The 531,342-nt window shown below is 41.7% G+C and overlaps 13 protein-coding genes and 5 long non-coding RNA genes across 38 annotated transcripts; 7 read left to right on the plus strand and 11 right to left on the minus strand.

The window, feature by feature from the left end:
* Positions 1-8,744: 8,744 nt before the first annotated feature.
* Positions 8,745-45,483, plus strand: CRADD (CARD and death domain containing adaptor protein). The gene is made up of 3 exons (XM_082241045.1): positions 8,745-9,275; positions 11,164-11,462; positions 42,238-45,483. Exons 2-3 carry the CDS (start codon positions 11,165-11,167, stop codon positions 42,537-42,539), a joined length of 600 nt encoding a protein of 199 aa, XP_082097171.1. The 5' UTR covers positions 8,745-9,275; position 11,164; the 3' UTR covers positions 42,540-45,483.
* Positions 45,484-84,068: 38,585 nt separating this feature from the next.
* On the plus strand, positions 84,069-150,982 carry PLXNC1 (plexin C1). Its single transcript, XM_082241062.1, has 31 exons — positions 84,069-85,143; positions 97,207-97,335; positions 98,579-98,713; positions 101,478-101,578; positions 102,646-102,760; positions 114,169-114,316; positions 116,628-116,703; positions 118,850-118,937; positions 119,048-119,110; positions 123,399-123,535; positions 124,060-124,239; positions 126,138-126,225; positions 129,343-129,543; positions 129,669-129,860; positions 132,088-132,181; positions 132,644-132,745; positions 133,694-133,797; positions 134,858-134,905; positions 136,110-136,234; positions 137,635-137,833; positions 138,528-138,674; positions 139,768-139,945; positions 140,557-140,660; positions 143,052-143,103; positions 144,094-144,137; positions 144,232-144,339; positions 144,787-144,950; positions 145,178-145,325; positions 146,922-147,062; positions 147,533-147,607; positions 149,195-150,982. The coding sequence occupies exons 1-31, from the start codon at positions 84,166-84,168 to the stop codon at positions 149,327-149,329; spliced, it is 4,599 nt and encodes a 1,532-aa protein (XP_082097188.1). The 5' UTR covers positions 84,069-84,165; the 3' UTR covers positions 149,330-150,982.
* Positions 148,629-149,188, minus strand: LOC309542325. The gene is made up of 2 exons (XR_014224202.1): positions 148,956-149,188; positions 148,629-148,872 (listed from the first exon to the last, which is right to left on the minus strand). It is a non-coding gene; the product is annotated as an uncharacterized lncRNA (long non-coding RNA).
* A 2,518-nt stretch (positions 150,983-153,500) lies between the features above and the next one.
* CEP83 (centrosomal protein 83) lies at positions 153,501-178,111 on the minus strand. 8 transcript variants are annotated; one of them, XM_082240983.1, is made up of 17 exons: positions 177,486-178,108; positions 177,015-177,061; positions 175,451-175,709; positions 173,684-173,834; positions 170,586-170,678; positions 168,442-168,573; positions 167,452-167,703; positions 165,426-165,557; positions 160,541-160,655; positions 159,490-159,634; positions 158,925-159,074; positions 157,468-157,543; positions 156,320-156,477; positions 155,184-155,313; positions 154,219-154,322; positions 153,853-154,030; positions 153,501-153,710 (listed from the first exon to the last, which is right to left on the minus strand). In XM_082240983.1, exons 3-17 carry the CDS (start codon positions 175,597-175,599, stop codon positions 153,519-153,521), a joined length of 2,157 nt encoding a protein of 718 aa, XP_082097109.1. In that variant the 5' UTR covers positions 175,600-175,709; positions 177,015-177,061; positions 177,486-178,108; the 3' UTR covers positions 153,501-153,518. The 8 variants fall into 8 exon arrangements, with proteins under 8 accessions (XP_082097109.1, XP_082097107.1, XP_082097108.1 ...); XM_082240981.1 differs by having other exon boundaries at positions 177,002-177,061; XM_082240982.1 differs by lacking the exon at positions 177,486-178,108 and adding an exon at positions 177,369-177,458 and having other exon boundaries at positions 177,002-177,061.
* Positions 178,112-180,689: 2,578 nt separating this feature from the next.
* TMCC3 (transmembrane and coiled-coil domain family 3) lies at positions 180,690-285,346 on the minus strand. Of its 3 annotated transcripts, none has more exons than XM_082241003.1 (4): positions 285,152-285,346; positions 190,326-191,242; positions 189,608-189,743; positions 180,690-188,422 (listed from the first exon to the last, which is right to left on the minus strand). In XM_082241003.1, the coding sequence occupies exons 1-4, from the start codon at positions 285,296-285,298 to the stop codon at positions 188,120-188,122; spliced, it is 1,503 nt and encodes a 500-aa protein (XP_082097129.1). In that variant the 5' UTR covers positions 285,299-285,346; the 3' UTR covers positions 180,690-188,119. The 3 variants fall into 3 exon arrangements, with proteins under 3 accessions (XP_082097129.1, XP_082097131.1, XP_082097130.1); XM_082241005.1 differs by lacking the exon at positions 285,152-285,346 and adding an exon at positions 252,834-253,060; XM_082241004.1 differs by lacking the exon at positions 285,152-285,346 and adding an exon at positions 227,309-227,478.
* Positions 232,988-236,681, plus strand: LOC309542320. The gene is made up of 2 exons (XR_014224197.1): positions 232,988-233,833; positions 236,208-236,681. It is a non-coding gene; the product is annotated as an uncharacterized lncRNA (long non-coding RNA).
* A 2,508-nt stretch (positions 285,347-287,854) lies between the features above and the next one.
* On the plus strand, positions 287,855-301,017 carry LOC309542246. Of its 2 annotated transcripts, XR_014224153.1 has the most exons (4): positions 287,855-288,124; positions 293,845-293,943; positions 297,702-297,786; positions 299,696-301,017. It is a non-coding gene; the product is annotated as an uncharacterized lncRNA (long non-coding RNA). The 2 variants fall into 2 exon arrangements; XR_014224154.1 differs by lacking the exon at positions 299,696-301,017 and having other exon boundaries at positions 287,861-288,124; positions 297,702-297,814.
* Positions 300,989-308,944, minus strand: NDUFA12 (NADH:ubiquinone oxidoreductase subunit A12). The gene is made up of 4 exons (XM_082240904.1): positions 308,786-308,944; positions 306,565-306,647; positions 305,443-305,530; positions 300,989-301,262 (listed from the first exon to the last, which is right to left on the minus strand). Exons 1-4 carry the CDS (start codon positions 308,872-308,874, stop codon positions 301,082-301,084), a joined length of 441 nt encoding a protein of 146 aa, XP_082097030.1. The 5' UTR covers positions 308,875-308,944; the 3' UTR covers positions 300,989-301,081.
* Positions 308,945-311,873: 2,929 nt separating this feature from the next.
* Positions 311,874-333,402, minus strand: NR2C1 (nuclear receptor subfamily 2 group C member 1). Of its 6 annotated transcripts, none has more exons than XM_082240995.1 (16): positions 333,203-333,402; positions 328,658-328,713; positions 326,092-326,167; positions 325,297-325,404; positions 323,958-324,188; positions 323,126-323,207; positions 322,571-322,750; positions 320,525-320,690; positions 320,352-320,442; positions 319,025-319,209; positions 317,940-318,105; positions 317,118-317,239; positions 316,184-316,323; positions 315,861-315,998; positions 314,682-314,787; positions 311,874-314,119 (listed from the first exon to the last, which is right to left on the minus strand). In XM_082240995.1, the coding sequence occupies exons 3-16, from the start codon at positions 326,143-326,145 to the stop codon at positions 313,945-313,947; spliced, it is 1,944 nt and encodes a 647-aa protein (XP_082097121.1). In that variant the 5' UTR covers positions 326,146-326,167; positions 328,658-328,713; positions 333,203-333,402; the 3' UTR covers positions 311,874-313,944. The 6 variants fall into 6 exon arrangements, with proteins under 6 accessions (XP_082097121.1, XP_082097126.1, XP_082097123.1 ...); XM_082241000.1 differs by having other exon boundaries at positions 320,525-320,672; positions 333,203-333,397; XM_082240997.1 differs by lacking the exon at positions 333,203-333,402 and adding an exon at positions 332,836-332,949.
* Positions 333,403-337,445: 4,043 nt separating this feature from the next.
* On the minus strand, positions 337,446-390,437 carry FGD6 (FYVE, RhoGEF and PH domain containing 6). Its single transcript, XM_082240884.1, has 21 exons — positions 390,156-390,437; positions 376,005-378,423; positions 368,260-368,419; positions 366,665-366,732; positions 366,536-366,566; positions 362,857-363,008; positions 361,471-361,627; positions 359,432-359,519; positions 356,194-356,244; positions 354,949-355,007; positions 354,017-354,088; positions 352,858-352,926; positions 351,747-351,830; positions 350,557-350,636; positions 349,553-349,655; positions 348,221-348,367; positions 347,384-347,486; positions 346,597-346,727; positions 341,972-342,100; positions 341,374-341,522; positions 337,446-340,645 (listed from the first exon to the last, which is right to left on the minus strand). Exons 1-21 carry the CDS (start codon positions 390,166-390,168, stop codon positions 340,609-340,611), a joined length of 4,302 nt encoding a protein of 1,433 aa, XP_082097010.1. The 5' UTR covers positions 390,169-390,437; the 3' UTR covers positions 337,446-340,608.
* On the plus strand, positions 356,669-382,650 carry LOC309542235 (uncharacterized protein). 2 transcript variants are annotated; one of them, XM_082240889.1, is made up of 5 exons: positions 356,669-356,882; positions 359,193-359,369; positions 359,681-359,748; positions 367,279-367,351; positions 382,542-382,650. In XM_082240889.1, the coding sequence occupies exons 2-5, from the start codon at positions 359,243-359,245 to the stop codon at positions 382,598-382,600; spliced, it is 327 nt and encodes a 108-aa protein (XP_082097015.1). In that variant the 5' UTR covers positions 356,669-356,882; positions 359,193-359,242; the 3' UTR covers positions 382,601-382,650. The 2 variants fall into 2 exon arrangements, with proteins under 2 accessions (XP_082097015.1, XP_082097014.1); XM_082240888.1 differs by having other exon boundaries at positions 356,669-359,369.
* A 131-nt stretch (positions 390,438-390,568) lies between the features above and the next one.
* On the plus strand, positions 390,569-424,449 carry VEZT (vezatin, adherens junctions transmembrane protein). 2 transcript variants are annotated; one of them, XM_082240890.1, is made up of 12 exons: positions 390,569-390,729; positions 402,879-403,013; positions 407,754-407,843; positions 409,191-409,366; positions 410,908-411,183; positions 413,986-414,135; positions 415,235-415,382; positions 416,492-416,823; positions 418,845-419,038; positions 419,598-419,698; positions 420,522-420,729; positions 421,761-424,449. In XM_082240890.1, exons 1-12 carry the CDS (start codon positions 390,694-390,696, stop codon positions 422,327-422,329), a joined length of 2,415 nt encoding a protein of 804 aa, XP_082097016.1. In that variant the 5' UTR covers positions 390,569-390,693; the 3' UTR covers positions 422,330-424,449. The 2 variants fall into 2 exon arrangements, with proteins under 2 accessions (XP_082097016.1, XP_082097017.1); XM_082240891.1 differs by having other exon boundaries at positions 413,998-414,135.
* Positions 423,972-442,374, minus strand: LOC309542234 (uncharacterized protein C3orf20-like). Of its 3 annotated transcripts, none has more exons than XM_082240886.1 (11): positions 442,217-442,374; positions 440,781-440,876; positions 439,445-439,546; positions 438,147-438,282; positions 436,740-436,944; positions 435,766-435,864; positions 434,224-434,509; positions 433,071-433,187; positions 428,747-428,889; positions 424,772-424,864; positions 423,972-424,333 (listed from the first exon to the last, which is right to left on the minus strand). In XM_082240886.1, the coding sequence occupies exons 1-11, from the start codon at positions 442,322-442,324 to the stop codon at positions 424,255-424,257; spliced, it is 1,464 nt and encodes a 487-aa protein (XP_082097012.1). In that variant the 5' UTR covers positions 442,325-442,374; the 3' UTR covers positions 423,972-424,254. The 3 variants fall into 3 exon arrangements, with proteins under 3 accessions (XP_082097012.1, XP_082097011.1, XP_082097013.1); XM_082240885.1 differs by having other exon boundaries at positions 440,745-440,876; positions 442,217-442,373; XM_082240887.1 differs by lacking the exon at positions 440,781-440,876 and having other exon boundaries at positions 442,217-442,373.
* On the minus strand, positions 429,892-430,928 carry LOC309542237. The gene is made up of 2 exons (XR_014224152.1): positions 430,302-430,928; positions 429,892-430,016 (listed from the first exon to the last, which is right to left on the minus strand). It is a non-coding gene; the product is annotated as an uncharacterized lncRNA (long non-coding RNA).
* Positions 442,375-442,641: 267 nt separating the features above from the next.
* Positions 442,642-457,518, minus strand: LOC309542177 (uncharacterized protein). 2 transcript variants are annotated; one of them, XM_082240805.1, is made up of 8 exons: positions 457,361-457,518; positions 452,163-452,229; positions 451,977-452,077; positions 450,923-451,488; positions 449,523-449,603; positions 448,759-448,858; positions 446,235-446,465; positions 442,642-443,487 (listed from the first exon to the last, which is right to left on the minus strand). In XM_082240805.1, the coding sequence occupies exons 2-8, from the start codon at positions 452,205-452,207 to the stop codon at positions 443,334-443,336; spliced, it is 1,278 nt and encodes a 425-aa protein (XP_082096931.1). In that variant the 5' UTR covers positions 452,208-452,229; positions 457,361-457,518; the 3' UTR covers positions 442,642-443,333. The 2 variants fall into 2 exon arrangements, with proteins under 2 accessions (XP_082096931.1, XP_082096930.1); XM_082240804.1 differs by lacking the exon at positions 457,361-457,518 and adding an exon at positions 455,208-456,001.
* Positions 457,519-457,809: 291 nt separating this feature from the next.
* On the plus strand, positions 457,810-472,509 carry METAP2 (methionyl aminopeptidase 2). The gene is made up of 11 exons (XM_082240790.1): positions 457,810-458,003; positions 458,946-459,047; positions 462,844-462,909; positions 463,762-463,864; positions 467,476-467,637; positions 468,084-468,265; positions 468,347-468,441; positions 468,542-468,638; positions 469,595-469,698; positions 470,867-470,982; positions 472,181-472,509. Exons 1-11 carry the CDS (start codon positions 457,841-457,843, stop codon positions 472,431-472,433), a joined length of 1,443 nt encoding a protein of 480 aa, XP_082096916.1. The 5' UTR covers positions 457,810-457,840; the 3' UTR covers positions 472,434-472,509.
* A 3,843-nt stretch (positions 472,510-476,352) lies between these two features.
* USP44 (ubiquitin specific peptidase 44) lies at positions 476,353-488,805 on the minus strand. Its single transcript, XM_082240776.1, has 6 exons — positions 488,675-488,805; positions 482,590-484,089; positions 480,250-480,448; positions 479,311-479,419; positions 477,764-477,969; positions 476,353-477,242 (listed from the first exon to the last, which is right to left on the minus strand). The coding sequence occupies exons 2-6, from the start codon at positions 484,012-484,014 to the stop codon at positions 477,043-477,045; spliced, it is 2,139 nt and encodes a 712-aa protein (XP_082096902.1). The 5' UTR covers positions 484,015-484,089; positions 488,675-488,805; the 3' UTR covers positions 476,353-477,042.
* A 14,271-nt stretch (positions 488,806-503,076) lies between these two features.
* On the minus strand, positions 503,077-506,960 carry LOC309542187. Its single transcript, XR_014224134.1, has 3 exons — positions 506,856-506,960; positions 505,544-505,597; positions 503,077-503,396 (listed from the first exon to the last, which is right to left on the minus strand). It is a non-coding gene; the product is annotated as an uncharacterized lncRNA (long non-coding RNA).
* Positions 506,961-531,342: the final 24,382 nt, after the last annotated feature.

The raw sequence follows: 531,342 nt of genomic DNA on the forward strand, positions 1-531,342 counted from the left end.
AAAATCCTACTCCTTTATATTGGGGCAGTCCTGCATCTAAAAGTCAGGTCTACCAACCTATATTTTGTTTGGCTCTGCCACATTTGACTGGTTTTCTCTTTTGAGAACCAACGGGAGCATTCTTCCTGTACTACCAACAACAACAAACTAATTCAAGCGTTCTGTTAGTGGTGTGGCTGTCTTTGAAAAATCACTTCTGTACGAAGGGTGGGATTTGTGTGATTCATCACTAGTGATGTCATAGGCGTTACCTAACGCATGTCCCTGAGACTTGTGCAACCGCATTGCAAATAGCAATCTCGATCGATACAGTACCTTGTGGAAGATTCACATTTCCCACTGACAAAATACTGTAGTTTGAGAGCTGAGAAGGTGCAAGTGTCTTCTCGCCAAAAGGGCTAAGGGGAGAGCAAACATCTGGATCCCATGCAGCAAATGACTTCCTAACTGCATTTATGGCACTCCAAACTTTTCAAAATTTCTGTAGGAGAACCTAGACACTGGGACATAAATTTCCAGATGAAAATAAACAACTGGCATGGAAGTTCTTGGTGGGGTGGCAGTTCTATAAGGAATGGGTTAACTGTCTGATTTTAAGATGAGCTTGAGGCTGCCTAAGATGCCGTCTTCTTACAGCATTAATTGCAGCCTGTTCATTCAGTTAATAACTTGTTCATTTTAGTTTATGGCTGAAAATTGGGACATTGTAGAACATAGTAGATATTTTACAGCATTGAACATAGTAGATATTTTACAGCATTATAACACCAGAGTTTTGCTCATATTTACCCCCCCCCCCCAAATGTTGATCTAGCAATGCTTTCTGATTATGAATAACTTATGAAAAACCTTCTGATCAGCCCTACTCATTTTTGCTCGGAAATAAGTGTTCTTGGGTTGCAGCCAAGTCTCATTTGGACTGTTCATGGAATAGAGTTCTAAGCAGACGTGATTAGGATCAGGTTGTAAGACAGCTAATCACATTGAACCAGAATTAATGGACTTTGCTTACTTGTACATAGCTACAATGATCTCCCTTCAACGTATGGGGACTGTACTACATTGAATAATCTAATTAAAAGGGAACCTTATTTCAAATAAAGCTGAATTGAAAAAGCAAACCCTTCACTCTCTTTTACAAGGACCCAGTGGATCATTTTTATATTAGGGTAGTATACCAAGGTTTTTGTTAGTGTGAAAGAGAACTCCTTTTTTGTTTTAGATCCACTTACTGCCTATAATAGGCCTCCCTTGAATGAGACTTTATATAAGCCTAGACTGCGGCCTTGCAGTTGTGGTTTCCATGCCTGATCATGGATAGCAGCAATTATAACTTCATTCTACAATGTAGAATTTTTTAATTCTTATTTCCTCGAAATGCAAGAAAGTTTGTGTGATCTAAAGATTGTGTTTTCAAGGCTGTAGCTGTTAGATTTCAGATTGTATTAAATAAAGTAAACAATTGCAGAGGCTGCATGTCCTTAATGTGTTTGGGTTATTCGGAAAGTATCTTGTACAGTGCTTAAAAAAACATTCCTTGCCTTCCTTCATCTCCATTGAGAAATATGTGACAAAGAGAAATCTCATTTTATCACATTTTGTACACATTTATTCAAAAATTAGGTACCTAACATGTGATTGGTGGTGTTCGTTCTAGTGTACTTTCTGTGCTCCACAGTTTTTGTCTAGTGTATTCCCACAACAACATTAAAGTTTAAAAGCACCGAATGTGTTACTGAATTCCCGCAAGTCAAATACTACTACATATATACTACATATACAACTACATGTAGCATTCATAATTTGGCACCTATGAGGTTAAATAGAAGGGTTAAGACAGGTCTTGCTGGATCAGACCAAAGATCCATGTACTTCAGCATATTATTTCCCTCTAGTAGCCTGTCAGCTGCCTTTGAGAAGTCCACAAGTAAGGAAATAGATTTTCCTCACAGTGGTGACCTAGCATCTGGTATTCAGTGGTGTTTTGATGGTGAACCAGAAGGCTCCACCCATCTATCATGCTGGATAGTGATTTGTAAACCAACGCTCTTGTCTATTAGAGCTGTCTGAGGTAGTGGTCAGCACTGGAGCTTACAGCTGAATTCCATGAATTCATTATGTGTTGTGTGAAGAACGAATTGCTTTTGCCTGTCTTGTCAGTCTACTTGTTAGCCTGCACTTTGAACGTTGGTTTTATGAACAAAGGGGGAAATGTTTCTATCTGCTTATTTTATACTAGGCATATTAGCTGCATACGACATTGTACCGTAAAATCCTATGCAAGTTTACTCAGAAGTTCAATGGTACCCAACATTGCTTTAGGACTGAAGTTGGGGGCTCCTTGTATCTGTATTCTGCTTTCCCCCCTTTCTAGCTGAAGTTTAAATATGTCATGATGAGAAGAAGCAACAAAAACTCCGATCGCCTGAAGATTTCTCAGCCCTGCAACAGATAGTAAGACAAACTTTATTTTTATTTTTTTACCACTGCCCTCCAAAGCTTTGGTTAATCTGCAAGAGTTAGAGTAAGACCACACATTTACTGACTACACAAGCAGTCTTGGTCTTCCTTGGGTATATATTTGTGGGGATAAATGTAGGTGATCCACAGAGATAATGAACATGGCTGGCAGCAGTTTATGTGATTTGGCCAAATCTGTGCTCACTTGGTTTATACAATCCTTTGTTTTGGGCAACTTTGTCAAGCAGAACCTTCTGTCTCTTGAATCAAGTAATGAGGGACTTGCTATGTGAGATCATCCCAGAGTCCTCAGGAACAAATTGCATGTTAACATGGTGACCTGCCACATCAAGGGACTAATGTGCTTCCTCCAACCCAGCTGCTATCGGAACTATATCCCTGTATCCACTACATGGTTCAAAAGGACTGGGGGAGGGGGACCACTCACTTTTCACAGGGTGCTGAATATACAGGAGAGCAAGATGTTTTGTGTCTATTCTGGCTGAACCTAAGGAAAGTGTAAAGGTCCTGTCTCTTGGTAGGGGGCCTTAATGGAGCTGGTAAATGTTAAAGCCTGATGATTGATGGTGCCGACACAAATGCATGCGTAGAGAGTGCCAGTACCATTTGTTAGTGCAAGAAGTTTTGCTAATGTAACCTGGTTCTTGGATATGTGAAAAAGAGTAAATAACAAGGGTCTAGATGGGGAACCTTTAGCCCTGTAGCTGTTATTGGACACTCATCAGTGCCAGCCTGCATAGCCAATAGTGAGGGATGATGGGAATTATAGTACAACAGCACCTAGTGGTTAACTACCCCTAATCTAGACAAAGAATTATCAGTTTAAGAAGAAGAAGTGCAACCACTAAAATTGGAAGAGGTTGAGCATGTAATTTTTGTTTCAAACTTTAAAAAAACCAAAAAACTTGACTTTTGAGTTGGAGAGTTTTCTTTTAAAAAAAAGTTTGTGTCTTTAGGGCTATGCAGATACATCTATCAATCTAGAATCACAGCCTGATTTGCATATTTTGGGGAAACGCTTCTGTCATAAGCAAGTGTGATGATGTGTAAGCACTCAGTTCATTGGAAACATTGGCTATAAGTCATTTTTTTTCGTTCTTTTACACACACACACACACATTGCCCCTGTGCTGTCTTGTGTGTTCAGAATAAATGCACTGGTTGGTGCTCATTGACTTCACTGTCCTAAGCAGAGTGGGGATCCTGTGGCTCTCCAGATGCTTCTTGGAGTCCCAACATCTGGATCCCTTCTCATCTCTGCCTTGAAGCTAGCAGCCATGGAAGCAGCACCTTACAGCCACAGGCCCCACATCAACCCTGCTCCTACTCCCAAGCAGATGAAAGGAACCTAGAAGAGGAGAAGCGGAAGGACCATGCTACGATTCACAACAAAACGTCTCTCTCACTGTTCCTTCTCACAAACTGGGATAGGAGGTCTTCCATTCTTTTAGCATTGGTAACTCCAAACCATATCTACGTATGTGTTTTTTTTTTGTTGTTGTTGCTGGTTCAGCTTAGCAAAGGGAAGGGAAGAAACTAGTTTTCACCTTACCCATAAGAGGCACAAGAGACTGCTATAAGAGACTAGGCAAGTTAGATATGTTTCTAATGAACAAATTCAGAGACATTTCACATTGTTTGCCTCCAAACTGCTGCTGCTCAATAGCCAACTGAAAACCAACTTAGCCCTAACAGATTAAATTTGGTGGCACAAGTTTATTTGGTTTTGTTTTCTTAAAAGAAGGGCAGCAACACATTACATGCATGCTTCCTTATTTTATAAAATTAAACACTTTACTGTTTCTTAAACCAGGGATGGGGAAGCGGGTGCCCAGGGACCAAATGTGGCGCTGCAGGCCTCTATGTCTGGACCTCAAGGCCACAGCTCCCCCTGGCCCAATTTGCATCAAGTGTTTTTGCCTGCTTGGAATGTGTCCTTAAGTTCTGATAATGCCTTTTGCTTGACTATGTGGAAGGTCGAGAGAGGTGTGTGAAAGCATATTGTAGCACCACCCCAATTTCTGAGCGGTGTAAGATTCTAGGGATTCCAGGCACTTACCCTGGGTTTCGTGTTTCCTTTTGGAAATGAAAGACTGTGGTGTCTTTAGGATAGATGGCTTATTTACACATATATACACCCTGAGCCTACGATGAAGGGGTTCACAGTATCAACACCCCAAAGAGGTCTTGCTTCTCCCAAAGCCACAGCTGTGGATTCAAACAGAAATAAACCATTGTGCTCTGACTACAGCTTTATGCCATTAACCACCTTGCTGGAATCCAGGGATTCGATGTCTGGCTTGATTAAATTCTAGCACTTACTGGGTCCAGGAATTTAAGGGAATCTGGCACCCCAAAACTCATAACTATATATAGGAAGTAGCCTGCTGTACAAAGAGAAATTTGACATTTCTTTTTGCTCCATTCACTTTTTACTCTCTGCCTGCCCACTATTGGCATGTGGTCCCAGATGGTTGCCCAGAAAGTAATGCAGCCGTCAGGCTGAAAAAAGATTCCACATTCCCGTCTTAAATTAACCATGCAATTTATTTATTTATTTGATGCGTCGAACCTCTTGCTATTTTTAGTGGAATTTGAAGACATCGGCGTTCATTCTCTGGCATTAGTCATCTGTGTTCAAAAGATAACAGCATTTTGAGAATACATTATTACTTTGTCTCCAGTTTTGGCTGGCAAATCCTGTGCTCCGATCCCAAATGTGCAATATACAATTATAGAATTTATTCCAACACAATGTGTTTGGAATCAAAAGTTTATTTTCCCAAGGTCATAAGACTTATCCAATAGATATCCTATTTTGTTACCTGCTATATAAAAACAGCACTGATCAGCTTGTTCATGTACATATATTGAAGTAATACAGGTGGTACTTAAAGCATGTTTAATGAACTTTTAAAAAATGGATAATTATTTTAACATGTATACACTTTTTGTGTACGATTTTCTTTATCAAAACTACCATATCATACACACTGATCTGAAGCTTAGGGATTCACTGAGTCCTAAACTGCTTAGGAAGTCAATGGCTAAATCAGAATTTGTTGTGATGTCTAATTTCATTCCTTTCTCCACCAGTTTATGAAAATCCTGTATATTGTCAGTTGGTCACCCCATTTCTGAACAGCTGTGGTGAACATTATGTACTTCCTTCTTGGCAGGCTATCAAGCTCTGGGTCATTCAGATGTTAAGAAGAAGTACAATGTATTTGGTTTGGAATCAAAGCTGTTTGTGCTGACATCTACCTACCCTGTTCACAATATTCACCCAAGCCTGGTCAAATGAGAACATGGTAACTACTTTTGGCTAAAAACCTCAGGGGACTCGGCTCCCAATTAAGTTTTTTTTGGAAACAATAAATGGATTTCCATGAGGAGTCTTGGGAGCCATTATTTAACTCACCAGATCCTTTTGTTTCCCAGTAATTACTACATATTTGTTTTTAATCATATTTCAGGATACAACTTGAGAGTTTTTAAGAATGATAGGTGGCCAACAAACACTGAGTCCTTAAACGGGGCTTGGCATGAAAGGCAAATCTCAGGTTTAAATGAGGTGGCTTGGCACCAAACGGCGTTGAAGAAAACAGCGTGACTCGATCCACACCAATACATCCAACACACATTTAAAGCACATGACTTCTCCTCAAAGAAGCCTGGGAAAACTGCAGCTCTGAGGGGGGAAACTACAGTTCCCATGATTCTTTGGGGGGAAATCACATGCTCTGAATGCACTTTAAATGTATTGTGTGGATTTGCTATTTGATAATACAAAATTAGGAATTCTATAGCATGAAAACATTTTTGATCATTTCTGCAGTGTTCAAAATGCATGGGAAGCACTGTGGGTTTAAGGGGTTGCAACCTTTGCAAACCAGAACAACTGTCACAGGCACCACACACCACCAATAATTGGGCTTGAAAGAAGTGGTTTTGTGGGGTTCTTTTAGAAGAGGGCAAAACATATGCAGGAAGGTGGACATATTTAGTGATCTACGTATAATGGAAAGACAGTAGTTTTGTTCCAAGCCTTGATACAGTTCCTAGATACAGTACCCTAGTTCAAACTAAGCAAGTAAGCATGATCAGGTAGAGCAAGTAATACTGTACCTGCTATGACTCACACGCAGGCAACATTTGACATTTTTGACATTTGGTACATTAAGCACGGAAGCAAACACTGACATCCATTATGAAAAGAAATTGCCTTTAATAGCGTTCAACGTACTGTGAGTCACAGATCTGTCATTTATTAAATACAACAATTTCAAATAGAAGGGTGAAGTAAATGGTGAGGGAGAGATGTTAATAATTTTTGTGACCTATTTTTGAGAACCAGAAACTGGCAAGTTAGAGATTGCTGGTATGGTGATGCACATGGTATGTAAGCTGGACAGATTCTGGTTCATCGCCTCATTGGGACCACTGTGTTCAGTTGACTAAGTGGTTAGATGAGTCAGTTTTGACTGATTAAAAATGTATTCCCAATGAAAAAAGACAATATTTAAAAAAGAAAGATATAAATGCTTACAAAAACCACACCATACTCAAAAAGGCACTTTCCCTTTCTAAAGCCTCTACAGAGTTACTGGAGATGGTGAAAGGTTAGATGATATTTGCAGCAGGAGCTTCATAATAACTTCTTTTTTAAAGAGCTTGAAAGCAAAGCTAGAAGGGTGGAGAACGGCCAAACTGCATGCCTAATTAGGTCCGCCAGGCCTCCCCATTTTGGCCAAGCCATGCCCCACAGCCCTAAACCTGACATCGTTTATGACACCAGGTGTAGATTAAGTAGAAAGCTGGTAGAAGCCAAAAAAGCATTTATGCCTGCAAAGCATAGTGCCTAGGGTTTTGAAAGACCCAACAATCAGATCACACCTTCAGGCAGGGACAGGATAAGGTCCCAGTAAGGCGTGGCTTCCGATTGGCTGCAGGAGCTTCCTGCACTCAACTGGAAGCCGTGTCGGATATTCAGCTTCCAAAAAACGTTTGCAAACTGGAACACTGCGGTGTTCGGGAGCTGATTTGTTCGGGAGCCAAGCTGTTTGACAACCAAAGTACCACTGTACAAGCTTTCTTCTGAAATATTATTATTATTATTACTCCTCCACCCATCTGGCTGGATTGCCCCAGCCACTCCAGATGGCTTCCAACACATCTAAAAACATAATAATGGAAAGAAGTACATTTACTGCTACTCCCAGTCTTTTGGTTTGTTTTTTTTAAGATATTTTATTAAATTTTCACAGTAAAAGACAGAAAAAGTACAAAGTCACACGAAACAAAAAAACAATACGATACAAAAATACAGACATAAAACATACAGCATAGTTAAACCAAACTTCCATAACCCTCTTTCTTGACCCCCTCACATCTCCCTTTCCTGTGTTCCCATTTATCAAATCATGTTCAGCAATGCTTCACCTTCTCTCAGAATTTGTTTTAAATTAAACATTTCAGCTATTATGTCTCCAATTTTACCCTTTGTTATCAAATATTTAAGTATTTAAATTTGACATAATATTATTCAAATTTCATCTTTGTTCTTATAGTTCAATTATTTTCATATTTCTTTCAACTGGGTTACTAATGCCATGTTGTCTTTATATCCTGCATCATTCTAACATTCATGCATTTTACAATACTTTTGCAAATAGTCCTTAAATTTTTTCCAGTCCTCTTCCACTGTCTCTTCTCCCAGGTCTTGGATTCTGCCAGTCATTTCTGCCAATTCTATGTAGTCAATCAGTTGTATCTGCCATTCTTCCAAAGTGGGCAAATCTTCTGTCTTCCAGTACTTTGCGATGAGTATTTTTGCTGCTGTTGTCGCATATGCTACTCCCAGTCTTTTGAACAAGTATCCATACTGTGATGTTGATTGTGACATTGCATTTCACCAAGATAACCCTAAGAAGTTGACAGAATTGCTGTGACTTGTCTGTTCCAGGCCTGCATCTGATAATACCAGGTGGATTATGAGGACGCCTTGCCTCCAAACACAAGGAGGCAATAACATCACTACATTACAGCCTATGCTATTTTCAGCCTCAGTTTCAGCACCAGACCACAATGGTGATAAAACCATTGGTCCACATTGCAGGAGTGTTGCAAACCACAAAGGCTGCGTTTCACCAGCTAATTTTGAGAAGCTGACAGCTGTGACTACTAGTCTCAGCCGCATCTGCTCTGTGGAGATTCATGATCCAGGGTGAGTTTCTTTCACTCACAAACATGAAGTGTGTTGATAACAACACGACTGTGTGCTCAGCCTTAGACGCGCTTCCACCTCAAACGTGCCAGATGAACAGCAGGCTGAGCGAGCTTGGACTCTTTCTGCAAATCTTGTGTTTGTGTGTTTTTAAATAAAAGCACTGAAATGACTCTCCACTGCACCGCACGCTCACACGAAATAAAAACCCAGTTTGAAGAACCGCGAACTCCTGCCTGCGCTGCCACCTCCTTCTTCCCCTCAGGTGGGCGAGGACGGGGAGAGAACAGGCTTCTGCTGCTCCTCAGTAACAGTTTATGCCAAAAGCCTTGACATGAGCCATTATTTCCTACTGGAAACTGTCACGTTTAGGGAAATGGCGTCAAAACTAACCAGGAACTTCCGTCTCCAGACGATGCATTTTATCCTCCGTTTTATGTTTTGCCCTTAAGAAACATGGGCGGACAGCACTTCCTGTTTGGATATTTTGCTCTCAAGAAAGTTAGTGCTTGGAGACCGAGCTGGGAATGCCTGAGCTTGATGATCAATAATCCCTGCGCTTAAATTTGTAAGTATTTTCACCGAAAACATACACCGCTTCCTCTCTCAAGTGGTCCGTCTATACAAAATTTCTCGGCTTTTTCTGCAAAGCTTCTCCTGCGAGCTTCTGCCCTCGTTTCGTTTCGTCTTTACGTATTCCTTTACACGCTTCCGGACATTTCTTCGCTTTTTTCTTTTTTTTTTCTTTTTTGAGGGGTTTAATTAAAAACCCGTTATAGACATGTAGGTATGGCTCCCCACTGTGCATAGATCTTTATTTTTGGTTCTACAATTTGTGTTGCAGTTGTGGTGTATCTATTTTGTATCTAGAAAATATGGTGAATCCTGAAACCTTAAGAGCAATGAACAATCTATTGTCGCCTGCCCTGCTCTTATTTAGTTAAAGGGGGTATGATAAGGCTTGCTGCCTCCAACGATTCTGCTACAGTCTGGCAGGTATCTAAGAAAAAAACAGATTCTTCGTTTCTAGATGGGGCCCCAGGGCATGGTGTGAATGTACTTGGCTGAAATTAAGGAAATCAAGGTTTGCAGGTTCCTGTCAGGGAACCCCATACATACTTTCTTAACAGGAAGAAATGTAGAATATAAACAGAAGATGAGACACCTGTAATTTCCCCCGACTCTTTTATACTTTTCCCTCTGTTTTAATGTTGCTGCTGTGTCTTCCTGGATTTCAGCTTTGAACAGTTTTTTTTAAAAAAAATATTGTTTTACTGGTTGATTTTAGTTGTTGTTTGAAAGCTGCCCTGGGAGATGCTGACTCAAATGCTTTTCTCTGACATCTTCCGACTCAAACTGGACATGCCTCCAAGGCTGTTAACGCCACACAACGCAGCAGGCAATAGTATATATGCTAATATAAATAAAGCATAACAAAAATGATAATATAAGTGAAAGCAGGGATAAAAATCAGCTCTGTTGACCAGAAGCATGTTAAATTAGAACAGTTTTCACAGTGTGTCAAAGCATCATTACTGACCTACAGCAGAGAATTCCAAAGTTTTGATGCCACCGTGGAAAAGGCTGTGGCCTGTGTACCCAACCGACTGAGCCTTTGCTACTGATAGGATATGTAGCAAGCATTCGCTGAAGATTTTGGATGACAGAATCAAATGGGGAGAAAGTGTTCCAAGGACCCTAGTCCCAAATCATAAGGGTTATAAAGGTGATCACTTGTGCGCTCAATTTTCCTTTGAGACAAACCAGAAACTGGCGAGGCTAGGCCAGCTGTAAAGTCACATGGTCTAAAACCAAACAAACCCCAACCCCTGTCAAAACTCTTGCTGACACCTTTTGCACCACTTTTTGAAGGCAGCCCCATGTTACAATGTGGATGCGATTCTCTTTTCTTGGAGATAGGTTACTGTACCAAAGGGAGTGTCCACCCTATGTTAAAGTGTCGGTGATCTTTGGGTGGGAACCAGTCCTAAATGTAAGTACATCTGATTGTCTGCTTCGTGCAAGATGCCCTGATAACTTAAATCAACAAAAGATGCAGCTTTTCATCAGTTTGATGCTCACATACTTGTACTCTTCATTTACTGAAACTGATCCAGCTAAAGTACTCTCAGGCTTTTAAAAAAGGTTCCGACCTCGTCTGGGCATAAAAGGTGCATTTGGAAATCAAAGAACCTGTGGTGGAGTCCACTTCACGAAATAAAAACTTGCAATGCTCAGAAGGCACCCTCCCTAAATAAAACCCCTACACAATCCCTGTAAGTGTAACACAGGCAAATAATAGTAATAATCTAGCACCCAAAAACCTGCCCCTACCTTGGAAAGCATTTCTGGAAAAAAAGAAAAAATTGGAAGGAGAAAGAACATTGGTTGGTGCTGCAGTCCCCAAAGGTGCAACATATATAGCATTTAAGTTCTCTCTGTTTATTTTCCTGCAGGATGGATGCCAGAGACAAGCAGGTTCTGCGCTCGTTACGCCTGGAGCTTTGTGCAGAACTGCTGGTGGAGGGCCTTGTCATTCAGTACCTTTACCAAGAAGGCATCCTGACAGAAAGCCACGTGCAAGAAATAAGGTCCCAAGTCACCAACCACAGGAAAACCATGATGCTCCTTGACATCTTACCTACAAGAGGGCCCAAGGCTTTTGAGACTTTTCTAGATTCCTTACAGGAGTTTCCATGGGTGAGAGACAAGCTTGAGGCAAAGCGCAATGAAGTTATGCTAGTGGCACTTGATGGTAAGATTTCAAAACTATTACTGTATTGGGTTCATTCTTCCTTTGATCAAAGAGCTGCAACGGTAGAATTTACAGTTGGGAGGAGTGGACTCGGCTTCTGCACCTCTAATAGATGTGCAGAAGAGGGATTTTTAGAAAGTGCAGCTTGCCACGCAAAGAACACAGGAGCTCTGCCTTCTCTTTCCATTTGGCACTGCAATCCTACATGTCTCTACTTGGAAGTAAATCCGCTTGAGTTCGACAGGACTTGCTTCCAGATAAATGCATATAGGACTATAACCTTAGTCTGTTAGCTGGTTGTTTTCTACATTGTTGTTTTGTTGTCATCTTCTAATTTTTAAAATCTTAACTGGACTTTTTATTGTGTTGCAGTGTGTTTTTGCTTTTCTGACTTTTCATTTTATTTTATGAGCTACAGTTGAAAGACTGGGCAAGAAGTCATCTTATAAAAATAAATATTCAGCCATGTGAGCGCTTCATCCCCTTGGTGAGATCTAGGCTCTTGTCAGCCTAAGTAATTTGTTTGTGATGTGGAGTTAGCTGTTGCAAAATGTGATCCAAAGTTTAGAGTTTTGAGTAGTCAACTTGCTTCAAAACAGATGTCCAGACTGGTGTGTGTGTGTGTGTGTGTGTGTGTGTGTGTGTGTGTAAAATCCATAATCTATTTAAAGGGTTCATTTTTACCTTATAGGAAATTGTATGTGCTTAACTCTCTAAGTAACTTGAGTAACTCTCTAAGTAACTGCCACCCCAGTTAGGCAACCCAGGGCATAGAGGATAATCTTGCCTTCAGTCTAGTCTATGCAATTTTCTTATGTTGCAAGAGTTGTGGGGTGATGCTTTGAGGAAGTGGCAGCCAAGCAGCTCCAGTAATGCAAATGGGCCTAGAAGCTATTGGCAGTACAGTGATAACTTCTGAAGATAGCAAGACAAATGTATGTTTAAAAATATTGAGGTAGGGGAGTAGATACTATACCCTTTAGATCAGTATTTCCTTTAGATCAGTATTTCCCAAAGTGTGGTACGCATACCCCGGGGATTGCACAAAAGGATTTCAAAGGGTGTATGGTATCTGTTAGATAAAATGGTATCATAATCATGTACCCCTATTGAGAGTTTATTCTTACTGGTGTACACCGACCAACAGATTATCTTCATCTGAGCCCTTCTCAGAAGATAATTTGGTGGTCAGGGCACACCAGTAAGAATAAACACTCAAAAAGGGTACATGATTATTGTAAGTTTGGGAAACATTGCTCTAGACAAACAAGGCTAAAAAGAGATTTAAGGCAGACTTGTGTACATTGTCATTCTAGATTATGTATTACATTTCTATCACACCTTTCCTCAAAGGAACTCAAGATGGTCCTGCCCAATCCCATTTTATCATCACAACAACCCCATGAGACAGAGACAGGGATTGGCCCCGTGAACTTCATGGCTGAGTGGGGATTTGAACCTTGGTCTTAGTCTAGCCAGGGGTGTAGCTAGTTGCTCCAGCACCCGGAATGGCGGGGGTGAGGCGAGCCACCCACTGGGGCGCCATGGCAATCCACACACCGGGGGGCGCCGCAGTGATCCGCCCAGGGGAGCGGCGTGGCAAGCTGCCCATGGAGTCCACCTGCCCACTGAGTCCTCCTGAAACGGCAGCGTGGGGCCCCGAGCCACTCCCAGGAGAGACGTGTGGCTCGGGCATGCTGCAGGCCAGGCCCCGCGGTAAGTGCTGCTCCCCCCCCGCAATGTGCCATTTTGTCACCCCCCTCATGGATGACACCCAGGGCGGACTGCACCCCCCACCCCTTCCTACACCCCTGAGTCTAGCCCTCTCACAGCTACACCAAACTACAGTGGAACTGATTTTACAGTTGAATTATTGTCTCTATTTGCTTGCAAACTAAAAGGCATCTGTATGAATGAGAGTCATTATAAACTTTTCCTCCTGAAAGATGACTAATTCTCATACGGTAAAATAAAGGGAGAATGGAAAGGGACAACAATAGGGTAGCACTGTATAATAGGGATGAGACTGTACAGTGATGGGTTGCTAAACTTGGAATATGTGGGTTTACATCAGATATGTTGTATTCCTTTTTGCAGAGGAAGAATGAGACATGGGGAAAGGGTTCTGAAGTTTTGCTTACAAAACTGGTAATTTTCAGACAACTGCTCATTTCTTATTATCTGATTTATATACACACATCCTTGAAGATGCCCTTGGCTTAGAGTCTTGGGATCTCTCAACTTTAGGTTTTATCTTGGGCTAAGTGATCCAATGGCCTCAGACTCATCACGCTAGTACTATTACTGTGGATTGATGAGCTTGGATGTTCATGGTTACTATGTTTTTGATTCCTGTTGAAGGAGAAAGGGCAACTTATATGTGGATAAATGTTTATGTTGTTTTAAGGAGGATAGTTACATTTCAGTAAGAGTTCAGGAAGGCCTTTTGTGATAGAGGACAGTGTCCCGTCAACAGCACTGAAATAAGATTTAGGGGCCAGTCCATTTGTCTTGTTTCGGTGCAATTGGGGTGGCCGAAGGGGCAAGCAGCAAAATGTCTTTGGCCAGCTCCACTGGCAGTTTTCTAGCATGGATGTTAAATCAATACAGTACTCCATATTTTGGGATAGATATATGAACAAGGATGACATAATCCTTAAGAAGTTTCTGTTACACAATCCTTGAGGATACGAAGATTGTAACCTTGAATTACTTTCAAGTGATGCTTATGGGAACATTAATATTAATATTAATAATAATAATAATAATAATTTGATTATTTCACTTAGAATAATTTATTTCCCCTCTGTCTCTGTTGATGTGACTCTTTATAATTGTAAAATATGGTTAACAAAGTTTCCAGCTAGGTTTGAAGTGTTCTCAGGCCTGGCTAAGAGTTGGGAGTGGGTGGTTGTGAATAGGCTGGGGCAAATAATACTACAATCCCACAGCCTCTTCCTGGTCCCATAGCCATAGTTAGTGCCCATGCCTGTGTTATTCTTGCACAGTTGTACATTTTTTTTTTTTTTAAGAGTGGGAAAAGCCTGGTTTGTTTATATTATTTTCTTTTTCCACTACGTGGGACACCTTGTGTTTGTGGACAGAAAGTTAAATACGTTATTCAGTAACTAATCTACTTCTAATGATTTGTACAATCCCTGTTACAACCCAGGGTTAGCCAGCTGGCAGCACAGAGTGGGAATTTACTACCAACGCAGTTTAATCTGGCCTCTGGTAACCCCTATGTATATTAAAGAGATTGTCCAGTTTCACCAAGGTGGAAAAGAACCTCATCAAAATATATGTACATTTTAATATGTTACATCTTTTTTTACTGATGTTATATGTGCAATGTGCAGGGAGCCCAGTGCAGCATGGATTCCTCTCTTGAGCTCGGCAGGAGTCAGCCATTGAATCGCGCCATCCTGGGCTCCCCGTTTGGCCTCCTCCCAATGATGCGACGTTACACGTGTGTCACGTGTATGGCATCACATACTCCCGACCCATGTCCAATGCATGATGTCACACAAAGATGATGCATACTGCCGCCCCACCCAAATCTTGTACTCAAGACAGCCCCTCTGCTTCCACCTAAATCTCCTTCCTGGACATGTTTTCCCAGCCACCTTAAATTTCATCATGGAGGGGCCCCCCTGTGTTCTCTGTGCTCTTTGCTCTGCTACATGCAAAGCTCATCCACTACCACACCTGCAGATGGAAAGCAGAACTAGAGCTGTGTGCCATCAGCATATTGCTAACAATGTACTCCAAAATTCTGGGTAATCCCACATAGTGGTTTCATGTAGATGCAGAATCTTGAGGAACTGCTCATTGAAGTCTCCACAAGGTGGAAGAGCATGCCCCAAGCATCACTCTCAAAGGGCAGAACTGGAAAAAAGCAAATGGGGGGGGGCTGCTTAACAACCATCCAGTGTCCTTTCTCTCTCTCTCTCCCCATCAAGCTTTCATGGTGTAATATGCATTTAGCAGTTGTTGTGCAAGCTTCCGGTGAAGCTCAACTCTTGACTTCCGTTTTTTATTTTTGTAATAATTAAGAAATAATACTTCCTGAGTACCCCAGAGCAGGAAAAAACCTTAGAAAGTAAGGTACATGGTATAATTTCAAATATAAAATAGTTTTTACTTAAATCTCTTTACAAAATTACAGTGTGAATTTTGTAAAGTACTATGGAACGCTCCTTACCTGAGTCTTCATGTATCTGAAAGTTCTTGTCTAGATTCAAATCATTCATGTTCCACAGACAGCATTCCTGTTATAATGTACCTTTTGATTATTTATTTGACTTGGATGACCTCCCCAGGCTATTTAGCTAATAACCCCACCTTTTCTGGACTGCAATGTGCAATCTGCTTGTTAGCTTCAGTTAGTAACAAAGCTTGGGCAACTCTTTGTGGATCTTGTATTTTTAAGTATACTGGTAGAGTTACCAGGGTCTGTTCCTATATGTAGGATTTGGAAGAAATAGCTTTCTATCGCAGTCATGGGAGCCAACTCCTAGAGGCTGTGGGGGCTTCGGCTCCCACAATAAAATATTTGAGGGGGCTGGGCCCCCACAGAGTTGATGGGCATTCCCATTCAAATGGTGTGTGCGCACTGCGTCATGTGATTGATTAGGCACGGCGGGGCTTACCTGGGCCACCACAATATTCTATTCAAGTTGGCACCCCTGATCTCAGTTGTTCCCCAGCAACTGGTATTCAGAGGTATGCCTCCACAGTTGGGGTCCAGTTTTGCTATAGTGGCTGTTAGTACTACTAACAACTACTTGTGTAGTTCCCCTCCAAAGCCACCTATTAGAACATATGGTTTGGCTGTCTTGGTTTCTTGATGTATTTTTGCATTTAATGAAAGGTGTGACTCGGTTGGGTGTTGCAGCCTTCTTTTGAGGTTCTGAACAGTCAACAAATGCACGTACGCAGTGTTTTCTATTTTAATTATATTCCTGGAAAAACTCAAGCAGACTGCTGTGTGGTGTTTACAGCGAGAGAGAAATGCTGTATGAAGAACATTATTCCATCCCAAAAGTTTGAAAAGGAAGGAAAGATTCTGATTTTGTGCCTTGCACAGAGTTAGTATAATCAGATTCTGTGAGGGGTTCTCAAATGTTGTTGGGCCTGTTTGTTGAAGTGGGACAGATATGGGATTGTTTTATTCAACAGTGTGACATGATTTGTAATTTTATTTTATTTTCTTATGTATTTGTATGTGTTTGTATGTTATGTAGTGACCAGGGATCATTTTCTGATGAAGAGCAAGGTATAAATTTGCAACACCCATGTATAGGATCAAGGCATTCTTTAAGAACAACCACATGTAAATTGTATTACATAAGTACAGTCATACCTCGGCTCCCAAATGCCTTGGGAGTCAAACATTCCGGCTCTTGAACGATCGAAGACCAGAAATGAGTGTTCCGATTATTGAACATCTTTTTGGAAGGCGAGCATCTGGCGCACCATGCGCCTGCACAATCTGAAACCAATCAGAAACTGTGCCTTGGTTTCCTAACATTTCGGAAGTGGAACGGACTTCCAGAACAGATTCCATTCGACTTCCGAGGTATGACTGTAATTGTGCTCTACTTTATCAGGTTATAGAAGACATAATGTTGCAAAATAATATGTATATTGTTTCTATAACTTGTAATCTACAAACCGTTTCATACAACTGCATTAAAAACCAGCTTAGTTCCATTACAGTTACAAGAATTCGGAGCGAAGACTGAGAGGTGAGATGATAGCCATCTTCAGATATCAGATGGGCTGTCACATGGGTGATGGAGCAAGCTGGTTTTCTGCAGTTCTAGCGGCTAGGACCTGAACCAATGGATTCCAGTCACAAGCAGTGAGATTCCGACTAAACATTAGGAAGAACTCTCTGTTGGTTAGAACTATTTGACAGTGGAACAGAGTAGCTCGGAAAGTGGTGGACTCTCCTATATTGGAGGTTTTTAAACAGAGGTTTGTTGGCTACCTGTCAGGGTGTTTTTTTATCAGTGATTCCTGCATTACAGGGGGGTTGGACTAGATGACATTTTGTGTTGCTTCCAGCTGTACAGTTCTATGATTTTAACTTAGCTGGTTTGAAATTAAATGCAGTTAAAGTACTTGGCTTTAAGCTGATGTTTGTGAGATCAGGTGGTGCCATGTTTATATGGGCAATTGTAAAGGAGATTTCTCCCCCCCCCCTTTTAAGGTATGTGTGATTGTTCAAACAAGAAGTAGCAAAAGGAAGTGGGATAGCTGTGCAAATCTTGATTTCAGACTACCTGCATTTGTGCCGTGCTACACAGTAGGATTTTGATTACAACAAAATTATCTCTAGGGTTGGATGAGAAGGCCCCAAAACTATTTCAATCGTGCTTATGCCATCATAGATGTATTTACCTTGTGAATAATAATAATTTCTGCCAAATCAACCTCACAGCAGGATTACTTCCTTAGAGAATATTTCCAGTGTGGGAATCATGACAAAGAAATATAACCGTCTAAAAGCCTCTGCATAATATTTATGATTATCAGGAAAAGCCCTGGTTGTTGGCACGAAAGTGGAGTTCTTTCTAGGAACAGCAGACCGTTACATGATGTGTGTTTCTATAATGCGGAAAATGTGTGCTATGGAATTCTGTTTTCTAGGATTGCTTTCTTAGTTAACTTCTTTCCAGAATCTTTTCCTTTTCTCCTTTCTGAGTTCCACCTCTAAACCCCATTTATATAGACAAAGGTTGGATGCTGAGAAATAGCACATAGTCCCTGTACATAGGAATCTCAGCATTGGTAAAAGGTTCTAACCCACCCTCCTTTCTGACATAAAAGGTTTTTGGGGAATGTGGATGTTAACCGATGAGCATTCAATCTTGTGAATCCTTTGTTGCAGTTAGTAGTGAAGTTAGGATGCAGTTTTCCTGCCTATTTGTTAATTGTGAATAAAAGTATTGTGGTGTTTGCTAATTTTATTTATATGTAAATATTCCTCCCATCAGTTTGCCCTACTTTATCATTTTCAAAAGTTCTCTTTATGCATTTTTCTTTTTTGGGGGTGGGGGGAGAGGGACTGGGATTTCTGTTAAATTAAAGTTACCAAAATAAGAATTGGAAGTTTAGTAACTGTGAATGCACATTTGTTTCCCACTTCATATTTTATTTTTTTGCTTTTGCCAGTGGCATATAATTAGATTGTGATTCTAAGACAGCAGTCCTATGTGCATTTACAAGGATCACAGTGAACAAATAAGACTTGCTTCCAACTAGACATGCGTAGGATTGCCATGCATGAAAATGATCAGAAATAATTAAAAGCACATTTTCTTCGAACTGTTTCCCAACCAAAGTTAAAAATATGGTCAAGTTCTCTTGAGTTCAGGGGTGATTTAAGTACATACAGAGTTAAGGATTCTATCAGGCTTCTCCAGATATGAAAGATCTCAATAATTTTAGACCAGTGGCAAATCTCTGCTTCCTGAGCAGTCCTCAAGAGAGTGCCCTGCACAATGGCTTGTGTCGGGAGAGAGTCAGGGGAGTGTGACTCTGTTGATTTTCCTTTAGCTTTTTTTGACCCTGTCCCAGCTTGCAATGCTTCTTCTTCTTCTTGGGTGGCCTTCTCCAGAAAGTGGTGCTTTTGGGGAGCGGGGGCAGGATAAGTGCTTAGAGTCGAGATTTGTAGTCTAGTACCATCTGCAGTGCCCCATTCCTGCTCTCAAAGCACGCTTCCTGGTTTGGTCATATGGAGGTGATTCTTAGCCTCTGAGGCTATCGGAAGAGTGTCTGTTTACAGTTGTAGAAAAAGCAGCTGTATTTGTATTTGCTTTTCAGTTTATACAGCCAGCAGCATAAGAGATGAGTTCTCCGGCTGTTAAGCCAAATAAAAGGAAAGAGCTAATGGTATCTACGAACGCAGGGGAGGAGTAGTGGGTGGTGGTGTTTATAACAGAGTGAGTGTAATGAGGGGAGTATATTTCCTAATAACAAGCATAAACCATCACACGCAACGTGCCTCCACTAGCCCTGAACTCTGATCTGAGTGGCCTTCCTGGATCACTGATGACGTAGAAATGCCTCTACAGTTGTTGGAGTCACTAGATGTTGGCTCAGTTCTTCAAGTTTTAATCTGAAGTTTTGTTGTTGTTGGCCAGTTGATTGCAAACACAAATGTGAGTTTCTATTTCTGTTAATAAGATATTTTATCTTATTTGGGAACCTTTGCTCAAAACATTATTTAGTACATGTTTGTTTCCTTTTCTACCTCCTCCACATTGGATATCTATATCTCAGAATAGACTGTATAACATGTATCTTTCTATTAAAAGCATGTTTTCTTAACGTAACCATTTCCGTTCCCTTAATTTCTTGTTCGTTTTTCACTGCTATGGTTGGACATGAGGTAATAAGCTCATACCCAAATCTGATTTGACTTTACTCGTACAATCATCTCTGATCCTTTTGGGATGGACAGCAGAGAATGGAAAGGATCTAGTTCCTTGTTCTTTTTCTTTCCTCAGATTCATCCATAGAGCAGTTGAATCTGCAGCACACAGATAATATCCCTCGCTTCCAAGAAAAAGAAATCCATTTATGGCAGGCACCTGTTCCAATAGAATTATTAAAGTAGCAGATGAGACTGGAAAGTTTTGACATAGATTTCAAGGGTTTTTTTATTACTACGTAGCTTACAGACAAGTTCTTGGTGCTAAATTATTCAACAAGTCAAAGTGACCCAGTGGATTTCCTTCCCATCACTGCTTCTATTATTTAGCCTTTCCCTAATGCCAGAGATGCTAGACTATAACTGTCTGGTTTGACTTTCATGTGCCTGACCTGAATACTTTCCTTCATTGTGATCAGTATTTATTTCCTGGCTATTTTTCTATTACCTGTTGGCCCGTCTCTACCAGCTGATGAACTTTATTGAAGGAGTGGTATATAAATGCCAGAAGTAAATACCAGGTGGCTGCACCTCACATTCTGAGAGGTGCATCTAAGTTCTTTGCAATACTGGGGTGCAGTTCATAGGTTGCATGTGGCTGCACACGATTCTCCATGGTGATGCAAGAAATCTTGTGAACCTTCCGAACTAGAAGTCCCTTCATGGGTGCCACTAAAATAATGACCACTCCTTGGATTGTTTGTGCAGGTGGCAATCTATAGAACTGCAGAGCAAGGGTGCCACCTCATGGGGGCCAAGCTGTTTCCTCCTCCCCAATATCTTTTGTGAGGGGGCCGGCTCCTCCTCCTCCTCCTGCCGTGGAAGGAGGCCCATTTTGGGGGGAGGAGCAACCGGGGCCATTGAAGCAGTGCCATGCTTGGCTCTATGCCCGGCCTCCTCCTGAAGATGCGACGTCATGCGCATGACATCACACACACGTCGTGCATCACACGGGCCCCCTAAATCTTTGGCACAAGTTGCTGCCTCTGCTGCAAAGTTTGAATATTACTGCAAGAAATATGATACAATATGGGTTTTGATCAAGAATGAGCAACTCCCACTCCCATCATCTTAAGCCAGGGTGGCCAATGGCCAGAGATGATGGGAGCTGTAGTCCAAAAAAGCCTTAAGGGCCACATGACTTATTTAGAGCAAACAATGTGTTAAGTACAATATTATTAAAATGAAGGGATGCTTCGTACTTCAAAGCTTATTCTTCATTCTGGAGCGTTATGCATCTCTCTCTCTCTTTCCCCATATCTCAAATGTCTCAGCATACATGCCTACAGAAAAAGTCCTAGTTTGTGTGGCACCCACTGTGCCAATATGAAGTTTGAATTGTTTTTTGTTTAACTCGGAAAGGGCTGTGCCTGAAACTGTACATATGAAACTGTGAGGCAATATTTGTTTTGCAGCTGCCTTTACTTTCCTCTTGATAGAGGATTCATGTTTCCCCTTGTGCTGTCAGTCTTCTGATCTTTCTGAATAATAGCAACAGTTATGAAAATTTGCCTTGTAGATTAAGTGTAAAATATGTCACAGATCTGAATTAACAAGCAGCAAAAAGTCGATGTCCTCTCAGAAGAGTGCTCTTTTTCATAACTCAGGCAGCCTGGAATTTATGGGGAGCAAAGAGGGAAGAGGGAGGGAAATTAAGGATGAGTGAAGACAGAAAACACACCTTGCCTTCTCAGCACCCTGAGACCTTCCTCTGCTGTGCTGCAAAGTGCTAAAGGACTGCTAGCCTTAAACAATTTTCATGTTTTTAATACTTGTGAATTTTGGAAGCGAAAGCTCCAGAGGTCAAACATCAGTAAAGGTAAGGGTAAAGGGACCCCTGACCATTAGGTCCAGTCGTGACCGGCTCTGGGGTTGCGGCGCTCATCTCACTTTATTGGCCGAGGGAGCCGGCGTACAGCTTCTGGGTCATGTGGCTAGCATGACTAAGCCGCTTCTGGCGAACCAGAGCAGCGCACGGAAATGCCGTTTACCTTCCTGCCTGAGTGGTACCTATTTATCTACTTGCACTGGCGTGCTTTCGAACTGCTAGGTTGGCAGGAGCTGGGACAGAGCAACGGGAGCTTACCCCGTCACAGGGATTCGAATCGCCGACCTTCTGATCAGCAAGTCCTAGGCTCTGTGGTTTAACCCACAGCGTTTCTAGGGAAATAAAACCCTTTCATGCTGAATCACAGAACTGTACTGTTATGGTTTATAGCTTCATATATTGCTATTAACTGTGAATAGTTGAGTTCTTCGTGTTTTGCAATGAAGGCATACAGTCTTATTGCAGTATTTCATTTTAATAGCAGCCTTTCCTCTCTAGATCGAAGCGTTATATTCCTCTGTTTGATGAAATTTGGCTTCAGTTTTGCAGAGGTTTCTTTCTTCACAGCACTTTATTTTCATTGTTAAATTTCTGCTTTTGATTGCAATTTTTTGTGTCTTTAAAGCATTATATATCTCATAAGTAAAGCATAATATTTTGCGAAAAACTATTTGAAATTTAGAGTACTTCACTGTAGCTAGGCATAATGTTTTTAATCCCTATATACTCCAAAGCAAGTGGAACGTCTCTCTGGCCTGAGGCATCCTGTGGCAAAAGCTCTCTTAAGGATTTGATAATTGCCCAGTTTGTGCTCTCATCATAACATACTGAAGCCCAACAAGTGGCACCAGCTCCACACCAAATCATATTTCACTTGTGTTAAAAGTAAGGCAAGTTTTTATTAGGTTCCTGAGGTGAGAAAATGCCTTCATTTATATGTGTGCTCAGACAGAAGAACATATGCCGCATCTTTTGCATCACATCATTTTTATTCTTCCTCAGTTCTTTTGATACTGCAAATTAATATATAATCGCTTTCATCCAAGTGACAATGTGCAGGGACGTCTTCTTCCGAGAATAACCTGCCCCCTCACTAGTCTGGCACAACTTTTTCTCTGTCAAAAAGAACATTCTTCAAAATAGCTTAAAAGGAGAGGGGTAGTGAGTGAAGAGCTTGGAGACTTGAGGCTTATCCATACTTCTGCTTGTGCCGTGTCCAGAAGCACAGTCTGAATGGTTTTCTGCTTGACCTGGGCTTTCTAGGCACAGGTCTGAGCGGATTCCCCCTTGCCCTGCTCCTTTCCAAGGAAAACCCACTCTTTAGAGATAGAACGGAACAAATGGCAATCCAAGGGAAACCCAAATTGTCGTTGGCTCCGCTTGAGTGCTAAAGAGTGCTTTTCCATGAATAGGAAAACAGAAAGACAAGAGGAAGTATGAATAAGCCCTTACTTCCCAGAGCGCAATTGCAATGCAATTGGCAGATTAACTATATCAAATATTTGATGTTTTAGATATTCCTCTGAGTTCTTTAGTGCCATCCTCCTGAAAAAGAGAGCCATTAATACTGGAAACTTCCATAAACCAATACTAACTCCTTTGTGGGAGCAATTGTGCTGTCACAACTGATGGGAGTTGTGTTTTGATTCTAGACTTTGATTTCAGCATTGCTTAAAATAATGTTTTAAGGCAGTACAAGATTTCTCCTCTTTTGTTTTTTCTGTGCTGAATTTTTAAAGAATGCATTTGCTCTGGATGTTTCTTTGAATTGCTTCCAGAACATAAACACAAGGCACGGCTTAGTACCTAACCTTTCTGGAATGTATTTTACATTACGAAGCTAGGAGTGCCTTTCATTATGGGTTTCCAATTAAATTATTCCCTGGTTGTGTCTAAGATAGTGAAATGGCTGTTGCCTTTCTGACTCCGGTCATCTTACCTCAAAAAGGATGTAACACAGCAATTCAGAAAAGGGCAACAAAAATGACCAAGAGGATGAATCAGCTCCCCTATGAAGGAAGATTACAACTGTTGGGATTTTTTTTGTTTAGAGAAAAGGCAAGTAAGAGGCAAAATTATGAATTTTCTGTAGAAAGTGGATAGAAATAGACTTTTTTCTCCCTCCCTCCTTCTCATAACACTAGATTCAAGGCAGATAAAAGAAAGTACTTCTTTCCACAGCACATTGTTAAACTACAGAACTCACTGCCACAAGAGGCTATGTTCTCTGTTGGCTATGTTCTCCCTCCACTGTCGGAGGCAGTGATACTTCCAGTTTCTGGAAACTGCAGGAGTGGTGAGTGCTGTTGTGCTATGGTCTTGCTTGTGGGCTTCCCATAGGCTTTTTCAGAAAAATGGAGGACCCAAAAAAGCCAGTTTGTCTGGCCTCCAAAACCTCATTCGATGGTGGCGGTGGCAAAAAGAAATAAATCTAAAGTATTGATTGAGCTGCCAGTCCAGTGCCCTGATGGGGATTCAACCCAAGCTGTCTCCAGTCAACAGATTCATAATTTAATGGCTGGGGAGGGGATGATAAGCTCTCCGAGATCAGCTAAGGAGGGAGACTGTGTGCTTGCAAGTGTAGGACGCCCCTCCCCAAACTGCTAGCATGTAGCTCTCCAGGGTAGATGCCCAAGCCAATGGCAAATTCCTCAGCCCAGAAATGGTTAGCCATTCCTACGATAGACAACTTAAGGTCACATGAACAACTCCCACTAAAATTTGCCGCGGGGAATACAGGTATGCTGTTATTAAAGGGCAAGTCATCCTAACCTTAAGCAAGGCATTGTTTACCAGCAAGGAAGACTGTTATGTTAGGTGTGCTTACTAGAGAGAGCAAGACCCACTGAACAAAGTGGGATCATTTCTGAGAAAATGTGTGTAAGTTTGGGCTGTTGTTCTATTTCTACTGTAACTGTTAGTTAATTAGTATCAATGAAGACTTCTGCAATTTTGCTCTTGCGATCAACTCAAATGGTAGCAGCATAGCCTTGAAGAGACAGTTTTGTTAATGTGCAATCAGTTTTAGCGTAAAGCCTTGCAGTTGTCCCAAAGCATTTCCTTGTATTGAAGAGTTAGTTAAGTATAAAGCTGTCAAGTTCAAGGGGGCAGGAGCTGTCTTAATGAAGAACAGCTTCAAAGGCTTTCAGTAAAGATAAAATTCCAGGAAAGGTGCAACATGTTTCCCTACTAAGAATTTTCTGTTTTGCATTTTCTAAGAAATCTTGATGTCATCAGGAATGGTGAAGTTCCTCTCTCCCTTTTTGGAACAGTTGCATGTAAGAACAAGTGAAAGATTTGGATGTAGTCCAAGACTCATGGAAGTCAATGGCAAAATTCTTGTTAGGGTGTGTGCATGTGGTACTTGCTGTCATCCTTGAGCTGGTTTAATTAAGAACAAGTACCTATTTATTTCTTTGCTTCTAGGTTGAGGCTTTTTGGGATGTCGGGCACACCTCAAAACTACATCAGACAGTAACGACCTCCACACTGATCTAGGTAGTCGGAATGACAAACCAGGAACTGTGAGGATCAGTGCAAGTAGCATAGTTCAAAACAGTGATCTTTGGCACACGAGCACCACACTAAAGTTGTACCTCTGCCATGGATGGTGCTATATACTGAATGTAAATACCCCACTGTAGTGGTGTCTGTCTGACAGCAAAATACTGTCTTACTAAGAGTTCAAGTGAAATGCTTCATTTGAAAATGTTGAATCTTTTAGTATTTAGAGGTGAAGGATCAAGGCAGCAAAAATGAAAAAAAAAAATTGCTAAATGTGGGAAAATATGGGTTTTAATTATAGAGATAATAATCTTTTGAAGTACTGTTTCAAAACATCTTTGGCCGTGTGTCAGCAATCCAAAGCCAAAACATGTGTAATTGAGTCTTGTTCATATTTCTCTCCTGATAGGCATGCTTCTTTCATTTCTGTTCCATCCGTACTATTTACATTTTAGATTGCAAGCCCCTCAGTAGCAGAAACCAATGGGTTGTTTTTGTTTTTGTTTTGCTATATCACTCTTCAAAGTGGTGCTGCATAAATATCCTCTGCCATGTTTACTATCGAACCTCATAACATACTAACACAGAATCACAGAATTGGAAACTGACCCTGAGAATCACCTAGTCTAATCCCCTGCAATGCAAAAATATGCAGCTATCCCTTATGTCTTCCTTATTCCAGCCATTTTTCTAACTGTCAAATATTGGAAGGTGGGCAAATACAGGCTTTCAGAATCAGGGTAAACATGGATTTTAAAAAGAACACCTTCATGCTTGTTTAATGAAAAATAAAATTCTTCTGCAGCTACTGAACTGCTCGCGTAATCCGATGTGTTCAACAGCGAGAGATTTCCAAGAAGGCAGGAAACTGTAAAAGGGCAAGGCTTTCCAAGCTCTCCTGTTTGGTTTACAAAACCCTTGTGTTTTTAATGCTAGAACTCCCTCCACCCCCCTCCTCTTTCTCAGAATCTCATCTCTAGGAAATCCAGAGTGCTGCATAACTGTGAAGCACTTAGATTTGCAACAGACGACTCAAAGTCTCATGCTTGAAATAATCTGCTTTTCAAAACTCAAACAAACCCACCAAACAACCCTCTTACGTGTATATAGCCCTTCTTGCTCCCTCACCCCCCACCCCGGCTTGCTTTGTAGAGTGACTTGATAAAGGCAAGCTTTGGATAAAGGCGAAATAAAACACTGGTTAGAAAAGGATTGTGATCCTGGCATTGTGGGAATTATCTGAAATTTCTTAAACAAACTAAAATCTAGACAGGTGTGAAGCTTTCGGTGACACCTTGAATCTGATCTCAGGCTATAAAGTGGAGTGTAGTATTAACACACTAATAAACTTACCCACATCCTCCTCCTCTCTTTCCGCTGCCAATCGATTGTCCTGCTTTGCAGATCTTGCTATCACCTACTTGTAATTATGGACAGTGGTGAGTGGTTTGTTCTGGCTGGTATTTGGTTTGCAAATAATATTAAGCCACGGTTTGGTGCTATGGAACTGCCCTTTAGTTCAACAATTTTGGTTGTGGGTCTTTCATGGAGGGAAACGTATAACCTGCCAGGTTATTCTTCCAAATCCAAAATTTGCCCTTATCTCTGTTTTTTGATTCTGATCAATGGGATTTGGGTCAAAAGAACTAATAACTTATCTGATAACTTTGGCAAGGTGCACAATAGCCAAATTCAGGAGAACTTTGGATGCTGACCTTACGGCTGTTTGATATCAACAGCTCTTAAGGCAAGTTGACTAACCAACTTCAAGGCTGTAGGAAAATCCAAGACATGGGCAAATTCTATGCTGTTTTGTCAAGTTTTATTGCATAAGCAGCAACTAAGGAACACTGGTACGGACCTCTGGGTTCTCATGGAAGCCTTTGGGAGGACACTTTTCAAAGATAGATATGATGAGTGTAACTACTTCAGGAGAACTATGCGATGCACTCCCCATTTCAATAATTATGTGTTGTGCTGCATTGTTTGGTATTTGAAAAATGAATAAAAGTAAGTTGCATTAAAAAGCTGCTTGTAGAACTAGCACAAATCAGCTTTATTGTGGTGACAGAGAATTTTATATTTAATGGTCTCCAGAGATTATGCATTGTAAGACAACGTGAATCACTATGGGTTTATATGTATATTGGTCAAAATTTAGTTTGGTCTTGGAAATGTGCAGTCTTCGATCCTCTGTGGCGAATTATTGCCGTGTTAAAACAGCTGTAAAATACAGTATTTCAAACAGAAAGAATTAATAGTAAAAATTAATAATCTGTGTAGGCCAGTAACTTTAAAGTCTCAACCAGGAGGTTTCTCTGCTTATAGATTATTTTTCTGATTAGCTTTTTCCTTTATTAAAATTTTCATTGGATGTTTTGTCAGTAAAATTTGTACACTCCGATTTTAGTATTATTTGTATTATTTAGAGTGTTGCATTTGTTTTTAGTACTATAGGTCCCATATTACATAAAATCTGTTAAACTGACATGAAAGTGGAGCAAGAAAATTATTTGCTGCTTGACAGACATGCATGTATTTGTTAAGCCTGCCTCAACTTGTCGGAAGAAGCTGCTTAATAGTTGTAACTATAGTGGTTGTATAACTATAGTAGTTGTATTAAGTTTGCTTATTTGTGTTTGCAGCCCAATCCTGTACACATTTATTCAGCAGAAAGTTCCTCTGAATTTAAAACAGCTTACTTGTAAGTAGAGGGACGCGGGTGGCGCTGTGGGTTAAACCACAGAGCCTAGGACTTGCTGATCATAAGGTCGGCGGTTCGAATCCCCGCGACGGGGTGAGCTCCCATTGCTGGGTCCCTGCTCCTGCCCACCTAGCAGTTCGAAAGCACGTCAAAGTGCAAGTAGATAAATAGGTACCGCTCCAGTGGGAAGGTAAACGGCGTTTCCGTGCGCTGCTCTGGTTTGCCAGAAGCGGCTTAGTCATGCTGGCCACATGACTCGGAAGCTGTACGCCGGCTCCCTCGGCCAGTAAAGCGAGATGAGTGCCGCAACCCCAGAGTCGGTCACGACTGGACCTAATGGTCAGGAGTCGCTTTACCTTTACTTGTAAGTAGTGTGCAGAACAATTGCCTTCATTTTATTGGTCAACACAAACTCTACAAAGTTGAGGCATAAAATAATATAAAAGATCTTGGTATTGGTTGCTAGAACAGCTCTTGTTTGGTACAATAGCTGTACTAAACTTCTCTCAAGTGTTTCTTACTCTCAGGGATACCACGGTCCTTTTATTTGTTTTTGCTTTGCAAAATCCTTCCTTTCCTATGGAACATCCTGTGGAATGCAGGCTATGTTTCTGTGAATTAGCTTACAACAGTACCAAATTGCTGATGATGAGGAACGTAGTCTTAGGTCATGTAGTGCAGACTTTTATTTTCATTTTTGCATTCTTCATTTTTGCATGATCCAGGCTTTCACCAGCAGTTTTATAGTACATGTGTTGGAGGAGATCATGCACTCAACGCAGGCAATTTGGAGCTTATTAAGAACAGCATGGCCTTCGAGGCAGTGGAGGGACTGAATTGGTATCCTAAAGCTGCTTGAAACCCCTTCATTTCTTTTTCTATATCGCCTTTCCTACATGATTGCTCTTTCTACCTCTTTAGCCAGTGGCAGTAAATTGGACAAAGTACATTGCTACTGTATATATTTTTGTTGCTTATGTTGTGCCTCTGTCATGTACAGTTGCACCTCGTTTTGCGGCCGGGATCTGTTCCGGAGCCCCAGCCACTAGCTGAAAATAATGCAGGGCAAAGCGCCAATCTGCGCATGCGCATGGAGCGGTTTGTGCTTCTGCGCATGCGCTTCTGCACGATTTAGCACTTCTGCACGAGCGGCAAACCCGAAAGTAACCCATTCCGGTACTTCCGGGTTTGCTGCTGACATCTGCCGGAATGGACGCTAGACAAGGCCAACATTCGCAGAGGTATTAAAGGTAAAGGTATCCCTGCCCATACGGGCCAGTCGTGTCCGACTCTGGGGTTGCGTCCTCATCTCGCTCTAGAGGCTGTGAGCCGGCGCCGTCCGAGGACACTTCCGGGTCACGTGGCCAGCGTGACGAAGCTGCAGCTGGCGAGCCAGCACCAGCGCAGCACACGGAAACGCTGTTTATCTTCCCACCATAAAGCGGTACCTATTTATCTACTTGCACTTAAGGGTGCTTTCGAACTGCTAGGTGGGCTAAAGCTGGGACCGAACGACGGGAGCTCACCCCGCCGCAGGGATTCGAACCGCCGACCATACGATCGGCAAGTCCTAGGCACTGAGGTTTTACCCACAGCGCCACCCGCGTCCCCTCACAGAGGTATTACTGTACTGCATTTACAGTACTGTACTGTATTGAAATAAGTCTTATTTTTATAATGTGTACACTTGCACCCCATACAGCAGGGCATTGATAATTCTAACAATGATTTAAATAATGTCGTGCCCCTTCTTTCCCACAAGCATGCTGTTCCTTGCACACACCTGCATGTAGCTTCTTGTCTCCTATTGGACAGTGATACACACTGGGCAAGTGTGTAAACGTAAGACTTTTCTGTAGAAGGAAGCAACTACAGGAGGCCCATGAAGGACTTGTGTATCTATTTTTCTTGCTTTCCTTACTATTCTCTCTGAGGTACCTGTGATGTGGCAATTGCTCCCCCATGCATCACAATGGGTTTTTCACCAGCAACTGATAAAACATCTCACTGTTCACACACCTGTCTCTGTGTCTGAATAATGGAGTCATATTTCTGTCTTGAAAGGCTTGCATTTATAGGCCATAATTTATCTCATTTGTGTGGTCAGGGTGTATCAGCTGTGGAGTCGAGAGTTTCTTAAACTCTATTATTCACTTTGTGGATCTGCAGTTTCTTTTCATGCTTGTGTTTTGAGTCCCTGTGGGAACCCCATCCATGTGCTGGTTAATTATTTATAAGTGGTCAATACTATACTAGGTTTACAGTAGGTTTGTTTTGGACTGTGGTTTGCATTCCCTAGTATTGTTTTGCTTGAGAGCCAGAGCTCCATGAGAGTATTTTCATAGAAGGAACCTGTTTTCATGTGATCAGTGGGTGGGAAGATATGAACCCGATACACCAGCACTGCATAAACAAAACGGTTGACAAGCCAGATATCCTGAAATGGAACATGGCCTCTGAGATTGCAAGGATCAGTCTGAAAGAAAGTTGTTTGTTTTTTGAAAAAAAAAATAAAACCTAAGATTTTCAAGGATGCTGAACTGTACTCTCAGTATCAATGTTTGCCACAGCCTCTGGGTACCTAAAATGCATAAACTAGATTAACTGTGGCGGGGGGCGGGGGGCGGGGTGTCCTGAGGCACCAGTGCAGCCGTCAGAAAGTCTTATGAAAGTTCTCAGCAAATATTTCCTCAAAAATCCACAATGCCCATAGCATTTTTGTTCCGGTCTGGTTTTTTTTGCCCTTTTATGTGTGGCAGCCACTTTGTGTTGCCATTTTTTGACTGGCGCCCATCAAAATTCTAAATGTGCCCATTGCCCCCCTAGAAGGTTGCCAGCCCCTGGTATAGAGTAAAATGATTTTTTCTTGAATCCTTCTCTCGTGTTGCTATGTCCATTAAGACCTCTTAAGTGCACTGGGACCAGTTTACCTACAAGATCACCTTCCTTCATATGTGCCCACTCAACTGATTTGGTCAGTGGAATTGGCACAACTACAGGTGCCACACAACACCTGTTCTCCATTTGTAAGAACTCAATCGTTTCGTGTGGCAGCCCCTGCACTGTGGAACTCCCTGCCTCTTGAGAACAAGCAGGCGACATCACTTATACACTTTTCAGCTCCTGCTTATAAACATTCCTGTTTAGACAAACCTACCCAGATACTTACAAAGCTGAGGTAATATAAATCTGTTTTGACATTTTAACTTTTGTATGTTTCAAAGTAGGGTTGCAATTCTATTTTTTCTTGATTTCATTGATTTATGTTTTTATAAACCGCTTTGTCATCTCAATCAGCCTCTGCTTTTAGTTACTACTTTAGCTACTCCTAGGATTCAGTTTTGTAACAAGGCTGGTGCTGACCTCAAAGGTTTATCACTGCACAGTGCTACCTTGGTTCTCAAACTTAATCCGTTCCAGAAGTCAGTTCCAAAACCAAACGTTCTAAAACCAAGGCATGCTTACCCATAGAAAGTAATGCAAATGGATTAATCCGTTCCAGACTTCTAAAAACAACCCCTAAAACAGCAATTTAACCTGAATTTTACTATCTAACTAGACCATTGATCCATAAAATGAAAGCAATAATCAATGTACTGTACTGTAAAATAAATAAGACAGTATTCTAGATGATAAAAATAAAAATTAATTTTTTTCCTTACCTGCACTGATGATAGTCATTGGGGGGCTTTTATCCATTTCCGCAGTCACACAATCAATCAGTAGCTGAACTGGGTTCCATGCAGTCACAAAAACAAATTAACAAAAAAAGCCTCAAAAACAAAAATGCAAAATAAATAGCAAAAACAAAAGCACCAAATATAATCCGTTCCAGAAGCCCATTTGACTTCCGAAATGTTCGAAAACCCTAGGGGCAGCTTCTGATTTCTGCAGGTGCCCCGGAAACAATAGCCGACAGTCATATCAGATGTTCAGCTTCCAAAAATCGTTTGAAAACCAGAACACTTATTTCCAGGTTTTCAGCATTTGAGAACCAAGGTGCCACTGTATCTGCCTACAGAATAAGCATACAAATAATAAATAATAATAAATAATAATAAATTTTATTATTGTTATTATTTTATTATTATTATTATTATTATTTAATAATATTAATTATTATTATTATTATTATTATTATTATTATTATTATTATTAAACAAAGATTCCAGAACCAGTAAACATTTTTGGAAGGGGTGCTCCGTGGACAAGGAATTGCTATAATACTCCTGTGACACATTATCTCCCCCTTGATATGCTGCATGAATTCAGGGAAATCATTGTATTTATTTACTCTCTTATGTTGCCTGGCCTTTGGAGTTTAATTTATGTCTCTTTTCAGGACTCTCCTTTTGATTTTTGATGTTGTTTTTACCCTTGACCTGGAAGTGAATCCCACTTTGATCTTGTGGCATTCTTACCAGCACCCACCATTCCGTAACCTGGCAGAATATTTCACAAGATCCCTATCTGCAGGCCCATCGGAGTGTCCACATCAACTGTTTGCAAATCGCTACAATATAGGCTCAAGTTGAAAACCCATGATTAGTAAGCTGTCTATAGCTTCCAGGTAAGTCTCGTGTGTTTATTCCCTAAACATCCTTTTGGAGCGAAAGGTGGAACAGAAATCTATCAGCCAAGTAGATTAAAAGGGAAGGAAACAGCAAAAGTAATTGAACTTGTCTTGATTGAGAAGCTCCAAATGACTAGGAATATAATTAGCTGTGAGAGTGGAATCGTCTTTCAACTGAACTTTCGTTTCAGAGGCCAGGTGTGCTGAGCGTAGTTAGATGGTTTTACACTGACTTGATTTCAGTTCTGAAAGAAAGACAGAGGTTCCTTTCAGTGCTAGCTCCAGGTTTTGGCTGTTCTTTGGGCTTGCTACTTTATTTTTAAATTTTTTATTGGGTTACAGACGCTTCAGGTTACAGACTCCGCTAACCCGGAAATAGTACCTCGGGTTAAGAACTTTGCTTCAGGATGAGAACAAAAATTGTGGGGGGGGGAGTGGCACGGTGGCAATGGGAGGCCCCATTAGCTAAAGTGGTACCTCAGGTTAAGAACAGTTTCAGGTTAAGAACAGACCTTCAGAACAAATTAAGTTTTTAACCCAAGGTACCACTGTATTATTCTATCCCACCTTTCCTCCAACTAGATTAAGGTATCATACATGGGTTTCCCCCCTGCTCTTTATATCCTGTGAATGTGAGGTTAGGCTGAGAAATGGTGACTGGCCCGAGGTCACCCCGTGTCTTGCATGGCTGGGTGGGGATTTGAACCCTGGTTTCTCAGATCCTTGTCGAACACACCAACCAGTACACCACACTGGCTCTGAGAATCTGAGCATCATTCCTCCTTAAATAGGTCTACTAACCTTTCTACTACGGTGGTACTTCTGGTTACAAACGCTTCTGGTTACGAGCTCCGCTAACCCGGAAGTAGCTGCTCCTGGTGGCAAACTTTGCTCCAGGGTGCAAACAGAAATTATGCGCCAGAGGCGCACACGCAGCGGGAGGCCCCATTAGCGAAAGAGAGCCTCAGGATACGAACGGTTTCAGCTTAAGAATGGACTACCAGAACGAGTTAAGTTCTAAAGCAGAGGCACCACTCTATAGCCACTGCCCCTTCATGCGGTCTCTTCCTCTGAGCCCAGCCTGTATTTGCATGGAGAGAGCGAGATAAGCAGTGGTTGCTTCTTCTCCTTGTTCCCATTGACAGGACTTCATAGGTCTCCAGGGTCCCCCAGCCGGAGGGTGGGTCTTTGCAAGAGCCGACCCTTGACCTTGGCCTCATTGCAAACTTATCCAGGCAACAGCCAGTTTGACAGATATTTGGAACATGTTGTAGTAGAGGGATATCTGTATATATGCCCTGCTGATGAGCTTCCCAGGGACATCTGCCTTGCCACTCATGGATTGGAAAGCTGAACTAGATGTATGCTAAGCTAGATGTTCTGATGAGTGTTTTTCTGTAACAAAGCAGCATTGGAACTAAAAATAACTAACTGTTTTACTGTAATCTCTGAGCTTAACTGCATTATATAACCGCCTCTCGTAAATGGCAATTATTTTTATGATTGTAAGAGCAAACAGCTGTAGCAGAAATCCCAGATCCATGACTTCAGTTGTTGTGATGCTGCCTGTGCAAATTTTCTTCTTTAGAAATTGCCGTAATGAGAATTTTGCCTAGTCTAGTTGATTGTTTTGCAAGCATCCTGTAGATGATACTTGACAGGCTTTGCGAAGAGAGAAAAAGGAGTGAGATTACCATGAGAGCTCCACTGTTTACCATAAAGACTGCGTTCAGACTATCATATTTCAGTTTAAGCCAATATTTGAACAAGCCTTATGATCCCAAAGTCAGCCACTTTGATCCTCCCTTCGCAAAAGCCATGAAACAAACCAGCTAAACTTAATTTCTCCTTATTTATAAACCGTGAAGCTATGGTTAACAACTTCAGAACAGCTTGAAAGCATGGTTTCATAATGTGGCTTGTTTGGAAACCTTGATGTAACAGAAAACTATGGTTAACTGAAGACTTCTCGGTTTGTTTGCCTTCCTACACAAAGGGGGAAGTGAAATGGCTGCATTTAGGGTCCCAAGGCTTGTTCCTGCTTCTTGAAGACGTTGGCTACATGGGCGTAGGTTTTTTCTTCGGTTAAGAGTCTCCTGAGATAAATCCTGAAAGGCCAGGATGGGGTTTTCTCCATATCGGGAGGTTGGTTGAGTTTCTGAGGTTGTTCCATAATTCTTCTTTCTTTTTGTAGCAGGCGGAGCACATGATTATGTCTCATGGAGGGGCGTTGGCTTTTGGCATGGGTCTTAGAGCTCTGTGTGCCCTTTCCAGATCGTCTACTTTGATTTTCAGGTTTGGAATTGTGGTTTTTAGCCAGCATACGATGAGATCAGCTGGGTTTTTGTCCTCCATTTTCTCAGGAAAATTGCAGAGGAGGATATTGCAGCGTCTATTGTGATCTTCAGGGTCTGCTAGTTTAATTCTCGCTTTCATGCTTTCTCTTTCTTGGCAGCTATCCATATCAGCTAATTTATTTTTCAGACATGTGTTTTCCTCTTGGAGTTGCTTTATTTGTTTTAGTTGCATCTGGTTTTCCTTTTCTAGAGTGGTGATGGTAATTTTGACTCACAGGCAGTTTTAATTTCACTGTGGGGACCACGGGACCTGGATGTCGGGTCCATGGGTTAGGGCTAAGGCAGCGGTCTTCAGTGGTTCAGGCCTCTTGCATGGATGCCATTACAGTTCTTCAAAGAAAATAATAATAATAATAATAATAATAATAATAATAATAATAATAATAATAATAAATAAATAAATAAATTCCAGCAGGGGAGGGCCTGCGCCGCCCAGGCTGGTCTCCGGTGTGCGGTTCCTCCCGGGCCCCGGCCTGCTCTTTCCACTAGCCGCCAGGGGGGTAGGCTCGGGGTCGGGCCTGGGCTAGGCTGAGTGATTCCTTGCAGTATTATATTCAAATATATAAAAGGATGTCACATAGAGGAGGGAGCAAGGTTGTTTTCTGCTGCTCCAGAGAAGCGGACACGGAGCAATGGATCCAAACTACAAGAAAGAAGATTCCACCTAAACATTAGGAAGAACTTCCTGACAGTAAGAGCTGTTCGACAGTGGAATTTGCTGCCAAGGAGTGTGGTGGAGTCTCCTACTTTGGAGGTCTTTAAGCAGAGGCTTGACAACCATATATCAGGAGTGCTCTGATGGTGTTTCCTGCTTGGCAGGGGGTTGGACTCGATGGCCCTTGTGGTCTCTTCCAACTCTATGATTCTATTCTATGATTCTATCCCTGGCCCTCCCGGTACCCTCCTTCCTCTCTTCCTTGGCAATGGTGGCGGCAGTGGTTGTGGCAGCAGTGGCGGTAAGTTGGTGCTCAGCTGGGGGTAGGGGGGTGGCTCTGCCTTGCCTCCTGTTTTCCTTGTTTCTTGTGTTTGGCTCCGGAGGCCTCCAGGCCCCGGAGCTCCGCTAGGTTGTCAGTGGGGTGCTCTTGGTCCCAGCAGGATTGAAGTGGTTGTGGGGGGGCTGGAGGCCCTGTGTGGCCTCCTCAGTTGTCGTGCTGGACACCCCTGATTCCCCCCAATCATGGCAGCAGCAGTGCAGGGACTAACCAGGTAGTGCAGTTTGTGCTAGCTGTCCTCAGGAGCTCTGTGCAGCCGTGTCCCTGCTAATATAGTATTTTCAGCTTCTTGCCTTACCCCTCTGCTTGAATAAAATCTCTAGTTAGATAAATAGGGAAGCATCTACCATCCCTGTCCTTTTAGGAGTTCTTGGTTTCCATGAAGTTGAGTGCATCAGCGCCTTTGGTTATGTGTTTCCTGTTGTGGCTGTTGAAATATTCAAATTGTACTGAAAATGTGACTGTTTTTACCTGTGTTGGCTTGATGAAACAAGCATCTGTTTCAAAGAGGACAAATTGGAGAATAGTTGTTTTAAAGGCAATTTCAGTATGAATCTGCAAATCTTTACCAGTGTGTTACACAGATTTCAGCCTTGTGCCTTTGTTTGTGCTGCCAAGGGCACCTAGCATTATATCACCTCATGTCCTAATCTTTCAGCTGTTGTTTACAGCCATACTTTCTCATGGGGTTGACTTGGGGGCACAAAATGTAACCTGTTCTTTGTATTAAAACTGTAACATGGGTGACTTAAAAAATGATGCTCCTTGCCACATTTGCCAGTCGGTATATACTTACTCTTGTAAGTCATATTATGTGATCAACTCCTAAAGCACCCCTAATATGGACCCCCTGTTCTTCCTCTCTGCATTTGTTACAAAGCTGGTTTTGCAGTTTTAGCATTTCATACTCCCAGCGGCAGCCACTCTAACATTCAGGACAGATTTATCACTTAATTCAGTGGGTGATTTTGAATTTCTTGCTGAGGGAGATGAATGCATTTAACCTTTCATGGCCGCACATATCTATTGCATATCGGACTTGCGGGCTGTTGAATTCTATCCTCCCTTGGAGGAGTTTATCTCCTTTGTTAGAGAAAAAACTGCATCAGTGACCTTACAGTTGTGTTATAAAAATAGAATTAAGTAGACTTTAGCAAATGTGAAGAGAATTATTTTATTTGCATTAGTTATTATTTCTGCTGGGACTGTGGACATGACCATGGAACAATCTTTTGTTTACCTCTCTCTTAAGGCATTGCAGTGTAAAATTATAGATACAGTGGTACCTTGGTTCTTAAACTTAATCCGTTCCGGAAGTCAGTTCCAAAACCAAAGCGTTCCAAAACCAAGGCGTGCTTTCACATAGAAAGCAATGCAGAGTGGATTAATCCGTTCCAGACTTTTAAAAACAACCCCTAAAACAGCAATTTAACATGAATGTTACTATCTAACGAGACCATTGATCCATAAAATGAAAGCAATAAACAATATACTGCAGTCACACAAGCAATCAATCTGTAGCTGAACTGGGTTCCACACAGTCACACACAAAAAGAGCCGCAAAAACAAAAACGCAAAATAAATAGCAAAAACAGACAGACCTCAGCGTAGCACTCAAATCAGAAGCATAACACTCAAAACGGAGCACATTCAGCTTCCGGAAAAAGTTTGCAAACCAGAACACTTACTTCCAGGTTTGCAGTGTTTGGGTTCCAAGATGTTTGAGTACCAAGGCGTTTGAGAACCAAGGTAGCCCTCTCTCTCTCTCTCTCTCATATCTCACTTTACTGAATATATATATAACATAGAACATGAGAAGAGCCTGCTGAACCAGGCCAGGGGTCCAGCATCCTATTCTCACATTGGCCACCCAGATGCCTTTGGGATACTCACAAGCAGGACCTGAGAGCAACAGCACACTGCCCACCTGAAATTCTCAGCAACTGGTATTCAAATGCATACTGCCTCTGTTCCTAGAGGTAGCATATAGCTATGATGACTAGTAGACTTATCCTCCTCTAATTCCATTTTAAGTAGTAGCCACGGATAGCCTTATTCACCACCGATTTGTCTAATCCTCTTTTAAAGCCAAAATCCATTTGTTATGTACAGAATGATTAGATACGTGTATTTACCACTCTTGAAATATGCCTTGTATTTTTTACACATCTCCACGTAACATTTTTCTAAATTAATTGCCCTTGTATTATTATCTTCATTGTTCCTGAACAAATCACAAAGCACTTCGTTTGCCTAGTTCCCACGATTTTAAAGTGGCACTCGCCATATGGAACTGTAGAAGAAGCAGCTACGGTGATGCCGTAGCAGAGTGTGGAATTCCTATCTGGAGGAGTTTATAATCTAATAAAAAGGCTTGAGCAAAACCAGCGCTGAACAGTGCTTTCCTGGAAACAAAGCAAGTGGCGAGCGGTTGCTATAGCTGCAGTGCTTCGAGGAACATATGGCCTTTTAGGAATCACTGGAGACCTTCCCGCTGTGCTCCATTAACAAATCGTTGCTTCAGTACAAGCATAACCTCTGCAGTGACCTGCTTATTCGCGTATGTTCGCTGTGCATGGAAATCCTGTCTTGATCACAAACAGGGAACTGGAAGAAAATGCTGAGAGATGGGCAAAAGCATTTCCCCCAATCAGAAATAGCTTAACTAAATTTATCGCACTGTTTCCTCTCTCTCAGCTCTGTTCCCATCAATATTCCTTAATGCAGGGCAAACATTTTGGAGCTCCTTAAGATCATTTAGTTCCCATCATACAGCCCTCTGAAAAACCACTTCTCTATTACGCCAGTTTCTAACAGGGCACATTCACTGCTACTTCCATGCCAAGCTACTTCTTGTCTGAATGGTAAAGCCAGGTATAGCTGGGCACTGTTTACCAGTAGCAGGCAGTGTGGTGGGTTGGCAGCACACACCTCTGACCTCCTGTTGCCCGTGTCACTGCAACAGACTGAGATGGAGAAGGGGAAGCAGTGAAGAGGTGGTGAGGATGACATGGTGCAAATGCAACAGTGGAGCCAATCCCCTCTTCATCCCAATGTGCAGCAGCAACGCAGAAGGTCAGATGGCCACCATTGGCACACCTACTGGCCACTACTAGTGTTTATTCTGCCGCAAGTACTTCTACCTTATTTCTTTTCTCAGGCTAGAAGGCCTGGTCAACTGAACCTTCAGTGCTTTAGTTTGTTTATTTCAATATGACATCACCTTGCCAACAAAGGTCCATATAGTTAAAGCTATGGTTTTCCCAGTAGTGATGTATGGAAGTGAGAGCTGGACCATCAAGAAGGCTGATCGCCGAAGAATGGATGCTTTTGAATTATGGTGCTGGAGGAGACTCTTGAGAGTCCCATGGACTGCAAGAAGATCAAACCTCTCCATTCTGAAGGAAATCAGCCCTGAGTGCTCACTGGAAGGACAGATCCTGAAGCTGAGACTCCAATACTTTGGCCACCTCATGCGAAGAGAAGACTCTCTGGAAAAGACCCTGATGTTGGGAAAGATGGAGGGCACAAGGAGAAGGGGACGACAGAGGACGAGATGGTTGGACAGTGTTCTCAAAGCTACCAGCATGAGTCTGACCAAACTGCGGGAGGCAGTGGAAGACAGGAGTGCCTGGCGTGCTCTGGTCCATGGAGTCATGAAGAGTCAGACACAACTAAACGACTAAACAACAAAGGATGTCTCACTGTTGCCACAAAGTGTGCACCAGGTTTTGGGTGTCAGTGAGGTTAGAACCCAAAAACCAACCTCTCAAATTTGCAGCTGTAGCAGGAAGAGAATTCATACAACCATTTCTCATCTATCTGATGATGATAACTCCTGTATGTAGAACGACCTCTTTCTTGCATCAGCAGAGTGCTTTAGGATCTTTGCCTCTGACTCGAAGCTGTCATAGCCAAAGCCACTCATCTGAATCCAGAACTCCAAGGTCCAAGCCAAGTACTCTTATTTATGCTAGCTGGGTCTCATGGGAGTTGTAATGTAAAACATCTGGAGGGAAACAGGTTGGGGAAGGCTATGGTAGGCTATGGTAGGGCACCACAATTCAAGAAGGACACTGACAAACTGGAACGTGTCCAGAGGAGGGCAACCAAAATGGTCAAAGGCCTGGAAACGATGCCTTATGAGGAACGGCTAAGGGAGCTGGGCATGTTTAGCCTGGAGAAGAGGAGGTTAAGGGGTGATATGATAGCCATGTTCAAATATATAAAAGGATGTCACATAGAGGAGGGAGAAAGGTTGTTTTCTGCTGCTCCAGAGAAGCGGACACGGAGCAATGGATCCAAACTACAAGAAAGAAGATTCCACCTAAACATTAGGAAGAACTTCCTGACAGTAAGAGCTGTTCGACAGTGGAATTTGCTGCCAAGGAGTGTGGTGGAGTCTCCTACTTTGGAGGTCTTTAAGCAGAGGCTTGACAACCATATATCAGGAGTGCTCTGATGGTGTTTCCTGCTTGGCAGGGGGTTGGACTCGATGGCCCTTGTGGTCTCTTCCAACTCTATGATTCTATGATTCTATGTTCTTTGGAATCTGAACATCCAATGGGGCTTCCACGGCTTCAGATTGGCTGCAGGAGCTTCCTGCAGCCAATCAGAAGTCGCGCTTTGGTTTCTGAACATTTTGGAAGTCGAACGGATTCCATTCGAATGCCAAGGTATGATTGTACTGGCATATGTTATAAAATTTAATCACACTGGGGTAAAGCAATCTTTCTCTATCTTTCCACCTATCAACTGTAGCTTATTTGTTAATGTCTGAAAGAGAGCTGTTTCCTAAACTGTTCTCTCTATCATTGTGCCAGAAAGGTCTTTCCAGTATACAGTTATATTACGTCTTGCTGCTTGTAATAAATGGCTTATTAATTATTTATTATATAAATCAAGATTGTTGCATTGAAATATATTTAATAAAGCTAACTCTGGTTTGACTTCCAATTGTTGTTTTGTTATTTTATTCATTTCTTGGAATACTGAATTCCAGAAAGGCTGCAGACCAGTCTCCCCCAGTCTGGACGACAACTCTCACCATCCCTGACCATTGGCTATGTAGTGCATAATTAATATAGAATTTGTTCCCACAAGTTGGGGTGCTGGTTTCTAACCTACATGTCTTTTTAAAAAGATCAGCACCACTCTACATGCATTTTGCTATTAATGGTATGAGATAAAATGTCTAATGGAACCTTCATGCTCAAGAGGGATTGAGGCTTTTTCAGAGGCAGGTGGCTGCAGATGCAAACAAGATGATGGATTAGATAGATCTTTTTGGTCCAGTTTAGATTGTCTTAAAAGTCTAACATGTACACATTTCAAAGGAATAAGCTCTTGCTTCAAAAGTGAACATACTGGATGTTAAAAATAAGTGTTCTACTTTTTTGCAATAGTAAATAGCCCATTAAGGGGCCCATTACTGCTGGCTGCTTCCTTTTGAACTAGATGACATCATGCAAAAATCTCAACATCTCTTTGTGGTGGATATAACAGATAAAACCCTTGCCACAAGCAATATTTCACTATCACATGCAGATGTGCAAGTGTGTGTGTGTGTGTGTGTGTGTGTGTGTGTGAGAGAGAGAGAGAGAGAGAGAGAGAGAGAGAGAGATGGAGGAATAATAATCACAACTATCTTAAAGCAGTTTATTCTTACTCCCTTCAAGATACCACCAGAATGGCAATTTAGCATTTTGCTAGTGTTCTTTAAGTAGTCAATCATTACTATAACTGAGAAAGCCAAACAATTTATTTTTCCATGGTAAGTATTGTATAGCTAAGCTCTTTTCATTTTTACTTGACTGGAAATATAATGAAGCTGTCAGGCAGACAAAAGAAAATCTATATAGGAAGGGAACACAATACTGTAGAAGGCCTGAGAGGTGTGATATTACGTCCAATTCAGAAACTACAGCTTCTTGTACTGGTTGCAATCATCACACTGTATGAAGCAGGCATTACCACACAGCTGTTCAGTGAAGTCACTCCCCAAACCCCTATGGGACGAAAAATACAGTAGATGGATCAAGCTAACCACATCTCTCAAATGCTACTTCTCTACAGGCTCTAGCAGTTGAAAATGTGAAATTGCTATGTGCTTCCTTGGGTATTCATCAGCACTGGTACATTTGCATATTTTGGAAACTTTGGGTTGTGGGGACACGTACCGGACTCTATTTTGGACCCATGGACTCCTGAAGTGCAGATACATAAACAGATATTTGGACTCTATTACTAAATGAAATTTATTTATGATCCCTATCTAATGATTGTTGCTTACTAGCTGATTGTTCCCCAGTAACAATGTGGCATTAAAAGTGGTAACTATTTTTCATAGTGATGTACATTTTCTTTTCTTTTAGATGATGAGATACCTGGAATTCCTCGAGACGCTTTGAAGAGTCCACCAACAGATCAGCAGATCAACAAGCTTGCTAGGAGACTTGGACCTGAATGGGAGTGCATCGTATTGTCCCTGGGATTGACGCAAAATGACATTTATCGTTGTAAAGTCAATCACTCCTACAATATCCAGTCACAGATTGTGAGCGCATTCATTTTATGGAGGCAGCGTTTTGGGAACAAAGCTACCATGGAGAGCCTGTGTAGTGGTTTGAAATCAGGAGAAGTGGATTCTTCTGTGATCCAGCAGATGTTCCAGTGACCCCCTAGTGTGACTGGAGGCTCAAAAGCCCCCTGTGTATGAAACTGAATCCAACATGTTCACAGAACTGCAAACCGGAAAACATTTGGTGTGCTTCAGTCCCTTTTGAAATGGATATAAGCATGCAGTTGAAGTAGCCACTCATGACGTAGCACTACAGGTAGGAAGAAGCTGCTGCCATTGAACAGCAATTGGAGTAGAGGAGCTCCCACAGCCTTTGATCTGTTTTCATCAGCAGCATCAGTGGCCAGGGATGATTTAGTCCAGCAACCTATGTGTGGGAAACCCAGCCAGATAGGCAGGGTATAAATAAATTATTATTATTATTATTATTATTATTATTATTATTATTAGGGACGCGGGTGGTGCTGTCGGTTAAACCACAGAGCCTAGGGCTTGCTGATCAGAAGGTCGGTGGTTCGAATCCCCGCAACAGGGTGAGCTCCTGTTTCTCGGTCCCTGCTCCTGCCCACCTAGCAGTTCAAGTGCAAGTAGATAAATAGGTACCGCTCCGGCGGGAAGGTAAATGGCGTTCCCATGCACTGCTCTGGCTTGCCAGAAGCGGCTTAGTTGTGCTGGCCACATGACCCGGAAGCTGTACGCCGGCTCCCTCGGCCAGTAAAGTGAGATGAGCACCGCAACCCCAGAGTTGGCCACGACTGGACCTAATGGTCGGGGTCCATCATTATTATTATTATTATTATTATTATTATTATTATTATTATTATTAATTGAGAGCCCCAAGTTCCCATCCTTGCATTAGGAAATGCAAAGTGACAGAGGCAGCAGCTAGAGGCAGCGCTTCATGAAGTGCTCCCAACCAGTGAGCTGTCATGCACCTGTGTAGTGCCAAGTCTAAGCACTCCCTGCCTTGTTTCCAGCCTCACATCTCCTGTCAGTGACGTCCTGGAGGCTCCTCTTCCACACAGCTGACACCCAGCGGCTGCAACCATTGTACAGTGATACCTCAGGTTACAGACGCTTCAGGTTACACACTTCGCTAACCCAGAAATAGTACCTCAGGTTAAGAACTTTGCTTCAAGATGAGAACAGAAATCGTGCTCCGGCTGCACAGCAGCAGTGGGAGGCCCCATTAGCTAAAGTGGTACCTCAGGTTAAGAACAGTTTCAGGTTAAGAATGGACCTCCGGAACGAATTAAGTTCTTAACTAGAGGCACCACTGTACTAACAGCTGCAGCTGTCAACCTTTTGTTTAGAAAGTAGAAGGGCTAACAGAAATAAGCATCCACCTATAGGAGCTTATGTGCCAAAAGCTACTACAGTGGTACCTCGGTTTTCGAACATCTCCGTTGACGAACATTTCAGTTTTCGAACGCCGTAAACCCGGAAGTAAATGCTTCAGTTTTTGAACACGCCTCAGAAGTTGAATATGCCACGCATCTTCCACTGAGTGCAAGATCCTGAGGCCTAGCTGTCGGCTATTGGGTCTTTGGTTTTCGAACGTTTCAGAACTCGAACAGTTTTCTGGAATGGATTACATTCGAAAACTGAGGTACCACTGTATACATTACTTAGCCTTTTTCAGGCATTCAATTTACTGATGTAAATACAATCACATGAGGAAAGAGAGTAGGGGCACATTTTGCCTTCCAACGTAATGCCTTCCCCCTTTTTTATGGCTGTCTACTATAAGGATGAAGGTCTGAAGTGGTATACAAGTACAGAAGCCTTGCCACTTAAGAACTTCACATTTGAACTCAAGGAGGGCTATAAAGAAGGGGGAAACAATACCTCAGAGAGAGCAGGATTTGCCAGCATGCCTCTAATGCCCCATCCATGGTTGTCTTCAGATAAGTAATCTGAACCTGTGAGACATTAGGAGAAATGTCCTAGGGTCTGAGCTAGATCATCAATGGGAAAACCTGCTGGCAGGTACTAGGGGTGTGCTAAATGTAAATAGCCGTGTCTTAGGACAGAGACTTGATATCCACTCACATTTGCTGAAGGTCACTTCAAACCCTGTGAAGATTAACACAGGTAAAGAGATCTCTGTTTTGGAAGCAGTCACACAGCTTCTTCTGGAATAGAATTTAGTTCCATCCAGTCAAGAAGACAGCTTCCTGTTGATTCATATTGTCAGTATAATAGAATCTGAGTTATATCCCTGTAACAACACTCTGTGGCAAGTTGTCAGTAGATATCAAGTCTCTGTCCTAAGACACAGCCATTTACATTTAATGGTCCATAAAACTGAATGAAATGAATGGAATGAAACAGCTCTCCAACTTGAAAGGGCCATGCAGTAGGAAGGGCAACTGGAATTGTTGCTTCTCAGGTGACTGTGTTGGAGAGCTGTTTCATTCCATTCATTCCATTCAGTTTTATGGACCACTTTTCTGCTTTAATATCTACAAAAGCTTAAAATGAAATCCTAAAATCCTACTGCAGTGGTACCTCAGGTTACGTTACCTTCAAGTAACGTAATTTTGAGTTATGAATGCGGCAAACCCGGAAGTGTATACTTCCATGTTTTGCCGCACGTGCACAGAAGCGGTGCCTCCAGATACGGACTTTTCGGGGTACATATGGACCCCCGGGATGTATTAAGTTTGTATCTGGAGGGTCCACTGTATTACATTTATAAAGAGAGCAGCAATATAGAATGGCCAATATTTTTGAAATGTTTTGGACTTGTTGAGGCTCAAAATATCCATTAAAAGGCATGGTTGAAAATAATGGTTTTAGTCTGGTGCCTGATTAGTTCTAATGTGGGTGTTTCTCTGTGTGGTTGAAGGTAGTTTCTCAAATTCTAAGCGCCCAGATGTGCCCAGTTCTTGTATAATGTGTTGGGGGGGGGAGCGGGTTTTGGTTTGTGGTTTCTTGGTATTGTTTTTAACATGTTCTTTGTGTTTTTATATTGTGAACTGCCCTGAGATCTACAGATGAAGAGTGGTATATTAAATAAATGAAATGAACGTTGCTATGTTCTGTATTTACTTGAATGTTATGAGCACCTACCTTTTTTGGCCGAATTCTGTTGCGAAAATTAGGGTGTGCATTAGATTTGATGGTACATTAGATTCGAGTAAATACAGTAGTTCAGTTCCATACACAGATGGAGGAGGTTAACTGGAAAATGTTCTAATGTCCTAGAGCCAGCGGTGGAGAACCTTTGTGGCTCTGGAGGCCAGATCTTTACCTGGCTTCATCTTGCAGGCCAATTTTGACAGGTGGGTGGGGCAACCCACATGTCAATCAAATAATGCCACATGACTTGACAGGTGGGTTGCCCCACCTGTCAAAATCCCTTTCAGTCCCTGTTATAGCATTTAAGCAGGGGAGAGTGAGGACTGTACGTTCTCTCTGCAGCAGTTTCTCCCACCATTTTAAAGATCACTGCTAGAGCAATCTTTGAAAGGGTGGGAGAAACCTGCTTTGAGTCAGTCCCCACTCTCCCATCTGAGGGCAGAGGAATGGGGACTGAGCAGTGAGGCAAGCACATGTTTCTTCATTGCAGTGTGATGGAGCAGCCTCTCTCAGAGCGGAAGCCTAAAACAGACACCAGCAGCTTTAGGCACCCTATTCTGTCATATAGCAATGAAGAGGAAAACCAGGTCTGCTTTCAGGTTTGCTGTACATGCAGCAAGGAAAGCAGACCTGCTCTTTTTTTGGAAAGCCTGTCCCATGCTAATCCTTTTCAGAGGTTGAATGGATCAGCATGAGGTAGGTTTTCCGAGAAGGTTTTGCTTTTCAGTTGATGTCACCAGTGACACCAGCTGATTGATCATTTGGAGGGAATGGCCTTGCAGGCAAAACTGGACCCCCTGATGGGCCCATATTGGCCATGGGCCAGAGGTTTCCCACCCCTCTCCTAGGGTGTGATCTAATTTTGCATGCTTGCTTTGTCTGTCTCTACTAAAGAAAGCTACAGAAACTGCTAAGCTTGTCCAATACTTTATTTGCAGTTGGTCGCCATTCAGTGTTGCTAATAAACTTAAGAAATGTAAAGTTTTCTGTGAAAAACTGAAGATATGGAAAGTGTTCTTCCCCTACATCACAGGCTTTCTATTGTGATAAATAAATCCAGCAATAAAAAATATTATTAGATTGGAAATGCTAGATTTCCATAGAAATGCCTAAACATTTTCTGTAGATTAAAAAAAATGCTGCAAAAAAGTTTGACTAAATATTTTCAGTAGAAATATTTTGCAGCCTTGCAGTTGACTCTGTGGGTTATGTCTGTCAGCCCAATTTCCTGCCCGCAGTTCCAAGAAACACACCATCAAGTATTTATTTTTGATTCTCTATAAAGCAGTGCAGCACCACTTGAAGTCATTTATGCTCCAGTCAAATTTTAATTTTATCTTGATGATAATTATGTAAGAGTATCTGCTTCCCAAATGTGTAATCAGTAAGCCAGTTTGGCCTTGGGGTCTTGTTTCTCATCTGTCAATCTTGTTTGAACACCATGGGAATGTATATTTGAGCTGTCAACAAATGAAGTGTAATCTGGTAGGGGTGCTATTCTGTAAGTACCAAAGAAATGATGTAGTACAGTGGACACTCGGGTTGCGAACGTGATCCGTGCGGGAAACTCGTTTGCAACCTGCAGCATCCGCAACCCGCAGCGCCACGTCTGCGCACGCACAGGTTGCACATCGACGTTTCTGTGCATGCGCAAAGCACGATTTAGCACTTCTGCACATGTGCAAGCATCGAAACCTGGAAGTAACCCGTTCTGGTACTTCTGGGTTCAGCATGGTGCGCAACCCAAAATCGCACAACCCATAGCATCTGTAACCTGAGGTATGACTGTATAGTGGTAAAGTGTGAATTACCAGTGGAGTTTGAATCTCAGCTGAGCTCTAGAATGGCCTTGTCTAGCCACTATCTCTCAGCCTGGGCTCCCCCCCCCCCCTTGGTACTATGAAGTACTAGCTTACCTTACAACTGGGGACTGAGACCAGTGTACTGGACTAACCTTTTGGGAAACACTTCCACTTCATATATAGGTGCGCAGGACAGAGAGTGCAGGGCTGGGGTGGCACAGAAAATACGTGCCTACCCTCTGATCTGGCCCCATCCACCATTGGCTGTGGCCCCTCAGTTGACCCTGTGTAGGTCAGCTTCATAGGAAAAGGTTTTTCCAGCCTTCCTTACAACACTGTTCTAAACTGTGGTGGCTAACCTGTGGCTCTCCAGATATTGCTGGTCCCCAATTCCCATTAACTCTTGCCATTGGCCATGGTAGCTGGGGTTGGTGGGAGCTGGCCAACAACATCTGCGGAAGCCACAGCTCAGCCATCCCTCTAAGCGATTTTCCTTAACAGTAGTAGAAACAACTTGCATTAACCACTACACTGAGGGTTTCCACAGTTAAATTCACAGGAAACTAGTGCTAATCCGCCCAGGAACCTCACCAAAATGCTGGAGAGGATGCATCTCTACAGACACATACTTCCACATGTGGTGGGAATGCCACCAAATCCAACTATTCTGGACAACAATCATACAAGAAATATGCAAAATAACTAAGCAAGTATTAGAAGTCACCCCAAAACTGGCCCTACTAAACATTTTCCAAGAGAGTAATGCCCACTCACATCATAAAGAGCTCATAACCCACCTACTCTCAGCAGCCAGAAATATCATAGCCAGACACTGGAGAGACCTGTCAGGAGTAAGCATGGACCAATGGTTTCAAATAGTATGGGAAACAGCCTTATTAGAAAAACTAACCAATAAACTGAAACTGATAAGGGGACAAATAGAAGACGCCTTCACCCCGCTATGGCTCCCCATTATCACATGCACAGCCTAACAAGACGACAAGAATCCACCAGCAGCATACAAATCAATATGGCTAACCTGAATCAAAAACACCCACCCACCCCACTCACTCATGAAAACAGTTCACTACAGCCAATCACAAACAAACAACCGTACCCTAGGCCAACCCCAACCTCTCTCACCACCAAAGGAATACAAGCAAATAGTAAAGAGAACCCACACAAGCGACACTGACACAAAACCCCACACATACACGAAGTAGAATAGAAGCATTGCCCACCAACCCCAACCACCATGCCCCCTTCCACCTCTTTCCCCCCTTTCTTCCTAAGGTAACACTAATGTCTCAACAAATGAAACTGATCTGTAGAAAATGTAGCTTAAAAAAGAGTCATTGCACATACTTTTGTAAACCAAGAAATCTTTAATAGAAAATACGTTATTAAAAATATTCACATGGGATTTGAACACAGTCAGAGGATTTCTGGATCATTGGAAAAATAGTTTTCTTCTGGCCTGGAAGAAAAGGAACAGAAGGTTTAAAAAAAAACAGAAAAGAAAAAAGGTACAAATAATATGATTTGCAATTCTGACAGGCATGCAGGTCTGACACCCTTCCTTGCCCAGGACTTAACGGACTCACAACCTGTTTAGAGCAGCCTGCAAATTATTGCTCTCAGGCTTTACAACACTCTTCTGCTACTGTTCTCTCATCACAGTTGAAAGGATTATGCTAAAAGGAAACCAGGACGATATGGATGCAGCAAACTCTGTAACTCTAGCAACAGTTGCTAAAGCACACTGCTTTCATGCTTTGCATGTTAATTACGCTTGAGCAGAGTCAGGTTTCGTACCCATGGGTCCATTATAACCTGGTTTCTTGAAGCACAAGACTAGTCTCCCTTGGAAGAATTGTTCTGGGAGGAAGTTTAGAACTTTGAGAGACATTTTCAGTTGAAATGAGACTTGCCAGGACATTCCTAGATAGTCTAATTTTAAAAAGGTGAATCAGGTCATACAGTCCTGAGACTAAGTCTCATGGAATTCGGTGGGCTCACTTCCGGATAGACATGCATAGAATTGTACACTTATGTACTCACAAGCCAAGAGGGCAGCACCAGTTCAAATAGCAAAGAAAAAACTTGCTCAGGTAGAGTACTGGTAGGTGTGCAAAAATCAATCACTCAATCTTTATTACAGTGCATAGACCCAACAAATCATTACAAAGCAACGCACAATTCAGACAGCCTATCTCTAGGTTAAACAAGCATTTTGTTCAGACTTAAAGATAGGGATCATTGGTTCTTGCAACCACCGATAAAAACTTTGCCACTGCTAATGTTCTAGCATTTATCTGGTCTTCCAATAGGAAGCTGACATAGTGAGCCTCTGATTTTCCCGGGAAAGGTACCAGCAAGGGTAATATCAGTTCTGCCCTAGCTTGCTCATATTTTGCACAGTGCAGCAAAATATGTTTTATAGAATCAATGTCTTGAGCACATGAGCAGAGTCTGTCCTGGTAGGGAACTCCTCTCAACCTGCCATCCAACACTGCAGAAGGAAAGACGTTTAGACTGGCTTTGGTGAATAACCTTCAGTAATTTGGTACTGTCAGGTTTTTAATGTAAGGTGTTAACTTAAAGACGTGCCCATATTGTACTCCTATTGCCAGCGGACTACAGACTGCGTGTGATCGAGATTGCAAGTCACTCTGTGTATTACCCCATAATCTTTGCTTTAGCGTCTTTAGGGCGCCTTCATAACCCAGGTAATAAAGTTGGGGGGGGGTGACAGACGAATAGAGGTGGCTTTTCTAGCCATGGTTTTCTGCCATTTGCTGACAAACTCCTCATTGGTCAGGTTTGGTACAAACCCTTCCCTAGATCAAATACTGGAATCCTGTTTTAGGGCAGCCCACCATGCTTTAGTTGAAATTGGACATTCACCAGCTTCTAACAGAAGTATGGAGCTGAGGACACAGTTGGGTACCTGCAGCAGAGATCATAGAAATTTTGCCTGAAAGCCATCTAGCTTAGGCAGGTCCCCATTATGCCAGACATTTGCAGCATACAGGAGTTGGGAAACGGATTTTGTGTTGAAAACCCTTAAGGCTGCTGGAACATATTTGCCGCCCTTTGTGAAAAAGAATCTGAGTAGGGCTAGCTTTGTGATCTCCACCTTTTGAAGGGAGGTTTTCCAGTGGTGCTTCCAAGATCCTATATGATGGAATATGAGCCCCAGATAACTGAATCTGTTGTATTGAATCATGTATTTAATCTGTTCAAGGTTATGGCCATCCAGCACCCATTTAGACCGGGATAAGCTTCTTTCAAATACTAAAATTTAAGATTTTTCATAATTAATGGATAAACCATTTCCAAAACAGTAATCAGAAAATTTCCTTAGCAGATATTTCAAACCCGGTCTGGAATGTGAGATGATGGCCGCGTCATCCGCATATAACAAGGGGCCCCTTCTCATTCCTATTTTTGGAAGGTGTCCATCTGGGTCCATTAAGCTCTCTTCTAGCAAAAATATAGATGTGTATTCTTCACAGTGATCTGGTTCGCACATCACAGGATCTTCTTGGTAGCATTCCCACACATATGGAATGTCCTCCATGGTAAGGTGCATTTGTCTAAACCCTAAAATGCTTCTCTTTGCATTTCAAAGTTTAAGAAGACTTTATGTATGACCAAGCAAATTGTGTTTCCATCTTTACGTTTAATAGCTTTGTAGAGGTGTCAAATGGGACACGGGTGGCACTGTGGTCTAAGCCACTGAGCCTAGGGCTTGCTGATCGGAAGGTTGGCAGTTCAAATCCCCGCGACGGAGTGAGCTCCTGTTGCTCGGTCCCAGCTCCTACCAACCTAGCAGTTCGAAAGCACATCAAAGTGCAAGTAGATAAATAGGTACTGCTCCAGCGGGAAGGTAAACAGTGTTTCTGTGCGCTGCTCTGATTTCGCCAGAAGCGGCTTAGTCATGCTAGCCTCATGACCCAGAAAAACTGCCAACAAACATCGGCTCCCTCGGCCAGTAAAGCGAGATGAGCACCGCAACCCCAGAGTCGTTTGCGACTGGACTTAACTGTCAGGGGTCCTTTACCTTTTTAGAGTTGTCAAATTGCACAAGACCCTTTATAATGCTCCGTCTCTCCCATACTAAGATGAAGCATTTCAAAAATCCTTTTAAACATTGCTTTTAGGCTTTTGCTCTTAAATGAGGGGAAGCACAGGAAACACAGTCGGTTCATCTCTGGGTTGCATAATGTTACCACAGCATATCTGTTACATTTCTGGTTTATTTTCCCTTTCAAGATATAGCATAATTATTTCTTCTTTTTGTGGCAAACCAGCCTTAGTGACTGAAAGTTACAGAAACGATGAGTGTAGCTCTTTCGTTTTCTCTCTACCCATAAACCTGTTTCAAACATAATTTGTCATGCTGATTCAACATCCTTTTTCTCTGTGTTGAGATTTTCTGCATGCTGGGGTTTTTTACTGCCGGTTACTGCCTTGGAGATCCCATTGGTTGTACCAAGTGAGGAATATAGATATTTCAATAAACAAATATATGGCTGGCACTATGCATCTTTATTATGGTAACATATAACCACCTTTCCTTTCCTTTTTTTTACACTGCCAGGGTAGAATAATAGAATCATAGAGCTGGAATGGATCTAGTCAATCCCCCAAACACATCATCCTAGGATTAATAGTCTCATGCTCTACCAACTGAGCTGTAAGTTAGGCGCTGTCAGCAATATGGTCTCTGAAGCAACGTGGATGAAACACACTACTGCCCACCTCCAGAATCCCTGGACCAAGTTTGGTGACAATATCTCAAGAGGTGGCCAAGTCTATAGAGTACAAGCAGAACACTGAAAGAATTTAAACAAGTCTTCTCTTAAATTAACATTAGCTTTTCATTTTCTCAGTACTGTTTTGATAACTTCCTCAAAAAATGCCATTGCAATATAACAGGGAAGCAACTGTGCTGGCAGTGTCAGGCATCTGTTCCCTCTTGTTTGTATTCTTAGAATGTCAGGCCGTTGCATGAATATTTTGGTGCACTGTGTGCGTCAGTGTTTGTTTCTTTGGGCACTGCATGCAACGAGCACTGGAATCCCACCCACCAGCTGCACAAACCAAACAGAGATGCAGATAAAGCCTAAATAAGAAGGCTCTTTCCAAACTGCTTCAAGATGCCAGCTGATGCAGTATATAATGCACCAACACTGGTGGTTAAACATCAGGTGATGCTAAGACAGAAGGAAAGGAAAGGGAGGAAACGTACAAGGAATTATCGACCCAGCCTTGTATATTCAACTTTATTCTGGTCAACTGCAAAACAGCAACAAATTTTCACAAGTCACAACCAGCATATACCCAACCACATCAATGCTAATAGTAGCAACGGTGTTAGTGTCTGCTGGAAATTTTCTCCTTGCTTTTTGTTATTCTCCCAGTCTAAATTATACTTTTAACATAAGCAACAATACAAATCCTTGCCCTAAGGTGCTTACCATTTACATTTTGTCAGTAAAGGGACAACAATGGGAGAAAAGATGCTTATGAACAAAGCCATTGCAAGTGGTGTTATTGTTGTTGTTTAGTCATTTAGTCATGTCCGAAACTTCGTGACCCCATGGACCAGAGCACACCAGGCACTCCACTGCCTCCTAGAGTTTCGTCAAACTCATGTTGGTAGCTTCGAGAACACTGTGCAACCCTCTCTTCCTCTGTCGTGCCCTTCTCCTTGTGCCTTCAATCTTTCTCAACATCAGGTTCTTTTCCAGGAAGTCTTCTCTTCTCATGAGGTGGCCAAAGTATTGGAGCCTAAGCTTTAGGATCTGTCCTTCCACTGAGCACTCAGGGCTGATTGCCTTGAGAATGGATAGGTTTGATCTTCTTGCAGTCCATGGGATTCTCAAGAGTCTCCTCCAGCATCATAATTCAAAAGCATCAATTCTTCAGCAATCAGGCTTCTTTATGGCCCAGCTCTCACTTCCATATATCACTACTGGGAAACCATTGCAAGTACTTGGCCTTTAAATCAGACCTTGATTTAAAAGGGTGGAGAACCTCCAGTCCATGCAGTTTTGTTCCTGCACTAGTCTCAGTTTGGCCCATGAGGCTGTTTTCTCTGAACTATGCCTACCTGCCCCCATACCTGAAGTCGCAGAGCCAGTGTGGTGTAGTGGTTAAGAGCGGTAGATTCATAATCCGGGGAACCGGGTTCACGTCTCTGCTCCTCCACCTGCAGCTGCTGGGTGACCTTGGGCCAGTCACACTTCTTTGAAGTCTCTCAGCCCCACTCACCTCACAGAGTGTTTGTTATGGGGGAGGAAGGGAAAGGAGAATGTTAGCCTCTTTGAGAATCCTTCGGGTAGTGATAAAGCGGGATATCAGATCCAAACTCTTCTTCCTCTTCCTCACAAGAGATGTCAGGGGCAGGTAGAGACACAGCTAGATCAGCAGTGTAACATGGCAGGCAGCCCACAGGCAGCTCAGCTGTAAGACCAATCATTGCAGAGGACAAGGCGAAAGTGGGCAGCGAATTAAACCCTGCCACAGCTGCTCCACAACCAAGTTCCCCACACTTTGTAATAGTTTGTCAGTCCCCTGTTGTTGTTTTCACTGCGCTAATTGTTTACTGTTTATCCTGTTTGAAGGATTTGGCTGTTCTGGTTGAATTTTCTAATGATGCAGCCTTGCGCCCTGGAATCCATTGAAATGAAGGGTGAGTTATAAATACATCTAACATAACAAAGAGCCAGTTGAGTCTCTTAGGAGCAGAACACATGTGCTGTTTAATACATGAATGCATTTAACATGCCTCTCCCCCATACCTGTAATAATAACAGCCATGGAGGGTCAGTACCACAGCCCACAGGGAGGGGGAGTTTGCCCTTTCCTCCATGGGATGCGTCCTGGGAGACAGGGGCAATTGGCAGCCCCCAGCTGGCTACAGCTGGCAGCCGGGCAAACTCTGGTTCTTGGAACAGCATCAAAACTGCGACTCAAGCCTCAGAAACCTTTAGAGACTGAGCACGCAAGCCAGCAGAGATAAGAACCCTTTGCAATGGAAGAGTGGACAGAGGCATATGTAAGCATATTTACAAGCATTTTATTCAGCATCAGGACAAAGGAAAAACATGTCTGCTCCCCTTAGTGTCCAAGCAGCAGAAAGAACAACGAAAGTTCCCAGCAAGTTGTGCTGGAATGTAAACAGACATGTGACATGCAACAGCTCCACACATCTGTTTAGGTGGAACGGAACATCAATATCCTAACAACATTCCCCCCATCAATCCCCCCCTAAAGCTCCTATTGAGCTCACATCATAAAACCACACATAGGTACTCTTGACCCATGCTAACAAATACAGTTTTACCCATGTGACCCCTAGGGTACCATTTTTTAAATCTGTAATTAATGTATTCTCTCATAGAATCGTATAATTGGAAGGGACCCTGAGGATCTAGTCCAACCCCCTGCAAGGCAGGAATATGCAGTTGTCCTTTACAAGGATCAAACCTGCAACCTTGGCATCATCAGCACCACACTCTAACCAAATGAGCTGTCCAAGCTTGATCAACCTCACTCAGTGGAGGTAGGTCCATTAGAGTAGATGCCTACTTTCACCAGTCCAGGGGGTTGAGCTCCTTGTGTTGCCCTGGTAGAACTCAGCAGAGGGAAACTAGAATTAGTTGGCTCTGGCTCCACCTTCTGTTGGTCTCCCTGACTTCCACCCCACCAGTTCCAACAAGCATCAGCTGCAACTGATGCCACTTTTAAAATCACTAGTACTTTTTAAATTTCACTCTTTAGAAGACTTTTGCAAAATCAAAACATTTAGTCAATAGTATTATTTGGTGTGCATGGAGGGTGCATTTCTGCAAATCTGGATGCAGAGAGAGCATGGAAGGCCGTTTTGTTTTGTTTCTTCAGCTCTTTGATAATTCCCATGTCATTTAGTGCTGCTTGCATAAGAGACATTCCTGCTGTATACAACACAGGATATAATAATTCTGACTTATAATAATGCTGGTGGTTGTAAGGAATACAAGAAGATAATTTACGTGAAACACTCTGAACACTTGAAGGTGCTATGCAAATGTTAAAATAATGACGATGGTGTTACTGTTTCGCAAATGCAAGCCATCATTCAGAGTGCAATCCTATGCATGAAAAGTAATCTGTCTCACAGATGTGACCAACTAAGATACAAAGCATATTTATCTACTTATTCATTCTGATATACAAGCTGTTGCCTTTAATGGCAGAAAAAAATCCTCTCATGGTTTCTGAGAAATTACACCTATATCTATCCATCATCTATCTATCTATCTATCTATCTATCTATCTATCTATCTATCTATCATCTCCTTCAGAATCAGTGTGAAGAATGTCAGAAGTATATGCTCGAACATAACATTTACAGTCCTTTGGGAGCGGAGGAGACAGTGACACATGCATTCCACATGGGAAGGAACAGAGAACCTGCCACTAGTTAATAAACTGAATCATCATTGTTGCTCTGAAGTATTATCGTTTATGAGTGCTTGCAGTTTTCTTTCTTTCTTTCGTCTTTCTTTCTTCACAGTAATTTACACTCTAGCAACTAACCTTAACGTTGTTGATAGAACCTAACTGCAGATTGATGTGTTTATGAGGTATTATTCACCTAAATGTCTGAGTATTGATGGCAGCAATGCAGTTGTAGTTCTGCTGCCAGAAGGGAAATAGGACTTAAGAAATGCTGATTGGCACAGGCCAAATTCTGCTGGTCGTCATTTGTTGTGATATTTGTTGTGAGGTTGTGATATGGCAGAATCTAAGGAAATGAGCTGTACTGGAGGTTGTGCATATTGTACAGAACAAGGAACAAGATCTGTTCAGCTCTATCAGTCAACACTCTTTTCCAGAAGATGACCTATTGAACATTTCCAGGAATAGCCCTGCCAAGCTTCTCAACTGCTTTCTTGGCAATGCACTCAAGAAAAATGGCTTCAGGCCAACAGAGATGTACAGAAATCCTGGACTGGATCGAGCCGAGCACTATACTTAGATGGAGAGAAGTCTGCCTTTGATAGCTGCTGTTTCAGGATTCAGAAATTTCATACTTCCATGTATATTTGCTGTGCTGCAATTATTTATTGTTTATTATCGAGGGGGGGTTGTCATGTGGAGAGGACAAAAGAAGGAAACGTTTCCTTTACCAAGGTCTGGAGGACGAGGGTGCTGCTTTCTCATTCTAAATGAATTTAGAGAAGTAGGGTATTTTAGAAAAGGTAGTAGATTTTAGTTAAACTATTTTTGCAGTGCAATCTGATGCATTCAGCTGAGTTCAATGCAAATGATTTTGAGGTAACTGAGTCTAGGCTGCCTTTCTGTGGAATTCTTAGAGCTGCTTAGAGCAGAACACCACACACACACACACACACACAATATAGAATTAAAGCAGAACACTAAACAGAAAACTTGCTAAACAGATGGCTGCATCATGCCCAAATGTACATATTCACATACAGTACTTGCAAATACAGTAATACATGCTCACAATAACTCAGACACTTAAAAACAGAATTTTAAATATGAAATGTTAAGAGAGGTTCAGTCAGCAGGGTTGCAAATGATCAATGCATTGGATACAAACATCAGGTTCTGTTAAACTCCTCACTACGATTTAGTATCACTGTCATTGTGTGGTCTGGGCTGAGACCAAACGTACAACCTTACCATCTGAGGAAACTAAGCTTGGTGGAAGTAATTAGAAACCAATTAATTGCTGGCATTGGACAGCAGACATTTATTTGGCAGTAGATGGCAGATAAATGTCCCTGCAGCTCACTATCAGCTCCTCCTCAGTTCACTATCATCTTCCTACTCCACCCATATTTTTTTTAATTGATTTGGTTTCTCTTCAGAAAAATAATGTAGTTGGCAAGTGTAGACACCTGCAGATTTGGTGGGTGCAGATTTGGTGGGTGCTTTGGTGTGCTTGTGAGTTTTGTAGACTTTTGGAGAAGATGGCAGCTTTACAAACATATTCAGCTGACGTAAACAGGAAAGTCCTTGTGGAATTTTTCATTGTGCTTTTGAGCTTCTTGCCCATTAAAAAAAAAAAATCACTACCTGAGAATCTGAAGACAGATACGTACAATGCACACAAAAAAGAACTTAATAAATATGTCAAGCTGATCAGATTTGAACGATGGGTTTGACACCTTTTGTTGACTGCTAGCTTTTCTGCTGCAGGTTCTTAGGATGTCTGCTTAGATAGGTGGCATCTACAGCCTACAGCATGAACCCTGCAGCTCTGGTTGGGTGCCGGCACCTGGATAAGTGTAAGCCAGAAAAAAGCGGGGGGGGGGACTTTGTTGGACTTCATTCAGGGAATGAATGAACTAAAGGCACATTAAATAAAAATTATTTGTCTGCTGGCTCTCACCCTTAGCAAGGGATGCAAGCCCATGATCTCACAAGATTTGCAATCTCCAACAAAGACTTATTCCAGTCTTAATTGAATAATTGAAAAGTCACGTGGACATGTTTTTCATATAATATTACTTCCCAGTAAGCATTCCAAAGTTGGAGGAAGATGCTCAGATATTTGGAAGGGTAGGGTTGTGAGCTTTCCATTTCCCAGAGGCTTATCATTGAGCGTTTCGGGTTTCATTTATCAAAATAATTTTACACCAACAGACAACAGACAATATGGAGCTGGTGAGTATTTTTAACAGTGGTCTTTTAATAGAAAATCTGGCTCCTGTTACAGACAAATGATAACTGGATAGGAGTTTATCACAGCAATTATTCATTTTCTACACCTGAATTTTTCATTCAACATTTTTTTTTAAGCCATAATATGAGTTTTAAATAAAAACTACACCGACTTCCAGAACAATTATACCATCATGGATGGCCATCTGTTATGGATGCTCTAGCTGATATTCCTGCGTTGCAGGGGGTTGGACTAGATGACCCTCACGGCTTTTGAAATATTTCACAAGCAGCTGCCTGGATGAGTGGTAAAAGTGGTGGTTTTCAGATTGCATATGGAACAGGAGAGCAGCATGTTGAACAACCAAATAGGCAAAACACTTCAGGCTTTGGACTTATTTTATAATGCACTCCATCTCTTTGAATCTTTTTACCTCTTTCTCCCATCTTGCTTTTCACATGTAACTGGCAGCCCCGATCAAATAATACCTAGTACATTTGACACTGGGGCAGTCTCTTACTGACAGTGCTGTGCAAATGGCTCTCCTGATCATAACATTGCAGCCATCTCTGTCCTTGGCTCTCGCTTGATTCAAGTTCCTATTATATATTCATGATAAAATATTGTTACCAGAAGTGCACTTAGTAAATTTAGACTCTTGGGGAGGGGAGGGTGGAATAATCTGTATCACTTCAAATGGCCTTAAGTGTTGCCTGCCTCCTGAACACACAGTAATGTGTATGTGCATTTGACTTCTTCCAAAAAAAGAAGCCAGTCCTGTTGCGTTTGGGTTCTCTCCTGCTCCTTCTTCTGCATGGGACCCTGGACTTCTGACCCAAAGGCCTGCCCTGATTGTTACACTCTCTCCACTTCTCAAATAGCCTGACACATTATAAGGCAGCTTCACTTGTTCATCAATGTGTGCAGGCGGTTCCCACACGCGACTATGCTCCATGCCATAGGGCAAATGGGTGGGGCTTCTCCCTCTTCACCTCCCTGCCATGTAGGAGAACAATATTCTCGAATTTGATGTGGGACAATGGATTTGGTTGTCTGGAGGAGTGTTTAAGCTAGCTCTCCACTTATGTTTGTTCAGCTTGTATATTTATAGCTAAATCAAATATTATTAAACACCGTTAGTCTCCAGTGACTTATTCCAAAGGAAGCGAAACCTACGGTAGTTGAGCACTGCTCACCTGGAACTTCCGCGTTGTTTTGAGCAATATAACAATATCCACATCATTGCTTTGCTTTATGAACACCAGTTCCTTTTGAAATAGAAGTATCACAAGTATGTTGCTGGCATTTTTGTGTGTGCGCAGTTTGCATTGCAAAGCTTTTTAAATTTTATTTAAAGATGCCCATGTTTTAGTGTGATAAACATAGTAATAAATGATCTTATTGATCTGAAAAAGAATAGTAGGCATCAGTTCTGAGTTAGATCAAATCTCTTAGAAAACAGTTTTCAGTTGGCACACAGTAAGTGAATTATTTGTGCTATTTACAGCAATAGTGCTTCTAGGCATGTTCCACTGCTGGAATTTAAAACCGTGTATTTTTAGACAAGCTTTCAACAGAACTTCCCTTCCACTATTTATTTTGCTGTCTTTGTCTTTAAAGAGCAAGTGTAGCCAGTAGTGCTGTTAGATAATTTTCTGGAGATAACGGACGGGGGTGTGGGTGTCTTTAGATGGTTATGTGTATGACTTACTTCAAAACATGGTAGCCAGCCTTGCTGCATTTGGTCAGGGGGAATCTGCTTATTCTGCCCTAACGTTCTAACCTAAATGCACCACTCAATTGAGTCATACAGTGAGCGCACAGCGTGTTGGGGCAGGGGCACAGAAAGATACTATACCGGAACAGAAGAGTCACTCTGTACTGCAGTTCTGATTCTTTCCTATCAGAGTGTGTGTGTGTGTGTGTGTGTGTGTGTGTGTGTGTGACCCCCCGATACATGCCACTCCAATCTCTGACCAGCAGGAGATTTCAGGGGTTCCAGTGCTAGTCCAGAGTTCAGTTTCCTTGGAACAAAGGTCATTGGAGACCGTGGCATCTTTAAGATATATGGTTTTCTTTTCACATATATCCAACCTGAGCATGGATTGTGGATGTGACTTAATATGGTCTCTATTTTTGGAAAAGAATAAGAAGAACTTCTTTGCCTACACTCATGGGCTACACAAATTTGCAAAAGCCAGATCTGATGGGAAATTTCTATGCCACAGATGACTTAAAATGCTAATGTTAAAGAACCTTGTACTAGAACACAAGGCCAGCCCACAGGAGCCAGCTATGTTTTTAAATTGAGTTTCTAGCATATTTTATAATTAGAAAAGCCCTAAGGATAAAATAAATTTAGCTGTAATTATTTCTTTATTGGTATTTTACCAGATGGCTGCTATTATGGCTTCATAAGCAAAAGACTAGCAGCATTATACTTGGCCTACATATCCTGAATTAATTTAGTTGCAAACTCAAATGTCCTCAGGTGGTAAAAATTACAAGGCTTCGCCTACAAGGCTGTGCCCACTTCCCTAGGAGTAAGCCCTGCTGAAGGCACTGGGACTTACTTCTGAGGGGACATGTGTGGGTTTGCGCTGTATAACTATGATACTGCTGCCAACTGTTGTTTAACAGATCTACCGTATTTTTCGCTCTATAGGATGCACCCAACCATAGGACGCACCTTGTTTTAGAGGGGGAGAACAAGAAAAAAAAAATCTCCCCCTCTCTGCTCAGCACCCCTTCAGTGAAGCGGCGGGAGAAACGGCGCCCCTTCCATTTCTCTTCCCGCTTCGCTGAAGGGGCGCTGCGCAGCGCGAGTTCCCGCTGCGCTCCAAAGGCTTCAGGGATAACTGACCCCTCTCGCTCTCCAGGCTTCAGCGAAAGCAACGCGAAGCCTCTGGAGCATGGAGGGAGTGCTCCCTCTGCGTTTCGGAGGCTTCGCGTTGCTATCGCTGAAGCCAAGGAGCCTACACTCGCTCCATAGGATGCAAACACATTTCCCCTTAATTTTTGGAGGGGGGAAAGTGCATTCTATAGAGCAAAAAATACGGTAACTAGCAACAACACATGTTTGGTGAGATGCATTGAAAAGTATGGGAGGAACACATTACTGTTGGGAAGACTATGAAAACTCCACAAGCAAATCAGGTTGAATGCTTGTTGTTGTATAACCTCTCTGCAAGCAGAACAAATGCTCAATAAAGACCAGACATGAAATCTAACCTCCACCTAAGCTTTGTGCAAGCAACTCAGAACGAAGGCTGAATAAATAGGTCATTGAAGGAGCCCTTAGTGCAAAGGGGGAATAATGCACAGTGCTTGCTGGATGGCATAGAGCTGCTTATTTGAATGTCTTGTCAGCATGATGTGAAAAGAATTGAATACACAAAGCGAAAGCAATCAGAGTTTACATCTTAATCTTTTGCTTGGCTTCCCAAATATTCTTCAAACTGCCTCTGCTGGATGCGTAAGTACAGAGAGGAATGTCTAAAAATAACTCTTTGTGTTCAACATGTCAGCCAGAGGTTACCTTGTGTGTTTCTTAGACAAGGAAGAAAGCAAAACAAAGGCATTGGGCTGTCATGTGTGGACTTACATTTCTTTTAATATGAGTGAAAACCTCATGTGGCATAACACTGAAGTATTTGGGTAATTTTGAAACATTTAATCATTTCTGTTTATTCTTTGGATTGCTACTTCCTATAGGCAAAATGGACCATCTGTGTGCATTAGGCTTTGAAAGGAATGTATTTCAGTTATCAAAATGCATATTAAGTCGTATAGATGAACACGTGTTTACTGCTTTTATCAAATGTGAGCTTTCTGATTTCTCGTATGCAATGCTGTGTGATCTGAACATTTGCCAGTAAACTGAAGCTCAGTCAAGACAAAATGGAGGTTCTTTTGGTGGGTGGTTAAGTTGTTCAGATGAGTAGGGTTCACCGAGTTCTGAATGGGGCTGGACTCCCCTGAAGAACAAGTTTGCAGTCTGAGAATGCTCAGTAATCCATCTTTGCAACACCTCTTCATGGCATGGTGCAACTTCTACCACCTTAGGCTGGCAAACCAATGATGACTGTACCTGGACAGAGATTGCTGGGCCTCAAGGATCCATGCCCTGGAAACCACCTTATTAGAATACGGTGGTGCAATAAATACCAAGTTGCCTTTGGAAAGGGTTCAGAAACTGTAACTTGCTGTGGAATGTTCTCCTTGGGGAGGTACTTCTCCAGGTTTTTAGATCCTCCTCCCTGATGTTCTGCCCCATGAAATCACAGATTGCCCTGGGCCAATCCAACCTGATTTGCCGCAATCCATGGTTGTGTATACCCTTCTCACCTAAGGCCCTCCAAATATACCGCATTTTGCTCAGGACTTGGCCAAATCCAGTGCACAGCCATAGTTCGTACAGCAAAGGCAAGTTATCTTGCTCTTTTTTCCCCTATCTTTCCATGTCTGTTTCTCCTAAAACAGTATCTATGCCAATTACTATAAAGATATAATTTGGCACAATTAGCTACTGACTGAAACAGGAGTCTCGTAATTCTGAGAGGCTTCCCAAATTGTGTTATTTGGAGCAAGTTCAAGCAATTTGCTGCTCTTTGGGATGAAAAGCTTTTTCATCCACTCGACATGGATGCTCTCCAAGAGGGCTCCATTCCAGTTAAATGCAAAAGATGCAAAAATCTCCACAGATCAGTAGGATCTTTAGTAGCAATAAGGTATCCAGATTCACTGCATGGCTTGCATTTGGTAAAACCTCACATAGTTTTGAAAACATTTCACTGATGAAGGGGTATAGCTCAGCAGCAGAACACATGCTATACAGAAGGTCCCAAATTCAATCTCTTTCAGATTCAGGTAGAGCTGGGGAAGATCCCCATCAGGAAACCCTGAAGACCTGTTGCCAGTCATTGTAGACCAGAGGCCAGCAAATTTTTTTCAAAGGGCTGGTCCACTGTCCCTCAGACCCTGTGGGGGCCCCGGACTATATTTTGAAAAATATAAATACCCTGCAGGCCGGTCCCGCAGCTGCCTCTGGACCTGGACGAGGAACACCCTCTGCACACGCTCAGGAGCATGTCTCAGCGCTGCCCACACACCGGCGTTGTTGACAAGCAGCAGCTGCTCCATCGGCCCATCCCCATGGAGGCCAGGTCGGCAGGCAGGCTGCACAAGTGGAGTGCCGGGCAGGTGGCGCGCAGCTCGCCCTCCAGCTGCTCCAGCGCGGCCGCCAAACGCACCAGCAGCAGCAGCACCAGGCCAGGCACCAGGCGTGGGAAGAGCAGGCGTGCCAAGCTCTGGCTGAAGTCCTGCGATGTGCCCATCATGATGTCCATGGTGCAGCCCAGACTGGCCTCTCCATCCATGGCTGCGCTGGGTTTACCTCAGCCATGGGCGGCAAGGCTTCGGATTGGCTGCAGGAACTTCCTGCAGCCAATCCAAAGCTGCACAAGCGTCGCCACCTGCCCAGAGCCATCTGTGGCTTCAGATTGGCTGCAGGAGCTTCCTGCAGCCAATCTGAAGTCGCGCCAGCATCGCCGTCGGCCCAAAGGCATCCGCACTTCAGATTGGCTGCTGGAGCTTCCTGCAGCCAATCCGAAGCCGCGTCAGCGTTGCTGCCCGCCCAGAGCCGTGCCAGCGTCGTGGAAGTCAGTCCCCGTGCAGCAAGGCATGTGCAGCACATAGGGACTGACCGAGCGGTCGGCAGGGTCCGCAAGCTGGATTTATGAGCCTGCACATCTGGCCCCTGGGCCTTAGTTTGCTGACCCCTGTTGTAGACAATACTGAGCTAGATGAGCAAATGACCTGGCTCAAAGAAAACAGGTTCCTCTGTTCCCATGAGCCTGCATATTCATTGCCCATTGGTTAATCATGCAGGTGGCGCTGTGGTCTAAAGCACTGAGCCTCTTGGGGTTGCTGATCGGAAGGTCAGCAGTTCGAATCCCCACAACAGGGTGAGCTCCTGTTGCTCTGTCCTAGCTCCTGCCAACCTAGCAGTTTGACAGCACGCCAGTGCAAGTAGATAAATAGGTACCGCTGCAGCAGGAAGGTAAATGGTGTTTCCGTGCATTGTGTTCTGTCATGGTGTTCCGTTGTGCCAGAAGCAGTTTAGTCATGCTAACCACATGACCCGGAAAGCTGTCTGTGGACAAACGTCGGCTCCCTCGGCCTGAAAGTGAGATGAGCACCACAATCCCATAGTCGCCTTTGACTGGACCTAACCATCCAGGGGTCCTTTACCTTTACCTTTTTCATGCATTAAATGATATGGGAATGGCGGCTGAATAAAATGCCTTCAGAATCCCACAGGCCTCTTATTGGCCACTGTGAGAACAGGATATGAGACTAGATGGGTCGCTCGCCTGATCCAGCGGGCTTTTCTTATGTCCTTATGAACTGGGATGGCTCAGTTTGGACAATTAGGAATGACAACCCTCCGCTGAGAGGGAGGGCATTCTATACATGCTCAAAAGCACTCTGTCCGGTGTTGGGAAGGTTGAGTCCTTCAAGGGACAAGAACATGAAATCAAGAAACAAAGTTGCTCAGAGACAGGTTCTTCAGAACCCTGGACAGGTCCCAGGGATCAGGCAGCTTGTTCCACCAAGTGCATAATGTTAAGTTCTCATTTGGGCCTGATTGCCCCTTGCAGACTCCGCCTCCTCGCTGCGAAATGGAATGCCTTACAGGGCCATTGCCTGTAATAACTCCATATTACAGCGCTGACTTTTACTGGGCACGCTCCCTGTAGTAGCAAGCAGGCTCAGTGGAGGGTGAGAATGCTGGGAGTGAGGACCCCACCCCTGCACCCTGATAGTTTCCAGCTTCAGGACTGCAGTGTCTGGGGATTCTGGCTTACGGCTCTCTGGTTCAAAGGCTCTAGCATTTCCTGCTTGCTGGGCTTCAGAGCCTTGACAGTGCCCTGATTCAGCACCTCTTCACTATGTGCTACTAGCCTACTTAAGTTGACTGGCTCTCTTTGAGTCCAACGTCCAGGAAACTGCTGGCCATCTGGGGTTGCTTCTATGTTTTATACAGTATATTTTTCTGGAATTGCCATCTTTTGTTCATTCCAAGCTGAGACCAGACAGGCCAGTGTTGGGGTTTGCTCTAGCTATAGATTTCATGCACCGAACAGAAGGTTGGGCTAGGTGGCCTGCAAGACTTCTTGCAACTCTATGGTTGTTTGTTTCCCTTTTACAGAGCATCCAGATGGCACTGGCTGCTTGGTGCTTCCCCCCCCTCCTGTGTATTTCCAGACCTGCTATGTGGCAAATGTTTTTGAAATAAAATGCACTTGCAGCTCCAGCCTATGCAGGCTGGAGTGAGAAAGCTGTATTAAGGCTTTCAGGGTACTTTATATTAAACACTTCCTCTTTATAGTTTCAGCCCATTTTTATTGCTTCCTGTTGATCGGGGCTGGAGGATTAGCATGTAATTGCCCCTTCAATAGCGCTTCTGAATTGTTCCAGAGTCCACTTTTGTCTCCATGTGGAAAATTTAATTACTGATTTCTATGGGGCTCCTCTTGCTTTGGGGACGGGAGAATGAATCCAGATCAGAATACACAACCAGATTACAAACAGAATGGGAAGATTTCCAGTGCCAAGGGAATACCCATTAAATACAGTACTGAGGCTTTTAAATCTGGGCCATGTTATTGTCTGCTGCCTCTGAGCAATGAGGATTTTGTTGTCCTAGACACACACACACACACACACACACACACACACACACACACCAGCTCCAGTATATTTGCTAGAATTGCCCTGCAGTGTTCAGGCCAATACTACTCTTCAAAGGAACTCAGCATAAAATATGCAATATCAAAAGAAGCAAGATTTCAACTGTGTTGAGATAGACGGATGGGAAAACTGAATTCAGAATTGAAATTGCTTTGTAAATCAATGTGTGTGTGTGAATGTATTATCCAGCTGTAAAATAGTTCATTGGCTAAACTACAAAAAAATCAGTCTATTAAAAAAAACACCCAAGCCATTCCCTCTATACTAAAAACAGTTAATGGTCCTTACATAGCTGGAATGACATAATCCATTCATAATAGGAAGGCATCAAGGGAAACTTAAAGTTTGCAGAAGTACAAATTCTGCAAGTGGGAGGGGTGACCCTTAGGGGAGGACCTCCTCCCAAAAGAGCCCTATGAGGACTAAATATGTCCACAGACTGCTGTGTCCACAGAATACTAACTGTCTGTTGTGCAGAGACGGGAGATGACAGAAAACTGGGGTGGGTTGAGGGGGAATGGAATGGGGTGACTAGCATCCTGAACAGTAGCACTCCATACTGCAAGATTTTGTTGCAGATCCCACTTATTTATCTGCCCTTGTATTAATATAGGAAAATAAATAAATCTGAGGTAGGCACATGTCTACCTGAATTGTCATGGTATGAAAACTTTAATAGCTTGAGTGGCTTCCATACAGAAAATTAGTTCAAACCATGGTGCCACAATATATATTTAAAATGAGGGTTCTTTGCTGGTTGAATTTGATGCATAATTTTCTTTTTTCCTTTTTCCAACGTAATTGTAGTCCCTCATAGAATCATAGAGTTGGAAGAGACCACAAGGGCCATCGAGTCCAACCTCCTGCCAAGCAGGAAACAGTACTCAAATTTGATTAATCCACTGATCTTTATGTGACTGCTTTGGGCACTTTCAATTATTTGTCCTGTATACAATTGCTTAAGTAGGTCCTTGTGCAGAAATCCAAGGTCATTAGCTTCAAAACTATGATGAAGCATAGATTTGGTAATTAAAATACTTATTTTACTAAACAACTGCATGTTGGCACAGAGGGTTTCTCACTGCACTCTTGGCAAAAGCACCATGTATAATTAATGAACAGTATACTTATTATTTTGTGTAACACCGGCTTGAGTCCAGAAGCTAAGATGCAGTCGGATCTTCAGTTTCCAGGAATTTTGCTGTGGGGTTTCGTGTTTCTATAGAGACAGTATTCGTGTTGCTTCACAAAAATAGGCCTGAAAATTTGTAACATCTTTCATTTTCTGTAATAGGCGTTACTCTCTAGATAAACTGCAGAAGGCATCATAAATTGCTTCTTTCCATGATACAATTTATGTGAAATACTAACCATTTATTTGGGTCAGCTGTAAAACTTGCACACTTTAATTGGTCTCTCTGTAGCAAAAGCTACTTGGAGGTTGTTTGACTGCATTAGTGCCTATGGTGGAATATTTTGTTTGCATTGATTTGAATTAGACTTTGAAGCTAAAACACAGGCTCTAAACATGGTATCAACATGCAATGAAATTGCTTTGAATTTGAGAAGAAAAGCCTTGTACAATAGTTATTTGAGCAAAGGGAGACGCTGCCAAGCCTAGCAACTTCTTTGGCGTCTGTGACTGAATACACACTATTGTTCAAATTGTATGTTGACCATTTCTAGGTATTTTGAGAGTTCTAACCAGAACTCTGATTCTTGTTTATAAGTTTCAGTGCCAGAAACAGCTAAAACAGTGCTTCCACTTAGTGTTAAGATATAACATGAGGTTCATGCCCAAATGGGGACGCGGGTGGCACTGTGGGTTAAACCACAGAGCCTAGGGCTTGCCGATCAGAAGGTCGGCGGTTCGAATCCCTGTGACGGGGTGGCCTCCCGTTGCTCGGTCCCTGCTCCTGCCAACCTAGCAGTGTGAAAGCACATCAAAGTACAAGTAGATAAATAGGTACCACTCTGGCGGGAAGGTAAACAACGTTTCCGTGTGCTGCTCTGGTTCGCCAGAAGTGGCTTAGTCATGCTGGCCACATGACCCTGAAGCTGTACGCTGGCTCCCTCAGCCAATAAAGCAAGATGAGCGCTGCAACCCATGACTGGACCTAATGGTCAGGGGTCCCTTTACCTTTACATGCCCAAATACAGAGTGACGCCATATAACATACGTGACCATAAGCCATTTCCACCAACCATCGGCTGTGACCAGGGAGCTTCAAGGTATTCTTTTGGCCATTGCACACCCTTCCTCTCACTTCTCAAAGTCAAGGTCCATAGCACCTCAAAACTAATCAAAGGTGTTTTGTTTCTTACCTAAAGCAAAACAAACCCCTACACAGGACTCTCCTCCTCTCTGGCACTAAAGATTAATAATAAATTACTGGTAGATAGATGAACAATTTGCTGCCATTTAATGACAGCTAATTCACTTGGCCTAATAGTAGGACTGGTTTTATTGGCTTCTTTGGCAATGGGATGTTTGATACACTGCAGGTGTAAAAGGTCACAATGTCTTGCCTCTGGCAACTCTCTTGAGGTACAAATGTATCTTGTAGTTCTAATAGAGCTCTTGTAGAGTTTTGGGTTCTCCATGGGAAGAAGGAGGAAATCTGGTTATAAAGGAAGAGTTCATTGTGAATTTCCATTTCATTATACATTATACATTATAAATGAAGTCTGGAGTATTCCAGGTAAGACAGAAAGGGAGGCTTAAACTGGACACTTTTGAGCAGGAAGGAGAGGAGGAAAAACTATGCAGACCATTTTAAATAAGCGCTTGTCTGTGAACCTCTTTTCAGCATATTTTAGAAACAGCAAAACCACATTGTACATATTTTAGGACCTTGTAATCATCTGACGAGACAGAGCTTTAAAGTGTTCTTGCTTTGCTCATTTGAACAGCACTTTGTGAGATGGATACATTCCCAAATTTGTGTACCTTTGTCCGGCTTTCTACTAGCTTAAAGTTGCCAAATCTCATTATTTTGAACAGGTCCAGCTATTTCATAGACTTCTTAGAACTGAAAAGAGAGGACATTCACTGGAATCTAGTGGCTTTAGGTTTTTGTTTTTGAAAAAGAATATTACAGTATGTGAACCTGAAATAATATTTAAGCGTCTGAAGGCAAGCACAAAAATTGAAAAATAATACAATTTTAAATCATAAACTGACTCAGTCATGCTTTTTTGAATCTGAGTTTAAGAACAAGACACAGATATGTTTTCTTAGTTAAGACCAATTAATTTCAACAAGTTTGCCCTCCTCTATTCTTTCCTAACATCAGCAGAAATATATTTCCCTACATGCTTTCATAAATTGTCCTGAAACTTTCCTGATAATTTTAACTAAGATGGGGGGGGGGGGAGGCCTGAAGTTGAAAGGGGAGAATTACAGTGTGAAAGAAACCCCAGATTGGCCACCTGTCACCTTCTTTGTTGATAGAATATTTAGCTTTTCAAAGTGGTGGTTGCTCTTCAAGAATATAGACTGCCTGCAGAATAGCCTGTTTATCTAAATTGTATGACAACTGACTTCCTTCTTAAGTTTCCCCTAAAAATCCAGAGCAGCCTAGAATGCATACTGAGTGTACAAAAGGTTTATATGTGATGAGAGCACTGCATGAAACTCCGAAATGACATCTGGGGAAAAAACACCAGTCCTCCATTCAGTAAAAAGAAGTTTGCATTGACACATAGCATTTCCCAAGTAGTTTATTACTTACCTGGGCTAATTCTATCCCCCCCCCCCATTTACTTGCTTATTTATTTAGTATTATAAAGGATGGTGTCCTATGCTTACCAGATGAGGGGCCTCAAGGAGACATGGAGAACGAGTTTGCTGGTGGGACACAGCTTATGCCCCAGGCATGCCAGTATAATGTTCCGCTTACACAGCTATTCTGCCAGTGGAGCAGGGGGAATGGGATGCCTTGAGGGCATCCAGACGCTCTCAAAGTATGGGCATATAAAGTCCCTTCATTGCTCCAGCATGAATTGGTGTGACCTGCAATTCCAGATCCACTTACCTGGGAGTAAGCCCCACTGAATTCAATGGGACTTAGTTCTAAGGAGACATGGTTAGGGTTGCACTTTCCCATTCAAGTCTGTGGGAGAGCGGGAAAACTGCCACTCCTTGTCAATGCTGAAACAGCAGATACGTCCCCATGGGCCAGATGGGGAGGCCTGGCAGGCCAAGATTGGCCCCCCAGAGCAGACGTTCCCCACCCCTGATCGAGAGATTCTAAAATTTACCTCAGGAGCTGAAGGCCTCTTGCCTTGCCTCAGGGAACAGTATGACCCTGTATGTCAGTGGCTGAAAGCAGCCTTGAACACATAGTGCAAATTTATGTTAACATAATTCAAAATAAACACCACAAACATAGGGAATAATGTCCCTCTAGGGAATGAGATTGTACTGAAATCAAGTGCAGAGGCAGAAACAGCCACTAAAGTACTGCTGTCAGTTGGCAACTTTGCTGTTGAGAATAACTGGGAAATTTGTTAGCCCTGTGATGCAATATGATATTCATTAGTATGAAATCCCCTTTTTTGAAAGGAGGACTTCTGTGACGTTTGTCTTCCATGCAAATGATAGATGGGTAAAAAAATCAAAAAAATCATTAGGGTGTTGTTACAGCTAAGTGTAAATTCTTGTGGACATTGCAACCTCCCACATTGCACATGGTCTTGCTTTGGTGGCATGTGAGTTTTCACATTACATTAGTCACAGGTCATACACCAGAAAACCATTTTTTTAATGGCGTTTCCAATAAATATTACCATAAGACGGACATTTGCCCATGAGACTTCAGCTCTTTACATATATTGCCACAGATTGCAGGGTGAGGGGATAATTTGTACCGATGGAGAAAATGCCCGAGTTGCAGATAAATTCTTACAGTTGCAAGACTGCTGCATTGGTCACATCTTACAAAAGCACAATAAAAAATACAGCATTTAAACTACCTACGGCATACTTCTTGATTTTTTTTAGAGGGGAAAACAAGGCAGTTAACAAACAGTTTAATGTTAATTTGTTGTTGTTTAGTTGTTTAGTCGTGTCCAACTCTTCGTGACCCCATGGACCAGAGCACGCCAGGCACTTCTGTCTTCAGTGTTAATTAGAATTATATAAAACACAATTTTTTTTGTAAAGCTTACAAATGCTACACTGGTCACTATGGAATTACCCCTTTGCACTAGTTTCCACACACACTCACACCCCTCTATTATCGTCTAACTAGGCAAGTAGGAGCCATAAGCAGGACCTTCTAGTAAAGGGTACATAATAATTTAACAAAAACAGCAACAACCAACCAACAACAGTGTGTTGCACCCAGGCAAAAGAGCTCAGGTCATGAAGCATGGCCAGTGAGGGGTGTGGCCAAGGGTGTGTTTCAAGGGCCACACAGAGAGGTCTGAAGGGCCACACCTGGTCTCTGGACCTTAGGTTCTCTACCCTGCTATATAGTGTTGGTAAAAGTCTAATCTAACAGTATTCCCAAATGCACAATTTATTACTGTTCACTGAAATAGTCATGGCTAAAACTAGAAGAATATTATAGGGGTTCAAGAAAAAGAAAAAAGAAAAGCTATTCCATGGAATTACCTTCTCCCCATACTATATATACCGTAATGGAAAAGGGGAACTGGCTAATTTATGCATCTGCCGATTTTGACATTGTCTTTGCCCTAAGACAATGTAGGATTCATTCACGACCACATGCAGACCAGGCTAGCTTTGCATACAGCCACACACCACCTTAAATGTGGGTGTGATGTGAAAAAGTGGCAACATCTGCCTGTGGTGAGTGAGTCATGTTATCTGCTCACCACATGGAGGGAAAATGCACAAAGAAAAAACAAAGAAGAGCAGAAAGCCTCAAGCTAATACGTACCTCAGAAAGATGTATTCCTGTAATACACATGCAGTTTGATTTAAGACAATCTTCTACGGAGGCATAAATAAATTCTCAAGCAATGTTCTCAAAATCCTTTATTCAAGTAGTCGTTTCCACATCATGTGAAAAGTACGCTTCCGTGACAGGGAAAACAACCAATAGACTCTGTAATACCATAATGCTACTTCATTTTAAACATCTACCAGGCCAGGATTAATTATGCTCAGCACGCTCACCATGGAAGGACATTTGTGCGCTTGAAAATGTGTAGATTTTTAATAAGAGAAATTAGGCTGTAAAAGATGTTGTTGTTAGTACAGCAGATGTGTTGGCTGCCTCGAAAACAGCAGCTTCAAATCTCCTGCTCTCTGATAACATCTAGGAATACTCAACACATGACATAATATTCAGCTCCTGTTAAGATTCCCTGCCTCCACACATGGCAGTCAGTGAGGGGAAGAACATAGAAATCACAGAGTGATGATGTCACATAATATATTGAATTATCCCTAGAGCAGGGACAAAGAACCTGTGGCTCCCTGGATGTTGATGGACTCCAAGTCCCATCAGCTCCAGCCTGCATGGCCAATGGTCTGGGATGATGGGAGTCAGAGTTCATCAATATCTGGATAGTCATTGCTGCTCTAGAGGCTCCGGGAGGGAGAGGAGAAGATACATACCTCCTCTTTTTGTAGCATCAGAACTGGTTAATGTCTTGCAGTTTCTTTCACTTCATAGATAGACAGATGTATTTCCTCAATTCGCAAGTGAGACACTTTGCATTAACAAACAGTAAGTTCATAGCCTAACTAAGAACTGCTGAACTTTTGTCTGGGGTGAACATTAATCCCTTCTTGCAGGAACCTGCCAGAGTGTTTTGTCTTCAGGCAGTTTACAAAAAAGATGAGTCACAGAAGTTCATCCTGGTTAAAACACTGCAGACTAATGCCTCCCTTACACATTTAGCTGGATGAGGTACTAGGTAAGCATTAAATGGAAAAGTTCGGACTTGATAGAATGGATCATACCACTTTAGGCAGCATATTAGTATTTTATTATTTCTAGTATTCTTGTAGGGACATGGGTGGCGCTGTGGGTGAAACCACAGAGCCTAGGACTTGCTGAACAGAAGGTCGTGGTTCGAATCCCCGTGATGGGGTGAGCTCCCGTCGCTCAGTCCCTGCTCCTGCCAACCTAGCAGTTCGAAAGCACGCCAAAGTGCAAGTAGATAAATAGGTACCGCTCCGATGAAAAGCTAAACAGTGTTTCCGTGTGCTGCTCTGGTTCACCAGAAGCGGCTTAGTCATGCTTGCCACATGACCCGGAAGCTGTACGCCGGCTCCCTCGGCCAATAAAGCGAGATGAGCGCACAACCCCAGAGTCGTTCACGACTGGACCTAATGGTCAGGGGTCCCTTTACCTTTACCTTAGTATTCTTGTATTCTCCCTTGTGTCAAAATGCAAGCTGAGCTAAAAAAACTTTCTCACTGATATATGAGGGTTAAAAAAACCCACTGCAGGGCTGTTGTTTTTTGTTTTGTATTTGTATGTTTAGGAGCATTAAACCATAAGAAACAACAGGATAGGTATGAACTGTGGCTAATAGAGAGCCAGTGTGGTGTAGTGGTTAAGAGCGGTAGTCACGTAATCTGGGTAACCGGGTTCGCGTCTCCGCTCCTCCACATACAGCTGCTGGGTGACCTTGGGCCAGTCACACTTCTTTGAAGTCTCTCAGCCCCACTCACCTCACAGAGTGCTTGTTGTGGGGGAGGAAGGGAAAGGAGATTGTTAGCCGCTTTGAGACTCCTGAAGGGGAGTGAAAGGCGGGATATCAAATCCAAACTCTTCTTCTTCTTCTTCTAATATTCTGTGTACACTGCTTTCCAAACCAGTGGTGAGAGTGCAGTGGATTCAGAGTAAATGTGAGTGTGTAATCAGCCTCTATTTTACATTGTTATAGGAGATATCAGAGTTTAATTCTCCTCCTGTTTCTTTTTTGATAAACAAAATGTCTATAAAGTCATACTCCCAAACTTATGAACTGTGATTTTGCTAAATTACATACACAATCAAACACAGCTAAAGTTCTACTACACTTGCAGTGTAATCCTATACAGAAGTGAATTTTACTATGTTCAATGTGGCATGGGCTGCATATAACCCATACATTTAAGGTATTTGGCTTCCCCCAAAGAATTCTGGGAACTGTTGTTTTTTACCACCACAGAGCTACGATTCCCAACATCCTTTGTTGTTGTTGTTTAGTCGTTTAGTTGTGTCCGACTCTTCGTGACCCCCATGGACCAGAGCACGCCAGGCACTACTTTTGGAATCAACATTTGGAGGGCTATCATCTCCAGTCAGCATGGGACCATGGGATTTGTAGTCCAACAACATCTGAGATGCAATAGGTTCCCCATCTCTGAATTATTACCTTAACCTGGGATGCAATTAAGGAAAAGGGAATCAACTGCCCATGGGCATGTAAAGTGGGGTTGAAAAAGAAATAAGCAATTGTGACTTGTGGGTCAATCCTAAATGTGTTTACTCAGAATTAAGTCCAAGTTGGTTCAATGACACTTACTTCCTTGTAAATGTATTTAGGATTTCAGCCAAGTGTTGCCATCCTGTCTATGTTTACTAAGCAGTGAGGTGGCAACCTTAAACCTACACCTTTGAGAGAAACATCCAGTAAACTCAGTGGAACTTACTTCTGAGTAGACATGCCTAGAATTGTGTTGTGAGTCCCGTTATATTCAGTGGAGCTTACCTGAGATAACTGTACATAGGACTGCAGCCTTAGCCTTAAGCTTGTTAATATTGTAGATGGCTTTCTAAACCCTAGAAAGCCTTCCCTGATTTACAGTAAAACTGAAATCCAATGTATGCTAATTCAAAAATACATTTCATTTTACTCTTTAAAAAAAATCACTTGCTTTAATTAATAATTTGTACATTACCACAGTACTTAAAATTCGCATTTAAAAGGTCTTTATTTTAAGTTAATGTGTTTAAGGTCACAATCCAAGAATACGTATTGTGAGGCTGCAGTAAAGAAAACAGATTTCCAAAAACTGAGTAATTAGTGGCACCCAGTGGTCAAAGTTGGTATTTGCAGATGAAGATTCATGCCTCATGGGTCTCAATCCCCTCCTGCTTGAATTAAAGAGATAGGTAGAATGGATCAAGAGAAAGCCAGGGGGAAGAATAAATGGAAACAAGTATATCTCTGACAAAAAATTATATATATTCCACCTTTCTCCCAGAACTGGGACTCAAGGCAGCTCACAAAAATTAAAACAAACACGAATAAAACACAAAAAGCTTTAAAAAACACATATAGAAGATAATAGTTTAGAAGTAATTAAACTATAATAAAATTAAAATTATATAAAAACAAATTATTAAAATATGGGTAGGAAAAAGAGAAAAACACTATTAAAACCCCTTTGCTTAAAAGCAGTCAGTTCCCAAATGCATATTAAAATAAACCAGTCTTTAGAACTTGGCTCCTTCATGAAGTAAATCTGTGCTGCAGTTTATTCTTTGGCAAACTACCTGATATTTACCAGATTGTGCAAAGCTGAAGTGCATACATTCAGGGCACAATCTTGATTGATATGAATATATTGTTAGACGTGATACTCATGCTAACATTTCTATTTCTCGTGAACCACTTTGTGGATGGCAGAAAAGTAGCTTCTAAGGAAACTTGAGCTGGCTTGACATTCCAATCCCTCAAGTGTTTGGAACGCTCATTGATTTCAGGAAGAGAGCATTGGCCTGTGTTTAATCCATTAGATATAATGCTTACCATTGTGACATCACCGGAGTTTGCGAGTGATTGACATTAGATGGAGAGCACCTTTTTTTGTTTGTTTTAAAGAAGAAAAATAAAATCCTTGAAGTTGGAAAGCTGAGCGAAATGTGATCGCTCTCTTTGGCCTGACTTTCGTTTATCATTAGCTTAACGGATAGTTTTCACCAAGAACATCCACAGATATTCCGAGGTATAATCCAGATATATGGGTCCCAAGAGATTATTTGCTGTAGGCACATTGTCCATTATATGAAGTGTATGCTATTGGATTTGGATGGCATTACATTAGCCCAATAAAAGCTCAGTGGAGAGGCTCAGAAGGGCAAAGATTTCTCGTGGGACTGTGAGAATGCAGTGAAGGCAATGCTCTTGTTTTATCTCTCACTCGATAAGTGAGTAGCTTGAGCTGATTTGATTAGCACAAAATAATTGTGCAAGACTTGCATTTCTGGAGAGGAAATTCAGACAAGTCTTCCTTTGCACAACTGTGCTTAGACGCAACAACCTGAACCTTCAGATCAAGCGTGGTGTAGGAGACAGAATGTTCAACTTTGACTGGAAAATTCTGGATTTACGGAGCTCAGTGTATGGCCTTGGAGCAGCAAGCATCTTTTAGCCTTCTACTTTATGGGGATATTGTCAAGATAAATTGGATTAACCCCATCTACACCATCCTGATCTTGAAGAAACAACTGGACTCTATTTTACACTCGATTTCCCCCCTAAACAATCAGAGTTGTTGTTGTTGTTTATTCTCTTTTAGATGTCCAACTCACTGACTACCTGGCTAGCAAAGTTGGGTACCTCATTTGTTGACATTTTTATTTTATTTTATTTCCTACCACACATGAGAGAAGGGGCGAGGGAAGCAGCGGTTTTAAAAAAAATGGTTTTCCAGATAAAACATTCCTTCCAAACACACAAATGGTAGGTGGGTGGTGGTGGTCATTTTTTCTAAAATACTAATAACACCAACTGCCCGGTCTGGTGGGATACTATACAAGGACTTAGAACAAAGGGGAACGAGTGCTACACCGTTACCAGTTAACCAAAGTTATCATCTGACAGCTATGAAGAATGAAACTTGTTCACTGTAAGTGGCAGTGATTTATTTCATAGAGGTACAATGGTACCTTGGGTTACATACGCTTCAGGTTACAGACTCCGCTAACCCAGAAATAGTACCTCGGGTTAAGAACTTTGCTTCAGGATGAGAACAGAAATCGTGCTCTGGTGGCGCAGCAGCAGGAGGAGGCCCCATTAGCTAAAGTGGTGCTTCAGGTTAAGAACAGTTTCAGGTTAAGTACGGACCTCCGGAACGAATTAAGTACTTGACCCGAGGTACCAGTGTAGTATGCTTTGACTTGCTATCTAATTTGAGCAAACCGAAGAGAACTGGTGTACTCAAAAGGCACCAGAACTTAGTTCAGCAGTTGCCTGGAGAAAAACGTTTATGCTATTTTTGTCTCTCTCTATTAACTTTCTACAACCCCTTTTTTTTTTAGTGCTGCTACAGAAATACATGAAGTCAGGAAGTGCATCTGGTATTCCCCGGAGGGTGGCTCAAGTCCTGAGATTATCTTATCTCACCCCCATAAATCTCATGTGCACATACATATGCACATAAATGCATGCCTCAGCTGCTGCAGTCATCTGTACACTTACTTGGAAGTAAGGTCCTTTGAACTTAGTGGAATTTGCTGCAGGATCAAGAAGATTAAGATTGCTGTACTATGCTGTGAGTGTGGAAGCTGAGGTGCCTTGCTTTACCAGTTCAGTTTATCCAACAGTATGAATGAAAATGGTATAACAATATAGTTCATTTGTAGGCATCTGAAGAGAGTGATTTTCAAAGCACCATGTTCCATATCTACAGACACAGGACTGCACTGATTAGTCTGATTATTCTCTCATTCTGTGGATTTGCAAAGTGTGCAGTAAACAATCAGGAACAGAAACTGCTGACACTGAAAAACCTTTTTTGTTGTTGTTGTTTAAGTTTCCACTAGTCAGTTCTTCCAAGTTAGGCAGTTGCCTGGCAGCTGATTCTGGGTTGTCATGAAAGGCCAGCAAATGGCCATTTAACACAGTTGCTGTGGGGTTTTTTTCTGCTAAGTCAAACTGTTTGTCGGATTTTCTAACTTTGGTGATAAAATAACGTGTCTGGTCCTGGGTATTATGCACGAAAACATGGGCTCAGCAAAGGTCACCCCTTCCATTTTATCTTGGGCACCACCATGTACCAAGGTAGCAAAATGTCTTGGGTTGGCCCTTATACCTGTGACTTATACTCATCAATATTGTATGTTGTATTTTATCTATTTTGTAAATTGCCTTGGGATCTTGACAAATGAAGATTTGTTTAAAAGTGCAAAAAATGGGGGGGGGGGAAATGTAGTAAGACATTGAATTTAGATATTTAGTTGAAATATGGTGGAACTTTTATTAGCCTTCTATCAATAGCTGCTGAAAATTTGTCTTTCCAAATATCATATTGTGACTCTGCAAGCATCACCTTCCCACAGCCCAGTATCCTAGCCTCTGTTTTCCTTGTCCCTCCCTCAGTCTTTTTAGTTCATTTACATGTGACATTGTGTATTTAGCACCTCTGTGCTTCTTTCACACACATCTTTTGCCAGTAAACCAAGCTGCACTATGAGTATGAAAGGAAAGCAATACCAATCTCAACTAAACAGCTTGTCAACTATTCTCCAAGATGTTCAGTTGTGAGGAACTGGTTTAAGCCCGCTGAACTTTTGCATCAAAATGTTGAGATAGTCCCTGATTTTATATAAACATAACCAGCAGAGAAATCAGTACAGTGGTACCTCGGGTTAAGTACTTAATTCGTTCCGGAGGACCGTACTTAACCTGAAACTGTTCTTAACCTGAAGCACCACTTTAGCTAATGGGGCCTCCTGCTGCTGTTGCGCCGCCGGAGCACGATTTCTGTTCTCATCCTGAAGCAAAGTTCTTAACCTGAAGCACTATTTCTGGATTAGCGGAGTCTGTAACCTGAAGCGTATGTAACCTGAAGCATATGTAACCCGAGGTACCACTGTACAGAACTGCATTGTATACTGAGATAAGAAGGAAGAATGTGCCTATAAAGTATGAAATATGGGGCAAGTCACAGGTTAAAACAGCTATGCCAGATAAATTCCCATGTTAGAATTAAATATAGGAAACAGATAGTAGCTTGTCATGCTAAGAAAAACACACACACCCATGTGGGGTTTCTCTGGGTTTGCCATCTGGCAACCCAGATATTCCTTGTAGTGGAGTATCTGTATTATTCTATATTCAAGGTCTGGGAATGACAATTAAAAAATTCCAGCAAGGCTTATAAAGATCTTATGTGCTGAAAACATACATACTTTTTAAATGTTAAATTTTTAAAAAAAATCACATAGAGGTTTTGGTTCATTGTTATCTTTCTCTGAAGCTATTTGTGATGATGCAAAGAGATGGCGATTATTATTGTTTAGATTTGTTAGTTGCTCTTTAGCCAAAGCTTTGCAAGTGGCTTGCAGTACAGTTAAAACCACAAAACAAAGGGAGGGGAACCCATAACAACCACAGGAAGCTTTGTCCGCACACTAATAACAAACAATATAATCTTAGTCTGCCAACAGCCAGCCTGATGAGGGTAGGGAGGAAAGCTATCAGCAAAGGCTCCAGGTAGAGAGTTTGCCAGGGACAGCGTTCCACAGATGATAAAATTTATTTTCTCTTTATTGTAATAAAATATTGCTATATTTCCTCTTTTGTACAAGTTTCTTTTAATAGTTTTTTTATATATCTTTTGTCTCCTTCAATTGTTTTCTTGTTTCATTTGAATTTTTGGAATACTTTGTTAGTCTTATTTGTTATACTTTTTATTAAAATAATAATTTTTAAAAGAAATGTAATGTAGAAAACTAGCCTGCTGATCTTTGCATAAATATATAAGTAGCTCTTTCCACATTGACAATATGTTATTATTTGAAGCTTAATGTTCATGTATATTAAGAGCACAGTCTTGTATCCCAGCAATCCACAATTTCAAGTAGCATGCCCTTGCCTTAAAAAAAACAACAACACAACACCACCCTTTGCCAACATTTCTGGCATGAAAGAACAACAAATGATGTGTTTCCAAAATTACAGCCCATGCAATGCTCCACTGTACATACTTGTTTTTGTGAATGAGTGTTTGGCAAGCAATATGAAGATGAGCCATCTCGTTTGCAGAATGGGATATAACAATGAAATTCCCATGGCTGAGGACAGAAAAGTGCTGGCAAAATTCTTCTGAAGCCATAAAACCAACATAATTGTTCTGGTAGTACCTGATGGAGTGGAGAAGAGGAAGCAGTCAGGGCAGTGGATCATAGATCATAGAATAATTGTGGAGCTGGAAGAGACCCTGAGGATCATCTAGTCCAATCCCTGCAATGTAGGAATATGATTGAGAATAGTAACATTTTTCTGTTTGAATAGGCAAAGTGTTGAAATTTATACTACGGGACCCAAGTCACTGAGAATTTCTGCACGAGCCACAGAATTTCTGCAAAATAACCTCTTGGTGGGTTGTGTCCTGCTTTTGCTATTTGCCATCTTGTTGCTTCCGGATAGAATGTCTTGCTAACAATGTTGCATTACATATTGTCATTATCCAATTTCACATCCAATGGAAGATACTTTTTATTTAAAAAAAAAATTTAATGGATTTTTTTCTCTCTCATCACATCACAAATATACTTATATCCATAATATACAATTTGCATGACATCTCCCCCTCCCTCCCTTTGGACTTCCCTCCACTTCCATTTCTGATTTTTTTATCCTCATTATTATATTCTGCTATTTTCTACGCGGGTGGCGCTGTAGGTAAAACCTCAGTGCCTAGGGCTTGCCGATCGCATGGTCGGTGGTTCGAATCCCCGTGGCGGGGTGAGCTCCCATCTTTCGGTCCCAGCTCCTGCCCACCTAGCAGTTCGAAAGCACCCTTAAGTGCAAGTAGATAAATAGGTACCACTTTATAGCGGGAAGGTAAACGGCGTTTCCGTGTGCTGTGCTGGTGCCGGCTTGCCAGAGCAGCTTCGTCACGCTGGCCATGTGACCCTGGCCTCTTAAGTGAGATGAGTGCACAACCCTAGAGTTGGCCCGTACGGGCAGGGGTACCTTTACCTTTACCTTTATTTTCTACAATATATCATATTTTCCCCTTGTTACAATATTTGTTCCCGATCCATAAAATTGTGAATGTTTATTTAAATCCTGCCACTGAGTCGATATTCTTTCTTTGTTTCTGCAAGTATAATATAAAAGGTTCCCACTCTTTTTCAAAGTTACATCCAGCGGAAGATACTGATCTGCTCCAGGAAAATATTTAATACAACTTAGTTGCTCTTTTATTTTCCGCTAAGTGGAGAATTTTACTCTTCTTGCTGAGTGTGCAGCATTTTGTTCTACTTTGCTGCTTGCTTACAGGAAAGAGAACTACCATGCACCATATTTAAAGCAGCCTAGCAAATCTCTCTATTTTAAGTGAGAGGCAATATTTACATTTTTGTTTTGAGGAAGAGGGATGCACGCTACTGTGATTCTGCAGAAAGGTGAGATAAATTGGGGAAATTTCTTTTCTCTCTCTGATTATTTACACTGCACTGCTATGCACATTGAAATAATATCCGCTGAATTCAATAGGATTTATTAACAGGAAAGTGCCATATATCCTGGCTTTGCCAATCTGGTGCCGTCCAGATGTTCTGGACTACAACTCCCATCAGCCCCAGCTTGCATAAAAGAAGTTTTATGGGGCTTACTTCAAAGTATACCATTGTTATGGATGGGCAATACTGCTTCCCTCCAATATTTTTTATGTACAGTAGAATATAGCGGTGACAGTTTTTACTGTACAGAATACAAACAGTTGGTTTAGGAATTTGATCAATACCTCCCTGTCCACTCACATTCCACATTGATCTCCTTGAAGAAAGGGCAGGGTATGTGATAGCATATTTTTAAAAAATGATAAGATGCTAGAGAATATCAGCTATAACCCAATTGTTGTGTGTGTTGCAAATTAACCAGCTGGCAGCATTTAGAAAATAAATACCTTCTGCTCTGACAGGTGATGATCACACTTCCTTGGATGAAAAGGGTGCCTAGATTAATCCTCACTCCCAGAAGTATTTGATGCTGTCAAAGCTGACAGTACTAACCATTTGGGGGCTAGTTCACATTTCAAACAGAGATCTCAGGATTCCCTAGAACCATTTAAAAAACCACAGTCATGCATTTGCGTCAGCAAAATATAGAGTCTTAATAGATTCACCACAAACGCTTTGCACTTCAACGAATTTAACAGATGTCACCCAGAAAGGGAGAAGGAATGTAGTAGCTGCCGAAGCCCCCATGCCTGGAGAGAGTCCATTGGCACCCCTGAGAGGTTTACCTTGCCACATACAGACACCTATCTCCTCTGACCACACACAATGTGAAATGGGCATCATGCAAGGTTTTTTGTTGTTTTTTTTAATGAAAATGGCATCAGGTGGCAGGGAAGCTGGTAATTAAGGAGGCTGGCCTGTTATCTTCATTGCATATCTTTAGGCATTACGTGAAAACGTTTCTCTTCAACCAGACCTTTGGCTGATTAACATTCTGTGTCCTCTTAAATGTGTTTGTGGGAGGGGAGCTATTAATTTGTTTTTGTTTCTAATTATATGTATTTTTTGCTTCTCCTTTTCTCTTTGTATGTTGTGAACCATCCTGTGACCTTTGGTTAAAGGGCAGCATACAAATTTAATAATTAGCAATGATCAGGACCAGAGCTGGCTTGGAAGGGAAATTTAACCTTCTTCCTGCCCCTGCTTTTGGTCCTAAGAAAAACCACGCTTCTGAAACTACAGTTTACTTGAAGGGGAGAAGAACGTCCTCTTGGCATCTTGCTGGCCCAGAGAGAGCAGGCAGTCCTGGGCAGCTGTCTGGTGCTCAGCTGCAAGAACAAGTGAGTGGTGGTTGCCAGGGACAGTCACCTCCGCTGCCTCAGATTGCTCAAGCCGCCTCTCCCCCTGGGAGATGTGCCACCCACAGAGGAAACGCAGGCCAGTGGCAAGTAAGAGGAAGTTGCTCCTGCCTGCTTCCCTCCATCTTTGGGTGGTGCAGGGGGGAGGACTGGCCAACACAGAGACAGGACGTGAGATGCCACCTTCTCATGCTTGCTTTCTCCCTCCGAATGTTGCCACGTGGAGGGGCTGATTCCCGCTGCTGTGCCAGCCAGTGTGTGGTCAGAGGGAGCCTCTCCCCTTGCTCACTTGTGCTCTCCCTTGGAGTAGTGCAGCTATTAAGATTGGGCCCACTGTGCTGCTAAGGAGGAGAAGGTAAATAAGTGTGTAGGGCAGGTGTTATGTACTGAGTTGAATAGGATCCAAAATGCAGCAGTCTGATTGGTCCTAGAACAATAGGATCCAAAATGCAGCAGTCTGATTGGTCCTAGAACAATGCAGCAGTATGAAGGGTCCACAGGAGCAACCCAATCCAGCTCCAGGTGGAAGTGAATCCGCAACCTGACGGCCTACAGGAGAATCCCGGAATTAGCCAATCACGTGTGGCCCATTGGGTAAATAATGTATATAAAGCAGATACTTTGGGGGAACTTTCATTCTTTGCCACTATGAGCTGAATAAAGAGAATGAAATCCACACTTGACTCCAAGTATATTTCAGCAGGCAACTCCCCCCCCCCCAACTATATATGTTCCTGGGCAACCTTATGGGGGACCACAGTGATGGGTAGAGCCGATGAAGAACAAATATTGTTAACTGCATCTTTACACAATTCACATACACACACCGTGGGAAGCATGATCACGGCTCAATGACTTATTCTAGCCAGGCAAGCACACTCAAGGAAGGCATAAAGCAAGGCCGGCAAGGGGCGTGGCCTACAAATAGGGGGCGTGGCCTAGGATGTATGGTCAAAGCAGGCTCTAGGATAGGGTCACGGGGGTGGAGAAGTGAATTCTTTTCTCGCATTTCGGCCCAATCCTCCCTACGACCCCCTCCCTCTTGTCGTCTGCGCATGCTCTCCCGCTCTCTCCGAACAGGGTCTCGTGATGGGAGGGGCGAGGAGGATAGGACAAGCAGCTGGCGGAGGGCGCGAGGAAGAGGGCGTGGCGCACCATAACCAAACCCAAGCAACCCCTCCCCGCAATAATTTGGAACCGGCCATGGAGCTAAGACACCGTCCTGAATCGCCTTGCTCCCCTATGGACCTCACCAACGTCTAAACAAGGCGTGGGGGGGAGCGCTTGTGGGGTGGGGAGACGGGGGACTGGCGGGAAGCAGCAGGCCGGCCAGTTTCCAACACGTGCAGCGCCCCAGCCGCACGCGCCTCCAGGGGGCGGGGCGAGACATTGCCGAGGGTGGGCGGTGAGGGGCAGGCGGGAAAGCTCGCACGCGCGAGCCGAGTGGTGCTTCCCAGCGACGTGGAAAAAGGAACTTCTGCGCGCAAGTCTTCTGGGTGGCACCGAGGAAACCACAGAGAGTGGGGGTGGGAGGGGAAGGAGAGGGGGAGGTTCCTGCCCTCAGCGCGCAGCCATGGGGCAGCTGTCGGCACGCTGCCTGCAGAGCCGCCTTAGGTAGCCGGAGCGCGGCGTGTGTGTGTGGCCATGGCCGGCTGGTGGCGAAGGCTGAGGGGGCGCCTGGGCGGCGGCCTTGCCTGCTGCTGCCTGCTGCTGCTTTCTGCCTCTGCTCTGGCCTGGGCGGCCGGGGAGGAGGAGGCGGCGGCGGCGCGCGCGCAGACCTTCCCTCAGCCGCTCTCCAACCTGGCGGCGAGCGCGCGGCGCTTGCTGGTGGCCAGCGGCAATCGCTGGTACGAAGTGGAGCCCTCGCTGGCCTGGGCGAAGGAGCACCGCAGCAGCCCGGCGCTCGACTCGGGGACGACGGTCAACAAGCTCCTGCTGCCCTTCGGCGACGACCGCCTCCTCACCTGTTGGACGCATCCGCAGGGCTCCTGCTACGAGGAGCGCCTCGGCGCCGACGCCAACGCCACCGTTTTCGGGCGAGAGGTGGTGACCTGCTTGCGGAATGGCTCCGCCGCCGGGTGGATCTTTGCCCGCGGCTCCGAGTGGCGGCTGGTGGTGGCCACGTCTCGCCGACGGAACGATCCCAGCGACTTGGATCCAGAGTGCCTCGCAGAGGGCGACTCCAGAGTGGCCGTCGCTCTCCAAGAGCGCCAGAAAGCGGTCCCGGAGGACCACCGGCTGCTGGTGGACGACGGCTGCTACTTGCACTTCGCGGACGCGTTCCTGTGGAGCGGGCAGTTCTTCTTTCCTTACTATCACTACAGCCTCAGCCCGGAGCCCAAGATGCTCGTGGTCAACCAGATGCCGGCCAACCGGTTCTTCGGCCACGGCCAGGCCATCTTGCGCTGCGGCGGCGGCGGCTTCACCCGGAGGATCCTCTCTTCCAACTACGTCCAGGAGCGCGGGCTCTGGGTCGGCGTCTTCGGCTCGGCCGAGGGTCCGGCCACTCCGACCTCCACGGCCCTTTGCATCTTCAACCTCAGCCAGGTGTCGAGCGTTTCGGAGGGATGCGCCTTTGGCGATTCGAACACCATCTGCGTACGCGAGCCTGCGGAGACATGTGTGAGTAGTTTTGGTTATAGGTTGAGCGTTGCCCTGCGGAATCGGAGACCAGAGGGCCGGCTCTAACAGCGCACCGTCGTTGTTGCCGGCTGGTCTGATGCTCAAGGTAGACCGTTTTAAAGATGTGAAATAACTTTGCGGTCTTATTTGCGCTTGCAACAGCCCCATAAGGTCGGTCGCGTTTTCTAGCCCACTGGGTGAGTTAATAGCAGCTGAGACACAGTGAGTTTTCTAGGTCAATATTAAAACACATTGGGGGCATTACTCGCCCGGGTTCCTAACTATTCTTTTCTTTTTCTTACGTGGCTTAATGTCACAAAGAGGCAGTCCGCAACAGGATTTCGCTTTCGTTTTTCTTATCAAATTATCTCCCCACCCAAAAGGCAAATCTGCATTAACTGGGGAGGGAAACTACAGGCTGGCATGTACAGCTGTGATGTTGTGTAGATGCTGCAAAAATAGGGTTGCCATATTTCAAAGACTAAAATTCCTGACACCTGCAAAATTGTTGAGCAGTTTTTTAGGACACCACCAAAATTGTTGACCTTTTTTAAGGAAACCACCAAAATGCAAAAATCATCTGCATTGATCCCACAATAAAATACCCTAAGCATCTTGGAAGTACCACCATATAAACACCTATGTTTTCTGTTCCCTCTCCCATCCCCTAATCTAGATATGAAGGGAGCAGTAAAAAAACAAAAACAAAATCTTGCATGTACCCTGTGACTCTTAAGAATATTCCTGTCTTCACTGTCAATATTTGTAACTCAAGGTACATAGAAAAAAATACTAAATAGTACAGGGCAGAACAGGAAAGAGGGTAAGCTTTCTGTGTAGGTTTAACCATAAGTTTGAAGTTGTCCATATTAATGAATGCTACTGCTGCTGTTGTTGTTATTCCAATTTATTACCTGCCCTTCACCCTAAGGTTCAAGGGCAGGTTGCAACAATTAAAATGCAGCATTAATATTAAAACACAATATAAAATTGTTTTTCAACAACTTAAGATTACTAAAACAAGTTAGGTCTTAAAAATAGACATTTCACATGTCAAAAGCCAGGGTGAACAGGTGTATCTTCCACATTTGCCGAAAGTTGTATGATGGTGTGAAACAGCTGTCATCAGGTTTTGCTGAAATAGAAAGACTGGTAGAAAAAGAAAAAGATTATACCAAGCACCCAGAAATTCCAATATTTGGAGAGCTTTTAAAAAGAGTTAGACAAATTAATGAAAGTAAAGTAAAAGCTTCCCTGGAAAAGACCCTGATGTTGGGAAAGATGGAGGGCACAAGGAGAAGGGGACGACAGAGGATGAGATGGTTGGACAGTGTTCTCGAAGCTACCAGCATGAGTTTGACCAAACTGTGGGAGGCAGTGGAAGACAGGAGTGCCTGGCGTGCTCTGGTCCATGGGGTCACGAAGAGTCGGACACGACTAAAGGACTAAACAACAACAACAAAGTAAAAGCTACAGTGGTACCTCAGGTTACATACGCTTCAGGTTACAGACTCCGCTAACCCAGAAATAGTACCTCGGGTTAAGAACTTTGCTTCAGGATGAAAACAGAAATCGTGCTCTGGCGGCGCTGTGGCAGCGGGAGGCCCCATTAGCTAAAGTGGTGCTTCAAGTTAAGAACAGTTTCAGGTTAAGAACGGACGTCCGGACCGAAATAAGTACTTAACCCGAGGTACCACTGTACTGGCCATGATCGCTATTCTACACCTCCAAGGTTGAAGGTTGTACAAGGGGAGAGTACTCTTGCACTTGGGGACGCGGGTGGCGCTGTGGGTAAAAGCCTCAGCGCCTAGGGCTTGCCGATCGAAAGGTCGGCGGTTCGAATCCCCGCGGCGGGGTGCGCTCCCGCTGCTCGGTCCCAGCGCCTGCCAACCTAGCAGTTCGAAAGCACCCCCGGGTGCAAGTAGATAAATAGGTACCGCTTACCAGCGGGAAGGTAAACGGCGTTCCGTGTGCTGCGCTGGCTCGCCAGATGCAGCTTTGTCACGCTGGCCACGTGACCCGGAAGTGTCTCCGGACAGCGCTGGCCCCCGGCCTCTTGAGTGAGATGGGCGCACAAACCCCAGAGTCTGTCAAGACTGGCCCGTTCGGGCAGGGGTACCTTTACCTTTACCTTTACTCTTGCACTTAGATCCTACTTGTGGGCTTTTCACAGGCATCTGGTTGGCCATTGTGAGAACAGGATTCTGGACTAGATGGGCCATTGGTGGGACCCAGCAGGCTCTAATTTAGAAGGAACTTTCACAGGGAATACTACACAAAAGTTTACTTATGGGTGGAAGACAGCCTCACAACTGATAATGGGTAGCTAACTTAAGGAAGCATGGTGAACGTACTGCATGAGGGTTGTGGGGTGAGACCTATGACAGGGGATGCATTTCTCCGGATATGTTGAACCCAACAACAACAATTGCCCTTCACTGGAAAGTCCAAGGGAAGGTTAAAACAACAGCAAGTACAGTGGTACCTCGGGTTAAGAACTTAATTCATTCTGGAGGTCCGTTCTTAACCTGAAACTGTTCTTAACCTGAAGCACCACTTTAGCAAATGGGGGCCTCCCGCTGCCACCGTGCCGCCGGAGCACGATTTCTGTTCTCATCCTGAAGCAAAGTTCTTAACCCGAGGTAATATTTCTGGGTTAGCGGAGTCTGTAACCTGAAGTGTCTGTAACCTGAAGTGTCTGTAACCCGAGGTACCACTGTACAGTTAAAAACAAAGTAATCACCTGCAAGTGCTGAAAGGCTGAGCAGATGTAACTCTATAGAAGTAGTTCAGCCAACATGAATTACTGTCAAGCCCCCTTTGGTTTCAGAGAGATGCTTCACTTTCCCACTGCAACCAGCGCACTTACTGTTGGATGAGTTGGCAAAAAAACCTGATGTCCTGCTAGCTGAGCATATATAAAAGAAGATCTCACGATGTTGCTCAACATAGGAAGCAGAAAGTTGGGTTTGCAGTGGCAAGACACAGTTACTCAACAGCTTTGCAAAGAAAGACTTTTCTATTTGAAATGGCAAGTCAGCTCACCACATGCATGTGACCAAATTTTTTAAAAAAATGCTTCTTGTACATTAAGTGCATCCTTTATTAAGCATTGACATATAAATCTCTGCAACCACTCCTGGGGGGGGGAAACAACAGTTTGCTGTAGTGTTGTCCATTATCTAAAGCAGCTTGCAAGGCAAAACAGCATTTTGTTGGTGCTGGTATCATAAGGAAATAAGAAGAGTCTTCTGGATCAGTGGCCTATCTGGTCCAGACCCTGTTCTCACCAGATGCCTATGGAAAGTCCATAAAGCAGGATCCAAGTGCAAGAGCACTGTCCCTTCACATGGCCTCCACCCAGAGCATGGTCATCAAGGCTAGTAGCCTTTGCTTTACCTCCATTCATTTGTCCAATCCTTTTAAAAAGTTGTCCAAGTTGGTTGCCTCCTGTGGGAGTGAATTTCATAGTTTAATGATATGCTCTGTGAAGCAACTTTTTTCCCTATCTCTAATCTTCTAACATTCACTTATCCACAATCTCTAGTTCTTTGAGAGAGGGAGTAAACCTTTTCCTGTATGCACTTGAAGTCACACAATGGTGAAAATTCATCACTTGGATGAGGGTTTCCCAAACTTGGGTCGCCAGCTGTTTTTGGACTACAACTCCCATTAGCCCTAGCTAGCAGAACCCGTGGTCAGGGATGATGGGAATTGTAGTCCAAAACAAACTGGAGAACCAAGTTTGAGAAACCCTGATTTAGATTATGGTTGGAGAACCTGTGATGACCCTAGATGTTGTTGCTGGTTCAGCATTCTGGATACATTAGTATGAAAAACAAGAAGAAAATAGATTGCCAACATAGTAAAAAAATAGAAATACACTGAGTATGCACAGAATCACATTTTAAACCAGAGCTGTGGAACGTTTTTGGCTATGTGGACCTTATTTGGCAAGTGGGCAGGACATCACATAGTTAGGACTTGAAAACACCTTGCATAGCCAGCCCAGTAGTCTTGGCTCTACCACTCACCAACTGATGGGAGTTAGTCAAAGCTTGCTATAGGGTACATGATGGAGTTCCCTGCAGTGAATCCCCTTCCAGACGTGTTCCAGCAGACTTCAAAGAACATATATTTAAATGAATGATAATAAAATGAGCACCTGTAACCCAACCAGCCACCCTGGCTATAAAACTGTTTTAATAAATAGGAAAACAAGTTGTTTGTTTTTACCGTTGTAACAATTTTCTTCTCAAAATGTGTCTTCTGTATCATGAAAAGTACATAAAATCATCATCATTATGTCTCTCAGGCCTTTACTAGTCTGGCCGCTGTAACCTGTGGATGGGCCCCCCAACGTGGTGCCCTTGTGAACCCTGCTTGGTTCCCACCAAGGTATTTGGGATTGCTGCCTTGGATGTGTACCATGAGACTGAATGTTGTAGAATGGGAAATCACACTTGGTGGATATTTTGTGCCTTGTCTAGATATTTTTGTTTTCAGATTGCAGTGGTACCTTGGAAGTCGAACGGAATCCGTTCCGGAAGTCTGTTCAACTTGAAAAACGTTAAGAAACCGAGGCATGGCTTCCTGTTGGCTGCAGGAACCTCCTGCAGCCATTTGGAAGCCGCATCGGACGTTTGGGTTCCAAAGAACGTTCACAAAGCAGAACACTCACTTCCGGGTTTGCGGCAGTCGGGACCCAAAAAATTAGACTTGTAAGGCGTTTGAGATCCAATGTATGACTGTACTTCTAACCCCCAGTTAAAGGACCTGTACAACTATTCAGAAACTTAGATTGGCACACTGGTTGTTTAAATACTTTATTTTTATATACCAGACATGTTCAACTGGTCAACCGCAATGTACAGGTAGATCACCGGGGTGACCCTGGTCGACCACGGAAATGTTTTGGCCCTACGCCCCAGGCACTACGTCCCTCCACCACCTCCTCCACAGCAAGGAAAGTTGGGGCAGGTGGGAAGCACAAGTATTGTCGCCTGACCCTTGTTTGCTGGAAGCGTCAAGTGACTATCCTCCCCCAAAAAAGCTCAATAACACTTGCCAACCCTCCCAAAAAGCTCAACTCTTGACAGTCCTCCCCCCAAAAAGCTTGATAACTCTGACAATGGACAGTCCTCCCCAAAAAAAGCTTGATAACTCTGACAATGGGTAGATCACTGCCAGTTTTTTTTAATAGTGGGAGTAGATCACAGTCTTTAGGGAGTTGGACGTGCCTGTTATATATCGTTAAATCATAAAGAATATATCACAGCAGTTTACAACAATATGAAGACATAAAATGAAACAAAAAAATAATAAAAAGTTGAAAACAAGCTGGAAGCAAAAGGAAATTAAAAACATGTTTGCTTCTGGTATTTTAGCACTTATTGTTACGGCTGTTCAAGTTGCCATGGTGACTATGAGGTAGAGCTCCACAATTGTCGTCCTCTCACACTCTCGCCACTGGTGAGTGTTCCTCATTATGTGGTGAGCATACCTTTCCTGGCTTCTCTGTAAACTGGAAAAAAGGGAAAGGGTTCTGCCAAAAATAGAAGTTGTGCAAGGATGTTCTATCTTCTGCAAAAGTCTACTTAGAAATTAAACAATAACCTTTTGTCCCTAGTAGTCTAGTTCACATTTGCATAGGACTAGGGGATGCTGAGGGACCTTTGTTTCACATCCATGAAGGCAAGAAGCAGCATGGTGGAGAAGGAAAACCTAAGAGAGGAACTTTCACCATATCTTGCTTTCTCCTAAACCCCACCTGAGGTAAAACAACACCCCCTTCTTCCACAAATCTTCTGTAGGTGCTAGAGGACTGATATGGGAAGAGGTGAGTTTTGTTTCTTTTCTAGCATGGCATTTGTAGAAATCAGAAGTCTCTTGCACTGATTCTGCTTTGGGAAAAACTCCATAAAGTGTATCCCATTGTTCTACACCTTATATGTTACCCGTAAATGTAAAAGGACCCCTGGCCGTTAGGTCCAGTTGCGGACGACTCTGGGGTTGTGGCGCTCATCTCGCTTTATTGGCTGAGAGAGCCTGCGTACAGCTTCCGGGTCATGTGGCCAGCATGACTAAGTCACTTCTGGCGAACCAGAGCAGCGCTTTTGTCTTGTGGACGGTAAATTTAGTTTTCATTGTTGTTGCTGCTGCTGTTGCTGTTGTTTTTGGCCTAGTCAAGAGTTATGTGAAAAGAACAAAACACAGTAATATACCCCTCAAAAATAATTTATTGGACTGCCTTATGCAGACTACATGAATATAAAGGGCATGCCTCTAATCTGACAGGAATGTTAGCTTTTATAGTTAATGAATTTCTTTTTAACATACTGTGTGTTTGATTTAGCTATTTTCAAAATGGGGTGCATTTTAAGCATAGCTTTCTTTTAAATAGGAATTAAGTCACAGAAGTCCTATAAGCCTTCAGATAAATAAGTCTGATGAAAGATTAGCATAGTGAGCCATCTGGCCTGGCCAGGTGTTTTGTGTATACATACATTCAGAGAATGAGAGAGATATTTGGCTACAGAAAGAGAGGCAATACAGTGAGTGATGCTGGAAGGAGGGATGATCTCTCTATCACAATCTGGTCTTACGACAGAGTTGTGTTAAGGTTAACACGTTCCCATCAACACGTTTCTCGTGAATTCTGTGTGGCCCAATTCAGAGTACTATAAAACCTTACATGGCTCTGGACTTCAATACCTTAAGGAACGCCTTTCCCCCATACAAAGCAACCTGAACTCTACACTTGTAATTGGAGGCTCTTTTCTATGTCCCTACTCCCAGAGAGGTTTGGAAGGTAGCAGCAAGAGAACAGGCATTTTCTGTGGTGGCTCCCTGATTGTAGAATACTCTCCCCAGAGAGGCTTACCTGGCCCTATCATTACATGTCTTTACCCAGGCCTATGGCTATTAAATAATCTATGGCCTGTATAGGTGTGGGGAACAGGACTGTTATTAGGATGGTTATTTTATTATAAGGCTGTTTGTCAGTATGCTTTTTACTATATTTTTATTATATATTTTTTATCATTGATGCTCTGTATTGTGTTTTTAATGTAGTACACCACCCTGGGATCTTTTGATAAAGGGCGGTTTATCAATTGAATTACAGTGGTACCTCGGGTTACATACGCTTCAGGTTACAGACTCCGCTAACCCAGAAATAGTGCTTCAGGTTAAGAACTTTGCTTCAGGATGAGAACAGAAATCATGCTCTGGCGGCGCGGCAGCAGCGGGAGGCCCCATTAGCTAAAGTGGTGCTTCAGGTTAAGAACACTTTCAGGTTAAGTACGGACCTCTGGAATGAATTAAGTACTTAACCCGAGGTACCACTGTAATAGTATTAGTAGTAGTATTGCAAGACCAAATCAGATCTGTGTCAAAACTTCAGATGCCTTAATAGTATGCCATAGGCTTGGAGCATCCTGTTGTGTCTTCTTGTGCCATTTAATACTTGCACAAATTGTCTGTTAGCTTCAGTGGAGTAAGTGCTAGCTAAAACAAATACACATTTTATAAAGAAGGATAAAGTTTGCACACTGTTGGAGGGCTTTGGGGGATGGAAGGACTACAGTATGATTGTGTCTTGCACAGGGGTTACATTCTGGGGGTGATGCATATAAGCAAAAACACATATACCGGTACTGGAACCACCCCTTTGGAAACCCCCCCCCCCAACCATCCTTATCTTACAAGAAAGGCAGAGAACTTTTAAGCTCTCAAGACCTGCTTACTAAGGACTGGGATGCTCTTGTGAGATCTCACAGGGCCATCCAAGTTTCCATAAGATATTGTGAGAGCATCCTAGAGCCTGGTACCAGCAAGTCTGAGCACTTAAAAGCTCTTTCCACACTGGGAAAACCCAGTGCAGAAGGAGCTTTTAAGCTCTCCGCCTTGCGTGCAATTGATCTGCAAGATTTCATACATTCAGCTTTCAACTGAGTAAGGTTGAAATTGCTCGGGTTAGTTGTGCATAGGATGCGATTGTCAGTGCCTTCCTGCATAACTTCAATTGGACAACATTAGCAGAGAACAGCTATGGAACTTCCCCAGCCTTGTTTTTTCCAGAAGATAGTGGACTCGTTACCTCCATCCTGCATCCTTGCTTGCATGACTGATGGTTAGTGATGATGGGAGTCATAGAAGAACAACATTTGGAGAGCATCATGTTGGTTACTCATTTGGGGTGAAGATCATCCCCACTGAGTGCCTTCTAGCAGCTTCAGCTGGTAGCCCAACGATGACCCTTTGTGGACAGGGATAATTTGGCCACAGTAATCTATGAATGCTCTCACAGCCTCAATACAGTGGTACCTCAGGTTACATACGCTTCAGGTTACATATGCTTCAGGTTACAGACTCCGCTAACCCAGAAATAGTACCTCGGGTTAAGAACTTTGCTTCAGGATGAGAACAGAAATTGTGCAGCAGCGGTGCAGCGGCAGCAGGAGCCCCCATTAGCTAAAGTTGTACCTCAGGTTAAGAACAGTTTGAGGTTAAGAACAGACCTCCAGAACGAATTAAGTTCTTAATCTGAGGTACCACTGTATTGGATTACTACAGTGCAATTTATGTGGAGCTTTCTTTTGGAGATGGCTTGCAAACTGCAGCTGGTGCAGAATGCAGCCACAGGGAGTGCCTCTGGACCATTCAATCTTCATTTGAGGCACTTCTCCTGTTTTCCCCTCTGAAGAAGGAAGGTTAGGGGGGTGGGTTCTTTTCTGTGGGTATTTTTTTGTATGGGTTATTGAAATGGTTTTATTGAACACATTGTTTTTGTTTTGTGGAATTCTTGTTGGTTCTTAATCTTTGTAAGTTGTCTCTGTAGTAAATGAGAAATAAGTCAAATAAATTACAATAATACAAAGCAGTAATTGTATTAAGCTGGCTGTGGGTGGTGAGAATTTTAGTCCAACCACATCTGGGGATTAGGTTGAAGAAAACACTGCTTTAAAGCATACCTCTTTTAACTAAGTGTGACATTTGTCATGCAGTTTAGTCCCATTGACACCAGTGGGACTTTTCTTCTTACTGCAACACACACACACCTCCAATTCCAACCTGGGTTGTAGTGAGGACAAGGAATTAAAGTTCTGCCCTGGATTGTTTCTGTATTTAAACTTTAATGTATTAATGATATAAATTGCTTAATGCTTTATATCTCTCGTACACCACCTTGGGATGCCACATTAAAGGTGATCAAAAATACCTAATTAAAATAAGAACCCCTCTCCATGGCTGTGGTGGCTGGGGCTGATGGGAATCACAGTCCAAAAAAGCATGCAGTTGGGAAGGCTGGATAAATAAAAGACAGCTGTGCAGAGCCAAATTATCTCACCAGTGTCAATGCCCTGCGTCTGCCATCACTATGTGTAGTTTAGGCCATAGATGCTTAGGTTGCTTGGATGTTAATTTCTGTCAACAAGTGTTGCTGATGGTGTAGTCCACGCTTCCTCAGCCCTCCAGATGTTTTTTGAGACTACAGTTCCCATCATCCCTGACCACTAGTCCTGCTAGCTAGGGATCATGGGAGTTGTAGGACAAAAACATTTGAAGGGCCGAGTTTGAGGAAGCCTGGTGTAGTCACACTCTTCCCTCCCCACCTTTTGTAGATATGCCGTATATAATGGACCACATTGTCTTCTCCTGCTTTATGGAAAAACAAAGGAATATTGAAGCACTTCCTCTTTGGATAAGACAGCAAAACTTTTTCTTTCTTTCTTGGTGTTACAACGTTGTTTTCCTGTCTTGTTTAAAAGTGGTTGTGAAACTTTGTACAGGGGTGAGAGCTGACAAACCACATATGTTGATCACTCAGCATTCAATGCCCCTAACACTTTAGACCACAAACAGCATTGGCAGATGCTGCAATAGCAGCATATATTTTCTCGAAGTACAGCACAACTTCATGCACACATGTAATTAATGCCTGGAGCTTCAATAATATGGGAGATTGAGTGGCAAAACATCAAATTATATTTTGTGTTAAATCTACGTATAAGAGTTTTTTCTTCAGCATCCAAAACACAAACATACCCATGAACCTAAATAAAACAGTGTTTTATGTACTCACAAACATGATAATCCATCATACATCTTTTTGTAAATATTGTATAAATGGATCATGATGTTTGTGTGTATAGTATAGCATCATTTGATATATATTAGGGTTTTGTGTTTGTGTTGTTTTGAGTTGAGCCACTTTAAAAGAAATTGAGTATATATGACAGAGGGGAAAGTCGACTGAATTCAATTTCCTGTACTCCCTCTTTACTGTTAGGTGGAATTTAAAAACATTTCTGTTCACCCAGGCATTTGATTGCTGAAATATATTGTTCCTGACAAGCTTGAAATTATTTACCTGTAAGGATATTTGATCGTTTCTGAATGTTTTCCGTTTTGCTGTATGCTGCACTTTGGCTCCTTTGGAAAGTAGGAATGTGATTGAAATTTAATTAATAAATAATTATTAAACAACCCTTTTTTCCTAAAGGGTCCCCTTTGAAAAACATGTGGTCCCCTTGATTTGCATAAACTCTCTTGGATTGAAGATTATACTGTCTTCAGATGGTTAACTCTTGTAGGTTCCTTTGCTCTTCCAGTCACATGAGCAGGCACACAAGCCAGCAAGCCTAGTTAACCACAGCTTCGTGTTACATTCAGTTTGAACCAGGGAACTATGGTTAATGGCTCCCAACATTTGCTTCCAAATCCTGGCTTGTTTGAAAGCTGTTAATCATAGTTATCAGTTTCGACATAAAAGGAAGCTATGATTAACTGTGACTTCCTGGCCTGTTTATCAGCTGGTGCTAAAGGAGGTGTGAAATGGGAGAAAACGGATGCATGAGAGAGCCTTAAGTTCCTGCATATCATAGCTTCTAAAGCAAAGATCATGATGTCTGAATGGGGCCCATCATGCCCAATTAAATAATTGCTTATTGTTGCAAATTTTTTTATATCCTTTTAAAAATATCGAATTGCAGCGCAGTTTTTCATTTCTTTGGTTTTTGCCCTTTACATTTTCCTGATTTTATAGTTCAGGTCCCCACCTAATTGTTTATATGTGTTTGCAATGATTAACTGATTTAATTAAACTGGTCTCCACCCGCATCGCTCAGCGATGAGGTCCAGCACTGAGGGCCTTCTGGTGGTTCACTCACTGCGAGAAGCCACGTTACAGGGAACCAGGCAGAGGGCCTTCTCGGTATTGGCACCCGCCCTGTGGAACACCCTCCCATCAGATGTCAAGGAAATTAACAACGGCCTGACTTTCAGAATACATCTGAAGGCAGCCCTGTTCAGGGAAGTTGTTAATGGCTGGTGTTTTAATGTATTTTTAATATTTTGTTGGAAGCCACCCTGAGTAGCTGGGGAAACCCAGCCAGATGGGCAGGGTATGTATGTATGTATGTATGTATGTATGTATGTATGTATGTATGTATAAATAAATAAATAAAATTATTTATTCCTCCTTGTGTTACACTCTTTCCTGTAGCTTCCAACATGTAATCTTTAGCTAGGTTCCCAGTAAATATCGACTAAAGAACATGCTGCTGTAGTTGTACAGTTAAGGAACAGCTAAACTCATGACTGATGAGAAGTTTGCCAGAAGGCATAGCTGTTATCTGTATGAATGCTTCCAGTGTTCAAGTAATACATGCTGTTTGTTTCCTGGTTTTTCTCTGGTCTCCTGATTCATACTCTGCTTTAAAACATGACATTTACACCTAAGATATTATTATTTCTCATCCTGATAGGAGAAAATTGGAAGCTTCCAAACTTCACTTTAGGGCCGTGAGTCACGTGAGTTCAGGAGAAGGCTAGAGTCATTCTCGTAATACTAAACTGGTCTAGCATTGTATCTATACCAACCCATAAGCTGCCAAAGTTTTGCAATAATATTGTGTGGAGCCCTGCCTTAAGTGCAGCGCTGACTCCCATAAAGAAGCTTTCAGCAGCAAGTTAGAGTTAAGGTAGCTTGAAAATAATAAGTTCATATTTGATAAAATGATGGATACTCATATTTTGCTTCTGTATTTGATTTTTCAGAACAAGATAGCTTGGCCAATCAACAATGCAACTTTGCTGAGCCACTCTGATTTGGTGTCAGTTTATGCCACTGTGGTTTTGAACAAGATTGTTTTGTTTTTGGGAACAAGAAATGGACAGTTGCTGAAAGTACGTGGCTTATGGTTTGTTTCATGGTTTAACTGATGAATCATTGTTGTTGCATTAGTTGATAGAAGCTTCTTGGCATTTTGCATGTAAAAGTGCTAAATAGTTGCTATACTGGCAAATACAGTCCCACCTTGGTTTTTGAACAGCTTAGTTCTCGAATGTTTTGACTCCTGAACATTGTAAACCCGAAAGTGAGTGTTCCAGTTTGCAAACTATTTTTGGAAGCCAAACTTCCAATGGGGCTTCCACAGCTTCTGACTGGCTGCAGGAGCTTCCTGCAGCCAATCAGAAGCTGTGCTTTGGTTTCCCAACGTTTTGGAAGTTGAACGGACTTCCGGAACAGATTCTGTTCGACTTCCAAGGTACGACTGTAACTTCTCTTCTTGTATAATATTTGAAAGATGATTCCTTTCCCCCCAAGTCCAGTGGCTTTCTACGTAATTAAACAATGCCTTCTCCCCAACAAAAATATACGTTGGCCTTTATTCAACATTTCGTTGGATTGGTTTTCAGTGAGATAACTTAAATAATGTAATTTCAAAATAAGTTTTTAGGCTGTTTACTTTGTCTAGCTTTTTGAAAAGCTTTTATTGCTGTCATCTTACACTGTTTTATTGTATGTATTTATTGATTGCTTATTAGCTCAAATAGGGCTAATATAGCTATACAAAGCAGCTGAGGAATCAAACATGTGAGGAGAAATGGAGGCGTGCAGTCCAGACATTCTGCTTCCAACACATTACCTGTACACAGTCGAGACCACTCCATGAGTTTGAGGATGAATGGGAAGATCTTCTATTCATGGAGGCTGCCTGCATGGTTTTAAAACCCTGTGCAATCAACATTTTAAATGTTGTATTTGTAAAGAATAGCTGACCAAATCGAAAACATACAAATCCTGATCATTAGTCACTGAACGTGCATTCAAAATAGGTCCTTGTATCTTTCTTGAGATAATAGTAAAAGAACACGTTCTCTTTCCAGGTCAGAGTATTTGTTAGATTATCCATGCAGTTTGCTTCTTATCTTTGAGGTTACCTTTGAGGTTCTCCTTGCACAGTGGGACTTCTGCTTCCACCTCCACCACCCAAACATGTCGCTCCCCCCCTCCCCCCCCCAAAAAAATCTGTTCCAAATAGCTGATGAGGAGGAGGAATAGAGGAACCATAGTGTATTCAAATAGGGCAGATAAATTTGCTGATGATAACATGATAGTGGTTCTTTTTGTTTCCTGTGCTTTTAGGTTATTCTTGATGAAAACATGAAAGCAAATTGCCCAGACATTTTATATGAAATTGAAGAAGAAACACCAATTTTTCACAAACTTGAACTTGACCCTGTGAATAAAAATTACATCTATCTACCATCTGGTAACAAGGTGAGCTAAGAGCAGCAGTCAGCACAAATAGTACTTCTGAAGTTGGCTTTCAGTCATCTGGCAAAGTCCTTGTTAACTGAAGTCCAGCCACCTACTTTACTTTTGGGTTGTAGAACAGGACCCTGAATATGAGTAGGTGTGATTTCTAGTCAACAGAGATTCTAAACTATGCAACTGACTTGATTAGTTCTGTGTAACTTTAGAGATTAGCTATCGCATCATTTTCTTAGTGTTTGCAGTTGCGTAACTGACTTACATTGTCTTACGTGAGTGCAGAGATTTTTCAGAACTTAGCTGATGGAAACAAGAGAAAACTTGTTGATGGCATCAAAGTGCACACCTTCATATGATCTCTCTCTCAGCACCTCTCATTTATCCATTGAATTCAGGAAGCATCGGTAAGCCCTTGTGAGGAATGTTTGGATGGATGATGAATAATCACTGCACATGTGATTTCCTTCTTATAAGAGAACTCCTTTCAGTCTTTATTCAGATTAAGGCATTAATGCATACATGGCTCACTCTTGCATGTGCTTGTTCGGGCACCTTTATCCACACAGGTGCTTTCAACCTTACGGCTCCAAAAACCATCTCCTTTCTTGTGCACATTAGTGGGTGGTACTCAATAGGATGTATGTAGGTGTACTATGTAGTGTTGTCTCTTTCCCTCAAGTATTATTACTTCCCTGAGGTCCATTGTGGATATGTGTGCAGTTATTTGCTTGCCTGTGATGCACCTTTTTTTTAAAGATACAAATCTGGAATAAGTTTTTTCAGAATTGCGCAAAAGTACAGAACTGTGCAAAAGTAATTTTTAAATAAATACTCCAAGCCAGATAAGATTAGGAATCATTCATATGAAAGACTCCTACTTCCTTTCCTACCTTTTCCTTTGCCATCTACATGCAAGGGCAATTTATACACAGTGGTACCTCGGGTTACATACGCTTCAGGTTACAGACAAAATAAAAAAAATCTTTCCAGTAGCACCTTAAAGACCAACTAAGTTAGTTCTTGGTATGAGCTTTCGTGTGCATGCACACTTCTTCAGATACACACGAAAGCTCATACCAAGAACTAACTTAGTTGGTCTTTAAGGTGCTACTGGAAGGAATTTTTTTATTTTGACTATGGCAGACCAACACGGCTACCTATCTGCTTCAGGTTACAGACTCCGCTAACCCAGAAATAGTGCTTCAGGTTAAGAACTTTGCTTCAGGATGAGAACAGAAAGTGTGCTCTGGTGGCGCGGCAGCAGCAGGAGGCCCCATTAGCTAAAGTGGTGCTTCAGGTTAAGAACAGTTTCAGGTTAAGTACAGACCTCCAGAACGAATTAAGTACTTAACCCGAGGTACCACTGTATCTGTATTTTAACATAGCTGCTCTGTGAAAAACAGCTGGGTTAAAAATATAAATGCCATGTCTTTGGGGCTGATGGAAACAAAATGGAAGAAGTAAACATGGCAATAGAAACCATCCAGTGAAATGTCACCACATGTTAAAAGCAATGACGCTTCCCACATGATAAGCCACAGAGGATCCACATTTTTGTATTGCATTTTCTTCTCCTATTGGATTATCCACAGATTGGCAAATATTATGTCACCACCAGCTCTCTCCTCATAGTCAAGAAGAGTGATTGGTTGTAGAGAAGGTTTCTTCATGAGCAAAGGACTACTCAGGTGTAGCACCCTCCTTGGGAGAATGATTCTGCAGAGATGTCTTGAGAGGCTGCAGCTGTGCCTAGGGTGGGATTCTGGTGCCTCTGGTTTAAGAGCCTCAGTGCAAGGCTGAGAGAACTGCTGGAACAATGGCTTACTAACCAACACTGTTTCTTGCACCTGATCCTGACCGTCTGCTTACCTGGACCTTGGGTTGCCCCTCAACTCTGTTAAAATCACTGCTTGCCTGGAATTGGACCTTGGATTGGCTCTGGAATTTGCAGCTCTGGGTCTGCAATAGCCATAGTTATCTGGAAGGTTACTTGCAGCCTGGGACCCAGCTAGAACAAGACAGAAAATAAACTTAATTTAGCAATGGGAGGTGCAGGCTGCCACCTGGATGAGGAGGATGCTGTGTGTACACTGCAAAAGTGAGAGACAGAGAGAAGCAGCTTCAGATCCACATTAAACTCCGGAGTGGAAGAGCCCACAATGGCATTGCCAAGAACACACTTTAGCATCAAAGATTTGCAGCAGGATTTAATAGGATTAATAGTGGAGTGCAGTTGCCCGTAGCAATCTCCAGCCAGGCAGAAATGGTTATGAGAGACCACACTCCTTCCAGACCAAAAACCACGTTAACAGGTGTGCAGAAAGTTGGTGGTTTTAAAGTGCTGAAGGGCAACCACACATTCAGCAGCCTTTCCTAGAAGCGGAAGTTTAGAGACAAAGGCTGTAACAGGCAGGGAATCTGCATGCAAATTATTTTTGAAGTCATATGCCACCCTGTTTGCTCTGAATTTAAGTACAAGTGAGCACAGCTGGCAAAGGTCTTGTCACAGGTCCAGTTTGCAAATGATCTCTTCCTATACACCCCCAAATTATCAAAGTGGTGTGATGGATCCATAGAAGGTTAACTTGAAGTGACATGAACAGCAGAAGGTTGTTGCAATATTGTAAGAAACTACTTTGAATTCCCTTTTTTCTTTAAGTTACTGATTTGCTTTTCTTTCTATTTCCTGGCTTTATGGAAATTATTTTACGTTTTTGAAAATGTTTACTAGAAACATGCAAGAGTGATTTTTTCTCCCTTTCTATTTTAGATCTGGAGAACAAAGGTTGCCAATTGTAGCAAGTATATTTCCTGTAAAGAATGTTTAACTGCCATGGACCCCCACTGTGGATGGTGTTATTCATATAACAAGTATGTATTTTTGCTTCGTAGGCTCATATGAATAAATGCTTCGTTATTGGTATTTTTTAATTCTTGATACCTTGAGGCTGTATCCACAGTTGTTTTTACAAAGCCATCTTGGGTCAGTTTTAAGTCTGCAGTGACTCTTCCTATAACGACACTTACTAATAATATTAATGTAAAGGCAACTCAAGTTTCACTCTTAACATTCCCAGGATGTTTGTGTTAGTATTCTAACTGGGCTAAGACAGAATCCTGGTGCCAAATAACTTTAAAATTCTAAAACAACAAGAAGACCATAACAATTATTTATTTGCTTTAAAATTATCTTTTTATAAAGTTTGAGCAAAAAAGAGTGATAAGACACAATAGTGACAAGCCAGTAGCCAAGCAGTAAATAAGAAATTAGTGTTTTAGCAATTAAAGCTAGCATGCAGTAAGACTCTTCTTAAAAGGACATCTATAATTGTGGTTATAATTATAGTTAGCAGGAAGGAGTTATTTGGATAGTTGCGTTAAATTCGCATACCCTATTTTTAATTTGAAATTTGAGAAAGACCATAATGATATATTCTCATAAGATTGAAAAAGTCATAGAGTGGTCCCAATGAAAATAATGTAAATAAATGTTCTTTAACACCGACTCTCCAAAACTCATATCTACTCTTGGATATGTGGCTTTGAGGGACAATGGCATCACAAGCCATGAGAAAGAATCAATGGGTGTGACTGGTTTTTTATGGTTTTAAAGACAGAAATGAAGCAACAATAAAGTGAGAAAATCTGATTAGGTTAATCAGTTCTATCTCCTGGAAATTTGCATAGTTAGCCAACAGGGTGGAACAAATTGATTGAAAGGAAATGATGGAACAGATGTTCATTGTTTGATGTATCTTTTTTAAAGCTAAATATCTGGAACATGATTTCTCAGCCTATTAAGAGCTGAGAAGGCACTTTAGAAATGTCCAGTCAAGGTGGCCACAGTTTGGCTAGGAGATACAAATAATGCAGATTTTTATATATAATTGAAAAACATTTCTCTATTTCTCTCATGCATATATTTGGATTTTCTTCAGCTGCACTTTAAAAGGCGAATGCCCGGTTCCAAATAACATAATGAACTGGATAAGCATTCCATATGGAACAGATAAATGCCTGAAAATCTACACATCTAAGCATTACAGAGGTGAGGTATGTTAAACATCATTTTCATTTCATTTATAGTATAACTGCGCTACTTAATACATCGTTTTTACAAATGAGAGAATTTAACTTGGCAGTGCTGAGCTCTCTCAGTACTCTGGTCTGACTGAAACATAATAGCTCAATGCTATGCTGCTTATAATAATAATAAATAATAATAAATTTTATTTATATCCCGCCCTCCCCAGCCGAAGCCGGGCTCAGGGCGGCTAACAACAATAAAACAGTACAAAAGTACAACATAAACAACATTCTAAAATCATTCATTATAAAAATTAATTAATTCAAGCCACTAGCAACCATTGGGCCAGAGCTCTGCGAAGATTGCCGAGGGAGGGAGTCAGGCTGTGCCCTGGCCAAAGGCCTGGTGGAACAGCTCTGTCTTGCAGGCCCTGCGGAAGGATGTCAAGTCCCGCAGGGCCCTGGTCTCTTGTGACAGAGTGTTCCACCAGATCGGAGCCACAGCCGAAAAAGCCCTGGCTCTAGTTGAGGCCAGCCTAACTTCTCTGTGGCCTGGGACCTTCAAGATGTTTTTATTTGAAGACCGTAGGTTTCTCTGTGGGGCATACCAGGAGAGGCGGTCCCGTAGGTACGAGGGTCCTAGGCCATACAGGGCTTTAAAGGTTAAAACCAGCACCTTAAACCTGATCCTGTACTCCACCGGGAGCCAGTGCAGCTGGTATAGCACCGGGTGAATGTGATCTCGCAGCGAAGACCTCGTAAGGAGTCTCGCTGCAGCATTCTGCACCCGCTGGAGTTTCTGGGTCAGTCTCAAGGGCAGCCCCACGTAGAGCGAGTTACAATAATCCAGTCTGGAGGTGACCGTCGCATGGATCACAGTGGCTAGGTCAGGGCGAGAGAGGTAAGGAGCCAACTGCTTAGCTTGGCGGAGATGGAAAAATGCCGCCTTTGTTATAGCTGCAATCTGCGCCTCCATGGAAAGGGAGGTGTCGAAGATTACACCCAAACTCTTAACGGACGGTGCTGGCACTAATTGCGCCCCCGCAAGAGATGGGAGTTGCCCCCCCAATCCCATATCGCCCCGTCCCAGCCACAGGACCTCTGTCTTCGAAGGATTTAGCTTCAACCGGCTCCCACGTAACCATCCAGCCACAGCTTCCAAACATCTGGTCAGTGTGTCTGGGGCCGAGTCAGGATGGCCATCCATCAACAGATAGAGTTGGGTGTCATCGGCATACTGATGACAACCCAGCCCAAAACTCCGAACAAGCTGGGCGAGGGGGCGCATAAAGATGTTGAAAAGCATCGGGGAGAGTATCGCACCCTGAGGTACTCCACACACCAAGGAGTGGCGCGATGACAATTCCCCCCCAAGCGCCACCCTCTGTCCCCGACCAGAGAGAAACGAGCGCAGCCATTGAAGGACTGTGCCCTGGATCCCCACGTCGGCAAGGCGGTGGTCCAGAAGTTCGTGATCGACCATGTCGAAAGCTGCTGATAGATCTAGAAGAATCAGCAGCCCCGACCCGCCTCGATCCAGCTGTCTACGAAGGTCATCTGTTAGGGCGACCAGAGCCGTCTCGGTCCCATGACCAGCGCGGAAGCCGGACTGGAATGGATCCAGAGCCGATGTTTCATCCAGAAACCCACCAAGCTGTTCAGCAACCGCTCTCTCAAATCACCTTACCCAGGAACGGAAGATTCGAAACCGGGCGGTAATTGGATAGATCTAAAGGATCTAATGATGTTTTCTTTAAGAGCGGGCGCACCACTGCCTCCTTCAGTTCCCCTGGGAATGTCCCCGTGCCAAGGGACAAATTGATGATATCCCCCAGGAGGGCCCGCACCTCGTCTGGACACGCTCTAATCAGCCAAGACGGGCACGGATCGAGAGGACAGGTGGTGGGCTTTCCAGCTCGGAGGAGTCTGTCCACATTGGCTGGGGATATCTGGTCGAAGTGGTCCAATACTGGACCCGAGGACAGTCGAGGGGCCTCCAGTTCCTTTATTGTATCCAAATTGGCAGGGAGGTCATGGCGGAGCGACAAGACCTTCTCCGCAAAAAAGCTCGCAAATGCCTCACAGCCGTGTGTCAATTTGTTATTTAAATTTGGCTGTCCCTCAAGGGACGTTAAAGACCTGATTATACTAAATAATTGCGCTGGGCGAGAGCTAGCGGATGCAATGGAGGCCGAGAAGTATGACTTCTTAGCAGCCTTCACCGCCATCTCGTAGGTTTTCATAAAAGCCCTATAAGATGTTCTTGAGGCTCCGTCACGGGCACCCCGCCATACTCGCTCTAGCCGTCTGAGGTCCCGCTTCATTTTCCGGAGCTCCTCGGTAAACCAGGGAGCCCGGTTTCTGCGGGGTCGCAGAGGGCGCTTAGGTGCGATCTCATCGATGGCTGCCAGGAGCTGGGCATTCCAGCCCTCAACAAGCTCAGTCAATGAGTCGCCAGGGGGAGCAAGGTCCCGCAAGGCTTGGCGGAATCTCTCAGGGTCCATCAGCCTCTGCGGGCGAGCCCAAATTGGCTCGCCACCTAAGCAGGGTGGGGGTGGAAAGTCTATCCTGGCTTTCAGAGCGTAGTGATCAGACCATGGCACCTTCGTCAAAGGAGACATGATGACATCTATACCGACGCCAAAGATCAAATCCAGCGTGTGGCCTGCTTGATGTGTGGGGCCCGAAACAAACTGGGAGAGCCCTAGTGTCGCCATGGAAGACACCAGGTCCAGAGCCTGTGAGGAGGGAGTGGCATCAGCATGGATGTTGAAGTCCCCCAATACCAATAGGTTAGGGAACTCCAAGGCCCAGCCGGCCACCGCCTCCAATAGGCCTGACAGGGTGGCTGCTGGTGCGCTAGGTGGCCGGTACACCAGCCAGACAGCCAAACTCTCCTCGGAGCCCCACACTAGGCCAACACATTCGATGCCGGGGATCGATGGCGATGGTAGAGCCCTGAAAGGACAATCTTCCCGGATTAATATCATGGAACTTTGAATTGTCAGGCATAGCCCTACTGGCTTTAGCCCAAACGTAGCAGAGTTTTCCTGCACAGCGAAAAAGCTAGTCGTGGTGGAAATGACTAGTCAGCTAGTTTCAGAATAACTATTTACAGGATTTATTAAAAGGAAAAATAAAACCAGCAGAGTTTCTGCATACAAAACAAAGCAAATAAATCCTTTCTTTCTCTCTCTCTCTCTCATAACCATACACAGCACTTTTACTCCTAACACACCACACCCCAAACTGTGCTAGCATTTCTAGATAACAGAGTTGAGTGCTGGTCGTTAACCAATCAGAGTAAGTAGTTTCTAGGTCAAGCAGACCTTGGCTTTCTGCCAAGAGTAAATTGACACTGCCTTGAGTTAATTGTTTGAAGCCAGAATCTGCAAGTTTCCACAAAATCAATTAACAGAACTGAACACCCCCTCACAGATTCTGCTGGACAATTAACATCAAATAACACCTATGTAGGGGATTATTTTTCCAGCAAACCTAAACCCTTGCACATTTGCTTGTTCTTTATCTTTGCCAATGGTTTAGTTAATACATCTGCTACATTTTTTTCACTTGATACATAAGTACAGGTGATTATATTGTCTTGTACACAGCAACGTACATTTTGGTATTTTACAGAGATATGTTTGGAACGTGATTTGAAACCCTCTGTTTTACTTAAGGTTATACAAGCCTGATTATCAATGTAAACTTGTACTGGTTCTCCACAATTTACATTTAAATCTGCTAACAAATGCTTGAAATAAATCACCTCGTTGCACAATTCACTCAATGCGGCATACTCAGATTCCGTTGATGACACACTTACAACGTCTTGCTTGCGTGACCGCCAGCTGATTAAAGCTCCACCGACCATTATGACTAGTCCTGTGACAGATTTTCTATCTGGCAAATTTCCCCAGTCACTATCACAGTAGCAACTCAACATTTCGTCCTCGGAAGAATTTAATTGCAACATATAGCCAATTGTCTGTTTGAGATATCTCAGAACTTGTTTTACCCCTTTCCAGGCATTTAGTGTGGGTTTTGAGACCAATCTACTTAATATGCCTACTGCGTAGCTAATATCAGGTCTGGACCACTGTGCTAGATACAATAAACTTCCAATTACAGAGTGATAGACATCAGGATGTTCAAATTCAGAACTCTCATCTATATGAAGTGTTTTTATGAAACCTGGATCCATAGGCACCGCTGCCCCTTTGCAATCCTGCATCCTGTATGTAGTCAGTAGTTGTTTAACTTTGTTCTGCTGACTAATTAGGCAGCTGCCATCTTGGGCCCAGCACACTTCCAACCCTAGATATGTCCTAACCGGGCCTAAGTCTTTCACTTTGAACTTACTGGACAATTGCTTGGCAAACCTTTTAGTTTGTTTATCTGTTTTACAGGCATACAATACATCATCTACATAAATCAGACAAAACTCTTGATCACTGCCTGTACCACGTACATAAACACAATTGTCAGCTGTACTCTGCTTGAAACCAAATGACACTAAGGCCTCATGGAAACATTTGTTCCAAGATCTTGCAGCCTGTTTGAGACCATATAAAGCTTTGTTTAATTTCAACACTCTATTGGAACCTGTCTCATAACCAGGCGGTTCGGCTAGATACAGGTCTTCTGATATTGATGCATGTAAATATGCAGTCTGGATATCAAAATGGTTTAACAGGAGTTTTCTCTTTGCTCCAAGCGTTAAAATCAGCCTTACACTGTCCCCCTTAGCAGTAGGGGAAAAAGTTTCGTCATAATCTTTTCCAGGCCTCTGAGAATATCCTTGAGCCACTAAACGAGCTTTGTATTTGTACTCTCCTGTCACCAGAGGTTTAAGTTTGTACACCCACCTGCAGCCTACAATCTTTGCCCCCTCAGGCGCTGCTACTGGTGTAAAGACCTTGTGCTCATTCAGAGAAGACATCTCTTCCTCCATTGCCTGTTTCCAGAGCTCTGCCTCCTCTTTTGGTAACTTTAACACCTCCTGAAAACTCTTGGGCTCTGCAATTACACTAAACACATTTGCAGTATCTGGGGAAAAACGCACCGGAGGCACTCCTTTGTTATGTCTTTTAGACCTTCTAGGAGAAAATTTTTCTTCTGACCCACTTTCCTCCTCAGAACTACGACCTCTCTTTTGTTGCTTAGCAACTGGTCTCTGGCTAATTCCACTTTCTTGAGAGCTCTTATCTGAACTTTCCTCCCCCTCAGACTCTGATTCTCTGTGTCTACCTTCAGAGTCAAGGAGCTCCTGGGAAGGTTCAAACCAAACCTCAGTATTGGCATGTAGTCTCTCCCAGCCACTATGTTCACAAAAACTGGCATTCCTGGAGATCACAATGCCATTTGTCCCTTCAGCAAAGCGGAAACCTTTTCCCAGCTCCTGGTAACCCACAAACACTAACTGTTTGGTCTTAGGATCTCCCTTCTTTCTCATTTGTTTTGGAATTATAACCCAGGCTTTTGATCCAAACACATGCAAATGGTCAATTTTGGGTTTTTTCTGAAACAATTTAAAGTACGGGGTTGTACCTATTGTTTGATGAAAGAGCCTATTTTGGAGATAACACGCGGTGAGCATGCTCTCCCCCCAATAAGACATGGGCAAATCAGCATCATCAAGCATGGCAAACATCATACCTTGTAAAGATCTATTTTTTCGCTCTGCAACGCCATTCTCCTCTGGGGAAAAAACGTTCGTTTTTCTATGCCCAATGCCACGCTTTTGTAACCAATCTCTGAAGGCATTTGACATAAATTCGCCACCTCTGTCCGTCTGAATCCTTTTGAGTTTAATGGACAGAAATCTTTCCACAGATGCCACCCAGCCTTTAAACTTAGTGAACACATCACCCTTATTCTTCATGGGAAAAACCCAAGAGTAGCGTGTGGCGTCATCCACAATTGTTAGTGAAAAGCGCGCTCCACCCCTGCTTACAGCAAATGGACCAATTACGTCCATGTGAACCAGCTGTAGCGGTGACTCACTAACTCTGTCACTTCTGGGGTAAGAGACTCTGTGGGTTTTAACCTTTTTACAAACATTACAATCAAGGTACTTGTTACAACTCTTTAAATTACCCCCATCAGCCAATTCAGACATTTTTAGTACACTTTTCCAGCAAGCATGCCCCATTTTCCTATGCAATAAGTGCACACAGTTGTCATGTATAGCTTTGTTATTCACTGCAGGCTGAGATTTACTGACTACTGCTGCAACTTGAGATCCTGCTTTAAGCCAAAACAAACCTCCCTCTGACTTAGCAGTGCCTAAAATCTCACCAGCCTTCTTAATAATGCAACTGTCTCCTTCAAAATACACTTTAAACCCAGCTTTTAGCAAACAATCTACAGACATCAGATTGCTCCTTAATGAAGGCACACAAAGTACATTTTGCAGGCATTCACGAAGACAAGGAACAAAAACTGCACCCCCCGAAATCACTTCGGAAGTACTTCCGTCTGCTAGAGCCACCTGGCTGCGCTGTGCTGAGTTCTTGGAAACAAACAATTCATCTGAATTTACGATGTGGCGAGACGCTCCCGAATCGACCACCCAGACCGCTTGTTTCTCATCAGCAATCTTGACCTTGGCAGTCACCAGCTGAGCCGACTGTTTTTGTTTGAAGAATTTCTTTTTACGCTGCTGCTGCTGCTGATCTCGTCTCTGCTCCTGCACCGGCAACTGAGACTTGACCAACTCTGGACATTGTCGTTTTAGATGCGCTGAAGACCCACATCGGAAACAACGCCTAACAGCAAACGCTGACTCCTCACCAGTATGCTGCTTTTGCTTCACCTCTGGCACGGCATGAGAACTCCTTCCAAACCGCCCGCCAGTAGAAGTCTCTGCAGCCAACGACCTTTCTTGCCTCTTCTGCCATTCTTCAATCAAACGCCCAGTAACGTAACTGACTGATAAATCACGCTCCTGTATGCCTTCTAGAGACAAAACTAAATTATCCCAGCTTTCCGGGAGAGAACTCAAAATAATAGCCACCTTCTCCTGCTGGTCTAATGCACAGTCTCTTTCCTGTAGCGCAGCAAACTTTAACTGTAAACTGTGTAGGTGTTCCTGCATTGTAACCCCAGGCTGTAACATTGCCTTGTACAATGCCCTGCGAATGAACAGCTTGGAAACCGCTGTCTCACGCACATGGAGTTCTTTAAGTGCTTGCCACACACCTCTAGCTGTCTTGATTCCCCTCACATACGGCAACTGGGAATCTTCCAGCCCCAAGACAATTGTGGCCCTTGCTCTTTGGTCTTTATCGAGGTCTTCATCATCAGGCTTCGTAGGAAACTTACTCACCACTTGCCAGAGACGATCCCTCTGCAGCACTGCCTGCATGCGTTCCGACCACAGCAAGTAATTGGAGTCATTCAGACGCTCAAAAGCCATCTGAACTGGTTGTGAGGCCATCTTGAGAGCGATGTCCCTGGAACCCGGAACCAGCTACTCACGACCACCGAGAGAGAAAACAGGAACCACAGCACCCAGCACTCACACGCTGCAACTGTTGTCCTTGTGTCCACTGCGTCACCAGCTCACAACAGTCAGGAACCAGCCAGTGTCCATCTGCTGCACCGACAGGAACAACAACTTCTGGGACTACTGGAACCAACACCGTTGATGCTGACACCACCACAACTCAGGCTGGCAGCACAATGCCCATAACCTCATGGAACTTTGAATTGTCAGGCATAGCCCTACTGGCTTTAGCCCAAACGTAGCAGAGTTTTCCTGCACAGCGAAAAAGCTAGTCGTGGTGGAAATGACTAGTCAGCTAGTTTCAGAATAACTATTTACAGGATTTATTAAAAGGAAAAATAAAACCAGCAGAGTTTCTGCATACAAAACAAAGCAAATAAATCCTTTCTTTCTCTCTCTCTCTCTCTCTCATAACCATACACAGCACTTTTACTCCTAACACACCACACCCCAAACTGTGCTAGCATTTCTAGATAACAGAGTTGAGTGCTGGTCGTTAACCAATCAGAGTAAGTAGTTTCTAGGTCAAGCAGACCTTGGCTTTCTGCCAAGAGTAAATTGACACTGCCTTGAGTTAATTGTTTGAAGCCAGAATCTGCAAGTTTCCACAAAATCAATTAACAGAACTGAACATAATAATGCCACCCCTCCCCCCCGGCCCACAGTCCGCGACTGGTGGAGGACAGAGAAACCCGGGGGCGCCATCTCTCGTAAGGTAACTGTTGCCCCTTTGCGCACCCAGGTCTCCGTCACACAAGCCAGGTCGACCCCCTGCGAGATAAAGAAATCTCGCAGGGTGGCGGTTTTATTGCCTATAGACCTGGCATTACACAGCACCAGTGACGGAGGTGAGTAATCCTTGCTCACCCTACCCTCGTCCCTCGGGATGGGGCGCAGATTGGAAAGGGTACGAGCGTATCCATATCTCGATCCCCTTCGCCTGTAACATCTGCCCCCACCGCCATACCTCCCTCGCCCCTCCACGGTAGCAATCCCAGGCCTCATAGTGGCCTCCATTGATGGCAATTAATATTATTCTTTCGCAGCCTAGAACAATAAAACCTTAAAACAATAAAAACAAAAAACAAAAACAACCCAGAAAACAATAAAACAATACAAACAAAAACTGCAAAAATTACAAATTCATCAAAATCTAACAAATTCCCCAGCCCACCCAAACATCCATCCCACCCCCATATATAGAATCGAAAGGGAAAGGGAAATATTAAAAAACAAAAACAAAACAAAACATGTTAAAAAGAGCTCTGCACTCCTCCGGGTCCTCCTGGGCAGTAGCAGCATCAATGGCAACAACCATCCTTATACCTTTTTCCTGGTGTAACAATGGGGTTCTTTGTGGGCAAACCTGGGTAAACAAAGCCCTATTTATTTTTATGTACACAAAAGCATGTATCTGGCCCAGGCTTCCATGTCTGACATTCTCTGCAAACCATCTCTATATACAAGCAGTTCATCTTACTTAATGAATCCAATGTATTTGGCATACTGGCAGAATCCCAGCCTCCCATACTTGCAGATCACACTGTGTCAGTTTGCATGCACCCAGCAGGATTGGGACCCCTAACCCAACTTCCTTGGGTGGCTCCAGTTGTTTCATGCCTTGCACAAAAGGAAAGGCTAAGCTGTGAAGGTGCAGGTGAATCCTTGTTAGAGCAATGGTGATGTCTTCTGATGCTCCCCGCTTTCTGCTTGGAATGGTTTTAGATCATGTTGCTATAATGTGAAGAGGTTAATGGTTCCCTCATGCTGGATATGGATTCCTGTAATCATGCTCTACCTCTGAGGGGTGGCACTGATGTGGAAAGAATACATACTTTAAAACAAGTTTTGTTAATCTCTTGAAGTTCTCTCACATGTCTGGGTGGACAGTCTGCCTGAATCATTGATCACTGCAGTGTGTAGGGAAAGTAGAGAGAAGCCAGGTTCACCCAGTGGGACAAAAAGAAACACACGCTATTCTGGCTTCTGTTGGTAGTATTATTCTCCCATAACGTTGGCTCTTCAGCATCCTTGTGGGTGACAAAGTGAGAGCCAGCCTTGAGCATGATGCTGTTTTCCCTCCTGCCTCTGAAACTATTTCTCTCTTCTCTTTCTGTTGTTAGTCATCATTTAGACATACTGATACAGTGGTACCCCGCAAGACGAATGCCTCGCAAGACGGAAAACCCGCAAGACGAAAGGGTTTTCTGTTTTGGAGGCGCTTCGCAAGACGAATTTCCCTATGGGCTTGCATCGCAAGACGAAAGCCCATAGGGAAATGCTGGGGGTCGGGAGCAAAGACTTTCGCCCACAGCCGGCCTTCAGAAGAGGACCTCTTCTGAAGGCCGGCGGGGGGCAAAAGTCTTTGCTCCCCCCGCCTGCCTTCCCCCCCGCCTGCCCCGGGCGATCTTAAAATGCTGGCGGGCGGGAGCGAAGCGTTCGCTGCCGACCCCCAGCATTTTAAAATCTCCAAGGGACAGCAGAGAAGTCTCTGTCCCGGGGAGATTTTAAAATGCTGGCGGGCGGGAGCGAAGCGTTCGCTGCCGACCCCCAGCATTTTAAAATCTCCAAGGGACAGCAGAGAAGTCTCTGTCCCGGGGAGATTTTAAAATGCTGGGGGTCGAGAGCGAAGCGTTAGCTGCCGACCCCCAGCATTTTAAAATCTCCCCCTGTCCCGGAGAGGTTTTAAAATGCTGGGGGTCGGGAGCGAATCGCTGCCGACCCCCAGCATTTTAAAATCTCCCCGTGTCCCGGGAAGGTTTTAAAATGCTGTTCCGAAGGGGGGGCGGGGACACCTGCCCCAGCCGCCCCACTTCGGAAAGCTGTTCCGAAGTGGGGCGGGGGGTGGGGACGCCTGCCCCAGCCGCCCCACTTCGGAAAGCTGTTCCGAAGTGGGGCGGGGGGGCGGGGACGCCTGCCCCAGCCGCCCCACTTCGGAAAGCTGTTCCGAAGTGGGGCGGGGACACCTGCCCTAGCCGCCCCACTTTGGAAAGCTGTTCCGAAGTGGGGAGGGGGGGCGGGGACACCTGCCCCAGCCGCCCCACTTCGGAAAGCTGTTCCGAAGTGGGGAGGGGGGGCGGGGACACCTTCTGAATGCGGGCAGGGGGCGAAAGTCTTTGTCCCCCCTGCCTGCCTTCCCAGGGGCTTTTAAATCGCCCCGGACAGCGGAGAAGTCCTCCGCTGTCCGGGGCGATTTTAAAATGCCGCCCGCCAGCATTTTAAGATCGCCCCAGACAGCGGAGAAGTCCTCTGCTGTCCCAGGGTTTTTTAAAATGCTGGGAGTGGGAAGAAAAGCCCTTGTCCCCCACCCCCAGCCTTCAGAAGAGGTCCGGGGACAGACTGTCCCCGGACCTGGTCTGAAGGCGGTTTCCCTAGGAACGCATTAATTGATTTTCAATGCATTCCTATGGGAAACCGTGCATCGCAAGACGAAAAAACCGCAAGACGAAGAGACTTGCGGAACGAATTAATTTCGTCTTGCGAGGCACCACTGTATAGTTTATGGTTAATGCAAACTAGGAATCTTCCTGACCATATATTGAAGCTAAGGTTTGAAGCAGATTTACAAACACTGGCTGGTATGAATTCTGGTTTGCATAAAACATGGTCTACATGTGTAACAAAGCATCATCATTCTAGGGAGAGAAGGAAGTGGGAAAATTGTTCTGTATAAATCTCATGGCTTCCCAGTAGGAATCATTGGGTGCGGTGAATGGAGTTGTGCAGATCGCAGCAGCTCCTGCTATTCAGCCAATTAAAAGTTGGCGGTATATTTTCAATTGTTTCTTGCCATTCACTTTTTATCTAATCTTTAAGTAGCCTAGCAACATTTACCCTGAGAGTTTAACTCTGATTCTCTTGGAAGTTCCTCCAGACTATCATCTAAGAGGTTAAGAGGTTATCAATTTTCTCATTCCTTTAGATTTCTGTAACTGCAGTTGGAAATTCTGAAGGGCCATTCACTTGCAAAGTGATAGATGTGAATACCAAAAAAATTCTTTGTGAGAATGTGAAGGAAGACGTCATGAACTGCTCTTGTCACCTTAAGGCGGCTGATCTAGTTGGAAAAGGCAAGTTTTCTTCATATTATGTGGCCTGATTTTTCATTACTGTGCTTGGGCGGAGGGAGGATAAAGCCATGTTGGTTCTGAAAGAGGAAGCTTTGAAAGTGTGTTATGGATTGCTGTGGTTGGATGTTGGAAAAAGGAAGAGAGGTTGGCTGTTGTTTGTGGTTGGTGTAAGCCTGGCTACTTTTATCATGTCACACTTGTCAGTCTTTTCTTGCGTGTGCAAGATTGGGGAAGATGGTCTTAATTGTCTGGCACCAAGATGAAAGCCACTTCCTGAAAACAGCCCTGAATCTCAAATCTTGTGTTGACAAGATTAGAGCATTTGTGTGTACGCATTCAACTATTTAAACTACATTAGGAAAAAGTTGCTATAGAAGACTGAAGACTAATTGTCATGCAAGAGAAACGTGACCCATGTTATCAGCTCTTTGGAAACTCCACTGAAAAGAGCAGCATAAACAGAATAAATAATTAAGTAATACAATTATCTGTGGCATAACCTCTTCATTTATGTGGGCTCTATGCATGGGTATCTGCAGGAAGATAAAGGGGATAGCCTGTTCACCCAATGAGCCTTAATCGACATATTCCTGGCTTTCATTTTTAAAAAGTAAAAACGTAGTAAGTTTCTGGCGTTTTAGAATTTGACGGACAAGTTAGACTGTGCAGGCACTATTCTCCTCATTTGTTTGTGAAAACCTTACCTGCTCCTTCAGACATTCTTTATATGATTTGGCATTCCTTTATGACATATTCAGCAGAAAAAAATATTTTCAAGATGTCCCTTGTCACTAGCATGGCAAATGTGGAACTATAGTTGATGATCTGATGAAGTTGATAGCCTTTAATTGGACTTTGTTATTTTAACTTATGTCCAACTACTCAGTCCACATGCCTATTTTATACAGTGGTACCTCGGTTTACATACGCTTCAGGTTACAGACTCCGCTAACCCAGAAATAGTGCTTCAGGATGAGAACAGAAATCGGGCTCCGGCGGCATAGCAGCAGCAGGAGGCCCCATTAGCTAAAGTGGTGCTTCAGGATTAGAACAGTTTCAGGTTAAGTCCGGACGTCCGGAACGAATTAAGTACTTAACCCAAGGTACCACTGTAGTTTTGTTTTTCATGTTTTAATTTTCATCTGGTGTTATAGTTGTTCTCTCTATTTTATACACATTATAAAATGAAATAATAATCACAAACTTTACAAAGAAGAAAAAAGAAATACTAGCCAATCAGTGGCGGAGCTTCATGCTCCAGCACTGGGGGGCGGAGAGCAGGCAGGGGCGTGGCACGCGTCCTGGGGGCGTGGCGCACCGCTTACAGGGGCGTGGTGCCCAGCGTGGGGGGGGGGGCAGCCGCAATGGCACACTACTGGGATCGCGCTGCTGGGGGCAGTGTGCTCCCCCCGCACTCCTCTTCCTCCGCTAGTGTAGCCAATGAAATTTAAGGAAGGAGACCTAACCAATGATTCAAAGGGAAGGCAAGAGAAGGCAGAACTCTTGATTTATTGTTAAGCTTCTTCTGTTGGTCTTCCCTGGTAAATAAGTGATTGCTGCTCCATAGAAAACAATTTGGTTATACAAGATTTTAAGGTAGCTGTGATTTGGGACAAGTGTGCCAGCCCAAGAACAAAAGATAACAGCAAAGAAGGAGTTCATTATTTTTCTATCACAGATATAATAATAAAATAACATTTTATATGAAGTGAGTTTGTAAATATTTTAAAAATTACTCTGCTAATGCCAGCGCTGATAAAGTCAATCAATGTTAATAGCTATATTGCAGGGGGCAGGACTATGGTTGAGATATGGTTGAGATACACCAGCCCTACAAAGCAGCCCAGACTTGTTACACCCATTTTGTTGAAAGGAGGGAGGAGGCTGTGTTTTTTAAGTTGTGAGTGGACTGTGAAACTGATTGTAGGAGGAGTACAATTAAAAGCTAGAGGAGGTGAAGGCAGCTAGGCATAGAACTAAGACTTTCAGCAGTGAGTGGAAGGAAGTTCCCTGGATGCCATGTATACTCATTGAGAAACAACAGGGGGGTAGACCTGACATATAGGTTGCTCAGGGACCAGATCTAACTAGGCCTTGCCATTGCAGAGTCACCAGCACTGCCAGAAATTGTTGACCTGTTCTCTGATGCTAGTTATGTTTGTCTATTTATTTGGAGTATTTTCTTTTCCCTCCTTGGAAAAATTCCTGGAGACTCCCTTCTATCTACTTTTAAATCAATTGTACCTAAATAACTCATTATATATATGCTTGTACCCAATATATCAAAATGTTTTCCTTTTTCATTTTCCAGTTGCTCAAGTACTCCTCATCTCTGGTTCACAGACTTTATCAGAAATATTTAAATATGACTGCTCATTAGAGAAAACGTAAGAGATGTTTACATGTCTTTTTTGTGGCTTGTGGAACAGCTTCGTTAGGGTGCTTTCGCATTAGATGTTTCCTCTTGAATTGTCACTCTTCGTTCTTTGTACTGTTACAAGATATCTACACAGTGTCATCATAAATGTGTTATCTTGTATTCTCCCCATGGTACTTTCACCTCTTTTGAAACTTTTTTGGGGATAATCACTTTTTTTGGGAAGGAACAGAACATAGTGCAATATCTGTAGATGCAGTGCTAAGTTGAAATGCTCTTCTGTCTTTTTGAAGGAATATGGTTGTAGATCAGTGATAGAGTACACCCTTTGCATGCAGAAGCTCTCAGCTTCAGTCCCTTATATCTCTAGGTAGGGCTTGGAAAAATCCTTTTTGAAACCCTGGAAACCCATTGCCAATCAGTGTAGGACCAACCTTCCCTGCCAGATGTTTTGGTCTACATCTTGCGTGATGACCACAGGCCATATTGAGTGTGGCAGCTGGAGCTGAACATCTGCACAGCACCAGATTGGAGAAGACAGGTGCAAACAATGTCGGTGGTGATCATTCAGGCAGCTGAGCCTATTCCCAGGTCTCTACTTTTCAGTACATAGACCGTGCCATTTTTAGTAATGTTATTTTTTTTTTAAAGTCAGAATAACATCTTCACCCATATTTTAAATCTATATTTGTGTAATTATACTATGTAATTAAACTACGTAGTGCAAAATGTTAAATAAATTAACACTGCTTTTCTGGTTGGCGCCATTGCAGTTAGCTTAAAAATTATTAGCACAGTAGCAGCTAAGGAAGGGGGAGCTCTTTTTGGTAAACATGAAAACCTCTGTGTGTGTGTGTGTGTGTTTTGAAAATAAACATCCTGATAAAAGGTTATGCCACCTACCCATCTACATAGCTGTATATGACACACCAAAGTATGGATTATGTATAACAAGATGTACATTTTTTGTAAAGTGTGAGACTACCTGAAGAGTCTTGCCATTCTGCATGTAGAGTAGAGGAAGTGCAATCTTTATATAACACTTGTCTGTCTGGAAGCAACCTTAGCAATGAATAAGCCTTATGGGTAGGCTTGTTGTTTCGCTTGGAGCTATTATTAGCATATAGATTTATAACCGTACTTGGCCCATGATACATTCTTTTGCTGAAGCATCACTTTAGATCTCGGCTCTGTTTCCCTGAACTCATAGCACTCATAGCCAACCTCCAGATAGTGATGAAAAAGAGCCATTGTGGATTCTGTTGTGCATTAACTCTATCTAAGCTACTGTGTGCGTCACACAGAAGCGTATTTTCCAGAATTGAGAAGTTGGTGAGTAGGGGGGCAAGGCAGGTCCAACATGAAGGCTCATGTTTCTAATTAATTAGTGCAATAAGGCTTGCCACTCATGACTCCTTTTGTGTTAACCAAAGGGTTGTTGGAACAGCTCCACAACAACCTCTAGCCCCAAGGCAAAACCCTTTCAACGGATTTACAGTTTTAAGTGAGATCATAGGGATGATGGAAGTTTAAATAGCAAGGAGGAGTCGACAGTGTGATTTTTTGTGTGTGTGTGCTACCACCTTAGCATAACATATGACCTTTACTTCAGATGGTATGAGCCATCTACTTTTGCCAGCAGTTGAAGCAACACTATAGAAATGAACCACTTCACTTGCCAGGTTCAGAAGCAGCATGGCACTGAAATCAGTCACTCAAAATCAACAGCAAAGGAGGACTGTTGCCTCTATGCAATGATTTTGGGCTTTCCAGGGGCATTTGGTTGGTCACTTTGGGAGGCAGAATGCAATGGTTTTTTAATCTAATCCAGCAGGGGTATCATTATGGAGCCTTGCTTTCCCATGCCTAATATGACAAAGGTGCCCTTGAAGTTCTCCCGCTGATCCAAATTGACTTTACGTGTTACAATTAAATTTCCAAGTTTTCAGCAGGCAGTGTAATATCTGAATTGTAGAGGACCAGTGTTCTGAGTTACTGAGGCCACTATATGAAAAGCCTTAGCTTGAGTAGAGCTAAATAAATATTTATGACATGTAAGCCCCCTGAGTAAGACCTAGAATTATATACTGACACACCTTCTCTGCTGGATCTCACCAGTCCCTGCAGTTGTGTAAACTATTATTTTATATTTCTAGATGTTCAGAATGTTTGTCTCGTGCTGGTTGCACCTGGTCTACTGGAGAGAACAAATGTGTTTCCTCTACCATGACTTGTACACAAAAGGTAATTTTTCTGGCTTGTATTGAATTTAAATCGCTATATGGAAAGCTTTTTATTTGATGAATGGTGTTTTTTAAAAAAATATTCTAAGGAAGTGCTTTCAATTTTTTCAGGTTGACTGTGATTCAATTACTACCAGTGCTTCAGATGGGAAAGATATTTCACAGAGACCAGAGGTCAGCAGATATTCTGAAACTGATAAGTTATAGCACAATTGATTGGGGGGGGGGGTTCACTCATGTCTTAACACCATCTCCGCCTTTTCCTATAATGTATCCAGCTCACTGTCAAATCATATGCTGTTTTCACTGATGGCAATACCTCTTGCACTACTACCAAGTGTGAAGGAGGCAGAAGACTAAAAGGACATGGTGGAAAATAAGGGGAAACATTGCAGGGTGATGGTTGGCAATTGGACACACTAATTCCCCCTTCAGTACAGGACCTTTATGAGCTCCTGTAGACCTTTCCCAAGTCCAGGCTCAGGAGAATTCCACTGGCTTCTCTAGTCTCTCTTGCTTATGCTATGAAATGCTTTGCATAACTCATAAGACTAGTAGCAGTAGCAACAATGCTAGTAAAATACAATGGGATGTTTGTGTTGCCTTCACTTTCCACTGCTGAAATATAGATAGTTGAGATTTGTGTGTGTGTTTCACATTTTCTGCTTTTACCCTTTGTACTCATGGGAATTTGTGCTATAATGAATAACAATGCTGTGTTTGGGTCAGATACCATGACAGTATAAGAAATCAGTAGTTGTCATTTACAGTGGTACCTCGCAAGACGAATGCCTCGCAAGACAAAAAACTCGCTAGACGAAAGGTTTTTCCGTTTTCGATTTGCCTCGCAAGACGAATTTCCCTATGGGCTTGCTTTGCAAGACGAAAATGTCTCGCGACTTTGTTTCCTTTGTCTAAAAACAAAGACATGTTTTGTTTATAAAGTTAATTTATTTTCCCTTCAATTTTTGAACTGCTCTTTACAGTATGTGTGACTTTAAAAAGCAGTTAATAAACTGTTGTTGTACCAAATTTGGCTTTGTTTGGACTTTTTTTGACCATAGGAACGCATTAATTGATTTTCAATGCATTCCTATGGGATTTCGTGATTCGCAAGACGAAAAATTCGCTAGACGACAAAACTTGCGGAACGAATTAATTTCGTCTTGCGGGGCACCACTGTAATATAATTAGTGGAAGGATTTCATTTCACAGAGTTACCCTCTGGGTTGAATTCTAATCCTGTTGGATCACTTTTCTCCAAATCTAGCTAGCAAATGGCTTGATCAAGCTTAAAAAACAACAATACAGAGCTGAATACAGTACATACATACTGCTGCAATTATCTGCTGTATGTGTTTTCCTCTTCAGTGATTTGGGATGATATATACTTAGAAACAAAAAACAGTCAAAATGTAGTTTTGATTTTCTGTGTAACTGTGTTTTCCGTTAAACTTTATTGGATAGCACAGGTGTTGCCCAAAGAGCACACTGTTGTTTGAGGGAAGAACTACATTGCAATATGCTAGTGAGTTGACTATATTATTAGTACTGAATAGTATAAATTAAGTTCTGCAATTCTTGGTTTGGGTATTTTTAGGCAATCACCACAGTTTCAATCTGACTTAAACATGTTATTATTGAAAGTGTCTATTTCCTTGTTCTCTTCTACCCACCACCAAATCAGATTTCTTTCCTGTGCTAAACTGATAAGCCATTATGCATTAGATGGTGCTGAAACTGTAGAAGCAAATGTTGTGTTGGGTGGAGTGAATTAAAACTGAACTGCTTCTTTTAAGAAATGGGGGGAACTGGAGGGTTTAATTGAACTAATCTCTGAGCTGGATGGTAAGATTTCCACGACAGAAACAAGGAAGGGGAGCTGTTGGGTATGGGAGACTCATTGCAAATGGTTTCCCTCCCTAGTTTGCTGGCAGAAGACTTGTCAACTCCTTGCCTCACCCCCCTTGGTATTCCCATAGTACTTCAGGTTTCTAGTGAATACGGTGGCAAATGCAGACGGTTTTTCTAAGTGTTGCTGCCTGACCAGGCATGGCAGCAGCTAGCCAGCAAGGCACTGCCCATCAAGTAGGGGTCTCTGATTGGCCCATTTGAAGCTAGCTTTCCAGAGGGAAGTCCCACGCTGTGATCCTGCTGGCCAGGGGAATTCACAAATGGCCAGCAATCACCTGTGATCTGGTTGTTGGGGATGGTGGCAGAGAGTAAGGGGCCACAACTGCCACCTACCCAGGGAAAGGGCTGAGCAGCCGTTTACTACCATACCACTTCATTTTAAGTATGATTCAGTATCTTTAGTTCTCTTTTTATACCAAAATAACAGTGAGGTCAATGAAAATGTATCTAATCTTAATCCATAAATATCATTTTTTTTGCTTAACATTATCACATTATTAGTATCCAAAGAACTTCCTGAAGTTTTCCCATAGGCTTGTGCATTCCCAGTAAAATTGTAAAAGTAAAACTTCAGATAGCACTTTTCTTCCCTCTGCTGTTTAGAGCACTGTGAATTCTCAGTTTCAAACCTAAATTGTTTTGTGGAATTAGGTGGGACTTGCAGTTCAGGAAACAGAAGTCCAAAGCCATCTGTGTTCATATACGAGTATAGTCTCCTGCCTAGAGGGGCTTACAAAAGAATATTGTGATATTTAGTTTGCTGTTTTGCTAATTGTTATGGAAACCGAACATATTCAGCAGTTTTAATGTTTGCGAGAGATGCATATCAATAGACACATATCAGATTGGACTTCCTGTTGGTAGCTTTAGCTTTTCAGCAGCAAATGCAATTTAGCAGCTAACATCAAGGTTAGCTGCTGTTGCTGAGTCCTTTTGAAATATAGATGAAATATTTGGATTAAAAGACTCATGAAGGAAGAAACAAAGAACCAAACTAATAATTTATAAACTTTTTGTGTCGTTCAAAAGAGGGCTCATGCAACTTAGAAACATTAATTATAGATACAGCTATGAAGGATTGTTACATTGTATCCAAGTATACCATTAAATTTGTGCAATGATTTGTGCAGTGCCTATATTATTCTCATGGTGATTTTATTGCAATGCTATTTTGTGGGTATGAATGATTTTGTGTTCTCATGGAAATCTGTCTTTTAGGATTTCCCACTCTGTTTAATGGAGGAATCAGCCTCCGTTTTATTTCTTGGGGTTCTTGAGGGTTTTTTTTTAGTGTATGTGTGCGTTCGCCCTGGGTGAATGGCAGTACTTTTGAAACTCTGTGGAATATATGTTCACAGACAGATATAGATGTGAATGTGTTTTAATAAACATTTCCAAATTATTGTTGTTCTTTGGATTTTTAGCACCAACACATAAGTAATGCTAGCTATATGCAACCCAAAGCATGCCAGTCATACACGGTCCTCTTCTTCTCTCTGGAATAAGTTCTCCTGCCCATTTTTTGCTTGCCTTAGGTGTATTTTATCATTACACCTACATTGTCACTATCCGGGTTATTCAGATTCATGGGAACTGTGGTTGGCATTAACTATGGCACATATGTGACACTAAACCTTATAAAGGCTGACAAGGGATGAGAGGGGAAATTCATGGGTTACCAAGACTAGCTCTTTGACCAGTTTGTAGGGGCAATAATTTATTTTAGCTAGCTTATACACCAGTTTATATTTCACCAAAAAAAATCTTAAGCAGTTTACAAATTCCAACCAAAAGCAATCAGTTTAAAAAAATACAAATTCCATATTCAAAACAATACTACCAATACCATAAAAACAATCCCACGTTTTAATTAGCACAATTAAATGTAAACATAAATAAGAACCATAAAAGCAAATCATATACAAAAACATCCAAGTGCAGCATTATGACATATGATCATTAAAAGATCTCAAGTAATATTATAAAAATCACATAATACAATCACTGAAAATCATTAACCTACATATTCACACTGCCCAAAACTAATATAAACATGTAGTGCCCATATGTGCAATCACCCAACAGACTTCTTGTACCCAGTGGTGGAGCTTCATGCTGGGGCTGGCGCGTGTCCTGGGAGCGGGGCATGCTGCCTGCAGGGGTGTGGCGCCCAGCGCGGGTGGGGGGGATAGCTGTGATGGCACTCCACCGGGATCGTGCTGCTGGGGGCGGTGCACTCCCTCCACACTCCTCTTCCTCCGCCAGTGCTTGTACCCATCATTTCATCCCATCCATTCCTTCCTATCTCTCATCAGGGCCAATATACTGTAGACTTATGTCTCCACCAAGCCATAGGCACTTGTGGATTTGGTTATGCCCTTCTATCTTTTGTTTTTATATTCCATCCTGAAAAATATGAAAACCAATGGAAATTATGGAGCATGGAACAACACTTAATATCTACCCATTAACAAGAAAGGTACAAGTTAAACATGTTTATAAGTGCATGACTGGATACTGAAATCTTGTTTCACTTTGTTTCCAACAGCCCATGCACATTACATCCATTGAACCAATGTGGATATCAACATTAGGCAGCAGTGAAGTACTAGTCAGAGGAGAAAACTTTTCAAATGCAGATGTTGTGATGGAAATGATTGGAACCAGTAGCTGCAAATCAGAGGAGTGAGTAAAAATACAATCAATTATTTTATCTTTGAAATTAACACACCACCTGTACCACATAGACCTTTATCCTGGAAATGTTTGGACTGGTGATTAAACTATATAATCAAGATGGAGCCTTTTAACTGTGTGATTTAGACTTGCTTATTCATACTGCACTAATGTGCTCTTTTGTCACATTAGTTCCAAAAGTGAAACTTTAGTAATCACTGTAATAATCCCAGTTGTTTTAGGTTGTCCTCCTATTCCTTGGTAGATATTCTAATTTCTATTTCCCCTCACTAGGTTACTTTTATTCTTATTTTTAAATTTTCCACATCTGTGAGTGGAATTAAAAGCAATGTTCATTCATAAGATGCTTTCTTCCTCTTCTAAATCACATTACAATATGAATTTTGATTGAATCCTTGGGCTCCATATGTTGTAAATTTTGAGTTCCAATGAGAGTTGTCTTGCAAACTGCTTTAAAATTAAACAGCATTTGGGTTTGGGGAGAATTTGAGAGATGTTGTTCTTCTTTTCAGAATATTTGTCACTAAAGTGTTAAATCGCACACACATGAAATTCTGTTTACCACCAAGTCGCAAAGAAGCCAAGAGCATATGTATAAAGAAAATTGGCTTTCCGTGTTCACTCCCTGTGACACTGTCTTACGTCTCTCTCCCTGCATGTACTGGGATATTTCCAAATGTCACCTGGAAGAGGTAATCTTAAATTATTTTACTTCTTATAAAAAGTAGTACACTGAATATGAATGTGAAATAGTTAACTTACTATCATAACAGACCTTATTGTCACTTGTAGATCCTTCAGTTTTATAGGGTGTGTCTGGGCTATGAGATCAGATGTTCATGGTGCCATACCAATACATCCATCAGCTCAGCATTCATTCATTTACATTTGTATACCGCCCTGTACTCATAGGTCTCTGGGTGGTTCACAACATAAAATTACAATTTAAAAAATACAAAATACATAAAAACATAAAATAAAAACAAAGACAACCCATTAATCCCCCCTTCCACAACACATTTTAAAAGGGCATTAGATGTCAGACAGCCAAAGGCCAAGTTAAAGAGCCCAGCTGCACCCTTATCTAGACAGGGACGGCCTAACTGCTCTGTTAACCTCTAGGTTAGATTACTGCAATGCATTATAGGTAGGGCTGCCTCTGTCGTTTGGAAAATTCAGCTAGTACAGAATTCAGCTCACTAAATAGGTTAGTCACTGAGGCAAGACAGTTTGAGCACATTACATCAATCCTGGTCCCACTGCACTGGCTACCATTTAGTTTCTGGGCCCAAGTCAAAGTGCTGGTGCTAGCTATAAACCCTTAAATAGCTCAGGACCGCAATACCTCGAGGACCGCAGCTTCCAGCCATCACCCCTCTATTACTGTCCATTCTGGGTCGCCCAACCACTGTTACAGTGTCCATTCTCTTGGCAGATCAAGATGAGCAGGTAACTGCAAAAGTTACAAGGCATTTAGAATAAGATCCGTTATTTGGCTATTGATCCAAACCCCCCAAATGTGTTTTATGTAATTAACTGTTTACCTTTATCCTTTGTATACTGCATTTTGTTTTACTGCTATAGCTGGTGGCTGATGCAAATAAAGATTCATTCATTCATTCATTCATTCATCCCAGCCATCACCACTCCCATGAGTGACTCCCATACCATTTCAGAACCACTGCTGAAGAAGTCAGTCCACTAGGGAAAGGGAAGACAGCTGGTAGTCGTTATGCTAAGAGTCCATTCAAAGTATTGTAAGAGCTAAACATTCTTATATATGCAGTGTGTGTATTGGAAGCCTAAGTAGAACAATGAAAACCAATGGTCTATAGTTGTTAGCTTTAAAACCTACTGAAATACCTGACTAGATCCTACTGGAGATTGTGTTGCTTACATGTCATGCTAGGCAGACTCTGATCAATTAAAACTCCTAAAAGAGGTGAACAATCACAATCAGTATGGATAGGAAGTTTGTCAAAAGAAGGCAGTGTACTGTAGGATCATACTGTCATACGCATGACACACAAATACTCATTCCTTAAGCCAGGCTTAAGATTGACATTTGTGTTTGTGAATAAATTTGCTTTGCAGTCATATACTGAGAATGCTGTAGTAGTTTTTGATTTATTGTGGGGTAACTGTGGGGGTAAACAGCGTTTCCGTGCGCTGCTCTGGTTCGCCAGAAGTGGCTTAGTCATGCTGGCCACATGACCTGGAAGCTGTCTGCAGACAAACGCTGGCTCCCCCAGCCAATAAAGAGAGATGAGCGCTGCAACCCCAGAGTCGGTCACAACTGGACCTAATGGTCAGGGGTCCCTTTACCTTTACTGCGGGAGGCAGTGAAAGGCAGGAGTGCCTGGCATGCTCCTGGTCCATGGGGTCACGAAGAGTTGGACACAGCTAAACAACAACAAAATGTCTTCTGAGCTGCAGACTTGATTATTATTTTTATTTGAAGGAGACCCAAAAATTGTAGTTTTTGATTTACTGGGAGGTAAAATGTTTTCTGAGCTGCAAACTTGTTTTTTTAAAAATTTTTGAAGTAGACCCAAGTTCCAAGCTTATTTCCTTTCCCATTTTTTTGCAGTGGAGGTCGCAACATGACTATACGTGGGAGACATCTAAATGTCACAGAAATGGTTTCTGTTTTAGATGGAGGGGGACAAAACTTGGCAGTAAGTGAAATCCCCTCCCCTCCCCCCAAAAAATGTTGGCTATATTTACATTACAGTGGTACCTCGGGTTACATACGCTTCAGGTTACATACGCTTCAGGTTACAGACTCTGCTAACCCAGAAATAGTGCTTCAGGTTAAGAACTTTGCTTCAGGATAAGAACAGAAATCGGGCTCCGGCGGCACGGTTGCAGCCAGAGGCCCCATTAGCTAAAGTGGTGCTTCAGGTTAAGAACAGTTTCACGTTAAGAACGGACCTCCGGAACGAATTAAGTATGTAACCTGAGGTACCACTGTAATTATAAGTGCCACAATTCTGCAAACTGTCATAAAAGGGAAATGAGTGCCTTCCTGAAAAGTGTCATGATGTTTGGGTCCAGTATCATTAGTATTCTTTTTCAGTAGATAATATTGCTGAAACCTGCTTCCCTTTCCCACCCCCCTCCCTTTGGGGCTTCCAATGAAGGATAAAGGCTCTCTTATTTTGGAGAGTCTTTGGGTTTTTGCCAATTTGATTACCTTTTTTTTTTTTTGCTGCTATTATCATTTGAACTTATATAGCTTTGCTGATCAATAAATATTTCCTGGGCTGCTTACAAACAAACAAAGCACCGTGATGAAAGTACACTGTTATAATGATTAACTGCAACAACAACAACAACAAGAAAACAATAAAAGGCAGCAAATAAAAAATCGTTACAGGGGAGAGCACGTGTAAAATGGCATGGATTTATAACGCAATTAAAAAGACGTGAGTGAATAAAAAAATCCTGCTGCCAAGAATGCTATAGAGAAGGCTCCAGGAGAGCAGTTGCGCCACAATTTCACCTGAATTCCTTCACAGCTTCAGTTTTACCTCAACTTTCAAATGACTGGCTTCCTAGTGTGTATATCTAGCTCCCATTATAAAGCCCTCTCATGCTTGCTAGTGTTCAGCTAAATGGGGAGTGTAATGAACATTAGCAAGTCAGTGGAAATATTAGGTTCAACTGGAGCTTCCAGGGAATACTAGCGTGCTCAAATCACACACCCCCCCAGTGCATTATTTTAATGTACATGATTTTTGCTGCATGAGGCATAGTGGATGGGAAGAAACAAAGCTGTGGAAGAAGAGCAAACAATCCATGTTCTGATTCTGAAATTACAGAAATTATTCCAGATAGTGCATGACCATTCTTGTCCATAGCCAATTACAGTGGTACCTCGGGTTAAGAACTTAATTTGCTCTGGAGGTCTGTTCGTAACCTGAAACTGTTCTTAACCTGAGACACCGCTTTAGCTAATGGGGCCTCCCGCTGCTGCTGCGCCGCCAGCGCGCAATTTCTGTGCTCATCCTGAAGCAAAGTTCTTAACCCAAGGTACTATTTCTGGGTTAGCGGAGACTGTAACCTGAAGCGTCTGTAACCTGAAGCGTCTGTAATCCAAGGTACCACTGTATATTAATATACAGTAATATATTGCAATATTAATATCATTAGAGACTGAACAGGGGAAATGTGTCTACCCCTGTCTACCCCTGTGTAGCATTACAGGCTTGCCCCATTTATCAAGCATAGGATTCCTTTTCAGGTAGTAAAAAAAATGCAAGGCTGTACACAATCTGTATCAAATATCCCAGTTCTGCAGAAAGGAATTCAGTTGTTCAAATAAAAAAAAATAGAATTGTCATACAGTTGGTTAGCTAAAATGCTTTATTCTGAACTTAACCTGTGAGAGGAAGTTTGTTTGGGGACCCATGCCTGCACATGTGTAAAAGCTAAAAAAACAGACACACATATAATTGTTGGGATTTTATACTAAATACCAGATTTTTACACGAGTGTATTATCACCAAAGTTTATGGGTCTTAGTCCAATTCTCTAGTGGATTGTGATGTGATTGGCATTTATAGCTTTAAATGCAAGTAAGCTGCAGCTTTTAGACTGCTTACTCTGCAGAAATAAATGAGCTTATTGTAGGAGTAAGCATTTTAAGGACTGTACTCCACCATAAGGTTTGAATTCAGACTGGAGTTCCAGTCGTGCTGAAGGAAGCCAGTTCTTCCTCCCTGTCCCAGTTCTGAAAACCATCTCCAGAGTGTTGGGTGACTGTCCAGAACAGCATGAGAAATGGGGAAGGGCGGGGGTGGGGGGAATCGATGAAAACAGCTGACCTATGTTCCGTTGGAGAGGCTCCATTGGATCTCAGTTGCTTCTGTGAATGGAAAGAGCCCTTCCGTTCACACAAGTGACCCCCTGAGTCCAGCACAAAGTGTCTTAACGTAGGCTTGCCATATGTCAGAAAAATTCTAGACACGTGCTGGTTTCTGGGTGTAAAAATGGTGTCAGGAGGGAGTTTTGCCGAATTGGCAAAATATCAAGGGAATATGGCAATGGAATGGGGGGGGAATCAGCGTAAACAGCTCCAAAAGCTTAAAATCACTATTTTGGGGGGAGGTTTCCCCCAAAAAGCTCAACAAAAAATGGCTACCCTACTTAAGGAATATTGTGTACAGTGGTACCTCGGTTTACAACCATAATCCGTTCCGGAGGTCCGTTTGTAAACCCAAACAGGTTGTAACCCAAGGCGCGTTTTCACCAATGGGGCCTCCAAAAAAAATTGTTCGTAATCCAAAAAAAATGGGTTGTAATCCAAAAAAAGGTTGCAAACCAAGACATGCACTTCTGGGTTTGATGTGTTTGTAATCCAAAATGTATGCAAACCAAGGTACCACTTTATATGAAAATATTAAGTTAAATTCCATGGAATTCTGTGATGTAAGCATCATAACTGTGCATAGAATTGCAGCCAACTTATTGGCTACAATTTAACAATGTGTACTACACAGTGGTACCTCGAGTTAAGAGCTTAATTCATTCTGGAGGTCCGTTCTTAACTGAAACTGTTCTTAACCTGAGGTACCCCTTTAGCTAATTGGGGCCTCCCGCAGCTGCCGCCACCGCACCACCGCACGAATTCTGTTCTCATCCTGAAGCAAAGTTCTTAACACGAGGTACTATTTCTGGGTCAGCAGAGTCTGTAACTTGAAGCGTCTATAACCCGAGTTACCACTGTATACAATTTGGCAGTGCTTTATAGTTTTCTCATTTCCCCCCTTTACCCCTTTTTCTTTTTCTAGAAATTTACATGCCGCAGTGACAGATCTGAGTGTAATTTTACAACACCAGCTGTTAATACTGAGAAAAGTAGTGTAAAGGTTGTTCTAAAAGTTGAAAAGAAAAATATACCTTGCATTGAATTTCGATATGAACCTGACCCTGAATTTATTCACTATGAACTGACAACTGATATGCATCCTGCCTTGGAGTTAAAAATACATGTAAGATGCTGGTTTGGGTTTTATAAAGAAAAAACACAAATCTTCTATTTTAAACATTCATATGCTAAATTCTTTGAATTTGGTGCATATTTCACGCTTCATAGTATTTTCTTATCTCTTTCCAGAAAAAAAATGATGGGTTAAATATTTCTAAACGTGAGATTGCCGTTTTTATGTCCTGCATGGCTGCTGAGAAATTGCTAAACATAACTTTCACTGTTCAAAATATTTCGCAAACTGAAAGTCGCAGCACTATTTACTCCAGAGCCCAACAGACATCCGATGACAAGATCGATACATCCAGTGTGAAGGTTTATGTGAGTAAAAGTTTATGAACTCTATATTTTTTCTTATTACATGTGAATATACTATTTAATCTAACATAAAACAAAGAAGAAAATACTGCCATGGGATTAAATGAACAAAGAAACATAATAAAAAAATTCCTTCCAGTAGCACCTTAAAGACCAACTAAGTTAGTTCTTGGTATGAGCTTTCGTGTGCATGCACACTTCTTCAGATACACTGAAACAGAAGTTGCCAGATCCTTCTATATAGTGAGAAGGTGGGGAGGGGTATTACTCAGAAGGGTGGTGGGAATGGGAGATTGGCAGATAGCTGAGATGAGCCTGTTGATGACTCTTAAAGACTGTAATAGGTCTTACAGGAAAAGGCAAGGGGTGAGAAGGTGAGAAATGGCTTAGTCATGTATAATGAGGTAAGAATCCAATGTCTTTGTTCAGACCAGGTCTCTCCATGGTTTTAAAACATAAGTACTTTATAGTCTTCACCAAAATTTTCAATTCTTTAATTAATATATTATTCTCAGTGTGACATTCACAGTTACCAGATAGCAGTTAGCAAAGATAAGGACAATACCTTAATTTCATTTCTTGCTTGATTGATTAAGAGAGTATCGGCACAAAGCTATGAGCGTGCACTAGCCATAAGGTCCATGGGTCAGTCAGACAGAACATCCTCCAGAGGATGTCTTGCAAAGCAAAGGTCTTATGACTACCAATGTGAGCACCCTACATCCTCCGCCCGAAATTATTGAGCACCTGGGCGACTCTCTGTGTAAAAATACCATCAGAATAAAGGGCAGCCAGTTGCCACAAAAAAGGTAAACTCCAAACATTCTTCGGAAAACAACTGACAAAGATTAGACTTCGGTAAAGCCAAGTCCAGCTTTAGCTTTCTAACATGGAATATCGCAGGCTGGCCTAAAAAGGCATCTGACCTGTCCTTTGTTAAGTTCACCCAAGGTTATGACATATTTTTACAGGAGACTTGGAGTACAAGCGAAATGGATGTTAATGGCTGCCTCTCAGGATCACTAAGCAACGGGGGGGGGGGGAGTCAAAGGTGGTCTGGGTATTTTAGTTTCAACAAGGCTGAGGGCTACCCTAGTAAGATTGGAGCCCCTGAACCATCTGGCCATAGCCCTGTTAGTGAGATGTAGTTTCTATAGCCTGTTACTGATTAACGTATATCCATGGGCTTGAAGGTCAACTATCACCACATTGGAAGAGGTACATTCTCTCCCGGCACTTGCTTGTAATGTCTGAGCCCTGTATTGCATACATTTTCTCTCTCTTCCAAATAAGCTTCCCAATAAGTAGATTAGTTTGCTTTGATTCTCTTACTTTGGTAATATTTGTGACACCAACGTAAATTTCTTAAGAATTCATCAATCCAAACTGAGACTTAAACTAACCTGGGTGGGAGGTGTTTATGACCTCCAAAAGTTCCCCCATGAGGGAATGCATTTGGGCTAGAGTCCCCCCACCCTGCTGTATCAAGGGTGTGTGTGTGTGTGTGTGTGTGTGTGCCCAGTTTTTGAGAATGCAATATAAAATCAATTAAACTGAGAACAAAGGGGATAAAAACTGTATGAAAACAGGTACGCTTGGGCATTATATTTTTCTATATTAATACTTGTATGATAAATAATGCAGTGCAAAATATAGGTAACCAGATGCCAGGCACAAATACTGATGTGTTATACTCCTTCAACATGATCTTACAGTAACTATAATTTAGAAACAGAAGTGCTGGTAGAAAACCGTATGATTTGATTTTACATTAAAAAATCCCAAATATATAGCTCCAAAATTAATATGGGGCAAATATTTGTGCATCTTAGTTTTCCCTGAGTCTTTTGTGGGGAGTAGATTGGTAACGTTGAGCATTATTTTTGTGTTCTCCTGTTTTCCCTTGTGTTGTACAATTGATTTAATCTTGGGTTAGATAGCACTGTTGAGTTTCCTTCTTTCCTGCATCGCTTCTATATATAGCAGCTCAGTCATTGTTATTTCAGTCATGCTTGGAGCTGCAGCTCCCTGTGCGAACGGAGTGCTAGAAGGAGAGGTAACAGTGTCTATGGTTTCGTCTATTGATTTCAACACATAGTATTAGCTTAGCTGCAGTGCGCTGTTTTTTCCAGCCACGGAAGAAGGAAAACAACCCAGCGAGGAGGGTCAAGAACTACGTATCAATATAGGTCTTTCTTACATATTCATTTCCCCCTCCCCAATCCACTAGGTGAAGCTGGGAAACTTTATGCAAGAAGTTCCAAAAGAAGCACACAACTATTCATATTTGACCCTTCTTTTGTTAATCCCCGTAGTCATTGCTGGTAAGTAGCACTATTCATGTGTCGTTTTCCATCTGTTAAAAACCAGTAAGCGTATGCAATGGTGGTCAGTGGGGTGGTTTGTTAAGTGAAAGACCCAGCAGCCCTGACACAGCATTCTGTGGTGGATGAGACTTTCTGCCTTTGTTTTGTGGTGGACGAGGAGGCGGAGGGAGGGAGGGGGGTTTAGTAGCCAACACATGCAAGCTTACAGTTCTTGCATAGCTGGTCATTCCCTAATAACATCAGCAACCGGTACCCACACTGGGGCAACCAACTTCTTTGTAACAATGTGTTGTATGGTGGTGGTCACTACTACCTTTTGGTGACTATTCTGAGACACAGCTGTTTTCAAAGCACTGCAGATTCCCGTTTTTGCCCTTTGTTTTGATAAAAAGAATGCAAATTAGTATATTTGATGGTTCTTATTTCTGCTTTTTATTGCGTATCGACTTTTTCCCCCAGTTGCAATTTTCGTGACCCAAAGAAAATCCAAGCAGCTGAACCGTAAACTGAGTGAACACCTGGAGCTTTTGGAATGTGAACTCCGCAAAGAAATACGTGAAGGTGTGGGTTTTAATTTTTTTTAGAGCTCTTTTGTGGATGAGGCGCCTTGTGGTCTATCAAGTGCATGTATTCCTTCAAGTAGGTCACCATTCTGTGATTTCCCATAGTCATAACACACAGAATTCCTTCTTCAGTTAATATTAGCAGTTCTGAGATAGCATGAGGTTATATCAGGGATGGCCTGTGTGGTGCGGCAGATGGTAGTAATTGGCTGCCATCATTCTCTAGAAGCCAAGTGGAAGAGAGATCAGCTGCTTTCAAGCGGAATATAATGCAGTGATGTTGGAAGCAGAAAGTGGCTGGGTCAGCACCATGTGTGCAGGTATTGATTAGCCAGTGGCATCTAGTATGGGCACAAACTGACATAACTAAGAGTGTTGTCTCTCTCCCTCCACTGCCGCCCCACAACTGCCCCTGGTAAGAATCTAGGCCCCAATTTTACCTCTGTGCAGCTGCCATTTACTACTGCCAGCGCCCCTTCTTTGTACCGCTACATTATGTTCAACAGTGCAGGTAAATGGGATATTTATTTAAGTGCCTTTAGTGGCATTTGCCCAGTATTGTGGAATGCTCTGCCCATAGATTCAGCAGGCACCTTTTGTTCCACCTCTTAAAACTTTCCGGTTCCATCAGGTTTATGCAAGCAGCTAAGAATACATCTTTCCATAGCAGTTAGCTAATTTCTGCTTTTAACATTCTTATATGACTTTTACTGTAATATTTTATATATAATTGTTGTAAACTGCTCTGCTATTTTTATGAATAAATAACTATTAAAAATCATATGCGATCAACATTTCCCATTGCATTAAAAATGAGTACAGAGATAAATGTATGCTGTGAAAACTGTCTCATGATAGCTACTTTCCAATATTGCTTTGAAAGCTGTAATTAAGATAATGTTATATTACAAAAGCCAGCACTCCAGGGGATCTTTGTTTCTTGCAGGCTTCGTAGAGCTGCAGATGGAAAAATTGGATGTGGTTGATAGTTTTGGAACGATCCCCTTCCTTGACTACAAACACTTTCTTATTCGAACTTCCTTCCCGGAGGTAAACGACTGCTTATATATTTGTTATAAACTTTTTGCAGTAATTGAAATCGCCCAAGTTGTAAACGTGTCATGGCTTTGCATACCGTTAAATGACCTTTATAATAAAAGGGCAGCGCTTATACAGAATAAACCTTGCTGATTTTAAGATTTGGGGTTTGGTTATGTTTTTGTTGCTGTTGAGCTTTCGTGGGATTTTTGAGGTTGAACTCAGCTAACTCAGTGTGCTAGTGGAAGCCAGCACAAAGACTCGCACTACTGCAATGGGACTTTCCTCTCTTCGCCCCATGTGCCCCTGCACCTTCCCAAAATCCACTCTGAAGAGTTAGGAGAACCCCAGAACAGTTCACAGGAGCAGAGGGGTGATGCCATTCATCAAAGTATTTTCAGGGCATGTTGTTTTGCTGCCAGGTCACCTCAGGTGCTGTGACATTCTCCTAAAAAGTTCACTGAAGTTGTAAAAGGTAAAGGTAAAGGTACCCCTGCCCGTACGGGCCAGTCTTGCCAGACTCTAGGGTTGTGCGCCCATCTCACTCAAGAGGCCGGGGGCCAGCGCTGTCCGAAGACACTTCCGGGTCACGTGGCCAGCGTGACATCGCTGCTCTGGCGAACCAGAGCCGCACACGGAAACGCCGTTTACCTTCCCGCTTGTAAGCGGTCCCTATTTATCTACTTGCACCCGGGGGTGCTTTCGAACTGCTAGGTTGGCAGGCGCTGGGACCGAACGACGGGAGCGCACCCCGCCGCAGGGATTCGAACCGCTGACCTTTCGATCGGCAAGCCCTAGGCGCTGAGGCTTTTACCCACAGCGCCACCTGCGTCCCTCACTGAAGTTGACTTCAACCCAAAAAATTATTACGTGAATCCAGTTTGCTTATAAAAATATGGGGCAGTTTATGCAAAGGTCTCCCTGTGAAAAATCATTTGGTTATTGTGTGCATGCAGCTTCATCATATGGGCCAATCCAAACCACTGCTTTTTATTTGAATGCTTTATCTATTTTGCAATCTTTTGTTTTGCAATCTTCTGTCAACATCATAGTCGTCAATCTGTTATTTTAGGCCGGAGGCACGTCGTTTATCTTGATTGAAGACTCCAGTGAACCCCTTGTAAGTGTTTTACATATAATTTTAGTTCTCTTACAAAGGAGGCAACTGGTTTAACAGAAATGAAAACTGGGTAGTATGATTCTTTTAGTGTTTCTAGCGAATTTCTGTTGTCATTTTATGCTGTATCTTGCTTTGAATTCCTATACAGAGAATGCAACAGATAACTTTTATAAATAAATAAAAAACCAAAACTAAATGCTGTAACTAATTTCCATACAGAGATGTGCACAGTTCACAGGATGTGTGTATTATGTTCATTACCATGGCAGGTGGCAAGCTGTATTTCACTGGCAGCCTTGTGCCCAGCATTGCTCGGGAATTGTAAGAATCTGTCAACCTGGGGAACGCTACCCCTTCCCAGATCCATTCTCAAATACGTTCACAGGCAGAACTAATGTTTAATTAGGGTTTTAAACCACTAATTAAACATGTATCCAGGAGACGGGTGGGGAAAGTTGTCCTTGTGCCTTTCCTCCTACGAAGACCAGGAGTGCCTTTCCCCTAGGATTGCACTCTCAGAGGGCAGTCTGGGGACAGAAGAGCCAGGTTGAAAGGAAGGTTTTCCCACACCTCTTACCTGTCTGTCCCCTGACAGTCACAGATCAGATCACTCTGAGTCGCCCAACTCATAGTGATCCATGTCTGTCTGAACCCGAGTTGATGCTCAGGTCCCTCCAAATAGGCCCAATTTGCCTCGGGACAAAACTGAATCCACTGCACAGCCTTCATAGCTATCTGCTCTCTGAGCTGCTATTGATAGGGATGCCTATAAATCCTTAATATAAGAGAGCTGCTTGATAGGGATACCTATAAATCCTTGCTGTACGGGAGTTAATGAAGTTTGAAATCCTTACGCTCTTCTTTTTCAGAGAACAAAGAATACAGTGAATCTTAAAAACCTGCTAACAGGGATGGTGAAGCTGTGGCCCTCCAGATGTTGTTGGACTACAATTCCATCTCCCTGAGCACTGACCATGCCCATTGGAGCTGATGGGAGTTGGCATCCAACATCCTTTGGAGACAACCCATCCCTGTCCTAGCAGTTCCTAACAGTGGTTGGTTAAAATAATATTACCTTGCCTGCCTGAACATCTTTTTCTTTTGTATTCAACTTTTTTTTTGTATTTGATGCTTGCAGCTATAATTTAAAATAAAATGAACATATTAAAAACAAAGAAACAGACATACAATTCATGTATTTCAGAGCAGAAATCCTGAGCAGAAGGATGAAAGCATTACAGCATTGTACGCCTTAATTTGTAACAAGCATTTTCTTGTTACTCTGATTCATACGCTTGAAAAACAGAAAACCTTCTCTGTAAAAGACAGGTATGCTACAGAACTTAGATTCTTCAAGTTGTAGAAACATGAAAGAACAACCTGCACATATAGAAATGTTGTGTTTCTGTTGACTTTGATCCCTCACACTGCTCCAATAAATCTCATTAGTCAAATTTCTGGAAAGAAAATGTAGGTGGTAAGCAATGAAGTTTTGGCTCAGAGTACTTATTGAAATTAATGGAGCTGCCTTAGTCATGTTCATTAGTTCAATGAATCTACTCTGAATAAAACTTGGTTGAATACAACCTGTATCTGATTCTTACAGAGGTACTTTCACTGTTATGTCTGTGTAATTACCTTGAAATAGAAAGAAACATATTGGAATCTTGCTAAGAGTTCAGTAACTTAGAATATTGAAACAGAATATGCAGATCAAATTGCACTAAGGCACTCTTCTGTAGAATGAAATTAACATATTCATTGGTGTTATTCTGTTTTGTGAATACTAATAGACATTCTGGGCTTTATTGGATTAAACGACTTGGAAGATTGACTGGATGGAATAGCTAGAAACCAAAACTGGGGACAGCTAGGACAATGCTAATACAAAGGGGCACCCAGTAAGATAATTAACTCACTTCTCTCCAACCCTTGCAGTTGTGGGGTTGGGGTGTTTTGAGGGTTGAAGTGGCAGGCCAAGTTAAGGATTCGTCTCCACTGAAGAGAAATTCCAGGTATTGAAGATAACTGGAGGTTACTTTTTTTAGCTGCATAATTTACACAAGTTACTTATTCATCTCATAGGAGCTTCCAGCAATCATTTTCCTTCACTTGAAATAATACAAAAAGTTGGCAGCACAGTGTTCAATGGTCTAGACCAGCCTTTCCCAACCTTGGGTCTGGAGATACTGTTGAAATACAGCTCCCATCATCCCTAGCTGGCAGGACCAGTGGTCAGGGATGATGGGAGTTGTAGTCCAATAATATCTGCAGACCCAAGATTGGGGAAGGCTGGTCTAGAAAATAACTACAGTGTTCCTGCCATGTGTCCATTTCTTTGGTTACCTGTAGAGTAATGGGCAGAGTTTAAAACTGGCATTTTGGTTCTTAGGTCTATGGACAGTACAAGTCTTGGTTTAATTTGAGACCTACTCCTGGAGCTTTGTCATGTGGACCATTTATACTCACTGCCTTATGTTAACAAGCGATCGTGCATTTTGTATCCTCCATTTTATTGTTCTCCAGGTTTTCTTAGTAGTTTTATTTTATTTTATTTTGGAAGTGCTGGTATTTCCTTCAACTTTATGTGACAGCTGCCAGGATGCGTGTGGCAGCATATAAATCGAGTTAGTATATGTTAGGTAATGATGTAGGCAGAATTACATATTAGCTTATATTCAAGTTCTTCCTCTTTTTGTCGTTAAATTTATTATTCTCTTTATAAACAGATGCTTGTTTGCATCTTTCTTGACGATCGCACTACAAACAAACCTAGTCTACTTAACCCATATTCTAGAGGTCTTGACAAGGGATTTGATGGAACAGTCTAGCAATATACAACCGAAGCTGCTGCTAAGGCGTACAGAGTCGGTGGTAGAAAAACTGCTGACAAACTGGATGTCTGTTTGCCTCTCCGGTTTTCTTCGGGCAAGTATTGTATCTTTTCATTATACTTGCTTGTTTTCATGCAGAAGGAACCACTTGTGATGTGCATGTACAGCAGCTTTCTTGCCTAGCAGTTTGTTCAGTACTTAGTAATATGCATGCGCTCGAAGAGTCCCCTTCAGTTCAGTGGAATACGTTTGCATGAACAGGTTTTATTTTGAATCATTAAATGAATGGGAACCCCACATTTGAGCACTCATAAATATTTGGGGTAAAAGATGAGGAGTAGGAAAATGAGCTGTTTAGAGAAGGAAGAAGCCTTTCCAGGTTCATCTGTGGCATCTACCATTTCAAACATTGCTTCATATTTTTTTAGAGAAGCCACATGTACATAGGCAAAAATGTGAAACATACAGGTAGAACATATTTTGTGACAATTGCACATGTATGTTTTCCACTAAATGTATGCATAACTGCATCCTGCAGCTGGCTGCCGCTTCCCATTACACATACATTATATGTAGATGTGAAGAAATAGATGAGCATGCAATCTATATGTGGGGTCATTTCTTTCCCTACATGGAAATGCATATTATTTGCAGCAGACTTTAAGCAGGGCAGTTTTTCTGGTTGTTTCCCCCCTGTTTAACAAATAAGTTGTAATGCATAGAGAAATGCAAAGAAAAGAAGGTATAACTATAAGTTAAATAACATTGTGTTTCATTATGCTTCTTAGGAGACATTTGGCGATCCATTCTATATGCTTGTGACAACCCTAAATCAAAGGATAAACAGGGGCCCTGTGGATGTAATAACCTGCAAGGCCTTAAACACACTAAATGAAGACTGGTTACTGTGGCAAGTAACTGAATTCAATACAGTGGTATGTCTTGTTAATTGTGTGTCCAGCAAATGAAACCAACAAGTCTTGTATGGTAGAAACTATATGGCTAAGCAGGGGTGGAATTCTAGATCAAGAAGTGGTCTCACATATGTAGTCTACGGTCGAATTGTGGTTCTTCATAGACTGACATTCATAACAGATTCTAGTGTTATGAGAGGGAGAGAAAAAATGCCAGATTGCTTTCTCCACACCATCTATAATTCGTGAGATAGGTCACTTAGTTTTTAGAGATGGATTATCTTGAGGCTGAGAGATACTGGCTGCAGTTAACAAGCTTCAAGCTAATACACTCTCACATCAACTTTCCCAGTATGGTTGCAAGATCAGAAGCACTTCTGTTTCCAAGTAGCCAAAGTTTATCTTACTATTTGAACCATGACAAACTGGAGCTTAATCTATAGTTTGTCCAAACAACCAAAGATAAAATTGTGATTTCTGATCCTATATTATTTGGATAGGCCATACCTAAAAACACCAGTTCGAATAAATAAAATACTGTTTAAATTATTTATCTGGAAGCAGATACTTACAATTTCATGCCTGCATCAGAAGAGATAAGAGGCAGTTATTTCATACATGAAAACTATGCTTTAGCATTATGACTAGATCAGGTTACTGACTTGCCCGAGTCCACTCAGCTTGCTTTTGGGTATGAGATTGAACTCTGCTGTGGCCCAAACTTAGCACACTAGCTCAGTTGGGACTGAGTAACTGTGAAGTGTGAAAACATGTTTTTGAAAGATCTATATTAATTGCCTCTGACATAATACAAGATTTGCTAAGACAGATGATAATGATTTGCATATAAGTGGTTTACATATGACTGCTTGAACACTAAGATAATCTTTGGAGGCCCTGCTCCAAGCGAAGTGAGTCAGGTGGCTGTCAAGGAGGGTGCTTTTTCAGTGGTGGCACCTTGGCTATGAAATGGGCTCTTCAGAAAGACTTCCTTGGCACCAGCTAGAAGGTCTTTTCAGTGGCAGGTGGTTATCTTTTTATTCACCAAGGGTTTTTATGTGCTTTAAATCTGGGTTGTAAATTACATTGTGTTTAAACATTTGTTCTCTTTCAGGAATTAAATGTTGTCTTTGAAAATATCCCACAAAGTGAGTGTGAAGGCACTTTTCAGACAATTCAAGTTAACGTCCTGGATTGTGACACCATAGGGCAAGCCAAAGAGAAGATCTTGCAAGTCTTTCTGAACAAGAATGGCTCTCTTTATGATCTTCAGCTCAACGAAATGGCCTTGGGTAAGGCACTGCCACTGCCCTATTTTTGTTATAAATTTATAATCTCACATTTATTTTCCTTTGTTTACTCTGAGAACAGAATTTAATAATGGGCTTTTGAAAAACCACAAATGAAGATGTCTCTGCTGTTAACAGATGAGACCCACAAATTACTATGAATTCATTAAAACCAATCTGTTTTAACTAAATAAATTCTGTCATTTGTGGATTACAGTTAGCTTATGTAATATGTAGCAACCTATTGAGTACTGGGCAAATTAAATGCTTGACAAGCACAGTATCACAGTCTCTGTTGCTGCAGTATTAGCTGAAGCAGAATGATCCATTGGGAATAACCAGTACAGCACTGGTAGTAGTGATCCACCTCAATAGCTGCTCACAAAACCCTATTGTGATACAGAAGCTGATGTGGCCATGAAGGAATGAAATATGGTTTCAAATGGTTCACAAACCCAGCATCATCAATGCAAGTTCTTTTAGCATCTTGACCTCTTATGAGAATTTTAACAGACTGGCAAAATATGATAGGGTTGCCTCGCAAGCCACTGGTGGCATCTCAGAATCAAAGCACAGAATATGTTTGAATTGCAACTGTTTTAATTGTTTGGCAGCTCTTCAGTCAGGCGCACAAACAACCGAACTTTTGGACATAGATAGTTCCTCTGAGATTCTGGAAAATGGAATTACCAAGCTGAACACCATACGACATTATGCGGTAAGAACAAAAATCCTTAATAATTTGAAGATCTCTCTTCTGTAAGGACAATCTGGGATAGCCCAGTCGGTAGAGCATGAGACTCTTGATCTCTAGGTCATGGGTTCAAGCCCCATGTTGGACAAAAGATCCCCACATTGCAGGGAATTGGATTAGATAACCCTTGTTGTCCCTTCCAACTCTAAAATTCTATGCTCTTCCACGATCTTCTCAAATACTGTATCCAATAGTTGTCATATGGTCTAGCTGAAAGACTGGACCAAGATTCTCTTGCCAATGCCATCACATACTTGATGTGGGTCTATAGGAAGTCACTTAAGCTGCAGCTCTGTACATTCTTTCCTGGGAGCAAATCCCATAGTACTTGTGAGAAGACACAGGATCACACTGCTACATTTCCATGCACATTTGGTTGAAAAAGCATTAGTACTGAGTGTTTATAATCAGTAAATTCAAAATGAGAAAAAAGGAAACTTTTGCATGCCAAACATAAATGTCATCAATATAATGACCAGTCGAAAGTTAAGCCTTTTAAACTTGTTCCTAAACAGTTTCCAGCATAATCAAAGGGACTTAATTGGTCACAATCAAGTTACTGAAATGGTTTCAATTGTATGTGCAGCACAAGTCAGAGCCCCACCAAGTTCAGCATTCTTAGTTATAGCTGCTCTTAGTTGGATTGGGTCACTAGAATTAACTGAGTCTGAGGCAGAACTTTGTGTTACCGTGTTCTTTCCTACTGTGGTTTGGGGAAGGAGATCAGTGCTGGAACATCTGATTAGCATGCAGAAGGCACCAAGTTCAATCCCTGGCCTCTCCAGGTAGGGCTGGGAGACTTCCCTGCCTGAAACTCTGGAAAGCCACTACCAATCAGTGTAGACAGTACTGAGCTAGATGGACCATTGGTCTGCTTCCTATGAGTTGCATCTACTCATTGCCTTTCCAGGTGTCTTGCCAAGTAGACAAAATGACAAAATTTCTCCTATGTTCCCTTTAATTTGTTTGCTTGTGTAATCCGAGATGTTTTCAAAGCCTTACTGAAGTCCTGGAATAGTATATTCCCTTTTACCCTTTGTCAATGACGTTTAGCACTTCATCACAGAGGGAAGTGAAATTTGTTGCCATGCTTTCCCCCCATAAATCCAGTTAAATTCATCTCAAGTACTCACCCACAAAATACACAACATATATTCTTGTACTTAAATTTTTATTTACCCTTTTGTTAGCCCTGTGCCCCTTGAGAGATTAGATTTTATTTGGAGCTATCTTTGCTTTGTTTTTGCTATCTTCATTTTGCCTCTGCTTGGGTGTGCTACGTGTTCTTTTATTTGTATTTGGGGAAAGCCCTATAGCTCAGTAGTAAAGATTATGCTGTGCATGTGTAAGGTTCCAGTTTTAATCACGACCATCCACAGTTAAAAAGATTTCAGTCACAGCTGCCTGTGATTTGGAAGAGACACTGCCATTTGGCCTTGGTAATATTTGGCTGGATGGATAAATAATCTGATAGTAAACGAGAAAAACAAACCCAGTTTTTCCTGTTCTTCGTCTTTCAGTTTTTGTAAATTTCCTGTTTCAGGTCATCAAACATTTCATCAGTTGAACAAAAATCTATTTTTCTTGCACTTCCTAAAACTTGGTGTAACTGCAGGATTCTATTGGTAAAGGATAAGCTTTACACTGGGCCAGCTGCTGCAGTTTCACTTTTCCCCATTTTTGGAAGGCATCCTATTCTGTGCAAGTCATTTCAGTAACTGAGTAGCAATAGGGAAGCACTGTGTTTTCAAACACACAGCATTCAACTGCTGAGCACTGCAGCTATCAGCTGGATTACTTTTGGACCCATTATATAGATAACAGTCTGGCTCACCAGAATGTTTATGGTTTTAACAGCCTTTGAGCACTGTTTTGGTTGGAACTCTTAATCCAGCCATTCCAAGGTTTTTTGTCCCACTTGATTAATGGGAAAACCTGGACTGCATGCTTCAGCACATAGCTCATGCATAGTGGAATGTGACCAGTTTATGCCTTAGCAGGACATGTGAACAGTCATTATGATACATGTGCTTTCAGATAAGCATGTCACATTACATTTTAAAAAAAAAAAAGGTACTGCACCCATCTCAAAATATAAGGGCCCTTTAGGAACGTCAGCCTTTATAGCATGGCTGGCTGGCTGCATCAGAATAGAAAAAACCCTATGGCTACTCTAACTTTGCACTTAGGAAGCCTCAGAGTGGGGAAATGAACACAGAACTTAATGCATTCTTTGACCTGTGCTGGCTGGGAAGAAAGTAACAAGTCACATGCAGTGGATCATGTGAACTTTGAGGAATCGTGTAGTTTTAGAAAAAAATGCATATTACAAAAGCTGTTTTATTTCCTTTTCAGATTTCAGATGGAGCAACTATTAAAATCTTTAAGAAAAAAACGGATCTATCAGGTACTGAAACCAATACAAGCCTGATATATATAATTGTGATGGCAGGATGGGGGACCCTTCCATAGGTTGTTAGACTGCAATGTCCACCAGCTACAGCCAGAAAGGCCCAATGGTCAGGGATGGCAGAAGTTGTAGTCCAGCAACATATGAACAGCCACAGGTTTCCCGCCCCCACTGTAATGGGTTTTATAGAGCTATGAGTATATAGCAGACCATTTGAACCATAGTTCTGAAGCAGCCATTTATGTGAAGGGTCCAGTTTTATGATCTATAAAAAGATTAAGTTGACGAAATTCACAAGGATGGGGAACCTGTGGCCTTCCAGATGTTATTGGGGCACAACTCCCCCCCATCTTGAAACATTGGCCATGCTGGCTGAGACTGATTTCAACTTAATGGGCCACAGGCTCCCCATTTTGGAATAAGCTCCAATTAGTCTAAAAGAGCATTAAGCATACAGCCGGATGCTTCAGGGAAGCTTATATGTAGGCCATAAAGATATTACCCTTTTTTGTATGTTTGCAGAGAATACGGAAAGTCCATTTAAGGCCAAAGTAGACAAGGCACAAGAGAAATTTGTAATTTTACACATTGTGAAATCAGCCTCATAGTTCGGATTGATGCAGGGTTGGTTTCACGAAGGCAACAGAATGCTACAGCAGATGTTTCATTCTGCTTTTCTTCCTGCTCCCAGAGGGCTGGGATGATATTTTGTGACAGAAGCTGGCAAAAGGGAGCAGTAAAGCCAATGATACAGATAATTTATTTGGCCTGTCTTCTTACTGCACAGAGTGGTGGGAATTACATTGTGTAGTTATTACATTTATATCCCGCCCCTCCTCCCAAAGGAGCACAGGGTGGCAATTACACAACCTCAGGGTCCTGCACAGGAATATAATTAAACATGGATTACCTGGATGTCCTTTCTTGGCAACTGCTTAATCCCTTTCACTGTGTGCATTTCATTCATTCTCTCTTTCCCCCTTTAAGCATGTTTCTCAGATGGGGAATACCCGAACGACTATTGCCATCTGGTAAGTCAGCAGTATCTGACAACTAGATATTTTTGTTATATATTATTGCCTCCCTTAACCACTGCATGCACATTTGTGTATACCTTTCTTACAGATATTACCAGATTCCGAAGCAGCCAAAGATACACAGGGTGCAAAACACAAAGGAAAACAAAAATTTAAAGTGAAGGAAATGTATCTTACTAAACTTCTTTCTACAAAGGTAAGTGCTGAATTTTATTTAAGGCTAGGCCAGAAAAGATAAGATTAAGAAGCTTCACAAAGAGGCAGCAATTAACTGATGTGACTTAAAAACACAGAATGAGATTGTAGAACCTATAGAGACCACCTATAGGTCTTTTTTTCTTCTTGGCACATGCAGCTCAACTGGGCTTCCCCACTCATTTACATGAAAAGAGAATTATTGCGTACAGATGCATTCAGAGCTGCCCCTCCCATTGAGATGGATCTGAACTATAAGAGAACACTGAGAAATGGCTTTTATACATTGTGATGGTGCCAGTCTTGAATGGGTGACTGAAGAGTGTTCAGCTCCATTCTTGTTGCACAAATTGTCCTTGATAGATGGAGCTCGTTGTTTTGTTAATTTACATCTCAGAAACTCCTTTGTCTAAGCAATAAAACCATTGCCTTTTTATTTCTTTCAAAGGTTGCAGTTCACTCAGTTGTTGAAGAGCTGTTTAGGAGCATTTGGACTTTACCAAACAATAAAGCCCCGGTTGCTGTCAAGTATTTTTTTGACTTCTTGGATGCTCAGGCTGAAAATAAGAAAATTACAGACCCTGATGTGGTCCATATATGGAAAACTAACAGGTATATATTTACGAATGTGCTTCATGTAAAACTCAAACATAATAATGCATGAACTGGCAGCATGTTCAGCAGTGAAGGGCACATTGGGACTATACTATCAACTGAGGACATGATTATTTATTAGGCTGCCAGCTTGCATGAAGCACTGATGTTAAATTACTTTTAGTGGGATTAATAAACTTTTCCTGAAACAGTATTAATTTGAAGTTTGCCTTTTCTCTTGCCAGTCTTCCTCTTCGCTTCTGGGTGAATATACTGAAGAACCCTCAATTTGTCTTTGATATTAAAAAGACTCCACATCTTGATGGCTGTTTGTCAGTAATTGCACAAGCGTTTATGGATGCCTTTTCTCTATCAGAGCAACAACTGGGAAAGGTAGTATCTCGATTTCATATTTTACACACCCTTTCCTTAGGCGATACCTTCCAATCCAATTTTTCCACAGTACTGTCCCTCCTGAAGGCAATCATTTTACTCCAGACCATTCTTCTGTAATTCAACATTCACTCCACTTCACATGCATGCCCTGAACTTGCAAGAACTTCAGTGTGCAGGTTTTCACATTCAGAGTGCTTTGTAGGATTAGATCCATGCACACTAAAGGGAGTTACATTGTTAATGAGCCCCTATCTGGCATCTGGAGTTGTGTGTATCACAATCCTTGCTGCATCAGGTTCACTTAATAGACGAAGCTGTGGGAGATCAAGTAGTTTACATTTAACACACACACAAACACACCCGATAATGGAACCAACTGTCTGATTTGCATACAGGAAACATATTTCCTATTTTAAAGTTTTTTTAGGTTAGTGCACAAAAAAAGTCAAAATGGAAATTTCAGAAGTGCTAGATTTATCTTTCAGGCTTCCACAACACTGCTCATGAAAAAGCAACTGCTGTGCTCTGTTATATTTTAATGCTTAACCCCGTTTAAAGTTTAAAATTTAATCCAAAGATGCAGCTCCCTTTGCAGCTGAACAAGTGGCTGTGGTTGAAACTTGAAAGCTACCCAGAGGCTTCCCTTTGACTTGTAATGAACTGGTGCAATAAAGTGGTTTCTTGAATGACACATTTCTGTGACACCCTGAAAACCCAGCAATACTGTTTTCCTGTAGCGTTTCTTTTTCTTTTGGTTGCCGTACCAAAAGTGGGTCAGAAGTTATGTAACCTACAAGGCTGAATAGAGACCACTACCAGCCATGAATTGTGGCTTATTAAGTGCTTGATAAACCTCCTGTTCTTTGCTGCCCGCCTGGGACTATAAGAAAAGGAGGCTTGTCACAGGCATGGCGTCTCACTGTATATGGCTAATGCAGTTTTAATTTGGAAGCCTTTTTTAGCACCCTCCTAATTCAACACCTGCAATATTAAAAAAGAAAATGACAACAGAGAACAAAACATGAGGCATAGTCTTCATTACTCTACATGCACCTATCTATGCACTGTGAGTAACCTTCTTTCAAGGGACCCAGCTGTCTGACCGAGCTGGTGATAAATGGGAAGTTGCCATTCTTGATGTTCACCCCACAGATGGTTGTCTTTTCAGTGCCAGACCTTTTTATTCTCCCCGGCCTTTAATATCCTTCTTGCTTAGCCAAGGGGCCATCACCAAATCATACTGTAATAAAAAGGTACACCACCAAAAATGTAACTAAAACAAACTATCACAATCCATTGCAGCATTCAGAAACCATTTTTGTTAATAAAATGATAATAACTGTAACACTATAATTCTAACCCTCACTACCAAAAAGGGGCCTTTAAAATCTGAACTGCTGTACAGTTTTAATGCTGTAAACCTGCCATTTTATTCTGTGCTTTAATTGTTTGACATTGCAAGGCAGCCTGACATTATTTATATTGAAAGATAGTGTATAGAAATTAACTGAATTTTCACAGGAATCCCAAAAAAATTGCAGCATAGCTGTGACCATTTATAACAATAGTTGTCTTTTGTTTTCTTTTTTAAAGGAAGCACCAACAAACAAACTTCTCTATGCGAAAGATATTCCACTTTACAAAGAAGAGGTTAAAGCTTTCTATAAAGCAATTAGGGATTTACCTTCATTGTCCACTTCGGAGCTAGAAGAATTTTTAACTCAGGAATCTAAGGTATCATTTCATTGTTTCTGCCCACCTATTCAGATGGTATGACGGCATGCTGTGCCTTGGCTGTAAAGCAAGAACTGGCCTCTTGAATGAGAAACATCCCAATGGTGCCCTGCAGACACTAGTAATGTTTCTCCCTCACCTTGCATATTTATTAACCCAGTTCCTAGAGCAAAGATTGTGGCCACTGTGTTTCTCCCACAATGCTACTGAGGCATTAAGCCACACTTTGGCACAGTGTTGATGTCCAAACCTGTAGATAATACCATGAGCCTAAATTGGGACATAACATCTGAGCAGTAGCAGGCCCAGTAAAGTATCACAGTGGCTGTGATCTTCACTCCAGAAAGCCATACATCTGCTTGCTTGCACGCAGCCATGGTTTGGCTCAATGTTGTTTGCAAGCCATGTCATTATTAACTATTTCATATGCTGTTAGCATTGTTTCACCAGTTTTCCTTTCCCCCTCACAGAAACATGAAAATGAATTTAATGAGTCTGCAGCCTTGACTAAAATTTACCACTACATAGCAAGATATTACGATGATGTAAGTTCCTCTTTTTTTCACTCCCTCTCTTTCTCTAGTTACCAAAATGTCTAGTAGTATGCCCTTTATCTATACTACACTGTGCCTGGGGCTGCAAAACGTCTGAGTGGTTGACTGAGGAAGTCTGTAAACATTCAGACCACTTTATGAGCAATGTAGAGTGCACATGTACTTTTTGATCAGGAGCTAAATATACAGCTTGGTTCATGTACATGAGCAGGCCTCAGGTTTGACACAAAAGGAAATTAATCAGTATACAAGAGGAGAAAGTGTTCACATTGAAGATGGAATAGAAAACTATGTATTGCACTTCCCCTACAAAACAGAACTGCAAAACTTGATCAAACCATGCAGGGAAAATATAAACAATAATTTGGAAGTAGCAACAATGTATTGCCACAAAAGAAGTGGGGTGAAGTAGAAAGCTTACAGGACCACATATTAACCAAGCCACAGTTTGACATTACATCCTAATAAGCCATATAAGAGAGTCCGATTTAGGGGAGTACAGCTAGTTCAGTCACACTGGGCATGGAGCTTCAAGGTCACTAAAACTATGTAGAATGGAAGGAAGGAGGTGATTGGCATTGCACAGGTTGTTGCTGAAATTTGAGACCCCAAGGACTGCCACTGCATGTAAGGCATGTCTTTTTACTATGTAAAGGTTACTTGAATGTTTTAATTGTAGAACAGTTCAGCTTGTATACTATATTTAAACCCATTTATTTATAATGTGCTCTGTTTACATATATATATATGGGCATATCACTGTTAATCAGTGGTTTTTTAATCTACAGTCAAATTCTGTAAGGTAAAATAAAACGTACTTATGGCAGTTTTAATAATGCACAAACTATCCCGCATGTCAGGGGTAGTGGCTTAATGAGTTGTGTCAGGCTAGTCAGAGCTGACCAGATACTTAACTAAGGATTAGTCTGATGAGAACAGAGGAAGGGTACCTGGTAGGATCTGAAACAGGAACCTTTACCCAAGTTAAGCAATACGATAAAAAAAGCAGTGACCAAGTCTCACTAAAGCTTATTGTCATAAATACCTGTTTACTCATCCAAATTCTAAACACTTTTGATGCCACATATAACTGGGCCCCTCCCCTCCCCATTTCCAAAATGTGACTGATTAATCATCTTAGTATAAACATGCCCCTTCAAAACACACCCTATTCTTACAGCTGCTGAAAAGGTTTCAGTCTGTGGCTTTCAAATAAAGGATGTAGTCATTTTATAGATACAAATTTCTGTTTTGACCTTGTTATGCCACTGGGGGACGGGACAGCTTTCCTATATTGGCTGTATCTTTCCTCATGACTGTTGTACATTGATATGCTTACTTTCATATTGTGCTGCTACCATTACATAAATTTGGGCTTGCATTTGCTAAATGTTTGTGGTTTTTAATTTAGATAGCTCTTGTCAGAGGAAGTGTTTTATCTTGTGATTGACAATAAACTTATAAACAACAAGATGCATAGGCTGGCATTAGAGGAATGTGGTTTGCTCAAGCAGAGCTACTGTGACACTGAAAAAATGTGTGAAAATAAGGCTGCACACATTTCTTTTGTTTCCATAGATACTGAATAAATTGGAGAAAGAACGAGGGCTGGAAGAAGCACAGAAGCAGCTGTTGTATATAAAAGCCTTAGCTGACGAAAAGAAAAAATGCAAGTGGATTTCAGATGAATCAACTGCTCCCTTACTAAGCTAGTATGAACTTTAAAAACTGCTACTGCATTCAAAGCATCAAGTTCTCCTCAAGCCTTAGTAGCCTACAGCAACTGTAAGTCCAGATGGGAATGAGCATCGCTAGCTGCACCGAAGACGCATCTCAGAGAAGTCTGGATAAACATTACATTGTTGATGTAAATATGCAGCCGTGCGCATAGGACTGGAAGCTTGCTGCCATGTGCAGATTTCCCTTGCCAGATCAAAGCCACTATGGGAAGCAAGATGCTGCACTCGATAGAGACCTTCGGTCTGATGCACCAGGGAGAATCTTACATTAAGTAATTTTGGCAGTGTTTTAACCACTTTTGATGTGGGGTTTTTTGTTGTTTTTTTCAACTTTTTTTAAAAAAGGCCCTGAGCCACAAATCTATAAAAACAACCTGCTTGCATTTCATTTTCAGCACTGTGCTCCAAAGGCCCACTTTGCCAAAATGATTTCCTTACCTCATTTAACTGAGACAGCCTCCTTCTCTAAGTTCCACATGAGCACAAACATGCAGTATGTTCCAGATGCTTGGGTGCAGCAGCCTTAAGAAGCATAACCACTGGATCTAGGAGGCCCAGCCTGCTGAAGTCATTTGCAGCTTTCCAAGAAAATAGTTTGTAACCGACGTGGAATGATATGGGACACTTTACATACCTTCTTGTGGAGAAGCATGCAGAATGGATTGGCTGGCTCACATCCCACTGGAATTTTTAATTGCTATAGCTGTGTCCAGCATTATGTATGTTCTAAACATTTCTTCCCCCTGCATAGACAATAGATAAGTTTCAAAACAAACTCAGGGACCACTAAGTATTAAGGTATTTTTAATTGACTCTACTGAGGCAGAAAAGGGTGCTCTGATTTATTTTGTACCTGCAGTTGTTTATATTTTTTTAAATGGTAAATGGAAGGATTATCAAAATAAATTCTACATAGCTTTGCAAGTACATGCATCACGTTTTCCAGCTGGGGTAGCTACAGTAGTCTTTGGTCACCTTAAAGACTAACACACAAGCTTTCATGGCCCACCGTCCATTTTAGCAGAAGCAAGAAGTGTTATGCCGAGTTGGCAGGTTAGAAATGCTAGAAGTGCAGACTGTGACAATCAATGAAATTAATACAACTAACTTGGCATTGGGAAGCAAATTAGCAGATCACTTCTGCAGGCAATACAAATGAATGGGAAGAGTCACAAACAGTGGTCAACACTATAGGATAGTTGTCTTACCAGGAACAATGCAGGTATTTTTTCATGACGGAACTGCTTTGTAAAGTGCACCTCTGATATTAACCTCTACCTTAGCTTATGAAACTAATGTAGGTGTCAACCTGTGTTGTTGCTTGTAGAACCTTTGATTGGCTTGATAACCGTAGTATCTTGCATCAGTCAGAGGAACTAAATAGTGAAATGAAATGAAATATTTGTGACAATCTGCAGATGAAAGCATATTATAACACTTATTGTAAACTGCGTAAAACAATCAAAACTTATTTTCAGACGTATGCAGGTAAATATTTCATCTGATCATGATACATCTAATAACTCCTCTTCTATGAAAATGACGTTTGTATAAAAATGCATTGATGAAAAATACATTGGATATTTACATGAGATGTTTATTTCAAATACAAAGTATTTGTTGTTTACTTTGCTAACTTGTCTTTTTGTTTAACTTGAAGTGTATATATAATTAAAACTACAACATTTCAAAGCAACTCAAAGTGAGAACACATGTCAGACTTTTATAGCTAAACCCCTGCTTTACAAAAGGAAAAGAACAGTGTATCTCTACTCAGCTAGAATGGCATGAAATGACCTTTTCTCCATACCTCTCTGGTCTCTCAGCTGGAGGTTTATATCACAATTTTTGAATACTGCAGTTGCTAATGCAGGTCATTGCCATTAGCAAGAGAAGTCCCACTAGCCTAAGGTTTGTTTTGTCCTTCCTCCCCTTCGGTTGTGGCAGCTCTGGACGAGTACTGGGAGTTTCAGGAGAAGTTAAGCTACACATATTCTCCCTTCTTCCCCTACCAGATTGCCAAATTGCAAAGGAGGGAATCACTGACTGAAGCCAAATTCTTCCATGTAGCTGAACAGCCATTTCCAAGAGAGGCTGGGTGATATAGCACCTCTTTTGGCCACTTTGAAGATCTTGCCATGTGAGGCTGTGAAATGACAGTACACATCAAAATGGGGCCCTCACCAAGTGACTAGTGGACCCATTTGGTTATGCTCTAGGTTTGGCAGACACCAGCATGATTGTTCTGTTTTACCAAAAGCATCAGAGTGAAATACAGACTCTGGAATCTGTATACAATGAACATGCAGGTCCCAAGCTATGTGGCACAATGACAAGTTGGTAATATTGCTGCCCCTTTGCTACCTTGGAAGTGTATAAGCATTTCATATCAGCTCACGCTAGGCCTCTGTATTACTTAAGTGTAAAGCATCTAATACAGTGAGTGGGTTGTGGTGTTGCCATCAAATTGCTACACATAATGTCATTTACAATATGAGACATAACACATCCTTAGCATTGTTAGGCCTGCTATTTCTGGAATTTGGCTGGTATTCTATACAAAGCCATGGTCTGACTTAAGATTCCAGTTGGGAAAGAACTCCCAATTTATATGCATAACCTGAGAAAGAAGGCCCAGCCTTATTCAGAGCCAAACAAGTATAGTGACAGTTGTTCTAAAATAATATATCCTGGTGCATTAAGTATACCTTGCATGCTTTCTAGACCTTATTGCTGCCTTCTAATATTTGCAGTTCAGCATACATGGCACTTTGATATTAAAGTTGCAGACAGCATATGAAGGGATCAGAGATTACCTGTGAATATTCCTTTTACTTGTTCATCGATGATTCAGGAATTGAGGTGATCTCTTCATCCACCAGACATCAGTTTGTTGAGGAAATCTTCCACTTCTTCCCTAGACCCAATTACTCAAGACATAGCAAAAATTTACCACAGCCCAAAATGATAACCATAGCTTTTGGATTCTCTGTGATTACCTGATAGTTTTAAGATTAACCAAACTGCTTGTGAAAACAAATTTAATGAATTGTCATGCAAGACTGCTTGACAAGAGTTGTCTAGATTACAGCAGGAAGGGGCAGAGCCACCATAGTTCATCTACAGTCAGTGTTGAGTCTGTCTCCAAAACTGTAGATTATTTAATATCTGAAATAATATCTAGAACCACCAGAAAAATGACCGTTCTTCTGCATGGCTTGTTCCCCATTAGACACAGAACCCAAAATTGGTTGGCATTAGGTGAACAGCATGAAACTCTGAGCAACTTCCAACACATATGCCATCACAAAAGCTGTATTTTCACTGTTGCACGAAGAAAAGGAACTAGGTGCATTTTTAATTATTTGCATGGTAATCAAGGGCACTTAGGTAGGAACAAAAAACCCCTATATTTTAATTATCTACCTCTATATTAAAATAAGAAAATCAGTGCTCTTACATCACTGCTGCAAGTAAATAACACACAACAAGGAAGTATATTTTACAAAAATATATTATAATAAATAGATTTGTTCACCTTTTTTGTTAACAAACAAAAATTGTTTTGCACCGCACACATCTCTCGGTATAAAGGTAAAAAGCATATATCCATAATTCATAATCATTTTAAAATATTGATTACTTTTGATATCCTTTATAATCATATTAAAGTGCAGATAATAAAGTACTTTATAAAGGCAGAGATCATATTCCCAGAATTTTACCTGCCTTTAGTTGTTCGGGTTGTTAGGGTTCAACTAATAATGCTTTGGGTTGTTTCAGTATTTTTAATTACATGATGCCAGCCTTAAGCTCACAGTACTGATGAAAGATGAAGAACTTCATGATCAAACTGGAAAGGGGGATTTTTCCACACAGCTACTGCACTCCCTAAGTGACTTGAGAAAAGTCTTGTTAGAAAAAAAAGCTTTAGTGCAACATGATGGATCTCCTCCTATAATCTAAACTAGAACACACACACACACACACACACACACACACACACACACACACACACTTTTTTCTTGAATTCTATTGCTGTTGTTGCTTTTAAAAACAATTAAAAATATAGAAAATGATGCAGACTATCCTCTACTTCAAGGCACTTCTGGGTGTGTTTTTGGCAAAGGACAAAAAGTATATGATGCTTTAGAGTCAAGTGTTTATTTGGCATCCCCAGCTGGTAGACCATACTCTTCAACAAGCTTATGTCTATCAGAGTTGGAGTCCGTGCTTATTACTGACCGAGCTCGTTCAGTAGAGGCCTCAAGCTCTTGTAGCTGTTTCCTCTGGGTGGTTTCAAGTTCTTCCAAGCGCTTGCGAAGCAGGGAAAGCTCTTTTTGATGCTGTTCCTCCTTGAAATTAAGAAGCAACCCATTATGTTTAACATTTAGAGAGATATTCTATGACTAACACTTTCATTGCAATCTGATGTTGTGCTTGTTATCACCACCTTAAACCATCTCTTTGAGAATGCCTATGTAGCTTATCACCTACCGGCAAGAAAGGGAAGGATGCCTCTGCTCCAGGTATTGGAGTTGAAGACAATAAGCCTACTTGATTCAGCACTGGGATGTTGGGAAACAAAATTAACCTGCGGAATTCGTTATGTCTCCGCTGCAAATCCTTTAGTCTTTTCTGAAGGCGAATATGTTCTTCAAAAGGAACATTCTGCCTAAAATAGTCAAGAGGTGAAACAAACGGGACATTGTCTTCAAACATGCAAACTTTACCACCAACGCCATCTCAAGTGATGCAGCGAAAAATTTATTTTGGAAGCAATGTTAAACCTTAAGTAATGACGACAGTCGTTTTGTTTCTGAAACGTAACAAAATTCAAGAGCGAACAAGATCTCAATGTACCTATTTAACACCTGGTTTTCTGTTTCCAGTTCTTCTCTCTTGGCTTCCAACAGCTCTATCTTCTCCAGTAACTTCTTTTGCTTTTTGTCATTAAGTGTCTTCCTCTGCAAATAGGGCAAATGCTATGTATAGTTAGAGAAACAAACATTCATTTGATTGTTGACCTCCAATGCAGCATACCATTTTCTAACCCATATGCTCTAATTGGAGTCTTATCCCCAAATTCTCAAATTATGTACATATATTCATTGGGAAGGAGGTACTTAATACTGAGCACATCAACCTACTTACAATAAGAAAAATAATCAAGTATGAGGGAGGAAGCATTTGCGAAATTGGTGTTTTTATTGGGGGGGGGGGGGACATATCCATTTGGAGTTAACTATGATTACCAAAAGAGAGACAACATTATTGTCATTTTATTACAAACATCATTTGTAAAGTGGGAAAGGCTAGCAGGAATGATGCAAACAGAGACCCTGACTGAAAAGATATGTTTTGGAAAGAGGAACAGAAAGAAGAACACATCCTACTAGGAGGACATCAAGTAGTGGGACAAAGCCTTGTGCTTCTTTCTCTCCTCAGTCACTGAAATTCCCTGTTAATTTATTTGGTGTGGAGGGGGAGAGGGAAAGAAAGGTCGCTGGTACTCGGCAAAGCTGTGAAAATATTTCTGCAACACTTGCATTTGTCCACAGGAAAAAAATATAGCTACATATTTTAAAAATCTAATTAGCTTTGGTGTGTAGCTGTTAATATCTATCCACAAACAAAAATTACCGGTAGATGTCACAACTAGGGCTATTTCTCGATGCTATCGCAGCTTTTTTTTTTGCCATTTAAAACACAAAAGCTTTTAGCAATAAAGGTCAATATTTTGTTTTACAAATTACAAACATTATGTTGGCTACAATTAGAATCCTGTTATAGAAGCTTCCCTCAGATATATGTTGTAAGTGACATGCCTTTTTCTGAGCAACTGCTGCCCGGTGCAATTTTTCTTTCATCTGGTTATACTTCTGTTCTACCTCTGTGATACGCTGAATAAGTTTATGTTTTTCTTCTAGCCATTCAACATGTTTGTCTTCCAAATTTCTGGAGGGGGGAAAAAAGCAATTGTTGCTCTTGCATATCAAATCCACAGTTAAATCACCACATTCATGAATGCGCTGAGTATATCGAACGTGGATAAATGAAATCCAGACGTACCTAGAAGGTATGTTTCTTACAATTCCATAAAAAATGGGAAAGGTGATCTGAAACTTGCAGGATGTCAAGTGCTAAATCAGCATTTACAAAACTATGTTGGGGCACTTCTATATGGCCTTATAAATGAGTTAGTAGAAGTAATTAAAGGCTCCTGTGAGTCCAAATATCCATCCAGAGAGAAAATTGACCATCATTTACCAGGCTCTGGGATGCTCTCCTGAGATCTCACAGAGCTGCCTGAGTTCCTGTGAGATCTTGCAAGAGCATCCCAGAGCCCAGCAAGCATCCAGAGATTTTAAAAGCTCTTTCTGCACCAGGAAAGCCCAATGCAAAAGCAGTTTCAACCACCCAACTTTCAACCATTCAAGACTACAATTGTGCAAGTTAATTGTGTGCAAGATGTGATCGTACTGCATTGTTTTTATTGTGAGTTTATTGTGACTTGCTATGAGAGGCAGACAATAGATTAAGAGGTAACTAAGTACATGGCTATACGTACAGGCTACATTCACACTTAATGGAACAAGGTAAATTACTTTCCTGCTACAGAAAAGGCATAATTATGTCACAATTCTACCTAGAGAGTCTATGTGTTTTTATGGCAACATTACGTATATCATCTTAATGTGCAGCACATTCCTATGCATGTTGTGCTTAATTAGGCTTACTTCCACATTAGTGTACATGGGATTGCATCCAGGTTATCAGTGCTATCAAATAAGTAGTGAAACCAAGACATACGGTAATTAATTCACATTTCAAATCTATCATAATAGAGAAAATTCACAATACAGGCAACTGTACCCAAGATAAACATCTGGGGCCATTTACTCTCCACAGTACTTTACTTTCTTGAGACAACAGTAGCAAAATATTAAAAATGAAATCATACTTCTCTGAATCTAACTGAGCCCTTTCTGCTTGACTTCTTGCATTCTGACATTCATGTTTTAATCTCTCCATCATTTCCTTCAGTTTCTGATTGGAAACTAGCAAGTTATTCTCCGACTGTGACAGAGAAGCCACTTGGAGCTGCAAATCTTGGATGCGCTGCAAAAGAAACATAAAAATGATCAATGAAATCATTTATCAAAGCTCTAGAAGTCCCACCAAACAGCATATAAGCCCTATGTACACATCACTCAACTGTAGCAGTTACATGTGAGCAATAGGAAGTGGAGCCATACTACAGGACCCAACCCAATGTGCCATAGATCCTATTCCCTGTGCATTTACTGCAGACATCTGCAAATGAGTGCCTACTTGCAGTCAGTTTAAAAAGCCACCCTGAACACCACTTGAAAAGCCTCCATCGTTTCTCCAAGCCTCTCCGTAAGGCTCTCTGGCCTCCTCTAATCACCCTCTCCAACAACCTCTTCTGCACCCAAACACTCACATGAAGGCTGCTGGCCATTTTTTCCTGCTCTCCTGCACCCCTCCCCGCACGTGCCAAGTTTGTGCCATTTTCTTATTTTTCCCGTGTGCCATTTTTGCATCTCTTAAAAGTATTGTATTATTTTTCAGTGATATGCATACAGCTGCAAGTTCATATATTAAATAAACTGTGGAAGTTGTTTTCTCAGAGCAGAACTGGAGGTAAGTTAGCACCTTTCACAGAAGGTGCATTAAAGACAATCTAGCATGGCCTGGAGCAAGAAGGAGGAGTCACCTATACAAATTAGTCCCACAGGAAAACAACTCTAGTCACCCAGTCCTAAGTGTTTGGCAGACGTGTTGGGGCAAGGAAAGTACTTCTTCACACAGCACATAAATAGCTAACTTCCAAAATTCACTGCCATAAGATGTGATGATAGTCACTTTAAAAAGGAACAGGAGAGATTCATAAAGAATAAGACAACAGCTACTTGGCATGATAATGAAACAAGTCTGTTCAGATGCAATGCACATCTGCATGCCAGACACTACTGACAAGCACACCTGTTATCATATGCTGGTTTCAATACAAGCTGCTACAATTAAAGAAGGAAAGTAACGTGATCTATCTTGAGAAGATGACAGAACATGATGCTGGATCCTTACCCCCTTTAGATTAGCATTTTCACTTCTCTCTTTTTCAAGCTCCTCAGAATGAATAGTTTGCTGTTGAATCTTTAGCCTATAAATGAATACAAAGTAGGATTTGTGATTTTTAAAAAGTCTACACTAGATTGACATTTTTAAATTAAACAAAATCTGACACAAGAGTGTAACTATGGAATTAAATGAAAAACTAATCTCCAGCATTTTGGAAAGAGACTCCACAGCATTTACTTTATATTTATCACTTAAATAATTTTTATCCTGCTCTTCCGTCAAAAGAGGTTACCAGAATAGCTTATGAATGTGATAAGACTGTCCCTCTCTCAGGCTTGGATATATGCCTAAGACTAATTCAGCAGAATATTCTACACAGAACGCACTGAGCATCCAATAGAATGTTTTAATAAATGGTGGGTTAATATTGATAGCTGGTGGAAGTGTGGGGGCCAGGGAAACCTTTTGAAACATATATAATAAAAATGTCCAGTAACTGCTGAATTTTGAGAACTGGCTAAGCATGCTAAGTCGGTCCTAGGAAAATGTGGAAAGTGATCTTATGGAGTGATGATATTATGAAACATCCCAGCTCTTTCAAACTTGAAGGAACAAAATGCTTAAGATTAGAACGGCAAAACTGGCATTTAAATTAAGGTAATTATTGCATATTGGAAATATAGTATAAAAATATACATTGATACCTGGACTCTAAGAGTTAAGTGGATTTGAGTATACAAAGAAGAGGTATAGACATTTTTGACAGATAAAAAGTTTAAAAGGCCACAAAACTGAAGACCACCTGCTGCTATGCTTGACTTGAATTTCCCACTTTTCTTTTAATCTCTCCTTTTCTTTTCCTTGTGACCTTCTCTTTGACTCATTTGATTTTCTCTGTGTTGTGTGCATCAGAGTGTAAATGGGTATGAATTCATGGCTGAATATATAAAAAGTTCACAAGACGATCCAAAGTTCTTAACAGATAGAATGTTTAGAGAATACTGAAACTGGAAAGACAAACTTGAAGGGCAGGAGAGAAATGATGTTGAGGAAATAAATGGGAGTAACAATGCATGTATTGAGGACTGGTTCCAAACAACGTTTAGTGATATATGTTTGTATAAGATATGAGTTTAAAAAAATCTAATACAATAGTTATCAGTTTCTTCACTGTATTTTATGGCGTATTGTGCACATATTGTGTAATTGTGAACAAATGTAGAAGTTTCAAGAATAACTTTAGGCAACAGCATGCTTCAGCTGGCAAAGAAAATGGTGCAAAACAAGGGTCTACCAATTAAATATCTATTTCTATAAACCCATTTCTGGAGAAACAAAAACATCTGCCCAGCTTAGACACAAGCAGTGAAGTGTCAAGGGCTTTGTTCAGCAGGCAATAACACTTTCTGATAAAGTGTTAAAAACTCCAATTCCTAAATAGAATTAAAACCTCTACAAATTACCTAAGATCCTTGATTTCCCTTCTGCTGGATTCTTCTGCCACCTGCAGGGCAGATAACTTCTCTTTGTACTCCTCCTTCTCCAACTGCCTCTGAGTCTCTTGCTCCACTTTGATTTTCTCCAGTTCAGATAATCTGGCTTCAAGTTCTAACCTGAAACATTATGGAGTGTTTAAGAGCTGTGAAAAACAGATTTTTGTTTTTTTAAATCATATCACAAACACACATATATAAACATATATATGTGAGAGAGAACATTTCTACTAGGCTGGCATAGCTTCAGTGTTCCATGGTTAGTGCAGAAACAGCAGAAGCTCCCATCCACAGATTTCATAGGCAGGTAACAACTAATTCAGTAGCTTCCTTGGACAGGTCAAGAGTGATTTCAGAATACTGAAGCAATGTGAGATGCGTTTAAAACACCGTGTCCACTGTAGCAATAGCAACTAGCAGCAGCAATTTTATAGCTGGAACATAATGCACAATGACTATATTCATAGGCAGGGAAGTTGCTACAATTTTATACTCTTTTGGAGCAAGGGAAGAAAACATACAAGAACATACTTACTTTTCCTCCTGTAATGCTGCAAGTTTTTGGAAGCCTTCTTCTTCTGCAGCTTGTACTTTGCGTACTAATTCACGATCCTTTTCTATTAAAAGCATCTTGTGCTGCTCAAGTGTTTTCTTACGTATTTCATTATCTGAGTGTAAACCTGTTTTTAAACATTTACAGTATTTGAAAGCTCTGAAAATCATTACACAGCTGATAAAACTGAATCTGTTGCTCACTCACCTAAGCCACCATTCATTTTTCCTACAGTCAAGTACAACTTTGCCCACAACTTTCCCACTACTTAAAGCAGTGTAGCTTTAGGAAAGTATTATAGAATTAGGCTAAGAACCTTCAATGAAGTAAATCCCACTGGGTTCAGGGAAGTTTACTCCCAAGTACACGCACACAGGACTACAGCCTATGTCCCACAAGTTTCAGAAGGAAGGTTAAGTTTCTGTTTAACTTTCACCTGTGGGAAAATCAATGACATTTAAATGTGTTCAAACTTCACCAGAAATGCATCCCACATGCATTTACAGAATTAAAATTAGACACTATTTCTGCTGGCATTAATGGGAGCATCTAAGTATAAATAATCATGAATGGATAGTTACAAGATGACGATTCTCATTTAAGAGAGGGTTCACACAATTATTGCAATATGAGAATATATTCATGTTTTACGTTATCATTAAAATGCTACAATATCCCTCCAACCCCAGAAAAAGATTGCATTAAAAATGTAAAAATTAAATATTCACAAAGCTATGACAGTTATGGCAAAAAGTCCCCACTGAATTTAAGAATTACACTAATTATATCCATGATTACTTCTGTTATGTCAGCTTACAGGTATATGAGCACATAGCTGGGTGCAGTGGGGCTACATGTTGGACAAAAACCATGGCAGCTTATTGAAAGTGACACATTAAAATGAAAGTATCCCAGTGAAAGGGATATGGCTGCACGACAGTACTTACTGGACTGTTCTAATTTTTTCTCAAAGACAAAAATCTGTATCTATAATTGGTGGCAATAACAAATCACTGAAATAATAAAGTTTTACCATCTATTTCACTTTGAATCTTGTTTCTTTCTCTTTCTATCTCAGTCCTAGCTCTTGCCGCTTCCAGCTTGATGTTTGTTATTTCTAACTTGTGTGAATGCTTAAGTTCTTCAACCTATAGAAGATAATGTTTTATCAATTTCCAGTTTTGATCAGAACAGTTTTTTGCCTCTTTCTGCTCAAGGAGGATAAAATCATGCAAGAATCCCTCCTATCTTCTTCTGGATGAAAGATTCTGATGTTTTCTCCTACTTCCATAGGAGGAGTTCCCCAAGCTAGAAATATGGTAGCTGAAATCATGAAAAATATTTTAAAAATGGTAACCATTTAAAATACACAGTCTGCTCTGGGTGTCATCGCCAAATGAGATGTGGCAGGGAAATCACTAGGAGCAGAGCCTTTTCAACAGTGGCACTCACACAATGGAACACCATCCCTATAGAGGTCTGTCAGACCCCAACACTATATTCTTTCAGGCATCTTGGGTGCCTTGGCAGAAAGGTAGTATATTAAAGATAACAAATTAATTTCCAAAGTAGGGAATTACAGGGGGGGGAATTAAAAATAGACCATAAAAGCTTTCAGGTTATGTTCATCAATGTCTGACCCAAATAGGGGAATCTAGTGTCATGTACCTGTAACAGACTGCATTCATCTGATCAGCACCTTCCTTACACCCAATTTGACAGGAGCTGGGTTCTCCATCTCTCTTTTGCACACACAAATATTATTTGAGAATTCTTAGATAAAATTTCAAACAAATATTAATGAATACTGCAATCTGCTATTATGTAACTTGCAACAGATATTAATAAGAACTGAGACTAGGTAATAACTGATACACATGTACACCTGATACATATATACAACCTGTAACAAGGCACCTCTGCACATGAAAACTTTTTGTCTGAACCAGGGCTTGCTTGCATGCACATGCTTGTGCACATAGACACATGCAAACCAATTTCACATGAAAAACCTATTTCCTGGAGCTATGCAAATTAGCTCCAAGTGGCTTAAGCATTTAGGTCAATGTTTAAATGAAACTGTCAACCTCATTTCTAATAAAAATACTATACAGCTATGTGGGAATACAAAGTTTTTCGTTCATTTATGAGCACTGCTGAGAATTGCACTCAATCCATTCCAAGCTGTGCTGATCAGTTGGGATACAATACCTGCAGGTACTGCTATCAAAACAAATTCAGTTATCTGAACATAATTATGCTCAAACCTCACTATGTGAACGGCTGATTCAGATATCCAAACAGGCCATTTGTCTACTTCCTTTGTTTGTGCTTTGCTGGTCGGCAGCAGCCATTTTCAGGCAGAAACCATGGTGGTGGTGCAAGGAGGGAGAGTGGACAAATCAAGAGAGCAGGAGAGACTGGACAATTCAATTTTTCCTTTGTCTCTCTTCTGCTAGTTGGCAGCAGCCATTTTAGGAAGTAACCACGGCAGAACAGGGAGAGAGACCACAGATTAGAAATATTTCCATAGCAAAGAATGGAAATCGTCAGCTTGTTATGCGAATGCTTTCTAACAAGTGATTTCCTGGGAACACATTTTGTTCAGAAACTGGGACCTGCCTGTACTACTATCATTAAGGTGTTAACATAAAAGAGCATCCTTAAAGGCCAGAATTCAGATGTCTAAAACATCTACAGTGTATTAAGAGATTTTAAAACAGACACACAGAGGATGCACACAATTTGGCAACTTGCTCTTTTTACTGAGTTCAATGTTATGCGAGGCAATCTGTCACCTTGACAACATAAGCCTTCATGCTAGAGAAGTGCTAGTCTTAACTATGCCATTAAAATCACTGGCCTGGTATAATTGGCTCAGTATTATGGCAGATCATCTATCTCCTATATGTCACTTGCAAATAGCTAACCTTGGAGAAGAAATTTCAACGTGCTTCGTCACAAACCCAACACAATGTAAAACCGAAGCAGCTGTCTTCCTGCCTTGTAAGTAACAATGTTTTTTCAATAGAAAAATCAAAACATTGAAGACAATCATTGTCTGAAATGAACCGAAATTCTAGTTTAAACTTTCCTAGTACAGTAATTACAGGGTTGTTGAGAATTAAGCAGTAGGAGAAAGCGCTTTTCAATGTCAAATGTAATCACAACCGCCAGTGTAGAAGCTACACAAGTTTTAATAATTAGTATTTGATTAAGCAACTACAGTTAAGACACAGATTTTCTTAAAGTAAAAAGGAAGCTCCATTTGTCATTTACCCATCACAAGGTTTGACCACATCCCTTCTACCTGTCATCAATGGTTATTCTTAAAAATGTTAGATTTTGTATCACTGCTGATCAGGATCATATGAAGCTGCCTTAAACCAAGTCAGACCACTGCTACATCTAGCTCAGAACTGTCCACAGTAATTGGCAGTGACATTTCAAGATTACAGAGGGCTCTCCTTCACCCTACCTGGAGATGCATACAAAGCACACCTCTGAGCTATTGTCCTCCAAAACATCTTGGAGATCCTTTTCAGTGGTTTCCTGTAGGGCTGGGCAGTATCTGCTTTCCAATATTGAAATACACCACCAGCTAAATATCACGATATGGCAGCATATTACGATGTTGGAAAGGAGGTGGAGAGGAAGAAGGCAACAGCCAGCTATGGAGACAATTAGTGTCACTGTGCGCAGCTTCTGCCTGTTCCAAAGCCGCTGCCTCCTCCAGTGCCACCCACATGTGCTAAGGCAACTTGGCACAGGTGGGGTGTGGGTGGCCTGCCTCTTCCTCCAGGAAAAAGAGGTAACATGCCCACTGTGCATGAGCTGATGGGGGGGGGGAATTGACCAGTAGAGAAGTGGGCTTCCTTAATATACTTCCTTTATAAAGGTAAAGGTAAAGGGACCCCTGACCATTAGGTCCAGTCGTGACCAACTCTGGGGTTGCAGCGCTCATCTCACTTTATTGACCAAGGGAGCCGGCGTACAGCTTCTGGGTCATGTGGCAAGCATGACTAAGCCGCTTCTGGCAAACCAGAGCAGCACACGGAAATGCCGTTTACCTTCCCGCCAGAGCGGTACCTATTTATCTACTTGCACTTTGACATGCTTTCGAACTGCTAGGTGGGCAGGAGCTGGGACCGAGCAACGGGAGCTCACCCCGTCACAGGGATTCAAAGTGCCGACCTTCTGATTGGCAAGTCCTGGGCTCTGTGGTTTAACCCACAGCGCCACCTGCGTCCCTATTATACTTTCTTTATACTTAATGTTAATTCTCACAATAAGACTTATTCCACACTGAAGTAGTTGCAGCTCCATTCTCTATCATATGGATGCCTGGCTTCTTTAATAATAGCTACTACTGCAGGTATCAGCGTACATAGAAGGCCGTTAAGATGAAAGATCACAGTTTATCATTTCTACAATTTCCAACAGTCATCTTGTGGTTACCCAGTTTCTGTTTTCGTGCTTCTGTGCTTTAAAACATAGTTTCTATTTTGCCCTCACGGAAGGAAGAAAACAGAATAATATGAGGAACAATTTCTCTAAGCCATTTACATAGCTGCAGGGGAAGTCTCCTGCTCTAACGTAAGAAATTATTTGGGAATATACTTATTTTAGGTTCAAAATATGTAAATATTTGAAAGCCACTTTCTGGGCGCATGACACTCAGCAGCTATTAATGCTGTTTATCTCTATAGTGTGGTAAATATCAACTTAAAAGTGGCTCCACCAGAACAGGAAACAATATGAAATTTGGCAAAGCAAAATACACAACATAATATGAAAGCAAATATTTCCATTCACTTTACCAGCTACTCCCCCCCAGTACTTTTTCTCTGTTGCCACAGTCTTTGACCCTGAATACATCAGGTTCCATTAACCCATGTCTCCATAACCTCTTGCTTGTACTTGCATTTTTCTACTTGTCCTTGGTTGGATCCAGACAAAGTCAATTGCACTTAGTTCCCACTAAAATCAAGTCCCATTGTGACTTAAGCACAACTATCTTAATCTGGATCCCATCTCCACCCCTTCTCTTTAGGCAGCTTAGACTCGCTGCAAGGCATCTTATTTTCCCCCCTTTCCCAAACAGAATTGAGATGGGGGGGGGGAGGTGCTTTCTAAGAAATAGGCTGTTATCACAGGTGAGATTTGGCACAAGCTTCAGGCTGAGAACATGAAACTATAATTCTCCCCATCCAAGAAATAAAAGCCCACTAACATTTAAAGAGTGAGAATCTTGAGATCGCAAGCGAAAGTACTGGCTATTTAGATTAACTTGATCCAGCAATTTCTTGTTGATATACCTATTGAGAAGGCATGCCTTAAAAACCAAGGTGGATTTTTTTAAAAGTCACTGATCCCACTTTCACATGCAAGGAACTTCCACTCATGCAAGTGCTGATGCCCATGCAGCCATGTTACCACTGGTCACAGTAAAACTGCTTCTGGACTATCACTTCAGTCTGCACATGACTAAAATCTCGCGGCACATTTATCCTCCACACAGAGAACAAGCATGTCAAGGAAAAGATTAGGCCAGAAGTTCTCTCTCCAGTTTGCTACCTCAAGTAACTGGTTCTCAGAGTTGATTAGTGCTGGGCTAGACCAACCAACAGTCTGATGTGGCATAAGACAACCTCCTATCTTCACAACAGTGTTATTAAATGTGATTTGTGGATGTCATTACTGCTTTAGGGAACAGTGCCAAAAACAAAATGCTATGTTTTCATGCCAACAGAAAAATCCAAGGACAATAAGAACATGGCTTTTCAAACACTGAATTATGAAAAAGGAGAGAAATAAAGCCGTGTAACAGAGACAATTTGTCTCCAAAGATACAATTAGTGATAATGGTTCTGGTAACATCTCCAAAAAAACTGTCTTGACAGCATCAAAATACTTACTTTAGTTGTCAAGGCACTGATCTCTCGTTCAGATTTATGTAGCTTGCTTCTTAAGAGCGTATTTTGCTCACTGCTCATCTGCAGTTCCTTTTCAATGCGTTCAAGCTGCAGCTTAAGGGATTGTTTTTCAGCCTTAAAATTAAGAAAGGAAATCTTAAATTGCTTCACAGAAATGAATCCTGAAGCATAGTTCTAAACCTATTTGCACAAAAGTAAGGTTCCTTCACTCAAAACCTCGCCACCTGGCTGGGACTGATGAACTGGTTTCAAGAGGCCAATAAAATCAGTACCATTACTTCTAGTAAGTAAGCATGTGAAGTCTCAAATCATTTTGGAGATCTGTGGGTCATTTTACTTACAGTAACATATTTTAGATGGTTAGCTTATTTGCTCTGAAGTTAAATAGCTCCCCTTGGAAGCTAGGGCTAGTTCAAGCACCAGAACTACATCTCGATATTGCATAGTTATAAAATGCTCAGGTTTGGGGCTGGCAGCTCTTCAGCAACATGGAGCACTGCAGCAGAAAGGGGGAAGGGAATGTCCTTTCTCCCATCTACCTTCCTAAAACAGCCTCTCTCTCTCTCAGACCTGAACAGGAATATAAAGCTCGTGCACTTATTTTATTTTTAAAATTTGTATACTGTCCTTCATCTGAAGATCACAGGGAGGTTCACAACTTAAAAATACAAAATGAAAACACAAAATGCATAATTAAAAACAAAAACAAACCAATGATCATCTCCCACAAAGACATTTAAAAGGGCATAGAATGCTAATCAGCCAAATGCCTGGTTGAAGAGAAACATTTTCACCTGCCGCCTAAAGATATGTAATGAAGGTGCTAGGTGAGGCTCCTTGGGGAAAGCATTCTACAAACAAGGAGCCACCACAGAAAAGGCCTGTTCTTGTGTTGCCACCCTCCAGACCTTATGTGGGGAAGGCACCCAAAGAAGGGCCTCAGATAATGATTTCAGGGTCCAGGTCAGCTCATATAAGACGCATTTCTTGAGGTATTGTGGTCCTGTCTGAAGCCATTATCATGGAACTGCTTTTATGGGTGGGGATAACACTGCAGCATTGCCCTGCAGACCCCATTTATTCTCTCTAATTGGCACTCAGCCATATAAATTTGCTATCAGCTGGCAAGCAAAACGGGGTCATAAAAAATAAGGAAGTGGTTTCTATTTACCCAGACATCTCCCCAGCTTCACAGAATATGCAAGTTGCATTAAAAGCCTGACAATAACCTGTGAACTTCCTGGACACACACAATGCTAGGGGATCCTTTGAAGAAAAAGAAAATAGGAAACTGAAGGTGGGGGAAGAGGAAATTGGTCTACTCAAGCTGCAAACAGCTTATATTTTTCCCTGTATAAGACTAGGTTTTCTACCTAAAAAATAATGTCAAAAATTAGGGGGCATTTTATACTCTGGGCCATCTCCCCCCATTTTCTTAAATCCAAGTCCCTGAGTCTTATATATGGGGGCGTCTTATAGGTGGAAAAATATGGTGATCTGGCGAGGGGTGATTAGAATAGGGAGGTGGGTTTGGTTTTTTTTAAAAAAAAACTTACCTTCCTGTAAATGCCCCCTCACAACCTCTAGTCTCCTAATAAGTTTGAACAGCTGTATAAGATATTGTTGCCGGACCCAAATGTAGAATTTGCTTATTGAATGTTTTGGACCTTAGTATATTATTCAGCTTATATATTTATTGTTTCTACAGACAGGTTTGTTTACCAGAGTAAAATATCCTTCTACTTTTAATCTCATGTAAAAAGTTCAAACTTGTAGACTCCACAATGATTATTCCAAATATCATGACTCAAACCACTTTGTAGATAAATCTATCATATTTTTCAGAACTACTTTGCAAAGAAGTAATCTTATTACTATTAGGGAAATGTAAATCTGATTAGGAAGAATCAAGATAATTGATGGCTTGATGTGAGTTTCTCATTGTTTAAGTTAACACACAGTGTACATCTTTACTATCTCTTGTAGGGAGACAATCAGAATCTCCTACCTCCAAGGATCGTGTTGTAGCTTGCATCTCAGTTAACTGTCGCACCTGTATTCTTTGCACATTTTCTGCTTGCATACCAGAGTTCTCCCTCTGAGCTCTTAGTTCTGCTACTTCTGCTTCAAAACCCTTTAATTTCTGAACTAGTTGAGCCTTTTCTCTTAATAGTGCTTCCACACGCTTGCCATCTCTTGTAGGATCAATATTAAGCAGCTGATTATGCAATTCTTCTTTATCTTTGCCAAGTCTCGTTATCTATGAGTAATTGAACAGACAACACTATGGGCCAACTCCAGTCTGAGTGTGACTTCAGAAAACCCAAAAGATTCAATGGTTCCTTGCTCCAGGTGCACACACAACCATGTATGCAGACGGGAGGGAGGGAATGAGAACCCACCTCGCACAAACCATGTTCCTGTGCTTGGAATTGGTCAAAGTGTATTTAATTATAACGTTATGTTGATAAGCCCAGAAGTACTAGAAAAGCACATAGAAGTAAATATATTTGTTCTAGAATGAAAACACATTTTCATTTCATTCAAAATAAGCAATACATTGGTAAAAGTAGCACTATGTTTTATAGGCCATGTTTCTCACAGAAAAATTAAAGTGACAGAAATGTGTCCCCCATAAAACTGGAACCAATAACATACCTGAGGTAATTTTTTAGTCAGGAAAAATATCAACATATTTTCTAAGATGTTTTCACTTGATTAAGAACCGTAGAACAATGAAATATGCAATTAGTTCATTATCACAACTGTAAGGCTGCAGTCCTACACACATTTACTTGGGAGTAAGTTGGCTGAATGCAGCAAGACTTACTTTAAAGTTAACATATGGTAAACTGCATATTTCATCCTTTTTCTTAAGACATTCATGAAGCAGAAGGCCTGACTGATTACGCTTTAGGCAGGGTTCAAATTTATTACAGTTAATTAAATTCATATTCAAATGTTATGGTTTCTCTTATATTAAAATATTCGTCCTTACCTCAGATTCATATTTTAATTTGTTCTCTTCTAAAATATGGGCATGTTCTTCTTTCTGATGCTCAAACTCTGATTTAAGGAAAGTATGTTCATAGCGAAGTTTGTTATATTCTGTTCTCCATTTTTCTGCTTCCTAATTACGAAGAACATATGTGACTGAATCAAAGTGAATAAAAAATACAAACCCATGCAGAAAAAAATGAGCACACAAGATGTTTAGTAAGTATCAGGTGTAAACTGAAAACAGGTCAACAATTGTTAATTGTTTTTGATGGCTACATTTACTGTTGCATCAAAAGAAATACAATAATACTATTGGTTGGCTTAAGCTCCAGAAGCAACAGTGAATGCTCCTTGCCAGTGACCATTGTGGCAGTGGAGTCATATTGCCAGGAAGTGGAGAACAGTTGAGATTAGGTCTGTGCTATAAATCAATATATCAAATAATGATAACAGTTTTTTAAATGACTTTGCAATTTATCACATATTGTTTGTGTGGTATTAAAAAAATCACAATATTGGAAAAACCAGGAAGCCGATGCTTCTTCCTGTGTGTGCAGCGCTTGCTAACTCCACCTCGGTCAGCTCTTCCCTGCCTCCGGCAGCAACAAGAAATAGCTACAAATCACTACAGCAGGCTGACTCAAATATCGCCCAGCTGATATCACCAAACAAAGCTTTGAAAACCAGTTAGCAGTCACCATCAGTCAACCTTCCCTGTCTTATGCAGGAGGAGCAATTCACTACAAATTACTACAGGCTGAGTTAAGTATCGTGAAGCAGATATCACCAAATGGAACTTTGAGAAATGGTTAGCTCTCTGTCTCCCCAGCCATCCAGCCGGCAAGCAGGGACTTCTTCCCTCAAGGCTCTTGCTTAAAGGCGCCAGGCTGGTAGTTGACTTAGGGAAAGCCTGCAAGGTTCAGAATTCTGGAGCCCTTTCCCCCCAGTAAAAACAAACACCTTGCTTTGGCATTTGACCATCTTCTGTCATCCCCCCCCCCTCCATTTGGATGTGTGCACTGCTTGTGAGTGTGCGAGTGTCTATGTGTATCTCTCCCCCCCCCCACATCCGTTGGTGGTGTATGTGGTGCATTTGTTTTTGTGAAGCAGCAGCCACCAGTCGGCAAAAAACACTGGGTTTTTCAACCAAGGATATCTGAATATCTAAAAGTGTGACACTGAATTTGCTTTTTCTTGTTTAGTAATGTAATTAAATTTTTAGGGAAGCCTTGATATCTATGCTACTACTTTACTAATTACAACTTTGATTTTACAGAAACTGTGCTACTATTGGTACAGTAGTACTATAGCATAACAGTTGTAACAATATGTTAAGTAAAAAAAATTCAGTTTCAGAGTTAGACCCATAAGTAGTAGCAGCTGCCAGGGCATTGCCATGTTCACCTCCAGCCTTATTTCGCATATTGTGATATAGCGAAATATCACTATGTTTAACTGGTAATATATCGTTATGTTGAAAACCAGATATCGCCCAGCCCTAGTTGAGATAGCCTTGAGCCACTGTCAAGAGAATCCTGTTCTTTCTCTTATTGTTACCTTTAGTCACAGAAGGGTTGTACCAGCATCTGTGACTCTCGTGGGTCCAAAAGCTTAATAGTGCAGTGGGTAAGATCCTATCTCCAGCCTCTTTAATCACAAAACAGGAGCCATTGCATGGTTGCATTTGCATGGAACATTAACCCAGTTTAACATGACATAGGTGAGCCAGAATGTGCCTGAGCAAAACAGGCTTACACACTACACTTTCCCTCTCCTATGTAGCCAGGGAGAGGACTTTATCAGAATTTAAATTCACTTTTACAGACATTTGCTTGCTGTTGTGTTCAACCAGGTAAGCTGAATTAAAACAAACTGCTATGCTTCATGGCAAGATAACTTCGATCCATGGGTCTTTAAGCTCACCTTGTTATTTAACTAGCTTGCATTTAAATGTTATCAGAAAGAAGATAAACACTGACCTCTCCTGTCCATCAAATATAAGTAACAGTAGATAGGAAAATATATTTTGCTTAGAAAAATTGTAACTAATTATGGAGCTAGCTAATCAAAAATATTTTTATACTTTGAAGACAAGGCTGGATATAAAACTTTCATTTCATAGAAAACTTTGTTTCTACTTACTTTATCTAGCTTTCGAAGATTCTCTTTCAGAGGTGCTTCTATGTTGTCTCTTATTCCTGTTTTAAGCAACTCTAACTTCTGTGGAGTAATTACCTACATGTCCGAAGAAACACATAAAAAGAAAGCAACTGTTTAATCATTTGTCTCTATGAAGATTATGCCACCACTTAAAAGATCTGGAGTTCCCCCACCTAAGGATAGAAACATTCCAATATTATCCTGTTATGCTGCATATATTCCTAAAGTACTGGAACTGGCAACAATAAAAACATATAGGATCTGTTTGAACCCTGCTATTACAACAAGGTTTTCATTACTGGGCAACTGCCAAAATGACTCAAGCAAAGGAAAATACAAACTAAATCTACAGTCCTAAACATACCTGGAAGTAAGGTATGTTCAGCTCAATGCAGCTGGCTTGTGAATAGACATGTATAAAACGGCACTGCACAATTTCTAACACAGATCAAAGGTAGATGCATATTTGTTATAGTATACAGTCTACCTAACTAATAAAAATTCAGTGTTGAGACACAGTATGAATAACTAGGACTATGGAGACTCAGGTACAAATCCCCACTCAAGTCATGAAAATGACCTTGGGCACTTGTCTCTCAACCTACTGTAAGTCATATGGTTGTTATTAAGATAAATGTTGGGGGGTGGGGGAGAGAGAGAAACCACTTAAGAGATTTCTATGAAATATAAATAGGTGTAAAAAAATAATTAAATAAATAAACTCCATAGCTGCCGTGAGCTGCTTGAAAGAAGAGTGGAATTAAGTTATTAATAAATAATATTCTCAAATTCATGAACATGTGATAGGGAAACATTTTAATATGGATGAAATATTTAGAAAGGCATTTTTTTTTTTGCAGTGACCCATCACAGCTTTGGAATGCCCTCCCAAAAATATCTCATTATTATAATTTAAGTGCAATTCATGGTTTTCTGGGCATTTTAGGACTACTAATTTAAGCATTCTTTAACTTAGACATGAATGATTTTATCTTCTACTTAAATTGGCTATTGCTGTTTTAGTTTGCATGCTTTATTTATGACTTTTTATTGTACTTCAATTCTTACAACTCTTTTAGCCACTTTAAGAGCATATATCTATGTAGAAGAAATTGGATATAAACTATGTACACAAATAAGTAAATGCAGTATCACTCCTTCTTAATGTCCTGTCCGGAAACCTATGTCCCCACTGTGGAAGGACGTTTGGATCTAGAATTGGCCTCCACAGTCACTTATGGACTCGCTGTTAAGACCATGCTCATGGAAGACAATCTAACTCGGCTACGAGTGATAGCCAAAGAAGAAAAACAAGAGTGTACAATATTCCAGGAGAGATAAAATTTCTTGACAGATTATATTTCACACACCCTGCCCTTCCTCCAATCAACTGAGAAAAACAATTTAAGCTGGGCAAAATCATCTAATGCAGTGTTTCCCAACCTTTTTTGGGCAACGGCACACCTGTTTAATGAAAAAAATCTCGCGGCACACCACCATTACAGTCCCGTGACGTCAGCACGCAGCGTCACGCCGGGAGGGACGCACGAAAGTGAAAGTTTTCAATTTTTTCCCTCCCCCTTGCCGGGGAACCTCCAAGCTTTGGGGGGGGGGAGGAGGCAGCAAAGCGAGGCAGGAAGAAGAGCGCGGCTTGGCTGAGTGAGCTTTGGCAGGGGCAGGGAATGAGAGCCGCGAGGCGGGCGCTGCGGACGGAGGCGCTGCCCGCCGAGCTCGCAGCTCGCCCGTCGAAGCCTGCACGATCACCCGCCGCGGGGATCCGGGGGCGGCGGCGCGGTTGCTGGGCAGCGGCGGGGGTGGTGGTGGCGGTGGCTGCTTGCCGCCCTCCCGGGCGGAGGCGGGCACGGTGGGCACCGGCACGGCCAAGGGCCCCTGCTTGGTGCCGTCGGATGTGGGAGCTCGCTCGCTCGCTCGCCCCGCGTGTGCTCGCCGAGCGGCGATAGGATGTAGCGAGCGGCGATGGGGCTAGCCGGAGAAGAGAGGGCGAGCCCCCTCCGCTCCCGCCCTAAAAAGGGCAAGCCACGCCCCCTCCAGCCAGCCAGGAGGCGTGGCCGGATGGGATTCCCCTGCTCTCGCGGGGGCTGAGATGGGATTCCCCGCTCACGTGGGGGCGGATGGGATTCCCCCTCACGTGGGGGCGGATGGGATTCCCCGCTCACGTGGGGAAGGGCGTGATGCCCGCAACCCCACCTCCTGGGGCAGGCCCAGTGGCGAGCGGATGCGCAGGCCCAGTAGCGAGCGGCGATGGGATGTGGGAGCTCGCTCGCTCGCCGCCCCGCGTGTGCTCGCCGCCGCCGCCCCGCCTCTCACCGCCCGACTCGCCCGCCTCCACGGAACACAAGGCAAAGTTCCGCGGCACACTAGTCTAATGGATCAGATGCTCCCTGCAAGCCATTACATTCATACCTTGTAAGTTGAACAGAATCCGTTCCGGAAGTCTGTTCAACTTCTAAAATGTTTGGAAACCAAGGCACAGCTTTCGATTGGCTCCAGGAAACTCCTGCAGCCAATCAGAAGCCACACTGGATGTTCAGCTTCCAAAGAATGTTTGCAAACTGGAACACTTACTTCCGGGTTTGCAGCATTCGTCAGCCAAAATGTACAACTGCCAAGGCGTTCAGCTTCCAAGGTACGACTGTAGTAAAAGTGCATGTCATGTTCCAGACAACAAGTTACATGAGTCAAAGGGGTCTTTAAACATCTTTTGAAATGGCAGCTCCCATGCCTCATGTCAAATTTATTTTTCAAACTGAGCAGAGTATGGCATGGAGATATTTTGAATGAAGAAAAAAAAGTCACAAAGTACTCCTACATGATCGAAGCCACTGGTCTTCAGCCAGTGGGCTGGGACTCACTATCAGGTCATGGCTGATCTAAGGTGAGTCACAGCAGCAGTACTACCACAATACAAATATGTGGTAAGAAAAGTAAGAACTATACCCCCAACTGCAATTCTTTAGATACCAGTCACAGTTTAACAAGAACACCAGACATAATTAGCAATGTAGATTAAGACACTGTGTATGAATAACGTAACTTAAAAGAAAGAATTGTGGCCGCACCTGCTTCTTTAACTCCTCTACTTCTCTTGATTTCTCCAACAATTCATCTCGGAATTCACCGAGCAGACCCTGAAATTTATCATGAACTGTCTGCTTTTCACGTAACAACTGTTTGAGCTCATTTTGTGATTTTGTATATTCATTCTGAAGCCTGAAAAAAAATCATTTTACAATGTATCTGCTTTTCAATTTACTGATCTATATCTTGGCACATTGAAGATAACAGAGAAAGGAGAGGAAAGGGGAAGTAGGATAAACAGGGGAAGCATATCAGTTCATTTCAGTTACACATACTTAGGCTTAATTACAGCTAATATAACACATAGGGAGTTGTGCCAAAAGTCTGCACAGAAAAGGAGAGATTGAAAGAAGAGCAGCAACAACATGGAGATATTCTGAGTGGCAGATTTAACGTTTTATTCCTGTTAGAAAGTTTTTTTATACTGAAAATGCCAATACACACAAACACAAAATCAATAATAATAATAATAATAATAATAGTAATAGTAATAATAATAATATCTTTATTGTCATTGCCTCCTCTCGGGGACAACGAAATTACTTGACTGCCCCATAAAAACACTAATTAAACAATACAGTATAGTATAGCAAGGAAGATTAGATGACTTTCAAAGTCCAGGCTTCCCATTCAGGGCCGAGATCGCTCTGGAGAAGAAGCTGTTCTTAAGACGGCTCATTCTTGTCTTCATCGTCCTGTATCTCCGTCCCAACGGCAGGAGCTCGAAGAGACAGTGACCAGGATGTGATGGATTGTACATTGTACATATTTTTAAATACACTAGCACAACAATACAACCCCCACTTTGTGGTGGGCTGGGGGGAAGTGGATTGGGTGCAAGTCCTGGCAGCCTGTATCTGGCACAGAGTTCCACTCCCACCTGCCAAAAATGTGGAATTGCCATTAGCAGGATTCCCACTGGCAGCAACCAGTGGAATCTCCAAAACAGAACTTTCTAGGGGCAGGGCTGAACTGGCCTGGGATATGTTGGATCCTAAGCAGGCCCTACTACAGTCACATGATGGTCACCTCCAGGTTGGCACAGTAATCTGCCAATTCTCCACCTTCTGTGCAGGAGAGCTGTATCTGCCACCCTTCTACTCCATAAAGCCCTACCAAGCAGAGAAGAGTTAGAATTGTTCCCTAAATAATTGAAATCTCAACATCCCAAGAAATGGAGGCTCAATTCACAGAAACCAGAAGCAATACAATGGCAAAGTGAAACAGAACTGCATGGAGGCTGCTCCATTTGGCAAATAGTTTGTGTGCTTTTGCCAAGCTTCAACAGTACACTGCCCATACCGGCCAAAGAAATAATGTTGAGCAGATGGAAGAGCTGGTTCCCACTGCCTGAAGGCAACATCCAACAGCACACATGCCCACCCAGTATGTCCCCTCAGGAAATACTAGGGCACAGAAAAGGACGTCACTGTGTGAAGGTGCATTGTGTATCTTTGGGCAATGGTGCCTTTTCCACATTGAGGAGGGAATACCAGCCAAAAATTGTCTACCCATCCCTGGTGGCTGCGACATAACCATGCAAATCCACCTGTTGTCATCAAGTTCCTGCAAACTGGCCCCCACTCCCCAGTAAAAGTTTGTAGCAGTGTGCTAAACTTGAATACTATTTGTCTAACATCTGATTAGTACTGCAACTAGTTTAGCTATAGAAAACTTACATTTTATTTTCATGATCAAAACATTTAATTAAATAGCTCAACATCAAAAAGAAAGAAAGCATACTATACCTTGTATGTTCTGCTTTAAGAGTTTGGTAATTGTTTTTATGGTGTTCACACCGCATTCTTTCATCATTTAACAGTTTTTGTACTTCTGCTTGTGAGCTAAGATCTCCACTTCCACCGACTGATGAAAGGATATGTGGAAAAGTGTCCATTCTGACTGAATGTTAATGAGATGACAATGTTAATAAAGCTGTCAGCACAAGCCTGCCACCGTCATAGAGACCTCTTTCTCTCCTGAGGGAATCCCTTGAGGCCAAATTACCTGTACAAACAGAAAAGCACCCAATTAGTAGTCAATGGATTCATGGTTAAAAAGGCTCTGCTTTGAATACATGTTCAAAAGCTTCATTATTTCTCTGACAAGGGTATCTTTGAAAATACATATATATAGTGTGTGTGTTTTAATCTGATATCATTCTCAAATCAACCACATTAAACAAAGTTAATTTATGAAAGCACTGCATAAACTTCCCCATTACCTAAACCATTTTTTTCTTTGGGTGCAAAAGTTCTGTTCCCGCAGGACTGTTTACTCTGAAGGATTATACAGAAGACAGCCAAACTGTGCAATATCCTCCGAGGATAATGCATCCCACTTTGTGACAGATGCAAGTTACAACCAGTATAATATTCAACACTTTGCCTGCATTGAATGCCTTGCTAAAATCTTCCCTGCCATTGCTAGGCACTAAACTGAAGCTACCAATGGTTTTAGCTATGCGATATGACTAATATTGTTTTGTAAAACAATTAATATTTGGTTTATTTGACACATTATGCCTAAACTTACTGAGGAAGAGAAAATAATTAATAGTAAAAATACAAGCCTTCAGGCTTTGGCACAGGATAGGCTATAAATCAAAACTAAGCACAAACATTAAACTAGTAAAAAGAACTTTACACCAGAGCTTAAAGCATGCCCACTAAATAAAATTTGAGGAGCTGGGGTTGCCAGAAAATGTCTTGCAATTAAAAGGTCAATGGATTTGAAACACAAATTTTAATACTTACAATAAAGTTACATGCTGAAAAATTAAATACACATCCAGTGTGTATAGGTGAAGTTTTATTTGTTGTATGATTACAATTTCTCCTACGTGCACAGCTCCCCAAAACAGATGGGGGGGGCGAGACTAAGTCTCCTCATTGGCTCTCACCCTGTTTTTAAAAGATTCGTTTTTCAAACCATATCTTTTATTATTTCTGTTTTTTTATTATTATTAACAGCCTTGATAAAAGATACCGGAATAAATATTAGGATAGATGCTAATTGTGCAATATAGAAGACAGTAATCCATTTGGATTATACTGACCCCTTGTGGTTAAGTTTCCAAATGCTTATAAAACTGTGAGCGGTTATTTCTAGAGAGCTGCTTAAATTAGTGCAGCTACATTGCACGCAACTTTTAAGAGCAGCAGAACTAGAGCGGTTAGCCAGCATTACCTTACGAGCACCTTGGCGGTATTTTTAAAAAAAAATCCCTTTGGCCGGTGAAACTATCTAGAGTGGCATTACTTTACAGTGCTTTTTTTTGTAGAAAAAGAGAAACTCACCGTGAACGCCTACCTTATAATGGCAATGGCGCCCACCTGAGAGGTGCGGGAACCAAGTTCCTGATAGCGAGGAAAGAAAAGAAAAAGCCCTAGATGACAATATTCCGTGTTTCGTCTCACTGGGACTGGGTTTTTTTTTTTGGGGGGGGGGGGAGACGCCGGTCTTCCTTCACCGGCCTACCTCAGAGGGCCGTCGCGAAGGCGAAAGGCGGGCGGGGAAGGGAAGCCTCCAGCCCCCACGAAGGAAAGCGGCTGACCGACCCACGTCGAAAGAACGAGAACCGCGAAGCAAACGGGCAGCGCCAACCGCCTCAGGAGCAGCCCTGCCCCGCCGGCCCAGCCCTGCCTCCTTCCCTTCCTCGCTTACCCGCCACCTCAGGCGGGCATCGGTTGCCTCGGCTGTTTAAAAATGGCGCTTCGGCTCCGCTCGCCCCGCCCCTCTCGTTTTCCGCTGAGCCCTCCCGGGACCCGTATGCTCGCCTACCTTTCCATTTTGTCAGCTGGCGCCTGGAACCCACCGGACAATATCTTCGCCAGCCCCGGGGCATCACGGGAATGCGGAAGCGTGGTTGCCACGATGCAATAGATGCAAGAGGGCGGGAGGCGGCGCGCGAAGGCAAAAGTGGGCGGGGCTAATCGTGTTAACCCTTAGCTTGTCCGTTTCTCAGGAACGCTGCTTGATTACGCCCAAAGTAGAGAACGTTCTAATCGGAGGAGGCGGTTCTTGCGTTCTTTAAAAACGAAGTGCACTAACCTTTGATGAGAGGGAACCAATACTTCAGGCGTGGGGGGCGGGGAACGAGCTTTAGGGTACATTCCTGACTGACCCCGCTTTCCTAGGAGTCAGCCCCATGGAATTAATGAGCTCCTTCCCAGCAGGCACAAAGCTGTTAAATTTACTTGAAACAAAGCTGTTCGTTCCCGTTTGGTAGCGTTTTCCTAAGTTTCAAGTGGTCAGGAAAAACAAAAGAGCTGTACATGGTTCATCCTGCAACGTAACTCGTTTTCACATCTCATGAAAAGAAGAACGCACGCCATTCACCTGTTTTGTACTAATCAGAGATACAGATTTGTAGTTAGAATTAGTCCCCCTAGCCACAGATATGGAAAAGGTCGTTTTGGAATGTACTGCAATGCTTCCCCAAACATGAATAGTGCAGTCAAAAATTTTTGTTTCCATACAATGTTAGTAGGGATCAAACTACTGAAATAAAAAAATAAGGTCATATATGAAGATAAAATGTTCATAACGGCATATATAAACCACATGTATGAAACCCCACAGAAAAAGTGCTGAAACCATTTTGTCCCAAATTGACCTCAAATATTTCTCTGCAAGGTCGAAGGAAAATGGAAAATCCTCCCCCTTGTCTTTTTGTTCACAAATCCTGTCTTAAGGGTATGTCTGTGTATGAATAGGGTGAGCCTGTGACCTGGCTCAGGAACTAAGTATTTGTCATTACAAAAGACTGGCCAGGCTCCCCAGGGTATCCAAACAAGTGACCATTAACAGGTCTGCCACACAGGAGATAAACAACGCACTCAAATTTATGTTGTAGACAGCCCTTTCTGTGATGTAGTTATGATGTATAGGGGTGTGTGGTCTTGAGCTACACTCCTTTCTGTGATGTAGCTTTGATGTATCTGAGGGGTGGTCTTGAGTCACACCCCTTCTTGTGATGTATGTATGATGTTTCTGGGGGTGGTCTTGGACTCAAGGGCGGGCAATTTAAAATATAAAGGGCAGGCACACCTTTGTTCTGGGTCCTCCTCCTTTCCTGCGTGTGAGGAGAGCACCCTGTTGCATTAGTACAATAAAGAACAGGCTTACAAGCTGCTTTGCTTCTCAATATTCGCTGGTTAGCCTGTTATTTTCTCCGACCGATGGAGAACCTACAAAGGACTCTATTAAGGGCTCTTGTGTTCCCCATAAGGGAATAAGGGCAGATTTTTGTTTGTTACACTATTCATTGAGCAGGTGCACGGAGGGCACTGCTTCTCAGAAACACCAATGGATCACTCAAACTAGCCATTTTGAGAGCAATTGTAAGAATTTGAGGGTGTGTTTGGTTTTTTAAAATCTAGTTGAGTCTGAAGATAACCTACTCCTGATCATGGGCGTAGCCAGGACTTTTGTTATTAAGGGCAGGACTTTTGTTAGGTGGGGGCGGAACCTACCTGATTGGTTGGTTGGTTAGTTAAGTATTTCTATTGTTTACTTGTTCTAGAGGGGACAGCTGCCCTTCCCTCTTCCACCTTGGCTACGCCCATCCTCCTGATCTCAACCTGCATAAAATGTGAGACCGACAGACCCGTTTCTTCTGAGTTTACCATGATGTGTCCATATAGAAAACACCCTATATTTTGGAGGGAAATGTGCATGGAGATCTGCCAGTAGCCATGGTGGCCAGATAGTGTGCCATGTACAAGGGACCACAGCTACTCCCCCGCCTCCCAACTGTTCACATCAGCACTGACTTCAAATAGTTTCCGTTTGTTTATACAGTAGTATCCCTGGTTACGAACTTAATTCGTTCCGGAGGTCTGTTCTTAACCCAAAACCGTTCTTAACCTGAGACGCGCTTTCGCTAATGGGGCCTCCTGCTGCCGCCACACCACCGGTGCGCAATTTCTGTTCTCATCCTGGGGCAAAGTTCTCAACCCGAGTTACTACTTCCGGGTTAGCGGAGTTTGTAACCCAAAATGTTTGTAACCCGAAGCATTTGTAACCCGAGGTACCACTGTTCACCTGTGGGCATGTGACAAAGCATAACACCCTATGCAAAGGTGTTAACACTTTTGCTAGAAATGAGTTAGAAATGGCTTAAGGACTCCAACTGGTGCGAAACTAGTTTGAGAAACAGCATTCAAACAGTAGTGTTTAGTAACAAAGTATAGGATTCATAGGCATTTTAGAAAATGTCATGTGAACGTGGATGTTCACATGACATTGTGAAAGTGTCATGTGAAACCAGTACAGTGGTACCTCTGGATATGAACGGGATCCTTTCCGGAGCCCCGTTTGCATCCTGAAACGAACACAACCCGCGTCTGCGCAGGTCGCGATTCGCCACTTCTGCGCATGACGTCCTTATGACCGTCTGCACAAGCGCAAGTGGCAAAACCCAGAAGTAACGCATTCCGTTACTTCCGGGTCGCCGCGGAGCGCAACCCAAAAGCGCTCAACCTGAAGCAACTTCAACCCGAGGTATGACTGTACTAGAAAGATAGTGAGTGTACAGTAAATGGAAGTGTGGACACAGCCTTCCTTGGTTTCAGCTGCCAGTCTGGTTAACTTTTGTACATAGATTAGGGGAGTCACCATCCTTTCCTTCATCTCAGGAAACAAAATATCTTGAGCCATCCCAGCCAACTCCATTACTTTAATTGCTTCTATGCTATTATGTTTGTGTCTCCCCCACCCCCACTATGTACCGATATATCTTCCTCTCTTATTGGCAGTTATTGTCATTCGGAAAACAGAAAAAAATTACCGTATTTTTGGCACCATAACACTCACTTTTTTCATCCTAAAAAGTAAGGGGAAATGTCTGTGTGTGTTATGGAGGGAATGCCTACAGGTGGCATGCCTACGGATTTTCGTCGTCTAAAAACTATGTGCGTGTTATAGAGCGAAAAATACGGTACTTTATAGTGGACATATTTTAAATAAACCCAGCATAATAACTAAATTTAAAAACCTTTATTTTGTTTTTTTTAAAGGTGGCTCCTTGGGGCAGTCATTATCACCTTATGAAATCTACAGAACACAATAAAGAATGCAAATACATTTATATTTACACAGTGCCACACAAAATGTAAGTGGTATGGTTACACTGTATGTTACATATACAGAGACAATATTGTCATTCAGTGAAAATGGATTGTTCAGAAGACTTTTAAGTAGACTTTCTCCACAGTGCCTAATTGGCATTACTTACAAAAACAAGAGGAAGGAAAAGTCTGAGGAACAACTTAATTCACTAAACATATGCAATAAATTAAAATCTTACATGACAACTCAACCAGTCACCATGCAAACAGTATGTACAGTGTTTTAATTCATACTGAGAACAAAGATTCTAAACCTAGATTTGTACGATAACTCAAGACATGAAAGGTTCCATGAGTATTTCAGGAACCTGAAAGGTTCTGCCTGAAATCTATAATCATTTTTAATGCAGAATTAGCTTACATGTAAACATGCTATCTGCTTAGTTCTACTTTGCACATCCTTATTCTATAGTCACATCGTTTCATTTATAACCAAACCAGGCAGACACTGACACAGTGCAATATATAACTCTTAGCATTAAATTCTTTCTAAGAAGCTAAACAGTCTTATAAAATACATTGATGATTTATATTTAGACCATAAAGTATGGATTTTAAAAATTATATATAAATATATTCAGTAGTGAAGTAGCAAGACCTAGTATAATTGAGAATTTGACAAAGTAAAAGCACCTTTGTGTTCCATGTAGAAGACACTATACAAGGCCAAAATAATGATGGTGATGATAAGTTAAATGAGAATTCATGGTTCTTTTTGTGGGGGGAAATTGTAGCAGTTAAATCTTTTGACTCAGATCTGCATCACACATTACAGTTTTACACATACACATAAACAGGATATGAGTGCAAACACATGCATGTTTGCAGACACAAGTCTTATAAAGATAACAAGAAGTCACAAAGTGAATACGAAAGGCAGTTCCAAGGGAGTATACTCTTAATTCACTTTGGCTCCTTGGATGTTTCTGTGAACCTCTGACTAGTACACCCACAAAGAAGCTGAGTTTGGCTAAAACAAAGCTTTGTTATGAAGGACTCCTAAAATGTGGGACCTGACATTCTAAGAGAGATCATTGTTTTGATGTGTACAAATTTGATTAGAACCAACTAGTTTTGTGCCAGTTATGGTTACTGCAATACCACCAAACAAATTACTAATATAGTAGATTAATTGTTTGATGATGGTACGGTCATTCCTATTTTAATATTTTGGAAAAGTAACTTCCAGGTTTGTTTGTTTGTTTGTTTGAGTGAAAATCTGATTAACAAATCAGCATAGATTGTGTTTGTAAGAGGAATGATTGGCTATTGACATCATTAGAACTTTCTTCAAAATAAATATACCCTTAGGATCAGGTGTAAATTCAAGCACTCCATTAAAAATCAAGTGATTCCCATTTCAGTCAATTGAAACAAAACGATTTATATACTATTATTTTGGCTTAAGGAGGATTATCAATTTCACTGAAAGGTCTGCACACAGCAGAATTTCAAATTCTGCATTGCATCCCTTTAACAAATTGAATGTTACAACCACCTTATTCATCTGTGCCTTTCGTTAAACATGTTCTGCAGCTGCAGAAGTTGCTCATGAAAAACTGCAGAGGGTTTTTTGGGGTGGGAGGGGAATGAAGGGGGGCAACTGTGCTCAATGGTCTGCTATGGTCCTTGTGCTCGTCAAAGCCTCCTTACCAATTTCCAATAATACTTGTGGGGACTTCCACTGGCATCAGTATAACTGCCCAGCAAAATCAGTGCTACGTCAAAAGGCCTGGGAAAGTTTAAAGTAACTGAAGAGTCTATTTAAAAAAAACAACAGCCAAAGGGCAATAGGTATTTCTCCTTTTTAAGATATTAATGCTTTAAAAATGTTCTGCTCTCTCCCTCTTCAGATTGCAATGCACCTTCCCCTTAGTCAAGCCAGTATTGGCTCCCAACTTCTGCTTATAATCTGTATCTGGGCATGAATTCTATGGGATTCCCACCTCTCACTTTTTTCCATCATCCAAGTTGTTGTCTAGAAGAAAGCTGGTAATGGATTTCTTCAGGTACCCAGCAATTGTCTTGCATGTCTATCTATACCCCTTTCCTACAGTGGCTTACCTCAGACTCAGGAGTCCTCTGTTCCTACATTTGGAACGATCACATTGGTTTCAATTAGGCATGTCCTTATTGCAATAAATTAAAACCAGGTCTGCAAGTGCTTTTTAATTTTACAATGGGACTTTAGGGTTCTGTGAACTGTGCTGGCAAGTTGTGACCTAATATTTTTAGGCAGCTACATTTAATCCCTGGACCAAGTCTGTGCAATCTCAGTTAAGTGCTGTGACATTGTACAAACCTGGCAAGATCATTATTATACACCGAGTTAATTAACAGTGATGGTTTTGTTCCTTACAAACCCTGAATGTACATCCTGCTGCTGCTGTTCAGCACTGCTAAACTCTTCTGCTTTATCATTTAGATGCTAGCTAATTACAGCAGCAATATAAATACAGCAAGCTACATCTGACACAGAAATAATGACAGTGTATTTGGATAAATGTTGAAGATTAATTTTTCTGGGCCACATAATAGATTTTTGGAATATAATTCTGTTCTGCAGTTTGGAAGGTGTTTTGGTGGCATCAAAATCTAAAATAATGTGAGCTGTTAAATGTTGGATTTATCTTAGCTATTTGGTATGGAACTGAGATAGGACCAGGAACAGAAAATGCAGAGATGTCAGCTAGTCTAAAGAAAGTTTCAAGTAAACAAAGTCAGTTTGGACATAACATGTGCTACTCACTTGGATAGCCTTTGGAATTATCCCCATTCCTATGTAAATGGGGAAAACTCCCACTAGAGTGTGTCTTCTGTGTAGAGTCAAGCATTGCACAAGCTCCATTAATTTCAACAGGTCTTACATAAGCTCCACTGAGATGAATGGTGGTTTATATCATTACTTAGAAGACTGCACCATAAATTAGTAAGAAACAGGAAACAGTATAAAGTTTGATCTTTTTTGTTTCTTCTTCAAAATAGTAAAGCTACTAACAAGTGAATCCCACATTCTGTAAAACGTAAAGTATCCCAATATTTTACATATCATCTCAATAGGCCAGCCTGCAGTACTATACATGTAAAATAGGAGAGTGTAAACAAGATATTACTCATTTGCAGCAATGGGTGATACATTAAGAAAAAATGACTGTTGCACCTGAGGGGGGTAAAAAAGAGAAAAGGATACTAAACTAGAGTCAGAATTAAATAGTATATAAGAGAATCCTTAGTCGTTTGCAGGTAGGGAGAAACAGTTTTTAAAATTGCCTGATGCAAACAGATGTATAACAGAGAAAACTTTCTGAGTCTGGAGCATAGTGTCTAGTTCACGGTCTGGAACATCCCTATTGTCAATACTTTACAGTTCTATTCATATGAATAAAGATGGGAAAGCACGGTTGAACCAAAGGAAAAGCAAGATGTTCCACAGCTGCGTCACAAGGGCTGGTAATCAAAACAAGGGAAATCCTCCTGAACAGAAGGGAAGTAATCTCAGGACAAAGTCCCAAGAAAAATAAATGCCATTACCCAGAAGAAACGCATGGGGCCAGAGCTGGGGAGGGTCGGGAAATTACTCAGTTGGCACATTAGCTTTAAAACAACAGCACATATGCTACTGCAAAAACTTGCTGTTGTTCAGGCAAGGTACTTTGGGAACAAATTTAGCTATGGTTAAAATACCTAAGCAAGATGCAACAACTCATGATTAAGAGGACATAGGAGATAAACTCCTACAGTGGAATTCCACATAACGCTAAAGAGATCATTTTGTCAGGCAAGGAATGATCTTCTCTCCGCAGGCTGTTTGGGGGTTCTCACGGCTCTCCAGAGCAAATTTGAGGGAGGAGGGGAAGCCCTGTTATGCTAGTGTGACCCCTTGCACTGGCTTCCACTTGTGGAACCAGAGGTGAATTTAGGGCAGCATGGCAGCACTGGGCACTGAGCCTAGGCTACTCAGCATCACAACTATGACGTATCGAACTGAGCAGAACGGAAGTTGAGAGACGGGGGAGTTGCCAAATTTTTGCCTCGCACAGGGTGCTACTGAAATTTGAAAGTCCGCTCGTGAATTTGAGTTGTTGAGATTTGGGGATGGGGTGGGGCAAAGTTCGCCAAAATCTACACTTCTGACATGGACTGCCATACATCCAGATTTCCTCAGACACTTCAGTGATTTCTGCCCAGAGGGCCAAATGGCAGCTATATCCGGGAAATTCCGGGTGTATGGCAACCCTATCAGTCACTGAACCTGGCCTTTAACGTATCTGGTAAAGAAAATAGCCAAATGTGTCCAAAGGAGGTTTGGGGAAAAGAACCTAAAAGGAACATACTATTATCCTGAATTTTTTAGAGGATATGATGTAGATTAAGGCACCCAGTTTAGTCTCCCCCCCCCAAAAAAAATAGGGGTACTTTGGGATCTTTTGCAAAGAATTCAGTTTATTTGGGTATTCTGTCTCATACTTGAATTGTATGAGGGGGAGTAGGGGAGCAAGCCAGTTGGCCCTATTCCATAAATTGCACTTCCAACATTGTTTCCATGTATTGGGAAGGCAAACATCTGCAGAGGGACCTCTTCTATTGGGTGAAGCTCCTTGTGGGAACCATCAACATCCCATGCAGGGAGTTTACATGTGTAAGACCAGACTCTTCACTTGAGAAGTTCTTCCCTCTGTGGCATGGAGGTCAATGCCTCCACAGGCTCTGACATTGGAGGGGGACAGACCCAGTACACTCACCCACACTCTTCCTCCCTCAAATTAGAGATTTTAATGCAACAATAAGGGAATATTGGGGAATAAATAGGAAAACGGAGGACATTTTTAAATAATATATGCCTGTTGTCTCCATTGTCTTCTTGATTACTGATATAGTTAGCAATGCTGTATATATAGACAGATGTCTTAGTCTTTGTCGTCAGCAAGTTCAGTTCCACGTTTGTTTGTGTTTTTTAAAAAAAACCACAAAACAAAACATTGCACATATTGATTTTTTAAAACCATTTTTAAAGTGCAAACTTTACCAGTATTTACATCGTTGGCAAATTAGCTCCTGAAATTATGCCAAGCCTCAAGGGGGCTTTCCAAACTCTGGGCTTTTCTCAGGAGAACTGCACAGCCTTTACTAAGCCTTCACTGTTCAGCAAAATACAATTCTCGCAAGTGCTGCCACTATTGCTTTCCTAGCACTAAAACTGCTAAGTAAACACTAGCCCTGATCCTTCCATGACTGGCAGGATTCTTACTATAGCAGGCTGGCAACAGCACAGTGCTAGTCTTCTACACAATTACATTCATAGGCAGATGCCTGCATCTGGAAGTGCCCTTGGAGCACAGTTTCTCCTGTGTGAGGTAGAGATGAGGGAGAAATCTGGTTTGGTTCACATCTTAATGGACTCATCCATGCCGTTGTTTAATGTCAATAGTAACCTACCTGTACCTCCATTAATTCTCCATTGTCCACATGGCATTCTCTTCCAAGTCACAGTCTATCCTCCTCCAGATTTTCTCACACCCTCTCCTTTTGGAGCATCCCTGGTATGAAAGAATCCAAACTGAGGGAGGTCAGTGATTTGGAGGAGAACATCATATGGACAATGGAAAATTAATGAAAGTACAGGAAAACTTACTGTTGCCATTAAACTACAGTATGGAAGAGCCCAATGTGAATATACCTTATTCACACTTCCTGAAACAATGTACGTGAATTTAAATACAGGTAGCTTTCAAAATTCACAGTTCTGTTAATTTTCATGACGCAGTTCTCCAACCCAAAGATGTGCACAAAAATGCATATATTAGGGGGAAATGTGCATTATGGTAAAATGCATAACCAAAACATAAAATAGCAAATGGATGCAGAAATGTAGTAAGCTAAACTTAAAATTATAAAAATGTGAAACTCATGAGAAACTGAAACTTAACAGTTTCATCATTCTCTAGTGTGAACCCCATTAAAATTAATGGGACATGTGCAACAGGGAAATTCATTAGAATTCAAGCAAATTACTGTTACAACATTCTTCTGCAACCATTGCTGATAATTAAATTGGCAGATGCCTTTTCATTGTTTTTTAAACAAAACAAAAAAGCACCACTAATGTATTTCTCACCTTTTCACTTCCTAATCATATTTATTCACATATCTTATACAAGTATTTTCATACATGAAGTTTTATTTCAATACAAACTTCACAGTGATTGCGGTATTATTTTAGGCTAAAGACATTGATTTGAGAATACTGCCCTGCTATAGCTAGATGTTGGGAGAGCATCACAAATTATCACCAGAGAAATACATCAGACAATATATTTTAGTGGTTAAAAGTAAAAAAACAACAACCAAGGACAGGAAAAATGAAAACAAAAGCCGAAAAGATTATACTGTTTGGACTGCATGCTATTGTTCTTATTTGCTCATGGCAACATCAGTCACTAGACAGCTGCAGGTTTCTAAAGGGATGTGATGAGCGACTCCTATCACTGCATTTCAGCCAGAAAGTAGTTCCCATTAGACAACATAGATTTATCAAAAAGAGATAAATACCCATGTCTGGACCATATGATTGGCAGATCCTCATTTATTCAACAGTTGGGACACTATGTATATATATTTAAGATCATGAAACAGAAGTGGAATGGAATATAATATTTAATATAAACTAAACTGTAAGGCAAAAACAATTTTGGGGCACGGTTTAAGTAAGAATCCTCTTTGACTATTGGGCCAATGTCAGCAGCAGGCAAGAGAGATAAGAAACTCCATCACAGTTTCTACCTTATAAATATCTGTCTTCAGGAGATGCCGAAAATGTGACCAGCACTTCTCCAAGGTGTGTAATTCTCAGCTTACGTTTGCATATGCTTCATAAGGGAACAGTAGCTACTATGTAAAGTGGAATGATGCAGGTGACTGCTCATGAATATGCAACCTCCCAACTAGGATTGCTGTTTCTTATTTATACTATACTTCTCCTAAACCCCAGTCTAGTTAAGATCATGTATTCAAGACTGTTCAGGATTTCTGCAGCGTAGAAAAAGCAGATTAGATTAAGGCAGAAAGATTTACACAAGTAATTAGTCTATAACAGATTCACCTCATTTCATAAAAGGTGACTGATGAGGTGAAATACACTGCCAGGAGTTATCACCATCACATTTTAATACCCAATAGAAAAGTCTTCATTTAGTCTGCACAGGTAAACTGCAAAATTAAAGATTTGGTAGTTTGTTTAGAAGTATTTCTTCTTTTAAAAACAAAAATGCTGTGGGCATTGTGGATTCATCTTGGTATGATCATCTTTTCTATGGCACAGACAATGTGATCCCAGTTTTTGCATAAAATTGCAAGAAGAGTTACTGCGAAGAAGGTGCAAATGATATGGAAACGGCTTCTCATCATAGGAGCTATAAACTTGGCTATGGTGGAGACGCACACTAGGATTACGGTCATGAAGGCCAAGACTACGTTTATGCATTTCCCCAGCAAGACTTTGGCATTAACGGTTTCTGACTGCAGGGCTTGCTGTTCTTGCTGATGAATCTCCAGCTTAGAGACCCGTGTTTGGCAAGATTCCAAAGCTTCCTGTCAGTATAAAATAGGAAGGGGAAGGGGGGGAAGAAAAGTTAAGGAACCATCACTTTCATACGTAAAATACATTTTCATTCTATCTGGTCGGTTAAGGACATTACCCCCATCTGTGCAGAAATCAATTAGCAAAACAATTTACCACTCTTTGATTGCGAACTCTACAATTCTATAATTCTATGCATCTCAAGGTTGAAAATGTATTAACACAAAAACATTAGAAGAGGCAGCTGGATTAGGCCAATGGCCCATCTTGTCCAGCCTCCTGTTCTCACGGTGGACAACCAGATTTGAACACAAGAGCACTCTTCCCCTGCCTGTCTCCAGCCATACATAAATGCACAGTACACAGAACCACAGAATTATAGATGTCTTTTTTCCTCCTTGAAGGAGAACTGTGCAACGGCCAGTGTTCATGTGCAGTCTCATATCCTATGATTACACGGACTGATTAAAAGCTTGGTGAACAATTCTTTCAATTACAGATAGGTAGCCGTGTTGGTCTGCCATAGTCAAAATAAAAAAATTCCTTCCAGTAGCACCTTAAAGACCAACTAAGTTAATTCTTGGTATGAGCTTTCGTGTGCATGCACACCTCTTCAGATACACTGAAACAGAAGTTGCCAGACCCTTCTATATAGTGAGAAGGTGGGGAGGGGTATTACTCAGAAGGATGGTGGCCCTTTCAATAGCACTTTTCTATACTTATTTTGTTCATTCCCACAACAGCCTAGTGAGGGAGGTTATAATTTTTCCCATGGAGAACTGCAGTTGTTCCTATCTTGCAAGAGCAATGTCATTTCCACACTATAGTTCCATCAGAGATAAATGTGAAAAATTAGTGGTTAGATGTGAAAGCTCTGGCTATGAGTTTATGGCTGCAATCCTAAACGTGAAAGGGAATAAGCTTTATTGAATGCAGTGGGGACTTAGTCATCTGAATAAAGCTGCATTGGATTCACAGTATTTCTTTGAGAGGGAGATGCAAAAGTTCTTTTTAAAGACATAAAGAATAGGAAGCATGAGTGACTTCCTTCTCCATCTCCAAAGTCCCAAATCTAGTCTTAAATTGGAACTCAGATCTTTCAGTCTAAAAAATCCTGTGCTTTCATCACTGGACCACAGTGGCTAATTCTTTGGAAACAAAAAAATAATCTGTTACTTAATTTCAAAAGTTGGTACCTGAACATCTCGTGACCGTTCATAGGCCTGATATGCCACCTTTTCTTCAATACTAGCAAGTTCTTGCTTCAAGTTGGCTGTCTCGTGCTGGTGGAGGTCTGTTAGATCATTCAGCTGGTCTTCTAATCGCTCATACCTTAAAAAAAAACAACAAAATTTACTTGGCTTTTATGTGAAATCTAATGAAAGTGCTTCCCTCCTTATTTGTAGGTTGCATCATCACCATTTTTTATCAGGGTAACTTTTTGTTTCCCTGCGCTGAAACCCTACTGGCATTAGAAAAGTATACTACCTTGAATACAAGCTGAACATTGTAAACCTTTTAAAAAGTAATTTTATATTATTATTATTATTATTATTATTACTACTACTACTACTACTACTGCCATTCTCACTAAATTGTAAGTTTTTGCATGTGATTATAGAAACTAACATGACAAGAGTTTTTTTACCCCATGACTGCTCACCTGATAAGCCTGCTGAGAATTCTGAGAATACACTTCACACATTACTCTAACAGCAAATGTGGTACCTCTTCACGTGCATATATGATGGGGAAGTGTTAACATGTGCCTATGTAGTACATGCAGCTGATCATTGTCATGGGTGGAGTTCAAGGGTACTTAGTTCATTCTTCTCTTTGTTGCATTGCTTTGACACCACCTCATTCTCATCTACCTGTGAAAATCAATTTCAACTGGCCAACATAATAACGTACCTGTACCTTTCCTCCTGCAGCGTTTGAGAAATAAAGCCATACTCTCTTTTGAATTGTACTTTTAAATTCTCAATGTCATCTGCCAACTGGGATTGTGCTTCCTTTATTTCCCGCAGTCCCTCAAAGAGAATTGATAGTTTCCCATAGCTTTCCAGAGCATTTGTTCCACCATGGCCAAAGGACTGGTTTCCATTGCTGTCCGCAGAGCCAGATGTTGCACTTGAGCACTCATCATCACTGGTGTATTTTGGCTTGGCCACTATAGTAGCACTTCCGCCGTAGGCCCTGGAAGTAGTTTCTGGCCTAAAATCATCCAGGCTGCTCTTTAAGTGAGCAATATTGTCAGCACTTCCAAATTTATTCCGGATCAGGTTTGCAAACTCTCTGGACTTGCTGAAAACAAACACTGGTGGTGTCAAGGAGACTCCTGGAACACCTGTTTTGCTGCTCTCGTTGCTCTGGCCAGTAGTACGAGATTTCCCATGGGCATCTTTCAGGGAATGTTGGATTTCCTTCAGGCTGTCTTTGGAAGTATCCTTGGTACTTTTGGAGGAACCATTTTGTTCTATCTCTTTGAGCTTTCTGTGATATTGTTCCAATTTCTTCTGCAACTGGGCTATGGAATGGGCAGACTTTTGATTCTTCTTTTCAAATACTTGTTTAATTCGACCCGCTTGTTGTTTGTCCGCACTGTTCACGAGCTTCAAATACTCTGCCACATTCCCATCCCGAGCTGTTTGTTCTATTTTTATCTGCTCCGTAACTTTCAGAATCTTTTGCTTCAAACTGTCTGCACTGAGTTTTACTTTGTGAAACTCAAACACACCATCAGGTACATCAAAGTTGAGGTTGGTGTCCGAACCTCCCCGGCGAATATTAAGAGGCAGGCTGAGGGTATTCATATCATGTCTTTCCACCTGTAAGAGATTAAAATTCAACCTTAGTTTTCTATGAAATAATTCATAAATAATTCTAAGAAGAAATTAATATAAGATCACAAAGCACGACGTTATTTGTGATGTGGGAACATTGCAATGCAGGAACTTGGGCCAATGGGGAAATAAGTGTTCTGCTCATTCAGCCATGCAGAACACTAGTATAAACATCCAGTTAGCACCACACAATCCCCTAAAATAGTAAATACTAGGAATCTAATGCTGTAGTCCTATACACACTTGCCTGGGAGTAAGCACAACTGAATATAACTTAATTCCTTCTGAGTAGACTATGCTGCTCAGACCAAAACAGTGCCATATTACTCAAAACTGGCATCAAATGATAAAGTTAATACCATACTTAGCACAAAATGTCTTCCAGATTAAAAAAATCCATAAGGTTTTTTGTTTGATACACAAATAAATTATCCTCCATTTTCCTAACTACACTCTCTATATTAATTTTGCTGAGCAACTGTTCCTGGTTTTCAGACCAAGCAAATACTTCAGTTCTTTTTATCAACTTAGTAACCAATGCGACACATTGCTTTCTTATTTGACCTCTTATTCTGTAGCTCAACTGGTACCCCTAGCAATTTGATCCAATAGTACATTATTTCCCTTCCCTGCAAATGAGCAGAGCTAGTTTCTCACAGCTCATGAATATTATGTACATCTGACAAACATCGGTACATAGTAAGTATGCTTCTTGAGACAGCACACATGCTATACCTTTAAAGCACACTTTAAGAACATTCTCTCAATCAAAGAAAGTTGGACACTGCAATTCACCCCTCATTGAGTTACAATTCTCAGCAATGACAGTGCCTAAAATTCTTTGAGGAAAGAATAATGTGCTTTGAATGTGATTTATAGTGTTTACACAGCCTGAGTGCAAGTAATATAGTACCTTCAATTGTACCCTAAGTCTGAAAAGCTATCCAGTCATGAAGTGGAAAAGTGCTAAGATGATTCCTGCTTGGCAGGGGGTTGGACTCGATGGCCCTTGTGGTCTCTTCCAACTCTATGATTCTATGATAAGAGAACCTGGTTTGAAGTGCAATGTACAAGGCAGCAGTACAGTATCTTAAGTTATAACCGACTGGATACTTTGCACATTGGACCTGATAAGTATAGTCACACAGTGCAATAAAGGAGGTAATCATCATTATTATTCTTATCCTGATTCTTAATTGCAGCAAAACATAATTTTAATAGTTCAAGACTGCCTAGAAAAAACAACAACAAATCCCATAGAAATGAAAATGTTCCCTTATACAACACTTCTTATGTAGTGTTTGTGCACATACACGACAAGGCTGTGGTCAACATTATTCTAACTAGGATGTAATATGTAGTGCAGATGAGATGTAACATGCTCATCACAAAAGACATGTGCACCAATCAGCCTTAGCATTCAAATTATGGTAGGTGTTTTTAATTAAACATGAATGAATTTTTACCACACATAATAGCCAGACTAAATCGGAAGTCTCTGCTGATGGAGAAGAGTTTGGATTTGATACCCCGCTTTATCACTACCCTAAGGAGTCTCAAAGCGGCCAACAATCTCCTTTCCCTTCCTCCCCCACAACAACCACTCTGTGAGGTGAGAGGGGCTGAGAGACTTCAGAGAAGCGTGACTGGCCCAAGGTCACCCAGAGGCTGCATGTGGAGGAGCGGAGACGCGAACCCGGTTCATCAGATTATGAGTCCACTGCTCTTAACCACTACACCACACTGGCTCTATTGATGAGAGAGAGCAAAGGGGCTGACTATATACATACACACACAACATAATTCCAAAGCCCAGTGGCTTGCTTACTCAGCTTTGGGAAGGCAGCATGAGGACACTGTGTGTGTGTGCGCGCGCGCATGCACGCGCACCAAAAAGGGCCTTGAGGGGCCATGTATTGGACCACCTTGGCCTAGAGGCATACTTAAAATGACAGTGAGGCTGAATTCCTTGGTAACAGATTTTAAGAAGAAACTGTTTTCTTAGAGACTGGCCATGTTCCAAACAGGAAGGAAGAATATCACTGTTGGTATTTTAGTAAAGATTTATTAGTTTATTTCAAATATTTATATTCTACTTCCTGGCCTTCATTCTCAAGGCAGCTTGCAACAAAATGTAACAATCCATGCAAAATAAAATGAAGGCAGTAGCCGAACATGTCATTGCTCGCTCAGTTCACAGTATAGGACAGTTTTGATGAATGAGATTAATGGTCTGCCATGCTAATGAAATGACAAATGCATTGGCTGAACAAAATTCAATCCAAATTAAGCCGAAGCATTTCAATATTATCTCAGATCTATCACTGAACAACTGACAAGAATTATGAATTATAAGATGCTCCTATAATATACGTGGGCATAATAATTATATTTATAAAAGCAGCATCTATTCCATAATAATGATCTAATATCCAATACGGTTTGCTTTTTGAAAGCGGTAAAAAAGTAATCTCAACTCTGAATTCATCTGCAGGTTCATCCGTCACACTTTATAACTGTTACTCAATAGGCGTGCAACACACTGCAAATGTATAATCGATAGTCTGATGTATTGCCACAGGGATTTTAAAAATTCTGGGAGTTAGACCACAGAGTGATTACAGTGACATGCAATACGCCACACAGCAATTCAGCACCAAAAGCAGAAACGTCCTCAGACCTTCATGATTTTAACTCTTGTACATTAACACGGAGCCACTCATTTCCTAAAACAATTCAGCCCTCTCGACTCATAGCAAACTCCGACTAACATTGTCAGCTTACTAACATGTTTATACAAAATCTAATCAGCAATGTTACCCAGGACAAAATGTACATACTTCCAAGGCCGGGTGGATCTGCTCACAATCCTACATAAATGTTTATTTCCTTTAGTACAAAAGTATTCTAAAAATATTTTGCATATATCAAGACATGAGCCTGAACAGCTGCTGTTCTGACCCTCTTCCTCCCTGCTTTAAACGATGGAATCTCTCTTCCTCACAGAGGTAAATTGCTCCCCAAGCTCTGTGGTTTCCTATGACATGCCATAAAACTGGACAAAAGGCAAGGGAAGGAACAGGGGAGAGTTCATCTAAGGCTGTGAACTTACCCCGTTTACTCTGCTTCCAGTGCGCTACCACTGCTGGTCTGAGAAGCAGTGTACACATAACATTAGTTGTAATTCCTATCTACATGTAATTCAAATCATATCTGTCATTTTTAAAAATTAAATACTCTGTTTTGATGCATTATTCCCCACACCAGCTTCAATCCGAACTGAGAAAAAGAACAACCAATTGCATGTTAAGCTGGTACTTTGTAAATAGTGTTAGCTAGAAGGAAACAACATACATACAGAATCACATCACCTACTAACGCCATGGGGTGTTTGGGGTGTTAGAGCAGGGGTAGTACCTCTGGTGGTGGGGGGGGGACACAATGTGCTTTTTCTGGTGTAGTTTGCCCATCTTTGGTCCCCACTCTGCACTCAGCTCTCACCTGTGGCTCCTAGAAACTATTGGCATGTGACAGTGGCCACATCCTGGGAACGGCTTCGACTGGCCTTAAACCATCAGTGACTTTCCCTGCATGCAAAGAAAGGCTCTGGTGGATAGAGCAGACGGGAAAATGGAAGCTAAATGGTTAGGCTGGGATGTGCTAAAAGATCTATAGAGGCTAGTTGTCTGTTTTCAGGCACAACTGAAAGGGCTGTTCTTGACCTTTAAAGCCCCAAATGGCTTGTTAGCAGGATTTTTAAAGGACTGCCTTCTTCAATAGAAGTCTTCCCGAAATATCTGCTTCTGAGACTGGTCTACAGGTAACCCAATATTCAGGAGATGAGGTGAAGGGCAACTGGGGAATTAGCTTCTTCAGTGGTAGCCTCTCACCTTTGAAATAGCTTTCCTGAGCAGATCTATGAAGTGCCTATATCATCATAATGTGAAACCTACTACATTTTAAAAACATGTTACTGAATTTAAAGTTTTGGTGAACTGCTGTTTTTAAAATTGTTGGCTGCTTGTTGTTTCATATATATTTTTGTTGTTTCATTGTCAATTGCTTTAAAATGCTTAACATAATAATTTGTTTTTGAGGTGCCGGTCAGAAAGCAACTCACCAGAGCACAATGTTAACTATCTCCCATTACAATATTCATTGTAGAAATGTGAACATGAGTAAGTAAAAGGTGTGCCACACTTATCTGGGGTGGACCCAGAGGTAAGTTAGGTGAACTTAGTACACACTGAAAACATTGGGAGTCAGGTTCAACTACATTGTCAAAATCTGACCATTATCCTTTCCTCTCCTCCAAATTCCAGCAGCTAGTTATTTTTAATGATATCTTGTTAATATTTCAGCAATTCCCCTTTGTACCTGGATAGCTACCTAACATGCTCTCCTTTTGTTTCAACACGAGAGCATCTCTGTGTGGTTTTAGCTTCTTTTCTCCTTTTTGTATGCTACTCTCCAGGATAGAAAGATGTGCTAAGAAGGAATGCACAGCAGCTAATTTTGGTAACATACCTCTAGATAAAAGCTGAAATGGTTGTGGTCTATCATTTACACACATATACTTCTCCACATATATCCCACTGTGTGGAAGGAAAGCACTATGCAGAGAGAAAATAAACTTAACATTGTCATGTGGAACTTCCCCAAATGCCATTGCTCAGCTGTGGCTTCCTTAACACATAATCACTCTTAGTTTGAAAGAATATATGTCTACAGCATTTCACGACTCTATAAATTATTCCATCATGCAGACAGTACACAAGTGAGTCATTTGCTTATTGTTATCCAACCCTTCCCATTTTCCTGTATACTGAAAGTAAGAAACTCTTTATATGCAGATTTTGACTGCAGAAGAGGCTGTAGATGTATATTGTAAAAGAGAAGTGATGAAACAGCAAAACTGAATACGGAACTTATTAAAATCTGCCCAGCATGTGCTATCCTGAAAAGAGTTATCAGCAGAAGACTAGTGTTCTCAGTGTTCCATATGCCTTAACATTTTTTCCCCAAGTATTCTACAGTGAAGACCAAATCTTTGTTCACATTTTGCTTGTAAATGTAGATTTGTTGTAGATTTAATTACCTATCTGTACCTTTTGTTTACTATGAGGGGAGAAAGCATTAATGGGGATAATGAAAATAATGATGCAGTTGAAGGAAAATTAGACAAAGTAGTCTCATTGAAATCTTTTGTTGTTTCCAATGAACTAAAGAGCATATAGCTTTATCCAGATTACACTCATTAAACTCTAAGACGAATATACAAGCATTATGCAAGAGCAGCTTCACATCTGGACTGTCACAATCAGCAAATGTGAAATGTGCACACCCTAGAATGTGCAATGTTCTCATGCCATGCACAGTGCTCATAATGTATGTTCCGGTGACCCACACAGAATTATCTCCTTTACAGTGTAGCAGAGGATCAAGCCAGGTCACAAAAAGCAAAAAACCTGTGCTAATCCTTGCTGTGATGTTCATGCAGCTTCCAAGAGCTGCCCAGGGGAGCAGCTTTGGCCGTCTGTGTCCCGAGTCAACTGTCAGCAAATTAGATTGAAGGATAAGAGGCAGCTCCAGATGTGCCCTAACAGCTTCATCAACACACAGTCTGTTCCTAGTATTTGCGTCGCTGGAAATGTAAGATGTAATCATTATTTGGAGAAACATATTCAAACATTATTTTTGCTGTGTCTGTGACTGAAATGATAAGACAGCCTGGGATTCTGCATGGGCATGTCTAGGCAGGGTATTTGCAAATGCCCAGCAGTGCAATTCAGAATGCTTAACACCTACAAGCATGGGGGATTTTTCTGACTGCTGCCTGTTGACTAGCGGAATAAGCACGGGTACTACTATCACTTAACTAACATCCTATAACATTTCTGGGTAGGATGTACTTCTGAGATGCTGCCTAGAGTACTTCTTGTGCTCCTGAAAAAGCTTTTGCTTGAAATCTCCCAGTGTTTGCAAGTAAGGCTGCCTAAGTAAAGATAAAGGGACCTCTGACCATTAGGTCCAATTGCGGACGACTCTGGGGTTGCGGCGCTCATCTCGCTTTAATGGCCGAGGGAGCCGGCGTACAGCTTCTGGGTCATGTTGCCAGCATGACTAAGCCGCTTCTGGCAAACCGGAGCAGCGCGCGGAAACACCGTTTACCTTCCTGCTGGAGCGGTACCTATTTATCTACTTGCACTTTGACGTGCTTTCAAACTGCTAGGTTGGCAGGAGCTGGGACCGAGCAATGGCGGCTCACCGAGTCGCGGGGATTCGAACCACCAACTTTCTGATCAGCAAGCCCTAGGCTCTGTGCTTTAACCCACAGCGCCACCCACATCCCAGTAGGGCTGCCTACACAACCATATATTTAAGGCACCCAGATATACTCCAAGAATCATGGGAACTGTAGGTGTGCAAGCACGTAGAATTTGAGAGGCATTAAAATGCACTCTGTGCATAGTGACTGTCAAGTGCCAGCAGATGGAGCTGCTGCTTTTAATCAACTATATTGAGAGGAACAGCAAACCTGAGGGCTTGAATAATATGGCCTCTCTGGATATTGTGATCAAGATTGTGATAGTTATGTTTTTCTTCTTGGTCTCATTCTCAGACTGCTTGGTGGTCTTTTTTTTCTTCTTTTTTTTTTAAAAAACACAACCCATATCTTTTCAACTCATCCACAGATTCCTAAGACCACTGAAATGAAATGAATTGAAACTCACTGGTTGACTTTGGGCCAGTCACACTCCGTCAGCCTAACCTACCTCGCAGAGTTGTTGTAAACATAAAACAAGGAAACGGGTTAATGGTTTATTCCACCCTGAGCTCCTTGGAGGAAATATTTTATTTATTATTACATTTATAATAAATCCTATTTATCGGATTGTAGGCAACCTAGCAAATGGCATTATCAGGTACAGGGGTCACATTCACCCCAATATTTATTTTAATAATAAAATAATAATAAATAATAAAAGTCCCAGCATTGAAGAAACTAGGCTAGTAATGTGGCAACAGAAAGGGTCAACAAAAGTTAATTCCACATCAGCCGTGCAAATGTTTGTAATTCTAATCCTTGTGCATTGTTTTGTACAAGAAGATCAAAACACAGAGAGCACTGACTGTTAACAGGAAATTGTGCACACAGATAAAATGAAAACATCAATGTGGACACCGCCCTAGTCCTTAATTTCCTTTCTCTCTGTGGTATTGGATTTCTACTCATGTCCCCATGAAAATACGTACAATACTGTCTTATTATTGATCTTTGTTTTGCTTTGATTCTTAGAAAAGGAGTTACCTACTTTGTTGAGATCCCTTTTGTTCATGTTCTTACAAACAGAAGCTAAAATTAGTAGGACAAATTATTACCTAAATAGGGCTTAGGTCTGTATGCTATACATAAAATATTATCAGGAAGTGAAATATAAACAAATGTTATAAAAGTGTTGTTTTTTCCTAGAAAAAACATGTATTACAGACAATATTTTTCTACAAAAATGCATCTCAGAAGCCCTACCTTAACTTTCTTAAGCAGTATGCCGTTTTATCATTTTCAGAAGTCACTTATCAGTATTTCATTATCAGAATGTCAAAACTGATAAGATGTGGAATACCCCAGATAATATCATTAACAATTATATAGCCAGAGTACACCTGTCAAAATCAAAACTTCTCAGGACTAACTTAAGTTAATAGTTTTCCATTTATCTACCCTAAAATTGACAGGAAGTTGGCCATCACCCACTGTGTTTCACTATTCATTTTCCATTAAATTAATTAAAAATGAAATCGTCTGTTCCAGGTTCCAAAATAAAAAGTCCATATGGTATGCAAGTACTTTTGTTTTATTACATAACATCTAATTTAGTAATGTGCTGTGACCGAAAAACTCATTAAGTATCTCATTTGACCAGAAGATTCCAAGATTCCTATACTACAGAGGACAACCAATTCAGCTACAGGCATCACTTTTAATACCCTCAACACTATTTGTTAACAGCGTTCTCAAATATTATCGTAATTAGCCTTCCAAAGCCATGAAAACCTCATTTGGCAGCTGCAATCTCAGTATTAACAAAGGAAAGACGAACAGCTTAGAGCCAGTGATGTGGTGCTCATTCTGTTCCCTCATCTAGAATCAGGCAGGCTAAAATAGAAGGGAGGTCCAGGAATGCAAAAAACCCTTATAAAAACAAAGTTTGAGATATCTGTAGATTGTACCCGTCAATCAGAATATCCTTTGCCCATTATCTCTCAGGCAAAAACAGTATTTGTTGTTTTTTTCTACATAGGTTCTGAGAATCGAATTAATCAAAAAGCTTCAGGAAGAGGAACTGCATCCCATTGCCAGTTATTCAAAAGGAGATGGTTTCTCACGTGCTTGTAATACAGTGGTACCTCGGGTTACAGACGCTTCAGGTTACAGACTCCGCTAACCCAGAAATAGTACCTCGGGTTAAGAACTTTGCTTCAGGATGAGAATAGAAATCGTGCAGTGGTGCATGACAGCAGGAGGCCCCATTAGCTAAAGTGTTACCTCAGGTTAAGAACAGTTTCAGGTTAAGAACGGACCTCAGGAACAAATTAAGTTCTCAACCTGAGGTACCACTGTACTACTTACCAGGAAGGAACGTGGAGCAAAAACCAAGTATGGACCAAACATGCAAGGCTGTTTGAAGCCAATCATTGGCTGGTGACATAGGCGGTAGATACACCATGCATAAGATGAAAAGAACAAAAATTGTTTGTTTGTATTCAACAAGCAGCACCACTTTATTTAGACTTCCATAGATAATTTACTTTCCATGCTCCCAAACACCAAAAGGGCCAAACAAGACACACATTTAAATACATAACTACCGGTATGTTGTTTTCCACAGGAGTTACAGAACCTAGGGGTGAGCAGGAAGGTTAGGCTTATGTCTTCATCACTCCCACACTGCAGTTTGAGTGAGATCACCCCCTGCTCCCTGGCATGGCTAGGAATCTTAGAGGCGGAATCTTCTACCCCTGTAATTAGTTAGGAAAAACAAAGTACATAGCTGCCTGCTACGTATTTAAGCAAACATGTCTTCAGTCATCCAGTGACATAGATTCAAAAGGAAGTATTTCTTCATACAGTGCCTAATTACCTCTGTCTCCACCTTGCCCTACTTGTGAGCTTCTCAGTGTTGTGGTTCACATGTAACATTACACTATACTTAATTAAAGGCAAACTATGATTTACTGTGAATTTGCAGTGAGCTAGTGCACAATGCCAAAAACGTACCACTCTGCTCTGTCCCCGACTCCTGCTCCTCTCCGCTGCCAAGGAACAAGCCATTGTGTGGCTTGGTTGCTACATCCAAACCTCTTGCATCTGAAGCAGTTTGTTTGGAGAGTGCTCCAAACAATCAAGTGGCAATCAAGCTTTCTTTTTTGCTTACTTGTGGTGCTTGGGGAGAAATAAACTGGTGCAGCCAGAGCCGAGGAAGAGCGGAAAAGGAGGAGCAGCATGATACGCATTCACTTTAAGCCATTGTTTTTAACTATGGTTTAATGTTACGTTTTGGACTGGGCTACAGTGGTACCTCAGGTTACATACGCTTCAGGTTACAGACTGCACTAACCCAGAAATAATACCTTGGGTTAAGAACTTTTCTTCAGGATGAGAACAGAAATTGTGCTCTGGGGGCGCAGCAGCAGCGGGAGGCCCCATAAGCTAAAGTGGTGCTTCAGGTTAAGAACAGTTTCAGGTTAAGAACGGACCTCCGGAACAAATTAAGTACTTAACCCGAGGTACCACTGTATTGACATGTGCAAGCTGCTGGATCAGATTGGCTTTTGACAAGATTTAGAATACTATTCCTTACTTTCTGAAGATCTGAAGAAGAAGAAAACCTTTTCTGATCAAATTTTATGTGGACTCTGATTTCAGAAACCTTTCAGTGGGCAGACCTGCTTTCTGTACCTCAATATAGAGGGCAGGTGCAACCTGTTATATAGGGATTAAAAAGCTCTGCTTGCCAGAACTCCTACTCAACACAGACCTTAAAAGGTACTGCAGCCTTCCTTTCCCAATAGACTTATTATTCTAAAAAATGTCTCTCCTGGCTCTAACAAGAGGCACATGTACCACTTCATCGCCAGTCCACCGTACAACCACAAATCCATTAACAGAAGCCATATGTGTGAACAGGTAGACATTGATTAGCATCAAGCTGCTGTTTCTAGCACAAAATAAACTGAATGTATATAGAAACCAACCAACAGTCTAAAAACCTCACTAGACTTCCACAAGAAAACTGTTAACAAGTTTAGAAAATTGATTTTTTGACATATTACAATATTTGCAGTGATCTAACATGAAGAAAGTAAGATGCCTAAGTCTTCTGTTCAGCTCTCAGCAGGCAGATGAAATTTTATGTTTCCTATTAAAACATCATTTAAAAATATGGTTTCTGTGCAGTGATCCGAATGACAGTTTAGACCTATTACAGTTTAACACAGTAAGTTGATAACCTATGTAGAATGTTCCTCACTGGAAGTGTGTGTGTGTGTGTGTGTGTGTGTGTGTGTGTGTGTGTGTGTGTGAAGCAAGCCTTAGGAATTAAATATACCTACCAGTTATACTCAATGGATTCTACCTTCAAGTGGGGAATGTGATTCAAATGTTGTCTTGTGCCCATTGTTGCATAAAAAATACCTTTGAGTATTCCAGTAGTTGCTGGTGAGTGACTGGTGATTAATAGTCAGGGAGTGGATTTATAATCATGCAGTTTAAGTGGCTACACAGGGAGTAAGGGAATTGGTCTGGCATAGACTGAAAATGATGACTGAAGAGATAATAGCACTGCCCACTCACTTGAAATGGTTGGTGGGTTGGCATGGGCGTGAATTATAGGACTTGGGTACCAGGGCCTACTTGGCTATACTAGGCCTTGGTCAAAGGACAGGAATAGAATAACTTTTCTAGGTTGCCTTTGGCAACTGGTGTCAGAGATCAAACAGTTCATGAAGGAAACAATGCCAAGCCACTGCTACCACTAGTAGCAGTTTAATTTTAGTGTCCCATTAGCAATTCCCCCCCACACCCCTGGAGCTGTCCCATAACATCCCAGGAAGTCCAGCCAAAGGGCATGAATAACACTAGCTGAAACTGAAACATGCTATTTGTGAAGAGTGATACTCAGAGAGAAGGCTATAAACTCAAGTTTAATCACCTGGATGATGACCACATAGTTTACAATTCAAGCAACAGCAAATGCTTGAAAGCAGCACTTTGGGTTATGAAACTATTTTTACAAAGGTTGCACCACCTCCAGTCTCTGCCAAATCGTAGCAAGACTCCAGGGGGTTCCAGGAGTTTACCAAAGGTTGTGTTTCCACTGGGAATCAAGGTATGGCAGAGACTGTTGCGTCTTTAAGAAATAAAGTAAGAGCTGTTCGACAGTGGAATTTGCTGCCAAGGAGTGTGGTGGAGTCTCCTACTTTGGAGGTCTTTAAGCAGAGGCTTGACAACCATATGTCAGGAGTGCTCTGATGGTGTTTCCTGCTTGGCAGGGGGTTGGACTCGATGGCCCTTGTGGTCTCTTCCAACTCTATGATTCTATGATTCTATGAAATATGGTTTATTGAACACATATTTACACCTGGATCTACTTTGGAGATGTGGGTGGCGCTGTGGGTTAAACCACAGAGCCTAGGACTTGCTGATCAGAAGGTCGGCAGTTCGAATCCCCGCAACGGGGTGAGCTCCCGTTGCTCGGTCCCTGCTCCTGCCCACCTAGCGGTTCGGAAGCATGTCAAAGTGCAAGTAGATAAATAGGTACTGCTTCAGCGGGAAGGAAAAAGGTGTTTCCGTGTGCTGCTCTGGTTCTCCAGAAGTGGCTTAGTCATGCTGGCCACATGACCCGGAAGCTGTACGCTGGCTCCCTCGGCCAATAAAACAAGATGAGCACCACAATCCAAGAGTCGGTCACGACTGGACCTAATGGTCAGGGGTCCCTTTATCTTTACCTACTTTGGAGAGAGTTCAACTCACGAGGCACTTGTTCCTCCGAGCAGTGCAACCCTGGAGTCCAAGGCATCCTGCATGCCATCTCCATGCCTCTGTCCCACCCTCCCAAGGTGGTTCTGACCTTGAGAGCAGCTCATGGAGTTCTGCCCACTTCTTCTGCCCAACAGCCTTTGCAGAAAACAGCTCTTCCCCATCTCTCTGCTCGCCCCCCCTTCCCAGAACTCTGTTTTTTTTAAAGGGCAACATTTTTCCTGTGTGACACAACATCCACACCCTGCCACCTTGGCAACCTCCTCCCCTCACTGCCAGAGCCTCCACTGATGAGTTAATGATTTGCTTCCAGCATCTTAACAACAACTATACCAGGTGAGGCCCTGTGGCGATCACACAGGGTCCCCCGACGTTTGACGGTCTATTGATCCCTGGGCCACCACTATGATCACTTCCCCGCTGCCACCAACCCGTTTCTCTCGGGTACACACTGAGTCCAGACACTTGTTAACATTAAAACAAATAATCAAGTTTATTTTATAAGCGTTAACAAGGTTATGGTTTCAGATCATTTTTCTTGTCAGTTTCTTAATATTAGTTTCTTTACTGACCTATACCTTCCTAATAACTCCCAACTGATTATCCCACTATCTATCTGACTCCTCCTAACAGTTTCTCCCACTCTCTCACATCAAAACCAGACCAACCCACAGACTTATCCTCCCTCTTCCTTCTCCAACTCCCAACTGACTCCTTAACAACACTAACTCTAACTCGTCCCCTTGGGTTCCCACTGGCCAATCACTTCACACTCATTTAACCCTTTCCTTATGACCCACCTAGGAGGGCAAACGCCACAGGCCCAGACCTGGGAAAGAAGCTTAGCCTATATCTTTCACTGGCCTGGCATCTTCCCTACAAAACTCCAAAAAGTATATAAATTCTACTATTTATTAATTTCTAACATTCACTAAATCTAGCAGTTATGGGTGCCCTTGCACCCCCCCAAACTCTGTAACCCCAGATCTGTAACATTATGCTTTATCCATGCCACACTGTGCTTCCCAATGATGTTTTTTTTTTCATCACTTCTAGCATTTTTCTTTTTTATAGTTCAGTGTTTCTGTTTCATGTCACAGTATTGTTTAAAATTATAAATATAATCCCCACCCCACCCCAGAAAAACCCAGCAACAACTTGAAGCCAAGGGCTGAAAATGAGGTCAACTAATGTAAATGGTGGTTGCAATTTATGCAAGACAGGGAAAAGAAGGATTAAAGAACCAGATTATCTTGAAGCTCAACTAATAGTTGATTAAAGGAAGGAAGTCACTTTCCTGATTTCGTCACTGTGAAAATAATCGTTTTGCTCCCACAGAGAATAAGGCTATCAATGGCTGCTAGCCACATTGGCTAGGTTTTACCTCCAATGTCAGGTCAGGGGCAGTACTGTATGTTTCTGAATACAAGCTGCTGGGAACAACAACTGCTGGAAACCACAAGTGGGTGGAGCCCAGTTCTGTTCAGATCGTGCTTGCAGTCTTCCCACAGGCATTTGTTGGTCACTGCAGAGAAAAGAATGCTAGACTTGCTGGCCTGAACCTGTAGGTCTCTTCTTGTGTTCTTATGTACATTTAGGATAAACATACTAGGATGCAAGTCCAAGTAAGACTTACTTCTGAGCGGACATGTTTGCATTTAAAAAACCCTACTACATCGTTGCTTTGTTTATGTTTTGCACTTGCTAACATTTAATTTCAATCTTTGCTACGTGCTATTTTATTCAGAACTGAAGAAAAACGGAAAATGAATAATTAGGCCTATCTCACCTGCCTTTGTAACATGCTGAACAAAGCAGAGCATATAGCCCTGAAAACCTACAAAATGCAGTGGTCTCTGTCTTAACACAGCTATTACAAACAATCCTTCCTTAATCTCATCTTTGTAACCTAACTAAATCAAGAAGACATTTGCTTGAACTTTTAACCTTAACGTATTCTGAGCTTACTTTTTTATATATAAAAAAATGCTGTAGCTAGCCCAGATCTTTGTTAGCAGAAATTGTTCTTGAAAAAAGGTAAGTGCTTTGAACTTTAGAATTTTGCCAGAGTACCATCAAGTGCAGCATGAGTAGTGACTGTGTGGATATACTATCACAGATCAAACAACACAGATGGAACAAACAAAATGCTTTTCAAAAGAGGTAGTTTATAGAAGGGGTAGCTAACAGGCTGACGGACAGATGACTACAGCCTCCATAATCCCTAACTGTTAGCCATGCTGCCTCGGGTTTATGGGAATTGAAGTCTAACGACATCAGGAGGGCACAACATTGACTACCGTGATTTACTATGTCAATGATAAGTTATCATGTACTGAATAAACAAGCAATGAGTGATAAAAGTGATGTACAAATTGCATAGTTTGCCTATGCACATCTGAAAAGATTGCATACACAAATGTAGAAAGGGGAACGCGTAGTGGTTTTGTTGCCCAGTACTTCAAGATCACAAGGATAAAGTTCCCAAGTATAAGCATGCAAGGAATATCAGTATGATATTCTGAAAGAATATCTAAAGGAAAGAAAAAGAAATAATCTCAGAATCAGCATCAAATTAATAATAATAATAATAACAAGCATTATAGAACAATAGCTTCTGGAAATCAAAAGTAGAATTACTATAACATAATATTTCCAGATGAGCAAAAACAGAAAAATGATTTGTGGCACCTCAAAAAACAACAAATTATGATTGCATACACTTTCATGGACCACAGAAAATTTCATCATAATATAGATTGGTGTTGTCATCTCTGAGAGTTTCCTATTGCTGTTATTCAAAGTCTGGTAGAGTGCTTATACTGTCACATGACCAGGTATCACTGCAACACCGAATGATTTACAACCACCCACCAAGAAAATGTAAGTCTTAATTTGTGTGTGTCATCGCAGTGCAATTTCAATGGCATTGTGAAAATATAGAAGTGAGAATGAAACCAGTTGTTTGTTTCCCCTGAAATCTGAGTTGACATTTAAATTGGCTATGAAACTTGCATAACAGAATAGTAAACTGATACACCATAACATGCTTTCTACAAAGGGTGGCTTAACAGTTACCCAGTGCAAATACAGTAGAAATAACTACTCTGCAAGACTAACATTACATGGCAAAACAAAACAAAACATTAGGACCAACTACAATAGCTCCTTTCTTACTAGCAGTTTTGTTCAGGTTTTACACCATTTGCTTATTTAGTTCTGAGAATACAGAAAACATTCATTAAAAAAAAGTTTTTGCATCTCCTTGTACTCCCCTTCTCATTCCATTTTTGTTCACAGGCTAAGAAAATTTATTACATTTTCAGCATAACTGTACTATATTTCTTTATGCACAAACTGAGTGTAGAACCATTGACTCACTAGGGTCTGAAGCATGTGCAGTTGCTTTGCTGACAGTGTGCAATCTCTCCAGCTCCAACAACATCTGACTGGATTCCAGAGAAGGCTAGTGATATTGACATGTCAATTTCTCAAGCCTTTGTCAAACTTGCTGCAGGAAAATGTCTTGTCGATTTCATCAGTGCTGCATATCAGCTGGAGAATAGAACAATGCAGTTCACAGGACCTCTGCCTCAGTCTAGAAAACCCTGGTGAAAGTCTTGTCAGTTTCACCAGGTTCCCCTGGAATCACAGCTACAGGTGTCTGGAAACACCATAAACTGCCTATTTCTGTCAACTCAGTAAAATAAACCTATAGTCCATAATGCTAAGGCTCTATGAGCTAAAGTCCTCTCCATTGCCCATTGTTAATCTGTTGCTGCTTCTCATCAGATGATGTTTTCAAACAATCCCAGCTAAATTACAAATGAAGGAGATTAAGATATTGTGTGCAGAGAAAAGCAGAATGACTCAATATGAGATTAATCGCCCACAATCTTTGCAGTTCTGAAATATATACTCATTAACAAAGAAAGCTCTCTCTTTTTATGACCCCAGATTTTCTATTGAAATAATACCTTGTCCTTTGTGACAATGATCTCTCACGATCTAGTGTCATGAAACCTAGGATGATATAAAACTTTTTTATTTCTCTCTCACAAATAAGTATAAAAGTTAGACACGGAAAAGTCAATGATGGAAATTTCTGTCTTTTGGGGCAGGGGAATCTGTACTTTAAAATAAAATCCAAGCTGTACTAGTTTTAGTACATTTCAAATAGAAAGCCTACCCCTGCAATATGCTGACTCTCACAACACTGAGAACCTAGCTCCCTTAGTCTAATGAGTTGCGATCCATCATCATCTCTTTTTCTCTCTCTCTCTCTCTCTCTCTCACTCTCTCTCTCTCTCACACACACACAAACACAAAGCATGGGGCTTAATTTGGCCAGTAACTATAATGCACATATCTCCCTAATATACAACTTCCTCCAGAGGAACAGTTTGTACTTCCTCACCCTCCAAGGCTAACAATGTTTCTCCAGCCAAACATCTACAGTATTTGCAAAACACAAGGACTTGAAGTAAGACTCATTTGAGGGTTGACAAAATTCTCTATTGAAAGAATTCTAATTATTTCTCAGTATTAACCCCTGCCATAGTGTGAGGTTGGTGGGATTTTTTTTTAAGGTACAAAAATTATTGAATTTAGGCACACTTTGCCAAACAATCCAAAGATTGATAAGTGACTATGAAATGGGATCATACTGATTAATCATGGCTTTTAGTACTCATACTGTACTGATTTCTGTACTTGCAGTAGAATCATAGTTGGGAATAAGCCTCACGGAATTCATTTGTAATTTCATGGTGAGGATTGGGCTGTTAGGCCTGAACTCCACTAAGACTGCTTAGAATTGCAGCCACAGAACGCTATACAAAAGTGACCTTCAAAAATTATCAAATACACTGAAGGAAGAGGATGCAATAAGGAATTTGCGTTTCTAGATAACATATAGAAATAGTTAGCTGTGGTGTTAGTTTCTAAATAACTGTGCTATCCATTTCTAGATACAAAGATTCTATTTGTAAATTCATAGGGTAAGTGGATCATTTTTCAAAGCACAGGATGAACAGTGAAAACAGCATCAGCTATCTAAATACTGCTTAAAAGGGCAATCAGGTCCCTGTAACAATTAAATTCTGTGTCATTGATTCCTGTTCCTCCCCCTACAAACTTTGGAGGTGCTTTCCTATTCAGAAATCATACCCCCAACCCTCCGCCAAGCAAACGTTTTTCTATACTCTGTCTGGGTCTTTGTCTTACGTTGCGTCCTAACGTCTGAGCTTCTTTGCCTTCTTTTTTTTCAGATTCGCCAGTGAAAATGCTTGTGACTGTCTTCTAACATAACTAGCAAAAACAAAACCTTCAGGGTGCATTTGTGCCACTATTTAAATGGGTGGGAAATAAATCACTTCAGAAGCTTATAGGGCACGGTCACATTGTTAGTCTTGCAAGCTGCACAGAAAATATTTAAAAGGTTTTGTGGTGAGAGGGGTGCAAAGGAAAATACGTTGCTCTCTGAAGCACATATCCTTCAAAAGCAACATATGTACAATTAGTCAGAATAATCTGCAGCATCAAAGTTAGTGGTCCAGCAAAACCACAGGCCTAGCTGAAGAAGAGGAAGAAAATAAGACAATGGCCTCCTATAGTAATAATCATATCTGGACAAAGTCTAGAGAACAAATGGTGGCATCTGTGGAAGGCATGTTTGCAGAGAAAGGAGAGAGAACAGGAGGCAGCGTGTCTTCTGGCATACACCAACCTCCTTAATACTTCAGTATCTCCCTTGGGCTTAAAATCCACAAGCATGGTCACCTGTACCATCGAGGGACCTGTTTCTAAACAAACATAATGGATAATTTCAACACATTAAATACAATAGTTTATTCCAATATTACTACAGTGGTACCTCGGGTTAAGTACTTAATTCATTCCGGAGGTCCATTCTTAACCTGAAATTGTTCTTAACCTGAAGCAACACTTTAGCTAATGGGGCCTCCCGCTGCTGCCGTTCTGCCAGAGGATGATTTCTGTTCTCATCCTGAAGCAAAGTTCTTAACCCGAGGTAATATTTCTGGGTTAGCGGAGTCTGTAACCTGAAGCATATGTAACCTGAGGTACCACTGTACTCACTAAGCTGTATACAGTACTTGCCTTTCTAAATGGTATGATATTTTCCCCTATTTTACTATCAAGACAACACAGTGGAGCCAATTCATTTCTGTATGCCTTTAAAATAGAGGAAAGCTGCAGGCTTTCTCCCAAAGAGACACCTCTCAGACAATGTTAGGAACATAATAGACATTCTGGAAAAGTTAGAGGTGAATATAAATACTAAAGCAGTTTTGATATTTGTGGATGCGGAGAAAGCCTTTGACAACATTTCTTGGAGTTTTATGAAAAAGAACCTTCATGGGATGGGGGTAGGACAAGGTTTTGAGAATGGTATAGGTGCAATATATTCCGAACAAAAAGCTAAGTTGATTGTAAACAATGTAATAACTGAGGAACTTAAGATAGAAAAAGGAACACGACAGGGGTGCCCAATTTCCCCATTGCTTTTTATTTCGGTCCTGGAGGTGTTGCTGAACATGATTAGAGAGGACCAGCAAGTTAAAGGTGTACAGGTCGGAGCAAAACATTACAAGTTAAGGGCTTTCGCAGATGATTTAGTTCTGACTTTACAAGAGCCATACACTAGCACGAAAAAGGTGTTGGAGATAATTCAACAATTCGGCCAGGTAGCTGGATTTAAATTGAATAAACAAAAAACTAAAGTCTTAGGGAAAAACCTGACAGATATGGAGAAGAATAAGTTTCAAGAAGAGACGGGTTTGATGGTGGTTAAGAAGGTGAAATACCTAGGGGTTAATTTAACATCTAAAAATTTGAATTTATATAAGGACAATTATGAAAAATGTTGGTTAGAAATTAAAAAAGACTTAGAAATATGGTCAAATTTGAGATTATCAATGTTAGGCCGAATTGCAGTAATTAAGATGAATGTATTGCCTAGAATGTTATTTTTGTTTCAAACTTTGCAGATTATTGACAAGATGGATTGTTTCAAGAGGTGGCAGAAAGATATTGCGAAATTTGTCTGGCAGGGCAAAAAGCCCAGAATAAAATATAAAATATTAACAGATGCAAGAGAAAGAGGGGGATTTGCCCTGCCGGACTTAAAATTGTACTATGAGGCAGCAGCATTCTGCTGGCTGAAAGAGTGGATGCTCCTCGAGAATACAGATATCTTGGACTTAGAAGGTTTCAATAACGCATTCGGTTGGCATGCATATTTATGGTATGACAAAATCAAAGTGCATAGTGCCTTTAAAAATCACATTGTAAGGAAAGCGTTGTTCAATGTTTGGATGAGATATAAAGACCTGTTGGAAAACAAAACCCCTAGATGGTTGTCACCCTTAGAGGCGAAGGCCCATAAGAAAGTTAATATGGAGGTCGGATGGCCAAAGTATTGTGAGATTTTAGAACAGGATGGAGAGAAACTGAAATTAAAGAGCCATGAAAAACTAAAACCCAAAGTACAAGATTGGCTCCACTATTATCAAATAATGGAGGTTTTTAAACAAGACAGGAAAATTGGCTTCCAGGTGGAAAAATCAAAACTCGAGACAGAACTGCTAGAACCCAATACTAAGAATTTGTCAAAAATGTATAACTTGCTGTTGAAATGGAACACACAAGATGAAATAGTTAAATCAGCTATGATTAAGTGGGCACAGGACATTGGTCATAATATTATGTCTGCTGACTGGGAAAGGTTGTGGAACACCGGAATTAAATTTACGGCATGTAGTGCCTTAAAGGAAAATGTGATGAAAATGGTATACAGGTGGTACATGACCCCAGTTAAGCTAGCAAAAATTTACCATTTGCCTGACAATAAATGTTGGAAATGTAAGGAAACTGAAGGTACTTTTTATCATCTTTGGTGGACATGCCCGAAGATTAAGGTCTTCTGGGAGATGATATATAATGAAATGAAAAAGGTATTTAAATATACCTTTCTTAAGAAACCAGAGGCCTTTCTCTTGGGCATTGTCGGCCAATTGGTGCAAAAAAAAGGATAGAACATTCTTTATGTACGCAACAACAGCAGCAAGAATATTGATCGCAAAGTATTGGAAGACACAAGATCTACCCACCGTGGAAGAATGGCAGATGAAAGTGATTGACTATATGACATTGGCGGAAATGACGAGCAGAATTCGAGACCAGGGAAAGGAGACTGCGGAAGAAGATTGGAAGAAATTCAAGATTTATCTTAAGGACTATTATAAACTTGATGAAGCTTAGAATGTCGAGATTCTATAGAGAGAAAGGGTTGCAGTAATATAAGATTAGAATAAGAAAGGACTATGATGAATTAGAGTTGGAAAAAAAACATTTATAAGTTGCTATAAAATTTGGACATGAGGATGCAGAAAGGGGAGGTATGGGGAAGTCCGAGGAAAGAAGTTTATGAAATGACATTATGAAATTATACTTGTTTGTTTGTTTGTTTTCTTTTTTGTGTTTGTCTGTTATAAAAACTTTTGTAAAACTAATAAAAAATATTATAAAAAAAAAATAAAATAGAGGAAAGCTACTTTGGAATAGGACGCACTAAAATTCTATCTTATATCAGCAGACCATTGTCCTTCAGAGTTATGTTACATATTTTTCAAAAGGAAAATGCTAAGCAAAGGTCATGAAGATAATTCAGGTTTGCAGAAAGAGGCTGGAATGCATGTTAGCATGGTAAACATTTAAACATCTGCATATACAGAAACATCTATTGGTATTTAGTTGTTTAATGTTTTAATGGTTACACTGCTTTGCTATATTGTATTATCTTTCTTTAAGTGACAGCTTATTTTAACAGAAATATACATAAAGTATACAAACTTTTGAGCTAAGATGGTCACAGACAACACATAGTGTTCAAGGGTTTGTCCCAAAAGACTTGAAGCTTTAGATTCTTTTAAAAGTTTAACATTCTCTTCCATAATGAACAAGAACTGCCACAAATTTTGTTATTCCCACTTCCCAGACGTTAGCAAGATGACACACCTACTCATAAGGTAACATATGAGTTGTTGTTTTCTTTAAAAAAACTCACCACAAACATAAAATTGTAACTTTAATTATGTGCATGAAACTATAATTGATACAATGATTCATTTTGTTCAGATACGTCAAGAAGGTTAAGTGACACCTTACCTTAAACTACCTCAAAACACTTGACTACCTTAAACAAATTGAGTCACGGAGTATATATTTATCTGTCTAGCCAGCCTATTAGTCATCAGTCATGAAAAAAACATTTGTCACTATATAAAAGGATTCAGAAACATGCGTCTGAAAACATTTGCAAGCTGTCATTTGGACCCTTGAGAATCAGAAGACACTTTGCCTACCTTTGTATTCTGAAAAGCTACAACTGCCTTAATTTGTTTAGCCACATAGGATTAAGGTTCTTCCTATTTTATTTTTTTAAAGTAACCCTTTCTTGTTTCCTATGTTTCCTATGGGCGAATTGCTTAGAAAGTACCTGCCCATTTTGTCCTATAACTTTCTTTTTAGGAGGACTAGCAAAACTGGGAGGAGCCACTTTATACAGTAGGCTACATTCCAATAAGGAAATGTCTGCAGTTTCTAGACATGCACACATTTCTCCATCTTTCAAGCAGGCAAGCAAGAGTTGTTACTATAGTTTAAGAACACACTCCACCCCAGTAAAAGCATTCAAGGAGACTGCAGAGCAGATGCCGGGACAGGCATAGCCTGGAGGGAGAGCATAGCCCAAACTGCCAGACAGAGAGACCTGGAGGATTACATTCACTCCCAAGGCCTGAGGTTCCCACTCCTGCGGCAGGCAAGGGACCTGCTATTTCCTCAGACCACCACCCTTCAGCTCACGTGTTACTTTCAGGTTGTCACAGCGTTTGTTCAATACAGTGGACGCTTGGGTTGTGAACGTGATCCGTGAGGGAGGTGCATTTGCAACCCGCAGCGCTGCGTCTGCGCACGCGCGGGTTGCAATTCAGCGCTTCTGCACATGCACAAAGCGTGATTTAGTACTTCTGTGCATGTGCGAATGCAGAAACCCGGAAGTAACCCGTTCTGGTACTTCCGGGTTTGGCACAGTGCGCAACCCGAAAATGTGCAACCTGAACGTCTGTAACCTGAGGTATGACTGTATTTGATTTGCAAATATTCCAAAATAGTATATATTTAGAAATGCAGCACTGTCCTTGTCTCATAACCTTTGCCTACCTTAAGAGAGGCCTTTGAAGAAGACACTTGTCACAGCAACTTAACTTTCATTTTGTGACTAAGCATGCAAGAAGCTACATGGAATGTAGAAACTAATTCAGCTCCCAGCCTAGAGCTCTTATAATCTACTTCAGGGGCACAAGGCAAGAGGGGTATACACATGGCCACACAGTGAATGAATGCATGGAGGCAGTTTGGGGGACAAGTGAAGTAGCCCTGCCAACCACCACTGGCACATACACTGGCACACACCAACAAACACCTGTTTGGCATTCATCAGTAACCTGCACGCAGTGGCGTAGCGTGGGTTGTCAGCACCCGGGGCAAGGCAAGTAATTTGGGCCCCCTAACCTGTGGATTTGCACCCCCTAACCCTAACCCCCAGATGTTGCACCTGGTGCAGCCGGCCCCCCTGCACCCCCCACGCTACACCACTGGCGAGCGCCTCCGAAGCATGTGCAGAGCGCTTCCTTCCGCCCCCGCCACGCGGAGCTCAGCCTGCGCGTGGGCAGGCCCTTTGCGTCACGCGCGCTTGGCAATCCCCGGCACCTCAGATCCGGATGAGATCAAGGCGCCGGCAACGGGAAGGAGGCGGGGGAGAAGCAGGAGCAGGCCAGCCGGGGCTGCTCCAGACTCCCCCCCCCATCTCTCCCATCGCCGCTGGAGGGGTCATGGAGGCACTGAGCCCGGGAGGTGGGTAGCCAGCCAGGGTGCACCTACCCAACCTCGCCGCGCCCAGGCGGGCTGCTCTCTCCAGCTTCCTCCCGGCCGGGCCAGTGGCTCCACCTCTTCCTTTGCCTCTTTGAGCCGCTTAATTCCCAGCAAGTGATTAGCAGGCTCGGATCGGATCCTGCGGCAGGCGGCGCCTCCACCTCCTCCTCCTCCCGGCTTTGCTGCTGCTGCTGCGCGGCTCTTTTCCCTCCACCGACGGCGCGCTGCACCTTGGAGAGGTTCCTGCTTCCTCAAGGGGGGCCGGCCAAACGGAGACGACGACCCCCCACCCCAAACAAGCCTTGATTGCTTGTCCCTTCCCTCTGGACTTGCGCCCCCCCAGATGTTGCGCCCGGTGCGGCAGGCACCCCTGGCACCCCCCACGCTACGCCACTGCCTGCACGTACAACTATACATGCAGAGAGTGTCATGAGCCCTGCAGCATTGTCAAGCTCAGGCTTGGATTGGCAGACTCTGACACAGGAGGAGGAAGAAGAAACAGAGGAGGGGGTTGAATTGTGGGAACCTGGGTTCAAGAAGGGGGCATTTTTCACGTTAGTAGCTTTGGAAGCAGGACAAGGGATTCTGATTCTCCCCTCCAACCTTTCTGCAAGGCAGTGCCTCAGGGGAGGGCTCTGATCAGCTGAGGCAGGAAGCTGAGCACAAAACATCTGTGACTGTGTGGTGTAGTGGACTGTGTGGAGAGCCAGTGTGGTGTAGTGGTTAAGAGCGGTAGACTCGTAATCTGGTGAACCGGGTTTGCGTTTCCGCTCCTCCACATGCAGCTGCTGGGTGACCTTGGGCTAGTCACACTTCTTTGAAGTCTCTCAGCCCCACTCACCTCACAGAGTGTTTGTTGTGGGGGAGGAAGGGAAAGGAGAATGTTAGCCGCTTTGAGACTCCTTCGGGTAGTGATAAAGCGGGATATCAAATCCAAGCTCTTCCTCTTCTGACTGAACAACAACCTGGACAGGAGGGTCCAGCCTTGTCACCTAGAACCAGGCACTGCCTTTACAGATTGGAGCAGGTGCTTGCAATCTTGATAGGGAAACTCTGTGGGAGATGCTCTTTGCTTCCATCTGGTTATGAACCTCTTTCTGTGAGTCTCCTGCACTGTGAGTCTTAAGCATTATGTCTACTGTTCACAGGGCTGGCCAAAGACATTTTGTTACCTGAGGCAAAATCCCAAAATGGCGCCTCCTCTGCCAGGGAAGAAGGGAATGAGTGAAGATCTACATCAGGAACAAAGGAGGAATGATGATCTACTTTGGGATTTGCTGCCCGTCTGAGGGGGTTGCCTCACCCTGCCTAGGTTGGCCCTAGCTGCCTAGCCTGCATTGTCACTTGCCTGAATAAAGACCTCCTTCCTACTTGCAAGTAACAGCATGTTTGGGGCAAGAGTCAGGTCAGAGAGCTCATATATGCAGGAATGGGTCCTCTTCCAGGATTGCTGGAAGACTGGCTAAAAGGGCAAGTATGGGTTAATAGAGAACTAGGCAGCAGTAGCAGTGTACTAAGTAAGGATGTAGGCTGTGAGGATAGTAGGATGGCTCAGAAAACAGAGCATAGAAATAGAGGGTGTTCCAAACAGAGAGAGCAGCATGGCAGAAGGCACAGAGGTGGGAGTAGAACAGCAATATGAAAGGAAGCAGATAAGAACACAAGATGTGCCCTTCTGGATCAGGCCAAGGGTCCATACAGTCCAGCATCCTGTTCTCTGTGTGGCCAGCCAAATTCCTATGGGAAGCTTGCATGCATGAAATGTATCTGAGAAATGGCAAGCTGCTGGCCTTGGTGACAGTAACTGCACCCTATACTCGCTGACTAAGAAAAACAAAAATACAGAAGCAGTCCATCCATAATAAAACACAGACCAATTTGTACACAAAACCTGCTGTACCTCTCTTCTTTCCAAAAGCAGTACTCACTAGACGAGGATTTGTTTTTTGGGAATATGATTTCCAGTAATATGGCCCATGGACTGCAAGAAGATCAAACCTATCCATTCTGAAAGAAATCAGTCCTGAGTGCTCACTGGAAGGACAGATCGTGAAGCTGAGACTCCAATACTTTGGCCACCTCATGAGAAGAGAAGACTCCCTGGAAAAGACCCTGATGTTGGGAAAGATGGAGGGCACAAGGAGAAGGGGATGACAGAGGACGAGATGGTTGGATAGGGTTGTCAAAGCTACCAGCATGAGTTTGACCAAACTGCGGGAGGCAGTGGAAGACAGGAGTGCCTGACGTGCTCTGGTCCATGGGGTCACGAAGAGTCAGACACAACCAAACGACTAAACAACAACAACAATATGGCCAAGTCCTGTAGCTTGTGAAATAATAACAGAAAAAACAGGGTCTCTAAACATGCGCAGAATGCTTTTCCTCACCACAAAGAAAGCACACACAGCCTGTTGCCAGACTATGATGGTTAAGAAGCAGGGCTTTACAGGGAAATGCTAAGGGTCAAAACCACAGGATTAATTACAGTAGCAGAAATGCTGGCAAACATAGATAGCTGAAGAAAATTGGTATGATTCCCACAATGATTCAAAGAACTCTTTATCAAGTGAAAGTCTGCTTTGGAATGCTGCAGCATGAAAATACATTTCAAGCAGTTTCAACAACCTTGGTAAAGAATTCTTCAAAACCAACTTATATCTTTGTGTCTGGCAAAAGCTGTAACTCACAGGTAGGCTTGAGCCCCAGGACTACTACACCTGGAAATCAAGCACTGCTCTAGATTCAGATAGGATACTGCTACACAGGCTGGTCAAATGATACTCATGTTGAGACTGCCGTTCTTCCTTTCAGACGCTTCCTAGAACAGAACTAGGTTATTTGTATTAGGCATCACAGATTGTGCTCTTGTTCAACAGGGCACAGGGTACACAAGTTCTCAAAGATACCATTTGTTCTTCTGTAATTTTGCAAAATGATTGCAAAAGGATTCATGTTTTTTAGCATATACTTTGCAAGTGTAAAAAAAAAAAAGGAGCCTTGTTTGTTTTCTGCGTAAAATCCAATGTGCCAAGTCACAGAGTTTCAGCATCAGGAAGGAACTGAATCAGTCTGAGGAAGACTACGAAGGACAGACTTAAATGCATAGTTTGATTAGTCTTGTCAGCCAGAAAGGTTGTTTCTAACTTTAATTACAAAACTAGAGGCCAAACAAAATGTGTTGCACAATGATAAGTTTAGCTTATATTGTGGCTTTGAAATTATCTTTCCCATATTTATTGAAGAGCAGAAAGCAAGCTGTGCATTCATACTAGTGGTTATGACAACTGGTTGTTAGAGGTTATGGGAAGGTCAGTAGGAGAGCAGATTTTCAGAAAATTAAGCCTTTGACTCTCAACTACATTACAAACATGGGAGCAGTTTAAAAATGCCTTAATTGTTGAAGGCAAAAGCACAAAGTAATTAGAAAAAGTTAAGGGTAATAAATGCATATGAAGCAATTCCACATCAGAAGCAAAAGCCCAACACAGTAAAAAGAGGAGGAGGGAAAATAATCATTAAATTCAAACTTCTGCAGAACTAATTAGAGTGTACAGAAATGTTAGGGAAATCTGAAGCAAACAAATTATTCAGGAATATTCTGGATTCTTCTTTCTGTGAGATTGACTAGGTAAGCAACCAATAGTTGTTTAAATCTAGGATATCATACCTCAGTATGAAGTTCCCTTTAAACACTGTGACTAATTCTCAATAAAACACCCAAGAGAAGGGAGCACTGTCCTAAATCACATAGAAATGTATAGGTGAGCTTCAATGGTCCAAATTTGAACTGCAAGAAGAAACAAACAGAGCACGCCTTGGCATGTTTGCTTCAGCCAATGTATGGGTTGGCTTGTCAGTTGCTGTTCTAGCTTACTGCGATCTAAAATAAATACTGAGAATAAGGTTGCATTCCAACTGTTTACTCCCCAGGCTATTTAATATCTACATGAATTGAACCACTGCCTGAGTTGTCCAGGGGCCAACGTGATGATAATCCAACTCTATTTCTACTTTTTAACTGAGTCAAACAAATATGTGTCAGGATTATGGAAAGAGTGACAAGATAGGGGTATTGTACAGGTGGGGAGAACTTATCTATGCAAGAGCTGGTTCTCTGAATATGCTGGATAAAGTCACATGTAGCCCGCTGTAGCCCGGGATGTTCTTTAGATCTTGCCTTTGGAGTCCAAGTGGCATCCATGTCTACTTCAAGCACCTCTTATAAGCTGCAAATGATACATCAGCTGCAGTAGTTCTTGAACAGGAATGACCCTCCCGTATGAGATATCCATGCTTTGGTCACATAAAGATTACTCTCATGTGTTTTATGTGGGCCTGCCTTTGATAACCACTCATAAACTTCAGTTGGGCCAAAAATGTAACAGCAAGACTTCTGATTGTGTTATCCCACAATGGACTCATTAACCTAGCCTACAAAATCTACATCAACTTCTGGAGTGTTACCAAGTGCAATTCAAACTGTTGGACTTTGTCTATATAGCCCTAAATAGCTTGGGACTAGTGTATCTGAAGATTTCTTCTTCATGTACAATCCAGCTCATATGCTTTGGATGACACCCCCCCCCCCAGATGACCTGAGAAATAACTAAAAATGTCTTCACCACTGGGCTGGCATGCCTATGGAACCCTCTTCCCTAAGTGTTTAGGTTCCAAGCAAAGTATTACCCTACCCAGACTACCCCTACCATTAGACAGAATGAGGCAGCTGCCTCAGGAAACTGATTTTCCGTGTGAAAAGCAAGCTCAGAAAATGGTCCTATTGGTTTAATTGGTCCAACAAACTGTAACTGGCCATCCCACAATGCCAGGGGGACTTCTGACCTAAACTGTAGTATTGAGTAACAAATCAAAGTCTAACTCCAAGAAGTGAAACTGACAGCCTCTGGAGTGCAGAGACATGGTGCCAGCTGGCATTGCATCTGAACATTTTGCACAGAGACAGCAGCAATGACAAGTGAGGAAACTGGAACTCCTTAGTTGTCTGTGTCCCACCAGGGAAATGCCAAGCTGACAGAAGGACAATTACATGTCCTTCAAAGTATTCCAGAAGCACGATCCATGGTTCCTCAACAGAAACGTTAAGAAAAAGGAAGGCATGCACAGGTTTCAATGTATTGCTGCCTTCAATCCCACTCAGTCACGTAACAAACATCTCACTCGCCGAGTCAAACAGCAACTAAAATGCTTTAGAGAGGTAGGGCTGTCCACAAGCTTTAGGCCAGGGACGAGGAACCTGTCACCCTCAAGATGTTATTAGCTTGCAGCTCCCATCAGTTGCAGCCATTATGTCCAGAGATGGTTGGAGCTGTAATCAAACATCATCTGGAAGGTCACATGTTTTACTGGAGAGTCATGTGTTTTATTCAGAAATAAGTCACCCTGTTTTCAATAGGCCTTACTCCCAGGTTTATGCTGATGGCATTGCATATCCTGAGTACATGGTAAGCTGAGTTTGGTTTGATAAGAATATAATTACAATGAATATTTTGTTTTTTCACAAAATTCCCATTTACCTCAATAATAATAATAATAATTTATACCCCACTCATCTCATCTGGGTGGGTTTCTGTAGCCACTCTGGGTGGCTTCTAGCAGGATATTGAAAACACAATAAAACATCAAACATTAAAAACTTCCCTAAACAGGGACGTTTCAGATGTCTTCTAAAAGTCAAATAGTTGTTTATTTCCTTGAAATCTGATGGGAGGGCATTCCACAGGGCGGGTGCCACCACTGAGAAGGCCCTCTGCCTGGTTCCCTGTAACCTCACTTCTCGCAGTGAGAGAACTGCCAGAAGGCCCTCGACGCTGGAGCTCAGTGTCTGGGTTGAAGAATAGGGGTGGAGAAGCTCCTTCAGGTATACTGGGCCAAGGCCGTTCAAAATATAAAATAAAACCTTCAAAATATAAAATAAAACAGAAGATTTCTCTCCCAGTATCTTCAAATTTTCCACCCACTCTGCTCCTGCTTCCTCTTGTTTGAAACTTATTTGGAATAAAAAACTTTGGAAAATCTGGGAGAAGCAGCAGTAAATCAGACCAGTGAGGCTGATGCATTATTCAGAATTTGACAGCAGATAATCCCATCACTGAGCTTCTGACTGCTTTAAGTAAACCAGTTTTCTGTTCTCTGTATCTGTGAAGAAAAGATTCAAAACAGAAAACCAGGATACTTAAATGATACACTAACCCAAGGTTCTTAGTCCAGATTGCTGTATGCGGTTGAAACAGTCCTTACATGGGGGGGGGGGGACGGGGACATAAATGTGCCCGATGGAGTATGTGGCTTAGAATCAATATCATTTTGTCATATTCGTTATAAAGCATAATGAAAAGCAATGGCATTACTGAAACTTCATAGGAGTCCGGAGCTCTGGAGCCCTGAATGATTCAACAAAGTAGCTTTCATAAGAAAAATGAACCTGGCTGGCTGTTTCAGAGGGAAAACCTCCAGAGTAATATGCTGTAATTTAAAATATGTAAAAACTTCAATGACTCCCAAGTTGCTCACACAACTATTTAAACATGATCCTCTAGGAAGAGCAGTTCCCTATTAACTCATACTCTACTTCTAGAATGTTACCATCAGCTTTGAAAGACATATACTTTACAAATCGCAGCAGATCTCTGCCAGAATATAAACAGAAGCATCCTAGAGCTGTATCTCTGCATTTCAATTTCATAAGAATGTCAGTGTAATTTGGACCCGTTACTCCTTCAGTTCTCTAACAAAGAGTTACAAATAGAAATAATAATAATAATAATAATAATAATAATAATAATAATAATAATGTCTAACGAATTTATTATTGCGTAGTGGGGTAGGGTGGGAGGACCATGATCCCTGGCACAAATTTATGAGGGGCTGCAACCAGGCACCCCCACAACAGGCTCCCTCATTGAGGCCAGAGCTGCAGGGAGGCAAACCACACCCAGCTGGGCCTTCAAGGCTGGGGTTGTGCCTCCTCCCCATGCCCGGCGAAGGGACACCCATATGCACCCTGACCCTGGGCCAGCAGAGAGAGAAGGAGGGGGAGAGTGCTGCAGTTGCCCACCGAGAAGGGAGGGAGGAAGAGGAAGGCAGGAAAGCACTGCCGGAGCCAGGTGCATTGCCTAGAGTGCCTTGCTACAAGGACAGGAGGGTGACACAGCGGTGCTCCTGGCTTTGCATTTCTCTGTCTTATTTATGTTTCCAGGTAGGGCTAGTTTGCAAGGACAGACTCCCTTGATTGGATGCTGGCCAGCGAAGGAAATGACCATGGCCCAGTCCACCAGGGGGGCACATCCCACCCCACCCCGGGCGCAGGCAACCCACGCTATGCCCGTGATTGCATAAGCTGTCATGGATCACAGTCCACTGTATCAGATGCATAAAGCAATACTTATATTTATAACAGCAGTTTCCCCCCCAAAATACCATCTGCAGAGGGTGGGGGGAGAAAGAGTTTTCAGGGAGGAGACTGTAAGCAAGGAGGTCAGAGGGAAAGCTGCTTTTAAAAAGAACATATACTGTACGTTTTCATTGTTTTATAATTGTAACGGTTATATTATATTGTTGTGACCCATTTTGGACCTTATAGTAAAGATTGGGTAAGAAATCTTAAAAATAAATAAATGGATCAGGATTTTTTTTCAATAAGGAGACAACTCAAAAGAATGGACTGTTGTTGAAGTTATCACCCGAACTTCATCTGGTTTTTATCTGTCTTCAGTTCGATGGACTTTATGAGTTTGAGACACCAAGAATCATCCATCAAAACACACAAAAATATTTTGGATGTCCACCACTTACCACCCTGCCCCCTGCCAGCAATCATACTAAATTTCAATCCATAAAGTGAACAAAAAGTTCACTGTTTCCTGTACTGCCTTGTAGAGAAATAGCACTTGAATTAAGCACAGATTTGTACAATGATGACAGTGTGCTAACAATCAAACCCACAGCAAATGACCTTATTTATTTTAAAATGTTTAATTATGCAGAAACAATCTGAAGCACACCCTCTGTTTAGCAATGTCCCTTAATGTTTAGTAATGTCCCTTAATGTGACGAGAGGAGCAGAAAGAGAGCCTAACATTCTGTTCAGGAAGATTACTTCCTTTCCTACACAGATAAATAATCCAACTGCTTCAAGCTGTGAAGTTTGTTTCTTTTAAAGCACTAAACATCTCATCCTAGAAGAGGAGAAGCAGACTTCTCATCTCCAGAGCCAAAACCAGCAAGGCCAAATTATAATGTAAATAATCAAGACTCACTTGCTTTGTTTTTTACTAGACTGATATTACTTTACTTACTCATAGCTGACTGGCTAAAATGTGTGCAAAGTAGGCAATTCTTTGAACTACTGTAGTCATTTAGGAAGCAAACTTGGTGCAGAAGAGTCATCTAGGCTTATCAACACTGCATACAACACTTACCCAATCTCCCAACTAAGAACAGCTCCCCATGTGACATTTTAATATTAAGATATCATTTTGGGGTAAGAAAAAGCATGTGCAATGCATGCAATCATATGCAAAAAGCCTGGCCATTTTATATGCACATACATTGAGAAGTCATAGTGGATAACCGCTCCCCACCATGTAGTTACTCAGGTGTTCATGGTGAGTTCCAGCACCTCTTTTTCTAGAAAAAATGGCACTGGAAATACTACTGTATTTGTCCAATTGTTCCTATACAGGGGTATGGGATATTTCTGGTCGGGGACATGTTGTGCTCATTCTGGAGTAGTTAATCCACATTTGGTCCCCTCCATGCACTCAGCTCTTCTGGCTCCTAGAAGCTGACAGCACTCACACCCTGGGAAATTGATTTGACTGGCTGGCTAAACCAGGTGAGGGTAGCCAACGGGTCTTAAACCCTTGGTAAGTCAGATGAGTCTCCTGCATGCGAAGACAGGCTCTGGCATATTGAGCAGACAAGGCCAACAGTGGGTTCAATGGCCAAGAAGATGGTTTCTGTGTGTGCTGTTGAGGGAAATGAGGGGGAGATGGGGCTTGTTGACCTGGGAAGGTAGCCCATCTAAGAGAAGGAAAACACTGGTCCTAAACCTCCACAATGCTCTTTCATGAGAAAGGCTTTGGGAATAAACCCCGAGGAACAATCCATACTCATTGCCTCATGGGATGTCACGGAAAGAAGATATGGTTAAATAGTAAACAAGGGGTTCTTAAGCTTATTTCTCTGGGCCACACTTTCAGAATATAAATTTGCTCACACCACGCCAATTTTTCAATTGCTAAGAAATACATTGGAAAACAAAGAGAAAGAACTCCTGGCAGTGTTTGATTTACTACACAGAACACAACTACTTTAGCCTATGATCACGGGAGATCCAGAAAGTATTAAAAAAATGCAGCTATGAAAGAGTATGATCATTCCCAAAATATAATTACAAACGAGTCTCTTACATATGTATCTTAAGCATGTACACAAACTCAATGAGAGGTCTGAGCTTGCTTTTGCCGGGTAATCTCATTTATATTTGAGACAAGCAAACTCTAATCTCCTCATCAACATAAAGAAGCCTTTCTCTTTTCTGACCTTTTATATTTGTCAGAGTTGAAAACCCCTCTTCACAACAATATGTGAAGAACTGTAAAATCTCCCCACCACACTTGGCATCCTCTCTCCTGTCATACCAGTGTGGCAGCCGACACCCTTTCAGAACCAATGGAGCAAACCCTACACAAATCCAGAGCAGAGTCCTGATGGCGGGTGGGGTCTTGTACGCATCCTTCTGGCAGCTCCTGCAGCCAAGCTGGTGCCAAATATAGTGCTTTCCTTTCCTTTGGACCACATCAGCAAGGCTGAGAGGGGAGCTGTTTTGTCTGGGCAGCTCAGGACCTCCACACGCACTGCCCTGGCTTGTGCCCCAGAGAGTTCACTTTGGTGCTGTTAACACAGCAAAAACAATATGGGAGGCAGCAGTTGTGATTTAAAAGCTCAGCCTGATTGTTGTAAGATAGAAGTGCTATGGGTTGCCTTAATTGGTAGGAGTAATCATCATGTCTCACTGGTCAGCTAACACCCGCCTTAAGCTGGGCAGCTCCTGGTCCATAAAGTACTGACCCAGCCCTGTCAGCCTGCTTCAATGGGAGCTGTGAGGTTAGAGTATCATTCAACAAGCCAACCAGGCGCTCTCCTGCATCGATCTGTACAGCCACAGCAGACGTTGTAACTCTCCAATGGTTTTATTTCACCCCCGAAGGTGCACTTTCCCATTGTCTTCTAAGACAAACAGATGCCAATGAATAGCTCCTATATAGGGCCAAACCAACAGCAAACTTTGTTTCAGTGGTCATATCTGGCAGCTCCTGGCATCAGTTGCAGGTGGGTGCAGTCAGTGGGGTAAAGATGTTGACAACAGTCCTGTTTAAAGGGCCCTGGACCCAACCAATGGAACACAAATGTTACAAAGATAGGAAAATCACCAGGGGCTAGAGGATGAAGCAGGCAAGGTGGCAATGACAAGGAGGTGGAGCTGTGAAAGTGGCACAGAAACCTTCCCACACACTGTGTATTGAGAACTTGGGAGGAATGACTTAACACCTCTGCCTAGAGACCGAATTCAGGATAAGAGGCATGGGGCAATCTTAAAGTGCCTGGGGAGAGGGCAGACCTATGCCATACACCAACCCTGCTTTAGACACTCCAATAATAAACACCTGACTTGCTTTTCACTCTTTAGATTTTTGCATGTGGTCTTCTCATTTACTTAACTTTATTCAAGCTCCATCTTCGCAATTTTGGCCTTGTACAAATGTCAACACATTTTACCACTTAAACAGAAAACAACATAGACTTGGTTTAAAATGAAGGTATTGTGAATATCTTTCTTCTAAAACCAAAACCAAAAACCAGATCTTATAATAATTTCAATGTGACACTCCAGTTATGAAATAATAATTGTACAGAATGGATCATACTGCTATTCAAAGTTGCTGGTTCCTGCCCCACACCCCAAACAGCACAATTGTTGCTGAGCAGAAGCTGGCTGCAGTAGAATCTTTGGCACCGGCAGAGACTGCCTGCGATGTCAGTGGGATCTCCCAACTTTACTTTGAAACCAGCCCTAGCGTGCTCTGCTTTTTATTAGATCATCAACACTGGCCAAAATGGGAGAGTTAACCCTTTCCCCTGTGCCATTTCCCTGATCTATTATTATCTAAGATACTATTAGCCCAGATTTCACCCCGGTGGGACTAATAACTCCACAACAACAATTTATATCACAAAAAACTCTCATGGGTATAACCCCCATCCTCAGTGCCACTGCCCTGATCGCATCTGAGCAGGTCCTGGCAGCTTTAAGCTGTGCACACATTACCATTTACTGTACTCTGGCTCCTGTGCGCTCCCACCACTGGTGTTTGAAACTGCGCACACATGACATTAGCTATAATCCCTATCTAGAGTTCCTTGATAAATACTGCTATTTGATGTTTCCCCCACCCAACCGCTTAAACCAGCTTCCATTCAGTTTGAAAGCATAAGCCACATTCACTCTGCAGTTATACGGAGGTGTGTAAATTTGAGACAACCATTGCGCATGCGCAGACGACAGCATATGCACAGATGGCAGCCCCATGAATGGGTTGCTTGGGTGGGTTGCAGGAGTGAGAAAACCAAAAAAGGTAATGTGCATCAGGTGAAGACATCCCAGCCCCCTCCCTCTCTGGTGTGTACAGAACCATGGAAATGCAACAGGCAAACACCGCAACCTCAATGCATTTTAAACCACTAATGTGTACCTAGCCATAAGGTCAAAAGAGTGAATTTTGAGTGCTCAGAACCACAGGCCCAAAGGAGGGCCTAGGTGAGTAGTTTGATGCAGGGATACAAAAAAAGGCTGTAAAAGTGCCAGAATGGCCAGCTCTAGTGCTTTATTAATTAAGAGTGCAAACTTTACAACACAGCATGCAGAACACCGCTCCCTTTACACACATGGGACAGACACTGCAACAATGAGAGGTTGTCATGACTTGCCTGCACTCAAGCAAATGTTTACATCCTTTATGCAAAAAGCAGCATATGTCAGTTTGCCCAGAATCTCCCATCACACCTGAGATAGGTGACAGCTGTCCAAAGCTTCTCCCCTCTCTGGGCCTAAAGCCCATCATCCCAAGGTCCACAGATAAGCATAGCATCAAAGCAAGCCAATTAGCATATATAAAAGCAAGTGAATACTGTATAAACATATGTATAAGCTCATTCTTGCCACAACTACCAATTAGTTTGGGGGTTATCCTGTCTACGAAGATGGGATTTGTAGGCCTTCCAGAACATTTCATATTTGGTTCAGCATATCAGGCTCCTGGTTCCTGACTGTTCTGACTGCCCTGAGTTCCAAGGGCACTGCCCACCTGTTTCAACACAGCAAACAGCCACATACTGTCTGAGTTCAGGGTGCCAAACACTTGGCTTCAAACGTCTGCTAACCTACATGCAAATAGTTAGGGAGTGGTTAATCCTAGCTTGTAATAATCAGAGCGTCTTTGCCTGTGCAAAATGCCTGCACTGGCATGGAATGTCTTCAGAGAAAGGGGGAAAGCCCTTCAGAGAGACTCGTCCTATTAATTTTTAGCAGCTCTCCCAACCCGGGCGCCCACAATGTCCCAAGTCCGGATAACTGTTACTAAACAAGAGAGGCGCAAATGCAAGCGGGGGCCGGATACCCAGTCACCAGCGACTGCTCCTCTGGGCAGCAAGGCAAGTTGAAACCTGACATTTGACACATCGCAAAAGCACGCTGCTGAACTGGAGCCTGCTTTGGGGACATGACACCTGTCTCCGACAACACCCAGAGGCGACGAAAGGCGCGTCCCCAGAGGGAAACCCGGAGCGAGCTTAAGCCCTGAACCATCCCAAAGACTGCAGGGGCGACAGGGACGCCGGCGGGTATCTGAATCAAACTAAACAGCAACGAGGTTTTGCAGCGCTGGCTCAGTTCGAGCAAGTGCCGATGAGAAAAGCATCGCCGGGCGACGGAGCCCTGCCGGAGGAGGGAATAGAGGGGGCAGAAAGATTACCCGGGTCTTGAAGCGCCGGTGCCTCTCCGGGTCCGAGTAGGTCCTGTCCACCGCCAGGGCGGTGTCGCTGCCGGGCATGGTGGCCACGTTCTTCCCTTCGACACCCAGCCAGAGCAGCGAGATTGCCGGAGTCCCTCTGCCTGGCCAGGCACAGCACTAGGCTGCCTGGCTTTCGCCGCCTCCTGGGCGTGTGTGCGAGAGGGGGCGGGCGGCTGAAGCGGTGCGCTTGGACAAGGCACGCCCACCAGAGGCTCCCCGAGCTCGACTGACGCCCTCCAGCCTTCCGCCGTCTCGCGGCGCGCCTTCCTGAAAAGCGCTCAGGAGGAAACGAGCGGCGTCTACGCCAAAGAAACATCGCCGGAGACAGACGCGCCCTCCCTCGGAAGGCGAAAGGCAGGGGGCCGCTTGGGCGCTGTGGGCTAAACCGAAACCCCCACTCCCAACCGCGCCGCCACCCTGGGCTCGAAGCACGGGTTGCTGCTCCACTCCCACCCGCATATCCCAAGAGACCACCAGTAAAATAATTTTTTTAAAAGAGAGTCGCTGGGGCTGGGGGCGCTTGGAAATGCGTGGAACCTCTCAGTTTGGCAATTAAGCCAAAGGAAACGTGCGCGCGCGCGCGCGCGCACGCACGCACACACACACACACAAACAACAGGAAATCTAACGCTTTGATAGCGAAAGTTATCAGTAAGGCAAAGTGCTGTAATGGAAACGCGGGACTCTTCAGGATCCAGATGGGAAAACTCCTTTCCTTGATACCATTTACGAATATGAATCGGTAATCAAATGTGATTTGAGCAGGGCTGCTTGAAAAGTGTGAGTGGAAACTGTCCAGTTAATTCATTGGGGGGGGGGGGCGCACAGCTCCAGCGGCCCTGTTGTTGTTGTTTTTTGTTTTTTAAAAAAAGGATAGTTGGAGAAATGACAGAAAAAAGCAGGCCAAACTGATTAGTGGGACTGGAACACCTCTTCTTTATAAAGAGAGGCGAAATGTTTGGGACTTTCTAAATTGGGATGGGGAGGTACGTAACTAGGATGAGGGGGCCTGATATTTATGAAATCACAACTAAGATATTGTAGTGTGGAGTGCTCGTTTTTTAAGCTTTCCTGCCACCCCATTTCTGCTCCATCTGTCAGCCAGCATCCCATGATCATGGAGCATGCACAGAACACATAAGAAACATAGACGGCTGCCATACTGAGTAAGGCCCGTTGATTCATCTAAATCAAGACTGTCTACACGGGCAGCAGCCTGGGTTCATTTAGAGGGTTTATTTTCCTTTAAAAAAATACTACAAATCTTTGGGTTCCTCCCCCCACCTGCTCTTCTTTAACGATCACTCGTAGCCGAGTAAGATTGTCTTCCATGAATATGGTCTTAACAGTGTGTCCATAAGTGACTGTGGAGTCCAATTCCAGCTAATACTTTATCGACTTAAGGACTGACACCTGAGCTATATTAATATTTAGGTTGAAGCATGGTGGGGAGAAAGTGAATATATTTACACCACCAACTCCCTCCTAACATTAGGACTCAAAGCAACCCAGAAGAACAACAGACAAAAGAGAGTAATTATTAATCAAAAAACACAATTAATCTATGGAACCCCTTACCATAAGACCTGGTAATGGCCACTAGCTATCACAGCAGAGAGCTACGGTTAGTTGTAGTCATTCCTGGGAATCTGTCCAATCCTTTATAAAAGTTAATAGTACTGAATTCCCTAAGCTAATTACATATATGCTACAGAGTAACTGAGACTCAATTTTTTTATGTAAGCTAAACAAAAAGCAGATGTTTTAAGGATTTATCCTACAATATTCTCTCTAGTGCAGTGAATATTTCATAAATCATGAGCAACGGCTGTCTAAGTTGATTGATGAGCAGAAGAAAACCACTCAGGAGGTCAAGCTGAGCAATCTAAGTTTGTGCTTTTATTTTATTCTCTCCCTGCTCCCCATTTCTTCCATCTAGTACAAAAGTCTAATACAAGACAGCTTTCCTGTTTTTCTCAAAAACTGCCAGAACATGTGGCTCAATTAGCATTCTTGAAATGGAAAGGCATTGTGCTGGGCAGCAATGCCCTCCTATCGTCACTTTTTCATCTCCTTCTCTTCAAAATCTATCTGTGCTCCCCAGATGTTATTTCAGTCATTATGCATTTTGAAAAGAGAACCATGCAGTGATTTTCTGATGCCGTTGTGGTAGTATAAGATAACATGAAAGGAAAAGCAATTTTCAAGAAACCCTACTTATAGCTTTGCTTCACTGTCTGAGATTCTACGAAAATGTATAAAAATAGGATGCAATTTCTAAGGGTTCAAAAGATGGGTGGCACCTTACTCTCTAAACTACCTGCTCTAAAAATGTTTATTGGGACCCAGTGTTTCCCAACCACTGTTCCGCGGCACACTAGTGTGCCGCGAGATGTTGCCTGGTGTGCCGTGGGAAAAATTAAAAAATTCGAAAGATTTTTTTTTAAAAAAGTCAAATTTTCGATTGGGGCGCCGTCCCCGGAGGGAGTCGGGCGAGTCGGGCGGCGAGATGCGGAGCGGCGGCGGCGAGGAGAGGCCGCCCAGCGCGGGGCTCTCACCGTCTGCCTGTCTGGCTGGCTGCGAGCTCGGCGGGCAGCGCCTCCGTCTGCAGCGCCCGCCTCGCGGCTCTCATTCCCTGCCCCTGCCAAAGCTCACCCAGCCAAGCCGCGCTCTCCTTCCTGCCTCGCTTTGCTGCCTCCTCCCCCCCACCCCCAAAGCTTGGAGGTTCCCCGGCGCCGGCCCACAGGTTTGACCCCCTTCTCACACCTGTTTGCGCTCCTTGCACGGAAAGGGGCGGATGGGGAGGAACGGGGCTCGCCGCTGCCTCCGCTCGCCCTCCCCCCCCTTCGTGCGTCCCTCCCGGCGTGACGCTGCGCGCTGACATCACGGGGCTGTAACGTGGTGTGCCTCGAGATTTTTTTCATGAAACAAGTGTGCCTTTGCCCAAAAAAGGTTGGGAAACACTGTATTACACAGAGGCTGACGTGCAGAGAAGCCCACTAATCTCCCTTTCCTTTCCTCTTATCATGCAAACGCCTTACCCAAGGAGTATGAATGGGACTGAGAAGAATGCTTTCTTTGGTTCCTAAGAAAACTTCCTTGCCAGGGATGGAGATGATTCCAGAGGGGCAGTCTATTCACCTTGAAACAACAACTATGAAGACTATGAAATTGGGATAGCTCAGTTGGTTGAGCATGAGACTCTTAATCTCAGGGTTGTGGGTTCAAGCCTAACATTGGGTAAAAAATCCCTGCATTGCAGGGGTTGGTTTGGATGACATTCATGGTCCCTTCGAACTCTATGATAGGGCAAGAAGCTGACTGCAACATATAACTTATACTCTGTTTATCACAGGAACTGGTCTCTATACAGTGGTACCTCGGGTTAAGAACTTAATACGTTCTGCAGGTCCGTTCTTAACCTGAAACTGTTCTTAACCTGAAGCACTACTTTAGCTAATGGGGGCCTCCCGCTACCACCGTGCCGCCGGAGCACGATTTCTGTTCTCATCCTGAAGCAAAGTTCTTAACCCGAAGTAATATTTCTGGGTTAGCAGAGTCTGTAACCTGAAGCGTATGTAACCTGAGGTACCACTGTACCTTAAACAGGATACTGTACAACTGGAACAGGGTGACTTGAATAAGTGCTTCTCAAGCTATCTGAGATGGTGGACTAGCAAACCCCACACAATATGCCAAACACTGGTATCATGTTTGGTCCCTGAAGTGCACCATCCAACCTGGGTTGTGATGGTGTTGCCTTTGAGTAGCACTGACCTAAATGGGGTCAGTTCCTTGATGAGGACATTTTTGCAACATTTGGGACTTTTTCATTTATAAAAGACTTAAGTAAGGAGTACTAGTGAGACATAAAATTATGCACTGAGTGGCGAAAAGAAATTAGAGCTTTCCTCCCTTTCTCATAATAGCAGAACCAGGCTCATCCAGTTAAGCTGACTATTGGAAGATTCAGAACAAACAAAACAAAGTACGTCTTCACATTGCACTGAGTTTAACTATGGAAGTCACCACCCACAAGATGTAGTAGTAATGGATGCCAACTTCAGTAGCTGTAAGTGGTGCAGCAGTAAAACTGCTAGCACATGTGCAAAGCTAAGCAGGGTCTGGTATGGTTTCCAATTGGATGGGGGACCGCGTGTTGAGATTCCTGCATTGCAGGGAGTTGGACTAGATGACCCTCAGGGTACCTTCCGACTCTATGATTCTATGAATAGGGGATTAGACGGATCAATGTTTATGTAGTCATGATGCCAAGATCCTACGTCTAGTATCAGAGGTGGTACAGTGCTGAAATCTGAATGCCAGTTGCTGGGCAACAGGAGCAGGAGAGCCCTGTTGTGCTCATGTCCTGCTTGCAGGCCTCCCACAGGCATCTGGCTGGCTACTCTGAGAAATAGATGGGCATTTGTTCTGATCTTGTAAAGCTCTTCTTATGTTTGTAGGATGACCAGAAATGTGGGGATCAGGAGTTCAAATTCACAAACACAATCTGAATTCTATCTACTCATAACAGTTATTGTGATGCATGCATGCTGGACACCTGCACAGAATTGTCTAATAATAATCTGAAGGACATTTGGTTCAACCCTTCTGTAAATGCAACAGTGTTATCCACATTAAGTACCCTTTACAAACTAGCTGGTATGATCAAGGCTGCAGCGTGTTCAAATTGTAAGCAGAAGCAAACATGGTGCACTATACAACTTTGTTTTCAAGCTTCAAGTAACAGCACCCATGAGACATGCATATATATATTGCACCTGCAGATGCTCAAGGGGTTTAATTCAGATTTTGAAATATTCCCATAATTGCTTGCATGGTTTACTAACCATTCTGTGCGTAGGAAATACCACAGTCAACAGTTAATTGTGCAGAATCAAAATATCAAGTAAGCTGTGTGGAAACATTGATAGCATAAAGAAGAAAGATAGCTCACAGGGCAGTTTTCCATCTGTATGTATAACTACGTATATAATATCAATTGTCTTCTCCTTTCAGAAAATTATTACCATTTCAGTGCATATGCTTGTGGATAGATAGCAGAATTACCCTCTGTAATGAGTGCAACCTGGTTCATAGAAACTTTAGGCCTAGTTCCACAAACAGCTGTTGAGGCGGTAAAGCTAGGTCCAGACTGTGCAGGCATGAACTCATATGACTGAATTCTCCTTCCCCAATTTACATTAAATCCACAGGGAATTTTTTGTATGAAGGATCATTTAATCATGTACTCCCATCTGCAGTTTGAGGTAGTACAGTTCAGGCAGAGGTTTACTACCTTATCTGTTGTTGGTTTTTGGAAGAAGCAAGCCTTAGTGTGCTACCAATGAAAGATGGCATATGAACTTGATCAGAAGCTGCCAAATGTATGCACTTTGCACAAAACTAGCTGTCTAGTCCTGTTATGTTGGGCGAGTTTCAGTTAGTAAGGCTTGAGGGTGCAGACAAGGTGCTTGAATTGGTCAGGGCAGCCACTTGCCCCCTTGGTTGATAAAAACTAGCAGGAAGGGGGCAGCTGGCTGGGCCAGGGAGATGATTAATGCCTCCTTGTGAGAGAGAGTGGTCCCTGCCTGCTTCAAGCAGGCAATGGTAAAACCCCTCCTCAACAACCCCTCCTTTACATCTGCAAGTGTGGCAGTGGATGTCTTGCCTTGGCAATAGACTGGATGAGAGCCAATAAACTGAAGTTCAATCCAGCTAAGACTGAGGCACTGTTAGTGGGTGGTTCCTTAGACCAGATGGGTGGGACTTGATGGAGTTACAAATCCCTCTGAAGAAGCGAGTATGCAGCTAGAAGGTACTTCTAGATTCACTGCTGTCACTTGAGGCTCAGGTGGCCTTGGTGGCATGGAGTGTCTTCCATCAGCTTCAGCTGGTGGACCAGCGCCCTGTCTGGTGTCATGGACTGCCTGGATGCAGAGGAGTGGTGTAAGGCACAAGCTGGGGAACCCCCAGGGGAAGAAGACTCAGAGCCAGGGGATTGGTGGTGGGACAACAATGAGTGGTCAGAGGGAGAAGAGGGAGCAGATTGGGGGGAGGTGGTGTGACGAGGTAACAGGGTTTAGTGAGCAGGAACAGCTCTGGCTATGAACCACTGCATCACAACTAAGGGTTCTTATTATTGTATGAGCTCTCTGTTGTTGACAGAAAAAGCATTTCAGACCTTATCTGTTTGACCTTGTATGACAGATAATAGCCACTATGCAGGAAATCACAAAGGTTTGACTGTCCATGCTTTTCTCATTTTCCAGTACGCTATGATCACAAGGAAAGTAACTTTCAACCAAATGCTATTTGGCCTGCCATGTAAATAGCAATAAGCTGCAGCAACTATCAGTGCCAGTTCTGTATCAGCCAAGGAATGAGCGGCATGGCTGTGTGACACAGGACATGCTGTATTTCACAAGAACACTATCAATGAACACTCCAAGTAACTGTCATCCTTTCACGATCTCATTAAATGAGGTATTCCAACTGCTAAGGCAAATGCTAATACAACAGACACGAAACCACACCAACTGTTGTGGTACACTACATAAACTTACTCAGGTAGCTGAAACCATTTGCTATTTCCCCTAATAACCGAAAGTAATCATAAGCTGAAAGCAACTGGCTTGCATTATATTTATGAACCTGGATTTACTTTTCTCACCTATGTATAGAAAGTAAAAGCTAAGCAGAGAATAAAAGAAGTTCTTCAAGTTTGGGGTCATACGTTTGTTGTTATTGTTTAGATTTGTATACCACCCTATACCCATTAGATCTGAGAGTGTTTCACAACATAAAAATACACAAAATACATAATTTATATTATGGTGTGCACGTGAGGACGGGCCTCTGCCTAGAAGAGATTGCAATTTAAAACTTGCCCATGGCAGAAAAGTAAAGACTGGGGTAAACAGGGCAGCGGTATATGATTCTTTCTGTTGCATGTGCTTTCACACCATACATTTAAAAGCTCCATGATACAGTGGTACCTCGGGTTACAGGTGCTTCAGGTTACAGACTTCCCTAACCCAGAAATAGTACCTCGGGTTAAGGACTTTGCTTCAGGATGAGAACAGAAATTGCGCTGCGGCGGCACAGCGGCAGCAGGAGGCCCCATTAGCTAAAGTGGTACCTCAGGTTAAGAACAGTTTCAGGTTAAGAACGGACCTCCAGAACAAATTAAGTTCTTAACCCAAGGTACCACTGTACTACTCTAAACAGTTGTGGCTTCCCTCAAAGAATTCTGGAAGCTGTAGTTTGCTAAGGGTGATGAGAGTTGTTAGGAGACTCCTACACTTCTCACAGAGCTACCATTCCCTGTGAAGAGGGATTGACTGTTAAACCACTCTGCAAATTGTAGCTCTGTGAAGGGAATTGGTGTCTCCTATGTACCACTACACATTTATTTTACAACCTTGGGATCAGTCCTAAAACCAGCCATTTAGCATGTTAAAACCATTAGTCAAAAACTGGATAAAATCATGGCCTTTAGATAATGTGTGCATAGTCCATTTTTCTGCAAGTGATTTTCCCTGGCTTGCCCCACATTATGCAAATCCTCCTTTGAAATTAGAAAATCACAGTTCTGTAACTATGTAACCTATGTAACAGGGTAATAGAATGGGTAATGATGCATTAAGTAGTCTTGTGTAATAGCCTATTTAAAAAGGAATAGTCATAGAGGAAATATCTGCATGCTGTACATTACTTTAAGCGCTTAAACTGCTAAAGCCCAAAGGTGTATTGGAGGTGTCTCTCTAAATCTCCTAACACAGAAATTATGAATGTGTGTTCATTGCATTTAATAAGGGTTTAGTTTCCAATCACACTTTATTTTGTGGCCCAAACATTCAATGAATACTTAAATGGAAAACAGCAGATAATCTATTTCATGCTACATACATTTGGAGTTTAAATGAACTGAGGCCATCATCAGCTACTGATTCTCATAAATGCAAAGTCCATGTCCCATTTTACAATTACTGCCAAGGGAGCTCTCGACTTTGCCTGCATAGGTCTAAATGAGCTTTTCAAGTCAGATGAAACTGCTGCAATTTTACATTTCTGTAACCAAGATCATATGCTTTAAAAAAAAAAAAATTCCAGTTGTGTCTATTGGATTTCTATAGAAGCCTTGTTCATATTGCACTGATGAACTGCTGAATTGTAGAGAGACACAGCGTTAGCAATTTACTGTTACACTGTAATAATTCAGGAACAACTTACCAAAAGCATCAAGTTCAAAACATTTAAAAGGCTATTAACTAATGAATTACATATCTTTAGTGTCTACAATACCCAACACTGCTGCATTTATCTCAATGCCCTTTTAAAATGCTCCAGCATCAACTGAAATTGGCAATAGAAGTATCCAGGACTTCTTCCATTTTCTAAAAATGTTTGCTGTTTTATCACTGGGATCAACTGAATGGAATAACCAACAGACTAATTAATTAACAGGCCAATTACGTTTTTACTCTTTTATGCAAGAACATTTCTTTCTCAGTTTTTCACAGTACCTAAGCAGACATCTCAGTATTCTAGAAACAGGAACATCTGCCCAGCCCTTGAAAGGAATCTCAAGATTCCTGCTAATTTAATGTTATTGACCTCATAACTACTTTCCCCTCAAGCAGTCTTGACTCTTTGAGAAATGCATTGTTTTGACAGAAAAGCAGAGTTTGTATCATTAACATAATGTTTTAGGTTTAAAAATGTCTTAAAACTGGCTAGTCACTACTAGAATGTCAATGAAATTTACGTTTCTTGCTCTCTGCCACCTGTTTAGACTTGGTTCTTGTAAACTGTGTTGGGAATAGTTTTATCATATCCATACTTCCCATAAATATAGCATCTATGACTTAGCTGGACCATAAAGAAGGCTGATCGCCGAAGAATGGATGCTTTTGAATTATGGTGCTGGAGGAGACTCTTGAGAGTCCCATGGACTGCAAGATCAAATCGATCCATTTTTAAGGAAATCAGCCCTGAGTGCTCACTAGAAGGACAGATCCTGAAGCTGAGGCTCCAGTACTTCGGCCACCTCATGAGAAGAGAAGAATCCCTGATGCTGGGTAAGATGGAGGGCACAAGGACAAGGGGATGACAGAGGATGAGATGGTTGGATAGTGTTCTCGAAGCTACCAACATGAGTTTGACCAAACTGCAGGAGGCAGTGGAAGACAGGAGTGCCTGGCGTACTCTGGTCCATGGGGTCACGAAGAGTTGGACGCGACTAAACAACAACAACAACGACTTAGCTGGATTTAGAAACTGCCTCCCCCGGCTTTTATAACTTAAATACAGTAAATTCATTTTTCCTGTCTGAGGGTATGTATTTGTTGCATGGAACAAATATTTAGGGGAGGGGGGAGCCAATATGTTGTTTCAGCATGCAAAGGGCAACAGTTTTTCTGTCACTCATTGCTACATGATGAAAAACTGAATCATAGTTATAATTCCGATAATAATTCCTGAAAAGAAGTATTGCAGTGATTAAATACTGAAAATCCCAGATACTCAATCAGTAATATTTTACTTACAAAGATTTTCTGAGCGATGACACGATTTGTAGAGGAACAAAGATGCACATCCTTTGATAAATTTGAGAATGTGTCAACATACAGACACTTTGCAATACACCTTGTGTTGTAATCCTGCACTCATTTATGCAATTTTCAGACTGTAGATGTTAGTATTTTGCAGAGTACAAAAGACTGACAGCAATAATTGATGCTCCCATTATTTTCCTTTCAATAATAGAAATCTGTATAAGCCAAATGTTTTTAGGATATGAAGAACAGGACTTGGCATAGATAGTGTAGTTTCAAATCCTAACCAATGAGCTCATCAACATTTCTCTCTTTCTTTCTTTCACACAGAGATATCTCTTTGAAATGAGAATGATGATAGTTATGTCATGCATTGGAGACCAAGCGCTATACATGTGATAAATAATAGCAAAATTCAGTCAAGCAAGAAAATCAGAATGACACAAGACATAAAGCCTAGTTTTCTTACAAGACAGACCACTTACAGATTTTCTCTTGTAAATCTTAACCATCCAAATAATTGTGTTCCCTCTCTCAGATATTAAACTACATTTGTTCTTCTACAGTTATGATAGAAAAATGACACAAGTCAGCTATCAACAGTGGTCAGATTACGACATCTTGGGGACATGCATATGAAATGCAAAACAATATTAGATTACATATTCTGCAGTAGCAGAGATAAAACCATTGTCGAGGAAACTGTCATGAATTGCTGTTGGTTAAAGTTTCTTGCTAGTTCTTACCCTATGTAACATCACATGTCTGATTCAACAGATGATTTCAGAAACATACTCATTGTATTTCTGCCTGAAACACATTTACACTGAAATGTAATCAACCCCATTTGATTCAGACAAGAATTTTCTTCCGAGCTTTGAAATGTCACTTTTCTGTTTTGAACTTCAGAAAAGTCCCAAATTAGTTTAAATCAGGCCACCATAGTATATCTACTATAGATAAAGCAGTACTAAAAACCTAAATACATTCAACTAATAATCATTTGCAGTATTTTAATGTCCCCTGCCCAAATAGAGTTGGGAAGTGGAGTCTCAGAGCTCCCCCTTGTGAGCTTTAAGTGTTCACAACATGGAACCAGACAGAGACAGCCTTGAGTTGCATGACCTATCTTCTGAGCTATAGTCTACCTGTGGGCACCTGTACATACGGGCTGGGGTGTGCTACTATATTTGGAAACTGCATTACACAATATTGTCTCTTCTGTCATGATGACAGGAAAGGACCATAGCTCAGTTGTAGAGCATCTGCTTTGCATACAAAAGTTCCCAGGTTCAACTCGGGCATTTCCAGATAGATGTGGAAATGTCCCTTACCTGAAACCCTGGAAAGTTGCTGCCGGCTGTTGTTGACAATACTAAGCTAGATGGACCATTGATCTGACCCAATATAAGGCAGCTTTCTATGTTTCTATGACATGGCTGGTGCAGATGTTGCTCCTAAGTGTATATAAGTAGGGAAAGATTTAATAAATAGGCCATTGGTGTGTATTTGAAATTGCTAGCCCAATTCAAATTCCTTGAAGTACCACCTGTCTCCATATGAGAGGGCTGCCATACATCTGGATTTTCCTGGACATTACCGGGATTTCAAAGGCGGAATTGAAGTCCAGGGGGAATTTCCAAAAGGCGGTGCTTTGTCCTGGATCTTAGACAAATCAATCAAAAAATCATGGGGTTGGTTTTTTTTGGCTCAACAACTACCATATGAACCTATTCATATATTAAGATACTGTATTCAGTACAGCACCACCTGCAGTTGCCCTATGGCCTTTCCAGGTTTCAACCTCAGTTTAGTGACCCACATCCATGCCTCCAAGCATGTGTCTAGCACTTCAAACGCCTCTCCAGATTCACATGGAACAGAGAGACAGAGCTGCGAGCCATCTACATATTGATGACACTCCACTCCAAATTTTAAAGTTAGATTTATATTTTAACAGTTTTATACAGTTTTATACTATCAAGTGTCCTGGGAATATAAAACTGATAGGCAATATAAATAGATTCAAAAGAAGTAAATATTGATTGAAGCCAAACTATACATCAAATACAGTTTTGTGTAACTATTCCCAATCTTTTTTGTTTTTAAATAGAAAGCGGCATGTTTGGAGCATGGGGGAGTGGCTGCTTGACCCTTTGCCTTCAGGCTTAGTTAAGGAGTCCCTCCTTCTAATTTCTTTTGGGTGATGGGAAGATTAAGTGGTGAAATTGCCATCCATGCTACTTTTTTCTGGGGGGGATGCAGGGGTACACATACCCCTAAACATTTTGTGAATCTTTGTACTTTTGTCCATTTACTGTATTTATTTTTCCCGATTTGAACTATGAAATGGTGATTTTCTTGAATCAAAATGAGAGTACCCCTAATTTTTTTTTTAGAAAAAAAGTGTGTGTGTGTGTGTGTGTGTGAGAGAGAGAGAGAGAGAGAGAGAGAGAGAGAGAGAGAGAGAGAGAAACAGCAGGGGAAGTTTTATGGGACAGCTTGCAATGAGCCCACTAGGCAGGCAGAATCAGCCAGAAGCAGATTGTTATTAAATACAGTGGTGCCTCGCAAGACAAAATTAATTCGTTCCGCGAGTTTTTTCGTCTAGCGAATTTTTCGTCTTGCGAAGCACGGTGTCGGAAAAGTTCTATGAGTTGCTCCTCGAAGTCAAGTTGCAACAGCATTAACGGTGTTAAGAAAAAGGAAACAAACTTGCAAAAAACGCAAGACGTTTTCGTCTTGCGAAGCAAGCCCATAGGGAAATTCGTCTTGCGAAGCAGCTCAAAAACCGCAAAACCCTTTCGTCTAGCGAGTTTTTCATCTTGCGAGGCATTCGTCTTGTGGGGCACCACTGTATTCTGGGCCCAAGCTCTATAGGACTTTTCAAAGGTTATAAGCTTGAAAATATACCAAAGTCCAATACAGACCTAACAGTACTGGCAAAATATGCTCCAAATAACAAAGCCCTGATAACTTCCTGGCTACAGCATTATGCACAACTGTAGTGTACTGTGGTTTCCAAACATTCCTGAAAGGCAGCCCCTTGCATGTGCATAACCAAATCTAACAAAAGCATATGTGGTAGTGGCCAGAGCTGTTTTCTCCACGAAAAGTAGCAGCTGGCACACCACCTGGAGCTATAACAAGCTGTATTTAGAGTGATATCCAGTGGTGGCATCCCACTTGTGGCAATGGACTTCCACCTACACAAATGGTACTTCCCCTTCCTGTCCTCCCTCCCCTTACCTGCTTCCCTCCTCGGCTGAGCCCTCTCCCCTGCAAGAACTGCTCCAGAGAGAAATTCAGCAAGAGTAGCTTCCATGATAAGCTACTCTTGCTGAAATTCTCTCTGCTACACAACGATTATTAAAGATGCAGAAGTCCTGTCCTCTCTCGCATTTGGCAACCCTATCTCCAATCACAACAAAGGGAAGCAGACAGAAGAGAAAGGTGGGTTTTAAAAAGGCATATTGATAATAAGGAAACTCTGTCACTTAGAAAGGAGTTTAGTCATCCATGGAGAGGCTTGGGACAGGACAAAAGTCATGCACCACACCCTCCCTCCCTCCCTTAACACAGCTTGCACGGTTACACGTCTTATATTGACAAAGTCACTATGCAGATCCAAGTGCTAGGTAACAGCTTTCAGTGGAAGGGCTGCTTTGTTTCTCTATGAAGTATACACATAAATGTTCACTTTCTTGAACATTTCCAAGTGTGCCACAGGTTGCTTGGAAGTCATCAGTGTGGAAGAAAAATGCAAACAAAATGAACTAGCAGCAGTCAAAACATTTTAACTCATTCAAATTTATCAAGGCAGCACAGAATAGGAAAGCACCTGAAGATTATTATCTACTTCTTTGTACTAAGGTAAAGAAAGTCCATACTTAAAACAAACCTGACAGAAACCACCAACATACAGCATGTTAAAGACATAAAACAAGAAGGATCAAAGTACATGATATCTGAAAATTTTGTGTTCTTTAATCATTCTGCTTCTCTTATAGGTTTAAATATCTATTTTTAAATGGCTCAATTTATGTATCCTTATTCTTTTATTTGTTGAGTTTGGATTAAGTATCCTCCTGTTCTTAACAAATTTTAAGAGTCTTTTCAGTGAAGTGCACATAGTTAAAATAAAGTGTCTTAAATGAACAGATGTAGTATGAATATCTAAGTACGTTACCTGGCCTTATTCATCTGTGGTTAATCATAATCAGTCTTTAAACATGAATACCAAATTACTGGGTTCAGTGCAAATGCCACATTAAGCACTTACCAAGACCACGGAGACTTGGTTTCACCTACCAAACACATTCTTTGAAAGTGTTATCTTATTATCCCACCAACTAAACCATAGCTTTCAAAACTTTTCATGCTGGTGACACACTTTTTAGACATGCATCATTTTACAACACAGTAATTCAGTTTTACTAGCAAACTTGAGGTTAAACTAACCCCTTTCCAGGTGTGTTTGTGCGACACACCTACACGCTGGAGTTAACACACTAACATGTCACTACACACAGTTTGGAAAGCTCTGAACTAAGCACACTCAGTTGGACCCAGTTATTCATGCTTTATTCTCAATGATTTTGATGGGACTAAACCCTGACTAATTTAGTCTGGCTTTAAGCCATTAGTTGGATCCCACGGCAGCTAGACAAAGTGATTCATGATCTCTGTGAAATGTAACAGAAGTCACTCTTTAAAATGAGCTTATGTTGCTTTGGTTGAAATTCTCTGAAAATGAAACTCCTTCTGAACTCCTGACACGAACTTGCAGCTCATTTATCATGACATCGGTAAATTTAGAGTCGAGTATTTGGACTTGGACTTAGTTTTGCCTAGATAACACATTCTCTGATGTCATAAGGCAATAAGAGCACCTGGGAATTTCACTGGCAGTGAAGTGAGTGCACTGCTAAGGCACCTTCCTTTCATCACTGTGAAATGCACTACATTATGAGAGCTTTGCAAAGCACTTTGAGAGCAAAATCATTCAGATCCATGCTGAACTTGTTGGCATAATTGGTTCACGTTCATTGGAGGTCTCTAGAGCATCAGTGAATTACACCTAGTGGGATCAGTTTCAGCTGTTGCAACCTGAGGGTGTGGATATGATGCTTGCAGCAATGAGGCAAACAATGTGCCCTCTTGGTCCATTATGGCTCATAAAATCTAGCAGGAGGCGGTTGACCGCATGGCACAAGAGTGTGTTCAGGAGAGAGTTATACCCACAACCTTGAAAGAAAGAGTGATGAGGTCTTCCCTGGATCCAAGTTTTAGAAAACTACCACCCAGTCTCTAATATTCCTTTCCTGGGCCTTTAAAGTGGTGATTCCCCGTTTGAGGATTGCCCTCCCCAGTGAAGTGTTCCGGTGCCCGTAATTATTAATTTTCAGGAGGAATTTGAAAACCTCCCCATATACCCAGGCATCCGGTGGCCAATGAATACTGTCCCTGTCAACCAGGGATCACTAGATGGAAGAATGTTTAACTGGAACTGATGTGAATGTTTTTAACGTTTATGCTTATTGTTATAATATATGCACTGTTGTACATTTAAAGTCATGAAAAGTTCACAGGTGTCCTGGGTAAGGTATACATTAACCATCCAATAGAACTCTCCCAACACCCCCTGGAGATTTATATTGCTCGGCTCACTGCATGTTTTTGCAATGGGAATTAAAGCTGTCCTCAGATATTTTGGCTGCTGTGAGTTTTGTTACTGCTTATTCATATTGCTTTACTGGTTTTAACATATACCACTCTGACCAACACTGCTCCAAGCTAGTGCTTAGTAGAACATTGTTTTTCCTCAGTGCATAGCAGAGATTGGGAACCTGTGGCCCTCCAGATGTTGGGACTACAACTCCCATCACCACAGATTATTGACCATGCTCACTGGGGCTGATGGGAGTGGGGAGTCCAATAACATATGGAAGGCCATAGGCTCTGCACCATTTATGTATAGGAAGCAGTTTGCAATGAAGGATTTCCTCTTTTTGTATACACATTCATTTATGGTCAACTTCCCCCTCCAGTCTCCCATTTATGATCTTCACTATTATACTTTCTGACTTTTCATAGAATCTCACTTTGTTGGTGTGTGCTCAGTGCAAAGAGTTCATGACTCAAGGGAGTAAGTGCATCACTTACTCCCACCAGTTCTACATGGGTAACCTAGAGAAGTTGAGAAAATCTCCAGGGTACCTAAGCATCACATCAGTTACGTTCTATTGAGTTCCCATTTCCAAGGCAACAGATGTGTTTCTTCTGAGGAGAATAAAGATCTCAGAGTGGGTAACATAATACCAGGGAAGTGGAGGCGGCAAACCCTTAGAAGATATCTTAATCTCAGATGGATCAGCTGATCTACAACTGTCTCATACATGACTGGATAAGTATTAGTTTTTAATTAGTTTTTAATTTCTTCTCCTTTGGGAGAAGAAACTCCAGTTGGAAATAGTTTCTATAAATAAACATGGAAAAAGTGAGGGCATGGGGATTGTTGTTTTTTTACGTATGAGCTGGTAGAGTTTATACAGAGGAGGACAAGCAAATGCTGTGTTTGCTTGTAGAAAGTTGCCCCATGCAAGTGCTGCATCTCATCATATACCTCTTTCAAGGTAGTGCCAGGATATGGTGACGGTTGCCATACTTCTGGAATTTCCCGGACATATCTGGAATACTGCTGTCTCTTGCAGTGTCTAGGCGGACAACCAAAAAATAACTTTTCTGTCCGGATTTTCACTGTTTGAAATATGGCAACCCTACTCTATGTGCCGACCAGCTTTAAACAAACCTACTTCTGTGGTGGAGCACAATAGAAGATTCCCATCAGAATCATTCCTATGTTCAGAACTGATTGCCATATTTATGGTTTTATAAATACAGTATAATAAGTAAATGTGAATGTATCTCTCTAGTACATAAAGCTGTGGCAAAGTTTGAGCTGGAAAGCAGGAAGTTCTGAAACAAAAACAGCTAGATAACATCAGCCATCTCATACTGAAGACACATTCACCTGGCTGCTAATTTCACTACAGCAAGCCTGGTCTGGTTTCACTGAGTCACACACAAATACAGAGTTGCCTATCCCAGCTAAATGTGCCATTCTGAGCCAATCTAAGCCAATCACCGTAGCTTGGTGTTACTTCCCTTACAATCATCACCCAATCCACTGGAAACAAAGGAGTGTTGATTTTTACTCAATGAGTTGACAAATGCAATGTACTGAAATGGGAAAAGTAGGCCACAGAATTGACACACCTTCTAGGCAGTCAGTCTGACATATCTCTGATTCATGCATCACACATTTATTCAGTTGCCACAGCCAACTATTTCTAGGGGCATTTTGCACTCATTTACACACAACACAGTTTTGTCCTTTAACCAAGTCAATACAGACAGCACACATTAAGTGGGTGATCAGGGACCACGGGCAGGTAATAAATCTAATAAATAATAATAAATAATAATAATAACAGTAGTACTAATAATGCTTCAGTGAAGGTCCATTCTAAGGGATTTTGTATTACCATTTAGGTAGAACACATCATCTTTCCTTTCTATGATGTGGCAAAACGCATAAACCAGTCCAAAACTCTGTCTTACCTACTGGCTGCAGATTGTTAAGTGACTCCATTGTCATTTGCAGATTCTTCCAGCCACCTACCTGGGAGAAAGTTTAAATGGCCCAACCGCATGACTGGGGGCTGCATGCACAGGCCTTTCCCAAAGAATTGTCATTGTGCCTGAACAGGATTCAATGGGAAAGCCCCACCTATGGAGGTGGGTTGTTTAAAAATATTGTCCCAGTCAGGGTAAGCGATGTGGTTCCCATATGGCTGTGAAAACATCTAGAGAACATTTGACTTCTGGAACAAAAACTTGATCATTTAATATAGGGTAGACATGACTTCGTCACCAGGCTGCTCAGTTTACAGTGACGGTTCCATTCATACGATAGCTGCTCCTAATTTAGAGCAAAATCAGATCAAAAGCTCATTAACTGGAAGACAAAGGAAATTTTGCTTAGCAGGGAGACAAATTAGATTTATTTTCTTTTGTATAGTTGATGGACTGTTTGCCTTACAGGAAGAGTAGGTGGTTGACTATGACATCAACCTAATGTCTGTTTCTAATTTAAAAACATGCCATGATTTGAGGGGCCTATCTATTTGCATATTTGCATAAAGCAGCATAATTGCAGAACAGGTGTTGACTGATCACCAATGCAGTCTACAGCTTAGTAATCTTAGCATATTCACCCTATAACTGGAAAAGAATGATCATAAAGAGCACATAATTGCTGCCTGGACACTATACTTTAAAAGCCCCTCTGTTCCCATTTGCAAATTACTACCTATGCGATCCTTATGTCGTACAAGGGGGCAGATGGCAAGATTCAAATATGAAGTGCCTTATGCTGAATCAAACCATTGCTCCATCAAGCTTGGAAACTGTCTACTCTACACCAACTGGTAGCCAGCCTCCAAAGTTTCAGACGGAAATCGTTCCCAGCCCTATCTGCAGACGCAAGGGATTGAACTTACAACCTTTGGCATGCAGCCTACATGCTCTACCACTGAGCTACGTGCTAGGGGAATTTTCTTCCATTCCTCTGGTGGGGTTCAAATGCCTGAAACCATGGTATGAAGTGAGTTTCTGATTCCAAAGGACAATCTATTCAACTTCCACATAGGGAGGATTTTTAGCATACATATTGACATGTGAAATGCCCACTTTTCCTACAATACCAGGACTATGAAGACACCATGTGTACACACCCCACACCCACACTCATTTCACCTAAGTGTGTGAACGAGTGCAAAACAACATCTTTTAGAAAACAACTATTCTGAATCCTGACATTTTATGCCTTCAAATAGCATGTTCTTATTAATCCTACACGTGTCAATGGGACAAGGCACTTACTCCAATGTGTTTTCTGATCATAGCTGTAATGCAGTATGTCGGCTTTTTGAGGCTCTTTCAACTTGTGCAGATAAAAGTGGGCTGGTCCTTTCTAAAGTGGGTCAGACCTGAACAAGCAGTAAGCAAGGCAAGGCATAATCTCAGTTGGAAAGAATTGTTTTCTTTGTGTTCATTAGGATGAAAGCAGCTTCTGTCCCATTTTGGACAATAGGACTTTCATAGTGGTAGGGAGATAATGGGAGAATTAACGACATTAGCCCAGAAATAGCATTCAACAGTCCGCAAAGTGGCCTACAGTAATAACTATCTTTCACAATGTTCCTGTGAGGCAAATAAGTATGTACTATTAGACTGATATAGAACCTGTTTGCTGATAAAGAAAACCTATCCAAGACCCATATTTTTAGTAGTAGCCTCTGGGGATGAATTCCCAAATAGTTAAAACGTTCAGGAGGCTGCATTGCAGGCCTGCATTCATGGTTCTTGGCCTGTGGTTGTCAGAGTGGGAGGATAATCTCCCAAAGGAAGCAAAGACTGATAGAAAAAAAAGAAGCTGGATTCTTCCTACACTGTTCCACACTCTCCGTTCCCCAGCTTCCTTTTCCCATCTGATTAAAAGAAAAAACACAGAACTAGCCAAAAGCCTTCTACAATATATCATTAACAGCTGGATGAGCTGTGTCCACTCCAGTGATTTATTGCTATACAGAGAGCTGCGAAGAAGCCATGAGCTCAGTGGTCTTGAAAACCTTGTTCTCTAAATCTAGATGTGCTCTGAGTGACTGTGGTTACCCACTAGTAATGGGAATGCCATCTGCAGTAGAAATGCTTAAAAGCAAGTTACACCTCACATTCCAGGGTGATGTCCTGCCATAAAAAAAGACTCTTGGACTTAGTGAGTCCTGTCTAAATTTGCCAAAACCTCATCCATTTCTAACCCCCTTTTTCCTTGCAGTTCCTACATATTGTGCCATCACTGACTTTTTCTTTCATAACCTACCCTGATAATCAGAACAGCAAATGTGGGAAACACAATTTTGTGAACAGGTGAAAGGAATTCAGCTCATATGTAGGAATGGGAGAGACATACCATTCAGTCCACAGTTCAAGATGAACCTAAATAATCCACACTTTCCGAAACAATATGAGAACTGCACAGCTCACCCTTCAAAATTTGCACTTCTTCAAATTTTGGAACATGGTTTCTGATTTTTGCAATGCAATTCAATGCAGCTGTACACAAATACTGTGTACAAAAATGCATACACTGAGGTAAAGTGTGTGCAAAAATACATATATTAGTGAAAACAATAGACAAAACACATTGTATCAGAGGAAAGTGATTTGCAGATTTTTTGTACTTTAGGCAGAATTGTATACAAATGTGTATATTAGACATAGCTGTCAACTTTCCCTTTCCCTTGCGAGGAATCTTATTCGGAATAAGGGAATTTCCCTTTAAAAAATGGAAAAGTTGACAGCTATGATATTAGAGGAGATATTCACCCCAAAATGCGGGTGAATTTTCATCAGGGCTTATTTCATTTTCTTTTTTAAAATCACAAACTGGTGTGGAAATGTGGAAAACTGATCTTAAGGTTGGGAAAATGGGAAACTGAATGAAACAAAAACTGATAGATTCACCCATCACTATCCATAGCTGAAAGCTCCATATCAGTGAAAGGTATTCCAAGGAACATTGCATCCCATTACTGAGACTACTGCCTTCAAACACACACACATAGAAAAGCACAGGGAGAAAAGTTCTGTCCAAGACCTTTGCCTGCTCAGTTAATTTTGTCTTTGTAGGGAGTATTTTACATAGGGGGAAATGTGATCACCCACGCAGTCTGAAGTGGTAGCCCATTCTACCACCTCTTTCTGATCAAAATAACCTACCGTAACCGATAATACAAGAAGTTCCTATAAGATAACAAACTCCATGTTGTTAAATGAGATATTTTAATTATCCAAGAAATGAAAATTGTAAGAAAACATACTTTGTAGTATGATAAAATCCTGATTATTAATATCAACAATTATAGAATCATAGAATTGTTGCATTTGAAGATACCCCAGTGGGGGGGTCAGCTAGTCCAACCCTCTACAATGAAGGAATCCTGCTGCAGCTCAAACCACCAACCTATGGTTAAGAGCCAGACACACTAACCCATTGCACCACAGACACCAATATCCATAATGATATCATGTTTACAGTTTGTTTTATTTGTATGTTAACTTTAACATTGCGTGACTCTTTCAAACGCAGAAGCTGTTTCTATGGCTGAAGCTTAAAACTAAATGTTATGCTTTCTTGCTTTCAAACCCTGTTCTTGAGCAAAAATATGTTCTCTCTGCATAGCTACAAGGCAAGAAGGAACAGGATTGTTTGCTCTGAAAATACATTCAATATGCTTTCAAAAACATTTTAAGAATGCTCTCCATTTTATCAAGTCAGATGCCTGCAGGAATATCTTCTTAATATGGATTTCAAATTAAAATACTGTACTGCTATTGAAGGATGCAGTCCATCAAACCCTGGTTCTGCAGAACTTCCATTCAGTTGAAGATTCATTTTCAAGAGACTGAAATGTGAAAAGCCATTCCTAAATATATACAGTTCTACAGGGGAAAACCCTGATGGATAGAGGACAAAAATGCACATTATAGAGAATATATCTGTTCACAGTTGATGAAAGGAACGTTGAAGTGCTATTCCAAGTCCAGAGTCTTGCATGGCCATCAATAAATTTTAAAACCATATTACAAACAAATTCAATACCGAATGGTCTTGCATCCATGTACTCTGACAGCAAGAGAGAAGCACAGGAGCACTTTAAGCGAGACATGTGAATATCTGTCATTCTTCATATTCTAGTTTTTCAGGCATCGAAGACTCTGTATGCATGCCTTCATCTATATCTCAGGGACTACCATACTAAAAGCAAAGCCTTCTCAGCAGTGTCCCTCTCTGTCTAAGGAATGCTTTCTCTAAAGAGGCCTACCTGCACCAGGAAAAACATCCTCCCATTTTAATTAACATTATTATAAACTATTATTAACACTTTTGTCTCTATTTTTGTCACAGTTGGGTTGTTTCTAGATTTTATTGAATAGTTTTAGCTTCTTTGTGACTGGGTAATTTGATTGTGGCTGCTAACATTTATGTTCTGTACTGCTTTGGGGATATATATATATATATGCTTGTTTTAAATTCCTTGTACACCACTCAGAGAACTAAATTATGGGAAGATTTATTGTTATTTTATTATTATTTATTAAATTTGTATACCTCCCTTCACTAGAAGATCCCAGAGAGGTTCAAAATAGGAAAATACAAAATGAGAAAACAAAATACCCAACAAAAACAAAAACAAACCAATAACCCCCCTTCCATAAACACGTTTTAAAATGTTCTTTTATATTAAAGCTCAATAAGAAGGATTTTTAAATGTATAGTTAAAATGCAATTGCTTTTTAAGTGCAAGAATCAATGTGCTATGAAATTTGTGGCCTACCTGTAGCTCCTCCTTGTATGTGGAACACACCATTTTAAAACAGTTATTAATATATGATTACTCTTACTGTATCGCAGTAATGTCCTGCGAATCCAACAGAGACCGAGTTGCATAAAGACATTTAAATTATAGAACTTCCCTAATGAAATGCGGAATTAATCACTATAATTGCAAGTAAATGAGTGGGAACAAATGTGTCAGAAAATAAAATTAAAAAGTGGAAAGAGATTTAAAACAAAACGTTTTGACAACAGGTGGTGTTCTGGCAATCAACATTTTTATATTTCTCCTATGACATGTAAAATGAACATTGTATTCTTTATTGAAATGGAAAGAGGGGAAATTAAACTAAATTTATAGCAATGGTAAAACTATATTATACAGAGACTGCTGGGTAGAATTACATAGTTACTAGGGTTAATTTCATTTTCTCTCAATCTCATTGGCAATAGCATCTTACCATCTGATTTCCTTCAGCTCTCCATATCCAATATTCTCCTACATAAATTATGATTTGCTATTTTTTATACAGTATAGTGAAAAGCTTTGGTTTTCTGAAACGTGTTCTTATGTCTGAAAAGGGAATTTGCACCTTTCTTTTCTGGATGAGAGATTGCGCTCTGTGGGCTTCAGATGCCCATGAACACACATGTATCTCATCATTCTATGATTCCATGTCCAAACACTAACCAATCCAGGGGCTGGAATTTACTTCAACAGTGGTGATAAGACAGTGCCCTGTGCCTTCACCTCAGAGTACCAGGCTATCTTAGAGGGGTGAGGGCACAGGGCAGGACACATACAGCTCTTCCTTTCAACACCTCACTGTCCCCCAGCACCTCCTGCCTAAGGGGGTTGCTTCACTCGGCCTCCTGGTGGTGTCAGCCCTATGCAAAGGTATCTTTAGCCTTTTCCTTGAAAGGCTATATATCCCATGAACATAACTGTGAATCCCATAATTGTGATTGACGAAAAAGGACTGTTTTCAATGATCAAATCCCACATCAGAGCATTAGTAAATTTCAAAATCAGTAAAAATATATCTATTGTTGTGGTGGTTCAATTTTTTTATATCACTTCATTATATAAAAATGTTATGAGTTGCCAGGTTGGGAGGGGAAGCTAAATCCACCTAAATGTGTTATGAATTTAGTAAAAGTTAAGACTTAATCAAGGTTTGATTAAAGTTTGCCCAACTCGGAAAACCCCTGGATTCAGTTATGCTGACAAGACAAGCCAGCTCAGCAAAGGACCAATGATGGCTCATCAAGTGAACCATCAGAGGGCAAGGAAAGGTAGGGGGCCCTTTTTTGCTGGTGCTAGTGGACAGAGGCAAAGGCCAGGTTTAGGGTTTCAACTTTGAATGACATAGGCTTGGAACTGGTTAGCAGTGAGAAGAAGGCAGGACAGAACTCCAAGTGAGCTGAACATGACAGGCTGGGAAAGAGACAGAGGATGGTTTTTTGTTGTCCTTTGAATCCAAGGAGGAGGCTTATGGAGGAGGCTGGACCCTCTTGGGATGTGAATGCTCTGAAATCCCTTCATTTAGGTTCAGGTTGTATATATGTGCAAATAAACCATATATAATAAAGACACCATAGTTTCTGCTGTGCCTTATTCCCAAAAGGAAACAGGTAAGTGACTGAAACCCCTGGAATCTCACACTGCTCACGGAGAATGGGGTGATGTGTAACAATATATGTTTATGTTGCATCCTGCTCTGGAGTTGATTTTAATGAGTTGGTTCTAAATCACCTAAGTAAATAAATATTGTAAGCCAACTCAGGCATTACAGAATTAGAAATTACATGTATAGATAATAGACTCATAGAACTGTAGAGTTGGAAGGGATCCTGAGGACCATCTAGTCCAACCCTCTGCAATACAAGAATATGCAGCCGTCCCGTATGGGGATCGAACCTGCAGCCTTGGCATCATCAGCATCACAGAAGATGTAAACAGAAAAGTAATTTGTGCATGAGATTCAACTTGGATGTGGATGAAAAGAAAATGTCACATGCAGCGCTACATAACATGCTAGTAGTACCTAAGGGAAGACAAACATTTCCTTTTGCAAACTGGTCCTTAGATGTTTCATCTAAATCAGCAGGGTTTTAGTGCTTAAGAATCCATAGACCCCATGGAACCTATTGCTCCACAAAGATGCAAAGTCACCAAAAGTATCCTTCACATTGCTACCAGAAACAAAGTACATGCAAAAGCATAGCTTACCTCCCACCTTTATTATATTCTTTCCCACATTTTCTAATCCTATGAGGTCAAACCACACGTCAATGTGGTGAGTATTCAGTACCCAGCAAAATCAAGACCCTTAATGAGAAATTATGCACAATTTGCAATGGCACTGTTTCTTTCTGGCTTTCTTGCTGTTTTACATGTTCTTTCTTTACCTCAGGGAGAGGGAGAGAATAAATTGGAGAACTTTGAAAGCTCATTAATAACAGACTACAGTAATTGCTGCACAATTTCATCTTAAGCTTTCATCTGAATATGCTATATGCTTATAGTAGTCATCCTGCTCTTGAAGTATAATTTAAAAATATGTATGCATTTCAAATACAAATCAGTAGCGTGTTTTCCTTACCTTTTAGTCATCAAGCCAAGTGTCTCATATGAAAATGTTTATAAGGTCGTTTATCTTTTTCCATAACAAACACAAACATTTCAGTTTAATCAAAAGATACAGATATTTGCACATGCTCACTTACAGTAGTTATGTAATTCAGGACACAACAAGGCATGGGATTTCCAGCCATCCTGTCCGATCACTGCAGTTATATTTTATAGACAATCACTTCATTTTAACATCTATCCATTTAACACCCCAAGGTCTCAAGAGATTATTAGGCCGTCATAAGCACTTGGTGGAACGGAGGCTTGTAAACCATGATAGTACTTTTTATGAGATAATATTCCTATTTGTAATTTGGTTTTGACTGTCTCTTCAAGTCTTTGTATAAGGTAACATACAACTGGAGCATGAAAAGACGTGAAACTGCTCTGGTGATTAATTCATAGGAATGTATTTTCCCACCTCAGGCAAACATGTATTAGTGATTTGAGTATCCTCAATTATTTCAAGGTAATATACAAATGGTTCATATATGGATATGTGCTTTTGAATCTATGATAGAGGGCACTAGATCTATAGGCCAAATATATATTTTAAAAAATTAAATTGAATATTTAAATTGTACACCCACACACAGAGAGAGAGAACCATAGAAATAACAAAAGACATTACCAAAAATCTTGTTTGGGATTTTTTTCATCCCCCTCACAAAACCACACACTCCTTTGCATTGAAACTAAACAAAACGGCAGGTTAATAAAACGCACAATTTGTTTACCAGAGACCAAATTAATGATTCTGACAGAATTTGAGAAACCTCGGTGTTCTCAAAGACATTGGACCACCATCATAATTTCTTAACTCCTTACCAGCAGATCTGCACAAGTCTTCTGCTTAAATTGCAAGCCTTCATCTGAATCCCCATCTGGGTCTGCCATTTAGTTGGTCAAAAAGAATTATTTCAGGGTCCTGGGTTTTCCTTCACAAGGCAGCCTGCACACCAGCTTGTGCCATGACTTGTACTAGCACTAGTACCTACAACAAACAGCACAAAACGGCAGGTAATACCAGTTGAAACCTGTAACACAAAAACAAAGTCTGCTTTCCTAAGGAGGCAAAGTTCATGGATGGCATTTGCAGTTGATGGCCAGATAGGCTGAGTTGCTGCAAGTGACTGCGATACCAATTAAATTCAAACCAGTCATGTGACTTCCAGACAGCATGTAACTATGTAATACAAAGGTGTGGCAACCACTAGACCAGCCCTGAATCATGCTGATTATAGAACCAGGACGAACATAAAAGACTTGACTTAATAAAGGGGAGAACACATATAAGTAGACTGCTTCCTTTCTACAGTAAGGGCTGATTCAACTAGGCTTCTCAGAAAGTATTTACCTGTTCTTCTGGGGGTGCTCTCAAGCTTCCCAGGAAAATATATTATCTAGGTAAGAAGAGGTGGAACCACATTCATTTGTTAAAATATACAAACAAGCCCAGAGGACTTTGGCCATTACAGCACAGATAGCAATCTTAAAATAGCTCTGGCAGTGTGCCAGATTACCAATTTATAATCCTCTCCTAGGAGCTTCTACATTCTCAGATATTGTTCCAAACTCTTGTTCAGAGGTGAGGAACAAAATAAACCCCAGCCCCTGACACCCATCTCTTTCTACCCCTCTTGCTCATGTAGGGGCAAACCTCCAGTGTCTACTTACACCAGGTTGCTCCACACTCTATTTACATAAATTAAGGGGAAAGGTTTCTCACCCCTTTGCTATTTTCTCCCCCTTAGCTCTCTTACAAAATAGTATTATAATAATCAGCTTTTATCACCAGAAACTTCCTTGGATCTGCTGCTTGGAACAACAACAGTATCAAAACAGAATTCACCCTCATGGTAGGCAAAACAAGGGCTTCTAATTCACCGCTCAATTTTGTGGTGTACTGTACAAGTCTAAATTCCTATCTGCCTGTATACAAGAATGATTTTGGGAGGAGCCCTATTCTTGTAGGTGTATGAGAATGGTCAAACATCTGGTAACACAGTTTCCTAGATACCACTAAGAGGTGTACGCATGACTCTTCTGCAACATTAGCCTTCAAATTGCCAGACTGGTGCCTACACTTTGCTACACTAACAAACTGATACCTATTAGAAGCAGACATCATTCATCACGGCTGCAGTGCTTCTTTCAACATGTTGGAACATTTGTTAGTAAGACAGGGTAGCAAATGGGTTGACCTTATGCCGTCTCACAGATTACAGAGAGAGGCAATCAAAGGAAAAAAAAGTTGTCAAGTACAATTGTGGCTCACAGAAACACTGGACCAAATCAGCACACATACTGCATAGACAGACTCATAGCATCATATAATTGCAGAGTTGGAAGAGATCCTGCGGGTCATCAAGTCTAACACTCTGCAATGAGGAACCTCAATTAAAGGCACCCAACAAAGGCCCGTGCAGAGCTCATATGAGGCCCAGGAAGGGAGTCTTGTTAGCAAGACAAGAACAGGCCTTCTCTGCAGTGACTCTCCATCTGTGGAATGGTCTCCCCAGGGAAGTTCACCTGGTGCCTTCATTATGCACCTTTAGGGGCCAATGCAAAAATATTCCTTTTTAACCAGGCCTTTGGTTGATTTTATTGACACCCTATGCCCTTTTAAAATGTGTTTATTTTTCTTGTGGGGGTTATTGGGTTGCTTTTATTTTGATTATGTATTTTGTGGTTTTATATTTTGATTTTATTCTGTGAACCACCCTGAGGCCTCCGGGTATAGGGTGGTATATAAATTCTAATAATGATGATGATGTTATAAATTCAAACAAAAAAGCAGCTAATATATACTGCAACACTGTACTGCTGCAAGCCCAATTTCTTTCATATGTATTACTCATTGGCAGTACAGTGGTACCTCGCAAGACGAATGCCTCGCAAGACAAAAAACTCGCTAGACGAAAGGTTTTTCCGTTTTCGAGTTGCCTCGCAAGACGAATTTCCCTATGGGCTTGCTTCGCAAGACGAAAATGTCTCGCGACTTTGATTCCTTTTTCTTAAAACCGTTAAAACAAAGGGTGCTTAGCTTGAACAGCTGCAGTTGCGACTTGACTTCGAGGAGCAACTGTTAGCACGTGGTTTTGTAGCCTTTTCTCAGACTTTGCTCACTTTTGAAGCTTTTCCAAAACTTTTCCAGAACTTCTCTTGCATCCATTTGGTAAGTTAAACTTTTAAAACTTTTTTGGGGGGGTTTGGATTTTGGGTTGGGGTGTTTGGGATTCAAGGACTTGGTGTTGTGGGGGGGTTTGCTATAATCTGGGAGCTTGTGGGGCTTTTTTGGGAATTTTTATGATTTTCTGTGACCATTGGGCCAGGTGGTTTTTTTTCAATTTTTTTCCCTGAGTTTGAATTTCTGAGTGCTGGCTGGCTGGGGGAACAGTTGGAGAGGTTTCTGCAGGAATCTGGGAGCTTGTGGGGCTTTTTTGGGAATTTTTATGATTTTCTGTGACCATTGGGCCAGGTGGTTTTTTTTCAAAAAATTTTTCCTGAGTTTGAATTTCTGAGTGCTGGCTGGCTGGGGGAACAGTTGGAGAGGTTTCTGCAGGAATCTGGGACCATTGAGCCATGTTGTTATTTTTTTTAAAAAAAATTTTGTCTGGGTGGGGGAACAGTTGGGGAGGGGTTTGCAGCAGTTGGGGAGGGGCTGGGGGAGCAGTTGGGGAGGGGTTTGCAATTTCTGTGTGGTGGGTGGGTGGGTGTCTGTGGGAACAGTTGAGGCTTTTGAAGGCATTGGTGATTTTTGAAGCTTTTCCAAAACTTATTTTGCAGCCATTTGAGGTTTCTGAAGACTTCGGTGATTGATTGTTGAAGCTTTTCCAGAACTTCTCTTGCATCCATTTGGTAAGTTAAACTTTTAAAATTTGGGGGGGGGTTGGATTTTGGATTTTGGGTTGGGGTTTTTGGGATTCAAGGACTTGGTTCTGGGTTTTAATTTCTGTGTGGTGGGTGGCTGGGTGCTTTTGAATTTTTTGGATTTGAAGCACATCACTGATTTTTTTTTTCTTTTTCTGAGTTTACGAAGGTAAGAGCTGTGCTGCCATGGGACCCAAGAAGACTGCTGCTGCGGTGGCCGGCGAGAGGAAGAAGGAGAAGGTGACGCTGGAAATGAAGAAGGAGATCATCCGGAAGCACGACGGCGGAATGCGTGTGACGGACATCGCCAGGGAGTACAGGAGGAATCCATCAACCATCGGGACCATCCTGAAGATGAGGGAGAAGATCCTGGCGACTGATGCAGCCAAGGGAGTCACCAGGATCGTGAAGAACCGCCCAGCTGTTCTGGAGGAGGTCGAGAAGTTGCTGCTCATCTGGATAGAAGAGAAGCAGCGTGCAGGGGACACAGTGTCTGAGGCCGTCATTTGTGAGAAGGCCAAGGCCTTGCACGCTGACCTCATCCGGGAACAGCCAGGAACCTCAGGCGAGCCAGAAGTCTTCAAGGCAAGCAGAGGTTGGTTTGAACAGTTCAAGACAAGATCTGGCATCCACAGCATGGTCGTGCATGGAGAGGCTGCCAGTTCTGATGTTCCTGCGGCTGAAGATTTTGCAGCGGAGTTCCTGGAGGTTGTGAAGACGGAGGGCTACGTTCCACAGCAGGTCTTCAACTGCGACGAGACCGGGCTGTTTTGGAAGAGGATGCCCAAAAGGACTTTCATCACACAGGAGGAGGCCAAGTTGCCTGGCCACAAGCCCATGAAGGACCGTCTGACCCTGCTCTTCTGTGCCAAGGCAAGCGGCGACCTGAAGATCAAGCCCCTGCTGGTGTACCACTCGGAGAACCCACGGGCCTTCAAGAGACACAAGATCAACAAGGAGCGGCTGAGTGTCATGTGGCAATCCAACAGCAAGGCTTGGGTCACACGTGTGCTGCTTGTGGACTGGGTCAATCTTGCTTTTGGCCCTGCTGTCAAGCAGTACCTGCTGGACAACGACCTGCCGCTGAAGGCTTTGCTTCTGATGGACAATGCTCCTGCCCATCCTAAAGGCCTTGAGGTGGACTTGTTGGAGGAGTTCAGCTTCATCAACATCATGTTCCTGCCGCCTAACACCACGCCACTGCTCCAGCCGATGGATCAGCAGGTCATCGCCAATTTCAAAAAACTCTACACCAAGGAGCTTTTCAGGCGATGCTTCGAGGTGACTGACTGCACCACCATCACCCTGCGGGAATTCTGGAAGGACCACTTCAACATCGTCACCTGCTTGAAGATGATCACCACGGCCTGGAACGGGATCAGCCAGAGAAATTTGAATTGCGCTTGGTGCAGCCTGTGGCCGGACTGTGTGGCACCAAGTGACTCTGATGCACCATAGTCAACAGTGGTGCAGGACATTGTTGCCTTGGGGAGGACCATGGGCCTGGAGGTCACGGAGGAGGACGTCTGCGAGCTGGTGGAGGAGCACGACGACGAGCTGACCACTGTGGAGCTGGTCGAACTGCAGGCAGAGGCTGCGCAGGAGCAGGCCTCACTGGAAGAGGAGGAAGCAACTGAGGAACGGCTGTCCTCCGAAAAACTGAGGGACATTTGCCTGAAGTGGAAGGAGGTGCAGACTTTTGCAGAGCAGCACCACCCTGAGAAGCACGTGGCACATGACGTTGGGAACATTTTTGATACGAGGGTCATGTCGCCTTTCAGGGAGGTGCTGAAAAGGCGGATGAAGCAGCAGACTATGGACAGGTTCTTGAGCAAGAAGCAAAGAGTGGAAGAGGAGCCTTCTTCGAGTGGTCCCCCAGAGTCTTAGAAAATGTACTGTACACTTTGTTGATTTTTAAATGTTTTTCTGTCATGTTTATAAAGTTAATTTATTTTCCCTTCAATTTTTGAACTGCTCTTTACAGTATGTGTGACTTTAAAGAGCAGTTAATAAACTGTTGTTGTACCAAATTTGGCTTTGTTTGGACTTTTTTTGACCATAGGAACGCATTAATTGATTTTCAATGCATTCCTATGGGATTTTGTGATTCGCAAGACGAAAAATTCGCTAGACGACAAAACTTGCGGAACGAATTAATTTCGTCTTGCGGGGCACCACTGTACAGGAGTTCTAGAAAATACATATAATCCACTTTCATCCTCACTGACAACTAGCCTCCATTTTTATCTATGGATTACCAAAATCACCAACAGGCTTTAACATCTTTTCCTGGCAAGATAAATACTTGTAGAAGTATTCCAAAACTAAAGGTAATCTGTTCATATCTTGAAGCAGTTATTTAGGACTGGATTCTCTCTTCTTTTGTTACAGAAAAAGAAGCTGCAGGAGAAAATATATCTAGGAAAACCAGTGTGAAATATATTTCTGCTTTGACTTTTCTGACAGCTTCATTGTTTAAGAAGGCAAGGAGCCTATGTTTTAGCAAATAATTGTATCATACTCCAAAGCCCTGAAACTGTTGGTGTTTTTTTAGTGGTATTCTTTTCCCATGCTTTCTTCTCCAATATATTTATAATTCAGATTCCTGCAGTAGAAAAGCAGGGATTAATTGTCAGAGCTAGAGGCAGAGGAGGATGATACTCAAGGGAGCACTGACCAATTCCTTTTTCACTTTTTCTCTCATCCGTCTTGCTTTTCCCTGTCCACTGAAAATTGAAAGGAATCTGATGAGGGACTCAAGGCAATGGCAAAGGGCCAAACATTGCTTACAAGACAGCTGCTTGTTATGTCTTGACGTTTTGACACTGTGCTCAAATATTGCTTTCAAAAAGTCAGGGCTTGGAAATGTGAACATGGTTAGTAGCCTCACTTCTGGCCAAGACAGCATCAGCACATGACTATTCAACAAATCGTTCCCCCAGCACGCTAATAAAATTCATTTTAAAAAAGCTTTAAAGAAGAAGAAGAAGAAGAAGAGTTTGGATTTGATATCCCGCCTTTCACTCCCCTTCAGGAGTCTCAAAGCGGCTAACAATCTCCTTTCCCTTCCTCCCCCACAACAAACACTCTGTGAGGTGAGTGGGGCTGAGAGACTTCACAGAAGTGTGACTGGCCCAAGGTCACCCAGCAGCTGCATGTGGAGGAGCGGAGACGCGAACCCGGTTACCCAGATTACGTGACTACCGCTCTTAACCACTACACCACACTTATTAAATAGGGGGAGGGGTAACTATAAGACTTAAGTTTAAAAGCCAAACAAATAAATTATTTATTAAAACTTATACAAAATATCGTAATATATTTGCAGGTTAGATTTTTAAATGACATTTTCTGTAAACCTACCTAGATATTTTTCCTAGTCTAAGCCAATAGCCAAAAACTCTTATCTTTTCCTCCCCAGCCAACTCACAGGTTTATACTGTCTTCTGTCTAGGCAGGAACTTACTGCTTCTTGTGAACAACTGCCAACAGCTGACCATTTGACTCCTACTATTCTGGAGGGCTGCTGCTGGAGTCTTGTTCTCCCTGTAGACTTCCTCAGTTTCAGCCTTCTGTTATTTCAGCTTCCTGATCTTCTTCTTTGGACAGCCACTGCCTGCTGCTGCTAGGACCTCTCAGTTCTACTCTGGCTTCTGCTTCTTCAACCGGCAAATGCTGCTGCTTCAGCTCCCAGATGCAGACTCTCACATGAGTCCTTCACATGTTCTGCCACTCAGACTTCCTTTTTATTTTATACAGTCAGAACCCTTTTACCTATCAAAAGATTTCATTGGTTTTTAATCAAGGACTATTATCCCATTTAAGGTGGTCTCTAATGCAAACTGGCATAACAAAAAAACCTGACAAGGCACATAGTCAGCCTTTGTAGCAACATAGCTGTCCTTAGCAGTCTGTGACACCTATGTATTATAAATCCCAGGCCTCCATTAGAAATGAATTGCAAATATTCCCTGTGGGAAACTGGCATGCACAGCAAATGCAGAATTGAACCCTGCCCATCAGCCGATGTCACACACTCAGTGCTTTTGGGGGGAAAGACCTTGTAGGCCAAATTAGAAATCTTGGTGGGCCAAGACTGGCTTACAGGCCAGAGATTGCCCACCCCTGCGCTATACAAATAATACACAGCATCATCGTAACACCTTCAGTTCAGGATAGAAGATACGATGAAATAAAAACTCCCCACATTATCGATCACCACACAGGCATTCAACTTAGCACCTCTACAGTTATACAATACTAACATTGAGATCATTATTTTATCTTCTTCCTCTTCTTGAAGTTATAAGTTGCGCTATGAGCAATATCAAATCCCAGAATAGAGACAAAATCAGAGGAACACAATGGCAATGCTGTAATACTTGTTCTGACAGGCAACTGCAATACTGTGTGGGTTATAACTAAGAACCAAAAGCAGATTTGTCGAGTTTACAGTAACAAGATGTACTTGTCAGGATCAAATGCGCTGTGTGACACCATGCCATCTTAGATAAGCTATCTTGATCAAGATAGCAGCATCCTGGAGCAAAGACACATTGACTTGAAGAGGACACATCTTGCTGATTAAATAAAAAAAAATGTGCTTAGGATCACAGCCAAAGTGCACATCTTTAAGTTGTTAGTTAAAAACATACTGTTTCATCAGTTGTTATTAAAGCTTGTCAAGCAGCATTCAGACCAAGGTTTGATTCTGGTTTCTTCAGCTTATCTGCACATTAGGTTAGCCAGTGACACAACGCGTGTAGCTTACATCAGAAGGCAAAGGTTTCTTGTTATAATGCTCCTTATTCAGAGCATTCCCATCACTGATTTGGGAAGTGAAGGACATGCAATGATAACCACATTTCATATCTACCCTGTTGTTCCATATGAAATACTGTGTTTGGATTAGTTTTTCCCTATACTGTACCAGCTTTGATCCAAATTGAGAAAAAGAACCATCTGCAGTAGCTGTGTATTAACTTGGTAATGTAGACAGCCTGAGACACACTGAAAGACCGAATTGACAATTCACAATGAAATCTAAAAGGTAGGCATAATGCTTATCACAGAGCAGCTATCTACATATCGTCACATGGCATCAGTTCTGTTTTTTTTAAAATGCCATTCTTCCTGGAGATAATCTCAACCATACTATTTAATGTGGCAATGGAATAAAAAGCATATATTTTAGGTGCACTGTTAATGAACTACAGACATTTAGTAAATGCAAATTACCTGGGAAGTTGATCAAAATCGTATACACACTATACTTTAAAGCACCTTTGAAACCCATCCTTTCCCTCTATGAATTTTGGGCATTGTAGCTTACCCCTCACAAAGTTAACCCTTAATAAAATACAGTGCCCAGAATTCTTTGGGGAAAATAATGTGCTTTGAATCTGCTTTAAATGCATAGTACAGAGTGCTTTGAATAAAGAGATACCACTTTTTCCAAGTTCCAAGTTTTTCCAAGTTCCAAGCCCGCTATTTTAGCTTACATGTACGGTAATTTCGCCAGTAAATGCTTTAATCCATCCACTGAACAGCCACTGTGGGAGTTTGCTCTACAGAAGCACAATATCCACAGGTATATAATCCATTTGTCTGAAGCCCCAACCGTCAGTTAATACAAATAGCTCAGCAGGTGCTGGAAGAGCCAATGCAAAGAAAACTGTTACACTGACAACAAAGATATTCCTCAAACAGCAGTAAAATCACTTGGAATTTGCAGATGTTAGTACCACACTGATACACCTTGAATTTTTGAAATGAACACCACTCTGTTTAGATCTTGGCTCCTTTTCCCTGAATAATGCCCTTGAAATATGCCTTACAAAATTATTAACTTGTCATGTCTACCACAATTATTAAGATATTAAAATCCGGAGCTCTAATGCATAATCATGGGACATTTTATAGAGGTGCAAACTACTTTGAGTGCACCATACAGATAGCCTTCACAACATTGTGAAGTCAGTGATGCTGGGAATGGTTGTCCAGTTGGAGGCCCACTGGTTCCACATTTGAGTCCTGAAGCAAAGCTCTAGATCTTAAGAACCACTAGGATACTCCAGTTTGGCCTGTGAAAGGGTAGACTAGGGCACCTTGTTGCAAGTGGATTTACTCACTGTCACTGATTAAGTACTACAGCCTTGCTAAGTCAAGCAGCAGGCTAAAAACCTTCTCACAAGTATATTTGCTTGCAAAACAACGCATCAGCCTGCTATTTCAAGTGACAAGCTGAACCATGTGCTTTGAAAAGTCTGTCCTGACATCAAAGAATACTGCAGGAAAAGACGGCAGCATGCAACTGAACTTATGTTTGCCTCTCCCACTCTCTGCTAGGAGAAAACCATGGTATTGCTGGTTCAGCTGTCTTCCTGTATAATGTTATGTTGTGGTTCTACAATACTGCATTTGAGGACCTAGTTGACTGGATTATTTGCATGGTAGCCAACTTAAAAGAAGAATAAAGAATTGAAGTTTTATTTGTGCTGTGAAGCCTAACAGTCTTATTATAATAACATATTATCTAATTAGAAGAAATGTGGTTTCTCTTCCAAAGGCAAATGAGATAGTTTACATATATTAGCCACAAGACACTTTATCTTCACACTTTACAGGTTAATCACTTGTTGGCCTTGGGTTCAACACAGTAAAAACAAACAAAAGATAACCACTTTGTTAAGAAAGGCAAATTGAGTCAGTTCTTGAGAATACTGTAGTCTTTCTAAAGCCTTCCTGGCATAGCAAGAGTAATCTTAAGCACTTCATAATTAGAAGCATATATTAGCCAGTGCACAGAAAGAAAACCCTTTATTGCTCTCAGGTAATTGCTATAATCCGAATCCACATTACAGTTGTTGTAGCTTACACAAAGATCATCTGTGGGTGATCTCAAATTGTTTTGGATGTATTAATAGATTTTCATCAGAGGGGGTTCTTTTTTTGTACAGGAATGTGAATCAATGTTTCAGTAGCCAGGTGATAATAGTGCAGGGAGCTTAGCAATGAAGAACAATATGTACAAAATTGGGCATGTGGGAACTATTAAAACCCATCAGTTTGTACAAATGCATTTGTATGAAAATCATAGTGTTCCCAGCTGGAGGCATATTTCGGAGTACCCTGAAACGGTTGCAAAACTCATAACTGGCAATCTTAAATGCAGACAGCATATCTGAAGCTTAATACAACAGCCCACCAAAAAAGAACTACTGGATATATTTCAGTCTTGTTGGTCCCAGAGAAGCTGAATATTTTGTATCTTACAGGATCTGAAACGCAGGAAACTATTTTCCTGCTGGACACCCATGGCAATGAGACAGGATTTTAACTTTCTTCTGTTACTGTATTGTCTATTCCACTGCCCCATAACGATAAGTGAACAAACATAATAATAAAAATAAATTAAGTTCTTCCCCTCTCTAACCACTAGAAATCTACCAGCTCATTTCCTCTTCCATCTGCAGCCTCCCAAGCCTGAGCAACATGACAGAATTTCTCCACTGTAACATGGAGTATTGCAAAAATACACTGAACACCTCCTTCTACCAATATTCTGCACAGAAATTGGAAGAAATAATACGTTTCAAGTTTATGAATTAATGTTGGGAACTATTTGTTTACTCAAGTCCCTATTCTCAACAAGTATTGCTGTCAGAACATCACCATTAAGACATGAAGAGGTCAGTTTAAAAATATTTACACCCATAAGTTTCAAAGTTCCTAATTACAATCCTGTAATATTCTTTCTTTTTTACATTTATATACCTCCCACACTCTCAAAGGAGCCCAGGGCAGCAAGCAAGAAGTGATAAAACAATATAAACATCTTAAAAACAATTCAATTACAGATACAGACTGGGAAAGATATCTTAAAAGACATGCTGAAAAAGAAAGGTCTTCAGTGGGTGCTAAAAAGACAACAGAGATAGCGCCTATCTAATATCCAAGGGGAGGGAATTCCAAAGGGTAGGTGCTACAACACTCAAGTCCCCAATTTGTACATGGTGCAGAAGAGACCTCTTGATAAGACTGTAATTGCAAGAATTCCTCACCAGTGCTGGATTTAAGTCAGTGCAGGCAGTTCCCCCACACAAGGGCACCAAGCCGAGGGGGGGCAAAACTGAGAAGATCCATTTGAGGTTGCCAAATTTTGGGCTTGTGCAAGGCGTCATATTGTGAAAGATTACCAAAGGCTGCCACCCCTGTCCTCACTTGCAGAGCACATTCGGTATATAAGGTGTGAGGTGATCTTTCAGGTATCCTGGTCCAAGCTGTCCATAGCTTTATACACAAAAACAATTACCTTGAACTTACGCCAGTTGCTCATTGGAAGCCTGTGCAATTCTTTGACAGCAGGGTAATGCTTTGGTGATATCCTGCCCCAAGTGAACAGTCAAGCCACTGCATTTTGCACCAGTTGTAGCTTCCAGACCAATCTCAAGGACAGCGCCACATAGAGCACATTGCACTACTCCAGCCTGGAGGCTACCAGAACATAGACAACAGAGGTCAGGCTATCCCAGTCCAGAACAATTTCAGCTGTCTTACCTGCAGAAATTGGTAGAAGGCACCCTTAGCCATTGGGGTCACCTAGACCTCTAGCAACAAAGATGAATCAAGGATCACCCCCGACTACAAACCTGCTCTTTTAGGGGGAGTTCGACCTCATCCAAAGCAAGCAACCACCCACAGTGCCTCCATCTTGCCAGGATTCAGTCAGTTTATTGGCCCTCATCCAGCCCAGACACCGGTTCATAGAACTGCTTTATCTAGCAAGCACTATTCAAGTATTATTGTATCAATGCCACACTTTCAGGATGCTCAGTTATTCATGAGCATGCTGAAATTTTGTTGGTGCAAGGCTTTATTAATAGCCTTGTTCCACTGTAAATCCCTAGAGTACTTTTAATATCAGGAATTATAAGAAAAGTAACAGAGAACTAATGGAAAGGACCTGCCTACTCTCAGTTCTCTCTGCCGGTAGAACATATTGAATGATATGTTCTAATGAGAATTCCTACTCTGATGCTAAAAATGAACCACCGGTGGAGGCACAAAGCTCTGCATGCAGATTTCAAAACTTTAATTTTATAAGCTCTGCACTCAGCTCAACGCTACACTTCCTCAGGTGGGATAATAAAATGTTAATGTGTAAGGAAGTACAAACTCAACAAGCAATTAAAGCTCAAGCTAACTACAGAGTCCCTTTCTTTTGCTTTTTTTATTTGAGCCGTTTGATTTAGCAAGTTCAATCACTGCAGTAAAAGGACTATTTAAAGGGAGGGGTGAATTAATAATTTCTTATAAACTGTAACAAACTTATGTTTGCATGCATCTCACAACTTTCAGGCACATTTGCTGAAATATTAGATAATGACCAGCATGGCCAATGGTCAGGGATTATGAAAACTGTAGTTTAGCAAATTAAGTAAGGGATTAAGGGAACTGTAGTTTAGCCACAAGCTTCCTGCCCCTGAGTTAGAACAAGTTCTTTCTGTACCCGATGGCTATGAACGGATGGCCACCTGGCCTCACTATGTACACGTGCTTTAGCTTCTGTCACAAAAGCAGTGGTTGTGCCTGCAGCATAGCATGGAGAATGTTAAGCAAGACAAGACTGCTTACAGTGGCATTAAAAATGGCCACAGCTTTTATTGACCAGAATGCTAGCAGAGTTTGGTGTAGCATAAGCTGAGGATCCAGTCACAGGACAATCTTACTACAAACTAGTACCGTGGCCCAGCCTGCATGCCAAATGCATGTTGGGGAGTAGAGAGTTGAAGGGATTTCAGGCCCACAACCATAAGAACCATGACTGTGAGCCTGTCCTGTTACCTGACTGTATGGCAAACATGCTAGTCTCCAAAATGGGCTGGGGCCTTGAAGGGACACCATAAAAGGTAAAGGTAAAGGGACCCCTGACCATTAGGTCCAGTCGTGACCGACTCTGGGGTTGCGGCGCTCATCTCGCTTTATTGGCCGAGGGAGCCGGCGTACAGCTGGTCATGTGGCCAGCATGACTAAGCCGCTTCTGGCAAACCAGAGCAGCGCACAGAAACGCCATTTACCTTCCCCCCGGAGCGGTCCCTATTTATCTATTTGCACTTTGATGTGCTTTCGAACTGCTAGGTTGGCAGGAGCAGGGACCGAGCAACGGGAGCTCACCCCATCACGGGGATTCGAACCGCCGACCTTCTGATCGGCAAGCCCTAGACTCAGTGGTTTAACCCACAGCGCCACCCGCGAAAGGGACACCATAATATCCGTTAAAGGATCCCCTGCTTACTTCTGCTGTTGATATAGCCAAGTGCTTTAAAGTGCCTGCAGTGAAAAAGTTGTGACAGAAATATGGAACACTGGAATTAAATGATAAACCACACATATTGCTATGAGGAATGTAGAAAGTTCCACATTGCAGAGACCATCCCATTGCCAAGACCAGCAACTTTGTCTAGAATAAGGTAAAGGCTTCTAAAACGTGGGTTAGTATGTGGGCAATAGCAAAGCTAAAGCTTCTGTTTAGGAGTGGATCAGAAGGAAAAGGTTCTCTTTTGGGTCTGACTCCCCCCCCCAGGACCCGCCCACTAAAACAGCCTGTTTCAGGCTGCAGCCCATTGGCTCCCGGACAAGGCCTAGTCACAGCATATTGGATGATACACTAGTTCATTACGCCACCCATCTTTGCAGGAAGATATCCTTGATCCCTCCCACATTTTAAAGTGGTGAACTAATCCTGGCAAAATCATGGTAATAATTCAGGCAGCGCAAGACTTTCACCACCCAGAACGATTTAAGTATACAAGTATTCACATGATACATTCTACTTATACAACTGTACCACCGAAACACACAAACACACACACACACACACCCTCTCACTCTTGGGGGGGGGAATCAATTTCATTTAAATGCATCTCTGCATCAAAACCTCCACGACATATTTGGAGGTGGCACAAGCTCAAACAAGGCATGAGGCTGTGCCAGTTCTGTTTGGAGCCTAATTTCCTTTGGGATCTTAGAATGTCATGCAATAGACCTGTCCTTGGCACCTTTCCTCCCTCAGTCCTGTTTATAAGGGATTCATTAAATAAACCAGAACTGAAACCTATATTATCTTGTAAAGGAGGGTTTGCTGTTAATCATGTATATCCAAAATCACATACTACAGCTTAACAAAATGTTTCTTGTACATGAAGAATTCCTCTTCAATTACAAGTCTATTGTTGCTGCAGTACTAGAAGGGTCTTAGCAGATGTGCTATTATTCTGTAATAATTTAAGTCATTTATCTTCAGCTTAGCAGTTTAACCATATTAAGTGATTGCTTAGCAATGAGAAATTGTCATGAACAATTCACGAAGTCTTGAGGCAATTATGGGTACGGTTTGCATAAACAACAGGCTGTGGGAAAATAAGCACACAGTATAATCGTTTCTGCATAGCTAGCGTATTTTGGTATTCTGGGGTGAGAACAGAAAATGTTCCCATCTAATTTTTAAAAGCAAATGGGTTTATCTTCCTACCCTGAAATTACATGTATTGCTGTGGCAAAGACATCATTCTGTATTACAAATTTAACATACTTATTCCGTAAGCCAGAGCTGTATCACAACGATACCTAAATCATATGCCATAAGTGAATTAATGAAAAATGTATTTGTGATTTAGTTAAACCAAGTTTATATCAAGGACTAGGAAATTAAATAAGAGAAGCACATGCTAATGCTGAACTCCAAATCAAAATTTGTCTTAGGAACCAAAAAGGCATTTCTTTTTTCTTTTTTAATCATTTTTATTAAGTTTCCCATTTTAACAATCCAATCAAATCACATTGAATGTTCCAAATTATACAAATTATACAATATACATATCAAATAGTCCAAATATTCTGCCTAAATTATAATTTTTTGTTGGGACTTCCCATGCTTCAAAAAGGCATTTCAAACACTTCAAAAGAAGCAATTTCTTAGCCCATTGCCCATTTCTTACTCAATGGCATTTAAGTCCAAGTACATTTAAATAGATTTGCTCCAATTTATCCCTTGTTAGTCTTGTCCCTCCTCTCCTTCTGTCCACTTCCTTCCAAACTTTGACAGGAATCTGTATGGCATTTTTACTTACCCTGTAAAACAGGTGTGGTAAACCTTTACCTCTTCGGATGTTGAACTACAACTCCCATTAGCTCCAGAAAACATGGTTATTGCCCAAGAGGATGGGAGTTGTAATTCAGCAATATCTGGAGGGCCAAAGGGTCCCAACACCTGCTGTAAAATACCAAGTGCACTGATGCCACTAACTAAGATGTTGGTGGTGGTGATGATAATGATGGAGGACCAGCCACGATTTGCTGAATTTCCAGAAATTTTATAGCTTTAGAAGGCAATGTGAATGGCTGTATGTACCCTTGCTGTATGAACTAAGCATACAAACAGCATAATTGAGTGTATCATAGAATTATAGAGTTGGGAGAAACTCAGAATCCAACCACATGTAACACAGGAATCTCAGCACGTGGTCCCCTATTTAATTTGAAATCATACTGGACCCTGCTTAGCTTCGCAAATGGGCTAGCAGTGGGCCTAATAGATCATGTGTAACCAGTGTGATGCCCTCAACAAGTTGTTGGACTACAATTCTCATCAGTCCAAGCCAGCATGGCCAGTGATGAGAGAGGATGGAAGTTGGAGGGGGATACTAAGTTGTAATAGATTATGTCGGGGCAAAGGGTAGTATATCATATTCAAGGTATGCAGGGCCCAGCCTAGTATAGTCATCTATTCAAAGCTACTATTCTCGTTATTAAATTGTTAAAACAGCTTTTTAATTATAAAAAGCAGCCATGAAAACCTTAGGTTCCATAAGTGTTATCAATACTCTTAAGTGCTTCCTCTTTGGAGCCTATTGGACATTAAAGTCTGAACCAAATCCAAATGTGGGTTTTTGGCATTTTATTTTTATGCGATCATTTGAGCCGTTCATTCTGTTCTTCCAGGTTCATCAGTACTTTGGCAAACTACATTCAGTCTAAGCCTGGCCAAAAGGTTAACAAATGCAAATGAAAGTTCCTTCAAAATGTTTCTGATTTGCAATGCAATTTTTGTAGAGTGGTACCCTATGAGTCATGTAACAGGTGCTTCAGATCTCCCAGTCAGTCACTGATCGAAGGAAAGTCAAATCACCAATAGGGAAAATCTTTGATTAATACCCCTGATAATTCAGGCAACAGGTTTGTTCATATCAAACCATATTTAAAATCCAGTTCACAATTCTACAGGTCACGATTCAAACACCAATTTGACCCTGACACCTATTTTCAAGGGGGCCAGGATGGATGTAAAGAGCAACCCAGTGCAAAAGAGTGGTGTAGCTTGCATAGTGCTGGGCTGGAAACTCTGACTGGCTGAAGGTCAAGCTAGCCAGAAGAGGGGGTAGAGATAGCACTTTGGGAAGGAAAAGGAAAAGCAACTGGAGTATGGGTTATTGGCATTCATTTGGATAGGGGTATATAGCCTCTGAGCTGTAATTTGCCCTGGCTGGATCTAGACATATCAAAGAAGTGTTTCAGTTAAACACGTTGTAAACTCTGTATGAGAAATCGGGTTGGCAAAATCGGAACTCCACAGCGCCATCTGGTGTCACTGTGTTATAATGCATATATAACACATATAAAGCGTTTTTTCTTTGCCAATGTAGCTGAGTCCTCTGAGGAGATATCTAAAGCTGAGAAGGAAGTCTCTGAGCTGGGGTGTTCTTTAAAGAGTATATAGACAAGTGAGAACTGGTAGCTGAATTAGAGAAAGGAGAAGTGGAACCGTGAAGGAACGCTCTACTTGGGTTTCGATTCAGTAAGAAGGGGATAGATATTCTGGAGAGAGAAGAGGAATCCCAAACCAGTTAGGATGGGAGTATGTGGTGATCCCCTGGTCTGGCATACTAATAGAGGTATACTTTATACTATACTAATAGGTATACTTTACTATATTTTTGGTTTCTATGGAAGCCGCCCAGAGTGGCTGGGGAGGCCCAGCCAGATGGACGGGGTATAAATATATTATTATTATTATTATTATTATTATTATTATTATTATTATTATTGAGGAACCTCAGGAGGAGTGAGATTTATAGAAAGATGGGAAACCAACCAACCAACCAGCTTGTTTCAGAACCTAAGTATTAAGACCTAAGCAGTAACAACTTCAATTAGTTTAAGGAATTGAAGTAAATATAAGCTGTGATTATGAAAACATTGCCAAAAATGTGAAGGACTAATCTAACCAGAAGAAATATTATATGATTTATTTAAAAATTCCAATAGCAAAAATGTTTTCACATTACAGTACATAGTAATAGTTTCAGAACTACAAAAATACTTTCCCCCCCAATCTGAAATAAACATCCGTTTGTACGATGCCCACAATGAAAACATATTTTGTTTAATGTTTATTTCGGCTTGCACTACCCACAACCTCTTTTTTCCTCCTCCTACCAAAGCAGGCAAGCAAGCCCAATCATACTTCAGTCCTCAAAGGGATGGAATTACTAACACTGCAGCAAACCCAAACACATTTGCCGAGAGAGACAAACCTATAATTCCCTCAGAGCAGCAGGGTCCGTGTGCCTGCTGAGACACCAGACTAGAGCTGTCTAATACAAAATGTCACATTTCAGCCTGAGCTCACTGAATGCATTTACGAAGTGATGCAATTAACTCTGTGAGAATAACTGTGAAAAACAGAGCCTTCTCATCCCTGTGAGCTGCTATAAGCTACTAAGCTTTTCAAATAATTGCTACATCCAGCAAAACACAAATAATGGCACACAGGAAAAAAAAGGAACATGGAAAACTACTGTCTAACACATGTGACTTCACGTGTTCGAATGAATTAGCGCAAGAAAAATGGGAACATTATATCTATGGGATTCTATTTTACTGCATAATAGTCCATCATGTAATACAGAGTCTTTATATTACACTTTTCATTCAGCTTGTCAAAATGCCTTTTGGAGGCGAAGAAAAAGCAGTTATCCCCTTAGTCACAGTGTTATTATGCCTGCTAACATTTCAAAGTTATTTAATTCAAAATATGTATACTGCTGAGAACAACACAGAAACTTGGCCCACTTTTCACAACAGGAAGCAAAGGTTACAGCCTTTCTGATCCAATGTCAGACATGGACTATTTCTGCAAGACACAGAGCACACCAGATTTGTTTAAAGCAGAGCAGTTGCTCTGTCTACACTGCAGCAAGGTAAAGGAAAGGGACTCCTGTCATTTGCACCTGCAGTGTACAATCCAAGTGCTTCTGTTACGCAAGACCCACGGAAATGAAGGAGGTAGTCCATTTCTATCCTGATCTTCCACCAGCACACCCAGGGAAACCCTCATGTGGCTATCCCATTTTATCCTAACAACCACCCTGTGAGGTAAGGTTAGTCTGCAAGGGTTACTTGCTCTGGGCCATTCAGTCAGCTTCATTAAACAAAGATCTTCCCAGTCAAAGGCCAGGACTTTATCCACTGAACAACATCTCCTTTATACAGTGTAGAAGGAAAGTCTGGTGGCTTTGGCTTTTAGGTTCCAGCGCCAGCCTTACCATTAGGCAGAATGAGGCGGCTGGTTTGGGGTGTCACAAAAGAGCAGCATATTCCTAAGTATTTACTGTATTATTGTGCTTTTACTGCCAGGGAGGAGAGAACAAATAGTACTTGTGGGATTTTCTGCCTAATGTGCCATAATAATTTGGCTTTCCTTTGATATTATGCACCTTAACAAGTGGGGGGAGAGGGTTTGTCTCCGTTTGCTTCCTTGCTAGAATGTCTAGTGCCGGCCCTGTCGGGTGCCATGGTTAAAAAATAAATATTCTTTTTGTTAAACTGGTAACTTCAAATACAATAGTATTTCTATTGATTGTGCTAAAAATGATGCTGATTTAAGGCCTTTGTTGTCTTTGGATATATAAAATAGAAAATAAAATAGCTTAATTTTGTCATATCCAAAAAAAGGAATGACTTAACCTTACAGTTTATTAGTAATATACTTCTCGAATATATTGCTTCGTATAATTTTTGTTTAGATTTAATTAGCATTTTCCTTATACAATAGCCTGGCTTAGCATTGTTATTGAACAGGGTGTCATGTTTAAAGGGTTAATGAAAATGGCACAGATTGAATCCTCTTTGAATCTGGTGTGTGTGTGTTTTGGGGTTTTTGTTGTTGTTGTTTTTTTGGTTCTCAGAAAAATTAACTGAGTCCTGCAAAAGAATTTATTTTTTAATTGCCATTTAAGGCAACAATATGTGTTTTACCATTAGCCAAAGCCTGTGACGTGATTTCAGAAAAGTAATTTATTTACATTTTAAAGTGGCAGGTTATTGCTAGAAATAGCATTTTCTTATCAAACTTTGCAGCCTTTTCTCTGTGACATGGTGGACCAATGAATCACTTCATCTAACAACTTAAAAAAACAACCTGCTGGCTCAAACTAAGGATGTACCTAGTCCAGCATCCTGTTCCAAACAGCAGCCGATCAGTTGCTTCCAGAAAGTTTATGAGCAGGACATGAAGGCAATGTCTGCCTCTACTGTGTGTCCTCAGAAGCTGCCTCTGTACATAGAGGTTCCATGCCTCTGTACATAGAGGTTCCATTAACTGAGCAGCGAGTTAAATCCTACTGCTTTGGCTGAGAACTCTGCTGAGAACAGGTGTGGAGCCAATGCAGGATTTAACCCCAACTATCAGATGACATCACAAGTGACATCAGCTGATAGGCAGGTAGCCTGGATTTGGGGGAAATGGCCTCATAGGTTGTGTGACATGATACTTTGGAATACAATGCTGACAATTTTTCACTGTACTATTAGTTATTGTTAGAGAGAAAGAAATGTTTCTTCCTTGGAACTCTTTCTTTAAACCAGTGGTTCCCAACTGGTCGACCACGGACCTCAGGGCATCCACTTAAGCCACCCAGGGGGTCCCTGGCACCATTCACACAACAAAAACTGCCACTGATATATCAACATGGTATAATGGTTAGAGGGTTGGACTAGGACCTGGGAAAGCAAGGTTTGAATCCCCACTCAGCCAAGGAGCTGAACCTTGGGCCAGTCACCGTGTCTCTTAGCCTAACCTGCCTCACAAAGTGGTTGTGAGGATGAAATGGGAGGAAAGAGAAACATGTACACCACCTCGAGATCCATGGGAGATAAAAGTGATCTATAAATGTAATGATTAATAATAATAATTTCCAAAAAGTATGCGGTCTGTGGCTTGGCTTTGGAAAAACAGGGGACCTGCAGTACTGTACTTACCGTAGTTAATTTGGAACCACTGCTCTAGACCACTCAAAATTTGGTAAATCTCAATCAGGTCCCCTCTCAATAGTCTCATTTCTTAACAAAAAGCCCTAAGCACTTTAGCTTTGCCTTGTTGGGAAAAGCCACAATCTTCATGCTACTTAAACTGTTCTTCTCTTTTCCAGTTTTAATGGTATCTTTTTTTCATTAGAGGACCTGAACTGCCCTTCCAAACACAGCTATACCACAGATTAGAGGTGACAGACATGTAGTTTCCCAGAAATTGTTGGATTCCAATTCCCATCAAATATTGGATTTTGCTCTAGTATGCCTGACTTTCATCCAATTTGGAGAGATATTTCTGGAGTTCTTTTCAGCCTGCTTGGCTATTACCATCCAGAATAAACTGCTGTCCCCCACAAACTTGGCTACCACATGGCATACCTCTGATCCCAGATAATAAATTAAAATGCCACGGGTCCAAATATAGATTCTTGCAGAACTCTACTACTTTCTTTTTTCCATTTGAAAACAGTTAAGTTTATTAACTCCATTTCCTTTCCTTTACCCTGTTACTGACACATAAAAGGACCTGCCCTTTTAAACAGAACTCCATAAAAGGACTCTTGTCCTCTCCTACGGGAGCGCGAAGTTTACTTAGGAACCTTTAGTGCTGGGTAAAAAGTGAGTGCATGACATCATCAAAAGCCTTTCCAAAGTGAAGGCAAAGTTATCTCTTCTTTTTGACTTTATTATTTGGCTGTATGAGATCTCTCAAATTTGATGTTGTCAAATCTGACTGACTGAAAAAAATGGCACTATATTGCTTTGGGGATTCTTGAGGAGCAAGGGGCAATGACACTGCTCAAAAGTGAAAGAAGGGCAAGGAAGGGTTTTTCCTGAAACCTATTCACATATACTAGCCAGAATGATTAATTTCCCACAAATACGAGGCTAAAGGTAAAGGTAAAGGACCCCTGACACTTAAGTCCAGTCGCAAACGCCTCTGGGGTTGCGGCGCTCACCTCGCTTTACTAGCCGACGTTTGTCCTCTGACAGTTTTTCCGGGTCATGTGGCCAGCACAACTAAGCTGCTTCTGGCGAAACCAGAGCAGCGCACAGAAACGCCATTTACCTTCCAGCCAGAGCAGTACCTATTTACCGTATTTTTTGCACCATAACACTCACTTTTTTCCTCCTAGAAAGTAAGGGGAAATGTCTGTGCGTGTTATGGAGCGAATGCCTGCGGGTGGCGGTGGGGATCTGCTGCAGTCGTGAGGGGAGGATCCATGGTTCCCCTTCCTTCCCTCCTCCATGGTTACAAAGCATGGATCCACATGGATCCTCAGGATTTTTGCACTGGGCTACTCCAAACTGCCAGATCACATGTCTGTGGCCACAGCATGAACCACAAAAATCATATATCCACTATTTCGTTTAGAATATTTTTTCCCCTTGTGGGGGAAATATTAGAATATTAGAGAGGAATCCCGGGAATAGAATATTTTTTCCCCTTGTGGGGGCTTCCGGAGGCGGCGCGAAACGAGTAATGGCGGTCCTCTTTGCGCAGCAAAGAGGGGCTCCGCAGAAAAGGGTTGTCCGCTACGGCGAAGCGACGACCCATTAAGTTAAACCACGAGCAGAGCGAGCTCGTGGCCGTGGGATCCGGCGGGCACCAAGAGCGACCCCCAAAACGAAGAAGGGACCCCGTAAGGGTCTCCGGAAGCGCGGAGGGGAAGCGGTGCTGTGGATTCATCGCTCTTTCTGCGGGAGTGAAGCCGCGCGGCTGTTACCGATGAGCGCCGACCTTTCTTCCTTCACATTGGATTACAAATCAACTACTCGTGAGTAGGATTTATTTGAGATTGGATTACAAATTGTGAATTTGGCTGAAAGCGGGAGACGAGAAAAAGGAAGTCCGTCTCCCGGAGGTGCTTAATGATCAAAGGCAAAGGAACTGACAAGCTGGAAGCAGTACAAAAGGGTTTTTTTAAATGAGAGACAGCATACGTCTGGAGAAGTTTGGAAACTGATGGGAAAGGCAAGTTATCTTTATTTTCCTGTGATTGTGTTTATTCTGCTTGGGGTTTCTTCTCCGCTAAAACTTTTAAAAACTTTAAAGACTTGAAAATCCCTAGTCCCGGACTTGCAGCGGGCAAAAAGTTGTGTTGCGGATACACTTACAAAGCTGAAACAGACACTTAGAGGCATTACCGGTGGATACAATTAAGTAACTGTATTTTGCACCTTTTAAGAAACTATTGTGGCAAAATTGAGAGGGCTCTGCCAGAGGGAAAAGATCTTCTCTAAAGACACTGATTAATTTAACAAATTGTAGGAACTTTAATGGCGACTGAAACTTTGTTTCTTCTTTCATGAACTGAACAACACTCCCCCTAGTGGAGTTTGGGATTTACAATTTCCTGAGAACTGACTTTGTTTTGTCTCTCTGTGGTCTGGTTACTCACTCTGAGGTCTGTCTTTCCCATGGAACTTTTGACAGCTTGACCTTGAATCCAAAGACAGGTGTGGAATGAGTGTGGAATGAGTGGTAAACCAAAAACAAGAGCTGCGTCGAAAGCAGGGAAAGGCAAATTGGTACAAACAACTTTGGTTTCCCAGGCCCGCAGATCTTCAGTCCCTGCGGTTCTACAGGCTGTACCATTACCAACAACCCCAGCTGAAGAATCAGAACAATCAACAAGTGAAGATATGGCAGCTGGGGGATCCAACATTCTCCTAGAGGAAATGCTACAACAATTTGCAATTTTGAACAAAAAAGTGGATGATCAAACTGCAAAAATTGACTTAGCCACATCTTCAATTACCAAACTTTCCGAACAGGTGGCTAAGCATTCACAAGATATTGGAAACCTAAAGGACGTTGTATCCGAAAATCGAAAATTGGCCGAGGCTGCGAATGAAAAAGTAGACACAGTAACCAAAGAAGTGGAGGAATTGAAAGGAGAGGTAAGGCCGCTCCATAAACATATTACTGACCAGCAGGCCTATTTGTCTTTGGTGGAACTGCGAAACAGGGAAAATAATTTGAGATTACGCTCTATCCCAGAGATTGAGAAAGAGGACTTGATTGGCTTTTTAACAGTAGAATTTGCTAAATTCTGGGGTATAAACGAAGATATAGACTTCAAAATAACAACTGCATTCAGATTGGGAAGGGCTGCTGGGAAGGACAGACCTAGAGACTGTTTGATTATCTTAAGGACTAAGCAGGAGAGAGACAAGATACTTGACCTACATTTTAACAAAGCACTTGTGATCCAGGACAGAAGAGCACAAATTTACAAGGATATTCCTAAACAATTACTGGATCTAAGAACTAACTACACTGACCTAGCTGGACTTTTGAGAGGTAACGGAATACCTTACAGGTGGGAGTTTCCACAAGGCCTTTCATTCAAATACAAAGGAAAGAAGATAAAAATCAAAACGAAAGAGGATAGCCAGAAGTTCCTACACGACCACGGAGAAGACTTGCAGAAAGGAGCGGCAGCTATTTGGCCACCACCAGAGTCAGGAAAAGAGTTACCACCTTCGGATTTGGACAAAAAAGAAGACACCCAACAAGAGTAACAACAGATTGATACAGGATGTCTCTGCAGCTGTATAGTTGGAACATTAACGGCGCGAATTCCCCAGAAAAACGCAAAAGGATCTTCCATATCCTAAAGAAAGAAAATTTGGATATAATTTGCTTGCAAGAAACCCATGTGACCAGGTCACACAGGAAGGTGCTAACAAATAAAAGATTAGGCCAAGAATTTATTTCATCAGACAGAGTTAAGAAGAGAGGCGTGGTGATTTACGCCAAAGAGAATTTATCACCAAAATTTTTGTTTAAAGATGAACAAGGAAGAATCCTGGCTATTGAAATTTCGACCCAAGGAGAATCTATGCACCAAATGAGGGGAAATCAGAATTTTATAAGAAGTTGCATGAGACACTACTGGACTATCTGGACTACTCCAACATCATTATGATGGGAGACATGAATGGGGTCGTCTCTACTTTGATGGATAAGTCACAGAATCAGAATCTGACTAAAGATGGAAGACTACCAAAAACTTTCTTTGAACTAACTGACAATATGGACCTAATTGACTTATGGAGGACGAGAAACCCCCTAGGTAAAGAAGGAACTTTCTTTTCTGAGGCCCACCTGTCATGGACAAGAATCGACCAAATCTGGGCAACTAGAGGGCTGGCACCTAAGACTACAAAAATAGAAATCTGCCCAAAGACCTGCTCCGACCATAACGCTTTGAAAATGGAAATGAGATTTACTACTGCCGACTCCTTCAGATGGAAAATGAATGACAACCTGTTAAGAGATCAAGAGATCGTAAAGAAGGCCCAAAAAACTTTAAAGGATTATTTTGAAATTAACTTGAACACCTCGGTGGAAAAAAGAATTATCTGGGACGCAAGCAAAGCTGTTATGAGAGGGTTTCTGATACAACAGAATACAATTAAGAAAAAACTTTGGAATAGTAAAAAAGACAAGATATTGGAGAAGATAAGTGATGGAGAGAAAAAATTAAGAGTGAATCCAAAATCAAAAGAGACTTTAAGAGAAATCAAATTTCACCAGTCACAATATGCGAAATTGATTAACCAAGAAGTGGAATGGAAAATCAAACAAATGAAACAAAGATCCTTTGAATCTGCGAACAAATGTGGGAAACTGCTCGCTTGGCAGTTGAAAAAGAGACAAAAATTAAATTATGTCACCAACTTAGAAGTAGAAGGGAAAAATATTCAGAAACCGGGAGAAATTAGAAGGTGTTTCCAGAAATATTTTAAAAAACTGTATACACAAGAACCCGAGGAAGCAACTGAGATAGAACAATTCTTGAAAGATAACGGCCTACCAAAATTATCTCAAGAGAAGAGATCAATCTTGAATTGTAAAATAACACAACAGGAAATCGAGGATGCCATTCAGAATATGCAACTAGGCAAATCTCCGGGCCCTGATGGACTCACCTCCAAGTACTACAGGATTTTAAAAGACTATTTGATACAACCATTAATGGAGGTTTGTAACCAGATTATGGGGGGAGGGAGGGCACCGGATACGTGGAAAGAAGCATTCATCACACTGATACCTAAAGTGGAAACTGAAAAGACTCAACTCAAGAACTACCGCCCCATCTCACTCCTAAACGTGGATTACAAAATATTTGCGGATGTTTTGGCTAACAGATTTAAAAAAGTACTAAATGAAGTAATCCATAAGGACCAAGCAGGCTTTCTCCCAGGTAGACATTTGTATGATAATACCAGGAACATTATCGATATTCTGGAACTTTTACAAACAAATATTAACACCAAAGCAGTGTTAATTTTTATTGATGCGGAGAAGGCCTTTGACAACATTTCTTGGAAATTTATGAAGAAAAACTTGGAAGGGATGGGAGTGGGAAGGGGGTTTGAGAACGGAATAGAGGCAATCTATTCAGAACAAAAAGCTAAGTTGATAGTGAACAATGTGGTGACAGAAGAACTTCATATTGAAAAAGGAACACGCCAGGGGTGCCCCCTATCCCCTCTGTTGTTTATTTCAGTCCTGGAGGTTTTGCTGAATATGATAAGGGAGGATCGGCAGGTACAAGGAATACGGGTCGGAGCGAAACAATATAAACTGAAAGCATTTGCAGATGACTTGGTTTTAACATTACAGGAGCCAGAACCTAGTACAAAAAGAGTTTTGGAATTGATTCAGAAATTTGGTCGGGTGGCGGGTTTTAAGCTGAACAAACAAAAAACTAAGGTGTTAGGGAAAAACTTGACGGTTACTGAAACAGAGGGGTTTCAGAAGGAAACAGAACTAAACATTGTAAAAAAAGTGAAATACCTGGGGGTCAATCTGTCCTCCAAGAATTTGAATTTATTTAAAGATAATTATGAAAAATGTTGGTCAGAAGTTAAAAAAGATCTAGAAATTTGGTCAAGATTGAAACTATCCTTGTTAGGCCGAATTGCAGCTATAAAAATGAACGTTTTGCCAAAAATGTTGTTTTTGTTCCAGGCCTTGCAGATTGTGGACAGAGTGGATTGTTTTGGAAAGTGGCAGAAGGACATCTCTAAATTTGTCTGGCAGGGCAAAAAGCCCCGAATAAAGTTTAAAATACTAACTGATGCAAAGGAGAGAGGGGGGTTTGCCCTGCCGGACTTAAGGCTATACTATGAAGCTGCGGCCTTCTGCTGGATGAAAGATTGGATTTTATTGGAAAACACTGATGTCCTAGATCTGGAAGGCTTTAATAATTCGTTAGGTTGGCATGCGTATTTGTGGTATGACAAGGGGAAAACACATGGAATGTTTAAAAACCATATTGTCAGAAAAGCAATATTCATGGTCTGGAAAAAATACAAAGACTTATTGGAAAGTAAAACCCCGAGGTGGATCTCACCAATAGAGGCCAAAGCTCGGAAAACATCCAATATGGAGGCATATTGGCCGAAATATTGGGAAATAATAGAAAACATTGGAGGTAATTGGAGGTTGCAGAGCTTTGAAAAATTAAAGGATAAGGTGCAAAATTGGCTACATTATGCCCAAATTAATGAGGTTTTTAAGCTAGATAAAAAAATAGGATTCCAGGTGGAAAAATCGAAACTTGAGACAGAGTTGTTAGAACCAAAGACCAAGGTAATATCGAGAATGTATAACTTGCTGCTTAAATGGAACACTCAGGATGAGACAGTTAAATCAGCCATGATAAAATGGGCTCAAGACATTGGTTACAATATTATGTCTGAGGACTGGGAAAAGTTATGGACCACCGGTATGAGGTTTACGGCATGTAATGCCCTGAAAGAAAACATTATGAAAATGGTATACAGGTGGTACATGACCCCAGTCAAGCTCGCTAAGATATACCATTTGTCTGATAATAAATGTTGGAAATGTAAGGAGGCTGAAGGGACATTCTTTCACCTCTGGTGGACTTGTCCAAGATTGAAGGCCTTTTGGGAAATGATCTATAACGAGTTAAAAAAGGTGTTTAAGTACACCTTTCCCAAGAAACCAGAGGCCTTCCTTCTGGGCATTGTCGGCCAGAAGGTGTTAAAAAAGGATAGAACTTTTTTTCTGTATGCTACAACTGCAGCAAGAATTCTTATCGCCAAGCATTGGAAGACCCAAGATTTGCCCACACTGGAGGAGTGGCAGACGCAATTGATGAACTACATGGAGCTGGCCGAGATGACTGCAAGAATCCGAGACCTGGGAGAAGAGGCAATGGAGGAGGACTGGAAAAAATTTAAAGACTATTTGCAAAAGTATTATAAGTTGTATGAAACATAAGACGTCGTATGATTTGGAACGTTAGCCCCAGCAATGAAATTTAATTATTTATGAAATTGCTAACATTTGTGAAAGAATCAAAGTTTAAATGGGTAAAAATGATATCATGTTATATTTTTTTGGAGTAAATGGAGAATAAGAGATTTAAACTTAAACTGCAACTGAAAATATAAAGAAACACACGAAATAAGGGTATAATTTGCTGATGACTTTATTATCAAGAATGCATTATGCGGGAGATGTGGGGAAGTCCAATGGAAATTTGAAATAAGCTGTTGAATTGGATGTGATTTTTTGCTCTTTTTTCTTTTTTTCTTCTGTTCTGCTTTTTCTTTTGTTCTTTCTGTAATTTGGAAAAATGTAATAAAAATTATTATAAAAAAAAAATAGAATATTTTTTCCCCTTGTTTTCCTTCTCTAAAAACTACGTGCGTGTTATGGTCTGGTGCGTGTTATAGAGTGAAAAATACGGTATCTACTTGCACTTTGACGTGCTTTCAAACTGCTAGGTTGGCAGGAGCTCAGGCTGAGCAATGGAAGCTCACCCCGTCACGGGGATTCGAACCGCCGACCTTCCGATCGGCAAGCCCTAGGCTCAGTGGTTTAGACCAAGCACCACCTGCGTCCCTAATATGAGGCTACCTGCTGCTTAATTATTAAGCTAGACAATGTAAGCACTTAACCCCACCTTCACTAACCAGGTGCCTTCCAGATTTTATAATTCCCATCATCTGTAGCTAGCACAGAGCTGCAGCTCCAAAACACCAGTTTTTGGTGAAGACTGCCTTAACCAAATAATTAAATAATCTGCCCTTAATCATGTGTTAGCCTGTGCATGTAAGGATTATCCACATGTAACCACAACAGGAAAATGGATGGTTGATCCACTTCAGCTTCCATCTGTGCCAACTGTGGGAACACCACTAAATTTCATAAAATTTGGGTTAGCCTCCCCCTCCCCAAAAGAAGTGCTAGCGGGCCACCATTCTCTGTACAAAAAAAATGCCATTGTGGATGAAGATTCCAACCTGCCTGTTACTCATCTTAACAGGTGTTTCTTCATATTTCTGCTTCCCATTTTTAATTAACATTAAGATCCCTTGTGCTTCTCTACTTAAATCTATTATTACGACAAGCTTTACACAAAACAAACAATGAAAAGTTGTGTTATCTAATAAACTATCTTCCTGCCAGTGAAATAATTCATGGCCACGCAACCAACAACAGATGCAGGCAGAACTGCCACACACCAACAATCCCTAAAGATAGCTCACGGCTGTTTCTCAGCTCTTATTCTTTGGCTCAGCGAAGGCAAGGGCAAGTTGCTTTCAACAATGCAACCCCTGTATCAAGTAGCTGCTGTCAGTGCCTCTTCTGTGTTTAAGTACAATGTAGAGAAGGATTCTTCTTAGCCAACCTGAAGTCCTTTATTTAAGCTTTGTAAGAGCCATAAACAATAGCATGTGCTATGAAGTTGACTCAGAGGCTGCAGCTAACATTACGTTTAAGTACAGGATTCCATGGCAACTAAAAGCACATACTGTAGTGAGGAGAGGCTTCTGCTGTAGATGGGAAAGTTTCACTACCCAACAGCTCCAAGCTTCAATAGGTATTTACTGGGGAGCAATCTGATTCAATCCCAACAGGATTTACTATCAGGCAAATGCAGAAATGAGGGGGTGGGCAGATGGAAGGCTTTGTTGAACCCCAACACAAAACAATCACAAGACAACTTTAATCAATCATGTTTCAAGCCAAAAGAGTAGCTACATACAGCTGTGCCCTTCTTACTGACTTCAAAAAGTGCTTATGTTGAATAATCCTAATGCAAATCTCTCAAATTTTCCTCTGACTAGCACCACTGTGACGTAGCAGCTGCAAGATTGACACAGATTTAGTTGTATATCGCTTTAACCATTTCAAGCAGCACAGTGGATTTTTTTTCAAACAGAAGTTGCAAAATGGAGCCCACAGTCCTGTAGGTAAGCAAGTGCAGTTGCCACGAATAAGAAGTGTAATGGTGGCATTCAGTCATTCGCGGCTCCATGCTATGCGTGGGATTGATCACAGCAAACATTGTGAACTAGGAGGTTCATAATAAAAGAAGCATGCACAAATCTACATTGCAATGCTATACAATACATATTACTTAAGATTATTTTAAAAAACACCTTCAGGTGATGCTGCAATTCAACTTCTAATTCAGAATCCTGTTCCATAAACCTGAACTCCTCTTAGGTTCCCCCACATTTTTTACTTCATCTTTTACTAGCAGGACCTAGTGTTTATCAATTTTTCTACCCAAAACTGACTCCTGGCATCCTGGTGACACACTCATGGCACACTAGTGGATCTCATCCCATGATTCAGAATATTTTTTCTTAGATGGTTTTAAGGAAACTGCTGGGTGCGCATATCAGATCAGAGGCCTTAAGTTTGGACTGAGCAGGCTTGGACTAGATAACCTCCCAGTAAGATTGGCCAAGAGTAGCTCCAACCTACACACCTTCAATAGTGATGTAGAAGAGGGAATTTCAGCCCCAGCTTTTACATCTGACTATCCTGCCTACCAGGTCCCATGACATTCTCTAGTTCTGTGAATCACTGCACTTGTTAGATTCACATCTGAGTGCTCTTTAACTAGACACAACTGAGAATGATTGTACACAACTGAAAGACAAAGGAGGTTGGCACAAAACTGGTCACAGTGATTGCATCAGAGTCATAATGGGAATAACAGGGAACTACATTGACCCCAATAGGTTTCCACACACCTGGGCAATAGCTGTGCTAAGAATCATACCCAAACACATGAATTCCTTGCAGGGAGTTACCAATTGTTCCCAGAAGAGTTTACAGTTACTAGGACTGCCAGGTGTCATTTGAGACATTTCCTTACCTCAAGACATCCAAGCATCACAGGTCCTATATTTGTTGAATTTTTCAGCTCTGCGGGGCATATGGCTTCAGTGCACACCTCAAAACTCACCTGCAGAGCAGCGTTTTTTCTTTTACAGTATATGCAAAATGCTTCTCTGGACACCCTTAACATGATCATTTTGTTACAAGTTTAATATTGGAGAACTATTTTTGAATGAGTTGGTTTATCACCCCTTCTAATAGCGAACTCAGTTGCTTAGTGCAGGCAGGATTGTACTGGGGCAACTGGAAAACAAGCAGTCAGTATCAGCATGCTTGGGCAAAACCTAAGGTCTACGGAAGTACAAAAATTATTTAAGGGAAGTAAAAAGCAAATGCAAAACAATTTAAAAAAAACAACCACATACCCAGATGCTGAGTGACCAGAAAGTGCTCAGTGTCTGCTGAGGAGGGGAAAACCCAGAAAACCAAAGGAGGTGGAATGGAGTCTGCTGGAGGAAGTGAGGGTGGCTGCTCACTGGCACCCTAAACCCTGCTACAAATGGAGCACTGCAAGTCCTATTTGAATATTACAAATGAGAAAAATCAGGTACTGTACAAGGTCTGGAAGTCCCACTTCATGAGTCACAGCAGGAGCTGGCCAAAAGGTACTTCCTCCACTTCCGTATAGTGTATGAACTGCTTCTGCACAACATTCACGGGGTGCATCCTCTGGTCCACACAACTGCCCATGCCCACGCCTGAAACAGGGCAGGTGAACCACGCACATCCCACAACCCAGGATGCTCTTCTCAAGCAGTGGTATGCGCAGGTGGGCAGGGCTCCCGGTCCACTCCATATATGGGCTGCTGGGCATATTCAGATGTGCTGGAGGTGCATCCATGAGAGCGGCACATGCCACACTCCAGCAAACTAGAAACAAAAACGACACCTTGCACGTCAATGGGAACCTTGCCCACTGATTTGACTGAGATTTTGTTTCGCGCCCTGAGCAAAAACACAGCCAACATCCAAAATGAGGTGAAGGAGTCAGGTTAGATGGCTCCGAAACAAGACCTTTCGCTAACTGCCTTACCAACAGCCCCCTCACGACAAGAAAGGCACATATCTGAAGATAAGCATCTGCCTAGAGAAAGGTACTACTTAAGGCCGAATTACTGGAACACCCCCCCCCCAAAAAAATCCCAAAGATTCCTCACTGTGAGGAACTGGGAGAGATTTTGGGGAAACTGCGCACTCTAACGGCCAGATCCCGCAAAAACGCCTAGGAGAGCAGAGCAGATCCGTCTCGTGAGTGTAATAAATGGTAAAAGGGCGCCGGGTCTCTCTGTCACACAGACACAGCTTTCGTACGACCCACAGAGCCGCTGGCAAGGCTTGCGACACACTGTCCTTTGAAATAAAAAGACACCGCTAGCCGGCAAGACACCGGAGAGCCGACGGAAAAGCCCCCTCTGCAATGTACCCTCTCCGGTGTTTCCTCCCTGTCAGGAACGTGCGACAACCTCCCCATTTTATTTGCCTTAGGGGAACCGCACGGAGCAGGTGGTGGCCCTCCTATCCTTCCCTGGGTCTCAACCAAACGAGGCTCCCGTATGTCGCTGCCCCGAAGCGCGCCAATTCCGAACGCGAAGCCTCGCCGGCGCCGCGAGGGAGGGAGCGAGGGAGAGAGAGGCGCAGCTGCTGCCCGGGATTCCTCTCAGCCTGGGCGCCCCTTCGCGGCTGTGGAGAGAGGAGCGCCGCATCCATGGCTTACCTTCCTCAGCATGCTGGGCAAGCAGCGGCTGGGGCTCCTGGCTCCGGCCGGCTCTTCCTCGCCTTCTTCCTCCCGCTCCCCCCTCGGCCATTCAGCGGCGCCTTTCTTGCTGGGCGATTTCGCCAGCCCGAGGAGCGCACATTTCATGCCCGCCGAGGCAGCGGCTCCGATCCCGGAGCCTTCGCCCGCACATGCGTGTGGCAGCATGCACAGGGTCGCTCCCCCGAGAGCCAGGGCTGCCTCGGCTGCTGCGAGCCCAGCGCCGGCTCCTTTGGCTGGAGCGGGGCGGCGGGGCGCTCGCAAAGCAGCCTCCGGCTCGAGCACGCGGCGCAGCGGCAAGCCAACCAGGCGGCAGGGGCAGCAGCTGCTGCTGTTGCTGCTGCTTCTTGCCGGCCTCAGCAAAGCCGAGGAGGGAAGCGGGCGGGGGGGGGACTACCTCGCGCTCCCGCTCCCTCCGCCTGCCCTTAGCCTCAGCGCGCGAGCTCTTCCGCGCGCTCGGAAAGGCGCACTCGGAGGTGCCCAAAGGACGCTCGCTCACTCGCGCGCGCTGCGACGACGCCGGCTGAGGAGGCTGGAGTGGCCGGGCGCTGCAGGAGCGAGCCGCTTTACAGAACGCGAGCGAGGCAGGGGAGGTCCTTAGCTGTGGGACCACTCAGGGCGCACACGCTCATACACCCCCCCCCCCGTCGCCTCCCAAAAGAAACCAGTTATCCAGTCATTTCTAACAGGGTCAGACTAAGCAGCGTGTGAAGCTGCCTCGTAGCGAGGCAGAGAAACCTGGCTAGCCCAGAGTGGTCTTTCCCACTCCTGCTCTGCTGTTTGACGTCCTTTGGCTGGAGCCTTAAATGCACGGCTTGGGGCCCTTCTACCGAGCTTTGCCCCCATCCCCTCATTGGCGTCTCCCCCCCCCTTTTTTTTTAAGTGCAGCCCCCCTCCCACCCGAAGGAAAGCTCCTGCAAGCGTGCAATGACACGTCTGACAAATTCTGGTCACGCTCTGTGAGCTTTTTTTCCACACTGGAGCGTCGCTTTGGTCATTAGCAGGGCAAAATGAATGTTAGCCTCGGTGCAGCGGAGGCTAGGCCTTATTTACGTTATTGCATTTATGTTATTGCATTTATATCCCACATTTTCCACCAGAAAGCTCATGGTTCTCCTCCTCGTTTAATCCCAACAACCCTGTGGGGTAGGGTCAAGATGAGCAGCAGCAATTGGCCTCAGGTCACTCAATGAACTGGGGGGGGGGGGCGGGCGGGACTTGAACCCTGGTCTCCCAGGTCCTGATCTGACACTCTAACCACTACACCATGTATGTTGAAGGACTGCCTAGAGGGCAATAGATGTAAAAAGTGGCAGTAGTTCTCGGGCTGGCATGGAAATGAGCCTGGTCATCACTGCATCCTTCCTCATCTCCTCCTTTTTCCCCCCCTTAAAAAAACCTCAGTGGAGCAGCTGTACATGTGAGTAGTTACATAACCGTTTTGTTAAGTTTTCCTTAAAACTTGTATAAAACATTTCTACAACAAAATTGTGCCTTTTCCCAAGTAAATGTGTTTGGTTAGCATCGGGGCAGCAGAAGCAAACTCCTTTTTATTCCTGTAGTGGCACTCCTGATGGTACTACGATTTAAGTGAATTTAAACTGTGAAATGGGCACATGCTCAGAGTATTCCACCACCACTCCTCATTCATGCCTGGCAAACAAACCTGTGTGTACTCCTACTTCAGGAGTGTAGGAGCAGTTGTAAGGGTATGGAATGGCAGTGATAGAGAATGGTGTGTGAATGTATGTAGAAAGAAACTACAGTACTGTACAAAGGCAAAATTTGCATTTGTTGCTCTGCCCACTTTTTTGCCTCCAACTCCACCCACCACTGATACGTGGCCTTTAGAAGGTTCCCCACCCAGTTACCCAGTTTCAGTTGCCTCTTGTTACTGGATCTCTATGCTGTTGCAGTAATCACTTAGCTTTTATTTTCAGTTTTTATGTGTTGGTAACCAGCCTGGGTGGTGCTGGAGGAGACTCTTGAGAGTCCCATGGACTGCAAGAAGATCAAACCTATCCATTCTTAAGGAAATCAGCCCTGAGTGCTCACTGGAAGGACAGATCCTGAGCTGAGGCTCCAATACTTTGGCCACTCATGAGAAGGGAAGACTCCCTGGAAGAGACCCTGATGTTGGGAAAGATTGAGGGCACAAGAAGAAGGGGACAAAAGAGGACGAGATGGTTGGATAGTGTTCTCAAAGCTACCAGCATGAGTTTGACCAAACTGTGGGAGGCAGTGGAAGACAGGAGTGCCTGGCGTGCTCTGGTCCATGGGGTCACAAAGAGTCGGACACAACTAAACGACTAAACAACAACAACCAGCTGGGATCACCTCATATGTGACGAAGGGTGTTCTATAAATGCAGCATGTAACTAACTAAATACATCTGGTTTGAGGTTGATGGTTTATTTTTATATGATCATTCCTAAGAGAAATAAAATGCGTTGTAATTACAGCTATATGTGCTTAAAGGTACATTATGCTATAAATCTACACTTATACTGACAATGTCATTTTATTTTTCTAGTAGAACCACGGTCAACCCGTCCTCTCCCCTGACACCCAACATTGTGTGATGTCAGTACATATTGTGATGTCATCACCTTGCTTTATTTTCTGAATTGATCTGATTGGAGCCAAGGGGCCTTGTTGCCATGACAATGTTGTTGTATTGACGCTCGCAGGAAGGAGAGTGGTTTGAAGTGTGCAGATTGCCCTTATATTTCTGTACTTTTAAAAGCCACATGAAGCTTGGCTGGAGACAACATCATAAGAAATATCTCTGTGCTCAAGGCACTTACGGAGAAAATATATTGAGTTTTATTCACATTTATTTATGGAAAGTCAATATGCCAAAAATAGATGCACTCTTACAGTGTGATAATAGAGTGTTCACGTGTTGTAATGTTCGATGGGGCTTATTATCAGGTAAGTGTGACATGTTTGCAGCCTTAATATGCTAAAATACCTTGGTGGTTAAAGGTATAAATATATAAAATTAACATAAAAGTTTAATGTTCTAAGGTGAAATGAATCATGAAATTCTAGAAATTAAGAAGGTATGACACTAACAGGGATTTTGGTTTTTCCACATTTCATTAGGTATAGCATATTTTTTAAATAAAAAATTTAAATCACCAACACAGTTTTATTCACAGTTTGCACCTGGGAGGTTGGGAGACACCCAATATCAATAAATAGAGAGTTATCCACATACTTTGGTCACCAGCTCCAATATGTGGGGCACTCTTCCCACGGAGATTCAGCAGGCATTCTCACTTTTGACTTTTAGGCATCTCTTGAAGACATTTTTATGCCAACAAGTCTATGCAGTTAAATGATTAACATCATTTAAGTATCTAGCCCAGCCACGTACATTGGACAAACAAACAGACGAATAAATGCACGTATCGCAGAACACAAGAATGCCGTCAAAAAAGAAGAAAAAACTTCCTCTCTTTTCCAACACATGAAAGAAACAGGACATGAAATTAATTTTGCAGATTCCAAATTGCTCTTTAACATGGAACATCACCACAAGAGAATAATCATGGAAGCCATCGAGATAGAGAAACACCCTCACAACATGAACAAGCGTGACGACACGTCCCGCCTGCCAGACATCTGGAAATTAGCCCTCCCCACAAAAACCGACACCAGAACCAGAGGCACACAGAACGCCGTCACCAATCAACCACACCAGACCCAAACCCAGACCCTCTCCACAGACATATTACAGACTCCATCCAGTAGCCAAACTATAGTGGCACCTCCGGATGCTGCACCCCCCTGCAATCCCTACACAGATCTGGCTGGCACAAGGCACAAAACCATAGCTCGCCCCTATACACGAAGCCAAGCCAGAGCACAACTAAATGCAGCACAGCCATCTTCTCAGAAAAACTCTTCACAAGCTCAAGAGGTCAAGACACGAAAGCTTTAGCAACTAATCTACACTTAATGACCCACCCAGTGATATTCAGAATATCACTCATGAAATCACCCAAGATATCCCTCAAGTAATTAAGGAACAAAAGAAGAAAAGGCACACTAATCTAGGAACTTCCTCTCTGCCCAGAACGTTGGAGGCTATACACCACACCCCTCAACAGTATTTATAGGAACTCAAACACCAGACTCTGCTCTGTTCCAGTAACAAGAAGCCGAAAGCACCAGCCTGAAGATGACGAGTGAGACCTCGTCGAAACGTCGCACAGACACCCCGACTCTTACACGGGAAGACACCCGAAGACACCAAAACCTGCATTCCTGTACCCGTGAAAATCTACGAAAGCATATATATATATATATATATATATATATATATATATATATATATATATATATTTCTGGCATCTGGAAAAGAGAGGGAGAGAAAACTGAACTCCCCAGGGGACTGGAAGAGAAGACTGAGCAGACTGGGTCCACCCGGCAAGTGACATAAACCAATAGATATCTTCAGGAATGTGAAAAGCCTGCAATGGAAACATATGGGAATGTGTTTTGCTGTGCATGCTAATGAAGGGTACATTTGCACTAAGCACTCTTAATGAATGACAAGACAGAATCAGGAAGGAGATAGCAGCTACTAGATTCCACCCTACAGATTAGTCTTAATCACAATCAAGAAAACCCTCAAAGCATTTGCAGGACACTTAGAGCGGATGGATAACTGGTAAAGCAGAATGGCAGACAGGCATTCTAAAGGGTGGTAGAAGGGGTGCACTGAGGCATTTGTGATGAAGGCAGTGAGTGTGGTCAATCCACTTCTTCTACCCTAGTTAACAGTGCTTGCCTGTCTTCATCCAGATAGGAATGAGCAGCATGAAAAAGGAGCGGGTGGGTTCTAGATTATTCTTGTCAATGCTACAGACCAGAAAAATATCTATGTCTAAAGCTGACTACAAAATGGGGTTTGGGGCACACCATTACAATGGATAGCAGAATTCAAAGCTGGAAAATTTAAAACATTATGACCAATAGAGTCTCACGTTCCAGAAGAGTAGTCCTTTTGGTCTGATGTAAAAATGAAAGACGTCTGGTGGAACCTTCAGTCAAAACTAGCAAACCAGCATACACATTTGTAGGCCAGAGCTCCCTTTGTCAGATGACAGGGTAAAGGTAAAGGGACCCCTGACCATTAGGTCCAGTCGTGACCAACTCTGGGGTTGCGGCGCTCATCTCGCTTTATTGGCCAAGGGAGCCGGTGTACAGCTTCCGGGTCATATGGCCAGCATGACTAAGCCGCTTCTGGCGAACCAGAGCAGCGCCGTTTACCTTCCCGTCGGTGCGGTACCTATTTATCTACTTGCACTTTGATGTGCTTTCGAGCTGCTAGGTTGGCAGGAGCAGGGACCGAACAACGGGAGCTCAGGTGACAGGAGGATTGGCAAATATGTGTTTTACAAAACTGGAAAACACAAAAGAAAGAGTGTGCTGTTTTAAATAAAAGTGAGGCCAGTGCAAGAGACACTGCTACAGAGAGCATGAATGAAAATGAGATACAGGGTGGATCTACACACACGGGGAAAACACACTATAAATATGTCAGAAATTAAATTGTTATAACAAAAGAAAAAAATCCTATGGAAAATCGCTTAGAATTTTTTTGCTCTCTGGCGCCATCTGGTGTTGCATTCAAAGCACCGTTTCTTGACTGATGTAGCTAAGTCCACAGTCACATCATTAGAAGATCCAATTAGGCTCAGTGGGTGCAACCCACCTCTAACAGCCACCTAGTACCCGTTTGCAAAGCAAGATGAATGGAGAATCACTTTCTGTTGTGAGCTACCCCCTTCCCAACTCTACTGAGCCCAAGTGCAATATTGTCAAAATTGCAAATGAATTCCAGTTTGGCGCCTTTGTGTGGAAATCTCCCTTTTAAACCTTATTGTGGAAACATAGCAATTTTTACATCTGTTACTGTTACAGAATATCTAGGCCAGTGGTGACTAATCTGTAGTCTTGCAGGCATGGCTGGACTCCAATCCCATCAGCCCCAGCCAACATCACCAAAGATCAGGAATGATGGGAGTTTTAGTTTAATAACATCTGGAGGGCCACAGAGACACAGCAACCCTGATCTACGTAAATTGAAATGCTCCCCAACTGGTTAATCACAGCTTTCTCAGCAGATTTTATGTACGCTTTTCTTCTCCTTCTCCTTCTTCTTTGTTGTCAATGGATAAGGTGAAGAGTACTTATCAGTATAAAATGTTAGCCATAAAGCTGCTAATGAAATTGAAGAAAAAGGTGGGAAGTTATTTGGTGTTTTATACATTTTTCTCGCTCAAGTTCATTGTCTGAAAGGGAACAAGGAAATTGCTGTAGCATAGCAACTGTGATGTTAGCAAGCAGTGCAGTGGCATCGTTAGCTGCGATGCTGTTCTTTGTATCTCCAGGCTTTCGTATGGATAACAACACAACATTTGCCTGCAGTTTCTAATCACAGAAGCTTAAACAGAAAATTAAATAGGGCTTATTCACATCAGGGGCTATGTACGCAAGCATAGTTCCTTCCTTCACTATCTCAAATCATTACAATAGCACACATATCAAATTAGTATTTAATAAATTAGTTTCATATTTGTCTGAAGATGGATCTGTGACGATTTTAAGCCAACTACGTAACAGAAAATTGCTCCGCAGGAAGTGTCGGATGTTGTTTTACTCTGCTGCCTTAGTGATTGAAGCCACAGCCTGCAAAGCCTTTAGCTAGAACTTGTCCTAAGCCAGTTTGGTAGAGCTGAGTAACTGTGAGTTATCTTTGACAGTGTGTGTATCTATTTTTAGGCAGCGGGGCAAAACCTCCCCTTTTACCTGGGTTTTTGGCCCTTAATTTGAACAGTGTTTAAGTATTTGTGACCTCTTTTAGAGGAGCAAAGTCTAAAAGACCTGGTTTTTATTTGCATAGATGTCTGTTTGTTTTTAGTTTTTATTTATTTATGGTGTTTAATGTTATTTGTTTAAGTATTTATATTGCATCTGTAAGTTACATTGAGTCATTTCCATGAGACAAGTGACTAATAAATATTTATTAATAATAATAGTGTGTGTGTGTGTGTGTGTGTGTGTGTGTAAGTAAGCAAGCTTAAGTATACACTTTTAAAATACTGTTTATATTTATATGGTCTGTCTAAATTCATTATACTGAACTTGTAATCAAAGGTGAGAGATGTAAGGGCAGCTTAGAGCATCTTTCTCCAAGCTGGTGCCTCCTAGATGCTAGGGACTGCAGCTCTCCTCAGCCCCAGGCAGCATGCCCAGCCCTTAGGGATGAAGGAAGCTGTAATCTAATACATCAGAAAGTTATCAGGTTTAGGAAAGCAGGCTTCTACAGAAATTGGGTTACCAACTGAAGGAGAAATTCAAGTGGTTTATTCTCCCTCTCTGTTCCCGGTTGCAAAAAAAAAAAAGCCCAGGTCAGGTTAATTTATTCTGCACAACAAGCTGTTAAATGCAGAACTAGAAACTTTCATGTCATAGAGCAGTGGTTCTCAAAGAGTGTGGCAGGAGAGGATGGCAAGTGTGGCGAGAAAATTTAAGGACAGTCAAATAAATGTTTAAACATTTCATTGTACTATATTATAGATGCTCTTATGCATTGTTTTATACTTTTTGGATGCCCCATGGTAATATCATAAAGTAGTTGTGTTCTACGTTATAAATCAAGCACTCCCAGGAGTTGATTCTCTTTGTTTTCCAATGTATTATCAATTTTAGAGTCTATGATGGTGGTAGCCAGCAAGGCACCCTGTAGATGCAGTTGGCCTCCAGTTTTCCATCAGTTCCCATCAGCCCCAGCTATCATGGCTAATGGTCATCAAGGGCACCAGATTGACTAACATGGTCTATGAAATGCCCAAGATGATATCTGGAACACTGTGTATTAACTCATTCAGATGAAGACCCTCTCATCCCTGTGGTACATCTGAGGACTATATGTTTCCTCCTTCTCCCGAACATTAAAAGAGCCTGCTGGATCATAAAATACTGTTTATATTTATATGTCTGTGGGAAACCCTGAAAACAGAGCCTGAGAGCAACAGTTCTCTCTCCACACCTGCGATTCGCAGCAACTTGTGGACATGCTGCCTCCATTAACAGATTGGTTAATAGGTCTACTTTTACCTCGAAAACTTTGCAAAGTGTGTTAATAGCTTCCATTTGATTTCCATGCACAAAACTAAGTTCAAATCAGCTGGGAAGTTACAACCAGATAGAAAATATGACAGCAATACAAAGCTATCATATTGCACATTCCAGGGACATTTAGAAATTTCACCAATGGGGGAAAAAGAAGATACACAAAGATGAGGGATGAAACACAGGGATTCACTACAAAGCTTGGAATCAAAGAAACGGTAAAAGGTCTTTTGGCAGTAAAATTGTATAGCAACTGTTGCCATACAATGTGCAAGTCACACCAGTAACTAATTAGACCATACTGCTATATTTATGGAAGCTATAGAAGAAGCCATTGTAATGCAGTGAAGCACTTGTTAGATTGATCCAACAGTACTAAATAAAATTGAATTCTCCACTAAACTTTGGCTAAACACACCCACCCACACCCCAAAGCAAATATATGTAGAATAGCAAACAATAGCATGCAGAAATTGAAGATAATCCCCTTTTTTCTATTGCAGGTGGTGAAATGTGAAGATACAAGGTGTGGACACCAATTCCCTTCAGCCAATGGTCAGGAATGATGGGGACATTGACCAGCAACTTTTGGAGGACCACAGGTTAGCCACCCCTGTGGCAGGCAAGGGAGGATGAGTTAAATTCTGGAACTCATCCTTACTCAAAGTAAGGATGGCCTGGCTTGCAAGCAGTGGTGGAGGAAGAGGAGTGTGGGGGAAGCACACTGCCCCCGGCAGCGTGATCCTGGTGGGGTGCCATCGCGGCTGCCCCACCCACCTGCGCTGGGTGTCATGTCCCCGCAGGCAGTGTGCCCCACCCCCAGGACGCACGCCACGCCCCTGGGACATGCGCCAGCCCCACCCCCACCTGCTCTCCGCCCCCCAGTGCCAGAGCATGAAGCTCCACCACTGCTTGCAAGTCACAGGTCACTAACAGCACTGAAGCTGACTTCAGCACTGGAGGAAGTGACTGTACTGGGCTGTTGCTTAACCATATTGCTGGAATCAGAGACAACCAGGACAACTGCAACTGTTAACAAGTTGATCTCATACAAAGCTAGGGCACCTCAATGAATTTGTACGTTTCGTCCATAGGATTGTGCCTCACTGAAATCTGTGGAAAGTTTAATAGATCCCAGACAGCTTAACAGATGTTGATTCTAGGCTCTGCAGCTAGACCTATGGAGTCCAGTATGCTATCACACCTTTGACTAAGAAGATTCAGCGTTTGCCAAACTCAACACATTTGGGGAGAACACAGCAACAGGAGGAAGGCAATTTGCAAGTTTCCTTTCCATATATTATTTCCCCCAGTTCTTGACACATTCCTTAAATGATAACCAGGAAGAGAAAGTGTGCAGTAATCTTTAAGAATAGCCATTGTATTGAAAAAAATGTTGAAATATACATTTATTAAGAAACCAGAGGCCTTTCTTCTAGGAATAATAGGTCTGGAATTGCCCAAGAAAGATGTTAGGTTGTTTTTGTATGCCACAACTGCTGCTAGGATTTTGTTAGCCAAGAATTGGAAAACACAAGAAGTGCCAACAGTGGAGGAATGGCAGATGAAGATGATGGACTTCTGAGAGCTAGCTGACCTGACCGGAAGAGTCCACGACCAGAAGGAGGAAGAGTACCAGAAAGAATGGATGAAATTTAAAGAATATTTAGCCAAATATGCTAAGATAATTTAAATAGAAATACTTGCAAATATCAGATTGGCTTAGGATTTAAATATGTGATTTTATATAAGAATATGAAAAGCAAGAAAGAAGTTAATTGACTAAGTAAATTTTATGAGAAATTAGTTTTGGAAAACTGTTACAATGATATACATTGAAACTCAGCCAGGGGGATTTGAGGAAGTCACCTAACAATGTTAATAATAGTGGAATAATTACAGTTAGGATTTTTGTTTGTTTATAAATTTGGAAAATCAATAAAAAAATTTGAAGAAGAAAAAAGAATAGCAGCCATTGTGCCCCTTTGTTTTTAGAACACACTCTAGCTATGAGCATGTGATTGACTAATGCAGAACTGATATTAAGGCATGTGCAACCACTTCCCCACATTTACCTTTCAGTCTACCTTCCCCCTTCTATCAGATGCTCTCTGTCATTTACTGCTAGCACTGTACATGAGGTCAGGAGGACAGCTGGCTGGCAGAGTAGTGAATTTCAGTGACAACAAAATGCCACTGATACAGCCCTACTGTTCTGTTATGCAAAATGGAGAGCTTGCCTCCTTCTAGGTTTGACTGTGCATAGGAAAACACCCAAATGAGTGGTATTAAAACTATATTTAATCTGAGCTGATGTACTCATGTTCAGATAAATCATGTGGTTAGGTTTTGCTGTCTCTGCCTTTCAGTTTACTCACCTTTGCATTGAGCCGTACTGCTTGGATTATCATTTTTATTTTATAGAACAAGTTTTCAACCTTTTCAGACCTGGGACCCACTTTTAGCCCCAAAATGCATTTGGGGCGACGCCTCATTCATTTTTTTATGTATTTGCAGAATGGCAATGCTGCTGTTGATATACTTTAGGTCAGCTTTCAACTCAGTAATGGGTCCCAACCAACCATTTGTAGACCAGTGTTCTAGGAACTAAACTATCCCCGAATCCATTCATTGCCTTTGTCTGGAAACTCAATTGAACAAACAGTGATCAACAGAATATGACAGCTGAATGTGACAGCATATGACAGCTAAAATTCCATGTGGTAGAGCCTTCATTTGTCTGAAGGTAATCATCCTTAAAATTCAACGAGTCAAAAAGAAATTAAGCATCATTAACTCAAAATAGATGGTGCTTTCCTTGTGCCCTACTTAGCTGCAGCTAGCTAGATGATGATTCAGTATTCCTTTAACCAAGGTCTAATTCATTCGCTCTATATATTTATGACATGATTGCTCACCAGGCTGAGCATACTATAGTGAACACCTTTGCATTTTGAGAGTCAGTAGGAGCCACTGGTGCTGTGATGACTATGAATTTGAAAGAACAAAACACAGCTCACAGTGCAATCCTAACTATAGCTACTCAGGATTCAGGTAGATAGCCATGTTGGTCTGACGCAGTCGAATTAAAAAATAGTCCAGTAGCACCTTAGAGACCAACTAAGTTAGTTCTGGGTATAAGATTTTGTGGGCATGAACACTTCTTCAGATGCCATATCTGAAGAAGTGTGCATGCACACAAAAGCTTATACCCAGAACTAACTTAGTTGGTCTCTAAGGTGCTACTGGACTATTTTTTAATCATAGCTACTCAAGAGTCCTATTGAATTCAATAGGGCTTACTCCCAGGGAAGTGGACCAAGGACTTAAGCTTTGGGCTGACCTGGGAGTAAGTCCCATTGAATTCAATCAGACTTACTTCTAGACTTGGTTAGGATTGTGCTGTCAGTCAGGAACTCCTTGGATGAATCCTCCAAAAGGCCAGTATCATGGCAATTAATTCTGCTTCTGACAAGTGGATTGACTGGCTTCTGCTTATTAGTTTGTCACAAGGTCCCAGCTGTCTGAAGCTGCTTAATGTTGACTCTTTTACAAAAAGCAAATATAAGTTGAAATTTGAGGGCACTGATTCCCCCCTCCCCCCCAAGATATCTTTTCCCTGTCCTGTATCACAGTGAGAAAAAGCTGCATTTGGAGGTGGTGAGGGGAAACTAAAGAAACTGATTTAGGCTGCAGCTGCTAAACCAGCATCATTGTAGTCCTTTTGTTCTCCAGTCACATTCTATATAACATTTAGAAGACATCTGAAGTCAGCCCTGTATAGGGAAGCTTTTTAATGTGTAGTGCCTTATTATGTTTTTATATGGGTTGCAAACCACCCAGAGTGGCTGGGGCAATCCAGTCGGCTGGGCAGGGTACGAATAACAATATCATCATCATCATCATCATCATCATTCTGCTCACTCCTGTCTACAGAAAGAATTATTGGATATGCAAGTCAGGTAACTTGTGTGTGACAGATTGAAAAAGTAAAAAATAAAATATTATTTGCAATAAAAAGCAGGCTCAAGCAGAACCAAGTAAGATTGCCTGTGGAAGGAGCCACAGACACTTGTATTGCTTTTGCTGGCTAAGGCTAAGCAGATCTGCGTGCAGGTAGTACTTAGATACGTAGCTGGCCAGGAACTCTTTTTCACTTTGAGTCTCATTATGGAACGAAAAACTGGATATAATAAATTACATGTATGTCTCTTTGACAAAGCAAATATTTTCAGAAGGTTAAAGTGTGACTACAAGGAACAAGTGAGGTTTACTTGTGTTAGCAAGATTCTGCCATGTTTTAGGATCCATGTGAAAAGCGAGCAGCGGCCCCAGAATTAAAGTTTGTAATTTGTTACAGGAATCAATCAAAAATGACCTCAATATGCTTTGAACCACAGACTATGGATTAACATTCATGACTAGAAGATTGAAAAACCGAATAGGTAATAAACTAGGAGTTATTTGGATGGACCCAGGACTAAGTCTCTATTTAATAATGGTCACTTACCTCCAAGTTGATGATACGGGAATCTCCTTACAGAATCCTATGGGCACATTTCTCCCATTTTCTGTAGAACTGTTTTCTGAAACCATAATCAGCAACTGAGAATTGTTTTTCAGTACAAGAAGTGACTTATGAGCTCTTAACTCCATTGCATGCACATACGTCCTGAATGTCAGAATGGGTGTGACAGGGAAGGAGGTGCAGAAGGCCAAGGTATGAAGACTTTGGAAGAAAGTGTCATACTGCTGGTACTTTGGGCTCCCGTTCAAGAGAGAAGTATATAGATGTTGAAAGTGAGGGATGAGCTAAAAGCAGAAATAGGACTTCATCCTGGAAAAGGTTTTCGCTGCATCTACCTATTATGAGCGCATTACTCAATAAAGTAATAAGACATTAAAGGGAAGTTAACACACACATGCCCTGTTTCTGTTCCGCTCTACTGCCTTAAGTAGTCTGCTGTTCTGGGCAAACAGATGCAGAATCATTCATACCTGGTTTATGGTGCTTAATTATACAGTGTTATTAAATGCAAATTGTACGCAATAAAGGAACATTTGGACAGAGAAAAATAAACCGTTGTTCAGTACCGCAGTGTCAGTACAGATGCACAGAAAAATGGTAAAAGCTTAAACTGTAGAACAGCCCATAAAAAGGATGGATTACTAGAACTCTTAAGCCTAGTGTGAAAAATCACTTGGGCTCCAAAGAATGTAACTTATAGGGCAACACAAAAAATAATAGAATTTTAAAAATGTATTTAAGTGAACAATTGAGCATGCATGCACTTCCATCCAATTAATTGTCCAACTAGAGAACTGGTCATACGCAGAAGGCAAGTCAAAGTATGGAGAAAAAGTTGCAAATAGATCAGGACCATTTCAGTCATTACAGATCACTGTGCATTGGACACATGAGAATTAGATGTGAAAACAGTTTTGAGTTCCCATTAGATGACTCATCAGGCTTAGTGGGAAAAGATACATGGCTTTTAAATGACTTTAAATGTTGTCTCCCCCACCCCTGACTTCATGCCTTTTTACTGTTCCCTGCATGCCTCCCACCTCTCTTTCATCGGCTGCCATTCCTGACACTACTTGCAGAAAAAGATATTTCTTAGATGTGTGGAAAGAAATAGCATACTTAATATTTTAAATATTAATTATGCCATCCAGAGACCTTCTTTTGGTAGCTTCTGTTGGGGGGGGGGGACATGAGCACCGCTTAACTTTTATAAGGTTTTGAGCCTGTAAGGCAACTTTACATCATCATCTCATTAGAAATGTACCATAGCAGCGAGGTGTGAAAAATGGAAAGCAAGAAAACCCACTTATGAATTCAGTCGAGGGCCTTAGGCAAGTCAGTTCTCTCTGCTGCAGTATCAGGATAGTAATGTCCTGGTTGACATGGAAGTGCCAAGCATTACTGAGACAATGTATAATAATATCCCAAGAGTGCTAGAAAATCATTATTGGTTGGATACAGATCTGTAATGAGCCGAGTTCTGCTGAGAGGGGAGAAAGGGAGGTCTTTTTCACCTGTTTCTCCCTCCCCTGCAAAGCTTCTGTAAAATGTTTTGGTCATATCATGGGCAAAATCCTCCCCTTCTTCCTGCAGGGATCCTCTGCTAGATTCCAAATCCTTCTATTCACAAATGGAGCACATTTGGATCCAGCCCTATATAAAAAAGGAATATATTTTTTCATTTACTTTTTATGCTGGTTCAGTTACAAAGATGTCCAGGCATTTTTTCTTCAGTTTGGAGGAAAGCTGCATATCTGCTCTCACTTTATGAGATATTTTCTCTAATGTGGTGTTCTCTCTTCATGGGATAAAGACCTCCCCTGCAGTGGAGAAATGTGATTATAGCCAAGAATTGCCTGTGCACTGGAACCACAAGATACGTTTCATCAGTTGCTGATGCCCAAGTAAGCTTGCCTTTGAAATCCCAAGGTATTGCAGCTGTTTGGCAAGGCCAGTATAGCTACCACCATTCCATATTTTCCTGCATTTTGAAATGTGTTCCTTGCCTCCTAGCACCACTTTCAGTCTAATCTTTCACCTGGATGACATGAGTTTGTGTTGAAATCATTTAGCAGTAGAATCCTTGGGTTTTCCAATGAAAACTTCATACTAGCTGTGTGAGATCATCAGCACCTTAAATTACAGTAGGAGCAGTTCAAAATACTCCAGAGAGTAATTTGGAGCAGGAAAGATTTAAATAGACCTGAACTAAGTGCAGGGATAATTGTTAGCATGCACACACCTAAATAGAGAGAAGCTGTGGAGCATGGCACTGAAAACTGAACACGATGGATGTAGGACCGAGTATACTTTTTTTGAGTGCAAAAGTTTATTACTGAATTTTAAGGTTCAGTAAGGTAAGATTCAAGGCACACCTGATTTTTAGATTAGTTTATTAGCCACTATGGTACACCCTGGCAAAGGCCAATCATTACACTGGTCAATTTTGATGCAAAAACTACCCCAGGTGGTAAGTGGGCTATGACAGTAGCACATGCCTAAAACTTACCAGCTTCACTAATACATGCATAAGAAAAGCTGATTGCTCATAAATTTGGCAGTTTCTTCTTTTTTGACTCTCAAAGGACATGAATAATTTGCAGCAGTTCTCAATACTCTGCACTGCATTTTTATCACAGTATGAAACATTCATATGTTCCTAAGATCATCCTATCAATGATATATGGTAAGAAGCCGTAGTAACAGCTTTTTTTCACTCTCTTTATTCAGAAATAAAACTTGTATGTTCCAAATAATGAGAGGATACCATAATCCTGGATCATTACTATCCATACTAACATAAGTTAGATAAAATAATGTGGTGGGGAGGGGACTGTGGATGATTTAATAAACTTCTGCAGAACATAATCAGAGTGCTAGCTGTGTTAATATGTAAAAGTTAAATGTCATCAAATTATGGAATAAGTTGTTGCATCTGTTGAAGTGGACTTTTATCAACAAAAGCTTATGCCATAGTACATTTTCTGGTTTTAAAGATGCAGACTCTTGCTTCTGCAAAAAGATATTTCATACACAACTGCTGTCTGGCAGATTATTGCATATTCTGCCATCTGCTACTCACTAGTTCTCTTCTCATCAATATTTCTGATTTCAGAAGGTTTCTGATCAAAGACTTTTATTTTAAAAACTGAAGAAAGCTACAGTTCACATTGTAGGTCTAATGCTTCGCAGATCACCATATTCCTTTCTTTTCACTTGCTAGGTGTAGAAGGTGGGACCCACTCTTGTATCTTCTTACGGGTGGTAGAAAATGGTACATACTGTCTAGGAGTACCACTTAAATTCATTTTATGATTCTCCCAAATGAATTTACGAGGCACTGGAGGGTGTGTAGTTGGAGGGTCTTCTGTCATACAGTGAAGCCAACGATGCCTTAAAGGGGGAAAAAGACAACACACACACAAACATACACACACACACACAACTGATAAATATGTTGTCCTAATAGCCCCTGAAGCATATATGCACAGAGTTTCAAAAGCAAGCCATGTTTGATGGACAAAAGTTACACTGCATGAACCATTTTGAACAGCTACATTTCAAGAAGTTTGATTATGCAGATTCTGTTAGATTTATTGTTTGCAGAAGCATGTTTCCTAACTGTTTTTAAGATGTTTATTTTATTTTTAATTGTATTATTTTATCACTGATGTGTTTGCTGACCTTGACTCCTTTGGGAAGAAGAGTGGGACATAAATCTAATAAATAAATATGCCAGAAAATGATATGTTTAGTATCAGAAAATTAGTATTCTACCACAGACAAGTAGGTGTCGCAACAAAGAGTGTTGCCCCAACGGAACAAAGACAGGTGCAATCCATTTATGTCATGGGCACACAAAAGGGCGATCCAGGAGGTGCTCCTATGACTATGTGGGTGGTCCTTCTTGTTGGACTATACAAGTAGTACCAAAAAGATAGCTGCTATCATCAACTACAATTGGGTAATCGCTGCTGCTGCTGCTGGTGGTGGTGGTGGTACCAGAAGCCAAGCTCTCACTACCTCCCTGTCCAAACAGTGTATGGGTACTATCAAAAGCTGGTAGCATTATGCATCCTACTGAATGCAATAAAGTTACAATAGGACTCTCTGTGAGTACTTCCTTACACAGCATTACTTGCAATAGTGCTCTCTTGGAGGCAATCAGTTTCCTAGATTCATTTCAACTGCGGTTTAGATCTGGTTTTGGCACAGAAACTGCTTTGATGACCCTGTATGATGCCCTTTGTTGGGGTGGAAAGAGACACACAGGGTAATGTGTCCCTGTTAATTCTCCTTGACCTCTCAGTGGCTTTTGATACCATTGAACATGAAAGCTTTCTGGAATGGCTGTCTTAGTTGTGGGTGGGTGGCACTGCTTTCTGGTAGTTCTGGTCCTACCTGAATGGTCATTTTCAAAGGGTGATGCTGGGGGAGTTTTGTTTGACCCCATGGAGCCTTCACTGCAGGGTTCCTCAGGCTTCAGTGTTATCCCCCATACTGTTTAACATCTACATGAAACCACTGAGTGAAATATCTGAAGTTTTGGAGTACAGTGTAAGCAATATGCTGATGGCACGCAGCTCTACTTCCCCTTTACACCTGCAGGTGTGGCAGTGGATATGCTGGACTGATGTCTTGCCTCAGTAATGGACAAAATGAGAGCCAATAAACTGAAGCTCAATACAGAGATGACAGACGCACTGTATGTGGGTGGTTCCCTAGACCAGATGGATAGTGGCCGGCCTGCTCTTGATGTGATTACACTACCACTGAAGGAACAGGTATGCAGCTTGGGGGCTACTTCTGAATCCACTGCTGTTGCTTGAGGCTCAGGTGGCCTCAGTGGCACAGAGTACCTTCCATCAGGTTTGGCTGGTAGCCTAGCTGTGCCCCTATCTGGACAGCCTAACCTCTGTTGTCTAGGCTCTGGTAACCTCCAGGTTAGATTACTACCTTGCCTTATACGCGGGGCTGCATCTGAAGGCGGTTCAGTGAGAAACTACAGTGACTGCAGAATTCAGCAGCCAGGTTGCTCACCAGGGCAAATGGCTCAGGACCGCAATACAGTGGTGCCTCGCAAGACGAAATGAATCCATTCCGCGAGTCTCTTCGTCTTGCGGTTTTTTCATCTTGCGAAGCACAACTATTAGCGGCTTAGCGGCTATTAACGGCTTAGCGGCTTTAAGAAAAAGGAAACAAACTCGCAAGAACTCGCAAGATGTTTCGTCTTGCAAAGCAAGCCCATAGGGAAATTCGTCTTGCGGAATGACTAAAAAAACGAAAAACTCTTTCGTCTAGCGAGTTTTTCGTCTTGCGAGGCATTCGTCTTGCAGGGCACCACTGTACCTCAAGGAATGCCTCTACCCACACGAACCATCCCAGATCCTGTGATCATCATCTGAGACACTTCTTCATGTGCCTTCCCACACAAGGGATCCAGAGGGCAGCATCACAAGAATGGGCCTTTTCTGTGGTAGCTCCCTGCTTGTGGAATGTTCTCCCCAGGGAGGCTTTTTGCTGCCTTCGTTACATATCTTTAGACACCAAGCAAAACATTCCTCTTCTCCACAGCCTTTGGGGTGATTAAACAATCATTAAAATGTGTTGGGGAATTGTTTTATTGCTTTGTTTCTATTATGTATGTATGTTGTGGTTTTATACTGTAACCCATCTCGTGTACTTCAGGTGAAGTTCACCTGTAATAATAATAATAATAATAATAATAATAATAATAATAATTATATATATATATATACAGGATCTGGGATGGTTCGTGTGGGTAGAGGCATTCCTTGAGGTACAGTGGTGCCCCGCAAGACGAATAATAATAATAATAATTATTATTATTATTATATTTTCACGTAAATCCTATATGAAGAAATAAACCATTAAAAATGATCCAACAGGTTTCAAGAGCTATAAAAGGCTGCATATAATCTCTCATGCACATTTTACATTATTATTATTTGGCTACCTGCAACTCAGGAGTACACTATCACTATGCCCACAACCTCCTTACCATTCACTGACACCTCTAGAAGTAAGCATCATATTTCCCAAACATCCTCATAGCATACACAGAGTGAAATAATTGTAAGACTGGACCCATCTGTTCGATAAATGACTTTTTCCCATAGTAAGTGACCCAACAGTAACAAGTATAACAAGATTAGCGCATACTGTGAGAATGTTGTTGGCATTGGGCAACTAATTCAAGTAGTCACTAAAATAATATTTAGGTCAATTGTTTTGAGTGCTGCAAATATCTGACGAGTTAAAAAACACATTTTCAGTAAGCTTACAATTGTGTTAATTGGGGTGGAAATGACAGAGGAACTCAGCTGTCACTAAAGCCAGGACAGTTACAGTATGTTTGTTTCTCACTGTTCAACCATCTTGACAAGGTTACTTGTGACCATACTAGATCTCTACATGTGGACTGACCCCTCTTCCCCACCGTCAATGCAAATAAAAGATAATTCATTTGCAATGTGAACATCCAACTTCACAACTATACACAGAATATACTGTATTGGCTCGAATATAAGCTGCACCTTTAAAATTCAAGGGGAAGAAAGAAAAAAAGACAATACCTGACTATAAGCCGCTCCCTTAAAATTGGGTTACGGGCTGAAAATCACTGCGGTTGGTAGAATTGTAACTCCGAGCCAATTTAAGCCTTTGAACTTGGAAGCCCGCAAAAGTTACCGTACAATTGCTAAAATCGCAAATTGGTATTCAATTGCTACAATTCCGCAGGCACTCACACCCGTAAAGAGCAAATCAACAGTCTCAAGTTCGCAAATCAACAATAAAACATTTTTGGTTCTGTTTTACTGTATGTCTGTTTCAGCAGCAATATCATAAAAGCCAATTTTTCTAAGGTCACTAATTTAAGGTGCACTTTAACTTTTCACGGTCAGAATTTGGAAAAAAAGTGTGGCTTATATGTCTTTTAAATGTCACTTCACAACTCTCCTACTTATTCCAGAAAGACTGTTGCAGAGAAAGTGGTATGGAGACTGATACTAACAGGCACAATTCAAAAACTGCCATGACCAGCAGTCTATGCCTAGTAGGGCTTTGGTCATACAATTCTTGAGCAGCACCATAGTGAAACATAATGTGTATCATTAAATTAGGTAGTACAGCAAGACCTAGAGACTAGCGATGACCAACCTGTGGTCTGCCAGATGGTGCTGAACTACAACCACCAATTTTCCCTGGCAGGCTGGCTGAGGCTGATGGGAGTTTAGACTCCAAAAGCAACTACACATCAGCCACCCCTCATCTAAGCACATCTTCAGTTTTCAGGCAGAAAGCATGCATTTACCATAATGTCCCTTTCAAACAGAAGAGTGGTGCCTGATCTATGCTCTATCCCGGAACTGGTGAAGTACTTTTGCTGGCAGAAGATTAGGGGATGATGTACAGTTAAGAGGATTAAATTTTCATTTCCTTGCTTTTGCGTGTCAGCCTCAGATAAGTTGGTTCGTTTTGAGGTTAACTGTTTCACAAGGTTAATACAACATATAATCACAGAAATGCATGCAGTAAATAGCTGGTTTACCATTCAGGGGGCACCATGCTTCCATCCATTTCCCAGAATGTGTTCTTGCCATTCATTTCATTAGTATATATAACCCACCTATGGCGACCTTAAATATGAAGATAAGTAAACATTTACAAATTATATTCAACTGAACCAAGAAGTGAAGCATAGCTTTATGACATTTTATTAGTTATAAAAAAGTCTGTACTCACCACCACCACCACCACCACCCCACCCCACACAATTCAAATTTTGTGAAGTTAAAATTCTGTGCTCACATTTAATTACGGTGCTTGCAAGATTCTCACATTTAACAAATACACTTTTGGGAAAGGACTGGTTTGGGAGAAGGTATGGAAGGAGTAAACCGAGGCAGTGTAAGGCTTTGTTGATAAGAATCCACGTTGGGACCACCTCACATACATGTTTTTCCCCTACACAATGTAGGATGATGAAGTGTCTATGTGGTCACTTGTGAAGAGCTTAGTTTACTAAATCATGTAGACCAGAAAGGTGATGAGTATATGGTCTGAAGGAAACCAAAATTATCTAATACATTTGAATCTAACAAGTTACTGTGTTATTTCCCACATCAAAATTATTTTTGTGAAGGAAAAAGGTCACACATGAAGGGACCTCAGAGAGACAAGAAGCGTATGTGGGATAGTGCACATTAATTTCCATTAATGTAATGTTTAATAAAAACCCTCAAAATAACCCAATTACTAAACCCTCAAAGTAACCCAATGACACTGCAGCCTCTCTTCCTTGCTATTCGGATTAATTTTAGCAATCCAAGTGTTGAGACTAGAAAAGGGGTCTTAATATTCAAAGTAATGAGTCTGCAAAGATAGTGATATCAAAAAGATGACCCTCACTACTACTCCCTGAACACCATCTGCTTTCTCTGTTTCTTCACATCTGTGTGCCAGTGCAAAAAGATGCTATATTTATAAGCAAGAGCATAAATCCAAGTTCCTGTTGTGACAACACCTCACTAGGACGTCTTACTGTTATATCCTCCTCCTTGACACCAACAATTACTTAGAGCTGACTAAATTGTAATCACATTGAAGAAGTGTAAATTAGCCTAGCTTTTTCAGAAGATTAAATTCAAATTACTGAAGTATATCCACTTACCAAAAAAATATCTTTTGTCTTCATAGTATTTGTTTCCATATTTATCAACGCCTACTAGTGCGCCGGTCTTCAGTTCATTGACCCTGCAGGTTTCCAAAAACAGAAGTAGTAAAATTACCCGATACTGAACAAATTTAAGTATGAGGAGCTGTTGTTGCTCCATGGTGGAGCACTTTGAATGCAGAAGATCACACATTCAATCGTTGCCATTGCCAGGTAGGGTTGGGACGTACCGTTGAGCTAGATGGCCCAATGGTCTCACTTTGTGGAAGGCAACTTTAGAAATTCTGTTGTCAGTGGTCCTAGAAGTCAAGGGACCAGAAGCAATCTCAGCTTCAACTCTAATTGCTAAAACTGAAAAGACAGTCATTTTGCACCTAATGAGCATGAATTATTGCATAATGTGCTTCTTGAACAATTGCATATGTCCAGTGTTAGAAATTCCCCAGGAGTACAGAATAAGTAAAATGGGATGGGGACATGATGATGCATGCAAATCCAAACCCAATATCCCTGGGCTGGTCTTCAGATCAGTGTAAAGGAATGAAGAGGGTTTTTAAGTGTGTGTACTTGAATGCCCTTAGAAATGCTCCCCACAAATGGAAACCCTGATAATCTAAGGTTCCCACTCACTGGAAGAGTTTCTATGTGTGATCAACCAAAGGTGATTAAAACCCCTTTTCAAGCTTTATTGCTAACTTTGCAGAGCTCTGAATGTAAGACTTCTGTGCATGCTTTCCTGCCCGCCCCAATTACTAACCACGTTTTCAGGCAAATGCCTGAAAATGGTTTAGGACTATGTTATAATTTCCAGAAAGGTAGCAATGTTAATCTGTTGCAGCAAAAACATTGAAGATTTTTTTGGAACCTTGAAAGCCAACAAATTTATTATGGTATAAGCATTCATGAACTACAGCATGGGCTTAGCCAGGATTTTGTTAGAGGGGCAGGCCTTTTGTTGGGGGGGGCAGAACCTCCGTTAGCTATGTATTGTTATTTATTTAGGGGGGCGGCTCCCCCTCCCTGCCCCACCTTGGCTACACCCATGGACTACAGTCCGCTTCATAAAATGCACCTGACTGACTGCAATCAGAGAAAGCGAATGCCATAAGACTCTTGTAGGAATATATACAAAATTAAGAAAACTAATTATAAAAAGTTATGTATGGAATCCTGCAAGCTTTTTCTATGTATGTATAAATAACTTGTATAATTCAACTTTTCCGTGGCTCTTTCACTCTTGTTGTCTCCACAAGCATGATAGACTAAGAATTATAACCAGCCAGTTTCTTTATTCCTTTAGTGTATTGTTATGCATGCAGTTTTTAAAAAAATTGTCTGGACTTTTAACTTTATTTAAAAATTAAAGCCTATGATAGAAAGAGAGAGCCAAGATGTTCTGCCTCACAGGGTAGTAGTGGTAGGGAAAGGGAAAACGGAGCAAGATAAACAAATATCCACAACTTTTCGGCTTGAAAACTGCCCAGCAAGACATCTACAGAATTTCTACAAGTTCACTGACTGGATGGGGGGCATTTTCCCCACCAAGGACCACTTCATTAGTTTAGTGAAAAGGGAAAGAAAAAAAAAAACACAGCTCTGCCGAGTTCAGTAGGACTTACTGATGGGAATACTAAAGACAACCGTATGATGCACTGAACCCAAGTGTCAAAACATCCCAGAAAATGAAAGTCCGCTTTGTTATCTAGCCAATAACAAGCTTTCCAATCCGGACAGCCCTCCTTTCCCTTTCCCGAAATGACCGGGAGGCGCAAGCCTTGAAATGACCCCGCTTCAGAAACATAGCTGTCAACTTTCAGATTTGAAAATATGGGATCAGCGGCCTCGAAAATAAGGGATCAGCAGCCTCACCTGTCCCGGGGACAGTCTACGGGGTATCTAACAATCCGGGATAGCCGCGGGAAACGGCGCTGGAATAAGGGAATTTCCCGCAAAAAAATGGAAGGTTGACAGCTATGTTCAGCAAATGTCCCCCAACTGGTCCACCTTGATCCCCTCGACGGAGTTTGGGCTGCCTGTTCGTCTCTGGGGATCCGGGAAGAAGCGGAGGCGACCCATTTCCACGCCAACCAGAGACAGCGACCTCCTCCTCTTCCTCCTGCCCATTACCAAGGTGACCCTCGAGCGCAAGCAGCCGCTTCTCTCCCAGCCTGCCCTCACAAGCCGACGCGCACGGCGGAGGGGCCGAGCCATTTTTTACCTCAGCAGCTGAAACACGGCCCCGCGAATGCCGCCGTGACCCCCGAGCTGCTGCAGCGCCCTCCTCACCACCTGCACGTACTCCGCCATCTTCCCGGAGGCCCAGAGAGGCCTGGCGCCTCCTTCGCTCCGCCGCAGGACGGCGTCTGCGCAGCCGCGGCAGGAGGCTCCTCCTCCTCCTCCCTCCTCCGACTCCAGTTCCAGGGAAGCAGATGCAACTAGCGAAGGAGGAGGCGGGAGAGCTTGGAGCCCCGCAGGTGGGAAGGAGGCGGCCGTTGCTTGCTCTCAGGGAATTCATCGCCCCGGTACGTTGTGCTTACTGAGAAGTGCATCCTACTGGGCTCAATGGGAATGGCTCCTAGGCATTTACGTATAAGCTAAGCCAACTGTATAGCTTAGGGCCCCACTCTCTTGGGGACTCCCCCAAAATTGAGTTTTTGTAAATTGTGTTTCTCTTTTGTTATTGCCAAATGCCAATGTGTTTGCATTATTAAGTTTGTTATGAATAAAAAAAATCATTTTAAGTTAGAGCTTAATAATTATTTCACTATTAATATACTTCCTAATTGTATTTCAGTTCAACAATAACTTTGATAAAATACATATTTTGTTATGTGCAAATAGCTTTAGATACCTATTAGGTCCATAAATTACCATATAGCATATATTCAACACAAAAAACAGCAACAATGTGTTGTTGACAAAGGACAGCTGGCCATATAAAGGTCCCCATTACCTTCAGTAGCTTAGGACCTCATCAAACCTAAATCCCCTGCGCCCAGGTAAATGTGTGTGTGTGTGACTGCTTTTTGTCTGGAGGACACAGGGCAGCACATACCGCTAAACATTTTATGAATCAAAGCTTGGCCTCATTGTGGGGCAGTATTTCAATTCAAGTAGGAAAATGAGAGTACCCCTAAACATTTTTTAAAAGAAAAAAGCACTGTGTACATCTATCTATCTACACACATAACTCAGGGGAATTCACGTCTAAGTAAACATGCATTCGTCTGTGTTGCAGACTGTGTATTCAAAACCACAAAACCCCACACATAATTAAGTAGAAGCACTGCCACACGACCCCCCACTCGCCATGCCCCCACCACCTCTTTCCCACCTTTCTTCCTAATGTAACACTAATGTCTCAACAAATGAAACTGATCTATAGAAAATGTAACTTGAAAAAAAGAGACATTGCACATACTTTTATAAACCAAGAAATCTTTAATAAAGCGGGGGGGGGGGGAACAGGACCAAATGAAACAGTTAACTTCAACGATATAGACTGTGTTCACACTTTCCAAGGGCACGAATGAGTCCAAACATTGACTTTCTGTTCAAATATAACTATTTAGAGCATTGGTTCCCAACCTTTTTTTGGCCATGCCCCACCTACACATCTCTAAAATCCTGATGCCTTCCCCTCCCCCCATGACATATAATTCTTATTATTCAAAAAGTGAACGCCTATTCACCTGGAAGAAGACTAAAAGGCCATTAACTGTTAATAACTCATTCTCGAATTGCTCCCCATAAAAATCAAATTGCCCCCCTGTGGGGGGGTGCCCCACATTGGGAACCACGGATTTAGAAGATTTGGGGGAGGAACCCCCACTGTATTTTGATGTCAGTGTCAACAGATATCCTGACCTAAGAGAAAGGGTTGAGATGGTTGCAAGTGATGGTGGGGAGATGCTACATAGACATGCTGAAGGGGGTGCAAGGAAGCCTAAGACAGATCCATGCGACTCTTGAGTCACTGGAAGGTGCAAGTCCTGCTCTATAAGTGACATGAGAGGCGTGTAAAGTTTTTCTCCTCTCGTGAACATTCAACCGAGCTGAACGCTGAAACAGTCAGGACTGATAAAAGAAAGGACTTCGCACAGGATATAGGTAAAGTAAAGAATGCACTCTGTACAGGAAGCATTGATGGCGACCAACCTAGGTGGCTTGCTTTATTTTTCAAAGTTATATCCCGCTTTTCGCCATTTAGGTTTCAAATCGGTTTACAGCAATAAAATAGAAGATGAGGAGGAGGAGGAGTTTGGATTTGATATCCCACTTTATCACTACCCGAAGGAGTCTCAAAGCGGCTAACATTCTCCTTTCCCTTCCTCCCCCACAACAAACAGTCTGTGAGGTGAGTGGGGCTGAGAGACTTCACAGAAGTGTGACTAACCCAAGGTCACCCAGCAGCTGCATGTGGAGGAGCGGAGACGCAAACCTGGTTCCCCAGATTACGAGTCTACCGCTCTTAACCACTAAACATGAATTAAACTTTCAGAATTTGAAACCAAGAATTTAAATTCTCTAATTAACAAACAAAAGTAAAACATATGAGAAGCATTCAGGGTGCAAAGGCCCCCTGAAATAAGAGTTTTGACCAGCCATCTGAAACTCAGTAGGAATGGTGTCTTAACTTCTTGTGGGAGGATTAAAAGAAAATTAGACAAATTCATGGTGCTAAAGGCTATCCTTTGCTTCCATGGTTGGAGGGAAGAGCACCCTGTTTCTCACAGGGGCCCATCAGATGCTTCTGAGAAGCCCATATGGCTTGAACATGACATGTCTTTATAAGGCAAGAGACTATTGCTCACTAGAAGGCAAGTTGCAACACCTCTGCAATTTACTCATCCTCATCTAGTAGTCCTTTAATCATCTGAACGTGCAACCTCTTCAAAGCTGGATATATCTCCTGACAGAAAAGATTTATCTGTTGTAATTTTTTAGTATTACCAAAGTATGTTGGTACAGTAAACAAAGATACTCAATTCTGCAATACTGAACATGCAGTAGTACTTTTCAAATTTTAAAAAACAAGTTCCTGAATTTTTGTACATACTTGGACCAAGAGAAAAATTAAGGAAAGCACAGATATTAACGTATCAGTGATACGCAATGGCTGGAAAGCTTAACTAAAAATAGCAAAGTGAATGCATCTGAGCCAAAATAATACTTAATTCACTCTACCACAATACTGCAAAATGTTAAAAAAATAAGGATAATAGATAACAGTGCATCTATGTACATAAAACTCACATGAACTAGGTTGATTTTTAATTGAAAAGGAGATTAAAGAGATAACAGCATTCTATGATAAAAGTTACAATTTATTTTTAAAAATACAGCCAAAATAGAATTTACACTTCTTCAGGTTTCAAGACATTTACAGTAGTTATTATATAGCAACAATATAGTAATTGGGGCATTCTGATGCATACACAAAAACTGAACCACAAAAAATTATGTATACAAAAGTGGAATGAAATGCAGAAACAATTTCCAGTGACAGTGGAGAAGAACTAGCTGTAACAAATTTATTGAAAGCATTCAGAAAATGTGTAATATAGTTTATCTGTACAGACTTAAAACAATAAATTTTTTAACTACAAGATGTACCCAAGAATACATCATTTATTACAATTGTATGATACAAGCCTGCATGTGCCCAAGTGCATAAGCATGCTTATCTTTTTGGGGAGAAATTAAACTGTTCACTACATTATTGTTGGTCGACTCATTCTGAAGTATATAAAAAGGTACCTCTTTTTATTAAATCATTTTTTAAAACCTTGATAAAAATAACGCTGTCCAGATTACAGAAGGCCCATTTCATTTGTTGGTAAATACCACAGTTTGACAAGAAGAGGCAGCTGTCTCTAATTATTCAGTATGATCACATGAAATAAAGGTGAAAACAAGATTTACCAAAAAAAAAAAAAAAAAAAGTTATATGGACAATCCTTGACACAGTAAAGGAATATTTTGTGTTTATGCTAGATTAACTATTCTATACCGTAATTCAAAAAGAAGTAGCCTTCAATGAATCACAAAGTGCATCTGGAAAAGTTTTCAAAGGCTGAAGATACTCAGTAGCAAACACAATATGAAAACACAAAATCTGCAATTGAGGATTCTGTGATCACTACAGTGTAGGAAAAACAGAGTACAATTCGGTAACACATACTTTCCATCAAGGTTTATTTATCTCCTTATGAACATTTAAGGAACTCTTTCTAGTCTTATTTGAGTTTTATGAGAACTTGAAACTTGTTTCAACTTTCAGGAAAAGACAGGATTGCTAAAGGAAATCCAATTCCAATATGACTGGTAAGTTTGTGTGAGATGGCTCACATGCTCATGTGCACCTTAACGCTTATAACCAATCAATTTCCTAGCTAGATGTACGGGCACAAATATTACTAAAAAGACCTAGTTGGCACTGATGAACTGATTTGCATACGTAAATAAAATAACAGGACTCAGGAAATAACACACAATACTTATCTGATACATTTAAGGTATCTAGAATTTTTTTACTTCTAAATCATATTAGCAGCGGATATAACTCTGAACATAACTATTTGTGACTCAAGTTAATCTAAATATAATCATTGCTTTGGGGCACTAATAAATAGGCTTTCAAGCCAGTTTTCCAGATTTTCTGTAATTAATCTTCAATTTAAATAAATGCTAGTTGGCTAATAAAATTGTTTAAGTTCCATCCAAAGCTACTGGAAATATATCCAAAGCTTTGTAGTCCAGGGTTTACAGTCCACCTAGGCTACTCAGAATAGACCCTCTGAAATTAATAAATTGAAGTTAGTCATGTCCATTCATTTCAGCGGATCTACTCTGAGTATGACTAACATGGGATGCAACCCTCAGTCACATCAGAAAAAAGTTGCCTTGTTCAGGATTTCAGACTTACATCAAACGGACAAGAATGAATTTGTAGAAACAAGATACTGAAAATACAGCATTGGGAAGAATGTTTATTTTTTGTTTCTAAAGTATCACATGGAAATGCCTTGATGAAGTTTCTCCATTATCAAAGGCTTGTTTTTCTACATTTTTTAGAATTTGTTATAGTCATGTTCCAGGTATAGCTAAACTACAAAAATAGGATGAACTACTCTTCTTGATTTTCATTAGATTCTAAAGCAATATACAAAGTTCTTGAAAACCAGATAAAAGGTAAATCATCCTGCACCAGTCAAGATAGTCTACTGCGTTTCCAGAATGTGTTGGTAATGAGGAAGCTGCACCTTCTTGTATTTTTCTTGTTAAAATTGCACAGAAAAACTTGTTATCTCTTGGAGATAGTGTACATTTACAATTACCATGATTGCCATGGTATAGAATCCGTGGTTTTAACTTTTATACAGCATGACCAATTATTTGAGAATTGTAGTCTGCAGTCTCCATTCTTAGAATATATGGTATGATGCTGTCAATCTGAACATTTCCAATTAGTCCTGCGAAAAACAGTTCCTCTGTTATAGCAGCACTCATCAGTCTCAGAGCAGGCAATCTGAGAAGCAGCCTAGACAGCCTGGAAAACATATTTGACAAAAGGGTAACACAAGTTTACATTCAAAAAACAATCTTCAGCTGTATTGGTAAGCAAAATATATGGTGTGTTAAGAAATATCTGCATATGGGGCTGATCCATGCACTCATGCAAGGGTATCATTTGTTCCCTCCTGCCAAAATGAGCCGAGTGCTCTGTCCTTTAAACATTTGCCAGTGGCTTATAAAACCAGACAACAGGCTTGACTTCTAGGAAACCCTACTGATTTTAATCAGACTACGTATAACCAGAAGAACGAATAAACCCTTTTCATTAAGTTTGCAACTTCAGGACCTGCCACTTTGAAGCAAACACAATAATGGAACTTTAACTAGAAATGAAAACTTACAGCTACTATTTATTTCATATATGCAAAGTATGAAGGAATAGCATTATCTAGAGAAATTACAACCTACCATTAAAGAAAACATATTTTCACACTTTAAACACAAAACTAGTTCCCAGAAGTTTCCTGAATTAATACAACTCAGAAAGGAAACATTTAAAAAATCAGATATGTGTGTGTGTATATATATATATATACCTGTAAGTATCATCTGGATATACTTTTGTTACATAATCCTGAAATTCCATATATGCTTTTTCTTGAAATTTTTCAATCTGTACAATGTTTTCTAAGCCAGGGTGATCTAAAACGAAGTATGTTGTTAAATCGACTGCAAATCAGATGTACATAAAAGGCAGCAAAGGACACATAATGGCAGATATTCTTTTACGACCCAAAATGAAAACAAATTTTGCTACTTAAATTGTCCAGTATCTGCTGAAAGCTGAAACTATGAACTGCAAAGCAGCTTTATTAGAATCATACAATGGACACTTGGTCTATTTTGTTTCTTCTCTTTTCTTGAATTGTCTTTATGATTGTATTAGTGTATAAAATGGTAAAAATAAATAAAAGCTGTAAATAAACAAGCAACTTGATTGCAATAATAAAATATTATTTAGCACCTGTTTTTCTTGTGCCCATCCCAAAAAAAAGCTAGAACATTAGATATAAGCAAGATTAAACCCACCCATCATAAGTTAAGCAAAAAATGCTTCTGTTCAAACAGGAAGAGACAAAGTTCTCTTTCATTGAGAATATTCTCATGCACTACTGCTGAAGGGGGTATCCCAAGCTTTGCAGATGGTATAGGTGGATGCTTGCAGTGGACACCTGCTGAGATGGGCTGATTGCCACCCCAACCATCACAGACCACAGACAGGCTGATTGCCACACCATCTAGACCACTACAATTACCTAACAGCATCAAACCTATCTATCTCTTTTGGGATTCATTTAAGTTTGTTTAACCATATCCATATACTCCAGACATTGATGTAAAACAGACATAGCTGTTCATGGGTGCTTAAGTTAATAAGATGCAGAACTAGGTATCATCTGCATACTGGTGACAGGCCACCACCCAAACTATGATAGTCTCACACAGTGGATTCATGTAGAAATGTTAACCCACAACACTAAATTAAATGTCCCCAAAGGGGCCAAGCTATGGCCATAAAAATGACACCCAACATGAAATCAGACAAAAAAGCCCAGAAGCACTTAGTTTTAGCACAAATAACCCAGCTTGGTCTATTTAGATGGTACAATTCAAAGTAAAGTAGCTAAGCACATCTGCTCCAACAGCAAGCTGGTAAACATAGCAAGAGACTGAATGAACAAGGCCAAAGGTTTTAGTTTCTTGTTTTTACATACCGGGGCTGAAGAGGACGATTGCTTTCAAATAAGCGTATTCATAACCATCAAGGCAAAGCTTCACCATACTGTTACAGAACTCCTGCAGTTTGAAGATATGCTCCATCACTAGCTTTCCTCTATCTGCTGACAGTTTATCTAAGTGAATACAAAACATTGCAAATAGGGCTCTTACTGTCTTAGTTAGCTGTTTCCACAAGTAAAGGGAAAGGCACAAAATGAATATAAGAAAATGCATTTATTTCAGTAGCGATCAATCAATAACAAAGCAAGTCAATGTTCCCATCCATACCAATTCTGAGACTTGTAACAATGTATCTTACCTTGTTGTAAACTATTATGAAGGTGATTAACAAATGCCGTTAATATAGTTGCTACGTTCATTACTTGTGAACACTGTGCAAGACCAAGTGTAAAAAGTTCATTCCAGCAGGCTTTCACTAATGAGATGCTGTTATCCTGCCTATTAAAAAGAAGTAGAACTATATTAATGGAACTGTTTGGTTCAGTTCAATACAAGCCTGGTTCACATGTCACACAACTAAACTGGCTTAGCTTAGCTCAGCACAGCACAGCAAAGCAGCAAGCTCCTCACCAAAAGCCCACATTCATGCAAACCCATGGTTTGGCTTAGTGTAACATGTGAACCAGGCCATAGTGCATGTAGTCACAAGTATTCAACACAATCAACAGGCAGACAAGACCTCTCTCACTATGAAACTGAACTTCCTGGCATACCTAACATGAAAACTCTGATCACACTCAGGTTTCCTAAATGCAGAAAAGAATGAAATGTATAGGCAGGGCTTTGACTCATGTAAATATTTACTTAGTTGGGCTGCCACTCTTGCCACTATTTATATTGAAGTCTTTATATTTATTTATATTTATATTTATATTGTAGTCTTTGAGCACTGAATATTTGACCAACATAGGAATCAAGCACGTAAATTTTATAAATAAAAGCATGACTAAGTTGCAAGTTGCCACACCACCTTCCATTCTGTTCCTCAAGGTCTCCCTCCGGAGCTGATTTTCAGGGGGCACTGAGAGTCAGCAAAAACTCCCCACCTCTTGAGTTAGAAGAGGTGTCTGTGAATCTACAGTCCTCCCATGAGTGTAAGAATGCCAACTGGATTCCATCTAATATTTTTAAGATAAAATGGCAAACTTTTTGCAAAATGAAGTTTACATCCATACCAGCAGGAATTCTGTTTTGAAACCTTGGTTACATTAAGTGATTTTTTCAGTACTCACCCCAGAGCTTGGAAGGAAGGAATAGAACGTGCCCAGTGCATAGATAGGAAGAGCAATCTGGAAGCCGATTCACAAATATAATGAACATTCAGGTACTCAGGCATAGGGGAAGGCATGGTAAGCTGTCACAAAAATATAGTTTAAAACAATTAATGACTTGTCATGTCTCAAAGAATACAGATATTAATAATATAGCAGAAAACTTCAAAGAAAATGAAAAATGCTTATTATAATATTAAAAATGCAGGACTGGAAAACTTCATGATACATTAATGTGCTCTACAATTTGCCCTAGATAAATGAATGACTTTTAAACGTAAAAGCAGCAAAAGTTTCAGTGCAGCCCTTTTGAAAATAAACTACAAGCAGGCTTATCTACTTTGATAGAATTGATAACATAACAAATCTAGTTAAAACAGGCAGGCTTTTCTCTCTCAATGACCCTGTTCACCCCAAGTATGCCCAAGAGCTTCTCTTCAGACACATTCCTATTCCTCTAAGTATTTGCTTCCCCCAGAAACCTTTCCCTGAACTCTCTGCTCTCTTGATGGCCTTCCTCACCCTAAACACACGAAAAAGCTCTTTCTCCAAGTAAACAGGAGTTTCTGTACACAGATGCTTCCCCCAGGAACCTTCTATCCCTTGTATGTAACAATACTGCACAACCAAAGTAATTGACAATCACATATTATCTGAAACAAGTGTCAGCTGTCCACCAAAGTATGTTCCTCAAATGTTATTCTTTAAAAAGGTCACATAACAGGTTTGAATTTGTCTCTACAAAAGTTAAATAGCCTGGGGTTATAAATAATAATTAAGTACCCTGAAAGCTACGTGAGCGTCACTCAGAAGTGGGCCTTCTATTTCAACAATATTCATGCTGGCTTCTTCACCAACCAAACGTGCGCTGGCTTCCATACTTTCTGCAGAACTCTGACACGATGCGCTCTCTCCTGGATTTAGTGCTTTTGCAAGAGTATCAAATGCCCTATAAATAATATATGGAAAACGTAAGATCAGTCAAGTTGGATAGGATAGTGAAACGAAACAAAACCATTTCAGGCCCAAAAAACACACATTAAACCAAATTAAAGCAGGAATGAGTATTAACATGCCTGTGGTTCCCAAGAATCTCCAGTCCTGAAGCAAGAGTAATGCTGCCCACTTGTATGGTTCTCAAGGCATGGCCACTAAATGAATGGTTTCTGATTTGGCTTCTTTTGGCTTTTTTAAGGGGGGATATCACAAAGTGTTGGGGCCTGGGTGAACAGGCCCCACCAGGATGCTGATAATTCACATTATTAAAATCATTCTTTCCTATTGCACAAGTCCCCTCTGGGGCATCATTGGCAGAAATAAGAACAGTGACATATAACCAGCACTCTTCCTCCACAGCCAGCTTTATAAAAAGTGATTTGTATAATTACAAATTAATACTGTATTTTAAGAAGTTGGAAGTATTTCTTCCAAGCCATAAGACCCGGAAACTATGGTTACCATATCAGAACAAGTCAGAATCTTAAACCAATTTCAAACAGTGATTTACAGTCTTGGCTTGTTCTGGTAACCACAGTTTCTCAATTCAGGTGTAACTGAAACATATGGTTAATTAATCCAGTAAGTGTAGAATCACAGTGTACCAAGAAAAGAGGGAAGGGATGCTGAGAGGACATGAATGCATGGGCACAAAACTTTTGCATATCTCTGCCTAACAATATGTGGGTCTGAACCAGATTCTTGTGTTAGACTCCATACATTTAGGCTGATTAAAGCATATGAACATGCCTGTAAATAGCTGGTGTTCATTATGCTATTATCACACTTACTACTGGACGCTAAAGTGCCTACTATTGTTCCTATGTTTTTGTCAGACCATTTACTACTTTCATATGCAACCATTCTTTTACCTTGTAACATCGGTACTTGCATGTTCATCTTGCTGAAGTTCAGACAGTGATGCGTCTCCATTGCTTAAGCTTTCTATCATGGACAGCTCAGGACTACTTTGGGGCATGTCTTTGGACTTGCTCAGACTTGCTAATGATGTGACCACATTTGCTAAAGTACTTAAATCTCCTTGACATGTTTCAACCTAAGAAGGAGGGGAGAGGAAGTGAAGAGTTAATGTTTTTTAACACAACAATTAATCTTACAGTGGAACCTATACTAAATTTTTAGAGAAGAGATCTCAGTTGCAAGCATATCTGTTGCAGAATTGGTAATCACTAAAAAGACAAGCTCTTATTCATAAATACTTTCAGATAACATATTGGTTAATACATGTTCAAACAGCTTCCCCCAACTTCAGGGTAGTGTATCATCAATGACTGTAGTAGAACAGTAATAAAGCAGTAACTTCCAGCAGATTAAAATGCCTGGGGAAACAACAACAGTTTTGCCTTGTGCCAAAAAGATTGCAACACTTGACTGAGGATATTCCAGGGTACCACCACTTTTAAATCCCTCTTTCTTGTTATTGAATACCAGTGATAAGAAAGACAGCTGAAGCAGGGATTTGAAAGAAGATTTCAGTATGTCTTTAAGAAGATTCAAACTGGCAATGACCATGGTAGTGTAAGACAGCAAAAAACCCTGTGCTTGCCAAATCTTAAGTTCAATGGAAGAGTGTCAAATTTGTCTCCAAAGTTCAAAAACGAACTTGTTTGGCTTTGGGGGCTAATATAGACAATCTAACTGAGCCAAACTCTCCCCCCCCCCATCGTGAACTCTGGTAAGTGGAGGTGGAAGATTGGTAGGCTTCTTATAGAAGCAGATGAAACATGGTTGATGTCATTTAAGGGTGTACACTTCAAGGGTGGATAGTAGCATTTGCTAGAGTTGAGGGTGTTAGTTAGGATGTTTAACTGAAGCATCCATGGCACAGTGACCCCAAAAGATTGTATTGGGCTCAGAAGAACACAGTTCGAAGCAATTTGATTTGCTAGCTCTATCCTTAAATCAATAAAGGCAGGTAGGGAAGAAAGAAAGAAGGAAGACACAAGGAAAGAGAGAGGTAGCTTCCTGCCTCTGCCCTGCTCCCTGCCTTAAGGACCTGCAGACATTTTCCTGTGCATACCTCAATGTTGTTGTTTTATAAAACAAGACCACACAGCAGGGGGGGGGGAGTGGACAGAAGAAACATTGATTCCTTAAGCATGCCAAACAAATGTTATTACTACAAAATATTTAGACAAGTGAATCCACTAAAGTTTATTTCATTAATGCATCATATACCTTATCCTGGGTCATCAACACTGCAGGCTCATTTTTTATACCAGACTGATGAATGTTCACAAACATTCCGGACTCCAACATTCCTGTTGATCTGAAATAAAAAGGCAAAAATGTTTGCTTATGACCAAAAAAACTGCCACAAAACTAATTAATCTAGAGCCATATTTGCATACCTTGCTGTTTCACTGTCTGTTACAAAAGTTGGAGTGGCTGTAAGTGGGCTCCGCAAATCTTTTCTGATATAGATCTTTTCTGTAGAAGCTGCACAATTTGAAGACTTTTCCCGTGATACTTCAACAGGTTTCCTCTCACACTGAACAGCTACAAAAGGGTGTGGAGCTATCAGTAACAATCCAAAATTCACACACAATTAGCTGTTAAAAACAAGTTTCTTTTCAATTTCTACTGTCAACTTTGTAGTTTAAATAAACTAATCCTAACAAATTTGTTTTCTGTTCACTGAAAACACTTCTTGCAATAGCCTAACCATGATCAGAGATTTAAGACAAAGGACAGAACCTCCCATCCCTTCAGTTCTTTCCCTCCTGTGTATTAACTCCCCTAGCCTTTAAACATAACCAAAAATCTAGTACGTTTACTTTAGGCTTGATACAACTATGGTTAAGTTCACTGGAAGGAATTCATGCATGAGAAGAAAAGGGCTTCACGCAGAAATCCATAATCCCACAGCTCATATCTAAATACTTTCCAGTCTCTTAGCACTGGCAATGTTGTCTGTTAACCCATAGATACTCAAAAACATTGAAGGGCTATGCCTATTTATACATTCACCATCATTTGAACAAAGCAGTACGTTTTACAGGAATACTGTAGTTTGTTTAAGAGTCTCTCCAGCAGGTGCTTTTAAATTTTCCACCTTCAAGGAAATCCTATTCACAGTTGCCAATCAACAGTTTAAATTTGCAGGAGTTTGAGATTAAGCATTTAGTCCCTGTGGGGTACAGCTTGGCCCTTTCGGCCTCACTGTCTTCTTAGATAAACTGAGTGCGCCCTCTAAAACACAGGGATGGGGGACATCTGGCCTGCCAGGAGATCTAATTTAACCGCAAGGTCATTTCCCCCAAACCATGCCCAGCAACTGACAAAACTCTTTTACAGGCTTTCTTTGGCTGTTCGTGTGAGTCAACACAGCAAGATTCAACCCCTACTCAACAGCTAATGAGAGGAGGTTAAATTATGCTGAGTTTGGCTGCACATGCCTTTTGCCAGCATGGAATAGCAGCTGGCTGTCAGACACTTTGGAACCCTGCACAAGGGATTTTGATAGGTGTGTGGACAACCCCCATGTCAATCCTGTGAGGTAATAATGACTTCATGTTAGTGGGCAGTCCCACCCAACTGTCAAATTTGGCTGTGAGGCCAAACTTGATATGGATCTGGTCCGTAGAACTAAAGTGATTCCCCATCTGTATTTTAATACAACCAAAGCACCCCTCTGGTTGGGTGACACAGAGGGATGATAGTGGTGAGTAAACTGTCTTTTGCAGAGGCTTGTTCAAAATTACTGATCATTCAGGAACATGTAAGGCAGTTTGAACACCACCACTTTGAGAAATTTTTACTTTTGATTTTGCTGCTTATTGCAGTACTGAGAATCAAAAGCAGTCTCTCTCAACTGTACAGCCACTGCACCTCATATGACCAACCACAATATACAGGAAACAACTGTTTTGTAGTGACCAAAGCACATGCAATCACTGACATGCACACCGCTTTTGGCCCTAGAAGTGGGTGGGAGCGGAAGGGATGGGGGCGAAATGAGCTTACATGAGTGATGACCCAGAATGCAACCCGTGCATAAACATGGTGTTGCCTGTATATAGAAATGTTTTTCACAGCTGTTCAAAATCGAGCATTTTATGAGATGGTGGGGAAGATCTTGTCAAATCCCAAGTCTGAGTGTCTTCCAGAAATAGTGAAAGGCTTTTTATCTTCAAATGTGAGCAAAAATGTTAGGGAAAGGCCAATATGCTCTTGCCACTTGAAGACTCATGTATAGGACTTCAGAGCAAAAAGTGACAGTTCTATAATTTAAGTCTTTGTAGCATCAGTAGCATCTTGTCACTAAAAATTCAATTAATTCTCAAATGCTAATTTGAATGTAATGAGTGGAGACTGGGTAAGAACACATAGGAGCAAATAAATCCTCCAATAATTATCACCCTCCCCACAATAAACCTATAAACACTCATACTTACAATCTTGTTTCATTCCAAATGCAATACACCTCTGAAGTCTACAGTACTGACATCTGTTTCTGTGATGTTTGTTAATCACACAGTCTCTTGTCCCACGGCATGAATACACTAAATTCTTTCGTATGCTTCTTTTAAAGAATCCTTTGCATCCTTCACATGTCACTGCTCCATAATGACGACCTGAATACATTATATAATGCATTAATTAGGAAGTATTATTCTTAAGTTTTATTTAATTGCATACAATTGTATTCATTTAATAGAATTTTATATACTGCTTAACCATTGAAACCTCTCAGTTTACATATGCTATCTACATTAAAATTAATAATGAAATCAGATATTAAAAACAAGAATTACTATAGTAGGAAAGACTTAATTAGTTGTGTTGAACAAATGATGGCTTATTAATATTCAAAATTAACTTGTAAAACATCAGAACTATGCTTGCTGTCCTAGTACAAAAGGTTTGTTTAAAACACATGACAAAAACAGTTAAATTACAGAGTGAAATGCCAATTAAATTTTGCAAAGTAGAACTACATGGCGACTTACCTGATGCCTTGTCTCCACAAACAACACAGAGATCAAATACTTTATTTAGGGTCTGTTCTATGGAAGAATTGTCTGTTAAAATCTGAAAGCAATCAAACAAATAAATGACTTCTCAGTTCCTCCTGCTTACATTATTAGCTATAAATTAAATGCCTGATCCTGTGAAATGCAGGAACATGAAAAAGCACTTTTACACTAAACTATGGCCAAGATCCAGAAGATACTTTTGGCAATAAATATATTGGAAAACATTAAGCCAGAGATGGGGAACCTGTGGGCCTCCAAAATTCATTGGACTATAGCCTTTGTATAGCTACAGGCAGGCCATACTAACTAGGTCTGATTTGAACATGTGGAAAGCCACCAATTTCTCTCCCTTGCATTAAATGAATACTAAGTAGGGGAAAAAGTGAACCACAGCACTAATGAGACACAGGACCAATCATGTCACTCTATAGAAGGACAAAGTGTGCCAAATTGCTGGGCGCTCAGATGACAATCTGAGCTGCTTGGAGAGTGAGTGAAATAATGATAAATAAATAAAACTGGCTGCCTTTCAAAGCAATAAACCAGCATTTGGTGAACCTTAAAAAAATTAAAACACTTTCCTCTGAATATTGCTTCCTTTTCCAGTAAGAAAGCACACATGTCCTGCAATATTATTTTTTACAAGACAGCAAATAAGCTACTTTCTTATGCATAAGAGGACTATCAATCCACAAAACATATACAGAGCACTGCAGCTTATAAAGCAGGGCTAGCGTGACCATGAAGTGGAAAGTCTAGGTCTCAAAAGTAATTTGATAAGTCCTAACAGTATGAGACACCATACCTGAAAATGTTGTGCAGATATATCTGGGGATGCAAAAAACAGTTGGTTGACTCCTGCAGCATCTGGAGTTGTTAGGAAAACCTTTCCTGGAGTGGCATCTTGTCTTGCAAGGATCACTTTGCTTGGGGTAGAACCATCATGATTTGTTAATATGAACTGCTTGCCTGTTGCAGTCTGATCAAGTGCTGTAACAATCTGAATCTTCTGCCCCGTCTGCTGATCTGTGACAATCTGGTGACACATTTATTTCAAGTTATGGTAGCTTATGATTAACAGGTGTGTCTAGCGGAATTATGGCGTAGTCAAGTGTGATTAAAGAAAATGGAACTATATTAACTGTTTTCAATAGCTGTAGCATATATTACATGAATCAGCATCCTAGCTCATTCACCTAGTGTTATGATCACTCAAGAATTAGGAGTGTTTCATACTGTAAGACACGTCCACATTTAAAAAACAAAAACTTTACAACCATCCAGCTTGGAAATTAGATATTAAATTCTTCAGAATTCATTCTAACATAACATTTGTGAAGAACGATTCTCTGTTTTCAAGGAGGGCTACTCCTAGGTAAGTATGCACAGGATTGGAGCCTGTGATATGAGGTCCACTATGGCAGGAGAAATCTGACACTTTAGCTTTTTACACTATACATTTTCATTTGTAAAGCACTGAGTTGTAGAAGATCACAATATAATCTCTCCTAAATTCATACATTATGAGTGATATTCAGCATTAGTCACACGTGGAGTAGACAATAAAAGAACCTCAAGTCCTTTTATTTCAACAGGTCTACTTTGAGCTTGACTTGATTACATATAACCCTTTGTTTCCAGGAACTATGGGAACACAGATACCACAATTGTGAAAAACCAATCTGCAGTGCACAAATTAAGATTAATTTAGTAAAGCTTGTTAAAGCACGTATTGTGTGCATTCACAATATAACCCCAAACTTGAGAGTTGCCAGGTTTCACAGATTTGACCTGAAGTTTCAGGGCTTCAGCTTCCTTCCCAAGGTTCTCTAGGAAAACAATCTAATGATCTAAAAAGGGATGGGAGGGCAGTATCTTTTGGCCCAGGGGCCATATTTATGGCTTGCCACCTCTCCAAGAATCACATGTTGGTGGTGGGTATGACATTGGTCACACTCACACAGAGGAACATAACATTTGGGTTAAATCCAGTGCTTTTAACACCATGCTTTGGTTGTGGGAGAACTGCACAATGGGGTAAGTTTCACAGTCTCCATTTATTGTTCAATTGTTTCAGAAATCTATTGTTATATGGTGCCCAGGACACATTTTTCAACTAGTTAAGTATTTTAGGCCGACTGTACCTGTATGCGCTGGGGTAAGGAGAGACCTGTATCAGCAGGAACAATCTGAATTCTTTGTGCCGTCCCATCCATTAGTGTTTGTGTGACAGATCCTTGGGAATGTGCTATCTAGAACAAAAAAAACAAGGCACACTAACTACATAAGCAAAGTTTGGCAGGCACAGCAAATGGGTCAAATTGCTCTTTCACTGCAGCAGCACACAAGAAGCTAATTCAGGAATCAGTATTGATAGCTATCAAATAATATCCCCCACAGAAGTGGATTTTTCCAATAAGTGTTAGTTAAAGACTGTGTTAGAGCAATCCTTCTACACATTTGTATTCCCTGCAACCACAGAACAGAATCACTGACAGTTGTGCTTAAGAACTGGCTACTTGTTTAAGATCCACTTTAAGCACAATTCCTAGTTACTCAGCCCCTGGCCCCAAGAGATTCCTGTATCTGAATAGGCATTACATACACACAACTGGCTTACTTACAAGCCACTTGGAATGTATCTGCTGTAGATAATCAAGCTAGGTGGGTATCCAGACACAGGAGTAACTAGTGGAAGCAGTTCTTTGTAGTAAGTAAACATGACCTTCTCCAAAGGAGGACAGCTGTTATTTCTCCAAACTGTAACACTTTGCTGAATTATCAAACAAAATCACCATCAGCTAGAATTTTCTGGAACGCAACTTAGCATCTTTAACATAAATAAAAAAGCAATATATTCCAGAGCAATGGACAATGAATTACTAAGGACATTTTTATATAGCAACTTGAGTCAGTATAGTGTAAAAATGTACATGTACCTCTCCTATCTGCTGTTCAATAATTTGATGGGCCAATTCCTCAATAGTTGCCATGATCTTGAGTCACTAGTGTTTCCTGTAAAACAGAGGTTTTTAAGAGAAAACCAGAACAAAAGCAAGCAATGGTTGTCAAGATTTTATTGATGGCACATCAGCAGCAGTGCTCTGAAAAGCAGCAATGTTTGTCAACTCTTAAAATACACAGGAATTGTATTCATAAATCACACCACACTACTGCTAAGCTAGTGATGTGCCTATAGCTAAGCCTTACGTTTAACAACTCCCCTAGACTAGGAATTCCATGTTGGTGAGGTGAGTGTGCTAGTGGACGGCAAACTACTTCTTCTATTCCTCCCCTGCAAGTTTGGTTTCTGTGCTAGCTGTGGAGAAAAGCAAGTCTCCTTGATGGTAGAAGGGAACTTTTTAAATTAGCAGGTCAAAAGAATCAAAGCCTGCATTTCCATGCTAGATGCTGAAGAGGGGAACTCCTACATGGCCAGCAGGGAAACAGCAGGTAAGTATAAAAATAAACTGCAAGTCAGTAACATAGATGGGTTTATTTACAATACTGCTATAGTTACTTGTGAGTGGTACCTCAGTTTTGCGTAGACAGAAATATTTTTATTCTAGAAAATACTTTTACAGTACTGCCTTTCTTTAACAACCACATCAATGGCAAAACAAATAACTGTCTTGGATACCACGGTCAGAAAGATGAGATATAAATAAACACTATGTCCTGCCACTTGGGTTCTCCTGGCATCATACATTTTAGACCATTCATAACATGCCAGATCTTAAGTGCTTTTTGTTTGCTTTCCTTTGGCAGGGTAAATAGTTCCTCTGACAAAACATCCCTCTTGCTCTTCATCCAAAATACTTCATATTGACTAATTGCACAGATGAGACACTGTCATTGCTACATGGAGTGAACAAACAAACCAATCATCAAAATATCAGTACCCATGCAGCTCCATAAATACCCCTAATTGATTTCAACATAATCAAATGGGGCACTAGATTTGACTTAATCAGCAAGTGAGGGAAGTACAGTGGTACCTCGTGTTACATACGCTTACACACTCCGATAACCCAGAAATAGTGCTTCAGGTTAAGAACTTTGCTTCAGGATAAGAATAGAAATTGGGCTCCTGCGGCACGGCAGCAGCAGGAGGCCCCATTAGCTAAAGTGGTGCTTCAGGTTAAGAACAGTTTCAGGTTAAGTACGGACCTCCGGAACGAATTAAGTACTTAACCCAAGGTACCACTGTACACAGAAGTAGCAGCAGTTGCAGCCACGTGCCTTCATTCTCTCCTACCTCCCCAAATACCTCCCAACACACTCTCTCTCTCTCTAAAACTAGTTGCTTACTAGAGACCTTATCAGTGCAGGATCATGTGCAAACATTCTCCAGCTGAACAGAAAACCACCTGCCAATCGTTTGTCAATTACAAGTGAAACATTTTCACTTATAATTTATTTTCATAAATCTCCCTCTGGATAACCTTTCTGCACATCTTCTACAGACTTCTCTTAAATAATCAGCATAATTGAGACAAAGGTTATGACTCATTATTTTTGCAGGAAAGCCACAAGATCACAATTATAGTGTAATTAATATTTAATTATTGCTTCACTGTTATAATCTTCAAGCGCTCTGTGAAAAGGGTAATCAATTCATGTTTTAGAAAGCTGGAGCACTTGCAAACATATGTGTTGTAGTTGTCATCAACATTTTTTACTTTATTTTATTTTACTTATTAACTACATTTATATCCCACCCTTCATCCAAGCTCACATTTCATGCACTTGTAAATACACAATCAAAATGTGTTTTCTGAGTTTTGTTAGAACTGAAAATTAGCCATGTATTACAATAGGGATTTTTTAATTGAGTTATTTTATCTGTTTTTATATAAAATCTTTGTTCTTGTGGGAGAGATAGACAGACAGAAAGATAACTTGTTAACACTCCATGTATTTATGCACAAAGTGGTGGTGTACAGGTCTATTGCATAACAATATCGGACAATATATTCGCCTCTGTCAAAACTCAAGAGGGAAGCAGTACTGACCCTCAGCCTGCTACACTGATAAACCTCTTGTTCTCTACAGAGAACTCACAACAGGGAATTTTTTCTGCAGAAGCAAGAAAGGGAAGGGGAAACTAGGTTTGTGGACCCTTGACCAACTGCCTTATTAACCAAAATACAGTACAGTCGTACCTCCGGTTACGTATCCCTCCAGTTACATAAACTTCAGGATATGTAAGTGGAAAACCTGGAAGTGTATTTCTAGGTTTTTGCTGCGCACGCATGCGCAGAAGTGGTAGACCGCTTCAGCATATGCACAGAAGTGCTCTACCGCCACACGTGCATGCACAGAAGCGGTCTCTCCAGTTGCAAAAACCTCGGGATCCGGCCAGACCTCTGGAACGGATCCCATCCGCAACCAGAGGTACCACTGTACATGAAATGTACAGTGGACCAAATCCTACACTTTATGACTCATAGTTCTGCATTTTTAACTTTTTTAATGGAATCTATAAATTAGCATTCTGCTTACCTATATACCAATGTTATACGCCACTTCTGGTGTACATAATCAATTTCTAGAGACTCCTATAATTAAACAAAAAGAAATAATTTTAGTTTCAAATATCTTATTGGAATTGTTTACAGAATGAAAATAATTTATAATTTTATGTTCCACAAATAATTATTAAAGTACCATCTATACAGATTTATAGAACATTTAATGATTTAAGATTTTATCAGCAATTACTTAAAATTATTCAATAGCATTATTAATTCATACATATATGAATCAACCTATAAGGCAGTTATCTGCAGAAAATAAAGAACTTAAGAAAACAACAGATTTGTGAGAAGATGTGCACTGTTTCATCAAGTTCATAATGGTGCAGTCTAGACATTATCTAGCTAGCAAAAGCTAGATTCTTCAGTCTATAAATCTGTACTGAGCTTCTCCCTTTCAGCCTTGGGAGGTAAAGGGAAAGTGGAGTCTTGGAAGCTGTATTGTGTTGCCAAAGCTGGCTAATGTTCATTAACATACTAAATTTTCTTTCCTTTTCTTTGATTTGTTGAACTCTTGGCTTTTACCATACCCAACAACAGTGGATCTCAATTCATCAGTTATCTTAGGCTTCTAGGAAGACTCTAGTACAGTGGTACCTTGGGTTAAGTACTTAATTCATTCCAGAGGTCCGTTCTTAACCTGAAACTGTTCTTAACCTGAAGCACCACTTTAGCTAATGGGGCCTCCTGCTGCCACCGCAGCACAATTTTGTTCTCATCCTGAAACAAAGTTATTAACCCAAGGTACTATTTCTGGGTTAGTGGAGTCTGTAACCTGAAGCGTATGCAACCTGAGGTACCACCGTACATGTGAAACATCTGTTTGGTGTACAGGAAGTGGGGACTGTCTTCAAATGTTTTATATAGTAAAAGATAGACATACTGTAGTTGAAATAGATATGAGGAAATATTTTGTTTCTTAGTGCTATGTTAAAAATCCACCAAGCTCAGATTTTGTTTCAGTGTGTGCATGTCAAAAATGCTCACTATATTGAACCTTTATTCTCAATAATAATGGAACTCACAGGTGGAAAATACTTTTATTTTTATAAACCTTTATTGTGTGTAAAGGGGATCATTGTGTGGGTTCATATTATATTATCCCTTTGGAGCTGTGCTGTATCTTTATACTTTTTTTCCATCCAGGCTGTGATGTTAGAGATATACAAACACACCCACACCCACACCCCTTTATGTTTGCACTTTGTTGTTGTGATTGTTGTTGTTAATACATCAGTTTGATACACTGAATGATAGAATGGAAAGAGTTGGACTGGGACCCCATGGATCACCTAGTCCAACTCCCTGCAATGCAGGAATTGTCTCTCAAACTTAAGAGACAACATGAATGCAAATAACTTCTGGTGCAGTATGTAAATGTTGATCTATCAGGCTGGTGATGTGCTCTTATTTGAGGTCTAATGACAATGTTTATAAAAGCGGATGTCTTGAAAAATTGGCAAGAACTAAAAATTCAAACTGGGAAAACTGAGAATATAATTAGACTTGCAGTCCAGCTAGTTTCTAGTTATGAGTTACTGTACTTTGAAAAATATGACATAAAGTAACTTGAATTAATACTTCAGCTAACGATAACAGTTGGCTGAATAGCTCAACAGTGAAAGGGAAGATGTACCATCAATTAATATAGGGAAGCTAATCTTGGAGAGCTGCTCTTGCTTAAAATTGGTTCATCATGTTTGAGAATGAATGATAACAAGTGTATTGAGAGAGGTGATCCAACTGACATTGTGTATTTAAGACTTACAAAAGGCTTTTGGCCAAGTACTTCACCAAACACTCTTGAGGAACCTTAAAGATTATTTAAATAAGCAAGCCTGAAACGTGGCTTTGAAGAAATCTGGATCATGGAGAACTTGCCCATTAGGTCCAGTCGTGGCCGACTCTGGGGTTGCGGCGCTCATCTCGCTTTATTGGCTAAGGGAGCCGACGTACAGCTTCCGGGTCATGTGGCCAGCATGACTAGGCCGCTTCTGGCGAACCAGAGCAGCACACGGAAACGCCGTTTACCTTCCCGCCAGACCTATTTATCTACTTGCACTTTGACGTGCTTTCGAACTGCTAGGTTGGCAGCAGCATGAGGAACCTTAGGAGTCATGAAAAAGAGGGAGGTCCCATTTTACACCAGAGAGCAGGAATAACACTAGAACTTGCAGATAATCAATGAGCTTAAGGTGGCATACAAAAATATTTAAAATGCATATGTAAGTGCTTAATTAGGGTTGCTATATTTCAATAAGTGAGAATCCAGACCCAAAAGTTGTTGCCATATGTTACCATATCTCCAGATTTTCCCGGACATTTTCTCGATTTCCGCTCAGACACTGCTTCCAACAGCAGTATTCTGTGTGTGTCCAGGAAATTGCAATGTATGGCAACCCTAGCTTAATATATTTTTCCCACATTGAGTTAAAAATAGTAGAAGTTTTAAACTCAGTTGGGTTGAGCTGCTGTAGTGAAGTGCTTACCTGTAACAGTTATTCTATTACTGTACTCTACAATTTTATACAATATATTTTATAACTGAACAATTAAATACAAAGTCTTAACAAGTAGAGAAAAATTAAGATCATTTTTGTTTCCAGACACTTTTAATTTTACGCTTCAAGCAACGAGTAGATCACTGGTTGAAAGACTTGGTGGATGTAAAGGATTCACATAACAAGAAAGTTTTACTGTTGATTCTTTTTGCCATTAAGCCATTTCCATTATGAATGTTGATATGCTGTATTTGTATCTGGTATGAATAGTTTTGTTCATGTCCACTGGAATCTGCTTTGATTGACAGCCTTAAAATATTTTAAATAAAGCATGTGCAACTCATGGATACAGAAGCAATCTATAAGGTACAACTCTTGTAAATTATTTCAATTCTGATTACATTCCACTTTAGATCTTATACACATATGTACACATGAGAACAGCTGGCTGAGCATTTCAACAGGCATTCAGGGACATACTATCTCCAAGTGGGGAAGAAAACAAATCAGCTATCATCTTCTAATCCAGATCATGATTCCTATCCAAGGAATATGTTCAATATTAAGCATCTTTAATTACAAGTTACACATTTTTAATTGCAAGTTACAAATAAAATTCAGTTTTCCAGCCACTTAGTCACACGATCTGACAAGACCCGTTAAGAAGAGTAAAATGAAAGACAGGGAAAGCTGTTAGTGTCACTTTCTCTCATGGCAAAAGGTATGCCCTTCCTTTTCACTGTACCAAAAATACCGCACCCAGGGCCATGAGCCTCTCCAGTATGTCAAACAGGAAAATAATAACTGAAGGGCACAGACCGGAATGAACCAAGGCCAAATAAAGCCATCACTCCATATTCAAAGGAGCCACCATTGCACACACAAACAGATGTATATGAAAGGGTCAAGGAGGAAAATAATGATCTATCTTTCCATTATTGGTTAATCATCCAAAATTATGGAACAAAGGATGACTAGCAGCATTTTTGTAAGTGGTAAACCCGACTCTAGACTACAGGCGCTATAAATTTTGAGCACTCCCCTGCGAAAAGTACACTGAAAACTGGCACACAAGAGACAAGGCGAGGACAGAGCCTCTTCCCCCCCCGCGAACACTGAACACCCACGTGCGGGAGCTTCTGTTGTCGCTTTTGTATGGAGGATCCTTCAACCAGGTGAGTTTCCTCCACCTGTAACTTTAGTACAGCATACTGTAAAAGACGAGGAAGTGCCGCAGTATCTGCCTCGCGTGCACAAGGTCCATTGGTGCAACCCCCCTCCCCCCCCCCCGGCATCTCAAAAGGAGGAAATGCCCCCTGTGCTGAAGACCCTGGAGGGCCGGTGCCGGTCAGTGTAGATAATACTGAGCTAGAAAGGGCCTGCGGTGTGACTCCTCGGGGTAAGGCTTCCTACGTCACACGCCCAAGCTCCTCGCGCCGCCTTCACCTGCCGTTTGAGAGGCCACAAGGCCTCAGGTTCCAGCCAAGGACCAGAGCCAGGCCAGAGGGAGGCAGGCAGGCGGGCGCTGTTGCCGGAGCGACCGGGGCAGCGCGGTGAGGGCCCAGCCCGCTGTCACTCGCTCGCACAAAATGGCTGCTGCGGGGCCAGACTGAGCACCTCCGCCGCCGCCGCCACCCGCTCCCACCTGGCGCGGCGGCCGGGCTGCGTGCCCCGCAGGCTCCATCAGCCTCGGCGCAGGAGAGCCCTGGGCCTGCGGAGAGGAGAGGAGCGGGTCCCGGGGCGCGGCTAGGATCCGGGGAGGGGAGACGCAAGCCTTTCCTGTGGGTGAAAGGTCAGAGGGGCGGCGGCGGCAGCAGGAGGAGCTGCTGCTGCTGCTACCGCCGCCACATGGGGAACGGCGCCCTCCCGCCGCCGCCGCCTCAGGGCACGGAGCAGGCGCCGCTGAGGAGGCTCCCTGAGGCGCCAGCCGAGGCCCAGGCGCACCGGGAAGGCCTCGGGCAGCGCCGCCGGAGCCCCTCCTTTTCCTCCCCGCTGCCCTCTCCGCGTCATACCTGACAGCCGCGGCGCAGCAGCAGCTCCTTGGGGTTTAATTTGTCGGTGGCGGGTCCGGATCTGGGAGGTCAGAGTTCGTGACCCCGCTCCCCGCGTTCGGTCCAGCCCCGTCTCTCGCGTGGCGTAACGCCGTTCTGCCTTCCCCTCCCCCAACCGCCGCCGCAGCTGCCGCCGCCGCCACCAGCATCAGCACGGCTGCGCTTGCGCAAAGCGAGCCCATGGCGGAGGCGGGGCGAGTGTCACCGGGCCGGCGGGGAGAGAGGGGGAGGAGGGAGAGAAGAACCCCCCCCCCCACACACACACCCTGAAGTTGTCATAGCGATGCTGGGACGGGCGGGTACGGCAGCTAGAACAGCCCTTCCGAATCTGTAACCGGAGAGGGTTTTTTGCTCTCAGGGCTTTTGTTGCTTTTGGACTCCAGCTCCCGTCAGCCCCAGCCAGCAAGGCCAACGGACAGGAATGATGGGAGTTGTAGTTCAACAGGCATCTGAAGGGCCAAAAGCCAGCCCCCCTTGTAAAAGGGTGCACGTAGCCTGCCTTGTTGAGGTTTCAGTATTTAGCCGTTTACTGCGCTAACCAAACAAAAAACAATAAAAAATATTTAGAATATTAGCATATTTATTATAAACAAAATGTTCTGTATTGGTATGCAATTATTAGAGCAGCTTATGGGTTGCATCCCGTTTTAGTGCTGATCAGAGTAGACGCACTGAAATGGGAGTCTTACAATAAAGGGATTTAAGGACAGAAGTCATTGAGTAAGCAGGGGCATTCAATACCATTACATGTAAGGTAAAGGTAAAGGTACCCCTGCCCATACCATTACATGTAAAAGGTAAAGGTAAAGGTACCCCTGCCCGAACGGGCCAGTCTTGACAGACTCTGGGGTTTGTGCGCCCATCTCACATCTATAGGCCGGGGGCCAGCGCTGTCCGGAGACACTTCCGGGTCACGTGGCCAGCGTGACAAAGCTGCATCTGGCGAGCCAGCGCAGCACACGGAACGCCGTTTACCTTCCCGCTGGTAAGCGGTACCTATTTATCTACTTGCACCCGGGGGTGCTTTCGAACTGCTAGGTTGGCAGACGCTGGGACCGAACGACGGGAGCGCACCCCGCCGCGGGGATTCGAACCGCCGACCTTTCGATCGGCAAGCCCTAGGCGCTGAGGCTTTAACCCACAGCGCCACCCGCGTCCCTACCATTACATGTACTTAGGCCTAATTTCAAGAGATATGATGATGATGATGATGATGATGATGATGATGATATTCTTCAGTTATATTACCTTGCTCAAAGCAACTTGCAATTAAACAAACATGACACCATTTTAACATGTAATATAATGAAAAAATACACAACTTGTGACATGGGTACTGCTATAAGAAAAAAACTGCTCCTTTCCCCTTATGGGGTATTCCAGAGACCGTAGAGTCCTCCTAAGGTTCCCTATCAGTAGGAGAAAGTAACAGACCAACCAGAGTATATTGAGAAGCAAGTGGCTAGCAAGCCTTATCTATTAAAGAAACTGTTGCAACAGGGTCCTTACTCACCACACGCAGGAGGAAGGACAACCCTGAACAATGGTGCGCAAGTCCTTATATAGATTTTTGAAATTGCCCACCCTGTAGTCCAAGACCACCCCCCTGAAACATCATACATACATCACAGAAGGAGGCGGCCTACAGCAGAAAACCTGTTTGCCAAGATACCTGATAATGGTCACCGACTGCATTACCTGGGCAGTCTGGCCATTCTTTTGTGATGGCTAATACTTGAGTTCCTGAATCCAGGTCACAGGCTCACCCTATTCATCCACAAATGTGGCCTTAAGACAGGATTTGCAAGCAAAAAGACAATGGGAAGGCTTTCCGCATTTGCCTCCCTTACAGCAGAGGAATATTTGAGGTCATTGGGAGAGTCAAAATGGCTTCAGGATTGCTCTCCTGTATTACCGGTATTTCAGACACATGGTTTATGTACTTATGTATGTGTTTGCCTTGTACATTTATGAACATTTATATTTGAGACCTTAGAATTCTTATAACAGTACTTTGCCCCTTAATGAGTCACTGTAAAAACCGAATCTGCTTGGGACCTCTGGAGATCTAAATGTGAGTAAACAATCAAGTAGTACTGTTGCTTGGGAAGCAACAGTTACTATCTGTAACTGTTGCTTGGGAAGCAGGTGAGCCAGGGATGGGTGTGCAATTTACCTTTGATGTAGATGTATTCCCTCACCTCCTCAGCTTCAGTGTGCTGCTGCTTTGGGAAGCTTAGGTGATGGTGAGCAAGACTGCAATCTTGTACACAGTTATCTGGGAGTAAAAAATGCCCCTTTTCCTTTAGAAGATAGACTTGGCCATTGTCATTCATGATTTAATTGAAAAAAAACACCTGGGAGCTCTGTTGACCTGCTTATGAACTTGAGCAGGTCACTTGTATCAGTCAGTAGTCTGCCTTCAGAAAAACAGATGTTGCAGCAATAAACGGATAGTGTAGTGTTTTGGATTTAGGTGTGCAGAGTGCTATTATTCTAGAAAAGAGGTGCCAGAACACCTCCCTTGTTCTCTTATAATGTCAATGGCACCCACCTGAGAGGTGCTGGAACTGAGTTCCAGCTGGAAAAAAAAAGCCCTGGTTGTGCACGAAGTGAGTGCAAGTCACTTGGCTCCATCTAGTTTAGCACTCTGCTTCCCAGCAGTGGCTTATCAGATCCACATGGGAAACTTAAATGTAAGACATGAGGGCAACTGCATTCCTGTTTGTCCCCAGCTCCTGCTATAAGCAGTAGCAGCTAGGAAGAGATTTGTGCTTGCCCAACGCAATGTATTTATATGTTTCAATCTGTATTATACATACATCATCTGTCTTGCTCATGCTCCAGCATAGTCAATATATTAAGAGCTAGTGTCAATCATTTATTACTATTGGTGTTTATCAGCTTAAGGAGACTATCAGAAGAGATCATAAAGAAAAAAGAGAAAATATATGAACAAGATGTGATGTGGAAACAGCAAGATAAGATGGGATAGAACTATGAATTTTGTTTGGACTGATTTGGACTGATTGGGACATTAACGCAGCAGCAAGAAGATGATCAGAATCCCCCTTCGGATCTTGAAATATGGGTCCCCCCAACAAAATTTAAAATTCGGCTTTGTAATTCAGAATTTATGTGATATGATTTAATTTGATGTGATTGGCCAGTTAATAAAAAATATTTTTTTAAAAAAAGACAAGTGCCAGAGTGCACGGAAACGCCATTTACCTTCCCGACACAGCGATACCTATTTATCTACTTGTGCTGGTATGCTTTTGAACTGCTAGGTTGGCAAAAGGTGGGACAGCAACGCTAGCTCACCCTGTCCTGCAGATTCAAACAGCAGACCTTCCAATCGGCAAACCCAAGAGACTTGGTGGTTTAGACCACAGCACCACCCGTGTCTCTTTGTAGTGGTATACGCTGTAGTGTAGCCTTGTATTTAAGTGATAGAAAAGGAATTGTATTGAGGGGTGTGAGTGTCAGGCTGTTTGAGGAGGGATGGATTGCTTTGTCCCTCTGTGTCCAACTTAGCAACCAAGTGGGTTGCCAAAAGAGGGACCACCCCTCCATGGCCAACATAGAAATGCAAAACTCTGTCCCTCTTTTGCCTGGCCCTGGAAGACTAATAAAACATTTTGTAGACTAGTATGGTCTTATTTTATTTATTTATTAAATTTATATAGCCACCCATCAATAAATACTTCCTTGGTGGCTTAAAAAAATAATGAAGACAAGTGTACAGTAATTAAAATCAATATGCAACAAAAATTACAACATTTTATTTATAAATTACTTATTTTACAAGGCTCTTCTAAGTAAATGGCTGCTAAAAAGAGCAGCAAGGATCCTGGGGGCTGACAGTGCAGTAGAAACTGCCAGAAATACGCCCAAGTATAGCACATCTCTGTTGTATTTTAAAATACACACAAGCCCCATAACTGTGACTGATTTGCAGGCATCTCATTACAGGACCCAAGCTAGGTTTCTTCAGAAAGAAGTGCACAGGGGGCAGAGAAACATTGTCAGCCAAATGGCTGTCAAATCCAAATTTAGTGGCCGAAATATTTTGGGCAAGCAGGTAAGTGTATTTTATCAATGCACACACAGTGTTTATTATATTCAGGAGACTCTGCTTTTACTCATTTGCCACTGGACGAGGGAGACACTTCAAATTTATTTTGATAAAAACGTAACTACGTTTTTCTGATTGCTTTCAGTTGTTTTAATTTTCAACATTAGAGGTTCTGTTCATTCAGTTATTGTCAGTACAATCTATAAGAGCGCTTGAAAAATTATAGAACAGTAGTTGAAACAAAACTGTCAGTGCCTCTTACATTCTGTGACACTTCTACACTTGAGATCACTGAAACCTGTTAAGCATATTTCTTAAATTGTTAAGGGATTACATAAACATACCACATTCCTTTTTTGCAGACACTTAATTGGAAACAATATTGCTTGCTCTATTCTATAGCATCTACTTGACAAGGAGTAAATCACTATAACTATATCAACTCCCTCTAAACCAGACCACAGCAGTAGTAATTAAATAAATCAGAACCCAGAAGGTCATCTTGCAACAACATTGTGCACAGAACATCTTTTGATTCATTTCTCCCTTCCCACTAATGGCAGCTCTACTGACCAAGCCATTTCTGAACTATACTTCAAAATGTTTCCAGATTCAGCACCAAGATGCTTCTATTAAGAGCAGGGGGAAGAGTGAAAAGACCCAGCACCCTCACACAAGGCTAAAGGGGCTGCCTAGATTGCAACCACATATTGTTAGTTACTTGGTTCATAATGGTAGTGGTATTTGCCGTCTTACATTTCTTTTCAAATACTCGGGAGCAGCCTCTGCCAACCAAGTGCTGTCCAGCTGTTTTGGGGCTACAACTTATATCAGCCTCAAGTCTCCGAGTGTGCTCCCAATTCTTCCTTTGTAGTCACACTTGACTTCAGTGCTTTTTGAACGCAGTGCCTTTTTCAGGAAAAAAGGCTCAAAATCAGGGCATGGCTGTGAAGGAGGAACTGGGAGTACACTCAAGCTTTAGAGCAGTATTATTAAACCTTGGGTGCTGTTGGACTACAACTCCCATCTTCACCAGCAAACTTAGCCAATGGTCAGAGGTTATGGGTATTGTAGTCCAACAACATCTGGGGACTCACGGTTGATGAATACTACTTTAAAGTGTGCTCTCAATATTTCATATCAACTGATATAATATGCTAGGTAATTGCCACATGGGTGGCCCCACCCAGCTGTCAATAAGACCTGCAGAAAATTGGCCATTTTGGGATTCCATCATTGAGCTAAAAGTGGCTTCCCACTTCTGCTTTAGGTGAAACTCTTATACTAGCAAGCTCCTTGGTATTTTGCTATCATTCTTCCTGCTTATTAAGAACTCTTATGGAACCTTGGGGCTCACTGTTGGGCAAAAAATGTAGTGTATAGCACACTCTGTACATGGTCCAAGACAAAATGGGACTGTAGGGCGAGAGCAGAGTTTACCAGCCTTCAACCCGTGCACTCCAGATGTTGCTAGACTCCCAATTTTCATTAGTCCCAGCCAGCATGGTCAAGGATCATGGAAGCTGTAGTCCAACAACAGCTGAAAGGCACCAGCTGGGGAAAGCAGAACAGAAATACCGAACAGCTCCTCAGTTAAGAAACCATTTTAATACGGAAGTAGTTCCTCTGTTTTGAATTTTCCCATTGAAAATAGACACCTACTAACATGAAATCACTTGTTTTTTATCCCACCTAGGCCAGCCAATATATTTAAAAATAAAAAATACACATTCCCAAAGATAAAGCAAAATCTTTAGGACCATATATGCTCATCTTTGGCAGCAAGGCAATTTTTCTTTTAGTGATGCTTTTGATACAACAACCCTTGTACTAGAAGCAAACAAAAAACTCAACAGATATTTTATTCGTTGTAAAAATAATTAAGAACAATGATGTGAACAAGCAACTTGTTGAACACCAGAGTATCCTAATCTGAAATGTCCACCAGGATATTTTCAGCGTAGATACAAGAATTGCATAATTACCCACCTTCCTAATGTTCTAAATAATATTTCCCTGACTTGTCCTACATTGTAGTAGTACTAGTTTCAATTATTATATACACACATTTTCCAACTACTGTATTAAATAAATATACAATTACTAATTGAGTGCTTTCATTTTAAGTAACAGTTTGCTAATATAAAAATACAATAGAAAGAATGTTTGACGTGTCCAGCAGATCAAATTGTGAATGAAAACTAGAATGAATGACATTCCTTATCAATGTTATTCCTCAAAAATATTGTGCATTCTTGATACTAGAATTCCAGTTTCAGTTTGTGTTAAAATAGTACAGAAAATTTAAAAATCCCCTGATAAGCCCCTAGCTATCATATTCCACAGTATGCATGTGACCTTCTTCTGTTTCTGTGGGGAAGCATGTGTCAAGGAAAAGTTCTCATTCTGAAAACAAGCTTTTTCCTGCTTGAATGATCTAATTCACACTTCAGGAAAATACAATGAATATTATTTTTAAAATCACTTTGGTATTTATGATTTGATACCATCTGTGGTGTAATGTTGCATGGGCAGGTAGAATAATAATCCTTTCAGCTTTCCTTTAAAAACAAGGGCGGGGGGAATTAACAGGCGACTTTTGCAAGTGGATATTAACAGGCCCTCTTTGAAGTGAAATTGAATACACAGACTCATCGTTTCATTGTGCTATTCTGGAGTCAGCCGAAAACAGCATATGATCGATGGAAGTAATTTAGTTTAAGTGCACATATGGAAGTGTTACATGTTCATGAATCTTTCTATATGTATACTTAAAAAGGGCTCAGAAACTATTCATCTACCTTGCACTGAGAAAGACTGGACAGCATTTCAGTCAAATTATCCCAGATTAAAAATACGCAGAAGGAGAGGCCTGAGAGAGCCTGCTGAAAGGCCTTGCTCCTTAAACTTTCCAAAAGCAAACTGAACAGGAAGCCTGAAATTGTGCCCATGACAAACCAAGGAGCAACAGCCTGCTACAACTTTTCAACAAACAAAATTCCCTAAGGTCAAGGACACTTTGGAATTCAATGTGAATCTCAGAAATGATTCTGACCATTAAGTAAAACAGTGACAAAGTTTTTAATAAATAACACTTTTTGTATGACAAAAAGACAAGTATACACATTTCTTTAAAAATTATTACTCCTGAACAAAGACGTTACGCCAGTGAACAATCCAGCTTTGTTTAGGTTGATGTTTGTAAAATCTGATGACTCTTCAATAAACAGAACCATAGTATTGACTTTGCCATCAGACTTTCTTTCCTTTAAGTAACAAAGCAAGCATGCTACAATATTGTGGCTTCTTGAAAAGCTTCTATCCACCTGTTTGAAAAGGAAAAGCATTTAATATATTTTGAGCAAACAGAATGGTTTCCAGAGCTTGTATAATTGAAAACTTTCAACTCCATTTGTCACAATATTTATAAAGTGCCGTATTTTTCCGTCTATAAGACGCCCCCATGTATAAGATGCCCCCTATTTTGGGGGACTCCGATTTAAGAAAATGGGGGGGGGAGATACGATCCATGTATAAGATGAGCCCCAATTTTGAACCTTATTTTAGAGTAAAAAAACATAGTCTTATACACAGAAAAGTATAGTATATACAGACACTATTGAATAGCTTTTAAAATCATGAATAAAAACTGCAAAGAACCATGAGATTGGAATGAAAGTATATTTTGAGCAGTATGCAGTCTTGAACCAGCATACAGCTTGCTGATATCCAATGTATCGGTCTAGGGAGAAATATGTAGTTTTCTCTCCCATTCTTCTGCACTTTGCAGAGGCAGCAAGTTCCTGCTTGTTCTTTCTACAAAAGCCTAATGCAAGGATGGGGCATTTTAATCCTTTCCCTAATTTTCTGCAGTTTGTGAGGAGGGCAGAGGCTTTGTAAGGGAACTTGAGGAACCTCTTCTGACTGAAATGGACAGGCCAATCATACCTGTATATACTTCTACAAAACTGTATAGTTATAAATTCCCTAATAAAACTAATAATCATGAGACTTTTTAATTAGCATTATTTTTTTTAAAAAAATGCTCACTTACTTTTGTGCTGAATGGGGGTCATCCGCTTTGAATATATAAAATAAAGTATTCTTGTGCAGCAAATGGAAAAGTTTAGATTCCGAGTGTTCATCTTTGACTTCAGCAACTGTAAATCCCAATAAAGGCTGGCTCTCCAATGCAGCCACATCCTAATTTTACAAAGAAAGCTACTGTAACCATTTGCAAAATAATCTGAGGTCTAGGTCTAGGTCAATAGCATACAAAAAAGTGTTTTGTGCAATATCAAGGCAGCACCAGATCCGTGGGATGGATCTTAAGGTTTCCTTATGTGATTTCAACACCATTTCTATCTCATTTTGTCTATTTAATCAGAGAGGAGGAGCAGGCAGTGGATATAGCAGCAGAACCAATCCAGTGCTCTGACCAGTGTGTCTACAGAATCCCGACTGCCTCCACCCAAGTAAGCTATAGCGCCACCAGTGTTGGGAGTGCAGCTCTGCCCCCTTACACCAGCCACTATTGTCAGTGATTTCCTGAAAGCCCCCGTGTCTGAGCAGGCCTTTAGACTCCACTCCCAGCATCCCACTCATTCAACCATGCAATGTTCTACATTAACTTGTGAGATCTGATTTCTCACCTCACTAGCAGCATATGTGTAGAGCACTTTATTTTTTATCACAAACCACAGGTGTTTCCATGGTTTTTTGCTGCCCTTTGATCTGTATAAATAGCCACTCATTGAAGAATCTTCTGTATTTGCAGATACCTGAAATTAGAACAAACATGGTACTCGTAAGAGTGCATGAGATGGAACAAATAATGTTTTGATTATACCAACATTCTTCATCTAACCGGAAATGTTGGTATCAATACATTTATTATAATCCTGCTAAAAAGGCCTGAAATAACATAACATTATACATGACGCTAAGGATATGCCACAATTTCCAGCTGAGAAAACCTGAGCTCTCACAGTAAGTTGCTAGGCACTGGTAACTCATGCTGTGTTTTCCAGGACTGGTTATAATCCTTTCAGCACTCATTTCAAAGCAGAATTGAAGTTCTACTCAAAATAGATCTATTGAAATTAATGAACCTAATTTAGTCGTGTAAATTAACTTCATTGGGCCTACTCTGAGCAGGGCTACCATTGGATACAACCTTGAACTCATTTCTCCTTGAAATATAGCAATAAATATGATCAAGAACCCCTTCATGGATCACTGCTTTGCCGTGGCGAAGGGGCTTGAATAACTCAGAGAAGCTATGAACTATGCAGAGCAGGGCATCCAAGATGGACAGGTCATAGTGGAGAGTTTTGACCAAACATGTTCCACCTGGAGGAGGAACCGGCAAGCCACTCCAGTATCCCTGCCAAGAAAACTCCATGGACAAAGACAACAGGCATATAAAAGTTATGACGCTGGAAGATGAGCCCCTCAGGTCGGAAGGCATCCAACATGCTACTGAGGAAGAGCAGAGGACAAGTACAAGTAGATTCAGAGCTGATGAAGTGGCTGGGCCAAAGCCGAAAGGACGCTCAGTTGCGGATATGCCTGGAAGAGAAAGGAAAGTCCAATACTGTAAAGAAAAATATTGCATAGGAACCTGGAATGTAAGAACCATGAACTTGGGTAAGTTGGATGTGGTCAAAAATGAGATGGCAAGAATAAATATTGAGCCAGAGGTTTGGAGAAGATCAGTCTACATCCCAATCCCAAAGAAGGGCAGTGCCAAAGAACTACCGCACAATTGCACTCATTTCACATGCTAGCAAGGTTATGCTTAAAATTCTACAAGGAAGGCTCAAGCAGTATGTGGACCGAGAACTCCTAGAAGTGCAAGCTGGATTTAGAAGAGGCAGAGGAACCAGAGACCAAATTGCAAACATGCGCTGGATTATGGAGAAAGCTAGAGAGTTCCAGAAAGACATCTACTTCTGCTTCATTGACTATGCAAAAGCCTTTGACTGTGTCGACCACAGCAAACTATGGCAAGTTCTTAAAGAAATGGGAGTGCCTGATCACCTCATCTGTCTCCTGAGAAATCTCTATGTGGGACAAGAAGCTACAGTTAGAACTGGATATGGAACAACTGATTGGTTCAAAATTGGGAAAGGAGTACGACAAGACTGTATATTGTCTCCCTGCTTATTTAACTTATATGCAGAATTCATCATGCGAAAGGCTGGGCTGGATGAATCCCAAGCCAGAATTAAGATTGCCGGAAGAAATGTCAACAACCTCAGATATGCAGATGACACAACCTTGATGGCAGAAAGTGAGGAGGAATTAAAGAGCCTTTTAATGAGGGTGAAAGAAGAGAGCGCAAAATATGGTCTGAAGCTCAACATCAAAAAAATGAAGATCATGGCCATTGGGCCCATCACCTCCTGGCAAACAGAAGGGGAAGAAATGGAGGCAGTGAGAGATTTTACTTTCTTGGGCTCCATGATCAGTGCAGATGGTGACAGCAGCCACAAAATTAAAAGATGCCTGCTTCTTGGGAGAAAAGCAATGACAAACATAGACAGCATCTTAAAAAGTAGAGACATCACCTTGCCAACAAAGGTCCGTATAGTAAAAGCTATGGTTTTCCCAGTAGTGATGTATGGAAGTGAGAGCTGGACCATAACGAAGGCTGATCGCAGAAGAATTTATGCTTTTGAATTATGGTGCTTGAGGAGACTCTTGAGAGTCCCATGAACTGCAAGAAGATCAAACACATCCATTCTTAAGGAAATCAGCCCTGAGTGCTCACTGGAAGGACAGATCATGTCATACTTTGTCCACCTCACGAGAAGGGAAGACTCCCTGGAAAAGACCCTGATGTTGGGAAAGATGGAGGGCACAAGGAGAAGGGGACGACAGAGGATGAGATGGCTGGATAGTGTTCTCAAAGCTACCATCATGAGTTTGACCAAACTGCGGGAGGCAGTGGAAGACAGAAGTGCCTGGCGTGCTCTGGTCCATGGGGTCACGAAGAGTCAGACACAATTAAACAACAACAATGATCAAGAATCTCAGTACAAACTAGGAGTTAGTTAATGAAAGAGTTGGAGGAAGAGGAGACATTTCCTTGAAATGGAAGGTGGTATACAATGTTCTCTGAGCATGCTATATGTTCCATATGTGTGCATGTGTGCTGAGCACGTGCTAAGGTGAAGCAACGTATAACATATTGCAGATATTCTACTACCACAATGCAGACCACAGATATTCACTCCAAAATGTGATGTGAGAGTGGCTTTCCTACAACAGGTGTCTGTTATGTCCCAAGGGGGATTCCAAACCATGAAATTGTCTCAATTTTTCATTTTCACTGCTCTTCAGAAAGATGAGTAATAAATTTTTAGAAGCCTAAGGCTACTACAAGATGATTCCAGTGACTATTAAAAGGCAAGGATGACTGGGTTAGATTAGAATGAGTAGTTGGGACATTAAGGATTGTTAGTCTCAAATTAGAACAATGCGAGTGACTGCAAGGCATGCCAGGTGTATCCCCTAACAGAGAGTGCTATAAAAGAAAGTTGTTATTCTAATTAATATTTTCTATTAGATGCATCTTCCTAGATTTTACCCTATAATGATAATTTTAATGCAAACTGTAGAGAGAGGATTTAAACACACCTTTTAAAATTCCTAATTGCAGCTTTAAGTACAGTTCAATGTGAACAGTATGGATAAAAGCACCCAACACTATTTTCAACAGGACATAGCTATAAAGGGTAATAAGGCTAAAATGTATTCTAAATAAATTCACCACTTTTCCAGAAAGAGATGCCTTTAGCATGAAAAATCAATTGGCAATAAGACAGCATCCCTAGAGAGAGAGATGGGCCAAACTGCACACTGAACTTTTCTGCGTCAACAATCTGTCAAGGCAGCATATTGAAGGTACTGCACGTAACATCTTTTCCAGGGAATGTTCATGTGCAATACACACAGAGAATACATCAAGAATTAAAGTAACTCCAAACAACAGGGGGTGCTAAAAGGTTTCCTACAGCAACAGCTGGTATATGAACACAATTAAGCTACATAAATAATTTGTTTCATGAAATTCCTCAGGCTGTATGATGTTTCTTTGGGAAGCAGACAAGGGGGGAAAGGTTGCCTAATTGAGATTCTGCGAATGCAGTATATCAGTATATGATATATGCAGTATATCAGTATGCAGTATATCAGTATATGCAAAGAAATAGCATACTACCATGCTAAATATGAGCACCGTAAATATTCAACTGAAATGGGACAGAACAGTCCCCAAGACAGCAATTCATACGCATAAATATATTTTCCTTTTTGCAGCTTAACAAATAATTATCCAGTCATTTTTAAATTTAGATATTGCATGAACATACATTCACAAAAATCAGACCCAGCGTTGTGGGAGCCTCCCCCCATCTCTGCCATCTCTTTCTATAACTCTTCTATGAGTCTCCTGAACAGTCTCCTCCTTCCAACAGACTCTATTTCTCTCTTTCACTTTGGGAATGCTGCGTTGTGACTATTCACTTCCCACATGGTGCAGTAGAATATTAATACAACTGTATAAATGGAAGTCTGCAACAACAACATATGTGGCCTACTGGAGCACAAGTCCTTTGCCCAAGAATGTTGAAGCAAGTAGAGAGGAAGGTATGAAGGACAGCCCTTCCCACTCTTTTAACCTGGTGGCCCAAATAGAAATGTTTGTGCAAATCCCTGGTATTTCACCAATTGCAAGAAGCACAAGAAATATAATGATCAGGTTTCTACATACTAAACCAAAGGACCTCACATAGTCATCTCTTCCATCTATGTGTCCAAAAGAATTTTTGCAAAGTTTAGTTTAACTCTGAAAGTTAAACATTAGCGTTGGGATCCCTGGTTTGCACCTGGCTTAAATCTAACAAGTTATGTACTTGGTCCCATAATAAGGGGTAAGAGGGAGGAAGGTTTTATTCCACCATGCTTCCCACAATTAAAATTCCCTAGCCATAGAAGGAATTGGAGACAGGTAACACAGGGCAATAAAATATCTGGGGCAGAGAAGGAGATTTGATAGTAGCAAGGGGTTGCGCCAAGAGAGCAGCACGGTGCTAATTAATCTTCAACTACACCTGACTAAATATATTTCAACAATCTGTCCTACTATAAGTCTATACTAAAAAATGCCCCACTCAAATAGATATCCCTTCTGAAAGCAGTTTACTAAAGATTAGCAATGACACTGTTAATAAACACAGATAATTTCATACTTGGACTATGTAACACATACTTCCTTAAGAGCAGCTGGGATCTTTTTCTGCTTTCTTCCAGATGGGATACTGTGCAACACTGTGGATAAGGTGCTAGACGGAGTTCTGTGATTTACTGGGGAACCATTTTTAGGAGGTGTGTTCAGCTTATCTGAAATGGAAACAGTTACGTTTGTACTTCATGCAAATGGAAACCTCAGTTTAAAGTGAATTTCTTCACGAATTGCAAGTTTTAAGTGCACACCATCTGCCCACCCTGAGATTATTGTCATTCTAGTTTCTCACATACTATTTGTACATATGAGAGGAATTATATTGCAGTTTTGAATGTGCTTGAACCTATGGTCCCCTTTTCAGTGAACAAGCCTGCCTTCTGAACACAGCATGATGGTGGACAAGTATTTGGGGGTGATGATTAAAACAATATTCTCTTGCAAAACTGCTGCAAAATGGATTTAAGCTTTTACTAACCCTGCCATCCATATTAAATCAACTGTAAAATGCAATGCGAGTTAATCCATGCACTTATGTAAAACATGAGCAAAGCAGAAAAGGATATTTAATCTGAGCAGTATATTTTCATCTGGAGAACCACATTGTTTAAAACTAAAACGATGTCGCATTATTATTCTCTTTTGGGAATTTGATTCTGTTCTATTTAATCCTCAAAAAATTGTGCCACTACAAGCCATGCTGAAATGAAGACAGCTCCAACTTAGCGGGTTTACATGCCCTTAAAATATGTTTGTAGCAAAAACAGAAGCATCAAAAATTGAAAAGCTGGTTTAGACAAAGTTTTTACCTTACCCTGTTTTTGTAACTCATTAAAGCAATAGTCACATACTCTTGCAGAATGATGTTTCATATAGTCTAGCCCATGCTTATTTGATGAACAAGCTTGGCAGATTATCTGGAAAAGAAAAAGAAACATGAAGTACACACACCACACATCTCTAGTTTACATTTTAAGATGATTAAGATATGTGGTTCAAAACAATCAGAGAGCTTTCCTATTACAGTCCCTCTGGATCAAGCCAATGACCCATCTAGTCCAGCATCCTTTCTCCACAGTGGTCAAGCAGATGCCTATACAATATCCTCACTCAGGCTCCCCAGCAACTGGTACTCAAAGGCATGTCACCTTCAATACGGGAAGCAACGTATAGCCATCCTGACAAGCAGACATTCATAGGACTTATCCTCTTTGATTACTTTCTAATCCTGTTTTAAAGCCGTCAGAGTTTCTGGACACCATTACATCTTGGGGAAGCAAATTCCATGCATTGTATGAAAAAATGTTTTTTATATCCTCTGTCCTGAATCTTCTAACATCCTGCTTCATTCAGGTTCTGGTATTATGAAAGAGGGAGAAAAACGTTTCTGTATCCACTTTCCCCACATAATACGTACATCATTTTGCACATCTCTATCATGTCCCCCACCCCCCGTTATTTGCTTTCCCCCCTAGACTTAAAAGCCAAAATTGTGGCTTGACTGATAGGAAAGTTGCCCCGGCTCATTGAATGCATCACAGTGTGATCTTATCAAAACTGCAACATTTCCTTAACTGGCTGCAGAGCGGTCAAGTCCAACCACTGAATATTTTGATTAATAGCTACAATAAGGCTGTGAAATGTTTCCAACCTTCCCACATGCTCTGCAATGGTGTCTTCTCCATGTGAGTGTGAACTCACTAGTACAGATCATACACATGGTAGCTCTAGTATCAGGAATCCAGATTGGCGCCTTTGACCCTATAGGACTATCTTCGGTCTCTTTTTCTGGGTGTGCCTAAGGGAGAGAGGAAAGAAAATCTCACATGGTTACAAATTTAAAGAAACAACCACCATGATGTTCTAGTTTTCTAACTAGTGCTGTACATATTACAACTCTTCACCAGTTGATGAAATTAAACTGAATTATTTTTAGCAGACTTCAGTGTGAATTTGGGGGTGTGGGGGGAAGGGGACAGAAAGCTTTCATCAAGGAGGCATAGGGGGAAGAGATCATTTGGGCCCCTTGCATATATTTGAGATTCAACTGCAGAAAATTCCCCAAAGGAGAGCATGTTTTAACAGCATTTGTTACTTTATTATCAAGCATCTGGTGGGGAACTAAAACCTACCAGCAGGCCAGGACACTGTAGAGAGAAAAAAATGTCCATTTGCAGGTGCAGGCTGAAACCAAATCGCACCAGCAAATGGGCAAAGTGGGTTTTGCTGACAGCAAGCCCTTTCTGCTGCACAAGGGAGTTCCTGGCATAGAACTCCTTCATGCAGTTGGTCTCAATGGGACTCACAGTGCCATTGAGATGACTGGCGCCATCAGTGAGCTACACATGCAAAGGAACAATCAGGAGCTTATTTTAAGGTCCTGACTGTTCTTTTGTAGCTACATCCTTACCTGCCCCACACCTGACATTACAGGTGAGTGCAATTTGAAGAAAATGGCCTGCAGGCCAAATCACAACCCTACTGGGCCTTACTAGGCTTGCAGGTCAGAGGTTCCCCACCCCTATTATTTTTCTTAAAACATCTTACAGTAAGAGTAGTTCAACAATGGGACCAACCATGGGACCAACCTGGTAGAGTAATGGTCTCTCCTTCACTGGAGGTCTTCATGCTGGAGGCTCTCTGTTGGCTATGCCCTAGCTCTGGATTTCCTGGGTCAAGTATCAAGTTGAACTCTGATGGCCCACAAGGCCTTCAACAGAAGATCACTCTACTAGGTAACTGATTCCACAGTTGAAGTGTTCTTACTGTTAAGATGTTTCTCCTAATGTACTACTGAAAAATCACTCTCCAGTAACACAATAGCTATGTAACAGTTATCAACACAGGACAAACAACCGGCCTTTTCCCCTGGTATTAAACACTTGTGCCTTTGGCATGCATAACAGGTCTATGGACCCAAATCACCATCACTGCCATACAGTGTGTACAAGCAACAATTTGGACCAGAACAATTTGGACATACCTCTTCAATACTTTTACTGGGGTTAAAAGTGATTCTTTTCTTTGTATATTCTTCGATTGACCTGGAGATGGCTTCTAACCATTCATCTCTTTCCGTGGCAGAACTGTTGGGGGTAAAACACATATGACAATTTGTTTATTTAAAAGCATTTATATACCACTTTCCTGCCCACCTAGTAGTTCGAAAGCACCCTTAAGTGCAAGTAGATAAATAGGTACCACTTTACAGCGGGAAGGTAAACGGAGTTTCCGTGTGCTGCGCTGGTGCTGGCTCGCTGGAGCAGCTTCGTCACGCTGGCCACGTGACCCGGAAGTGTCTCCGGACAGCGCTGGCTCCCAGCCTCTTAAGTGAGATGAGCGCACAACCCTAGAGTCGGACACGACTGGCCCATATGGGCAGGGGTACCTTTACCTTTACCTTATATACCACTTAATGTTACAGTCTAACAACCAAGTAATGTATCATTAAAACAAAAACATAATGTAAAACCAATAAAACAGCATTATAAACAGAGAAACATATTAACGTGAATCAAACAAAATACAGGAGATTCAAACACATAAGCAGGGTCCAATCTCTTGGGACAGGGAAAGCCTGGGCAAAAAGTTTTGATGGTTGCTACTTCATGTATGGCAGAGAGGATGGCATTCCACAGTACAGGGAAAGAGCAGAAAATGCCTGTTTTCAGGTCACCACCCCATGACATTCTGTAGGGTGCTGTAAAGTAAAAATTTCCCAGTTGATCTATGTGATCTTACACATCTCTTTAAGGGCAGGTGGTCTTTCAGGTAACCAGGTCCCAAGTTGTTTAGGGCTTTATATGTTAACAACAAGACATTGAACATGGCCTAGTAGCTGATTGTAAAGCAACATTCTCACACCCAACATAACTAAGCAGCTTATTCTTTTATCACAACATTTAACTACCCAATAAATATTGAGGAGAAAGCACTAAGCAATACTGTGTTATCAAAATACACATAATGTTGTGCCTAAAGGCATACCTTGCTGACAGAATGAAAGATCGCTCTACACTTTCTATGTTCAGTTCATTCTGGTAAGCTTCATGGGTTGGCTTTCTAACCTAGGAAGGAAAAAGAATGAATAATCCAGTTGTAAAACAAGAAAAACAAATGTTCTGTCAACCTGCCATCTCAAAAGGCTTAGCAAAGGAAAAAGGCGTAACAAACCAGTACAGTAGTTTCAGAAATTAGAAGGAGAAGACAATTTCAACACACACACACACACACACAAGGAGTAACATTTGCAAGAGAAAAAAATAGCTTTTAATCTGGGAAACCCAGATATTGGAATGATGAAAATATTTGGCCTGGTTCTCACAACACAGTAAGGTGAAACATGCCTAAGAGTGAAGGTACCAACTCCCAGGGAAGAGATTGCGGCAGATTCATTCCTCCTCAGTCCTTCACTTTGGTTTAGCATGCCATCCATATCTGGGCTCGTAGTTCTGGTCTCTCCAGAGTAACCATGAGCCATAAACCAACAACAATCCTCGGCTACTGCTCATGGTTAGCCTGGAGGGATTTAAACCGCAAGCCTGCATTCAAACAACAGGCCAAGCTATGGCTAAATTCAGCATGGTACAGCAGCAAAATTACTGCAGAGAGGCAAAGTGGCCATGATCTCCTCCCTGGGAGCCCCTTGGAGTCTGTGCTATGCTAAGACATGGCATGGCTTAATGTAACATGTAAACCAGGCCATTTTTTCTCAGAGCAGTAGCATGAGAGGGGGCCTATTCTGCAGTGCTCCCCTTCCTAGGTTGTGGAGTGCTCTTTCCTCGAAGACAGATCTTGCACAGTATGTCTTTTGTTGGCATAGCCTTTGGGGAAGGGCAGGGGACTGTGGTGAACTGTATTGTACAAAGATAAGGTATCTTCCTTCAACTGAATACTGTTTTAAATTGTTTTGATCACATACTAATGCAGTTTTATGAGATTGTATATTTTTGACTTGATGTTACATTGTTTTATCTATGAATATACCCTGGGACTACTAGTGAAGCAGGGAAAGATACACATAACAAGCAAGTTAGAAGCACAAAAGGCTATCAGTAAATGAAAGGCTGTACTCTTTATCAGCATTATAGTATGTCTTAGCACACATTAAATGTCTGGGCAGGCGTTCAAGCTGTGAGTGACAAAAACATTTTACAGAAGAAATTTTATCTACTCACTTTCATTCCAGCCAGTGACAGCATGTTGTTGAGTTTATACATTCCAGACTGTACGGGAGTTGTATACAGCAAAGCATCATTAAACTGCAATATAAATATTTTTTTAAAAGTAACTGAAATTACATGTAACATATAGGGAATTTTGTACATTTCACATATCAACTTCCACCAACACATATCAACTTCCACCGCCCTCGTTCTGCCTTCTTGGTTCCCCCATTGTTCTTGTTTTTCCTGCCCCTGGGGCAGAAAAGACAAGCAGCAAGGCCTTGCAGAATGTCCCCCTTTCAGTGGGGGGGGGGTGCATTTTGATGATGACAGAAGTGGTGGGATTGGGAGGGGGCCCATTCCCCTTCCACCTTAGGTGGTGAAACAGGACAGGCTGTCCCTGTCCCCAGGATATGCTGGGCCCATAACAATATTCTGTAGCCAGGCAAGGGGTGACCCAAGTTTATCCTCTCTGTTAGGAACATCCTGTGACCTTTTTCTCCTCAGGTCCCCATGTGTAGGCTACTCAGCACAAGGATTTCATTAAGTTCCATGCAGGGGAAGCCACGCTGTGGCCAAAATTCACTGGGATCATTTATCATCATTAACATTAACAACAACAACAACCATTATTATTTTTTCTTGCAAAGTTCACCCAAGTGATGTTGAATGAATGAAGCTTAATCAAATTCAGATCTGGCAATTTAAATATTAAAAACTTGCTTTTGCAGTGTGTCCTTGTTTCCTTGATAAGCAAAGAATCATTTTTAATAACATTATTCTAGGATAGATTAAAAAAAAACATTACAAGAATAGCTAAATGCTAAATAGTTGCCTTGATTGCATTTGATCAAAGACCCTGATGCATCTGAAAGAGAACCTCAGACTTTGAGCAGAACATTTTTCAAAAATAAATGCTACATAAAAACCACCAAGCAGGAGAGAAAAGATGCTTTATTCATAAAACCACTGTGAAAAGGAGACAATGATAGTATAAACTGAAATATAAATTATTCAGAACCATTAACTGGAGTTGCTAGTTTTTGTTTTTGAAATTGCAGTGGGGACAGACTGCACCATTATGAAATCACTCTAGCATGTAAAAACATCCATGGCATCTTACCAAAAAAAACATTCGCGGCTGCATAACCTTCCTGGACAGTTTCATCAACGTTCCTTCTTTCAAAAAGACCTGGGCATTCAAGCAAGCAAACAATTGTAGTCAGCTGCTAGGAGTATAAAACTCTCCCAAGGAGAGAGCGAGAGAAGTTCGATTTTCAAATATAGTATTAAGTACATACTAGTCAAGAGTCCAATACGACAACAGAGCAATACTGCAGAGACAGGAAAGGGCACTGCTAAAAGAGAGATGGTGGGATAGCTAGGAGAGGAACAGCTACTCCTAGTACCAGAAGTTGTCTGTAAGGCCAGGATGCTGCTTTTGCAAGTCAAGTGAGAATGGGACCTACTCATTCTGCCCAGAGGCAGTATGGCAATGTGGCCTGGGCAAATACAGGGGTGCCAACTTGAATAAAATATTGGGGGGCGGGGAGAAGGTAAGCCGCGCCGCACCTAATTGATTACATGACTTGATGCACACACACCATTTGTATGGCAATACCCATCAATTTTTTTTGGGGGGGGGGTCCCCTCAAATATTTTATTGGGGAAGCCAAAGGGACCTCAGTCCCTAGGAGTTTGCCCTTATGGACAAATGTTTGGTTGGTTCACCTAAGCTAGACTTTTCCAGCCTAGCATCCTCCCGACATATGGAAATATAATTCCCATCAGTCAGCCAACATGGAGTTGGTAGTTCAAAATATCCACACGTCACCAGGTTGAGCAAGGTTGGTCTAAGCCAGTGATGGCCAAACTTGGCCCTCCAGCTGTTTTGGGACTACAACTCCTATCATCCCTAGCTAACAGGACCAGTGGTCAGGGATGATGGGAATTGTGGTCCCAAAACAGCTGGAGGGCCAAGTTTGGCCATCGCTGGTCTAAGCAGACCCCCACAGTGCACTACAAACTAGACTAATGGGCTATAGTAGTGGCACCAACCTTTGTTTGTCTTATTCCCATCACAGGAATTAGCATCTTTGCCTTTGCAGAGGCAATAGTTACTGTCACAGATGGAGGTGGCTGATGAAACAAAGAAAAAGAAACCCCAGACCTCCCTTTTCCCTTTTAGAACTAAAACTTATAAATGGGCCATAAAAGTGGTTTTCACACACTAAGGTTTGTTTGCTTTTCGCAACCTGCTGTTTGCTTGTTGGTGAACTTACCCTCCCTGGCTGTACAATCTCATGATGACCATTTAAACTGTACTGTATTTGCATAAGTTTCTGAAAGTTGTCCTAGAGGGTGGAAGCATAAATAAAGTTCTTGTAAACAAACTGATGAAAAGTTCCATGGCGGAAGAATCCTCTGTGAACACCAGGGAGCCACACTGGTTGTTCACTCTAATTGGCTGCAGAAGTGTTGAAGTCAAACACACTTCCATATTCTATGATGTGTACCAGTATGAACAAAATTACACAAATCCAAAAAGTAATATCTGCTGAATTAAAGGAGCTGAACATAGGAGATTTAAGCATTAGGGACTAAAACTGTAGGCTTAGCTATATACACAGGCCTCCACAATTTAACACACACTGCCCATAACTGTAAAAAGCTCCATGTTCCCTCCCTTGTTTCTCATTTGTAAAGAGACTGAAGTTGCTTCAAGTGACCCATTAAAGTCATGTATAATCATGTCTTCTATCTAGAGATCTATGAGCTTTCCAGGCAACACAAATGTGTTATGGTTCAAACTGATATCCACAAAGTTGGGCTTACTAGTATACAGCTAAAGTAAAATGGCAAAATACAGACACACAGAGAAATAAAACCCCACAAAGCTGCTGAAAACCATATTAAAATGTCCTTTCAAAAAGCCTTCAAAATGGAAGTCTTTATCCCAGTTTTTGTCTGTATGGGATTTGAACTGATTTTTCATATGGGCTATTCTTTTAAATGGATGATATAATATATATGCTTTAAAGTTTATATGTTATTCCTTTGACTTTTCTTATATATGTGGCTTTTATATATGTTCCTATTATATAATAAATCACTTCAGGATGCCTCATGGGAAGAGATAAATAGATAAATAATATTTATAGTCATAATTATTATCACCATTATCACCACATTATTCCACAACTGAGATACTTACTCCCTGTTTCATGATGTCATTAGCATGGTTAGCCACTTCTATCACAACAGCAAGAGCATCTTGAAAACAAAACAAAATGTATTTCAGCATTGACTACAGTATGTGAGTCAGTATTAAAGACACCTAAGTTTAATGGAAAGGACCTTGTATTTCACAACTTAATGTAAAAGTTGACCAACAAAGTTCAAGATCAAGGGGAAAATACAAGAACAGAAATTTTTTATGCGATATTGTTTAGATTCATTTCATATGCATTAACAAAGAAACATGATTATCAACCACTTGCTTCTCATGGGGACATGGCAAGACACCTTCATTTAATTTGGAAACATCGGTATAATAATAAATGACACTACTGTGCTCAACAGGGAGGGTTGGAGAAGGTAATTTTTGGGGTATGTTTTCTAAAGTTGTTATATCTGAAAACGATTCCTGAAAAGGTAAGGACACTGTGGAATAAATCTTAAAACAGTAGCTAAGGGGGGAGGAGGGATACATTTCCACAGCATCAACAAACATCAGGAAAATAGGAAAGAATGCGTGAGATTTTAAACCTCCCAACTGTGAGAGTAAGAAGCTTATCTTCTCAACAGAGGCAACTAAAAGCTATCAGGCTACATTAGGCCTGAGGAAGGTCTGCAGTCAAACATAATATGGCCTTTGCTCCCTGACACAGAAGAGTTCATACCCCTTGATCCCTCAATGTTTTTATATCAGGAACCTCTGCAGCCTTAAAATAGCCAGCAACTATAACACAGAGCATTAACACTGGCCTTGTAGAAGTTATTTCTGACCTTCATGGATTCCTGAACCAGTGGTGCTTACATCAGGAGATATTTAATCCCCCCCCGGATAAAAAAGTGTTTTTATACATGTTGGAAGCCGCCCAGAGTGGCTGGGGCAACCCAGCCAGATGGGCAGGGTATAATTAATTAATTAAACAAACAAACAAACATGACTGGAAGTGAAGCAAGGAAATCTCTGGCAATTTCCTCACCCTGGGAGCTTCCTATGCCACCTTTCCTGCTGTTCAGAGGATGCGCCCCAAGCCCAAGAGCAAACCTGCAGGCCACTGCAAGGGAAGCGTAACCCAAGAAACCTGGAAGTGAAACTTTCTCCCTTGCAGAAACTCTGGATCCAGCCTTGTGGCTGTGCCACCAATGAAACGACACCCCCCCCCCCGTAAATTCAAGAAGATGTGTGTTTTTCATTAAACTACGGACTAACTACTATAAAAGCAATTACCCTGAGTATCTCTGAAGTCAGCCGAATCTTCTAAGAGGTTCTTTAAATAATCTGTGGAAAGAGAAATGTTATTAAGGAAGAGAACTGGATGAAGTTATTACAATGAACCTCTAGGTGGCCCAGTTGAGCTATAAGGTTATTACATCTCCGAAAAGGTTTGCACATTTACAAAAAGGCCTCACACTCACTGATTTCAAAGGGACTTAAACATGTTTAATGTAGCTGAAATGTACCCTGAATGCACATGGTTTAAGCACTGGTCCACGGTATTTCTAGAAGTGCCTTATGCATATATTAAGGAGAGGATCTTCTCCCTGGTGCTCCTTGCAACTTTGAAATGCCCTCCCAAGGAAGGCATACTGAGCACCAACACTGTATTATTTCTGGTGCAAAGGTTAGAATCTTTTTATATGCCAGTGCCCCCTGATCTATTTTTTGTTTTATGGTTTATAATTTTTTTAAACATAAAGGCAGCATAAATATGGTGCTTGCTCTCTTCTCCCCCCAGAAGGCAGCAAGCATCTTGGTAAGAAAGAATGGGGGGGGGGGTTTCCAGACTGAAACACAGCCAGGCAAACACAGTGCTGTTAAGCTACTAAAATGGGTGGCAGGTGACACAAGTAGATCGTGACTGAATGGGCAGACGGGACAGCCTTTTACCTCTGAGGGATTGCTAACACACACAAAAGGTGATTTATTTACAGTGGTATCTCGGGTTAAGAACTTAATTTGTTCTGGAGGTCGGTTCTTAACCTGAAACTGTTCTTAACCTGAGGTACCACTTTAGCTAATGGGGCCTCCCGCTGCTGCTGTGCAGCCGCCGTGCGATTTCTGTTCTCATCCTGAAGCAAAGTTCTTAACCCGAGGTACTATTTCTGGGTTAGTGGAGTCTGTAACCTGAAGCGTATGTAACCTGAAGTGTCTGTAACCCGAGGTACCACCGTACTGCACTTATGACGCACCATTATTTCCATTGTGGAATTCATGATAGAAGCTTGGAGGGGACCTAGACCTGCTTAGTTTTTTTTGCAAGGTGGCTGCATCATGTGCCCTCAGACCATCCTCTGAGAGTGAGCATGCTGTACTCCAGCCACCACCCCTTCAATAATTTCTCTGCCAGTTGGGGATGATTAACAGCAGCAGTCTGGCTGATCTTTCTGACTGCGTGTTCATGCATATCTCTCACACAGAAGTGGTGATTATTCCCCAGTGGTTTTCTGAGTTTACAGTACAGTAATTAGTACTGCTCTTCTTCAACCTCAAGCACTAACTATAAGTTTACGTTACAGACTTGGATTTTTTCACAATGACAACATGGGGGACAAAATTCCACACGGTAGTTTCTAGGCAAACACAGCATTTTTGCAGAGTCATAAGCAGCAGTGAAAGAAATCTTGCTATTTATACAGCAGCTGAGAAAAGCAAAGTAGTGGATATTTTTCTGGCAAGCAGACAAGCCCTAGAGAAGGATGCGACAAATAATAATAGTTTATAGGATAAAGGTGAGGAAGGCCAAATGGATATGAATAAACAGGAGGAAGGGAAAGAAATGACTACACTCTTGAGTCAGAGGAAGGCCTACTCATTTTGCTGTGTTTTGCTCCTGGAATTCAGTCTGTCAGGAATTAAGTTAAGCTAGGGCATCCCAGAGCTCAACTCGAGATCCTGCATGTGCAAGGTTTTATGTAGGTAGTTATGTTGCTTATGGGTTAGATCTATGTTACCTGCTGCAGGAAGTGGGGATGAAAAGGTGATGTTTGTTTATTTCTCCTTCTCACTTGTAGTCTCCTGTGCTCCAGAAAAGCTGTTCCAGAGGGTTAGTGGACCCTCCAGAAGACAATGGGAAACAGTGCTATGAGCTGCAGGGGAACTGGGGAATCATCAAAAATTTCTTCCTCTGGAGAGTGCTTCTCCTGTATCTCATAAATGAAGGGGTCCTTTCCTTTGTGGAAGGGCAATGGCTCTAACCCAATATGTATAGAAGTGTTTTAGAGAAAGTATATTTTATGTAACAAGCTATGTTATGTATAGCAAATTGGTGTGCACATCCCTTTCCTACATCAGAGTAATTAGCACACTTGACTATTCATTGAGTCATATATTTGAGGATTCAGCTGAGGAGCTACTGGACAGAAATGATGCTCAGAAGACCCGCAGAAGACAGGTTGTGAAATTATTTTCTTCTTCTTTTTGTTCTACGGTCTTTCTCAAAGCCTAAGAGCAATAATGTCAAACCCAACATTTACAGCTCCTGACTTGCCAAGCACTTACACTACACAAGAAAAAGAAAATAGAGTGAGGAAGTCTGAATAATGTGGAATTCACTAACTCAGCATAAATCATGTTCTCTGCATCTTTAGCAATAAACCTGATATTTCTGCTACACTCTGTTTTTGAACATGTTTGCCGTTTTCACGCTCTTTTAGGGCCATTTTTTGCCCTTTTCATGCTACTTCCGAGTTTGTGGCAACGCTAATGTGTACGGTCGCATGTAGTGACCATCAATTGAGGAAATTTCAAAGCAACTTTTTGTGTAAAGGGATTATATGATCAGGGCATGACCAGTGAGACATATTAGAGGTCCATAGATGGCTGAAGTTCCCACACACTGGTAAGGAAACAGCAGAAGGGAGGCAAGGTGGGAAGGTGGGACTATGCAGTATCCTTAGACTACTCTCAACATCAAAGAGCAAGGATTCTGTTACAGTGCAATCATATGCGTGTTTACAAAGAAGTCCTACCATGCTCTATAGGGAATATATCCTAATAAATGTTTTTCTATTGCCTTGTGGCAATAGAAAAAAAGGAAAGTCAATTTTACAAAGGAGTAGTAGAGTATGGATTTGTTTTTTTTAAACTATAGCTAAAACTATAATAACATGACCAAAATAAGAGAATATGCATGGATCAACACTTGGTATAAGAAAAATATTTATATTATATCAGTTTTCAGAGCTTCCCTTTGCCTTTTGAAATCAATACTGTTCTACCCTGAACAGGAGAACCAGAATGAACAGCTGTGGAAACATAGCATAACATCATAGCCCTGATGCTTATCACCATCACCATTTATTCAGCAGAAGACGAAAAAGAATCAGATGTGCTCTTCCTTTGCATTTTCATCCACCGCAGAAGAATTTCTCTGCAGAATAATTTTTCCGTGCATCTGAATTCAGGTAAAAATATTCCTAGCGAGTTGAGGTTTGCTACCTGTAGAGCACTGACTTTTAGCTCTTACCTGTCAAAAGCAGCCTGTACTGGGGGATCCTCTGAACTGGCTTGAGCAAATAGTGCTTCAGTGCCAAGTTAGCACAGCGGGAGCTCATCTGAAAAAGAAAACACCCAGGATTTTGAAACTTAACATTCTTTTAAAACAACTTGCCTGAACCAGACCAAATAGTTTACTCTTGCTACTGTCTGCAAGCTGTATTGGTTTTTTCTTTTTTTAAAAATGGGCTGTTATTCAATTGTGGTTTTGCCTTTGCAGAAAGAAGTTTTGATGAAGCCAGTGGCTCATCTAGTCCGGCAACTGGTATTCAGAAGCATACAGTGGAGGTAGAGTATAGTTATCTGGTAGCCACTGATAGCCCTCCAGGAATTTGTCTAGTCCTCTTTTAAAGCTATCTAATTTGTGGACATCACTGCCTCTTATGGGAGTTAATTCCATGGTTTAATGATGTGTTTGTGAATCACAGAATCATAGAATTGTAGAGTTGGAAGGGGCAACGTAAGTATTTCCTTTTGTCTGTACTGAATCTTCCAGCATTTAAGTTTCATTAGATGTCCCCGAGTTCTAGTATTAAGAGCGGGGCTGAATTAGCCATTAAATGAAACAATATTTTGAATTAGATCTATATGGGGACACCAAAATCTTTTAAGTGCTTAGGGTCTCCAAAGGTCTTAATCTGGGGCCCTGATTATGAGGGAGAAAAATGTTTCTCTAGGCAGTTTCTCAATACCATGCATACTTTTACACACTTCTATCATGTCCCCTTTTATTAGCCTTTTCTCTAAACTAAAAAGCCCCAAATGCTCACCCTACAAGCAACCTATAGAAGACTTTAGGCTGGCTCACATTTATATAGATGTAGAATTTAGCCAACATGTCAGCATGCTATGACACCAACAGCTTCACCATTCTGATCATTTCCTCCACACCCCCATATGAGCAAAGTATAATTGTGTCTACTTTAGTGCCACATAAAAGCAGACAGACAGCTGCAAAGCGTGATAGAAAATAAGGATTTTCTGACTTAACGAATCTGAGGACAAATTTAGATGAACGCATGGTGCCTCAGATCAACATATGGTATAGACTCAACAAGCAATAATTAAGGAAACATGGCAGCACGATGCTTTGGATTTGCATTTTGGCAGAAGACTGAATCTCAAATGGAAAGAAACTCAGCCAAGAGGCTTGACTGGCTTCTAACATTCCATTCAGTTCAAATTGCCTGAAATAGTCATTTATTGTGGACAGAAGACTTGTACAGGGCTGATGAGAGCCTCACTAATAGAGGAAATATTACTTCCTTTCTTGTTTACATTTATTTTCTTAACCTCAGTTATACATTTCACTGGATGAAAGAACAGGCAAAGAATGCTGCTGCCAAATTGCATCTGATGCAAACCTCCTTGCTAGCTGTAAGTCCACGGTCACCAAACTTCGTAAAATAAAATATATATTAGTTTCGATTGTTGCTTTCCATATCAGGTTTTGCAAATTCATTAAATGTATAGGTTTTATAAATCTGTCAACAGAACTAGATACAGTTTGTAAACTACAATATGGCAAACAAAATCTTTTGATCGCAAAGAGATTCCAAGACACTCTTCATGATATTGTATCTTTGAAGAATCAGTGCTTTTAAGAATGAATGTTTCAGTGAGAATTCTGACTTGGGTGTTTTAAATTTCCAGGCGTTTGCTCTGCTGTACCCCCCTTGCAGAACTTTGGTTATACAGTAATCGTAAAGAGAATGTTTACTTATTTCCAGTTACATATTATGCCCAAATACGATGTACATGTGTTGCTTACCAGACGTTATTCTTATCGCTTGCTTCTTGATCCTTTAAAAAAGATCCAAGCTACTATGGGGGATGTGTAGAATCTCTGCTCACATGCATTTTAAAAAGGGACCAAAAGTGAAAAAAACTCTGACAAGAGACATGTGCGTGCATTTTGTATTCTGGCATTGTACAAACCAGGCCTTAGAGAAAACTAAAGTCAAAAGATGGAATGTGTCATCTGACACCATTGATAAAAGGCTCCATTACCTCAAAGTCTCGAACCACAGCAGCAAACCCAGGGTTCTTCTTGCATTGCTCATCTAGGAGAGCTACATTCCTATCAAATTCTTTGATGTACGTTGAATACATCTTTAGGTATGGTCCTTTTTTCAAGAATATATCAGCAATTCGCTGGTGGTCAATCCTAGAATTTAACACCATGGACAATTAGAACTTAAACCTGAAAAATGCATGACCGGGGGGGGGGGCATATTTTTCCCTCTTTCTATTCCTTCTACACAAGGACCTCAACATCCATCCTGGGAAAACAGTGCCCACCCCCAGGCCTCCTCTGCTCAGTCCCTTTCATGTGTTAAGAATGAAAGTGTTTGCAATTTAACAACATGTTCCAGAGGACTGCTATTGAAACGGGCATCGAAATCAGAAGGGGGCAGCTAGTAGCCTTTGAGCTAAACCCGGCCATTGGACAAGCCTCACTTCTTCATATATACCCTTCAAGGTAAAAAGAGGGGCCCTTGTAAGCCTAGTCAAGATTTATCTGACTTGGCTTCATAAGGACAAAAGGTATGACAAAAATTCAGATTTTCTTCCGTCTCCTTTTCCATCCTTGCTACGCTGCATAGCAGAACTCAGGCTCTAACCAAACACGATGCTATTAATGTTGCTTGGCCTTGAGAGAAGAAGAGTTTGAATTTGATATCCCGCCTTTCACTCCCCTTCAGGAGTCTCAAAGCGGCTAACATTCTCCTTTCCCTTCCTCCCCCACAACAAACACTCTGTGAGGTGAAGGGGGCTGAGAGACTTCAGAGAAGTGTGACTGGCCCAAGGTCACCCAGCAGCTGCATGTGGAGGAGCGGAGACGCGAACCCGGTTCACCAGATTACGAATCTACCGCTCTTAACCACTACACCACACTGGCTGAGAGTTTTCACATATAGACATTTGGGGTAGGTGGAGCTTTAACCCTTTCTGCCACAGCCCTGATCCAGATGTGGGGGGATGCCTGCTATTCAAAGGGGGAGGAAAGCACCCATTGGCACCAATGGCTGCTATCTTCCCACTGCAATTAGCAGCCAAATGGCAGCAGGAGGCTTGATTAGGAGTATGGTGGAACAAATAGTTAAAGCCTTCCTCCTCCCATGTCATAGTCCTGACCTCAACCCCAATCACCCAAATAGCCTATGGCAAAAATAGCAAACACAGACAAGCAGGGTCAAAAAACATTTTAAAAAGGCTCATTTAGTTAGGAGTGATTTGGTCATAGAAAGTAAAGATGGAGAGGGAAAGGAACTTAGTACCTTTGACCCCCAATAGCCAATCTAGCTGCAAACTACTAATATATGTGAGTACATAAACACACACACACACACGCATCCAGGGAAAAAGGAATCTATGCTCTGAATATGTAGTTACCAGTGGGACAGCCGCTCTTCAAGTTCTCTCAAGAGGTCCCGATTAAGCTCATACAGTTGAGGTAGGTAGTACAGGATCTGATTCAGGATCCTGTCTTCAATGACTGGCTTTCCAAGTTGCCTGGAAGCATGTGCTACTGAATCCCGGAAATCCTGTTAGAGTACAAACACAGGCGCACAAAGAGCCTCTGAAAATCTGGTCTCCAAGCAACTAATATAGGTCACACTATTTCCCTTGTATACATGCAGAAGGCCCATTTGGCCACATTCCCCAGGACCAGATATGCAGTCCAAGGTCAGACACTCTCACTTCTGTGCTTTGGAAAAGAAGGGAAGTTCAGGCACAGCTGATCCTATGTTTAAGCTTACTGAAGAAAATAGGTACAACTTCTGGAGAAAATTTGCCTGGAAAATACCATACCTAGCCACAATCCATTTCTCTTTCTGATCTAATAGAATGGAAAGCTGTTTGACTGTATTTTGTCAAAGGGGCTGAAAGTTCTTAGGAGACCCTTATTCTCCTCAAATAGCTACAATTCCCAGAGTTCCCCAGGAAGTAGAATTGATTCTTAAGTCACTGGCAATTGTGTCTGTCTGAGGGGAATGGGTGTCTCCTAACAACTCTGAACTCCTTAAATTATAGCTCCCAGGACACTTTATGGGAAGCAGAAGACATTACAGTTCGAAGTGGCTGTATATGGAGCCAAATACTCAAGAATGTGCTCTTTTCTGAATTTCTCTGTCTTTTATTTTGTGCAGTAAGGGGAAGATCAAAAACCCCATCTCCTTACATACTTAACCCACCCATTGAGTGGGTTCAGTTCATTTTTGCCAGCCAAGCAATACTTTATGTAAACAGTGCAATAAGGAGAAATGTACAAATCTAAACAAGGCAAAGCAATTATGTAAATGCACGCACAGCTGTTTTGCAACGTGTGTGGGGGTGGGTGAACACTGGTCAGCACTTTCCTTTCCTTACAGCCCCTATTAAGATTAGAGGACTTGAAGCAGAAAGGAACAGAGGTATGGTCGGTTTGGTATTGGAGACTCAGCTGCACAAGGGTTCAGTGGAAACAGATGGCCTCATTCATATGGAAATGCTGTGTTTTTGTATGTTGTAAGCCAACTGGCGACACAAAACTTAACTAGCCTTTTTACATCCCGGGGGTGACCTTCAAACACTGCCTTCACACAGAGAAATAAGTTGAGGAATTACTATAGCTAATCGAACCCAGATGGAACACAGGAGCTCCAGAGAACTTTAAGCAAAGCGTAAGATGCATAACATTTAACAGGGAACACTTTTAAAAACATAAGAGGAAAAATATGCTGGGAATGTGTGTACTCTTAACTTGCACAAGCCAGACCTATGTTGCGACCCAATCTTGAATGAATTTATTTATGAATCTAGGACAGTCAAAGGCTAATAATTGTGAGGTCTAGCTCTTTTTGGCTTAAGACTTGCAACTAATTATTCCTTCTCCCTATTGATCTTATACATTCCGCCCGCAAAAGAAAACAAGAACAGATGTATGCTTCATGCTATGTGGAAAAACAAAATGTTTTGCCTGAGCAACTGCAGGTCCAGTGATCCAAAACTCTTGAGCCTAGTGCAGCACATAATGCGATCTTTCTCCCACAAAAGGATGGAGTAAAACTATCTTGTAATAGGAGCAGGCAAGGCAGAAAATTCAATTGTTTGTGCTGTACCAGAGACGAGAAAATTATTCACCACATTTCTGAAGCGCATACTGCAGCTTACTGCCTTTCTTTCTTAACAGAGAGGTCTGGTGTCTTTTAGAGCTGCAAAACAGGCAGCAAATCAAGATACAGCAAAATTCATTACATGCTTCCAGCAGTGCAACACTTTGCACTGAAGACGTTTCCCTCTTCATTCTTTAATATAAAAAGTACACCTGTCCATCTTCAGAAGCCACTGCCTAGTCACTTCAGGTTCTGACATGCATATGCAGATTCTAACATGCCTATGTGGCTCCTAGGTGAGTCCCAGGAAAGGCTCAATTACTCTATTAAATTTTAATGGGTTACAGGTGCTGCAGTCTTGAATTACAGACTAGTAAGGTACAGTTTCATATACTGCCACTTTAAAGCAAAAAAACCCCCAACAACTTCTGCATCATCTTGCAAGAAATGTTGGAGCAGTGGTGTAATCAAATACTGCCTTTCATCTTTTTTTAAATTCAAAAAACTTACTACTATATATAAATTGCATTTCATTATGTCTGATGTCATGTAATCCATATATATACACACATCCTATAGCCTTAAAGTTCTTTTGTCACACTTCCCAACTACTGGCCAACTAGAAGAGCTAGCAGAAAGTGATTTGCAAAGGAATCTTTTGTTAACTGGGACTGTGAGGTTATAAGCCCAGCAGCACATTTACCAAAGAGAAACCCTGGTGAAGTCAATGTCTCAACTGACATGAAAGATCCATATGCACCTATGCTCCTTCCTCCCATTTTGAACACTGCTTTAAGCAGTTGCTTTCATTTACATCTGAATCATCAAACTATACTTTGCTCCTACTGACAATTAAAAAAGCTGCACCAGACTCCACAATCCCCAATTACTCCTAAAATTAAGAAGAAAAAACAGACTGTGGGGATCTTTGCTTTCCATCTGGAGATTTTCAAACAGCTCTATTTTACTTAATGGAAGACTCACTGCGAAATTTAAAAAGCCCTGACCTAGCAAGCAGTCCTCAGCCTCTGAACTTTGATTGCCCAAGAATCAGCAAAACCTGAACCGTCAGGTTCAAACCTGGCTGCCTAGTAAGTCAGGCTCACATATTTCTTGTAATACTTGAAAACAATCTGTAGAAAAACTCTATTCCTTTAATGCCTAGCTAAGTATTAACACACCCTACAAGCATTACTTTTCAGTATTTCCTTCAGTTTGGATGTTCTTCAATGTATACACAACCAAGCCTACACATTCTAAGAGAAGGCGATGCAGGTAAAATGACAGCAAGATAGGGCTGTGACAACCTGTTTCACTGGCGCATGGCAACAGGAAGCAATAAATCTGAACTCGGCATTAAAAGGGTGATTCTGCCCTTGTCCCCCTCAGTTACATGAATTGTGTCATGAAGCCTCATGGCAGGGTTCACAGAGCTGGTAAGAGTATGCTATTTTCTATCCCAGCACAAAAGACTACTTGGCAACTCAAAAACTACCATAAACAAATTAAACCTGTGTTAATAAATTCTTTAGTGTGCAAACGTTCACCTGTGCGCACACAAACAAGAGCTTTCAGAGGTCAGAAGCAAAAACAAATCACAGAAGAGCACCCTCCTCCTGCTCTACTGCATTTCTGACCAAACTGGGAATGCACCAGGATTTCTGACGGCTAGACCTTCCACCTTTCCATCTGCAGGCCTAGAAATATTCTAGTACACATTCTAAGCACGTTTGTAACACTCAAACTTCCTGCAGCACTTCAACAGGAAAATTAATGCACCTCAAACATTCTATTCCTTCTATTCATTAGGAAGCATTCCAGGAGTTTGGGTTGATATTTAATTGCTGTTTCATTAGGCTATTTTTTTTTAAAAGAATGCACATTTAAGAAACTCAGTTGAATACATTTTCTGAAAAGAACTTCATAAATAATTAACTTTGAAGCAAACATGCTTATGAAGTGAAATAAATACTTACAATGTGCAAAAGCTTCAGAACATCTACAAACCTAATACAAAAACAAGAACAGTAAATATTATCTCAACCGCAAAGGAAAAACATACATGCTTCCATGCATAAATTATTAAATTTTACAACAATACTTACACTTTCTCTGAGCTCATTATTTCTTTAGCAATATGATAAACTTTTGTTTTCTTCCCAGCTGCTTTAATCTGCAAATAAAATTAAACTTTGTAGAATGCAGACATGCTATTTTCAGAACAATGCAACAACCCTAAATCTTAGTTTCTTTCTGCTACAGCTTTATTGGCCTATTGCTCTGTACTCTGTATTCAGGTAAAAAAAGGTAAAGGACCCCTGGACAGTTAAGTCCAGTCAAATTTGACTATGGGTTGTGACACTCATCTCCACTTTCAAGTATTCAGGATACAAGTGAATTCATGTTTAGGTGCCATAAAAAATGTTAAAGTTCAGTTAATTGCTAGTTTCCTCCACTACTACATACTTAGGAGTCTGTCTTTAAAATGGCACCTCTTACCTGTTGAAAGAAATTGGAGTCAGGATGATGTTACTGAGAGTAACTGGAAACTGAAAGTTCTCCAATTATGGTCTAATAATGAGAACACGCAGCCTCTGGTTTTAAAAAAGTTGATTGTCTTCACTTTCAAACAGTTAATTTTTAATCAGAGCTTGTCAAGGCCAAGAAATATATATTTCTTTGGCTAACAATTTATACATGCTTTTAATTTTCTCTGCAGCTGCACAACGTTTTGCAACGGTCAAGGAAGGAAGGAAGGAAATTTGATCCTCAACTGCAAGATTCAATGTTTGGTAGGCAAGCTTGAGAAAGAAGACGATATTTGCCAATTAAGTCTTAAGCTCCATGTATTCTAATACATGTCCTGTGAAACACAAGAAGCTTTCCAATGAAGCTGGAATTGTCCAGTATGACTTTCCAGGGATGTTCCATGCACATCATTAGATTTTTAACTATATCTGTGCCTCACAAAGTTCTGGCAATAGGCATTCCTAATAGCAACAGGCAAATGCAGTAATTTGAGTAAACTTTGGAGGCTGAGTTGGACTGGGCCCAGGGATGGATGGAGACAAAAAACAAAGCTTCTAATGGGAAATTGTTATTTTGCCCAGTCAATACTGTGATGATTTTACTCCTACCAATTCCATTCAATGTTTTAACTTTCATTATTATAATGTTATTATTGTTTGCTTCCTACTGTACTTTTCTTATTGTTCTGAGCTGAGGATACAGGGGAACCACCACTTACGCGAGAGTTCTGTTCCTGGCCGCTGCTCACATCCCCAGAATGTGTGCAAGTGGGGATTCCCCATTGTGCCTCACCCTCTTTTGGTGCTGAAAATGGTGCATTTTCTGCGCTGTTACATAAGTGACAAATTGCCTGTATTTATACTAAGAGGTGGTACAGAAATGGAGGAAGTAAATTAACATTAGAATGCCAGAGGAACACATTTGCTTTGATCCTAATTAATGTGCCACTGGTAGAAGTTCTAACAGGCCACTCCCACCAGTGTTTTTCCCTTGATCGCCATGCCTCAAAAATCTACTCTGGAGGGTTGGAGCACTGGTTGAGAGGCAGTGACTGAGAAAGGGGAGAATGGTGAAAAATGTTGCTCTGCTCCTATTCGCCAGTAGTAGTTCACAGAGGATCCAAATTCTCTCCATTTAGAAAGTTAGCTAAGCTCCAAGTCACAATATCTACCTGCTTATTTTCCTGTGTATCAGGCTCTCCTTTGCTAGAGTCTGAATTTGTGTCATCATCATCATCATCAGAGCTATCAACATCTCTCTGTAGCATCTCATCATCTGAATGTTCATCTTCCAACACCAAATCAGAGCCGTCAAGTACTTCTACTGAGGACCTATGAAACAATTGTTTTACAGTATAAAACACTGTATTATAATGCTTTGGCTGAGGCATAGTCACTGTTCATTAAATAAGGCTACTTCATTGCTAATACAATCCTAAATTCTTTAACATATCCCAAAGAAATGAGAGAGCAATACACTTAAGATCTGCTACTAAGACTGTTTCACGGTTACTATAATGGCCTTTCAAGAGCATTACAAACTAAACATCTTGGTGGATGCCTTTTAAATTTTCCAGACAGATGCAAAAATATATCTTTGTCAATGTTTGGGACCAAGTGCAGTCTCTATATGCATGGTTTTGTTTATTTTCTGTGACACAACCATGAAAGTTGTCCTCCTTCACTTAGTTTCTTATAGATTCAAGGACATATTTTTAGAACATAGTATACAATGGTGCTAGAAGACTGTGGCCCAATTCACACTACACATATGATACCACTTTATACAGTCATGCCTTCCTCCAAGGAATTATGGGAGCCATAGTTTAAGAGTGTTGAGAGTTATTAGGATACCCCTATTCCCCGTAACCAAGCTACAATTTAGAAATTGTGGCTTAGCAACCAATCCCTCTTCCTAGGGCAATCTGAGCAGGCATGTATAGGATTCCGCTGATGATGTATATTATATATTTATATACATACTAGTTATTATAGAAGTCAGCTCAAGTCTGCAAACAAAAATGCTTTCTGACAGCTGCCACAATAATTTTTTTTAAGTGACACCTGGAGACTCCACACTGCTAGGACCCAAGATGCTGTCACTTTTCATTAGATACACCCACCTTCTTATAGCAACTCAGAGAGGAAGGCCACTCTGACATCATGAAAGTGCTTGTTCCTCTAATGCTAGCATATAATCAAATGATTTTTTTAAAAAGTATGTTGCTTAGTAAGACATTTATTGAATATTTTGGAGGAGCAGGGAGCATAGTTCTTTCAAACTACTTTTGCCTTCCAAATCAACTGGCCTAGAAATAATTGGCAAGGAATGAAGTGGTATAAAGTAGCTCAATCGTGCCAATAGTTTCAGGACACACTGTTTTGCTAGTCTTATGCATTGTACAGCAAGTCTGCTATAAGTGAACTATGAAAGAAAAGACAAAGTTCAGGGGTAGGTATTATTCTTAGTTCAAGGACACATTTCAGCCAGGCAGAAACTTGAATCAGAGTTGGAAGGGACCCCCCCCCCCCCGACTCTCATCTAGTGCTAAGGCCCATTCTGACCTCTAGGAAAGGTTATTCCCAATTCTAGGAGCAACCAAGTTCTGAAACCTGGATCTCATGACAAACTACTGGAGGATCTTATAAAGACAGGATGACGTGTGAAGCAGCACAGCCCTGGCCACTGTGAGAAGGTACTCAGGGCCTTGTCCAGGGAGAGGACCCGACACCTTAGTCTTACCCGAGAACAAAGACCTAGCAGAAAAACTTATGGCTTACATCTGTCCACAACATTGCAAGTGACAGAGGTGCAGCAATCCTAAAAGCAACTGAATACACCTGAAACCATGTATATCTTCTCTCCTTAATTTCTTATTAATTCGATAATCTTTTTTAAACATCTGTCCAATACTCCTTTTTTATTTGAACCCCTGACCTCATACCAGTTTTTCAAATTTACACAACATCTCTGAATAAGTTTACAAAATGAACAAAATGTAAAATGTACCCACTTCCTTTGAAATATTAATCTCCCACGTTTTCAGTGTCAAGGATTACCGCATATAAGCTATTTTGGGAAGAGAAACTTCTGCATTAGCAGTCATGTGAAACAAGTCACCATTAAATCATTGCACTAGTCTTTGAGTAAGAATGCCCTGTTGTATCATGTGAGCCAGCTGCCTCTCAAACACCAACACACCACAGCGAGAGTCTCTTTCACTGAACTTAAATAATTTACACTTCTTGAAAAAGTATCAGCTCAATCACAATGCAAGAATATTGCACTAGGTGCTGCCTTACTAACTTTGAGTTCAGAGCAGGTAACAAAAAAGCAAACCAGGGAAAATACATTTATGTTGAATAAAATATTTCCAACCACAACTCTCAGCATAATTTCATCAGAAAATGAGACTGCTACCAGACATTTTGCATATTTATCTCGCTAAACCCAAAATCTTAAGATTTCTTTTTACAATGATTAAAGATCATTACTGGGATTAACAGTGGCCATATTTGTCACAGTAGTCCAGAGGAGAACCTCAGGCCTGGGACCAAAGGTGACGTCTCTTTCTGGCCCCAAGGCATACTCTACACCCTCCCCCAGCACAGCACTTCTTCTCAGGCTACTGGTTCTACTTTGCACCCCTCTTGAGTGTTTTTACCTGCCTGGAATGTGTCCCTGAACTGTGATAAAGCGTGTTCTCCTTCATGGAGAGCACGTGTTGTGGTGGGGGCCTCCAGGACACTCCAAAGTTGGAGGGTGGGCTAATTGATCGTTGGCCACTGATGCGATTGGGGCTTCCCTTGTTGTTGGGAAGAAGTTAATGTTGCCATTTATTGACTGACAGCCAGAAATACTAAAACTCCTTGCACGAGGCTAGGGCTTCCTCTTTTCGCCCATGCATCGGATTGCCCGTCTCTCCCTCCCTAGAATAGGGTTGTTCACTTTGACCTTGCTATGCCTGTCATGGGGTCATCTGCTTTGGAGTGGGGGCCTGGTAGGAATTTTGTCCATCTGGCTGATTGGCTGGGGCCATTTGGTTTTTGCCTACTGTGTAGCAAATCGTCACAACTTGTAAGGTTCGCAGTTAGGCATTGGTTTATGGTTTGGTTGGTTGAGGGGCATGGATTGGCTGTGCCTGCCCCTCTAATGCTGCTGCTGCTGCAAGGGATTCCGTTAAAGGAATTGGGGGCTAACTATTGCTTGTCCACTCTGTCAAGCGGGCTCGGGCCATAGCAATGAGCTCCTGGTTGCATTTGGGGTGAGGGCAGGTTCCCTGCTCCACGTACCCCCAAGTGTATTCCCCCATTCTGACTTTTGCATTGTGCGGAATGTCAGTCTGTCCCCCATGGTGGGGGCAGATAGTCGCAACCAATGCCTACGCAACCACTCACAAATTTGTATTTTAATAAAGTTGTGGCCAAAATTATGCCAAAAATCTTAAACAAAAATTTCTGTGTGATGTGTGAGTTATTGGGGTGGACCTGGGGACCTCGACACGCAAATGTTGCTTGCCTGGATGGAAGGATGGTTGGGAGTGTGTGTACAAACTATTTTATGGTACAAATAATGTTGTTGTTGTTATTTATATATCAGCTTTCATTTCAAGAAGAAATAGCAACATCTGCACACAGTAATATCTAATCTGATGCTTCAGTTCTGGGGAGTTGATACTTATTTTCAACTTAACAGCAAAACCAGCAGCTAGTTTATCAGTATACAGTAAATACTCATTAGAAGTCTCATTTAATTGGATACTCTCTCAAGTGTGTCAAAAGCCTATCAATTACACACAATTTTAGCTTGTGCCACCTTCAGATGCATGCAAGTCCACATAAATTATTGCAAGAATAGTCAAGTTCACATAATACAAATGAAGACTTCCTAAACATATGAAGACAGTTTAGCAAGAGTAAAAAAAAAACACTTGTACACTTAACAGTATTAAAGAAAGGCACACCTGATTCCTATAAATAAATCTTCATGGCTGCACAGTCAACCCTAGTGGTCACTTAACTGAAAAGGTGCCCCATCAATGAAACAAAATGCAGTCTTGATCAACAGCAGTGTAGCAGAGGATGTGTGCAGTTGACTAGTTGCACCCAGCATGCTCCAACATCGCAACATCAGCTGTTCCAGAGTGTGTACCTTTCATATCTCACCTGGCTTCTCAAAATAGCTTGGGCTGTGCTACTCAATCTTCTATAAAAGTTTATTGTAACAACAAAGGATCTCCTGGTGGCTTTTGATCCTCAACTGAACCCAAGCCCAATCCATTTTAAGTGAAGCCATCCTAATTTTACCCCACCCCTCCTTTAAGGAGAGAAGAAACAAAATACCAATGTGGTCTGCTAATTAGGTGTCACGCTGTAGGTTGTGAATAAAAATGTGTCCACTTATAAATATTATGGATAGTTGCTACAGGAAAGCTGCAAAACGTTCAGGTACATATTGGGCCAGTTCAGATTTACCTTCACCAACACGCTAAACCATAATTTAGCATCTGAGAATTAGCACAGGGACCACTATCCCCTTTCCTTCCTTTAGAATTTATTTATTAAATTCATACCCCGCCCTGCCTCTCAAAGAACCCCAGGCTAGCACCTCAATCCTAGTTAGCTAGTTAGGTCTTTCAGACATAACTGGGAACTAGCTAAGTGTGGTTTCATGCTAGTTTACTAACTAGGATCTTAAACTATGGTTTGAAGTGTGTTTGTTGTGTTGTGCATATAATCTAATCCCAGTTCATCTTAACACCAGCTTCTTAACAACATTTGTCTATGCAATAGTTATATGACATCATTCACAGTAGAATGATGATGGACCTATATTTCCTGCTAGCATATTTTCTGATCCCCATGTAGCTATCCAAATAGCCAGAAAAACAATATGGAAGTGCTATACAGAATCTATTGGCTGTGCATAGCATAAAAAATGTCAGAGCAACCCCCTGCCCTAATATTTTATTAGCTTCTTATCAAACAAAGCATAAGTATCAGCACTCCACATTTCTATGCACACAGAGAATAAAGGAAGAACTCATGTGCAGACATGTCTAAATAATTCCTAAGTTACCATATTGTTCACATTAGTGGAAGCTGTAAAAGCAATAAGGGAAACAGGTCTGAACACCACAGGCCTTTTGTCAGCTTTCAGTATCTTGGCATTGCTTTGGGTCTTTTTATGTGCTACTAATGTCATGCTATTCCTGCCTTGATGTGCACCTTACTTGGCACCCATCCCTACTAGTTAAGTATACAGCTGTAACTCATTCTGATCTCCCTGGGAACTTAATCTTCAAAATTACTGAGACGCAACGATAAAGGGTTCGGTTTAGTTAAACACCTGGACCATGGCTCCAACATAGTTAACAATGGCCCTTAATTCCATAGAGAGGGTATTTAGACAAATGGCACTAATAATAAGAATAACCCTACCTCCAATTATACAAACATAAAACTAGCATGTTAAGGAGAAGGCCAGGCTAACTCTTGTCAGAGCTCTTGTTTTCCATCTGCATGGAATTTTGTGCTTTGGCTTTTCATAAAGTGAAACAGTCATTGCTGCAGTTCACCACTTGCAGCTTGAAACAGTTTTGCCATGTGATTATCTGATCATCTAGAAAGCTCCTGACTTGCACCAGTTTTTGACAGCTTGGTAATACTACCTTAGTACAATACCAAACACACAAAAACATTTGAACCCATTTACTCTTGCTGTTAAATTTCCACGACCTCCCATGGCTTTCAGTGTTGAAGGCAGTAGAATCCTTTCCTTATCCAAGATGCATAGGAAATCCTTTTCTACAATCTGATTTACTATAAACAATAACAAGAATCAGGGGTTCTAAAACAGGGATTAGAATGTCACCATAAAGGGGGAGGGGCGGGCGGAATCTAATACTAATTTGTATTTCCTGAGCTAGCTGTTGCTGAAAATAACATACAGGAAAAGGCTGTTGTCCAGTCGTACAAAGAGGCCTTTCATCCATTCTGATTTTGTTAGACTTTCCGCTTCTCTTTTAAGTTACAAGTGTCTTCTGTGATTGTGTCGTAGTACATTGCTCTTACAGGAAGATCATGTTTTGTTCGGGGGGGGGGGTTGGCAGTCCTCCTCTCACTAAGCTGCTACTCAATCCAGGAGGGAAGCTGCCGTTGGAACAGAATTATATAAAAGGATGTACTGCTTAAAAAGCAAACTAACTTATGGTTTAAGAAGAATGTTACTACTAATTATTAAAATAAAAGGGGTAGTGGTAATATTTTTTGTGTTATTTGCACAGCAAATTACTGGTGAAAGCTGTTGACTGACATTAAAATTTTGTGGTCCGATATCAAATGTGACAGGGTTCAAATGAATATCCTAGGACATGGGTCAGCAAACTAAGGCCTGGGGGCTGTATTCGGCCAATTGCTTTCTGGATACGGCCCGCAGACACTCTGGGAATCGCCACGTGGATCGGCGTGAGGATTCTGGTCATTCAGGCTGCGCCATTCACCCCACACACCATGGCAACACCTCCTCCCTCCCTCCCTCCTCCTGGCTTCTCCCCGCCCTGCCTAGAGGAGGAAGGGGGCTGCGCTTTGTTGAGCCGCGGTTGGCTAAGCGCCATTTTAAGCAGCTCCTCTCTGGAGCCAGCCCTTTCACGCTGCTCATCGTCCCTCTGCCACCACCGCCAGGCCCTGTTGCTCACAAGGCACAGGTAAGCAGGCACCGGGGCTCGTCCGGTGCTGTGGAGAAGGGACAGGGAGAATCGGGGGGGTCTCCAAAATATAGTCCAGCCCCCCACAAGGTTTGAGGGACAGTGGACCAGCCCCCTGTGGAAAAGGTTTGCTGACCCCTGTCCTAGGACTTATGAAAGGTTTATTCACGCTGTACATTTTAAGAATACTTCAGCTACTCTTTACTTCTAATAAAAAGTTTTACTCTGTTTGCTAAAGTTTATGGTGCTATTTTAAAACAAAATAAAACAGGGTGCTTATTCCTTACATGCACATTATGGTGGGGCAATCTGGGCACTGGGGTGCAGATCTTCCTTCCTCTTTGAGAAATGTATGAATTGGTAAAAGTATCCTGTGGAAATTACTCAAAACTTCATGTATATGCCTAACAGTCCCTGGGCTGTATATGGTACAAACAATTTAAGACATATATTGTATAGCTTTAAAAAGGTTCCCTGTAGTCAATTTATGTTCACCTCTTCCATGGACATGCCTGTGCACACATACACCAGGTGTACATATCCAACTGCAACAGGAGAAAAAGGACCTGGAGGCCTCCTCTGCACAGCAGGTAAGAGGACAAGGATGAACAACATTACTATGTGGGAAATTACTGTAAGGAACCATATCCACCTTTCCACCTGATTCAGCTAAAGATTTAAAGAACACTGATTAAAATGTTGCAGTAAGAGATGGCAATTTCCTTGGAGAATCATTTCTCCAGTTTATGCATAAAAGACAGGCTTTGTCTTCTCAGTCACTCCTAATAATCGCACGGGGGAAATAACCAGAATTATTAGGGAGAATTAAAAGATTGCAAAACTGAGCTATAATGAAGAAGTAGGTTACAGACATTATTTGGTCACAGTCTCAAGAAGTCAGCATTAAATCAACATTAAGTGTCTAACCAGGGATGTGTCGAGGTTTAAGAAATAACACTTTCCAAAATGACAAGTTATTCAACATCTCTGCTGATCATGTATGGATGCAAAAATATGGAGTGATATGGCCAACGTAATTCATTAAATATGACTTCCCAGTCCTTGAGGATACAATCGGGAGTGTGTCAGATGGAATATATTATGACACACACAGGATTGCATTGTGAAAGTCTGCAGAAGGAGTTTAACCAACCGTTTGTGTAGATGGACACCAAAATGTATATGATTTGCTCCCAACTCCAGTATCCTACCTGCTAAACTCTGAACAACTCCTTGTTGCATCATACAGTTCTTGCACCTCATACACATCAGCATCGTGGTCTTCAGCACTGCTAGAATTGTGCCACTCAAAAGGCGGATTTTTATCAGTTGGCACAAAAGGTAAATTTTCATACTCTGGGATTTCTTCATAATGGCTCACATTTTCATATTCTGGTACATAGTCATGAGTAAGAGAATTCACATGTCCTTGCGATAGGAAACTCTGTTCATCCAAGGACTGTGATCTCTGGCTATTTGTTGATTCATCCTGACCCCTGGACCTCTGCTTTCCGTTTTGTGAGGATAGGCTGCCCATTTCTGCAGAATGTGCCTTTGAGGGTTTAGTTTTCCTTCCATTTGTTGCACTAGCTGCATTCCGAGTTTTGCCACGCGCTTCATCAGTGGAAAAAGTAACAGTGCCGTTATCTGCCGATTGGCTACCCTTGGTCAAAAATTTCTGGAAGTCACTTTTCATTAAGCAAACAGACAGCTTCATATTTAGGAATTTCTTTAGTGAATATTTCTTTTGAGGCTCTTTTGGGGGCTCTTTTGGGTGTATTCTGTCCATATCTACAGAAGACAAGGATTTGGCTCGAGGTTTTGTCACAACACTTGCAAGCTGAGTGTTTTTTGCATTCTTGGTTTTTTTTAAGGCTTCCGGATTGCCAGAAAATGGAAGAATGGGATGAGGTAATTTCCAAACAGGTCTCTCCAAAGACAACTTTGGAGCATCACAGGATTGCAAAGTACTTTGTTCTTTGGCTGACAAATGCCTTATACGAGGTCGCTCCAAGGGAGGATCTAAATCTCTCTGTTCACTAGTAATGTAGGCACTTTTCTCTATCAGTTCCTCTGATGCAGCTTTTTTCAATAGTCCGGCGGCAGGGATGCTGTGCCTTTGAGGCTTCTTAGGAACAACTCTTGGTGAACTTCCATCTTTATCTTCAGCACCTTTGTGTTCCTTCTCTTGTGCAAAATCATCTAGGCTTTCAAAGGCAGGCTGGTTGCACGATAATTTCACTTGCTTAGGCAAACTCATGGAAAGATTACTACACCTTATAAATCCAGGTTTTTTGTCGTTAGCAGCCAACATGCAGTTATGTTCCATTATATTGTCAGCAGGATTTACTGAGTTAAGGTCTAAAGATTGCTCAGTATTTCCTACTAGGTGAGGGCTTTCATGCAGAACCTCAGGCAAGACCTTTTGCTGGATCATTTCTTCAGATTCAGCAGATTCTGCCTCCGGAATCATTTCCCCAGCAACACATGAAGGACTCTCTGATTTATCAAGTGCATGTATAAGTTCTCGGTTGTTATAGGAAACACTTTGAAAAAGAACATTAATTTTTGTGGTTTTTCTAACAGCGCGCTCAGAAAGCTCAGCAGAACTGCAGTCTGAAGGAAGTAGCTCTTTTGTTCCTTCTCCTGAGATATCTATGCCATCTTGCCGGATTAGACATGGAGCAGCACGTAGTTTCCTTGGTTTTGGAACTGGGGCAGATTTAGGGGATGGTGCAGAGCCTATTCTTAATGAAGATAAAGATTCTTCGGTCCCTTTTGTGGATATGCCTGTGTGCAAATCACTAGTATCAACTTTTTCCAACGGTGCTGTGTTAAGCGAGCAACAGGAACTCTTGATATTTTCAGTCAAAAGAGGATTTCCTGACATTTCAGACTTGATACCAGGTATCTCTGCATGGTTGCTTGAATTGCCCATCATTTCCTCAAAACTGGACGATGGCGAAGCCAGGTCTGTAAACTCAATTTTAATGTCCTTTTTATAACTACTCACGTTATCTTTTTCAAATTTGTTCAAAGGTGTTTGCTTCAAACAGCTGTTATTGGGGCATACACTTTGTGTTAGTACATCTTTGAGCTTTTCATCTAAAAAATTAGCCTTTAAAATTACCCTGTTTTTATGTATACTTTTACCATTATGGCTATCAAGTATTGTTCTAGATTTCAGAGATGATGATGGTTGTTCAGCTCTATCAATGTTCTCTAAGTTTTCCAGCTGTTCAAAAATGGTTGGATTTTTGCAAGTATTATCCCCATTCCCAAATTTATGCATGCATTCAAAACTGCATGAACACACAGATATAATATAAGCAGTATTTTCTCTTGGGGCTCCATTTTTGTAATTCAAATGAACCAAGTACTCAGAAGAGTCTATTTTGCATTCTTCTAAACTCTTGGAATTTTTCCTTAAAGGTGATGGCACAGTTTTAATCTCAGGAACAGGTGAACAATTGAGAACCTTTGGTTTTGGTGCTATTGCTGGTTTCGTTTTCTTTGTGGGTTGTAAAACATCTGCAAGGACAACATCTGGTTTAGGTGCCACAGGAGGTGGCACTACTTTATGTCCCACCACAAATTTTGGTTTTGGGGCCACTGGTGGCTTCTTAATTTCTAGAAGGGGAGAAGAAAGAAGAGAAATATTAGGTTGGTCTAATTGATTCTAATTAACAATACGGATCAAATAAATATAGGATGAAACTTTAAAAAGCCATCTGTATTACTGCTATTTGGGGTCATGAAGAGTCGGACACAACTAAATGACTAAACAACAACAAATAAGCATTGATCACAATTTGTAATATACATTCTGGTTCAAGAGATGAGCATGAGACAGCTTGAAGAATTTGATTCATCTGATTGTTCATAATCAACAAATTATATAGCAGTGGGAAGGCAGACTGTGGTTACCATGTCCTTTAAATGATTTCCATACTAGCTATGAAAGAATGGCAACCAATGCTAACAATGATAATTTATACCAAGTATTAGATATAAAATATAAGTTGCAGAAAACATTTTTTAAAATAATAATCTTATATCACATTACAATCACACTTTGTAGTTTGACTGCACCTATTTCTACTCACTTCTCCCCAAAATGCTTAAGTAAACTTTGCAATTCCACAAAACTATAGCTACTAGCCAATAAACATTTTCATGTATCTGCTATCCTACACGTAAGTATATTAGTCATCTGTATCTTAAATGAAAGAAAAACTATCAGAACATCCAGACGCCATCATTAGTCAACACATCTGGTTCCTCCTTTTTATACCTCTGGACAGTATGCCATCATATGTAGAAGGAAGTGAGGAGCCTGCAGCCAGACAAGGCCAAGATAATCTAATGAAAATCAATAAATCAAATTAAATTTTCCTACCTGGCATCTTAACAGATTTTTTTGCTAGCTCTGGGCGACCAAGCCAATTACAAGGCTGTCATAAATTACCACGTGCAACTTGAATAGTGTGTAGCTCACCAGACGAGAACATCCAGTTGGGACTGTGGATAAGCAGGTTGAAATCTCATTCAGTGACAGTTTCACACGTGATCTCAGGCCAGCCATAATACTCCATGGGTCAAGGAGACCTTACTCCCTGGCACAACTACATCCAGTGGTCATGTGCCCACCCCATCACCCATGTGTTCAGCATGTGTGTGATGGGACTTCATGTGCAATGTGATGGATGTAAAGTTCTCCATGCAAGGTATTATATTTTTGGAAGTTTTGTGGTATTTTGTTTAAAAAATATTGGAATCTGCCCTGAATACTCTGACAGTAGGGAGGGGTGTCTTAAAGCAGGTGGTCTCCAAAGCAAAAGCAAAAAGCTTCAACCCCTTATTTTCTCAGCAGCAACTGCAAGCACTGCTGTTTCATTAATGAAATATTCATTTATAGCAGATGATGACAAAATACAAATAGACTAAAATCTTTTATCTCATTTCTAATTAACATTCTGAGTAATTTCTGTTGAGGAGTCTAATAAAAAGGTCAAGCACAGACAATGAAAGGAAATGCCATGAAGTGTCCCTTGTACTAAACACGAGCATGGATTTACTAAAGTTTAATTTATGTCATCCAAACAATGACATTGCTTCAAAACATAGTCTGGTAGGTGTTTTCCTCTAAGTCTGAGCTTCGAAGACAATTTTGTTGGATGTGATCCACCTTCAAGGATCTAACCCTGCCATATATTTTATCTTTAATTAATGGATTTGCGGTCTCATATTCACTGTGATAAACTTATCTGTAGGCGCTGCATAAACTAAAAGTCCCATACCATTTAATCCAGCTATTTATTACAAACTATTCTTACATGCCTTTGGGGGGGAAACAATCTACAGCTTTACCCACTGTAAGAGGAAGACTCTGTGTGTACCCTTCCACGTGCAACACTTAGGCCAACTTAGAATCACTTTAATGTATTTTCAATCATTTCTAAGAGGTTATGAGTCCTCCAACCCCCACATTTTCATCCCACAAATTTTAACAGTTACCTTCTCTCTATTAATTGTAGAAGTTACTAAGTTTCCTCCTTTGGCATGCGAGAAATTCATCATGACCTCTACGATGAAGTACTTTTTATGACGAATGTCTCCTTTGCAGTTTATGGAATTACATCTCTAAAATATTTCTATTCACCTGCTCCATGTCAAAGTCATCCACAACTCATCTGTTAATTTTAAGCTTATCACCAATCACCAACCACTACCCTGAACTTAGAATGTATTTTTAACATCAGCAGGCTCTTTCAGCTGACTTGCCAACTTCATGCTCGGTGATTTCCGTAATGTACGGGGCGAACAAGTGCTGACATGGTGATCCCTCATCCATCTCTTGAAAGAACATTCATCTTCCAGCCCTACTATTTTTCAGTCATAAAACAGCTACATAAATTGCACAGCCTACGGCAGTCTGGAAAACAATTCATATAAAAGACACTATAAACCTATGTCCTTCTTCAGACAACTTTCCAATTGTCCTACAGATTTTCAGACCCCACTCCCGAACAGCGGAGGAGCATATGCCTGAGCTGCACAGGGCGGGCACACTCCCAAGGGGTGTGGAGGTTGCCCTCCCAAGCATGGGGTAGCCGCTCGGGTGCACGGAGCAGTGCACACACCCGGCAACTGGGTGCAGAGTGACCTGCTGATGGCGGACATTCGGCGCGCCACCCACCTGTGAGTCCCAAGCCTCCCCCGAGCTGTCAAAACAAAGGGGGAAGGGGGGGAATGCCACCGGCAAAGCAGCGCAGCTCCCCCCTTCCCCGACAGCTCGGGGTAGGGTTGGGAATCGCAGGCAGGTGGCGTGCCAAATGCTACCCCTCCTCAGCGAAGACACCCAGGGCGGTCCACCTCCGCCGCACCCCCCTTCCTCTGTCCCTGCTCCTCAACAGCTTTGAGGTGGTGGGTGGGAACCGAAGCAGACAAGGAACAATATGAAGATGTGTGTAGCTTGCAAGAACATGTTTCTCAATGCTCAGGGCAGAAGAGGAAGCTCAGCTCAGAAACTTCTACACCCAGGAACTTCCTGGACTTGTTGCCTTGTAGTTCCTTCCTTCAAACCCGAACCAAGTGATGGCACATGAGCACACTAGTTCAAGAAAGACTACAGATTCAAATCCTAATTGTGTCTTTCCCTTTATGGCTGTACATAAAAGCGAAGCCCTCTCACTAAGATAATTACACATTGTGCTAATACAGATAACATCTTCTCAATTCAGTATAGAAATCCACTTGTGCGTATAGTGTTGAACTTCAGTGGCCACCATATATCAATGTACCATTGGTTCATCATAATGTATCTATTAATTTATGGTCTTTAAAACTTAATGCCTACAATCTCTTCTACCTATTCTAAAACAACTATGTTTTTTACCAATCCAAAGACAAAAAAAAACAAAAACACAAAACCCCTACACCAAAAGCTTTCATCCTCAAGTTGTCTCCTTGTAGCACTCTGGACAGATATTAATTTCTCAAGCATTATCCTCAAACAAAAGTTCAATTCATGGCTATCAGCAACCAAGCATCTCCCCATCTTGGTTTCCTAGCAATTAAATGGAATAGTCATCTATGATATCACAGAACATCACCTTTTCATAGAAAACCCCTTCATAATTTTTCAGCAGCCTCAGACGTTAATCAACAACCCGTCTCAGACAATTCAATTTAACTCAGGTTGAAACTTGCCTTTTCCTTTATTTATATCATGAGGTGCACTTCCCACACATGTCAACCATGAATCATACTCAGCTGGGTTTAATAGGCACAGCCCATCTGCTCACCAAGGCGCTCCAGACTCCTTTAAACAGGATACTCAAATTCTCTTCCAGTCGCTCCTCACAAATGCAGAATCATCCATAAGTTTTCTGAATAAGAGCAGCTTTTCGTGGACACAAAGAGGAACTTCATAAATGCCTGTCTCAATGGCCTTCTGCCATGCCCTGAACCTCTGCACTTCTCAGACCAACTATATATCTTTTCTTTTGTTATGCAATGCCAAACAGATATTCTGTCTCCTTTCCCTCTCATCATTGACTTTTTTCTTACTTAAACTCATATTTTTTTAAAATTCCCTCATTATAAAGGTTATCATTTTGAATCTAAAGAGGACCAGGCAACGTGTAAAAGTGAATACAGCATTTCCACCTTCTCAGTCTTACACTGCAAACCTTTCCCCCCTATTCTGTTTTGCTCAGTCCCTGTGATTTTTTCCCCTCCTTCAGGTGCACGAGTGTTCAACATAAACACAAAAGGAAATGACTCACAACATCCCGGAAGATAGGAAGCAATCTTTCAAAACTGGGATTGGGGAAGATATATTTTCTAAAACTGTGATGGTAACTGACATAAATGCATTCCAAGTCCAAAAGGAAAACATTAATTTAAACCCTTAACTTGCTTAACGCCATCATGATGAAGGAAAACAGGAAAATTGTGAATAGCTTTAAAACGAATACAGAAGAGATGAACAAACAACTTCCTTAATCCGGATGGTGCAGCTGTACCTGAATAAATAGTGGAATTTTTAAAGGATCAAAAGGACACCTCACCCTGCTAATCTAATTTTTTAGCCTTTCAAATAAAAACACTGAAAGAGAGTAACGTTCATCTAGTTGTCTTCCTATTTGTTGTGTATTTCCCTCATCTGTTGTACTATAAGAGTTCCTGGTTTTCGAAAACAGAATAAAAACTGCAGTTTAGTGCATTCAGATTAAGAGCTCAAAATTAGGCCTTTGTTTTGCAACTGCATCACCACAACTATATTTCTTCCAAGGCATAGTCTCAAACTTCCAGCCTGATCATAAAGATGTTTACTTGGTGGTCTCTTCAGTTTGGTACAATAGATGTACAGTCAAATCCTATGCATGTTTACATAGAAGACAGGACATTAAGTTCAGTAGACATCACTTGCAAATGTGCCTAAGGCTGCAATCCTATGCGCACATACTTGAGAGCAAGTCCCTTGAGTTTAGTGGGACTTAATTTCAAGAAAACACACACAAGATCAGAGATCGTTGTAGCTTTTAAAATGACATCACCACTTTTTATGGACCTGCACCTGAACATTTACGCTCGCAGAACATAAGGCCACATGAGCATATATTTCACAGCAAAAAATGCATATTAATCTGATATTTGCTGAATATGCTTTGGGGGGGGGGATGTGATCCTCATCCTGATACATTTTTGTCAACCAAAGAAACAAACAAGCCTTCCAACATTTTTTCATCATAGTGCTCATCCCAAGTCCCTAAATCACTATATCTGGCAAATTAATTGAGCAAGCACAAAGCCTAATTTCTAGACTTGCTATGTCAGCAATCAGATATGCAGGGACAGTAGCTACACCGCCACACTGTTACAAAATGAGGTATTAAGATGTTCAACTGGTTCTGCTGCAAAGCTGACATAGTGGGAGGAAGCCCTGCCAACATTCGATATTCTAACTTCTCCAGCCCTAAACCATCCTAACTCAAGTTTATAAATGGGATTCTATTAATTCATACCTTGACTTTAACCTTCACTAAAGGCTATACAGTGGTACCTCGGGTTACATACAGTTCAGGTTACATACGCTTCAGGTTATAGATTCCGCTAACCCAGAAATAGTACCTCGGGTTAAGAACTTTGCTTCAGGATGAGAACAGAAATTGTGCTCTGGCGGCGCGGCAGCAGCAGGAGGCCCCATTAGCTAAAGTGGTACTTCAGGTTAAGAACAGTTTCAGGTTAAGTACGGACCTCCGGAACAAATTACGTACTTAAACCGAGGTACCACTGTATACCTAAACAAATATTCAGTCATGTAGCCAAATTTAGCTTCTATGTAACCACATCCACTACACACTCTAGGACTCTTGACATATCAAGTGGGGGAAATGCAGGAGATGAAAGCCTACTGAGTGTTTGCCAATAATGTGCATGTTACTTATGAGATCTATTTTATGACCTTCTTCAAGATTTAAATTCTCTCATTCAAGAGCAGACATATTTACCAGAGTGGTCTAGCTGCTAGGAAAACTCCACTGGCTCATTCAGACTACTCCACTGTTAAAGCTACTCTTTGCTACCCCCAAAATGCAAACAAATCCAGTTGCAAGGAAAAAACCTTGTTTGAGCATCTCCCCAAGCCAACCATCACAAATCCTGGAAAATGCATTGTTAAACTAAACCCAAAGCTAACAATAGTCCACATCATTCTAACACTGCTCTGAAAAGAAACTGGCAACTCAGAATTATCAGTCTTAGGTACCTACAGAGTTAACATGTACATGCAAGGATTAGCTGGCTTTTTTACACTGTGGAACCCTTTTAACCTTCTCTCAAGCATCACCAAAGCTTCTGTCTCTGATTCAATAGACAGGCTTTAGAAGGTTTCAAAAACATTTCCAACAGATCAATGGAAACATAACACTGCTGATCAATTCATTTTAATTTTAAGGAGCAGGCCCTGGCTTCACATGTTCCTTCTCTTGCTATGCCAGTTGCTCATGGTGCAATGTTACATTTAGTTAGCTGTAACCCAGATTAGCCCTGCAAACCCTGGTTAACATTCATCTGTGCAGATGCAACAGCCGCACCATGGTTACAAGTGTAGGTGGAATGAAAGGGGTGGGGAGTTAATGTAGGTGAGGGATGGAGAGTCCATTCCCATCTCTTTGTGGTTAAGATATCACCAGTATTTCTGTGCTAGGTTATTGAGATGTTTTTACCAGCTTTGTAACACTACCACAAAATGTGGAGTGCAATACATTTTGCTGCTTATTTCACAATCCACTTCACTAAGTGCAATTTTGTAATCGGGTAACACTGTTGTCCTTCATTCCCAAATTATTTCTGGTAATAGGAAACTCCCTTCAATTCAGTTTGGAACCTGTTGGCATTTACAATATTTATTGGAGAACTATTGGGCAAACCTCAGTTTCCACACAAATTCTCTCCCAACTGGTAACAATGGCACATGTGCACGAATGCCTCTTGTCATATTGCTTGATTTTAAAGGGCCTCTAAAAATGTCCTCATTTTTGCCTAGTTGCTTGCCAAACACTTTCAAAACACATGTGCCAAATCTCGTTTTACATTCTAAAATGTAAAACGCCAGATCCATTATAAATCCAAGCATTGCAAGCAGAATAAATTTTTGTTCTGAACCAGATAGTTACAAACTTTGGCTGCATCACAATTACAAAAACAAAAACCTGTGGATTTGTCCCATCAATGGAAGCATTTGAGCAGCAGGACTTCCCCCCCCCCTGCCTCCTGTGCATACCCTGTGTCCTCCCCAAATCTGGCTCCAGAGAGTTGGAGGGATCTGCCGAACAGATTTCTGGGGCATGCACTGAGAGGTGGATAACATTCCATTGCACAAGCAGAAATCCTTGTGCTGCAGAACATTCACAGAGTGCTATGTTGAATATAACCCTAAAGGTTCAAATACTGAAACATTTATTGATTCAACTCTCTGTCTAATTATTTAATACTTAAAAGTAAATGCTGTTTGCTTCCAGAAACCTTTTCATCTTGATTAGTCACTGTCCCACTACCATTTTCTAATTATTAACTTAATTTTAGCACTAGGAATACACCTCCAAGATTATGAGCCATTTTGATCTTGGAACGAGATCTAATTGAGAAAACAGTGCAATTAGCAAAGTATGAACAAAAAAATATGGTGGGTGTCCTAAAGTAACTGCTAAACAACAGAAAATTATCCAAGTCAGTTACATGTGCACTACTACAGCTTTGGTAACATAAACAATAAATTGCCAAATAATTAAAATGCAAACATTAAAATAATTCTGCTCTCAATGATGTGCCAATTAATAAAATTGCAAAGACAGCTAGGTAGTGCAGAGACTTAATAGGTTTAAGGCATTACTCCAAAATGCTTCCACAGACATCTGACGAGCAACCATGGGACAAGCTGAAATATGTCTACATTTGACCATAGACCGCAATCAGGAATGGAATCCTTCCCATTAAGGAAACATCGTAAGTATCCATTATGCCTTATATCTGTTTTCTGATACTTCCATGAAAGGAGCTGATAAGGATGATTTATCTGCCGCTTTCCATTCAATGAAGAGTGTTCTTATTTATGCTGCTCATGGAGGCATAAAGCAGCTATTAACCTAGAGAATGGGCAAACAAAAACATGAATAATGTACCTCTGTTTCACAAACACTCACCCTTCCCTGAAAAATACCCAGAAATACAATAACTTCTCATTTAAAGGTGAAAAAAGGTTAGGGAATGCCAAGCACTGATGTTGATCAGTTCAAATAAAAGCCTAATTAATGCCTTCCATGATGTTGATCAGTTCAAATAAAAGCCTAATTAATGCCTTCCATGATTAACATATGTGACTAAACTTGTATGATCTTGATTAAGATGGGAGTATACTCTTGAAAAGGAAATAAATATCAGTGGAATTAGCATTAATAATTCTGGTAATGCCACATAAACAAAATAATGCTCTTATAAATATTGATTGCTATAGTAAAACATGTGTATTTAAGATTGATTTTTACACAAGAGGACAATTCTCCAAACAAAGACTTAAGCTTAGAATTCTACTTTCCTACAGCTCACTCTACCCCTGAAACACAAGAATTTTGCTGTGTGTTAGAAAACCCCAATGACAGTCTACAAAGTCCAGACCTCACTCAGATAATAAAACTGTGTGTCACGAAAAGGGCAACAGATAAGAATACCTAGTCATGTGTTCATGTGTGCTCCACTGCTGTAGAGACCTAGTAGCAAGCCATTATGGGTCAATGAAAATTCAGCACTGGATCTGAAGAACGATTCACAAACTAAACACCAGTACACCTTGGTCACTTTCCATGTCATCCAGAGTATCATGGCTGCTGCAAGCTCTGCTGTTGTTTCCATGTCATTCCTGGAGTTTATCCGTTGCTTTTGTAGGTTGGATGAACTTAATACACACCACAAACACTCTAGCACCTGGGCAGAAGATATAAATGCTCCCAGGTTGGTGTAGGACGCTCTTCCCCAAGCCTTTCAGAAATTATGGACTGTAGTTTGCATTATCCCCAATAATGACCATGGTCACCATTGGCCATGCTCGTTGGGGCTGATGGGAGTTCAACAACATCTGGAGGCACCAGTCTGGGGGAAGCTGGTGTAGGAGCAGCCATGAAGGCTATAGTAACCATGCTATTGTGGAGAGGTAGCTGTCTGCTATAGCAGAAACAGAGCCTTCTGGAATATTAAAGATGAATAAATATATTATGGATTAATTTTACACATTTACAATGATTCCTATAAAGTGAGAACAAAGAGTGTCTAGATCTGAACAGCTGACCTCAAGCTCCATTGCTTGGCTATGTCACAAAGAAACCATACACAGTCTATTTAGCTACAGCTTACTTCCAGGCAAACATATTTATGATAAGGATACAAATTACTGGTAATTTTGCCAAGTGCCACACAAAACTTGACTAAACAAGGTTATCAATGAAGTTATCAGGATGAGAATGTTTCCTGCGCACACATGGCTTCTCAGACACAAGCTCTATTGAGGTCAATTAGATTTATTTCCAAGTAAGCCTATATATGATTACACTTGAAGACTGCAATTCTATACACAATTAACTGAGAGTAATCATGCACTCCAAAACCCAGGTGCAATCCTACCCCCACCCCTACTGGGAGCGGTTAGGATGTGGTGAATCTTAAGTAAATTATTTATCTAGGAGTTATCTACTCCAAGTGAGGAAAGGCCTGCTTACTGCCGGTGCAAGTTAAGACAGCCCAGGTTACACTAAGAAAAAGGGGTGTGTCAAGAGTAGGGAATGGGTGGAGTAAGGGAGAAACAGATACATTGCATATTTACCAGCTCCATCCACAGGTACCTTACACTACCAAAACTGCAGATGTTAGTATAGTTACAGCTAGGTAGTCGTGTTGGTCTGCCGTAGTCGAAACTAAATAGAAGTGTGCATGCGCACGAAAGCTCATACCAATAACAAACTTAGTTGGTCTCTAAGGTGCTACTGGAAGGATGTTAGTATACTCACCCCAAAAGGAATGAATACAAGGGCAGACAGTGAAGGTTTACACTGCTTCCTGACCCCACCCAGACCAGAGAGTTAGGATGCAGCCATGGGTGTAGCCAGGATTTTGGGGGAGGAGCAGACCTTTCTGTTAGGGGGGGCAGAACCTCAGATAGTTATGCATTTTTTATTGATTTAGGGGGGTAGCTGCCCCTCTCTGCCCCCCACCTTGGCTACGCCCATGGATACAGATTAACTTTCACAGGAAACACACTGGTGTATCTGCCTAGTAAGAACTGTTCTACAAGCCCCATTAAATACAATGGAATTTAATTCTGAGCAGATATTCATAGGATTCCATTATGGTTAAGAAGCATCCTCATGCACCAGCACAAAAATTCCAATTGCCTGTTTCCACAGATGCATGCACACAAACGAATTAAACCATTTTAAAACACAGTACAGTACCAATGCCTGCAAACCATTCAGACATGAGCTCCCCACAGTTTTATAATTTTAAACAAAGCTGACTTTGTTTTCCTTAATTGGGGTCATGGCATAAAATAAAATATGCCTTTGTTTTCTGAATCATCAAGGGGTAGCTAGGGTCAACTTTTTTGTTCACCACAGCAAAAACTGAAAGAAAGTTTACTAAAAGACTATCTTCCTAGGACTATTTGTTTATAAAGTGGGAGCTCTAGGCCTGAAGCCATACAGATCGCTTCTCCACAATGTTAGTAACTGAATCAATTTAAAACCACAAGACGACACAGGGTATCAGAAATGCACTCAACAAGTTATGGGTTATTATGAGTTCTATTTAACTTGAAAGCTTGCCACATGTTCATTCAACACAATAAAAGTCACCTGACCTGTCTATGTACCTCACGCAATGGCCAACTACACCTAGCAGAGTTTCTAGGTGTAGAAAAGTACAAGAGACACCTCCTTTCCCCATTAAACCAGTAAGTGTCCTTTGGGGAGGGATTAAGTTTTCTGCTGAATATCTTTCTCTTTTGGGTACCACCTCGTGGTTCTAACAAAGACACCCACCCACCCAAAAAAGAAGGATGGGTGGGAGAGAGGGGAAAAATGAAGATGAATCATTTCCTTGAGTATCTGCAGGCACAAAATAAGGAGGATAGAGTCCAACCATACCAAGCAGGAAACTGGTGCTTTTTAATTTCCTCCCAGTAGTTAGAATCACGAGAAAACAAAGACGGACTTCACAGGACACTACCGGAAAAGCAGTTATAATCCCAAAAAATAAGAGCACCAGATCATGCACTTCTCTCAGGGTACAGACCTCAAGACGAGTATTTCGGAATGGAAAGCTCTCTGAAGGGACCCCGTTGTTTCGTGAAGGGGGGGGTCGCCAAAAACTGATGAGGGGCTTGGGAGAAACCGGGGGAGGGGCTCAAGTAGAGCTATAGCAACTTCCCAGCAAGTGCTCTTCTCCCACTCCAACTAAGGGGGGAAGGGACATGACACAAAAGACAACGGGACAGCGGGGTGGGGGTGGGGGGCTGTGAACAAGGACAGCTCGGCTTCCAGCCTGGAGGAAGTTTCCCAGAAGACGACCCCCAGCCAAGCCTTTAAATGGAAGCAGAGAATGAGTGGAGGCGAGAGGGGGCAAAGGGAGTTTCCTTGCATTGTCTGTATCCAGCCGCGTCTGGCTGAGCAGCCCCGAGGTGTCTGCTGTGTGTGTGTGTGTTTCCCCCCCCTTGTCTTTCCTGCACCTTGACCGGTCGCAGCTGGCTTCGCCGGATGAAGAGAAACTTCTCCGCAACTTTCCTCCGCTCATCCCGTCGAGAAACTCACCGGCTGAACTCATGGTGCCTCCTTCCCACGCGCCTCTCTGCCGCTGCTGTCTGCCCCTTAACCCGGCGTCCTTTTCTTAAGACATAGCAGCTCCTCTGGAGTCTGCTGAGAGGAAAACAGGCCTCTGCTCCGTCTCGGCGGCTGCCGAAAAATGCGGCTCGTTCCCCCGGCTCCCGCGGAACATCCCCGTCCAGGAGAAGCGAGAGCGACTCGCACCGAAACGAGCCCCGACAGCCACCAACTCTCCGTATAGGCTTCTCCCACAGCTACAACACGAAAGCCCCCTAGAGGCCGAGAGCCGCCAGTGCAGGCTTAAAAAGCAGAACAAAAAAAAAAATCTCTGTTCCAAGATAAGCTTCCAATCAGCGGAGCCTGCCTTTCTCAACCCCGCCCCCTCCGTCCTTCGCGGTGGCTGCTGGGAGTCGTAGTTTTCTTACGCCGGCGGTTGGGCCGTACGGGGAGATTATATACCGCCCGGGCTCGGCGGACTCGGTTTCCCGTCGTGCCTGGAGGGTAGAAGCACGGATGGCGGAGAAGGATGACACCGGAGTTCGACGACGAAGTGGTGTTTGAGGTAGCGAAAGCGCGGCCTATCTGGGGGTGTTTCTGAGGAGGCCGCAGGCGGAGGAGCCGGCGCCCCGGGTCCTTCGCGGCGGGGCGGGGTGGGGCGGCCCCGTGCGTGGACGTTGGGGGTGGGTGGGGGTACCTCGCGGGGCCTTCTGCTGGGAGCGGGGGCTGCCACAGAGGGGCCAGGAGGTTCTGAGGTGGTGCTGGTCTTTGAAACCGCCCCCCTGAGAGGGAGGGAGGGTCGCCTTTAAGCCCCAGTCGCGGCACTTGGAGGGCAGCAGCTCAGACAAAAGGGGCTGGCCATCTCGCCACAATCCCATCCGTGCCTGCCAGCCTGGAGCCAGTTCCAGTAGAGTTCAACAACAATAATAATAATTTATTATTTATACCCCGCCCATCTGGCTGGGTTTCACCAGCCACTCAGTGGCACTTGCTCCCAGGTGAGGGTGCCTAAGATCGACGCCTGCTTTTGTGGGAGGATGAAGGCACCGTCTGCCCCCCAGACCGTGGTTCTCTTTGCCATTTCAGCTCAATAGCCTTTTTGTCCAAGGAGCACCCATCAGTCAGAGTTGTCGAGGCAGATGGAGGGGGCACCACAACAGGGTTCTGGTTGCCCCCATAGATTCCCCCAATTCAAATAGCCTGGTTAGTTTTGGTAACAGCCCCCCGCCCCGTTTGTAAATGCTGCTGCTCAATGGCAAGCTGGGGAATGGTTCAAATGACAGCTATCCTAGATGCACATGCTGACGTGGATTTTATTGCAGAGAACTGGCTGGATGAAGCTGGGAGTGGGGTTAATCTGTCTCAACTTTGCCCCACCGGGTTTCTCTGTACAGCCAATGTTAGTAACTCAGATATATAACGTAATGGCCAACTGGCACCTTAAACCTGTGTACGGTAGCAGGCAAGATCTAGGGGTCTGTCCTGATTGCATCTCCCTGACCAGATGTCCTCTCCAGCAGCCCACTGGGTTCAAGTGTGCATATCTGAAGTTAGGTGGCTGGGGCAGAATAGGGATTCTACTGACGTACCACCCACCCTGATGCTCAACAGTCTCCCTTCCTGAACTAGCAGGGGTGGTCTTAGGGTTGGCATTCATGCTGAGGCTTCGCTGTCAGGAGTGGATCAGGATTTCATGTCTGCCATGCCAACCTTGAGTCTGTACCAAGTAACTTCTGACTCCTATCCATGCTGCAGGACACACTCTGGACTTGGTTTTTTGCATTGAATTGGATGGTGGTGGTCTTAGAGTGGAGGAACTTCCTTTAGTTCTCTTGTCATGGTCATATCACCACCTTGTGGGGCTTAACCTTGCTGGATCTCAAAGCCTCTGCAGCAATGGGGACCAATTAATATGGCATGCCAAAAAGCACCAGTAATATTTGAGATTATAATTCAGTGTGGTGGCCCCCTCTACCAGTCAAAGGAATAGAGGATCCTTTTAATAAAGGCAAGAACTATCAGTGAGGGAAAGGGCATAGCAGAGTAAATTCTGACCACTGACCCTCCATTTGTTAACACAAAGTCCTAGTGGAGATGTACTCTTTCTGATTAAAGACAATGTGTTAGTATTAAAGTATAAGGGCTTTTTTGGAAGAAAGAAACACCCCATCCAAAGGTCATAGATCTCACTTTCTGCAAAGCATCTTTGTTTCCCCCACCACTGCCAACTTATTTATAGATTTACATTCCTTCTAGTAGGATCTAATTCCCCTTTTTGTGGCAGACCTGGCACAATGCAAATGCTGTTGTCTATTTCAATAATATTGGTTAGATTAGTAAACTGTAATAATAATTAAAAAATGAATCCAGCTTCTTGAAATGTATAAAAGAAAGCACGTTTGTACACTTTCATCAGCATCATAGGCATATACTGTAGCATGTGTTTTTCGTGTATGAGGTTTCTAACATTAGAAATCCTTGTGGTTTAATTGTAATGGATAAATAGTATTTACCTCTTGAAGCTGCACTGAACAAGAAGTTTTTGGAGTATGCTTTGAAATGGACATCTTCCTTATAAGGAGAGACCACTAAAAGTGTGTGTGTGTGTGTGTGTGTGTGTGTGTGTGTGTAATTTTGTGCTATTTGGGTTTTTCTGCTATATTTTAGTTGGCCCAATAAAGGTATTGCCTAATATGAACTTTGGAAACTGTTTACTTAGAAACATACATGGTGAGCTTGGGGATCAGCGAAACGTCCAGTCACCCAGTGGTCTTGAGATTTTCCTCTTCCTTGTTAGCTAGCTACAAAAACTCTTCACTATTTTGTCATTAACTGTGTTCCAACCTATCAAACTGCTTCCTTGACCCCCTTCCCAAACAAATAGCAGATGTCCAGGAGCTAGTTGTCCCTGCAAAATCCTGAACAGAAGTTCTTTTACATGTTCAAAGAGACTGCTAACAGGCCTATTAAGCTCATTATAATAAGCCATGCTAATTTATTCTCTTTCAGTTGGTTCATTTTTTGCAGTCATAATTAAATTAAAGTGTTTACTAAGTGTAATCATTTTCAGAAGCGATATTAGACAAGGTTAATGGAAGGGGGGAAACTTCAGTTGGAAAACCAGTTAGTTAAGTATTTCTATTGTTTTACTTGATGGTGGGGGGCAGCTGCCTCCCCTGACCCTCTTGGCTATGCCCATGTATCCATGCAAGCTAGTTGTTATTCTATGCTGTCGTTTCTCAGTACATACATGATCCTTTTGTATTGGTAGTGTGTTTGATATATCTAAGTGCAAAAGAATAGTTCATATTCTATCTTTGCTAGAGTATTATTTTATTTATTTATTTGACCCTTATGTATTATACCTATTCCCTCTATTATTTTGGGATTCATGCATACATTGCACAATTAAGTTGCACGATCTGATGCAGAGAGTTGACTTGCATGCTGTACTAGTGCAGTACAAGCAGTACTAGACTGCTATGTCGCTTTCTAAGATCAGACATTGGTTGATAGTGGTTTGTGGGAAAGACCTAATGTACTGTACATAGCACTGAAGTAAAAAAAAAAAGCCTTTAGTGTACTTCAATGAGGTGCATGCTTGTTTTCAAAAGTTTTAAAAACACTCTTTAAATTGAGAGTATATCCAAAAGTTTATATATATATATATATATATATATATATATATATATATATATATATATATGCTTTCGTAGATTTTCACGGGTATAGGAATGCAGGTTTTGGTGTCTTCGGGTGTCTTCCCGTGTAAGAGTCGGGGTGTCTGTGCGACGTTTCGACGAGGTCTCACTCGTCATCTTCAGGCTGGTGCTTTCGGCTTCTTGTTACTGGAACTCGTTACTTGTTTCCAGTAACAAGAAGCCGAAAGCACCAGCCTGAAGATGACGAGTGAGACCTCGTCGAAACGTCGCACAGACACCCCGACTCTTACACGGGAAGACACCCGAAGACACCAAAACCTGCATATATATATATATATGCAGGTTTTGGTGTCTTCGGGTGTCTTCCCGTGTAAGAGTCGGGGTGTCTGTGCGACGTTTCGACGAGGTCTCACTCGTCATCTTCAGGCTGGTGCTTTCGGCTTCTTGTTACTGGAACAGAGCAGAGTCTGGTGTTTGAGTTCCTATAAATACTGTTGAGGGGTGTGGTGTATAGCCTCCAACGTTCTGGGCAGAGAGGAAGTTCCTAGATTAGTGTGCCTTTTCTTCTTTTGTTCCTTAATTACTTGAGGGATATCTTGGGTATATATATGCTTTCGTAGATTTTCACGGGTACAGGAATGCAGGTTTTGGTGTCTTCGGGTGTCTTCCCGTGTAAGAGTCGGGGTGTCTGGGCGACGTTTCGACGAGGTCTCACTCGTCATCTTCAGGCTGGTGCTTTCGGCTTCTTGTTACTGGAACAGAGCAGAATCTGGTGTTTGAGTTCCTATAAATACTGTTGAGGGGTGTGGTGTATAGCCTCCAACGTTCTGGGCAGAGAGGAAGTTCCTAGATTAGTGTGCCTTTTCTTCTTTTGTTCCTTAATTACTTGAGGGATATCTTGAGTGATTTCATGAGTGATATTCTGAATACCACTGGGTGGGTAATTAAGTGTAGATTAGTTGCTAAAGCTTTCGTGTCTTGACCTCTTGAGCTTGTGAAGAGTTTTTCTGAGAAGATGGCTGTGCTGCATTTAGTTGTGCTCTGGCTTGGCTTCGTGTATAGGGGCGAGCTGTGATTTTGTGCCTTGTGCCAGCCAGATCTGTGTAGGGATTGCAGGGGGGTGCAGCATCCGGAGGTGCCACTATAGTTTGGCTACTGGATGGAGCCCTCCCCACAAAAACCGACACCAGAACCAGAGGCACACAGAACGCCGTCACCAATCAACCACACCAGACCCAAACCCAGACCCTCTCCACAGACATATTACAGACTCCATCCAGTAGCCAAACTATAGTGGCACCTCCGGATGCTGCACCCCCCTGCAATCCCTACACAGATCTGGCTGGCACAAGGCACAAAATCACAGCTCGCCCCTATACACGAAGCCAAGCCAGAGCACAACTAAATGCAGCACAGCCATCTTCTCAGAAAAACTCTTCACAAGCTCAAGAGGTCAAGACACGAAAGCTTTAGCAACTAATCTACACTTAATTACCCACCCAGTGGTATTCAGAATATCACTCATGAAATCACTCAAGATATCCCTCAAGTAATTAAGGAACAAAAGAAGAAAAGGCACACTAATCTAGGAACTTCCTCTCTGCCCAGAACGTTGGAGGCTATACACCACACCCCTCAACAGTATTTATAGGAACTCAAACACCAGATTCTGCTCTGTTCCAGTAACAAGAAGCCGAAAGCACCAGCCTGAAGATGACGAGTGAGACCTCGCCGAAACGTCGCCCAGACACCCCGACTCTTACACGGGAAGACACCCGAAGACACCAAAACCTGCATATATATATATATATATATATATATATATATAAAATCCATTAATTTGCAAGTCTCACTGACTTTCATAAGGCTTCCTTCCAGATAAATTGGTGTAGCTTCAGATTTTCTGGAAAGTTACATGTGTATCTATGTTTAATTTAGAAACAAACTTTGATTAGGTTTAACTGTGGCAGTTTCAAGATGTGTGGTTTGTTGCACTAATAAATCATTGCTACTGGTGGAATTGCTGTTGACGTTCTACCCTATCTGGGCTTTTTTCTGGATGCTCATTCCTCTGTTTCATCTACACCAGTGGGCATAACATAACTGGCTGTGGTGGAAAAGCAGAAAGTCCAATGAGTGTCAAGTTGGAAAACTGAATCCAAACAATCCTTTTAAAAAATAAATACATGAAAATCAATTAATTACCATGAAGCACCTATTCATTTAAGCACAGTTGCCCAATGCTAGTTATGCAATGCCAAAAAACAAAAGATTTTAATTTTTTTTAAGATTGGAAGTATTAATTGGGTGTGATGGCAGATGCTAAAATAGCAGAGACTAGAAAGGGATTTTTCCTAGATTTTAAAATTAGTTTTATTTTGTAATTTCACCATAAAAATCTTTCATTTCAGCATATTTTCTAATATTTTAAAAAGATATAGGTGGAGAAACATTTTAGTTCGAATTAAAAGATCAATTGATGGGACGCGGGTGGCGCTGTGGGCTAAAGCCTCAGCGCCTAGGGCTTGCCGATCGAAAGGTCGGCGGTTCGAATCCCCGCGGCGGGGTGCGCTCCCGCTGCTCGGTCCCAGCGCCTGCCCACCTAGCAGTTCGAAAGCACCCCCGGGGGCAAGTAGATAAATAGGTACCGCTTACCAGCGGGAAGGTAAACGGCGTTCCGTGTGCGGCTCTGGCTCGCCAGAGCAGCGTTGTCACGCTGGCCACGTGACCCGGAAGTGTCTTCGGACAGCGCTGGCCCCCGGCCAATAGATGTGAGATGGGCGCACAAACCCCAGAGTCTGTCAAGACTGGCCCGTTCGGGCAGGGGTACCTTTACCTTTAAAAGATCAATTAAAAATTAAATGTTTAGAAAATGGTATCAACTGCAAAGGTTAGTAAATGTGTGTGATGTATTCAGCTCTGATATGTCACTGCCAAAAACATGACTCTTAAATGTACAGAAGTGTAATCTCTGTGGAGATTATTACATTCCACACACACCCCACACTTTATCTTCGCCAAAAAGCCAAGAAGCAATATACTTTTCCAACTATCTCAAAAAAGTCAGACGTTTTGTGTAAGAAAAATGGAGAATTGTAAAAAAACACACCACATAAGTGGATGATAATATGTGGACCTCTTCACTTTCCTCCCAGTAGAATGTGAATGAACAAGAGGGTGATTCCTCACTAAATTCCTAGTGTAGAAGCAACCCATAGTTACCAGGAAGTGGAGAATGAAATTGGCATGTATGAGGAAAGAAGATGCATATGCTTGCAGCATGTTCCTAGTTTCTAGCCCACGGAGATGAGCTGTAATGTCTGAATTGAGTCCTTGGTGTAAGATCCTAAATTCTGGCCCCCAACTATTGATGAGATGCAAGTGCAAACTGCTCTTGCAGTTACTGAAAAAAATTACAAACTGTGAAGTGAATTCAATATCTAATAATTTTCTATTTTAAATGTGACTTATTCCCATATATTCAGTTGACTTCATGCTGTTTCATACTTTTCAAGTTTGAAATACATATCCATTGCAATAGCAAACTGGCAAGTGGAATAAAAAAAATGGCAGTCTTGCAGCAGCAAGAATTCTCATCGCAAAGCATTGGAAAACACAAGATCTACCCACCTTGGAAGATTGGCAGATGCAACTAATGGACTATATGGAGATGGTGGAAATGACTGGCAGGATCCGAGACCAGGGAGAGGAGACGGTGGAGGAAGATTGGAAGAAATTTAAAATTTATTTGCAGAAATATTGTAAAATTTTTGAATGTTAAGGACATTGAAATGAATCGCAGGGGCTTCAGCGACAAAGTAAAATATAAGATTAGGATTAACAACAGATAAATTAATAGAATATGAATTTGTTGAATTAATTTCTAAAAAGGGATACAGGAACGGGAGACGTGAGGAAGTCAGGAAAATAAGTTAATTGAAGCTGAGAAATTAAGAAAGAGGGAATTTTTGTTTTTTTTTATTATATGTGTTCTTATCTTTTTTGTTTTTCTTTTGATGTGTTTAATGTTTGTATTTTTGTATTGTATTGTTTTTTGTGATTTTGTATTTTTGTTTTTTGTATGCTTTCTTATGGTGAAAATTGAATAAAATATTTATTTTTTAAAAAATGGCAGTCTTAATGACCTGGTGCAATTCTTTTATGAAAGGTTCTCATTAGCTTTAGAGGGTTTCCTTACTGTAACCACATCTTTTTTGTAATTTATTCATGAAGCCTGTGCTGTTACTAGAAGCACTGTTTATGAACACTCAGTTGTACTGTATTTTCCTTCATGTTATTCATTGTATATGAAGCATTCAGTATGGAACTGAGACGCTTGAGGCACCAGAATGAAACATGGTTGGCAAAACACTTTACATTATCCTTATACTTCTTTTGTGTGAACTTTGATACCTAATAATTTTCCTGTGTGTGTGTTTTGTTGTTGTTGTTCACATTAATGACATAATTTTGAATGCCTTCTCATTTACTTAGTAACTGTTTGCTTCCATTAAGAAAAGGCTAATATTCAAGTTACTCTGAAATACTAAAGCTTGATATAAAAGTTAGAGGACAAGGCCTTTCAAATAACTTAGCTGTAACTTTTCCTTATGTTGCTATGACAACTATTTTAGTAACTTTTAATGAAAGCCTCTTGCATTCTCCTTAGTTTGATTTTGAAGGAATTGGACAAGTCCGTCCCCCCCTTCATATATTTTCTACTGCCTGTAAGAATTTTTATTCTGGTCTAATGGCATTTAATTGAAGTTTTAGATATTTGATATTTTACTGTGTTTGATGCTTTAATTTGCTGGAAGCTGCCCAGAGTGGCTGGGACAACTCAGTCAGATGGGCAGCGTATAAATTAGTAGTAGTAGTAGTAGTCATCAAAATTGGAATGAACTGGTTAGTCCAGAATTTCTGAGAAGAAGAGGAGTTTGGATTTGATATCCTGCTTTATCACTACCCGAAGGATTCTCAAAGCGGGTAACATTCTCCTTTCCCTTCCTCCCCCACAACAAACACTCTGTGAGGTGAGTGGGGCTGAGAGACTTCAAAGAAGTGTGACTAGCCCAAGGTCACCCAGCAGCTGCAAGTGGAGGAGCGGAGACGCGAACCCGGTTCACCAGATTAGGAGTCTATCGCTCTTAACCACTATGCCACACTGGCTCTCAAAGAAGCTGAGTAGCTTGGCAGTTGTTTTTTTAATACAGGGGAATTTTTGACAGACTTAATTTTTATCATCCTTAATTATTTGACATATTAAGGTGGCTAGCAAATTTCTGAATGACATACAATAAGATGAACACTTTTCTGTCTTAACTGAATCAATGAAACATTTTTATGATAAACTAATTGTTGTAAAGTTAAAAGTAGCCATTTTTATAGATCCACAGTATGAAAATTGTGTTATACACTCTTCTGCTGCATCAAACCATATGCAACTGAAATAGTATAGGACAAGGGAAAGATTAATGCTATTAAGGTGTGAAACATAATCCTATCAGTGCTCAGAAATCTTTTTAGTAGGCTAAATAGGCTTAACCAAAAAGAAGCATACTGTATACATTTTTTCTATTTATTTTACAAGTTGCCCTTTTCTTTGCAAATACTTGTTCCACTTTGATGTCAGCCTTCTGAATGTCAGTAACCAAAACTTAAACCAGTGTGTACAATTAGACATGAAAATGCAAATTTAAAGGTTAAAGCATAAATATTAGAATGACTATTCTATTGGAATACTAAAGGAATCATGTACTGTACTGTTCGTCATCATATATGGAGTAAAATCAAGAAAGAAATTGGAATCCATCAAATTAAATGGTCTTAAAGCCTTGTCTTTAATTTGATAGCATTGAGTCTGGCTGTGAGGCAATTTTGGAAGACAGAAGGTTTTCATTTGAAAAATGTGAGAATCTGAAGGGAGGAGGAGCACAACCTTTACATAGGGGGAAATAGTTTTTATATTTATAAATAATGTACCTTTCTAGAATCCCTGTCTTGTTCTCATTCAAGATGCAATTTATAAGTAATTGGCTAGATGATAAGCAGGCCAAGATGATTATGAGCCAAGGGACTATGACTAAGACATTTAAATTCAGTAGCTTGGCAAGTCTTTGCAAAGGATTCTATATAATATTGATGTGCATTATTTCTTTTAAGCAGTAGCTTCCTAAAAGCCTTTTAAAACCCATCAACTGATTGTCGGTTCCTCCTATCATACAGTAACAGAAGAAATTGCAGAGTCTTAGTGAGTTGCTGCTGGCTGCTTCTGATGATGCTAGGAAAATGCGCCTGTGTGAGAGCACAGGTGCAGTTTTTCTGACCGATGCTCCTCATTTTCTGCTCCAGTCATCCTGGAGAGGCAAGTAGAAAGAAATGGGGAGGTGGAGAATATTCTCTCAGATGCACTGGAAGTGTATCTGAGAAAGAGGTGGAATCATATTTTCCAGGAGACAAGGAATGCACTGCCTGTAAGTCTTTTATTCTTCTAATCACTGCACCTCAGAATAAACTTGGCTGACTTTTGTTTTAGGCATTAGCAGAGTTTGTACTTTAGTAGTTGAGAGGGATAAAATTCGAGAGAGAAAGAAGTTTCAAGATGTTGTTGGGAGTGTCATCTGTTGTTTATATTCTAGTTCATTATATACTAGAATTGCTGTGGTTTAAAGCAAGAATATTATTGTCTGCTAATCTAAAGGAAGTTTTTAAGTTCCACTGTTAATGTGGTTAAGAGTTAATAAAAGGTTAGATCCAGAGGAGATATCATAGGGTGGGAGGAGGAAACCAGAGAGATACTAATGGAGAAAGTCTTAGTCATTTCCTATATAATGCATCAGCAGAAATTACAGAGGTGTGGCTTTGATTTTAGAAATACTGTAATGAATTGGATGAGTACTCAAATTTGTGTCTTAGTTTCAATTTCACTCATTAAAACAGGTAAACAATGGTAGCTATGCATAGTATGACAAGGGAATTGATGAAAGATAAGTTAAATCTTTCTAAATTTTGGCGTTTCTTTCAGAAACTTCTCTGTTTGCTATTTGTTGTCTTGATTTTTTTAAAATCTTTGTGGTATGTAGTTCAGTTCAGTAAAAATACATTAGATCTTTTCAGTAAAATTAGCCAACTAGTTGCTAAGGGTCTGGGGCGTGCATTATTATTAATTATATTCTTTACAGCATTCACCCTGATACACTGTGTTTATTAATACTTCACTTACCACTACACTATACATGTACAGGCAGGTTCAGCAGAAAGATAGGGACTAGTTCCAGGGTTCTTTAGACATATATTCTAGGTATGTACCTGAAAGCTGTAGAGATAAAAGCTTCAAGTTGCACATATTGAGCAGTTGGTGCTTTCTGAGAGAAACCCCCCCTCCTTCCAATCAGGACACAGCCTTGAAAGGAGAAGAATATTTCATTTTGAGGAGACTGTAGTAGTGTTTCATCTTACCAGATTGCCATTGCTTGAGTTCAAAAGCACTTAGCATCACTGGGTGTGTGGAGGAACTGTGGCTGAGAAGAAACTTCTTAGCCTAGGAGTGGGGAACGTGTGTCCCTCCAGATGATGTTGACTCCAGCTCCCTTCAGCCTGAATCAGCACAGCCAATGTTAAGGGGTAATGGGCTTGTAGATCAACCACATTAAGGCCACCAATTTCCCACTGCTGTATATGACTCTTTCCGTTCTTGTAGGGTATGGCTAGAGGAGTTGACCTTTCAGCTGTTGGAGCTTTGAACTATAGCTTCAGCAGGGAGGAGACTGGGTTCAGTTGATTCCTCCTAGCTGTTGCTCCTAATGTTGTACTTATATGTAAAGGAGTTGGGCCCTTTGCTGTTCCCTTAAGACCTTAAGCTACTTGCTTACTACAGTAGCCATAGCAAAGTGAAAGCTTACTAATACAAAGCAGCATTTGTCTGATTCATTTTAGTAGCTGGAAACACAACTATTTGGTGCTAATATAAACATTGTTTTAATTTCTAACTAGAACATTGTCGCCAAATAATTGGCTATTTAGTTCAAATTCTTATGTTAAATTCAGCTCTCGTCTTGTTCTCTAAACCTAACAATCCTTTGTCTCCTGGATCTGATTACCAACGGTGTTCACATCTCCTTTGCTTATCTGTTTCTTACTTCACATAACCTATGAAATCTTCTGTCCTGAAGCCATATGTGTAGCTTTGCTCCCTCCCATTCCTGTTCCCCTAAGTTGCCTCCTAAAGCGCTCTATGCCTTCACCACCTACTGTATTTTTCCCTTGGGTTTTTCAGCCTATTGTTTGCTCTCACTTCCTTCACCTCTCATGATTCTTGGCTAGGTTCCCAGCCTGCTCATCTCTCCTGTTTCTTCTTCCTGCCTAAAAAGCATCCAGCCACTTTAAAGTTTTAATGCTCTATCTTATCATCTTGTACTTTCCTTGGGCATCTGTTTTTACAAGCTACTGTTGCTAAAGTTTCTGTTCCTCAGGTTATTTCCCCCTTTTTTTCAACAACCTCCTTCTCTGGTGTCAGACTTACCTGATTCTGAGCTGTCCAGTTTTCCAGGATTTCTTCCTATTCACCTTTTTTGTTATGAGACTGCCTCCCATAACTCCTCTTTAGTAGCCCTTGTGTGACACTTTTCTCTTTCCTTGCAGAAACTCGACTACCAGTATTCTGTTGACAACTTCATTCCTTGAGTAGTTTAAACGTTTGTGAACATTCCATGATACCACATTTGCTCAGCTAGAAGCTTAGCAGTAAATCCCCTAACACACTATAATGTAGAACAGACTGTTTATAATTGGTCCAGAACAGGTTATTTAAATTTTTTCATGTCATGAGGAAGTTTGGTTGGACTTTGGCTGGAGGAAAACAAGAATACTAGTCTTATTTCAGTATAATTTGTAGTTACCTTGATTGTTTAAATTGTGGTATTTTTAACATCTGCCCTGAGACTATTCAGTGAAGGGTGGGCTATAAATAAAAATAATGAATGCATCTTGAACTCAGAATACTTCATATAAACTAATTAATTAATTAATTATACCTTTAATTTTTTTATTTTAGAATTCGCCACTTTATCAGTACTTACAGGACGTAGGACATACTGATTTTGAAGTATGCTCACCATTGGTACAAAAGCCGGAAGAATGTACATTCGAAGAGGGGCAAAAAGACATGGCTACAGTTGCAATTCAGAACGTAAGTACTCAATTTGGTAATGCAGCTGCTACATAATCTATCAAATGAAAATCCCAGCCTCTATTTAAAAATGGGCTCCCTTCATAATGTGTATCCTTTGTCTGCATTTCAGTGGTATTGAATACCGTGCATTATTGTGCACTGTTTATTATTAACAGTTTATTATTGTGGAGAGCTAGTCCTGCCTTTGCATCCCTTGTGCAAGTTGTCCAGATGTTGTTTTTAAGAGGCAGCTGGAGTCAGGTGATGGTCAGGGTTTTCTCCCCACCACCCCTTACATACATCAGTAAGATCCTACACTCGCTCTCCCCACTCTGTAGTCATGGTATCACTTTATTTTAGTCCTAATTACTGTACTTATTTAATGTTGTAATACAAATAGTTTGAGTTCCCTAAAAGCAGTCCAGATTCATCCACAGTGTTCTGTTGTCAATCCCCCCCCAACCCACTGCTCTTTTATATCATGCAGCCTAGAGGAGAGGGGGATGATATAATGCATATGGATTATAGTTAATAGCTTAATGTCTGTTGCATATTGAAGATTTAAAAAAAGCAAGATGAACTTGCTTTAACCCAGCATGGTAAACCATTATTTTAACCTTTTCCTTTAGTTTGCATTAGATTTCATATAATATGTGTACCACTCAAATTTCACAGGTTTTTAATTGAATAAATCTCCTAAATACCGTTGAATTTGTTCAGTATTACTTTTCCCCTCCAGAAACATGTCTCATTCTGATCTGGCTCAGAATCCAATTATAATAATGAAAGCTGAACACTGACCAGTTTCACTATAGCAGAGGAAGAAGCATCTTTTTTCCTGATTAACTGGGGGATTAAGGAACATACTAGGACTCATTTGCCAGTGATCAGTCACTTGTACAGTAGCATGTAGAGCATGCATATGGTCATGCATGCTTTTGTTCAGAAGAAAACACAGCAATCTTAACATGTTATATTAAAGCCTGGAATCCACCCTAGACTGCTCAGAAGTGAGTGTTTTAATGAAGATCTAAAAAAATCATAGGTTTCAGAGAATCTTAAGTTTCCTGGCTCCCATACAATGCAACCCTATGCATATCTGCTCAGAAGTAAGTTTGAGTCCAATGGAACTTAATTCTAAGTATGTGTGTGTGTGTGGAACTGCACCCTTAGTTAAGAATGCTAAAGTTAAAAAAAATATCGGCAGAACTTCTAAAACTAGTAATCAGTAGCTTGCGTGACATTGTAAGGAAAAGGAAAAATGCGTGGGTGGTGGTGGTGGGGGAATCAATGGAAAATGGAACCTGAAGTTCAGGTCCTTTTCCCATGTCAGCTGGGGCCTCATTTGTAGGGGCTTGGGGTACAGGAAGAGAGGAACTGCATTTTGCAGTTCATCCATATCATCTGCTGAGCTCTCACTGTGTCTCATTGGCCCTCCATATTGGCGATTTGGACAAAGATGGAGCAGGCAGGTGCTGCCTCATCCAGAGCATTCAGGTACCTTCTTAGTGCAAGGTTCTTCCTGTGTAATCAGTGTTCATTTTTCAGGCAGTTTCTCCTGTACTTTTGACAATAAACCCCGCTAGGGAAGAGAACACCTGCATGCTGCTGCACATTTTGTTTCAAAAATGCAGTGTAATTAATTGTTTGCTAGCAATGTATGCTAAGCACGGTGAACTTGTATAAGGATAGCACTGGTCACATGCTGGAAACTCATCCATTTTTATGTCATCTCTTCATCTTCAGCACCTAGCTGGAGCATGCTTGGCCCAGTTATTTCTGCCTGTCTGTTCTTGATAACGGCGAGTTCTTTTAATGGCCATTATCCATCTATATGCTAAACGAAATCATGGAGGAAGGGACTTTTCTGCAGACTTCCTTGGCTATGACTCTGCAGGCCAGAGGCTTTTCTACTGTCCCAAAGGGGAAGGAAATGAAAAACCAGTTGGCAAAATTTGATGATCATATTCTGAAAAACATGGTGTTTTTATTCAGCTATGGTCATGGCATGATGCAATAGAATTGTTAATAGCCAATGGCCTTGTTCACGTCACAGTAAACCATAATTAAAATTGTTAAAAATAGTTCAATGGGATTGAGCAGCATGAAATTGCAGGTGCTTTGCTGCCATGCTGTGTAGGAAACAATCCATAGTTTGCCTTGCCATTATGTCCAAAGCCAGGCTGGTGGTTTGTTTTCCCCAAACAGTAAATCGTAGCAAACCTCCTAGGTATAGCTGCAGCAGGACTAAGGGTGAAACACTTGCAATTTCAACAGCATGCACCAACATGCAGCTCATTCACACTAAGCCAGGGATAGGGAACCTGTGGCCCTCCAGGTGTTGCTGGACTCCCATCAGCCCCAGCCAGCAAACTTAGTGGTCAGAGATGGTGGAAGTGGTCCAGCAAGATCTGGAGGGCTGCATTAATCCATCATTTATTTAAAACTATGGTTTAACATGTCTTACAAACCAGGTCAATGAGTCCAACATAATGAGTCCACAATGAGACCAAAAATAAAAGTTCTTAGTGTCTATTTTAGTTCTTTTACTTCTGCTTCTGAGATTTTTCTACCACTCTGCAGTAAATCTGCTGAAGAACACTGATTCATTGTCAGCATTGTACTAACGGCAGAACTATACATTATGTTCCCTATCCCATGTTTCCTACAGTAAGTATGCTAATGCAGAAGTCCTTGGTGGGCTGTTCAACTCTCCATCCAGATCTAATTTTACCCTACAAATGCATAATGGCCAGTTTTTCAACTGTTTCCCCACCCCTCCCCAGCTGGGCTCAGAGACTAGAAGTCCTGTTTGTCTCTGCGAAGGTGAGGCGGAGATGACCTGGGGGAGGCATGTGGAGGGAGAATTGGCAGTCAGAAGGTTGTATACTGTTTCTTCTGTCCTCACCTGCAGATGCCTGAACCTTGCAGGCATGTATTTCAGAAACTTGTGTCTTGCTTATATAAAAACCTAGTGCTTGCATAAAGAGAACACCATTGTAATTGGGGACCTCTGCTGGAATTGAGGAACTCGGATTCTTTATTTTCTGCCCTCATTTGCATGTGATTGTGGAAAATGGCTTGGTTTAAACTTTACTGTTCAATATAACCACTTCTATTATTATTATTATTATTATTATTATTATTATTATTATTATTACAGTATTACCCTTCATATGTAGATAGATCTCAGGGCAATTCACAGCATAAAAATTCAAGATAAAAATGCAAAATACATAATAAAAACAAGGGGGGGAACCCATCACACCCACCCACAATTATCTGTAGATGATAATTGCAGTTCTGACACCATTTTTTGGCAGAATTGTAGCTTGTGGTTTTAAATCCAAGAGAAACCTTTCAAATAGAGGAGGGCAACCAAGATGACCAAGGGCCTGGAAACTAAGCCTTACAAGGAGCGCTTGAAGGAGCTGGGTGTGTTTAGCCCGAGAGGAGATATGATAGCCATAGTCAAATATCCTAAGGGCTGTCACATGGAAGAGGGAGCATGCTTGTTTTCTCCTGCTCTGGAGGGTAGGACTCGAGGCAATGGCTTCAAGTTACAAGAAAGGAGATTCCAACTAAACATTCGGAAAAACTTTCTGACAGTGAGAGCTGTTTGGCAGTGGAACAGACTCCCACAAGAGGTAGTGGACTCTCCTTCCTTGAGGTTTTTAAGTAGCGGTTGGATGACTACTCTGTCCTGGATGCTTTAGCTGAGATTCCTGCATTGCCGGGGTTGGACTAGATGAGCCTTGGGTCCCTCCCAACTCTAAGATTCTATATTTCCTACATTTTTGCAATTCAAAATCATCATTTTAGACCTTCCTTTTGTAATGGGTTGAAATGAAATATATATTTAGCATACTCTAAATATATATTTAGCTGTGAATTAGAGGCCTAGAAACACTAAAATTAGAAATGAACAGTAGTTCCTATATTTACCAGGAAACTCAGCAGGCTACTTCCTTTTCATCCTCTAGTATTGCTGATGACTACTCTACATATACTAAAAATAGCTTATTACAAAAAAATCATATTTTGTAATAATCATTTTCATCTCAAGTGTTGCTGATTAAAATGATTCCATGTTGAGTAATGAACAGTGTGATGCTCAATGAAAGCAAAAATCCTCTTTAATGAAAATTCAGTTGGCCAAAAAACAAAGTGAATATTCCAGTTTTTTCTTCCCAAAGTAACTAACCATATATACAAATACTTATATAATAGAACCTTAATAGGCCATTTCATTAGGCAACTGTTGAAAACTTGTGTATCAAAACATCTTTTGTTCTTTCTTGAAATAAATTGCACAGGATTTTTGTTGTAATGAATATTGTGATGATGTTTGCAGGAAAGCTGGAGATTCTCAATACGCATCTAACAAAGCATGCATTTATAGCCTGCCTCTTGCTAAGGAGCAATTGTGTTCAAATAATTTGTGCATTTTTTAAAAAAATAGTTCTTGCTGCCCTCAGTACATTTCTGTACACAGTTATTTTAACATGAAACAGTTCCCCATCATATTCTCTATTCCTTGTCCTTTTTCGGTGCCTTAATTGTGATGTTGGTCAGAACATTATAAACACTGGTGTGCTGGTGTATTTGACTCTTGGTACAATGACCTGTGTTATTTGTAGGCTTAAGCTACTTAACAGACATCATCTTCACATATGACTAGACCAGTGGAAATAAATGAAGGCAGTTTTTATGATAATTATTATATTTATTACTACTGTATTGTGTTTTTTTTAACAGAAGGATGTCCTATCAAACTTAGCTGAGAAATTTAAAAGCTGGCTTTCTTTTTTACCATATAAGAAAAAAGATGAACTACTTCACCAGTTGGTAAGCTGCAACTCTGCAATTTTCCCTCAACAAGCTTTATTTAATTCCCAGATAAATAAATTTCTTCTACCTTTTTTTTTTTAGCTAAGCCAATAGCTTGTTCTCTACATGACATAGCAAAGTATGGCAAAGTGTTTAATGTTCAAATCTGCGTAAAAGAGGAGGGGACCAAAGCTCAAGCTCTGCATATGTTCTGATGTTTTATGAATTATTGCTTAATCATTTCTGTAGCCTGGTAGGAGCACACACCTCTTGCTTCCCAACCCTAGTTAAAATTTGTAATTTAAAAATGCTGTTTTCAGCTTTAGAGTGCTTTAACGAAGAGTTCTAGATCTCCTTTAATTTGAGAATTGCTTTTGAAAGATTCTGTCTCTGTTAGTGGCTTCTGACTTGTATTGTTGTTCACCTGCATGGCCAAGTTTAATTTACAAATCCATCTAACTTCAGGGCTTATTGTTGACTAAATTTATCTTATTACTATGTGCTTTGTATTTCACAGCATCTCAATTTATGGTTGCGTGTGTTCATTTCAGCAAACTATTCATATAGCAGAAGTGATCTTAGCAGTAATAAGCAGTCACATAACCATTATTGAGACTTTCCATAGAACTAAGAAGTCTTTGGCATGCTCCTCCTAGTTCCCATACCCTAATGGGCAGGGTACAAATGCTGTTGTTGTTGATCTGACACAACCTGAAACTAAGCCAAAGCATGTGCAACTGAAACAACCATATATTGCTTTCACATTAGCCTTGCCTCTACTTCTCTCTTCTTCTGTCGTTTCCCATGTTGAATGTTAAGATATTTGCGGCAGGGATCTGTCTTCTGTTCAGTAAAGAACTATGCAGACTTATGGTGCTATATTAGCAATAACAACAGCAACCACAGAATGCATCACATCAGCATTCGCAGCCCCCTTTTTGTCCTGAGGGCCACATTCCTCTTGTCACATCTTCCAGGGGCTGCAAGCCAATGATGGATATGGCCATCTCATAGAGACGTTCTATCACAGGCACAAATTTCCTTCACCTCAACAGATGCATGCACATAAGCTGAGGAGGGAAAGTTATCATCCTGTCCAACCAAATGATCAATTGGATGACTGCAGAGGAGTGGCTTGCTTCCTTATCGGGGCACTGGGCCCACCTCAGCTCTGTGTCTAGTTGAATCCTGTCCCCTGCCTGTGGGGTCTTAGGGGAGGCAGAAACATTTGCCTGGGTGGTGGTTCAGACTCCTAAAGTAGGAATTGGCCATCCTTGTTTTATATATTGCATAGTGATGGGGGGGGGAATATTTTATTTGACAAATGCTTGTGTATGTGAAAGTGCTGTTTTTTCTCAAATTAAGGATGTTGGTTTTCGCTCGGAGGCTCTCTGCACCATCCTGCAACAGGAAGTTCTGCTGCAGGAGGATGTTGAACTGATTGAGCTACTTGACCCCAGTATCCTGTCTGCAGGGCAGCCCAAGCAACAGGAACATGGACATCTTCCAACGCTACGCTCCCTAGCAACTCCTAATATTTGGTATTGCCTTGGGCTATCTGCATAGATTACAAGCTCTGTTGGAGGAAGTATCTTGCTCTTCACATATATAACCTCTTAGAGAACAGGAATTGTCTTTCTTTCTTTCTTTCTTTCTTTCTTTCTTTCTTTCTTTCTTTCTTTCTGGTTCTTATTATTCAACCTTCTATCCCATGGATTTAGAATTGACTTCACCTTTTATGTATTCTTTGTTTTGCATTAATTTGTGCAGTGTACAGCAGGAGCATATTTTCTTAGGTGTTAAATTTTGAAGATGGTTATCCACAAGTGTGCATGTGATATTTCCTTCTTAACAGTTTATTACCCTAACTCTTGCATTGATTTTTACTGCTCTGGCAATTGATAAGCCCATTTTTCTTAGTGAGCTTTCTATTTTGTGGGCCTGTGTTCTCGGCTACTTTAACATACTCTCCCCCACCCACCTCCCCGATACGTTTATTTGAGGATAATGGAAAGAGTGTGCTGTTTCACACAAATTCAGGTTTCTTTGGATTTTGCATCATTTAATTAAAAAAACTTTTTCTCGTCTTGGGAGAGGCTCACTATACAAGCCTGGATGTAGAATATATATGAATATTATGTCTCTGGTTCATTTTAGACAATTCTGTTGGTTTTTCTGCTCCATTCTTTAGATTACATGGGTTGCACACATAATGTTGTAATGACCAATGTTTCAGGAAGTAGCATTTGATACAAAAATGCAAATTTGTCACAGTTTATAACGTGCAAGAAGGGATCTAGACTTATTCATGTTGAATGTTTTAGTGTCCCTGCAGAGACTTGTATTTTGCAACAATTTTGTAACAATTCTGCAAATGTGACAAAAGCAAGTGAGAGAAGCTTTGCTGTTGAGCATATATGGTTTTAAGAAAAATAATGAGCAAGCCATTTGAAATGATGCCACGGAAAGGTCTTTCATATTCTGCTTTAAAGGAAACCAAGTGTGCACTTTTGGACTGTGATGGTCAGATAAAATGAATCAGAAACTTGAAAAACAAAACTGTCAGTAGATCAGCATTTGGTTCCCTGAAGAAATATGTCCCCCTTCTGCTGTCCTATTATATTGGTATTAGCAGGGTAATTTTTGAAAAAAGGTTTTAAAAGAAATCAAGGACATACATTTCACACAAAATAATACCTAAATTAGAAATAGCATGAATTCCTGTTCTTACTGCTACCATTTGTTTTTAAGGCAGAGAGAGCTACTGTTACCCAGTCACAGCTATACTAAGATACTGTGTTTCTTGATTAACTTATATTGACAGCTTTTACTTATGTTTCAGGGGAGCAAAAATACTTTCTTAAAGACACTTTAAAACATAAAGATCCATCTCCAGAAAATTGAGTTAGGACGCTGTATAGTTCCATACCTATTGATATCATGGTTTCCTTCATATGACAATCATACTTTTCATTGCTGTTCTTTATTTTTAATGAAAGCTGGGCAACAGCTGGCATGCCCAGAATCTGAGCAAGCTGCAAAAAAGCAAGATGTGGCTTATACTGGCTATTTTGTTTTGCAGGGATATCTCATTACTATTTGCCTTCATCAGCGTGCTGTTTATTCTTCCGTCTTCATGGAATGGATCTCTTGGATTGGTGGGGGGAGTAGGCTTGTTGGTTTACATGTGCATACGAGGTTTGGACACACTGAACACAGCCAAGCTGCAAATGTCTCTAAGAAAATGCCAGCTCCAGCTAGAAGATATGGTGACTAATTGTCGAGCCTTCACTAACCTTGTGAGAAAATCTCTACGGCTCATTCAAGAAACTGAAGTCATTTCCAGAGGATTTACTCTGTGAGTCTGATTTTTAGGTTATTTTATTAATTGGTTCAAGCATCACTGTTTAACCAGGAGTGAATAAACTTTTCCTTTAAAATGTCTAAATCTATGATGTTTCACTTATTCGCACAACATATTTGTCATGAAACTCAAGTCACTGGTACCTAAATCAAGCTGATTCGTGGAAAGGAGATAACAAGGGCATGAATGGGAATGACGTGGGTTTTGATACGTTTGGCGCAATTTTTCGGCAGCCTCCGCGTTAAGCATTTACCGTATTTTTCGCCCTATAAGACGCACTTTTTCCCCTCCAAAAATGAAGGGGAAATGTGGGTGCGTCTTATGGGGCGAATGCAGGCTTTTGCTGAAGCTTGGAGAGCGAGGGTGCGCACCGACCTCTCTCGCTCTCCAGGCTTCGCGGATCTCTCCCCAAGCAGCGGGAAGGTTCCCGCTGCTTGGGGAGAGTTGCCGGCATCCCAAAGCCTGCGCGCGCTGACCTCAGTGCGTCCAGGCTTCGCGGATCTCTCCCCAAGCAGCGGGAAGGTTCCCGCTGCTTGGGGAGAGTTGCCGGCATCCCGAAGCCTGCGCGCGCTGACCTCAGCGCGTCCAGGCTTCGTGGATCTCTCCCCAAGCAGCGGCGAGGTTCCCGCTGCTTGGGGAGAGTTGCCGGCATCCCGAAGCCTGCGCGCGCTGACCTCAGCGCGTCCAGGCTTCGCGGATCTCTCCCCAAGCAGCGGGAACGCTCGGGGGGGCTCCCCCTGCTTCGGGCGAGTGTCTGCAAGCCTCGCGCACCCGGCAGGAGGTCCCGCCGGGTGCGCGAGGCTTGGGGCGGCAGCCTGTCGCCCGAAACACGGGGAGCCCTCGGGAGGGCTCCCCCTGCTTCGGACGAGTGTCTGAGCTCCGCACGCCCCAAGCTCCTGGTGTAGCGCAGCGCACCTGGGGGGGAAATAAAAATTTTTCCCTTTATTTCCCCCCCAAAAAAACTAGGTGCGTCTTATGGGCCGGTGCGTCTTATGGGGCGAAAAATACGGTAAGTAAAAAGTACCTGCAAAAGACACATGCATTGAAGAGCTTCACAGCTGGTTGGTTGTGTTCTTCCTGGTAGTCTGATAAAAAGAAAAAGGTCAATTAACTCATAATAAACAATTTTTCGTACTTTGGAGCTGAAGGAAGCCAAATCTACATGCAAAACAAACATTAGATGTGCGTCTCGCCTAAAAAAACCCCCAATCCTGATGAAGCAGCTTTTAACTTTTTCCAAATGCCTGCTACAAACTTTCCTCAAGAGATTCATTCCTAAATTTTCATATGCTTTGGTTGCAAATATACCAAATTCAAAAAGTGCACACTTCTTTTGGGGACCAATTTTTACTTCACAAATATTAAAATGTTTCGTATTTAAGATTCATTTGTATTAAGATTTCATTTGGATTTTGCATTATTCAAAACCATATTTCCTTACAATTTATTTTTCTCCTGAATGACATGTAATTTGCTTAAGAATAGTTTTAGAGAGATGTTTTAAACATGTAGAACATTATACGGGTTATGGAAAGCCCTCTTCCACCCCCATAACACTTCGGAAGCTTTAAATGCAACATAATTTAACATCATGTGTTTAGGGGATTATTTGTTTCCAATTCTGCTTTTAGATGAATGGCTACTCTGAGTTATAAGAGTCAAAATTCTTCTAGATGTATATTGGCTTCAAAGATTATGTCTAACATACTTCATAAAGAACAAGAAACAGCAATACTATCCAGAGTTTGTTGCTTAAACATTCTCATGTGTACATAATATTTTAATCTCTATTTACAGAGCATGTGCTTCTAATACTAGATCTGCTGTGTAGTTTGCAAATGCAAGCAGCTACATGTATAAATAAAAGTGTAGCCATCTTACAGTAAGCGAAGTTCCCAAATGCAGAGAATTAGTCTGAATTGAGCTTTACTGACAAAAAAAAGAGATTGTCTTGTGGAATGTTTAGGCATGGGGTAAGACAATCCAAGCTTATTGTTGGCAAGGTAGCATACAATTAAGAATAGTTAATATTATAGTTAAAACGGTACTTCAAAAGAGCTAAGTGTTAGCTGCAGTCTGAGCAAACCCTGAGGCAAAATACTTATATTTTATTTTTGCAGATGGACCGTGTGAAGAAAATAGTCTAGTTCTCCAGCTTTAAAACAATAAAAAGTTAGTGGCTAGGATCCAGCTCAGAGAGAGCGTTAGCAAAAGGCACTTCCATTTCTGAATCTCTCAATTCATCAATTGCTTCATGATCTGCAGGAGCAGTTTTTCAGGGTATGGAGCAAGGAAGCCTCTTAATGATATCGTGTGCCAGAAGCAGCTGCAATGGGTAGCTGCCACATGCTCACTATTAAGGATTTGGAAGACCACAATAAACCTGTGGCTCATGCCTTTTGTCACTTAGCTTCTTCAGTCTGAAAGCCTGGCAGAAATATATTTCTTTATAAAAACATGAAATATAGGATTCTGAAGACTGGGAAAGACAGATAGGATTTTTTGCATATAAAGATAGAAGCAATCCTAAAAGTCATGATATTTGTTTATGTAAATGTGTTGTCTTTCTCCTCACTTTTAAAGCGGGATTAAAGTTTGAATGACTTTATACATCGCTACTAGCAATGTGTGGGCTTCTTTAATTTGTATAATAATGAAATAATTGTTCAATTTCTCGATATGCTTGAAGGTATATTACTTAAAATGAAAACATGTAAGATGATAATACTGATTTATTTTGTATTTTTATCATTACTTAGGACATCTGTACAGTTGTATCACATTTTACTTTTCAAGTTTGCTTGACAGGGTCAGTGCTGCTTGCCCATATAATAAAGCCGGACAGCATCCTTGTCAGCATCTCATTGGTCTTCGGAAAGCAGTTTATCGGTCAGTACGAGCCAACTTCAGAGCGTCAAGGCTTGCTACCTTGTATATGCTGAAACAATATCCTTTTTTAAAAAAATAGGACATACTGGAAAAGGCTAAATAGATGTAATGCAGAATTAATGATTGCTAGACCTCTTTTTATGTTTATGTTCATTTTGTCTCAAGAACTTAACATAACTGTGTGTTTCTTGTCCATGGCCTTAATATTCTACATATTCACTAACTCCATTGTTTGGTTTTCTTCATAACAATTTTTTCAATCTACCATGCAGCACATGCGTCCCTTTATGCTTGCAAGAACCCTGGCTAAGTTAAGGACTGACCCGCTTCATGGCTGAGTGGAGATTTGAATCTGGTTTCCTTGGTGTCCGTCCAGCACACTAGCCCTGGGATGGGGACCCTCAGGCCCAGCAGCCAAAGGCAATCTTCCAGGACTCCCTGTCTGGCTTTCATGACTTTCACCAGGACACATTCCTCACTTGTGCTACTTTGCACTCTCCTTCAATGTTTTTGCCTGGCTTGAATATTCTGATAATGCTTCTTCCTTTCCTGGATAAAGAATAGAGAGGAGTGTGTGTGTGTGTGTGTGTGAGAGAGAGAGAGGGGGGGGGAACTAGCCTACTGTACAGAGATAAAATTTTATGTACATGGCTCAACTGCAATTCCTCCTCCTGTCTTTGGAGTAGAGGTCATAGAATTGCAGCGTTGGAAGGGACCATAAGGATAATCTAGTCCAGCCCCCTGTAATGCAGGAATCTTTTGCCCAACATGGCGTGCAAACTCCCAGCCCTGGGGTTAAGAGTCTCATGCTCCACCGACCGCACTATTTAGCCATATGTTGAAGTGTGGGGCAATGGATTGCCCCTCTTTGAATATTGTATGTGGTATTGATTAGTGTTCTTTTTAATGTAGATAAATTTTGGCATTCAATAAAGATGGATTAACACTTGAGATGAATCCTGTCAGTTTCAATTTTGTTAACAGTTTTTTGTTCATGATTGTTTGCTAGATAGAAAAACACACACCAATCAAATCACTTGTGGGGTTTTTTGGGAACGAAAATGTCTTTATTCTGAAACTTGTTAGAACTATCTCATGTTTGCCCAAGTTGCATGTCATACAAAAGCTTCTTTAACTGCCTTAACACTAACTAAACTTACCCACTGAATTCTGAGAGCGACAATGTGACAAACTACATCTGTGTGGTGCCTTTCAAAGAACTGGGCCTTGGACTCAGTGAAGAGCAGGTGTCTGAGGAAGAAGCACACAATCTCACAGATGGCTTCAGCCTGCCAGCATTAAAGGTAATCCAGCCTTCAGGTTTAACATTGGCCTATTTTGTAACTACTTTCCACTTGTAGCAATTAAGCAAGAAAAGCTGACTGAGCCTGTTAACTAACTTTAAAAAACCCATCCAGTCCAGGGCTCAAGTCAGCTGCCTGGAATATATTAAGTTAACTTACATCTTTGGGCTGGACTCGTTTGTTACCTTTCGTAAGCTTTAGTTGTGGACTCTTGATATTTATCAGAATAAATTGCTATAGCATAGAAAATTGGGAAATCCCTGATTTGCATCTTTTTTCTACTTTTTAATATAATTGTTTAAAAAGAGGGCACTGGATGAGTTCCAGCAGTTATAGGCCATTGAGGTGGATCAAAAAAGTCAGACAACCAATCTCTCTCTGTCTCTCTGTTAGAGGTTTTAATAGAAATACAGTAGTTTTTTGGAAGTCAAACGGAATCCGTTCCGGAACGTTCAAAAACCAAATTGCAGCTTTTGATTGGCTGTAGGAAGCTCCTACAGCCAATCAGAAGCTGCAGAAGCACATTGGATGTTCGAGTTCCAAAGAACATTCACAAACCGGAACAATCACTTCCGGGTTCGCTGCATTTGGGAGCCAAAACATCCAAATTCCAGGGTGTTCAGGATCCAAGGTACGACTGTAGCTCTTACATAACTGAATAAGTCATTCATTTAAAACATTTCTGCACTGCCTGACTACACCCCAAGGTGGTCTCTGTGGCGGCACTCGCTTTGTGGAATGTCCTCCCCTTCCAGGTGCCAACTTGGTCTTTTAGCAGCTAGTTAAAGCCTACTTGTTGGCTAAAGGTTTTAAGTGACTTATTGTGTGTCTTACCCAGTTGAGTTTAGCTACCTTAAATTCTATCTGTAGTCTCTTTTATATTGTTTTAGTTTTGTTGTTGTTGTTTATCTGCAATGTATATTTTCTTGTACCCTGCCCCGATATTGATATTCATGTATGGTGCATTGTAAACCTTTTAAAAAAAAGGTTTAGTGGTTTGGTAATCATATTATTGTTGAATTGCTTACAATGTATGGAAAAGCAGGAAAAACAAAATGTTACTGTTTTCTGTAACAATTAGGGTTATAATAACTTTTCTGTATTTGTAGGTTTTATTTCAACTTTGGGTTGGACAAAGTTCTGAATTCTTCAGGCGGCTAATTCTTCTGCTGTCCCCCTCCAATGCATCTATCAAGACGCTGATTAGGCCAGAACATTTGCCACTTTCGACCTTTACTGATGTGACTCAGGGTCTTCGTCATGCACATGCTGCCTGTTTAGAAGAGCTTAAACGGAGCTATGAATTTTATCGGTACTTTGAAACACACCATCAATATGGTTTGGAACGTTCAGTCAAAACCGAACAAAAGTCAAGAGAACTAAATCGTCTCCACACAGCAGTGCGCAGCCTACAACTCCATCTGAAGGCCTTGCTTAATGAGTAAGCTGTTCTCTGGGAGTGATTTGTTACTACACACAGGTCCGCTGTCAGAATGCTTATTATCTGAAATCTCAGTTATCTGAACACAAAGAAGTATACCCAAACCTTGCTACACAAACGGCTGATTTAGATATCAGAACAGCCAGAGTTTGTCCACTTCCTTGCTTGTTTCTGTTTTGCTGATTAGCTGAAGCCATTTGGGGCAGAAACCATGGAGGGAGACAGATCAGGGAACAGGGGAGATTGGGCAAATCAGTTTTTCCTTTGTTTGGCTTTTGCTGATTGGCCGCAGCAGTTTTGGGCAGAAAGCATGGAGAGAGAACCCATGGATTAGAAATGTTCCCATAGGAGATAATGGAAATCATCAGCTTGTTATGCAACTGCTCTCTAATGAATGATTGCCTGGGAACGCATTGTGTTCCGATACCAGTACCTGTAGTTTAATTTGAGTTGTAGTTCAAGTTTGTTAGAAAAGAAAGTAATATGCAATGTTGCAATCGGAAACTACTGATAAAATTAATTGAGGCAGATATTGCTGTAACCTCTTTGCCTTGTTATTCTAGCTCTAATTTAATTAAACAATCTAATTTACGTTAAGTAAAGAGGTGTGTTTCTTGTACTAGCTGTACACAACTGCATGTGTAATTATATACAATACTATTAAGACAACATTGAGCGTTTATTACAGGGCTGATATTTGGAACTGGCTATATGAGAACTGCAGAGGAGTCAGACTGTTGAATAATACATACAAAAAGCAAGAGACCACAACCTAACAGAGTTTTATGTTTGCTGAAGCCCACCTATTTTAGTATGTTTTCATGAAAATCAGTGGGCTTAACTCTGTGAGCAAGTGTGCATTAATGACTTGTTTTACTGAGATTACCACTAAAGGAAATGATTGTACTGTACTGATAATTTTTTAATGAGAGGGAACAGAAAACTGATTCCATTTTGGTACTATGCCTACTTGTTGTTTAGGCTAGGGTTAAACTAAAAAAGAAAACATGGGTGTGTGTTCTTAAACAATACCACCGTTGCTGATATGTGTACATCTATTCATATTAATCCTTCAGACATGCTTTGAAGCAGAAATGTTTACTAGTTCCCTAATAATCTCTTCATTCACTTGCCAAAGGTTTACAATGTAAACTTATGCATAGGTAAAGGCAAAGGGACCCCTGACCATTAGGTCCAGTTGTGGCCGACTCTGGGATTGCAGCGCTCATCTCACTTTATTGGCCGAGGGAGCCAGCGTACAGCTTCAGGGTCATGTGGCCAGCATGACTAAGCCCCTTCTGGCAAACCAGAGCAGCGCACGGAAATGCCGTTTACCTTCCCTATTTAACTACTTGCACTTTGACGTGCTTTCGAACTGCTAGGTTGGCAGGAGCAGGGACCAAGCAACAGGAGCTTACCCAATTGCGGGGATTTGAACCGCCAACCTTCTGGTCGGCAAGTCCTAGGCTCTGTGGTTTAACCCACAGCGCCACCCACGTCCCTATGCATGTCTACATAGAACTAATTCTCACTGAGTTTAGTGGGACTTACTCCAGGATTCAGGATTCAGGATCTTTCTGAATGTCTTTTTAGATGGAGATGCAGGGAATTGAACGCAGGACTTTCTATATTAAAAGTGTATGTCTTTTCACTGTTTTATAACGTCTTTCCACAAGTGAAGTTGTTCTTATGAATTTATGGATTTCTCTCTAGCCTTCATTAGAACAGCTGCTAGACACTGTGCAATGATTGTGGTCTTTTACTGCTGTTTCAAAGGCTTGAATTACTTGTCTAAAACTAAGTTCACCCTTTAAGCCCTGACCAGTTGCTTCTGGCACTTTGATATCATACATATGGGCTCTGCCCACATAGGTAAAACTGATAGATCATTAGAATAAAAAAGGAGGATATAAAATCTGGAAACTTATAACTGCAGTCACATCAACTCACTGCCCACAGCAGGTCTATAAAATATTTGATTTGTGTACTAATTAAATGGTTTGTTGTTGTTTTTGGTCCAGAGTAATAATTCTTGAGGATGAACTTGAGAAGTTTATTAGTTCCAAGGAAAGCCAAGAACTAACTTTGGAGGCCTACCAAGTTGTAGAAACAAAACTAAGACTTGTTCAACCTCACATGCAAGCAAGCAACAGCTGCTGGGAAGAGGCAATTTCTCAGGTGGAAAAAATGGTTCGAAGAAATCCAGAGAAAAAAGGTAAATTGTCTTCACAAAAGCATTTAGAAATTCCAGTCATGGTAAAATAAAATCTACAGTAGGTAGTTATATATGCGGTAAATAGTAACTCCAGTATTGCAATACCAAAATGCCTGGGTTTCGTAAGTAGGTTTTTAAAATGCATCAAAAAGGTAATGTGGATTGTACATATCTTTCTGATTTACATAAATGAAAGGCTACATGAACTCAGACTTTGGGCGTAAATCTGGAAGGAGATACTATCTTGATTGTTCATAGCAGTAGATCTGAGCTTGCTATAAATTCATGGGATCCACTGTGTACTTTCAGCGGTGATTCATGACTCCTAAAAATATCAACTGATGTCCTTAAGTTGTTTATTGTGTTTATTTTTAAAATAAAAAGTAATTAAAACTTAGGACAGTGTCTACCTGCTAATGGATTCTTCTAGCCCTTTGGGGCAGATTTAGGTAGGGATGGGGAAATTAGCTGACAAGAGTCCAATGGGTTGACATTAAAAAAAACAAAAACCCAATTCTGCTGACTCCTACTTTCTCTGCTGCTTCTCTACTAACTCCAGGCAATCCTGAACCATCATGTGAGAACAAGCATTGCACCATGGTACCTTTGCTGCAACCATCTGTGCATATAGAGGATAAAGACCCAATCCCTGAAGAACAGGTACAAATATTATAGTCTGCAAAATTCACAAAATGTGTCAATATGTGTATGTTTATTTGATGATTGAGGGAAGTATAATAGTGTTCTGCACTTGTATCAGCATACTTTATTCAACAGATAAAGTCCTCTGCTTATGTATTTACTTATTCTGGAAAATCCTAATAAAAATATACATTTAAAATGTACCAAAAATTCACTTCTCATAGAGTGGAAACTTGAACATGATGAAAATGGTTGTCAGTTGCATCTTGTCACTTGCTATCTTTATTTGTTGTAATGTTTGTGCTGGCAAAGAAAATTTCTGCTGCTGTTATATAGGATAAGAGTCTAGTGCTAGGTATATAGCAGGAATGAAAAACCTATAGCCTTCGCATCAACCTGTATCAGCATTACAAGTGAACAGGAATGATGGGAGTTGTAGTCCAATAACTAATGGCAGGCCACTGATTTCTCCAACCTTGGCATTTTCTTAACATGTGACACCTTGAATATAAGGCTATGATACTAGTGGTGAAGCATCATTTTAAATATACAAAGTCTTTAAGAAAGTGGGTTACTATTGTCAACTAAACATTTCAGCCACCCTAGAGAATCTGTTGACAGCCTTTGTGTGTCTGAACTATATAAACCTGAAATACCGTAAGTGACCTTAATTAACATTCTTTTAAATATTGGTAGAGTTATTTCAGAATTCCCTTTGGCCTATAAACCATACTTGGGATCCAAATCTTGTAGTTTAAATAAATGGTTAGGAACCATCACTGTCTTGTAGTATTTGAGTAATTTTTAGATGCAACCAGATGTTTGTTAACTTTTTCCTCAGGAACTTGAAGCATATGTTGATGATGCAGATATAGACAGCGAGTATAAAAGAGATGACTTTTATTACTTTTCCCTGGAAGACAGAGAGAGGCAAAAACGTGAAAGAGAGGAATCCAAGAGAGTGCTGCAGGAATTAAAATCTGTGCTGGGATTTAAAGCTTCAGAGGCAGAAAGACAAAAGTGGAAGCAACTCCTGTTTAGTGATCATGGTAAGTGTTACTTTTGTTGTTAATTTAAGGAAATCTGTATGCAACTCTCTTTTCTGAATTAGTTTAGCTTTTGATGATCAGGAGTACAGTGGACGCTCGGGTTGCAAACGTGATCCTTGTGGGATGCACGTTCGCAACCCGCAGCGTTCGCAACCTGCGTCTGTGCACGCGCAGGTTGCGATTCAGTGCTTCTGCGCATGCACAACTGCCGAAACCTGGAAGTAACCCGTTCCGGTACTTCCGGGTTTTGGCAGTCCGCAACCCAAAAAAACGCAACCTGAAGCGGCTGTAACCCGAGGTTTGACTGTAATACCTTACAGCTCCCAAGGTCCTAAAGTACTATACATTACAACCACAACTTATACGTATTTAACCTGAGCTATTTCAACCTTGTGCGGTTGAAGGCTGCTCATTGAAATTGCACAAATGCATGCAAGGCAGAGACCTTAAATGCTCTATTTGCATTAGGTTTTCTTGGTATGGAAAGAGCCTCTAAGCTCTCTGACTTGATTACTGAGTAAAGCCCATTCAGTGTGTGGGCTCTGGGATGCTGTTTCTTGTGGGGCCATCCAAGGATAGGCTTGATGCATTGGGTGAGAGTTTCTCTAGACTCACAGAATTGTCAAGAGTATTCATAATTTGTTCTCTTGAAGGATCCTTACAGATTTTCCTTCTAGATCAGAAGGAATCAGAATTTATCAGTGTATGGGCCACATTCCCCACTGAAGGCATCCAGAAGCAAACATGGGTAGAGCATGTTTTGCATTTGTTCAGTAGCAACCAGTGGGAAGCAATGTAACAGCTCAGTGTATGGGTGGTGAAATTACTAGTTGTTTTTTTTTAATCCATTTTGTTTTATAGTTATTCTATCCCTCTTAATGTTTGAGAGGGCATATATACTTGTTACCTTATGTGTTCAGCATCCTCTGTAGTAAATGAAATTCATATTTTTTCACTGAGAGCTGTGCATCCTTTAAAACTTACAGTGAAGTTATTTTGAATACTCATTCCATATTTCCCCCTCTTTCAAGCTGCGATGAAACCCTTGCCTGGTACAGAGCAAGAGGAACCCATAAATGTTTTGGGATTGCCGAAAAATTCAGAATCAGGCAAGCAGGTGTGCAGCAGAGATGACAGCTTGGAAGAAGCAGTTTCTGACTTCAAAACACAAGCTACTGATGGTGAGAAAGATAGGGTGGAGTACCTCTCTGATGAATCTGGTAAGAACAAAAACGACATTGCTGCAAATGGTGGCTCACCAGAAGTTGAAAAAAGAACATGTTACCAATGCAATGGAGAAGGTGAAGATTCTGAGTCAGCTGGTGTGGACAGAGCTGATGTGTTGCAACCACCTGAGAGAGATGCGTTACAGTCCTCCATCAAACAAAGACTGGCTGAGCTTCATATATCAGCAGATTTGAATTTCACATCAGGACTTGCAGCACAGGTTGCTGCCAGGTCACTGACATTTACAACCATGCAAGAGCAAACATTTGGCGATGAAGAAGAGGAGGAGGAGGAGGAGAAGATACAGGAAAAGGAAGACTTTTTTGAAAAACACAAAGGTGAAGTAAATTACTGCAAAAATGAAGAATCATAGAGCCCACCTAAAATTTGCCTTGCCTATTTGGACACAATGGAAGGCCAGTGGGATTAACAACAGCAGCACATGCAAAGATTCAGCATTGATAATATTGGATGTTGAAGAGAAGATAACCATTAAAAATCATGACTTCAATTGGACTTTACTAGTCTTTTGAAATATATCCATGTGCAAATATCAACTAGACTCCAAGTGTATAGTATGGTTCTTACAGGTACCACAAATGACTGGCATTTCTTTTAATATTTTATCTTTATTTATTTATATTATTAGACATTTTTTCCAAAAATGTAAAAGCAAATGGTCTAATTGTCATTTCCTTATTGCTTATTATAATGTTGACATTAATTATGCAACTACTTGAAATGGTTCTTTAACAAGAACCTAACACCATGTGGGTTTTTCTGCCCACTTTGCGTCCTCTCCTTTCTGCATTAGATCACTTAATGACCTGCATATTTGTTGAGCTGTTGGTTCATCAGGGCCACAGCCTAAGATGTGGACTGTTTTGTTTAATGAAAGCCATAGCTTGTGTATCCTGGGATGCTAACCTAAAATAATAATAAGTTATTAGCAAAGGGTTACAAAGCAAAACAAAAACCCAGCACAATCTTCTGTATTTTAACTTCTGGACTATGGAGAATAATTTGACTGTTTCATGTTTTTGCAGTAATTTTTCCGTATTGCAAACACTCCCAAGTTGTCACATGTGACACCCCCCCCCCCTTTGCAGATAAGGGAAATTAAACAGATTCTGATCAGGTCTTCTCCCCTGTTTCTTTCCATCTGTTACCTTGTGTAGATAAAAACAACTTTACTTCTGCAGCAGAGACTAACTGAGACTTGGTGTCCTTTGATTTTAGTTTCTACTTTGTTTTCCATTGGGTCATATTCTCTGAAAATGCTCCATCCAAAGGTAACTCAGATTCTTGTTTTATCGGTTTCATGTTCAGCCTGATCTACAAGTGTTTTCACGTATTTCACTTCAGCACTTCCACCACCATTAGAGTAACTGCTTCAGCTGATTTCCCTACTGTGGAAGGTGGCGGCGGCAGCTGTTGACTTCCACACAAGGAATAAAGCCACAATAACTGTATTATTATTATTTATTGAATTTATATAGCGCCCTATACCCTGGAGGTCTCAGGTCAGTTCACAGAACAATGTGAAATGATAGAGGGTATGCCTTGCTATTACGTTGTAGCAGCAATATGGTTGGCAGATTCCCAGATTGAATCAAAACCCTAAGAATGCTCTAAGTTCTGCAAGTTTTACAAGTATGTTTGCAACATCAAGTATAAAGCAAGGAATTCAGCATCACGGTATTACGGTCACTTTGTTAGCACAAGCAGTTCTGCTTGCCTCATGGAACAATCTAGCCTCTCCTCCCCCTAATGCGCTGCTCCAGAGGGAGTCTCCTAATCCTCCAGAACTATTGGGGGACATGGGATGAGAGTGGAGGAAGCCGTATTGTGCTAGCATGACTTCTGCTGGCTTTCACTAGCGCAATGCTTTAGTGGAATCCGGGCCAAAGTGCATTGCTTTGTTCAGTAGTGAAGTAAAATAAATGTAACAATTCTGTTATCACAAATATAATTTGTTTTTAGACTGGGGACTAGAAAAGGTACAGCAGCCTGAATTTACTATTAACATTTTAACATAATTATTTTTTTAAAAAATATTTCACTCATCACCCCAAAAGACAGAAATATATTCAGTTTCCTCCCCAAAGTCCCATTTTTCATTTCAGACTTTAAGAAAAAAGCAAAAAACAACATCCATCTCACATATCTTTTTCCAAGGTTCTTCTTCTCCTACTTCATGTCCATACTTGGGCTTTTTCTTCTTCTCCTATACAATGATCCTCTGCAGCTCATGGTGAGTTTGCAGGGGGAAATAATAATTTGAGTTTGGAACTGGCTTCATTCGGTGAGTTGTTCCTGAGTGCAGGTGGCTCCTTTGTATAAGCTGAATAGCACAAAATCATGGGTACTTGCTCTCCTGGAATATTTCAAAATAAAGTACCAAGCAAAATGTGTAAATATTCAACAACAATCTATGTAAGAGTTAAAACACAGTCTGTGACCCAGATGGGCATGCGTATGCACACTGGAATTTTCTGAGAACTTTAAAGAAATGGCCCTGAAGGCCCCAAACACTTGAAACACTATGAACTCTATCCTTGGCTTAAGATTTTCTTTCTAGTGGGGGCAAAGCAACAGCCTTAAAAAAAGATATTGGCCATTATTGAAGATTCTCATGTAAGACATTCCTTGGCAAATCATTAGCTTGGACTCTTCCATAATCCCTGTGATTTGTGTTACCTCAAAAAGACAAAACATCCAAACCCCAAGGTGCTCATGGGGGACATGAACTGAAACTGACAATTTTCTGATCAGAGCATGTGAAGTTTAAGACAAAATAATTATTTTTCTATACCTGTCAGTGGCATAGCAAATACAACTAGAAATATTGTGTGAAATCCTTGCTTGAGTATGTTCAGGGTAACTCTGCAGGCTGTTTTCAAGAGAACTGGAATACAAAAAGCAAATTAAAGTACTGGAATTATAAGAGAAATCAGGGTACACTTCAGTATACTTTGATTACTATGTATTTTATAATTTTAGGTTATCAGAACACAGTGGACTTCCCCCCCCCTAGACTTAATCACAAGCTTAGTCCAAAGTTTCCATTGCTTATTCATTCTTCACTTAAAACCTAGTCATACAATAAAGAAACCTAGTTGTATAAGTTAAACCCATAGGTGAGTACATCAGATCACCTATTTTTTAATTTGGATTCCTAACAGGTAACATGTCTCCCTCTCTGTTCTCGTTAAGGACTCTCACAATTGTAAGTTCAGAAAATCTAAGTGCTATTCTTTCAAGGTTTTTTAAGCATACATTTTAGATCCTTCACACTGAAATCTTACACGCTCTTACCTAGGTGTCACCCCCAGAGTGTAGGACGTATTTCTGAGTTTCTGGTTTCCCTTTTAACAGCAGTCCTTAATTCAATGACTGTGTGTGTGTGTAGGTTTGCTTTTGGGCCCTGGGCATTAATTTATTTTGCTGATCATTTTAGCTTCTCTCATATTTTAGTCTTGTCCACCGACAGACATACTTTGAATTAATGGAAATAAAAAAGGTGTTCAAAATACTTAATGTAAGTGAAGTGCTTTGAGCCCTTAGTTATCTCACTGAAGAGGAGGCTTGTGTGATGTCACGGTCTGGCTGGATGCAGAGGAGTGGTGGGAGGCACCAGCTAGGTAATTCCCAAGGGAACCCCCAGGGGAAGAAGACTCAGAGCCAGGGGACTGGTGGTGGGATGACAATGAGTGGTAACAGGGAGCAGACTGGGAAGAGGAGGTGTCAGAAGCAGAAGAGGTAACAACAGGGTGAGCAGGAAGAGGCTTTGGCAGAGAGCAGTTCAGACTCTGAGGCTGGAGAGGAGGTTGGCCAAGAGGCAGAGTTGAGACAGGCTGCTGAAGAACCTAGGAGGTCTCCCCATCCTGCTGTGACCAGCTCCTCCCCCCTCCCCCCGGTCTCCTAGAAAACTCAGAGAAATGCAGACGCAGTTTGTAACTGGGAAAGATCCTGGAGAGGAGGAGCTTTAGAGAGCGGTGGGAAGGCAGGGACCTTCAGTCCTTGCAGCTGCCTCAATGGGGGCAAGACCTACTGGGAAGAGATGCTGTTTTGGTTTCTTTGAATAAAGAGTTCACTTCACTAACGTTGTTTTTAATGCCTGACTCTGGCTCCTGACATGTGATTATACTTGAATTATAGATTGGGGCTGGGATGGGGGGTAAACCACATGTGGAGCTGACATTTTGTTTTACTTTTAAACTAGTGCAAACCACTTTGTAAGTGCTTACGTTTTGCTTTAAAGTTTACTATAACCAAAATAAGTATTAGAACATTGAGTGAAATTAAACATCCTATTACAAATATTCCATCTGTGCAAGCACTGCAGTTTTCCAGATGGAACAATAGCCTCTCCCCCCATGTGTTGTTTTGAGGGTACTCCCACCTCACCCCAGAGCCAGTTATGGGGGGGTGCAGGGGGAGGAGATGTGGCAGGATGTGATAGGTGAATCTCGTCCTTTGTTTCTGATACCAAATTAGTTGAATTAAATTCACACTTTCACTGAATCATTTGCAACATTCAGTGTGGCTGTGAAGCCCAGAAAGAGTATTTTAAGATTAAGCAATCCAAAGGTTTTCACTTTCTCTTGAATGTTGTTCCATATCTTTGGTGTCTTTTACTCCTCTTAATCAACCATTACTTGACATATCTTGGTTCATACTTAGATTTGTTCCTTCTTCTCTAGAATCCAAAATTCAATGTCTGTGTTTTAAAAAAACCCTGCTCTTCATCATGCAAATACATAGTTCTCCAGTTTGCAGTAAAATAGAAGGTGAGGGGGCAAATATCTGCTTCATCAGCACTGCAGTTTTTGTCTATTTATATAAATGGTTGTTTATAACTTGACTTTCTACTGAAGATGAATTTCTTGCTAAATGATATTGGCAACAGCTAGTTATGCAATGCACAGTGCTGGCTCACTGTTCAGGCACTTCACTAATGAATGTGGGTCGGTCCTGTCTTTATACCTGCTGACTGAAGTAAGGCACAGTATGTATTACTTTTCCTCATGCAGTAGCTCTGTGGGAAACTCTTAATGATTCGGATAAGATCTTAATGACTCTGCAGCAGTCCAACACAACCTCTGCAGAGAGAGCTTCTTGTCACACCAAATGAAAAAGTTGCTAGCCAGAGACCAGTAGAGGGAAGCAGGCAGCACTTGAGGAGGCTGGAAGAGAATACTGGACACAAAAAGGAAGGCTTCATTCTGGATAAATCCCAGTCACCCTTTGCATGCCTTTAAAACAGGGATAGTTGAAGTGTGGTCTCAGATATTGCTGACCATTGGCGAGAATGGGAGTTGTAGTCCAACATTTGGAGGGCCACAGGTTAGTGCAGAGGAGAGGCCAAGTTGGTAGCTTTTCTCCTAAGCTCTGTATTGCAGGCTATGTGCACTTCTGCAGATTAATGGCTGCTTTAAAATGCCATCAAGTTTCTGAAAAATTGTACGTAGCCTCAGCCTCTGTCCTTGCCACTGTGGCAGCCTGTGATCACAGTGGGAAAGTCAATTCCCTCTGCGACTTTACCTTAAGGTTAAGCTTGTACATTCAGCTGAGAGATTTCTCATCAATATATGAGGTGATGTCCCAGCTCTACCTCACTGCTGCTGCTTTGGAATGGAATTCATTTATACCGAGAGGGAACTTGGTTTTTCAGCCAGAAAGCAGAAAAGAGATGCTGCAGCTGAGGCAAACTGTTTTCAGGAAGTGAATTTATATTGTGCTGAGATTGACAATTGCTTAGTTATGTGATATAAGTTTCCTAGAACTAAAGGTCTGTTTTTTTCAAGTTCTTCTAATCATTTATATTAGCTTAATTTGATGCTGATAAGCTTGTTTGCTAAAGAAGCCCTTTCCAGATTTCTGCTGCCTTTGTTTTGAATATTTGTTTGATACTCTATCAAAGTGTATACAGACAAATGCAAGTATTTCATGAGAAAGAGCAACCCTACCAGCTTGTCATTCTTTCCTGTGTAAGGAATCATACCTGTTTCCTAAACTAACAAGAATGTACATAGGAGATTGTAACTTTTGAATAAGTACTTTATGTAATAAAACATTATTTCCTGTTTCTGAACTTCTCTGTTAATTCTTCTGATGCTTGACTTATATAAACTGTACTTTTATATAACTTTCTGAATTTCTCCTTTCTCTCATTAAAAGCTATACTGTCCTCCTCACCCACTCTCTCTGCTGTGTTGCTTTGTCACAACAATTCTTCAAATAATTTGCTGGCTTAGCCCCATAGACAAGATGAGATGGGAACATGGATGGAGCTGAGCTTCGGGCAATGGCCATCCACACCGTGTAAGCAGGGTGCAAGGTCGTATAAGAAAAGGCTGAATCAATACAGGGCTAAGACGCAGGGCTAAGTTTTACCCATTTCTTTGGCAATGATTTTCGGGGTTAGCTTGCCTGACTAGGAGCATCTCACCTGACAGCACATGGAAGATCTCAAGAATATTACATAGCTCAAGAATATTACATAGCTCATTAAAACTAAAGTAGCCTTTAAAACCGTGTGCCCTTAAATTTTAATTGGTGTGCTGTATTTTAGCTCCACACACACACCAATTAAACAACTACTGTGGATTTTTAACCTATTAATTAGAACTTTTAATCCTAACACCAGAAAGAAACTGAAACAACTTCAAACTTCCACCGCTCTGTGAAAATGTCATATGATCTACCAAATTATCTATTATGATGGGCTGCAACAAACCACATTTAAAGCCATGTATCACAGGTATGTCTACACAGAGTAAAATACCTCAGTCTATAATCAGGGGGTAAGTAGTAGCCCCTGTTGTAATTGTTCCTTGTCAGGGCAATCTGCTTTTGAAGATCTTTCACTGATTTGCTGTATCCATTGAAAATGTAGTTGGCAAAGAGCAGCTTTCCTCGAATGTACATCTGTCAAAAATACATAAAACATCAGCCTGTAAGTAGAATGCAAAAGCTGCCTTTGAGGAGACAGTTTTGTCTGGAGCCGCGTTACCAATTTTTAATTCATTAGCAGGCCATATCACACCATCATGAGTCATCCTGCTCACCTGCTGAACTGACTGCCCAGAACTAAATACAATATCACAGTTTTCCTCAGCACTGGAGAGACCCAGCACCTTCTAAACCTTGGCTAGAGTGCCTCCATCACTGGCATTCTTCTGTATTGTAGTATGAACTAATGTTTAGCTTGTCACCTGCAAGACATCATTAACCTTTTTAGAGCAACTGTTTTCAGCTAGGCGTTTGCCATCTTGCTCCTGGGGTAGTTCATTTTGTTTAGTGGCAGGCCAGTAATCCAGCTCATTAAGATTGGCTGTTTTTAGCCAATTGTATGTTTCATGCTCCAGGCTAGGCAAGTTTCTCAGCCAGCTTGCAGAAAGAGACACCTTCTGCTTCAGGTCTGTAACCCATTTGTCTGAGTACAGGTGATGGGGCTTGCTTCTGAGTAGATATGCACAGGATTGTCAACTGTGGGGCAGCCTGGGCAGATTCAGGTCTGCATTTATGGAAACCCTCTCAAACAAAGGAGTCCTGAAAACCTTTGATGTTGCCCTCTAGAGCAGGGGTCTGCAACCTTTAAGACAAAAAGAGCCACTTGGACCCGTTTCCGAAGAAAAAACAACAACTGGGAGCCGCAAAACCATTACGACATTTAAAACAAATATAACACTGTGAACGGCTTACTGTGCTTGACTATTTCCTGAGCGGCTACAAAACTAGCATATGTTGTGGAATTTGCAGACTTCACCCAATTCTTGAAATTATTTTTGCTCCTATCAACCTTCCTCATAAGTTCTGCAATGGCTTTTCGTCTCTCATCTCCATCTGGATATTTTTCAGCAAAGGCTGTGTGTTTATTGTGGTAATGTCTTGCAATATTTGACTTTTTGTTGTTTGCAAATTTCTCACCATATATTAAGCATACTGGTAAACCAGTCTTGTCAGTAGAGAAGGCAAATGATTCTGTCCATGTATCATTAAACATTCTGTTTTCTTCAGAAATTTTTCTTTTCTTGCCTTTATCCATGGCTGGCCTATCGGGGGTCCAAAAGAGGGACGTAACTAGAAATCAGAGGGCCCCATAGCAAAATTTGCTATGTCCAATAATCAATGCCCCAAAATGCCATAGAAAATTAATCAGGGCCCCAGTGTACCATAAATCATAATCAGTGCCTGATGTAAATAATAATTAATAATGAGGGCCCAATGTCATCCTCGTCATTTTAAAATAACTTTTTTTGACACTTTTTATTATTTTTTTGTTTGACCCCTAAGAATTACTCCTCCTCATAGAAATAAACGTTAAAATAACAAGTTACCTTTTTTTGAGTGTGTGTTCTTCACTCCCCTTCAAAACAGTGACCAGCTTACATGCCCCCTTTCAATGCAGCCTGCTTACAGCCCTCAACCAAAATGGCCGCTCCCGCGACTCCCACGTGCGCCCACAAAGATGGCGCCGACGATTTTCCCTTATCGGTGCCCTTTAAAGAAATGGCCGCCGCAGCTTCAACCCACGCCTAGAGGAGGCTAGAGAGGGAGAAAAGCGGGGGGGAGGAAAGCAGCGAGGACGGCAGAGAAGGACTGCCGGGAGTGGAATCCCACACACCGCGAGGGGAAGGAAGGGAGAGGGTGCGAGCTGGAACGGGGCAAAGAGGGCGGTCCCCGGTCGTGCCTGGCCTTAAATGGGCTAGGCCACGCCTCCCCGGCCCCGTCGATTGGCGGGCAGGGTTGCAGGGACGCCCGGGGATTCCCCTGTTCTCGCGGGGGCAAAAGGCCAGCCCCCGCGAGTGGAGTGTGGGAGGGGTTAGCTCGCAACCCCGTCTCCTCTCTAGCTCGGAAATGGCTTTGCGGAAAATGCGCCTCCTCCCCTCGCCTCCGCCCCGGAGCCGCGGCAAAGGCGTTAAAGAGCCGCATGCGGCTCCGGAGCCGCAGGTTGCCGACCCCTGCTCTAGAGAGTGTTTTAATCGAAATGTAAAAGCTGAGGAAACTGAAACAGGTACCTTGAATAATGTTTGGGTTGATCACTTCTATGGGATAGTTTCAAGGATTTCTTTTATCTAATGTAGCACAGTTTGGGGAGAATGTTTCCTTATCTGCATAAAAAGAGGCAGCCAAGCATTCTAGAAGAAGGGTCATAGCTTAGTGGCAGAGTGCATATTTTGCAGGCAAAAAGCCCAAGGGCCAGTCCCTGGTATCTTCAGTTGGGTTGGGACAGACCCCTGTCTGGAAGCCTGGAGAGCTGCTGCCAGAATACTGAGCCAGGCGCATCAGTGGTCTGACTCTGTAAAGGCAGCTTCCTATATTCTCAACTAACACCAAGGGAAACAACTGGCCTACTTTGACAGTTGATTGGGGAAAAGCAATCAAGTGCAAAAGGTCATTCTTATAGGCCTTTCGTCAGTTAAGGTAATTGATTCAGGTAAGCCAAACTTGAAGAGACTGTGCACAATCCAGAAGACAGATAACACTATATTCCTGCTCTTTCATGACACATTTTATTCACAACCATCGAAGATTATTATAAAATATAACACTTGTTAACCTTGGTATTTGTCAGTTTGTAAAGACTAAGCTATATTCATTATACAAAATTATTTGCATGCTTACTTGGGAACAAGCTCCAGCAGATAGGCTAGGATTCTATAAATTTAGCTTCAGCTCTGCAGCTTGTGACAATTGTTTTCACATAATTTTTTTTTTTTTTAACTCGTGCTCCCCAGTTTGCACAAACATGCATGATAACCCTGGAAAACCATATATTTTATGAGACCTCCTTCCTCACTGGGTTGAAATTGAGGAGGAGTCAACTGTAGTGGTTCAGTAACTGAAGTAATTCACAAACAGGAAGTAGTTGCAACAGATTAAAATGGAAGGGAAATCTCATTTTATAGATTAGATTAGTCTAGACGTAGGTGGACAGGGGCCCTCTGCTGGACAAATTTAGAAGTTACAGTTGCTTAGAGGTGACTACAAAGAGATATTTTGCTTGCTTGCTTGCTTGCTTGCTTGCTTCTTGGACAGGAATCCAAGATGCTACTATGTAAAAATACCCTTCAGGTGAGTCCAGTGCACTCATTTATTTATTTATTTGCTTCTGGAAGAGCAGGTATACACTACTTACTGGATACAGGCATATAGTGCCCAATGGAATAAGTGTTCATTAGTAACCAGGGAGAGTCATGGAGAAGAGATCCAGTTACCCCAGTAAGAATAAACCTTACTCTCAGTCCTGGGAAGTATTTGTCCTACATTCATTGTAACAGAGTACAGTGGTACCTCGGGTTAAGAACTTAATTCGTTCTGGAGGTCCATTCTTAACCTGAAACTGTTCTTAACCTGAAGCACCACTTTAACTAATGGGGCCTCCCGCCGCCGCTGCGCGGCCGCTGCACAATTTCTGTTCTCATCCTGAAGCAAAGTTCTTAACCTGAGGTACTATTTCTGGGTTAGCGGAGACTGTAACCTAAAACGTATGTAACCTGAAGCGTATGTAACATGAGGTACCACTGTATTTCAAACATGTCCCTTGCATTGGGAAGGGATCATGCCAGCTATTTCGTTCTTGCTTCGGTTAGGCTCCACATTCAGAAAATAAGGTGGAGGAGTCACCTTTCTAGAGTCACCTTTCTAGAGTCACCTTTCATATCATTTGCTGAGAACAAATTATAGGCCGATTCACTATAGTGCTTCCATCTCTCCCTTTACCCATCTATCTAAAACAGTGAGAGAAAAGAGATATTTCCCTTAGTTCTCAGATCAGAAACTTGAGCAGTTGTTCTTACTAGACCCCTTTGAGGGAGAAACTGGAATTTTATGTCTTTTTCCAGTCAGTGCCATATCTTTCACTATTCTGCAGAACGAAACCAATCATCCTTATGTTCCAATTATTGTGATGGCACTGATTCCAATGGACAAGAGGAAGATGTCAGCATTGTCTTTGTGCTGCATCACCATTTGCTATGAAATGGGGAATGGACTTTGCTTGAACGAAGAACACAAGAAGTAGACTCCAGCCATAGGATCTGGAAGCCATTTTCTCGGTATGAGTTGAAATGACCTGGATGTGCGACAGGAAGGTTATAACCTACCAAAAACATGCCAGGAGCAATATTATGCCTTTTCACCAGTAGTGATCCACAGTGGCCTGTAAACTCATCTGCAGACCCAAGATCGTATTTGAGCAGGCGAAAAGAGTCCAGACGACCCTACAAAAACAAAGACCGCATCATTATAAGACTAGGTCAACAATAGCAATAATAAATCTTATTCTACCAGATGTCAGAGCACAATGTTCCCATTGAACAAGTCAGCATTAAAGGAATTGAATTATTCAGCTATTTACTGCTCACATTGGCAAGTGGCCCAAGTACATTTAACTTAGTGATGGACATGCCTAATTGTCAGAATGTCCCTCTGATGTACTCCCACCTTACCAAAAAAAAGGGGGGGCACTACTGTTAATTTAGATCTAGTGTGTATAGGGAAACAGCAATAGCATTCATGTTCTGAAAAAGCTCACCCATCTTAGGGCTGTCATATTTTGAAGAGCAAAAAAGAGGACACATTTGCCAACTTCTACTTTTAACCATGGATCGCTATAACGACTCATTTTACATACCCATGAAAAAGAGGACGTGTTCTGGAAAAAGAGGTCATATGACAACCCTAGACTTATACCCCAATCCACAAACGATATAAAAGGACGTTTTGTGGCATTAAACTTCTATGTCAACAACCCAATTTCTCTGTACTTGTAAGAAGTCAATAAAATGAAGCAATTTTTTCACACCAAGTTGTTATTCAAAATCTTCTTGCTTTTACATCAGTCATCGGCCCGGTTCAAATGCAACACTAAGTTATACCATGGCTAAGTGTGAACAAGCAAGCATGTGGGTACTCACAGGAAAATATCCCTCCCCATTTCCTGCTAATGCCATGCTACTGGGACCTAAATCATGGTTTCACTTAACTTTACATTCAAACTTGGGATCATGGTTTGTCTGGGGAACAAACCAAGAACAAACGTTGGTTACAGCTCATAGTTTGTTTGGAGCAAGACAAACCATAAACCTAGGTTTGGACATAACACTAAGCCACCCACGGTTTAGCTCCGGCTAGCATGCCAGCAGGACAATGAGGCACCTGCAATTTTTGTGTGTTCATGCTTAGCCATAGCTTGGCTGAGTGTTAACAGGTGAACCAGGTCACTGATGCGATTGAGACAACACCCGAGAGCCCTACCTGTGTACATGGCATACTCCTGTTCTTGTTCTTTCTCTCATAGAGCTGTTCTAGGTGCTTATCTGTTCTGGGGTCGTAATCTGCCGCTCTCAATGAAGTAGTCACACAGACAAGAGTGATCTGCTCTGAGGAAGACATCTGGTTGTTAATAATGTGATCATATTCCAGGTCTGTAACATATGGAATCTGATGGTTGCTGCATCTGCATATCCTCACTTCATCTCCCAGCATCGTTCTTCGAAGGACTACAGGGCAGGCACTGTGTGATGCAGTGGATGCCTTTTCACTGTCATGAGAAAGCAGTGGTAAAAGGAGCGTAAGTTGGAGTGTGAATGAACTGAAGTAACAAAACTTTAACCAGCTTACACTTACTTGATCTACCAAACAAAGTCTCTCTGTTTCCCAGGTAATTCAAAAGGCTGCTGCAAAATCATACTTCTGTCTGAAATTGTTTTTATTATCATGATGCTTTTTCTCTACAACTTCTTAATGTGCCTTTTGGGATCAGCTATTTCCTTGAGGGCTATCCAACATTTTGTCACGAACCGTAGCTCTTCTGTTTATTCATTTAATTAACATTGCAAAGAGGCTAACAATCTTTTGTTCTTCACCTCAGTCCGTGGCCCACCAGAGATCATCGACCAGCACGACCAAGGCAGTTTCAGTCCCACGATGAGGCCTAAATCCCGACTGGAAGGGACCTAAATGGTCCGCATCCTCCAGGAGTGCCTGGAGTTGTTCAGCGACCACCCGCTCAATCTCCTTGCCCACACTTCTTTTCTCCTTGCATTATTCTACAAATAAACCCAGAGTCCTGACTTTAGCTGAAATCCATGGTTTTCTAAAGGTATAACCGTGCCCACAGCACTTTGATGCTCTTTCTGATCCTCCAGACCAGAAGAACTAGCCAAACTAGTATAATGAAAACTCTAGCAGATGCTCTTTGTGTGGATAAACTGGCTGAACAAGTTCTGAAGACAGCTTCAAACAAAATTTGGGCAAGACACTGAAAAACAAGAACAACTTGGTTCCAAGGCTACCAGAACTGAACCTAGCATTGTTACAGTGATAACATTACAAATGTAAGGAAATGCTGGTCGCTTGCTGCAGAGGAAAAGGACTGCTTTCTTCACATTCCTAGTTGCAGATTGCAACTTCAGAAATCCAATCCAAGTACCGTAAACGTAGTAAAATTAAGGCCACTGGATTGTGAGCAGCTCAATTCTAGTCAATTTTACAAAGATGAATTATTGTTGGAGGGTACAGAACCATGTATGTTCCCCTTTACTCCTTGCAGGAAAAGTGGAAGATATAAACATAATAAATAGAATAATAAATATATCATATACATAATGCAAAACTATTCTAAATTGATCTAATTGCCATATTTTCCTTACTTCTCCAAAGCAAAAATACTGTAAAATCACCTGAATATGTATTTGTGTCATTCTTAAAACATATGCTCCAAATAATATAAATGGCATTTAAAGAATCTTACTAAGTCTTCGAAAAACATAGTAAATGGTTTTTAGTTTTACTTACTTTGCTTTGTGAGAGGTTTGGAGTGTGTCATCATTTATATTAAGGTGAGCCATGGGTGGTTTATTTGTTCTGAAAATGCTGCTCAATAAATGAGGGTCTCTGCAAGAGAAAATAAACACACTTAACAGTTTTTCTGCAATTCCAAGGTATCTATGCTGATATTTACACTGATATGCAATGTAGACCCATTTCTAATGGCTGTTTCATACAATGCAGCATATGTGGGGAACCTCCGTCCCTCCAGAAGTTGTTGGATTCCAAGTCCCATCATTCCCAGCCAACATGGTCAATATTCAAAGATGATAGAAGCTGAAATTCAGCGTACAGGGTGCAACTGATTCTGCACCTCTGCAGTATCGTTTTAGTAGGTTCACGCTGCATATTCAGCACGTTAGAATTCCTAAAGCACTTAATCAGAGCAGTATAAGATCCCAGTATAAAGGAAGTTGTTCCCACTCCTCTCTGGTGATTTATCAGTTGAGCTTATGTGTGCTGTGGTTGATTCATGACCCAATATTTAGCTAGCACCTATCTTAATTAAGAGGATTTGGAAACCAAACTCATTGCTACAAAAAAGAATTAATACAGTATTGCAACATTTTACATCTGTCCCTTTGGAATATTTTCTCAATTTATTTTCATTTACCCAGCACAAAGTTTTAAATTTAACTTTAATAAAAGAAAGGTAATATTCTGAGCAAATTGGGAAATTTATCCACAATGAGGCTTTTCCTTGTTCCCTGCATGCCCCCCGCCAAATTGGCTTGGGTGTGTGTATGTCAGGAGAACTCCCAGAACAGCCTGCAGGCAGAGGAGAGGGGGGAATTGTTCCATCTGGCAAACTGAAATGCTTGCACTGAAGGAAGGGTCGTCATAGTGCTATATCAAATTCCTCCATACATTCACAGAATGGTGAAGTATTTACTCTCCATTGCAAAGGGAGTTTGTAGGCATTTGACTTCTTGTGCTTTTACCTGTAAGAACCAGGTGACACACCTTGAGTGGGGCCGCAAGACGGAACAGACTGGTTGCCTGGTGTAGGGGTCTCTGTCTCCCTGTCATTCTCTTTTCCCTGTGCTGTATGAAAGCCAAGGAAATCATCCACATGTTGTGTTTTGCACCGTCTGCCAGCAATCCGAGGGAAGGCTGAGGTTCTGTGTGGGTGTGGTGAGCTGATTTCTGAAATGCAACAATACACCACCAAGGCAACAAACTTCAAAAAGGCCTTAAGCTCACATATAAGACAGCTGACTTAGATGCATGTGGAATTTGGTTGACAACTGCACATCACAAGAACTGAAAGTGCAAAGCAAAATGTCCCCTTCAAGTGGAGTCCTTCCCATTTGATACAACTTCCAGGAAATACTGCTTTAAGAAGTTAAGAGTATAAAATACCTTTTTATACACTTAAGAAATAATTGCAACCAAATGTTAATTTCTATTATTTATAATGCTTAGTGTTTCTGTACTGCGAAGAGGAAGCACTTTGAAAATAGCTAGGAAGATTAACATCACATTTGGATCAAGCAAGATGTTTGCTTCCAATAAAACGTTGGCCAAAGGGAAGATAATGTTCATAGACCACATTGCACTCTGCTTCTATGCTTCCCCTAGGCTCAAGCTTCCACCAGCGCTTCACCTCTTTGGTGTAGAGAAATTGTACCAGTTCTTATCTTCCAGTCTAGTGATGGTGAACTTTTCGCCTTCCAGATGTTGTTGGATCCAATTCCCATTAGCCCTAGGCAGCATGACCAATGATCAGCTCAAACCCAAGCTAAGAACACAAAGTATTCTTCTGCTATACTGTATATGGTGAGTGTCCTGGAGATGCAGGATCAGGAAATATTCCTGTTTCTCCTGTCATGCAATAGGCTCTGGAACTAAGGGAAATGAAATCACACACAGAATACTGGCTTAGTTCACAAATGTATACATATATCATGTGGGGTTTTTTTATCAATCACACATGACTTTATGTAATGTATTTTCATGCATACATAAATGAAAATAATTAGTACCAAAAGTCCGATCTCAAAGCATACCCTGCAAACAAACTAATGAAATGTGGAATCAATTTTTATAGGAAAGTGTACCTTTCAAATAAAAAATGTAAAAAAAGATAAAGCAATATATAATTTCATTAAGTGATTTCATACTCCCTTTTTGCAAAGCAGATGCAGCTGTTAGGTTAATATCACATTAACAGATACAAATGCAGATGAACTGTAATGTTTAGTCTATACATACTTATTATAATTTTAAAATATATTTAAATATCCAACACCAAAAATATAAACCATGTCATTACTTATTTCAGTCCTCTGAATTTAGAAGTGTTAGCATCCTCCTCCAATACTTATGCTACTAAATTAAAGACTGACCTAAGGCTATCCGGTAATATTCCATCCAGTCTTCTAGGACATTCTTGATTTTACATCTCAGCACTTTTAATTCTCTGGTAGGGTTGTAGTCTTTGACATGGCTTAGATCCCCTTCTGAAATTCTAGGTATTCTCTCCTGTGGTAATTTTTTTTTATCAGCAATCAGATCAAATTATGAGTAGCACAACAAAGAAAAAACAGTAAAAGTAATCAGGGACCAGATAAAAATAGAATGGCTGGTACAAACATTCCCAGAAGATAAAACTAAATAGAAGGTTCCAGCAAAGCCGTCTGAACCTGGCACCTCAAACTGAAGAGTGTGCCATAGTGGTTAGAGGGTCAGACCTGGGAGGCCAGGGGTCCCATCTCTACTTAGCCATGAAGCTGGCTGGGAGTCCCTGTCTCTCATCCTAACCTACCTTACAGAGGCGTTGCAAGGATAATATGGTGAGGGGGAGAATTATGTACACCGCCTTTATCTCCATGGAGGAAAGGCAGGGTATTAATACGATGTCACATAAATAATACATAACAAAAAGGCCATCCTGTGTGATCCTTTCTGTGGCAGGTATTCTCTTCCTTATTCTCAGCTGCTTTCTTCCACTTTCTGCTCTCTTGGCCTATATGTCTGTTCTATTCTATTGCCTCCACTGGATCCCACCTCAGCTTCTGCTTTTCCCATACGTTATCTCCTAATCTGCCTGCTTCATCCTTCCCTTCTCCTTTCAGTTCATCAAAGTACAAACCATCAAATGGGAGGAATATGTACAAAGCCATAGACATGACCAGTAGACCAGTAGGCAACTATTTTGGCCGGCTTCAACTCTTATTTCCTTTGACTTGGCTCCTGCTTCTTCTGTCTTGTGGTTCCCTCTGCTTCTGCCCTTTCCCCTTCTTTCCATCCTCGGTTATCTCCCCGCCTTCTTATTTATATTTATTCAGTCTTCCTTTCTGCATTTGCAGATATGTGGAATCTTTTTGTGGCACCCAAGCTTCCAGTAAACAGCTGCAAATATTGTACATCTGCCTTTCATTTCTATTGGGTTTGTCAAAACATGTTCCTACGTTATTGTGAAATAAGGAATCAAAGTTTCATTAGCTGAAGGGGCGTTTTGCATACAAGTTTTATGGTGTTAAATCAGCATAACGAAAATAAATTGTAGCAAAATACGCTGCTGTTACAGTATCCTAGTGGATGGGCAAAGAAAGAGGAAATGTTAGAAAAAAGTAAGCTGTAGCAGTGTGAAAATAAAATTACATTTACTTATTTTAATATTGAGTTTCTGACAGGTGCTTACTTCTTTTTTAAGAGATTGTTTTGCATCTTCCGTTTTGCCATGTGTTTTAGAAAATCCTTTTACTGATGTGGATGGTAGATTAACTTCTGTGAATATCTTGCTCTAGAAAACCAAGAGAGAACAAACAACAGAATTTGCTTTAATCATATGCAGTCCATTGAGTTCTACCCATTTTTCTTGCAGGAGTCCTACAATTTCCCATAGCTACAGGACAAGTAACGAAACAGGCGAACCTTTTGTTGGCAACTGCATCTACTGTTGAATTGCTACCAGCCATGAAGCACATAACCCTATCAGAAAATAGCAGAAGCTAAATTCTGTGTGACTGGTATGAGATTACCTGTAACCCAGGGGTCTGCAACCCGCGGCTCCGGAGCCGCATGTGGCTCTTTTACACCTTTGCTGCAGCTCCGGGGCGGATACTAGCGAGGGGAGGAGGCGCATTGTGCGCCCCGACACTCCCCACTGTGGCGGGTGCTGTACTGGCTGTGACATCGCATGGGGGCGGTGCATGCGTTAGTCACGCACCGTCCCAACGTCACCTTCCCGCCCACTGTCAGATCTGAGGGCAGCGGCGCGCATGCTTTAAATGTCGCAATGGTTTTGCGGCTCCCAGGTTTTTTTTCTTCGGAAACGGGTCCAAGTGGCTCTTTTTGTCTTAAAGGTTGCAGACCCCTGCTGTAACCAAACAGAAACATATTTCTGTTTGGCTCCTGGCTGTGATGCGGTAGCTGCTTAAAATACTGCTATGTGCACCCCAATCTCCAAGCAGTGAGAGTTTTCAGGGGTGCTGTCAGCACATAACTCATGGTTGGTTTCCTTAAACTGTAGGTCACTGGAGACTGTGGTGTCTTTGTTATATTGGGAATTGGTGGGAATTGGGAGTCTCCATCCCTGATGTAGGAGAAAATAATGTAGTGTCTTCTCTATATTCATTTGTCTCACTATTGCACTTGCCTGGATACACACAATCCACCATGACTCTAACATTTGTGTAGGGCTTCCAATAGTATACCCATGAATTTAAATGTCAAGCTGATCCTGATTTTGAACTGAATGGAAAAGTCCATTTGTATGGAAACAGTATGTATGTGCAAGAGCTGGAAACAGCCCTCTTCTATCTGTTATTCCTTTTGAAACTACTGTGCAACAAATATTTTACTTCTTGCAAATCCTCTCGCAACCAAATTCTCCCACAACCCACCACAGAGGGCTATTATCTCCCTGCAATTTCCCTACAGGCTCCAGCCTGATTGGCATGTTGTGTGGTTTTTTTGCATCATAAGCTATTGCACCATACCAGGTTTTCTAACTGTGGACCAGCCACACCTCGTACCGGTGACAAAGACAAACGCACGCTTTCATGTCGCCACTTGTAAAGCAATCCAACAGCAAAGCGTCCTGCAACCTTCACTGTGATGCACTTGTTAACCTAGGGTAAGACATAAGAGATGTGTACTTCACAGTATTGTTCAGCTAGGGGATTTGCCAAAATGAAGATAGGAAGCCACAAGGGAAATCTGACACTAACCAGAGACAGATCTTGTTTATGGTGACACCATCTTGTTTATGGTGGTTCAGTGTGCTGTGCCCCTCTCCAGGATACTCCATCCCACCTCCCTTCCCACCTGATGTTCCATTCCTCCCCCAAAGCAGTTTGGTTCATTTAGCTCACAATTGTCTGGTCTGCTTTGACTGGCTTTGGGGTTTCAGACAGGAGAATTCCCAGGCACACCTGAAGGTGCCAGGGATTGAAGCTAGGGCCGTCTGCGTGCAAAGCAGGTGTGCTACAAATAAGCTATGGCGCCTTCCCAGAAATGCTGTTGTGGGAATATGGGAATCTGTCAACTACTGCATCATCAAAACCATTAGTCCATCTACTTCATTACTGTCAACACTGATTGGCAGTAGCTCTCTAGGAGTTCAGACAGGGTTCTCACCCCAGTCTACTTAGAACCTTTCACATGCAGAGCATGTTCTCTACCACACCCCCTTTAAAAAAAACTAGTGTCTGCAAGATATAATCGGGCACATATAATTGCAAGATATAATTAGGCTTCTGTACTTCTTGCCAGATGTAGGTTGCCGGGATAGTTGTGGAAAGTACAGAGCATAGCTAGTTGCCAGGATTGGATAGGGTTGGGTTGCCAGATAAAGGGGTGAAATTTAATCTCTACTTCAAATTTTACATCATAGTAAGGAAAGGCCGAGTGCAAACATGACTTTTCTACTCTTGACAGTTTAAGAAGTGCTAGGTTAAGCATGTTGCATTAGGGGGAAAGGAAGGGACAGGAGCAAAGCAGTTCAGTTTTAAAGTAATGCAGCTTCCCACTTCTCTTCTGCTTATTTATTATTATTATTATTATTATTATTATTATTATTATTATTAGGCTTCTTAAGTCACTTGTTACACAGATGTCTCCAGGCAATTTGCAACACACTTAAAAACATAAATATGTTATAATAACTCATTCATACAAAAGCACATGTAATTTATAAAAATATGGATTTGATATATGAATATGATCCTGTTTTGTACCATGATGGCTCAATCTTCATTGTAGTGTTTGTGCTGCTTCATCTTGGGAACAAGAAAATTAATTCAAAGTATCATTTTCTTCATTAAACTTCGTTCATTAATTTTACTGTGAGCTAGCTTAGGTAGTTAGCTACTTCTGTTAGCTGAAGAATTTACAACACTGTAAATAACAGCAGCCCCCAGAAGGAAAGCTGTATTTGAAAAAAGAATTAAATAATAAAAAAATATATTACCTGCATAATAACTGGGTCATCAAGCTTCCCTTCTCCAGGCCATTTCCACTGGCGTAGTAGTTCTCCATCTTTATTAGTCACCATGCCTCCTTCCTGATTAAATATCATTGCTATGCTGCAGCAGCAGAAACCAAAAGCCAGTTTTTCACGGTGCCATTTAGTAAAACATAATGAGTAACTCAAGCTGTCTACTTTGATCTTGGTGCTTTTAATTAACATAGTAATTTGCATATTTATCGCTTCATCTATATTTTCATATAGCATTCAACACAGGTGTGCACAGTGGCTGTGAATGAACAATCCAGCCTTAAGAGAGTCACAAAATTATTTTGTAACGTAGCCCTTACTTTTTAACTGCAAAACATGAAGGTACCTGGATAACCCCATGTTAACACTGGCTCTTATTCTAGGCATACTTTACAGTAATCAATGACATATATCATATATATTATATCCCATTGTGGTTTTATCCAAGGCAAAAAACCCACACTTTCATCTGCTAAGGCTATGATCCACAAATCAGCAGAGGCACGCAGCACAGTCTAGGCTGATAGTGTTAAACTAGGTGTGAAAGACTTTGCTCTCCCTTCCCATTCTATTTGATATAAAAAAATTGTGTGTATAGAATGCTTGTAACTCACCATAAGTTGAGAGAAGGATACCTGAACTCTACAAGGCTCTGATTCCACACAGCAAGTTGGTACATGGCCTACCTTGAGCTCTAAACTACCGTGTAAATTAAACAAGATTCTTAAGAAAGGATATAAGAAGTGCTGCACCAGCACAGCACCTTCACTTGTTGTGTCGAGTGTTTTGAGCTAACCAGTGCAGGTCACCAGGCCCAACTTGATGGGTCAGTGGCTGTCACTGCACCATATACGATACAGCAGCGCTGGCTGCTACCTTAAGATGTCTGTGCTGTTCTGGGTGGGGTGAATGGAAGCTTTTGAAGCATACTTTTAGTTTTTAGAGGGAGTGAGTCATGCTTGAAACAATGTGGGAGCCTTTTAATTATGTCCTACATCCAGTATAGCAGGTACCGCCAAAGGACTGTCTCTCAGTGCCTGCTGCGGTTAACATTTGATGTTAGTTAGGAAGCCCTCTGGAACATCTCTTCTTACCTGTTAGAGAAGCAAACGCTGCCATGTCCAGAAGGAGTAAATGTTCCAACTAACGCACGATCGGGACAGTCATTAAATATATTGGTGTACAAGCCACCACAAGGAAGATCAGAGTAACTCTGACAGACTGCAACATGTCCAGAGGGGTAGGTAAATAAAGAGTCAAGGAGTTTGTCTGAGATGGATATGGCATTTCCAGGTGTCTAATTATAAGGCACTTTAAAATAATAATAATAATAATAATTTATACCCCGTCTATCTGGCTGACTTCCAATATATATAAAAACATAATAAAACACTACACATTAAAAAGCTTCCCTATACAGGCTGCTTTCAGGTGTCTTCTAAAAGTTGTATAGTTATATATCTTCTTGACATCTGATGGGAGAAGGTCCTCTACTGGGTTCCCTGTAGCTTCACTTTTCACAGTGAAAGAACCACCAGAAGAGGCTCAGAGCAAGATCTCTGTGTCCAGCTGAACCTGGAGGGAGGAGATGCTCCTTCAGGTATACTGGGCCGAGGCTGTTTAGGGCTCTAAAAGTCAGCACCAACACTTTGAATTGTGCTCAGAAATGTACCGGGTGATCTTTTAGGGAAGTCCAACCACAGTCAGAACAGACCATCTTTCTGTTTCCCAGATCTGGAATCTACCAAACCACAAGCACCTCTCCCTTGCCAGGACTCAGCTTCAGTTTATTGTCCTCATTCAAGCCATTACTATTTATGGTATAATGAAGAATCTTTAAAATACTATAAAAATAATTTTAAAATAAAGCTTGCCAAACAGCTATGGGGAGATGGGTATGTATGATGCATAGCACCAGATACACCCAGTGAACTACTAAAAAGGTGCCTGCAATAACGACATGCAGCCATGACTGAAACAACTCTAATATTAGTGCCTGCTTTCTCTCACTCATAATACATGTAGAGCTGAACTAAAAATTGCACCGAGGAGTCAGTATTGGGATGTACAAGCGTGAATGGCTTGTGTGATGCAACTGTCAATTACTCATTCTATTTCTTGTCTACTGTACATTTGACTGCAGCTCAAACTTGCTCAATGCGTATTCAGAGGATTTACCAAGTATCCATCTCAAAACTTCGAAACTATAAGCAGCCACTGTGGTAAGCAGCAGTGACCTATCTGTGCTAAAGTGGATGCTATCATAAATGACTTTCCACATCACCACTGTTGGCAGGTGTTTGTCTGCTCAGATAGATCAGTGTTTCCCAACCACTGTTCCGCGGCACACTAGTGTGCCGCGAGATGTTGCCTGGTGTGCCATGGGAAAAATTAAAAAGATTTTTTTTTTTGTAAAAGTCAAATTAGGTCCTAATCTATCCCTCGAGCGCCCCTTGTCCGTTATTGTGACGCATGAAGCGTGTTCCCGCCCACTCCCCGCCCTCCCTTGCTTCTCTCTCTCTCTCTGTGGCGCTCTCCGCCGCTTCCTGCTGGGCATGCGCAGCTCGCCTCGCGCTTCCGTTCCGGCCCCTCCTTCCCCCGACTACCCCGCCGCTCTGTTCCTTTCTCTTTCTCGCGTGTCAGAGAGCGGCGGCGCGAGCGCGGCGGTTCCCTCAGGGCTGACGGAGGGCTCGAGGAGGAGGAGGCAGGACGTGGAGGCGGAGAAAGCGGCGGCGGCCACCCCCCACCTCCGGCTCCAGGCCCGTGTAGAAAGCTGAGGGGGAGAGATAGATAGAGGTGGGCGGCGGCGGTGGCGGCGACGACCACGACCAACCGCCACAGTAGTTGTAGCGGCGGCGGCGGCGAGCAGGGACTCCCGCTCTCTCTCCGTCGTGTCTCTCTCTCTCTCTCTCCCGGGCCCGTCCGTTGAGTCTCCCGCGCGCCTCGGCTACAAGATGAGCATCGAGATCCCGCCGGGTCTGACTGAGCTGCTGCAGGGCTACACGGTGGAGGTGCTGCGGCACCGGCCGCTGGACCTGCTGGCCTTCGCCGCCGAGTACTTCGCCAAGCCGCGCTCTCCTTCCTGCCTCGCTTTGCTGCCTCCTCCCCCCCACCCCCAAAGCTTGGAGGTTCCCCGGCGCCGACCCGCAGGTTTGACCCCCTTCTCACACCTGTTCACGCGCCTTGCACGAAATGGGGCGAATGGGGAGGAACGGGGCTCGCCGCTGCCTCCGCTCGCCCTCCCCCCCTCCGCCGGCGGTCCCGCGATTCTTGGCTTTTTGGCGGTTGGCACAGAAGGAAGGCAAGGGGGAGGGAAAAAAATTGAAACTTACACTTTCGTGCGTCCCTCCCGGCGTGACGCTGCGCGCTGACGTCACGGGGCTGTAATGGTGGTGTGCCTCGAGATTTTTTTCATGAAACAAGTGTGCCTTTGCCCAAAAAAGGTTGGGAAACACTGAGATAGATGTATGGATAGATAAGCTAGATAGATATAGACATGCAAAGACCTATTTCTATATAAAACTTTAGACAGTTTGAGGTTTAGTAAGTTCAAGTGCTAAGGGGTCCTTTCTGAGTTTTCTCAAATCAGCAGCAGGTAATAATCTAAAAATTTGACATTCAAGTGTGAAGGAACAAAAATGCTTGGGTCATGACTCACGACTTTCCTTCTTTTCAGTTTGGATAAAAGGTTCTAAAGCAAGTCCCCCCCCCCAACCCCCCCACGTTTTTGATTCCAGACTTAACCTGCATAAAATCGCACACCATTATTTGGAAACAGATTTTTCCAAACGTCTTGCTCCTGTAAAGTGATCTAGAACCTTTTACAGTTCAATCCTTAAAGACGTTTACTCAGAAATCCTAAATAAATTTGCTTCCTACCTGCCAAGTGAATTACGTAATTTTAAACCCATGCTTTTTCTTTGTTGTAGGAATGTTTCCTCCCATTCCTGCTAGATGGAATTCTCTTTTATGTTACACTTTCAAAGGATATTAAATGAAGGATGATCCATCAACCAATCCATAGTGCAGTTTTTTTAAGGCTGGATCAGCTTGTTTGATCACTGGCAACTGTGGCTTTTCATACAGGCTCTCAGACGAGACTTTCTTACTGGGCTGCCCTTTGATGTTTTGGGGAAAGGTTTCCTTCTTGATATCACCATAATGACGAAGAATAATAGGCTTGTCAAATCCTGATTCTTTCAGCTTAGACAGCTGCTCAGTTCTGTTTGGAAGATTTTTTTTTTAAATCAATTATTTACTAAGAAATTCTCTAAAATAAGGTCTTCAACATAGCTAGCATTTAGGCTGAAAAAGTTCAGCTTTCTATATGATCTGAATAAGCAATGTAGTATAGCATATTCCAGGTACCAGTCTTCTATTCATCTGAGTAAAAAGCAGTTCAATTCACTCCAAACCCTGTAAGAGCTTTGAAAATACATTCTAAACTGTTTTTCTTTCTAAATATAAAATGTAAGTTACAAGTCTAAACTCACTTGCCTTCTGCTCAGGCAACTTGGTAGAGTCCTAATACTGATTCCAAACACAGACATCCTAATCTATACTACGTTTGATCCCCATTTTACATTTTTGGTTTTATTTTCAAAAGATCTTTACCAATTATTTGCCTGTTATTCTGAATAAGCACATTAATAAAGGAACACCAACCAGTGCCAAGGCTCAACCCCAGTCCAGACTTAGTGGTAAGTACTTCTGAGTCAATAGTTGTCCCATGTCCCTTTTACACAGAAACTTGCACGTCACCTGCAGCTCTTAAGTATCCTAGCAGATACTGAGCTACAGTACCAACAAAACAGGGAAAATGCAACAGAGTAGCTAGCTTTCTTCACTGTAGGTGCTGAAGGAGAGTGAGGGTTATATTGTTTTGGCTTGGACTTGCATAAGCTACTATGTACTTGCATAAGCTACTTCATTCAAAGAAGAGCTACTGGACTGGACTGTCCTTTCCATTGGTAGGCAACATATTTACTCTACGAGCCTTCAAGCAGCTTTATTTCAATGTCACTATGAATTTTCTCATAGTCTATGTATTACACATTGCTGACTTTGAGAGTAAGATATCCAAACCTTTAACTGAAGGCGGGAATTAAGCAGGAAAGCATTCCAGAAGCTTGTAATTCTAAATATTAATTAGAGGAAATCTAAGGAGAACCCTTCACTGGAAGCCAACATTCCTTACACCTTAAACTCTGCAACAAGATAGCACTCAGGACACCTTTTTGCTGACCAGGCTAGGAATAAGCATTCAATAACACTAAGTCAAGTGCAATAGCGTTGGCACAGAAACCTGGCAGCTGTCAGCGCTGTACCTTCCAAAATGAGGATCAGGATTTCAGCGCCAGGTCTATGTGCCAATAGGGGTGATAAACACTGAAAAAGAAAACATACTCTCCTCCTCTGGGATGGATTGGTTTGCAGAGATTTTGTCTATATAATTATATCTCAGATGAAAATAAATCTTCCAATAATAATATAAAACATACAAGTGTAAAAACAGTAATAGCTAACAGAAGATCTCAGTTCATCAAGATTAATCGAGTTATTCACTTAGAACTGTACAGGGAAACACAGGGCACAAAAAAGTAAAAGACTTCTGAAAATGATATAGTTATTGTTTTTCAAAAATACTAGCTAGGATTAATTCAGTCTGCACTACATTGGGGACGTTTTTAAAAATTACCAGACATCATGATTCTGAGGTTGTTATCCCTAAGAAAAAAGTATATTTATTTCCCACTCCTGTCAAATACCAAATGTTCAATGTTCAATTATTTAATTCCCCCCCCCAAAGGAAATGAGTTTCTGTAATGTGGTTTTGCAACATGGTTTTTTTTATGTTCCACATCAAGGCTAGCCCAAGACATTTTACTTTCTGAGGGAAAAGACCAGGGGATGCTGCCCCCCCTAGTCTACGTCCAAAACCTGCCTGGACTGTTAGTAGATTCTTACGTCAAAACTGTGCTGCACCTGAGGGAAGCAGGAAACACAGGGAAGACCACTTGGCACACAAATTCCCAACACCTCCTGCCTGAGGCAAAAGCCCTACTCTGCCTAATGGTATGGCCAGCCCTGCTCCACATGGTCATACAGGATTGCTCTTGGGCCCAACAGTGATTGCATGAAGGCACCAACTGCATGAAGCAACACTTTCACATGAGGACCTTTCACACTGTGTGATTTGTGCAGCCACAGTGGCTAAAAAAGAAGATGCTTTGATTATGAAAAACTGCAACAGCTGTCATATATGGGTCCCAATTGGAAGCACCAATTCAGGCCATTGGCTCATACAGCCAGTGCCTCCATGCTACCCCTTTCCAGTTAGAAAACACCAGAGGCCCTGCATACTCTCCCATGGACCTCTCTGAGCATCTGTGTTAGCAATTTAACACATCTTAAACTATCTCTGGTTATTTTAACCTGTAATAAAATAGAAAAAATTTCAGTTTAACAAGAATAGATTTTAAAAGCCATAATAGAAAATCCCATTTTAATATTACATTTCAATCTTCGCCATTCGTAATCTTTCCACTGCCCAGACATACGGTGCTTTCCATTCTAGGTCTTTAGAGTCACAGTCAGAATGTTGAAAAACCCAACCTTTATGAAGAAATGAAAAAACTCATAATTAGTTAACTGAAATGCTGCAAATAAATAAATAAATTTTAAGTGCCTGTTGAATTCTAAGACATCGGGACATTTTTTGATTAATCAAAAAAATACATTTAAAAGTTAAGAAAGCTGATTTGTTAACACAAACACAAGTATCAGTTATTGTTAGAAGTAAAGGCCATCTTTAATATTTTCTTTTTCATTCCCTATTACAGTCATCCACCAGAACCAATTAACCTAAAAATAAAATAAAAATAGTTTCCTCAAGTATCATCTCTTGGTAGTCCTACTAGAAGAAAGGGGAATGGCAGCCTAGGAGAGGGTGAGGGCATCTAGCATAATCTTTGTTGTACACTAAAGATGGACCTCTTTCCCCTGCCCTTTGACAGTTAAGATATTTTGTGTTGTGAGACCCACCTCTTTTGTTTAATCTATATTGTTTTCCCTCTTTTTAAAGCTGTTTTACTTTTGTCATCCCCATCCCACCCTCATAACTGTATCATTATAATGTTGTAACCCACCCTGGGGCCCTATGTTGAAGGGCAGGTAAGATATCTTATACAGTAAATGAATAAGCTTGCTCCCCTCCAACTGAAGCTCATTAATCTAAACATTAACCTGAATGAAGAAAGAGAGAGTGCACACATAATACCTCTTTCCTTGCATAGTTTTGATGACAGTGAGAAACTGATTGCAAAAGGTGAATCATTGCTATATTGCTGAGGGACTGCAGCTAAATAGGAGAGAAAAGAAATGTATTGATCATGAGTCCTCAGCAGCATGAGCACACATAATCACAGTTCTTTATTAAAAACTGTTTGCTGTTTTATAATTACAAACTTGCAAAGAGCTAGGTAATGGCCAGAGTAAGTGCTTATGTGCTGTTAACTTTTTTCATTATTGAATGAAGTGCTCTGGGTACAGATTGCCTCTCCTGGCTGAATACTATGATTACTTTTTCACTCACCTTGAAATGGGAAAGAGAAGCTTCTGTAATAAATGGTTTGAAAAATTGCCTAGTTTATTTTCAGTTCCCCCCCCAAGTGCTTGTACCTCTCTAACTTCAGCTGCAAAGGCCATTTGCTGGTATTCTTCAGCAACTTTCCTCAATTAATCACAAGAGATCTCTTACTTCCACTTGTGATTGTGGTCTGGGACGAAGATAGCAAATTTCAGAGCTGGCATTTTCTCTCTAGCCTAGATGTGTCAAGAATAAATATGATTCTAAACGAGTGATAGACAATTGTTTTTTTGTGTGGTCATACTCATTGGTATAGAGTACAGTGGTTACAGACTCTAGTAACCCAGAAATAGTGCCTCGGGTTAAGAACTTTGCTTCAGGATGAGAACAAAAATTGTGCTCTGGCGGCGCGGCAGCAGCAGGAGGCCCCATTAACTAAAGTGGTGCTTCAGGTTAAGAACAGTTTCAAGTTAAGAACGGACCTCCAGAACAAATTAAGTTCTTAATCTGAGGTACCACTGTACCATTCTTTTTGCTGCCCATAGCAGCCAGTGTGCACTGGCACTCACAATACTTTTATTTATGTGCACCGGTCCCTAATTTTTAACCCCGCCAAAAGCACTGTATAGAAACATGTATTAAGACAAACTATATCTTGGAATTTAATATTCTCCATGTTGCCTATTCTTGCTATTAGGTTAGAGACTTGCAGCCTGCAGGTTTACTTTGAAATTAGTCCCAATGAGAGCTACTTCTGTTTATGCTAATCAGGGACCTTTATCTGCTGGGAGCTAAATGTATAGTAAAGTAGTCAAAGTAAACCCTGAATTTTGGTATTAGCATAAAAACCAATCAGTTTGCTCCTATTCTTATACGTAAAAGTTGCCCCAGGCCATCCCACATGTTGGTGGAGTGCATGTTAAGCCCTCCCCACCTCCTTCCAGAGCTGAAAACACATGTCGGCAGTTGCGCACCAAACAAGCACTTGCAATATTGTCGCCCCCTGTAGTATATTGGCCAAGCTGAACCACCCTCCTGCGATATGATGCTGGAATATTAAGTATTAAGAGAAAACCAGTAAAATTCCTTACTCTTGCTTCCATTGAGTCTGTTTGACAGAGTTCCAGGATTGTCCATTCCTTTTGTCGCACCCATGGGAAAATCAACACTTTTCCTGCTTTTCCTTTTCACATTTTTAGCCGTCTCATAGTCAGTATATTCAAATGTAGGTGGCAATCTGTTGGACTCCTGTGATGCTTGCCTTCTCCTTGATTTAAAGTTTTTGTATGCTAATTCCTGCAAATATTTTTTATTTTGCCAGACACCTTCAATGAGATCTTTCCAACTGGAGCTCAATATATTTAAAATCCCTTGTGGTAAAATAAACTTAAACATGGTAAAATGCGTCAACATTTCTTCCAGCTCACATAATATGGTAGCAGCCATGCATTTATGTTCTTCCAGTGAAGTTGACCGTAGGTCTTCTTCTGCAGGTGGAAATGAAGGTATTTGGGAGAGGCGAGCCAGAGGATTCTCACAAATGTTTATGGATATAGAAGGATCATCTGTTTTAGTAGAAACTGGTTCTCTCTTTGCTTTACTGTCTTTCACAAAAGCATCATTTATTTCCCTGTGTTCATCCATGCATCCAGAGTTCCTGCATGTGGACAGTAAATGTATGTTATGCCTTTAATTCCAGAATACAGACTTTTCATACTAAGCGGGACTCAAAAATGTAGGTCTGCCACTGGGCCGGGGGAGGGGTGTCAAATGTTGCATGTTGGACTACCCTGATATAGACCAAATACTATAGGTGTGAAGAAGACATAAATATGTACAGAAATCTTCAGACACAGCTATATATGTATTCAGGCTTAAATTCTTATGAGAACAGCAGGACTTAGGTAAGTAGGAAGTACAGAATACATACTTGCTTCCTGCTGGAATAGTGCCCTTTTACATCCTATTCATCCTTTAAAAAAACAAAATCCGAACAATTTTCAAGTTGCAATATGCCCTTAACAGTTTTCCCATTTGAACTTTCCAACCAACAAAAACGGGGAAAAGACTACATTTTAATACAATATATCAATGCATTAATGCATTCAATTAGTTATTGCAATTTAAGTACGTCACCACTATTACCTGTGAATTTCATGAGGATCTGGATCTGTGCTGACTAAATTTATATCAACAAAGTGTTCTCCTGGTTCTATTTTCATATTTCGCTTTTGTTTGGTTTTGAGCTAAAATAAAATATAGGATTTTATTAAACCCTTAATAGATTTGGAGAGAGCAATACAGTAATAACATATCAAATATGGGAAATACCTGGTCAAAGAAATATATGGGTTCTTGTTCCAGGGTTTCAGCCATTTCTCTCAGTAGGATTTTGTGCCTACAGAGATAAAATATGAATATGCCAAGAAAAATGGGACACAAGAATACAAATGGTTGCGTTTTTTAATGAAATATAACCAAGACAAATAAATAAATAAATGTCCAGTAGCACCTTAGAGACCAACTAAGTTTGTTCTGGGTATAAGCACACAAAAGCTTATATCCAGAACAAACTTAGAAGAAGAAGAGTTTGGATTTGATATCCCGCCTTTCACTCCCCTTCAGGAGTCTCAAAGCGGCTAACATTCTCCTTTCCCTTCCTCCCCCACAACAAACACTCTGTGAGGTGAGTGAGGCTAAGAGACTTCAGAGAAGTGTGACTGGCCCAAGGTCACCCAGCAGCTGCATGTGGAGGAGCAGGTATTCGAACGCAGTTCCCCAGATTACGAGTCCACCACTCTTAACCACTACACCACACTGTCTCTCTTAGTTGGTCTCTAAGGTACTACCGGACAATTTTGTAATTTTTTTATTTCTTTCGACTGCGTCAGACCAACACTGCTACCTGCCTGAATCTATAACCAAGACAGATTTGGTGTTCCTAAAGTAGTATCTAACAGAAATTGAAAACGCAGCAGGCCTTCTCAAGTGTACAACTGTGCACATAGAGCTCTCATGGGAGAAGTATTTTGCATTCTGCATACTTATCAGTGGAGTGAGACTTGTAGCTAATGAATGACACCTGTAGCCATTTAATTGGTGTAATATGGTATAGTGTGTTTGTGTGTGTATACATACACACACACACACACAGAGAGAGAGAGAGAGAGTTTGGAAATAGTTTGACTTCTTTGCAATTGGGTACTAATTTTATGCAACTCCTTGCAGAAGTGAGATCTAAAACATATTTGAACCAGGTGAAGAAAGGAACAGTTGTGGTAGAACAACTAGCTTTCAAATATGGACATTAAGACGAAACAAATATTGCAAATCTATTGCTTTAAATGAAATACAAACTGATCCAAGGATCCAATTGACACAACTGCCATTTCTAGTGTTATGCCAAGGATTGCCTGCATTTGAAACCAAAATAAACATTAAATTGTTTCCTAACTTCTGTGAATAAAATTTGTTTATGTATCCACTGCATTTATTTGCAGCTTGAATAGTTAATTCATATTTTCACAATTACCGGTAATTTTGACTTTGATTCTATAACATCAAAATAATATTAAGGGCATATTATTATACAGACTGATATAAGCTTATAATACATACACTTCTGAATTAAGGCTGACAAGCCATCTATCTCATAGTAGGTCAGGATTATATGTTCACCTTTTACAGCTGTATCATTGCTTTAAAGCCATAATCTTTATTATACCTAATACTGAACAGATCATTTGCTTTAAATGTGACTGTTCTGGAGCCAAGCCAATGGTTTTAAGAATGAGACTAAAATTACTGTATATTGCCATTTCAATAAAGTTGAAATATTTTTTCGACTTTAAATAATTAGCCAATCGTTTGGCAATGCAAATGGATTGCAATGGTTACAAACTCAACTTCTTTCATTGACAAACAAGTCTTCAAAAATAAAACAAAAAGTATATAAAGACATTTTGCTGCATTAAAAACAATGTAAACTCCATAGTTATGCAACTCCTTTGTGACATTTTGTAGTAGTGAACATGCTGGATATTACGTTATTGAATTTTCCAGGCTGGATATTAAGTTAAGGGGGGGGGGGCAGGAACAGAAAGGTAGCTTGATGCTGAAGCCACAAAGTCTGCATTTAGTCACAGTCTTTAAGTTGGGATGTAAGAGAATACTGTAGATGGCAGGTCCATGCCATACATTTAAAGCACATCCAAGGCACATATAAAGCACATGACTTCCCCCGAAGAATCCTGGGAACTTCAGTTTGTTCAAGATGTTGTCCATGAGCAGGGCCAAACTTAGGTTTGATGAGGCCCTCAGCTACTGAAGGTAATGGGGCCCTTTATATGTCCAACTGTCCTTTCTCAACAACAAATTGTAGCTGTTTTTTGTGTTGAATATATGCTATATGATAATTTATGGACCTAATAGATATCTAAAGCCATTTGCACATAACAAAATATGTATTTTATCAAAGTAATTGTTGAACTTATATTTTGGAAATGTACATACAGGTTTTTTTCCTTTAAATTTTTTTGGGGCCCCCAAAAGAGTGGGGCCCTAAGCTATAGCTTGTTTAGCTTATATGTAAATCCAGCACTGTCCATGAGTGAATACAGCCCATAGGCTGAAAAAAGCTTCTCCATTCCTGATGTATAAGATTGCAGCCTTAACTGAACTAAGCCATACTATGTGCTATGCAGGTTTCAGGTTGCACCTAGGGCTTTGCACCGTGGGACAAGGAAGCAAAGGTATTTCATGACATTTTGGCTGATGCAATTGGAGGTACTGCCCTTCTGCAGATTTTGGATTTTTTTAAATAAAATAAACATTTTATATGTTTTAATGCTTTTAGATGTTTTTGAATGTTTATTTTTAATTGTATTGTTTTACCACTTTGGTGTTTGCTGCTCCGGACTCTTTTAGAAGAAAATGTCAGGATCAAATTTTAACAAATAATAATATCAGCAATAATTTATTGATTGCTCTAGTTTACAAAAGCTAGCAATAAAGCCAGACTTAAACTTTCATATTCAGACACAATGTAAAGAGAGTTTCGTTAAATTCAAAAAATACCTTTACAGGACATTTTATGCGATCATGTTGGTTATATTTATCAAATGTGTTTAATACGGCTTACTCCCTTTTTTCAGATCTCCAGCAGTCTTCCACCAGTATTTAGAAGGTTATCATTAATGCCATAGATTTACAGGTATTTATGGACTGTTCTGATAAACTGAACAAACAAAATAATTCCCTGTTAAAACTCCTCCTTAATACAGGTTTAGATAATCCCTTGTTATCTGTCTCTGTTGTACTCTCTCTTTTCAAACCTCCCTTTTATGATTCTGTTTGTCAATAAATGTTATAACGTACCTTAGAAGTCTTCCCACAGAGAGCAGATCTTGCTTGTCAGTAATGTAAAATGTAACAGTTAAAAGCTGTCTCTTTCAAAGTGAACAGAATAAAAGTTGCCTCTCTGTGGTCGCAGTCAGTCAACACACTGTTGAAAAGCCCTGTTGCTTAGTTACCACATGGTGTGGATTATACCGAACCATACTTCCTTTCTGCAGCCACTTCTAAGCTTCAAGCAGCAAGCTAGCCACTATTAAAGGTACTCATATGCACACCAGCATAAGTAAATGGTTATTAGGATGCTTAACTGCTCCAATGGTGGCTGATATTATTTCAATGAAAACAAAGCTTTTGCTTAGCTTCAGTGCTTTGTCACCATCATTAAGTGCCCTACCCTAAAAAAGAACCATGGAAGCTCGTTTGTTAACAGTGCTGGGTAACGTAACTCTGTGAGGGTAAGCTAACATTCCCAGGATTCCTTGGGGCTGTTTTAAATGTCTCACTTTTAACAAGCCATAGAGTAAGAACTTATTAAGATCCTGCTACATCAGGCCAAAGGCCCATCTAGTCCAGCATACTGTTCCCTCCACGACCAACCAGATGCCTATGAGAAGTCCACAAGCATTGCCACTTGTGATTCCCAGCAACTGGTTGTTGGCATCCATCTGTCTTGGGAGACAAAGGAGGAGTGCACCTTTGAGTGTATTCAGAGGAATACTGCCACTAACAGTGGAGAGAGAATAGAGCCATCATATAGATATTAATAGTGTTATCCTCCATAAATTTGTCTAATAATCTTTTAAAGTCAACCAAGTTTATTAAAATAAGGATCTGGCAACTTCTGTTTCAGTGTATCTGAAGAAGTGTGCATGCACACGAAAGCTCATACCAAGAACTAACTTAGTTGGTCTTTAAGGTGCTACTGGAAGGAATTTTTTTATTTTGACTATGGCAGACCAACACGGCTACCTATCTGTAACAAGTTTATTAAGTAATTTTAATAAAATGGAAACACTGGGAAACCTTCCATCTCAAATTAAGTGAATGTATTAAGGGCTGAAGTGGCAGTCAGCTCTAGGACAGACTAGTACCCTTGTTCAATACTGCTCTTTAAAGAAAAACACATTGCCCCAAAACTGCAATATTCAATTGAAACTCTGAATCAGGCAATTAAGTGGGGTAAGGGGGAGGCAGCACTTCCATATAGTACCATACAGGGAAAGGCTTTTTATTCTGCCCCCTCAGTAATAAACATAAGCTGCTATAACTGTCCTTAGTAAATTCTCTTTTCCTTTCTTCCAGTTTTGGGGCCAATACATTTAAATTAACTGGGAAGATTTACAATAAAGGAAAGCCCTGGTTACTTTCCCTGCATTGTTATATACAGTATTGATCAATGAAAGGGTCCAGATCTGTCTCTCCCTCATCAACCACAGCAGTTGTTTTGCTCCAGTTGGCCATGGATGCATTCTGCACCTACCTCCATCTCATACAATTATTTTTCTGGCTGGTAACTATGGGCATTAATTTTTTTCTGGCATGAAAACACATTGGTGGGCATATAGTATTTGTTTGGCTTGAGAACAGCTTGATAGGCATTTGGCTGCGATGTTTTGATTTTATTAAAATTAAGTTATTTCATAACTTAAGTAGCTCCCCTGATCCTGCTCTAATAGCACACACATCCCCATTCACATCCAACAGATGTTAGTTATCATTCATTAAATGACAATACTCTCAGAATGAGCACTGACGGGTCCAGGTGTGCATCTGTGGGTATCCCTTGCTGAATGAGGTAATTACAATTAAAAACAATAAAGAATTGACAACATACTAAAATGAAAAACAAAAACAATCTATGGTGAACATCTTGTCAGGTAGGTATGCTCCTAGTCTATTTAGTTGAGTGTACCTTATAGTACTTTTCAGTGTTGTTTTTCAGGCGCATGTTGGGCCTACGATCCATCCTATATCGAAATAGAACAGGAGTTAAGTATCTGAAGCAACTTTTTCCAAAATCAGCGTTTTAGATTAGTGATAGAAGCAGACAAATCCAGTCTTGTCGAATTTACGGGGCCATGTACACATCTGATGAAATGGGGTCCAGGGACAATTTATGCCAGAATAAAATGTGCTGTGCAATCCCGCCAGTTTTAGATAAAAGGAAGACTCACTCGCTGAACTCAACGGGGCTTCCTTTTGAACGGACAGACAAGCAGCATAGGTTTGCACGGTTAGTCTTTTAAGGTGCCATGAAGCCTCTCTACGTTAAGTTTTGCTGCAACCCACTCAGGGAAACTGGTTGCGAGGAGGGGCGGGGGGGGGACCCAACAACCACGTGGTGTGAAGAGAGGAGGCCCAGGCGACGGCATGAGCTAGGAGCCCGGCCCTAAACTGCACCTCCCACGGACAGCCTCACAGACAACAACTCTCTCGCGCTTCCACAGCGCACGTGCTCGCTGCTCGTCCTCCCCCCCCCCCCGCTACCCGACGGGATTCTTAGCCCTCCATTTTTCCCGACGTGCCCCAGGGCTGAGCCATAGAGTAGCTGGGGCTGGAGCGGCCTCCCCTTCACCCTCGGTCTCTGGCTCTCGCTCGCTGGCGGCGGCGGCTAGTCGTGGGAGAGGAGGCGGCGGCGGCGGCGGCGCTGCAACATGGCGGCCGTGGAGGAAAGGGGCAGCCCCGAGGAGGAGAAGCACCTGAACGGGGAGGTGCTCTTGGATCCCGAGGAGAGAGAAGGCGCGGCGGGGCCTGGCGCTGAAGAAGGAGCGAAGAAGAAGCGCAAGAAGAAGAAGAAGAGCAAAGGGGCCGCCGCGGGTAGGAGCTGGGCCGGGAAAGGCGATGGCGGGGGGGGGGAGGGAGGGGGAGGCCGCGTCAGGGGCTAGCCATGGGGACAACTTCGGAGGAGAAGCGGGAGCGAAGCCTCCTTGGCCCCCGAGACGTCCGGGGTTGAAGGGAGCGGGGTGGGTCGGTGGGAGGACGAGCCCCTTTTCAGGGGAAAGAAAGACGTCGTTCCGTAGGGCCGCGTTGGTCTCCGCTGTGGGGAAATGTTCCCAGGGTCGGAGGCGTTTAGGGGGAAGCGATGGGGAGGGTCTGGGTGTTAGGCCGTCAAGCTCACGTTAAGCCTTTCATCATCATAGCCCACCGCGGTATAGGAGACTGGAAATCGTTAAACTAGGGCGTGGGTCGTGTATGGCAAGGCGACCTCGCGTGTGAGATCTTCTGTGTCGGGGTGGTGACACGCTGCCGGGGTTTTCTTGGGAAGCAAGAGAGTGCTGGTATGCAGCTGTCAGGGTGCCTGAGGAAGGGGGGGGGGGAGTTAATCAACACTGCAGTCGGAAGATAACTTTTTATGGTGGGAGCATGCACGAAATTCACATGTAATGGGAGAGAGGGTCTTCGGCATGATGCATTTGCCGTCGGACACTCACTCGTATGGTATAGGAGGACGACGATTATAACTGCATGGTTTCCTTACAGGACTGAGGGTGTGTGTTAAGGCTCAGAGACTGTTGCAGTTGCATAAGGCGGGGGTGGATTTACATGCTTTCATTAGTACATGGTACCTGCCCTAAGGTCTAGGGGGGGAGATTTCAATTTATGGAATTTCTTGGAAGAAATTTATTATTTACCTACAGTGATAATATAGGAACAGTCTTGTATAATTTAGAAAGTAGAGACACACAATTTTGAAAGTATATTGTCTTTGTTAGCTGGGTTTTGCGTTATTGTTTAAACTACCTGCTTATTTGCAAACAGGACAAGAAACCGAGAGAGAATCTGAGTCAACGCTTGATGAGGTGACAAAACAATTGGATAAACAAGCACTGGAGGAAAAGGAGAAAGAAGATGATGATGAAGGCAAGTATAATTTACCCTGTCCATGATATGTAAAATATTAATGTAAAAATATTTGTAGTTTGCTTTAGTTAAGGGATTACTGGAGTTGGGAAAGATATTTCATGCTGAAGCAGTTTTATGTAGGTTGTTGAAAGCGCTGCTGTATAAAAAGGCTATTATCAAATGTTTTGTTCATTGATTTTAAAAAGAGATCATATTATACTAAGTAATTATAACCTTGGAAAGAGCAACTCTTATCAGGGTAATTCAAGATGAGAGATAGGATCTATCCCAAGGGATGGTTGAGCACTGACTTTAACCTAGATCTCCTTTGTTCAGGTACAATAGGCTATCCACTGCAACACAGTGACTGTGTTATATATATTGAAACTCCTGTTTGGGAATGGTAATAGAGAATATTGATAGATCTTTGGCTAATTTTATTGGTACATACATACATGCTTGAAAGTCAGATACTGAATTCAATTTATGAAGCAATTTCTGATGAGCTTTTGTTCTAAACAAAATGCCAGTCTTTCTGTTCATTAAAAGAAATGAAATAAAATTCAGCTTAATTCTTAAAGTGACAATTTTACCTAGATTATTCTATAAATTATAAGTCATTTAAACTACAGAAAACAGGCTTTATTGCTGTTGTCCTTGTATTATATCTACATTTTGGAAAGCCATATGATGGAGAAGATAGGAATGAAATATGAATGACAGCCAGAAGCCCCATTTTACATGCAAAGGGCTTTTTCTGGAACGAGAATAGGGGGCTGTATATAAGACAAGGTGGTTAAGCTAACAATGTTTTCAATACACTTTGATGATTTTCTCCTAGGGACTTTGCTGTGAGTTTATTTATCTAAAATAGACAAAACATTTCAGTTCAAGTTCTTTTGCAACACAATACCTGTCCACATTAATTGGTTTTGAACAAGAACAATCGTTAATGTGTTATTCCTGTTGGGTGTTGGAATAGATGTCTGGGGCTCCCCATACCCACCCATTTAATAGCTTAAGTTCTAATTAACTGGATTGCTAGTGACCTGAGCTTCATATAATTCAGAAGAGATCCTAAATGTTAAGAGACTGTTACATGATGGTGCTTAACTCTAGGCTTCAAATCCCCATTCATCCATAAGACTCACTGGGTGACGGTGGTCAGCCACACTCCCCTAGTTTAATCTACCTCACATGGCTTTTGTGATGGTAAAATGGAGGGGGGGGACCATGAATGGCACCTTGATTGTCCTGTGGGGAAAGGTGTGTTAGCAATCTAGTAATATAAATAAATAGGCAAAGCTTTTTTAAACCTAATAGCAAAAATATGTTTTGGACCAAATCAAGAACCTTTCAGACAGAATCTTCATTGCTGTCTGGTGTTTTGCATTAGGAATCAATTGTTCATGGTGGAAGCTAAACATGTTACTTGGAATTAAGTTTTCATTCAACTCCTAGGATTATAGCCTTGATTAGGGACAGTGGTTGTGACTCTGACAAAAGGATGGAAATAATGCAGCAGTCTTCAAGGACATGGCAGCCTAAACAGTTTGGCTTGCTGATTGGCAAATCTACCAGCACAGTACCGCAGAAGAAGCCTGTAATAAGTGAACAGCAGCCACTGTAGGACTGAACATTGCCAGAATCTGCAGTGGTTAGCATAAGGAACTGGAAAGTATTCCAGATTGGTAGATGAATGAACTGCATGCCAGAACTTTTTTTCTGATGTAGTGTAAATGGATTAAGCATAGTTCAAGGGCAAGAGGAATCTGATGCAGTTTTCATTCAAACGAGTAGCAGTGTTAAAGAGCATTGACTATTTAAAGAACGACTGTGTCTTTGTTTCAGAATGTGCTGTGACAGACTGAAATTATGCTTTAAAATGGGTTCTAGGTTTTTTATATATAAAAAAGGGTTTAGTCTTTAATGCCCTAACTATATCTTTTTAGTAAAATAAAATTAATGTAAAACTTAAATAATGTGTGTCAGCCAGATCACTACCAAAGTGATAGTTTCTTATTTTAAAACTTAAGAATTTTAAATAAGTGCATAGGTCAGTTACTGGAAACTAGTGGCTACCTGGCTAACTCTGGCTGCCTGAAGGATACTCTCTTTCTCTTTATGCTGCCTCTTACCTTTCCTCTCCATAGAACTACAGAAACAAAGGGTTCTTTCCAGGCAGCGGTCCTATCTTTTCATGCGCTTTATCTCTCTCCTTTTTTGTTGCCAGAAATGTACCTGCCAGCCAGAGGCCTTAGACTTCTCTGGTGGTAGCTGTTGTAAACTGAAGGGTGATGGAAGTGTGTGGCTAGAAGGAATAATCATTGGCAGTGCTAAACAGCATATGATTTGCCCTTGTGAAGCCATGATTTTTATTGATTTCTCATGTGGCATTAATTAGTTCACTTTGAAAGTGGTTTTGTTATGAATGTTGTACCCAACTGTATGTGTGAAGCACTTACACAATATGTTTGAACTATTAATGCTGCTTAGCATCAGTGGGGGTTTTTTATTTAAAAATATGGTTTTACTTTTATCTAATGTTGCCCTCTTATTCTTGCATTATTAGCAAATATTTAATTACTTTCAACAACCAGGAATTCCACTCAGGGAAGTGCATGGAATTCTCTCCAGAGAACAACTGGACTGGCAGAGGAGGGACAAATCACTTTACCCATCTTTCGCCAACTAGCTTGACTTCAGTATATGCCATGGAGAAAGCAAAGCTCCTTGCTTCTTAGCCAGCATAGAAAGACAGTAAACTAAACTAAAAATGTGGGGGAGGGGGATCCCAAAACAACCCACTGAGAATTAAGCATGTCTCGTGGGCATGGAATCCTGATTTATTTTTGTGGGGTAATGAATAGAGGAAATGAAATGGAGGGCATGACTGGTTGAAACACTGACCAGGAGCATGCCACATTGCAGTAGCTTGCTACAGATTCCACCTGTGCATACTAATTTCTATAATGTGTCTTGGTATGCTTCCAAAATTAAGCATACAACATGTAGTGACTAGTGTACATTTTAAACTCCAGATTTCTGGTGTCATAACGGGCATGTTGAAAGCTGCTGATGCCTTATTGAAATCGGAAAGACATCACAGTGAAGATGCTTGTGGTTACAGCCATGATTAAACGTTGTGTCTCAATCTGCACTTAAGGGTCTGGCAGTGTTCTATTATTATTATTATTATTATTATTATTATTATTATTATTAATACTGTTTATTACACAAAGAAATATATTTATTGGGGTGTACTCAGGTCATCACTGAATGATGTTAGCTATGGTTGTGTGTGCGTGTATGTTTGCATAAGGGATAGCTGCTGAGAAACCTTCATTGGTTACCAATTTCCTACTACCAATTTCAATGTTCTTGTGCTCACAAAGCCATAAACTATTTGGGCCTGAAGCACCACCTGATTTTTTATGCTCCACTTTGATCACTGAAGTCTTGTGATGAGGCACTTGGTGGTCTCATATACCCCTGAGGTTCAGCTGGTCTTTACCAGGCGCTGAGCATTTAGTGTAGCAAGCCCTGCTCTGTGGAACTCTTGCCAGTAGAGGTTCAGCAGGAGTTATCCCTGCTTGTTCTTAGAAATCTTCACGTCCTGTGCAGCAGGTGTGAAGTTGCATGCAGTTTGGGCGAATCTAATTGGGCTGCTCTAATATGTAGCTTTGCTCTAGCTCTTTAGCCAAGCCTCTTAACTCGATTTTCCCCCTCTCACAACTATAGAATAATAATCTTAGAAGTAGTGCTATTATCTGTAGTTATTGTTTATAAATTTGTAAATGTTTGTCTTCTGTAGATGGTGAAGGTGAAGGTGATGGTGCAGCAGGGAAGAAAAAGAAAAAGAAGAAAAAGAAGAAAGGACGTAGGTGTTTGTTACTATGGTTGTATCGTGCAAACTTTGTTTCTGCTTATGTCATGTTTATGGAGCTTACGCATACACTACCTTATACATAGCAAGAACATTTAGCTGTCTTGCTCAGTATTATCTACTGCAGGGGTAGGTAACCTTTGTCCTGCAGTCGGCACCCAGCTTGGCAAGTTGTAGCAAGTGAGCCTCCACAGTTTTATCTCCCAGTTGCAAAGCTGTGATGTTCAGTGCTGTGAAGGGAAGATAAGGCTCTTTGCCTGCTCTTTATAGGCCAAGTGGGAAATGTGTTATCCCACCCCAGTGCTGGGGGAAGATTACTTTGTAAGACCCTTCATTTCAGCAGGTACATGGGGGAGGGAAGTGGTTTTGGTATACAGCTATAAGGTATAGTTGAAAAGAAGATTAAATCTCAAAACAACAACCATCCTCATGTATATATTTTATAGAGAGCTGGGAGAGGAACTGACACCTGAAACACTTTAGTACCGATGTGCACACTTTTACAGTCTTATATTTTTAATCACTGTAAATGATTTCAGTGATTCACCAAGGACAGGTATGAGAATATAGATGCTGTCTTGGTAAACAGTGGTGTTTGAAGTGTATGCAGATATTTGAATTCTTAAAGAAATTGATTGCTATGCACAACCCAGGTTTTTTTGCTTAAAGTGACTCAGTGCTGCAACTGTAAAAGGCACTCAGAACTGGCAAGGTTATTTAAGGGTATCTTGGCATGTTTTCAGTTTTAGATGTGAGCCCAAGTAAGGCAATGTAAAAAAAAAAAATTAATGCTTTTGTATTGAAAATGATAGAACTATGATTCAACTTCTGCATTTCACCCAACAGCTAAAGTCCAGACAGATCCTCCGTCTATTCCAATATGTGATTTGTTTACCACTGGAACATTTCCAAAAGGTGAAGAGTGTGAGTATCCACCAACACAAGATGGGTATGTATCTTGTTTAAAAATTTTAACATGCACAGCGTGGTACATTGACAAATTATTTTGTAGGCTCACCTGATTTTGCCTGTTGTTCATAAGTCTCTGCCCCAAGAGCTGGGTTATTATATTCGCTCTACTGTTATCCGTTATGTTGGAGGTGCTAATTGGAAGTAAGTGAATTTTAGAGTGTTCCTATCTGCAGATCTCTGTATATGTTTGTAACTGCATACTGTATTTTGTTGGCAGTTGATCTTGGGATGATGTAGATATGCTTAATGAGTTGGGACTACTTTTATGTATGAATGGTAAATGCATGTAGCAGTGACTTTGCCAGCAAACTATATAGTACTTGAACATAGGCATAATCAAGGCCTGTGCTTGTTTATATACTATTAAATGTATATACTTTTAATTCTCTTGTTTTTTAATTATTATTTTTCTATGTTTTTATTAATTCCTTTTTAAAAATCTGTAAGTTGCCTTGAGTCCTATTAGGGGAAAAGGGGAGGTATTAATAATAGTAATAACTATAATAATGATGCTTGTCATTCAAAAGTGACAATGTACCTGTGTATTTTACACTTCAAAACTATGTTCTGTTTAATTCTGTAGAGAACTACACTGCAGTCCTTAAAGCCTGCAGTAGGTTAATACTGTGATGGAAAAGCTGGGTTCATTTATTCATTTTTGGTGGGAATACCACCATGTTAAAAACTTTTGGAATGGAATATTATCTATTATATCCACAATTACAGGCCAACCCCTTTCTTCAAATCCTGCCTTAGCCCTACTATCTTTGGACATAGGCTTAGGCTCCACCCTGCACTTCAGGGAACTTGTAGGCTTCTTACTGACTGCAGCATGATTAGCGTTTGAGCATTTCACTAGACACAAGAGGGCAATTAAAGGCATAACAAATAGAGATACCTTCCAAGAAATGTGGACCCCTTTATGTTAATGACCAAAATCAAGACCTTATTATACCAACCACTCAGTATTCTCAGTGGAGAGGTTTCGTTAAGTAATATGTTTGAATGTTGAATGTGTAAGTGTTTGTCTAGAGACAATGGATAAATCAAGCACCATTAGATGTGCTGCTGGATAAGTGCTTAGTGGTAATTGTATTAGTGTTTGTTTAAAAAACAGTAAACAATTTTAAAATAAAATAAAATGCTGTAATGGAAGGGGGAAGGTTAGGAGAGCCTGCCTACACTCTGCACAGCTGCCTTGCAAAGTAGACCAGCAGTGCCCTCTAAACTATCCAGTAATTGCTGCCACCATCACTCAGTTTTTGCAGTTCTACAGTTGGATTCCAGCCCCCAGTGGGAGGGAATTCTGTGGTGTTCCAGGAAATAATAAAAATCTAGAATTCTGAGTCAATGCTACCTCTGCCTTTCAGTCACATCATTCTGTTTACTCAGGACAATGGGGCTGGCATCTAACTGTCTCTTCCACCATGGAATTCAGCACATTCCCTATGAAATCCATACCTTTGCCCTAGAAGCATATATACGCACAGTGGTTAAGCATGTAGGAGATTACCCAAATCCTAAAGTTTGGCATAAACACCCTTCAGATCCCAGCAGTTAAATAATATGAAGCTTTATTAAGAATGGAAGAGGAAAAGGCAAATGGACAAATACTGAAAATAAAAGCTCTGTAGATCAAATCTACCTGTGCTGACCTAGTTATTTACAGACTGACTGCTTGGTCTACTTGTGAGTAGCATGGCTTTAGGTGGTCAGTTGCATGGTTTCCTGATGGTCACCGATGGAGGGTAGGTGGTGATTGAATAGAGGAAACAAAGCACTGCATACCCAAGCCCATTGTAAGGACTCTTTTCTGCTCGTTGGTTTGAGTGGCACCTGGTTCTTTCTTGCTAGTTAGAGCACATGTCACATTTTGGCAGGTAACTGGTGTATGGCACCTAGCCAGGAATTGGGGAGACAATGGCCACTCACAGAGGCAGGCATGAATGGTTATCACTGGTGTAAATCACCACTGGAATTGCTCAGTCTTGCTGCCACAAAACCTTTCCCTTGGTTTGTGGATTCAGGACTGGACTGCATACCCGTTTGTTTGCTCAGACTTAATGGAGGGCAAGTGAACAAGATCCTTCTCCACAAATATCCTCCAGTCTTTCATTTGCCAAACTTGCATATCTTAAGTCATGCAGTTGACAGGCTTCGCACCTTTCAAAAAAATATGTGATGGCACATGAAGGAATATGCTTTGTTAGTCTATCCAGATGCTTTTCTACCCACAGACCAGCTTAGGCAAGTGGGCTGGACCACTGTTATATGATGTGAGGTACAGCGCAGGGTGTGGCTTGGCCAAAATGGTCTGGTGGGTCAGAGGTTCTCCATCCCTGAGATAAGACCATAAGACCTGGTCTACACATGCAACAATGACTTGGTAGAACAGTGAAGTGGTAGAGTGGCTTGTATAATTTTGGACAGTAAGTGGGGTTGTACCACTTTTGAATGTCCCCATGTAGTTTTTTTTATTTATTTTATTTCAGCAATTTGTATATTGCTTAATCACAATCATCTCTAAGTGGTGTAAACAAATCTGTGCAAGTAAAACGGCAAAACAAGGGAAGAAGTTATAGTCCAGTTTGCTCTCTACTGGGCGAGTGTTCTGCACAGCCAAAGCTTTTCATACGGAGGAACGCGGGTGGCTCTGTGGTCTAAACCACTGAGCCTCTTGGGCTTGCTGATCATAAGGTCGGCATTTTGAATCCGCACGACAGGGTGAGCTCCCATTCCTTTGTCCCAGCTCCTGCCAACCTAGCTGTTTGAAAGCTTACCACTGCGAGTAGATAAATAGGTACTGCTGTGGCGGAAAGGTCAATGGCATTTCTTTGTGCTCTGGCATTCATCACAGTGTTCCGTGCACCAGAAGTGGTTTAGTCATGCTGGCCACATGACCCGGAAAAGCTGTCTGCAGACAAATCCAGGCTCCCTCAGCCTGAAAGCAGATATGAGCGCCGCACCCCATAATCGAATTCGGCAGGACTTAACTGTTGAGTCATCTACCTTTACTTTTACCTATATGGAGCATTGTTTAAAAACATTATCCTTTCCTGCAGTCTAAAGTGGTACAGTCCACTATACCAGTTATTACGTGTGTGCAGGCTACATCTAGAATTCAAAGAACATGTGTAGAGGAGCTTTGGACACCTGCAGTTTTCCTTATCAGCAAGTCACTTGGCTGAACTCCTAAACCTGTTCCTTACATTCTCCCAAGTTGGAGTCAGGCTAGGTACCCAAGGTATTTCGTGGTAGAAATGGTGCAATAATGATATTTCTCCTTCAATGAATAATTTTTTCTTTTACCAAAATCTTCACCTACCAGTTTCTGAAATCAGTGAGGTGTTTTGTGATGGCAGTAGAATTGGCAACAAACATTGATTTTGAGCTACTCTGGAACTTGGTCAGAGTGGGCTAGCTGGAGTTTAATAACTTGAGTGATTGTATATGTAATTTGAAGTATACCTCTGTTAATCTAAAATATGTATATTAAAGTAGTAGTCCCGTTGAGTATACCTGTGTCATCTATTTTGGATTACAAGCTAAAACGGCCAGTCTGACAATCCTTTTATCCCAATATTAAAGGCGAACTGCTGCTTGGAGAACAACAAGTGATGAAAAGAAAGCACTAGATCAAGCAAGTGAAGAGATCTGGAATGATTTCAGAGAGGCTGCTGAAGCACACAGACAAGTGAGAAAATACGTTATGAGCTGGATCAAACCTGGAATGACAATGATAGAAATCTGGTGAGAATAAAAGATCATAGGATCAAGGGAGGACTATACAAGGGTTCATCTCCACAAGTTTAATTGAATGTGCTGGACCTAGAGATTAGGTGTGGGGCTTCCGTATATCAGCCTAGTTCTCCATCAGTTCTGGTGACTGTTGGTGATGATTGTATATTTTTGTTTTTGTTTTTTCACAACTTCTATGGACTATGAGGCTGGGAGACAAGCAGCTAACAGAATGTTGCTGCAAAGTTGTTCAACGAGTATGATACAACTGGAGACCTGGCACTTCCTCAGTTCTTATATTCTTGGGACAGCAAATATCTCATATTCTAAGAACATTCCCAGTAATATGCATAGCAAAGGGAAGGAGGGGAATCGTTTGAATTTTTTTTAATGTAGCAACTAAATAAAGCTGCTGGAAAACAAATCCGTTCATGTAATAAAGACCTTTGCTTCCCTAGCGAAAAACTAGAAGACTGTTCACGGAAGTTGATAAAAGAGAATGGCTTAAATGCTGGGCTTGCATTTCCCACGGGATGTTCTCTGAATAACTGTGCAGCCCACTATACCCCTAACGCTGGAGATCCAACTGTATTGCAGTACGATGATATCTGCAAGATAGATTTTGGAACACATGTCAGTGGTGAGTTTTCTCTTGCTTACTCTGCAGTTAGATCATTTAGTTGAGTTCAGATTCTTTCATCTAAATTATATCTAATTTCAGGTCGTATCATTGACTGTGCTTTTACTGTCACATTCAATCGAAAATATGACAGGCTGTTACAAGCTGTAAAAGATGCAACGAATACTGGAATAAAGGTATACTCGCAAGGGGAAGTGTAACTTTATCTCTTACCTACATACTTTGTGAGAGGGAATTTTTATCTTCAATTTCAACCTGTCTTATGTGTGTGTATAGTGCGCTGGAATAGACGTTCGCCTTTGTGATGTTGGTGAGGCTATTCAAGAAGTTATGGAATCTTACGAAGTTGAAATTGATGGCAAAACATATCAAGGTAAATTTCCCCTATCTAGTACATGTGATATTTTTCATTCAATGCTAAGGGAGAGAGCATGTGTGAATATGAAACAGACAAAGGCATTGCATTTGTATGACTTGATTACTGTTGTTGCTCACAAGTAAAACATTTTGAGATCCATCAAAATTCTCAAGGGATGTGGGTGGCGCTGTGGGTTAAACCACAGAGCCTAGGACTTGCCACTCAGAAGGTTTCATTCCCCAATATGGGGAATGATCACACAGCTGGGGCAGATGAAGACGTCTGTTTGTGCCGATGTAGGCATTCCATGGCATTCCTTCTTTCTACACTCCTCCCAGCAGTCATTGCATGAACCTAACCATGTGCTGTGCTGGGAGAAAAGGATTTCCTTTCTTGCTGGGCAATACAGAAAAGCTCCCCCCACAGCCTTTATGGAGAGCTACTCTTAAGGTTGGGTTAAACCACTGAGCCTAGGGCTTGCCGATCAGAAGGTCAGCAGTTCGAATCCCCGCAACGGGGTGAGCTCCTGTTTCTCGGTCCCTGCTCCTGCCAACCTAGCAGTTCGAAAGCACATCAAAGTACAAGTAGATAAATAGGTACCGCTCCGGCGGGAAGGTAAACAGCGTTTCCGTGCTATGCTCTGGTTCGCCAGAAGCAGCTTAGTCATGCTGGCCACATGACCCGGAAGCTGTACGCCGGCTCCCTTGCCAATAAAGCAAGATGAGTGCCGCAACCCCAGAGTTGGTCACAACTGGACCTAATGGTCAGGGGTCCCTTTACCTTTACTAAACTTCTCAAAAGGTTTTGATTTTTGCATATAATTGTGTTTTTGGGAATTTCATGTTGTCTTTGGATTCCAAAAATTGAGAATAGTTTTTTTTTAAAAAATGAAATTGCTTATTCTAGAAAAGTTAACTGTACTAGTTACCTACGTGCATTGATTTTATAGTATTTCATATTTTATGTTACAGTGAAACCAATTCGCAATCTGAATGGCCACTCTATTGGACCATATAGGATACATGCAGGCAAAACTGTTCCGATTGTGAAAGGAGGAGAAGCAACAAGAATGGAAGTAAGCAAATAACTCTCATACCCTTACCCTCTGTACGCAGAAGTATAGAGCTCAATGGGCCTTTACTCCCACTGAAGAATATGCACAGTATTAGGCTGTTAATATTTGCAGTTTCACCTGGCCCTTGTTTGAAATTCTGTTCCCATCCCCCTCAACTAAGAAGTTTTTTAGTCTGTAGTACTAAATTACCCGGGAAGCATATGGCTACTGCTCACAACAGAATGTTGTAAATGTGTGTAATACAGTTGGCATTAGTTTTATTAAAATGAAAAATGAATGGTATGCCTAACATTCATTTTGTTCTTGCAAGTAATTCAAAATGCCCTATCCCCACATCTACAATTTGTATTTAGAAGCAAATGAAGGTGTCATTAAAAAATAAAAAATAAAATGGGGAGGTGAACCACCTAATTGGGAAAAGTGGAAAATCTGGCTGTTTAGATAAGCAGACAAAGGGCAGCAGGATTCATGCACTATCTGATAGTTATTACAACTGATCAGAAGATCTTGCAAACTGTTCTTTCTTATTCTAATACATGCCACTCCAGAAATAGTTCAGAAGTCTTAGAAATTTATTCTGAAAATGCCCCACATTCCCTATTCTTACCCACCAGGAGTAAGCTAACTGGAATACCATTGTCTCACTTGTTGGTGGCATTCTAAGTACTCTACTTTAGCTCCCAGGCATAACCTACTGCCCCAGAGAATAATTTGAAGGTATATGACTAATTTATGTTGCTGAAGTGAAGAGGGTTTAACATTGTAAGCTGCCTGTATGAGAGGCCACCTTTGAACCAGTCTGAGTCTATAAATGAAATACAACACCAGAACAGCTATTTCTAGTACATGGGATTAAGCTGTTCATTAAACCTGATTGGGCAGTGTCTAAGTAAGGAAGTATCACCCTGACAGTATTTGAAAATCTTTGATTTACAGGAAGTGAATAGATTGGTTGTATTTCATGGGCATGCTGCCTGTACATCTGCTCTGTGGGGTATTATGTGTTGTCCTACATTTATAGTTCTGAAAAATTCCAGAGTTAGTCTCCTGTAGCAAAATAATATTGTGCCAGAACCCATGTTTTCAAATGCAAAAAAATAGTTCTTTGATTAATTCTCAGCATGGACTCCAGTATGCTTATCTAGTATATGTGTCTGTTTAATTTTAGGAGGGAGAAGTATATGCTATAGAAACCTTTGGCAGCACAGGAAAAGGTGTTGTTCATGATGATATGGAATGTTCTCATTATATGAAGAACTTTGATGTTGGACATGTGCCAATAAGGTTAGTCCTGCTTTTATTACAGTGGGTAAATGTCCCTTTGTCTGTACTATTAAAAGAAATACCGTTGCTAATTCACAACTTGGAAAGAATGGTAAGTAGACTGCTTATATACTATAGGTGCACAAATGAGACAAAAACCAACATTTTTTAGAGCTACTTGTCCTTAAAGTGACTTGATTTACTTGTGTGTGAGTGGACAGTAATTTACCACTGCTGAAACTCTTCCAGATGTTCTTGAACTAACAACTCGTATCAGCCCTAGCCAGCATGGCCAGTAGTCAGGGATAATCAGAGTTTACGAACAGCTGGGGAACACCTGATTTGGGAAGAATGGTTTAGCATGACATCCAAATACAGCCAATATTAGCAGCAGCTTTACATTACTGTGGTTTAATCATAGCGATTTCAAAAAACGCCTAGCATCTTAAATACTTTGAATCCTGTTCTTTGAATCAGCAGTGGTAAATAAAGTGGCCCATGGGCTAGATCCAGCCCATGATGGCGTTTGACGTAGCCTATCAGCCTCCTGACTCAAATTACCTGCAGTGACAGGAATAACAACACTCAACAAGGCAGCTTTCAGTCTTCTTGACTGTATCTGAAGAAGTGTGCATGCACACGAAAGCTTATACCAAGAACAAACTTAGTTGGTCTCTAAGGTGCCACTGGACAATTTTTTAAAATATTTTTTTGAATACTGTCATTGATAGCAGGCTGGATCACTCCAGAAACAAGAGTGTTCTGATCTGTTCCAATGGAAGGGCAGCACTAGGCTGGTAGGAGCAAGGGGGTTATTTTCCTTCCCATAGCAGTGCTGGACTTAGTGGAGAGGCTTTTTCCAGTGCTGCAATTGGAAGAAAAATCCCTTCTGTTCTTCTTAGCCAACAATAAATGCAACCCTCAGGCCCCACCACAGCTTTGTATGTTCACTGTTGCATGAAAGCAAAGACCACTCTCTCTGGAATGGTCTCCTCACCAGAAAGAAGATATGCAGCAAGCAGTGATGCAATTCTGGTGCATGGTGAATACTTCTTTTTGTTTACCGTGTCTTGTTGGCTATGCATTATGGAATTTTAAAGTATATTTTTACTGCTTCTTTACTGAACACAGCATGATTTACTCATGAGTAAACATGCATGGCACAGTATCTGTCTGATCAGCATTTCCTCCTGCTCATTCAGTGCACTCTTTCTTCTAGGCTTCCAAGAGCAAAACACTTGCTGAATGTTATCAACGAAAACTTTGGCACTCTTGCCTTCTGCCGCAGATGGCTAGATCGTCTAGGAGAAAGTAAATATCTAATGGCTTTGAAGAACCTGTGTGACTTGGGTATAGTGGATCCATACCCTCCCCTATGTGATATTAAAGGCTCATATACAGCACAGTTTGAGCATACCATATTATTGCGTCCAACATGCAAAGAAGTTGTCAGTAGAGGAGATGACTATTAAAACTTCAAGGCCATTACCTCACCTATGTACTCTGTTGGAACACATTATGCCAGAATAAATTTGCAGTCTGTTTTAACAGTGGACCCCATGTGATAACTTTCCATGTTCGGAAAGAGGACTTTAATCAAAGGCAAGTTCTCTCATGTATCTAACAAAAAGAAAAACAGCTTTTGAGGCCTCTAGAGTATTTCAGGTTACTTCTTAGTTTGGAATGGGTTATACATATTGTTTTAATATTTCTGAGAGAAGGCTTTTGAATATTTATATTACCATATTCCCTACTTGAATGCTTTGAATGACTACACCTGATTTCTGCGCCTAAGTCATCTCTGGTATTGCCTTTTAACTTCCTGGAATCCATTTTGTAAAAAATAAAGACAGATTTATGGATCTAATACCAAATATGGTTTTTAAAAGTGTTAAAAGTATTAGGCAGCAGTGCTCTGGGGGAAAAACCTGCCTTATTAAATCCTGTAGATGTATTCTTTCTCTACTTACACCGGATATCAACACAAGGCATGGTCTACTTTTCTGAAGTTTTGTCTTATATAGCATGAGTCTTGCCTTGCTTTAAGTCATGAAGTTACGAACTTTCAGGGATGTTATCTGCCCTCAGCTGTGGTACACTGACCTATACTGCATAGCTTGATAGGTTCTTTCTATGAATGGGGAATTGAAGTTGGTCTTATTCTGCTCATTCCCCCCCCCCCAATTCATTTAGGATAAATCCACTAGCCAGCTTAAACATTATTTGATACTTCAGTTATGACACTTATTTAAATGACAATGCAAATATTCCATTTATCAGAACTCTGGATATTCTTCATTATGTTCAGAAACTGGATTATATTATTTTCCCATTACACTTGTTAAAACTAGTTTCATTTGAAATCTCTGCTAATAAAAGTTTGATACATTAGATGCTATTCTTCTGTACCCATGTAAGTGGCAGTAGGGTTGAGGCTAATCAAAGTATAACAGGACTCCCACATATTTTCTACGGAATTGTTTGACATTCTAGTTTGAGCCTAGAAAAGGTTTTAGCAGGCTGCATATTTCTTCTGTACAAAGCAGCAGAAAAAGTCCAACTATTAAGTGGTGCTAATCCGTATGCTTTATTCACCACTCATGCAGTAGGTTTTTGCAAACTGTTAGGATGTGCTTTGGAGTTAAGGTATAGAAAACACAGTTTATGCTCAATAAATTGTTGTTAGATTGACTCTGGGAATTGTCCTGTTTGCAATGCTGTTTATTTTATGACCTAGCATTGCTCAAATGCAATTGAGTTGGACCCCTCTGCCATCAAATACTATTCACCTTGTCCATGAGATTACTTAGTTTTTATTAAATTATTGCATAAACGAAAGGTGGTTTTAGAAAATCATTTATTTTATCCAGAAAGCTACCTAAGGGTTTTCATTTTATTTTTAGGTAGCCTCTGTGCAATAGTAGCTAGATGAGTATAAAGGAACATTTAATGGATTGAGCTTTATGTTGGGAAAAGCTAATGCACATTGAGGTAGAATAGAAGGGCAAACAAATGTAAGGCTAAAACCATATATTAGATCCAGCCCATCAGGTGTTTGACATAGCCCACCAACCCCCTATAGGCAGCAAGCTTCTTGAAGAAAACTAGCAGCAAAGCAGCTTGTAGGAAAAACAAAAAGCCAAAAGGGAAGAAAACCATCTAGTTGTCAGTAACGAGAATAAAGTTCTGAACGATGCTACTGTTGTAGCAGTCAAAGGAGCCAAGCAGAAAATTGGTGCCCATGCTCATTGGAAGATGTGTCCTGAGCGTCTGGACTGACAACATGTTTCATTGTCTGTCTGAAAGGCTTCAGATTCTGTGTTGCATAGGCACAGACCATGAAGACCTATGTACAATTATGAACAGGTCAATTCCTTATCAATACTTTTAAAATGCCTTTTGAGAAGCAGAGAGGTCCCTGCATTGCAGAATCAATTATACTAAAGAAGTATAAATATTTAGTATGTATAATTTTTGGCATGGAGTTATTTGAGTGCTTTGGTTGTTCTATAAAGAATGGTGTTTTGCTTAGGTATCGACTGGAAGTTTAAATAAAAAACAAATAGCTACTTTTCTGATGGGCTGTTTTAAAATGATACATTTTCAAAACTGAATAGGGTAAGGAAGTCCTTCCCCCCCCCCCCAGGCCACTTGCAGAGAAGGAAATGCTTCACTTGCTGGATTTCTGTTTATGTAGCTCTTAAAGGCACTGAAACTGCAGCAACAATATTAAAACCCTCTTAACTGAACTACTATCTCTCAAGGTACAGGCCAAGATAGAGCTAGATCAGACTTGCCACAGCAGGCCATTGAAAATGTAACTGATTTTTATTAAATCTGAAATAGCTTAGAATTGCCATTTTTTTTCTTGCTCATCTTTACCCCTTTTCCTCTGCTTTTGGTGGAACCTTGCCTGTTTTCCCCTTTAGTTTTGTTCTTGGTCTCTGCTTTTCTTTCTCTACAGATGTTCTCTTGTCCTGTTTCTCTTTGCCCCTCCTGCTTCCTTTGCACAAACATGTTTCATTTACAGATGGGTCTTGTCCTAAAACTGTGGGGTGGGTAACCTTTATTGGGGTCCAACTCCCATCAACCCCAGCCAGCATGCCCAATAATCAGGGTTGATACACCTGCACCCACAATGACACAATAGGCACCTGACGTGCTCAGAGGATGACTTTTGACAAATTGGTTCAAGCTCTTAGAACTTAACTAGTTGCTATGCTTCATTCTCTTTCATGGTGTTTTTTTAAGTTGGGACATTGGATTCTTTTAAGATGGTAGGGTTTTTTTTGTAGCAGGCAGGTTAGCTGTTCACTGTACTGGCCAACAAAGGAAAGAAAATTTAGTACCCTTCTAGCTGAGCAGTAGAAAACAGGCTGCAAATGAAGACATTTTGCTACTTAACATCAAATATTCATAGGCAATGAGTTTTGTGTTTAATAAAATATGCAGTCTTTATCTAGGTATCTCACTTATGTTGGGTGGCTATCAGTTCAAGGACTAGTAAGATTACAGTAATTAAGACAAATGTCTATGCTCAAGTTTCTGCCTTGTGTGCAAATAATCAGGAGACCTGCTGTGTTAAGAGGTCCTGAAAAAAGGGCACTAACCATTCTTTGGGTTCTTCATGCAGAGAGAGTGCCTATTAAACTAGAGTATACAAAAGTATTTTTCCTGTCACCCCAGATAACTGAGAAGAAAGTGAATTAGGGACTTAATGCTTATTTTTATGTGAGCGTGAGACATGCATTTTTGTGTGGCATTTGAGAACTTCTGCACAGACAGCTTCGCTGTATTCAGTTCTTCCCTCCCAGCCCTTTCTCTTGGGGTGGTGAAGTGCTTGCATTCCCTCCATATGGGGAAACTTTATACAGTTCTCTGTGTCCTTCAGCGTTGGAAGGATAGAAGACGAGAAAGGTTTTTGTTTAAGCAATAGCTTCCCTCCATAATTCACACAGGGCAAGTCACCCAAAACTCCAAAATCCTATTTCCAGAGGGCAGGAGAGCAAGGGTTTGTGTCTCTTGCTCAAAGATACCCCTCAGCTATCTCTGCAATTAAAAAAAAAATCTTAGGAGCTTCACACTAACCAGTTCACTTTCTTAGCACTTCTTTTGTTGGAGGCAGATGTCCTCCAACAGATATCACAATGTAAGGCTGTCCCTCATGCTGGTTAGGAAGTGCTGAAGAATTCAGGAGGATTCCCCCCCCCCCAAAGCAGAGCAGCAGGCAGTTAAAAAAATTAAGCTCTTACCAATAAAAAACCTTTTGCTTTGCTTATACAAAACATATTACAGCCCACAGTACTCCTAAGTTTCACTTACACAGCTTCACTTTTTACACAGCCTATGGTCCTAAAGGAACAGATAAAAGACAAATAGAGCAACACAAGATTTTGTGAGGGCACTATCAGATTTGGGGTGTTTTATTGATACAGTTGACTCAGAGGGTGGTAATAATTTGCCAGTTATTCTTCCCCTAGCACTGAGCAGTTGCATACACCGAATAAATATCTTGTTGCTTCTCCCCAGGACTTAGTGACTGAGTAGATCATATGGTTTACCAAATGGAGGTAGGAAGCAGAGTTGTATTTTGCTCTCTGCAGGACTTTTCAGTTCAGAGGGGAAAGCAAAGTTCTACATTTTATACCATCTTATTTTTTTTAATTCTGTGGAAGCAAGACATATGCCTGCAATGACTGGTACTTCAGGAAACATGGAATAAAATGCACATTTTTTATAAAAAAAATCCAAAATTACACAAGTTGCTCACCAAAATTCCTTATCTATGTTTTCTACACCAAAATATCAAAATATAAAAATGCTGAGAAACAGCTTGAGGTAAGATTTAACAATTCAAATGGCAAATTTCTTTTAAAAAAATAGCTATACAGATATCCTAATTTTGGAAGTTAACTACCATCAATAAAAAGTATTTATACTAAAAAAAATTCCCCAAAACAAGTTTTCAGCTAGTACAAAAGGGTATGAAGATACATTGTACAATACTGCACTTACTCATCTCAACACATGTACAAGTGACAACTCTCAGACTTGTACTGTACATATTAAATTGGCTTTGGATTAGCTGTTACTATCTGCACTGGAACAATTAACCTCAGTATTTGGCTGTTTTCCAGATGGTGAGTCAAGAGCTGAAACATTACAGTGTCCATTTGCCTGAGTAATTCGTTGAGTATAAAACAAGATGTAGGCCTGGGCCTTGCATACTTCTTCCATAGTGCACATGTTGAGCTTGGAATCATTGCAATGAACCCAGAATCCTAGAAGACAAGAGCAATAAAAGTATTGCAGTACTGGTTCTTGTAACAGATCAAAGGATTTTATGTATTGCAATATAAGAATACTACATTTTACACAGAAATAGCTGTACTCCCCCCACCAAAAGGATATATGCAGAACTGTCCAAATGACAGGTTGGCCTCTCTGTGCAGCATTCATTACAATTTTAGAAGATTCCCCTGCTTAAAAGTATTGAGTTTAGGGAATGAAATATTCAATGAAATACTCATGCTAGCAATATGATTAGCACTAGCACAATGGGACTCCTTGCCCCATGCACCACCCAAAAAAGCTACTTTATGGGATTGGGAGAAACCCCAGAAAAGATTTAGAGGAAATACGGTGGGGTGGGGGCATTACAGTTGCACAAAGAGGAATCCTTGCCCTGATGGAACCTTCTCTTTAACAATATGTCAAATATAACCCTTCTGTTGTGGCAGTGCAAGCCACTGTATCTAAAAGGCAAGCTTAAATTGGATTTCAGATTCAAATTTGTTTGTACCTCCTTCTGAGTTATAGCAATAGGCAGTGTAGTGTCCTGAGCCAAAACCTTTCCCATGATGCATCACAACAGCAGACAGGTCATAGGTAAAGCAATCTGGAACAAGGGACTTGAGAGATTCTCTGCAGCAATAGGGCTCCATGTTGAGCGTCTGATCAAAGCTGACGTGCACACCAATCTTCTCACGATGATTACGTCCTGACCATCTTGGGTGATGAAAAGTATAAAAAGGTTATTTTCTATTTCTTGTTCTGTAGGGTACCTTCAACATAACTAGAAGTTAAAAAATCTCTATTTGTGGGCTAAAGCCTGGGAGTATGTGTATCTCTTACAGTGTGGAAGCAGTTACAGAATCATAATTATAGGCACCTTGTAGGCTAAGTCCTACCATCTGCAAAGTGCAGGAAATTCACAGTTAGGAGAATCCACAATAATGGTCTTTCCAGTCGCTACTTGAGAACCGCAAGTGAGAGAGACTCCAACACTTACAGATTATTAGTTTCATTGTAGAACACTTTCTGTTGGAGGTTTCTTTTAATCTGTAACTTATTCCCACTAGATCAAGTCCTCATTTGCAAGACACTCCTTTGTATCTGAAAAATTGCTTTCTTTATGTCCAGTGCAGCAGTTGGTTCCCTCACAACCACAACCACTCCCTGTGACAAATTTGACTGGTTTGTTCAAACCCAATTGATAAAATACAGTCGTACCTCGGGTTAAATATGCTTCAGGTTTAGTGTTTTCAGGTTACGGAACGTGTTACCTCTGGGTTTCGCCGCTCGCGCATGCACAGAGGCTCAAAATGACATCATGCACGAAAGCGGCAAATCGTGACACGTGCAGACGGCAGATGTGGGTTGCGTTCACTTCAGGATGCAAACGGGGCTCTGGAACAGATCCCGTTCGCATCCAGAGGTACCACTGTAAAATGTTTTTCTCTAATGCCACTGGTTCCTTAGGGATTTCCAGTCACAGACTCTGAGAGGGCCATTTAAGAGTTTCATAGAAGGGAGAATTTCACCAGCTGTGCCTTCCCCAATCATTCCCTAGAAGTAACAAGAAAATCTGAGGGAATTATTCCCTGCTTTGTAATTTACAAAGCGCCTGTCTTTCCTATAGACTCTATGCTTCCTGGAGTCTCTTCCCACTTAAGATTTGCTTCAAAGTGGTGCTTCTTGTCCCTGAGGCATATACAAGGTCTTAATTTAAGTCAAACAACTTTGCCTCGCAGAAGGCAGGCTGCTAACATTTGGATACTGACAACTTCATTCCTTGAGCACCTGAAATGTTCAGGAACACCTCAATATTCACACCAGTTCAAATCACTGTCAGAAGCTTCATCAAATTCCTTTAATGCAAAATAGTATTGATAACAGGCATAATATCCCTTGGGTTCTGGGTGGAGCGCACATTTTTATTGTAATCTCAAGAAGCATTGTTTATAATCTGACTAAATATACAGATCTATTTTTTAAAAAAAAAAAAAACCATTAAGGTTGCCAGCCCATTTTCCTTAATATGATAGCAAAGGTAGTTCACTACAGTACCTGAACCGCTTAAGGTGTAACCGCAGAACTTGAGGTAGTCGGCATACCATAAGTTGCTTCTGTGCTTCTGTGAGTATAATGGGCTTAGAAGAAAACTTCCTTCGTTTTGCTATGACAAGAAAAAGAAAATCCTCCACTCATATTCACAGTAGATGCAAGTTGTAGAAAAAATAAATCAATGCACTTTGGATAATACACGCCAAACATAGGTTGCCTCAGTCTAGACTAGAGCTTCTCAACTAAGCATTGGTTTAGAAGAATTTCTGTGTGTACAGTCAGCTTAGCAGGTATCCATTTTGGAGATATATTGTGGAAACATTACTTGAACTTAAAAAACATTCAATATACAACTTTATATCAGTTATGTGGGGGTTGAAGATTTTCTGCAGAAAAAAACTACGTAAGTTTGTGAATTAATACCAATTGCAAATAATTAGGAAAGCATGGCATTTTCGTAATTTCTAGCCTTGTTTACTATAAGCAAATAAAATAAACCAAATTAGGGCATCGGACAATTTTATGAAATGAAAATTTTCTAAATAATACATTTCAATGCAATTCAGTTCAAAAAATTCCAGAAAACCCTTATCACAGGTGTATATGTTGGTATAAAACGCGATGAGCTCCAGTGAAGTATGGACAATGTACTGATGCAATCCTGAGATGAGCGCATGATATAAATAAATACTAAAAAAAAAAATTACAAATGTAGATTGATAGTTTCGTTCCTTGAGATTACCTTTATGTATATGACCTTATACTGTGAGCTCAAGGGACTGTTCACACCTTGTTTTGCACATTTAACAGATGCACAAATAAGTGGTAATTTTTCTGATTATGATGTTTAAAAATGTACTGGCAGTATCTATGCTCTTAACCAAAGCTAGGCCACATGTTACATGAAAGTCAGGTGCCCAAGTACATGCTGCCTTTACTCACTGTTGCACTGATCACAGGCATATATCTTTCCTTCCAATGCTTCAGTTTCTGTAAACTTGGCCAACATTTCCGTCAACAAGCATGGATGCTGACAGGTTGTCTCCTTTCCATTGCAGTGGTATCGTTCAGGAAATTCCAGTGACAGATCCCAGAAGGGTTCTATAGTATTAGACTTATTATCACACGCAAGACACGTTACCTGTCAAGACAAAAAAACACTTAATTTGACTCTCTAGACCTTCCTTCTTTTGCAAGTGAATGTGCATACATATTGCAGATGTAAAGAGGAGGGGTGGAGCAATCCAAAACCCAAATCCTTCACACTGGAGAGGGTCTGGACAGAGTGGGAGGGGTCCTCCTGCCCAGCTCTGGTTAGTTCCACTGATGGAGAAGGGCATGTTGGGGATGGACTGGACCAGCATGACCAGCATGCTGCAGTCAAGCAACAGCAACGGGCCCAATCCAGGGGGGAACTGACGCAATGAAGTGGCATTTGCCCCCTTTCTGTCTTGGCCAGCACAAACACTGAGACTACGGATGCAGTACCGCCTGCATGAAGCCCTGTCGCTGGGGTTCAAGGGATTAGGACTGTGGCCTTAGCTGCTTTGTTGCTCTTGAAAGCCTCATCATCATCTTAAAATTGATTACATTTTTTTAAAAAAATGTAAAATTAAAGCTCAGTGACAAAGCTCAGTGACAAAGCCAGATATATGATGCTCTTTCTTATTTTCCATTGTAATTAATGCTGTTATTATTCTATCAATAAATATTTTATATATTACCAGTTTAATGTGTTTCATTAGTAGAGAGTCTGAATATTTATAGTCATTTTAGTATTTCCAATGGGGAGCAAAAGATACAATTTTTTATGCAGGTAATGAAACAATGTATATTGAAGGTGAAAATTAAGTGGGCATTCATGGGTATGGTGCAAAGGTTTCACTGTATTTGTTTCTAGGAAACAAGTCTAAAGTGGCTGAAAACTAGCAAATGCAAGGAAAAGCAAATGAGGGGAGTGGAACAAGAAGTAAAATACCCCTCAATGAATAATCAAACTGCTGAAATCTAGGGACAGAACAATAGTGCAATTGCATTATTATGCTGACTGTGAAACTGTGGGCCCAGGTGAAGTTTCCAAACCCAAGCAGTTCAACTCCATAGGGCAGGCATCCCCAAACTCAGCCCTCCAGATCCCTAGCTAACAGGACCAGTGGTCAGGGATGATGGGAATGTTAGTGACTCAAGCAAGGTTCTCCTGGGTACAGGCTTCTGTACATGAATTACCACAAAATACAGTAAGTACTTACAAGCTCCCGGTAGTATTTTTAATACCATTTAGGAATCCGCACATCAAGACTACAGAGGGCCTTCTTATAATAAGTTATTATAGTTGCAATTAACAGACCAGAGCAGTCCCAGTAAAATCAGTGGTGATGCTCCGAGATCAGTGAATTGTGCAGAAAATTGCTTGAAATGCTATTAATGCTATTACTCTCACTTCCTTAAAGATAAAAATCAAGCTGACAGATGGCTGATTAGATCAACTCTCTTAGATGAGTACATTTTCATATACGGCAAAGTATCAAATACATGTGAATTTAAATCATTAGATTTTTACTGTGTATGAAGTAGAAAAGTTATAACAGCTGCAGACACTTATTCTACTGGCATGCATTATACAAACATCCCAATTCAGTGATGGAAATTTAAGTCAGCTTTGACCTGAAAGCCCCATGTTCCAGATCTCAATTATCTTAATATGGGTCTCAAATCACAACAACCTGCAGCAAGTTGCATGTTTTTACTACACATAAAAAGATGTCTGATTTATAAGAGGCTAATAATTGCTCTATTTTTTTTTCCTCCTGGAGTAGGAGATTATGCTGTTTAATTTTATCAGTGCTTAAAGAAAATAATTAAAATAGAAAGGAAAGCTGGTTTAGATGTTGGTTTAGTAGCACTCTGATATGCTCATGCCATGAATGATCAGTATGCCCTCCGGAAGAATAATGGAGATACTCCCTTCCAACAGCCATACCTTTAGCCTTCAACTTAATGTCTTCTTGCAAGCTTGAAATAAATGAATAGCTGTAACTACCGACAATCAGTACCTTTCTGTATCTGACAGTATTCTATATTTTCTTGTGCGTTCTTTAAAAAGTTATTTTCTGACACTTAATTTACATAATCCATGAAGGCAATATATTTATTTAAAATATTTATTAAAAGTGACTACACCCCACTCCAGTGATAACAGTAAAACGAGTCTTCATTTTGACCCATTAATTTACATTAATATTTTAAATCACTGCAGAGCTTTGTGAATGCAACACAACATACCTGGCTTAAAAGCTGTCCATGAAAAATTGTATTGACCACATTCAAAACCTGTTTAATGAGTTTCCTTTGAGAAGTGGGGATGAGGGCTGGGCATTTTGTACGAGCTGTCTCCAATTCTTGCTGTACTTTATCCAAAAGTTCACAGAGAAATTCCTGAGCATCTTGCTGGGCATAACCACGAAAGGCTGGGATTAGTCTCCACACAGAATGGAGCATGGCAAATGGAGATACCAAAGCCCACTTGCCAGACCACATGACTTGAAACAATGTATGCAGCTCATGACAAAGAGAAATGTACTTTGAGCTTGGCTCCTTAGGCTGAATAAGTTCCATATTTCTGCTATTTGACGCTCCACCACTTAAGCCTGATGAAACACTAGATCGCCTTGCAGAAGACTCCTTGTCCTTAAATTGACTTTTGTTCACATGAAATATAGAGCCGGCAGATGGAGAATGCTTAGAAGATGATCTTGTTTTGCCATTGGCTGCAGCTGCTAACAACTCTTGAGTTTGGTTCAAGTCAAGCTTTAAAAAACATTCCCGAAATATGAGCAAATGACTCAATACCTGGAGAACAGAGTTCATATAACATGTATTCCCCAAGTTTCGTAATCCTGTTACACCGGGAGTCACAGTAGGCCTTCGTTTAACTGGAGAGTCATTAATTTTTTTTAATTTTACATCATCTGAGGTAGCTGTTACTTTCAGTTCTACAGCAGAGTCCAAATTCTGTGACATTTTTAGTGCATAGAGTGATATTTTTGAGGATTCCTTATTTTGATTTTGCAAGCGAAAGCTCTTTCTTGGAGGCATTTTTTCCATTTCTTCTTTCAACTGGCGCTTTCTCTCTTCTCTTTTCTTCTTAGCATTGATCCTTCTTTCTTCTGCTTCTTCCCTTAGCTTCTCTTCTTCTAAAACCCTTTTCCCACTTGGTGTCAGTTCAAACCAAGATCTAAAAACTTTGCCCATTAATGCATGCCTCCTGTGCCACAGAGCTGTGAACATACGGTCTTGATTACGAAGCAAGGCTTGAGCACTATTATGGGAAAGGTAGTCACTTGTGCCCATCGATCGCAAAATCCTGCCACTGCGAGTAGTACAGTCATAATTCTGACTCTTGATTGCATTTAATGTACTTCGCAACAGCTTTAAATCACCAGTTGCATTATCATTAAGAACATAGTCATCACAAAGGTAGCAGAAAACGTACAGCTCATTCACTTCTAATGCCACTGGATGACTGCTTTCCTGAAAGTGCTTTAGTGCATGTTCTTCAATGTATCTTCCACAAGCAACATGTGAGCAGCTGAGGCAGGCCCATACAGATTCTGTAGTATTGCATACCATGCAATGCCACTTGTGAGGATTTACAATGGAATGGTCTTGGGCAAGCCGAAGTCTTCCTACATGTTTACACTTATCCATTCTCAATACTATAATGTTAATGAAATGCTACAGAAATTCATCTTCCAAAGAGTTTCTCAGTCTTTGCATTTTGACCTGCAAGCGGAAACAAAAGTTAGCTTCGGCTTTTTTTAGGACGTAAGAAGAATCTGCTGTATCAGATCAAAGACCCACCTAGTCTATCGCCCTGTTCTCAGAGTGCCCAACCAAATGCCCCCAGCAAACCTGAAAGCAGGACATGAACTTAGCAGCACACTCCTCACTCATCCTCTACAACAACTGGCCTCAGAGGCATACCACCTTAGATACAGAAGCAATCATTCCTTGTAACCATTGATGGCAGTTTTCCTCCATTCCATGGCATGGCGTTGGACTAGATGACCCTTGGGGTCCCTCCCAACTCTATGATTCTATGAATTTGTCTAACCCCAATTTAATGCTGTCCAAGTTGGCTGCCTACAATCCATCTTATGATAGTGAATTCTATGTCTTAACTATGGACTGTGTGAAGTACTTCCTTTTTTTGTCCTGTAACTTCCAACACTCAGCTTCCCTGCATGATCCTGGGTTCTAATACTATGAAAGGAAGAGGGGGGAAAACTTATTTTTATCCACCTGCTTCACTTAATACATAACTGTACACACCTTTATCACGTTTCTCCTCATACCAAATGTCAAAATCTTTTCCCATAGGAATAAATTATTCAGTATGGAAGAACACTTTCTGTCTATATGAAAATTTGCCCTAATCAGCATGCAGCATCAGTTTAAGACAGATCTATTTAATAAATCACGGCTCAAGGTGGTCCACTGACAAATATTAGGATGGGGCACAGCACTTACACTTGTCACTACATCTGTATACAAAGACAAACAAGCCCCATGTGCCCTTGTAAAGGAAGATTATGAAACTTTAGCCTGACAAGCAGTCAAACTTTACTGGATACTCCCATTGTTTCATTAGCACATATCATTTTCTGTTCAGCGTTGCACCTATTCCTATCTACTGAATTACAACTTTATAAACATAGCATTTTAAAAACTCAGTTTAGAAACACTTTTTTAATTAGCTAAGCAGTGTACATTAATTAGTATAAAATATAATTAAATCCTGATAATAATCAGGCTTTAAAATGCTGATAAAAATCAACAGAATCTTAAGAACAATAAACATAATTAAATTACATGTCTGGGTAAGCTTCCTTAAATAAGGAGGTTTTTAGCAGGCATAAAAAACACACACAAAAACCAGTGCAATGAAGACACCTGCCTGATATTGATAGGCACAGAGTTCCAGAGCATAGATGCTGACACATACTAAAATATTTTCCTCACAAGTGCAGAATGGATATTATATGGCACTTGTAAAACTGCCAGTACCACAGCTTGAAGAGGTCAAGTGGGCACATATGGAGTGGCAATACTTCAAGTAAATACTTCAAGTAAAAGAGTTGACGGTTTTATATACTAATTGAAACAAGCCAGAAGCCAGGAGAGTTCTGTGAGCAGAAGTATTATATGTTGACAGGATCTTACTCCTGTCAGCAATTGTGCTGCAGCATGCTGTACTAACTGTAGTTTCCAGATCAAGCACAAGGAAAGCCTCACATAGAGCACACTGTAATAATTCAACCATGACTTTACCAATGCTTGACCTACTGTGCTCAAACTATTCTGGTCCAGGGACAACAGCAGCTCCTGTCAACAGTCGGAGTTGATAAAATTATTATTATTTATTCAATATCTATACCGCCCTACATCCGAGGATCATAGGGAGGTTTACAATATAAAAACACAAATATGTATAACATAGTAACAAACAAAAACAACACCCAGCCGGTTTAAAGGGCCATAGATAAAAGGCACCCCTGGCCACCTTTAGATTTTGCACCGCGGACAATTTGCTGACTTCTCCCTCATGGGGTCCAACTTACAAACAGTTGGGGCTCAAGCTCAGCTTACTTTTTCTCATTCAGCCACCAGGCATAATTGAACATAGTTCAATAAGATGTGCATTATGTCATTTTATTTTATGTGTAAATCACCCTGATAATTATTAGATTCTTTCTCTCCCTTCTACCTTTAGCCATTTTTTGTTAAATAAAAAGTCCAAAATTCTTAAGTCTTTTCATTGTAGAGAAGATTATAATGCAAGAGTAAAAAAATGAATATAAAGATGCAACAAAAATGCTTTCCTACAGTTAAGTAAACGGAATACCTGTACATCAAGGTTTTCTGGCTCATGTCTTAAATACAATTTTGAAATAACTGAGCAAATAGCCTCAATATATATCATTTCACTTTAAATACAATCCTTCTACCTGCTGTCATACCTCATGACAAAATGCAAAAGTAAAAAGTAATAATTCCTTCTTTGGCCCATACACATCATGAAATAATCACAGAACAGGAATTTTTAATATGAAGTAAAAAGTCAAATACAAAAACAGTAGCTTAACTTCTTACTAACACAAATAGGCACTCAGTGCTAGATGCAAGTCAGAAAATATGAAGTCCTACTATCATAAATCAGTATTTACACACAGGACTCAAATTTTCATCATTAAGCATCACATTATTTAAAGGAACAATTCCCAAACTGGTGCAGTGCAGATGTCAAGCACAGAAAATAAGTTACAAATGTTAAGAGCTGTGTAGTAGAAATTGAATGATGAATGTTAGCATGTATAACCAATACATGATAAATCTGGTCTAGTACTTTAAAATTGCATCTTAGCAGTACAATCCTATACATTAAGAGTAAGCCCCAGTGAATTCAATGAATTTACTGCCAGTTAAGTTTGTATAGGATTACAGCCTAACAGCACAATCCTAACTATGCCTAGTCAGAAGTAAGTTGTATTGAATTCAATGGGGCTTACTCTCAGATAGGTGGGGAAAGGTGGGGGTCTAGAGGAGAATTAACATCTTACTACAATCATTTACTTCTTACAATGAAAAGTGTTTCTTTGGCTGCAATCCTAACTATGTCTACTCAGAACTAAATTCAAAGTGGCTTACACCCAGGTATGTGAAGTTAAGACTGCACCCTGAAACCTGGATCTTCATTACCTTTTCATGTAATAAAGTTCATGCACTACCAAAGTAATTTAAGTACATAAAAACCTTAACAAATCTCAACCTTTTATCATTATAATCACTTGCCATCATTAAAAGTCACAAACTTTTGTGTAAAATATACTACATGCAGTACTCCTTTCTACATAATCACTGTTAACCCAAAATTCTGGAAATAATAGGCTGGCTTTTTTGAGTGAAACAGTTTTGTTTCACTCCAATTTGCATTTAATTGCAGCTCCATGCTGACCTATTAGCAAATCTACTAGTTCACATTGTTTCATAGATTTCCCCCTCCCATTATCTTCTGATACTTTTTCAATGAGTTTTATGCACACAAACCCTAAGTAACAAAGATTCAAAAGGTATGTCTTACTGTCAGTTACTCAACACAACAGAAGAGTTCAAGTGTGGGGCCAAGTGTGGATGCTTATTCTAAGAATATTATAAATCATATAAGATTTATTAAGAAAATGTTTCCTCTCATTCTGGTCACTAGCTTTTTTTCTTCTTTTTTAAAAAACACATTCACCTATGATACTCCTATCGGTGGATGTTCTTTAAGAAATTGTGTTTGCAGACACAGCCTTCAGGTGCATAATCAAGATCACTTAAAATATATTTAGTAGTCCTTTGTATTCTCAATCAGGATAGTTAAGGGACAGTAAATAGACAAGTTTCTCCTATTTATGTTTCTTCTAATCTGTTCACCTAATCTATGTCAGCTATTACCAACAGGAAGTATTCCAGATCAATGAGGTTGCAGGTGCCAACTTCCAAAATACAATAAATATGTAATGAAGGGTGGATATAAGTAAGATGAGACTTATTAATTCAGAGGAAGTGACAACATACTGAGTGTATTAACCTCGACTTTCAAAAACCACTACAAACCTATTCCAGGTGCAACAAGTGCTTCCTTTGAAAGATGAGAGTTACATCTCTGAAAGTAAACATCTCAACAGGTCCGCAGAAATCTGTTCCCTTTCAAAATAAATAAATAAATCAAGGCAGAAGTAAAAGCTAGACACCCACTTCCACAGCATAAAAAGTTTTTAACACACTTCCTTCCTATCCCACCATCTCAAAACGAAAACGTCTAGTCATCCAGAACGGGCTTTAACCTATGGAGGCCGATAACATGGGGACCATCTCCACACGAGCAAGTTACCTATAAAACATTTGTGCGCGCGTGAATCAAGATGCACATCGGGGAACCAGCCCACTCGCAATTATTTAAAAGGATGCAGCTAATCCAGCGCCCCCGGGACTCCTAAGCACTCCGAGTGGCGCCTCCGAGCCCCCTCTTTCTCGTCCCAGGATAAGGGAAGGAGCCTCTCGACGGGATGGCGAAGAAGCCGAGGGAGAGAAGTTTCTCCTTCCCGGCTCCTTCGAAGAGGCGCCAAAACCCCAGCTCGGGAGCGGGGGCTTCCCGGGTGACGGGAAGAGCAGCGGAGGACACTACTTGGAAGAAGTAACGGGCTGCTTCCTCGCTCTCGGAGCGCCTGGCATCCCCCGGCTGCCCCCGACCGGACCCCCCACGCCACCCCACCCGCCCCACCTTCCGGAGCGTCTGGCTGCTTCAGAGCCCGCCAACTCTCACCGGACCGGCTCGAGCCATGTCCCTCTGCTTGCGGCGCGCTCCCGCTCAGCCGCTCAGCCCCTCACGCAGCCGTCGTCCCCGGCGCCAGCGCCCGCCAGCAGCAGCCGCCGCCATCTTGTGCTCCCCGCGCCTCCAGCTTTTCAGTGTCACAAGCAACCGCCCCCTCGGCCGCGTCAGCGCCGCGCCTCCCTCGAGCGGCTCTCTCGCTCGCACACGCAGCGGGGATCCCGCGGGCGGCGCTTGCCTCGTGGTCCTCGGTGGGGTCCCGCTCGAGCGTCTGTCTCTCGACCTGCCATAATAAGAGCCCTTCGCCATGTGCTGCCCCCGCCTCCCCTGTTTGGGGGTTACTATTGAGCCAAGGTGGGACATAGGAAGCTGCCTGGCACCGAGTTCAGACCATTGGCCCATTCAGGCTCAGCGTTGTGGTCACTGACTGGCAGCGGCTCTTGCCTCGTGGTCCAAGGGTCTTTCCCAGGGGGTGTCTCAGAAGCGTCTGCTGCACCGCGGCCCTTCCTGAAGGTGAAGTCTGGAGGCCGGGCTGCCGCCCGCCCCAATGCATAAGGTGGCCTTGGCCGCCTGTCTTGGATTGGGTCCCTGCTCTTCTTCTTCTCAGCGTACCAAGAGGAGAGGGGCGACTGAACGCTGTTAGGGCACCACACAGAGAAGGTGGACTGTGTGGAGGTTCCCACAACCGAGCAGCCGCCTCTTGCCGAGACTCTTTGGGCGCTACAGCAGGAGTGGAAGCTGATCTTGCTCTTCATTTGCTTATGTGCTTTTCCCGGACATCCATCTTTCCCAGTCAAGCTGCCCAAAGAGAAGAGCGAGCGAGCAGAGGCGCCAATGGCCTCTGTAATAATGGTCAGCCCTCCTCGTGCTGTTCCTGGGCAGCCCCACTTGGCCTAACTAACTTTGCAGAGGGAGAGTATTTACATTTCTTGTTTTAAAACTGAGTGCCATCGAATATAAGAAATAAAAGAAGAATTTTACCTACAATTAGAAATCAATATGAATCTTTAATGCAGATGCACTGTGAGCCACCTGAATGGAAATTTGTGGGCATGCTTCCGTTTGGGAACCCCTGCTGTAAAACATATGTGGAAGAAAGAGCCACTTATGCAGCACTTTAGATCCACTCCCTGCCCCCTGTTAAAGTGTGAGGAAGCATGTCTTTAAAAAGACTGCACCTCCTGCCATGCAGGAGGACACGGTCATTGTCTTGTTTCAGATGCTTCTTTCACGGCCAGAGAACAAAGCTCTCCATTAGCAACATGATAGAGCTTATGCACATGGATGTATGGGAAGAATTCTTCCTTTAACAGACATAGCTGTATTCTGAACAGTAAGCTATAGGAGTTGAGTCAGCTTGGGCTGGAGAGCACAGCCCTATAACATTGCAGATATTTTGAGGACAAAACAGGCTGTGAACAAAGCCAGAGTTAGGCTGTGAGTCTGGAGTGTGCAGGAGTACTAGCAGAGGAAATCACTGGTAAAAGGTATGTGGTTCAAAATAATATCCCTTTAGGTTTTAGGTTGCATGATCTGTATTATTAGTCAATATGACAACCTTGTGAGGTTCCTCCGGCCTCATGAGAAGCCTCTTCAGTAGGGTTGGTGACTGTGGGCCCCGCCCCCCAGGCCAGGTTAGGAAAGGGCCTTGCAGGGAGCGGCCTCATAGCTGGGCGATGTTACACCAGCCTCATGCAGCTACTTCTACTACATGTAGAGGCAACCATATTGTCCACCCCTTACTTTAGGGAAAGGCCCTATAAGGTGGCTTACAATAAAAATGTGAAAAACAAATTTAAAAGAATACACTTTGAAATTATTCTGGGATAATTCTAAGAAATGTGCCGGAGTGTTCCATTGAAGTAAACATGTTTTATGTTTTAAGCAGAAAACAAATAAAAAAAATCTAAAATACAGATTATTACCAAATCTGCAATCCTATACAGACCATCTTTGCCGTGAGCCATCGATTTTTAGAGTTGGAAGGTATCCCTATAATAATAATAATAATAATAATAATAATAATAATAATAATAATAATTTATTATTTATACCCCTGGCTGGGTTTCCCTAGGGTCATCTAATCCAATCCCCTGCAATGCAGGAGTTTTGAGGAAAGCATCCATGGTAGATGACCTGCTCCCTGCCTTGCAGGCCTTTTTCCACCTGGGCTGGGAGGGCAGGGTCCTGACTGACTCCCTCCAGCTAGAACAGACCCAAGTCATCAAGCCTGAGCTTCCACAGCCACTGCCCACCATGAACCACCATTGGCAGGATTGACAGCAACAGCAGCAGGTATGGTCTGAGCTTATGATAACATTTTAGTCCTGTTAATTAAGTTGTTTTTAATGTATACTTTATACTTGACTTTCTTCAGTAATGTTTTATTCTGGATTGTTTTATTTTATGTTTTAATGTGTTGTAAACCACCCTGATAGTATTTTAAAAAATAAATAAATAAAATAGTATAGAAATAAAATTAATAATCATAGGAACTTGGAAGTAAGCCCCACTGAACATCTGAGTAGATATGTATAGGTTTGCATAGTAAGAGTGCAGTTTTCCTGTTTAATTCATTAGCAATAAATAAATACTGATTTTAATACCTTAAGTTAGTATCTCAGCAGCATAACCCTAATAGTGCTATGGAGAAATAAGTTTAAATGATTTCAGTGGGATTTACTTCCTGGTAAATAGGTAGTCTATAATTGCTTTGCACTTACCTGGGCATAGATCCCATTTAATTCACTGAGGCTTACTTTTAAGTAGACATGGATAGCTTACACTGTCTGAGTATTCTACAAATTTTATAACATTATTGAAGTGCTTCAGATTGCTTACTGAAGTCCCACTAAGCACTATAATTGAATTGCTGCCCTATTTTTCAGAGATCTTCCTGCCTCTTCTATCTAAGAATAAAAGAAAATGTTACAGCCCATTCTTATGCTGATTTGAATGGAGCTGCTGCCCCTCCTCACTCAGCTTCTTAGTTCTTTTACTACTTCTCTTTTACTTGGGATTTTCTTTGCCAACAGCCCCTTTGAGAATTTACTTTTATCTTTTATTTTAATACTTATTGTTAGCAGCTAAAGCAGATTAACAAGATTTTGCCTTAACACTTTAGGAAAGAAGTTTTACTTCTCAAGAAATCTCATCTAGAGATTTTATGCATTTAAAGCACTATTTACTTAAACTTGAATATATTCCTATTTCTTCTGTGAGTTCATGATTATGCTATTTTATTGTATTCGAGTTGTAGTCTGTCATATAAATTAAATTAATTATAACCCTGGGGAGTAGGCCAGAGACAGATTCTAATGCAACAGGAATGCATCCATCGGATTTTTCCATTGTTCTTTGGATATATATAATGTGATTTGAGGGCTTATTTAAAAACAAAGGAATTACCTTATTGCAATTTAATGTCAAACATACAAACTGAACCTGGTGTAGTAATTGTTGCTCCAGCAAAGTCACTGAAGTTTACAAAGTCATTACAGATGGCTAAAGACATAAGACCAATGCAATGCTGTCATCAACTTCTTAGTTTCTTCAGGAGTTATGCCTACTGCCCTTAAATAGGCAGTAGTACATCCTATCTCACTTCCCACAAATACCCACTTCTTGAATAAATTGATGGAGAAAGCTGTTGCAGGCGTTCCTGGAGAATACAGATTATGGAGAGTTGTATAGAAGGAAGGTAACTCTATTTCTGCTTCCCAGTCTCTCAGCAGCTTTCGATACCAATAATCATAGTATCCTCCTAGATCTGCTCTGTCTGAATTGATATTGGGGACACATTCTGTGGCTACTACCTATAGGTGAATAGTGTTGGGAAACGTTTTTTGCCCCGTGTTCCTTGCACTATGCTGTGCTGCCATGAGCGATCTTGACTTCAATGCTGTTCTACTTCTATATGAAGCCAACAGGAGTGGTCATTAGTAATTTGGGCAAAATGTCAGTAGTATTCTGTTCTGTTTCTCCATAACATCTGAGTCAGAAACAACTGTGTATGATCTAGTGTTTCCCAGTTGGTGGTCTGCAGACCCCAGGAGGTCCATGGTACCATTCATGTAACAAAAACTACCATAGTGATATCAACTTTTCAAAAGTAGGGGGATCCATGGCTTGGCTTTTGAAAAACAAGGGATCTGCAGTACTTACCTGTCAGGGGTTTAGGAGCAGAGGCAAGGGCAAGGGAGGAAACAGAGAGCGAAGGGGAGGAGGCAGAAGAAAAGATGAGTGATGACGACGACCCGAGATCTCCGAGTCTTTCCAGTGAATCAGAGGATTCACAGAAAGGAGCACCAGTGGCCAGGGCAAGGGGGGAGTCTAGGGGGGCACCCCAGGAAGATAGAGCCAGAGGGGACTCAGAGGAGAGCAGTTGGAAATCGGGACCAGCGTCACCGCCAGAGAGCAGGGAAGAGGAAGGGAGCCAGGGGGCAAGCGCTGGCAGCTCACCACAGGAGGGAGGGCATGAGTCAGGAGTGGCCACACCTCCATCGGGGAGCGAAGAAACGGTTAAGAGGAAAGTGGAAGGTTGGGCGCGCGCGCCAAGTTCAAATGCAGAGGAAGGCGGCGCAGTAAGCAGCCCGGAAAGGGAGCCAGGTCCTAAAGCCCGGCGCAAGGAGGCAGGAGGGTCCGGGTCAGCGTCAGAAGAATCCCGGAAGGAAGAAGCCCCGGGGGGTAGAGGGACCCAGAGGAGGACAGTCAGGCGGAAAAGGTGGAGCAGGGCTAGGATATTAAGTTGGTGCGCACGGGGCGGAGACTCAGACGGAGCTTCGTCGATCTAGCTACTAGACGTAGAGTTGCGCGCAGCAGCGTGAGAATGGAAACTGTAATTCAATAAAGACTTTTACTAAATGATCGCTGGCTAGCGTGATCCTCTGTGAGCTAGGATCTTCAAGCAGCTCTGACAGTAAGCTCCGTCTCAAAATTGTGGGCATCTACAGCCCCGAGGAGGGGAGAGAAACAGGTGCCTACTAGTGAGCTCACGAACAGCAGACGACATGACGGCTGAGCAGCAGATAGAGGAACTCAGAAAAGCAGTGGCACAACTGAATGCCGAGGCTCTCGCATCCAGGAAGAGAGAGGAGGAGGCAGCTGCCGCCTGCAGGGATCTCCAGGTCAGGTTAGACGTGCTGACGAAGCAGACACCCCGGCAGGAGGGAATTGGGTTGGCGAGACGAACAGGCGGGCTGGTCTCTCACTTCGATGGGAACCTGCAACAGTATCCCAACTTTAGAGCAGACGTACTGTGCGCACTGCAACTGCTGCATAAAGACTTTAGAGATGAGCAAGAGAGAGTGGGATTCATCATGGCCCATTTGCATGGGGATGCTAAAGCATGGCTACGCAATTTATGGAGGGATAAGGATCCGGCGCTCCAGAATGCAGATGCCTTTATTAAAGCGATGGATGGGTGTTTTTTATCAAGTATTGACGTGGATCTTGCCCGGAAGGAGGTGCATGGGCTAAGACAAGGGAGGGCCAGCGTCAGACAGTACCATGCCCGCTTTTTCGCCTTGGTCAGTGCCCTGGAATGGGACAGAGATTCGGCCCCTGTAAGAGACCTCTTTTGGGAGGGGTTGCACAGCTTGATTAAAGATGAGATCGCGAGGGGGGAGAGACCCCGAACCACCCAGGAGGTCGTTCAGAGGGCACTGGCAGTGGGGGTGAGGCTGGAAGAACGTCCGTGGAGCAGGGACGAAGGGCGTGGAGGGCGCGAATCAGCCAGGGGCCCCTCCTTCCTTCCCAGAGAAGCAGCGCGGGCGCAATCCACGCCTCCGCCAGGAGGAGGAGCCGAACCTATGGAGGTTGGAGGTGCAAGGGCTCAGTCAGCAACCAGAGCCCTAGCACCGGCAGCAGTGAAAGCGAAGCCTCCTAGAGGGAACAGGAAGTGTTACGTCTGTGAGGAGCCAGGGCATATGGCGAAAGAGTGTCCCCAGAGGCTCCACAAGATCACTGCAGCCTCAGCAATGGTGACTGCAGCAACGCAGCAAGGAGGACCACAGCAGGGAAACGAAGCAGTCTGGCTGGAGGAAGAGGCCCTGGGGCCCAGCCAGACGTGTTAGTGACGCAGTCCCCAGAGATTTTACAGCCCGTGAACCCCCTCCCGCCCAAACCAGTGGTGAGGCTCACCGCATCTCTCCAGCTGCCCAATGGAATCACCATGGACGTGCCAATTACCATCGACTCGGGCAGCAACGCGGACTTTATAGGGCAGGAGTTTGTCGACAAGCACGCTATACAGTTGCTGCCGGCCACACTGCCCCTGCAGGTTGTCACGGTGGAAGGCAGGGAGTTGCTAGGGGGGCAAGTGGTGAAGCAGACGCCGCCAATGGCGATGCGACTTGGGAATCACAAAGAAATCATCAGCTTCAATGTCACTCAACTATCAGATACGCCCATTGTATTGGGAATGAGTTGGCTGGACAAGCACAGCCCGACGCTGGCTTGGTACCAGAGGCAGCTGATCTTCGGCTCTTCCTTTTGTGCTGAACACTGCATCGTGCCCCGGCAGGAAGGAGAGGAAGAGGAGTCACAGCTGCTGCTAGGCACGCTGCAAGCGATTCCCCACAAGTACGCAGAATTTTTGGAAGTTTTCTGCGAGAAGGAGGCGGACAGGCTACCCCCTCACAGACCATATGACTGCAAAATTGACCTGCTTCCGGGGGCGGCGCTGCCTAAAGGGAAACTGTATTCCATGTCAGAGGACGAGCTGCAGGAACTCAAAGAGTTCATAGATCATAATTTGGAGCGCGGTTTCATCCGAGAGTCCAAGGCAGCGGGGGGCAGTCCTGTATTCTTTGTTAAAAAGCGAGACACGCCCCAAAAAAGACTGGTCGTGGACTATCGCATTTTAAACAATGGGACCAAGCCGTCGGACTTCCCCATGCCACGAATCGACGACCTCCTGGCGAAGGTGCGGAAGGGAAAAGTGTTCACCAAGTTAGACCTGCGAGGGGCGTACAACCTCATTCGCATGCGGGAGGGAGATGAGTGGAAGACGGCCATGTTCACGCCACTGGGTACCTACGAATACAGAGTTATGCCTTTTGGATTGCAAAATGGCTCCCACGTTTTTCAAGCTTTCATGCATCACGTGTTGGCGGGACTTCTCTACAAGACGTGCGTCTGTTTCTTAGATGACATCCTGATCTTTTCGGAATCGCAGCAGGAGCATGACAGACACGTCAAGGAAGTGCTGACCAGACTAAAGCAACATAGGCTCTACGCCAAGCTGGAGAAGTGCCAATTTGACGTGACGGAGGTGGATTTTCTGGGCTACAAGTTGTCTGACAAGGGGCTCGCCATGGACAGCGCCAAGGTTCGAGCGGTATTGGATTGGAAGAGTCCACGCAACCGAAAAGAGGTCCAAAGGTTTGTCGGCTTTGTGAACTTCTATCGCAAGTTTATCAAGGGCTTCGCTATGCAGACAGCGGCCATCACAGACACGCTTAGCTCCAAGAAAAAGAAGTTCGTTTGGACAGAGGAGGCGGAGCAGTCCTTTCAGGCACTCAAGCGTCTCTTCGCGTCGGAAGAGCAGCTGCTTCACGTCAACCCCAGCAGGCCGATGAGGGTGGAGACAGACGCCTCGGACAGAGCCGTGGGGGCGGTCCTGCTGCAAAAGGACCAGCAGGGGGTGTGGCGGCCGGGAGCGTTTTACTCCAGGAAGCTCAGCAAGTCCGAGCAGAACTACACCATCTGGGACAGGGAGTTGCTGGCCATTCATGCAGCGTTCAAAGCGTGGAGGCACTTCCTGATCGGCGCCAAGCACACGGTGCAGGTTTGCACAGACCACAAGAATCTGGAGCACTGGCGCACGGCACAGTTCCTAAACCAGAGGCAGATACGTTGGGCTGAGTTTTTTGCGAACTTCGACTTCCGCATAGAGTATGTCCCGGGGGACACTAACATCATGGCGGACGCCCTCTCCCGTAAGCCACAGTATCTGGAGGACGCAACGGCAGCGGCCGCCATGCACATCTTCGCACCAACAGTATGGGCGTGCGCCGCGGCCACCGTGGACCTGGAGGCGGTGCGACGAGCGTTGCAGGATGACTCCTTCGCGCAAGCAAAGATGGCAGAGGTGCAAAGGGGCAAGGCTGCGGCCGACGGTTTCCAGCTACGAGATGGATTGCTCATCCGTAAAGGGGCCATCTACGTGCCGGGAGACGACCTTCGCGCCAAGGTGCTGCAGCAGCTGCACGACGCGCCCACGGCCGGGCACTTTGGCAAGGAGAAGACGGTGGAATTAGTAGCCAGGGATTTCTGGTGGCCTGGAATGAGAGGGGAGGTCGCAGACTACGTGGCGAGGTGTGACACCTGCCAGAGGGCCAAACCAGTGCACAGACCGCCGGCAGGACTGTTGGAACCGCTGCAAACTCCGGTCGAACCTTGGGAAAGGGTGGCTCTGGACTTTGTCACAGATCTGCCCAGCTCGAGGGGCAAGACGGCAGTGCTGGTGGTGGTGGACCTGTTTTCCAAGATGGCACATTTCATCCCGTGTGCGAAGGTGGCCACGGCGGAGCAAACCGCCAAACTGTTCATAGACCACGTGTTCAAGGTTCACGGTCTGCCACGGTCTATTCTGTCCGACCGCGGGCGGCAGTTCATCTCGAATTTCTGGCAGAAGCTGATGGGCTTCCTAAACGTCAAGATCAACCTGGCGTCGGCGAGACACCCGCAGACCAACGGGCAAGCGGAGCGGGTCAATGCCATCATGCAGCAGTACCTGAGATGCTATGCGAATCAACAGCCTGCGACGTGGGTGGATTACCTGCCGCTTGCCGAGTTCGCCTACAACAACACGAAGCACGTGTCCACGGGGGTCACGCCGTTCTTCGCCAACAACGGGAGGCACCCCAGAACCTTCCCGGGACTGGAAAGAATGGGGGAGGGGGAGCCGCAGACAGCAGATGCGTTCGCGTCGGAGCTGCAGGAAGTCCACGATCAGCTGAGGCGCCACCTGGAGCTGGCCAAACACGCATACAAGGTACAAGCGGACAGGCACAGAAGGGTTGGCGAAGAGCTCCACGTGGGAGACTGGGTCTGGTTAGCAGCCCACGCAGTGCCGGCCAGGTCGTTGGCCAAGAAGAAACTAGGGCATAAACAACTGGGACCCTACCAAGTCGAAGAGCAGGTCAACCCGGTAGCTTTCAGACTGGCACTTCCGGAGGGTTCCAGAATGCATCCGGTGTTCCACAGATCGGTGCTCACTCCCTACAAGGCACCGCACAGGTTCCAGGAACCCGGAACGGCGCCGAGTCCGGTCAGAGACAGAACGGGGCACGCGGGAGTGGCACAGAAGGAGCGCATCAATGACGTCACGGAGATTTTGGACTCCAAATGGGGGGAAGAGGGGGTAGAATACTTTCTCGCCAAGGAGGGCACCCTGGCCAGTGCGAACAGCTGGGTGCCGGGCTACGCCTTGGACGAACCTCTACTCAAAGACGAGTTTCATGCCCTCTTCCCACATAGACCTATGCCAGCAGACTTTTTCGACGACTGGCTTTTCACGCCCACGCTTTCGGCCAGCACTTTCCGGGGGTTCGACTCGGACGAGGACCCGACACAAGACGTCCGTTCCCCGGAGGGGTCACCCTCGGGATCTGCATCAGAACCCTCGTATTGGTGGGACGATAGACCAGAGGAGCAGTTCCGCAGAAGGTGGCTGGAAGGCCCAGGACGAGCAACGCCGCCAGGAGGAAGTGAGGGAGAGACGGACATGGACGTTTTCGGGGACGACCCTGGTTTCGAGCACGGCGGCACAGAGATGGAAGCGGAGGTGACCGTCGTCGACGAGAGCAGGGAGGAAGACCCGCGAGACTTCAGATGGAGGCCCGCCACGGGAAGCGAACGATATCCGACGTTCGTCCCTTTGCAACAGCACACCCCAGCTCCAGCACCGGAAGGAGGGGAGGGGGGAATGGGGGGCTTCGAGGGGGGGATGGATGTCAGGGGTTTAGGAGCAGAGGCAAGGGCAAGGGAGGAAACAGAGAGCGAAGGGGAGGAGGCAGAAGAAAAGATGAGTGATGACGACGACCCGAGATCTCCGAGTCTTTCCAGTGAATCAGAGGATTCACAGAAAGGAGCACCAGTGGCCAGGGCAAGGGGGGAGTCTAGGGGGGCACCCCAGGAAGATAGAGCCAGAGGGGACTCAGAGGAGAGCAGTTGGAAATCGGGACCAGCGTCACCGCCAGAGAGCAGGGAAGAGGAAGGGAGCCAGGGGGCAAGCGCTGGCAGCTCACCACAGGAGGGAGGGCATGAGTCAGGAGTGGCCACACCTCCATCGGGGAGCGAAGAAACGGTTAAGAGGAAAGTGGAAGGTTGGGCGCGCGCGCCAAGTTCAAATGCAGAGGAAGGCGGCGCAGTAAGCAGCCCGGAAAGGGAGCCAGGTCCTAAAGCCCGGCGCAAGGAGGCAGGAGGGTCCGGGTCAGCGTCAGAAGAATCCCGGAAGGAAGAAGCCCCGGGGGGTAGAGGGACCCAGAGGAGGACAGTCAGGCGGAAAAGGTGGAGCAGGGCTAGGATATTAAGTTGGTGCGCACGGGGCGGAGACTCAGACGGAGCTTCGTCGATCTAGCTACTAGACGTAGAGTTGCGCGCAGCAGCGTGAGAATGGAAACTGTAATTCAATAAAGACTTTTACTAAATGATCGCTGGCTAGCGTGATCCTCTGTGAGCTAGGATCTTCAAGCAGCTCTGACATTACCTAACTCGAAACCATGGATCTAGACCATTGTCTTGGTTTCATAATGGACTTGGATGAGGGAATCTAAACTAAATTTGAATCCTGGGGAAAAAGAGACACTGTAGGTAGCTTTACCGGATCTTAGAAATTGGTCAGTTGCCCTTTTCTGGATGGGGTTGGACTCCATCTGAAAGAACAGCGTCATAGTGCTCCTGAGTCCATCATGGTTGCTGAAGCTTCAGGTAGCCTCAGTGGTTAGAAGTTCCTTTTATCAGCTATAGCCATTACACCAACTATGGACACTCTTAGACAAGGATAGCTTGGCCACAGTGATTAATGCATTGGTAACTTCAATACTCCAATTACTGCAATTTACTGTGGAGCTACCCTGGGGTCCCTTCTGAAAGCTCCAACTGGTGCAAAATGCTGTTGCTGGACATTTTTGAGGATATACTACTGCCAGGATATAACTCCAGTGCTTAAAAGCTTGCAATGGCTGACTATATGCTACTGGGCCAGATTCAGAGTTCTTGCATCAATTACAAGGATACCTTAAGGACCACCTGATTCCTTATATCCCTGCCCCATTACAGGCGAGTCTTTGTTAGTAGTACCCCATTCAACTCCCACCCGGAAACCAATGTCCCCACTGTGGAAGGATGTGTGGATCCAGAATTGGCCTCCATGGTCACTTACGGACTCATTGTTAAAACCATGTTTATGGAAGACGATCTTACTCCGCTACGAGTGATCGCCAAAGAAGAAGATTGCTTGGACCCAACTCTGAGGAAATCCTTCCTGGTAGAAAGCATACATGCCTCCTTCCTGTTGAACTTCAGTGCTTGGTCACCTCCCACCCCCCTTTCAGCAGGCACTTTAAATAAAGTTTTCTGATTTTGTAGATAATTTGACGGATTTTATCTTTAGTAAATGTATTGTATTGTATACTCCTTCTACACAACAGTGCTAAGCAGAATATAAATAGTTGAAGTAAATATTTATTTTATTGTTATTTATTTACGTTATTGCTTTTCCTATTTTTACTTTTCATTTGCTCATTTTCAGAAGGACTAAGGAGTGTCCCCCCCCCAGCCCCCCGCTCCTAAGGGGAAAAAATTATACTGCTGGCCCTGGGGGATTCCACATACGTCTGAGTAGACTGTGGAATTGTGCTTTTGCTTAAATCAGCTGAATTGGTTAAATGCTAGCCGCCCACCTCGGTGATTCTATTCTGACCTCACAGAAATATAGCAGCCTATAGATCCATAAAGGTCGAGTGTGTCTACAGCAGAGATTAATCACATTATGAACTTCTTCCCAGAATATCAGTCAGTAATTGAGCTAGTAGTTTGGCTGCAGTTGGTAGTGACAGCTGGGAATCCTGGTACTTTTCTGTAAGGGTGGGCAGCTATCCATCATAATCTTGGCAACATAGACAAAGCTTAAATGGCTGTGCCTTGAGGGGCTCTGAACAAAATATTTGAGAGATTTCAAACGGAAGCCTGAGAAAAAGAAAAACATTGAGGATTGATTGAAGATGAAACAAAACATCGTACCACCACTGTGTCACCTCTAACCTGGGGAACTGTGGTTGTCTTGTGTCTGTGGTTGCTGCTGTTGAATGCCATGGCGATTCTCAATAAAACCTCCTTCATCAATGATATGTGGATGAGGAGGCCAATCTGGTATGTATGACTGAGACCTTGGTGGGAGAGCAGAGCAGAGTTGGTCTCACCCAGCTGTGCCTGCCAAGGTACTCAGGGCAGCATCAGGGCAGACCTGAGGGTCAGGAAAGGGAGTTGTTTTGGTCTTATAGAAATGCCACCTCTCTCTCTTGGCTCTGTGTCCAGTTAAATGGGGATCTAGAGTGTTCCTGGTGTTGGATTAGTTTTTCTGGTTTACCATCCACTTCACTGCCCATCAGTTTTCCAGCCTGAGCTGACAGAGCTGGTCTCTGAGGACTCATAGACTGCTGGTTTGGGGGGGATTTCAACATCCATGCAGAATACAGTTCAGAAACTTCAATAAGTTCAGAATTCAGCAGCCAGGTTGCCCACTGGTGCAAGACAGTTTGAGCATATTGCACCAATCCTGGCCCAAGTGCACTCACTGGCTGCCAATCAGTTTCCAGGCCCAATTCAAAGTGCTAGTTTTGACCAAAAAAACCTGAAACAACTCAGGACCACAATACCTCAAGGACCATCTCTCCCCACATGAACCAACCCAGACCCTGAGATCATAATCTGAGGCCCTTTTTCATGTGCCCCCTCCACGAGAGGTCCAGAGGGTGGCAACACAAGGACAGGCCTTTTCGGGGGGGGGCTCCCCATTTGTGGAATGCTCTCCCCAGGGAGGCTCGCCTGGCACCTTCGTTACATATCTTCTCACAAATCTTTGGTTAATTACCAACCTTTGGGCTTTGAAATATGTGTGTGTGTGTGTGTGTGTGTGTTACTAGGACATTTTCCACATTTGTACAGCACCACGCACTCACCAGCAATGAGGATGATGATTTTGTATTTCTACAGCACTGAGTACCTGGTAGCAATTATAATCAACATTTCCATGTATAGCAACAAGCACTCACCAGCCCTCAGCTGGAATCGCCTATGGTCAGAGATGCCATGACACTGAAAAGCCAGTGTGGTGTAGTAGTTAAGAGTGGCAGACTAGGGCCTGGGATACCAGAGTTCAAACCCCCACTCAGCCATGGAGTTCATTGGGTGGCCTTGGGCCATTTTCTCTCTGTCTCTCTCTGCCTAAACCCACCTCACAAGACTGTTGGGATTACATGATGAGGGGGAGCACCCATGTACCCCACATTGAGCTCCTGGAATAATAAGGTGGAGCATAAATGCGGTAAATAAATTGTGGTCCAGCAACATTTGAAATATGAAGTCAAAGTGGAGAAGGTGACCAAGGCAAAAATCAAGGAACAGGTGGGTGGGGGGCAGAGGGAATGGGTGGGCAAGGGAAGTAGGAGGAGGTGTCAAAGCAGAAGAGGAAGCTGCTGCTTCACTGCTGCTTTACTAGGTAGGGTCACTGCTGCTTTACTAGGTAGTTGCTGTGTAAAGCAAGGGCAGCCCCAGGGCAGTAGCTTGCATCTCCTATAGGCCTGCTGCTTTTTGGACACGCAGCGAATAGGCTTGCTGCTGTCATACATAGGCTATGAAAGCAGCAAGCCTATTCACCTAGGCCAACCGCCCAGAGAGGGGCAGCACCTCAATGAAAAGGAAGGCGAAGAGAAGCCACTACCCCACTGCCACTGCCACTTTGCCCAGTGGCTATGGCTACCCCACTGTGTAAAGGAGCAGCAGGGAAGCAGCTTCCTCTTCCTCCCCAGTGCCACTTCTCTTAGACATTGGCCTTGGCTCTGCATAGAGGACACAATGAAGCCAATGGCATCCCATCACAATGTAGTTCTCTTCCCCAATCCCATTGAAGTACCCTACTGAAATGACCCAAACCACCTTGGAGTCAGAGGCAGTATGCTTCATTGAGAGTCCATTTTATGAAATCTCCATTGTGTCATGAGTTAGGTGATGTCCTTATAATTTCTAATTCTAGTGTACTAATAGTTTAAGATGAAACACCTCAGGATAGACTTAAGTTTAATAAACTGAATCTCTTTTTTCTGCATCTATATAAGATAGCACTATTAATTATTATTATTTTACCACCAACAGTAAATTTCTCTAACAAATATTGCCATTGTTTTAATGCACCCTCAAGAATCATAATTGGGAGGTGTTGAAATAGGAAGGTGAATTTAGGTTTCCCCCAGCCATGAAAGATTATTTTTCTTCTACTGGGCAAGTTATTACTTTACATTTCTTGAAAGGGGAACAAGATTTCACTTTCATAACCTCTTTAGATGTAACAATGCTCAGATATAGTGTTAGGTTTGATAGCTGTTGCAATCACCTTTGTTCTGTTACCAGGGATGTTAATAGATAGGAGGATGAGCACATATGGTAATTTATCTCATGCCCTATGGAAGTCGCTGAGCTGTTTCTGTAGGCACTGGAATGACAAGTAACATATTACTTAACATCAGTAAAATGTCATTAGTAAATGTATTACATGCTGCCTCCTATTAATTGTAATTCTCTGCTCAGATCTTGTTTGCTAGTCCTTCAGTAGTTCCTGTAAAAGGAACTGAGGAGTGGGGGAAGCCTGCTTGGATAATTTTATCAAGTGTGAGTAGTACACATTGACTCTAGCCATAGCTTCTGAAGATGAATAGAATTGTTGGATTGCATTCAAAAAATGTGATCTAAAATTTAATTTATGTAGGAGTGTCATTAAAATTGGCCATTCCAAGTGATACAAAACGTTAAGAGCATAAAGCGATAATAAATCTGAGGGAATTTTAATGATTTTGTTATAAAGAATAGTATTTCCTCACAGAATTTGACAATTGACATCTTGGCATGAAGCCAGTCTGGTCTATTCCAGTATATTCTGTAAAGTAAAGTAAGGAAAGGAAAGGAAATATTAAGCTGGGCTGCTAGGTTGGAAGTGAGGAATTTAGCATATTAAGAGATCAATATGGTGGTACTACCCTTGAGAGAAGGGATCATTACCTGGTTTTAATATGGCTATGAGGTTCAATCAGCACCACATTTCTGGAATCACACCCCATTCTAAGATTTCATTAGGTTGCTTTAAAAAAAGCAGACTCAAACCCCACTAAAAGACTTGTAAAATGCCCCTCCAAGCCCATTAATGTCTAGGATCTTGCAATTCTTTAACTTTTCAATAGCTGCACAGGGGATATAGGCTAAATTAAATAGTTATTCTGTTCCTAGCTGAAAGACTTGATTTTGATCCTTTTAAAAAATGGCTTGTGCTACCAGAGCCTGGTATATCAGACAGGGTGAGACAGCTGCTTCACAAGGCAAATTGTAAGGGGAAGAAAGTGGCTAGAAATGTGTACTATATGGTCTGCCCTACAGCCTCTATGCTAGCTTGCTGTCCGAGTGTGTGGTGGAGGACTCTGTTCTATCGCCAATGCTGAAGTAATATTCAGCTATCAGTCTACTTACATTTTTTGGTACAGAATGGGGAATATACCATATTGTCATTCACCTCAGGCAACAAAATGGCTTGGGCCACTCCTGATGTCAGAAGTAACCCATCCAGGGGGTCCCTAGCACCATTCACATAACAAAAACTACCATTGATATTATTATTATTATTATTATTATTATTATTATTATTATTATTATTATATTTTTTTATTTTAAAAGGGGTCTGTGGCTTGGCTTTTGAAAAACAGTACTAAATGGGGACCACTGGTCTAGGCAATAGTCTTGATATTCTATATTGATACAAGAACCTTGAACCTGTCCTAGAAGCATCGGGACAGCGAGTGCAGATGATTTATCAGACATGTCATTTTAGCTTTCTGGTCTGTGTTTGACAAATATGTATCACTGTACTTATGACTTGACAGGGTTTCCAGGAAGTATCAGGGTACAGTTGGACATTTATTGCCATGCACTGCAGATATGCATCTCAGGTCACAATGATCATACTGTCAGTGCTGCAGCTTGTGAGGAAAGCTGTGGAATGCATTTAATGTATGAGATGACATATTTGGGTGCCTCCATACCACAGGGTCCAGATTATTTACTTACTTATTGCATTTATATTCCTCCAAGGAGATCAAGGTGGCATGCATAGTTCTCCCTCACAATAACCCTGTGAGGTGGATTAGTGAGTGACTGGCTTAAGTGAGCTTTATAGTTGAGTAGGGATATAAACCTTGGTCTCTCAGGTCTGACACTCTTAACTGCTACACCACAGTGGCTATAATCTACATTATATCTCTATCTCTATCTCTATATATATCTATCATTCCCATGATCCACTAAATTATTTTAAATTTACAAAGAAAAAGTGTATGTATTCTCAGATATGCTTGGCAGTACAGTCATAAATAATAATTTATTCAGTGATTTCGATATGAGCACTTGCTTAAGAACATCCAAAGTGCATTGCTGGATCAGGCAAGGTTTACCTAGTCCATATTTTTTTGTAGGAATCGCAGCAACCAGGAGGCACTACTAGGAAGCTCACCACTAAATGCAGAATACTTCCTCACCTTGCCATAAAATACTGTATGCAGTTTACATTAAACATTTCCACAATAAGATTTTACTTACTTTGGTTTGGCCACAAGATGGCACTCCAAGACAACAGCTCCCATGTTTCCCTGCCTGCAGATGGATCAAGTTGATTAATATTTGCAGACAGTTCTTGAATATGAAATATTAATTATATTGAAGATATTTCTTATTTTAATATATTGGGACCTTGGTATAAAATAATTAAATAGGTCTTGCATTCTCACAAAATAAATAAAAACATTTTATTTATTTATTTATTTATTTAAAATAAATAAATATTCATTCAATAAGAAGGCCTCCATGGAGGTCAAAGCCATTAAGAAATCAACATACAATAAAATCACAATAAAAAAATACAATTAGTCACATGTTAATACATTAGTAAAATAGGCTGCAGTTCAAAAGCAATGCATATGCTCTGATTTACATGCAATACTTATTCATATTGCCTTAGTACTAGTGATTTTCTGAAAATATTGTAATTTGCATTATTCCATTATTTAGCTATTGTTCAAAAAATACTTTTCACATTTTTATTCCAGTCTCATACAAGTGGTGACCATTTTGTGTGTTCAATTGACACACAACTACCGATGTGTGGGTTGTTTTGGACCCAGAAGAGAGCAGAACAGGGGCGGAAAAGCGTAGGCTTATGCGTGCTCCGCCAACCTGCTGGCGGGGAGAGGGGCAGGAATGCAAACCTCCCCCCAAATTGGAGGTTGCCTGTATAGGATAACCTCTTTCGAGCAACTTTGTGAGGTAGGTTAGATTTAGGGGTAATCATTTGCCCCAGCAAAGAGCTTCATGGCTGGGTGGAAATTTGAATTCTGGTCTTCCCAGTTCCATCCAAACACTCAGGATTTTCTGAGGGAAGCCATGGCAGATGAAGTGAAATGAAGCCAGCATATGCTTGCAGTGTAATAGGGCCTTATTCTTTCTTGCAGGAGTTGAAGTCAGTTGTTATACAGTGGTACCTCGGGTTAAGTACTTAATTCGTTCCAGAGGTCCGTTCTTAACCTGAAACTGTTCTTAACCTGAAGCATCACTTTAGCTAATGGGGCCTCCTGCTGCCGCTGCACCGCCGGAGCCCAATTTCTGTTCTCATCCTGAAGCAAAGTTCTTAACCTGAAGCACTATTTCTGGGTTAGCGGAGTCTGTAACCTGAAGCGTATGTAACCCGAGGTACCACTGTATTGGCATATAGCAAGTCCCATTCACAAACACCCTCAACAATACGAAAGTCATCTCTCTGTGATATGTGAATGGAACTTAAGGCTCTTCACTTTCAGTTTCCTGAAGTGAAGAGTGGCAAAATGAGACAATTTTCATACACTGCTGAGTACAGTACTTAGAATTAGAGTTGACTCCAGAGCGAGAAGCTGAGGTGTGCCCTGTTCTCAGAATATGAGTCACTCCATCTAGAGGCAGCTGTTGTTAGTGAGAGATCCTTTCTTCTGTACTGAAAAAAATTAGTGTTGTGTCTTTGCTTAACAATGCTGCCATTGTTACCAAAGCCTGATGTAGAATAAGCACCATTTGTTTTAAGCTCAGTGTGCTTTGGGTGTATGGAGTTTAGGGATTGGCTTAAGCATCTGGGTCTGGCACAGAATATCGTCAAACGTCTATAGGAAGTTTGGGTTTGGGCCCAGCTCTGAATCCTGTATTTCAGGTGTCTTATCCTTTGGAATTACTTAGCGATGGAACTGTGGTGATTTTGTAATTTAAAAGTCTAAGACATAAACAGTTTCGATAAATTTTCTTCTCACATGTAGACAGAATTGCTTAAGTCAAAGCATAATTGACCCTTTCCAACTTTAGTAGTATTTTTCAACAATATTTGTATGTGATTATTTGTGACAGAAGGTAGACAGGTTGTTTGGCATCCATCTGTCTCAGGAGACAATGGAAGTGTCTGGCTTCAGGGGTGAAGGCAAACTGTTGTAGAGTTAGAGTGCCTGCTGTGGTTGTAGAGACCAATATGGGGAATGATCACACATGTTTTGTAGCAGCTGGGGCAGATGAAGACGTCTGTTTGTGCTGATGTAGGTTTACCATGGCATTCCCAGCAGTCACTGCATGAACCTAACCATGTGCTGTGCTGGGAGAAAAGGATTTCCTTTCTTGCTGGGCAATACAGAAAAGCTCCCCCCACAGCCTTTATGGAGAGCTACTCTTAAGGTTGGGTTAAACCAGTGTTTCCCAACCTTTTTTGGGCAAAGGCACACTTGTTTCATGAAAAAAATCTCGAGGCACACCACCATTACAGCCCCGTGACGTCAGCGCGCAGCGTCACGCCAGGAGGGACATGAATTGCTAGCAAATTACATAATCACCTCCTTGAGGGCTGGCTCATCTTCTCCGAAGGCAGAACCCCATTAATTAACAGCACAGACTCACACCATAGCCAAGACGAGGGGGGAAAACCTCAGTCATGCACAGTCATGCACATGTGGGGGCTAAATGAGGACGATGACCGGGAAGAGAGCAGGGTTCAAATCACCCCACCTGGCCAGGACAATCCCTGGGTGCTCCCTTGGGCCACTCGCCTGACCCACCTCGCAGGGCTGTTGTTGCGAGGATAACACGGGGAGAACCACGCGCGCCCCCGGGAGCTCCTTGGAGGAGAAAGCGGGCGATGAATGCAATGCACGAAATATATGAGAGGCGACCAGGTTTTGCAGGTGAGGGGCCCCCGCCAGCCTCCGCTTCCAATACCCGGCGCAAGTTTCCCCCGGGCTCGGCTCGGGGAGCAGCGCTGCTCCCCCCCGGCTCCCCTTCGCCCGCCCGGCTCTCTCTGCCGCCCACTGGGGACCCCCCCTCACCTGCCAAGTCTGGAGCGCCGGTGGAAGTTGCATGCATGCATGCAGGGTGCCGCGTTGCCATTGCATTGCACTGCACTCCATGCAACGCCTGCACACATGCATTGCCTTGTACGCCCGCCAAGGGGTCTCCCCGCGGTCCAATGCGTCCCCTCCGGCGCAGATGCAGCATTGCAAAAATAAACACACACCCCGACGCAGCCCTACCTGGGGGGAAGCCTCCGCCGTTCCGCCTCCGCGGGGATCCCTGGGCTCCATCCTGCCGCCCGATCTCCGCGGGGGCGCAGGCAGGCTGCGCGGGGTCTGCGCGGAAGAGCCCCTGCCCGCCCGGCCGCCGCCGCCGCGCTCATTCCATGGTCGGGAGAAGAGCGCTTCAAACAAAACGCCCGGCCTGCCAGGCCACGCTGGGAAATGTAGTTCGCGCACCCCGCGCGGGCGCGGAGCCCAAGGGCGAGGGGACTATGGATCCCGGCAGCCCCCGCGGCGGGGATGGAGGGAGAGAGGCCGGGTGCAGGGATGGAGGGACGGGCGAGCGAGTGAGTGAGTGGCAGCCGCCAAGCCTTGGCCGAGAGCCAGGAAGGGCCTCCCCGGAGGAGGAGGAGGAGGGGAGCGCAGAGCGGGAGGGAGGGAACCCCAGGGGTCATCTAGTGACGGCGCCCCAATCGAAAATTTGACTTAAAAAAAAAAATCTTTCGAATTTTTAAATTTTTCCCGTGGCACACCAGGCAACATGGAACAGTGGTTGGGAAACACTGGGTTAAACCACTGAGCCTAGGGCTTGCCGGTCAGAAGGTTAGCGGTTCGAATCCCCACAGCGGGGTGAGCTCCTGTTTCTCGGTCCCTGCTCCTGCCAACCTAGCAGTTCGAAAGCATGTCAAAGTGCAAGTAGATAAATAGGTACTGCTCCGGAGGGAAGGTAAACAGCGTTTCTGTGTACTGCTCTGGTTCACCAGAAGTGGCTTAGTCATGCTGGCCACAAGACCCGGAAGCTGTACGCCGGCTCCCTTGGCCAGTAAAGCGAGATGAGCACCGCAACCCCAGAGTCGTCCATGACTGGACCTAACGGTCAGGGGTCCTTTACCTTACTCTTAAGGTTGCATATTCAAATATACACACCCCACTGAGAGCGTGGAAATGAAGTGCATATTTTGATGCAGTTTCCAAAGTGCTTTTTGATGCATATTTAATTTTCAGCTGTAATTCGGGGATGATTGGAATTAAAGGCCAAAAGGAATAGTGAGCTACCAAGAGCAGTCCCCTCTTAATCCCAGGGCTTTTGCTTACACACATGCTCTGCTTCTTTCATGTTACAATCACTAACACTCTGCCTGTCTTCCTGCTTGGAGTCTACATTGCTAGGGAGACAGCTTTTTTCAAGCAATGATAAGTAATGATAGTCAGTCAGTGACAAGACCCACACATCCTCTACATAGCCTTCTTTCCTTGACATTAGAAACTGCAGATCAGGGCTGCAATTTGTACAAAGGGGTTCACTTCAGACCTATGCACACAACCAATCCACTGCAAACACTTCAAGACATTCCCCCATCTTTACTCTGATTAGTGTCCTTGGACCAATCAATATTCATTCTGGATGCTTTCGGACAATCAGATTACTGCTCCTGCATTTCTGTTCTGAGAGAGACGAACTTGGCCAACACAACACTTTGGAGACAGGACAGGAAGCTGCAGAAGGAAGAAGCAGATTGTGTTGTTTTCATGGGCGTAGTCAGGATTTATTTTAGGGGGGGCAGGCATATGCTAGGGGGGCAGAACCGAGTTATCTGTGACACAATTGGTCAGTTAGTTAAGTATTTCTATGTATTTACAATGGTACCTTGGGTTACAGATGCTTCAGATTACAGATGCTTCAGGTTACAGACGCTTCAGGTTACAGACTCTGCTAACCCAGAAATAGTACCTCAGGTTAAGAACTTTGCTTCAGGGTGAGAACAGAAATCGTGCTCCGGCGGCAGCAGGAGGCCCCATTAACTAAAGTGGTGCTTCAGGTTAAGAACAGTTTCATGTTAAGAACGGACCTCCAGAACAAATTAAGTTCTTAACCAGAGGTACCACTGTACTTTATTTGGAGGGCAGCTGCCCCACCCCCGTACCTCCCTGGCTACACCCATGGCACCTTTAAAAAAAAACACAGGGGCAGGGATCTGGTTTCTGTGCTGTGCTGGGAGATAAGGGTTTCCTTCCTTACATTGCAAGATAGAAAAGCTCTCCCCATAGCCCTTAGTCTCACTACTGTGGCCCTCGTGAGTGCCCTCTCACACATAGTACAGTCAAACCTTGGTTGTCAAACATACGGTAATCCTTACCGGAAGCCCGTTCAGCTTCTGAAATGTTCAACAACTGAGGCGTGGCTTCCGATTGGCTGCAGGAGCTTCCTGCAGTCAAGTGGAAACCTCAGGCGTTCAGAGGTTTGACTTGAACACAAATACTGTACTGTAGAGAAAAACTCCAGATGAATGTAACTGGATGCTATGTTTCTCCATGTTTGAGCCCACACAGTGGCAGTGAAAGCAGCAAATAAGTTATTTTTCTCCACCTCACTTTATGTTATTCAACAGAGGGGTTTTTTAAAAAAATAATTTAAGATCGTTTACATGCTGGTTCAACTGTCTTGTCCATTTCTGTTGTATGAGTTTCAATTGGTGCAGTTCAAGGTGTAGACTAGATGCTAGGTCATGGTTGAAATCAGTAGGGCAGGGACACCTGAGTAGGCCAGGAGAGTGATTTTTGTTAATTTTTACGGGTTGCTTGTTTTTAGCATTATATGGCTTTGTTGTTGTTTGGTGTAAAATTTTGTATATTTCTTTTATATTTTATTCTTTTATATTATATATATTTTCATATTTATGTATGTTGAGAGCCAGTGTGGTGTAGTGGTTAAGAGCGGTAGTCTCGTAATCTGGGGAACCGGGTTCGCGTCTCCGCTCCTCCACATGCAGCTGCTGGGTGACCTTGGGCCAGTCACACTTCTGTGAAGTCTCTCAGCCCCACTCACCTCACAGAGTGTTTGTTGTGGGGGAGGAAGGGAAAGGAGAATGTTAGCCGCTTTGAGACTCCTTAAAGGGAGTGAAAGGCGGGATATCAAATCCAAACTCTTCTACTTCTCTTCTTGCCTTGGGTCATTGCTAAGAAATGTGACATTAGGATTTTAATAAATAATAGTACTAATAAAAAATTAAAATGTATCAGAAAAGTTGGTGCTTTGCTGTTACTTGTTGTGAGGGTATTTTCCCATGTTTCTGCTTATCTCATTATTTGTTATAGTGCTTGCTGTATGAGCTGTCATTTACTGGGGTTTATGAAATAGAGGATGGGCTTCCCACTCACGGAATTGCTATAAATTAGTTACCATGTTTGAAATAAGTTATCCTTTGGAAGAGAGCATGAAAAAAATATTAAGAAAATAAAAATAATGATAATCCATTTCCTTGAAAGCACCCTTTCTTAACTGAATGTATTAGCATATAATTCCAGTGAGAGCTTTCAGATAATTTTCTTTTAATTTTTCATGAAATTACTTTTGAGCTTATTTACTACGGTGCAGCTACAAATAACTTCATTAAATAGATGTTCTGCCACTAAAGCAAGTTGTTACTTGCAATTGTATGTGAAATGTAAATAACCTTAAGGCATCATATTTGAAGGAGAAATTCCAGTCACTTAGCATACATAGTATATTAACATTGCTAACATACAATGAAAATATTTGATGAACTATGTTGCTTGCCCATCTGGGTTCATCGAGGATTAGGGCGAAAGAAGAATTCAACAATTGCATTGGATAAGTATATATATTTATAAAATTCTGTAAGAATTACGTAGACTTATTTTAATGAAAATAAGTATATTGATTTGACACTTAAAAATTCTGTAAAGACGCAATCAATATTTTCTGAAATTATAGCATTTCTAAGTTTCGTTTTGAGGGCTGAGCTGGGCAACAATGATTTGTGCACAGATCATATCTCTGAGTAATAACAGCAGTGAAGCGAACAGAACAGAACTGGAGCCCTGGGGGAGAGAAGGATCAATTCAACTCATTCCCCCAATGAGAATCACCCCCCTGAAGCTGATGCTTGCTTCCTTTGTGGAAAACTTGTGTTTACAAAGCCTATACCTATAATTTTTTCTAATACAGGGTTTCCCAAACTTGGGTCTGTTTTTGGACTATGACTCCCGTCATCCCTAACTAGCAGGACCAGTGGTCAAGGATGATGGGAATTGTAGTCCAAAAACAGCTGGAGACCCACATTTGGGAAACCAAATAGAAGCATTGGTAAAGGAGTAGGGTGGGGGTCACAGGCAAAAAAAAAAAAAAGGCATAGAGGAAAGGAAACACACACACACACACCCTGATAAATGTCAGTTCTCCTCCAGCTGCCATTTCCTCAAATTTAAAGACATGGAGATCTGATCAGCAGAATGAACAGAGAGGTGCCTAGGATGCAGCTTGGCCAACTTTTTGCTTTTTGGAATCACTGAAGTAATTCACTTCCGTGAATTCCTCTCCACACAAGGCAATTTGAAGAAAGCGAAGTAATGCACCTTACCATAAAAGGAGTGTCACTTCCGGAAGACCATTTGATGAAGTCATACCATCTAAAGGAGGGGCAGAAAACTACTAAGTTAACTTCAAGTTTAATATTGACCCAGTACACTTCCATGGTAAGTCCTGTTTCTTGGCTGTGCGGCTTTAGGCTTCAGGTAGGGGCTGATAGGACTGGAATGCTGCCTCATGAAAAAAGCTTCCCATGTTTAGACAGTGCACACCTTCTCGGCCGCGGCTCCAATCTGGTGGAACGCTCTGTCACAAGAGACTAGAGCCCTGCAGGACCTGGCATCCTTCCGCAGGGCCTGCAAGACAGAGCTGTTCCACCAGGCCTTTTGTCAGGGCGCAGCCTGACCCCCTCCTCTGGCAATCTGCACAAAAATTTGCTTGATGGTTGCCATTAATTTGATTTTAATTTGATTTAATTAATGTTATAATGAATGTTTTAGAATGTTGAACTAGTTTTATTGTTGTTAGCCGCCCTGAGCCCGGCTTCGGCTGGGGAGGGCGGGATATAAATAAAATTTATTATTATTATTATTATTAAATAATTATGGGCACCTTAGTTTGCTAAGAGTTGCTGAGAATTGTAACGGTGAGAGGTTAACTACAGCACCCATGACTGTTTGAGAGAAATAATGTGTTTTAACTGTGTTTTAAGCCATGCTTCTCTCTGATATGATTGTTTTCTCAGCTAGAACTTTCCCCCCTGATACCTAATTTTCTATTTTAAGGGTTTGGGAGCCAGGTTAAGGGAGCCAGATGAAGATGATGCTGATCATTTCAGCCCCAAGTGAAATCTAAAGCAGTCTAGAAGCAGGTTTATCACCTTAGGGAGAACTAGGTCAAATAGCCTTCCCCGCAAAGTGATATAATTGCATCACATACTTCATCACTAAGTCATCTGTATCAATCTGCCAAATGGTAAGCAGGATTTCCAAAACATCAGATGCAAACGTTTGGTAAAATAATTGTATAGATTCAGGTATGAGGAGTTTTCTTCTAATTTTGAATTTCTATGTAGTATTTGAGGTAATTGAATTAAAAAAAAAGCTCAACTCAACTTCACCCAGCAGATAAATTATATTCAGTTAAAATAACAATGCACTGAAAAAGAAAAAGATTCCACTAAGTGATAGTAATGATGTTTCAGCTTACTATTTGCATTTTGAAAAAGCCATTTAACCCTTCTACCTGACCAAATAAGTGAACATTAAGGTCAGTTTCCTTTTTAAAATTTATTTTCTGTATAGATAAAGGTAAAGGTAAAGGTACCCCTGCCCGAACGGGCCAGTCTTGACAGACTGTGGGGTTTGTGCGCCCATCTCACATCTATTGGCCAGGGGCCAGCGCTGTCCGAAGACACTTCCAGGTCACGTGGCCAGCGTGACAAAGCTGCATCTGGCGAGCCAGCGCAGCACACGGAACGCCGTTTACCTTCCCGCTGGTAAGCGGTACCTATTTATCTACTTGCCCCCGGGGGTGCTTTCGAACTGCTAGGTGGGCAGGCGCTGGGACCGAGCAGCGGGAGCGCACCCCGCCGCGGGGATTCGAACCGCCGACCTTTCGATCGGCAAGCCCTAGGCGCTGAGGCTTTAGCCCACAGCGCCACCCGCGTCCCATTATTTATTTTCTGTATAGATAGAGATGCTTAATTTGCATGCATTTTACTCCGTGAATGTTGTGTTAATGTGAATGAAATACATTTACAATGTGTAAATAGTTGACTCAAAGCACCAGTTCAGTTCGCATGAATAGGCCTTTTAAGCTTCATTGCCCTTTCTGCCCTGTGGTTGAATAGATAAATAAAGAAAAGGCGCCCTTATTATTTTTTGCAGAGTCTTAATTTAAAGATCTTTGCTAAATCAACTAAACTCAGCCTTCACATTTTTACCCTATCACTTACTGCTGCTTAAGTTGCTTGGCACAAATTCTATAAATAACTTGCTGAAAGAGCTCTATTTTCAGGGTGTGTTAAAACTAGACTCTCTGTTATGTCCCAACAACAGCAGGGTCTTTCCCAGACATACAACATGAAGTCTTGAAGCTGATGTGATAAAGCTTCCTGATTGGTATAATTAGATGGATGGAGCTTTTATCCTTTGACTTTTTTCCCTTCAGTAGCGTAAATCCCAGAGAATGGGAGGATAATCTGTGAAGCATTCCCACAGGAGTAAAAAGAATTTTCAGAACCTACCATTTTAATATTCTATATAGATAAACTGGACTAATTATTTAGAACCAGCTCATTTGCTGTAAGCTTCTGTTTTGTGAAAGGCAAAAATGTTCTTGTCATAAAAAATAAAACTATATCCTTAGCAAACAACCACATACCTTATATGGCAAAGCATATATAGTTATTTTCATGTAGAGGGTTAGGCAAATTTTTCAGGTTGTATTTTGTAGCATATCTTATTATCATGGACAAAATATACAAATATTAAAATGATTGACACTGAATTGGCAGGATGGGATGAAATTACTTTAGTGTTCATATTGGGCTTCCACAATGGCTTCCACAATCCAGGAAGCTGAAGATAGCTTATTTAACAGCACAATTCTACACTTGTTTACTCAGAAGTTTGGCTTGACATGGTATGTGAACCATCCCATTGAGTTCAGTGGGGCTAGCTTCTAGGAAACTAGGTACTGTACTTGCTTACAAAATCCACATTTTCTCTAATTGCTTTGTCCCCTAGCAGTCCATACCAAGTGGCTTGCATTCGGGCATGTTTTCAAACCCAGAGTTTCTATGTCCATACCTGGTGGGTGTCTCCTTTTTTCACACAGCACTGTTTCCTGCGATGCCTGTCTCTAAGTCTACCTCTGTACATACCACTTATTCCACAACCAACTGAGCAATGCCAGCAACTAGGAACAAAGGGAGGCTTGGGAGGGAGTGAATTTGAACCATCCACACTGGAAGACCTGGGGCAAGGAGCCCGCGAATTGTTGAGTAATAGTTTACTTTCCTATACTGTTGCTCTCCTATACTGATATTCAAAACGTAGGGAATCTCCAGATCTGGGGAAGCGAAAGTGTGGGACAGCGTTGGTTGGAAAATAACACCCCATGGACAAAGCTGAAGTAAAAGAGGCACGAGGGGTTCACAATCCACATTAAGCTGAGGTATGAGTTAGGTTCATGGTTTTAATAGTTATAATAGTTCATTTTGGACACCTTCTTTGTTTAATAAGTCGGGGAGAGTCTCAGAATTTTAAACTATTGCTTTTGACATTCTAACCTAGAGGATTTCAATCAGTGTTGAAATCTGAGAGTTACTGTTTCAGCTTCTGTTATATTGGCGTAGATGAGGTCTGCTTAGCGCTATCATATTATAGGAAGTTTCCTTACGGCATATAGACTGCTGACAATGGACTGCTATTTATTGTGAAGGGCATTTTAAATTACATTGCTCTCTCTTCTAATTTGCACAAAATATTACAACCTCAAACCAGGTTGAGAATTCTGGATTTGGAAAAGGTATGAGGAGCATGATGTGCAATACAAGAACACAACTGAGGGAACAGGGATCAACCTTCTAATGTATTTATAGTTCATGGATGAACAACTTCCTTCAGTTAATTCTTCTTTTTCCTCAACTTCCACCGATTAAACTTTGAGGAACTGGATATGAGCATGTGGAACCCTGGCCACCTGCCAGAAGCATGCTCCAGCCGCCTCTCAAGTGTCCCTTATTATTAGGGAAACAAAAGGGGGAAATCCCAGAGCTGGTTGTGCAAATGTTTTGAATAAAAATCTCTCTTTAAATGCTCAACACATTTGGAGTCATTTCAGGTTCCTCCTCAGGGAATTTTAAGACTGCTACAAGGGGATACCATTTCGACTCTTCTTGAATATAAGAGCACCAAGGAGGCTGAGAGAAGAAAAGGAACTATTATATCTCCACAGAGCACTTTCAAGTCTAAAAGCAGATACATACTGGATTTAATATTGCATAAGGGCAAATCCAGACATGGACGTAAATTCTTTGTCTGCTTATTAACAGCTGTTAATAATGATGTTGTTTATTTGATCCACTTGCAATTTTTTAAAAGATTTTGTTTACCTCACCCTCTTTTGAGATAATGTTGCCTTAAAAATGTAACAGTAGGACTATTTACATTGGGGCCAGTGATGTTTGCTTTCTGTTATGCTAATATTTCCTATAACTGTCATATGGATAAAATATAGGCACACTGTAGATCGAGGTGGGATGAAAATTTTCAGCTGAAGGACTGTGTTCTACATACCAAAAGTATGCATGGCCAAAGTAAGACACATATTCACTTATGCCACACACAGGCATACAGTCATATCTCGGGTTGAATACGCTTCGAGTTGAGCGCATTTGAGTTGTGCTCTGTGGCAACCCGGAAGTAACGGAGCACATTACTTCCGGGTTTTGCCGCTTGCGCATGTGCAGACGCTCAAAATGACGTCACGCGCATGAGCAGAAGCGGCAAAAAGCAATGCGTGCATGCGCAGACGTGCCATCTCCAGTTACGTTTGCTTCTAGATGCGAACAGGGCTCCAGAGCGAATCCTGTTCGTATCTAGAGGTACCACTGTACCTACATACACACACTATATATCTATATCTATCTATCTATCTATCTATCATCTATCTATCTATCTATCTATCTATCTATCTATCTATCTATCTCATCTATCATCATCTATCATCTGTATAAAATATGCACACACTCCTTCATTCATAATGTGTGAATGGTTTTCATAAAAAGTGAACATGAAGCCTAGATTAGGATCCTGATGGGGGTGTAGAGGAATAACCCCTTCTCTCCCCCCCCCCATGTTTTCCCAGTCTAAATATGGTCTCTTGCACTTGCCATTTGCATTGGAAAGAAAATGTGCATTTGCCAATGGAAGCTTGCTTTCCAATGCAAATGACATGCGCCAATGGGAGATTTCTTTCCAATGCAAATAGCAGATGTTTAATATTTGGGACAATAGTAGGACATAATGAGTTAAAGTCCTCTAGTCCTTGCCAAAATCCCAATCTGGATTGGGGCCCCCTTTGCCTGATATTTACCCATTCACATAATTACTCACTGTGTGAACAGTGTCACATCTACTTTGGCCCTGAGATGCATGTGAAGGAAACAAGTCGTGTTGCTTAAATTAAAAGCTATTTGCCCCTTTTTTTTACAACAGCAAAATGGGACAAAGTATAGTTCGTTTTTCTTTATTTAATTTAATAAAATGTATGTATATACTGCTTAATTTAAAAAGCTTCTTTATAAAATATAAAATAGACATTAAATCTACTGATAAAATCAGTTGTTAAAACAAGTTTGCTTCAATTATATTAGATCATTACATAAAGCCATAGAAAGAAGCAGCACCACTATCTCATTATACCTCACAATTGTAGTATAAGTATGCAGTTTAAACGGCTTCCAATTAAAATTACACTAAATCCCTTCTGACCCCATTCTTTTCATTCCTCTGAAAATGGAATGTTTCTGAAGCAATAATGGCTGCAGACACTGTTGAATGTATTCACCTTCCCAGGGCATTGTTTTCAATATGTATTAAATATTTTGCAAGTTACAGTATACTAGGCATCTCCATTTGCTTAAGGAATCTATAGAATGTTATAGCAGAGCTAGGCAGTTGTGCCTTTTTTGTTTTAGATCTAAGGGCTGTATAAAAAATATGTACAATGAACTGCATAATCGTAGTCAAATTTGTATTTTGTTTGATAGCATCTTGAGGATGTTGGCTCTTGCTTCTTGCAGATGTCATGACAGTCCAGAAACATATTGAATGTGGGATTTGCTTTACATGCACTTTCTCTGATTCCTCATTGTTAGCTCGCTTGCATACCTCTACAACCTTGACAACTGGAAACTTTCCCCCCACAAATAGAATTGTCCAGATTGTGCAAAGAAGCATGGGAAAGTGCACCGGGGTAGGACTCCATGCTGTCCTTTCCAGTATTGCAGTCAGTGGGGGATTTACATAAAAGCTAAACTAGCTATAGCTTAGGGCCCCACCCTCTTAGGGGCCCCCAAAAAATTTAAAGGGAAAAACTGGATGTACATTTCCAAAATATAAGCTAAAAAACAAATAAAATAAAACCTACATACAGCAACAGTGTTTTGTGTTGCGTAGGCTCCTATTTGTTATGTGCAAATGGCTTTAGATACCTACTAGGTCCATAAATTACCATATAGCATACTGTATATTCAACACAAAAAACAGCAACAAGTTGTTGTTGTTGTTGTTTTTTAAATGTATTTTTATTAAAGATTTTCTTGATTTACAAAGGTAAGTGCAATGTCTCTCTCATATTTCCCCCCCATGTAACTTTTTTTTTTTTTTTTTTTTTTTTTTTACAAATCAGTTTCATTTGTTGAGACATTAGGAAGAATGGGGGAAAGAGGTGGAGGGGGGAAAGATGAGTGGGGGTGGGGTGGTGATGTTTCTATTTTACTTAATATATGAGGGGGTTTTGTGTCAGCGTTGCTTGTGCAGGTTCTCTGCTGTTCACTTGTGTTCCTTTGGTGGTGAGAGAGGTTGGGGTTGGCCTAGGGCAGGGGTCGGCAACCCGCGGCTCTGGAGCCGCATGTGGCTCTTTTACACCTTTGCCGTGGCTCCGGGGCGGATACTAGCGAGGGGAGGAGGCGCATTGTGCGCCCCGACACTCCCCACTGTGGTGGGCGCTGTACTGGCTGTGATGTCGCATGGGGGCGGTGCGTGCGTTAGTCACGCACCGTCCCGACGTCACCTTCCCGCCCGCTACATTGTAAGGGGCATGTACGCTGGTCAGTGCATTGAAAGGGGGCATGTACGCTGGTCACTGTTTTGAAGGGGAGTGAAGAACATACACACACAAAAAGGTAACTTGTTAATTTAACGTTTATTTCAATGAGGAGGAGTAATTCTGAGGGGTCAAACAAAGAATAAAAAAAAAAGTGACAAAAAAGTTATTTTTATAATGACGAGTTTTGCGGCTCCCAGTTGGTTTTTTTCTTCGGAAACGGGTCCAAGTGCCTCTTTTTGTCTTAAAGGTTGCAGACCCTTGGCCTAAGGTGTGGTTGGTTGTTTGTGATTGGCTGTGGTGATCTTTGTTTTCATGTGTGAGTGGGGTGGGTGGGTGTTTTGGATGAGGTTAGCCATATTGATTTGTATGCTGTTGGTGGATTTTTGTCATTTCTTGTTGGGCTGTGTATGTGATAAAGGGAAGCCATACCAGGGTGAAGGCGTCTTCGTGACAATTTGTTGTTGACAAAGGACAGCTGGACATATAAAGGGCCCCATTACCTTCAGTAGCTTAGGGCCTCATCAAACCTAAATCCAGCCCTGATTGCAGTGTTGTTTTTCACTCTCCATTTGTGAGCATTAGAGAGAGACTGCACACAGGAGGCTTCCTTATGTCATTGGTCTGTCTAGTTCAATACTGTCTTTTACAGTGACTGGCAGTGGTTCTAATGGGTTTCAGACAGGGGAAGTTCCTAGTCTGACGTGGAGATGCCAGGAACAGTCCAGGCACCTCTTGCCTGAGAAGCAGATGCTCTCCCAATGAGCTACATGTGTTGGGTGCTTCAGGTGGTAAATGCTGTAGGATGGACAGTGGTGGTGAGGAGTGGGAGGACAGAGCTGTGTGTGATGCTCAGAGCTGAATGTGCCCTGCACCCTGGTCTGCTGCTCACAGCTGTGGTGGAGGACACTGTCTCATTACCCGTGGTGAAGCAAGATTCTATTGCCATTCCAATCATCTTCTCTAGTTGTGATAGGGTGGTGGGCAGCTTGACCTTTTCCACAAAAATCAATGTATATTGGGCCAGCCTTTTGACTGGCAGATGAGAAAGATAAGAATGAAAGATAAGAAAGAACTGGAGACATTAAAAGTATCTTGTAATGATTTGTTTATTTTCAAAGGTATAGGATACAAAGACCAGTACCCAGGTACTCGGTGGTAGAAAGTCAGATTGTGCTGACTGGCCCTGCCATGGCTATTGCACTTGCTGTTGCTCTCCACCACTTCATAGAATCATAGAGGTGGAAGGGACCCAAGGGTCGCGTAGTCCAACCCACTGCAATGCAGGAATCTCAGCTAAAGCATCCATGACAGACACAAGGAAGGTAATTTCTGTAAAGGAGAGCCCACTGATTGAATCCATCGTTCTCAAATATACATACATACATACATACATACATACATGGTTGCAGGGCAGAGCTGGTGGCGGGGTGCTGATATGGAGCAGAATGCTTAAATGGGGCCCCAGTCAATGTGCAATCTAGCATAAGCTTTTATGGAAGAAGACAGAACAGCATGCTCCCTCTGTAGCTGTCAATAACCTTGCCAGGGAATTTCTGGATGCTGTTGTGGAAAATAATCCTGTGTTTTGGGTTGCCTTTGATGACAGATTCACATAGAGCAGACCATGACAGACTACCTCCTTGCTGAGGTGGATTGCAGACAGCACAATAAACTACCCCAACATCTGTACTGGCTCCGTCCCTAAAGTCTTTCGGGGTGTGAGCGTTGGTCTAAAAAACACTTGGCAGCTTCGATTCTAAATGCCCCAGAGCCCACCTTGTCTCAACAATTCACAACCAGTTACTATTTACCAAGAACATTTTCTTGACTACCATGCAATCCAACACAAGTGCATGCAGGGAGCTGTTGTCAGTGGCTTCCTCACAACCAGATCTCTCCTCTGAAGAACTTTCCTCCTTGAGGAAAAGCATTCAGATTCAGCAGGTTTAAAGCAACATTAATTTAACTGAGTATTTTGTTTTTAATGGATGTGTGGTTTGGTTTTTATTTTTAAACTGTAGTTATCTACCCCAAGAATATGCAAAGGCGTGAGAGGGAGATATTGAACTAAGCAAATAACACCCAGTAAGATTCAGTATATTGACCTTTTTAAAAATATCACCAGTATGTTTGACCATTTTTATCAACTATTTGCTAACATAGAAAAGTTCTCCTTTAAATAGCAGTCATTATGACGGGTGTCCAAGCATGGCGGGTGGAGAGTTGAATTCTTGCCTTTGTTTTATTATTTTTTTGTTTCTCCCTTCTGAAGCTCTGTGGCAGGGAAACTGCATAGTTCTAGGGGAGAATGGATACTTGCATACTTTGGTAAAGAGATTTGTGTTTGGTCAATGAAAGAGAAAACAAGCTAGGAGGTGATAAAAATGTCAAGGTCATAATGTTCATGGAAGCTTTTTGACCAGCCAGGAATTTTTATTAATTCTTTAAATGCAAATACCTAGGCACTGTGGACACGTTCCATACCTCCTGCAGAGCACTAGGTGGAAAATTACAATTAGCCTCCCAGAACGAAAATATAGTCCCGAGTACAAGAAGCCAAATTCTCCTTGTACAGAGATGCAAATTTATCCCCAGAGTCCCTCAGAATGTTCACTATTAGGATCGTATCAGGTTACAATGGTGTTTTGGCCCAAGACCAGGACTTGTTTGGCTTCAGGGATGCTGTAGAAATGTTTCCAGTTCCTGGGTGACAAATATGCATATTGAATATTAGGTACGGGTTCCATCCAGTGGTGAATTTGTGCTAAGTGGAAGCACTTCTGTGGCTAGTGCAAGGTGAGGCACCTCATTTTTATCATTCCTGCTCTACTAGTTGTAGCCCTTTGGGGTTTGTGCCATATACCACACTGTTCCAGAGGGTTCATGAACCCTTAGGAAAAATTTTAGGGGCTTTGGGGGCATGGAAAGGTTGCATTAGGTAGGAGGCATCAGTGAAAAATCTGATGTCCTACCTCGTCCAAGGGAATGCACTTCAACAAGTGCAAAGCCACTGCTGAATACAGCCCTGTGTGTCTGATTCAACTACATTCTGTGTTCCTGTGAATACCATCAAAGTCTGTGAGATACCTTACCAGTTGACAGGGCCAGCAATCCACTAAGGGTGCATTCCTATTTTAAAGGAATTACAGTAGTTCCATTGAGCTCAATGGGACTTACTTTTGAGCAGACATGCATAGGATTGTGCTGTGAGAGAGAGTTTATAAAGCCTAAATCATGCTACATTTTCTATTCCCTTCCCCCGTTTTATTTTTTGCTCTACGTACTCAGTGGATATAGTTTATTAGATGTGTTCACCTGGGAATTTTGGTGTTGCCCTGAAGAGCAAATTAAGATGATGAGGCATTAAGAAAACAGGTAGTCTCAGGATTCTGCTGCCTTGCCTGACAGCATCTGAGGAAGGAGCATTGAAAGTAGGCCGCCCATTTGCTGGTTCTAGACTTTCTTCAGGTCCCTCTTTGGCTAGTTCAGCTTGTTTTAGTTCGGTTGCCAGGTCCACTCCCTCACCTCCGTCATTAGGTTTTTCCTCCCTTCCAATCCAGGTGTGGTCAACAGACCACTCATGAGAATGGAGGTTTCCTGGATTATTTACTTCATTAGCCTTGGGTTGAAAGTAGGTTGAAATTTTGGCCTGCTTTTTCTTTGGGGGGTTGTTACAGGTTCTGTGGGTGAAATCCCCAGTTCTTTGCAACATTGTCTTGTAAGTACCGTGCTCGGAATCGGAAATAAATAAGGCTACTTTATCCAGCCCACAGTTTTAAGGGCTTTGCACGGGGGGAGTTCAAAGTTGATTTAAGTAGCTTCAAAAGGGAGGGGAGATTTGAAAGTCCGTCCAACAGCTCCCAGAGTCTTTTACTGATAAAGGTTGGCAGTTATTTTCATAGGTTGAGCCTTTTTATCAGAGTAATTTGATAATTAGAGCTCCTACTCACACAGCAGAGACTCAGTGGAGACTTGACCCGGCGCCATCATCTCCCAGAAGTGCATCATGCTATCTGGTAATTTTCATAATTGCAGACCCTTCCCCATGCAACATGCAAACTGTGCTATAGGTATGCAGGACACATACTTCAGGAAACTTGAATATGCTCACAGTTGAATGTATGAATTAGTTTAGATTTTTGCTTGGCCTTAAGTTCAGTTCCTATGTAGAGCCCATCCCTTTTAAGCATCTTACCAAATGTAAATAATAGAAAGTTGTGCTCTTTATTGTTGTTGTGCTGCCAGAAGCAGCCAGAAATTCAAGAGAGCTCTAATTTTGAAAGTAAAAGGTATGAGAACTACAGTTCCATTTGGCATATGTAGTCCAATTTAAGTGCTGAATTTCATCAGGAATTTTTAGCAGAAGTTGCTTTGTATTTTTATAGTATGTATCTTCCACTCTGAAACAGTAAAGTTCACATCCCAGTCTTAAAACATAATAAGCTCTGGGTCTACATTTGACAAAGTGGTTGTTTTACTAAGCAAACATTAAGGAAAATTTGTGCTAACCAATTCTAGATTCATCATGTTGTATATTTCCCCCCATTGATGATCAGCACAAAAGAACATCTAACATGTAATTCTAATTCTAGTGAAAAGCAACATAACTCCAGGATGACTACTGACAAAAGGCATATATTTAATATAAAATACACAAATTTCTTTTTCTAGAGATACTGTATTTATTCTTGATACAGTAGTACCTCGGATTAAGTACTTAATTCATTCCGGAGGTCTGTACTTAACCTGAAACTGTTCTTAACCTGAAGCACCACATTAGCTAATGGGGCCTCCTGCTGCTGCTGCACCACCGGAGCACAATTTCTGTTCTCATCCTGAAGCAAAGTTCTTAACCTGAAGCACTATTTCTGGGTTAGCGGAGTCTGTAACCTGAAGCGTATGTAACCCGAGGTACCACTGTAATTGTTTCTTTGTCTACAGTTGGGGAAATAATTTCCTTGGCACTAATGTTCTCCTTCTAGGAGTGATATAATAATTATCTAGTTCATTTCCCAGAGCAGAAAAAAAGTTATTTATCCTCAGTGTCCCTTTATGGTGTTTACACAAGAGGTATTCTTGTGAAAAGTCAACTTCAGGTCAGTGTTTGGTTTCAACACCGGTAACCACCTGAGTACGAATCACAGCTAGTGCTAGCAGAATCTATTGTCTGTAGGAAACTGCACAAGCAAAATACCGGTACATTCAAATATTTGTTGACTTGATCAAATGGAGAGAGCTTTTCTTTTGAACAGGAAAGACACAAAACAGGACATGGGAAGCACGTAGGCAAGAGTCCACCATCAATTGAGTCTTACCGTGATTCCCTAGCCGGAGAGTTAAATTGGAGTTAAAGACCCTCAACAATAATCTTACTACAACATAAAAATTGCATACAAGTAATAATAATACGATACTATTTAATACATATTTAATACAAAGCATACAAAGCAAATGTTTACGGTGAAATCAGATACTAAAAAATGGAACTCAACTTGGAATTAATAGTCTTCTGGATTACTCTATGCCTGCACATGTAATATCACCTAGCAGATTGTGTGGTGGGGCTGCACCACTCACTTGACCTCCCTCTGGCTGAGTTGCTACTGCATACCAACGGGGACTAGTTGGTAGTGAGGCCAGCATGGTGCAAACATTCTGGCAGAGCCAATCTGGTCTCCTGCCAGTTCTTGCACCACACCAACTGCTGCACTGCCTTGCTCCTGGAGGTGGGTCAGGTGACCAGCAGGGCCCCACCACACCTTCTGCGACTGGTAGTATCTATACAATTTGTGTGTTATTGTTTTTGTGCGTGTACAGAAAGATATAGGTGCATATCAGTTCTTACAAATCCTTCACTTCAAAAAAAATGCATTCTTGGTGCTTTTTCTTCAGTACCAGGAGTGTGGGAGGAGTGCACCACCCCTGGCAGCGCGATCCCAGTGGAGTGCTATTGCAGCTGCCCCCCCCCCCCCGCACTGGGTGCCATGCTCCCGCAGGCGGCGTACCACGCCCCCTGGATGCACGCCAGCCCCGCCCCGCCTGCTCTCCGCCACTGACTGAGATGAGTGATTTTCTTCCATAAAAGTGGACGATGAGGTCACCACTTGTAGCTTCTATTGCATGTCTGCATAAAATATGAAGAAAATGTGATGTTGACCACTTCTTGAAGGATATTCTCATTCTCTGTCATTAGAATGTACTAAGGATTTCATGGGATCATTTTTGTCCTCTGTACAAAAATAGATCACTTCTTTTCCAAGCTGCTGTGACCTCCAAGATGTCACTCTTAATGAATGACTGTATGTACCAGTATGGAGTTGTGAGGGCCCAGCAGCAGTCAGTCTCCTGTTGGTCAGATTTTGAGATCCATGTAAGGGCCTTATTGTGAGTGCAGGAAGGGGAGCAGAGGCCCCAACCCATTAGCCTACCGGTAATTTGTACCAACTTTCATTCATTTCATTTCATTTCACCCATCATTTGACTTATGTCCTTCTGGTTTATGCTGTGGCTCTGGGGACCTGAATTTATTTATGTTCTTCTTTTCTCCTTCACTTTTTTTTTTATCTTGTCTATTATAAATTGTAAGCTATTAATTTAAGGTGTAAACAGCCATTTATGTCTTTGCACTCTATAAATAAACTAAATAAATAAGACAAGTGATTCAATGGCCACTAGATATCCACAGAGCTCCACACACACACCCTTGTCACTTCATTTTCCAACTCACAGATGGGAAATGACAAAAAAGAAATATGGCAGGGAAAGTATTAGGTAAGGAGGGATGGGTGAGCATCTACATCCCCTATGTGGGCCAGAGGCTGCCACAGCTGGCAGCTCTTAAGGAAGCAGAAGCATAACTGGAAGAAATACCAGCCAGGTATGGTGTGCTTGAATTAAAGAAGCCTTTTGAGGATGTTATGTACTGAGTTGAATAGAATCCAAAATGCAGCAGTCTGATTAGTCCTAGAACAATCGGATTCAGAATCCAGCAGTCTGATTGGTCTTAGAACAATAGAACCCAGAATGCAGCAGTCTGATTGGTCCACAGGAGCCACCCAATCCAGCTCCAGGTGGAAGTGAATCCGCAACCTGATTGGCCTACAGGAGAATCCTGGAATTAGCCAATCACGTGGGGCCCATTGTGTAAATAATGTATATAAAGCAGACATTCTGGGGGAACTCCCATTCCTCCTCACCACTATGAGCTGAATAAAGAGCATGAAATCCACTCTCGACTCCGAGTATATTTCAGAGGACTTGGCACAAAACTTTTAAGATCAGCTTGGGCGGGGAAGATACAACTGCCAAGCTTAGGATGTTAGCAGGTGGAGAGTTAATATTTCTTCAAGGATACCAGCTTGCTTAACTCCAAAATTAGGGCCTACCAGAAGGTATTTTTATGCCCAATCTTTTGTTCTATGCACTGGGTTATATTAATATTTCAACATGCCTTGAAGTTTTTCCATATATAGAATATTTCCAGAAATATTTTTCCTGCTTGTTTTTCTCCCTGTGGCCCTGTCCTCCCTCAGATTAGTGAGGGACATGTGTAAATATTTTTCTTACTGAACTGTGGGAAAGGAGCTATGAGCTGCCTTGACCTTCGTGCAAGGTTAGATTTCGGAACTCACTGTCATTGGAAAAAAAATCAACAAGAAAGTACAGAAACCTTGGGGACCAGCAACTTTGGCAACTTATCCGTAAGCTATCTCTTCAGTGTGCTGGAAGTGGCTGCTAAGGAAAGCTGAATGTTTTTTTTAAAAAAAAACACTTCACTATTGATATGGTACCAAGTAATCGTATCTAAAAATAGGGAGTGCATATTTGTTCCAAATTTGCTTTGTTTATTTATGCCAATGCTAGCTCCCTATTTAGATACTTTGGTAGTACCAGATGTTCTTATAATTTTCTGCAACATATACATATCCCTGAAGATTTAGCCCATGGACGTAATTATACTAAAATACCATCTTTGTGTAATTTTCCATTGCGCACAGGCAATTTCTCTTCTGCACTGTCCATAAGTGACATAATGTGGAAATAGTTCCCTACTGGATATATTTAATTCCAGATCAGTAACAAAAAGAGTTCACAGCCAAGTGAAAGATTCATTTGCTGATTTTTTTTTTGGGGGGGGGTGGAGTGTAGAAAAACGTATTGGATATTGGAGTATTTATCCCCTCTTCCTTCCTGGCCCCTGGAATTGGACTCATGCTGGATCATAAATTAAGTATGAGGTGTTTTTCAACTAAGTTGAAATTAATAGAAAGTCAATGGGTTTACTCTGAGTAAAACTTAGCTGAATACCACCCATGGTCTATAATATTGCAGTGACTATGACAGTGATGCTATACTGAAAATAGAGGAAGGAATGTCTCTCTCTAGAGTTCACAGTGCTACCTTCAGGAGAGTGCTCATACCATTTCCCAAATGAAAGCTAGATGTATGTTTCTATTAGTCATGGAAAAGGGAGCACGTTTTACTTCCTGATCTTCGGGGATACTTGCAGTACTGTGAATGAGGTTTCTCAGTGTCATTTATGCTATGGGAAGCTGCTCTTGGCATGTGAAACTGAGAGCTCATTATATTTCTTTAATTAAGAGACACAAAAATGTGGAAATCCCTTTTTGCAGAAGTAACTACGTGGTCTTTTGGGAATGTAGTGCCATCATTACACTGCTAATGCATATAGACATTCATGTGAATCAGCCCTGGCAAGACTTTTTCTCAGAGTCAATAGAAATCGACAGACCTCATCTGCAGCACTATTAGAGAAGAGAGAAAGCGTACAGCCTCCAAATGAAAACTCCACAGCACAAAGGATTGCTGTAGAGGATTTTGCAGTTTTGTTGTTCACAGTGGAGCTAGCTGGATATTCCTTGTACTAAAGTGATACAACAAAGGAGTACAAAAGCTTCAAGCATGATCATTAAATAGTATCTACATTGTGGGGTGGGGAACTGTGTCACCATTCCGCATAATGTTATAGGTAAAGGTAAAGGTAAAGGGACCCCTGACCATTAGGTCCATTCGTGACCGACTCTGGGGTTGCAGGGTCATGTGGCCAGCATGACTAAGCTGCTTCTGGCGAACCAGAGCAGTGCACAGAAACACCGTTTACCTTCCTGCTGGAGCGGTACTGTCAGGGGATGGTTAGCTGCTTGTGCTTAAAATTGTGCCCCTTCAGAGTTTGTGCGACCCCACAAACCTCTGTGTGCGACAGAGCTCCTCAGACATGTCTGCTCTAGTCACTAGTAGAGTCTGACAGTGGCTGTCTGCGGAAGCGCTTCCAGCAAAGAAGTTCCTTAACGGAAACGCGTCTCCTGGACTCACGACGTGGCAGCTTCCGGCGCAGCATGGGTCTCCCTGCAGTTGCTTCTGACACCTCCCCGCTATTTTCGCTCGAAGTGTCTCTCACCCCTTTCTCTCCCCTGCTGCTTCCTGCCTGGGCTGCTGCGTCTCTCTCAGCATTACTGAGATCCTCCTCCAGAGACCCCGCGCTCCCCCTGCTGGTCCTTGCTTTGGCTGTTGACTCTCTCCCAGTCTCTGGGAGCCTTACCACTTCCCTTTCCTCCGATGTCAGTTCCCTGACATCCACCTCCCCTCCAGGGCCCCCCTCTTCCCCGCCCCTACTTTCTCCTCGGGGCGGTGAGGAGCTGAAACCCCTAAAAGAATCCTCTTCATCTTCAGACGTCTCGAACAATTCCCTCCATCGGTCTTCGTTCCGACTCGCTGAATCCTCCTCCACCTCGGAATCAGCGAACCCCTCCAACTCTTCTTCGTCGTCGGTGGTGGCGAAGTATTCCCTCCGGAACCTCGCCACTGGCTGGGGTTTTCTAGGGAATCTCTGATGAAAAGTTTCAATCAAAACCTCGTCATCTACCTCCTCTGCCCTGACCCAGGTGTTTTCCGACTCCGGCTCCCCTTCCCACATTACCAAATACTCTACTTGCTCTCCCCTCCACCTGGAATCGAGAATCTCCGCTACATGGTAGCTGTGTTCTTTTTCCTCCATAGCTGGTCCCCTATTGACCCTCCCCTCTCTGTCCCCTATATACGGTGACAGCAATGATCTGTGGAACACTGGGTGCAACTTCATGTGGTTCGGTAACCGGAGTCTGAAAGCCACTGGGTTGACCTGTTGCGTGACTTCAAATGGGCCCAGTCTTTTGGGTCTTAACTTCTTACAACCTCCTTTAAATGGTAACCCCTGGGTGGACAGCCACACCTGGTCCCCCACCCTAATGCTTTCCCCTTCCCTTCTGGTTTTGTCTGCCTGCCTCTTATATTCCTCCTTCGCCCTGTTTAAATTAAGTTGGAGCTGGCGATGGATCGCTTCCATTTCTTCAACGAACTGTTCTGCGGCAGGAACGCTCCAGTTCTCCCCCTCCCCCCCTGGGAAGGCTCGGGGATGACACCCGTGATTGGCCAAAAAAGGGCTCATCCCCGTGGACACGTTCTCTGCATTGTTATAGGCAAATTCTGCCAACGCCAGCTTCTCCACCCAATCATTCTCTCTGTCATTCACATAACACCTCAAATATTGCTGGAGGACACCATTAGCTCTTTCCGCCTGCCCATTGGTTTCTGGATGACGGGCAGTGGAAAAATTCACCTCTACATGCAATAAGCTCATGAGCTTCCTCCAGAACCTGGAAGTAAATTGTTTCCCTCGGTCCGAAACCACCCTCAAGGGGGCACCATGCAACCTAAACACATTTTCCACAAACAATTTAGCGGTTTCTTCTGCTGTGACCGCATGTGAGCAGGCTATAAAGTGGGCCATCTTGGTTAACAGGTCTACCACAACCATAATGGCTGTCTTCCCTTTGGACCTGGGCAGATCAGTCATGAAATCTATTGCCACTGCCTCCCATGGTCTTTCCGGCGTGGGTAGTGGTTCTAATAAACCTGCCGGTGCCCGCCTCTCCCCCTTGGCTCGTTGACATCGGTCACACCCTCTCACATATTCACGCACATCTTCCCTGACCTTGGGCCACCAGAATTCCCTGGTAACCAGCCACATGGTTTTGTGTTGCCCAAAATGCCCTGCTGTGGGGCTATCGTGCAGTTGCTTGAGTACCTTTTCCCTCAATTCCCCTTCAGGTATGTATAACGCTCCCTTGTAGTACAACGCCCCGTTTCTCTCCTCAAAACCCCCGGGTTTGTCTCCCTCCCTCCTGAGACCCCTGAGTTTGTCCTGGGCGTATTCATCCTGCACCGTTCCCTCTACCAGTTCCCTTTGCCCCACCAAAGCCGCCCCACACACCCAACGGTCCTCGGGAATAACATGGGTCTCTTCGGGTGCACCCTCTCCCTCCAAATATTCAGGTTTGCGTGAGAGAGCGTCCGCCCTAACGTTCTCCGGGCCTGGTACGTAACAAATCTCAAAGTTAAATTTGGAGAACTCCTGGGCCCATCTCAACTGCCTTTGGTTGAGCACTCGCGCAGTTCTCCAATACTCTAGATTCTTATGGTCCGTGCACACTTGCACCTTCTGTTGTGCACCAATTAGTAGGTGCCTCCATCTCCGGAAGGCCTCATAAATCGCAAGAAGTTCCCGGTCATGCACCGTGTAGTTTCTCTCAGATTTGTTCAGCTTTCGCGAAAAGAAGGCACACGGTCGCCACTCTGACCCCTCCTTCCCCGGCTGCAGA

This window comes from Podarcis vaucheri, assembly GCF_965113315.1.
Source record: "Podarcis vaucheri genome assembly, chromosome: 10".
Lineage (NCBI taxonomy): Eukaryota > Metazoa > Chordata > Lepidosauria > Squamata > Lacertidae > Podarcis > Podarcis vaucheri.

What these genes read in the sequence shown, in the direction of transcription:
- USP44 (XM_082240776.1), bottom strand. Translation starts at nt 484,014, where the DNA reads ATGGATAAGTGTAAACATGTAGGAAGACTTCGGCTTGCCCAAGACCAT. An exon ending in TGCCTGTGATCAGTGCAACA is followed by an intron (nt 479,420 to 480,249) that starts GTGAGTAAAGGC and finishes TTCTTGTCATAG; the next exon opens with CAAAACGAAGGAAGTTTTCT. An exon ending in TTACACCTTAAGCGGTTCAG is followed by an intron (nt 477,970 to 479,310) that starts GTACTGTAGTGA and finishes TCATCACCCAAG; the next exon opens with ATGGTCAGGACGTAATCATC.
- NDUFA12 (XM_082240904.1), bottom strand. Translation starts at nt 308,874, where the DNA reads ATGGCGGAGTACGTGCAGGTGGTGAGGAGGGCGCTGCAGCAGCTCGGG. An exon ending in AGACAAAAGATATTTTTTTG is followed by an intron (nt 305,531 to 306,564) that starts GTAAGTGGATAT and finishes TTCATATTTAAG; the next exon opens with GTCGCCATAGGTGGGTTATA. An exon ending in AGCATGGTGCCCCCTGAATG is followed by an intron (nt 301,263 to 305,442) that starts GTAAACCAGCTA and finishes TCCCCCTTTAAG; the next exon opens with GCATCGTTGGCTTCACTGTA.
- PLXNC1 (XM_082241062.1), top strand. Translation starts at nt 84,166, where the DNA reads ATGGCCGGCTGGTGGCGAAGGCTGAGGGGGCGCCTGGGCGGCGGCCTT. An exon ending in TTCGAACTTCCTTCCCGGAG is followed by an intron (nt 133,798 to 134,857) that starts GTAAACGACTGC and finishes CTGTTATTTTAG; the next exon opens with GCCGGAGGCACGTCGTTTAT. An exon ending in CTAAACTTCTTTCTACAAAG is followed by an intron (nt 144,340 to 144,786) that starts GTAAGTGCTGAA and finishes TTTCTTTCAAAG; the next exon opens with GTTGCAGTTCACTCAGTTGT.
- LOC309542234 (XM_082240885.1), bottom strand. Translation starts at nt 442,324, where the DNA reads ATGATATTTAATCAGGAAGGAGGCATGGTGACTAATAAAGATGGAGAA. An exon ending in GTCCACAGTTAGAAAACCTG is followed by an intron (nt 439,547 to 440,744) that starts GTATGGTGCAAT and finishes TTGGTTTTCTAG; the next exon opens with AGCAAGATATTCACAGAAGT. An exon ending in GGAGTATGCCATGTACACAG is followed by an intron (nt 433,188 to 434,223) that starts GTAGGGCTCTCG and finishes TTGTTTTTGTAG; the next exon opens with GGTCGTCTGGACTCTTTTCG.
- LOC309542177 (XM_082240805.1), bottom strand. Translation starts at nt 452,207, where the DNA reads ATGGCTGAAACCCTGGAACAAGAACCCATATATTTCTTTGACCAG. An exon ending in GATCCTCATGAAATTCACAG is followed by an intron (nt 451,489 to 451,976) that starts GTAATAGTGGTG and finishes GTCCACATGCAG; the next exon opens with GAACTCTGGATGCATGGATG. An exon ending in CGAATGGCGAAGATTGAAAT is followed by an intron (nt 446,466 to 448,758) that starts GTAATATTAAAA and finishes TCTTCCAAACAG; the next exon opens with AACTGAGCAGCTGTCTAAGC.
- VEZT (XM_082240890.1), top strand. Translation starts at nt 390,694, where the DNA reads ATGACACCGGAGTTCGACGACGAAGTGGTGTTTGAG. An exon ending in ATGAACTACTTCACCAGTTG is followed by an intron (nt 407,844 to 409,190) that starts GTAAGCTGCAAC and finishes TCTCAAATTAAG; the next exon opens with GATGTTGGTTTTCGCTCGGA. An exon ending in TCAGCCTGCCAGCATTAAAG is followed by an intron (nt 415,383 to 416,491) that starts GTAATCCAGCCT and finishes CTGTATTTGTAG; the next exon opens with GTTTTATTTCAACTTTGGGT.
- LOC309542235 (XM_082240888.1), top strand. Translation starts at nt 359,243, where the DNA reads ATGCTTATCACCATCACCATTTATTCAGCAGAAGACGAAAAAGAATCA. An exon ending in TTCAGAAGCATACAGTGGAG is followed by an intron (nt 359,749 to 367,278) that starts GTAGAGTATAGT and finishes TTTTCTCTGCAG; the next exon opens with CTGCACAACGTTTTGCAACG. An exon ending in ACTGCAAGATTCAATGTTTG is followed by an intron (nt 367,352 to 382,541) that starts GTAGGCAAGCTT and finishes CCCCTCCTTCAG; the next exon opens with GTGCACGAGTGTTCAACATA.
- CRADD (XM_082241045.1), top strand. Translation starts at nt 11,165, where the DNA reads ATGGATGCCAGAGACAAGCAGGTTCTGCGCTCGTTACGCCTGGAGCTT. An exon ending in TATGCTAGTGGCACTTGATG is followed by an intron (nt 11,463 to 42,237) that starts GTAAGATTTCAA and finishes CTTTTCTTTTAG; the next exon opens with ATGATGAGATACCTGGAATT.
- TMCC3 (XM_082241003.1), bottom strand. Translation starts at nt 285,298, where the DNA reads ATGAAATGTGCGCTCCTCGGGCTGGCGAAATCGCCCAGCAAGAAAGGC. An exon ending in CTGCAGGAGGAAAGGTACAG is followed by an intron (nt 189,744 to 190,325) that starts GTACGTTATTAT and finishes TTTTTTTTTAAG; the next exon opens with GTATGAGCGATTAGAAGACC. An exon ending in AACGGTCACGAGATGTTCAG is followed by an intron (nt 188,423 to 189,607) that starts GTACCAACTTTT and finishes TTATACTGACAG; the next exon opens with GAAGCTTTGGAATCTTGCCA.
- NR2C1 (XM_082240995.1), bottom strand. Translation starts at nt 326,145, where the DNA reads ATGGCAACTATTGAGGAATTGGCCCATCAAATTATTGAACAGCAGATA. An exon ending in ATTTGGAATGAAACAAGATT is followed by an intron (nt 320,691 to 322,570) that starts GTAAGTATGAGT and finishes TGTTACTGATAG; the next exon opens with CTCCACACCCTTTTGTAGCT. An exon ending in TATCCAGATGATACTTACAG is followed by an intron (nt 314,120 to 314,681) that starts GTATATATATAT and finishes TATGTTTTCCAG; the next exon opens with GCTGTCTAGGCTGCTTCTCA.
- METAP2 (XM_082240790.1), top strand. Translation starts at nt 457,841, where the DNA reads ATGGCGGCCGTGGAGGAAAGGGGCAGCCCCGAGGAGGAGAAGCACCTG. An exon ending in TTTTGGAACACATGTCAGTG is followed by an intron (nt 468,266 to 468,346) that starts GTGAGTTTTCTC and finishes ATCTAATTTCAG; the next exon opens with GTCGTATCATTGACTGTGCT. An exon ending in GTTGGACATGTGCCAATAAG is followed by an intron (nt 470,983 to 472,180) that starts GTTAGTCCTGCT and finishes TCTTTCTTCTAG; the next exon opens with GCTTCCAAGAGCAAAACACT.
- CEP83 (XM_082240980.1), bottom strand. Translation starts at nt 177,549, where the DNA reads ATGCCCCGGGGCTGGCGAAGATATTGTCCGGTGGGTTCCAGGCGCCAG. An exon ending in ATCTTCGAAAGCTAGATAAA is followed by an intron (nt 168,574 to 170,585) that starts GTAAGTAGAAAC and finishes CTTCGTAATTAG; the next exon opens with GAAGCAGAAAAATGGAGAAC. An exon ending in GCAGCATTACAGGAGGAAAA is followed by an intron (nt 159,075 to 159,489) that starts GTAAGTATGTTC and finishes ATAATGTTTCAG; the next exon opens with GTTAGAACTTGAAGCCAGAT.
- FGD6 (XM_082240884.1), bottom strand. An exon ending in GTACAGGCTGCTTTTGACAG is followed by an intron (nt 356,245 to 359,431) that starts GTAAGAGCTAAA and finishes CTCTTTCCACAG; the next exon opens with ATTATTTAAAGAACCTCTTA. An exon ending in TGACTTCAGAGATACTCAGG is followed by an intron (nt 355,008 to 356,193) that starts GTAATTGCTTTT and finishes TTTGTTTTCAAG; the next exon opens with ATGCTCTTGCTGTTGTGATA.